At 31.3% G+C, this 560,286-nt stretch overlaps 19 protein-coding genes, 7 long non-coding RNA genes and 5 other non-coding genes across 58 annotated transcripts; 19 read left to right on the forward strand and 12 right to left on the reverse strand.

Moving 5' to 3' along the window:
* Nucleotides 1-2,469: 2,469 nt before the first annotated feature.
* Nucleotides 2,470-13,566, reverse strand: Hip14 (Huntingtin-interacting protein 14). Its single transcript, XM_001809934.4, has 7 exons — nt 13,222-13,566; nt 12,631-13,170; nt 12,413-12,580; nt 8,778-9,140; nt 8,559-8,721; nt 7,245-7,489; nt 2,470-3,388 (listed from the first exon to the last, which is right to left on the reverse strand). The coding sequence occupies exons 1-7, from the start codon at nt 13,369-13,371 to the stop codon at nt 3,143-3,145; spliced, it is 1,875 nt and encodes a 624-aa protein (XP_001809986.1). The 5' UTR covers nt 13,372-13,566; the 3' UTR covers nt 2,470-3,142.
* A 44-nt stretch (nt 13,567-13,610) lies between these two features.
* LOC135267174 (uncharacterized) lies at nt 13,611-15,282 on the forward strand. Its single transcript, XM_064359111.1, has 4 exons — nt 13,611-13,831; nt 13,884-14,077; nt 14,128-14,837; nt 14,902-15,282. Coding segments are annotated over exons 1-4 (1,269 nt in total). The 5' UTR covers nt 13,611-13,830; the 3' UTR covers nt 15,266-15,282.
* Nucleotides 15,214-34,152, reverse strand: Cyp40 (Cyclophilin 40). 2 transcript variants are annotated; one of them, XM_064359110.1, is made up of 8 exons: nt 33,847-34,152; nt 33,391-33,528; nt 28,009-28,115; nt 24,473-24,661; nt 24,046-24,423; nt 16,753-23,993; nt 16,500-16,691; nt 15,214-16,446 (listed from the first exon to the last, which is right to left on the reverse strand). In XM_064359110.1, exons 1-6 carry the CDS (start codon nt 33,920-33,922, stop codon nt 23,775-23,777), a joined length of 1,107 nt encoding a protein of 368 aa, XP_064215180.1. In that variant the 5' UTR covers nt 33,923-34,152; the 3' UTR covers nt 15,214-16,446; nt 16,500-16,691; nt 16,753-23,774. The 2 variants fall into 2 exon arrangements, with proteins under 2 accessions (XP_064215180.1, XP_064215179.1); XM_064359109.1 differs by lacking the exons at nt 24,046-24,423; nt 24,473-24,661; nt 28,009-28,115; nt 33,391-33,528; nt 33,847-34,152 and having other exon boundaries at nt 15,214-15,739; nt 15,803-16,446; nt 16,753-16,885; nt 16,938-17,589.
* LOC107397867 (uncharacterized) lies at nt 28,745-29,909 on the forward strand. Its single transcript, XR_010335526.1, has 2 exons — nt 28,745-29,568; nt 29,624-29,909. It is a non-coding gene; the product is annotated as an uncharacterized LOC107397867 (transcript).
* Nucleotides 31,093-32,840, reverse strand: LOC135267175 (uncharacterized). Its single transcript, XR_010335528.1, has 3 exons — nt 32,705-32,840; nt 32,460-32,648; nt 31,093-32,346 (listed from the first exon to the last, which is right to left on the reverse strand). It is a non-coding gene; the product is annotated as an uncharacterized LOC135267175 (long non-coding RNA).
* On the forward strand, nt 32,509-33,055 carry LOC135267176 (uncharacterized). The gene is made up of 2 exons (XR_010335529.1): nt 32,509-32,644; nt 32,693-33,055. It is a non-coding gene; the product is annotated as an uncharacterized LOC135267176 (long non-coding RNA).
* Nucleotides 34,153-34,409: 257 nt separating the features above from the next.
* xmas lies at nt 34,410-47,831 on the forward strand. Its single transcript, XM_008194217.3, has 6 exons — nt 34,410-34,653; nt 34,716-35,050; nt 35,100-35,199; nt 38,597-38,987; nt 43,102-43,431; nt 44,435-47,831. The coding sequence occupies exons 1-6, from the start codon at nt 34,604-34,606 to the stop codon at nt 47,279-47,281; spliced, it is 4,053 nt and encodes a 1,350-aa protein (XP_008192439.2). The 5' UTR covers nt 34,410-34,603; the 3' UTR covers nt 47,282-47,831.
* Nucleotides 47,832-49,819: 1,988 nt separating this feature from the next.
* Nucleotides 49,820-53,268, reverse strand: LOC103312761 (uncharacterized). Its single transcript, XR_010335527.1, has 5 exons — nt 53,050-53,268; nt 52,471-52,998; nt 52,064-52,421; nt 50,000-51,809; nt 49,820-49,955 (listed from the first exon to the last, which is right to left on the reverse strand). It is a non-coding gene; the product is annotated as an uncharacterized LOC103312761 (transcript).
* Nucleotides 53,269-55,425: 2,157 nt separating this feature from the next.
* Nucleotides 55,426-71,052, forward strand: PolG1 (DNA polymerase gamma subunit 1). Of its 2 annotated transcripts, XM_008194221.3 has the most exons (4): nt 55,426-55,559; nt 55,612-56,294; nt 62,450-63,184; nt 69,031-71,052. In XM_008194221.3, the coding sequence occupies exons 2-4, from the start codon at nt 55,660-55,662 to the stop codon at nt 71,015-71,017; spliced, it is 3,357 nt and encodes a 1,118-aa protein (XP_008192443.1). In that variant the 5' UTR covers nt 55,426-55,559; nt 55,612-55,659; the 3' UTR covers nt 71,018-71,052. The 2 variants fall into 2 exon arrangements, with proteins under 2 accessions (XP_008192443.1, XP_015835128.1); XM_015979642.2 differs by lacking the exons at nt 55,426-55,559; nt 55,612-56,294 and adding an exon at nt 61,634-61,759.
* On the forward strand, nt 55,456-74,286 carry LOC657408 (uncharacterized protein). 3 transcript variants are annotated; one of them, XM_015979643.2, is made up of 2 exons: nt 55,456-55,559; nt 73,798-74,286. In XM_015979643.2, the coding sequence occupies exon 2, from the start codon at nt 73,799-73,801 to the stop codon at nt 74,231-74,233; it is 435 nt and encodes a 144-aa protein (XP_015835129.1). In that variant the 5' UTR covers nt 55,456-55,559; nt 73,798; the 3' UTR covers nt 74,234-74,286. The 3 variants fall into 3 exon arrangements, with proteins under 3 accessions (XP_015835129.1, XP_008192442.1, XP_968962.1); XM_008194220.3 differs by having other exon boundaries at nt 55,470-55,611; XM_963869.4 differs by lacking the exon at nt 55,456-55,559 and adding an exon at nt 63,053-63,184.
* Nucleotides 74,240-80,094, reverse strand: Dbp21E2 (DEAD box protein 21E2). The gene is made up of 2 exons (XM_963945.5): nt 78,703-80,094; nt 74,240-74,372 (listed from the first exon to the last, which is right to left on the reverse strand). The coding sequence occupies exons 1-2, from the start codon at nt 80,080-80,082 to the stop codon at nt 74,274-74,276; spliced, it is 1,479 nt and encodes a 492-aa protein (XP_969038.3). The 5' UTR covers nt 80,083-80,094; the 3' UTR covers nt 74,240-74,273.
* A 77-nt stretch (nt 80,095-80,171) lies between these two features.
* On the forward strand, nt 80,172-81,031 carry LOC135267177 (uncharacterized). Its single transcript, XR_010335530.1, has 2 exons — nt 80,172-80,406; nt 80,458-81,031. It is a non-coding gene; the product is annotated as an uncharacterized LOC135267177 (long non-coding RNA).
* Nucleotides 81,032-84,649: 3,618 nt separating this feature from the next.
* On the forward strand, nt 84,650-118,118 carry FucT6 (alpha1,6-fucosyltransferase). The gene is made up of 6 exons (XM_964018.5): nt 84,650-85,097; nt 86,794-87,241; nt 105,011-105,197; nt 105,250-105,487; nt 106,950-107,277; nt 116,079-118,118. Exons 1-6 carry the CDS (start codon nt 84,865-84,867, stop codon nt 116,421-116,423), a joined length of 1,779 nt encoding a protein of 592 aa, XP_969111.2. The 5' UTR covers nt 84,650-84,864; the 3' UTR covers nt 116,424-118,118.
* A 5,335-nt stretch (nt 118,119-123,453) lies between these two features.
* On the reverse strand, nt 123,454-124,457 carry LOC103312771 (TNF receptor-associated factor family protein DDB_G0272829). The gene is made up of 3 exons (XM_008194239.1): nt 124,427-124,457; nt 124,116-124,391; nt 123,454-124,016 (listed from the first exon to the last, which is right to left on the reverse strand). Exons 1-3 carry the CDS (start codon nt 124,455-124,457, stop codon nt 123,454-123,456), a joined length of 870 nt encoding a protein of 289 aa, XP_008192461.1.
* Nucleotides 124,458-132,838: 8,381 nt separating this feature from the next.
* On the forward strand, nt 132,839-136,041 carry LOC657156 (clavesin-1). Its single transcript, XM_008194223.3, has 6 exons — nt 132,839-133,119; nt 133,164-133,323; nt 133,374-133,620; nt 135,539-135,649; nt 135,697-135,799; nt 135,850-136,041. The coding sequence occupies exons 1-6, from the start codon at nt 132,975-132,977 to the stop codon at nt 135,996-135,998; spliced, it is 915 nt and encodes a 304-aa protein (XP_008192445.1). The 5' UTR covers nt 132,839-132,974; the 3' UTR covers nt 135,999-136,041.
* A 653-nt stretch (nt 136,042-136,694) lies between these two features.
* LOC657723 (cytochrome P450 4C1) lies at nt 136,695-148,674 on the forward strand. Of its 3 annotated transcripts, XM_015979650.2 has the most exons (9): nt 136,706-137,418; nt 137,469-137,660; nt 137,709-137,894; nt 137,949-138,015; nt 141,991-142,117; nt 142,197-142,587; nt 142,701-142,880; nt 142,938-143,111; nt 148,513-148,674. In XM_015979650.2, the coding sequence occupies exons 1-8, from the start codon at nt 137,232-137,234 to the stop codon at nt 143,105-143,107; spliced, it is 1,500 nt and encodes a 499-aa protein (XP_015835136.1). In that variant the 5' UTR covers nt 136,706-137,231; the 3' UTR covers nt 143,108-143,111; nt 148,513-148,674. The 3 variants fall into 3 exon arrangements, with proteins under 3 accessions (XP_015835137.1, XP_008192462.1, XP_015835136.1); XM_008194240.3 differs by lacking the exon at nt 148,513-148,674 and having other exon boundaries at nt 136,705-137,418; nt 142,938-143,117; XM_015979651.2 differs by lacking the exons at nt 142,701-142,880; nt 142,938-143,111 and having other exon boundaries at nt 136,695-137,418.
* A 9,416-nt stretch (nt 148,675-158,090) lies between these two features.
* Nucleotides 158,091-199,592, reverse strand: LOC103312763 (nose resistant to fluoxetine protein 6). 4 transcript variants are annotated; one of them, XM_064358940.1, is made up of 14 exons: nt 199,102-199,592; nt 198,884-199,032; nt 172,882-173,010; nt 171,779-171,927; nt 171,480-171,724; nt 161,966-162,066; nt 161,716-161,912; nt 161,487-161,662; nt 159,555-159,723; nt 158,958-159,145; nt 158,766-158,913; nt 158,521-158,716; nt 158,326-158,468; nt 158,091-158,270 (listed from the first exon to the last, which is right to left on the reverse strand). In XM_064358940.1, the coding sequence occupies exons 4-14, from the start codon at nt 171,908-171,910 to the stop codon at nt 158,100-158,102; spliced, it is 1,866 nt and encodes a 621-aa protein (XP_064215010.1). In that variant the 5' UTR covers nt 171,911-171,927; nt 172,882-173,010; nt 198,884-199,032; nt 199,102-199,592; the 3' UTR covers nt 158,091-158,099. The 4 variants fall into 4 exon arrangements, with proteins under 4 accessions (XP_064215010.1, XP_064215012.1, XP_064215011.1 ...); XM_064358942.1 differs by lacking the exon at nt 172,882-173,010 and having other exon boundaries at nt 171,779-171,826; nt 199,102-199,586; XM_064358941.1 differs by lacking the exon at nt 199,102-199,592 and having other exon boundaries at nt 198,884-199,041.
* Nucleotides 165,045-169,078, forward strand: LOC135267108 (uncharacterized). Its single transcript, XM_064358855.1, has 4 exons — nt 165,045-166,196; nt 166,229-167,849; nt 168,204-168,656; nt 169,005-169,078. The coding sequence occupies exons 1-4, from the start codon at nt 165,045-165,047 to the stop codon at nt 169,076-169,078; spliced, it is 3,300 nt and encodes a 1,099-aa protein (XP_064214925.1).
* LOC107398693 (uncharacterized) lies at nt 174,920-181,413 on the forward strand. 9 transcript variants are annotated; one of them, XR_010335439.1, is made up of 6 exons: nt 174,920-175,006; nt 175,075-176,134; nt 176,182-176,455; nt 178,176-178,881; nt 178,942-179,078; nt 179,134-181,413. XR_010335439.1 is itself a non-coding variant. In XM_064358948.1 (5 exons), the coding sequence occupies exons 3-5, from the start codon at nt 176,756-176,758 to the stop codon at nt 177,866-177,868; spliced, it is 1,014 nt and encodes a 337-aa protein (XP_064215018.1). In that variant the 5' UTR covers nt 174,920-175,006; nt 175,075-176,134; nt 176,182-176,755; the 3' UTR covers nt 177,869-177,927. The 9 variants fall into 9 exon arrangements, 5 of the variants coding, with proteins under 5 accessions (XP_064215018.1, XP_064215016.1, XP_064215015.1 ...); XR_010335438.1 differs by having other exon boundaries at nt 178,176-178,749; nt 178,801-178,881; nt 178,942-181,413; XR_010335437.1 differs by having other exon boundaries at nt 178,942-181,412.
* Nucleotides 191,038-193,797, forward strand: LOC103312762 (uncharacterized). 3 transcript variants are annotated; one of them, XR_010335443.1, is made up of 2 exons: nt 191,038-191,744; nt 193,433-193,797. It is a non-coding gene; the product is annotated as an uncharacterized LOC103312762 (transcript). The 3 variants fall into 3 exon arrangements; XR_010335442.1 differs by lacking the exon at nt 191,038-191,744 and adding an exon at nt 191,755-192,014; XR_010335441.1 differs by lacking the exon at nt 191,038-191,744 and adding an exon at nt 192,035-193,069.
* Nucleotides 199,593-199,913: 321 nt separating the features above from the next.
* LOC103312764 (tRNA (34-2'-O)-methyltransferase regulator WDR6) lies at nt 199,914-299,966 on the forward strand. Of its 7 annotated transcripts, XR_010335435.1 has the most exons (7): nt 199,967-200,391; nt 222,949-223,427; nt 223,480-224,121; nt 258,578-258,697; nt 258,748-258,959; nt 259,011-259,728; nt 259,794-260,478. XR_010335435.1 is itself a non-coding variant. In XM_064358938.1 (4 exons), exons 1-4 carry the CDS (start codon nt 200,322-200,324, stop codon nt 285,171-285,173), a joined length of 1,209 nt encoding a protein of 402 aa, XP_064215008.1. In that variant the 5' UTR covers nt 199,966-200,321; the 3' UTR covers nt 285,174-285,619. The 7 variants fall into 7 exon arrangements, 3 of the variants coding, with proteins under 3 accessions (XP_008192451.1, XP_064215008.1, XP_008192453.1); XR_010335433.1 differs by lacking the exons at nt 259,011-259,728; nt 259,794-260,478 and adding an exon at nt 298,448-299,966; XR_010335434.1 differs by having other exon boundaries at nt 259,011-260,478.
* LOC135267129 (uncharacterized) lies at nt 230,021-231,240 on the reverse strand. Its single transcript, XM_064358943.1, has 2 exons — nt 230,809-231,240; nt 230,021-230,761 (listed from the first exon to the last, which is right to left on the reverse strand). Exons 1-2 carry the CDS (start codon nt 231,238-231,240, stop codon nt 230,021-230,023), a joined length of 1,173 nt encoding a protein of 390 aa, XP_064215013.1.
* Nucleotides 271,194-273,337, reverse strand: LOC135267110 (uncharacterized). The gene is made up of 2 exons (XM_064358856.1): nt 272,977-273,337; nt 271,194-272,425 (listed from the first exon to the last, which is right to left on the reverse strand). The coding sequence occupies exons 1-2, from the start codon at nt 273,242-273,244 to the stop codon at nt 271,194-271,196; spliced, it is 1,500 nt and encodes a 499-aa protein (XP_064214926.1). The 5' UTR covers nt 273,245-273,337.
* A 3,356-nt stretch (nt 299,967-303,322) lies between the features above and the next one.
* On the reverse strand, nt 303,323-304,547 carry LOC103312466 (uncharacterized). The gene is made up of 2 exons (XR_010335358.1): nt 303,921-304,547; nt 303,323-303,870 (listed from the first exon to the last, which is right to left on the reverse strand). It is a non-coding gene; the product is annotated as an uncharacterized LOC103312466 (transcript).
* An 8,287-nt stretch (nt 304,548-312,834) lies between these two features.
* On the reverse strand, nt 312,835-315,143 carry LOC107398864 (uncharacterized). The gene is made up of 3 exons (XR_010335491.1): nt 314,286-315,143; nt 313,674-314,099; nt 312,835-312,975 (listed from the first exon to the last, which is right to left on the reverse strand). It is a non-coding gene; the product is annotated as an uncharacterized LOC107398864 (long non-coding RNA).
* A 192-nt stretch (nt 315,144-315,335) lies between these two features.
* LOC107398942 (uncharacterized) lies at nt 315,336-319,487 on the forward strand. Its single transcript, XR_001575666.2, has 2 exons — nt 315,336-317,448; nt 319,194-319,487. It is a non-coding gene; the product is annotated as an uncharacterized LOC107398942 (long non-coding RNA).
* A 7,360-nt stretch (nt 319,488-326,847) lies between these two features.
* On the forward strand, nt 326,848-326,951 carry Mir3880 (microRNA mir-3880). Its single transcript, NR_038736.1, has one exon. It is a non-coding gene; the product is annotated as a microRNA mir-3880 (primary transcript).
* Nucleotides 326,952-334,673: 7,722 nt separating this feature from the next.
* Nucleotides 334,674-374,157, forward strand: LOC107398941 (uncharacterized). 2 transcript variants are annotated; one of them, XR_010335408.1, is made up of 4 exons: nt 356,900-359,692; nt 359,748-360,049; nt 371,998-373,596; nt 373,640-374,157. It is a non-coding gene; the product is annotated as an uncharacterized LOC107398941 (long non-coding RNA). The 2 variants fall into 2 exon arrangements; XR_010335407.1 differs by lacking the exons at nt 356,900-359,692; nt 359,748-360,049 and adding an exon at nt 334,674-334,813 and having other exon boundaries at nt 373,640-374,156.
* Nucleotides 374,158-387,522: 13,365 nt separating this feature from the next.
* On the reverse strand, nt 387,523-388,343 carry LOC135267159 (uncharacterized). The gene is made up of 2 exons (XR_010335497.1): nt 388,080-388,343; nt 387,523-388,031 (listed from the first exon to the last, which is right to left on the reverse strand). It is a non-coding gene; the product is annotated as an uncharacterized LOC135267159 (long non-coding RNA).
* Nucleotides 388,344-391,443: 3,100 nt separating this feature from the next.
* On the forward strand, nt 391,444-393,659 carry LOC100141568 (retrovirus-related Pol polyprotein from transposon 297). Its single transcript, XM_064358913.1, has 2 exons — nt 391,444-393,417; nt 393,479-393,659. Exons 1-2 carry the CDS (start codon nt 391,459-391,461, stop codon nt 393,518-393,520), a joined length of 2,001 nt encoding a protein of 666 aa, XP_064214983.1. The 5' UTR covers nt 391,444-391,458; the 3' UTR covers nt 393,521-393,659.
* Nucleotides 393,660-487,690: 94,031 nt separating this feature from the next.
* LOC135267097 (uncharacterized) lies at nt 487,691-489,037 on the forward strand. 2 transcript variants are annotated; one of them, XM_064358817.1, is made up of 3 exons: nt 487,691-488,241; nt 488,301-488,617; nt 488,666-489,037. In XM_064358817.1, exons 1-3 carry the CDS (start codon nt 487,822-487,824, stop codon nt 488,976-488,978), a joined length of 1,050 nt encoding a protein of 349 aa, XP_064214887.1. In that variant the 5' UTR covers nt 487,691-487,821; the 3' UTR covers nt 488,979-489,037. The 2 variants fall into 2 exon arrangements, with proteins under 2 accessions (XP_064214887.1, XP_064214886.1); XM_064358816.1 differs by having other exon boundaries at nt 487,699-488,241; nt 488,301-489,036.
* The last annotated feature ends 71,249 nt before the right edge of the window (nt 489,038-560,286 follow it).

Consider the following 560,286-nt stretch of genomic DNA (forward strand, 5'->3'; position numbering starts at 1 on the left):
TTTTGCAGTGCAAAAAATAGCGTATATACCTCGGGACTAAAGTGCCTAAATCCCTTGAGTGGTTGTTGCCTCCGGGCTTTGCTGCACTTTGAAGTCTTTAGACCCTCTATACACAGTGTATTAGAACTCACTCCTCACCCGGAAAGGTGTTAGTGGTAACAGCAATGGAGGCGACAAAAATGCAAAAAAGTAGGTCTTTCATTCTTCGTTTGTGTAACAGAGGTGTTAAAGTGACCAATCCCAGAAGCTCTTTCCCAGGTGTAGTATACACAGTAGATGCGTTAAGAAGGAATGAAAAATAATTCAAGTGCCCACTTTTATTGTCCGTTCTACCTACTTTTTGTTTTTCTAGCACGTGTTTTGTTTCCCTAGTCCTCCAGAGCAAGTCCTTTTGTGATTGGCTATTTTCAAACGTTCTTATCTACCAAACCCAAAGTGTTAGAACTTTTTTATAAAGGAACTTCATAATTGCCTAAACTATCGCACCTTCCCGTTGGAGAGCGAGTAATGATACAGGCTGTAAATAATATGCTATTTGTAGAAACAAGTTTCCTAACTCTTAGAAATTTTTTAGGTGTCAAAAAATAAGCAAAAGCTTTCGCAAAATATTATTAAAAGAACCAATGGTTTCTTCAAATTTTTAAGAGTTTGAAATTATAAAAACAGAAGAAAAACAATGTGGAATTTGAATTTTGCATACTTTCTTCAGAAATTTTTGTTAACCCACCGGTTGAGAGCCACTGTGTGGCTTATGATAGTTTATTAGCAATTAATTTTTTCATTAAAAAAACGGAGATGGTGTTGCATGGGTGTTTTTAGAATTTTTCAAAATTGTGACTAACTTGTTCATTTGTGGGAGGTTTGAATCCCGGTTCTGGCAAAAGTTTTTGTATTTTTTTCGTAAGATTTAATAACAAAGCATAAATTGAAATAGAAGAATAACGTAGTGGACCAAGACGTTAATTTACCTCTGCTGTTTTGTAAATTATATTAAAATTTACGCAATTTTTTATAATTCTAGTTCAGCGGTTCTCAAAATTTAGGACTTCAATTTCAGAACGAGTTTTTGGGAAAACTATGCATTTTTTATTTATATAAATTTTGCTTAATCGATTTGTCATGCCATTTTCTGTTTGCCTTTAAATTTTTGCTAAACCATTCCCTAACACGCTGTATTAGCTGCTTCAAAATTATAAAAACGCCAACCTCGCATTTTACCAAATTATCTTTCTAAATAAGGTTGAAAAAAATGTAAAATAATTATTAATAATTAGATTTTTTAATTACATTAGCTATTATTTTTTTTGAAGTGCATGAATAATTTATAACAGCTCAGTTTGAGAGAAAATACGACGTTGGCGTTTTTATAGTTTTGAAACAGCTAATAGGTATTAATAATGTTGTTGCTTATTCCATGGATACGAATAGAGGTAGTACACCTTTATTCTATAAGTGGTTACTATGGTACATTATTTGATTTAGTTATTTTTTATTTTACTAATAGAATAACCATTTAGTGAATTTTTTATTCTTTTGGTGATTTTTTTATTCTATCCGTAAAAATATTTAACAAAAGTATATATGCAATACAAGAGAACAAATAAGAAAAAACTTTGTATTATATATAAAGAAAAGTTGGCATTATCTGCTCGTGAACACATCACTGGCAGACAATGAACAACTTTTCTTTACTTGTATAATAAACTACTATTGTCGGCCTAACTACGTTGTCAAGACTTTATCTTACTATAAACAAATGTGCTATTTCACTATTTAAAATCAAGAAAAAAAGTGCCGTTTTTTGATAGTTGCACACAATAGATATTTACCTAACGAGTTGGGAGTTGTTTTACAAACAAGTTAAGTACAATATTTTTGTAAAAAACATTTTTTTGATAATTTAGTTCTTTTTGCTGATGGGTTGGTATTAACAGGTCAAACAATCAAAAAATTGACATGAACTGTCACTTATCACAAAAAAGTATCGTTTCCATCTCAACGGTAGCGATACCATCCTACTAAATGTCCCTAGCCATTGCAAAGTAAAAAACACCGCAGTGCGTTCCCCACACGCTGGAGCTGAAACTTATGTGCCAGCAAACAGAAAAAAATGTTTGAGCGCAGGACCCTAATTGTTCATTTATCGTTTTTTTTTTCGTAAAACATCTCCAATCAACTCAACTGAGTTGTAAAAATAGCCAAGAAGATAAAAAAAACATTTTTTCGGAAACTGCAAATGATAATAGGAGAAAGGCAAATTTGGATTTCTAAAGGGTTTTAAATAGCATACATTCAAGCATGGAGTTCTCTTAGGTAATAAGAAACTCTACCGCAGATCTAAAATCGATAAATTCAGAAGAAAAAACTTTATTTCGATTTATTTTTTACTTTTAGTAATTTCGAGGTCGAGTAAAAATGTAAAATTGTATGCATGTTGGGGATATGGGATTTAACTTAGAAAAACACACATTTTAGTGAATGTAATGTAATTATTACATACAAAATATAATAGGTACAATGTACAATGCAAGTAGTGTTTAATTATAAACATTACTGTAAAACGTGATGTTATCTACATTTTCGCTTAAAGCTTATTACACATAAAGCCAACACGCGCAAAGAACATACTAGTAAAAGGCTAAATATTAGCTAAATGTCTACTCAATTAAAAAAAAACGTGATATTTTTGATTTAGAGCAACAATTTAAGTGATTTTTTAGTGAAGAAATGTCAAGTTTACACCGAAATTGTATGAATTAGAATGACACTTGATTTTGGTGCATTTATCGCATTATCTAAGTACATGCCAAAGTTGACTAGATTGAAAATGCTACAGCATGTACGTGATAAGAATTATTGTAGTTAATCATTATTTATTAAAGTATTTTTTACTAAGTCTCTAGATATAGTGAAAAATACTTTTAGCAGATTGATAAAATTGAGGCAAAAATATTGATCTCTTTTTGCATCAATTAAATGAATCCTATTGAAACTACGTATTTACAATTAAAATATTTACATGACACTTTACGGAAGCAATGCAAAATAAAAAGGAATGTTTCTGCTTAGAGAGCTAACTTTACAAATTGACAATCATTCAATGTCTCAGTCATAGCTTTGGATTATTATTTTAAATCAATATTTAAACATATTGAAAATTCTCTTTGTTTTTCAAAAGTGGTTGATGTTCGATATTCTTATCTAAATCGTAACTCGTCAACCAGTCTTTATTTTCCGGTTTAAAAACACCGAAACAAGTGCAATCGAAAAATTCAAGAATATTTTTTATCGGACCTTTTGAAAATGGACTTTTCCCGCCATTACTTACAATGTAACTGTAGCGCCCTCTGTTCATTCTTTCGTTCGTTGTCATACCAAGACACGAAATCTGAAAAATGATTCGATAAAGAAACACAGAACTAAATGGAGGACTAAATGCAAATAAGGTCAAAAAAGCAAAAAAATAGAAAATAATGTGTAGTTTTTTTAATGTCTAAGCACCTTTGCAATCTACATTTTTTGGTCAAAACTTAGCTTTTATTCGCGAGACTATAATTTAATTATAATTTTCCTACGACACTATTCGAAAGACTTCAATTTCACACATTTACTAGGCCCGAAAGTTGACAACTAAAAGTTTAAGGTTTTGAAAGAATATCAAAAAATGAACAAAACAGGGTGTTTTATGTAAAAAATATAATTTTGCATTGTAACATTTTTTGGATAAAATTTTTTTTTGGGATTAAATTTTGTACAAATTTATTTGAATTTTATTTTAACATACCGACATTAACGTTTTATTCAATTTTGTCACCATTATAAAAAATTTTGGAAGCTCTCCCTCCAAAATTAATTTTTGGATCCGTCCTTAGTTGCTATTCTGTTTATCTGCAAGGAGAGCTCAGAAGCAAGACAACTGTGTGAACAAACGTAACAAACTTTGCAGCTTCCTTTAACAAATAACCATTTATTTAAACTTTAAAAATCCAGAACTTTAATACACAGGACACTGTTTTCGGCGGTCCGCCGACATCACAACACGATGGATGGAATCTACTGTTGGCGTGAAGCATATACTCATGAGCCAGTTACCAAAATAATGCAAATTGCAAATAAACTTTTAAATGCAATTCAATAAATAATAATAACAATAATAATATTTTTAAAACTCCAATGCACTCCATGCCGAGGAGAGTTTTTACTTTTTTATAGAGAATTTAATAATGTTAGCAGGTCTTTGTTTTCGACTTATAAACAAAACTTGACATTTTAGTGAAATCTTAAAAAATTCTTATCTTCGTTATTATAAAAGTACACATTTAATACAAAGACAATATACAAGCACTTTTTTACATAGAATTTAATAATGTTATCATTCGTTTAGCTGTAATATCACAATACAAGTTGTATTTTTTTAAATGAGAATCATAGTTTTTTTGAACTCAAAACAATATAAATATAATTTGATATTTTTATATCCCATTTCAGTTCATAGCAGAATTGCAACAGCGCATTTGAATTTTTCGGAATGAAAAATCAAACACAAATTGAGAGTTTCTGTAAAAGAAAAGTATTTAAACTAAATCCAATTTGTGCTCCATTTCACTCCAAAAAATTCAAATGCGCTCTTGCAAAATGGGATATATAAAAAAGATTCGGGGATTCCCAACAAAGATACACTGGTTTGAAAACTACTCTTTGAATTCCGTTTTCTTCAAATGTTGGCTAAATGTTAATGTTTATTGTTATTTTATCTATACAGGGTGCTCAAAAACTGGCGCATCAACTCAGTGGTACGTTATTGAGAAGCAAGTGCAGATTACGGGAAAAATGTTGAAAAAATACCTAAAGTCATATTTTAAAAAATCTGAAGCTACAAACTTATTGTGTTAACTTTTTTGGTATTCATTATTTTTTAATGTTTTTATGCTTCACACAAGGTAATCGTTCCCTAACAAAACGATGAATAATTATTTTAAAATTTTCTATCAGACTTTAGCAGTTTCTTTAATTTAAAAAATTAAAATTCATCAAAAAAATCACAAGTGTAGATGTGCCAACACTGGCAATTATTTCCTAGGAAACCGTTTCAAAATAATTTATTTTTATTGTTGATCAAATTCTATTCAGAAATAAAATTAACTAGACGCCCTCTGGTGATGACTTTTGAACTATGTCGAAAACAGTAAAAATTCCACATTTAACTGACATTTAATGAATTGTTCAACAATTTTGCGTGTATAGTGTTAATTACTTACAATAGAAAGAATCACTTTAAAAGTACGTGGTGGTAAAAACCAGCGTTGACTTTGGTTCTGTAGTTTTTCGTGGTATAAGGTGTTTATTGTTGGAACTTGAAAGTGGATAAAAAGTGAAAAATATTTAAATTTTGATTACAAAGTGTTATCAAACAGTTGTCTAATTAAAGATTATAAGTAATGGATCACAGCGAACATAAAGTTTGGCTCAAGAAACCTATAAATTAGTGAAGTGTGTGAATTTTAGGTTAGAATTTTTCACTGAAAAAATCATGAAATGCTGCGGTAAATCTACAAAACTACAATAAAGATTAACAACTGCTGATACATTTAAGCATAAATTATGCCAAAAGGTAGGCTTTTCAATGTCTTTGTAGTAATTTTCCAATAAAGAAAGTGAACCAAAGAGTCATTCGTATTTCGTGTTTTCCTCGTCATCTCTCATTTGTCACCATAAGTTTCTTGCATCAAAGATACAATAATCATTCCGCATAGGCAATGCAATAATTGTGAAGCCCCAAAATGCGTACAACGCTCAAAATATCCGAATAAACATTTTCCCGCCATTTATAGTTACTGTTTTCGACCTAGCTCAGTGGCGCCCCCAACGGTAATTTTATTTCCGAATTGCGATCACGACTATTTGACAACGTTGCCACATATCATTTATCTAAAATCCGTTATTTATCAATAACTTTAATACAAAGAATTTTTTTACTATTTTTACCTTTATATGTAACCAATTTTCTACCACACACCATTGAGTTGGTGTGTCAGTTTTTGAGCACGCTGTATATTTTTGACAAAAATATATTTAAAATATTTGCAAGTAGTTGGCCATGGGAAAATTATTTCACATAAAAGGTGTGAATAATCTAGAAATGTTGTGAACGGTTATTAAAGTAAAAAATGTAAATTTATAAAAATTAGCTATGTTAAAGTTATTTTCAATGAAACAAATATACGAGCGTCGCAGATGTTAATTACACAAAAAATATGCAGAAAATATTTCCAAAATAGTTTTTCGCAAATATTTCAAAACTAACTCATTGTCAACGAGTTAGTTTTGCATTTAGACGGCTCATTTATGGATTTTTCTTTTAATAACATTTTATTGATTTTTTCTATTTTCTCTTCCTCCACCTTATCCTAAAGAAATGTTCTTAAACTGTTTTTATTTGTCTTTTTTTCAATCGAAACCTTCATCAATTTTTATTTTTTACATTTCCTTGTTTTGATAGAAATCTTGTTTTTATCAATTTATTAATATATTCAAAAATGGGATTACAATATTTCTTCGTATTCTTTTACTTTTCCCTTAAATATCTTTTGACGCCCACGACTTTTTTCAATTATAATTTCTCATGTAATAAAATCTTTTTTTTTTCATTAGTCGAATGAATTTTTCTTTGTCTATTTTGTTTCTACCTTCATTCTTAGTGCATGCATTTTCTTTTGTTGTTAAATAATATTAATTAATATTAATAAAATATAAAATAATGCAATTTCTTTCAATTTTTTTAGTTGCATCTTTCTTGCTCTTTTTGTATAATTATTTGTCATTTCTTTCAGTCAAAAGCCAGTGAACACTAGAATGTACAGGTCTTTATTCTTTTTATACATTTTTATTTGGTTTTAACTCGTTTGTTAATTTTTTTATCTTGATTCTTCTACTTCATTTTTTCCCAAACTTCCACTTCCAACTGAATTATTTTACAACACGACGCGTTGGAGTTCTTTTAACTATATTCAAAATATGCATTCTTAGTAAAAAATAAAAATATCAATTTCTGACATTTTGTTAAAGTCAAAAATTCAATACTAACAAAAAATCATCGGATGAAAATGTTAGATTTCACAAGTCAACAATAAATTAAGATATAAAATAAAATTAAATTAAGACAAAACAATGAATTAATTTTGATTCTCATTTGGCCTTAAATGTTAGTCCTCCGTTTTATTTATTTTATTTTTTTCATTTCTTACCTGATAAAGTTGACAAACAAACAATGTGAAGACCCAAACACAATGGAATAAAGTATTGGCAGCAACCCACGCAACCCACGTGTCACACTGCGCAATTGATAAAACAAATTTCCAATAACCTTCAGATGTTGTGACGTTACAAGTAGTTTGGTTTTGCCAAAATTTCACAGATCCGTACAACATTTGACAACACATCATTACTAAACTGGCCAAAAAACCGATGAAATATTTGTGATTTTTAGCACCTGAAATTTTTTTAGTGATTGCAGGTGCTTTAACTCGACCTTCAGTCTTGGCATACAATCAATTAATAATTAATTAATTAATTTAATTAATATCAATTGTTGTGGTAGAAGCCTTATTTTCCGTTTTTTTAATAGCCTTTTTCATTATAAATGAATAGTTTTAACATTTTTAAATAGCCCAGTCAAATTAGACAAATCGATCGAATAACTTTATAGAGTTGGAGTTTTTTTTTAAACATTCCTTTACACTTGGGAAGACGTATATCAAAAGTTTCCGAGGTTGGAGGGCGAGCTTGAGGAGGGGGAATAGGTTAAAGCAGTTTTTTTATGGTTTTTTGCTTATATCTCGAAAACTATTACACCTATCAATTTTTATCTTTTCACCAAAATTAAAGCTGATAAAATTTACTACAAAATGGTTGTATGCATTTTTATTGTAGGATTAACCATAAACGAGTTATAGGGCTGGAAATGAATAATTATTTAAAAAAATGTGCTGTAAAAGCAAAAACCTTGTGATTTGAAAACCTGACAATAAACTGAATTTATTGGGTCCAACACTTCATTAGAGGAAAAGGGGGAGACATGGGGGTCTCAGAAGTTTTCAGAGCCGTCTTTAAATGCTGCATTTTTGTCTTCGTCTCAAATATTGAAAACTGAACTACAGTCTTGTTCAGTAAAATACAGGCTGATTGAGATAAAATAAAGAGCCTGAAGACCTGCCGATGCAACCCAAAAAACAAATTTCATTTAAGACTTTGATCCGATTTCAATTACGATTTGCAAGTTGAATCCAAGTTATCTATCATCTTATGTCACACTGACATCAGCGCAGAGAACGATCATTAGTGTCATTCAGTTCTCGCGGAATGATAGAAAAAGTAGAAAAGCCTTTTCGTTGAAAAGCCTAATATTGTTTAAGTTGCATAAATATGCAAAAATTATTCGCTGCGCTCACTCGTTTTGGCAAACATTATACTCGTTAAACAAAACTGACTATGTAAACACAAGAATATGCCAAGAAGGTCGAGTCAAAAAATATCACCAAGTTTTTTTAAGTTTTACTTACCTATACAATTAGCAACCCACGGACAGTGATGATCAAACCTTGCGACACATTTATTGCACACTGAGCAATGCTTAGATCTTAACGGTCTTCTCACTAAACAAGACGAACAAAAAGTCGACGGTTCGAAACCACCTGAACCTTGTTCGGCCAATTCAATTATAGTCTAAAATTGTTGATATTTAATTATTAATGTGAAAACTCAATGTTTAGGTACTTTACCCTAAATCTCAGCTGTTGTGAAGTTGAAATAACACCAGCATCACCTAACCATGACTTGAGAAAGCAATACCATAATATTCCTGAACTAGATAGGAAGACGATTGTTGTTATAATGTTTGTGGCTGGCATTATATAAATAAACCATGTGAAATACATCCATAATTTTGTTGATAAATAAATACTAAGAGGTAGAAGTGCCATTAATCTATCGTCGTATAAAATTTGACCGGCATAATGCAAAACTATGTATAAGCACACTAATAGAAATAGCTTGATTAAAATTATTAAATTTGTGCCTAAAATCGAACCAGCGATGTAAAATGCCATAAAGGGGGTGCCTACCATGCACCACCAGCGTAATCTCTGAAAGAAAAACATACAAGGCTAATAGTTTTTGAAAATTGGGAGAATGAAAAAAGAAGTTATAAAAAGACACCACTCTCACATTTTTAGCAACAACGCAATTACCTAAACAGATTTAACTGCATTTGAACAAAGATTAAACTGAACTTGAACAATGTAAAAATTAAAATATTTATAGATTTCGAGCTCATTTCTAATCGATAAAAATTTATTGCGAAATTTGTTACCATAATGTCGACAGTAACAAAATCTTTAATACTTGATACTCTAGTGACAAATTTAGTGTCAAGAAAACCGACTAAAACCAATTGTGAAAAGTGCCAGTTGGTTTTATAGCTTTGAAACAGATATTATACAAAGTAAATGTATTTTTACAATTAATCAACATTGTTTTTAGAATGTTAGGTTTTGTACATAAACAATGCTAAGGAATAATCTAGATAGAAAAATTATAATCGAAAAGAATCTAAAGATAGGTTTATAAAATAATTTCATGAGTCTAGATTTCAAATCTTCAGACGTCTTTAGAACCGAGTCAGAGAAGGATCTTAACACAAGTTTAGAGAAGAAAACAGAAACAATGCTAAAGAATCATCTGGAAAAATTCTAAACGAAACTAGAGAACTATTTTGAAATGACGTAATGTGAATTTAAAGAATGTAGAAGTGTTTGTAATAGTTATTTATGTACCAAGGGCATTATGATGATATTTATATTCGAGGGTAACAGTTAAAGTCGAGGGCCTCCGGCCCGAGATTTATAAAATCGAGTTATGCCCGTGGTACATATATAATGTTTTATTTTCCACTTGTAATATGAAAATTAATTGATTTATTTTTGTCAACATTAGTACGAATTAGCGGGCGTAATCATGATGTCCGCTTATTATGTCCATAGGGCATAATGAACAGGTTTATATAATGCGTATGTGATTGACGAAAAGAATCAATAATATACAAGTGGAAAATAAAATACTATTATATCGGGTGTGTCAAAAGTCGCAGCTAGATAAAGATCCACAGAACACTATTTTCGATAAAAAAAAAATCACAAAACCTTTCATTTGGTTGAAATCAAAAACAAAAAACCAAAAGTATTATCATGGTAACATTACTAAATGTTACCAAATGTTGCTCCACTTTTAAAATGATGTTTTTAACTCATTTTAAAAACCAAAGGAAATGTTTTCCTACAAGTCTTTTTGAAAAATTAGATAATAATTCAAGAAAACATTAATATGGATCATTAAGTTAATAGATCTGTTTTTCCTACAATTCCACATTAAAGTATGCATTTTTTGCTACTTCTACGAGCTGCTGCATCTTAAAAAAGAAGCAATGATTTTTTTTATTATTTTTTTAACGGGTAATAAGGCCACTAGTATCCACTCTCAAGAGTGTATCCGCGACTTTTGACACACCCGATATAGCAAAGGCATGATGACAGTGTTTATATTCAAGAGCAGTATTTTACAAATCCGAGGTCCTCCGGCCGGAGATATGCCAGAGGTTCATACAATTTTTACTTTTTCACTTTAAAGGTATTATAATTATTAGTTATTACTGAGAAAAAGCGTATTTACTATTTATAAAATGAAGTGTACTTTATATTATAGTATATTAATATTATATTATTTTTATTTGTAATTTTTCAATAAAAATTACGACACTTAAAATTTGGAGAAGAATACTGGGTGTATCAGAAATACGTATGTTAATTTTAACAGGTAACAGAGCTTAACAAATAAAGCATTTTTTCTATTTGTAATTTTTCAATAAAAGTTTCGCAAATTTACTTAAAATTTGGAACAAATAACATATAGAAATTTGTACCCGCCTATGGGTACAAAAACAAGAGTATCGAACTACTTTCGTTGTGACAGAAACGGACAATTTGAACAATTTAAAACAACAATGAAAATTTTAGTCATGAATACACAGTTCTTATTAAACACTGACCGGCTAGGTATAGGACGTATTGATATCATTACAAATATCGATGTTCTTTCGATGCCGTTAAGAAAGTAAAGTCGTTTCATTTGAAAAAACTGAGTTAGAGCCGTTTTTTGATAACGATTGTGATAAAATTCTACCGGAAAACTTTTGAAGATTGAAACAAAATAATCTATTGGCAACACTGAATAACTGGCCTCCCTGCTAGCTAGTTATATGGAGCCGTTTCACCTGACTGCCATGCCGGCGATCGTCGGGCGGAAGTCTATGACAATTGAGTTTGAAATGTTGACATTTAAATTTGATAGTTAAAAATGCCAAATTAAGATTTCAAATTTGTTACCAGCCTGACGACAAAAAAATACAATCTTTAAAAGTCACCCGGTACTAGTCTTGAATTTTGATAGTTGATAATTCTGAAAATAATATTCAATAAAAAAAAATTATCCACTTATCCCAAAGGGTTGTGATATTTTAAATAAACTATTGAAATGATAATTTCAACATAAAAATTTACATAATTATGTCAAAAACTGTGACAGATAAGTACCAACAACTTGAGTAAATTTTACGCAGTTCAGGAAGATGAATTCAAAAATGCACTAAAAATGTGTGGTTACTTTTCAAAATTTTTAAAATAGCGCCAATTTCTAGTAATTTCGGAAGCTCTGCCATTTTGAAAATAATTTATTTAAACTCAGAATTTTTAAACCTATAGGTACATTAGAACTTAAAAAGTTTCTAATGTAAGCCCTAAAAAATCACCCTGTATAAGACAATTTAAAGAATGTTCATGAAAGAATGGACTGATCCAGAAATACTGAGTCTGTTGGCAACACTGAACTTAAATTTTTAAGGATACCAATGAAGTACGCTTCCAGTTAACAACAATTTAACATTCTTGTGGGGTTGTACGTCAAATAATTGTCAAGAAAAATCGAATTTGGTTCCAATTTTGCAAATTACGAGCACAAATCTGTTGCCCACAGACTCAATATTTCTGGATCAGTTTGTATTTATTTCATTTTTGCGGTCAATGGTCTTTGGGAAGCCCCAATATTACGTTAAATAATATTTTATTTACGTTGTTTTTTGTTATTAATGTTTGCTTATTTACTGTTTTATTTCCAAAACGTGGAGAATTATACCGGGTGACTTCTAAACATTTGAACGAATAAAAAAAACGAAAAATGTTTGACGCCAGGACGGTAAAAAGGATCCATCAAAAAGGCTGTGCTTTAGGAATTCGTACCATACAAGGACATTTTAAAGCTAGGAGAGCAAACACCAACTTGATGAAAATAAATAAAAACTACTTACCTTATCTTTAGTAATTTTCGTAAAAATATTTCTTGTATGCCCACTACTTATCGCTTCTTTAATCCGTTCCGCAACTTTGGAACCTATCCAAATAGCCCCTAACTGTGTTTGTAACATCGACAGTGGTGTATCTCCCCTATGATTAGGTACATTTAGACTTGCTTGTCCCTAAAGCAACCTTTCAACATAACCCAAATGCATACTCAAACCCATCTCACCTGAACAATCAACGTTGAAATAGCCGACGTATTCCTAGCCAAAATCGCCCAATGTAGTGCTGTATTCCCTTGCTGATCTGTCAAATTCGGGGATGCCCCTAACGTCAACAACAATCTAGTCGGATCCAAACTACAAACTTTCCAACACGACCACATCAAAGGCGTCATGCCGGCCCTATCCACCAAATCGGGACTAATCCCCCTTGCGATAAAATACGCCACAAGGGCCGTGTGTCCAAACTGCGCTGCTAAATGTATGCAAGAACAACCCTCAGCGTCTCTGAGCGTCGGATCTGTGCCAGCGTTCATTAAAATCACCACGGCATCGAGGTGGCCTTGGCGGGTGGCCCAGTGAAGGGGGGTTGCATTTAACTCGCCCCCCACAGCGTCCACTTCAGCTCCCTTCTCGATAAAATAACGAATAATGTCTTTGCGGTTGTTGATAGCCGCCCAGTGGAGCAAAGTCACTGTTTCGCTGTCTCGCTGGTTGACGTTATAGCCGGCTTCGACTAGTTCTTTGACGCGGCCAAAGGCACCATACTAGGAGTTATTCGGCCGTTAAGTGAGGTTTTATACAAAGGGGCTACTTACTTGAGTGGCTTTGACGATGTCGAAACCGCTGTAGTCGTGCTCGATTGCTGGGACTGGTGGTTCTTTGGATATTAAACTGTGGCAATCACGTTCGGTGCCAACACAACCGCCGGCACTCGCAGCAGCTGCCCCGCAAGCGTTTTGGTACATTTTTAATAGATCTTTTTAAATTTTTGATCATTAAGTTTGACAGGAGAATGACACAAACATTAATGCAAATGGAGGTTAGGTTTCAATATAGGAACTCTTAAGGTTTCGGACTGGCGGAAATCGATAATTCGTGACGAGACGAATAGCTCTCCGTTAATTAGAATGATCATTTACACATTTTAGCAATATTTGAGTACAATATTACGCGCTATCAGTCGTGACGTCACCTCCCCACTCTTATTACGGTAGGTCAGTTGCTCAAAGCTAAACAACCAGTCTTTTACATGTGGTGTAATACGTTTTTCGGTTTTTTGGTTGTGTTTGTGCGTTAATAACGTGTCAAATAGCTGCAGCGGGTGTAATTTGTGCCACTAGAGACTTTAATTTAATTTAGAAGTGACTTTTTGTGAAAATACGAACTTTATAAAAGAATACAGGGAACCACGTTGTCGGTGAGAAAGTGAGTAAGCTTTAATTATACTTTGAGAAACTATTATATTTATGCATTTTAGTGGCAGAAAAGCACATTGTTAAGTTTCACTTTATTGCGAAATTTTTTGGGGACGGTAATCGCTTTTTAGTTCGGGGAGAAAATGCTTTTACCAGCGGTCACGTCACCAAATTTAGGTTTGATGGCACAGTACAACCGATGAGAATTTCTGCAGAAGTTCTACCGAGCATGAAAAAGCTAAATTATACTGTGGAGGTTTGTATTTATTTAACTGTTAGACATTTCTTCTACAAAGTGTGTTTTAGATTTCATATGACCTAGAAGAAGGGGTTAAGACGGCACATTGTACCTGCCCAAGGGGCAACGTGGCTTGCCATCATATGGCTGCAGCATTATATTATGCTCATTATAATGTAAGTGCTACTGACATTGAGTGTCAGTGGAGTGCCCCATCAAAAACAACACCACAAACAGAAGTCATTAAGTTAGCTGATGTTTACAAGCCGAAATTATCAAACTATACGGCACTGTCTAGGTCCTCTACTGAGGACGAAATTATTCAGTTCCGTGCCGAAATAGGCGTCACGAATGTGGTGGGCTTCACTTGGCTCCTAAGACCAGAAGCAAGTGAAGAAGCCAGAAAAATTATTGCAGATATCGAAGAAATTCTACAAAGCTTAGAATACGTGCAGGCCATAGACAAACAAAAGTTTCTTTTGGAGAAGTGCAGAATAGATGAGGCACGCATTAAACTGGTTGAGGCGTGCACTCGGGGCCAACATGTTAACGAAAATTGGCATGTAGCAAGGAAACATCGTTTAACGGCCAGCAGGTTTGGCATGGTACTATCTGCTTGCAGTAGACGAAGATTCCCACCCTCTTTATTTAAAAATTTGGCGGAAGGCTATTCGCTTGACAGGGTTGCTGCTGTGCAGTGGGGTAAGACCCACGAGAAGACAGCGCTCAGAGAATTTGAAGAAGCGACGAATCTTAAAGTCCAAGAGACGGGATTTTGGTAGGTCGAAAATAATTAACACGTATAACTTAGATGAATAATGTAATATTACTTTTTTTTGTAGGTTGGAAGAATCAGGCTTTTTGGGAGCAAGTCCTGATGGATTAGTGGAAGAAGATGGGATTCTCGAAATTAAATGCCCATATAAATATAGGGACACTGACAGTTTGTCTGAAGCCCTGAAGGATAAAAAATATTTTTATTGGAGGGATGAAAATGAGGACATTAATCTTAACAGCAATCACAATTATTACCACCAAGTACAGGGGCAAATGCACATCACTGGTCGAAGTATCTGCTACTTTGTCGTGTGGACACCAAAGTGCACAGAGATATTTCAAATTGAAAAAGATCCGGGGTGGTCAGAAAATATCAATATTTTAAAAGAATTTTATCTTGACCAATATATTTCCTTTATTTCACAATAATAAACTGTATATAAATAGATGGTTTTTATTTTACATTATTTTAATCATCACAATCCTGAAACAATTCTGCTACCTCTTTAATTAATGGAAATTGGAGGTTTGTTAAAGCGGCAGTCGCTTTAAAAACAATATCTCCATAGTGGCACAAAGACTCTGGCAAAAAATTTAAAATATGATAACATTTTAATCGGCGTATTGCCCTTTCGACGTGTATTCTTGCACGTGCAATATTTTCGGTACACTTAACTTGCTCTGGTGTAAATTGGACATTTGATAAAAAAGGTGGAATATTCAAAGTGACCCCTGGTGGCAGAATATTTTGGATCAAAAATCCCTTATCGGCTAAAATCATATCTCCAGTTTTTAACATGTCGATTATTCCACAATTTAAAACAACTTTTTGATCAGAAGTTGATCCCACGTATAAATCACTTACAAATGTGATGACACCATTGGGTGCAACTCCAATTAGCCCTTTGAAAGTATTATGATGTTTGTAAGTACTATATGTTAATTTCTGTGTTGACATAGACTTACGTGATACCACAGTGAAAATTTCGGTACAATCTAGAACTGCTCTACAATTAGTAAAATTGCTAAAACATGTTGGCAAGCAAGATTTATTTTTTTCGCGCGAAGGCATTGTCGTCATAAACTGTTTATATAAAATTTCATATATTACATGGACAAATGTTAAAATAATATTAGAAACTGTGCTTTGGGCAACCCCAAAGCGTTGCGCCAAATCAAGTTGAGGGAAATTGAGTCGTAATTTTACTAGGGTTAAAAAGAGTTGGTCAATTCTAGTTAACTTTTGGACTGTCCATTTGTGGTAATATTTTATGTCCAACTTTTCGATTAAGTGAAACAATGCTTCGAAAATCTGGCTATTGGGAAGACCGGTATATAAAACAATGAGTTTGTCATTTCCTTGAACATTTTCATAGCAAAATCGTACTGTCAGATATTGTATTTTTGCTTTAAGTTCAGCATTTTCCTTTTTGAGAAAATACATTTCTGCTTCAAGAGCCGCATGTGACACCAAGGGTGCTTGCACACCCATAGATTCTAACGGAGCATCTTGAATTATATCTGCTGGTGCTGCAACTACGGCTGTAGACGTCGATGGCACTTCCTCTAAATTCATTGTCGATGGTACTGTTTCTTCCGGTATATCAACACTATTCAAATGATCAAATTGTAAATCAATTTAAAACTAGGATTCACTTTTTACCTTAATGATTCAGCGGAACTAGAACAAGAAGGGAGTCCTTGTTTTTTCATCTTTTTTTTTTCTGGAGATTCCACTTGAAAATAGGCTCTTTTTGCGATATTGTGCAAAAATAATTCAGGACCATTTTCCTTTCTTCCATCCCGAAAATGGCAGCTGCAAACGTAGGCTCCTGGTCCGGGTTCTACATCTCTTCTACATTTAACAATGAAACAAGCAATTAAAAATTAATATCAAAACATCTATTAAAAATTACCTCAACAATTTTTTCCATAGTGCTCGTTCTTTTCCCGACTTAGGAAAACTAAAAAAATGGCATTTATCGCGAGTACTATAGTGTTTGCAATCTGGAGCCCAACACATTCCCATAGTTGTGATGTAAAAACCTACTACACATGAACTATCAAAGTATCGCAACAAAATATTATTCACAAATCATACCTAATGATGTACCACAAAAATGAGATAATGTCTTGGAAAAACAGAATTTTAAAAATTCAAGAACACGAAGATATGGAGAACGATCGGAAAAAACACGATAACAAAAGACACTCACGAAAGAAGCACAGAACTCACAACCCGTACTACTTTCAACCATGTATGTGCCTGAACCCTCTACCCTCGTATACCTGCTATTCATCCCTCGTGATGGGGGAGGGGGACAGAAAACAACCCGTTTATTGGGGTTGCGCCGGTTGCACCCCATGAATTCGTCATTCAGAAGAAATCCAATGTCATTAGTGTGGCAAACCATTTTTCCCTCAGTTTTAAAAGGCCACATAATAATTTACATCAATATGATGTCCAAATTAAGAAAAACTGAATTTTGAAGTTTGAAAAAAGTTAGGTTAGAAAAGGATTTATGTGTTCAACTTACAGAAATATTAGCTCAGTTGCTAAAATCTTTAAGAAACGACATTGCATTTTTCATAGCTATCATTTCTCTGTAAAAGTAATGTTCCTACACTTCTAGCATTAAAGAAATACGAAAAACTTTTAAATGCCCATAAGAAAAGCATTGAAAATGGCGATTGTTTAGCTTTAAGGTGCTGACCTACCTCAAATGTCTACGTCACACTGATAGCGCGTTTTCATTACTATTTGAACTAATGGGAATTTGGGATAATGGTTGCGTGGTTTGATTGGGATTGCCCAATTCGTAAATAAAGTTACCGTTGGGGGCGCCACTGAGCTAGGTCGAAAACAGTAACCATAAATGGCGGGAAAATGTTTATTCGGATATTTTGAGCGTTGTACGAATTTTGAGGCTTCACAATTATTACATTGCCAATGCGGAATGACTATTGCATCTTTGGTGGAAGAAACGAATGTTGACAAATTAGAGATGACGAGGAAAACACGAATAACGATGACTTTTTGGTTCACTTTCTTTATTGGAAAATTATTACAAAGACATTGAAAAGCCTACCTTTTGGCATAATTTACGTTTAAGTGTATTAGCAGTTGTTAATCTTAATTGTAGTTTTGTTGATTTATCGAAGTATTTCATGATTTTATCAGTGAAAAAATTCTAACCTTAAATTCACAAACTTCACTAATTTATTGGTTTCTTGAGCCCAACTTTGTGTTCACTGTGATCCGTTACTATAATCTTTAATTAGACAACTGTTTGATAACACTTTGTAATGAAAATTTAAATCTTTTTCACTTTTTATCCACTTTCAAATCCCAACAACAAACACGAAAAACCGCAGAATCAAAGTCAGAGCTAGTATTTACCACCACGTACTTTTAAAGTGATTCTCTCCAATGTAAGCAATTAACACTATACACGCAAAATTGTTAAACAATTTATTAGATGTCAATTAAATGTGGAATTACGAAAATTTCGTTACTGTTTTCGACATAGTTCAAAAGTCATCACCAGAGGGCGTCTAGTTAATTTTATTTCCGAATTAACCAAACAATTTCACTTCTATTTTAATGTCAATAATTGCTATCTTTTCCTCAGCCTGAGAGGGAGTACAATACAAAATTGTGTAAAAAAAATGTATATCCCATTTCAGTTCATAGCAGAATTGCAACAGCGCATTTGAATTTTTCGGAATGAAAAATCAAACACAAATTGAGAGTTTCTGTAAAAGAAAAGTATTTAAACTAAATCCAAGCGACACGTTTTAAGCTAAGAAACCCACCAGAAACTCTCAATTTGTGCTCCATTTCACTCCAAAAAATTCAAATGCGCTCTTGCAAAATGGGATATATAAAAAAGATTCGGGGATTCCCAACAAAGATACACTGGTTTGAAAACTACTCTTTGAATTCCGTTTTCTTCAAATGTTGGCTAAATGTTAATGTTTATTGTTATTTTATCTATACAGGCTGCTCAAAATATGGCGCACCAACTCAGTGATACGTTGTTGAGAAGCATGTGTAGATCACGGGAAAAATCTTGAAAAAATTCCTTATGTTATATTTTAAAAAATCAGGAACTACAAACTTATTTTGCTAACTTCCTCAATTTTTATTATTTTTTAATGTTTTTATGTTTCGCACCAAGTAATCATTCCCTAACAAAACCATGAACAATTATTTTTAAATTTACTATCAGTTAGCAGTTTTTTTGAATTAAAAAAATTAAATTCATCAAAAAAATCACAGTTTGTAGATGTGCCAACACTGGGAACCATTTCCTAGGAAACCGTTTCAAAAATAATTATTTTTATTGTTGATCAAATTCTATTGCGATCACGACTGATAGGTAACGTTGCCATATATAATTTATTTAAAATTCGTTATGTATCAATAACTTCAATACAAAGAATTTTTTTACTATTTTTACCTTTATGTGTAAACAATTCTCTACCACACTCCATTGAGTTGGTGCGCCGATTTTTGAGCACCCGGTATAAGAAAAGAACTCTGTGTTAAGCTAAATCTCAGCGACAAATTCTGAACCAAGAAAACCCACCATAAACTCCAAAAAATGCAAATGCATTAACTGTTTCAAAACTATAAAAACGCCAACGTCGCATTTTCTCTCAAAATTAGCTGTTATAAATTATTCATGCACTTAAAAAAAATAATAGCTAATGTAATTTATACTTTCAATGGGATATCTGATCATTAATAACCATTTTACAATTTAATCAATCTTATTTAAAAAAATAATTCGGTAAAATGCGACGTTGGCGTTGAAATGAATGATCCTGTATAATCAGTAACACAATAATCACTACGAAATGAATTTTGTGATTATTTTTGTAACACCAATTCCAACAAACAATTTTTAAATTATAGCACAAGTTATAATAACTTTTTGTTGACAACTTCATTAGCTATAACTTTATTCAGTTATGTTTATGTTCTAAAAGAGAGAAAGTAATAGCGGTTACAGGGTCAAAAAACTTTACCCCTCTGCAATAATTTCCTTTAAGTTAAAAAAACACATGAGAAAAAAAAGGAAGTAAAGCAAGACAAACAGAAAAACAACTTAGGGCCGCTTTTACGATCGCCAGATAAACTCTCGATAACTTTATCCCTAGAATAAATTAAAAAAACAGTTTTCCAATCGTCCGATGATCCCCTGATAGGATAATTGACGGTATAAACTACGTAATAAATTATCTGGTCGTTCGACGACCGGATAAACTATAGGATAAATTTATACTCTGTTCTCATTGGTTGTTTGCTTTTTGAGAACTTTATGGACATTTTTTTGGATAACATTGTTTAAGTAGGTACTCTTAACCTGTCCACATACTCAATTAATTTGCCATCGCTGTCTGATTCAAATACGTTAACTTCTTGCATTATTTAGTTAAAAACTAACTGTCACAATAATGCTCAAATGTCACATTTATTCCATGGATAAATTGCTTGTATTGTAAAAGACAAAAAAATTATCTGACGGATGTCGGCCTGTTATTCCTAATATAAATTTCTAACACAGGTAACTTATCCGGAGTTTATCGGATGATTGTAAAAGCGGCCCTTAGTGAGAGAAAAATATTTGCAAATGTAAAAATCAAACAGAAAATATGAAAATACGTACAATAATAACATTGAAGAAACTCGAAACTATCCAATATTAAAAAAGAAGTTAAAACTAGAAAGATACACTCAAGTGTGTCAAAGTCTTTGTATTAAACTTGTTTAATCTGAAGAAAAGGGAAATTATACCCTTGAAACGTCATTTAATGGATATCTCAATATACTCTTTTTTATTATTTATAACTTTTTTCATATATCAATATTGAGTCTAAGAAACCAACAAGTTCTTAAAACTTGTTAGTTATCTAGAAATAACTTCTCTTATCTACTTGAAAGAGACTGTGAACATACCTGATTATTACTACTAAAATTGAAAAAAACTAGAAACCAAAACAAAAACAGTTCACTTACTTTCACTGCTGATAGTGTTAAAAACTACAAATTAAAAATTAAACTTACCTAATTAGCACTAACTTTTCTATTCTTTTCTAAATCTGTTAGAACAAGGAATGGAGTGGTTTTCTAAGTCAAATTTCATTGGCATTACATATTTATAATATTTCAAAGTCACTTTTAAAACATAAAAATGTTACTAAAATAAAAATTTGAGCGTCTCAGTCACTAAACTCCAACTAAATACGTATAATACCTTTCAACATATTAAACATATTAAAAAAAGACAAGTTTGCAACATATTCTTAAGTACCCAACAACAACAGTATGAAATATAGATGCGCCGAGTGATTACCAAAACATGATATATAATAAAACCTAGTTAAATCGTGGTATTAAAATTGCAGCGCGCTCTGGCGGTCAAATCTGCAAACGCTCCACTTGACATTTCACATTGCTGTCAGTGTCAAGTCATAACAACTGCTGTGACTCTGGTCATGTCAAAACTTATACAGGCTGTTCCGTCTAAACCCCATATTAGAAGTATCGGTAGTTATAATGATGGTCATCTGAAAATTTGTATACAACCATAAACTCTTAGGTCTAGGTCAATGAAAACATTTTCAAGATGGTGACACTTCCGGTTATACTACCTTAAGTCGCTATCAACTTTCTTATTTTAAGTGGAAAGCTATATTCTTCATGCGTTTTTGGATAACTTGAGTTATTTTAAGATAGTTTTCATATTATACTCCCATATAAAAGTGTTTAACAAAACACCTAGTAACTTTTAGTAATTTCGTATTTCCAAGTTCTATTTCATTAAATCGAAGAAAATTGGATTCTGCATCGATCTGAATTAGCATACCCTATACTTAGTTTAGTAGTTTTCCAGTTTTTTTGTTAGGATTGCGAAATGCATTAATGTTTTTATGGCAAACTAAGCAAAAATAGCTGTGGTTAGTAAGAAATTTTCTACAATGTCAAAGAAACCAACATAACTTAAAGATTATCACAGATAGGTTTAGGGAATGCTAATACAGATCGATGCAGTAAAAAATTCTCTCTCTAGTAAAATAAGAATTGGGACATTTGAAAAAATTAAGTTGTGGGTATTTGAAGATTTTCAAACTTAACCTTTAACTTTGGCTATATTAAATTCTTTTCCAATTTTAAACACACCGAAGAAGAGATATAGACTTTCTCTTTTAATACTCCAAATATGATTTCGAAATCTCTAGAACTAAGAGTGTTACCGACTTATTAAGTGACAGTTGCAAATTCAAAAATTTTCAAATATCTCGAAAACGGTTAAAGTTAGGTATAAGGAAACCTGATAAAAACGACCTTAAAATCCAAAAATGCAGTAAAAACCTTGCTTCCCGCTTAAAATAAGAAAGTTCATGCGACCTTCGGTATAATCGAAAGTGCCGAATTATGGTTGAGTACCAACTTTCAAACGAATATCTTTATTAGAATTTTCCATGGAACTTTCAATACTTCCAATGTGGGGTTTAGACAGAACAAGCTGGATAACATTTAAAAATATGAAGATAATGTCAACAATGAACCAGAATTTTAATGTTTCTGAATTTTCACGTATATGATGTAATTTTGATAAAGTCGAAAATATGTGCAGTGTTATCTGGCTATAATATCGGAAGAGGTTCTTGACTTGTCACTCGGCTCAGTTGAAATTTTACGTAATAATTGAAGTAATTTGAACATTTAACGGTGGAACAAATAGAATTTAATGTGACATTTGGCACTATAAAATGTCAAAACAAATCACTAACAAGCATAATTATTGTTACAGCGTACCATAATGTAATCAGGGTGGTGAAACCTAAATGCACCAAGCCAAGTATAGGCGCCAAATTCAAAATCGACTGTAGTTCGGCTTGCCATCGCAGATGTCGCACACACGTATAGTCAATTTTAGCGAAGCTACCTATAATATCGGCAGAAATTAACGGTGGACCTGTGACAGTTGCCATTGTGCCAATCGCCATTTTGTGCTTGGTTTGTTTGGTGTTCGCCTTCGGCTTTGTTTTATGTGAAATTAGTACTGTTTTGTGGTTTTTTTCGTGTGTGTGCTTTTTTGAACTTTTTTATTGTGGGAATATAAATAATTTGATGGATCGTTTATAGTTATCGTGTCGTGTATATTGACTAGTGATAATAAATTTTTATTACAAGTTTATTGTCTTTATTTGTTCTCATATTTTATTTTTCGTATTCTTTGTAAATATTCAGCAACAATAGTTGTCTAACATCAGAAAGTGTTTTAGCAACTATTGTTGTGAATATTTACAAACAATACGAAAAATGCAATCAAACTTTAAAAGAAAAGTAACTACGGGCAATTCAAATCGCCCGCGATAACACTTAGTACGCGCTGGCCACAATAGATGTGCTAGTGACACTTTCGCTCTATCGGGACAAGGACAGATGCGTTTCTGTAAAACCTGTTATTCTGTGAATGTAATCTGTCATTGGAGCGATTCAAACTCGTCCACTAGATGGCGCCTTAGGACTTATTAAAATTGCTATCAACCCTATTTATTGCTAACCATTAAAATCAGATGCCGAAACAAAATGAGATCATAGCCAATGACGACGGAACACATATTTTTTGGACCAAATTAAATACTGATGACTCTTTTTTAGTTTAGTAGTGGATTAAATCACGGCTTCCTTGATAAATGAATGTTTCCTTTAAAGCTTTCCATCTTGCGGCATATTTGAAGAACTGTCAAACTGACAGTTGTGACGCAACTACTTTTTTTAACAAAAATTTTTAGTACAAAAAGGCACTCGTTTGTTTGGTAACTATGACCAACTGGGCGAAAGAAATATTTCAAAAATCAAAGAGGCCGCGGTTAAAATAATTACAACAAGGAAGATAAAAACGTGGAAATGTTGAAACACCTACTTAAAAAAATTGCCATAAAATTGCCTTTCCCGCTTCAAATAACTCAGCTTTTTTTTCTTGGCAATGTTTAATACTGCCTGGATGTTGTTATCATTTGGATGCAGAGTAATAGCAACGTTTAAATCCTTAATGGCCTTATCGTAGTCTTTCAGTGCTAATTTTGCTTGTCCTCTTCTATAAAAAGCTTTCCCATTTTTTGGCTCCTTTAAAATAACCTTAAATGAAAAAAAAATGGTAAAAACTACACAAATTTGTGTGGAAAATCACCTGGCTACATAAGTCTATAACCTCTTTGTACTTGTGTCTCTTCAGTCTCACTGCAGCAAGATTTAATAACGAATTCATTTTCAAATCTTCGATGCTTTGAATATTTTTATCTTCTTTAAGTCCTAAATACCAGTCAATATATCTCAGTGCTTTAATATACTTCCGTTCCGAATCGACATAATTGCACTGTTTAAAAAATTGATTTCCCGAGTCTTTGATTTGATTTATTGCGTTTTCAATCAATTTTTCCCTTTTATTATCTGATTGCAAGTCCCAGTCGTTCGGCCATGGCGGATAGATGTCGTCTGTTCCGTCCTGTTCTTCGATACCCCAAGGAGTCCCCGGTTTCAATTCCCCACAATTTACAATTGAAATGTTCTAAAATTTGGTGATTAAAATAAAGTATGTAATACGGCTTGCAACACACTTCTAGCGGTGTGTCACCGTTTCGTGGCACTTCACCCATTTCTTTAATTATATTGAAGCCTTTTCGGACGATACCGAAAACGACGTTAGTACCGTCAAGGTGGGAACAAGGAACTGTTGTGATGTAAAATTGTGAATTGTTGCTGTTGGGACCATTGTTGGCCATTCCCACCATGCCTTCTTCCTCGTGCTAGAAATGCACGTTTTGAGTAGTTTGACGCACTCACACCCGTCGTGTTTCAAAATAATTTAATTGGATGTGAATGGATGTGAAAAATTGAAAAAAGAAGATGAGACGAAGAAATGAACATAGAAAAAATTTAAATAAAGTGAATACAACAAAAAAAATAGATAAAGATTATTAAATGGGAAATCCAAATTGAAAAGGAAAAAGAATGAAAGTCTTGGATGCTGAAAAATAGTTGGTAATTCAACTTCTGAAAATATTGCTGATTGAGCAAATTAATCCTTTAGTCAAAGCAAATAAATGAAAAAAATAAAATAAAAAATTATAATGGTTTTGAGTAAAAAAAAAGAGGAAAATACAGGCTGTTCTCGAAGTTGAGGCGTTCCTTTTAACACGAGTTACTATGCATTACGCTTAAGAGTTTTAGCCTAAACTGTCTTAGTAAAATGTTTTTAATAACGGAGATAATTTTTAGGTTTTCTAAAATTTTGAATCCGGTCATGTCTAACTGCCGGTTTGGGATAAGTGCTTCAAAATTATCTACCTCATTATTATGGAAACCATATTTTCAATAATGTTACTTTTAATATTGTTATTTCATACTCTATACTCTCTGAATGCTGCAGCTGCATCTTGATCGCATTGCCCATAAAATTGCATTAAATCTGCAAGATTGTTATCATTGTAATAGTGAGCGTCTACGACTAATTAGATGATAATTGTAATAGTTTTTGTTGATTATGCCTATGGTTATTAATTAGATTAGTTAGTGAATTTTCGTTATTATCAGTAATTAACTAAGGTGTTTTAGGCTAAAACTCTTAATAACAATGCATGCTAGCCCCTCCTAAAAGGAACGCCTCAACTTCGCCTCAACTGTATAAGAAAAAATGTTATTTTTTTCACAATTAAGTTCAATTTGATTGTTTACCACGCTTGTTTCCAAGACAGTACGTGGTGTTTACTAGTTGCTACGTCCAAGGCGTCGGTAAGTAAATTGGGCGTTAGTAAGTAATTTTTTCTACTTCGGTTTCGTATTAAGGTCATTACGTTACGCGATTTGCGTATCGTAATATCCAACGGAGTGCTATAATAATTACACTAAAAACCAGGGTAATTTAGTTGGACAATGTTGACAACCTAGTTTTTTGACAATTATCTGAGAGAACTGTAAATGTCAATCGGCACCTGTTTCAAGTGCATAATTTAATCATATTGATCAAATACGAACCTTTAGAGGCTTTTGTACCCAGATATGTAGCCCTATCGAAGACCTTTCGAGTAATGACCAAACATAACTTCAAAAGCCAGTGCAAATAAGTAATTTGAGAACTCATTATCCATCGGCCAATTTTCAAATTACACGTATTTGCCACAAAAGCCCGTATTTGTTAAGAGATATATTGCAAAACGTCTAGGACACTTTCAGAATACATTTGAACGAATAAACTAACAACGGTCCAAATTATTAATTTCATTTCACTGTCTTCGTGCAAACCATAATTCAAAATTAAAAAAATAAGAAAAGTACAGGCTTTGACGAAATATCTAATAACATAATTAAATACTGTAATGAAGAAATTAGCGCACCTTTATCTTTTGTTATTCAAAACTCTTTACATTCGATTCACTTTCATAAAAACCATTGTGGTGGAAATTGGGTACTCTTGGCATTAACTTTTATATGAGTTGTCATGGTAACAGCTTAGTCGATTCCACCACAATGGTTTTTATGAAAGTGAACCGAAAGTAGATTATGGAACTTTCCCAGAACAATTAAAAAGAGCGCAATATACAAAATATATACAAAAAAGGTGACGCAACATTAATACCAAATTATAGGCCAATAAGTCTGCTGTCAACTTTTTCTAAAATTTTTGAAACTGTTATATTTTCCAGAATTACTAACTGTTTAATGAAATTTCAGCTACTGAATTCATCCCAACACGGGTACATTAAAAGAAAATCTGTTGACTCAGCTATATTTAGCTTTACTAATGCTATGTTAGATAAATTAAAAGTATTTGTTGCTCAAAAACAAGTCATGAGAACTATGTTTAACTTAAAATATAATGACACTTGTATAAACATCTTTAAAAACAATAACTTCTTGACAGTAACTGGTTTGTACATATATAGATTACTGTTATTTTTCTTTAAACAGAATCTACTATTTAATGTCACTAACGACTATAAGTACAACACTCGCAAAGTGGACTTAGAGTATCCAAAACACAAACTTACGCTGAAGGAAAAAAATAGTTATTATGCAGGAATAAAACTGTACAATAGTTTACCTGTGCATCTACACACACCTTGTAAGTTAAATTTATTTAAAAAGAACATATTTGACAACATTTTGGATCTCGAACCATATTTCTTTTATTTAAAATAAAGCCAAATACCGTTGGATCATTAAACCCCAAAAAATAAATAAATGGCCACACAAAAAATTAACCAAATCGCTCGGCTGATCCAAGAAAAAAATTAAATTTTGTTGTTAAAAACTTAATCCAAATTTTGGTAGTAATTTGGGCAGTCACCTTTTGAAACAATTGATGAAGCATTTCTATGCGGCATTTTGTGTACCACTGAAAAAAACTGTCAAAAGTGTGTGCGCTTTCAGAAAAGTAAAATTGTTTTAATTTGGTGAAATTACTTTAAAAACCAACAACAGTGGCTGTGTTGTTGAGAAAGGAATCAATATTTGCCTATAGAAAGTGTCGTTGGACTTTTTGTGAAATGTTATTCGAACGAAGCCTTCATGAATTTAAAGTTCAAAGAATCATCAATAATTTACCTGTACCTGAACTAAATCGAGTAAGGACAAAACATTGCTGATTGGATTCTCTTCAGAAGCTTGAATTACAGCCCCAACTACTGTTTCGTTTCCAGTGACTTGTTTTGTCCTCACTCGATTTAGTTCAGGTACGCGTCCTATGTCTTCAAATTATTGACGGTTCTTTGAACTTTAAATTTCATAAATAACATTTCACAAAAAGTCTAACGACACTTTCCATAGGCGAATATTGATTCCTTTTTCAATAACACAGAAATTTCAGCCACCGTTGTTGGTTTTTAAAGTAATTTCACCAAATTAAAACAATTTTACTTTTCTGAAAAAAATATGTGCGTTCTAAATTTCATAACAATCCGTTGACGAATAACTCAGATATTAAACTCGAAAGTCTTAGATGAGACACGTTGTATAATGAAAACGACATTGCAATATTTTAAATAGCAAAATGATATCGACCGATTACGCACCCTGTATGATAGTAATTATTCGCAAACGCAAACTAATAAATGTTTTACCGTTGTTCTAAAAAACAGTTTGATGTTTTAATTACCAGTAGTGTAAAATTTTCATCATCGAAAGTGTCTCCATAGATGCTTTCACCTCCTGTACCATCTTTCGTCGTAATGTCTCCTCCTTGTACCATAAATAAGGGAACCACTGAAATAAAAATACAAATCATCACTTATTATGCTCAAATGAAAAACTGCTTAAAAGTAAGAGAAAAACAAAGAAAAAAATCCAATTTTGTTTTTTTATTTTTTCGCCTTGCATATTTGTAAATGATTAAACGAATAATAGCAACCCTAAAAATGATAATCGAGAGCTAGACAGTCTCGTGTCAGACGGATATAAATTTTTCTACTGGTTGGTTTTGCTTGGTTTTAGAAGTAATTTGATTTTTATGACGAAAAATGTCCAAATACGATTTCAAAATATATAAAAATGGGAAAGTTGCCGTTTTTTTAAAGCTGCAAAGCTAATTAAAAAAAATCGTTAATTTTTTTATAAATTTAAGAACACCAAATTTCTGTTTCAAATGCCTAAATATGAATTCAAAATATCTAAAGAATAAGAAAACTACGGACTTTTAAAAAAGAAGATGCAAAACCAAAAATTTTGCAAAAAGTTAAATAAAAGAGTTAAGTTTATACTTTCAAATGCCCAAATAAATTTTTACAATACTTAAAAAGGAGAGTTTTATTTTTACTTTTGAAAATACAAATTTAAACTCAGAATTCTTTTGTCATCGTTTGGTCCGTTCATTAAATTTTTTGTTACGCTTTCGACTACATTTCTTGTTGTAAGTTCACTCTTTTTACAGTGTGCCGATAAATTAGACTTCTTTATTGACATTTTGTCAACTCAGGCGGAAAAAATTATTACACCACAGTTGGCCACACGTGTTTGACATCTTCACTCAAAGTCAATTCAAAATTCCCGTAACCAAAAAATTCACCCAAAAAAAGTAAATCAATTAAAATGCCTTGCTGTAATTGTGACGATTGTTCATCCGACGGCGACTGCTTTCCCCCTGATTTCGACTCATTGAAAAAGTGGCACAAAGACTTCAACAACTTGCGGCAGCAATGGTCCGACTACCAAATGTGTGGAAATAATAATAACAACAGAACTTCAAATTGTAAATGTTGTTGTTGTTGTAAACCAAAACTCGCCAAAGGCCGTTTCGGTCTAGCTTGGATCTCTGAAACGCCTCAAAAACGATGTTGTACCCCTTGTGGATGGCAACTGGAAATTTGTGACACACCTTCACGCGTTGAATGTCAGTGTAAGAAAATGGAACAATGGGCAAGTTGTCCCCCAGTAGAGGGGTGCAAGTGTTGTCCATCGAAACCGAAATGTTGTACACAGAAGCCAAAATGTTGTACACAGAAGCCTAACTGCTGTACACAGGAACCGAAATGTTGTACACAGGAACCGAAATGTTGTACACAGAAGCCTAAGTGTTGTACACAGGAACCAAAATGTTGTAAATCGAAGCCTAAATGTTGTACACCGGAACCTTGCCCAAAACTTCCGTGTTGTTCGATTAAAGTTATGCCTTTTACGGCTCGGGAGGAGTGCTGTTGCAAAAACAACAACCAAAACAACTGTAACTGAGATGCTGTTTGCACATTATTTAATAATTAATAGTGATTTTGATTTAGGCAACACTTTTGATAAAGCGGTCGCAACTGACAATTGTTGTTGTAGTGAAAATAAACCTGATTGTCCTCCGCCGACTGAACAAGCTTGTGTATGTAATGATGATGATGATGACGATAATGATGATGAGAAAGAAACTAGTGCCAAAAATGATACTGATACTGATGCTAATAATACTCCTACTGTTAATAAAACGGATAAGCCACGCAGTCGTTCGAGAAGAAAACGACGAGGCAGAAAATAAATATTCTTTATTATTGTCTTGTTTTAATAAAAAAAAATAAGATATTCTGTTTTCTATTATCGCAACTAAATCATACACAGTGAGTCAGCTAAAAGTATATTTTTACTACATCTTGAAAAATATTAATAGCACGAAACACCGTTGGGTATTAAAAAACCATTATGGGTTTAATAACAAACGCTGAATTCGGTGCGTTTATTAGTTTTTGAGATACCGAGTGTTTCAGTGTGGTATTCGCACCCTTGTAACATTTTAATTTTTATAAAAAAGTAATACAAACCATATACAGGGTGTAACAAAAAGATGGGGGCAACAGGGAACTGGAGATTTCCCAGCTCAAAATATAGCGATTTAGTCCAACTTACTTCTATACCAAGTTGCAACGTTTAAAAGTGTCAAAACTAAAAAATTATTGCCGATTTGACAGTGCATCACCTGCCGGCAACGGTATTCGGAATTCGGAAGTAAAATTACCGTTGGGGGCGCCACTGAGCTAGGTCGAAAACAGTAACCATAAATGGCGGGAAAATGTTTATTCGGATATTTTGAGCGTTGTACGAATTTTGGGGCTTCACAATTATTACATTGCCTATGCGGAATGATTATTGCATCTTTGATGCAAGAAACTTATGTTGACAAATGAGAGATGACGAGGAAAACACGAATAACTAATGACTGTTTGGTTCACTTTCTTTATTGGAAAATTATTACAAAGACATTGAAAAGCCTACCTTTTGGGATAATTTACGTTTAAATGTATCAGCAGTTGTTAATCTTTATTGTAGTTTTGTAGATTTACCGCAGCATTTCATGATTTTTTCAGTGGAAAATTCTAACCTAAAATTCATAGCACTTCACTAATTTATTGGTTTCTTGAGCCAAACTTTGTGTTCGCTGTGATCCATTACTTATAATCTTTAATTAGACAACTGTTTGATAACACTTTGTAATCAAAATTTAAATATTTTTCACTTTTTATCCACTTTCAAGTTCCAACAATAAACACTTTATACCACGAAAAACTACAGAACCAAAGTCAACGCTAGTATTTACCACCACGTATTTTTAAAGTAATTCTTTCTATTGTAAGTAATTAACACTATACACGCAAAATTGTTGAACAATTCATTAAATGTCAGTTAAATGTGGCATTACGAAAATTTCTTTACTGTTTTCGACATAGTTCAAAAGTCATCACCAGAGGGCGTCTAGTTAATTTTATTTCCGAATAGCTGCCGACAAAGATTTTTTAGAAGAAAGCTGTATTTCTTAGCTTAAAATGTTTTTTTTTTAACTAAACTAAAACTATAAAATCTAGTACACCCAAACATTGTTAAGATGCAAGTTAAATTATTTCTGCAACTTTTTTTCATTTTTTTAAGCTACCCTGGGGGCGCGTAAAAGATTTTAGGCACCTTTGACATTTCGCTTATAAAGGTGTGAATTAGATGTTTCAAAACTATTACCCGGTTCTTTTATAAACAATTGTCAGTGTCAAAATCTGGTATAAAAGTAGTTCGTATCGCTTTAAAGTGGAAAATTGATAAATTAGATCTACATTACGTATTAGCTGTTTCAAAACTATAAAAACGCCACTGTCGCATTTTACCAAATTATTTTTTTAAATAAGACTGATGAAATTCTAAAATAGTTATTAGTGATTAGATCTCTCAATGAAACTATAAATTTCATTAGCTATTATTTTTTTGAAGTGCATGAATAATTTGTATCAGCTAGTTTTGAGAGAAAATGCGACATTGGCGTTTTTATAGTTTTGAAACAACTAATACCCGCATTGCAATTCTATTATGAACTGAACTTGATATACACTGATATACACCTTGTTCATAAAATTCTTCAATTAACGCCATGCAACAATAAGTTTTCCTGATTTTGACACTGACAATTGTTTATAAAAAAACACGAACTATTCGCAAATAAAATTAATTAGACGCCCTCTGGTGATGACTTCTGAACTATGTCGAAAACAGTAACGAAATTTTCGTAATTCCACATTGAATTAACAGTTAATGAATTGTTTAACAATTTTACGTGTATAGTGTTAATTACTTACATTAGAGAGAATCACTTTAAAAGTGTGTGATGGTAAATACTAGTTTTGACTTTGGTTCCGCGGTTTTTTGTGATATAAAGTGTTGATTGTTTGAATTTGAAAGATTTAAATTTTGATTACAAAGTGTTATTAAACAGTTGCGTAACTAAAGTTTATTAGTAATGGATTTGCGAAGTGTGAAAATTTTAGGTTAGATTTTTTCCACTGAAAAAATCATGAAATACTTCGGTAAATCTACAAAACCATTAACAACTGCTGATACATTTAAGCATAAATTGTTCCAAAAGGTAGGCTTTTCAATGTCTTTGTAATAATTTTCCAATAAAGAAAGTGAACCAAATAACCAATAATCATCGTTATTCGTGTTTTCCTCGTTATATCCAATTTGTCAACGTTCGTTTCTTGCACTAAAAATACAATAGTCATTCCGCATAGGTAATGCAATAATTGTGAAGCCTTAAAATTCGTACAACGCTCAAAATATTAAAATATAGTGAATTGGTTGTGAATTAGGACTTACGGTAGAGCACAAGGTGATAGTAATTATTGTAGTCGAAGCAGCAGTTCGCAAACAAATAATGCAAATTGAATGATTTTCTATTATAATGTCAATTTTTATTTTATATAGCGTTTTGGGGTTCTTCTATCACTCAATCATCCCCTTTAAGTTTCAACCCCAAGACCATAAACAACCTGTATTTCTAGGTATCTAGAAATTTATCAATGTTAAAATGACAACTAAGTAAATTTTAGTTACGACATTACCTTAACAAAGTAGCTGCATTTCAAGAGTCTTTTATGTCACTGTCAGTTCGCTACCAGACTATGGAAGAATGGAACTTCACAAAATAATGCTTAATAAAAACAAATTATTATTTGGCGAACCATGGATTGATTTCGCACCGCGTTTACACTAAATGATGCAACTCAACCTGTGAAACTAAAAAGAGTGCGTCCTGAAGAGAATAATGCTGTTGATGAACAAACTGTCGAAGAAAATTCACCACCTTGATTCCGCAACGAACACAACAAATTAACTTTTGTTCCTCAAAATTATTGAAAATTTTAAGAAATGTCAAAGTGTAAGGAAATAATGAATAAATTTCATTTTCAGTGTTGTGTTATATATATTCGTAAAAAGTAATGTAAAGCCGAGCGCAAGACAGCGGTTATGATTAGAGTTCAGATTCTTTGCGGATTGCATATTCTTTACTTACAGGAATATTTTATTCTAATTTAGGAAGTGTACAAAACACATCAAAACAATACAAATGAGCCGTATTTTCAAGTTTTTGAAGGAACACTTCCTTCATTAATCAAGGAAGCTGTGTTTCGCACAGAAGTGGTCACAAATCGTTTGCCAGATGGCGAGAAAACCATTTGATTTGCCGGTTTCGGGTCAGCACTGATTTGTTTATGTACATTTTTGTTCAAATAATGAAATATCTCACCTCGATGAAAAATGGTGTTTTTGAAATGTAGAGGCTTCCCATGTTTGCCAATGCCTTTTTCACCAGTGCACAGGGCCCGAAAATTTTCCGCTGTTTTGGGTACTTTATCCTTAAAAAGTTCAATTACGACACGACCGGCTATAAATAAATAAATAACACAATTTAAAAAAGTGGTTAATAAATACAAATGTGGTCAAGAGTGCTATGAAAATTTATGAACGTGTCTTCACCTAGTCTTCATAACCTGTTAATATTTGGGTTAAAAACATTGATTAAGAGCTATATATTCTAAAACAAACTAAAACTCGAAAATATCGATAGTTTATCTTAAATAATTCCCCATTTCCATTTGATTAAACATAACAATTAGGGCAGACATTCGTCAATGAAACTTCCACAGCCCTCTTGACCGCATTTTTAATAATTTTTACTGTATTAATTGCAATTGAAATAAACCTTTTGCCGGTCCGAAACTAATGTCCAGGAAGACCACCGGGTTGTTTTCCGTCGTTTCATGATTTTGGTTATTCATTGCAACTGTTTCGCTAGACTTGTTTTCGCTGGACGTCAAGAATTCCTTTACACATTGCACGAATTATTTGTTAGTAATTAACGAACATTTTAGACACCGGCACCAAAAACTCGCACATTATTCTTTTTGTTTTTCAACAGCTTATCTATTTATGATTTGACATTTGAATGACGTAAACTGGACGCAAACATCAAAAACCGGTACCGTCATTTGTTTCCTAGGCTGTACCCATCTTTAAACCGTCATTTATTTAAAACATTAAATTACTGTTAGCGTCACAAAAATGCTTCTTTTGTAATCAATTGACAAATTAATTTTGGTGATCGTTTTGGTAAAATCACGTTGACATTACCCACAGTTGACAAAACCCAACGGTGACCGAAACGTCCACAAAATGTAAAAACTTGAACGTAAATTTAATCGAATTGTTAAAATTTAAAAAGCAAGTCTTTTTACATCTAGATCGTAAATGTTTTTAATTAATTTATTAAAATAAACTTGTACTTGTGCGTGTGGGAGGAATCATGGGGACAAGTATTTTCTAATGTTGGCGTCTGTGGGGTTGGTGACATTGCCAAAGATGGCGCGGTTGTGTAAGTTTTGAAATGAGTTAATTTACTCAAAAATCTGTGTTAGTGTGTGTAAAAATTGCCCAAAATTAGTATCAATAACAGCCGCAGTATGGAGATGGAAGAGGAAGACACCGAAAAAGTGAAGTCTTTTACCGTAAAGTGAGTTTCTTTTTCTTACAACAAATTTGAGGTTATGCTTGTTTTTTGTGCTTAATTTTAAGGGCCACCGATGTTCCCCCCGAATTTTTCATAACGCGTGACATTGCCAAACGTTACTTTCGACGTTTTGGGAAAGTTAAACTCGTCACATTTCGCCCCAAACGCAATACACTTCTAATTGAATATTCGAATGAAGATGGGATGTTAAACGCTTTAGCAGTCGCAGGGGAATACAACGGTCACATGTTTAATGTGATTCGAGACACGGAAACTATTGTTAAAAGAAAGAAGGTTATAAAAAATCCAGATCCAGACTGGACGGATGATCCCGAAGTTAAGGCCGAATTGGACGCCATGGGGGGCTTCGCCCCTCGGACCTACGATTTGAGACCCGAAGGTGCCTAAATAACTTGTTTAGAGAGGTTGTAGTAATGCGATTTTTGTAGCCATGGCTGTGGATGTTCCTGAAACACTAGTAACGAAAACAAAACGGCAAAGGTGGAAAGGAGCTTCACCCAAGCCACTTAAGAAGAAGGGGGGTTTCAGGTTGATACTCTTGTTTTTATTAATAATCATACGGTCTTTCTGATTATTTTGATGTTTTTTGTTTTATTTATTTAAAAAATATCGGAATTCATAGAGGTTTAAAAAAGTCAGAAGAATTGGAAAAAATTAATAAGATCGTATTATAAAAAAAACTCATTGGGAGCCTAGAAACGTTTACGTCCAGAACTTGTCACTTTCAGAAAATTCAGGGACAAAATAGGGCATCTCTAGAAATATTCATTGACGTAATCTGTCAAATATATTAGCTATTTCAAAACTATAAAATATACCTAAACCTAAACTAAGACTGATTACAGTTTATAGTACGTATTAACTGTTTCAAAACAATAAAAACGCCATTGTCGCATTTTTTTTCAAAATTAGTTGTTATAAATTATTTATGCACTTTTCAAAAAATTCATATCTATTTTAATTTATAGATTCAATAAGAGATCAAAAAATCAATAACTGTTTTACATTTTTATCAACCTTATTCAAAAAAATAATTTGATAAAATGCGACGTTGGTGTTTACATAGTTTTGCTTATACAAACATTCATCATCGGCAACATAGCTTTAAGTGTCACATAGTAGCGGAATAAAAAACGTAACTATTTGGTTTCCATTTTGTCAAAAATGTGGTTGGTTTTTGACATTTGTGAGATATATCCTACGAATTTGTCGCTTGTATAAACAGATTAAAACAGATTGAAAAACCTGGAGTAATTTTACATATGAAATGATGTACAATTGGTTTCATAAAAAGCGGGACAAGACAATTTGTTATCATGTAATACTGACCTATAATGACAATACTATGACAATTTATGACAATGATGAATGGCAAAAATTGTCAGTTAATCTTGTCAACATTAGAGTTCCTTTATTGGGAATATAGGAACTCTAGTCAACATTAAGTATTCCTTACAAAAAGTTACCGCATTGCCTTATTTAAATGAAGTTGATAGAGCCCAGATATTAACCCCATTGAAAATGTTTGGGCTTTAATGATAAGAAGAATGAGACTGTCCAACTTTAGGCCTCAAAACAGATAACAACTTGTAGAAGGGATTTAACAAACATGAGCGCGTATTCTGTAACTATTTTAACGGGCTGTTACAATTTAACACTGGTTAAAATTGGAAATCTAGGAATTTTATTGGTTATTGCTACAACAACAACGATTAACGACCTTTAAATTTTAACGGTTTTATTACAGAATACACGCTGTAGACGGAATTAAGTGCAGACTAGTTGCCAGCAATTAATAGCATCTATGCCTAGACGTTTGAATGCTATTGTAAATAGCAGTGGGACTGCACTCAAAGATTAAACACATAAAATTGATTTAACCTTTGTTTTTATAAAGTGTCTTACTTGTCATAACATTATTACCTTGCTCTTTAAACTCCAAAACAAACTATGAAAAACATTGAGACATTTGACATTTATCTTTCTGTCATTGTCCCGCTTTTTATGAAACCAACAGTAATATAAATTGTCTGAACTGGCTGATTTTAGTAAAAAATTAAATGTACTCTTCTCTTACTACAACTATTATACATATTTTGAGGAATTGTCAGACAATTTTTCATAAGAAAAACATACGGTCGAATTCATAAAAAAACTAGTACAGCAAAATGTCCATATTTGACATTGTCATGTAGTTTCATATAGCCCAATAAAATTTTACTGTACTAGTTTTTTATGAATACGATAGTACTTGTGACTTGATTTCATTTTTTCACTTAGTCAAAAAGAGTTATATTTTCGAAGTGTTTGTTTTTTCTGAGGCTAAATTTTAACCATCTCTTCAACATTTGATATCCTAAGATCTATAGTTAAAAAATAAAAACCGATTTAGAATAATTTTGCATATGAAAAACTGTCAATTGTCTGAACTGTCTAACTTTAATAAAAACAGTTGAAAGTACTCGTTTCTTGCTCTATCTAATAATAATTATTATTTTTAAAGTCATCTGTGACCGATATCAGATTCGGAATTTTCAGACAATTTCTTTTAAGAAATGAAATGTTTTTACTCTTCACTCCACCGAACAACTGCCAAGGGCTGATTTACTAACTAAAATAAATTATGTTTAATTGTTTCTAACTTTTTTTTTAATAGGATATGATAGATTTTGGCTTTTAATGCCACTGAGTAGTGTGAAGTCCAACTGCAGCAATAAATCTTTTAGGTCATAAATTTCACAAATTTGAAGAATTTTTTTTATTTTAATTTAATATTTTTTTGGAGCTAGCGATATTTGTTTTACAAAGCATCATTTAAGTATCTGTTGTTCTCAGATGACAAAAAATAATTTTGCAGCTAATCAGTCGTAATTAATTAATTAATTAATTTTAATAATATGAAGTTGTTGAAAGTTTCTGGAAAGATTCACAGGCAAACACTAAATTCTGTGAAATTATTAGATTTTGACGTACAGTAAAAATATATCTACTTTTAGTAGATTAACTCTGTACTTATACATAACACTATGCACTAAAAACTTTGTTTTGTTGACAGGTTCTTGCTGCGTGTTTATTTTTTTTAACAAAATTATAATGACAGTTTATCGCGTTAAGTAAATAAGGAATACTTTGCAGTTTTATCTCGACTTTTATCTTTTTAATTACAATACCTATAATTTTAATTATCTATTAGCTGTTTCATAACTATAAAAATATGAATAAGATTGATAAAATTGTAACATAGTTATTAAGAATTAGATCTCTTATTGAAAGTATAAATTACATTACCTATTATTATTTTGAAGTGCATGAATAATTTATAACAGCTAATTTTGAGTACGAAAATGATTCTTTGGTGAATCAGTGATCCTTAAACGTTAAAATAATTATGTTTTAAGTTTCTAAGACATTCAAAACTAGTACTTATTTGAGGTTAGATAGCCAATATACGCTTTTTTCCATAAGCTGTCTGTTATATTTGTATGGATGGAATCATAAAATTGAACAAATACTATAAACTGTAATCATTCTTAGTTTAGGTATGATTAAGGTACTGAATGCTATCATAGACGGTCAGAAAATTTGAGGCCAACTTTTATGTCTCTAAGATTTGACACATGTCATTGACATTAATTCTTTTAAATCTTGTTACTTTGTGACATTTTTTTCAGTCATTTTCAAGATCATATGATGACAGTATGACTTCCCTGTTACAGTTTTAAAATTTTCGGCATTTCGTAACTTTCATATTTCGCTACCCAAAAAATAATATGAATTTTTTTGTATTTGGGTGGCAACAACTAGGAGATGTCTGAAGTAATATTAAATTATTCTTTCGATGACCTGTTCTGTTCCTGACCTGTTTGGAGACGCACGTTTCTGTTCATGCACTTTTGTATTTTTAAGAATAAATATTTAATTTCAGTCCGGAACAATCCGATTTAATTAATTTAGTTCGCCAACAAGCTGTGACAATTGAGGATAAATATCGTATTCTCGATGCTCGTGACAAATTAATTCGCATAAAAATTAAAAAAAACCTTGAATTGACTAAAAGTGGGGCAACTGTGGGCACATGCCCTGACATGTGCCCCGAAAAAGAGCGACTAATGCGCGAAACGCAACACCAAGTGGCGCTCTACGAGCAGGAGGAAGGGGGCAAAGCGATGGATCCCCATCTTGCAGTTAAACAATACTCACGAAGCTCAGCCGATCAGGAAGCTCCCTTGCCTCAGGAATTACGACCGGTTTCGGTGCTTCAAATGACAATGGGGTACCTTATGCATCGAATTATGGGCTTATGTGACACCCCTGATGTAAGTATTTTTTCTACAGGGTGATTTTTTAAAAACTACAGGCGCTGCAGAATTTTTATTTTTGGCCCGATTTCAAACAAAAAAATAATTAAAAGGCTTCTAATGTAGCACAAGTTGATGCTTTTGAAATATTTCAAAATATCATGTGTACAGTGAATAATTTTATTAAAATTACTCGAAAGTCAATTTCTTTTTAAAAACTGCACCATTCTGAACAAAATTAAAAAATTTTTTTGAGTAATGACGTCATCGACATTTTCTAATTTTTTGTGCATTTTGATCGATCTTTTAATTATCGCAAAATTTTATGTGTTACGTAACAACGGGAAGTTGTTCATACGAATAATTTCTTAATTGTACAAGTGTTACCATTGTCAAGAGGTTGGTGGATGGCACTTTGAAAATTGTATTGATTAATGAATTGTCTTTTTTTGTTTAAATATTTGTCAATGTGTAAATATTTGAGTTTTATTTGTTTGTTATTAATATTAAAATTTACGTTTTATATTATATATTATTATATTATATTTATATATATATATATTATTATATTATATATTCAAATGTTTTATTTAATTCAGAAAAAAAATCTGCTAAAAATCTGAATGAATGGAATTTTTTCCCATCAAAAATAAGAATCATTCTTTATTCCTAAGAATCTACTTCATTGCCAAAAGTATTTTATTTTCAACTTATCACCTTATTGTTGATGGGAAATAATTTTCAAAGAGGACTGACTAGACTTTTTCTAGATTTTTTCTCAGATTTCAAAATTATTTTCTGAATTCAATAAAGCATTTTAAAAAACTTTTTCCCCCACAGCCTGAGTAGAAGAATGTACACTGTAAATCAGGTTAATGTTACTTAAGAAAAATCATTGCGGAAAATGGCTAAAATTTAACTTTTAGTCCCCTTAGTCCCGGTTACTCAGTTACAAAATATCGACTAAGGAAACCGAAGTAGAAATTTAAGCGTAAAGAAAAAAAATTTGGACAATTGAAATTACAAACTAACACTGGATTGTGAAAAAGATACTTGTTTACGTTCGATCAAAAAAATGGCGCATCGACCCAAATTGCACCAAGATTTAATGCAACAGTAGACACATGTAGAGAGGCTGCTACATTACGAAAATTATGCGACAAAAAATTATAAAAATGCAGACCAACAATGTTAGAAAAACCAGACTGCTGAAGGGCCATCTAGCCCCTATACTACTTACTGTCACAAATGTGGAAAAAAATTGCTTTTAATGATAATTAGTGATAAAAAACTAATAAATTATCGAATTCGATTGTGAATTTGCTAGTGATGCACAGAAACAGCTTTTTGAAATAAATTTCAGTTCAGTTTGAGTTAAACTTGTGATAAACAAATAAACTTGAGCAATGACAGTAATGAGTAGAGGGAGGGCTATGGCAAGAGCATGTAAGTTATTATATAAAAATAACTAAAAAAAGTATAATGATAACAATTTACTTACTCTTCTTTCAGTATATTAAACATTATTTTTTTAATTGCTGCAGAAAAAATCGACATTCAGGCGAAGATTGATGTTCGAATTAGTGATACTATGTAAAGCAACAAATAAACTGTGCAAATCAGTTTATTTCTGTGTTTTGAAAGAAAAGCCAGAAAACGATAAATTGCACTTTGTCAGAAGGAAGCATAATTTGAAAATGCCGCACATGAATGAGTTCCAAGAGATAAGGAAAAGCCATTTTAGTAATTAATAATTATATTGAGAAACATTTTTAACCTTAAGATTCTTATTATAACGATATTATTCCTACAATGTACCAAAATACTGATAAATGATGAAATTATTCCATCTTAACTTTTCCAAATCAGAACTATCAAAACAAATTTTCGCCAAGCAACCTCATACTAAAAGTGCACAAGCGTACAGTACTACTAACCACACAAGCAACAAGTTCAGCACCACAACTGCGGTTTAAACTTTGTTTAAATTTAAACCGAGTTTACGTAAGCTAAAGCTTAAGCTCGAACTGAGCAACCGGGCCTTAATCATAGTTAGTCTTGAACATATTTTTTAGACCACCCATTCGCGATACATTCCTTTGGATATTATACTTTGGATAGTATTTGATGAAAATAAGTTCCATCTACTAAGTAGATCGGTTCAGTATCACCCTAATTTGGATTCCCTACTATTAGGACTGATGTACTTTTTAAAAGGAAAAAAATTCTGACATTCTCAGTATTTTGGGTTATCAATTGTAACTTATAATAGAATACAACTTTATTATTTTAAATGACCCATCTCTGCAATATGTTCGAATTTTACTAAAAAGTACTGTTAAGTTAATAAGTTGTTCATCAAGTTGACTATGGAATTCAAATTCAATGTGCCGCTTCGTCCAGATAACCTATTGTAGTTTCCCTGTTAAATCTTGAAATTAGCTGTTTACTCACTTTTATGCATTTTTCGGCAATGTTGTTTCAAGTGTATAAGGTTTGTCTTGATTTATGTTTTTTATTTCTGTGATTTTTGTTGTTGCATTATTTTAACGGATCTGTCAGCATTTGCAATTTAAATTAAGCGGCACATTACATTGAAATTTCACAGGTGACTTGATAAACAACCATTTTTGAACACATTGTACATACAAAGCGATCAAAAAGTCCTTCTATCAAGTAGACATATTACTTTAGAACGTGTGTTCGGTGTCGTGTATTAGTTCAGCCTGCTGTCAAATTTTAAGCTAAAATTACCTCAAACGTAATTCTAGATGTCGTGAATTTGTAAATCGGGACACAAAGAACACCAGAAAGCTACCCGATCCGTAAAAGGTGTCTATGGGGTAAAACTGGATTCCAAGAATGATTTAATTTGCTTAATGTTTTGATATTTTTCTTTTGATATTACGGTTGAGTTCCGCAGAGTTACGTCCTTTAATTTCTAAACTTACTTGATAGAATGACTCTTTGATCGCTTTGACATTACTTAATAAGAGATACATGATGTCCCAGTGATTCGAAAAAGTCAAATAATTACATTACAAAGGAGAGTTATTAGGCTAAAACCTTCGATAAACGATTAAAAGCTGTAGCGGTTTTATTGTAAACACGTACTGTTTTTGAAATTTAACCGAAATACCATGTAATGACATCTTCTTGGTGGCCCCTGTGGTACTCTCACCTTGTAGGAACAGCGACTGTTAATATGTTAACTCGTAACTAGTCCGAACACGGAACACAGCCCTAAAGTAAAATATTCTGTATCGGAATTTTCTTTTTTGTTTGTTAATTGGTCCAAAATTAATTTTTAGCAGTTTTACAGATGCGCCGTGTTGCCAGTTCCATTTTAGTGTATCTCTTCTATTACTCCAGAGAAACAACTTTCTCATCGTTTATTAATTAATAACTCCAAAATTTGGACGGTAACCCCCAGTTTTTTTTCCTAAAATAGTACATATTGCTGAATGTTGGTTTACTTTTTTATGAAAATCTTAAGATGGGTTTGCTATTTATACCAAAAAATATAGAAAAAACCCAATTCTCCATATGCCGTAATGTAAAAGAAAGCCAAAAATTATCTCTGAAACTAGACGGTCTATCTTTTTCGTTTTTGCACCATTCGATGCTGAATTCTTTTAAGAAAGTAAATTTAGGCATCAACTACCTTAAGTGGACTTTTCTAGGATTATTTGTTTTTGCGAAATATTATATTTAAAAAATGTCTTTTTGTCAAAAAAAATCAAAATATTTCAAATACTAAGCAAAACCAACTGATACAATGATACAAGTTGAGATCAAAATCATCAGTATTAAAAGCTACGTTTAAAAATGCAATAAAAGGGTGTTCTGTTAAAAAAAACACAGGTCTGTATTGTAGATGATTCCTGAAACACCTTGAACATAATTTAATAATAAATAAAAATAATTTTAGATGAGTTCATATACACAGCTTTTGTGTAAGAAATATTTATTTTTCACGTGTAAAGGTCCCGGATCGACTATTTTTATCTCATACAACTAGATTTTGTTAACTTTTAATTTATATTTTTATTTTTTGAAATCGGATCATAAATAAAAATTTTAGAGCCTGCCGTTTTTTTTAAATAGAGACAAAGTTATGAAAAAATTTTAGGTAAATTTAGCCGAATGGTATCATTTCTTATGGGACCGAACTAGAGGGATTCGTAAAGATATCACTCAACAAGAGTTGTGTTGTCAGGGGGCTGTTGAATTGGTAGAACAGTGCGCCAGATTTCATATTTTTTGTTCTGCAAGATTGGTAGCTGAAGATCCGTCTGTTTTCGATCAGAAGATTAATACTGAAAATTTGACAAAGTGTCTACAAACACTTAAATATATGTATCATGATTTGGCCTTGAAGGGTGAAGACTGTACGAATGAGGCGGAGTTTAGAGCCTATATTATTTTGCTTAATTTGAACGATGGGAATTTTATGTGGGAGGTAAGCAAAAATTTTGTTATACTAATTTTTTTTGTGGTATTAGAAAAATTCATTTGAGATGTTTTTGGATACGATGATTCTATTTTTTTTTCATGTTGGGTAAACAGAACAAGGTTGTATTTTTGTCAAAAAATTTGATTTTTTATGCTTGTTTACCTGTCTTTGTCACAAAATATTATCAAAAATGAGTCCAAAAAACTATAAATTGTGTTGGTAATAATAGTTTAATTTTCTTATTGAAGGCTTAAACTCGTTTTGACATAAAAAAAAGGACTGCCAGAGGCACTGGCTTCTGCTGCTGGCAACTGTGCCCAAAAAGTAGGCACAGGCATCGGTTGCCTGCGCAGAAGTAGCGCTTTAGATCAATCAAATGCATAACCTTACAATACAAAAATGATAATTGGAATTTGCAACTACGTTTCATCTTTGAGTTCTTTCAGAAATATTTTTTGAGCAATTTTATTAACAAAGAGAGCAATTTAAGAATTTTTTTTATGACATTGATAGCTAGAAGCTGTTAGAAGTGTGAGACTTCGTTTAAATAAAATATTTAGTCAAAATTGTGGAGGAAACACATAATTCAGAAAAAAACACTAGCACTCCAAATGATGCTGGATAAAAAAAGGCTTTTATGAAACAAAGTACAAAGCGATCAACAAGTCCTTCTATCAAGTAGGCGTATTACTCGAGAACGTGTGTTCGGTGTCGTTTTCTTTTGACATTAGGCTTGAGTTCCACAGACATACGTTCTTTAATTTCTAAGCTTAGTTGATAGAAGGACTTTTTGATCGCTTTGTATAAATATGCGTATGGTAATAATGCCATCACCCAAGTGCCAGAGTTACATACAAGTCTTATCCAAAAACATGATGGATGAATTTTTACCGTTAGTGTTGACGAAATGTTATTTTCGCCAAGAATTTTTGTACCATACAGTAGTTTTGTTTTTAATTTTCTATCAAAAAGTTACCACATAAAATGCTATAGTTTTCGTTGTATTCAGGTCCAACAACTCAAAAAACACATCCAACAATCGCAACAAGTCCGCTTTGCCTTGGAAGTATACTCATCATTGGACAAACAAAACTATGTGAAATTTTTCAAATTAATCAACTCAACAACATTTCTCAACGCTTGTATCTTAATGCGATATTTTATTCAAGTGCGATTATCGGCCATAAAAACTCTCCTAAAATCATATTCACCTCGAATATCACAAACATCACTTCCCGTCTCATACTTGACAAAAATCCTAGCTTTCGAAAGTCAAGATTCAACAATCGAATTTTTTGAAACTTATGGCTTATTCACTAATATTGAACGGACAAGAATTAGTTTAGATCGAACAAATTTTGGTGCACCAGAATTCCCCTATGTGCTAGACCGTGCTATAAATCTAGTGGAATCGAAACGAATTTTTTCAGTTGGTAGAATTGTTTGCGGTAGAGAATTACCACCGAAACTTTACGAAAATCACCAACCACAAAATAGTTTCGATCAAAGTGGTTTTTTGGTTTTTGATTTCGAGATGGACGAAATCGATTCAGGGAAAAAACAAGAAATCAAGATGGAGGAAAAAATAATTGAAAAAATAGAGAGAGTTGTTGAGACGCCGCCTCCTCAAATTTTTACTCCTGTGACGACAGTTCAGTCAAGTCAAAATCAAACGATCTTCAGTCAAAATAAGTCAAGTAGTGTTGGGATTTTCGCCCAAAAAACCAACGAAAAAAGTATTTTTGGGGGGAAAAATATCTTCGGTAATGTTGGTAATACTACTAAAAGTATATTCGGTGGTGAGATAACCCAACTAGCGTCACCTGTTGCCATACTACCTGAAGTACCAAAAGTCACACCGGACGAAATCGAACAGAAACGAATCAAAGAAGAAGAAGAAGAAGCCAAACGAAAGAAAGATCAAGAATTAGAAAGAATAAGGAAAGAAGAAGACGAAAAACGCCGTCTTAAACTCTTAGAAGATCAAGAAAAGAAACGCCGACTTGACGAAGCCCGAAAATTCGAAGAAATGAAACGTCAAATGGAGGAAGAAGCACAACGGAAGCAAGAACGTCGCAAAAACATCGAAATTAAAGCAACCGTAAGCAACATCCTTGATGAGATTTTAGACACGGTTGAAGAAAAAATTAAGCGTGAGACCCTGGCGAAAATCGGGCGGAAAATCCGCGACCGGAAATTACACCACGTGATGACAAAATGGCGCGAATACGCTCGCCGGAAACGGAAACGTAAAGCTCTCGATTTTGATCCATTATGGTTCAATCAATCAATTGCCGAAGAAGCTTGTGAATTACGAACAGAAAACCAAAACTTGGTTTTGTGTAATAAGAGATACAAACGTGGGCGGGTTAGTGATTTTGTACCTAAAACCGACGATGTTGGTCCGATTGACTTGTCAGAATTGACGTATAAGTTACTAAGTCGAAAACATTGGGATGTTGAAATGAAGTTTCGTAACGAATTGTTCTGGAAAGTAATTGTTTCGTTGCCGAACGATTTGAGTCAAGTTGAGAAGGTTTTGGATAAATGTATAGGTTGGCAACATGGTGTTTTAATCCAACAGTCGAAGTCAGTGCCAACTGTGACGTACTGTATCGAGAAACAGAAAGGTCTAGCCGTAAACACACGAAACGACACGAATGGATTTATCTTTATTGCGAATTGTTTTGACGATGATCTTTGGCGACGTATTGTTGAAAATTTTAAAAATTTCGGCGTTTTTGTTAAAATTCCAGTCGTTTTAATATTACAGAACTATGATGAGGCAAAGCCGAGTCTTAAAACCTTAATTAGGGAAGGAATAATTTCCGATTATTTGATACTTGTGGATAAGTTCACGGTCCGAAATTTGGTGAATCTAATAGAGGAGGCTTTGATTTTTCTTTCGACACGAGTCGAGAAAACACCACCGTTGCAAATGGACACTTTACAATCGTTTCTAACGAAGTTTTTGGTCACGGATTTGTGGAAACGTTGCAATAGTTTCTCAAAGTGGAATTCGAGTTATAAAAATTGTTTAAAAAATCCGAACACTGTGATTTATCTCCACAACGAAGCCTTGGACCGAATCAAAAGCATTGTTTTGGATGAAGAGTGTCGAGAATACCCGAAGTTTCCGACCAGCTTTCGCGATGTGCTTCGTAGTAATATCCCCGATTCGCTTCCTTGCGACTATAAATATTTCCCCAGTTTTTGGGATAGTGACAGATATTTAGCGCATCTGAGGTCGGTTTTAGAGACTTTAAAACTGCCCAATTTTCTCGAACCTTGGCCACCCTGCAACCAACTCAACCTCGAATTAGCTGTCTCAAAATATTGCGCTCAGGTGGTAATGGAGCCACAAAAACTATTCTACAAAGTGATGAGTGTCTTATTGCGGTTTGATTTTAAAGATATTGCGAATGTCGTCTGGTGTGATATTATCGAGTTGGTAGTGCTGGAAAAGCTAAGCCAGACTGATTTCTCCTTGTATGGAACTGGTTTTGTCAATAAGTCGGTTTATAACCAGTTGATTGTGGTCTACGATGTTGGTAAACTTGATTATTTGAAAAGTGATTGGTTTTATGTTAATAATCCGATTATTAAGCAAAAAATTGTCGAATTTTTACAACACGAGGAAGATACCAGTAAAACGGAAATCGATGTTATCGACTTGGATATTGATGCGATTTTTGCCAAAATAACGCAACCGCAAAAACAAAATGTTGCTAAAATTAAGAGCGAGTTGAAAACTTGTAAAAAATTGTTGACTGATTTGGAGGAGAGTGTTGTCATACATAAAAGTATTTTGCAAAAGTCGGGGAATATTTTAAAAAGTATTATAGAGGAAAAGTGATGTAATAAAATGACTCATGAAAAAGATATAATAGTATACAGTGGAACCTCTACAATCCGAAGTAGTAGAAGAAGATGGACAACTGAAATAATCAATAATGCGCCCTTTGGTGGTTAATTTTGAAATCGCTTCTTTACAAAAAAGCGGTAATGACAACCGACATTTTTGTTTACTAATTTTGATAGTACCCCCACCCCCCTTTATCATCCTGGTAATAATAAAAAAATAAAAACTCGATTATTTCACCCAAAAGTCTTTATCTTTTTGCTGTTACTTATTTATAAGGGGCGTTTGTTTTTTTCATTTAAACATTTTGAGGGAAAACACTTATTGCAAAACCTAAATACAAAAAAATAATAAAAAAATCAATCGTTTCTTATAAAATAAAACCAGAACAGAAAAATAAGGCACCTTGTGTAAAATTATCCATAACTTTTATTTTCTCTTGTTAATTGTTAATTAAAGGAATGTGCTATCAAATAGTGATGTCACAAATTTTAAAATAATTTCAAAGTGTAGTTTTAATAAAAATAAAATTAATGCTCCCGTCGATTTTTTTTTGAAAATTAGGCTATAACAAATACAGGCTTTTTTTGTTACAAATTTAAACAGGTGATAGAACATTAAATTTTAAGGCAAAGCTTTCGTATAAACAGGTATCGAAAAACAGTTCCTATGGAAGTCTATGAAATGGGTGCTCCTTGTGGTGAATTTTCCCGAATATTGCAGAAACCACAATCACATCATAATCTACACGTATGAAGCGTATGAAGTGACCTATTATTATCCAATAGTGGAATAAACTTTATTCCACTAGTGCCATAGCAACTAGTAATTGTGACCACCAGACAAAGCCCGTCATGTTTCATTTTACAATTTTTATTTAACTTCGATTAATTCCATTTTGTTGATATGGTGATTGTAGATAAAACGTTGTGTTGCATTCGTGTTTTAGTCGCATTTGACGCCCTCGTGTTTAAAGAGTCTTGCGTGGATAAAATGTTTTCTAAAACTTATACCGACTGACCCAGAGGTGCGTAAACCGTCCATAACTTTTTTATTATTTGAAATATTGCCATGCCGTTTTTACTATCCGACTTAAAGTCCACAAACTAAGAATATTTTTATTGTACACAGGGTGGTGAACTAAAGTGAAATTTTTTTAAATGGAACAGCCTATATATTTTTGCATAATTGGATTCTACGCAAATAGTAATGTAACTTTATATAAACTACTATGGGTCTATCTCTTTTCGTTTCGGAATTATTCAACTTTTCGTTATAAAAAAGACCAATTTTTGAATAATCACTGCGAAGTCACCTTCAATTGAATGTCCTATGACCTGTTTAAATTTGTAACAATAAAAACAGAACATACTGTATATGACTTTTATGGGTTACCTTAAACTTACTCTGTGTATAATTTATATTGTAATACTTGTAAATAGTTGCTTCAAATTTTGTGCACTCAAATAATATAATTCCTCCACTCAGTCATTAGAGAACTATTAGCTGTTTCAAAACTATAAAAACGCGAAAGTCACTTTTTACCAAGTAATTTTTTTAAATAGCTTAGCTTTCTATTATTATTATAAACCGGCTCTTAATGTCAGTTTATACTTTCAAATATTTAATTTCAAATGATGTGGTTTAAATGAAAAAAGTTAAAGTGGTTATTCTACGACGCATTATAATTACTTCTTGTACGGATTTTGGATAGATTGGTAACTCTTCTAAAACATGACTGGAAAAAATAAATTGTCACGACAAAATGGATTTTTGCACGATAGTAAATCTCATAAAATTGTCCAAATTAACGACAGTTTTAAATTTAATTTACGCCAGCCTGTGTGCTCACCAATAATAATTAAGTAACGACAAATGAAAGGTTTCAGAACGACAGGAAAAAGGAATACACGACAGAATAAATTAATACGATTTTTAGCAATACCTGTTCTGTAAGTCATCATTCACTGACAAATGTCTTTATTTTTGGTCAGGTGTAAGTTTCCATAGTTGCTGTGCAATAATATTTTACTTACAGTCCGTGGGCTGTAAGTAAATATTACATACCAACGTATGCTACTTGAAATACCTTCAGAACAGTATTGAAGCATTGATTTTGCAACAAATGTTGGTCTAATCTAAGTGATGTTTTTTGTTTTGTATCCCTAACACGAATGTGGGTTTGTACGGCGTTGTCATTTATAGTTTTTGTTTTCAGTCTTCATGGGTTTCAGTTTACAAAACGAAAGATTCCGTGATTTTTTTTTTATCAAAAATACTGTTTTGTATAGCTGTATTTAGCTGTTCTAAGAGCCTATCCGCGACTTTTGACACACCCGATATAGTATTTTAGACGTTTAGTAGTTTAGTACTTTTTTTATTAGTTTTCCCTTTTTTGTGGGACCATTATGATTGCAAAAATTGGAGTGAAGAGGTTGTACTATGTATACAATGTTACCGAAATGGGAAATATTTTATTACTCCGAGGGCATTAAAAACAGCTTCGAGGTTATTTAAAGCACGAGGGTACAATGAAATTCCCACCAAAGTATGTATACTATTTTATATACATTTGCATTTGGTTAAATAATAAAATATTTTTATAACATAATTGTATTTTAGACATTTGCTTCTAACCTTCGCAATCCTATAAAAATTGTTTTCTAACCTTCGACCATATATCATATGATATATATGGTCGAAGTTTCTAACCAAGAGAAAGGTTGATGGGGAAGTTTCCAATTTTTCAAAATGTTATTATTTTTTTCAACATAATAGTACTCAAATCAAGAAAAATTGAATGCAAAAAAAATTAATTCAATAGCTTTAAAATTATCAAAAATATAAGCTTTTTTGTCTGCCGGTTTAAGAGCGGTCCCGCTTTGAGCCTGATGACGTCACGCGGCATAAACTGTTTACACCGTAGCGCCTATTTACACACTACTACTACAGTTCCTTTCGACATTGCATTGAGATCTCTGGATAATTTTATTGACTTAAAAGAAATAAATATTGAAAGAAAGTGTTATTTGTGATGACTAAAGTAATTGGCCCGAATTCTTATCTCATCATTAAGGATGTGATTAGCTAAATACGCTATTAAACTAAACATAAAACGATATAGATTTATGTAAATCTAATGCTGTAGAAAGAGATGCAAACGTTGCCATGGAAGTTAGAGACGTTATTAAATTTAATAATGGGATAAGAATTCGGGCCATTGTTTAAAATCCATTTTAATAATAACACAAAAATCAGCGTTTGCGATTTTGAGAGAAATTGCGACGTTGGCGTTTTTATAGTTTTGAAACATCAAATACGCTTTTTTTACTTGGCTTTTTATACTAGGGTCGCCTGACCTTCTATACATACAGGTGCTCAAAAACTGGCGCACCAACTCAGTGGTACGTTATTGATTAGCACGTGCAGATTACGGGAAAAATGCTGAAAAAATTCCTAAAATCATATTTTAAAAAATATGGAGCTACAAACTTGTTGTGTTAACTTTTTTAGTTTTCATTATTTTTATGCTTCACACTAGGTAATCGTTCCCTAACAAAACGATGAATAATTGTTTTTAAATTTTCTGTCAGACTTTAGCAGTTTCTTTAATTCAAAAAATTAAAATTCATCAAAAAAATCACAATGTGTAGATGTGCCAACACTGGGAATTATTTCCTAGGAAACGGTTGCAAAACTAATTTATTTTTATTGGTGATCAAATTCTATTGCGATCATGACTGTTAGACAACGTTGCCACATATCATTTATCTAAAACCAGTTATTTATCAATAACTTTAATACAAAGAATTTTTTTACTATTTTTACCTTTATATGTAACCAGTTCTCTACCACACACCATTGAGTTGGTGCGTCAGTTTTTGAGCACGCTGTATAAAATAGAATAGAAGTCTTCTATCTTTTATGTCAAAATTCAAACTTTGAGGTCTCATAACTTTTTTATTTTTGCAAATATAAAAAAATGAAAAGTACCATTAGTTTTACAATTATGAAGACTATTAATGGTATTAATTTCAAAAAAGTGGAAACTTCCTTATTATTGTAGTAATTTAGAAAATTAATGCCAGTAAGATTTATTTAACTATTTGAATTGCAAAAAGAAAAGAAGAAAAAATAGTTCATTGTAAATTGAAACTATAAAAAATAAATTATATATTTTGTATTTCAAAGTTTATTTTAGATTCTTGTAAAAAATCCATCTGTTGCTAGCAGATAGCACTTGATTAATAAATTCCAGGAATGATGACATATTTAACTTTTTCGCAATATTTATCCCACGAATTTCCGTATTTTTCCTTACAGAGTTCATTGTCTCTAACAGAACGATGAATCAAGAAAAATATGTCCGTCAAAGGCATTATCGCAGGAATACACATTGTCAATCCTGCGAAGGCTAATTGCATTAATATATCTCCCAGATAATTCGGATGTCGAACGAAGCCCCAAAATCCTGAGCAGAGCAATTTTCTATTTTCGGAATGAGTGTCGATAAATTTCACACCTGCAACGTTTCCTTGTAATATAATCGCATTGTTTTCTTAATCTATTAATTATTTTGTCGTCAGTGACATTACGGTCGAGAATTTTTTTTTAAATATCTATTTTTCGTAATGGAAAGGAATACAAAGTGGCGCCCACGTAGAGTCCACTGTTACAAAGATTATTTTTTGACGTTTACAAAATTTTTGTTATCTACTTGGGCAAAGATATCGACTAATTAATTTTTCAACTTTTAAGCAAAATATTATCACTTACCAGGTGTTGAGGGATTCACTTTGAAGTCGTATTTCTGGTTGTTGCTACCTCTGTAAAGCAGGTAACCAACCATAAATGACAGTGTTATCACAACTAGTTTCCACGTTGGAAGTTCAGTTCTTGAAACTAATATGTGATAAGGAAAAATGTTCATCAAAAAGGGATATATGAAATATCCAACTGAACATATGTAACCAAAACCTTCTTTTTGGACTTCTAGGGAATACTCAAATGTGTATTCTGTAACCACTGCGTCCGCACAATAAATCAGATGCATTATTTCAATCAAAGCGAAACTTTTATTCAACGTCGAACTTTTGGTAAACTCTTGATACAAAAGTGCACAGTTTAACAAAACCTAAAATTTTGGAACTCAAATCAAGAAACACCCTGTATGCTAAACTTACCGCCGAGGCTACGCCAACTCTATTAACGAACATTTTCAGATCAATGTATCCGAAAAATCTTGGCCTTATTTCTCTTCCAATCAAATAGGAATAAATCATATCTTGACCGATTACTTTAGGATTGATTTTATCTTCAGGTAGATTTAAACTTCGAACGTAACAAAACAATCCGAGACAATTTCCAAGGACTAAACCAGCAAAAGCCATGTGAACTAGATGTTCAAGGAGGTAATCAACAGCATGGAAATTGCAAATTTCAAGTGCAAAAAACACAATGAGAGACATTATTAGAGATTTTGTCCCGGAAAACTTGTCGTATTTTTCAGTGAAAGTCAAAGCCATAAAAACGAGATAAATTGTGTAATATAAAAATGCATTATAATCAATGAAAATTGAGTATAAATTCTTTGAATTAATTGATTTTTCTTGGAGATAATTGGCACATAGTGTCAGTGAAAACATAAGAAAGCCGATCATTGAAAGTAAAAGTAAAATTGTTCGTGAAGATGTTTCATTTTTTGTATGATTCTAGATAAAAAAATAGAATGTAATTGTGTTAAATCATTATTTGTTACGTACCTTCATTTTTACGTGATTAAACGACACTCTTCGATAGGAGTGTTTTAAACTAGTGAATGGTTTGTTTACGCCGAACCACTTTTTTATTATTATTTGGAAAGTTAATGTATTCATGGAAATACAGTTTAGATACATTTCAAGGACAAAAACAAATCATAATCAAAGTGTGCTTTTGAAGAACCAAAAAAATGTTTTGACGAAAATTATTAGAAATGAATTTTCAAACGCAGACAGTTTTAATCTATTATTATACAGTAATTATTCTTAGGATCGGTTTATAGAAGCGTCATTAAATTAATTCGCAATTAAATGCGTTATTAATTAATCACGTGACCAAACTGAACGAAATTGATTGGTCTATTCGCGTTGTTAACTTGTAACAACGCATTAGAATTTAATGAAACTTTCTATATAAACTGGTCCTTAATGTAATTATTATTATTCTTATTATTATTAATTAGTAATAAATAATTTATTTAAATTTTCTATAAATTTTTTGAAACTTTTATATTTTTAAGCAAATTCTTCTATTTTCAACATTTTCATTTTAGACAACCCTACTTTATACTGAACACATTTTAAAAAGCAACAAATTTTAATAAAATACTGGTTTACTTGTCATTTAACTTTTTTACTGTGCAAAATATTATATTATACCGATGACAGTATATTACTAGTTATTCAGCTAACTAGTAGTGCATTAAAGACTCTGGGCTTTATACAGGGTGTATCAGAACTCATTCCCCACCGGAGAGGTGCTAGTGGTAACAGCAATAGAGATGGCAAAAATGCAAAAAAAATTAGGTCTTTTATTCTTAGTTTGCGAGATAGAGAGGTCTCAAAATGACCAATCCCAGAAGCTCTCTCCCAGGTGTACTGCATACAGTAGATGCGTTACTAAGAAATCAAAAATAATTCAAGTGCCCACTTTTATTGTCCGTTCTATCTATTTTTGTTTTCCTAGCAACGTGTTTTGTTCCCCTAATCCACCAGAGCAAGGCCTTTTGTGATTGAGTATTTTCAAACGTTCTTATCTCCCAAACGCAAAGAGTTAGAATTTTTTTGTAAAGGAACTTTAGCTTCAGAATTGCCTAAACTATACGCACATTTCCGGTGGGGAATGAATTCTGATACAGGCTGTATGTAGAAATACAAAAGAATTTACTAATGTATCTTGCATTAAAACTTTATTTTATGCTCTTGTTAGGTCTAAGCTTGAATATTGTTGTGTTGTTTGGTGTCCGTCCTACCAGTTTTATGTAAATGTTTTGGAAAATATTATAAGAAATTTTTGTAAATACTTATATTTTAAAATTTATAGTAGATATCCTGTAAGGCACTGTGATCAAAGTGATCTTTAAAAAAATATAAAAGAAAGCACTTTATTAAGTAGGAGAAATGATCTATGTACTATTTTTCTGCAGAAACTTTTATGTGGTGAGATATCAGCCCTAATCTTCTGGATGAAGTGAACATTGTAGTACCTAGAGTTAACAACCGAAATCCTCAGATTTTATTTTTCCACCCCTACTACCCTTCATCATCTGAATTCTCCACTTTTTAAATGTTTTAAATTATATAATAATATTACAGTAGCTTTAGATATTTTCTTCAATAATTTCCAAATTAAAACTATAAAGATCAAACTACTAGAATATTTTTCTTCGTAATTTATAATAGTTTGTATATTAATTGTCTGAATTTTTGTCAGTTTTGTTCTTCTTTAGTATTTCATTTTATATATTATATTGTTATATTTGTAAGGACTACACGTTCATTTATTATATTTATTATATGGTTCACCATAGACTAAGAAGTCTGTTGGAAATAAATTCTATTATTATTATTATCACTTCTAGTTTTTTACTATGCAAAAATTAATTTAATACTGATCATTTATTATTTTTTACTGATCAAAATCGGATTTATTACTGATCGCTTTATTAGTCATTATTCATTAGGTTGCGTGGATCGCAGTTGCATAGCAGCAACCAATAACATTGCTAGATTTGCGTCGTTGCTATAACAATACCACTGCCATCTCGAGACGGCAATGACAATACCGACTTGCGTCGATCGTAACTCAACTTGAAATCAGCCTATTAGCATAGAATAAGGTCGCTCATTAGTACAGAATTATTTTTTTAAATAAGATTGATAAAATTGTTATTAATTACCTATTATTTTTCTGAAGTGCATGGTGCATGAATAATTTATAACAACGTGTGTAACAACAAATTTTGAGAGAAAATGCGACTTTGGCATTTTTATAGCTTTGAAACAGCGAATATGTTCTCTTTCTTTTAAATTAGTTTTTGCTACAACAAATTTTAAGAGTAATAATTATTGTTTTGCTGAGCGTTTTTACGAAGCCTCTTTTGTTATATTTCAAATCAGATTCAGATTAATCACTTTGGCGGTTGTTGTTTTTAGCAGCTGGTGCTTTGATTGAGGTTATGTTCAATTTGTTATAGTTCTTGTTCCAACAAATTACAGAAGAAACATTAATTGTGTGAGTCTTCCTGAGTGTTTTTTCGAAGCCTTGACCGAAATTATTTGCAGGTGAGTCGGATTGTTTTAATTCAAAATTGTAACCTCAAAACCTTCGCGATGTTCTGTACGAAATTGCTATTTTCGCCGAAACATGACCAACTCCAACACGTTTTTAAACACAGTTCCTTTCACCGCCCCTCTGTGCGTGTAAAAAAATTCATCCCAAACCCTGACAAATCGAGAATAAAAAAAACAATTCCGCCCTCTCCTTGCACATTTGAGGTCTGTGTGGGGCCTCGCGTAAATCAATTCAACATTCAAATGTTGTCTCCGCATCTTTTCGAGCAAGTTTTTAAAGGACTAAGTGTGAATAAGTGCGACGAAGCGATTGTGAAAGAGTGTCTCAAAACGCTACAAGAGCACAACATGGTACAAAAACCGGAGAATTTTTTGAATGATGTGGAATTGAAAATACCACCGCTTGAAGGAAAAAATATCGAAGAACATTTTCATTTAATTGGGGATCAACAAGTTAAACCATATCGCGATTTGGTCGAAAAACTTTTAACGAATAAAATCCCTAAACCTCCTGATAAGTGGGTAATGCAGGAGGGGTGGACAAGATATGTTCCAGGAGAGGAACCACAACAAGTGCCATATCCATTAGAAGAAGGATTAATTTTTGATATTGAAGTTGCTGTAACAGTGGGGAAAGCACCGACTTTGGCTACGGCTGTGAGCAACGAAGCGTGGTAAGAGTAACATGTTTTTAAGCGAATTCTGTTGGCAACACTGATAATTTTGACATTAGCTGAATAGCATTTTGTTTTTGTTTTTTTGAATAAATTGTTGTTGGCAACATTGAATGACAGTTGATCATACAATTCGGAAATAAAATTAACTAGACGCTCTCTGGTGATGACTTTTGAACAATGACGAAAACAGTAAAGAAATTTTCGTAATGCCACATTTAACTGACATATGACTGACATTTAATGAATTGTTCAACAATTTTGCGTGTATAGTGTTAATTACTTACAATAGAAAGAATTACTTTAAAAGTACGTGGTGGTAAATACTAGCGTTGACTTTGGTTCTGTAGTTTTTCGTGGTATAAAGTGTTTATTGTTGGAACTTGAAAGTGGATAAAAAGTGAAAAATATTTAAATTTTAATTACAAAGTGTTATCAAACAGTTGTCTAATTAAAGATTATAAGTAATGGATCACAGCGAACACAAAGTTTGGCTCAAGAAACCAATAAATTAGTGAAGTGTTATGAATTTTAGGTTAGAATTTTCCACTGAAAAAATCATGAAATGCTGCGGTAAATCTACAAAACTACAATAAAGATTAACAACTGCTAATACACTTAAACGTAAATTATGCCAAAAGGTAGGCTTTTCAATGTCTTTGTAATAATTTTCCAATAAAGAAAGTGAACCAAACAGTCATTCGTTATTCGTGTTTTCTTCGTCATCTCTCATTTGTCAACATAAGTTTCTTGCATCAAAGATGCAATAATCACTCCGCATAGGCAATGTAATAAATGTGAAGCCCCAAAATTCGTACAACGCTCAAAATATCCGAATAAACATTTTCCCGCCATTTATGGTTACTGTTTTCGACCTAACTCAGTGGCGCCCCCAACGGTAATTTTATTTCCGAATTGGTAGGAATTCTATTGACAGTACTGACTTTTTTGATATTAGATGAGTAACAGTTGATAGTTGTGTTTTTTGAATAAAATTCTATTGGCGACACCGAATTATTTGATAAAAGACAGTTGACAGTGTAACAGATTGGCAAGTCTACATTACTTGAATTAAGATTATGTATTTTTTTTAGAAAATGATTGAGAGAATGATAATAATTCTACCTCTAGAATTAAGTTTTTGTGTAGATTTAGTTTTTTGTTTTAGGAAGTCGCACTAAAAATTTACTGAGGTAGTTTAAAATTTACCTAATTTTCCTTGGGTTTTCATAGTACCGCAGACGCAAGAATTTTGACCAAAAAAAGCGAAAAATTTGATCTTTTGTTCTTGGCGTTGTTTGAGGAATTTGGTGAAAAACGATTTAAAAATTAGTAAACTATAGTACAATTATATTAAATTCAAATTGTCTCAAAAATGCCATTACTTTAGTTCAAAGATTTTACCATTTTTGAACTAAACTCTTAAAACTGACATTGCGCTTTTTCGAGTGTTTTATCATAATTTACAGCCAAAAGTGTTTTTTTTCGAAAAACTTTGTCAAATACAGGGTGCTCAAAAACTGGCGCACCAACTCAGTGGTACGTTATTGAGAAGCAAGTGCAGATTACGGGAAAAATGTTGAAAAAATTCCTAAACTTATATTTTAAAAAATCTGGAGCTACAAACCTATTGTGTTAACTTCTTTAGTTTTTATTATTTTTTTTAATGTTTCTATGTTTCATACCAGGTAATCGTTCCGTAACAAAACAATGAATAATTATTTTTAAATTTACTAGCAGATTTTAAGTGTTTTCAATTTAAAAAAATTAAAATTCATCCAAAAAATTACAATGTGTAGATGTGCCAACATTGGGAATTATTTCCTAGGAAACCGTTTCAAAAATAATTTATTTTTATTGTTGCTCAAATTCTATTGCGATCATGACTGTTAGACAACGTTGCCACATATCATTTACCTAAAATTAATTATTTACCAATAACTTTAATACAAAGAATTTTTTTACTATTTTTACCTTTATATGTAACCACTTCTCTACCACACACCATTGAGTTGGTGCGCCAGTTTTTGCACGCTGTATAAGTCAAAAGATTCCGGAAGTATGCAAAATAGTTATATTAATAATTTATTGTTTAAGGGTCTTACAATGTGTTTCGAGCGTTTAATTAAACCGATAAAACACATGTAAGACCTGTATGCATTGCAACGTTTTATCCACAGCCAGATAATATAGACTAAATCCGAGACTAAATCAGTATTTTTAAATTGTTTTTCAAAATTTCCATTTGACGTTCTGAAGTGATGTTTGTTAAATTAATTTTTAAAATAAAAATACATTAGTTCCAGCTTCGTTTACGTTAAATCTGTGCTCGACGTCGAATAAAGATGAAACCAACCATATTTTCTCATTTGATAGAAAGGTAAATGTAAGAAATGCAGTTTAATTTCGTTAAGGGTCTTATGGTGTTTTCATAAGACCTACAGGTTTTATTGATATCATTAGACGACTCCTAAGTAGCAATATTATACCTAACAATAGATTGGCTGTGGATAAAGTTGTTTTATTCTTCGACACTGTCAAAATTTACGGTTTTTTTTTCTGTGTAAGGAAGTTTTGACCACAATTTGGCATTTCTCAATACGAAACGTCAGATTGTTTTTATCAGATTTAAAGCAATTTTAAGCCTTGTTGTGTTTAATTCGAAGAATAAAATGTATTCAATTTGTTTTCGTGTAAATCGGTTTTACACTTTTAAAAATCCACTCGTGAAATAAAGCGTCCGAGTTACACTCAAACTCATTGAATAAATAACTATTATTTTTATTATTTTTTCCGGAGTTTTTTTCTGAAAGTCGTATTATTTGTGAAATGCTGGACCAAAGACTGACCGAATTAGATTAAAGATTACTTTTGCACATTTCGTGTCTTTTAGCAGGTTTTCTTCAATCAGCAACGAATTCTTTTACAAAATTTCTTCCAAAACATATTTAAAAATTACTAAATTGGTTAGTTTTGAAAACCATGGGGTTTCATTTTTTTGGATCTCATTTTTTGGCAAGATTTTGTTAAATATAGTCGAAAATTACTCAGTTGGATCGAAAACAATATTCTCTTTGCCTTTTTCCAAACGTTTTAGGATGTGTCCTAAGAACTTTAAAAAATTGTTCAATTACGTTTAAAATAATGTGATTTTGACTTTTTTGTGCATTTACGCATCTTTGTTGGTCAAAACAGAAATTACTGAAGAAATTTCTGTAAGAATTTTTTAGAACTAAACCCTTAGTTTTTTGGCAATATTTCGTTAAATCGGACCGAAAACTAAAGTAATTTTTCTTGTTTCGAACGTTTTTGGTACGTTTTTCTTTTTACATTAAAAGCGCAGTTACTTTAAATAATTTCGTGTTAAATAAGCCGAAAAATCGCTAAATTAAGTCCTAAGTGAAAATAATGCTTTTTTTAAGTAAGAGTTCAATTTTTTTGGTGATGTTAAAACAGATTAAGAAGTGTAGTAAATTAAGTCTGTTTTGCCTTTTTTAGACTTTTAGTACGTTATAAAGTGAAAATACTATGAAAATACTACAACCTGCTTCGAAGAACTTCGTCAGATTGTGTTTTAAATTTAGTTTTTTGTGTGTTGGAGAGCTTTTTAGAGCAGAACTTCTTGGTGATATTTTACTGAATCGTAGTATTTTTTGACTTTTTCGAATGTTTTATTTTTTCAGTCGGAATTATTATCTGGGCAAATTTCATCCAATAAATATTCAAACTATTAAAAAATTGTCTAAAATGTCTATTTTTGCATTTCAGTTGTTTTTATTGTTAAAAAACCCTGTTATGTTCATGATATTTTGTCAAATGGAATCAATAAAAGGCAATAAGAGGATCAAAGGATCCACGACTTTAGAAAAAAACACACCCGAGAAAACAAATTTTATAACTTTACCTTATACTCCCTCAGTTACAAGAGGTTTGAATAGAATTTTCAAAAATCTTGACTTGCAAGTTGTTTACAAGTCGGGCACAACTCTCAAGAGTTTTCTCGGAAATCCAAAAGATAAAGTTGGACATTTTGAAAAATCCGAGATTTATGAACTTTATTGTAAATATTGTGAACAAAAATATATTGGGCAGATACGTCGATCAATTAACATTAACACTAAATAGATTTAAAGAACATTGAGCGCATTTAAGATTCAACAGAAAAATCAAGTGTTGCCCAACACATTTTTGAAAAAGGCTGTTCAGACCCATAATCACAACAAAGGCCATAGAATTGATAGCACTAACTTAAAAATTCTTAGAGTAGTTAATAATTGTAAATTTCTTGACGCTTTCGAAAGTTTCACAAAACAAGAACTAATAAACGCAGAATCAAAAACCTAACGAAACGCAAATCACAAAACACAATAAACGAACAGAAAATACTTGCGATTAACACCGATAACACTTTCGACAACCATGCGACGACGTCTATAATTTACTGTCAATGTCAGTTTGACAAATTCGTGACACTTGACGGTGTTGTCGAAGTGCACATGTAAATTAATGTTCAAGGATACCACCCTTAGATAGCCCTTAGCTGTTTAAATTTGCATTGTTTTTGATAATTTTTTATAGCTTTGTGTTGGTAATGAAAAAATGAAATTGATGACGCAGACGCAAATCGAGCTGACCGCCACTATACATATCTCAAAAAATAGACTACGGAGCAGTACCAAACAAAAAGCAAAGTGATTAGAAATCAATTCGTCACAAAACTACACATTTTTTATTTAGTATTCAATCCGTTTTTTTGGTCTGCTGATCTGAGACTTGGATGCCTAACGCAAGATACTGCACAGATCGGAAAAAAATACACAATTCATGCACATCATTGTAAATATGCATGCAAAAATTGAACCCAATAGTAGCAATTCGGAAGTAAAATTACCGTTGTGTCTTTGTAATAATTTTCCAATAAAGAAAGTGAACCAAACAGTCATTCGTTATTCGTGTTTTCCTCGTCATCTCTCATTTGTCAACATAAGTTTCTTGCACCAAAGATACAATAGTCATTCCGCATAGGCAATGTAATAATTGTGAAGCCCCAAAATTCGTACAACACTCAAAATATCCGAATAAACATTTTCCCGCCATTTATGGTTACTGTTTTCGACCTAGCTCAGTGGCGCCCCCAACGGTAATTTTACTTCCGAATAGCAAGGAAAAAACAACCTTTAGAAAAAAAAATTTTTGAGAATGAGATTTTTTAAGACTTACCGCTTTCGGAATTTATTTGTCAGTTGGTTTCCGATTGAAAATTGTTATCGATTTTGAGATATGTATAAAAGTAAAAAAGTGTAAAAACACATATTTTTTTGATTTGACAGTTTGATTTTGACAGTTTTCGGGGGCCGCCTTAATCAAAAATTTCCTAAGAGGTGAAGATCTACCTCAGTTGGCGTGCCCAAAATCAGGATTTACTTCCGTTGGTTGAAACGCGTCGTGTTTCAAATAAACGTTTGGTGAGTCGGGTTTTTAAACTTTGTTTTAGTTAATTTCCACGCCAAGAAAATCCAACAAGAACTAGTTAAGGAATTTAATCAAAAATAAAGGCAAAAACTTGTAAATTTGGAAATTTTATAAAGGCTTCCGTTCCATTATTTTAAGTTTTCAAGAATGCGTAACTTAAAAATGATATTTTTGCTTTGTTGAGCATTTTAGTGTGATTATTTCGTAATTTCACAAATTGACGAAGTTAATTTTCTAAATACAACAGTGTAATTGCACTTTTCAAGTGTTTTTGCATCTTTGGTAAAAAATATAATTATTAAATTGTAACAGAACTGATTTTGTGTAAAAAAGGATGTATTTATATTTTGATAGACGTCATTAATACACTCTTTTTCTTTCTTAACGTAAATGTTTTTGTGATTTTGATGTTTACAAATTACATTCCTGCTTTATGGAACTTCTGAGTCTTAAAAAGTAAAAATAAATAAATTTTAATGACACATGTCAAAAGTTGCATGTTGCGATGAAAAAGATGCAATTGGTTTTAATTTGGTATTAACTTCAAGATTTGTCCAGAATAAAAGAATTTGTTGTTAATGGGCAATTAATTGAAGACACTCACTTGCTTTCGTTCGTTTGTGCTTTAGTCAGTGTTGCCAAATTCATGACAACTGTGATCAAAAACTGAATTTATCCTACAGGTATGGATGGGTTAGTCAAATGTTACTGGATGGTACAAGCAAACCTGTAACAACCCATCAATACAATCTCGATCAACTCATACCTCTCGAAAGTACAACTAAAGACACAGGCGCAAAACTCACCAACCATATGAAAAAACCAAAAATTATAATAGGCCATAACGTTTCATACGATCGTGCCAGAGTCAAAGAACAATATTGGTTAAACCAAACGGCTACAAGATTTCTCGACACAATGAGTCTCCATGTTTGTGTAAGTGGTTTAACCAGTTACCAACGTGCAATACTCAAATCGGGCAAAATCGATGAAGAAGACGAAATTTGGAAACAACATAGTTCCTTGAACAGTTTAAACGAAGTTCACAAGTTGTACTGTGGCGGAAAATCAGTAGCGAAAGAAACGAGAGATCTTTTTGTTACAGGGAGTTTAAACGATATTAGGGAAGAGTTTCAAACAGTTATGAAATATTGTAGTGGTGATGTTGTGGCAACTTACAGTGTTTTAAACGAGTTATTTCCGATGTTTTTGGAACGCTTTCCACATCCTGTGACCTTAGCAGGAATGCTCGAATTAAGTACTGGTTATTTACCGATAAATTCCAACTGGAATCGATATATTGATAATTCTGAACAAGCCTACGAAGATATGGATATTGAGGGGAGGCTTTTATTGGCAAAGAGGGCGGAGCAGGCGTGCCAACTTTTACATGATGATAAATACAAGGAAGATTTATGGTAAGTTCTAAATTATCTTAACTTTAGCATCTCCGATTTTTTTTCAAACCGTCTATATTTGAATTTTGTTTCAAACGTTCATAACTTGCGAAAAATAAAAAAAAGGAGTGTAATGTGGTCTTCTTTTGAATCTGGTATAAACCGTTTAACTAAAAATGCAATATCAAATAAAAATGAAAAAATGTTTTTGGTTTTGCTTATAAAAACGATTATAAAAAATAATTGAAATCGTAATCTCTTTCCACCGAAAACAATTACACAGGATGTCTCAGCTAAGACTCTCGAGTCTGATATCACAGATATTTGTCAACGGATTTTTATGAAATTTAAAATGCAGATATTTTAGAAGATGAAGATTAAAATTGAATTAATGCAACAACTTAAGTCTTAAAAACGTAATTTTTACTACATGCATTTTTAAAATGTTAAGCCTTTTAACACTTTTTAACAATTTATTGTCAGTGAAAAATGCTGTCAGAAAAAACTCGTTCGTGGAAGACGTATGTTTCGCGAGAAAAATGAGAAACAAACTGTTAAACGTGGGTACAGATGCAAAAGCGTAGATCTCTATGAGACAAATGAGCACTACCATTGAATTTTGGTCAATCCTACTCGCAGAAACGTAACTGTCATTTCAAGAATTTCAAATGTCAAGGGACATTTCACAGTTATCTCTCACTCATACAAAGTTAAAAAACAATATTTTTGACTTACTTTTAGTACTGGATGCTTTAATTCTTTCAAAATGGACAAAAAGACAACAACAACTGAAAAATTCTAGACACTTGAACATTCAGGACTTTGGAAATGTTTCGTACACTGCTGATTGGATTCTCTTCAAAAGCTTGAATTGCAGCCCCAACTATTGCTTCGTTTCCAGTGACGTCTTTTGTCCTCACTCGATTTAGTTCAGGTACAAATTATTGACGATTCTTTGAACTTTAAATTTCATAAATAACATTTCACAAAAAGTGGCACTTTCCATAGGCGAATATTGATTCCTTTTTCAACAACACAGAAATTTCAGCCACTGTTGGTTTTTAAAGTAGTTTCACCAAATTAAAACAATTTTACTTTTCTGACAGCGCGCACACTTTTGACAGTTTTTTTCAGTGGTACACAAAATGCCGCATAAAAATGCTTCATCAGTTGTTTCAAAAGGTAACTGCCCAAATTACTATCAAAATTTGGATTAAGTTTTTAACAACAAAATTTAATTTTTTTCTTCAATCAGCCGAGCGATTTGGTTAATTTTTTGTGTGGCCATTTATTTTTCAGGGTTTAATGATCCAACGGTGATTTGGCTTAATTTTAAATAAAATAAATGTGTTTTAAAATTTCATTTTTTAATTTGAGGTCATTTTTTACCCCTAAAATGTGTGCATTCTAAATTTCATAACAATCCGTTAACAAATAACGGGGACATTAAGCTCGAAAGTCTTAGCTGAGACACCATCTTACACTTAGATGTAGTAGCCTTCGTTATGGGGACAAATTCACACATGTATCGCGCCAGTAAAACAAAATTTTTGTTAACACCCGGTATATTCCCACGAATGCGCTCATTCCTTTTTATGTGTATCAAATTCGTGCATGTGTACCGTAGAAAAATACGAGAAAAAATGTTCAAAAATGGTAAAACGGCACCGCCATAGGTTCCGCACTGCTTTAGTCGAACGACTAAAGCGAAAATTTAAAGAATTTCGACACGAAATGGGAACGGTTCCTCCTACCCTTCAACTGTCATTCACGGGACTATTGGGCGTTGGCGCTTACCATGATCATTTTTTTTTAATCAAAGTCAAATCGCGTCCCTAGCCACATTCGAGACAATCACAAGTAAGAATCTTGACAATTTAAAATTTTCGATCTTTTGAAACATGACCTGATGTAACAAGGGCGGAAACGGCAGCATTACAGGACTCTGTTTTTGCCGTCATCATAAAATTGCTCTAGTTGGTTCCTTATTAGGTCTGCTAGAGTTCTAAATATTGGAACTGTAATTTTCGCATCTCGAAACATAACCAAAACGCCGGACGAAAGAAGGCGGAAACGGCAGCATTACAGGACAGGACAATGAGCCCTCTCAAAAACTATTTCTGACTGAAAATTGAAATTGGAAAATCTAGATGTCTCATAACGAAGCGGGACGAAAAACAGGCAAAAACGTCAGCATTACAGGACTCTGTTTTGTAGTCGTCACAAAAAGTGCTTCAGTCTGTCCCTTGCAGAGCTGCTGGATTTCAGAACTTCTGAAAATTCAGAAAATTCTGGATCTTTTGAAGCATAACCTCAAATTCGGATGTCCAGTAACGGTTGTATACAGGAGTCTGATTTGCAATGATTACAATGGTTACAAATAGAAAATATGTTTTATTTGTTGAGCTCTGTTACCTGTTAAAATTAAGACACGTATGTCTGATACACCTGTATATTTCGATTCGTACCAACAAAATGTAAAATGATTTGGAGGTTCATTTGCACTAACACATCTGGTCTGATTTGAGAAATTGTGCATTTCTTGCACTAATTCCTTGTCTTTTAATGAAAATTATGATTAATTACGACGAGGGTGTTGTGATAATACGTTACTGGTAAATAACAACCTTGATCTATTATTTGAGTCAATTCTTGATTTACCTTCGCTTCTATTAGGAGCCGTTTTACCCGGACGGGCGGATTATTCTAACAGTATCTTGCGACGTAAGTAAGACAGTGTTATTGTAAATTAAGCTGTGGAGGCAGTTTTGTGGCGCAGATATGGACATAATTGAACATATCAAATGAAACTGCTACAAGTTTTAATTTCTTTATCAGAAAAGGGTGCCTCTTTTGATATGCTATCCGAAAAACCTTTCCCCGAGGACGAACGTGTCTTTACCGGGTCTTCAAAATTAATCCAATGAAATCCTCCTGGACCAAGATATAACAAGCTTAAGACTCAAAAGATGTCATTAACATATTGGGGGACTTAGTTTCTTGCTAAAATTGTCTGTTGGCAAAAAACTGTCGCTTAAGCTTATTACTTCCTGGACTGGATAAGAGCCCAAATTTTGCATTCCGAAATTGAGATGACTTATCTCTCAGGACGTCTACTTATAACCACGTCCAAACACATTTTATTCTATCTCAGTGATGTGTGGCCTCTCTGTGTTAGCTTCTCCATCCTTGCACACGACCAAACGGCCGATTGAACAAAAACTTCTCTTAATTATAAAATTGCCATTCGTTAAAAAAATATTTGGTGAAGTAATCCCTGAGCGTTATCTATTGCGTTTATTTATTTCGTCTTTATTTGAGCGAAGTTTAACCGAAGTTACTGACCGTAACACTGTACAAAAATCAGATACAAAAGAATACTTATAGTAATACTCGAATATGAGCAGAAGAAAAAATGACATGAATAAAAATGAAAACCGAACAATTGTGTTGTTAAGTTTTTGTAGACTCTTACTTTAAATCTTCTTGAATGGAACACTCGTTTGTCGCAACAGCTTTCAACATCTACACTTAATGATCTAAGTGCAAGGTGCAAATATAATCAGAAGATCAAAAGAAATTACCAAGTGAAGTTCGATCTTGATTATATGTTGCACCTTGTACGAAGTTTAGTCCCTCCCAACCCCATGGTTTAACACTTCACCCGAAAGTTGCGACAATTGATTTTAAAACGAATGAGCGCATGCGTGGGTGTTAACAAAAATTTTGTTTTATTGACTTGATACATGTGTGATTCGTCACTAGCGGCTAGCCCCCGCCGGTCTACAAATGTTCGCTCAGTCGAAATGTTGCGAGCGAGGTCGGAACAGTACGAACGGAGACCATAACGGACTTCTCATTTCAGCTGGGCTGGTTAAGTCTAAAGAGTTTTCTGAGTATTTTAAAAATAATTACATTAACAATCGGCATTGATGGGCATATTGGAATAGTGGTTTTTATGGAAATATGTTGCGCGTGGCTGGGGCTTCGCCCCAGTTAACTAAAAGGAAACAAACCCCACGACCAATTAAACTCGAAAACGTGGAACTCGAAACGTGGAATAGTGTTTATGTTTATGAACTGTACGCCACCCTAGCTCCATAAAAAAACACTATTCCACGTTTCGAGTTCCACGTTTTCGAGTTTAATTGGTCGTGGGGTTTGTTTCCTTTTAGTTAACTGGGGCGAAGCCCCAGCCACGCGCAACATATTTCCATAAAAACCACTATTCCAATATGCCCATCAATGCCGATTGTTAATGTAATTATTTTTGAAATACTCAGAAAACTCTTTAGACTTAACCAGCCCAGCTGAAATGGAAATCCGTTATGGTCTGTTCGTACTGTTCCGACCTCGCTCGCAACATTTCGACTGAGCGAACATTTGTAGACCGGCGGGGGCTAGCCGCTAGTTGATTCGTCCCCATAATGAAGGGTACTACACTTAATGATCTTTGTACAAGATGCTACATATAATCAAAATCGAACTTCACTTGATCTTCGGATTATATGTCTAATTCTGATTTTGCCCTCACTTGAGTACTTAGAAACAGAAATTAGTTTATTAGAAACTAATTTATTAATATACAGTGTGAAAAAATCCAATAAAGTGTTTTGTGGTTTCGCTTATTAAAAAAAATCAAATTGTAGACATCTATAAAAAATAGTTATTTATTGTAAAAACGTTTTAGAAAGCACTTCATCCACGCAAGAATGTTTAAACACCAGGGCGTTAGCGTTACTTTCAAATCTTTTGCCAACAGACTCAGTATTTCTGGATCAGTCAGTATTTTGTGTCTGAAGCCTTAACACTTTATTCTGCTATAAGCTAACCAGTCATAGAAATTGGTAACGTGAAAAAGTGGTGGACTTTTTTTTCCGCTGAGTTTTATAGAATTTTCCCTACTGGGATGACTGGTCAAGAAAGAGGGACTGATATTTTCAACAGAGTCAGTAAATTAAAGTTTTTCAAGTTATTTTTTTATCAATTTAAGCTTCTTTTTTTGTAAATTTTACTTTGCTTAAAAATGTTGACAACACTATCAACAAAACTGACAGTCCTTCGCCTACCGTGGTGCCATCTGTTTCACTTTTATTTAACTGATTTCTATCTGCTTTCGTACTCTCGATTTTGCCGGCGTTTTTAAATCAACTTGACGTACCATACACTTCTATGTATCTTGGGGATAAGACAAAAAAATTTGTTGTCGTCTGGGGAATTTTGTGTCTGTTGATAACCGTAATAAATACTAAATAAAGAAATGATTATTAAATCGATCGTACAATTGGGGACACGGAATTTTGAAAGCCTATGAACTTCGTTGACATAAACATATGGAATACTCTATACCTTTTGACAACGAAATGACTCAAGCGTCCAAAATTTCGTGTCCGCCACTGTACGTGTATTCCACGTATTATCGATGAAACTCTTAAAAACTAAATATCCCTAAATTTATTAAAGTATACTGTATTTTAATGAGCCATAAACAACTCATACTGATAGACGTTAATAAACGTATTGTAAACGCCAAGTATAAAAAATATGTTTCCATACTCTTTAAATTCAAAACAATTTTTGTTTGATTGTCAGTAGACTAAATCTGCAAGACATTTTTCTTTTACAAAGAAATCCAATGTTTGGTAGCAAAAGATGTTATCGGTACAAAATTTGTTTATTGATTATGAATTTTTGTTTTGTTATTGGTCTGTTTGCTTAAGCTAAGTTAAACGTTTAGAAACTTAAAACAACATAGTTTGAAAATATTTTTGTGCAAACTTGTTTGATAAAACATAAACATGTCTGGTTTTAACATGGAATGTCTGTCTATTACCATCTCCACCATTCTGATATTTTTCCTCCATTAGGCTATGGGATGAAGACTGGACAGTAAAAAATCTCAAAATAAAGAAAACTTCTCCGAAGACTAAACAAATTGAAACACCCCCACCACAATCACCCGATGATGAAGCAACTGACCCTCTGGAAGAAAAATTCCGCGATTTAATGGCAACAAAAGCCAACATTTCAAGGGTCAATTCCCACCTCCCCGGTTACCCAACATGGTACCGAAAACTATCTACAAAACCAGATTCTCCAGATTGGGTTCCTGGTCCTCACTTAATCAGCACTTCGACACGTATCACACCTAAACTATTATCTCTAACGTGGGAAGGCTACCCTTTGCATTACACTCGTGAAAAGGGTTGGGGTTTCCTCATCCCCTTCACAGATGACACTGAAACTTCCCGAAAACTACCTTTAGCAAAACTTCTCGAAAAATGTCCATTATCAAAAATCAACACAAAGGAACACGATTCGAGTGATACTTTCGCAAACATCACACAAATCGTGCAAGATAACTTGATGCGAAAAGAATACTATTCGAAAATTCGCAAAGATAAAACTTCGGGCATTTGGTGCAGTACCGAAATCGAAGATTGTTGCTACTTCTTGAAATTACCGCACAAAAACGGCGCTGCATACAACGTCGGTAATCCCCTAGCTAAGGATTTTTTGAACAAATTCTCCGAAAACGTACTGGCTGGTGATACACAAAGTGCCGAACAAGTCCTGGCAATAGCGCGCACTTTGTGGTACTGGCGCAACAACCGCGACCGTATTTTCGACCAAATGGTCGTTTGGTGTGATGGCGCCCAACGTGGGGCCGCACTAGATGATGGCGCACAACGTGGGGCGATCATCCCGCAGGTCGTAGTGTGCGGTACGCTGACTCGGCGAGCCGTCGAACCGACTTGGATGACGGCGTCGAACGCCCGACCTGATCGGGTCGGTTCGGAATTGCGGGCAATGGTGCAAGCACCACCTGGTTACAATATAATTGGGGCTGATGTCGATTCGCAAGAATTGTGGATTGCGTCGATTATTGGTGATGCCGACAGGGCTAGGCTTCATGGGGCTACGCCCTTCGGTTGGATGACCTTAAGTGGAACTAAAGCCGACAGTACTGATATGCATAGTGTGACTGCTAAAGCAGTTGGTATATCACGTGACCATGCCAAAGTTATTAACTATGCGCGGATTTATGGAGCTGGGCAAAATTTCGCTGAGCGGCTGTTGAAACAGTTCAATCCGTCGATGTCGGATGGTGAGGCGAAGACTAAAGCTGCGAAAATGTTTGCGTTGACTAAAGGCAAACGGATCTATCGCTTGAAAAAAGAGTTTGTTTTGGAGTATTACGACCAAAACTACTCCCATTGGCAGGCGTTTGAAATAGCCAAAACCTGGAATAGACGTATTGATGATATGTTCGAAAGACCCAAATGGGTTGGTGGAACCGAATCAGCTATGTTCAACCGTTTGGAAAGCATTGCAACAAGTCAGGAACCACGAACTCCGTTTCTAAACGGACGATTAAGCCGTGCCTTGGAACCCAAACTGTCAAGCGACGACCGGTTCTTACCGACCAGAATCAATTGGGTTGTACAAAGTGGCGCGGCAGATTTTTTGCACTTGATGCTAGTGTGTATGAGGTGGATTATGGGCGAAAACGCGCGATTCTGTTTGAGTTTTCACGATGAAGTGAGGTATTTGGTTCCGGAAAGATTTAAGTATCAAGGAGCACTTGCAATGCACGTGACGAATCTCTTGACGCGAGCATTTTGTTCGGTGAGGTTGGGGATTTATGATTTGCCGCAGTCTGTGGCGTTTTTTTCATCTGTGGAGGTTGATACTGTGTTGAGGAAAGATGCAAAGGATGATTGCATGACGCCATCGAATCCGCATGGGTTGGAAAAGGGTTATAATATTCCAAATGGGGAAGGGTTGGATATAAACCAAGCGGTTAAGAAAGCGGGAGGCAAATTTAGTTATTGGTATGAACAGTTGAAATGATTGTGTTATGTTGATTAATAAAAAAATTATAAGTACCAGTTGTTTTATTTTTATCAGTTTTTGCTTTAACCTACCATTGGGATTCATTGTAACACAAAATACTTTTCTTAAATTTAGGACCTATTTGAAGTGGAATTTATTTTTGCATAAAAAAGTTGTTTCTTAATACCATATCAAATTTTTTATAACGTTATGCCCCCTCTCAGTTGCTTCACTCTTTTCCATCTTCGAAATAGATTATTTCTATGGTGGACTGGATTACGCTGGAATATTTTTTCCATCTCTTTGAACAAATTTTATCTGGACTGAATGGATCAGAAAAACAAGAAGAATACCAAAAAATATAAATAAATAAACAAAGTGTCCGGAAAGTCGCGCACCTCTTTGAAAGGGAGTAATTGGCTAGTCCCTGGATACTGAAAAAATGTTTAAAAAAATACAATTGCATTGTTTTTACATGAGGGCGTAAAAAATTATGAAAAAAGGTAACATTGCTCAAAGATACACGTAAAAACTGAAAAAGTATAATCAAAGTATAATATCATTAAATAGTATAGTATATAGTAGTAACATCATTAAAAGGTGGTAAACACTAGAGTTCCTTTATTGGAACTCAATATAGGAACTCTAGTAAACACATTTAATTTTTAGTTTTTAAAACCATGGTTACGCCGTTGTAGTATTGTTATTAGTGGGATTACTTCGCGCATTATAGTAATTTTTAAATATGTCATAATGCAACAGAGCGGCGTATAGCTTTATTTATTATGATATTTTAAACAATGTAAAGTGAGAATAAACAATGCACTAAAAATTGATTAAATGCTCAAAAGTTTTGGCATGCAGGGTTTGTAATGTTTCTGGAGTGATTGTAGCTAGCGGAATGAATTGGGTTCACCAACTCCTCACGAGTTCTTTTTCTAAAATTACTTAAAACAACAGTGGTTTGTGCCAAGCGTTTCCAGATTTATCAACATTGTTCACTCAAAAATTTTGTTTACATTTATAAAAGAAATTGGAAATGTTTCATCAGTTTTTATGTTATTAAGGTTGAACTATACTCAGAGTCCCAAGAGGAGATGTTCAAACAACGTTTTTTTTTTCAATAATTCAAAAACAAAAAACATTAAATTTTCTTTTAGAAAATTGTTCAGCATAACAATGCACAACTTGGCCCTAATTTAATCGACTTCGTATCTCTTATAAGTTATAATAACTCAAATCCCCATAGTGGAGCTCGAAAAACTGACACCCTGTACAATTAATCACATGGACGGAAACAGTGTAATAAGAGACCCAGAAAGAAACGCAGAACCAATAAACGATCGGCTAAAGATTCTAACGTTTTCAACTGCTAAACAATAGTATATTAAGTATCAAGAACAGTAAGGAGATTTTACCGATCGAAGACAATTGTTTGGAGAAGGAGCGTAGCGCCGACTGCAATTATTGTCTGAGATCGGCAATCCTTAACGTTCGTGATGCTTATGACATTTTTCGCACGATTCTTATTTTTTTTTTAAATTATTAAATTAAATTATGTCAAAATAAGTGTCAAGACAGCAGGTTATGTTTATTGGTAAACAACTAGTAAACACCACATACTGTTTTGGAAACAGGCCTAGTATAGTGGCGGTCAGCTCGATTTGCGTGTGCGTCATCAATTTCATTTTTTCATTACCAACACAAAGCTGTAAAAAAATTATCAAAAACAATGCAAATTTAAACAACTAAGGGGTATCTAAGGGTGGTATCCTTGAACATTAATTTACATGTGCACTTCGACAACACCGTCAAGTGTCACGAATTTGTCAACCTGACATTGACAGTAAATTATAGACGTCGTCACTTGGTTGTCGAAAGTGTTATCGGTGTTAATCGCAAGTATTTTCCGTTCGTTTATTGTGTTTTGTGATTTGCGTTTCGTTAGGTTTTTGATTCTGCGTTTATTAGTTCTTGTTTTGTGAATCTGTATTTTTTGTAACAACTCATAATTTAAACACTTCGTAACCTCAAAAAATATTTGATAGTTTGTCACCGCTATGCCCCTGCTATGTAAACGTAGTGACAGAAATGTCAGATGACGCACACGCAAACGGAGCTGAGCGCTACCATAAACAATCAAATAGAGCTCAGTCGTGCAAAAAAAATGTATTTATTTACAAACAGATCTACTAGAATCTTGAGTATATACTCAAAATCTTCTGATATCAGAAGAAAGGAAAAAAGAGAAATAAAGAAAAAGACAGGAGGGATGATAGAAAAGAAAAAACATCATATAAAAATTCGAATGCAAGGAAAAAAGAAACAAAAGAAAAAATTAATATTACAAGAATGAAAATACGAGTATTTGCTGAACTCCAAACAAAAATTTTACGCATGAAAAGTCAGACAACTGGCTGGACTTGAGCTTCTTGTGAGGCAATGTACCAAGAAGTCGTATACTGTATTTTTTAAGTGCAAGAGCCGGTTTGCAGAACATCTTAATTGTAATCAAATGCAAATCAAATTTTAATTCGAGATTAACTTGACATTTTAAATGGCAAAACAATCCGAATTAGTTTAATTCTGAATTAACTCTTTCTGTAGGTAAACCGACCCTTAGAATTTAAGGTTCAATTTTTTGTTCGATCAATTTTTAGAGCACCTGACTTCAGAATTAGAAACCATCATGAAATGAAATGTCTTTTTTGTTGACCAGTCTTTTGATTTTGTCTAAACAAGGATGTATTATGAATGTATAATTTATTTTGTTGTTGATAGAAAGCTTTACATTGCAGAATGTCCCGCAAGACCAAGCGGAAACACGTTTTCAAAGAAGCACTAGACGATGACATGTCTTTACCAACTGAAAACCAAACCATCGTCCGAATAATTAGCACCAAAGGCAACAACTTACACGAAGTTCTGGCACCAAACCAATCCACTTATTTGGTGTCCATGCCAACAAAATTCCGTAAAAATATATGGGTGAAACGTGGCAGTTACGTCCTTGTTGAACCAATCACCGAAGGCGATAAAGTCAAAGCTGAAATAGTGCGAATATTAACGAATGAACACATCAAATGTTTGAAAGAAGACAACGTATGGCCACCTGAATTTTCTGACAATAAAAAGGACCAAGAGGATGAGAGTGATTTGTTAGTGAATAGAAACAGACTTGAAATAGACGAAGAGTTATCATCGAGTGATAGCGACAGTGAGGACAATAAATAAACACGATCTTTGGTAACTTATATTTAGAATAAAACAGTTTTTACATCGCTTGACGCATCCCTTTTTGTATCTTTTTTTGTACAATATTTGTTATGTTTCCATCGACATTTTGAAGAGGTTGATTTTTCCGAATTGCCAACTGAAAAGATCACGTCGAGATCACGAATATTTTTGAATGGAGGACTAAAAGTTTAGAAGGTGATGCAGCTTATTTCTTCTTAAAATGTAAAATGTATGAGAAACAACTTTTGGCTTGATTTTAAAAATTAAAACTATTACAAACTGGTTTCAAAACCTGTTAAATCTATCACAATCCATTTTCACAGATAGCAAAAGGCTGTTTTGTCACAAACTTTTAAAGGATTGCAGTAATTCGAACAAGTTGTATAGTTTTATTAAACACGATGTATCAACCCGTTTTTTTTTTTTAATAAATTCTGAGTTGTACTTTGATATAGTTATATTTAATAAGTTTTTATCAAAGTAAATAAGCTACAATTAAAAAAAAACTGGAAAACATTTTTTTAACAATAAACTTTAACACTTGGATCAGAATAGAATATAACCCACTTTGAAACGAAACAAGAATTTGAACATCATTTACAAAATGATTTATATTGTAGTGTAGGTACGACACAATTACTACAAATTTGGTTGTTTCACTCGATTAAGCCACTTTCGAGCAAAATTTCGTCAAGTACTAGCCGAAAATTACGTTAGGTTAAACCAAAAATTTCAGTTTCTTATGAAATATAAAAGGAACAAAGTTCAAGAGAATTGCGAAATGTCTTTGAAAAAAAATTGAAAATGTAGTATTTTTAATAAATTTCTTTTTCGGTAAATTTTTTTCGAAAAACTTAGTTCTTGCTATTTAGTTATTTAGTATCGATATGTTTTTAAATTTGTAGGTTTGGTTTGAAAAAATCTTAAATAAATAAGTCCCTTATTCAAAAATTAATGAAACAGAGAAAATCAGTTTGTACGAATTTGCTGTTTTTATTTTATTTTTAAAGAAAATTTTCGCAAAAATATTTTGTTTTTCAAAACATGATTTAAACACTCGAAAATGGTAAAAGTAATGTAATTTTTTAAACATTTTTAACGTAATTTTTAATTTTGCTCAAAAAACTGCTAAGCTTTCGTAAAAGACACTATAATACAATAAAAAAAATCTCTAAACCAAACCAACTATTGCAAGGAGTTCACCAAACTGTCCAATTAGTTTTTTTATTTAAAATTAAAATAAAAACTTTACTGCTGATTTCTACATACAACGTGTCTCAGCTAAGACTTTCGAGCTTAATGTCCCCGTTATTTGTCAACGGATTGTTATGAAATTTAAAATGCACATATTTTAGGAGGTGGTCTTTCAATAAGGGGCAAAAAAATGGCCTCAAGTTAAAAAATGAAATTTTAAAACACATTTCTTTTATTTAAAATAAAGCCAAATTACCGTTGGATCATTAAACCCCGAAAAATAAATGGCCACACCAAAAATTAACCAAATCACTCGGCTGATCCAAGAAAAAAATTTTGTTGTTAAAAACTTATCCACATTTTGATAGTAATTTGGACAGTCACCTTTTGAAACAATTGATAAAGCCTTTCTATGCGGCAGGTTGTGTACCACTGAAAAAAAACTGTCAAAAGTGTGCGCTCTGTCAGAAAAGTAAAATTGTTTTCATTTGGTGAAATTACTTTAAAAACCAACAACAGTGGCTGAAATTTCTGTGTTGTTAAAAAAGGAATCAATATTCGCCTATGGAAAGTGTCGTTGGACTTTTTGAGAAATGTTATTCGAACGAAGCCTTCATGAATTTAAAGTTCAAAGAATCGTCAATAATTTGAAGACACAGGAAGCGTACCTAAACAAAATCGAGTGAGGACAAAACACGTCACTGGAAACGAAGCAAAAGTTGGGGCTTGTAATTCAAGCTTTTGAAGATAATCCAATCAGCAGTGTACGAAACATTTCCAAAGTCCTGAATGTTCAAGTGTCTAGAATTTTTCAGTTGTTGTTCAGTCTTTAGTCCTTTTTGAAAGAATTAAAGCATCCAGTACTAAAAGTAAGTCAAAAATATTATTTTTTAACTTTATATGGGTGAGAGATAATTGCAAAATGTCCCTTGCGTGACAGTTACGTTTCTGCGAGTAGGATTGACCAAAATTCAATGGTAGTGCTCATTTGTCTTATAAAGATCTACGCATTTGCATCTGTACCCACGTTTAATAGTTTGTTTCTCATTTTTCTCGCGAAACAGAGGTCTTCCACGAACAAGTTTTTTCTGACAGCATTTTTCACTGACGATAATTTTTTTAATATAAGTCTCAAAAGGCTTAACATTTTAAAAAGGCCTGTAAAAATAACGTTTTTAAGACTTAAGTTTTTGCATTAATTTGATTTTAATCTTTATCTTTTAAAATATCTGCATTTTAAATTTCATAAAAAAGCTGAGACACCCTGTATACGTCTGCAGGCTGATTCAAAAGTGTCGGACAATATCCTGGTGGTGACAAAGGACATCAAACTGAATTAAAGTTCCTGTGATAAAAACTTGTTTGAAGATTTTTCATGAGATATAACTCTTCAAAGTTAAATTTTTAAGTTAATTTTTTGTTGCTTCAGATCATATTTTTTATTTTAGCTAGTGAAAACGACAGCTATTGCAACAGTAAACGATACCAGTTAAAAAAAATCATCAATTAATGTTTTACGACGTTCAAAACTTGCAAAATCGACAATAAATTTACATTCGACGTCATAGGAAACAAAAGAGTGCTAAAGAAAACAAATTAAAAAATATAATATTAAAATTAAGTTGTTTGAAAATTTTCGCGCTTAACTACACGGTTTTTATCACCATTCCAGAGATTGCCCCACACTTTTTAATCACGTGTATAACTTTTGTTTTTGAGATACTGTAAAAAGTACTTTTAATAGTCACACTTTGTAGGATTTTCAATTGTTTTTTGGTTTCGTTATTTTTTAGTAAACTATTTACTTTTTGAAAATAAGGATTCTAAAATGTAGTAGTATTCTTTTACTGATTTTTTGTTTTTTGTTTTCGTTTTTGAATAATGCATTTTTTATTTATTTATTCAGATTCTCTACAACTTATCTCTTATGCTTTTTGGTATCTTTGATCAAGTACTCAAACCGTCGGCAAAAAGATGAAGCGGATCGAAAATTTGTATTTTCTAAATTGTGCTGATTTGGGCAACTTGTAAATATTTTCCTGGATTTTCTTTATTTAATTTTTAAACATTTTTTTGATGAATCGTTTTTAAAATTTTGTGATTTTCTTACTGAAACTCTTTGCAAATTTAGCTATTTTTTTATTTTTGACATTAGTTGCAGCATTTAGAAAAATATGAGACAAAGCGGAAATTAATATCCTTCTACCGGGTGCTCAAAAATCGGCGCACCAACTCAATGGAATGTGGTAGAGAATTGCTTACACATAAAGGTGAAAATAGTAAAAAAATTCTTTGTATTAAAGTTATTTAAAATAACAAATTTTAAATAAATGATATGTGGCAACGTTGTCTAACAGTCGTGATCGCAATAGAATTTGATCAACAATAAAAATAAATTATTTTTGAAACGGTTTCCTAGGAAATAGTTCCCAGTGTTGGCACTTCTACAAACTACGATTTTTTGATAAATTTAATTTTTTTTAAATTAAAAAAACTGCTAAGATCTCATAGTAAATTTAAAAATAATTATTCATCGTTTTGTTAGAGAACGATTACTTAGTGCGAAACATAAAAACATTAAAAAATAATAAAAATTGAGGAAGTTAGCAAAATAAGTTTGTTGTTCCAGATTTTTTAAAATATAACATTAAGATTTTTCCCGTGATCTGCACATGCTTCTCAACAACGTACCACTGAGTTGTTTTTGAGCACCCTGTATATTTTCAAATTATGTTTTGGTTCCAGCAATATTATTCGATTCTTTCTTTTGGTAAATTATTTACGTTTAGATCTTAATTTAATGAATGGTAAAATACCTGTTTTTTAATTTTGTGAACTTTTTCTCATTGAAATACTTAAAGGATATTTGTGTATTAAAATTGTAAAGCGACTCTAAATGGTAGTTTTAAATAAATTTATATTTTCATTAGCAAAATCTAATATTTCATATGCCGGAGGACTATTAAAGATTGATAACAAATTTTTGATTTGTCAAATTTGACTATCACATTTAAATGTCAAAATTGTATGTTCAATCGTCATTCGGCCACGATCAAACAATATTTTACTTTATTCGCGAACGTCACAAAAATTACAACTTTTGTGACGGAATGTCACAGGTAAAAGATTTAGTTTTCGGACATTAGATAAAAGTCCATTATTAAATTTGTAAGTTAGGTATTTCACATAGCGTTCAGCTTTATTAAAGCTTTCAACTTCGTTTCTGACTTTATTTCACCTCCTAGTTTTTTAGTCCTCCAAATTCACCTCACCTCAATCTGTTGCACCAATCGAACTTCCTCAGGCCCCGAAATAAAATTCGTTGCTTTACACATCTTTGAACTCCCCAACCTTCCAATTCGTCCAATCCTATGCAAATAATCAGCAGCATACGAGGGAAAATCGTAATTTAGCACATGCTCAACTTGCGTCGTATCCAACCCTCTTGACCCAACATCTGTCGCAGACAAAATCATAGTCTCGCCTCTTATAAACCGATTCCATTGTTCTATTCTGATTGCATAATTCATATCCCCGTTGATATTTGCACAGGAAACACCATTTTCGCGCAAAAACATCGCCAACCAATTGCACGTCTCGTTGCGATTGGTGAAAATCATCATTGGGCGTTTGTTACTTTTGGCGATTTGTAATAAATGCGACGGTTTTTGCGATCGTGTAATGCGCATAAACTTCTGCGTAATGTTCAGGAGGGGTTTATGCAATTTTGGCGAAACTAGCTGTTCCATATTTGATTCGATTGGTTTTAAGGCTTCGGGTAAGGTTTTCGGCATCGTGGCTGAGACAAGTATTGTTTTGGCTAGAGGCATTCGACGTATTATTGACACAATTCGATCAACAAAACTATCATCAATTAGAGTATCAGCTTCGTCCAAAACACAAAATTGTACCTCTTCGAGTTTGTACACCCCTACGGTGCACAATTTCCCTAACGCGCCAGGTGTGCCAATCAAAATATCAACTTCCCCAAATTCGGGGTTCATCATGATTTTTTTAGTCCTTCCCCCTACTATTATTTTGACATTGAGGAGTGACTCAGCAAGTGCCTCGGCCACTTCGCCTACCTGATACGCCAATTCTCGATTAGGGACAAGAATCAAAGCTTGAGGTGTGTTCAATTTTGGGGTTTTATTCGTAATTAAATTACAAATTATTGGTAGTAAATATGCAATAGTTTTACCAGACCCTGTCTCGGCTGCAAGCAGCAAATGTTTGTTCTTGTCGAATAAGGAGAAAGCGTTGGCTTGAAAATCAGTGGCTGTTTCAATGTTTCGTTTTTTTAGCGCCTCAATTAGTTTTGAATCAATGTTTAGTGAATTCAAAGGGATGGTTTGCGCGTCAGGGGTACTTACAGGTTTAACAGTGAAGGAATCGCCTTTAGATTTCGAGTGGTTCCAGCCTTTTGAAACCAAAGGGATTTCGTCGAAGTTCTGGTAAATCATGTTCAAATAGTGGTTGAGTCTTGGACGTCTGGAGCTTATGACACATGGGGCTTCTGTTTGTTTCAACTTCGGTAAGCCCGACAAGAGTCTCGTTTGGGGCTTACATATTGTGAGAAGTTGTTTGGTAATGTGCAGAGCCATTTCGAGGTTAGACGAACCTAACCTTACTATTTCTGACGCGTGACACATTATTTTCCAGTCGACCGGATTGAGAGTTAGGCGGTTTAGGTTGGGCTGCTGGAATTTTCTAAGGTGGATTTTTTGTGACTGTTATTGTTAAAATCATGGCCTCCTAGATGTATTGAGACAACTTCGTTGTTCAGGCCTGGCGCATCGCTAAGTTCGGCTGATTCTCCACTGGCGCTGCATTTAGCGGACTGACGTTTATTTGACAAATACCAATTTTGAGGTTAAAGACTAATAAATTTGAAAGATGTAAATGTGCATTCGTGAAATACGTAGGAAATGTGAGGATAATTCTAAAGTTGTGCCCTGAATGAACGTTTGGATAGTGTAACTCTTCCAGGAAATCATTTTACGATCATTAGGATTTTTTATTTTCAGCTTCAGAAGATATACAAATTATTTTAGGGTGAATTGGTGGTTCGTCATCGTTTATAAATATTAAAGAAAACGATGTTTCAAAGTACCTTTCATTTATTAGGCATACTATATGGTTTTACCAATGGTTTAGGTAGAATGCGTTACAAATCTGTGATTTTTAAGACATGGCTTAAGTTTTCTGAAAGATATTTGCAACCTTTTAACCAGCAGATATTTGCAATACATTGTTTAGGCAAATGAAACTATTTTGCACACACGTATTTTCAAAACCTGCTATTGTTAATTTAATTTTAGTAAAATGTACAAAGAAAGTCGTTTTTTTCAAATGAGATGGTTTAAAAAAGCTCGATCCAGCGTTCCTCTGCTGCGTTACTCTCTGCTGGAGTATCTCTGGACCGTCCGTTCCAAAGTCCCTGCCATAGATTATAGATATTTATAGTCCCTGTCTGGACCTCTGCTCACTCTCACGCACCGCTCGTGAATCACCAAACTCCCGAAAAAAATCTACTACTTTATTAATTTTTTTGAGTTTTTGTATTTAGAATTTATCAATTACATTGTAAGCTCTTTTTCACCTTCTCTTCTGCTGATTGTACTTGTTAAATTCAATTTTTTTGTCGGATTTAACCTCACAAATGCTATTTGTCAGATAAACGTCAGTGCGCTAAATAGGGCGCCATCTACGGTCTCGAAAAAACCGCTGAAGCTTATCGATGCGCCAGGCCTGAACAACGAAGTTGTCTCCATACATCAAGGAGGCCATGGTTAAAATTTATACCAAAATTCATTAATTGTTTCACTAAAAATTGTTAATTTATATTAGTTTTCTACTGTGGTTTCACAAATTGTTTGTGACCGAAAATAGTTTCACAAAGAGAACTTTTGGGCAACTTTTTTTAGTACATTTTTAGGAGTTGTATTGGCTGTGCTGTGCATCACTTCGTATTCTATGGCATCACTTCATCAGTCATCGTCATCAGTGTCATCAGTAATAAGAGGAATAAATAGTACCAATAGTTAATCGACCAGTCCAAGCGCGCCGAATTCCGTGCGGAGTACGCCGTCAATATTAAGCTGGTCTATTGCTATGACGTGTTATCGTAGTTTGTTCGTCATCCATCAGATGCGCCGGGCAAATAATAATAATAATATGAATTTAAAATAAATCAAAAAGTCATCCCAAAAATATTTTTACAATTAGTGCTCTTATGCATGTTTAAAGCGTGACACCGTGGACGTCTTAAACCGAATAAAAATCGCAAATTCATTTCGTAGTCCCTGAAGTGTGCAGCGTTGGTTTGCCTATCTCGCACTGTTCACGCCGTCAATGGCACGGTACTTTTAATTCCTCTGTTTAGTTATCAGTCATCAGCCTCATCACAGTAATCCTATAGTGTGTGATCTGTTAATAGCGTTTATTGAAGCCTGCATTAACAAAATTAAGAGGAAATAGTTTAAACAGATTTTGATTAAACTAAACAAAACATTTGACAAAAATAGAAAGTAGAAAAAAATAATATGTAACACTCATTTCATAAGACTTGATTGTGGAACTCATTCCATCCGAGCACTCCTGCGTCGTACTCCAAAATCATTAATGTCACAATAGAACGTCTTATAAAACACAATAAAAATTGTGAGAGTAAAATGTGACGTTGGCGTTTTTATAGTTTTGAAACAGCTACTTACTGTTATATATTCAAGGTGTTTTTCATGGAGGATTGTTTTATTTCGTATCTTAATTATTCAACATAATTTTGCAGGGTAACCCACTTGAGCTCTTTGATCTAAACCAAGCTTTTTATTTCAAAATTGTGTCAAAATTGTTGATTTACTACAGTGTTATACAAAAAGTGCAGGGCTTTTCGTTTAGGAATAACCCAGATTTTTTTTAGATTATATTCAACAAATCTGTAAAAAGAATTCAAATTGAAATTAAATTTATGATTCACTCAAACTTGCTTTTTAAATGTTTTTTGTTTATATAACAATTCTAGTTTTTATTCGAAAATAGTGTCAAAATTGATGATTTATTTCAGGGTTTGCTAAATTATATGAAAAGTTTTGTTATTTAGAATTAATGTCTTTATTTTTTTATGGTTTATTTATCTGGTACATTTTTCCAAATTTTTATCTAACCTGTATAAATGTATTCAAATGAAATTTATATTATTTAAAAAAAACGGTTTCTTTTTATAAGAAGGTCAATTTTTTGTGCTGTTAAATGGCAGATTGTTAAGAGCGTTTGAAAAATTATACAAAATATTTTGAATTGCATTTAGGTTTGCCCTTGCTTTTTTGTTGTTTTTTGTATCTCTTACATTTTCAACAAACTTGTTAAAATCGATTTATGATGAAATTAAATTGCTTTTATTTTATTTGAAACATGACTGGATACAGAATTTCTCTTTAAAAAAATCTACATAGTGATTCATTTAAGCTTGCTTCTTGATCTAAACGAAGTTTTTTATTGTAACATTTTGTGGATTTATCGCAGTGTTTATAAATTATACAAAAACTATAGAATTTTTCATTAAGGAATGTCTTAGAATATTTTTTATTTTTATTAAATCTGAAAAACTAATTTATTCTGAAATGAAATTTATGTTACGTAAACACTTATACGTAAAGACTTTTCTTTCATAAATATTTATATTCCATGTCATTTCATAGTAGAATTTTGCAACATCGCATTTGAATTTTTTGGAGTGAAATGGACCACAAGTTAAACGTTTGGTGGGTTTTCTTAGCTCAAAACGTGTCGCTGGGATTTAATAGTTTAAAACAGAATTCTTTTTCGTATTTTTGCTAATTTCAGAAATTTCTGGAGGCGTTCGTGCAAGATTACTTCCATTATCATCCATATTCTTCTTTTTTCACAAAATTTGGATGAAATAAAAGTTTTAAGTCAATTTTTCACTTTAAAAACTTTAACAAAAACGGCAAAAAGAATTCAAATTACAAAAAGTAGTATAAAAACCCGTTTGATAAGATCTTAAAGCACTCATTCTTTCAAAAAACTCATGGCTAACGAGTTTTTGAAACTGAGTTCGTACTTTAAGACTGGTCTTATAAAACTTGTTTTTAAATATACTTTTATAATTTATAATTATAATTTTTTGTTTATAATTTATTTTATAATTGTTACTGTTAATATTTCAGTTCATAGTAGAATTACAACATCGCAATTGAATTTTTGGAGTGACAAATAAAACACAAATTGAGAGTTTCTGTGTAAGAGGAGAATTCTGTGTTAAACTATATAAATTCCAACGACACGTTTTGAACTTAGAAAACCCACCAGAAACTCTCAATTTGTGCTCCATTTTCTTCTAAAAAATGCAAATGCGATGTTGCAAAATTGTGGTATGAACTGATATACTGACGGAATACAAATGTTTATTTCGGAAGTAAAGTTATCGTTGGGGGCGCCACCGAGCTAGGTCGAAAACAGTAAATGGCGGGAAAATGTTTATTCGGATATTTTGAGCGTTGTACGAATTTTGAGGCTTTACAATTATTACATTGCCAATGCGGAATGACTATTGTATCTTTGGTGGAAGAAACGAATGTTGACAAATTGGAGATGACGAGGAAAACACGAATAATGAATGACTTTCTTTATTGGAAAATTATTACAAAGACTACATTTGGCATAATTTACGTTTAAGTGTATTGGCAGTTGTTAATCTTAATTGTAGTTTTGTTGATTTATTGAAGTATTTCATGATTTTATCAGTGGAAAAATTCTAGCCTGAAATTCAGACACTTTACTAATTTATTGGTTTCTTGAGCCCAACTTTGTGTTCGCTGTGATCCATTACTTATAGTCTTTAATTAGACAACTGTTTGATAACACTTTGTAATGAAAATTTAAATCTTTTTCACTTTTTATCCACTTTCAAATACCAAGAATAAACACTTTATACCACGAAAAACCGCAGACCCAAAGTCTAAGCTAGTATTGACCACCACGTACTTTTAAAGTGATTCTCTCTAATGTAAGCAATTAACACTATAAACGCAAAATTGTTAAACAATTCATTAAATGCCAATTAAATGTGGAATTGTTACTGTTTTGGACATAGCTCAAAAATCATCACCAGGGGGCGACTAGTTAATTTCATTTCCGATTGTTTTGTGAGTAGGTTTAGTTTTGACTTTAAATTCGTAGATCATTTGTCTTTTAGATAATTTGTACTTAGAAAACAACTGCTGTCAGATTGTTGAGTGTTTTATTGTTGTTAAAACAAATTGACACGTATTTCTGTCGTGGTGTTGTTACGTACGTTTTTCCAATAGTTTACATAAATAAACAAATAATGGATATCGTGAGACGAATCTGTGCAAGGTTTAATTGAATACAATTCAGATATGGAAAAGTGTAACTTAACCTACAAATAAGCGATGGATACGATATTAAGAAGAATAAATGTCGTCGGATGGCATCGAATGCTAGTTGTTTTTCTTTTTATTTGGCTGGTTATACTTGTTTTCACGGCACTGCCTATGCTAGGACCTCACATACCCTCAGGAGAGACCAAAACTTTGGAGCGCTTAAAAAGAGCGTTGACGGATTTGGAAGCCCTCCGGAAACAAAATAATGAACTACAGGAAATTTTTAAAGACATTAATGTCGAGTAAGTAATGGTTTATTGTGCTCTGAAAATTTGTAAACCATTTTTTTGCGTTAAATATTGATTAATAAGCAATTTTTCAGAACTTATTCGTCAAGTAGTACTTTACAGATAGGTTTAAACAAAATGTTATGCAAACCGTTACCAATCTAGAGCACAAGCTGTGCGCACGTGTAATTTTGTTTTTTGCTTTTGTTTCACCATTAGAGAAAATTATTAATATTATACACTTATTAGGTACTAAAGTTGCTTTTTTACACCCATTTGATTATTGTAAAAGTAACAATAAATAGGTAAAGTAAAAAATAAAATGAATTTTCTCACCAAAGTTGTCAACATAATAGAAATTAATTTCAATTTACTGCAAATCTAATATGTATTAACTAATTCTTACCAAGATTTTAAATTGCTTTCCATTCATTCTTTTCTTGATTTATTTTGTTGATCATTGCTTAATTTACAGGTTGAATCAAAAGTGTTGCAAAAATTTATTTCTCTGTTAATGGTCATTTTTCGAAAAAAATCAGTAACTGGGCGATTATACCGGGTGTATCAGAAATAGGTGTGATAATTTTACTATGTAATAAAACTTATCAAGTACAACAACTCTTCTAAGTATATAACATTTTGCAAAATTCTTATTTATTATTTTCACTGTTTTCCTCCTTTCTTTTGTGTAAACGAGCTGGTCAGTGTTTAATAATTAGTTTGTATTCGTAGCAACAATTTTCATTGTTATTTTAAATTGTTCAAATTTTCCGTTTCTATCACAACGAAAATAGTACTTTTATTTTTGTACCCATAGGCGGGTACAGGTTTCATTCAATGAGTTATCTTTACCAAATTTCAAATAAATTGTCGAAAATTTTATTGAAAAATTATAAATAAAAAAATGTTTTATATGTTGAGCTCCATTACCTGCCAAAATTAACACACGCATTTCTGATACACCCTCCATATTTGAAAAATATTGGTAATATTTTCTTTTATTTGCTGCTTTTTGACATAACAATTACGGCATTGTCTTATTTGACACCATCTACAAGTAGCTTTTTCTAATTTTTTCATATTTGATTATTTTTTTTAAACAACAATTTTTAGTAAAAGTTGATCATGTGGCACATGTTTGTAAAATGTAGTTCCAATTTAAAATAACAAAGTTAAATATAGTCGAAAATGTACTATAACACAGAATTAAAACATTTAGATCATAATTAGAAATTCTTCACCTCTATGATAAATTACCATAAAAATTAATACACAAACTCATTACTTCAGTTACTTTTTACACCCATTTGGTTGGACTAGGCACACTTCTTATGGGAATTTAAGGACCACTCAAATTATATCAATGATAGCAATGATATGATTTGTTCAGTTTTTTGTGACGCATCGATTGATATAAAAATTACTCAATTTGAGTGGTCCTTAAATTCTCATAAGAAGTGTGCCTAGTCCTAACATTAATTATAACTAACATTACGAGAAGTTCCTCACCTAAATTGTAAACATAATAGAATTTAACTTGTAAAAAATAATATGTAATTAATAAATTATTACCAAGATGTAAAATAGCTTTCCGTTTTCTTTTTTTTTATTTATTTTATAGTCATCCGACCACAAAAAAAACACAACTTTAAGTGCTGATTAATTATATATTTTTTTTGCAAAAAATTTTTTTAAAATTTTTGTTTTTCAGTTCGTTGCGTGGAGACCAGAAGGAAGCGATCGAAAACTTTCAATACCGTTTAACAAAGGCCGAACACACATTTAGCAAAAATCAAGTAGGTTATGTGAGTGCGAAAGAAGAGCCCAACTCAGAGTATGAGCTTTTAAGACGCCGAATTTATAGCAATACCAAAGAATTTTGGTATTTTATTCATTCAGGTTTGTTGGATCTTGAAAAAAAAGCTCATGAATCGGCTCCGGAAATAGTCGATTCTGTTAAATATTTACTGAGTTTGGGTGTTGAACATAAAAGGTCTTTGTTGCATGATATTGATCAGTTGGCTGAAGTCGATGGTTATGCGACATGGAGGGAAAAAGAAGCGAATGACTTGAGTGGACTTGTACAGAAGAGGTTTCATTTTTTGCAAAATCCGGCCGATTGCAAAACAGCCAAAAAACTTATTTGCAGTTTGAATAAGGTAAGTAAAGGTTTTTAGGTGATGTTCTAGGGTGTTATAAGTTATAACTGTGAGCTCAGGTCTCGAGGTTAGGTGGAACACGAGGGCGTAAATTTCCACGCCAATTTTTTTTGTTCTATGTTTGTTTATTTGCAACCACCACGAACATACATATAAAATACACTGAACATCAAAATTATCGCATCACTTAAATTGCAAGATTTTGAACCTTAAGAGACGGTTTACAAAACATTTTAATTGCAGTTAAATTTTAATCGCGATTAAGTTGACATTTGTCAATGCACTTTTAGGGCCGGTTTATAGAAAGTTGCATCAAATTTTAATTCGTTGTTAAACGTTAACAACGCGATTAGACCAATCAAAATATATTCCACTGCACTGATATCCAATCTCGCTAGGAAAAAATATTTTTTTCTATTAATTCGTTTGTCTAATAAAAAAGAAAAAAAAACATTTGACCAAAAAATCACATTAGCTGTTTTTTACATCAATGGATCGGAAATACAAAATAAAATTATTCTGCAAAAATTTGACTTGAAAAAAATCGTTAGAATTGGATTAAAAGCCATTTTGATATTGTTCATGGGAAATTTCAGTATAATTTAGGAGGGACAAGATTGAGTAGTAATAAATCTCCGCCACAAAAGGATTCCACTACCTACCCCAATAACAGTAATGACTCCAGAAATTTTACAACCAGCGGCACGGTCCCATCGGGCGGTTTTAAAGTCAGGACAGGAATAAGCACTAACGTGTTAAAAATGTTTTTATTAAAAAATTACATCAGATGTTCAAATTGATGACTATTTTGGTCTAAGCACAAACGAATTCTTCGTTTACAATTCGCATGAACCCTTGCCGTAGGATTTAAAGATTAACATTCCATTTACAGTAAATAGATAAAGTAAATGGTAATCCGGGTCTGAAAAATTCTTACCAGCTGCCTCAACCTTCAGACCCAACAATGATCTCGTGCCAATTTTACGACAAATGCAATAAATTTTTGAAAACCACCACCCTGATGGAGACCTTTTGTGGAAGTGATTTACAATTTTACCAAAATTCATGGGAAAAAAGCTGCCCCAATATCAAAACAGAAATTAAAAATCAACGACACATTTTCTCAAAAATGTAATTAGGCACTTTGATTCACTAGCTCAAAATACACCTATGGACCAAAGATCAGTAATCATTTTAAAAATTGGTCAAATCGTTCTTCTATACAATAAAATCACATACGATTTCTGATAGATTTGATCTATCATTAAAAGTATAGATTACATTAGCTATTATTTTTTTGAAGTGCATGAATAATTTATAACAGCAAATTTTTGAAAGAAAATGCGACATTGGCGTTTTTATAGTTTTGAAAGAGCTAATAAGTATGAAATTTTATGAAAGGTTTAAAAAAAATATATTTTGACGCCCTATAAAATTCTGTGTCTCAACAACAACAAAAGATTACAAGATTTCTATTTTTCTGAATTTTCTTATACCCGTTCAAAAATTTTCAAAGGAGAATTCCCGAAGTACGTATAATAATAATTTATTTTTGTTTTATGGTGCGGGACGAGCTTTCAGATCATCAAAGACGCACAAAACATAAAAATACAAACTTTGTACTTTTCTGTTTTACTTAACATTGTTAATTACACTGATACTTACCAATTACTACTACTTGTTTATTTTTTACTGTCACTTATTAACTTAATTGTGAATTAAATTATTTGCGTGGAATTAATTGTTTTCTGTTTTGCAACTTTTTTAGTTAGTTAACGATTGAGCTAGATAAGAATCATATTCATTCCGTCTTTTGATAGAATAATAGAAATAATAGAAAAACTGTTTCTGAAAAACAGCAATTTATGACCATTCATGAATCAGTATAGTGTTTTGTGGTCCACTGAAAATAATCCACTTGTGTTTCCGATAAAATATAAACTAATTACATGCTGCCTTTCTTTAGGGGGTGTGTCCACCTTGAAAAAAAAATGCCTAAAGCTGTTTTGAGTAAATTGTTATCTCAGTTATCTCAAGAACTAATAATCATACAGAAATCAGCGTTTGTTATTAAATACTTTAATTTGTTTTATTATACAGACATTTTTTTTAAAACGAGCCATTCTGCCTATCACATAAAATAAACAAAAATTAGATAGTCTTGAAACAGGTCAGTTTTTATTTACAGGGGGTGATGTCATTTAAAATTTTGAAGGGATTTTTTTGTATTACAAAGGGGCTATGGTGTTACAACTTTCAAAAGTATCTACATTAAAAGGTGTTCTCCTGTAAATAATAATTAATAATTGAGATGTCTCGGGATTTTTTTTGTCGAACTTCAGACTTTTTAAGAGCTTTTAAATTTAAAATAATAAAACTGGATGTCAAAATTCACGTGTAAGTTTGTAGTGTATTTTAAAAACTCAAAAAATTAATAATCTTTGATATAAATTTAGTCTCTACGAGGATTTATTAATTTTTTTGTAATTTTCGACAAATCATCTACATAAATGTAGTTTTTTACATTTCTATGGAATTTGAAGAGTGTGTTTATTGTGGTGCGGAAATTGTCATTAGGAAGGAAGTAGGTAACCAATATAATCATACTGGAACGTATATTCACCTTATACACATTTTAACAATAGTTGAATTTTAGGAAACGTGCGCACTGCACATAATGATTGGTTCTATTATGGTATTTAATCACAAATTTTTGTAATTTTGATGACAACGCAAAAACAATTCGTTTCAAAACCTTGTTTGAAGTTATTGAAAAAACAATCTCGGTGTTTTTTAAGGAAATTATCGAAGATTGCCACACATTTAAGTGTAAAATATTATTTTTAAGTATATTTTGTCTACAGGTTTCTTAAATTTTTTACAGCTTTATCCAGTAATTTTTTTAATGATGGTTTTAATAACATTGTGTAGCAAAACAATGGTAACTGAGAATATAAAATTTGTTCTCACTTTGTTTTTTGCATTTTTTAAATATCTTAGTTTGTGAACAGTAATTTTCCGAAAACTAGCAATTTGGTATTATAGAATGTGGGTTATAACCAGTGTGAGGAAATTTTATGGGGTGGCCATGAGGCCACAACCGATCAGCCGACTCGTCGTAGCGCTCTCGCGATGTTCATATTTATCGATGAAATGGTCCGTTATAGCACGTGCATTGGCGTAGTTTACTTGGGGTTTATACAATTAATGTTATCGGTCGCTTACAAAAATCTAATTAAAAGATAAATATTATTGTTTTATTATAATTACGGAGTACCCAAGAAAAATTGTGGCAATAAAATAGTCGCTAATTTATTAAGACTGCGGTATATTTGTTGAGATTATTTTCTGAATGAATTTTAAAATAGTTGCTAATATCAGCTTCTGATTGGCTAGTTCAAACCCTGACAAGGCACTTAATTTGACATAATCGTTAAAAAATAACTTCATCATTTCCTTAATCTTACACGGACACCAATGAAGATGTTTAATACAGGGGAGCGTAAGTCACTATTACATTTTGAACATGTTGCGTTTTAATTCCAGTGGAAATTAAAATTAAAAACTAAATATGTAGGGCCATTTTTGAAACGCAAAATAACAGTTAATTTGAACACGTGCAAAATCCATTACAATGGCCTTTGATGAACCGATTTTTGTACAGAAGCGTAATTATCGCAAATTGCAAACATATGCTTATCAAATATCAGGAAAATCTTTGGACCGGCGGCAACTTTAGCAACTCACTACTTTACTAACTGTGAAAGTACTCAACCACTTTAAATAATCCTGTCAGGAGAGCTGGTGCCGAGGTGTCGGGGTCAGGTCATCAATTTTAGTTAAGACAACGTCTGAAAAATAAAATGGGGGTGTGAGTAATCCAGTCCATCAGAGTGAGACGTCCACAATCGCCATTTGTGAACCAATAAATGTAACAGTCGTTAACCCAAAATAATTATGCAAATCTACCATCAATAAAATATGTAATTCGAATAGAATCGGTTGAGCTCTGTCCAAGGGGTTCAAAAGGTTAACAGTCGCAGTCCTGGTCAATAGGACTCCAGGAGCATAGGGGAAACCAGGCAAAGGGTTACCCCTTTGCTCATAGATACCATCCAGCCCGCTTGTCTCTGGATCAGCAGCAATCGAGAGACCACCTCGCGGTTCTGACGTGCAATAGGCAACGCTGCCTTGTCATCCACCACTTGTCTTAGGTTGTGCAATGAGTACCCCGGTAATATCCGTCCAGCGTCTACTTCGAGACCCGCAGGTCATTCAACACCAAGCGTGCAATGGATATTATGTTCATGGTACTCGCCTATGACCAACATAAAAAGGGGGCGGTTCCGGGCAGTGCAATGATCACCTTTTTGGCCAACCTGCTCAGCCGCTAATCAAACATAGCCCTAAGCGTGCAATGGAGGCCCTCTTCATAGTGCAGGTGGTGAACAAGTCCCTATAAACCTCATGGCCGCAGCCGTATCTCAGGGGCGGTTCCGGGCAGTGCAATGAACACCTTTTTGGCTAACCTGCTCAACTGCTAATCACACATAGCCCTGAGCGTGCAATGGAAGCCCTCTTCATAGTGCAGGTGGTGAACAAGTCCCTTAACCTCATAGCCGAAGCCGTCTCACGGACCAACGAGCAAGTGCAATGATCACCTTCCAGCGCTCTCCCCACGACCTATTCTGCAACCTAGACCTGGGGGTGCAATGAACGCGGCTGCCTAGTGATCCCCCGCGTCCACAAATAAACATAAACCAGACCTGGAGGCCTCGCGACGCCGCGACCCTCCAGCGTCCCCTGTTGGGTTAATCTCGGCGTGCAATGGGCATTTTCGAGCGCCGCCCCGCCTCAAGCTTAACCGTGGATTAATTAAGGATAGACAGACTAACAAAGTTTAGCTCGACATGTCGGGGCTCAACTCAATCTTATTCATAGTTCGTCAACTCTCAATTCAATATCATTCTTATCAAATATCATCAACTTTAGTATCAACCAATTAAATAAACTATCAACTGATGAATAGCGCATTAATTCAACTTCAGTTTGATATTGTACTCAATACTCACGCAGGTTTCTGATGAACGTTATCAACAATTATAAAATCAACACCGCAGCAATTAAAATAATGATTGAACGACTCACCCTACCGTTGATATGGTAATTATCATAAATCTCTACACCTTATTGGATTGAAAAACCTCACACACCAACAAACTGGGATTACTCAGTGATAACTCACCTTGATTCACTTAAGCAATTACTTTAAGTCACTCTAACTTGGAACTGACTCTAGCTCACACTACCCCTCTAAAGTGTGGGTGAAAACTAAAAACTCATATGCAAAATTGCATATTCGAAGGCGTCTTTCTCACGGTCGACTTGGGGTGGTCTGCTTGTCACCCTGACTAGCTAATAAATTAGGCTCAAGTGTTTATGTTTCTCGGAATAAAAGTCTCGGGGTCTTTTCGGAGCTTTACTGACTAATTACCCTAATTATCTACATGCTAATCTATGACGAAAAGTAAAAAAACCACAAATTACCATTAAATTAAAATATAAAATTAAAAAAAAATTATGACCGCTCGGACTTCATCCTACAACTTCGGCCATCCTGCAATTCACCTCGTCCCGAGGTGACATTACTCGTCTGTCACTTCCGGGTCCTCGTCAGATGGGACAATCTCGTCTTCCCCACTTTCGCTGTCGGTGTCATCTGACACTCCTCCTGGCACGCGCCATGGTCGCATCCGATCGACAGCAACTACGCGTTCGTAATTGGTCTTTTTCGAAGTTCTGTGTGACCCTTTCATGTCGGTTACGACGTAGCGATCATTAGGTAATACTGTTTTTACCACCATCGGGCCGCTGTAAGGGGGTATTAATTTTCGGCTGGTACCTGTGTTTGAAGCGACGTTCTTTTCCACCAACACTAGGTCACCCTGTTTGTAGCGCCGTGGTCGTTTTCGTCGCTTGTCAAAATTCTTTTTCTGATTATCTTGTGCCTGGGACATCTTTGCGAGTGCTTCCTCTCGAGTAGCTACTAAATCCTCTACAACGGAAGATACTTGGGTGATTTCATCGCGAAGTACGACATCAGTTCCGTTGCGCGGTACATATCCTAGTAACAATTGGGATGGTGTTTTCCGGGTGGACTTATTTGCAACGTTATTAATTGCAAACTGCACATTCCTGATGTGCTCGTCCCACCGTTCCTCCTCAAGTGTCGAAGATAAAAGGGCCGCTAAAATCGTCCGATTTAGGCGCTCAACTTGGCCGTTCGCCCTTGGCGTCGCGACTGCGTTCATCACGTGACGAATATTATTTTGTCGGCAAAATTGTTTGAAGCGTTTTGAAGTAAAACAGCTTCCTTGATCTGATATTAAAATCTCTGGTTTGCCATACGTGGCGAAAATATCACGGAAATATTCGGTTACGTATTTTACTTTGGTCGACTTGACTGCACGGAGAAAAACGAATTTTGTAAACGCGTCGATTCCGGCGATGATGTGCGTGTGACCTCGACGACTTTTGGGGAATGGTCCTAAATGATCAACATGGAACACATTCAGCGGTTCCGCGGTCTTCTTGATGGGATGAAGAAACCCTTCTTTTCTACCCGATGCGCGCTTATTGTACAAACACGCAATGCAGCAAGCGATGTATTGCTCTACGTACTTACGCATCCTAGGGAACCAATAATGCTCGCACAGTCGGGACAATGTCTTTTCCACCGCAAAATGACCGAAATCGTCGTGTGCGGCTCGCACCACCTGGTGTCTCATCCCTCTAGGGACAACCCATTGGATTCCCCGCACGGTAATGCGATACACGCGTCCATCGCGTAGGGCGTAATTTTTATAAATTTTCCGTTCTTCGTCATTTGTCGGGGGTTTCGACAAAATTTGGCGGATGCGCTTTATTTTGTCGTCGGTTAGTTGCCCCGATAGGACCCAATCCGCCTCTTCGATGTGAAGTACTTCGCCGATTTCTCCCGATTCCACCGGATTTCTGCTTAACGCATCGACATGTTTCATACGATTTCCGGGTCTGTACTTCACCTCAAATGTAAATTCTTGCAGTTGGAGCCACCATCTGGCAATGCGCGGGATTATTTGTTTTTTAACGCTCGTCGCTCGTAATGCATTACAGTCGGTCACGACGGTAAATTTTATACCGAGCAGGTAAGATCGAAATTTCTTTAAGCTTTCCACGACGGCTAGTGTCTCGAGCTCGTACGAATGATATTTTTGCTCAGTATCGGTCGTTTGCCGGCTGTAGTACGCCACTGGATGTAATCGCTCGTCGGGTTGTTTTTGCAATAAAATTCCGGCCAGCCCTAACGCACTGGCGTCGGTGTGAACTCCGGTCTCTAGCTCGGCATTAAATAATACTAACGTCGGGCGCGTCACAAGTGCCGCCTGTAATTTGCGGAACGCCTCTTCCTCTTTGTCGCCCCAATTCCAGGCAGTACTTTTCTTCGTCAGATTTGTCAAAGGTTTAGCGATCAACGCGTAATCTTTGACGAAGTGACGGAAATATCCCGTCAACCCGATGAATTGTCTAATTTGGTGTACTGATTTCGGAGCGGTATATGCCTCTATGGCTTTGGTTTTATCTTGACCGGGTTTGATTTTTCCGTCCTCGATATCAAATCCCAAAAATGTCACGGAGGTCATCAGAAACGAACACTTTTTCAAGTTAAGTGTTAATCCTTCGCTTCTGAGAATCTCGAACACTTTTTGTAGATTTTGTAACGCTTCGTTGACGTCTTTTGCGTGTAAAAGGACGTCATCCAAATACACGGCGGCGTTTTCTCGCGCTGGTTTCAAGATCTTATTCATGAATCGCTGAAACGTTCGCGGCGCATTCGTCAGTCCGAATGGCACTCTGTTGTACTCATATTGACCGAAGGGGGTAACAAATGAAGTATACTTCTTCGACTCTTCACTTAGCGGGATTTGATGGTAACCCGACCGCAAATCGAGACTCGTGAAATACACGCCACCCTGCAGCCGATCAATTTGATCGTCCACTCGAGGTAGGGGATGGTTGTCCTTAACCGTTTGTGCATTTAACTTCCGGTAATCGATGCACAATCTTTGTTCGCCATTTTTCTTTTTGACTAATAATACCGGTGAGCAGTAATTTGACTCGCTTTCTCTGACGATATTATTGTCCAAAAGCTCTTGCACAATATCTTTGACTGTGTCCTGCTCCGATCTCGCCATTCGATACGGCCGATAAGTGAAGGGTTTATCCTCGGAGAGCCTTATTTCCATTTCCGCCGATTTTGCACATCCGAGTTCATCTATCGTGAGTGCAAAACAATCTCGATAATCCATCAATAATCGAAAAAGGCGATCCCTTTCGTTCTCATTGATGGGCCCGATTTTTACCTGATCGAGCGGTAGATCGGTTGGGGGTGAGTTATTTACCCTCAAGACCATCTCAGTGGGTGGTTCTTCTTCAATGCAGGGCCAGGCCCTTGCAATTGTCTGTCCCTTTCTAAAGTTTAAATTGTTGTCCGATAGGTTGATACATGGTAAAAAGGCGGTATCATTTGCCTTGACGTGAATAATTGTACGCGGTAGACAGTATTCATGACCTTCTTGAGGTCTTATCGCAGCTTCAATGAGGACATCACCCTCATACTCGTCTCCGGAAACTGCAATATGACCGGCGTGATTTTGCGGGATGATGGTGTTTTGCGCGACTCGAAGTTTGATTTTTGATAATGCCGGTTCAGGTGTGATTTTTGACAGTGTTGATTCTGCGTCGGTTGCGATTATATTTAACGAGGTCTGGTCCTTTACGATGACAATGTGGGGCATCTCGGTGAAATTGCGACCGATTAGGACAGGTACTTCCTGGACAGAATTTGGGACCACGTGGGCCCGAACGGTTGCCGTTGCCCGATCAGCTGTTAGCTCGAAGGTCGTAGACCCTAACGTTGCAACAACCCCGTTCCCAAAAGCTTTTAGTGCGGTTTTTTGATTGGAATCGTGATCCAACCCTAATTTTTGAACCTCCGCTAAACGTATTGTGGTACATGAACTACCTAAATCTACATACGCCGTTGATTCTACACCGTTTATTAAGATTGATTTGTAATATTTTTGATTAGCCGGATCGCGCGTTTTGCTAGATAGTCATGCTACCGTCTTCGGGTCTTTGTTTTTCTTGTTACAATATTTCTCGGTGTGACCGGTACCACGACAGTAGTTGCATCGCAGCTCCGATTTCCGGCTGTTTTCCGGTGCTGGCTTCCGGCACTGTCGGCGATAGTGTCCTTCTTTTCCGCAATCGTAGCAAACCGGCACCGAAGACCGTTTCTCGTCGAATTGTCTTCCTCGGTGATGGGTTTTTGCTACCTGGGGTGCTCGTGAGAACGACGAAGTGGTCGCTGTAGCTGGTTTCGGGAGCGCTTTTGTGTCGCTGATCGTCGCGAGGTATGCGAAAAGCGATTCCGGGGTTTGGTGATTGCCTGCTCTCGCGCCCGTTTTTACAACGACGTCGTCAATGCCCCCGATTAAGCATGAAACGGCGTCGGTTCCTATGATGCGGCAAGCGTTTATGAGCGAAAGCTTTTCATAAAAGTACCGAGCGTAGCTTTCATCCCGACGTTTCTGCCGCTGCATCATTCTCGAGAGATCGTCATTGAAATCGCGAGTGGATGGGAACGCAGTCCTTAATTTTTCCTTCCATTCCGCCCAAGACATGTTTACGGAGGGTAACCCTTTGTACCACACCTCGGCGAGTCCCCGCAATTTCGCCAAAGCATAATAAATTGTGGCATCTTCCGTCCAACGGAAAATACCCCTTAACTCGTCCACCTTGCGACACCAGGCCTCGGCGCTTTGGTCGCGGTCCTCTGGGTTGAAGGGTGGTACCACCTCCTCCTTTGTGGCAAACGCGGTAGGGCGGTTGTTTGACCGCTCGAGAAAATCTGCCATCACTTCGGTGAGGCGGTCGATCGAAGAGACGGTTTGATCAGACCCGTCGGTGCTGCCTCTAACCCTTCGCGCGTTAATTGGCGATTCGCCACGAGTTTGCTTCCTCTTATTATTTCCGCTCATCTTATTAAAGAGAAACAAAACCCAAAAGTCAACAATTGTTTAAACAAAATCACCTCCGACACCTGCCAGCTGGATTATTTCTGTTGCCAATGTTATTTTAAGTTAATGGAAAAAGCACATTTAAAATGGCAATTTATTTGGGGGTGGTTTTAAGTGGTCATAAATTTGTCAAATTTTAACATGTGGTATGAGTTAGCCTGGAGTTAGCCTGGCCAGACATGTGGTTGTGCGTCTTTTATCCCACTTCTGAAATAAATTATGTAGGGCCATTTTTGAAACGCAAAATAACAGTTAATTTGAACACGTGCAAAATCCATTACAATGGCCTTTGATGAACCGATTTTTGTACAGAAGCGTAATTATCGCAAATTGCAAACATATGCTTATCAAATATCAGGAAAATCTTTGGACCGGCGGCAACTTTAGCAACTCACTACTTTACTAACTGTGAAAGTACTCAACCACTTTAAATAATCCTGTCAGGAGAGCTGGTGCCGAGGTGTCGGGGTCAGGTCATCAATTTTAGTTAAGACAACGTCTGAAAAATAAAATGGGGGTGTGAGTAATCCAGTCCATCAGAGTGAGACGTCCACAATCGCCATTTGTGAACCAATAAATGTAACAGTCGTTAACCCAAAATAATTATGCAAATCTACCATCAATAAAATATGTAATTCGAATAGAATCGGTTGAGCTCTGTCCAAGGGGTTCAAAAGGTTAACAGTCGCAGTCCTGGTCAATAGGACTCCAGGAGCATAGGGGAAACCAGGCAAAGGGTTACCCCTTTGCTCATAGATACCATCCAGCCCGCTTGTCTCTGGATCAGCAGCAATCGAGAGACCACCTCGCGGTTCTGACGTGCAATAGGCAACGCTGCCTTGTCATCCACCACTTGTCTTAGGTTGTGCAATGAGTACCCCGGTAATATCCGTCCAGCGTCTACTTCGAGACCCGCAGGTCATTCAACACCAAGCGTGCAATGGATATTATGTTCATGGTACTCGCCTATGACCAACATAAAAAGGGGGCGGTTCCGGGCAGTGCAATGATCACCTTTTTGGCCAACCTGCTCAGCCGCTAATCAAACATAGCCCTAAGCGTGCAATGGAGGCCCTCTTCATAGTGCAGGTGGTGAACAAGTCCCTATAAACCTCATGGCCGCAGCCGTATCTCAGGGGCGGTTCCGGGCAGTGCAATGAACACCTTTTTGGCTAACCTGCTCAACTGCTAATCACACATAGCCCTGAGCGTGCAATGGAAGCCCTCTTCATAGTGCAGGTGGTGAACAAGTCCCTTAACCTCATAGCCGAAGCCGTCTCACGGACCAACGAGCAAGTGCAATGATCACCTTCCAGCGCTCTCCCCACGACCTATTCTGCAACCTAGACCTGGGGGTGCAATGAACGCGGCTGCCTAGTGATCCCCCGCGTCCACAAATAAACATAAACCAGACCTGGAGGCCTCGCGACGCCGCGACCCTCCAGCGTCCCCTGTTGGGTTAATCTCGGCGTGCAATGGGCATTTTCGAGCGCCGCCCCGCCTCAAGCTTAACCGTGGATTAATTAAGGATAGACAGACTAACAAAGTTTAGCTCGACATGTCGGGGCTCAACTCAATCTTATTCATAGTTCGTCAACTCTCAATTCAATATCATTCTTATCAAATATCATCAACTTTAGTATCAACCAATTAAATAAACTATCAACTGATGAATAGCGCATTAATTCAACTTCAGTTTGATATTGTACTCAATACTCACGCAGGTTTCTGATGAACGTTATCAACAATTATAAAATCAACACCGCAGCAATTAAAATAATGATTGAACGACTCACCCTACCGTTGATATGGTAATTATCATAAATCTCTACACCTTATTGGATTGAAAAACCTCACACACCAACAAACTGGGATTACTCAGTGATAACTCACCTTGATTCACTTAAGCAATTACTTTAAGTCACTCTAACTTGGAACTGACTCTAGCTCACACTACCCCTCTAAAGTGTGGGTGAAAACTAAAAACTCATATGCAAAATTGCATATTCGAAGGCGTCTTTCTCACGGTCGACTTGGGGTGGTCTGCTTGTCACCCTGACTAGCTAATAAATTAGGCTCAAGTGTTTATGTTTCTCGGAATAAAAGTCTCGGGGTCTTTTCGGAGCTTTACTGACTAATTACCCTAATTATCTACATGCTAATCTATGACGAAAAGTAAAAAAACCACAAATTACCATTAAATTAAAATATAAAATTAAAAAAAAATTATGACCGCTCGGACTTCATCCTACAAATAAAAATATTTTAATCATTTTCTCTGAGAAATACGCTTGAATAACTGTGATTCTTTCTAAATTCTCGAAAACTGATTCCGTTTTGCGGTTAAAATATCTTTGAATTTCGAAAAAGATCTTTCTACATCACAGTTGGTTACTGGAGTAAATAAAAAGTTTGGTGCTAATGCAAAATATGTCGAAGGTGGTACATTATTCGCTATTTGTTTTAAAACTATAAAATCGGGATTTCTAGTAACTGCGTCAATTTTTGCATTAAATTTATCTTGTAATGACCATTCTATAGATTTTAACTCTATCAGCGTAGACTCAAATTTCTCAACTGTAATGGATAATTTTAAATTTTACGTTTCTAGAAATTTGATCGTAGTTGGAATATTTGAAAAATTGTTTTCAATAAAATTAAGTTGAGAAACTAAATTTGTGGTTAAAACTAAAGTTTTACATTGTTTAATGCTTTGTGCATCGTCGTTTAAAGCAATAAACAAATGATTTTAATTGATTAAAATTTTTAGAAATTTGCTTCTAACCAAGTACCCCAGCGTGTAACTACAATTGTTGTTTCGTTAGAAACGTTACGATTTGTATATTTTTTTAAAAAGGACTTTAAAGAAGGATTATTTAGTTATCTACAAAATGTGCTCGAGGTGAAATCGCAGCGTATTTCCCTTTGAAACGTGGTGTGGTTGAAAACATTTCAAGGGCTAAAAATGGTAAATAATTAAAAAAATATTAATGTCACACCAAAGAATACTTTGAAATGAATTACAATTTCGTAATTTAATTCTACTGGGTCACTTTTATGCTTTTTAAATAAGTACATGAGATAAAAATTTATTTCAAGTATTAGCTTTATTTCGTTTCGATTATGTGGGAGTCTATCTTTTAAATTAAAACTTTCTCGCATCTCAAAAATTTCACTACACAATTATGCAACGTTACAAGAAAATGTAATTTTTTTGGTTTCCCTTTATCAAAACTCAACCTTGTTAAAACTACGTATAAATCTACATTTATTGAAAATTTGTTTGCAAAAAAAACGGATTTTCTAGCTTTATCCAGAAGGAACATATGAGTATGTAAACGCGAAATGTGTCCAATTTTAGGTGTTTGCAAATTTTTAGCTAAAACGTCTTTTCAGCCCCTTCGCGAGGGTTGAAACAAAAAATTCTTTGTCTAAACAGTTTTTAATACTCTTTCCTAACTTATATCAACAATGCAAGCTGTTCCACAACATTTCGATTTAAAGGTTTATCTGACTGTAAGCGCGCGCCCATGCACTAACCTTCGCCCATAAAATTTCCTCACACTGGTTATAACCAGTGTGAGGAAATTTTATGGGGTGGCCATGAGGCCACAACCGATCAGCCGACTCGTCGTAGCGCTCTCGCGATGTTCATATTTATCGATGAAATGGTCCGTTACAGCGCGTGCATTGGCGTAGTTGGGGTTTATACAATTAATGTTACCGGTCGCTTACAAAAATCTAATTAAAACATAAATATTATTGTTTTATTATAATTAAGAAGTACCCAAGAAAAATTGTGGCAATAAAATAGTCGCTAATTTATTAAGACTGCGGTATATTTGTTGAGATTATTTTCTGATTGGCTAGTTCAAACCCTGACAAGGCACCTAATTTGACATAATCGTTAAAAAATAACTTCATCATTTCCTCAATCTTACATGGACACCAGTGAAGATGTTTAATACAGGGGAGCGTAAGTCACTATTACATTTTGAAAATGTTGCGTTTTAATTCAGTGGAAATTAAAATTAAAAATTAATAAAAATATTTTAATCATTTTCTCTGAGATATACGCTTGAATAACTGTGATTCTTTCTAAATTCTCGTTCGATTTCTAGTAACTGCGTCAATTTTTGCATTAAATTTATCTTGTAATGACCATTCTACAGATTTTAACTCTATCAACGTAGACTCAAATTTCTCAATTGTAATGGATAATTTTAAATTTTACGTTTCTAGAAATTTCATCGTAGTTGGAATATTTGAAAAATTGTTTTCAATAAAATTAAGTTGAGAAACTAAATTTGTGGTTAAAACAAAAGTTTTACATTGTTTAATGCTTTGTGCATCGTCGTTTATAGCAATAAACAAATGATTTTAATTGATTAAAATTTTTAGAAATTTGCTTCTAACCAAGTACCCCAGCGTGTAACTACAATTGTTGATTCGTCAGAAACGTTACGATTTGTATATTTTTTTAAAAAGGACTTCAAAGAAGGATTATTTAGTTATCTACAAAATGTGCTCGAGGTGAAATCGCAGCGTATTTCCCTTTGAAACGTGGTGTGGTTGAAAACATTTCAAGGGCTAAAAATGGTAAATAATTAAAAAAATATTAATGTCACACCAAAGAATACTTTGAAATGCATTACAATTTCGTAATTTAGTTCTACTGGGTCACTTTTATGCTTTTTAAATAAGTACATGAGATAAAAATGTTCTTTTGACTTTTTAGATATTATTAAAATTAACAGTGTTAGGGCGGTTAAAAGTAAAGGTATAATATTAATAGATAAGTGACATTAATTATTTTTTAATTATTTACGAATTACGATTTTTAGCTCTCGAAATGTTATCAAAGGCGATGAACACGCTTCAGAGGGAAATACGCTTCGGCTTCACCTCAGGCGCATTTTGCAGTAATTTTAAATTGCAATAACTTGGTGAGTCTTACAGATAGCGAAATGATTCTTGCACCAAAAATTTATTTCAAGTATTAGCTTTATTTCGTCTCGATTATCTGGGAGTTTTAAATAAAAATATTAAAAAAAAATCTCGTTTATCCTGGGTTTCAAGAAAATGATTTTCTTCTAAACCAGTGCGTACAACTGAATCTGCAAAAATGACAGCGCATACCCAGAGACCCAGAGCAATAAGGCTTGCAGATTTGTACCTACTCATACTAAAATAAATAAAACAAAGTTTAAAACCCCGACACACCAAACCTTTGTTTAAAACACAACGCGTTTCAACCACAAAGTGGTCATCCTCAGGTTAGAATATAAATTTAGTATAAACTCAGTTTATATTCTTACCTGAGGATGACCACTTAGTGGTTGAAACGCGTTTTAAATAAAGGTTTTGTGTGTCGGGTTTTTAAACTTTGTTTTATTTATTTTTCACGCTAAGAAAATCTAACAAGAAGTGTCATACTAAAACAATAATAAATCATTAATATCCTTTAACAAAGGATCAATCCTTTGCATTTACTTCCCAACATTATTTTTATTCTCACTTATGGTCAAAATGATAACTATTAACTACTGTTAGAAATTTTTTTATTAGAATTAGTTAAATAAAATCAAAAAGCTCAAATCAAGATTCATTGAGTGGTATGATTAAAAAAAGTATTTGCTTTTACTTCAAGTAAATACTCCACGTCGTAGTTTTTACTTCAAGTAAATACTACCTAACGTAGCATCTACTTCACAGTATACTTGAAGTAAGTTGTAAAAGTAAATACTTCAGACTTTGCTTTATGTACTTTGGTATATAAAGGACAATACTATGGAAACTTCCAATTAGCTGTAGTGTTTGCTTCATCGTGAAGTATTTACTAAAGTTTTTGCGAAGTTGCTCAAGGAGTAACCTGGATATCGTGATTTTGTCAAAAAACTGTTTAAAATAGCTATTTTTACCAATTATAATATAAATCATAGACAAATACGTAAAATATTATGATTAAAATAAAGCAAAATTCTTATAGCTTTAATGCAGAGAACGTTAAATGGATCAGGACCACGTAATCTATAGAAAATTAATTAGGAGAAAATGTAATAAAAATGAAAATATTTTAAAAAAATCTCATTTATCCTGGGTTTCAAGAAAGTGATTTTCTTCTAAACCAGTGCGTAAAACCGAATGCAATTTTTTGCAGAAAAAGGATAGCGCACACCCAGAGACCCAGAGCAATAAGGCTTACAGATTGAATACCTACTAATACTAAAATAATAATAAAAAATTAACATTCTTTAACAAAGGATCAATCTTTTGCATTTACTTCCTAACATTATTTTTACTCTCACTTATGGTCAAAATGATAACTATTAACTATTGTTAGAAAACTTTATTAAAATTAGTTAAATCAAAGCATAAAGCTCAAATCAAGATTCATACATACCATATATAACATACAAAATTAACACGTGTGAATTCTTTTACTGCCTAATCCTGTCAGCCCTGAAGACTGTTTCTGTCTCTCGTCCTCCAGAATACCGTCCTTCTATCCCCTTGGTACTTCATGACCTAGGGAGTCTTCCCCTGCGTTTTAGACACTTCCATAAACTTAAGTACTATATCACTAGGGCGAACGAATCCTCACAAGGCTACAAACACCATTCCTAACACTATTTTCACTTTACGAAAAATAAGAAAATAAATGTCAATCAGTTGACATTAGGAAAGCCGTAGCATTTACTACGCACCGAAGTTTTTATTTTATGTAAAAGTTTATACTACAGTAAATGATACAGAATAAAAGCAAATGCTTTTTTAATCATACTACTCATTCACTTTGGTAATTAACACGTGTGAACTATTTTACTGCCTAATTCTGTCAGCCCTGGGGGCAGTTTCTGTCTTTCGTCCTCCAGAATACGGTCCTTCTATCCCCTTGGTACTTCATGAGTCTTTCCCTGCGTTTTTTGTCCTAGACACTTCCTATAAACTAAGTACTATATCACTAGGGCGAACGAATCCTCACAAGCCTACAAACACCATTTCTAACACTATTTTCACTTTAGGAAAAATAAAAAAATAAATGTCAATCAATTGACATTATGAAAGCCGTAGTATTTACTACGCACTGAAGTTTTTACTTTATGTAAAAGTTTATGCTACAGTAAATGCTACAGAGTAAATGCTTCTACTTCAAGTAAAAGCAAATGCTTTTTTAATCATACCACTCATTATGTAACCAAAATAACAAGGAGAAAATTTAATTGACATTTCTTCTTTTGCAGATTTACATAAATTGCATCTACTTGTTTTCTCCTATTTTTTTTGGATCTATCGTAATCACAAAGTTATCTCTTTTTTCTTAATTTTTTCCAAACGAAACATCTAAAAATGTATATCCGTTTTTTATTATTCTTATTTTTTTAATTTATCGCCGCATTTATCTCCATCTCATTCCCTTTTTTTCTCAGCGAAACAGGTTGGATTTTTTCGTTGTATTTAATTATAAAAATAATTGTTTATAAACCATTATTTAAACTTAATATTAGTATAGTGTCACGGAATTTACGTGTGCATGCAAAATTTCGTAGAATTTGAAACATGCGGTGTGTTTATTGAAAATGCTATTAAAGGTTATCGTCTACAACCAAAAATAAAATGAGACTGTAAGCGCTATTTTTCATTTTAGGGTTGTGGATACGGTTGTCAATTACACCACGCCGTGTATTGTTTTATGGTAGCTTATGGAACAAAGCGCACTCTGATTTTGAAATCAAAAGGTTGGCGTTATCATAAAGCTGGATGGGAAGAAATATTTAAACCTGTTAGTGACACTTGTGTTGATCCTAGTGGAAAATCGGTCAGCAACTGGCCTGGTATAAAAAAGTCACACATTTCTTATCTTGAAATTGTTTTTTTTTCTTTAAGGCAACTCTGAGACTCAAGTTGTTAATTTACCAATAATAGATTCGTTATCACCACGTCCACCTTTCTTACCACTAGCCATTCCAGAAGATTTAGCTCCGCGATTGACTCGACTTCATGGAGATCCAATTGTTTGGTGGGTGGGGCAAATTTTAAAGTTTCTTCTTAGGCCACAGCCTCAAACTGCAGCAGTTATGCAAGAAACGATGACCCATATGGGGTTCAAGAGGCCTATTGTGGGGTAAGTGGTTTATTTTTTGCAAATATTATTTTTTTAATATGTAGGCTGCCCAAAAACAGGCACACCAACTCAATGATACGTTGTTAAGAAGAATGTATAAATTACGGAAAAAATCTTGAAAAAATTTCTATGGTCATATTTTAAAAAATTTGGAGCTAGAAACTTATTTTGTTAACTTCTTCATCTTTCATTTTTTATTTTTATGTTTTACATTAAGTAATGGTTCCCAAACAAAACGATGAATAATTATTTTAAAATTTTTTATCACACTTCAGCAGTTTTTGTTATTTAATAGTTAATTTATGAAACCAGTTCGCAAAATACAGTTTTAGAACACGAATCGGATTAAGGACGAGGCGACGAAGGAGCCGAGTTCTTAATGAGATGAGTCCTCTAAAACTATTTTGCGGAAGTGTTGTGCATACAAACTTTTTTGGTTCCAGTTCTCCAAAACAACAAAATTGTAAAATTCTTTAAATTTCCAGTTCATCCTCATCAAGTCATCACAAGTGCAGCAAACCGATAAACATAGCAACGACTAATTTATTGAAACATTAATTATTGGAGTCTGCAAAATTAATTAGAGTCCGCAAAATGTTGCTACGACGACTTTAAGTACTTGTCCTTTCAAATAACATTTTGCGGAGTCAAAGCAGTTTCCAAAGTAACCATTTTAGGGAGGGTGTACCAAAAAAATTTTTAAATTCTTCCAAAAAAAACACAGTTTGTGGATGTGCCAACACTGAATTTTTTTTCCAAGAAAAATCCTGGAAACCCGTTTCAAAAATAATTTATTTTTTGGTACACACTCCCTAAAATGGTTACTTTGGGAACTGCTTTGACTCCGCAAAATTTCATTTTAAAATAAGTACTTACTTAAAGTCGTCATAGCAATATTTTGCGGACTCTAACTTATTTATTATTTGACAAAACAATAATTATTGTCTCAATAAATTAGTCGTTGTTATGACTATTGATATGTGATGAGGGTGAATTGGAAATGTATAGAATTTTACAATTTTGTAAACTTTTTGTAAACAACACTTCCGCAAAATAGTTTTAGAGGACTCATCCGATTCGTCCACTAAAACTCTATTTTACGGACTTGTTACATAAATAACTAATTATTGTTGATCAAATTCTATCTACTGTTAGACAACGTTGTCACATATCGTTTATTTAAAATTCGTTATTTATCAATAACTTTAATACATAGAATTTTTTACTAATATTATCTTTACATGTAAGCAATTCTCTACTACACACTTTTGGTTGGTGCGCCGGTTTCCTTTGGCTCGCGTACGTACCCTTATAGTTTAGAATTACTTACGTTACTTACGATGTGTTCTTGCCATGAAAAATTTGTTTCTGCTTTAATAATAAATTACACGGCTCAATTGTTACAACGCCACGCGTCGCAGAGCTTCAAAAAATTTTTTTGCATATAACTATTTTTTTTCAGTGTTCATGTTCGTAGAACGGATAAGGTTGGCACCGAAGCTGCCTATCACGGTATCGAAGAATATATGACTGCTGTTGACGAATACTATAAAGAGTTGGAACTTAAAACAAGTGTTGATAAAAGAAGAATCTATTTAGCTACTGACGACCCAAAAGTAATTGCGGATGCTAAAAGTAAATATTCCCACTATGAAATTTTGGGTGATCCTTCGATTTCGAAAACAGCGGCAATTTCAACAAGATATTCCGATTCGTCATTGTTCGGTATTATCAATGATATTAACATGTTGGCTATGAGTGATTATCTGGTTTGCACGTTTTCGTCTCAGGTAAGTCCCACTTCTTTGTTTACATCTAAATTTGGATTGGGGGGGTCTGTGATACTGAAATTAAGTTGATAACATCTAATATTTTCATTCACAGACCATTTTAATCAATTATACTGATTATACAAAGTGTTTCACATATTTTTACCGTTCCTACATCAATAAAATGCAACCATACGAACTCGACCAAAAATTTTGAAAAATTTAAAATTTAATGAGAAAGTAATTAGCTTGACAAGCACTGTCATGGGTTTTCAAAAATTAAATAATTAAATGTAAATTTTTTCTATCTAGTCTTTTGTGACTTGTATATATATTGGGTGCCACATTAGGCGGACGCCTCGTAAAGTTATGTGAAACACCTTGTATATTGAGGGTCTAAAATTGGCATTTACGAGGGTGGTTTGATAAATTTGGTAAAAATCCTAGTTAAAGACAAAATGCTTGAAAACTATATTTTTTATTTTTTAATAATATGATCTCTATTGGGACTAATGCACATCATCTAAAAGGTTTTTTACTTTTTTTACTTTTTTAACTCTCGGAAAAAATTTTTCTTCGAAGTCTGCAAAATAGTCATTCACCGCGAATATAACGTCTTCGATTGAACCAAATCTTCTTCCATCAGGTCAAATTTTTAAATTTGGAAACACCTAGAAGTCACATGGGGCTATACCAAGTGTGTTGGGTGGATGCCGATAGTTAGGGTTTTTGTTAAACGCGATTAAACATCGTGGGGAAATGTTCTCTCGATGCACATTTGATTAACAATCGCGGCACCCACTTTGCACAATTTTTTTCATTTTCAATTTTCGTGAAGAATTAAGTGTACCCGTTCAGAAAAGATGCTCACGATCTTAGCAAGTTTCCGCGCTCTCACTTAGCTATTTTCTACAGTTTTATAGATTTTTTCAACAATTTTTGAAGTAGCGACTTGGAAAAGGCGCACACAGCGCGTTCCATGTTGGGTGGACTTCGTTTAAATTCGTTTATCCAGAAATAAACTGTTCTGAAAGAAAGAGCAAAGTCCCCACGTACTTCCTCTAATTCAGCTTTAATCTGAGCGGCTGTCCAATTTTTACAATAAACGTTTTGTCAAAGCGCCAAATTTGTTTCTTAATTCGATTTTTGCAATTTCGTCAGAAAACTTATTTTTAAAATTTTAAACAGCTCAAGTTTTTTCGTTGTAACTTTGGCAATCTGATTAATGCGCGGGATCATTGTTTTTTACCAAACATATCAAACGACTCACGTAATTTAGCGAGTGGAGTTTGTTGCCTTGAGGGCGAAGCCCGAGGGCAACAACCATTCAAAAGATTTAGACACTTTGGTCCCGAGGTATATACGCTATTTTTTGCACTTCCGAGACCGAAATAGATACTTTAATTTCTGTCTACAGGGACTAAATTGGGTCATTTATTCCCTAGGGATTAAATATGGACTGAACCCCATAGAGAGTTCATTTATTTCCTATACAGCATGTATCAGAACTCACTCCCCACCGGAAAGGTGCGTATAGTTTGGGCAATTCTGAAACTAAAGTTCCTTTACAACAAAATTCTAACTCTTTGCGTTTGGGAGATAAGAACGTTTGAAAATAACCAATTACAAAAGGCCTTGCTCTGGAGGACTAGAGTTCCTTTATTGGGAGAGTTGGGACACTGAACGTCAAACCGAGCCAATTTTGTATTATGTGGATAAGGTATATATTTCTATCCTTTTTTATTAAAATTTTTGTTAGTAACTTATGTCAGAGGTTTATGTCGAAAATAATTTTAAGGTTATAATTTTTGTCAAATGCATAAAATGACATAATTTCACGTCAAATTTAACCAGGGACATAGAAAACGTAGAAATTTTGGGATTACTATTTAAAAAAAGAAAATAATTGAATACCTACCAATATTAATGTTCACATTTCTGAAATTTTTTGATATTTATTTAATATTAAATACATAACTTAAAACATACTTCAATGCTAAAAATGCTTTTCTTTCAGTCACTATTTTTAGTTAAACATCTCGTCCCAAAAATTGGTCATCAAGAACCCTTCATATTTCCTGTCGTCTTTTTAAATTTTTTAAAAAATGATATTGAAGGTGTTCTCGTATGAAAAACGTAACAAAATCGTGAATTCCCTTTATAATTTGAAACAGAATCTAAAGTTCACGTAGATGCTAAAGGCGGCCAAGCAACGACAGGTTCAACTTTCTTAAAAATTAGAACCAATTTTGGGTTCAAGTACCTACGTATTTTATAAATGCATAGACAAATTCCCAAAATCTCATAGATTTTGTACATAACATTATTTAGACAATCCACTTTTCCAAATGCTTGTTAATAATAAACGTAAAACTTGGCAGGAAAGGTTCAATTTCTCTCTATTTCATCGATGATTACCATTTCTTAAAGTTAAGGAAAAATATGATGAAGAGTTTAGACGTAAAATTCTTGTACTTGCAAAGAAATCTCTTTTAAAATTTGGAGTTCATATAAAAAATAACAGTGAATTGACGACGACTGCCAGTCTAAAGCCATTTCTAAACGCAGTTAGTCGACGAAAAATGGAAACATTTTCTGACAAATTTATTTGACTTTTCGCCAAATTTCAAGTGTAATTCGGAAGTAAAATTACCGTTGGGGGCGCCACTGAGCTAGGTCGAAAACAGTAACCATAAATGGCGGGAAAATGTTTATTCGGATATTTTGAGCGTTGTACGAATTTTGGGGCTTCACAATTATTACATTGCCTATGCGAAATGATTATTGCATCTTTCATGCAAGAAACTTATGTTGACAAATGAGAGATGACGAGGAAAACACGAATAACGAATGACTGTTTGGTTCACTTTCTTTATTGGAAAATTATTACAAAGACATTGAAAAGCCTACCTTTTGGCATAATTTACGTTTAAATGTATCAGCAGTTGTTAATCTTTATTGTAGTTTTGTAGATTTACCGCAGCATTTCATGATTTTTTCAGTAGAAAATTCTAACCTAAAATTCATAACACTTCACTAATTTATTGGTTTCTTGAGCCAAACTTTGTGTTCGCTGTGATCCGTTACTTACAATCTTTAATTAGACAGCTGTTTGATAACACTTTGTAATCAAAATTTAAATATTTTTCACTTTTTATCCACTTTCAAGTTCCAACAATAAACACTATACCAAGAAAAACTACAGAACCAAAGTCAACGCTAGTATTTACCACCACGTACTTTTAAAGTAATTCTTTCTATTGTAAGTAATTAACACTATACACGCAAAATTGTTGAACAATTCATTAAATGTCAGTTAAATGTGGCATTACGAAAATTTCTTTACTGTTTTCGACATAGTTCAAAAGTCATCACCAGAGGGCGTCTAGTTAATTTTATTTCCGAATACCACTGATTTCTATCCCAATTTGTTTTTTTACACATTCCAACGGACATATATGAAACAAAATTTCGAAAATTGACATTCAGTGTCCCAACTCTCCCAATATAGGAACTCTATGGAGGACTAGGGGAACAAAACACGTTGCTAGGAAAACAAAAAATAGGTAGAACCGACAATAAAAGTGGGCACTTAAATTATTTTTCATTCCTTAGTAATGCACCTAGGAGAAAGCTACTGGGATTTGTCATTTTGAGACCTCTGTATCTCGCAAACGAAGAATAAAAGACCTATTTTTTGCATTTTTGCTATCTATATTGCTGTTACCACTAGCACCTTTCCGGTGGGGAGTGAGTTCTGATACACCTGTAGAATAATAATACTAAAGTATCAACTTTAGTTCCGGAAGTGCAAAAAATTTATATTCTTTACTTACTGCCCAGGAATTTTTATTATAATTTTTATCACATTATAAAATAACATTTTTTTGATTTATTGAGTGTCTTTGGTTTCATCTAAGAGCCCAGATATTGATAATTGTTTATAACAGTAAATGTTTATTTATTTATATATTATTAATTAAAGGAACTGTTGTTGCAATGTCATGAAGATTACGTGTGTATGCAAAATTTTAGCTTGTTCGTTTAACAAAGCCTTCTTTTCACTTTCAGTTTTTCTTTAAGCGTCTTAGTTTCCGAATGTTGTAGTTATGCTGTTTTTTTAGAGTTGTTTGTTTATATTTTACAAATTCTTAATTTTTCAATTCTTTAGTCTCTCATCAGTGTCTTAGCTACTTAGCTACTACAAAAAATGGTACTATATGTTTTCACTTATATATTTTTTTAGTTTCACAGTTTTAGTCACATGGTTTCTTTTGTCCATGTTTTAGTTTTGCCGTCTCTTAATTTCTCAGTTTTTTTGTTCTTTAAGATTTCCTTTCTTACATTTTTATTTTTCACTCTCTTATTAGAAAATTTGGTTTTCATTTATTGATTTTTCTTTCTACTTTTATGGTTTCACAGTTTCTCACCATTTAGTTATTAATGTTTCTGAGTTTCGGTCACTTAGTTTTTTAATTTTTTTAGTTTCTTAGATTCTTAGTGTTTCAGTTTTGTTGTTTTTTAACTATGAAATGTTAGAGTTTTCCAGTTTTTTAATTTTACAAGCCTTCTGTTTTTGTTTATTTAAATTTTAGTTTTTCAGGCCCTAAGTTCTTCAGTCTCTCTGTGACTTATTTTCTTGGCCTTTCTTATATCAGTGTTTGAATTTCGTAATCTCTTGATTCTTTAGTTTTTTTATTGTTTCAATTTTTTACCCATAATTTTTTTCAGCTTTTTAGTCGGAAAAAATCGTTTCTTTCATATTTTAATCAATCAAGAACCGAGATATTGATAATTGTTTTTAACATTTGATATTATTTCTAAATTAGTATTATTGTAATGTCACGTAGATTACGTTTATAGACAAAATTTCACCTTGTTTATACAGGGTCGCTAAAAAGTACGAATACAGTTAAATATTATAAAAACTATTCATCAAAACTTATTGAAATTTGGTATACAGGAGGGTGTATCAGAACTCACTCCCCACCGGAAGGGTGCTAGTGGTAACGGTAATAAAGATGGCAAAAATGCAAAAAGTTGGTCTTTTATTCTTCGTTTGCGAGATACAGAGGTTTCAAAGTGACCAATTTTTTAAATCGGTACTTTTGTAGTAATAATAGAAAATTTGCGCTGTGACGTAAGCAATGTCTCGACTAATGATTCGTCAGTCTTTCGCTGCATATAATTAACGCTACGACCTACGTTTGGGCTGGTAAACGTCAAATACAAACGTCAAAGTCGTGCGTTGTCGATTGTGACTGTGTTGTGTGCTAATATTTTGCAGGAGTTTGTGTTTTGGTAAAATGATTGCTCCTGCAGCAGATTAGAAGTCGTATGTAAAACAACAGAGGCAGAAATCAAGAACAAATGTACGTCTTTCAAGCTATCTTTGTTGGCAAGTTTTCTATCTCAAGTTCTGTGACTGGCTAATTCAAAAAGGAACATTGTTGACGTCAGGCCAGGAATTTTCACCTTTTCAATTATTTTTCTCAAAAACGGTAGAGCTTTGGTTAAAATAAAAAATATGGGTCGCCTATTTTGTTGTTGGTTATCCATATAAAAATTTTCATTTTTTAGTATAACACTCCATTGGTTATTTTCAAACGTTCTTATCTCCCAAACGCACAGAGTTAGAATTTTTTGTAAAGAAACTTTAGTTTCAGAATTGCCCAAACTATACGCATCTTTCCGGTGAGGAGTGAGTTCTGTATGTTTGAGAGTTTATAAATTCTATTGTTTCAGATGTTTGTCAAATTTCTATCTTTATTTGTCCTTAGGATATAAAACTAATATAAAAAATAAAAATAAAAACAAAAAATATTCGAACTAATAACATTTTGAAAATTGTAAAATTTTGTTACTTGGAAATCTTGTCTTAGCTCTTTGCCGTTTGAACATTACCAAAAAATAAGTACAAGTTAATAACAATTATTAAAATAACACTTTTAAATGAAAAAGAACACATTTTAATAAAAAAGTGTTTAAACACGAAATACATTATTATTATGCTACAAAAGATGTTCAAAATTATTTCCATTGACATCTAAGCTTTTTGTCGCCATAACCAACCATCATGAGAATTTCTATAAGCTTAGTTTTACTTAAGTGTACTATTATCAAATCAATTATTGCACATAAATTTATTTCTTGCATAATACAGGGTGAGTCAATAGTGGCATTTGCTAAGATGCAACCAAAAATGCTAATTGCACTTGTCACTTGGATACTTCGTTCATTTTCAAAAACATTAATCGAATCAACGTTGGTTTTTTATCTTTTATATAATAATAGTCCATAATGAAATTTTAGCAAAACTGTCAAGACAAAGTTGACTATACTCAGAACAATTTAATCGTGGATTAGTTTTGAAATTTTTTAACGATTACTGATCTGGTCAGGTGGAATCAGTAAAATTCTGGTATTATTGACTGTATATTAAAAGAAAATAAGAAATAAGCGACTCTTGACTCACCCTGTATGCAAGTGATATATCGCTAGTAACAAAGCTAACTCAGTTTTAACTTCCAGAAATCCAGAATTAAATTTTATAATTTTTAGTTTTTTACCTTTATTTAAATCTAAAGAAAAATCACTGAATTCAGGGAAAATACTCTTTTTAAAATTATTCAATTTGACCCTTCGTGTCAAAATATGAAACAGACGAACAAAAAAGCATTCTCAGGGCTTCAGACGTTTAGTTTTTTAGTTTTTCTTTTCGTGTCTTAGTTTATGAATGTTTAGTTTTGCTGTTTTTTAGAGTCGTAATGTTTGTGTTTTTCAGTTTCTTAGTCTCTTATCAGTTATCACTGTCTTAGCTACTTACAAAAATATCACATTGGCACTATATTAATTTTTCCACTTTTCAGTTCTATAGTTTTTTTTAGTTTCACAGTTTTACAATCACTTGGTTTCTCAGTGTTTTAGTTTCAACGCATCTCATTTTCTCTGTGTTTCATACTTTCAGATTGCATTTCCTAAAATTTTTATTTTTCATTCTCTTATTAGAAAGTTAGCTTTTCATTTATTTTTTTCCTTCTTCTACAGTTTCATACTTTCTCACCTATTTAGTTATTTTATTTATTTCTGTCACTTAATTTTTTTGGTTTTTCAGTTTCTTTGTGTTTCAGTTTTGCTGTCTTTTAAAATCGAAATTTATACAGGGCGTCTCAGCTAAGACTTTCGAGTCTGATGTCTCAGACATTTGTCAACGGATTTTTATGAAATTTAAAATGCAGATATTTTAGAAGATAAAGATTAAAATCCAATTAATGCAAAAACTCAAGTCTTAAAAACGTAATTTTTACATGCCTTTTTAAAATGTTAAGCCTTTTAAGACTTATATTAAAAAAAATATCGTCAGTGAAAAATGCTGTCATAAAAAACTCGTTCGTGAAAGACGTCTGTTTCGCGAGAAAAATGAGAAACAAACTGTTAAACGTGGGTACAGATGCAAAAGCGTAGATATCTATGAGACAAATGAGCATACCATTGAATTTTGGTCAATCCTACTCGCAGAAACGTAACTGTCACGCAAGGGAGATTTCACAATTATCTCTCCCCACACAAAGTTAAAAAACAATATTTTTGACTTATTTTTGGTACTGGATGCATTAATTCTTTCAAAAAGGACTAAAAGACTGATCAACGACTGAAAAATTCTAGGCACTTGAACATTCAGGACTTTGGAAATGTTTTCGTACATTGCTGATTGGATTTTCTTCAAAAGCTTGAATTACAGCTTCAACTATTGCTTCGTTTCCAGTGACGTATTTTGTTCTCACTCGATTTAGTTCAGGTACGCTTCCTGGGTCTTCAAATTATTGACGATTCTTTGAACTTTAAATTTCATAAATAACATTTCACAAAAAATCCCACGACACTTTCCATAGGTGAATATTGATTCCTTTTTCAACAACACAAAAATTTCAGCCACTGTTGTTGGTTTTTAAAGTAATTTCACCAAATTAAAACAATTTTACTTCTCTGACAGCGTGCACAGTTTTGAGAGTTTTTTTAGTGGTCCACAAAATGCCGCATAGAAATGCTTCATCAATTGTTTTAAAAGGTGACTGCTCAAATTACTATCAAAATTTGGATTAAGTTTTTAACAATAAAATTTAATTTTTTTCTTGGATCAGCCGAGCGATTTGGTTAATTTTTTGTGTGGCCATTTATTTTTCGGGGTTTAATGATCCAACGGTAATTTGGCTTTATTTTAAATAAAAGAAATGTGTTTTAAAATTTCATTTTTTAACTTGAGGCCATTTTTTGCCCCTAATTGAAAGACCACCTCCTAAAATATGTGCGTTCTAAATTGCATTACAATCCGTTGTCACATAACGGAGATATTAAGCTTGAAAGTCTTAGCTGAGACACGTTGCAGTTTTCCAGTTTTTAGTTTTACAAGGTTTCTGTTTTTATTTATCCGAATTTTAGTTTTTCAGATCTTAAATTATTGATAATAATTGTTTATAACAATTTTTAATTATTTGTAAATTATTAATTAAGGAAACTATTATTGCAATGTCATGGAGATTACATGTATCTATGCAAAATTTCAGTTCATTCGTATAATTGAAACCCCCTCAAATTTGATTCAAGTATGTAGCAGACAGACAACAAAGCAAAATAATTAATATTCTTCTACGAAAGAAAAACAATTTGATTTGTAAGATCATGTTTTTCACATTTATAACTTATAATTAGTCAAATCTCAACCTGTAAGCAAACATATTCTCTGATTTTTCAATTACATTATTACATTACATTATTTATTTTACTTGTTTGTACATTTTTTTAAATATGTATTTCCATTATAGGTTTGTCGAGTGGCCTACGAAATAATGCAGACTTATTACCCCGATGCTTCATCCCGTTTTCGCTCACTAGATGACGTCTACTATTACGGTGGTCAAAATCCTCACAATACCATCGCTGTGTTATCGCACGAGCCGAGAAAAAACGGTGAAATGAGTGTTGTCGCAGGCGACTTGATCGGTGTGGCTGGTAATCATTGGAACGGTTTCAGTAAAGGTCGGAATTTACGAACTAATCAAATCGCATTATATCCCAGTTTTAAAGTTAAAGACAAAATTGAAACAGCCAAATTTCCTACGTATGCAGAAGTAGACAAACATGAAAATGACGACCAACAAATTTCTTAGTTGACCATTATTGTTGTGATAAATTTATTTTTGACTGTAAGCCTCTATACTAGTCTGAGTAAAAATATTGTTATTATAAGTTTTCTATTTTTAGTTGACTTTTTTGGTAATTTTTGCTGGTGAATCAACTGAAACAATTTTTGGATTTTAAAAGTGAGTTGGCAATACTACTAAATTTTATTTTTAACTTAACAAACTGCAAATATTTTACATTCAAGATAAGATACAAAATGAACAAAAAGTATGAAAACATGCGTTTTCTGATTAAAGTGATTAAAAATTAAAAACAAAATTTTTGTTTACACAAATTATAGTATCTGAGTTATTTTTACAACGTTGGCAGGTTTGTGTCTTGTTAAAGTTGATTCATTCTTATACACGAACATTTGAAATGATTACTTTTTTCTGCAAGGGAACAAATAACGATTAAGTGGTGCATTTAGTTGCATTTTTTCTCGTACAAATTGAGGTAGTGTTAACCGTCACTTTGTATACAAATATACATATTTTTTTTGGAACCAATCTCTTAAGTATATACGGGGTGTTTTAAAATTCTAGTCAGCTGTGTTTCTCGTTTTTCAGGTCATTTGATTTATTGGGAAAAAATGTTCTTGTTGGCGACATGATAATAATTAATTTAGAATACACTATATAATAAATCATTTATCATTGTTATTGAAACACAGAAATGGAAAATTTGCGCGAAATTTTAAATTATAATTTTCAAATCTTAAAAAAAGTAGCCGAAAAATCATTAACTTAAAAACTTTCTTTTTATCAAAACAAGTTACTACCCTACCAAATTTGTCAAGACTTGAAACTGAAATAAATATTAAAAATAATAAGATTAAATTTGAAATTAAAAATACAATTTTTTCGCTTTTTAAAGAATTTGTAAAATGATTATTGATTATCACACTTTTGGCTAAGTTTGTACTTGTGTATTTAGTATCATTTGAAATTACCGCCCAAACTGCAGTTCCGTCTACTGTCAGGTTTATATGAAAATTGGTGGGAAATTTAAACGTAAAAGTGTTTACATAATTTTTGCACTTGTTTAGTTGCAAAGTGAAATTTTGCTCATTTTACAAAAAAAATTCTTAATTGTTTTTATGTTTGAAAAAATCGAAGAGTATTAGTGCAATAGAAGAAAATAAAACGAAAAACGAGCTTATGAAACATTGTTTCAAATGTAGAAAATGGGTATAAGTGTTATAATTGTTTGTTCCTACATTTTATTATGTATGTTAAAAAATAAACGTGTAGAAATACTACTTGCTACGTCCATCAGAGTAACATTGTTCAACATATCTTTATTTTTAAATTATTATTTTATCCAAGACAGTAAATGGAAAACGTTACGCCCTCTGTTGGTCGATTTTGTAGTGATTTTAAAATTGGCCACCAGATTGCGTAATAATTCTTCTTATATCATATAATAAAATTATGTGCCAAAAGCATTAGTTTCATTTTTTAGAAAATTTAAAATGTGCAAATGTAAGTAGAAGATATGTTTTTATGCACAATGTTATTATAGCATATAAATCAGGACATGTAGAAATTGTACAAATATATAAATCAGGCACCTGAGGTCTTCATTTCTTCAACAAAAAAAAGAGATTTTTGGTTGTAAGTACTCTGAGGAAGAGCACTTTGTTATTATTAGTTAATATTTGTAATAAAATATTTTCACAGTGCTGTTGTTTGTGTTTTTTACATTCTCCTTAGCCTTATCATTTCCCGAATAATCACTAAAATGGCAAATAATCTTTTGCAATTTAGAAATGCAGTATAACAAAGATTTATAATTTTTTATTCTGCTATGGATTTACAGAAATCGTAAAAATTATAGACTCGCTGAATTAATTTCCTGCGTTCTACGAACTGCGTTGCTCGTAGATTAACATTAGGCAGTGCCTCCGCTGCCGGCAACGGTACCTGGAATAACTACCGGCAGTGGATTTTTAGAATTTGCTGTTAATTTCACTTTTTTCTAGAAGAAAAGCTTTGTTTCCTTAGCTTAAAATGTTTTTTTAACGAGTGAAACTCTAAAATACTCAGAAATTAGACGTTATTCTTATTGTTAGTTTAACTATGTGGTACACCTAAACCTAAAACATTCTTATGATGAAAGTTAAATTATTTTTGCTTCTTTGTATCATTTTTTAAAGCTACTCTGCATGTACGTACAAACATTATTGTACTCTAAATTTTCGAGAGTCGTTTATCGGTCCAAAAATTATTGTTTCCTTTTATTTCTTTTTAGCCTGCAGGCTAGTTACTGAGCCTTTATTATTTAAACTGTGCAAAGTGAAGTTATATACTGTGCTTATACGATTTTTTTACTAATTACTGGACACCTCCCTGGGCATTTTAGACTAAAATACTGTGCGTGCTTTACTTGTCCTTTTACTATGTTCGCGAAGTTGAGGCGTTCCTGTTAAGAGGTGCTAACATGCATTATTCACAAATAATTCCATAGATTTCATTCCATCTCATAGATTTCAAGGATTATTTTAATAATTTTAAGCAATTCACGAAAATTCGGAAAATATGTGGAACTAATTTTAAAGAAATTGTAATTTTAAATGCATTTCTGTAATTGGACTGATTTCTGTAATTTCAACTTAATTGTCGTTATCTTAAATTAATCGCATTTTCAGTAAGTAATCTCGGATGATTTAAAAAAAAGCCAACAAAAATAACTCCAGCAATTATTGAAAGATTCTAGTAATTTGGATGAAATTCCAGTAGTACATAGTAATTTGATAATAATAATAATAATTTATTTTCTATCAATTTATACAGATGTAGTAACAAAATTGATACGAAAAACATCAGTATTATACACAGAAATAACAATAACATACAAATAATTTTAAGACATAAGTCAAAAAACCTGTCTATTATAGAATTCATTTAGAGTATATGGTTCGAGATCCAAAATGTAGTCAAATATTTTCTTTTTAAATAAATTTAAATTGCAAGGTGTGCGTAGATGCACAGGTAAACTATTGTATAGTTGTATTCCTGCATAATGAGAATTTTTTTTCCGTTAGCGTGAGTTTGTGTCTTGGATACTCTAAGTCTACTTTGCGAGTGTTGTACTTATGGTCGTTAGTGACATTAAATAGTAGATTCTGTTCAAAGAAAAATAAAAGTAATCTATGTATGTATAAACCAGTTACTGTCAAAAGTTATTGCTTTTAAAGATGTTCCTACAAGTTTCATTATATTTTAAGTTAAACATAGTTCTCATGACTTGTTTTTGAGCAACAAATACTTTTGACATCTTTCCACTTTGCGCCCAAAATATTATACCGTAGCTTAGTAATGATTGAAAATTTGCAAAGTATATTATTCTTAGTTGTTCAATGTTAATGTATTTTTTTAAAACACGTATTGTAAAATGTACTGAGTTTAATTTTTTTAATAAATTATTTATATGATTAGTCCAGCTTAACTTATGGTCAATGCATATTCCCAGAAAATTAGTTTTCTCTATTAATTCAATTTCTTTAGATGATATTACAATTTTATTCGGTTTCTCTGTATTCTTGTGATTACATATTGCAAAATGAATGCCGTAGGTTTTTTCAAAATTTAACACTAATTTATTTTCTTTAGTCCAGTTTATTATCTTATTCATACATATCTTTGCTTCTTTCATTGTATCTATCATATTTTCACTCCAAATTAATATGTTTGTGTCGTCAGCAAAGTTAACTACACTATTGTTGTCTGAGGCTGTAAAATATTTAATAAGTCGTTTATATAAATTACGAAAAATAAAGGCCCTAGTATATACAGTACTGTTTTTTGTTATTGTGACCTGCTGATACCTGTTATTAAGATAAGATGTGATCAACTTTAACATATCCTCTTATGCCGTATTTCTTTAATTTAATTATTAGGATGTTATGATCTAGGCAATCGAAGGCTTTGGAGAAACCTAAGAAAATTCCAAGAACCACCTTTTTTTCTTCTAATTTATTTAACAGAAAGTGAAGCTAAATATAGCAGAGTGTTGGGATGAATTCAGTAGCTGAAATTTCATTAAAAAGTTAGTAATTCTGGAAGATATAACAGTTTCAAAAATTTTAGAAAACGATGACAGCATACTTATTGGCCTATAATTTGATATTAATGTTGGGTCACCTTTTTTGTATATAGGAAGAACTTGCGCTCGTTTTAATTGTTCTGGGAAAATTCCATAATCTAAAGAGTTTTGAATAACAAAGGACAAAAGTGCGCTAATTTCTTCATTACAGTATTTAATTATGTTAAAAGATATTTCGTCAAAGCCTGTGCTTTTCTTATTTTTTAAATTTTGAATTATAGTTATAATTTCTTGACTGGTAACTGGGTATACGTACATAGTTTTAGCATTGGATGAGATCGTATTATTATTTGACTTACTTCGTACAAAGGGCGCTGAATTAATGAAATACTGGTTAATGTCATTAACAATCTGCTTAGGATCACCTTCGATTTGAATTCCACAACATTTTTTACTTGTGCCACAAATTTTGTTAACAATATTCCAAGCACATTTTGATTTATTGTCTGCATTTTGAATGCGTTGTCCATAGTAATTTTTACGTGCCGCTCGTAGAGCCATGTCGTATTTTTTTTTTCAAATACTTGTAAAGAATAACATATTTATCGTCACACTTACTTATCACAGATATCAAATCTAGAGAATATTTATAATATTTTACTTTAGGATCATTTTTATAAACATTTTCTTGTTTTTTTACTTTTATTTGTTTTACAGGAAAACATTCGTTAAATTTATCATTGAAAATATTTATAAAATTGCTCTGAGCATTGATATCATTGCGACTACATGCATATACTTTTTCCCAACACGTTTTACCTATAACATTTTTAAGTTTTATTTTGTTTTGTTTAGTTAAAATTCTAATGTTTTTTACTGCATCAATATTATTAGTATTATTTTTTATGCTCGTAGTTAGCTGTATACCCATGTGATCCGATATGTGTGGTTCAAGAACTTCTATTTTAAAGTTATTAAAGGTCATATTTGTAAAAACATTGTCTATTCTTATTTTACTACGTGTGGTTATTCTTGTGTTTTTTTGAACCATTTCATACATATTATATGATAAAAAAATACTTTTATAATGCTTAGAATCTGTCGATTCTAAATTAAAATTAATATTAAAATCACCCACAATAATTAAATTGTTTTTTAAGAATATGGGCTCTATATTTTTGTGTAGAGTGTCATAAAATATTTCTAAATTTCCGGAAGGCGATCTGTATGTACATAAAATATAAATATCTAATTTTTTTAATCTTACTCCTGTAAATTCTGCATCTAATTCTACACTGTGCAAATTACATGGCGTCACACTTATTTCATTTTTAACATAAATACAAACACCTCCACTTCTATATTTAGACCTACTAAATGAATTGACCAATTTATAATTATCGAAATGTATCTGATTAACAGTTTCTGTTGTCAACCAAGTTTCAGACAGACATAGTAGAGTTCCTTTATTGGGAGAGTTGGGACACTGAACGTCAAACCGAGCCAATTTTGTATTATGTGGATATTTCTATCCTTTTAATAATCCTTTTAATAAAAAAGGATATTTCTATCCTTTTTTATTAAAAATTTTGTTAGTAAGTTATGTCCTAGGTTTATATCGAAAATAATTTCAAGGTTATAATTTTTGTCAAATGCATAAAATGACATAATTTTACGTCAAATTTAACCAGGGACGTAGGAAACGTAGAAATTTTGGGATTACTATTTAAAAAAAGAAAATAATTGAATACCTCCCAATATTAATGTTCACATTTCTGAAATTTTTCAATATTTATTTTAATATTAAATACATAACTTAAAACATACTTCAATGCTAAAAATGCTTTTCTTTCAGTTACTATTTTTAGTTAAACATCTCGTCCCAAAAATTGGTCATCAAGAACCCTTCATATTCCCTGTCGTCTTTTTACATTTTCTAAAAAATGATATTGAAAGTGTTCTCGTATGAAAAACGTAACAAAATCGTGAATTCTCAATAATTTTATAATTTGAAACAGCATCTAAAGTTCACGTAGATGCTAAAGGCGGCCAAGCAGCGACAGGTTCAACTTTCCTAAAAATTTGAACCAATTTTGGGTTCAAGTACCTACGTATTTTATAAATGCATAGAGAAATTCCCAAAATCTCATAGATTTTGTACATAATATTATTTAGACAATCCACTTTTCCAAATGCTTGTTAATAATAAACGTAAAACTTGACAGGAAAGGTTCAATTTCTCTCTCTTTCATCGATGATTACCATTTCTTAAAGTTAAGGAAAAAATGTTTATGATGAAGAGTTTAGACGTAAAATTCTTGTACTTGCAAAGAAATCTCTTTTAAAATTTGGAGTTCATATAAAAAAAACAGTGAATTGATGACGACTGCCAGTTTAAACCATTTCTAAACGCAGTTAGTCGACGAAAAATGGAAACATTTTTTGACACATTTATTTGACTTTTCGCCAAATTTCAAGTGTAACACCACTGATTTCTATCCCAATTTGTTTTTTTACACATTCCAACGGACGTATATGAAACAAAATTTCGAAAATTGATATTCAGTGTCCCAACTCTTCCGGTATAGGAACTCAAAGACATAGTATATCTATGTTTTTTGAGATTAAATATTTTTGCAGTACATCCACTTTTTTCACTATAGATTGCACATTCACATAAAAAACAACTAACTCACTTAAGTCTCTTTTCTTGGTACTTGATCTCTCTGTCCCTATATTTCTTGAACACTGCTCTTTTTTTTTCTAAAAAATGCTCTCCCCTTTTAAAATTGAACCGACTATAGCTTACTCCCTCCGGCCAAAATGTTGCTTGATAGGCTGTTTCTTTTAGTGAAAAATCCATTCCTACGAGGAATCATTTGTTGTTTTCTGTTTTGTTTTTCACTTTTAATTCTCTGACATTAATTGTTGTTCTATCACATCCTGCTTGTTTTTCTATATAGTCAGTAATTATTCTTCTGTTACGTGATCATGAACCCGTGACACAAACAACCAGATTTTCTTAGTTTGTGTTTTCTTTTCCATTTTACCCAAAAATGCGTTTTCACTGCTGCTTTGTATAACTGCACTTCCTAGAGTCCTTTGTCTTCTATATCGGCGTGTTTGTGGTTGTAGAAAGTCTTCCTGCGACTTGTTGTTGTTGTTATTATTCTTGCCTCCGTCGCTACTGTTAATCCTTTCTCCTTTCTCTTGGGCAATAAGTGTGTGCTTGGACTTAAATGGGGATTGTTTTTTAGCAGTCGATAGTGTTGCCAGTGCACTGGCATAATTTTTTTGTCCAATGATGTCCTCCATAATTTCAATTTGCTTTTTTTCCATTTCTTTTACAGGGGTCGCCTTATTATTCTTGTTCGCCACCACCGGGAATTCCTTGGTTTTTGTTACTCGGTCAATGGTACCTTTACTTGGCGTTTTTTTGCAGCTTGCCTGTTTATCTTGAACTTGATTTTCTTTTGCCCGATAATTCTCTAGCCTGTTCAATTTAGTGCGGATGTCCTTAAGTTCAGTGAATACTATTTTAAAATTGTCGTTTAGTGCAGTTTGAATCCTATGGATTGCGTCAATAATTGTTGAATCAGCACCTTTTTCAACAAATGTTTCTGATGAAATACCGTGACCTTGGATTTCACCAATTTTATCCTCCAGGGCCGCTACTTGTTTGCGTAAGTCTGCATTCATGTCTTTTAACACAGAATTTTCGAAGACCATCGATTTTTCGATTAATGATTTACTGAGACTATCTTCGTTGTCATCAATGTCGCTTGAGCTAAAAGTTCCATTGTCTTCTGTATAATTGTCTTCAATTGACGTCTTTTTTTCGCAGCACTTTCGTTTAGCCCTTTTGGCACAACTCTTGTGGGCGGAAACACCACAGTACTCACATGTTACTCGTTTTTTAACCGGTTATTTCCACAAATATTACACGGAACTGTGTCGGTGTCGGTGTCGGCCATGTCGCGTTTTCATAAACGCCATAAATATTTATTCAAATGATTCCAAACAATTTCAATTAGATTCTAAATTCGAGCAATAAAAAAATTTCCGACAGTACAATAATTGTAAAAGATAATCCATTGAAAATCCAGGTTTATATGTTTTATAATTAATTTTGTAATTTTAATAGTATATTAAAAACAAGTTTTATAAGACCAGTTTTGAAACACGAAATCAGTTTCAGAAACGAGTGGCGTTAGCCACGAGCGTTTTAAGATTTTATGAAAATATTTTTTGTAATTTGCCCCTTTTTGCCGTTTTTAAAGAAAAATTGAAATTTTAGTCGATTTAGGGATTTTAATGACGGTTGGTAATAAAATTTGTGAAATTAGAAAAAATACGGTCGCAAATTTGCGTCGTGTCAACCTAAAAATTTTCGTAAAATGTTCCATCAAATAATGACTATAATGATATCGCACTTTATGACGTTGCGTGCTTTAAGATGCCTATTAAACAATCAACATGGTGGCAAATTACAAAACATGTTTTACAAGGGTTGATTTGGCGCACGAATACCAAGTTAGAAAAAGAGCTGCAGGCGAGTTTCATACAGGATGAGTGCGCTAAAATTCTTTTATACTTGTCGCCCCATTTTTTCTGATTTTAATAAAGAAAATAATAACATTATTCAGTGGTGTTTTTCCTGATGAAGAAAGACAAGAGACACAGGTCGAACATTTACTACAGACCATAAAATAATAATAAAACAGTTGTTTTATTATTGCAGATCCTTATTGCATGTTCAAAACATATTGCGTATTTTCATTAAATTAGCCCGTAACATCATTTGATTTTGACTATTTTTACGATGACACATCGACCATCGTGCATGACACGATCACATTTATGCTGTTAATCTTACCCAGTTTGTTGCTAAATTAAAAAGAATGAAACTTAAAACGAAGTTCACTGTGAAATGTTCATTGTGTTGTCTACTCAAAAATTTTCAGGCGAGAACAGATAAAATGGGCGCCCTGTATTTTCACATGGATAACTAACAGCTGTAGAGTTGGTAGCTTGGTACGCCGTGCCTACAGTTCTTTTAGTGTACCGATTGGCAGTACTAATTCTCTTTCAAAATTGGCCGAAAATTTGTGAGAGAAAATGCGACGTTGGCGTTTTTATAGTTTTGAAACAGCTTATAGATTCGTCTTGGAAGGCGAGAGTCTAAACTAGCATAATCTTCGTTTTACATTACATTATCCCCTTAATTCGAACTTTAAATTGTACCCCTTGCTTTTTAAAACCACACTTAACTTAAAAACAAATCTACTATTATGTGTTTTTTCTACAATTAGATTAGTTTTTCCCCTTCTTTCTAATAATATTTTTATCTTTCTAATAGTGTTTCAAAATGTAGGAGGCGCTATTTAAAATGTTCGTTTTGTCCTCTATCTTCGCAAGTCAAATTGAAGTATTGTTTGGTTAAATCAAATGGGCTTCAAATCAAAGGCTCTCAATGACTAAAAATTTCAAAATCGAACCACCCCAACCCAAAAACGAATCAACAATTTTTTTAAGGTTAGACAACCTTTTTCTTCCTTTTCCAAAAATTTAGGATGCTATTTAAAATTTTAAAATAGGGGTGACTAGCATCTAGGGAATGAATGCTAATAAGTGATTAATTGGCTACGTTTGAATGAAAAACACTATGTACCTATTAATATTTTCGCGCCATGTAGTTTTATGTATTGTTTAATAAAACCTGAATGTTTGTGTTAAAACTTTCTTTATAACTATGGGTGTGTGTTAAATAAGAATTATAAAAAATATTTATTATGTACACTTAGCTTCTAATTTTGCAAAGTTTTTTTGTTGATTTTCAACCGGTGCTGGAGTCATCTCGTCTCCTTTTGGTGTCCCTGTCTTTTGAATTATTGTGCATTTAATTATTTAATGTGCATAAATATGCGTTGACGGCTACAAGACCGGATGAAATCTATTTCTATATACTCCTATAGTGGTGCTCCTGTTTTTTTTTCACTGCGCGTTATCAAGCTAAACAACATTATTAAAACTAAAAAAAGTCATCAACACTGGGTTACAATCGTTATTGTTTATTAACAATCATAAAAACCCGATGTAAACAATGCATTTACGTGGCATTAAAATACTTGTATGTTTGGGTAAGGCACAGGATTGGGCTCCAAAGAATTATTTAAACCCCAACACCGTGCATAACCTTTAATTTCAATGTGACAGTAAAAAAGTTTATGACAACTTTAACAGGTAGAAAAATATGACATGAAAAGTCAACACAACTTTGGTGAAACCGATAAAAACCCTGATTAGTGAATTCTACTATCAATTGAAATGGAGAGTATTTTTTTATTTTACTAATAGAATAAAGTGGCCATTTGGTGATTTTGTTATTCTATCAGGTATTTTTTTTTATTCTATTGGTATTTTTTTTATTCATCTGTGAAAAAATTTGACAAAAATTTATCAGTTCACCTACTTATAAGAGAAATCTACTACATTATATGTGGACTTAAGGTGAACCTATCTGGTGATAAAAACTATATTTCAAATAGCAAAAAGTTATTGACCAATTACACATCCCTGGGTCTCCCTATATTATTGTCGTAATACTTACATTACAGAGTTACAGAGTTACTTACAGAGTTAACGGCCCTTTGATATTTAAATGTTATTTTTTGTATTGTTTTACTAAACTTTTCTTTTTTGTTTAAAACTCGTCACTAGAATATTGTTTATAAAACTTGCTAAGTACATAATACGTCTACTACTTCTACAAAACATGTAATTTACAAAAACTGGGTCATTTTACGTAAATTTCCCTGGGTGAAGTTCACTTTTTTCACAGTTGTTGAAGAATACCTACTATTTTAGCAATTTATCGGATGAAAATTACTGTTAATTTCGCTTACTTTGGACTTGCCGCATTAATTAAAAACTTGTTGTCATTAACAACTACATAGTTCAAAATTATTTATTTTAATGCAAAATGTTTTTACTAAAGTTTTGTCTGTTTTTATTAAACAAAATGCATCACTTTTGTTTTTCATACAAACTTGTTTATTTTTTACAAACATTCCGCGATATTTTCGGTTTCATTAAAAAACTCTTAACATTTTTGTTGTTATTTTCTTCACGTTTTCAAGGACCAATAAATTTAAACTAGATAATTGCGTGTTGTTGATTTATAAGAGGTCTGGTTCAAAAAATACTATTTGACATTAATTAGTATACTTCAGAAACCCCGAAAAACAATGATACTTTATGATAAAGGAAATTCATTAATGCTGAAAGGAGATACCGTATTTGAAAACAATCACAACATTTTTGTCTAAATTCTATTCCTTAATTATGTAATTATTAACGTTTTGCCTGTTTTTCAGAGAAAAACCCTTCAATATTTTAAAAACAAAATAAAAACTTTTTTTGGAAACAATTTTTTTCGAAATTGTAATTTTAATATTAATTTTATTTAATTTTAATTTTTAATTTTAATAATTAATAATATGTTAATTATTTAACTATCTATTGTGATGTGTGTAAAATGTGTAATCATATTAAATCATCAATAAAGATTCTAATTAAATCAAGAATACTTTCTTTTTAAAAAAACAATCGATATTTTTGCATCGTTGCAGTTTTTCTTGTTTAAGATAAACAAAAATTACTATTTTACTTTATCAAGTTTTTGTAGGTACATGTGCACTTAACTAATTTTGGTACAGGTGTACTCAAACTTGTTTGGAACCGGTAACATCAAAATTCCTTTTTAGACGCAAATAAATTAATTAATGGAAATAAATTCCAATTTAATCAGATATATTAAATAATTACTTCCAACACAAACTGATGACTTTTTATTTTGCCGGTTATGACATAAAAATTTAGTCAGGTTAAGGTGCACTTAACCAGTTGGGTACATGTTTTGTAATTTTTATACGTAAAAATGTAATAACTGTGTGAAGGGATTTTTGGATCTTAACAAACGTTTTTCAAATTTTTTTATTTTTTGATTTTATTTTATTTTAATTATTAATAATTTTTTTTAATTTTAAGAATCATGTTTCTAATAAAAAATGCAACAATGACGTCACAGATTGATATTTTTTAATCACCCATAATTGATTGATATTACCTAATTTGCAGTAAATTTTAATGGGATTGTCAAAGTTGAAAATGCAGTTAGAAATAGTGCGATGAAATATTTGGAATTGTTTTTAATTCGGTGATAATTTCAAATTTTGTATCCAAAATTTAAGAGTTTATAGACAACGAAAAAATGTCATAATCAATTAAGTTTGTTTGGACGAATAATTTTAACTATTAAAGGCACTCACTCGCTATTGCTCGTTTGTGCTTTATTGAAATCCGGGAATTGAAGCGCCAGGTTTGAATTAAGTGACCTAAAAATTGTTTTTTTATTTTTTAAGAAGTTTTTTACTGATTTTGCTGAAGTGGAACAGAAGAAATAATTTGATGAACTGTTTCAAATTGAGTTTCACAAAATTATTTATTTATTTTTACAGTTACTAGTATTCTTGTTATTTTTTTTTTTTATTATTTACAATTTATGTTGGTCAAGTTTAAGGCTGATCTGAATTTAAATGTATTTAAAAAATTATACTTCAATTTCAAAAATATGTTAATTTATTATTTTCCTTGGTTTGGCCGTAATTTTTATGTCTTAAAATTTTTACATTATCTCAACAAAAATTTTGTTCGTTACAAAAACTAAACAATTCGACCATTTATTAATTATAATTAATCAGTGATCAGACAAAATAAATTAACTGGTGTCTAAAGAAAAATAAAAGTTTAAAATAGCAACTGAAAAAAATGAGTAACAGCTAGAGAGCCCGAGGGAAGAAAGTATTTCCCTCCCCTTGAAAAGTTGGGGACGCTCTACACACACTATTTCCATATAAATACTTATGATATACTAATGTTTAATAAATGCAGTGTTATCTAGACTCCAAACTTTAGAAGCTAGTAGCTCTCTTACTTTTCTTTTACATTTCTTTGTTTCTCAGTTTTTTATTTTCTTACTCAGGGTATTTGTTAGAATTTGATATTTATTCAGTCTTTTAGTTTTTCAGCCTCTTAGCTCCTTGGCATTTTAGTTTTATAGCTTTTCTGAGCATTTTCTGTTTTGATTAACAGTATTTCGACTTGTTACATTTTTAAATTTATAGTTTTTTCAGTCTTTCAGTTTCACAGAATTCCAAATTTGTAATCTTTGTTTAATGTTTTATCTTTTAAGTTTCAAAGTTTTTTATCTCTTTGATTTTTAAGTTTTCAAAAATTTAATAAATTTGAGCTTTTAAATTCAATAGTTTTATTTTGTTTCACTGTCTTTTATCCTTTCACTCAACGTGTTTTTGTTAATTTTTAACTCTTGTAATTCTCTTTTAGCCTCTTAATTTCTTAATTTTTCAGCTTTTAAGATTATAAATTATTCAGCTTGTCCAACTTTTCTCATCATAATTCTTTTCTACGAATAGTTTCAATAATTTAATTGTTTAGTTTTTGAAATTTTAAGATTCAAAGCTTTTCAATTTCTCTGCTTTTTAACCTTTCAGTCTTTTAGCTTATTAGTACTTTAGCATTTACAACCCGTAGTTTTTCTTTTATTTTAATCTTTTAGTGTCTTAGCTAGTTAGAATATTTGTATTTCACTTTTCAGTTATATAGTTCTTTGTGTTTCAGTGTTTAATTTTTCTAGTTTCTTAGTTTTCCAATATATTGCATTGTTTGTGTTTTCCACTTTTTATAGGTTTTATTCTGTCAGTTCTGAGGTATTAGTATGTAAATTCAGTATCTCAATTACAGTTCGTTTGTTTTTTAGTTTTTTGGTCTTTAAGTCACATTATTCTTTGTACTATTTCGTAGTTGGTTTGTTATTTTATTTATTTTTTACTTTTCCATTCACATCGTTTTTTTTTTCTAAAGATCTTCCAGTGTTCCAGTTTCGAATTTTTTATTCACTTTAGATTAACAGTCTTTTAATTTATCAGTGTTTCAAATATTCAGTTCTTAAATTTCTCAAATTTCCAATCTTTCTATTCTAGTGTGTTTTAGCTATATAGAATGTTCCCTAGTGGACGTACGTAAATCCTATTGGTCATGATTTTAAAAAAATTTTTTTGGGATTTTACAAATTTTTAGTACTAAAAATTACTAAGTAAATTGTTTTTTCGTGTACTTAACAGAAATTGATAACATTGTTTAACCCAAAATAATTAAGAAAAGTGAGACCTGACCTGACTTGAATTAACCCCGCTTCTGCTACTAATTGCAGAATTTCTTCATTATTTTCGCTTTGATTCATTTTAAATGCAAAAATTTATTCAAAAATAATTTGTTTACTTGGTTGTGATTGTTTATCATTAAGGAAACAAATGCTTGACACGGATAACTTTGCTAATAACAACAAGACAATTTCTATTTTTAATATCATAATTTTCGTAAAGTAAAGTACACGAAAAAAGTGCGTATCCAACGCGTAAAAATAGTGAGTTTACTAGCTTCTGAAAACTTAATTCACTCGCTAGGGTCGCGAGTCAGTCTGTTTTTACTAACTAGAAAACCATCACATTGCTTTACTGTTAAACAATCTACTATTATTTAAATTAGCAAAGTGCCTAAACGCAGTATTTGACATTTTCATGAAATTCACTTTTCTCGTGCCCTTTCGTGATCTCCCCCTCCTCTTCATTACCTGACACATTTTTATGTCACTCACTTTGTTCGTGTCATTTTGTGACCTCACTCCTGTATACAAATAAATTAAAATAACTCAGAAACTACATTTTCAGTTTGCAGCTTTTAAAATCTCGTTACTTCGTAATAGTTATTTATGTAATAAGTCCGTAAAATAGAGTTTTTAATGACATGACTCCGCTAAAACTATTTTGCGGAAGTGTTGCATACAAACTTTTTTGATAAAACAACAAATTTTTCATAGTTACTTACCTAACGACTTTGGAAAGTGCAATTTCCCACATGAGCACTTTGTTTACTGCAGAAGCGCAACCTGTGCTGCATAAAGTGAGAATGTAGAAAATTAATTTCTAAACAAGTTAGGTACAATATTTTTTGTAACGAATCTCTCAAAAAAATTAAAAATCAATATTTATTATAATTTAGTGTTTTTTACTAATGGGTGGGTAACCGGACAAATAATAAAAAATTACAAGAACTGTCACTTATCCTAAAAAATAACCGTTTCCATCTCAACGATAGTGGTACCAACCTATTAAAAAATGTCTTAGTCATTGTTGCAAAGTAAAAAACACCGCAGTACAAAAAATTCTTTACATTTCCAATTCACCCTCATCACAAGGGCAGTCGATCAATAGTCATAGCATCGATTAATTTATTGAAACAATAATTATTGTTTTGTCAAATAATAAATAAGTTAGAGTCCGCAAAATATTGTTATGACGACTTTAAGTACTTGTCCTTTAGAATGACATTTTGCAGAGTCAAAGCAGTTCCTAAGGGAGCGTGTACCAAAATAGTATATTATGATACGAGTTTTATAAGACGCATTTTGTGGCACGCACGAATTTAGTAATAGAGTAAGTGCGATAAAATGCCTATTAAACGAGATATCATACAGTATTTTATCTACTTCGCACTTTTTGTACAAAAATAATTAATTTCGAAATATAGAGAATTTTGTGGCAGTTGACAACATTGTCAGACAGTGAAATGAAATTAATAATTTGGACCGACCCTAGTTTATTCGTACAAATGTATTCTGAAAGTGTCCAAGACATTTTGCAATGTATTCCTTAACAAATACGAGCTTTTATGGCAAATACGTAGAATTTGAAAATTGGCTGAAGGATAATGATTAATGAGATCTCAAATTACTTACTTGCACTGGCTTTTGAAGTTATGTTTGTACATTACGTTTGAAAGGGCCACATATCAGGGCTGGTACAAAAGCCTCTAAACGTTCGTATTTGATTAATTTGATTAAATTATGCACTTGAAACAGGTGCCGATTGACACTGACAGTTCTCTCAGATAATTGTCAAAAAACCAGGTTGTCAACATTATCCAACTAAATTACCCTGGTTTTTAGCGTAATTATTATAGCACTCCGTTGGATATTTCGATAAGCAAATCGCGTATGGTAATGACCTCAATACGAAACCGAAGTAGAAAAATAATATTAGAGTACAGTAGGGTACAAAATTAGATTTTTATTGTATTGCAATTTTCTTTAGATTGTATTTGTATTTCGCGGCTAAATCCTGATTAACAATAAAAATTTGAATAGTTATTTTATTAAAAAAATCAGTAACTTTGTTAATTTTTTCTTGATACAGTATAGCCAAACAAATTCTTGAAGTAAAACTCATTCGGCCTTTAACATCTGTGTTTACACTTAATTATCTTATAAACACAAACTTGTTAATGACACCTATAAAAAAGTAAACAATGCGGCGATTAGATCGCATTTGCCTTGAATATCTGCAAGCGTCTTCATGAATCCAAATATTTTTCACATCGACGAAAATGTGCGCAAAAATGCCTTAGAAGAACATAACAAGACGGAAGAAACAGCTAGAGAAGATGCGAAAACAATCCAAATATGGATGAAAACACAACATCACCTGCCTGAAGTCATGGGTAAGTTAACAGTTTGAAATAATGTAGAATCAATTTTTGTCTAGATGAGGCCAAAATTATCAATTTTTTATTTATGAATAAATTCAACGTCGAAAAAACCAAACGCAAAATTGACACATATTACACTGTGAGGTCGTTAATACCGGATTTTTTTGAACAAACCAATCCAAAATCGCCACTAATGCGCGAAGTTGTCGATGCTTTGTAGGTAAATAAAAAGAATTACCAATTTTGGTTTCATAGTTTATTTTAAGATATTTTGGAGTGTGTCCGAAAGCCCTAAATGACAAACACAGAGTGTTTATAATCAAAGTAAGAGAATCGAATAAATTTGGACCTCGTGAATTGGTTATGCATTCTGCGAATGTGACAGAAATGCGTTTGTATGAGGACTGTTTTGGAAGTGGAGAAATTTTGATTTTTGATATGATTAATGTTTCATTAAGCGATTTGAAAAAACTTACTCCAACTGTGGTGGCGAAAATTCTTGCGATTTTTCAGGTACATATAATTTTTCGGTTTTTCACTATTTCAGTTTTTTATTATGTGATTGTGTTTTTTTTTATTTTGTACTTACGTAGTTTTTAGTCTCTGATTAATTAATTTTCTAATGGTTTTATTCGCTGTTTTTTAGTTTTTTCAGTATTTTCGATTTTCTTATACTAAAATTTTTTTTGGTATAGTGGGTAGCAAAACCAAATATCCAAAACACTGTGTTCTATTTCATATATTTATATTTTAAAGTTTTGTCTGGAGTTCACTTTTAAGTAACAGCAACTATTATTTTAATGATGCCAACACAAACATTTCAATCAAACGGTATCGCCGTGTTGTAAATTTGAAATAGAACACAGTGTTGTGGATAATTGGTTTTGTCACCCACTTTATTTCACTATTTAATATTCAATTTTTTATTTTTTAAATTTCTATCCAGTTTTCTAGTTTTGTAGTTTTTATCTTTAAGTTCTTTAGGTTTTTTGGTATTATTTTTGTTCTTAAATCAAAATTCCTAAGTCTTTTGCTTTGTAAGAAAAGCAGTTTTTTCTACAATTGACAAAAAACACGCGTTTACGCATTAATCTTAATGCACAAAGTATAGGTTTTTTGCGCACTGTAATGTCAAAATTACTGTGATTTGCGCTTTGTACGCGTCTCAACATTTCTAAACGTAAGAATAACTATTACTAATTAATTTGCAGTTAAAAACACTGCAATTGTAGAAAAAACCTAATAAATGTTTTGATAAAAAAAACAACATTCTCAAACACAAAGATCCTTTGCTTTGTGTGCTTAATATAAAAAGGGTACAAATTAAATGCACAGTATTTTATTTAAACGACAAGTATTTTTGATCAGTAAAAATAATAAATACACAGTAAAAGTCATAACTGCACAGTAAAAATAATAAATGCACAGTAAATAATAGAATCTCAAAACATTATAACAATAGAATCTCAGTTTCTAGGTTTTTTATTATTTAAATTTTTTAGTTTTATAGTTCAATAGTCTTTTAGATTTTTAGTCATTCATTCTCAAAGGGCCGGTTTACCGACGTATGTTTTTTAGTTTATTCCCTGTTTCAGATGTTATTGTTTTACAGTTTTTTACATTTTCAGTTGTTCACTTAATCAGTTTTTTAGTCTTTAAGTTTCTTAATTTTTCTCTCTATTTTGTTTTCAATCCATTAGACACTCTATTAGAAAATTTCCTTAATATTTTTTTGTTTTGGTTTCATATATTTTAGCCTTTTAGTTCAAGTTTTTTAGTTTTTTTTAGTATTTCATAACTTTAGGCTCAAAAGTTTCTTATTTTTTAGTGTTTGAGATTTAATTTTTTCAGTTCTTTATTTTACAATCTGTCAATAAGTGAATGTAGTAGGTACCTTAAAAGTTTGCTGCTTCTTTCTAGAAGAAACGAATAATATTAGTATATGAAAAATTTGGTTTAACTGGTTGCCTGAATAGATAAAAATTGGTACTTTCACAAATTTGATGGAAATAAAATAATTAAATGCGGCAAATTCAAATTCCAGAATCACCTGAGCTCCTACACTCTTTTATGAAAAGTCGATTTTTATTTTTAAATATTTTTGATTTTTCTGGTTTTATAGTTTTTTATTCTTTCATCAGTCATTCGGCATTAAGTAGTATTCAGTATAAATATTTAGTAAGTTTTTAAGTTTTTCACTGTAAAATACTTTTTCAATTTTTTATTTTTATTTTCTAATTTTATAGTTTTTCAGCCTTTACTAAGTTTCTTATTTATCTCAGTGTTTCACATTTTCAGTTTTTAAATTTTTTAGTCTTCCAATTATTCACTTTCTCAAAGTTTTAGTCTAAATTTTCTAGTTTTTCAATTTCTTATTTATAGTATTTTTGGTTTGCATTATATTAATTTGATTTTTTTAACATAATTTTAGAAAGTGTATTCAATTCGTTCGGAAGGAATTTACATCCTTAACAGTCCCTCGTACGTATCCGTCGTAATATCAATTTTGAAATCTGTTTTAAAGCCAAAAATATTCGAAAGGGTCTGTATTAAACCAGCAAAATTCTGCTTGTAATTGTCTTGTTTAAGGTACAAGTTTGTGAAAACACTGATATTTTAAAAACAATTATCTCCAGCGAAGATATCCCAAAGGATTACGGTGGCGAAGGACCAACACTTGAAGAATTGCATGGTGTGGTCAACATTTGGTTTCCTAAATGATTTTTCTAAGTTTTTTTTAAGAAATGGTGAATCTGAAACTGGCTTTTTATCAAGATCGGTTTGACGAATTGGATCATTTAAGAGTAGATGAAAGTTTAAGAGCTGAGAAGCTTAACACAGAGGAGATATTGGGAATTTATGGCAAATTTAAGAAATTTCACTTTGACTGAGTTTAAGGTAGAAATGTACAAATAAATAAAAATTCAATGTTTACGTGTTTATTTTATTTTGTAATCGTTAAAAAATATTGCGAGTACAATTTTTGTTTCATTAACAATAATAAATGTAATAATATATAAATTAAATAAAAAAATTCAAAATTCATTTGAAATTGCTTGGAATTATTTAGGAGTATTTGAAATAATTAGAGTTATCTTTGAAATTTTCAGATTTATTGGAACTATGTGTGAATTTGTGGAATTACTAGATTTCTGTTAGGAATTACTTACTAGAAATTGTAATTTATATACCTTAAGTAGTAATCTGGAATTACGGAATTAAGTCGGAATTTCTGGAATTTTTTTTAAATTACTGAATTTGCATGGATTATTGGAGTTACGGCTGAATTTTTTTAGAATTACTGAAATTTCGACCGAATTTTTTTTGGAATTGGATTCCGTCGCACACAATTTTGTAAATGAATTGAAATTTTTTGAAATTATATTGATGTATTTGGAATGATTAAAATAATTTTTTGAATATATAGAATTACTGAGTTATTAATGAATTACTTTAATTCTTTTGGGAATTACTGTAATTTTTATGAAATTATCCGAAATTACTTGTAAATTTCGGTGGATAGTTTTTGAAATTACTAGAGTTTCGATCCATTTTCTTTGAATTGGAATTAGGAATTGGAATTTTTTTTTCAAGTTACGTTATGTAGAACAACTATTATGAATCACTATTTCATAACAAATTGCCAATTAGTTTAACTGTAATTAATTTAAAATAAAATACTTGAAAAGTGTACTTCTCATTGAAGTGGGATACTGATTATTTAATTTGTTTAGTTCTACGGTCAAAAAAATTACAATTAGTGAGAAATTTCCTAATGCCAATGACTTCTCAAAAAACTGTCCACATCTAACAACAAGTTTGAAACTCTATGGGTCGATTTACAGAAAGCGAAATTAAGACTTAATTCCGAATTAAACTAATTCGAATTAAGTTGCTATTTATTCTAGGGTTACCATTTAAAAAATGCATTGACAAAAGTCAAGTTATTCTCGAATTAAAATTTGATTGCAATTAAAATGTTCTGTAAACCGGCTCTACATTTTATACATAATAACTATGAGTGACGTTGCACTGATTTATATAATACTATTTAAGGTTTTAATAATTTATTCCGACTCTTGTTGGTTGTTTACATTTGTGAAAAACAGTTTAGCTAATAAATAATGGGTGCTCGATTTTCCTTTGATTTAAAATGTGTACTATTGTACATATCTGTGCTTTTGTTGTTAGTCTTTCTTTTAAAATACGTGTGGAATAAACGATTTTTGTATTACTATGGTTCAAAAATTAGTGGTCCTTTTGCCTTACCTTTGATCGGAAGTGCGTACTATTTTACAGGAGGAGCAAAAGGTGAGGATTTTTTCTTTTGAAAATTACAATTATAATTTCGAAAATTGTAGTTTTGTACGATAAACTCTGGCAAATATGTGAAAAATATCAACCCTTAGCTAAAATTTGGTTAGGCCCTCATTTGATGGTAATTCCATCACATCCAAAAGATGTTGAATACTTGTTACACAATTTTGTAAGTAAAGGACAATTATACGAATATATAACTCCATTATTTGGACATGGATTATTAACGGGAACTGGTAATGAAAAGAAAAACTGTGTTTTTATTATTGTGTTAATTTTTTTAGTTGAAAAATGGAAGGATCACAGAAAACTAATCAATGCTAGTTTTAATTCAAAAATTTTAAATTCTTTTATCGATATTTTCGTCACACATGCAAAGAGTTCGTTAGATGTGTTTAAGGAGTTTTGTGGGAAAGGACAAGTCGATATATTACCAGTTTTCTTGCGAATTAATATTGATGGAATTTGTGGTAAGTACAATATTATTTTTTTGAAAATATTATTTTGATTTTGGTGTTATTAAGAAACTGCAATGGGAGTAAAACCTGGCACTTTGAGCGATAGATATGATTATTTGGATTGGATGATGAGGTAAGGTTTTTAAAAACATTTAAATTGCATTAAACGGTTAGTTTTGTAATCGTTTTTGTACTTAGTTAATATGCGTATGAAAAAATTGTAATTAATTTATATTATTTTGCTTTTGGATTTATTAACTAAATTTCTAAGTTTTCTACAGTTTTGTGTAGAATTGTTTTTTATCTTTTTGCACGACTGAGCTCTATTTGATTGTTTACTAGGCCTGTTTACAAGACAGTGTGTGGTGTTTACTAGTTGCTACGTCGAAAGGCGTCAGTAAGTAAATTAGGCGTCGGTAAGTAATTTTGTCGACGCCTTGGACGTAGCAACCAGTAAACATAACCTGCTGTTTTGACAATTATTTTGACATTATTTAATAATTTAAACAAAAAATTAAGAATCGTGCAAAAACGCCATAAGCATCACGAACGTTTATGAGTCGTTTCGACTTGTAATTTCTTAGTTTTTTAGTGCCTAAGTGTTGCAGTTTTTCAGTTTCTTAGTTTCTCAGTATTTTCTAATTGTTTCATATTCTCATTCTTTTAGCATACCACTTTTTTACTTTTCAGTTCTATAGGGCGTCTCATCTAAGACTTTCGACCTAGATATCTCAGATATTTGTCAATAGATTTTTATATAATTTAAAACGCAGATATTTTAGAAGGTAAAGATTAAAAACCAATTAATGCAACAACTCTAGTCTTAAAAATGTGATTTTTACATGTTTTTTTAAAATGTTAAATCACTTAAGAATTGTTTTAAAAAATTCATTGTTTTTAAAGAACACTGTGAGAAAAAAATCATCCTTGAAAGACGTTTGTTTTGTATAAAAAAAAGAAAAAAAAACTGTTAAACGTGGGTACTGATGTAAAAGCGTACATCCCTGTGAAACAGATGCGCACTGCCACTGAATTTTGGCCACTTCTACTCGCACAACCGCACCGTAAGTGTCTCGCAAGTGATATTACACATTTGTTTATCATCCTTACAAAGTTAAAAAACAATATTTTTGATTTACTTGTTGTACTGGATGCTTTAATTCTTTCAAAAAAGACTAAAATACTGATCAACAACTGAAAATTTGTAGACACTTGAACGTTCAGAAGTTTGGAAATATTTCGTACATTGCTGATTGGATTCTCTTCAAAAGCTTGAATTACAGCCCCAACCGGGACCCCAACTATTTCATCGTTTCCAGTGATATGTTTTGTACCCATTCGATTTAGCTCACGTACGCTTTCTGTGTCTTCAAATTATTGCCGATTCTTTGAACTGTAATTTTATAACAAGGTGTTGACAAATAACTGCAATATTAAAAGCTCGAAAGTCTTAGGTGAAACACGCTGTTATAGCACGTCTTTCAATTCCTTCATTTTTTAGAGGTTAAATTTTGTTGTTTAGAAGAGTCGTAAATCTCATTTCATTTCATAGTAGAATTTTTGACAGCACATTTGAATTTTTGGAGTGAAATAAAGTACAAATTAAGAGTTTCTGTGTAAGAAAAGAACTCTGTGTTAAGCTAAATCTCAGCGACAAATTTTGAGCCTAGAAAACCCACCAGAAACTCACAATGAACTAAAATGGGATACAAACTTTTCATTTCTCAGTTCTTTAGATTATCAGAATTTAAATTTTTTAGATCCTAAGTTCTCAGTTTCTTAAATTTTTAGTTTTTAGGTATTTAGAATATCAGGTCAGGTCATTATATTAACTAAAGGTTTCTCAGTGTTTCGTATATGAGCTTTTTAGTTTTCCGGTCATATATTTTCTCAGAGTTTTATTTAAGTTTTTCAGTGGTTTAATGTCTCGAAGTTTAATAAGTTTTGTTATTTCTTAGAATCACCTTTTAAAAACTTTCGTTTTTAATTTTTTTTTGTTATTAGGATTTTATCCTCTCAGGTTCTCAGAGTGTTAGTCTCTCAAGTGTATTAACTACCCTTAGGGTAGGTTTATAGAAGTCATTAGTAGTCAATAATTTAATCTTCAGTTAGATGCCTGATTAACTGGTCACGTGATCAAATTAACCCAATCTGATTGGTACATTCGTGTTGTTAATTTTTTATCAACGTGTTAAATTTTAATGAAGATTTCTGTAAATTTGCACATAGAATATCAGATTTGTGTTAAGTTTTATTTTGTTCACTTTCTAGTTTAAGTTTTCAAATTTTTTAATCACTTTTTTAAGTTTTACAATATCTCATCTTGTTACTTTTGTCCATTTTATTTTTAATTTTGATAAATTAATTTTTTAAGTATTTCAGCTTTTCGGACCTCAAGTAGCTTAATTTTTAAAGTATCAGTGTCTTAGCCAGTTATAGTTAAAGAATAATCAGGTTTGCATTTTTTTAAATAAAAAAATATTTTTTTGTTTCAGGTTTAGTCAGTTAATTTTTCAGTTCTTCAAGGTTCTCAGTTTCTTAGTTTTCTAGTCTGTTTCATTTTCAATTGTTAACTTTTTACTGTTTTCAGTACATTATTCTCTTGGAATATTATTATTTAATTTATAATTTCTCTAGTTTTATATTTTTTCTGTCTTTTTGGTTATTTAGTTTCTCGGAGTTTTATTATTCCAATTTCCCAGCATTTTTGTTTCCCAGTACTTGAGCTTTTATAGTTTTTCTTCCTTTTTCAGTGTTTCGGTTTCTTATTGTTTTAGTTTGTCACCATTTCAGTTCTAAAAGCTCTACATTTTGTAGGTTTTCAGTTTCTCGGTGCCTTAGAAGGTCAGATTTGTACATTCATTTTTCTACAGTTTAGTTTTACAATTTTTTTTTTGGTTTAAAATTGTTAGTTAGTTGTTAGTTTAGTTACTCTGTTTCTCGATTATTCAGTGTTTGAGTCATTTTGTTTTTTAGTGACTGAGAACCGGTTTGCAAAGAAATTTTAGTTCTAGATTAACTTGACATTTGTCAATGGATTTTAAATGGAAATTTAATTCGAATTAGTTTAATTCAAATTTAAATCTTAATTTTGCTTTCTGTAAACCGGCCTTAAGAATTTCAAGTTTTTCATTTCTAACTTTTTCAGATTTTTACTCATTTAGAATATTTTAGTTTTCAATTTATTTATTGTCTTCTAGTTTTGTAGCTTCTCCCTTTTTAGTCATTTAATTGTCTAGAGGTTTAGTCTCCTAGTTTCTTTTAGAGCCTTACAAGTTTCGAAGATTCTTAGTTTTTGAACTTATTTTCTTAATCTTTCACATTTCATTTCCAAGATTTTCAACTTTTTACACTTCTAGAATATTGGATTTTTAATTTTTTTAGGTTTTATCTAGTTTTATAGTATAATAATTTCTTGGAGTTCAATCTTTTATTTTCAATTTTCAATCTTTTTTGTTTTGCAGAATTTGTACATTTCATTTTTTAAGTTTCAGAATCTTGCATAGTTTTAGCTATTTATTAATTTATTAGTTTTTTCTAGTTTTTCAATATTTTAGTTTTTCAGCTTTTCAGTTTTTTACGTTAAGTTCTTTCCATTTCCTTAGTTTGATGGTGTTTACTTTTGCAGTGTTCGGTGATTTCAGTCTTTATGTTTCTGTTTAGGTACTTTAGTTTAATTTTAAGTAAGTTCCAGTATTTTAGTCTTCTAGTCTCTCAGTGTTTTATCAACTCAAAAATGTCGAATTTGCATTTTATTAATTTTTTCACTTTTTAGTTTTATAGTTTGTTTAGGATTCTCAGTGTTTTATTGTCAGTGTTTCAGTTTCTCTATTTTCTCTTAGTTTATTATAGTTTCTTTCTTCTTTCGTATTTTTACCTCTAAATATTTTCAGCTTTTAAGTTACTTAGAACATCAGTTTTTTAATTTTATAACTTCCTTCTAGTTTTATACTTTCTCAGAGTCTTTTAATTCATACTATCGTAATTTCTCTCAATTTTTGTTTCTCTGTTTTGCAGTTCCTAAATTTCTTATAGTCTCTGTGACTTAGCTATTTACGTATTCATTCATAGTGTTTCCACACCTTTCTCTTAACTATACATTTTTAAGGGCTGAACATCTAATAATGGTTCGAATGTTTCGACCATGGCTTTATCCCGATTTCATTTGGAAAAATACTAATATGGGCAAAGAACAAAAACAACTTTGCAAAAAGTCTTGGAAATTTATTGCAAACGTATGTAATTAATAACTGTTTACAATTTTTACTCTATTTCTAGTCGAACAACTTTGTCTATTATTGTTTTTTTGTGTAGATCATTAAACAAAAGAGGGGCGAAAAGATAAACACACTTCATAACGATTTAAAGAAATTATCTTTTCTGGAATATTTCATTGATTTGACCGACGAACAGCAAAAATGGTGTGAAAAAGAGTTGATAGAAGAAGCCCAAACAATGGTATTTACAGGAAGTGGCTCTTTGGCTATAACAGAGTGTTATGTACTCCTTATGTTAGCCATACATCCAGAAATTCAGGAAAAAATATACGAGGAGCTTCTTACAATTTTTGGAAACTCTGATCGAGATTTATGTTTCAAAGATTTAAGCAAACTTTGTTATCTTGATCGTGTGATAAAAGAAACGTTGAGACTATTTCCCATTGCGCCCTACATTGCTCGTCTTCTTGATTCAGATATACACATGGGTAAGTACTATTTATTTCGTAAAAAAAAATGTTAATGACTTTAGTGTATTGATTGTTCATCGCCTTCATTAACAAATAAATTCCAATAAGAATTTTTTAAACTAAATTTTTAGAAAAGTATGTGATACCTAAAGGCACATTTGCTCTAATTCCAATCACTTATCTGCAAAGGAATTCGAATTTATGGTCGGAACCTTTAAGGTTTGATCCTGATAGGTTTCTTCCCGAGCAGGTTGCGACAAGGGAGCGGTGTGTTTATTTACCATTCAGTTATGGTTCAAGAAATTGTATAGGTAACAAAATTAATCAATTTTTTGGGCTATGATGTTTATAAGTGTATTAAATTTCAGGTCTAAAATATGCTGAAATTTCTTTAAAGGCTACTCTTGCTACCATACTGAGAAAGTACAAAGTAACGTCTTGTATTTATAAAAGTGTGGAAGAAATTGAATTCGAATTTACAATGTTTATTAAACCCACAAGAGGTAGTTTTGTACAAATAGAAGAAAGAATAAGATGATTAGGTTTTTGTTATTATTTTTATTAATGTTGTAGTTATAGTAACTAAATAATAGTAGTTTATTATACAAGTAAAGAAAAGTTTTTCAACGAAACATTGTTGAAAGTACAACAATGTTTCGTTCAAAAACTGACTAAATGGACTGAAACAAGTTGTCAAGCTAATTTAGTTTTTTTTATTAAGTTTTCGAAAAGATGTTTGAAAAGGCTTTGATTTTAGTTTAAAAACGTGCTAAAAAATCGAAAAGACAACAATTTTTTAGTTTAAGAGAACTGTCGGAGAAAACTTGAAATTGTGGTTATAAAGACTTTGATGGTGAATTAATATTTTTTTATTTTTAGGCTTCTTTTGATCGCACTGAATATTATTTTAAAAACTAATTAAATTCAATCAACTGTGTCTTCTACACTCAAATAAATTTATTCGCTCTAATGGCAATTTTTGTTTAGACCTCCCAGTGGTAAAAGTTTACCTAATTTCGCCATAAAACTGGATTTTATAATAAACAATTAATAAAAAAAATTACACTGCAATATTTGCAATTTTCTTTGGTTCTTTGATCTAAAAAGTAACATAATTTCTTCTTAGATTTTGTTGCTTTAACGTGTAAGAAACAATGTTTGTTCTTGTCTTCACTTTATAAACTTTAAAAAGCAAAAATAATATTTAATAATTTTCGTTTTCGTGTGGTGATTTTTCAATTTCTTTAAGCAATATCTGGAGATAGTTTTTGGTTCAGAAAATTTGCTAGAAAAAGGTCAAAGTACTTTTAATCAAAACTTTATATAGTTTTTTGGGTTATTTTTTACCAAACTTCGCATATGAGATAATGAACTAAATCAGTTAATTGTTCAAAAATGAACCAAACTCTACAACGTGCCACATTTTCTATAAAACTGATCCATCAAAGTAGACTTTATTATAAATACTTCGAAAAGAACAGTTCACTGCAAAATATTTATTCATTTTATTTTTCTTGTAACGTTTCCTATTTGTGTAGTGAAAATTTTGATATGCAATTTTTGTTTATTTTAAAAGATAGACCTAAACATAATCGAGATAAAATGAAGAGAATAGCTTGAATAATTTTTTGTTGCAAAAACCATTTCGATATCTTTAACACTCAGTAAGTTATTGCAATTTAAAGTTACTAGAATATGCACTTGAAGTGGCAATGCCGCGTGTTTCCCTTTGTACTCGTAGTGCTGCCCAATTTTATCAGTTTTCTTTTCTCAAAACTAAAAGTTGCGTATTTACGTTAAAAACTACATTCATTGACTAATCTTTTGCAAAAAAATCTAGCTTTATCCAGAAGGAAGATATGACGATGTGAACGAAAAATTTGACCAATTTTAAAGCTTTTCAAGCATTTCTACAAAAACGTTTTTTTCATGATGAAGGCACTTCAAATAGAGAAAGTTAAACAAAAGCCACTTTATTCCTAAGAGTCCACTATAGGACCAAAAGTAGTTAATTTTCTACATAATGTTCATTGTTTGCGGGAAATAATGTTCAAAAAACACCAATTTTTTTGTTTTCAATTTTTTTTTCTGAATTGAATAAAGCACTGACAGCATTATAAAACACTTTCTCACCTACAAAACGCGTAGAAGAATGTAAGTTTCAACCACGTAAGTTACAACGGCTGTAAAACGACGGGAAAAATAGCAATTTTCCTCGGTGTTTTAATGCCGTTTTGAGTAATGATTTAATTATTATGTTTGAGTTATTTACGGATATATACTCGGGCTGTAGGTGTAAAAGTGTTTTAAAATGCTGCAAGTGCTTTATTTAATTCCGAAAAAAAACTGAAAACTGAAAAAAATTGGTGTACTTTGAACATTATTTCTCATCAACATTGTGTGTTAAAAAGAAAATAAATTACTTTTGCACCTGTAGTGACCTCTTCGGAATAAAGCTGCTTTTGTTTTGACTTGAAATTGTCAATCGTTAACTGGTAAAAAATCTTAAAACGAACTTGCGGTACTGGCCTGATATCAGCGATCCTTTTATTGTGCGCTCGCTTCAAATTAGTGTCGTACAATCATTTTAATGGGTAATAGCCGGGGAGCACTTACCTTAAAAACTGACTTATTTACTAAAGACTTATTCTTATGCAAAATTTTCTGCTGAATTCGAATTCGAATTTAGTTTTTCATTTGAAGTTGCCTTCATCATGAAAAAAAAACGTTTTTGTAGAAATTCTTGAAAAACTTAACATAGGTCCAATATTTTATTTTCATCGTCATACCTGCTTTGTGGATAAAGATAGAAAAATCGTTTTGTTTGCAAACGATTGCTCAATAAATGTAGTTTTTAACGCATATACACAACTTTTAGTTTTAAGAAAATAAAACTGAGAAAATTAGGTAACACTAGGAGTGGAGTATAGAAAAAAATAAATATGCGTATGGTGGTAATGCCATCACCCAAGTGCCAGAGTTTTCAGGTCGCATCTACAGCCTCTGACCTGACCTAAAGACCACTAGTAGTGACCGGGACCGACGGCTTAACGTCTCCTCCGAAAGACGAGTTAGTTAGTATAGAGCTGGTACGGAACAACGTTTTTGCGGAACAGTTCCGAACTGTTCCTGTTACCGACTGATATCTGTTCCAAATACCTGTTCCTGTTCCAACGCAAGTCGCGTTGAATGTAAAATGAAATTGTTACCGATGCCTATAACAATTACTCCGTCTGGCTTGGTTCTGTAGCGTACGGTGGAACTCATAGGAACTCAAATTATGACGCATCACAAGACTTAAAGTCGAATGTTGTTCCTCATAACAATACAAGTGGAATAAGTGAATTGCAGTTGATTTATATCGAGGGAGCACTTCTTTACACATTACACAAACATAAATGAGTTTGAAAATTTGTGAGATGACAATTTCAATCTTTCGATTAGAGAGAATGAAACCGATTTTAGATGTTTAAATTTATTGTATTTTTTTTTAATTTCACAAATAATTAATTAATACGATTAAATCTACCTATCTACGAGCAAACAAGAAAATAATCAAGCCAATCAAAATAAAATTTAAAATAATTTTCGAATTTTCTTACCTATATTTAATTTATCAAGTTAAACTATTATTCTATTATTTTTCATTATAAAATTATATTATATTTAATTTTATTTTATATCCATTTTTGATTCCTGTTTAATTTCTTTAACCATAATTTACGATAAAAATAAGACGCCGCATTTGCAAAACATTAATAGTGTAATTCGATACTAAATAATGAAACATCTAAGTATGTGTCGTTGAGGGAGAGTACCGAGCCCGAGTCCGAGCCCGAAATCGAGACCGAGACCATGCGGATATTCGCAGAGAACGCCGAGTAACAGTAACAAAAACAATTTTTGGAAGTCTAGGAACAAATAACATCGATCGCGATATGACGAGACCAGTATCCCTTCCAGTGTGAAAGTTGATAACTCGTGAGCATAAAACGGGCGTTGTTCCAAGTATCGCAGTAACTTACTTACAGAATGACGGAATAGTCACCGCATACCTGTTTCAGTATTAAATAACAGGTCCAGTATTTCCGTACCATCTCTAAGGAGTACTAAGGGAAATTCGCGGCAATGCCACTTCAAGCACATATCGCAGTAACTTTAAATTGCAATAACTTGTTGAGGGTTAAAGATATGGAAATGATTCTGGTACCAAAAACTTATTTAAGCTATTAGCTTCATTTCATCTCGATTATGTCGAGGTCTCTCATCTCGAAAATTTCACTAAACATATATGAAACGTTACAAGAAAAATGCTTTATCAGTTTTTTCAGTTTTCTCTTGTCTAAACCAAAACTTGTGTCTATTCGTTAGAATACACACATTGAAGAATCTTTTGCAAAAAAAAGTTTCTAGCTTTATTGAGAAGGAAGATACGATATTGTAAACACAAAACTTTATCAATTTTGAGTTTTTAAAAAAAATTCTCAGAAACGTTTTTTTCATAATGAAGACAATTCCAAACAAAAAATTAAACTGCAGATTCTAAATCAGTCTAAAACTTTGCATAAGAATCTGTTTAAAAAAACCTGTGTTCTCCAACTTATACGGACAAATAAATTATTAATTATTGCGCGCTACTGGTGGATCCTCTCCTGGCCAGTTCACGTATAGTACATAAAATATGTGACGGCAAATGATTTGTGGACAGTTACTATTTGAAACCTAGGAATTCTCCCCCTTATTTTTTCTTTTTTTAGTTCTATACTTTTAGATGTTTATTAGCTGTTACAAATCTATAAAAACGCCAACGCTGCATTTTCTCTAAAATTAGCTGTTATAAATTATTCATGCAATTCAGGAAAATAATAGCTAATGTAATTTATAGTTTCAATAAGAGATCTAATCATTAATAACTAATTATTATAATAATATATACATATATATATATATATATATATATATATATATATATATATATTATAATAACTAATAATAATTAATTAATAATATTTTACAATTTTCTCAATATTATTTAAAAAAATAATTTGGTAAAATGCGACGTTGGCGTTTTTATAGTTTTGAAACAACTAATAGATTCCCAATTTATCAGTTTTTCCGATTTCTTAATTTTCCAACATTTTCGCTTCTCAGTGTTTCTTCCTTTAGGTCTCTCAGAGTTTTAACTATTTAAAATGTTGACTTTTTAATTTGTCATTTTTTATGACTACACTTTTAAGTTCTAAAGTTTCTTAGTGTGTCAGTGTCTCCGTTTTGTAGCTTTTCTATTCCACCGTTTTTTAGTTTTTATACTTTTTATGTCGTAGCTCAATGTCGTAGCTATTTATAATGATAGTGTTGCAGATTATTAGATTTTACATGCGCTTTACAATTGCATGGTCTATAACTTTTGTCTGACCTATTTTAATGATAACATTTACCGTTTACGAGAAAAATTGCAATAACCGATACATTTAAACTTTAACCTTGAATATTTTTTTTTGAACACATGGAATCGATTGGGACTTTTGACATGTTATTTGTAATCGTGTCCTAAAGATCTGTACCAATGTTCAGCTCTATGCGAATTTTTGACTGGATTACTATAGTTTCCCAGAATTTTAGCTACTTAGAATTCAGTTTTTCAATTTATTAATTTCTCCAGTTTTCAGTTTTATATATTTTTTGCTCTTACAGCAATTGGTTCTCAGTAGTTCAGTTACCTGTTTAATTTCTTAATTTTTTAATGCCTTGGAGCTAAGAATTCAACTCTAATGAGTAATGTCATACATTTTTTTCGGAACGGTTTAAACGATTTTTTTATTTAATGACGTGCTTAAAAACTTAGAATACAGCCATTCCATTTTAACAATGGGACACTGCACAAATTTTTAGATTTTATTTTCAATTTTTATGAACAGTATAGAAGTGAATTTTTCTTTATAGTGATTTTGGACCGAACGGTTGGCATTTTTGACGAGCGCGGAGCGCGAAAAGTGACAAGCGGTATCCGGGGCATTGTGGGTACGATGGCGAGCTAGGCAGTTAGGCCCGAAAGTCCTATTAAATTATAGCAGTTTATTGCGAATAAATCGTGTTGTTTTGAAATGTGAGTTTGATTCTCGAGTGCCCCTAGTGATCCGTTACAATAGGAACTTTGTAGTATCTGTAAAAAGGTTTGCAACCTACAATTAGACCCACATTTCTAAAATTTGAAATACGAGCAGGAAAAATAAATACGGACAGGACACAAAAAAGACCTCACATTTTTATCGTTGAACAAGCGTTATAAAATTCTATTAATTAAAAATGCACTAATTCCAATAATTATTTTTAAGTAAAAGGAGGAACCTGTTGAAACTTTTAAATCCACAGAACCGGAAGAATAAGGTAATGTGCAACAATTTCTGATAAATTTACTTTTAGTTTACACATGGACGGGACAAAATTACATGTGAAAATAGCATTAAAAAAATCAGTCAAACAGATTTTAATTATTACAGACTTTAACAATAGTAAAATTGAAATGTGGAAATTAAAAATTTCTAGTTTTGTTTAACAACGTAAGAAATAAGTACAAGATTTTATGTTTGTGATAACGAACGGGACAGCAAAAGATATGGTATAAAGATAAATTAGTGGATTACATTATTCATTATTTATTTGGTCCTTCGAGCCGGATCGCTTCCGATATGTTATTTGCTTGACGATGCATTCAATTAGTCACGTGACTATTCGATTGGTCTCCTTTTGGGCCGGAGCCATAATTATATACCTCAAATCTCAACGAATGTACATACCCCAGAAGTTCAGGCCAACTCGGAGTCAGGAAAGTGATACTTTGCTTGACGAGGAGGTCTGTTGCAGAAGACGAGGACGTTTTAGCATCCGAGTAATTCTGCAAGGCCTTAGAATCAAGCTAAGGCACTTTCCTGATGAGCTGATGTATTACGTTTTTTTATAAAATTGGCAAACAAGTTGACAGTGGAAAAGATATTTTGTTTGTTGAGCTCTGTTACAAAAATTAAGACACGTATTTCTCATACATCCTGTATATGTAAATTTTATAATCCAACGAATTACTTCAATTTAAATGATTATCCTCTCCCAAAAACTCGTTTGTCTCAAAATACATAAAATATAAAATAAATCATGTATTTTGAAAGAAACTTAACATTATTAAAGTCATTTTAAAATTTCGGTGTCAGGTTGCATTTTTTCTGGAATGGCTGCATATCCAAAATATAATATCTTCTTTAACTAAACTTTGTGTCTTCGTTGAATCGTTTTTGATGAAGTTTTGCTAAGTGGTATGTAACAATCATTTCAATTTAAAATAGAGTAGGCGGTTTTGAGCCTTGTGATTAAAATACTAGTGTAAACTGAGGAAAAAAAATGAATGTATTGAATATTACTGTTCCATACATTACTATTATTTGACCCTTCAGCTTGATTAATCATCAAGTTAAAAAACTGATAAAGCCTACTCTAATTATAAATTCAAATGATCGCATGATATTTTTACATGTTGAAAAAAACTTCTTGAAAAAAAATTACTTTTAAATAAAAAATGTGCTAGAATCCAAAAAAAAAATTTATTAAAATCATTAAAATAACACAATTTTGCCAAAATATACGTGCTTATATCTCTTTGGTTTAAAAACGAATTAAGTCGATCCAATCGGAGGTCGTACACTCAAATATTTTTTTTACATTAAGGAAAGTTTTCGATGACACTAAGGCCTCTTTAGTGTTAAAAATTAAAATTCGAATACTTGTTATCATATGTTTCCGTAAAAATGGACAAATAAGAACACCTAATTTACTGTAAAATATTGGATTTTTTATGGGCATTCTTCTACCTTCTACCGAAAAATTAACACAATTTCTTCATAGCTTTTAAGTTAACTTTAATGTTTGTCTGTGTTTAATGCCCTAATGGTTAAATAAATGCGTAACAGACATGTTGGAAAAAATAGTATACGCTGCTGAGAGCTTTAAATGAGCAAAATAAATTACCAATAAAAAAAGTTTTTATTTGTAGATGCGTTATTCACAAAATACAAGAAAAATTGAAGAAACTGTTTTAAAAAGTCTTGTTTTATTTTTCTTGATAACTTGTTAACTATTTTTACATACTTTTACTATATCTATGCTGTGTATCTATCACTTAATTTTTAATTCTAATTGTATTCGGCAAGTCGCAAGTGCCTCGATCTGTCGTAACTTGAGTAGGAACACCAAAACGAGCTATCCAATTTTCGTAGAAAGCTTTGGCACACGATTCAGCAGAAACATCGGACAATGGTATAGCTTCAGACCACGTTGTAAATCTATTAATCATTGTTCTTAAATATTGCTTACCTTCTGCGTGAGGTAATGGTTCAACAATGTCAACATGAACGTGAGTGAAACATGCTTCAGGATTGGTAAATGCACCAAATGGAGCATGTGTGTGTCGTTGATTTTTTTCTCGTTGACATCTGATGCATGTTTTGACCCATAAAGCAGTGTCTTTCTTCATGGAGGGCCAAAAATACTTTTTGATTATTAGCTTTGTTGAACTTCTTACTCCTGAATGTGCTAAATCATGCACTAGATAACTTTCATTGTCGTTTCTGGAATTGGCACTTGCAGCAAAAAATTATACTTTTCGTTCTGCTGCAATTTTTTCAAGTCCTAATCTGAATGCTGTACTTCTGCCAGAGTAGATAAGTTAAAATCAGATCTTGTAACACTTTTTGAGAGAGTATCAGCCCGACAGTTGTCTTTGACGTGATGTATGCCAGTGGAATATTGGGATACCAAGTCTAATTGTCGTGCCTGTCGTGGACTGCATTTATCAAGTGATTTCTTGAAAGCAAATACAAGTGGTTTGTGATTAGTGTAAATGATAAAGTTACTTTCTTCAAAGTGTAGAGTGCGTAGGAATAAGGAACACTTCACTAATGAAGGACACTTTATTCACCACACTACAATTCAGGAACAATAAGTTCTATAACTGAACTGTCTATGAGTTCTAAAAGCGAACTGTCTGTCAGCTTTACAATATGACTATTTATTTAGAAATAGAAATGCTATAGACGAAAGTAGCGTGGCCGACGAAAATGACATTTCGCTTCACTTGGAGTTCCTTTGTTGGGAATATACGAACTCTAGCTTCGCTCATTTGGCCGTTCTACTGAGCCTAGTACTAGTTTTCATTGTTGAAATTGATTCTATTTGACATTTCCCATTGCACGGCAGATCACGACCTCTACGTCGTTTGAGTTTAAAATTTTAGCTGTCAAGCGTTGTCATTTCGCCGTCATACCAAATGTTATCTCTTAAAAAAAATAAATAATTTGCTTATATATGCGTTAAGACCAAGATGGTGAGTTGAAATAGCTTCCAAAGAAGTTTTGTTCTTTTGGAAATGTCTAATTGAATCCCATTACGATAAAGAGTACGTATAATCACACTCAGAGACGCTATAATAATGAGCTTTTCCAGTGACTGATGTGATGGCCTAAGACTTGGAATAGTAAATACTAAGTATGTACAACACTTACTGCAACGAGTACAATAGAAAAAAAGACATAAGTAGTCAATAATTTGCTGTGAAAATCGTTTACGCAAAGTTTAGCATTTTACGTAATCTTTTAAGCTTTTGATTAAAAGAAAAAATACATTGAAAAATACCTAGGGAGTTCAAATATAAACTGGAATTTTAATTTCAAACAACTTTTTCACGTATTCTTCCTCTACCTCCATGCATATACACCATTCCTTTGGTAGTTTTGTATCTTTTTTGTAGAAGTTTTTTGGCTTAGTGCATTGCCAGTTATGTATAAGAGGTTCTACCGAGGTTCTTAGGTTCTCAGTGGACTTAAACACTTTAAAAGGAACGTTTTCAATTCATTATTACGTACGATAAAACTTCAATTTGTCATTTTACTCCAGAATTCAACTAAATCTAATCCAATTCAAAAAAAGTGACTACCATATTTTTCTAAAGCCGATAAATCAAAGTTGTAGTTTCAGATAGAAAAAACATGATTTCTTTATTTTGGAAGACCTATGGGGTTAAATACACGGATTTTTTGAAAATCAAACGTCCAAATGAATGCTCCTTACTACTTTTAATAGAAATTAAGTCTTCTTTTTGATCAAAAAGATAGAATCTTTCAGCAAGAGGTGTGATTTTGTTGCAAGAAAACGCCCTACCGCATATATGCCGTTCACGATGTATTTAGACACGCAGTAAGCCATGAAATTTTTTTGTCAGGTTGGCGCCAGGGCTTGAGATTTGAAGTAATTTTTGAATTTTGTCACTTAATTGTCAACACAAAATGCCGAAAGTGATTTCGGCTGAGAAAAAAGTATGTTTAAAAAGATGCTTCAACGAATACAAAGCGGATAGGCCAGATTTTACCAACGAGGACATTTATCAAAGGCTATCGCGTATCTTTGAGGTAGATATAACGTTTGTGTGTAAAAATATGAATTAATAATCCCCTCGTAGGTTAGTAGATGTTCAATAATTGATATACTAAAACAAGACTTTGAAAATCTAAAGCCTTCTTATTGTGCAAAAAGACCGAAAACAGATGTATTTTTAAATTTTGTATTCCGGAAAGATCTACAAAATCTCATTTGGGAGTATAACTCAAAAAATGAATACTTTACACTTGATACACTGTTAAAGCAAGCAAAAGACAATTTGGAATTTGATGGTGAACGAACTACTTTGTACAAAATTTTAAAGTCCATGGGTTATAAATATAAACTGGTAAATGGGAGAAAAATCTTATGTGTTTTTCTAAGGAAGTTTTTGCAATATCAAAATTCTAGTGAAAATATAATGTTTGTGTACTTGGATGAAACATGGATATACCAAAATGGTAGTTGCATTCGTCGCTGGATTCATAAAAATGACTTAAAAAGTAATCCCTCAAAAATCAAAAATGAAGGCAAAAGGTTCACTATACTGCATGCAGGGTGTCAGTTCGGCTTCCTGGAAGGATGTGACCTTTTACTGGATACAGCAAATAATGATCGAGACTATCATAAAACAATGAACGGCGAAATATTTCGGAGGTGGGTGATTAATCAATTAATTCCTGCTTTAGCAAAATCCAAAAAATATGCGTGGTCGTGATAGATAATGCACCGTACCATTCGATGCAGTTAAACAAACTGCCCTTATTTTCTGGTAATAAAACTGTAATGCAGGAATGGTTGATTAATCACAACATACAATTTGATAAAAATTTCACGAAAAAGCAGTTGTGGGAGTTAATACAACCTTTTAGAGAAAATTTAGAAAAACATTATGTAATCGACAAAATTTTGAACGACCAAGGCCATGAAGTTCTTAGACTACCCCCATACCAATGTCAATATAATCCTATAGAATTGGCATGGGGGTTTTCTAAGAACTATCACAACAAACATCTAAGCGAGCAACCTATGTCTTGAAGGTGGTTGCTCGCCACTTTATGGCTTGAATCTCTTTCACACTGAACGCCTGTTATGTGGCAAAATTTTTGTCGACATTGTGAAAACTTAATCTATGCAGATTGGACAAAACATATGGGAAATCTTTCATATACCAATATACCTCCATTCATTATTTCATTAGGAGAATCTGACTCAGAATCGGATTTCGAATCAGATCCAGAAAATTAAAAATTGTAAATGACAATAGTTTAAATAAAAGTTAACCACAATTATTAATATAATTGGTGTTATATTATTTCTATTATTAATTTAATACTTTTTTTTAATTTGGAAGTATATAGGTAAGGCAACAATGCCTGTGATCAAGGCTGTGACATTGATATGTTAACAACTCTAACCTACAAAATCAAATTCCAGTATCACCAACTAAAATGCCATATTTCCATAGCCACTGTGAATCTAAATACATCGTGAACGGCATATACTGCCCCTTTGACGGCAAAGATTGTGGAAAACGTACACTGAAATATTCCTCCATATCCTCCTTATAGTCCTAATCTGTTACCTTATGATTTTACAAAGAGGCACTGGGGCACCAGGTAGAGTTTTAGATTCCACAATGACGATGAGCTTCAAAATTTTGCACATATGCCGTACTTACGTACTTGCTAAAAAACTACTGTAAAGAAGGTTTTGTGAAACTATCAAAGAAATGGCGTATGTGCACAGATGTAGAGAAAGAGTTTGTGGAAAAGTAGTTTAAAATTGTTGTTAAAATTTTGATTCAATAAAAAATTCTAATCAAATTCCAGTTTATATTTGAGCTCGCCTCGTATATTGGTTGTTTCTACTAAGTAATAATCTAACTATAAGAATACCACAGTATTGTGCAAAGAAAGTTAATTACACATTTATTACAATCTTCATAGCAGCTTGAGATTTTAAATAAAGATTTATTCGGGTTACTGCAGGCGAAGCACTTACGTTTAACCATTGAATAAAATGTAAGGGAAACACAATTACAAGAAACAACGAAAAAAACAATTCAGAGCGAGATTATTAAATTAAGAAAAGTGCCTGAAAAGTGTCAAGAGCTGAGCAGTCACAACAATGCCCCTCAAATGTATATTATTTAACAGTAACTAAGTAATGGTGTAATTTTTCGAACTTTGCGGTTTTATTCTGCTATACTGCCCTGTAGAGTTTCTTTATTGGGAATATAGGAACTCTACTGCCCTGTAGAGGGCTCTACATGCCGCTCGCTTCAAGGCCTTCTGACCTGAATCAAAATTTCATGTCCAGTGAAACGGCCACATGAGCGAAGCGAAATGTCATTTTCGTCCATGGTTAGTAGTAAGTAGAGACATGTTGCGCCGTAACTCTGCGGAGGAGTGGGAGAACCGCCACGTTGATACGTCACAAGATTACAAATGTGTTGTTTACATTGTGTTTTTTATGGTTTTTAATAAGAAATAACGATTGTAACCGAGTGGTGATGACTTTTTTAATTAATAGTGTTGTTTAGATTGATAACAGTGCAGTGAAAAAAACAGGAACACCACTAGGAGGGGAATTTCAATTTTGCAGAACCAATAATAATTTGCAGACCAGGGCTTTAAAATAATCCGAGTGACTTGTTCAACACACACCAACAACTTAGTGATGGCTTTCATTTGGTATTACTTTCAACCCTCTAGATTCAACCTTAGAAACATCCCCCAATTCAACCTTGCAGACCAGTACTTTAAAATGATCCGACCGACTTGAAACACACATAAACAACTTAATAATGGCTATTATTCGGTATTACTTTTAACCCCTTTGATTCACCCCTTAAAAATATCCCCCAATTCCCTAGACGTTAGTCACCCTTCTTTTAAAATTTTAAATGACACTTTCAATTTTCGAAGAAGAAAGAATTAAATTGGCTTAAAATCAAAGGCTACTAGGTACTACGACCAAAAATAAAATTACCCCTAACTCAAAAACTTTCCATAAGCTATGTTTTAGCTAATAAATATCGAAGACTTTTAATATGAACAAAATTCGGGGTCGAAGGTACTATATTTTTGCTCTGTAGGAGTCAAATTTTTTATAGAGAAGAAGGCTATTGGTTTCTCAGAACCTTCTTCTTTTTGCTGTAAAACATCTCCTATGGCCACGTCAGAAGCATCAGTTGATTGAAACACATTTCTTCGTACAACCATTTAACAAGGCGTTTAACGGTGCTTGTGTTTCAGCTGCTCGCGGAATCCACCTTCGATAATAATTATACATTCCCAAGAATCGTTGTAATTGTTTGGAAGTTTTAGGAAAAGGTATTTTGATTATTGCCTTAACTTTTTCGAGCAATGGCATAATACCAGTCGAAGATATTCTGACACACAAAAATTTTAGATCTGACACACCAAAAATACATTTTTTTAAGTTGACAATCACACCGTGTTGGTCTAACCTTTGAAAAACTTGTTTGAGATGTACAATGTGATCGTTTTCTGTAGATGATGCGATAAGCATATCGTCTATGTAGGCCTACACGAAAGTAAGTCCTTGTAAAACTTGATCGATGAATCGTTGAAACGTTTGAGCGGCATTTCTTAATCCAAATGGAGTTCTAAAACTTTTAAAAAGATCTAATGGTGTTATTACCGCTGTTATATGACGATCAGCTGGGATAACAGGAATCTGGTAGATAAGCTTTGACGAGATCTAGCGACGAGAATATACGTTTTCCTTTTAAATTGTGTGTGAAATCTTGTTTTGATGTGGTGTTGTACCGTGTGTTTGGTTTTACTAATCTCACTGCAGGACGTAAAATATTTGGATTTTCGGATAAGTTCTTGATATACTGAATTTGTATTTTCAAATACCGCGCGAATAGTACGTCACGAGTCTCTTTTTTCAGACATGTCTAATGAACTTGTCGAGTCTACTAATCTTTTTCTGTGTACGTCCACACCCATCCAAGTCCTAAATTTAAATTAATGATTTTTCTCCGAACACTTTTGTTACAAAACCGCTAGCCGATTGAAGATTAAAGCGAGGTACATATGTTCGATTACGATTAGAATCTCGGTATTTAACAGGCAAAATACTGAAGTTTGCACCTGTGTCGACCAAGAAACTAATTTTTGAGTTTTTGTGTTTTACAAATAAGCGACACGTACTTTTGAGCGGGGCGAGAGCTGTGGTTACTCCCGCCCTTGATCGGCGTGTTTTTAAAGTTCATACGGTTGTATGCAACGTTTAGCTTCAGCATCAAATTTGAAATGATACCAACAATAATGTTTTCGATGATTATTTCTGCTTTGGTTAGGTTCTCTAGATATACTACGACTTCTACTTCTAAACCTACCTCCAGAATTTTTGTAACAGAATTTTGTCTCTGATATCGCAAACCATAAGTCAGGCCTTGATGACCAAAATCGAGGCAAGTAAAGTGCAGCGATAGCTACATGGCCAGTCTCTGAGATCACTCTCACCAGTGTTGAAGTCGGCGTCGGTAGTGGTGTATTGTTGTATCTCCACTTCCTACGTTGTCGTTAGACATCCTCGGTTATTGGGTTCGTCGGGGTCACCAATTTGTAGATGCGTTATTTACGAAATACAAGAAAAATTGAAGAAACTTTTTTGTCTTGTTTTAATTTCTTGATAACTTGTTAAGTATTTACATATACTATATCTACGTTGTGTATTACTTGATTTTTAATTCTAATTTTATTCGGCAAGTCGCCACAGATTCCACCTCCCAATTTAAAAATAAATTTCTCAGTGTTTCGGTTCTTCAGCTTTTAGATTCCAAAATTTCTAATGTTTTCTATCTCTCAAGGTTTTAGTTAAATATTTAGAGTATCACTTAATCAACTTTAGTATATTTTTTTTATTTATTAATTTCTCCACTTTTCTATATTTTTTAGTTAGTAACTAAGAGTCTTAATGTTTCAGAGAGAGTGAGACCCTATTTGCAAATAAATTTATTCACTTGAATGGCGGTTTCTACTGAGTCTCTTTAGGGTTAACACTTAAGAGACCTTCATATAACTAGTTTTTGTAAAAAATAATTAAGAAAAAAACAGTTTACTGCAAAACCTTTATTCACACTTTTCTGTTTTATTGCTGTAACAAGTAACCTCATTTCTCCTTAGATTTTTCAACATTGAAGTAATGTGTTTTTTTAACTCACTAATCGGCAGCTCAAAGAAAAGTGTAAAAAACAACGCCGCCATGTAGGAAAGGAAAAGATCCGAAAGCATCTCCCAATTCTTAAACAAAACTTTCTTAGTAGCATCACATTTTCTCCTCAATAAATGTTTTTACCAAAATGAAGTCATTCAAATAATTTGGTGCTCTTTTCAAGCCAGCTTTCACCAACTGGATGGGAACGTGTAAAAGGTAAGCACTGTAAGTGAGGCGGCCAAGAACGTACATAGGAGGCCACTCATTTATTGCTCTTATTATATCTAAAAAAATATTTGTAATAAAAGAATGATAAGTTCTGTCACTTGTTATTACGTCCTTGTCCGTGTGTCATTCCAAAAATAAAAAAACCCGTCCCAAAAATATAGATACTTCTGCTTAAACAAGCATATATCGCAAAATTAACTTCAGGGTTATTTGAAAATATTGTTGTTTTTTTAAATAGTGCTGGAATCGGGATTATCAATATTGAAACTCCGAGACTTGCAAACCACCATAAAATAACATGAATCTGAAACAAATCAATAAGATTCAAAGTTGAAACCTAAAATCTTGCTAACCCTTTTGGTAAATAATTTTTTATTTCTACATTTGTAAAAAGTGTAGCCAAAACCTAAACCAGCGATCAGACCTGACATATTAGCAATAGGGGCTTTAGCTACTGAACCAGCATGGTCCCATAGTATAAATTTCATGTTGTAGAACAACCTTAAACCGATGTTAGAGCTAGTCTTGAAAATAAACATTCTTACTCTGGATAAATTGGTAAAATAATTTTTGAACTATAGATTCGAGAATATGTATCAAGGACGTGTACTACCCAAAGGCAGCCTAATATTAGTGCAATTTTTTCTTGGTACTTCCATATGAGACACAAAATAAACAGGCCCACTATATAGTATTGTGTATCGACAGCTATATACCATAGAGAGGGTTGACACTACAAAATAATATTATTGGGATTAAACGAGGAAAAAATCACTCTTAAAAATCTGTACACCTGTTTATAAATACATTCTATTGAATACAAAATATAAAGTTATATTTAGTATTTAGTCGTCTTGTACAGGATGTTTCATCGAGTTCATAACGTCTATTATTGACCAATAAATGTTAAAATATTTAAATAAATTTGTACAAAGGAGCTATAATACAAAGTTTTGGGTTTGGAAAATGAAACACCCTAAACTTTTATTAGTAGATTTTGCTTAGTTTTTGATAAAATTTAATCAGTTTAATTACTTTATTAAATTTTTTAATGTTTTAACGTTTAAGAAATTAAGAATCAATTATGTCCTCCACCACCTCGTTGGAACACCTTGTATTTTGTATTATAGAAAAAAAAATACCATTTCGACTGGATGTATGAAATTGTTCAAATATATGGGATTGCTCCACCAATTGGAACGGCAGGTTCTGTAGGAATGACCAATAATGTCGTCCCAAAACGGACCACGTGATAGATGGACCAACCACGTCGCACACATACCAACAAGGATGAGCAAAGTGGGAGTTATTCTAAAAACAAATACTTTTCTTTTCACGTTATTACGCTGCTTGTAGAGTGATACAGAATTTGTTAATAAAATTTGTTTTGATTCGAATGGACTATTGTTTCACTTTTTTTTAGGAGAAAAGACTAAAAAACTAAAACAAGGCTGAAACAATAAGAAATTAAGAATCTGAGAAATTTAGGGCCTGAAAAAGTATGAAACATTCGAACCATATTATTAGATGTGCAGCTCTAAAAATATTACAAAAATGCATAGTCTTGGCTACTAACTTAATAATTTATTTATTATTTATTGTTTATCTCTTCATCAACAACAAATAAAGTTGAAAAATCATTAATTGAATTAGTAAAACTTTAAAAGAATACTTAAAATGTTGAAAAAGTAATTGATGTATTGACACATTTGTATAAAATATTTTGTTTCGAGCCGATTGGACTTGCATTGCCCTTTTTATTAAGAGAAAGGCGAAGAAAATCGAATTTTTGACACACTATGAAATCAAAATTTAAGTTGTAACTAGCAAAAACTAAGGGGGTGAAAAAATGACAAAATAAAAAACTATCGAAGTGAAAAGTGGGAAAACTAAAAATTAATAAATGCATTGCTAAGACACTCGAAAATTTAGCTTAGATACTGAGAAACAAAAAGACTGATTCACAAACACAAAGTAAAACTTAGGATCTGAAAATCTTAAATTTTGCTAAATTGTAGGCTGAAAAACTAAGAAATAAATGATTTAAAACATGTTTAAAGACTTAAATCAGAACAATTTCTCCACCGATCTTTAGATTATGTTTTAAAATTATGTTAACATAATTAAAATAAATGAGTTTTTGATTTACAAGTGGACTAAATCGAATGATTAGTGAATTTTTGCAAAACAGTTGTCTTTCTGATTGAAAATAAGCTTGAAAAAAATTCATGTTCCAAATACATTGAACTAATTGAACTATCCAATTGCACTTACGTATAAATTGTGGGTAAAAATGTTCTCGCGTGCAGTACCCTGATAAACAGGTACCCAGTTAAGAAAACAATGATATCTAGGCGAATGTCATTTCTAGACCGGTTTTAGATGGTGGTATTCTGAGAAAATGATAATTTTAAATACGGTACTGGAACGGTTCATGGACAGAGACCACAATAATAAAATGCAAATTTGCGATGGTGGCACGGGTTTGGTAATAAACCCAAAGAAACTGAAACATTAGTTCAAAAATGTTCCTAAAGGCTTATAAAGTTAAAACCTATTTTACTTTTTTGACTTAATTCTGATGATATTTTTCTGCTTAAGATCAAACTAAATCAGGTAAAACAGGCTAAAATAACAATATTTTGTAAAAAGACACTTTAAACAATTTAATTCTAAACGGCTGAACTTGGAAATATGGTTTTTAAGACTTTTGTGAACGAAATTCTCTACAACTTTGTTTCATATGCTCTTTTTGTATCTTCAACCATATTTGAAGCATTTTAGAAACAGTTAGGGCAAATTGGTAAAAATTTAAATTTTTTTAACACAATATTATCGATAAAATTTTGTACTACCTTTATCTCTAACTCCTTATAATTTAATGCTCTATCTTCTGTAATTTTTCAGTTTGGCTTGTCTTCACTCGTATTAAAATACACCTGATTTTTTATTTTATTGCTCTTAAAATTTTGTCGCCATCTAGCGGCGCTAATGGAACTAATAATAATGAGGGCATTTTATTTCAACATTATGTAGCATCATAGTATTTAGGTCCGCTTAATGAAAAACTCAACCTGAAGTATCTCTTCACAAACGAATTGACCAAATAGGAAAATTTGATTTTTTCTTTCTTTTCATGATCCACAAAAAACTGATACGTTAGCAGCCACGATGACAACATAAAATAAGTTTGAAGTATAGCGTGTCGAGAGCCACTTCCAACCCATCGATCAGCCACACGTTCGGAAATCTGTAATTTTCACAATTAAGACAGGTAAAAAGGTTTTGTTAAGAAATATGTACCTCCTCTGTATATCTGGTATTTACAACTGGAATAGATAAATTAGCAGCCACACAATGTGCAGCAATAACGTTGTACATGCAGAAAAAACGGATGCCTTGCAGACATCGCAATGATCTGATATCAGGATTGGTGAGATCGATTTTATTAAGTCGATGCCAGTTTTGGGTTAGGGAAAATATTGAGATAAACTTTCCAACTACGAATAAGAAGGTGATAATGTGTTTGGTGGTCAATATGTGAATTACTTACATTTCGATTTGGCAAATTTTGTGTCTTTGAAGTCAGGAGATGCAAAAATGTCGTAGATCCACGCTATCAGCACAAGTAGGATAAATACGACAAGAAATGCACTAGAAATATACAATCTCAAAAAATAGCAAAAATTGATAAACTTAAATTCGTATTTGGGCAATGGGCATATATGAAAGAAAAAGTTTGAGTTTTGGCTTTGCCACTTTGTAATTTTGAAAAAAAGTTACTAAACCCCGAATTTTTAAGTTTTCTTTTTAATAAAAAAAATTACTGTACTTTCTGTATTTTATAAGGGGTGATTGATTTTTGTTAATTTTTTTGTTTTTAGATTTCATAATAAGTGTTTTCATGTTAATTGTTAGTAGAAATATAGAAAAAACAATTGTTCTTTTATATGGATATGGATAGTTGACAATAAAATAGACGACCCCTATTTTTTATTTTAACCAAAGCTAGAGCTAGACCTAGAGGTAGACCGTTTTTCAAAAAAATAATTGAAAAGGTGAAAATTCCTGGCCTGACGTCAGCAATGTTCCTTTTTGAATCGGCCAGTCACAGAACTTGAGAGAGAAAACTTGCCAAATAGCTTAAAAGACGTACGTTTTTTCTTAATTTCTGCCTGTTGTTTTACATACGACTACAGATGTGCTGCATGAGCAGTCATTTTACCACAACACAAACTCCTGCAAAATATTAGCACACAACACAGTCACAATCGACAACGCACGGTTTTGATATTTGTATTTGACGTTTACTAACCCAAACGTAGGTCGTAGCGTTAATTGTGTTTAGCGAAAGACTGATGAATCATTAGTCGTGACATTGCTTACGTCACAGCGCAAATTTTCTATTATTACTAAAAAAGTAACGATTTAAAAAAACTCAGACCGATATTACTTGACTTCATTTTGTGTCTACTTTCAAAATATGCAAATTCCAAAGAATTTTACTTTCGAGTGTAACACTCCATTTAAACGTGTTTTCAATTAAATTTAAATCACGTTGCTATAGTATTTAGTGTTTATAATCTAGGATTCGGTTATTAAAAAGAAGGCTTAAAATGTTACTAACAAAAAAAAAAAGAATTACTCTTCAAGTTTAAAAACATTCATACATATTTCAAAAGTGCAAAGATAACACAATTATCAGTTCGGCGATTGTCAGGCTGTTTTGACGAAATTTTGCGGTATTTTGATTTTGTACTCGGTGTAGCAAAAGTTTTTAAAAAAATAAAATGCCAAAGGTGCAAATTGCTCTTTTTGTAATTTATAATATTTATGATATCACATAATATTAAGAAATAATAGTGTGTTTGGTTTTAAACTATCTCAAAAATTTAAACATTTGCGGTTTTAATGAAAAAAAAAATTCCACAATGTGAGATGTTTTGTGGTGAAATTTGATACTTTAGTAAAATTGATACAGATGTACAGGGTGTTTCACTGGTTTTACAAAACTTTATAAGTTTTGCGCCTAATGTACGCACCCATGATATACAAAAGTCACAAGCACTAGATACAAAAAATACACATTTAGTTTTTGACACTGTCAAAATTGACGATTTTTCTCCTGTGTAAGGAAGTTTTGACAACTGTTTGACATTTTTCAATACGAAACGTCAGACTATTGTTAACAGATTTAAAGCAATTATAAGCCTTGTTGAGTCTAATTCGAAGAATAAATTGTTGTATTCAACTCGTTTTCGTGTAAATCCGTTTATTTATTTTACCTCATGAATGATAAACCACTCAAACGTCCGATTTACACTCAAACTCGTTAAATAAATAACTATTAATTATTTAATTTTTGGAAAGTTATGACAATAGTTGTCATAGTCGCCGCTCTTATTTATTTTTTTTCTCTTGTAACTTGAACTGCCCATACGAATTTAGCCGCTTACATTTATTTTGGTCCTTCGAGCCCGAATGCAAAGTGTATTCGGAACCATTTTTGTTAGTTTAAATTTGTTTCAATTCGCAAATTCGTATGGGTAAATTCTCTGAGCTTGTTTCGTCGTTTCGTAATTACAGTTTTTCGGTTCAATTTGTCGCGTCCTAGAACAGGTATTGGTTATCTCGCTTTATCGCTGGGTTTTTGCTTTCGGGTTATCGCTTTTTCTCGCTCTTTTCGTTGTAGTTTCGAATTGTTAAATCGATTTATTTTTATTTCGTATTTGAAATCCAGGATTTGAATATGGCCCCTAAATCCATAAAAAAAATGTAGTGCTCTTCGGGAGACCGCTATTACGCAAATGAACGAGTTAAAAAAGGTAGCGGAGGTGGCTGATCGTCAAGAAGCGCTTTACGAAAGTTCTTATCCTGAATTTAAAGCTCGCTATAAATTTATTGAACGCATATACGGGGATTTTTATTAATATCATAACACAATAATTGGTACGTTGGCAAACAGTGATGAGGAGTTAAACCAAGAAAAAGAAATTCAGGCTGCATTTGATAATGATTATTATTTTGTTCATATGGTGTTCGAGCGCGTTTTTAAATCAAAGCCAACCTTTGAACGCTCGCAGTCAAATCAGTCTGAAACCACTAATAAAGATCACATTCAATTGCCTCGGTTGGAGTTGTATAAATTTAGCGGAGAATTAAAAACGTGGAAAACATTTTTGGACATGTTCAACTCAACAATTCATAAGAATGGGTCGTTGTCAGACGTGGAAAAATTCAGTTATTTAATTTCGTCTCTTAGTGAGGAGCCACTATCAATTGTTAGTCGTATTCCTATGGTAGGCACTAATTATCAAATCGCATACGATGCTCTCGTTAAAAGATACGACAACAAGAGATTGCTTGCGACGCACTATTGGAACCAAATCGAAAATGTCCCTTCGTTGACAGAGAATTATACATCGTCGCAACTTAGAACATTGTTGTCCACATTTGAGGAAAATTTGGCGGCATTAAAAATGTTACAATTTCCAGTCGAAAGTTGGGATTTTGTGTTATTTAATATGTTGTTGAATAGGCTTTGCTCGTCGTTAGTTAGTCGTTTCGAACTCGGTCAAGATTCGCCAACCGCTGTCCCAACTTTTAAATCGCTAAGTGAATTTTTGCTTTTAATGTCGCAAGCCTCGGACAATGTTTCTCAAAATGTCACTCCAAATACGTCGAAATTAACGCAAAAGGTTCCAAAAATTGTTTCTTCTCCTGTTAAACCTCGACAAGGTTCGGTATTCCTTGTAAATTCGGAAAACTCCAAATGTGCTTTATGCAATCGCGATTATCTCATCTATAAATGTCCCACATTTCTCGCAAAATCACCACAATCTCGTTATGAAATAGTAAAGTCCAAACAATGGTGTCTTAATTGTCTTGGTGCTAAACATTTATTGCGCAATTGCAACTCGTCGTCGACTTGTCGAGACTGTCATCAACGCCATCACTCTCTTTTGCATTTTGTTAGTTCGAATACGCTCTCAACTCAGTCCAAACCCGCAACAATTTCGGAAAATCCAATCGCTCCAATAGATACTTCCCCTAAATCGCTAGATTCGCCTACTCGCATTAATTCGCTCACTAATTTGATTCCGTCGCAGTCTGTATTGTTGTCTACCGCTGTAGTTGAAGTCCAGGATTCGTTAGGACAGTTCCAAGAAGTTCGCATCCTCTTAGATAGCGCTAGTCAAGCGAATTTCATTACAAAAAATTGTGCAGAGCGCTTAGGATTATCACGCAAAACTTCGACCTTTATAATTAAAGGCTTGGGAGGCATGAATGATAAGGCCTCAAAAGAGGTTTCATGCACTCTTCGATCGAAAAATGAGCCATCTATTCGTTTTTCAATTAACGCAATTCTTTTTGACAAAATTTGCGATGATATGCCAAGCGTATCATTCTCAACTTCCGGTTGGACCAACCTAATGAATTTGACATTAGCGGACAGTCAATTTAATCTTTCTCGTGGTATTGACATGTTATTGGGAGCGGATATTTTTCCTCTTATCTTAGAATCTGGTCGCCTTCTCGGAAATTCGGACGTTCCCACCGCTATGAACACAAAATTTGGTTGGATTCTTATGGGTCAATTTCGGTCAAATACGCATAGGAAGCACAGTTCTTCACCACACCTTCATAGTTTTTGCGCAACAATCGAATCATTCGACACAATACCTCTCGAAAACATCGTCAAACAATTTTGGGAAATTGAAGAGCCTAATCTGGTCGATTTGTCGTTCCCATGTTGTTTAAAGAAGACGATCCTATTTTTCCCGGTTCGTTCGCTAACGCATTTCGGAGACTTCAGTCAATCGAGCGTCGTCTCATTAAAAACCCCTTGCTTTACGAAGACTATAAGGCCTTTATGAACGAATATTTAGATCTTGGCCACATGCAGCTCCTTACAAATGGAAATTCGTCGGATGGATATTATATTCCCCACCACTGTGTTATAAAGGCTGATAGTCCTAGCACAAAACTTCGCGTAGTTTTCGATGCCTCCTGTCCTTCGTCAGAAGGCAAATCTCTCAATGATAGTTTATTTGTAGGTCCAAAACTTCAAAAGGACATTTTGACTATTCTTTCACGCTTTAGAGTTCATCCCATCGTGTTCACCGCAGATATACGACAGATGTATCGTCAAATTTTGATTCTTCCTGAACATCGCAAATTTCAGAAAATTTTGTGGAGAAACTCCCCACAGGAACCCGTTCAGGAATATCAGTTAAATACCGTTACCTACGGAGTGTCGTCTTCTCCCTTTTTGGCAATTCGCACATTAGGCGAACTTGCATCTCTGGAAAAAACTCGATTTCCTCTCGCTTCCGAAGTCCTGGTTAACGATGTTTATATCGATGACATTATTACAGGTTGCTCTTCGATTGCTGAAGCTCATAATTTGCGGGATGAACTAATTGACTTGCTCAGTACTGCAGGTTTCGAATTAAGAAAGTGGTCTAGCAATGACCCTACCGTTTTAAACAAAATTCCTCTTTCACATCAATTAGATCAAGCCCTTGCGTTCAATAGTGAATCAGAGTTTTTCGTTAAAGTTTTGGGACTGCAATGGAACCCGCGTAACGATAGTTTTTCTTATAGTATTCAACCGTTCAATCGTCCGTGCTCAAAACGATCGCTTTTGTCTGAATTGGCTCGCATATTCGACCCTATTGGGTTTTTGGCTCCTTTAACTTTTTACGCAAAACGTTTAATTCAGTATCTATGGACTTTGAAGTTGTCTTGGGATGACTCGCCTCCTGACGACATTATTTCGAGTTGGACGCAATTTTGTTCGGAACTTCCCCAATTAGCGACTTTGCAAATTCCCCGAAAAATTATCGTAGAAAAAGTTCGGTTGTGTACCCTTCATGGTTTCTGCGACGCTAGTGAGTCTGGTTACGCCGCAGTGGTCTATTTACGAAGCGTCTCAGTTACCCATGCAATAGAAATTCGTCTCATTTGTGCAAAGTCAAAGGTAACGCCGTTGAAGAAAATTTCCATTCCGCGTCTAGAGTTATGTGCGGCAGTTTTATTGGCCAAGTTAATAGATTACACCCTTACCACGTTTAAAGGTGTCATAGAGATTGAACAAGTTTACGCGTGGTCCGACTCTACCATAGCCCTTTCGTGGATTCAATCGTCTCCTCACCTTTGGAAGGTATTTGTTAGCAATAGGGTTGCTCTCATTCAATCGTTAGCACCCACTGCTACTTGGCATCACGTTTCGTCTGATGACAACCCCGCCGATTGCGCGTCTCGTGGTTTAAATCCAATGCATCTCCTGCAGCACCTGCTATGGTGGGCGGGGCCCACTTGGTTACGCAATTTTGATTTGGTCGTAGGTAAATCGGAGATACCAGATTTGGAAAATGACTCGATAATGGTAGAAGAACAACGCAAGGTTGTCTTAGTTCTTCAAACAGAAGAAAGTTTTTTTGATCGCATATTGAGTACCTTCTCTTCTCTTCGAAAAATATTACGCATTATCGCAGTGTGGCTACGGTTTGTCAAAAATCTTAAAACTAAAACTCGAAATTTTGAGGCCTTAAGTGAGGATGAAATAAACTACGCATTGACCCTGCTCGTTAAACATGTCCAACAACAAGTATTCACCTCGGAAGTTAAAAATCTGGAATCTTGGAAGGCCTATATTTGTGTATTTCTATGCTTTAGTACTAAAGCTATTCATATCGAATTAGTGTCGGATTTATCCACAGAAGCGTTTTTGGCCGCTTTACGGCGATTCGTGGCTCGTCGAGGACGTTGTTCTTATATTTATTCAGATTGCGGTACTAATTTCGTTGGTGGCTATCGCGAGCTTAATCGTCATATGAAATCAGCCGCAGAACGTGAACGTCTTCGGTGGCATTTTAACCCCCCATCAGCCCCTCACTTTGGAGGGATTTGGGAGGCCGGCATTAAGTCGGTCAAAACCCATTTACATCGTCTTATAGGAGAGCAAATCCTCACATTCGAAGAATTGTATACGGTTCTAACTCAAATTGAGTCAGTACTTAATTCGCGTCTTCTTTGCCCGGTTAGCGCCGATCCTAACGACCTCTCAGTTTTAACCCCTGGCCATTTCTTGACGTTAGAACCTCTTAGCGCACCTCCTGATTCAGACTTATCGTCATTGAAAATAAATCGATTAACGCGCTGGCAATTAGTCCAACGTCTGCACCAAGATTTCTGGTCACGATGGCATCAGGAATATTTACACACTCTTCAGCAACGAAGTAAGTGGAATACTTCTTCAAAACCAATCGTTCCTGATACTTTAGTGATTGTTAAAAATGAATGCCTATCTCCTTTACGATGGCAGTTAGGAAGAATCGTCGCGGTGCATCCTGGTGCAGATGGGGTCGTCAGAGTTGCTACAGTACGTACCTCCCAGGGTACGCTCAAGCGCCCAGTGGTAGAGCTTTGCCCTTTACCTGTTCCTACAGTTTCGTAAAACGCGGAGCCTTTTAGGTGGGCGGTATGTTAGAATTTAGTTTAATTTAGTATGGGCTCAGAGAATTTTTGTTTATTTATTTTGAATTTCTCCCGCGGTCATGCGCGATTCGCAAAGGGTGGTTTTTTAGTTTTAAGTGGTGGCGCGCGTGTGACCTTGAAGAAGTTGGTGTTGAGTTCTTGGTTTGAAAAGCGCATCAGGTAGTTTCGTTCCGCTTCGTGTTTTTTCCTCTCCAAAAGTACAAGCTGGCCGGCGAAGAATTTTCCAAAGACGCCAAAAGGTAAGAACCACCCCAAGCTCGCCGCTCTTATTTATTTTTTTTTCTCTTGTAACTTGAACTGCCCATACGAATTTAGCCGCTTACAAAGATACACAATAATCCCTTTTGGCACATTATTACCCTCTTAAATTAAATTTAGGTAAAGGTTTACACTTTGTATTTTTATTTTTGGATTTGTATAAATTTTACGTATTTTTGAATCGTGTTAGATCTTTACTTTGGTGTTTACAGAAATTAAAAACAAACCCACAAATTCCAATTTTTTTTTATTGGTAATCTATTTTGCTTATTTAAAAAACACTGCAACCTGTCCAAATCCAACTTTCAAAAACGCGTGTTTTTTAAAATGTATATGGCAACATCAATAACCCAAGAAATGTGAAGTATAAATAGCACCTCTAATGATTTTCTATTATAATGACCATCAGTTGTATGACAACGAAAGGTTTACTGATCTCACATAACATTATTTCCAGTTTTTGTAATATTAAACTCAGTATTTATGATTTGAAAGTGTACCAATAAAAAAAAAATAACGTAAAGTGTTCGTGGATAACTGGTCTTTAAAACACCTGATCTGTTCACGCGTGTTTTAAAGACCTCAATATCTACTTACATATTAATACTATACTGTTTTGCATATAGAATTATTTCTTACAGATTATAATTACATATTTCTATTCAAAAACTTTTTATTCTTCCCGTAGATGCAAAATAAATTTATTAGATTGGGTTTGAACAATTTCTTCCTAATAAATTTAATACTACTCTTGGTTCAATCGTCCAAGATAAACATGTTTCTAAAACAAATTGCGTTTCTTAAAGTCTTAAGGTTTCTTAAGACTTTTAAATTTTGAAAAATGCATTTCTCAAGATTTAAAAATTGTGTAAATGAGAATTTGAGTATACTTTAATTTAACAATTTAAGGAATTTGTAATTCTTTGAATTTTTGGCGAACAAATTTTTTAATTCTGTTTTTTTCTTGGTAACATTTTAAGCCTTCTTTTAAGTATCTGAATCCTAGATTATAAACACTATTTTAAAACACGTTTCTGATAGCAACGTGTTTTAAATTAAAATGTGCCAACAAAAACGCTTAAAATTCGACAGCCTGCGAACATTAAGCTTGTGTTTTCGCACCCATATTATTAATAACTATTAATAGTGTGTGAATTCTAAATAAAAAAGCAAGATTTTTAAATTATGAGATTGTGAGTTTCAGAAGAGTTAAGACAAATTCAGAAACTGGCACATCGAGAAGCCAAGAAATTGAAAAATTGAGAATCTAGCCAAACTATGACTCTATTTTAGTATAAAATGTAATTTTCAATAATTTGCAGCTCATTACGTGTCTAATGCTTTATTTTACTTTATTTTCGTTAATAAAAAAACTGTTTTTTTATTATAATTACGTATACTTACGATATTTCCACAAATTCGGCAACTTTATGTTCATAGAATAACAATTCATAATTTGGAACTTTTGTCTCTTTTTTTATATATGGTGAAGAAAATGGAGCACAATTATTAATAATTTTTTATAAAGTGCCAGAAAATGCCTTTAGTATAAAACGTTGAATTATTTAGAGACGAAAGTAATAACGGCCAAAAAATAAAAATACGAATTTAGCTTGTTTATTATTATGCAATAACTTTTTAATGGTTGAATAAATTAAAATGTGGAATGTGGGCCAGTTTTGAACTTGACCATCACAGATTGTAAACAAAATAATAATTAATATTAGTTATTTATGTAAAAAACTCGATCAACAATAACAGTTTATTTCATTTCTTCCTGTACTCTATATTTTGATCACGAGCTGTCTACTTCAGATGAAACAAATTCAGCTCGTTTAGTAAAAAACTTGTAAAAACGTGACGGTGCAGTTAAAAAATCGACGCCACAATAATAGAAATCAATAAAAAATCATTTGCTTTATTTGAATTTGTTTTTATTAATTAATTTGAATGGTCCCGGGAATTCTTGTACCGAAAGAGGTCAAGTGCACATATGCCGAAATTCATTTTCGTAGTTATATTATAAAATAATTAAGGAATAGTTATTTACATAATCAGTTATGAAACAACCGATTTTGTTTAACGAGCATTATGTTTACCAAAATGGGTGAGCTCAGCGACAAAAACTTCTACTACTCATTATTAATTGCGCTCGTAGTGTTTATTTTTTGTTCTTCGAATAAATTCAATATCAGTTAAATTTATGTCAGTTATCACACATAAAAAGTATTATGGATACCTATTTGAAATTTTCAAAATATATAAAAATGAGGCAGTGATCAGTTTTGAAAGATTTTTTTACTTACCCAAACACCACATCAATTGAAGAGATGGGATATGGAGATTCGTTCGTTTCACAACGCATTTTTGTGATTTTTCCTTCAAGTCCCATATGTCTGAATTTAAGATTATAGCATTTTTCTAAATTTTCCGTAAATTTGTGGACATTTTTTGTAAAGTCGTCAAGTGCCACATCGGGACACGTTTCTTTAATACAAATTCCATGTCTCAGAATATCATGTCTGTAATTTCTTTTCTCCAAAGATGTTTTCTTCAATATTGAAAATACTTAATCAAAATTTCAAAGTTGTATGATATAACCTACCTCAATTAATTTCCATATTGCAGATGAATTATTTTCATTCGGATACAACTGAAACGTAATGGAGCAATATAAAGAATCGTTTTGTGATAACAAACAATTATCATATTCATCAAAATGAAAAACGTTTGGCATAGATGCATATTCGGAATCTAAAATAATAATTATTATTACTTTCAAATCAGTTTGAGTTTGTGGTACCTGGAATTTCAGGAGATCGTGAAAAAAACAAGACAATAATGTTCCAGTATTCTCGAAGCCACATTGTACTTTTATGATGTAGAAAATATGTAAGTAACTATGCTCAATAAGCAACAGTGGTTTTTGATAAAGCACGTTTTTTTAAGTTTTACGTAATTTAGAAATGGTGTAGTGAAATGAATAGTCGATAAAATTAGAAACGGCTTGTTTAAGATTTGTAATTATCTGAGATTAAATAAATAGATGGTGTTACAATTAGCTCTGGTCGAGTGTTTCAAACGCTTAGAAAATTATACAGAAACAGAGCACAAAGATTGTTTTTGGTTTTTTCATAATGTTGTTCTTCTCAAATGTTTAACAAAACTATAGAAAATTGTTTATGTTAAAATTATATTTGCCAAGTGCTTAAAAACCGGTGCCCCAACTCAATGGCAGCTTACATATAAACGTAAAAATAAGTAAAAAACATCTTTGTATCAAAGTTATTGTTAAATAACGAATTTTAAATAAATGATATATGGCAACGTTATCCAACAGTCGCAATGAAATTTGATCAGCAATAATAATAATAGTAATTTATTGTATAGGTGTTTTAGAAAGTATTTTATCCACTCGTTAGCTTGAGTGTTGAGTGTTAAATATTCTTATTAGCTGTTTCAAAACTATAAAACGCCAACGTCGCATTTTCTCTCAAAATTAGCTGTTATAAATTATTCAACCGATTCAAGAAAATAATAGCTAAAGTAATTTATAGTTTCAATGAGAGATCTAAATCATTAATACTTATTTTACAATTTTTACAATCTTATTTAAACAAATTTAGCTGTTTGCCCGTTAAAACCGTTAAAATCTCCCAAAATAATGGAAAATTACCTCAAGAACGCTCTAAAAAACTAACAAAATACCTTGTTTTTACACACCCCAAAACGGCTTTTTACTTCTGGACCAGGACATTTGGCGTCTTAAAATTCAAGGCAGAATCCTACAAATTTAGTGTTTTCCCAAAAGTAAACATCCGATAAAGACCTAAAACCCTTCAGAAAACATTAATTTTTATGCACCTCAAAAGTACCAAATATCAATAGACCACCAAAAATTGGGCATATGAAAAAACAGTTGAAAATCATGCAAAATTATCTCACGAGCACTTTAAAAAACTTACAACATACCGTGTTTTTAGACACTCCAAAATGGCTTTTTATCTCTGGACCAGACCAATTGGCGCATGCAAAAAAAAGCGAAAAACAACACCAAATCAAATAGGTATATTTGGCGCCTTACAAATTAATGTTGTGAAATTCATTCAAAAATCATAATTTTTTATACTCCCAAATATATAGCTTTTCATTTCTGGACCAAGCCAATTATTGGCGCATGGCAAAGATCGTAAAAATTATTAACAAATAAATTTTGCATACCCCAACTGTATTCAACTATTAACGCGCATAAAAAAGATACACCTAATTGTTCGAAGTCTACTAAAATATCTGAACACTCAATTATGGATTTTCATTTAGAGATCGCTATTAAAACTTTAATGTTATCGTAATTATCAAAAATATCACACGTATACGACAACGTTTAACGTTAATCAAGCGTTGGTAGTTTTAACAAAGACGTGAAGGTAAACGTTCTCATGGCATGGAAATATTTGTTTTCAACACCCCAATATTCGACTATGCCTTCACGATAAATCTTGGATTCAGAATATTTACAGAATTAATAAAAATAAGTGCAAAACATTCCCCGTTTTCATTCCGACTACAATCCGATCTATTCTTACAGCATCTCCTCTTTCACGACAGCTTATACCGTTTATAGGTACGTTTATACGTATGTGTCTATCGAGGAGAATCATCGGCACGACCATCAATCCTGAATTCGTCTTCGACGCATGAGCCTTTGGCGAATCAACAGGACAGGTCATTGTTGTTCGATATTTCTGTAAGTTATGAATAGATGGAAGAGAACCGAGAAATGTTTTGAGAATATTTGGCAGCACTCAGTTGTCCGTCAATCTTCGTGGGTCCTCAATCTCTATGGCCACTCGAGATCTCACCAGTTCAGATTTAAGAACAACTCTATTCTCAATAAAAAAAGGCGGCGATAGGAATCGAACTCATAACCTTTTAATTATCTGTCTAACTCTTTACTAACTGAGATATTTCGGTCTTGTCCATTCTAATTCCGACAAGGTCCTCATGAGCGAAGCGGTTTCTAATCAACTACAATAATACATCAAATTGTGCAATATTACGAAATCAAAAAAAAGTTGGATTCGCAAGTAATTCGAACCCGAGACCCCTTGGCTTGGATTGAAAGCAAATATCTTACCAACACACCCATAATAGCTCTTGTACAATCGTTTTCAAATTGAATATCTTATATTGTCGATCCTAATTTTCTTATTTATTAAAAAAATGAAATTCGCTTTGCATGCTACGCACTAATGTACATAACAATTATTGTATCCAAATTAAATTTATTTTTTAAAGGTAAACACGCACGTAATACGCTGAATACGCTCGATCGTGCAGCGCTTAAATTTAATAACGAATAACGTTATTATTAGCGTTTTTATTAAACATAAGACGGTCGATGGTCGAGCGTTGTTTTCCTTCAAAAATACGCTGACACATCGGCCTACTCGTTTAAAAAAACGGGTTTACTGTAAAAGCAATTTTTTTTCCGTTATAGAAATTGTTCTTAATCTTATTGTAGTATTCAACGATAAGCAACCAACAATATCATTATTGTTACGTAGTTATAATTTGTTTTTGTAACACAACTTACTAGATTTGAAGTTTTTTTTTAATTTTGTAATTGTGATTTTAAAAAGCTTAAATATTTTTATAATAAAGTTTAATGCAAAACGATAATATGGATGGCGCCATCTAGTCCAGGATCACGCGCGGCGCTGTTTCGGTCGATAATTCAATTTGGCTTTTTACGAATCTGTTGCGTTGACAGTTGACAGTTAACACCGCAGCAGCAACTATCAATTTTCAGTGCATTACACGTTTTTAATAGGTAATAGTCAATATTTATTAAATGTTATAAGTAAAATGCAATTCGTCTGACATTATGTTCATTTTCAGCGATTATGTCTAAAATTAAAGTAAACTGAATCCTGACCCACGAACATTGTTGTAATCGTTTTTCATGCTGGATTTATACAGATAATTTTTACTTTTACTTTCAGCTTTATTTTTCTTCAAGAAAGTTAAAGTAATGGATTCATATGCGAGCGTTTATACAAATTTTTTTTTTCTTTTTTTCTTTAAGCAAAGATGGGCATCTTTTAACTTTTATTTAAGAAAATAAAAATTTGTTAAGTGCGCAAGCGCATAGAACCAAAGACAGCACGGCAACAGGCCTACGACACGAGGCGGAAATTCGCGGCAGCAGCTCTTATGTTTTTTGCGTAGGTGGGCCCGCCTCAACCGTCGATTCGAGATGCTATGAATATGCTACTTTTAAATGAAGCCTACCACAACGGTTCGGCCTACCTTAACGATTTTTCGACGGCGAGAGTTTTAAAATATTGTAATTTTCTTTACGGACTCGCAGATGGAGTTAAACTTACCTTTGACTATCCAAATTAATAGAACGCATGCAATTATATGTTATATGAACATAAAAACGTAAAATGCAGTAGCTATTATTTTAGTTTTATTAACTAGATTTGAATAATTTCATCGAATAAGAGTGAGCAAGGATTGTAGAGAGTGGGGAGTGCCTACCTCAACCGTCATTTTGACGGTGTTGCCAGTGTTGGTACAATTGTACCAGATTTGGTACACTGAAGTGCATAATATACAATGACACTACTTTAAAAGAAAACAGCTAAATCTGGTACAAATATTCACCTGAAGATTTTGTTTTTTTTTACTCAAATTTATAAAAAGCGTCATCTAGCGTTTTAGCTCATTAACTCACAGCCCACCTCTCATTTTACAACTTAGCACACGTCCATTTGCTGAGTTTATGTTTGAGTTGTTGACATAACCTATGGTAAAATTGCGCGCTTGCTTGTTATGAACATTCATGTACCTAAGTCTGTAACCATAGACATGTAACATAGTAATGGCTTAACTGCATTCAGCGCAGTGTTTTTCTTTCTGATTGTGCTTGTTAGCTCTTAACAATGGAAAAGAGGTAAATATCATTTTATTAAATGTTTTCGAATTTCATCAATAATTTAGGCAAGATGAAACTGAGTCCGAATCTGAGCCTGAGGTGTCCAACGGATGTGCCTCAGAAGCAGGTTATAATACGGAAACGGAGAAAAAAAAGTCCGGTACTGAGAGTAAAAAAAGAAAAATAAATTATGCACATAAATTTAATGAAAAATTAGTGCAAGACTACCCTTGGCTCTCTTGCAAAAATGGAAAATCATTTTGTGAAGTGTGCACCACGTTAGTTGCTGGGAGTGCCTCTCATATAAAAAGACATGTAAATTGTTAAAAACACAAAATAGTAATTTTTGTATTAAGTGCGCGAAATGAGTGTTTTTTTAATGGCGCCTGAGAATGTTATTTTAGTCGAGACCGCCAGGTCGAGACCTAAAAGACATTCGAAGGCGCCATTAAAACATGAATTTCGCCACGAAATACAAACAACGTTTTTTCTACAGCCTCCAGATGAAGAAAAAAGTAACAGAAATTAGTTGGAACAAAATGGTCTGATAAATCGAGTTGCTTGCATGGTTACGATGATAAATAAAAGTGATAGTTGCGAAAAATTTGTCACAATAGGTATTTTTGTTGAAGAAGTGTGATGGATTTTAGCAGCGAAAACGAAATAGATGCAATTGCAAGCGCGGCAGTGTCGAATCTTTTGCCTGCTAAATCAAGACCGCAGTACGAAAAAACGTATCTTCAGTTTCGGCAGTGGTGTTCTATGAAAAAGATTGATCAAGTAACGGAAAATGTTTTGTTGGCGTATTTGGAAGAAAAGTCTACCACCTTAAAGCCACCAACACTCTGGGCCCTTTATGCGATGTTGAAAGCCACCTTAAACGTTAAAGAGAATATCGATACACGTAAGTTTCCGAAGTTAGTGCCCTACCTGAAAAGCAAAAGCGTAGGTTACAGAAGCAAGAAGTCGCAAATTTTAGACAAAGAAGACATTAGCAAGTTTATTAATGAAGCAGATGACAAGATATATTTACTGATGAAGGTAAACTTATCATATTAGTGTAATACAAATCAAAACAACTCGTTTTATTTATAGACTGTGCTAATTTTGGGTATATCGGGAGCCCTTCGACGTGAAGAATTAGTTAAAATGAAGCTAACTGACATAGAAGATAAACAGTCTGTCTTAATTGTGAAGGTGCCTGATACAAAAACCCACTGCGAACGAATATTTACTGTTTCAAATTTAGAAAATATAGAAATTGTCAGAAAATATAGAGCTTTGCGGCCTCCACGGGCGACTAGTGACCGTTTATTTTTAAAGTATACCAACGGAAAATGTGTGAATCAAAATGTTGGAATTAACAAAATCGGAGAGATACCAAGTTTGATTGCAAAGTGGCTTAACAAAGACGAACCTAAAAAATATACTGGTCACTGCTTCAGAAGAAGCTCTGCCACTCTTTTGGCGAATGCTGGAGGTGATCTAATTTCAATTAAACGTCATGGGGGCTGGAGAAGCAGCACAGTGGCAGAAAGTTACATCGAGGACTCTTTGAATAATAAAATTGAAATTGCCAATAAAATTCAACCTTCTTCCTCCACAGAAGAAAACAAAATCACTCAACCTTCTACATCGGCTTCTTTTAATGGCGAAAATAACTTTCATTTACAAGCGTCTTCACTCAGGCCTCTGGGGATAAACGGGGGCACGTTTTCGTCATGCACATTTAATTTTCATATGTCAAAGTAAATATCTATTATTATTGTTTTGTAATATTGTTCTGTATAATTATAAAACCTTTAAAACTACCTCTCATTATCGATCCGTCTCTTCATTTCGGTTGCTGTTGATGTCTTTTCGTGTTACTAAAATTGTAACAGAAATAAGTTGGAACAAAATGATCTGAAAAATCGAGTTGCCTGCACAGTTAAAAAATATTATTTTTTCACTGTGAAACCGTGAAAAAATAATATTTTTTCACAGTGAAAAAACGTCAAACTTCGCGCATAGGTAACCATGCATAAATGTCACGATTTTTTGACGGCTGTAGAAAAAGAAAATTTAAGCTGCTAAGTTAACGCCTAGTATTAAAAATTTTTCTACAAATGATGCTGAAAAAAAAACATTTAAAAAAAGTTTACAACAGCGAATTAAAATTAGTTATGTTCTTGCATAATGGAACATATACCAAGTCTTCTGTGATCAGTGTGTCCTGATTCTGCTATTGCAAAAGACATTAAATGCAGTAGAACAAAAGCCACTGCTATAACTAATGAATGCATGGCGTTAGAAAGTCTGGAATGCTTACAAAAGCAACTTCAAGAATCTGGAAATACTTTCTCCCTCATCATTGATGAAACGACTGATGTGTCTGTGAAGAAGTCTTTGGCTATTGTAATAAGATATTGCTTAAATGATTTGTCAAGAGATAGGTTTTTTGGATTAGTGAAAGTTGAAGAATCAAATGCAGAATCTTTGTTTAATATTATTATTAAATTATTGAAAGATAATAAGATCGATTTAAAAGGGAACTCAACCCAAACATCTTTGTACTGGGTTGCACGTCTCATTCATTGCATCTAGCAGCATCTGCTGCTTGTTCAAAAATACCAAAAGACCTAGAAGAATTTGTAAGAAATTTATATAACCATTTTTCTAATAGTCCTAAACGTATTGATCAGTTAGAAGAATTTCAAAAATTTTTGGATTTAAAACCATTTAAAATGCTTCGACCATGCCAAACTAGATGGCTGTCCTTACAGGTAAAAAAGACAATACCATTGTGTCATATTTATCTATAAACAATTTTTTTTTATTTTTAGGCAGTAATGGACAGAATAATTTTATTGTGGGATTCTCTGCAACTACATTTTACGAATTTTTTGTTTGAAAGTTTGAGAAATGCTTTAGACTGCGAAACTAAATTGTTAGAAGGTTTAAGAAACCCTGTATATAAGATGTATCTTCTCTTTTTGTCTTACATTTTAGGAATTGTTAACCAAATAATTTTGCAGTTTCAAAGTGAAGGTACTCAAATTCATCTTTTGTACAACAAATTTACTGCTCTTTACAATACTGTTTTAAGAAATTATATTAAAAAGTCTGTTATTGATAAGACTGAGTTACCAAAAATTGCACTTGCTAATCCTGATTATTTTGTGGAGCTAGATAATCTTTATATGGGTGCAAATGTAGATCTATTTATACAACAAATTAATATTGACGCGACAGAAGATCAAAAGTTTAGAACTAATATATTATCTTTTTATATTGAACTCGCTAATCAAATAAGGAAACGTTTTAATTTTGAAGACAAGTTTCTAATGTTTCTTTCAACTTTCGAACCTAAAGTTGCAATGAGTGGCGAAATTCCTTCTATAGTGAAAAGTAATTTATATTTTGGCAACAACATCATAACTAATTTGGAAGAATTAAACAACGAGTGGAGACTTTTACCAGACATTGCCTGTTTAAAACAGTATACAAATTCTGATTTTATTGAATTTTGGATAAAAGTTTTTAACTTGAAAAATGAAATTAATATGCCAATGTTTCCTAACTTGACTAAACTTGTGAAAGCCATAATGTGTCTACCTCATTCATCAGCCGCTGCCGAGCGTATCTTTTCTAAATTAAATCTTATTAAGAGTGATTCTAGAAATCGTTTAAGTGTTGAAACATGCAACTCAATTATATTAAGTACTGAACTGATGGAAGGTACAAAGAAGTGTTTTAACTGGGAACCACAAAAATCATTGTTAGAGAAAAACGTAACAAAGACATTAAAAGAAATTTTCAGTATTTATATAGTTTTAAGAGAATATATTTTGTGTTAGTATTTTTTGTTTTATATTATTATAGGGTTTATTTTTTGTTATTTAAATTTAATAAACTTATGAACAAAAAATGTTTGTAAACTTATTTTTTGCCTTTTTCACTTTTTTCATAAAATTTTATATCGAAAAAAAATTGGTACTTTAAAAAGGAAACTGGTACATTTTGTTTCTTTAGGTTGGTACACAATTATTAAGCCATCTGGCAACGCTGAGGCCACTCCATGCTTTTGTATAGGGACTGAGATCTCGTGTCGTGGGCCTGACGCCAACCTAAACATTGAACACTATCGATAACCCGTTGAACTTTTACAACATCAAATTTAATGAAACTACATATTTTTGTCTCTGAACCCTTTATTTAATTATAAAACTTCAAGGTTATAATGCAAAAAGTATAAACAATAATAAATAAAATAACAAATAATACCAGCAAATTATGTTTCTGAATAAGCAGTTGGCTTTTTTAGAAATTTTATTTCAAGTAATTACAAGCGCGGTGAGACATAGAGTGTCTCCCCTCTACAATTTAGCATATATTTATAATATAAAAAATGTTTACTAAGCATTAAGCACTAAGGGGATATTTTGCACATATAATTCCTCCCCTCTTAGCCCGAAACTCCGGAGAGGAACTAAAATTTGGCATCGCGGGGTAGTTCTACTGGCTCAGGGGCTTCTTCCGTTTGGTTTCTTCGCCGAAATGCTATCTTCTGCATCATAAACCAGATGGCTAAGGCTAGAAATACAAAATACAATATAGCAGTTCCGGTTAGGTGCCAAATATTTTTGCTATCTTCGTAGGGGTACATCTGAAGTCGAGGCAGGTTGTTAGTTAAACTTGTAACTTGAAGGGTCCTCAAGGTTAGCTTGGGAATCTTCACATTATTTCTTGCAGGAAGTCTGAAGTCTTCTAGGATTATGGGTTTTCCTTCGGTTGTGTCATTAAAAATCAGAAGTTGATCATTGACGTATTTTTGGCAGTTTAGTTGATTTTCGAAGAGAAAGACACCTTGGATTTGGTGTTGTGCCAAAACATTGGAGCAAGAAGTTTTGATGGGAACTGGTACCGGAAAAATGCCTAGATACTGATTAATTTCGGGAACGAATTCGAGAGTTTGGAGCCTGTTGAGCTGGATTGGAAGACATTTTTCGAACGTGTTTTTAAATAGGATTTCCATTTGACAAGAAATATTAACATAGGTCCTTAATTCATTTTTACAGAAGTATTCCTTTTGGATTTTGTCACAGATGTCTGTTAACGGCCACAAATAGGACTCGCCTTTTAAAACATATTTTGCAGATGGTATGATTGTTTGAAATTTCTGGTCTGGAAGAGGTATTAAGTAAAATAATTCTAATTCACGTGTTTCGTACAAAGGAAAAGAAAGAAAATAAATTATTTCAAATTTATTAATGACACATTTGGTTGACAAAATTCTTTTATAATTTTGAATGTTTTCAGATTTTACAGGAAATGGTAAATGATTTTTATAAATAGATTCGATTTTCAAAAGTTCTTTGAAAAGTTCTTCATTTGTTATTATGCTTGGGTGAACAGTTTGTAATTTACAAAATGCCAATGAATTTTCAATATCTTGAGCAATATTCAAAATTACATTGAATAAATGACTAAGCTGGTTTAAGGTGTCTTTGATAAATAAAGTGTTTATTTGATTTCTTGTGACGTTTTGAAATTTTGATGTTAACGAGTACAATGCTCTCTCGTTATGTTCGATATCCTTTATAGTTTTTTCGAATTTATTAATTATTTCTTGATTAATTGAATATTGATTAGTCAGTTGATGTGCGATGTTATTTTGATTTTGTTTTATTGTGTTAATGACACTAGTTATTCTTTCATTATCTTCGGAGTCCATATTTCCTGTAATAGTTTTTATGATTGATCCTAATATGTTAACTAATCCTCTTTTTGCTCGTTTATTTTGGAAAAATGGGTAAAGTTTTTCGTCTACAAGATTAATGTTATAATGAATAATTTTTAAATAATTTTGAATTTCTTTTTGAGTTTCAGTTTCATTAGCCGTTGAGTTTTTCACGATTTCTAAGTAGGTTTGCAATTTATTATATTCTGTTAAAAGACCGGAAATATCAAAATAGTGGATCATGTGATGGGAAGAAGATTGAAGCCTTGCTTTACCTAAATTTATGGGAAGGATGCCAGGGTTATTTGTAATGTTTCGGTCTGACGAAACGGTAACCATTAGCCAGGTTACGAAGATGTACCTGCAATGGAATTTTCTTGTTTAGTTGGTCGTTTAACATTATCCATATGGAGTTTATTAAATTTTCTGCCGGTTTTTGATTTATTGATTTTAGGTTTTATCGTTTTACGGTCACGATTTGTCTCTAAAATTTCTTCTTTCTTATATCGATTTCGAACTTTTGATCTAAAATTACTTTTTACGAAGACTGTGTCAGGTAATTTAGTTGGTATGTTTTCCCTATTTTCATTTAATTTGGTTATTAATTTTTCTTTGTTTTCTGTTAGCCGTTTGTTAATTTCTTTAAAAATGATTTGCAGTTTTTCTTTATGAGACTGTAAATGGTTGTTTAAAATTACATATTCTAAATTAATATCTCCAATTTCTTGTTCATTGTTCAAATTCAAAACATTGAAAGGGGTTAGTTTTGTGGTACTGTGGATGGAATTATTATAGGCAATTGTGGCATATAAAATTTTTGTTGAGATTGGGTCTTTAGAAAATTCAGGACGATTGTTGAGTAAATTTAGATGTTCTAAAAATGTTGAATGGAAACGCTCTATAAGTCCATTACTTGCTGGGTGATGAGGGCTACAGAAATGGACATCAATTTTGTGAAGTCGGAAAAATTCTGTTATAACACCATTATCGAATTCTGATCCATTATCATTACAATCAAACTGGGGACAGAATGATGACTAAAGAAAATCAGTAATTTTTTCATTATTTCTATTGCTTGCATGTTTTCGAGTAGATATACTTGAGCATATTTACTGAAAGCATCAATGATTGTTAAAAACTTGTGGGATTGGTATTTTAATACGTCTATATGAACAATCTCGAATGGTTTGGTCGGTGTCGGAGTCAAATTGAATTTTAGCTTCAATGGTTTGCGGTCGTATTTTACAGCTTTACATATTTCACATTAGTTGATAAAATTTTGAATAGCTTTTTGCATGTTAGGCCAATAGTAACGTGATGAAATTTTCTGTAGGGTTTCATTAATGCCACGATGATTAGATTTACCGTAATGGTAGTTTTGAATTATAGCAATTTGTTCTTCGGGGGATTCGACGTCTTCTAAAATTTTAAGGTGCCTTTTAAATAATATTGATTCATTGAAATGTTCTCTTAAAATGTTTCCGGTTATTTCATAAAGTTCGTCCGATGCGAAGTGACATGCATATGATACTTGGGGTATAACATAATTTTTTATAAAGTTTAGGATATTATTTTTCGAATCATTGCGTGAAATTTGGACTGTTATTCTTTGTTTTGAAGTTTCAAATAATTTGATTACTACTGGATCTGAAGGATTGTTTGTAACGGAAATGAATTGAATTTGATTTTTGCCAAAATTTAACGGGTTTTCAGAAATAGGTATTAAACAGACGGGGTTTTCTTCGTTAGTATGAATTGTAATGTTATCGTCGTTTTCATCGATATTTTGGTCTAAATCTTTATCGGGTTCTACGCGGGTAGAACTTATGTCATCTTCTTTATTAATGAGTTCTTGATTAAATTTTTTTATATATTCGAATATTGGTTTATCCGAATAATCTGTTTCTGGTTCAGAATTGTCTGGGGTTGTAGCCATGTTTAAATTTGGAGGTCGCGATAAAGCGTCGGCGTTACTATTTAATTTTCCTTTTTTATAGTGGATTTCGTAATCAAATTCTTCAAGACGTAAACGCCATCTGACTAATTTAGAGTTAGGCTCTTTAAGCGAAAAAAGCCATTTTAGTGGTTGATGATCGGTGACTATTTTAAATTTTCGTCCATACAAATAAGGGCGAAAATATTTGGTTGCCCAAACAATGGCAAGCAGCTCCTTTTCGATTGTGGAGTAGTTAATTTCATGTTCGTTCAGGGTTCGCGAGGCGAATGCGACAGGTAAATCGCTACCGGCGTAATTACTTGCATCAGTCGTCAAAATAAATTGTTTGTCAAAATCTGGGTATTGTAAGATAGGATCATTGGTTAAAAGGTTTTTGCAAAATTCAAAACAATTTTTGTAATCAGTTTCATTTGGGTCAATTTTATGGTCTTTCTTTAGTCGAATAGTTAATGGTTTTGTAATTTTTGCGAAATTTTTAATGAATTTTCGGTAGTATCCAATTAAACCAAGAAAACCTTTGAGTTATTTCGGTGTTGTTGGAATACTATAGTCTAAAATAGCTTTAATTTTGTCTGGATTTGGTTTTATACCTTCCGGGGTAATGACGTGTCCTAAATAATTTACTTCTTTTTTTAAAAATTCGCTTTTATCCAATTGTATCTTAAAGTTAAATTTGCGTAGTTGGTCAAAAACAGCTGTTAATTTTTGAATATGTTCTTGTAAAGATGTCGAGAAAACGATTATGTCGTCTAAATACACAATGCAACAGTTATTTACGATACCGCGTAATACATTGTCCATCACACGTTGGAATGTTGATGGGGCGTTTTTCAAGCCGAAGGGCATTCTGACGAATTCGTAATGCCCATTTTCTACCGTAAATGCAGTTTTTTGGACATCGTTTGGGTCTACTTCTATTTGGTGGAAACCGGAAGCAAGATCGATTGTGCTAAAGTATTGACTACGACCCAGCTTATCGAGTATGTCATTGATATTTGGTAAGGGGTAACGATCTTCGACTGTTTGTTCGTTAAGTTTTCGATAGTCGATGACTATTCTCCATTTGCGTTGCCCGGAAGCGTCTAATTTTTTGGGTACTATCCAAATTGGAGAGGACCATGGCGAATCAGAAGGTCGGATTATGCCTTGTTTTAGCATTTTGGATATTTGATTTTGTACCTCCGTTTTGTGAATGTGGGGGTAACGATATGTTTTAGTGTGTATGGGAGTCTCGTCCTTCAAATTAATTTTGTGTTTCACTGCATTTGTAAATGTTAGGTTGTCAGAATCAAAATAAAAAATGTCTGAATAAGATTTCAGCAACTTTACTAAATTTTGACGCTCTTCTTTGTTACAGTGGTCTAATCTTACTTTGGAAAAATCAAAATTTTGTGCTTGAGGTTCAAGGTTGTTTAAATTTGGTATATCAAATTGGTCGTGTGGAATCACTTTAAATGGATGAGAGATGTCGACTTTTGTATGTTTGTTAGTAGGGTTTATTAACGACGTTAAAGCGAAATTATTTTCGACTTTAATGAGACTTTCGTGAATTTCTAGGTCTGAAAATGTATGTTTTGGTAAAAGGGCAGTTCCATTTTTAACGTTTGCAATCTTAATTTTTATTACTTGTTCGGAATTTGACAGGACTTCGATATGATTATTGTAATCACATAATTTTTTAAAGTTTATATCGATTTGGGTATTGGGAAGAAAGAGTTTGCCCAAGTTAAGGTCAATGTTTGCTTGGAGTTGTTTTAAATTATCAATGCCAAGTAAACAATCGAAATATTTGTGAAATTTGAATATATGGAACTTAACGATTTTAGTTTTACTTTTAAAAATTTTGGGACAGGGTATGGAAACGCTAAATTGTTCTTTTGTACAACCGTGCGCTGTAGAAATAATAAACGGGTCATTTTTTATTAATTCAGCAAAGTGAAGTTTTGCTTTTTCTGGATTTATAAACGATTTCGTGGAACCAGTGTCGATTAAGCATTTTAATTTACAGTTTGGAAAGGGTATAACGATATAAGGCAATTGTGAAGGGTTGCCGTCAATATTTAATAATTCAACATGTCCGAGGCTGCTTCTTCTAAAAAAGGTTCTGAATATTGTTCAAAATTTGGTTCAAAAAATGAGGTTGATGCACCTTTATTTGTTTCATTATTATCATCAGGACATTCTTGAATTTCAGATTGGTCATTTACTTCATTTTCGTTGTTGTGCAATTCTTCCGCATACCAATTTTGCTGAGGTTGTCGAAAATTATAATTTGGTTTATTTGGAACTGTGTTTCTGGTACTTATACTCATTGGAACTGGTTTGTCTAATTGGGTTTGTCGTGGTTTAAATACTTTAGATTGATTTCGGTTTTGATTGAAATTTTGCTGACGGTTAAAATTTTGGTGTGGTTGAGGTAAGGGTTTGTACACCATTGGGTTTGGTCTGTTGTGATTAGTTTGGGGTTTTGTAAATTTGGTCTTGTCATTTATGTTGAAATCATTGGTCAAAATTCGTAAAGCGTCGCCCAAACTTGCCGGTTGTCTAGTGGATAAATAATCTCCTAAGGGGTTGTTTAAATGTTTTAGAAAAACTCTTAAGGCCAAATGATTCGAATTTTGAATTAATGCGTCTCTGGCAGTAACGACTACTTGGGTCGAAATATAGCTGATTTGCAGATTCAAGTTTTCTTGAATTCTTGTGAAAAATTCTAGTGGTTTCAGGTTGCCCTGTCGCAAATTACACAATTCGATGGTTAACGTCTGTAAGTCACGTTTGTCCGCGTATGTTGCTAATAACGCAGTTTTGAGGTCGTTCCAGTTTTTAATTTGATACGAAGCTATGTGAGCAGCAGCTTCACCTTTTATTTTATTTTTTATCGATTTTATTAATAAGGTATTTTGAAAATCATTTGCATCTTGTACATTGTAAAACTTATTAATTAACTGTTCACTTGTAGCAATGAACTCGCTTAATAAAGCTTGATTTCCGGTAAATTCCGGTAAAATCTGTAAATATTCAAATTTAAATAATTGTTGATTTTCTGGCATTTTTAATTTTTATTTTTCTTAATACTCAAAAATTTCAAACAATTAATTTTTCGGTTTTCGCCCGAATTTGATAAGATTGGTGCAATTTTTCGAGTCCGAATTTGTTGCAAAATGACATCTACGACTCACCAACTGTACTCCATCTGCCAACGTTGTCTTCAGGTTTTTTCGATAGGCGTCAAAGCGTTGAAACGCACCGTCTTTTGATTGGAAGTCCGTGGAGTTGTCCAGGTCCAGCGGCCACTAGGTGAAAGTCCTCACGCACTTGTTGGGTTCACAATTTTTCGGTGAAAGTCCACAACTTAGATTTTTGGAGGTTCACTTTTTTGGGCACAAGACGTTTCGCCTATCCTACTGACTGCGCCAATTATGTTTCTGAATAAGCAGTTGGCTTTTTTAGAAATTCTATTTCAAGTAATTACAAGCGCGGTGAGACATAGAGTGTCTCCCCTCTACAATTTAGCATATATTTATAATATAAAAAATGTTTACTAAGCATTAAGCACTAAGGGGATATTTTGCACATATAATTAGCATGAAAAAGTCCACGTCACCATAAAGTTTTATTTCGTGGATGCTGTATAAATGCCTATTTTTTAGTTTTAAGTTAAATAAAAAGAAAGAGGAATGTAAAAAGAAAAAGAAAAAGTGGCTGTATAAATCCGGCATCAATGTCATAAAAGAAAACATTGTTTTCGCGTCCAAAACATGGTAGTACTTAATAACTAGAATAATTATATTTATTATACTGTTATCACTGGGAAGTTGTAACACGTGTTGTTTGTACGGTAGGCAAAATTACTTTTCTGAATTTGTGTTTTCGTAAAGGTTTTTAAGTATCGCAGAGAAAATATCTGCTTAAAGCTGACTCGTACTGTAAGTTGATTCTATTCTTAGGGCTAGTTCCATAAAAGTGGATTATACTTTGGATTACGTTATCCCGATTATAACGTTATCCTCCTTAATGTTATCATACCGGTTACCTAGATTTTAATTTTATGCAACGTACATTGAAGCAAAGTAGGTGGATAAGTACGCGATTACGTTTTATGCAACCGGCCCTTAGTTTGATAGTATCATAATCCAGAAAGGTCCAAATCACACAATAGGTATTTCACTGCAGCTATTTTTGGAAGTAGGTGAAATAATATCATTTATCGGAAGAAAGCCATACCTATATTCAGAATACCAATTATTCAATAAATTCAACTTGTTTGTTAAAGTTAACTAATTGCCTTTCGCAGTTACTTTATAATAGCATCAATTTTCTCTTAAAATCAACACCTACGTCTTCACTATAGCATTTATTGATTTTTCGTAACCCAATATTTTTGCTAAATCTTTAGCTTTAAATAAAGGTTGATTATCATTGTCTAATATGAAAAATAAGTCTTGATCATAAACTTTCAAGTAACAGTATTATCTTTGTCAATAATTTAATTTATTTTTTATTATTGGATTGCCGATCCCATTTATACTAGCTGTTTCAGTTTCAGGTTATCGTTTTTCAATTGCTATTTAGGAAGGAAAAAAGCAAGATAATTAGAAAAGGAATATATCCTTATGAATACATGGATTCTTTTGAGAAATTTTCTGAAAGAAAACTTCCATCAATAGATAAATTTTATTCTTCGCTCACAAAAGAAGGAATTTCTCAAGAAGAATTCAAACATGCAGTGAAAGTATGGAAACATTTTAAAATTAAAAACTTGGGTGAAAAGCATGATTTATACTTAAAACTAGATGTTTTGCTGTTAACTGATGTATTTGAAAATTTTAGAGACTTATGTTGGGTGGAAAAGAGTTATGGACTCGATCCTGTTTGGTATTATACAACTCCGGGGTTAGCTTGGGACTGTATGCTCAAATATACTTCAGTGGAATTAGAATTATTAACTGATTATGAAATGTATTTGTTTTTTGAAAAGGGAATTAGAGGAGGTATTTCACAGTGTGGTAACAGGTACTCGCAAGCAAATGAAAATACTCAGATTATCTATATAGATGCTAATAATCTATATGGATGGGCTTTATCTCAGAAATTACCAGAAAAATACTTTAAATGGTTGACTTGTGATGAAATTAAAAATGTCGACGGTATATTGGTATCAGATAGTGATACGGGTTATGTTTTGGAAGTCGATTTGACATTTCCAGTAGACTTAGCTATTCATAACAAATTCAATGATCTCTCTTTAGCTCCGGAAAATAGAATTCCTCCGGGCGGAAAAGTAGAAAAACTACTTTGTCATTTCTACGATAAGAAAAATTATATAATTCATTACGAAACATTACAAAAATTTAGGTATTAGAGTAACAAAGGTTCACAGAGGTATAAAATTTACTCAGTCAAATTTCATAGCAACATATGTAAAATTTAATACTGAACAAAGACAAAAAGCGAAAAATGTTTTTAAAAAAGATTTCTGGAAATTAATGGTTAATGCCCCATATGGCAATTCTATGCAATCTGTTAGAAACCAACAAAATATTAAATTATATTGTGATGAAGAAAAATTACAAAAAGCCATAAACAAACCTAATTTTAAACACAGAACTATATTTAGCAAACACCTGGCAGCAGTTCACAATTTAAAAAAAAAGTATTGTTTAATAAACAAATTTATATTGGGCAAGCTGTATTAGATTTATCGAAATTGTTAATGTATAGCTTCCATTACAATGTAATTAAAAAAAAATTTAATGAAAACGTAAAAATTCTTTATGGAGACACTGATAGCTTTATATATTAGATTAAAAATGCCGATTTCTATAAATTTATGAACAACAATCCCGACTATTTTGATACATCTGATTATCCAAAGGATCATTCATTATATTCTGATAAAAATAAGAAAGTAATAGGGAAGTTCAAAGATGAATTGAATGGTATTAAGATATTAGAATGCATAGGTTTAAGGTCAAAAATGTACAGTTATAGAACCGAAAATTCTGTTTCGAAAAAATTAAAAGGTATTAAGAAAATAGTATTGAAAAAAGAAATAAGTTTTGAAGATTACAAAAATTGCTTGTTTAATCAAAAAGAATACTTCCATAGACAGAAAGTGATCAGGAGTCATAAACATGATATATTTACTGAAGAAGTAAAGAAAAAGTCTCTAAGTTGGAAAGATGATAAAAGATACCTTTTACCTAATTCTACAGATACATTAGCTTATGGACACGTATTAGTATCATCATAGGTACGTTTATGATCATTGTTGAATAAATCGCTATTTTTTATTAGTGTTGAAGTAATAAATTAAGAAAACAATAATTACAATTACCATAATAAACATAAGAACAAAAATAATAATTTTTAATTTATTAACTTGTTGAATGAGACTTTTTTCGGAATTTTGGATATTCTTCATTGAATATATTTAAATTCTTGAATACAGTACTTTCCATTTAATTTACAATTTTTGAGTTTTTTCATTTATTGCTCTCATATTTTTAGTATGTCTTTTAAATATTTTCAGAGTTCTTTTCTTTACATCATCGATGTTTGATGGTATTACTACTGTTTTGTTTCTTAATTCTGCTAGTTTCTTAGGATTATAATTATTGTAGTTCTCTAATTTATATTCCAATTCATCTATTTTATTTATTAGCGGATTCTAGTTCTAGTTTGTCATAATTAATTGTTCAAGGAATAAATTAGCTGCTTTTCTTGCAATATATTTATCTACAACTTCTTGTTTGAAACCAACTATTTTTGCTCCATTTTCTAATCTGTCTATTTCAGTAATAATAGGTTTTAAATCTTTTTTCCATTTTTCTTTCTCATCGTTGGGAATGTATGAATGAAACTAGTTTGTCCATTTATGACTGAAAAGTTTCTAAAGATTTACTAATTAATTCATCTGCTTCTTCATCTAAACTTATATGTTTACGACTACCTGCTTTGTGTTCTACATTATCGAATATTTTTTTATTTTTTGTTTTGCTTTTTCTCTCTTTTGTTCCCAATTGTTTCGATTTGTTCCTTTTGTTCCGGATTGTTCCCGTTTGTTGTCATTTGTTCTCGTTTTACATGTAATCTTTATGCCAACTGAATTTAGCCCCATATTTAGGGAATTTCTGGAAATACTTTTAGATTTGCAAAATTCTGTCTTTGTTAGTTTTTTATTTACAGTCGAATTGAGATATTCAATGGCAAAATTACGATTTCTCATTTGCGTTACTTCATTGATATTTCTTGGTATATTTAGTTTTTTATCAAGAGTAAAAGATTTGTAACTATTTTTAAATTGTTGGAGTTCAGATGGTTGTCTTGTTTTTAATGGTGTATAAAATTCTGCCACTATTTTATTGTCTTTGGTCATTTTTTAATTTATTGTAAAATAATATATTTAAATTTAATCTGTCAATTATGTTACTTGAGAAGCCGAATGCGCATGATTTATTTGTATTTCTTGTATGAAAATTATTACAAGTGGAATTCACAAACTGAACAATTTGCATCACAATTGGCATGCATATTGGGATAATAACAAATGCGCTTTAGTCTAGTCACCGTAAAGTAAACAGTAAAAATATTGATTATAGTATTGCTGATGTAGACAATATTGTACTATATTTTTTTAAGTATGATACATTTGTTGTTTTTATTATATATTCATGTAAAAAGGTATTTTTTGCCGTTAATAAAGTTTCTTATTATTATTATACGTAATTATACGTCATTTTTAGTTTCTTGGCCTTGAACTACCATCACATCAACTTTTACCATAGGTCGTACAAAAATATTTTTTTTAACTACATCGACAGTGTTTTATATTAGAATATTGATTTTTTTAGATTTTAGATTAAATCCTGTTTATGGTTATAAATATATCATATGTTTCAGGAAACAAAATGAGTCGAGTGACAAGGTCCTCCCGTAGGGATTTAGAGGTGATTTTAACACCGTCCAACAGACGAAGATCGATGAGTGAACCACGAGAGCAAACAACAGTGAATAACTATTTAGTTGACTAGTTGTCTATTCCTGTCCCCATACGAAAAGTAATTATCTAACAAGAGAGATCACTTGAAAAGAGTAAGATGTAGGCTGTCATCTCGATTAAATGGCCAGTCTATAGTTTAGGAGTATTTTCGTCTATAACCTTTATCTCCATGTTTCGGATTGGTCGTGGCCTGTGGTTGTGACAGTCAGAGATAAAGGTAATAGATAGTCCACTCTCTCAAAACAAAATCTTATGCTAGGATTCAGATTAGGATTGCAAGAAAGTTCAGTTAATATCGATTCAAAGAAAAAAAACGAAATCTAATTCAGTGTAAACAAAATCAATTCAAATCGAACAATTAAACATGTACACGTATAATAGAATATAATAAAATCAACAATAGAAACTTATAATAGACATTTTAAACCAAAATTTTGTTTTTAAGAGAAAAATTAACACAAGATAAAGTTGTAAATAATATAATAAGGTGTTCTTTGACATGCCGATTTAACTGAATTCAAGTCGACCATTTTTTTAACTCTTATCAAAGAAAATTAATTTGAGAGCATTGATAGAGCGATTCCCATCAATTCAGACGGATTTAAATTCAATATAATAATTTTCAATTAGTCGCTCTCAATCGATATTCTTAGCGAATGAAAATAATCGATTCACGAATGGGCGATTCGAACACCACTAGTTGAGATCACAAATTAATTCAGATTCATTTATTCGTGTTTTCGCCGCAAGTCTTTTCGTTTAAAGGGTTAGATGTATTCAAGGTCATTGAAATATTTTTCTAAATATCGAAGCTTCCGATTGAAATGATCGCACTTTACATATATACTCTTTGCCCCGTGTGTTCGTCTCCTTGTCTACGTCTGTATGGCTCGGTTTTACCAAAATAGTGTTAAACCTAAGATACGGTTGATTAGGATGAACTGAAATTATTTCAGTAGTATTATGGCAAAACATGTTATCTGCTATTTGTGTTACGTATATATACACATAACTTACTTTGCCATATTAATTTCAACAGTCATTTTGTCAGTAGTGCATAGTGATTGTCAACTTAAAGTATACGTTATTTGCGGGCATTTGATGTCAAAAATGCATTGTGACGAAAAAAAGGCAGATAACATATTTTACTATATACTACTGATTTATAAAAGTCATTTTCCAAACCATGTTATCTCTAACTCCAAGCTAAAGTGCATGTTATTTTAACTTAAGTACATGTGTCCGTCAGTTTGCGTGTCTCTTGTCAAAAAGGTATGCAACATGAACCAACTATTTATTTGGAAAAACGTTCATGACGGTAACTGGATGTTACCAGGTGATTAAAAAAATTCCATTCGAGTGGGCCACAACTGTTTAATTTAATCGAAATTTGTCAACATCTAGGGGGGTCATTTTGGTTTAACTCGATTAATATTGTTAATTTCAACTAAAAACAACTTGACTGAAGTTCCGTATGCTTCTAAGTCCATTATTTAAGAAATAAATACTCCGTGGCTTGCCGCAAATGGAAAATTTTTAAATGACCTGTTATATTAATTTAACTTCATGTCTCTTAATAGTCAACCCGGGATGTCAACCTAAATTATGTGATTTTGTTAATGTTTATTATTACAGGCGGATGCAATCAAAACCGAATGGATGGCAAGTTCACAAATCGAAGACCGAAAAGGGCTTATTTTAAGTCGGTTTTTTTCAACTATAGAAAGTAAACAGAACCTACTAATAACCGATTTAGACGAAATAAGAACCGATGTAGACAAAATAAGAACCGATGTCGACAAAATAAGAACCGATGTAAACGAACTATCAACCGATGTAAAGCAGTTACCACAGACCATCCGTTTGGTAGTGCGGGAGGAAATACAAAACGCAATTCACAACGAAACACCAAAACAGCTAAAGAATCTTTTAAAACTGGGGTTTGATAATTTGTAAAATTTGTAAAATATAATTCAATTATTATTATGTAATGTAATGTATTTTTTATGTAATTCAATTATTATTAAAAACTCAAAATGCGTTGTCAATATAAAATTTTAATTAAAACATTTTTTTATTTTTAATTATAATTTTCTGAAATATAAAATACTTTCAGATAATAATGACTAAATTAAAGGGTGAATAGCATAAAACTAAAAAAAAAATCGATTTCGTGGTATACAAAAAGTTATAAAACAAAGTTTAGGTTGTGATAATATTAGGTTGGTTATACAAACCATGGCCTGCCGCAAATGGAAACTTTTTAAATCATCTGTTATATTTAATTAACCTCATGTTTCTTAGTGGTACGTCAACCTAAATTATGTGATTTTGTTACATGCTTATTACAGGCCGTTACATTTACAGGCGAGTGGCTCGCCAGGGCCAACGAAGCGCGGGCTATAGAAGATTGGAGGGAAGTTCACTTTCTGCCAAGATCGTTAAATTTTCAGGTTCAACCGATGCAACAATTTTATTCGACATTTGTATTTTGTTTTGGATGGAATCGTCTATGTATCCTTACATGATTTTTAAATTTTGGCATCTGTTCCGCCAGGAATGTACAATAGAAACTATATCAGCTCAAGAACTTTTCCAAATTTTACATCACCTTAAATTAATCTATAAAACGGATGAATTAATTGAATTGAACGGAACGCACGTCCTCAAGATAATCGAATTTTCAAAATTTAAAATTGTATCGGTAAATAATGTTATAACATGTATATTATATATTCCCATCCTCGATCCTAATCCATATAATTACCAAAGAATATACCCTTTACCCAATTCGCAATATCAAATATTAATGCCGCTCAGAAAATACTGACTATTTGGAGAAAAAGGAGAATTTTTGACCGACGAAATTTGCCCACAAACTGAAAATCAGATCCTCTGCACTGCTACCCCAGAATCGGACAAATGTCACATTAGCGACCCACACACCTATAATTTTCTTCAAACTACCAACGATTACAAGGTCATTAAACAACTGTCCAACAACAAAGTACTAATCTCGACGCGTAAACCCTTGAAGATAATGGAAATTTGCAAAGAAGAAATCAAGCAAGAAATAATATACGGAAGCATACTAGTTTCTTCAGGCGGAAACACCTGTAGAATCATAGTCGACCAAATGAAATTCGACAACACCTACAGCAACTACACCTATAGAACACCCCTGGAAATCCCACTAGCTAATTTCAAAATGAATAAATCGGTAAAACTACAGCAAAAACATTTGGAAGATTTCTCGAAACTTCATGAAGAAGCCGAGGACATGAAATCCGACATCATGATCGATCCAACAATACATCTAATCCATGCGTCTGCTACTTCAATCTTTTGGATAATAATTATCGTTCTGACAATAACAGCGTATATTGTTTGAAAATATCTAATTCAAATGTACAGGACATTTGCAAATTCACCCGTAGAAGATGGTAGCGTCATATTGCAAGAAATTTCAACGTCCCGTCAAAGCGAGGACCCTTTGACTTAAGGGGGGAGGAATTATGTCCGTCCGATCCAGGATGTTTATCCCCAATTCTCCATTCATTGATTTCAACCACCGCGGGAAGTTTACATGAAGAGACCTCACGCATTTTTATCCATGATGTCACTCATTGTATAGGAAACACATGTTGTTTTAATATATAAGACAATTTCTACCAAAAATGTAATCAGTTCTTATTAGGCATCGCTCTAGAGAGCTCGTGTATTAATTAAATAAAATTTTTAAAAACAAAAGTTTGTGTTCTTCGAACTTAATTATATGTATTATTTATTTACCAATTGTCGCTTGGAGGGAAATTCAAACCCATCCGATATTGGACCAGAAACAATGATAAATTTGATAAACAAAAACACCGTTTTACAGTCGACACACCAACTTTTATTTTTACACGACGCGTTTCAACTTAAGGATTTCCACAATGTGATCATCCTCAGTTTGAAAAGGGTCATTTTATTAAAAATAAAAGTTAGTGTATCAACTGTAAAATTGTGCCTTTGCTCATCAATAGTATATATTTGACAATTGGTAAAAAATAATACATATGTAATACGTAATATAAACTAATTTCAAAAAAGTTGTTAAAAAATAAATGTAATAACTTATACTAAGTAACAATTAGACCTTAATTTTTCGATTTTAACTTCTCAATTGCTAATTTCCTACTATGAAATTTTTTATAAAATTTGTACGCAGCTGCTTTAATGCCATCTCCTGCTACTAAAAGCCGACGCTTTTCTTTTCCTTGGAGAATTCTATTTACTAAGTTTATCCAATGGTAGATAAAAAACAAGCACATTTTGTCAAAAAATAAATTCTCCAAGTTGTGGCCCTGGCATGAGAAATTGGTTATCACATGGTGTCACAGCAACCCAATTAAAGTTTTTTTAACATTGTTTTTGGTGCACACTTTTGGGATATAATGAGTTAACACTTGACCGGCTTGATTAAATAATTCCAAGAAATTACTTCCTGGTCGTAAAAGTGCATTGGGTCGGTAATATCTAAAATGTAAAACAGGATCAGTGTTTACCGACCCCAACAACAACTGTTCCCGACAGGAAGAACACACACCTACAGTTTTTAACAAGCTTTTTGCAACATAGCCTGCCACATAGTTTTCGACACAACTTTTTGTGGCGTGAAATGAAAAGTGGGGATCCGCCTCAATGTTGATTTTAAGAGGTTGGACTCCCTCGTCGTCCCCTTCAACAAAGTGGTGTAGTGAATCTAGTGCCTCTTCTATGTTATCCTTCTCGCAATTCGACTCCGGAGAATGGACGGACAGTAATTATTATTATATTATATTATTAATAAATTATTACTCACACCTTAATCAAAGCAAGCAGACGATGTACGGCGGATTTAACGAAATAAAAGGGGTTTTCAACAACTGAAACACAATTTCTACATCTATTTTTACCTTCGACCATATATGGTCGAAGATTTTTACCAACACAATGCTCAACGAACAACGTTAGGTTAGGCAATGCACGTGTTTTCTTTTTTATTTGAATTACAGAACCGTTGGGGACACATGCGCAAACACAACGATTAAGACCGTGAATGAGACAGTAATATATTTCATCTTTCTTGATTGCTTGTCAGCGCTTCGGTGATGTTACCACTAACTATCATCCGTACTCCCGGCTTTTTTTTGAAGAGTGAACAGCCCCTGACTAGAATGTACAATTTGTGGTGGGGACGGCAGAGTCGCCAATCTACAGCCACTATAAATATCTATAATCTATGAATTAGTTCTTTTAACTCCACTCCGAAATAATCGAACATATTTTTAAAAGCGCTAATACCTCTAAATTCAGTAAACAAACGACTAACGTGCGGTGATCGGAGTGGAATAACCGAACGCACCAAATAATGACGATTATTGCCGTTCACGATGTATTTAGACACGCAGTAAGCCATGAAATTTTTTTGTCAGGTTGGCGCCAGGGCCTGAGATTTGAAGTAATTTTTGAATTTTGTCACTTAATTGTCAACACAAAATGCCGAAAGTGATTTCGGCTGAGAAAAGTATGTTTAAAAAGATGCTTCAACGAATACAAAGCGGATAGGCCAGATTTTACCAACGAGGACATTTATCAAAGGCTATCGCGTATCTTTGAGGTAGATATAACGTTTGTGTGTAAAAATATGAATTAATAATCCCCTCGTAGGTTAGTAGATGTTCAATAATTGATATACTAAAACAAGACTTTGAAAATCTAATTCTTATTGTGCAAAAAGACCGAAAACAGATGTATTTGTAAATTTTGTATTCCGGAAAGATCTACAAAATCTCATTTGGCAGTAAAACTCAAAAACTGAATACTTTACACTTGATACACTGTTAAAGCAAGCAAAAGACAATTTGGAATTTGATGGTGAACGAACTACTTTGTACAAAATTTTAAAGTCCATGGGTTATAAATATAAACTGGTAAATGGGAGAAAAATCTTATGTGAACAAAAACATGTTGTTGCATCCAAAATCGATTTTCTAAGGAAGTTTTTGCAATGTCAAAATTCTAGTGAAAATATAATGTTTGTGTACTTGGATGAAACATGGATATACCAAAATGGTAGTTACATCCGTCGCTGGGTTCATGAAAATGACTTAAAAAGTAATCCCTCAAAAATCAAAAATGAAGGCAAAAGGTTCACTATACTGCATGCAGGGTGTCAGTTCGGCTTCCTGGAAGGATGTGACCTTTTACTGGATGCAGCAAATAATAATCGAGACTGTCATAAAACAATGAACGGCAAAATATTTCAGAGGTGGGTGATTAATCAATTAATTCCTGCTTTAGCAAAAATCCAAAAAAAATGCGTTGTCGTGATGGATAATGCACCGTACCATTCGATGCAGTTAAACAAACTGCCCTCATTTTCTGGTAATAAAACTGTAATGCAGGAATGGTTGATTAATCACAACATACAATTTGATAAAAATTTCACGAAAAAGCAGTTGTGGGAGTTAATACAACCTTTTAGAGAAAATTTAGAAAAACATCATGTAATCGACAAAATTTTGAACGACCAAGGCCATGAAGTTCTTAGACTACCCCCATACTATTGTCAATATAACACTATAGAATTGGCATGGGGGTTTTCTAAGAACTATTACAACAAACATATAAGCGAGCAACCACCTTCAAGACATAAAGTTGACAATTTATGGCTTGAATCTCTTTCACACTGTACGCCTGTTATGTGGCAAAATTTTTGTCGACATTGTGAAGACTTAATCTATGCAGATTGGACAAAACATATGGGAAATCTTTCATATACCAATATACCTCCATTCATTATTTCATTAGGAGAATCTGACTCAGAATCGGATTTCGAATCAGATCCAGAAAATTAAAAATTGTAAATGACAATAGTTTAAATAAAAGTTAACCACAATTATTAATATAATTGGTGTTATATTATTTGTATTATTAATTCAATACGTAAAATTATGTCATTTTATGCATTTGACAAAAATTATAACCTTGAAATTATTTTCGACATAAACCTGACATAGGTTACTAACAAAATTTTTAATAAAAAAGGATAGATATATATACCTTATCCACATAATACAAAATTGGCTCGGTTTGACGTTCAGTGTCCCAACTTTCCCAATAAAGGAACTCTATGTACGTCGTTTCGTCTTTTAAAAATCTGAATATCCCAGCAACAGACTGGACACTGTACACAAGTGCTCATTTTAACTCTAGAATGCATTGAAATTAAAAAACAATTGTTTTGTATGTCTGAGTAATTCGTTCTCTCATAACCTTACTTTTTGACAATTAAAACAGTTTTTCATAAAAATAATTATTTATTATTTATAAAAACTGTTGGAAATGTCTTCCTTGTTGTTCAACACACACAACACATCGCCTTCGAACACTATTACTATTTTGTAATTTTTAGCTGTGAATTCTGATGAGCTGGTTTAGTAGGCAACCAACAATAAAAGGATAAAAATTGGTCTACGTAATCCGTAAAAATGTCAGAGCGTGCTGCGAGGTTTTTATTCTAATGCTGAACACCTGATACTTATACTTGGCGATTGTGTTATCACTAGACCTAGGATGTTTGGGTCCCGAAGCACAGTCAAGCAGTGCAACTGTGCGCTAATCACCGCATCGTATTTCACCTATTGAGCTTGACGGTTGGATCTACTGATAAGCGAGCGAAAATTGACCGCTACATTGGCGCGAAAACTGAACGAATCAAGATCCTGAACATTTGAGACTTTTAGGTGCTCAATCGCCATACCTATTTTCACGTTTATGCACTGCACTGGGACAGGACCGAAACATCCTAAGTCTGGTTATCACTTATCAGGTTGGTAATGCAAAGAGTACCAAAACCGTTGGACATTTTTACGGTGGATAAAAATGCTGATGCTTATTTTACTTGGACAATAATACTTTTGGATGTTTGTATGTTGGATAAAATTACGATTTGCTGTTTTGGACAGTTTTACCATGTACGAAAATACGGATGCTCATTTTACTTTGGATAAAAATACTTTAAACAAAATTGAGCTCTCCCATAATTTGGATTTCGTGTTTGTATTGTTAATTATTAACTGTTTCAAAACCATAAAAACGCCAACTTCGCATTTTAAAGTATAAATTATATCAGCTATTATTATTTTGAAGTGCATGAATAATTTATTTCAGCTAATTTTGAAAGAAAATGCGACGTTTTTTATATTTTTTATAGTTTTGAAACAGCTAATAGTTTTCATTATTCCTATCATTGACATTGACATTAGACATTAACGAATCTGATGAATCGATGTTCGCTGAGTTTCCAGAGTTTCTAACCTTACTTTTACTTCAGACGCCGTTGCTGTCTGTTGGCGTATGATGTGGATAGGGATTGTTGTTTTATCATTTATAAGTTTGTAAATGTTCCAAAAGTGTTAAATATTCTATTACATTTGCACCAAAAATCCCGCGAGGTTGACAATAATCAATACCTTATTCATTTCGTTTTCAAAGCAAGATGTTCGAATCACGTGTTGTGAAAACGGATGTAACCGCTGTGAAGTTAATTAATAACTTCGTTTTAGCTGGTAAGTGCTTCTTGGACATTGTTACATTTTTAGACATATTTTGACGCATAAATCCTATTTCATTTCATAGTAGAATTTTTTGACAGCTCATTTGATTTTTTTGGAGTGAAATAACGCACAAATTGATTGTTTCTGTCTAAGAAAAGAACTCTATGTTAAGCTAAATCCCAGCGACAAATTTTGGTAAATTTTTCCTTTAATTACTTCCGGAATTTTTGCAATTTTTTTTGCATTATGCTTTAAAAAGCCTCTAGATTGCAGATATGACCTTGAAAGTTTGCGCAAATGCCCCATTTTCAAAAAATATGACCTTGAAAGTCCTTGACTACATAAAAAAAAATTTTTTATTGCGCTTTTTTTTACAAATATAAACAAAACACTTTATTTTACACTTGCTGGCCAGTAGGGGCTACAAGGAAAGATACACCACGAATGGCACGAACAATTAAACTCGAAACGTGGAATAGTGGTCTTTATAGAACTATGTTGCGCATGGCTGGGGCTTCGCCCCAGTTAACAAATAGGAAACATATCCTACGACCAATTAAACTCGAAAACGTGGAACTCGATACGTGGAATAGTGTTTTTATGAAACTAGGGCGCCGTAGAGTTCGTAGCCGGAGGCTGGGGCAGCGCCCCAGCTAACTAAAGGGAAATATACACCACGATTGTTAAATTAACCTCGAAAACGTAGCACTCGCAAAAAAATACCTTGTTCACCACTAGTAAGTAAAATAGTAATGGAGTGGTGTTGGTAAATTGCATGAAGGGAAATGCGGAAATGCAACTACGCATCCTCACTTTCGTCAACCAGCGAATCATAGCACAGAGACATAAATTCAAATTCCAAAATATAAAAAAATACACCTACTTCTTAATTAAGAATGTATAATATGTCATTTAAAGTAATTCTGGGAATACCCGAAGGAGTTACAGTCATAACAAACACGCAGGTGCGATTCTTACCTGTTGAAGCCAAACAATAACAACCAATCAGAATTAAGCACACGCAACACATACACACCCTGGTGGCAAACGTTGTAGCCCTTAAAGTCAACAAAAATGGCGATTCAAGTAAAAAGTGAGTAAAAATAAAATTTGTATTTTATTGTTGTTTTCAATTTGCACAAGAAAATTCATAGTAAAAAGTAAGTAAAAATAAAATGTATATTTTATTTTATTTTCAATTTACACAAGAAAATTTATAGTGTTGGGGCACTCAGAGGAATCGTTTGGCGTAAGGTTCAGCTTGAAAATCCAGAAGTAGTTAAAGTAAAAAATTACCCAAATTTTGAGCCAATAAAGTTCAATAAACCGTGGAGGTAATCATAGCGATAAAACATGACGCTGCGCTCTTATCAGCGTACTACAGAACTGAAGACCAGATACGAGTATATCCCATTTCAGTTCATAGTAGAATTTTGCAACAGCGCATTTGAAATTTTGAAGTGAAATAAACCACAAATTGAGAGCTTCTGTATAACTATGTGTTAAACTAAATCCCAGCGTCAAATTTTGACCACCAGAAACTCCCAATTTGTGCTCCATTTCACTCCAAAAAATCCAAATGCGCTGTTGCAGAATTCCGGTGATTCTAAATTGCAGCGATGGTCATGTTAACTCAAAATCAAACGTGAAAGTTGCAGCGATAGCCAAATCTGGGGCCCAAGTAACTTAAGTAAATTGAGTAGGACGTCCCGCTGTGTTTTGGGATAAGTATACAGAGCGAATTCGGAGACTCATTCGGAGACATGTGACGCAACAATATTGTCTTGTCGGATATAAGTTTTCCGACTTGTACGCTCTGTATTCATATTTTATCGTGTATGACTGCACATTTTTGGTTTGCTAGTGGTCGATTAAGCATAATTCTATGGCTGATTAAGCGATTCCCTAAATTGTCAAATGTGGCTTTGACATTGTTTTTATTTGTATTTTAGATTAATACTTCTACGCGTATACCTGGGGTTATAAATACAAAACGGTTAATTTGACTCTAAAGCAAAATATTGAAATAGTTTTAAGTGCAAGAATCGTATAGAAAGACGCAAGCTTCAGATATAAAAAAGATTAAATGAAAAATGAAGCTTGTTAACGCTAATTTATGTTAAAACATATTTAATTTGTTTAATGTTAAAATGATTAAAATTATACTTCTTTTACTTTTTTGGAACACGGCATTTGTACAACTATTAACTATGATTTATCAACAATTTTAAAATCTTTTTACTTTTATTGGTAATTTTGTGAATAGAGGATTTACCGGCATTATCAAGGAATTTGTTCCCATATTGAAAAACCAAAGGCAAATTTACTTCTGGGCATTTATTATTCCTAAAATCCGTTTAACAATATGGCTTGTCTTCAGATATCCTAAATTTCTGGAGAATCCACTTAAATAAAATTTCTATATTCGTTCATTCATTCATTTAAGAAAATTCTAAGCAATTTTTTTGTTGTTGTAATAAACAATCTGTGGTAAGTATCATAGTCTCTAGGTACTGGCAGAAATGAGCGCTGCAATGTATTTTAGGGACGAGTCGAATTACTTCTCAAATTCTGTAATCCTCTTTAATTATAGTTGAATTGGTTCCCGTCGGTCAGGTTAGTCGGATAAATAAATGGATTAAAGTATTATGATAAAAGAAATGGCATTTTAAGTGTATGAATAAATTCACAAGTTAAAAAACGGAATATTGAGGTAAAGTCCATAGCCGAATCTCCTCGCTAGGTTGAAAAATGTTAAAATTGATTTTGTAATTTGTCTCCATTTTGATGCTTCAATAGTATAAGGGTGCATAGAATTTAAAAGTGACGGATAATTTAGAGCAAATGATGTAAAACCGAACAAGAACTAGAACTTTAGAGCCAGAATTACGATTTTTTTTGATACTTGATACATATCTAAGTTCTCTCGAACTTTTTTCTCGGAGCATATAGAACCCTGTCTGTGAGAATTCAATCTTTATTTAATGCCCAACGTAATCGAGAAAAAGGAAATGCAATGGCAAACGCAAATTAGAACACTGAGAGCGGTTAGAGCAAAATGAGCTTATTTGCAGAACATTTTACGAAATTTACGGAGAGCTTTGGACTTAAAAAATATAACATCTTCCTTTGTTTAAATAACCAGTTAACCACGAATAAATGAAATTTGTTGTTGGATATCGTGCCAAGAAAGTAATTATTTGAATATTTCTACGAGCTTTAAATCTCAAATATAAACATATCTGTGACTTAATCTTTTCTATCTACCTGTTCATGCGGTAATCAATTCGACCATCACCTTGTACAGAATTATACTTATAAAGATTAATGGAAACCAATTCGACCACGACCGTATTTTACGCTTGATCAGGTAAAATTTTGTCTTCGCTGCAGCTTTCATAAAAGAGGTACAAATCGGTATAACTTTCATGTGCTCCAAAATTCTACTAACAACTAAATGGGATATGGTTATTTATGTACTACAGGTTGGAGCGATTTGAATATAGTTATTTTTGTAATTTGCCTCTAAATGAGAAGTGAAAAGGCTTCACTCGAACTACAGTAAGTTAACATCCAAATTTACTTCATTCGTTTTACATTTATTTTATAGCAGTTTTTAATCAATAGCTGCGAGAGTTTGTGTGTGTTTTACCTTCGTTTTCTTTCTTAGAATGGAGCAAGAACGAGTATGATTTTCCAATTTTACTACGGAAGACAATTACCATAAAATTACTGAAAAAGGGTCTTAATAACGTACAGTAGGGTGATCTGAAAATGTCATGCCAATAAACTCCGGTTTAGGATCGGTAGGTACTCGGACCGCAAACATCTGTGGCAATAAACTTAACTTGGGTACAGGAAATAATTTTACTTTTCAATTTGAATCCAACTGCTTAAAATAAGATTTAATTTTATAATGTTTTTAGTAATTTTAAAAATCACTATGTTAATAAACCCGTTAATCCAATAATTCTATTCTCTTTTCCTATTCTAATGAAGGTGTCGTTTAATTCTCAATGTGAAATAAAATTGATTTTGAATTAAAATAAATAAATAAATTAATTAATTAAAAAAAATTGATTGCCTCTAAAGGCCTGTTTGTGAATTGTGATTGTGCGTTTTAAGAACTCTACCTATTTTGATACTTGTTCAATGATTATTATTATTTCTTGAACAAGAAATAGAATATATTAAAAGAAAAGATGGCTCCAGTTAGAAACAAAACTGTTTTCTTATTTGCAATTTTTTATAGAAATTTGTTTACAGTTTGTAATCGTGTTTGGATCTTTGTTACGAAAAGGGATGCAATTAGTTTTCGCTGAATACCATAGGGAGAACAAATTTATTTAGCAACGCGAATTAAACAACATCTTTATTGAAATTGGTTTCATTGGCTAAGGGTTTTGACGGTTAAATTTACTATAAACATCATATCTTTAAGCAATTATATTCGAGCCAACTGTTGGAATCAACAAATAACAATAAAATTTCCATTTTTGATTAGTTTTATTCTCAATACGAATTAAATGACGATTGTAATGGGAATCAGCTTTATTATTAGTTGCATCGATTACGGATTTCGTCAACATAATGACTTTGAAATTTACTAAAAACATCAAATGAAATCTTATTTTAAGTAATTGTATTCAAGTTGAAAACTAAAATTATTTTGTGTCCTCAGGTTTATGACTAAATATAGTTTATTGCCACCGATAGTTGCGGCTGGAGTATGTACCTACCGATCCCAAGTGCTGGGGTTTATTGGCTTGACATTTTCAAATCACCCGGCCGTACAGATAGTACTGCAGTACATTCAGAAATTCCAAATTTTCAGTCTGGTACACAGAGTAATTGAAGCTCAAGAAGAATACCTAAACCTGTACCTAAACCCAATTTCACTTCATCTTCTGATGGGGTTTTATCAAAAGAATACGACGAGTTGTCGGAAATAGAAGTAGCACAACAAAAAATAACCATAAATTATTGCAGCTAAAAATGTTGTATTAATACGTATATAATTTCTACAGGGTGTTTCGTCTAAACCCCACATTAGAAGTATTTGGAGTTCTGTGGTTTATTTAATAAACACTGATACACTTTTACAATAACGGTAACAATTAACAATGGGTTTTTTAGGCGAGAAATTGTGGTGTCGCGATGTCGTTTTTCTTGTTCAGACCACGCTACTCGTATCCCGACTCCGGTCGGTATTCGTCAACCGCCGGCCGGTGGATGGCGACACAGTTCTAATAAAGATAGTTATCTGAAAATTTGTGTACAACCATAATCTCTTAGGTTCTGCTCATTGAAGATATTTTCAAGATGGCAACGCTTTTGGTTATACCAAAAGTCGCTATCAACTTCCTTATTTTAAATGGAAAGCTATATTTTTTAAACTCTTTTTGTAATACTAGAGTTACTTTTCATAAGCTTTCCCTATACCCAAATTTAGCCGTTTACGAAATATTTAGGGTTTTCATTTTTTTTGGATTCACACCTTTCAGTTCAAAAATCGATAACTCTAATATTTTTTTTAATTTGAAAATAGTTTTCAGCTCATTTGAAAGAGGAAGCCTATATCTTTCCCTTGGTACTTTCAAATTTCTATAAAAATTTAACATACCCCAAATTTGTAAAGTAAGTTTGTAGAACTTTAAGCACCCATAACTCATTTTTTTCAAATGAAATGCCTCAAGGATATTTTACTAAATGCAAGAGAATGTAATTCTGCATCGATCTGTATTAACATTCCCTATACTTATGTTTAATAGTTTCCAAGTTACAATAACTTTTTGTTGGGATTAAGAAAACGACAAAAAAATGTGAGAATTTAAAGTTTTTCAAACTAACATTCAATGAATTTATTTTGTTCTCACTGGACGGATAACCTAATTTTGAAAAGAATTTGTCGTTTGTTTAATCAGAAATGTTTCTTTAGCAAACTATGCAAAAATAGCTGTGGTTAATAAGGTATTCCCTATACAATGTCAAAAAAACATTATAACTTCAAATTTTTCACTGATAGGTGTAGGGAATGCTAATACAGATAGATGCAGAAAACAATCCTCCATCTACTAAAATAGAAATTGGGACATCCTATTTATTTAAGTTGTAGGTACTTGAAGGTATCCAGACTTAACCTTAACATTTTTGGGTTTATTAATTTTTTTTTCAATTTTGAACACTATAAAAAACAGATATGTGCTTTCTCTTTTAATTCTCCAAATATGATTTTGAAATCTTTAAAACTAAGAGAGTTACAGTTTTTTTAAGTAACAGGTGCAAATCCAAATTTTTAAAAAAATCTCAGATGTCTCAAAAACGGTTAAACTTAGCTATAGGGAAATCTGATAAAAGCTCCCTTAAGGCTAGCAAAATTGGCAGTATGGCGGATATTTGAAATTAGAATAACATGCACTTACACAAAAATACAAATCTTTAAAACTAAGACATTAAATTTTTTTTTCAGACTCAGTTTCAAATTGAACTTTCATGTGTTTATTAATTAGTGAAACACAAGCAAATTGTTAATATCATTAATCAGTTTGTGGCTTTTGAAATTATATAACATCAAAAGAGATTTTTTTTTGTGGCGGTACATAAACTTGCAAAGTCGTACAACCTATTGTTAGGGAAAAATATCAAAAATAAATTCGGATACATAAGTGTCCGCCATTGCTAATATTAGTTCAGCCATTTACAGGTTGTGCGTTGAGGGCGCTAACCTTCTTAAATTGAAATCTAACTAAACTGGTCCACTGGAATTATCTGTCATTGTGACATTTTGCGTGGTCCTAACCTTGAAAATAGTTTTGGAAAAATTTTGCCCTTTGCGATGGATTTTGTTAAACACTTATATTTAGTTTAATATTTATATTAATAATTTGTTTAGGTATGTCGTGAAATAAGGATACAAAACGAACCCTATTTAATAAATAGTAACTATTATTACGATTATTACGATCAATTACGATGTACCTATGCTAGGTACTTGTCGTTTCTAATGTTTCCAAATAAAGTTAATTGAAAATATCAACACTTCGTTTGTTAAGAATTTGTTTATCAGAATTTATTATCAGTCTTACTACATCAGATGCTGCATTATAGTTGTGACCATATGATCTGTGACTCCACCATCCATCCACATGAATTGTTATCCAAACAACCCCATCTTTATCAATTTGATTTTTCTGTAATCCTATTTTAAATTCTTCTTCACCCGCTTCTTCTATAGATTTCCACAAAGCGTCATGCCATACATCACCTAACATATTTTCAATATTATGGAACATATTGTATGGCATGCTTGGGATGTTCATAATACTGAGTTGTTCTTTAAAATTTGTAAAAGTGTTGCCTGTAGCTAAGGTAGCCCACACAGCAGAAGCATTTAATTTAGAATAATTCGTTTGGGTTGAATTAGGACTTTCAGTTTTTGTAGACGTTTGGAAGCCACACATATTATATTTGAAAATCAGGTTACTGACTAAACCGAAACCTTTTCTATCTTCGTCAAGTAGTTTCAATTCTCCAGTAGTGCGTTTCTGTGAATGCTTGCATTGAAAATGAATTACATTTTGAAGTAGAAACTGTAATTCGACAATTCTATATCCTTCGGCAAAAGTGTGTTCGTTGTTAGCAGGATCATGTTCAATACAGAGTTTATGAGACATTATTCTAAAATAATTCCATGTCGTAAAAATAGTGTAATTTGACAACCTGTCAAATTCAGAAAATCCTACCGATTATATTCATCTGCCGAAATAAATGAACTAATTGAGGTTGCATTAATTTCCTTATTTTGGTCAAGTAACAATGTTTCGGTATTGTCATTGCTAAAAAATTACAAGCATAACTCCTAGAATATGAGGGCCAATGATACAAAAAATGTGAATTACCAATTACAATTTGCCGCCACCATTTTTATGCTTTGATAAACATACTATATCCCATTTCAGTTCATAGTAGAATTTTGCAAAAGCGCATTTGAATTTTTGGAGTGAAATAAAGCACAAATTAAGAACTTCGGTATAAGCAAATCAATGAAAATAACAATATTTAAAAAATCATATTCATAACTATTTTAAAATTTTATCTACTTTATTTAAAACAATAATTTAGTAAAATGCGACGTTGGCGTTTACATAGTTTTGAAACAGCTAATACAAAATAAAACATGGTAATATTGCTATTATACTGCTAGTAGACTGCTACCACCTCAATCGTGTTATCAACGTAAAAATATATATTTTTATTTTATTTATATTTATATTTATATATAAATATAAATATTTATATTGCTATTGCTAAGATATACATACCTTTTTTTAAAGAAATTTTCGAATATGTGTGATCTCCGATTATCACGACTCTGAAATGTTTAAGAATGTAATATTTTTAATGTAATCTAATACCATGCGATCATTTTAATATATAATTAGAGTACGTGGTTTGGTGTCTTTGTAATTGAAAAGCTAGTGCAAAGTGAGGGAAAAATGTTTTCTAACTGAATATTACTTATCAAAATATTATTATTTCACACTTCAGCTTGATTAATTATCACAATCGACGGTTTCATCCAAGTTAAAAAAACTAATCGAGTTTACTCTGATTATAAATTCAACTGATCAAATGATAATAAATAATGAGGTGTTCAGAAGGTACTAAATAACGAAACAGTGTTCCAAGGAACAATGAAAACTATGCATACAGAAAAAAATATTGAAACAGTAGTTAGATTTCTACGTTTCATAGGCAAAGTTTATCAGAAATTATATTGATCATACGGTACATATATCCCATTTCAGTTCGTGGTCGAATTTTGCAACAGCGTATTTGAATGTTTTGAAGTGAAATGAAGCACAAATGGAGAGTAAAAATGCAAATGCGTTGTTGCAAAATTCTACTATGAATGAAATGGTGTCTGTCAAATTAGATATCATTACATGTGCAATTTCCTATCCTTTGTGCACCAAATTTTTTGTTTGCCTTCGTATTTTTACCTTTCCTGGTTCCATCATAATTTCCTCACATTTGTTTTCTTGTTTTTCCGACCCATTATCAGTTACTATCACTGATGACACTAAATTACCACTAGATTGCACTGAAACACTGTTCGAAACTTAAATTGCAACAGGACCTTACCGAAAACAAAAGAGAGCGGTGTCTACTCGTCTAGCCACAGACGATGCGAGAGCGAAATGGAAAATAAACAGAGAGAGAAATGCGAAGATTTAGCGAATTTGACCTTCAATAAAATAATTCAAGAAACACAAAAAACACATAGATATATGACAAGAGATCCAGTCATGTGGCTACATAGTTCAGCAAGACGTACCTTCTATTGCTGTCTCTCTCACTATATTAAATACGTATTAGCTCTATCCTTTAAAGAGGTACCAAGATTTGATTGGTGTACATTTCGTTGAAACATTTGATTTTTGACGTTATTATAGTTTGACGTTTCTTGAATAACTTTCAAATTGGCCAGATTTTCTAAAAAGACTTTGTAATTCATACTTTTATTTATTGAAAGGTTTAAAACTGTGGTCAAGAAAGTTACCGACTCATTTCAATGTAAGTATTTATCAAGTACAGTTATGCATTTACAAAAATTTTTACGTTATTTTTTATTTGGTTTTTTGCTTTTCAAATTCTTATTGTTACTAATTTCTAGATTTGGTGTGAATTTACAGACAAGTCTTGTGGAAGATTACAACGAACGATTCTTCCTGGAAATTTTAGATTGATAAAACGAGACGAACCGAATGAGATTCTCATTAAAGTTCCTGGGATGCAGGTACTTGTCCAAATCGGTTTAATAACGACAAAAACAAGACATTTATTGTAAAGAGAACATAAAACGAAATTATTTATTTCTGAATAAAATTAATTTAACAAATTAGTGCCTAATCCTACTGTGCAAGTTTTTTACATTCGTAATATATGCGAACATTTAAACAAATTTTGCAAATTAATTTTATTAATTAATTCTATGATTATCAATTAAAGATTAATTTTTAATATGATTTACCAATAAATCATGTCCAAATAAATGTGGCAATTTCCGCATTGTTTGAAAAAAAAAAAAAAAACTAAAAAAAGTTTTAATAGTTGAGTCAAACATTATTTAAAATTTAAATGGACGTTGAAGGCGCACATACCGATGAAACGAAATTCTTTCCGTAGTGGAGGGATTGTAGGAAGTGGAACAAATAATACGGATCTTATTCTGTTAATTTATCTGTTTTATGCAATTATTCAAAAATTTACAAATTTGTTTTTGAATGTTTGACAACTGCGCTGACGTGTCGCAAGTATGGAGACGTTCAGCCAGAGCAATAGAAGCAGATAGAAAATTTGTTTTGTCAAAGATAGAATGAAATGGAGAGATGTACAGATCGCGTAGATATGATTTTTAAGAAACGACGTACGTTTTCACGGCACTGAAAGCGTACTCCATTGGTATCCTCTAGCGTTGCCAACAGAGTCAGTATTTCTGGATCAGTATGTAGTTCTTGTTTCATATTTATATGAAAAAACAAAACATGTGGTGTCATCTCGTAGACGTTTTTTTATTCAATAGTTTAATAAATGACCACTTAATAGGGAATGGTCTCCCAAGAGTTTCAGGAACGTTTGTGAAGCAAAATGTGATCGAAAACCTTTATACAATATTTTGATAAAACAAATAGTTTTCTTACAACAATGATTCCCACTGTTTGTTAACTGCTAAAATAATGCTTTAGATACAAACAAATCACATAAGTTTTGCTTTAAGAATTATTGTTGCTTGGTAACTATTCTATATTTACTGCTGTCATAGTTACTGTCAAAACCAAAACGTTAAAGTAATTTTTTCTACTGCTGTTACGTGATGAAGTCATTACGATACGCTATTTGCAATTTGCGTATTGTAATATCCAACGGAGTGCCATAATAATTACACTAAAAACCAGGGTAATTTAGTTGGATAACCTAGTTTTTTGACAAAGATCCGAGACAACTGTCAGTGTCAATTGGCACTTGTTTCAAGTGCATAATTTAGTCAAATTTAGTCAAATCAAATACGAATCTTTAGAGACTTTTGTACTATACCTGACATGTAGCTCCTTCGAACACCTTTCGAATAATGTACAAAAATAACTTCAAAAGCCAGTGCAAGTAAGTAATTTGAGATCTCATTATCCTAAGGCCAATTTTCAAATTCCACGTTTTTGCCACAATAGCCCGTATTTGTTAAGGGGTACATTGCAAAACGTCTTGGGCACTTTCAGAATACATTTGTACGAATAATCTAATGACGGTCCAAATTATTAATTTCATTTCACGGCCTGCGCGCAACTTCTGTCAACTGCCACAAAATTCCCTAAATTCGAAAATTGGCCTAAGGAAAATGAGATCTCAAATTACTTACTTGCTTTTGAAATTATGTTTACACATTACTCGGTAGGTGTTCGAAAGGGCCACATATCAGGAAATACACAAAAGCCTTTATAGATTCGTATTTGATTAATTCGATTAAATTATGCACTTGAAACAGGTTCTCTCAGATGATTGAACTCCAAAATATTTTTTCTACTTCGGTTTCGTACTGAGGTCATTACGATACGCTATTTGTGACAATCTAGTTTTTTGACAATTATCTGAAAGAACTATCAGTGTCAATCGGCACCTGTTTTAAGTCAATAATTTAATCAAGTTAATCAAATATGAACCTTTTGTACCATCCTTGATATGTAGCCCCTTCGAACACCATTCCAGTATTGTACAAACATAACTTCAAAAGCCAGTGCAAGTAAGTATAGTAGCTCTGATATTCCAAGATTATACAACCACCATAAACCTCATTACCCGTAGTTAGGACCATCTGTTGTGCAGGTATTAAGACCCACGTGCTCTTGCAATAAATTTCTTTTCGAAGACTGGTTGCTTTCACCGACCAGATCCGGCTCCAAGACGCCAAATAATTTTCCTAATTCCTAATGTTTTCAAAATTTACTATCAGCATAGTTGTATAAATATAATTATTGTAAATCGAGATTGCAAACATCAAAAATATCAGGTGCCTAAGTAAATCATTGTTTAATTTAAAATAAATTTATTTTGTGCGGGCTCGAATTGTTTTGAGTTCCGTCCTGGAGCCTATGACCAGGGTGGCAGGTAAAAATTTGGTTAAATAATTTATGGCTGTGGTTTCTTTTCTATATCGGTTACCTTTTACACAATAGACTAATTTTATGATCACTATATAATCTTATAGGAGTACTTTAATTTGAGATCTCATAATCCTTAGGCCAATTAATTTTTAAGTTCAACGTATTCGCCACAAAAGCCCGTATTTGTTAATAGCCACATTGCAAAACGTGTTGGACATTTTCAGAATGCATTTGTATGAATGAACTAATAACGGTCCAAATTATTAATTTCATTTCATGACCTGCGCATAAATGCAGTCAACTGCCACAAAATTTTCTAAATTTCGAAATTAATTTTTTTGTTACAAAAAGTGCAAAGTAAAAAAATACTGTATGATATCTCGTCTATAAGGCATTTTAATGCACTTACTCTATTATGGCTCTTCTGGCTGCGCTCGTCGTGCCGTAAATCCGTGCGTGCGACAAAATGCGTCTTATAAAACTCGTATCATAATATACTATTGTTATTGAAAATCACTTTAAAGTTTTGTAATATGGTCGAATATTCAAATCAAGAATATGCAGATATGCACTTTGTATTTGGAGAATGTAATAGCAGTGCAAGTGATGCCGTCCGAAGATTTGCAGAACGTTTTCCTCAAGGGAGAGTTCCAGATAGGAAAACTATTCTTGGTGTAGCACAACTTTTGCGTATAACCGGCTTATAGTGATACCAACAGTGTTGTTAAAAATACATTTTTAGAAGCATTTAAATACAAATACAAATACTTTTTTGGCAAAGTAATTAAATGTAATTTTTGAAAATGTATTTAATTCCAAATACAATTTCATTAGTAATGTATTTAAAAGTATTTAAATACTTAGTGGGGATTATAAATTTAAGGATAGGAAAGTATAAACACTAAAATTAAAAATAACTGTTTATTTATATTTTCTTTCGGGAAAATAGTCAGTAGAGCATACAATCACAATATAAAATCATACATTAATACCAATACAAAATTATCTACATGTTCATAATACTATCTAATTTAATTTACTTTCATATTCTAAAACCTATCTAATCATTTTAATGTAATTTATTTTTTAAAAACAACAAATGTTCGAAATGTTCATCAGATAATTTATTTCTCTGAGGGGTCAATATTTGGCCACCTACACTAAACATACGCTCAACTGGAGCGGAAGATGGTAAAATTACATTGTATTTTTTAAACATTTTCAAAACTGAAGGATATTACTTTAACATTAAAATGTTTTTTTCCGAAGACTTTAAATAAGTTAAAATTTCGATGACTGCAGTATTCTCTAACACATCATCTCTGTGAGTACTGGTATCCATCATAAAATCGAAAACAATTGCATCTTGGTAAAGAGGCGATTTGACTTTACATACATCATCGCTAAATTCTTTTTGAATTTCATCGGTCAACATTTCTTTTACAAAAGAATACTTTTCATTTTCTTTATCTTTGTTAATCCAATTTAATTTGAATAGTGGCAAAGAACAAGTGGAAAAAATGTATGGTCTGCTCAGCTCGTTTCTAAAATCTAAAATTTTATCAATGTGGGTTTTTATACTTTTAATTATAGTATTTTGTATCTCTGAACAGAATTTTAAATCTACCTGTCAGCAAACAGTTGCCCACGCTTCGATCACGGGGAGGTATGTACATGCAGTACACTGTCACACTCGAGCGCAAATAAGAAACTTAAAGTAAATTCTGAAATAACCTAAATATAAGAAATTCTAAAAAACTTAACAATCAGTTATAAACTATATACATTAAAACAAAAATATTTCCTCTAAAACAACTATGTACAAATAAATTAAAAAAAATACGTTTCTTGTTTAATGATATATATTTACAAATCACAGTCTTCTATGTACAAATCACAGCCTTCGGAATTTTTTCATTTTTTGTATATGGCCGGTGGTAACGGACTTTGATTTCTGCTTGTCTTTTGTGTATTTATATTTAATATTAAATTATCACAATCGTAAGGTATGCAACAGGCTGGCCCAAAAACAAACTAGGATTTATAAATTTCTGTTACGAGACTATTTCGAAATCAATTTATTTTCAATAAAGTTATAATACACAATCAAGAGCACACAACCACCGTGCCGGCGTTTATTCGATACTGCCCCCATAGATTATAGATTTTTATAGTGGCTGTAGATTGGCGACTCTGCCGTCCCCACCACAAATTGTTCATTCTAGTTACTAGTAATGTCACGTAAGCGCTAGTTGTATCGCTTGGAGGGAAATTCAAACCCATCCGGGATTAGACAATTCTAATATCAAATATATTTGATGAACAAAAACACAGTTTTACACCCGACACACGAAACTTTGAGTTTTACATGTCGCATTTCAAACTGAGGATTTCCACAAGGTGCTCAGCCTCAGTTTGAAAAGGATCTTGTAAAACTCGAAGTTTGGTGTGTCGGTTGTAAAAATGTGCTTTTGTTCATCCAAGTGCGTAACGCATGTGTTCAACAGACACAAATTCTGCGCCTGAAGATACAATGAAGTATCGAAGGGTTGCGACAAATTTAATAGTTTCATTGATTCTGTGTCTCATCGCAACCAGAGACACACCATTTTGACAGTACTCAAGTGTGAACCGTTAGAGACACATGCGCAAACAACAAATTTTTTAAATGATTAAGACAGTAATATATGTGCGGGTTTGTGGACAAATAAAACACTTTCTCACTTTGAGAATTTTATTTCTATCCGTTCGTTACAACGGTGATCGACTAACTGACCAATTTCGTAAGAATATCGATAAATCGTCATTAGCAAAAAACATCAGGTGATCGCAAAAGGCGAACACACAAAGAAAGCATATCAGTTAGGTAACGTATTAACAAAAACTAATAAGTCATACGATGAGATGACTGTACGTAAATATGTTCCAGAAAATAATAATTAGGTAACGCAAATAATCTTAAATATAAATAAGTAAAAGTAATCCGTAACATATATTTTATCTCTCTTGATTGCTTGTTAGCGGCTTTTTTTGAGGAGTGAACACCCCCTGACTGCCCCCACGCCGTTGCACCGCTCATCGCCTGGTTGTTGTGTCTATCGCGCCGCCTGATTTCCCGCCGTGTTTTTAATCACAGCCTGGTAGAATTTGGTCGTAACCTTCGACCATGTATCATATAGATCGCCGTAAAGCGAGTTTGTAGGAAGGTTGTTTGAAGCCAACATGTAAGGGCGAGAGGAGTGAGGGGCAAGAGGAAGCTTACTCCTTGTTCAATGGCAGCTCGTAGTCAAGGGACAAACAATTGAAAAAACATTACAAGTTTCAGAAATAATTTATGTATACGAGTTTAAAAAATGCCTTAGTTAAAATACTTTTAATTCTACCTTATGACATGCGGTCAGAGTTATAATATTCAAAAATATTCAGTATCAAAGTAGAAAATCATAATACGTTACGATGCCACTGGTGTGTTTCCATATTTAGGTTAACACGAGTAGTTTTTTACTTACGGATGACATTACCGATAAATAAGTCCTTGTGTATACTTTCTCTTGTATATTTCGACGCAAGAACCAAATTTTACCCATTCACAAGTAAATTTAAGCCCAAAATTCACAATTTTTTCCTTTAATCACAATCGTGAAGCACGAAGTTTGACGAATATTAACGAAACACTTGGAAATATTTGGAATGAACTAGTCAGAGAAGCGGTACCTGAGGGTTAAATTCGCGTACCAAGCCTCATTTCCCCTTGCCCACCTGCAGATGTTGGCTTCAAACCTTAAAAACAAATCTCACCTTGCTCAGTCTATATGATATATGGTCGAAGGTCGTAACATTTCTTTAAACCTGTCTTCCAACATTGCGTGGTGAGCATAGGTATCAAGGAAACTGTATAAACAGTCATGAATGTTTTGAACAAGCCACATTACATGTTCACTAGCATACTTCAGTCGCCGCTGATAATCGTCAAATTCCTTGAATGAAACTAAGAGATGGTGCTCTGTCGGCTTCTCAGAATATAGTTTATTCTGACAATTTTCTTCAATACATAGCCAGCAACATAAGGCAAACCTTGACTGTCTTCACAGCAAAGGTCTGGTTGCTGCAATGTAGAAAAGCCCACTGAAATTTCTGGATGCGATTCCTGCACTCTTTCCTCATTCCCTGAAAAGTGCAATAATTTTCCCAAATTTTCCAAAGGCGTGCACTCGTCATCCTCACAATTACCAGAACCTTTTGGTGAAACCAAATTGTTAACAACCACGGTTTTCAAGGCAGCTGTGAACTGGTGGCATGTGGGATTTGTGTTTGCAACACCGTGCTGGCGAATACTGCAAAAAAGATTCTCCGAGGGGTCTTGATGTAGACCTCTCAAGTTCAAAAAATCAAAGCCATAGATGTTTTTAAAGTGATTCCATAAAAAAATAATAGACCTGATTGTCGTCTGCCAACCCTTGACGAATGAAAACTGATTGGTACAATCAGTTCCATTTTTCAAATCTATTAGTTTCCAGTGGTTCATCTCCGTTAACAATTTTGACCAAAATGCCAATTGGCACATTTGTGTGGTTCAAATTGAAGATTGCATCTTAATAGCGAGTTTCGAGTGTTCTTTAATAAATGCGGCACATCAAAAATCGTGACAATTGGCCGGTTGTTGACAAAGAAATGATAGGATCCTTGCCTGGGTTGTCGTTCAGCACAGAGCTGAGACAAGGCTTTTTGATTTGTGGGATTTTGGTCGCAAACAGTTGCAACAACTTCAAGGCCAATTTCCTGAAGACCTATTATTTCTTTAATCAGAACCTTTCAATTGTCAGCAGAAACAGTATGAGCTGTAAAATAATAAGCAACTACTTGTTTCCATTGCTTTCTGATGCCTCGTACCATGAAAACAAGAGCATAGTTGGCTGCTTTGTTTGTCCGCCCCAAAGAACTATGGCATATGGCCAGTGTTGCCAGAAGTGATTCTGTAAATTCATTACCAAAAAATCACCAAAGTTTAGAATTATAGGTTGTTAGGTCAGGTTAAAATATGTAACAATATCGTTTTCTCTGCGTTTTTGTTTAGTTCTTAGGTGTGGGCAATTTATAGGGTTTGAGCACCAAAGACGAAGGTAAAGTTCCTTTTTTCAAATTAGTTAAAAAATAATTTCGTTATATTCATAGCAATAAAATGGTTAGTTCAGACTCAGACTCTGGAGATGAAACTGAAAGGCCACAGAAAATTGTGAAAATTAGTAATCATTATAAACACAAATATAACAGTCAATGGGAACAATCGTTTACATGGATCAAAGAAAGTAATAAAGGAGTTCATTATTTTTTTTTGCCAAGTTTGTGGAGTAGACAGAATTAGAGGATTGGCCTCAGTAAAAAAACATGATGCCACTGCAAAACATAAGAAGTTAAACACACATGTGCAGCCTCCCATCAAACAAGTTTTAGAACGAGCTACGACGCTGGACTCGAAAACAAAGGAATTAGAACTGCTTATGTCATCATTTATTGTGAAGCACAATATATCATTTAATTCTGTAGACCATTTGACAGAAATTATCCATTTTACCGCACAACCACCAGAAGCTGCGAAAAATGTTTCTTTAAATCGAACAAAGTCTACAGCAATAGTCAAGAATGTCCTTGATAAAACATCATTTGAATCGTTATTGACGAAAATAAGAACGGAATTTTACTAATGGTAGATGAATCCACAGATCATGGTCGAATAAAAAGTTTTGCCATGGTTGTTAAAATTTTTGACAAAAATTAAAGTACTTTTAGAGAATGATATTCCTAACTTATACTTTATAAAATGTGTTCCGCATTCTTTAGTATTATGCGCCTCATACGCTTATTTGCAGCTACCTTGTACTCCAGAAGACTTGGTACTTGGTATCTTTGGCAAAATAAAAGCTTTGTACCTAACGAATGAAATATATTAGAAAATTTGGAAAACTTCAAAATAAAAAAAAATACAAATATTTTTTTAAACTTCTTCTGTGGCCGCCATTACCCGCCACAATAAGGTAATGGCGGCCTAGGACGCCACTGTGCTTTTTTCTTTTTTAAAGGCAGAAATCACACACAAAGAATCCACGTTCAGTGTCCGCACATGTCTGATGGGCCCACTGGCTGCACTTATAATATAATATTGCAGCCACATCTATGCTTTCCAATATCACCACGTACGATACATATGTCTTCGTTTACTTCTTTGTCACTTGAATCTTCATCGTCTTCCTCTTCTGGCGAACGCTCTTCAGTTACCGTCATTGATTTTTTACAGTGTCTTTTAATACTACCTCTAATCTCAGTAGTCTTAATGTTATCTTGTTCTGCTACATTATCTTCTTCGAAAACTTTTCGTTTTGTGCTTTTACTTTTTGTGTCTTTCATTTTTTTTTGCAGCTGGAGTTGTATCTTTTCTTCTTTTTCGTCTAAAACTGCTTTCATAGGTGTGGATGTAAAAATCTCTGAATGCTGCTTTCTGTTGGATTGTTTTTGTTTTGTTGAGTTTATTCCTGATGGCCCAGGTAATGGCATCAATTCAGAAAAGGACACTGTAACCGATTCCAGAATATTATTTTCACCTTCCGTAGAAGTCCCGTGCAATTCTGCTATTATCTCATTTTCGACGTCTGCTTCATCACTCTTGTTTTCTATGTTACCTGCTTCTATATTGGGTTTATGAAGAGTTTCAACGAGATCAGCTGGCTCTGCAGGAGTAAAAGCAACTGTACCAGCAAAATCTTCCTCTGTGAAAAGATTGGGATTCAAGGGAAATATTCCCGTTTCTTTGAAGCCTTTTATCGCTTTTTTTGGTGTGGCAAGTCGACTTATTAAATATCTCAGCTATTTCGTTTGTAGTTATCCTTTCGCCTACGTGACTCTTTATATAGCTAGAACACTCAAAATTGTAAGCAGTTTTTAATGCAAAGTAAAACGAGACGTCTAAAGGTTGAAGTCGGTGTGACGTGTGTGGTAGTAGAGTAACGATAACAATCCCATTTTATTTACAAAAGGTGTAGGCTTCTAGCGTGGTTATCAATCAGCAGTAACACAGGATTTTCTTTAGTTGACTTAACGAATTTCTGAAAGTGATTTTGCCATTGTACAAATTTTTTTTTTTGCTCATCCAGCCATTGTCTGTGCAGCAAATAAATGCACCAGGTGGACCGTTTTTTTTGTAGTTGAGTATTCATCCTATTACGTGCATAAATAAATAAGGGAGGAACATAAATGCCTGAAGCGCTAATGGCACACATGATAGTTTTTCCACTCTCAGCGCTAGTTATGAAACCTACTCTTCGTTGTCTTTTTTCTGCGTATATTTTGTCTGGTTTTTGAACCGTTGTAATGAATTTTTGTTGGTGAAAACTGATGTTTGTCTATCACAGCGGTCAAATTTGTAATAAAACCGAGACACCTCCTCCCTATTGAAGGCAGTGATTCTGTTAATACTAGTTGCTTCAGGCTTTCTTAAACTAATGTTTGGATTTCTCCTAAGAAAACCTTTCAGCCATGCCTTTCCAGCAGACTGATTGTCTGACGAAAATGGACTGTATATTATTTTCTTTTGCATATGCAAACGCGCATCGTTTAATCTCCGTAGGTGATATTCCATGAAATACTTTGGAAAGCTTGATGACTTGATTTGTCAGCAATGCTTCGTCCTCCTTGGTAAATACCGGATGACGCACCATCGAAGGCCCCGAGGTTTTATCCCCTTTCAGTCTACTTTGCAAAGTGCTCCTAGCAATACCAAATGTTCTTGAAACTTCCCTGACTTTTCTACCGTTGTGTGTTGTTCTAATATGTTTACTCGGCATCTGTAATTCAAATATTCCCAATTATACAACGCACAAAATATGCGTTTGATTTCCAAAAATATGTATGACATAGGAGGGAAATGACGGCCGGCCGTCATTTCCCGTGTATCTCTGGCCGGTATTACCCGAAATTAACCTATAATATGTTTTTTGACTCTATACACTATAAATTGAAATTATGACTCCAATCTAGTATATCAACATGAAGCTAATGAAGTTTACATAATATATATACTTACCGTGATTATATTGTCAAAATCAATTCTCCGTACGAATTTTTTAAAACTTCTTTCCGCTATAATCACTGAAGTCACACGTTGTTTAGTCATATGGCAAACCACAAATGCAGTTTACCAGCGCGAAATTTTAATCACATATTTAGTGATGCTTTAACAGATGGATCCACATGTTTCAGCGGGAGAAGATTGGTTTACAATGGAAAAATTAAGTGGTCGGTATTACCCTCGTGGCCGGCATTCTCCAACCTTACCCTGTTTCCATCAAAGTTACAAAAGTGAAATAGAATTAATGGAATTTCAAGAGTTCACTCAATGTCAACCTCACAAATTGCTATATACTTCACAAACCCGGTGGCTATCTTTACTTTCAGTGGTTCGAAAAGTATTGGAACAATTCAACGCTCTAAAATTATACTTCCAAAGTCAGTACCTTAATGACCACGTTCAACTATCAGAAGCTATTTATATAAAACTATCAAATCCTATAAATAAGTGCTACTTATTGTTTTTAGAATTTATTTTACCATACCTACTGATACTGTATATATTTCTTGTTTTATTTAAAAATCACCAGAATTTCCTCTAATAAGAAAAGTTTTTCACCATTCACCTCAAACTATCAAAAATCACCAAATCTGGTGAAAAATCACCAACTCTGGCAACATTGTTATGTGTTAACGTCGTGACATCTCGGACGTGTTCGAAAAAGCGGTGAGTTCCGAATTCCGGACGCCTTCGGTCGACGTCGGAAGCGGTAATGAAAACCTGCGAGAGAGGCGAGGGATATTCGATCTCGAATATGCGAACTGAGCGTTGTCTTAAAAAATATCTTAGTTATTTAATTTAAATAAAAAAATATTGGAGAGTTTTGATTTTTTTAATTGAATACTCCCTTTAATTTTCATATAAAAATGCCAACTGAACGCAATGCTAGCAACACGGCAAGGGCAAGAACTTTTTTCAATATTGTTCAGCAGATGGAGCTGTTCTATAAATTATTGACTATTTTTCAAACTTACATCATATTGACACATCATATTAAATTATGTGGTCTAAGGCTGTTTACGGTGTTTACAACTATCTACGACCCTGTGCCACGAATTATTAGTTAATATTGGTTAATGAATCACAAGTACGGTCTTTACAGTGGAATTGATTTATTTAGTAGGAAAATGGTTCTTGAGCAGAAACATCAGCTATCATAATCATAAATAAATTTATATCGGAGGCCCGAAAACGACTGTGAACGCATTATAAGGTGATTGATGTCTGTACAAACGCTAGTTGCACTTGAGTTTTCATAATCATTCGTATCAATTCCGTATAAAATCGAAATGATAGTAATTAATAAAGTTATTAATATTTTTATTCAAAACTATAGATAAGGAGTATAATGCACAATTAGCAAGTTCAGTTTTTTACTTAATTACGACTGGGTGTAAAGCTCTTACTTATGTAAGTGTGTGAATCTGTCTTTGGGAGTCACTTCTTGCAAAAATTTTACATACAAAAGTACATTAAAATTACACTAAAACACAAACTACCATATAAAATATCAGTTTGATGTGCCCGTCATTCAATTAAAGACAGGAAATAGTATCACTATCTTCCCTTTTTCAGTAAATTGATGATCTTATCTGCCAAAATGCTACCGTCCTAGCTACCGTCACTGAAATCAAATTTGAAGCATTTTTGAAGTTCAAAATATAATCGGTAATAAGGATACCTTTACATCAAATTCAAGAAGCGCTATTTAATGGCCATTGTATGAAATGGTTTCCGACTTCGTCAGTTCGTTTCAGTTCAAAACAAATGAGGGGAGTTGGAGCACCGTACCTTCTAACACCACCATTCATACTACACCTACCAGATGAATTTAGATGCGTTTGCAAAAGCTTAGCAACCAATTGGTGGTGAGGTTGGTGGTGTTTAGACTCTTAAAACTTCTTTATAAAAGTCATTAATTTTTCTTCGTGTGGACTTTTGAGATCTACATTGTCGTCGGCACTTGTCAGTTTTCTCTGGGGCGTGAGTTCTGAGACAGCCTGTATAAATCGTGTAAACTAGTACAATTAGATAATTTGTAGTTTAAAATACCGCAATTCTAGAAAAAAACATTGTTTACATTACGTTCACAAAACTGTTTTTTGTGTTTTTGAATGTATTTTTTTACCTCGACCTAACGTTCTTGATAAAAAAAATTAACATTTTCAAGTTAAAAAAACATAGATTTGCGAACATAATTCAAAAATAACTATTTTCTTTTTTATTGCTTTTACTTTATACACTTTTCAGATATATTTTTTTAAGATTATACGATTGTGTATCTTGTTTTAGGTATTGGTAACTTTTTACATATTTTTGACCTCAACGGAAAATTTCTAAAAAAATTAAACGTCTTTGATGGACAGAAAATACATGGAATAAATCTTGATGATGTCACTGACACGTTACTATTGTATGGTGGTTGTTATATGCAGACAATAACTTGTAATTTTCTACAATGTGAATTTACAAAATTGCATGCGAAAACTGTCCATGGATGGGTTCTAACAAGTCGGTGGTTGAAAAGTAAATGGATCGCTGCTGTAGTTATGCTAAACAAGTTATTAATTTTTGACGGCCAGTTGAATATACTGCGAGAAATTGTTTGTGCTGAGAAATGCATCTTGTATAGTGCTTTCATTTCCTACAACGACATTGACGAATTGGTGGTCTTGTCTGGAACAGTTTTTGGGGAAATAGTAATTTGGAAAGTGAATCACTTTAATATTCAGGAAAGTAGTCCCGTTGTCAAAAGACTGACTGGTCATAAGGTAATTTTTGGTAGTAAGTCTTGTATTTAGTGATTATTTTGGATTGTTTTAGGGTGTTATTTTTTCCATTAGTTACAATGAAGAAGCAGGTTATATTTGTTCTTCATCTGACGATCGTTCTACCATTTTGTGGTCAATCGAGAAGAAGTCAATTCACAGTGAGTTGCAACGTACTCATTGTAACATCCTTTTACATCGCAAAATTTACGGTCATCAGTCTCGTGTATTCCGATCATTATTACTACAAAATTTAATAGTGACAGCTGGTGAAGATTCTACCGTAAACGTTTGGGATTTCGAAGGACAATTAATAAAAAAAATAACTCATCAAGGTGGACCAATTTGGGCATTAGATGGTAACACTGATGTGGTGGTGTCAGGAGGTGGTGATTGCGGAGTGTTAATATCGTCAGTACAATCAAATTCGCTATGTAACAGTTTACTTCTTCCAGAGAATTATAATCCTAAGCGAATTGGACTTTTACGCAGCAGTAATCTAGTTGTGATTACCGAGGATGGTGTATTATTTTACTATGCTCGTAATTTAAACATGTGGATAAAAATCGATCAACATAAGGTGTTACAAAGTTATAACGTGCTTGAAGTGTCAAAGTGTAAAAGTTTGTTTTCGCTTTCTGGGTACCATGGCGAGATTTTTATCTACCAGGAAGAAGAAAACTCAGCTCGACTGTTGGTAAGTTTTAGAACTAAGTTACAGTCGCGCATTTTTTCTTTTTTTTGGTTAACTTGCTCAAGTTTTTTTGTTTGTGAATCCAAATTATCGCTTTGGTATCTCGATGGAGCAAATGTTACGTTTGTGACAGTTTTTGATCTTCCGAGATGTAAAGACATATGGATTAGCGCAGCCTGTCAAGGTCTTCACGGAAAATATATTGCCGGTGATCGTAGAGGAAATATTTATATTTACAAATTGGGATTTGCTGCACCAATTTTCACATATAAGAAAGCTCACAGTTATATGGGAGTTACTCATTTATGTAATTTTGATAATGACATAGTGTCATTGGGACGTGATGGTACTGTTAAGACGTTTACGATAGAAAATAACTCTCTGGTCCATAAGTCTAGTGATAAGGTTCCAACATCGTGGCTTGCTTCAGTGGTTGGTCCTTTTCTGTTGGGTTTTTCTGGAAACGTTTTTGTCGTTTGGGATTATATCAAAAAAAGAATTTTATTTGAGCATGTTTGTGGTGGGGGTCATCGATCGTGGGACTTTAACAAATTAAATAATATGATATCGTTTGCGTATGTTCAAAACGGTATTGTGAAAATTCTTAATTGGGATGAACATGAAGTCTATTCTGTAGTTGCTGGCTTTCACGCCAATACAATTAACAGTGCGAGAATTTTGACAACTACTGATAAAAATTTTATTGTTTTGTCGGGCGGAGAAGATACAAATTTACGAATTTCGTTGTTTGGTTCAAATTATTTCTTACCTGCTAAGAGTTTCAAGTCACATTTGTCTTGTATTCGGTGCATTTGTCTTTACGAATTATATAAAAACCGGTATTTGGTGTTTACTGGTGGCGGTAGAGGCCAGATAATCTGTTGGAAATTTGTTTTGGTTGATAAGCCTGGCGATAGTCTTTGTAGTGAAGAATGTTCCTTCTATGAAAAGTTTGACGGTGAATTGTTTGAATCAGAAGTACGTATCATGGATTTGAAGACACTGACTTTGGGAGAAGATCTGTTATTGTTTGCTGCTGCGTCTGACGGAAATGTAAATATGTTTACCGTTGTTAAGGAGAACACAAAATACGTGCTTGTCCCTTTGATAAAGTTATTCTACCAAAATAAATGCGTTACGAAACTTTGTTTGATAGACGTTTTTCAATCTAATGTTTTAGGTTCATTCAGTACAGATGGTACATTGGCGTTTTGGGATGTTACTTGTATTGATACAAAGTTAGGAATTTGTCCTTTTAAAATTTTGTCGCTTCACCAGTCAGGAATTGCTGACTGCTGTTTTAAATTTGTCAAAGAAAATTCTTTTGTACTTTTGACGGGTGGTGATGACGGGTCGTTTGTATTGACTTTGTTTCACATATCAAAAAGTGCAGCTGATGGCCTGAAGTTTGAAAAAGTTTTTTCTTTTTGCGATTGTCACTCTCACTGCGCTCAAGTAACTGGCACCCAGATTTCGAGTAATTATTTTATAACAACATCAATTGATCAGAAATTGTTACTTTTCAAGTGGACTGTTGAGAAAGACAAGCTTGTGGTGAAAGCTTGTGGTCGCTACAATTCCGCCGTTACGGATGTTCAGGGGCTGCAATATAAAGAGAAGGATGATTATTTTAATATATTTGTTTATGGTGAAGGTTTAGAGTTTATTACATATAAAAAAAAATAAATACTTTTGTAATGAGATAAACGTTGTAATAGTATACCATGATATGAATTTTATAAGACGCATTTTGTCGCACTCACGGATTTAGGGCACGACGAGCGCAGTGAGGAGTGCCATAATAGAGTAAGTGCGACAAAATGCCTTATAAACGAGATATCATACAGTATTTTTTCTACTTCGCACTTTTTATACCAAAAAAATTAATTTCGAAATTTAGGCAATTGTGGCAGTTGACAGAACAGCACAGGCCGTGAAATGAAATTAATAATTTGGACCGTCATTAGTTTATTCGTACAAATGTATTCTGAAAGTGTCCAAGAGACTTTGCATTGTACCTCTTAATGAATACGGGCTTTTGTGGCAAATACGTGGAATTTGAAAATTGGCCTAAGGAAAATGAGATCTCAAATTACTTACTTGCCTTTGAAATTATGTTTACACATTACTCGGTAGGTGTTCGAAAGGGCCACATATCAGGAAATACACAAAAGCCTTTAAAGATTCGTATTTGATTAATTTGATTAAATTATGCACTTGAAACAGGTTCTCTCAGATGATTGAACTCCAAAATATTTTTTCTACTTCGGTTTCGTACTGAGGTCATTACGATACGCTATTTGTGACAATCTAGTTTTTTGACAATTATCTGAAAGAACTATCAGTGTCAATCGGCACCTGTTTTAAGTCAATAATTTAATCAAATATGAACCTTTTGTACCATCCTTGATATGTAGCCCCTTCGAACACCATTCCAGTATTGTACAAACATAACTTCAAAAGCCAGTGCAAGTAAGTATAGTGGCTCTGATATTCCAAGATTATACAACCACCATAAACCTCATTACCCGTAGTTAGGACAATCTGTTGTGCAGGTATTAAGACCCACGTGCTCTTGCAATAAATTTCTTTTGGAAGACTGGTTGCTTTCACCGACCAGGTCCGTCTACAAGACGCCAAATAATTTTCCTAATTCCTAATGTTTTCAAAATTTACTATCAGCATAGTTGTATAAATATAATTATTGTAAATCGAGATTGCAAACATCAAAAATATCAGGTGCCTAAGTAAGTCATTGTTTAATTTAAAATAAATTTATTTTGTGCGGGCTCGAATTGTTTTGAGTTCCGTCCTGGAGCCTATGACAAGGGTGGCAGGTAAAAATTTGGTTAAATAATTTATGGCTGTGGTTTCTTTTCTATATCGGTTACCTTTTACACAATAGACTAATTTTATGATCACCATATAATCTTATAGGAGTACTTTAATTTGAGATCTCATAATCCTATGGCCAATTAATTTTTAAGTTCCACGTATTCGCCACAAAAGCCTGTATAGCCTGTAAAGCCTGTTAATAGCCACATTGCAAAACGTGTTGGACATTTTCAGAATGCATTTGTATGAATGAACTAATAACGGTCCAAATTATTAATTTCATTTCATGACCTGCGCATAAATGCAGTCAACTGCCACAAAATTTTCTGAATTTCGAAATTATTTTTTTTGGTACAAAAAGTGCAAAGTAGAAAAAATACTCTATGATATTTCGTTTATATGGTATTTTGTCGCACTTGCTCTATTATGGCACTCCTCGCTGCACTCGTCGTGACCAAAATCCGTACGTGCGACAAAATGCGTCGAATAAAACTCATATCATAATATACTAATTTAACCAAATTTTATATATACGTCGAAATTTGCAAGAAAACGACGGAATTTTGAACTAACTACGTGAAAAAAACGTAGACAATAACGTTTTTTGAACGTTATTTGAACTACGATTTTTCATTCAACGTTTGTTTAAGCTGAATATGTGTCAATGTTATAACTTTTTTAATTTACGTTTTTTATTCAATGTTTATGTGACGTAAAATATAACGTTATGTCCACGTTACATTATCGTTTCGCAGTCGCCGAAGCAAATTACAAATCGTTTTAAAAACGTATTTTGTGTGACATCGATCCTAACGTTTTTTTAACGTAGTCTATAAATAAACTCGAAGCTGACTTTTTTCTGGCCTTCTAATTAAGACAATTATTTTTTATATTCATTATATGGATAAAACTGAAAAACTTGGTAAAAGTGTCATAAAAGTTGAATCAACTTACTATTCTCAGCAGTCTATACCATTATTTTATACATAAAATGGTCAGGCGATTAAAACCTCACCTCTCCTTTATTTAGAAATAATCACTTCTTACTGAGGTTAAAATATTTAACAATTATTTCTGATGATCCAAATCGATTAGTGTTGTCATAAGGGAAAAATGGCAGGAACACTGCCTTTTTTTCGTGCCATGTTACCTTTAAGCAAGACCTATCAATATTGCAGTCTGATGATTATTTAATTAAAATCGAATCGTCGCTAAAAATATAAAGTTTAATTACATCCCTGTCCTAAATAACCAAAAACAATTTCTTCCGTTATTTTTTTATTTTAGTGATAGGACAAAGTGGCCATTTGGAGATTTTATTCACTTTGGTGATTTTTTTATTCTATCGGTGAAAAAATTTAACAAAAATTTCTCAATGTGCCTATAAGAGAAAACGTTGTATTATACACGTATAGAAAAGTTAACATTATCTGAATATGAACAACTTTTCTTTACTTGTATGATAAACTACTATTATTTAATTTTGAGAAAGGTCTAAACAAATTATTATGTTTATGGTTGGACATTTTACTAAAACTGACTTTAAATAAAGAAATAGAATATCATACCAAAAAACTATTGGAGATACAAATTTGTAACTACAGTTAAATGAATCACGAAAAAATTACAGAGGGGTCTTTTATCGAAGCTTTTTTAATGTTTCTGATTTTTTTGCAATTTAAAACTCTTGTATTCGCTCACATTTATTTCTTCAATGTGTTGAGAACAAATTTGTCGATTAGTAATAATTAATATTCGTTTTACATCGTTTTTTGTCGTAAAAAAATTATAAAACGACGAGTTCTGACAATAATTGAGAGATACGAAATTATAAAGAGCTTGGAAAAGGGAACAAACGAAGAGGTTGACATGAATTGCACTATGATAGAATTAAAAACGTAAATGCAGCTTAAGCCGTTTAGGGCAGCCCCCGAGAACTGTCAAAATGATGTGTTGCTCAAAAAAAAACAATTCGGAGAATAATCAGAGATTAAGCTTTAAAGCTCATTGTTCATTGTATATTATTATTGCTTTGTTGTATTATCCCAGATATGCCTGATTTAAAAGTTTCTTAATTTTTAAATAAAAGTTATGAAGATAAGATAAATTCTTAATTTTGAAGCTAGAAATGTATATTTCACCCTTTTTTTGTTTTTTCAAAGTCACTTTTGATGGTGTTCTTAAAAAAGGACACTCGGCATAAAAGTTGTACTAGTAAGAATTTTATTTATTGGCATGATAATTAACAAAGCATTTCATGTGGAGGGCAACATTACACTTTTTAAACTTTTTCGCACTTTTGTGGCATTGTGATGACTCGGTTTCTCAAACTTTCAAATTCAAATCTCGCGGGAAATGTCTGCACGAATGTCAAGTGAGTGTAAGTGGAGCGTGCGCAGAAGAATCGCAAGCGCCGATTGGCTAAGACAGAAAGATAGGGATGGGCGCTTATTGGAAAAGAACCGGTTATAGGTTAATCGGTTAATTTCAAATTAATTTAACCGGGGTCCATAAACCGGTCCGAAAAAAAAACCGGTTTTTAACCAAATACCAAACTAAAAATTATCGGTTATACAAATAACCGGTAATATATTTTTTAAATTTTAATATACACAGAATTTAGTCAGTAGTATAATAACATTTCCGTGAAGGGTATTAATATTTGTTTATTCAAACACAAAAACATAAAAATTATATGAAAACAATAAACAAACCAAAGTGTAAAAAAACTTTTGATTAGTGTGCTCGGGAGTTAAGCGACTCCGATGATCGCTGCACACATTATTTAAAGTGGAAACTAGTCGCACTTAAGGAACTGATGCACCTAACGCTGTTAATAGTATATTAAGCAACAAGTTTTATAAACGAGATTTTAATCACGAGTTTGTTTAAACACGAGCGAAGCGAGTGTTTATAACGAGTGTTTAGACGAGTTTAGAAAACGCGTTGCTTATGCTATTTTTTCTACTCCCGTAAGGTGAGACAAAATATACATTAAATATTTTTTTACAAAGTAACAACATTTAGAAATTTATTATTAGGTACTTTATACAGTTTATAATTTACATTATTTATTATGAAGAGTAACTGTTAAACTACTTATATTGTTACAATTGTTGAATTGTATAAGAGCTGTGTTATTATTGTTAATTCTTGTTTTGTCATGTGTGTTACTTGAAAACTCTAAGTTTATATTCTTGTCAACAGTGTTTTCAATGTCAAAACTTTCAGATTGAATAATGTTTGAACTTTCAGACTGAATAATGTTTGAACTTTCAGACTGAGTAATGTTTGAACTTTCAGACTGAATAATGTTTGATATTTTATTGGCCGTTTGAATTTTATTATTTAACGAATGATCAATATAAGTTTCTGCAACTGTTGTTGAACGCCATCCCCCATGGCGTTTGAGGGCAGTAATGTCAGCCCCCGCATCTACTAATAAAGTAGCAGAGGATCGGCGAAGGCAATGGCCTGTATAAGAAGTTGGATTTGGTAGTTTGAGGAATGTTGCAACTTGACAAGGAAGACTACCGAACTTATTTATACCGACCGGCTGTCTTGTGCATTTTCCTCGTTGATAATTTAGAAAAAATCGTGTAGTATGTACATCTTGCGGACGAAGTTCCATATATTTTTTGCAAATTCCATAAAAATTGCCTCCGATAACAAACTGACGTTCTGTTTTGGTTTTTGTGTCAGGAATATGAACTAATAATGCTGTACTAAGATCTTCAACATGATTTGTTTCTACTTTCATTAATTCCTCACGGCGACAAGCTCCCATTATTCCAAAGATTAACCCCACCTAAAATAAAATTTATAACAAAGTATTTAGGTAAGTACCTAATTTACCTTTGAAAATAAGTAGTTTTCATCTGGTGCTGAACACAAAAATTCTTTGATTTGTTCTGGTGTCAAAATTCTTGACTTTTTAGGCTTATACCCACTGGATTTATTCTTGAGAAATGCACACAACTTTGGATATTTACTGATGTCGATGTTGTTTTTTAGGTTAAGTGTTGTTCGGAGCATAGAGTAAATAGCCCACAATGATGAGGGTTTCATACGTGTTGATAATTGTTGTATATACGCTAATAGAACATTTTCGGAAAATGATTCAGTTTGCTTTTCTTGTCGCCAATTTATAAACAGTTTATACTGTCTTTCATATTGCTTTTTCGACTTTTGTGGCATCAGATTGGCGGTAGCTGCGGCTGCAGCTTCTTGTATTTCTGGTGGCGTACCCTCTAAACCCACAAAATCGTCTTCTTCACCACTATCCATGTCAAGTTCAATCTTCAACTCAAACCACTATCTAAAATTGCAAACAACATTGTTGTCTATTAAACAAATTAAATTTGTGTAATTTGACATTTGGACCTGCCTCCAAACATACTTGATATAATCCATCCTTGATATTAAAACACTGCACGTGACAAAACAATACTTTAATGAACATTAAAACATCGTTATTCAACATGTGACTAAGGTCTGACTTAGTGTACAAAATGCAACTGCCTAAAATGACGTTTAAGATACGGGAGTAGAAAAATATTTTAATGCGACCTGATAAGTCGCTGGAAAAGCTTTTTTGCTGTTTGTCCAAAATCGATTAGGATCTGTTTTTAGTGGCAATATAGGTTGATTTAAATACAATTTAAATTCTGTGGGGATTCCTTGAAACATTCCATCATTTTCTTGGTCTCGTGATTGTTGTGAGATTACTTCATCGTTAATACTCCATATGTTACTTGCACTCTCGCCTAGAATAGCTTCAGGTATTGGTGGACTAACAGTTCCTTGGAGACGTAAAATCTCTTTAACTTCGCTAGCTATTTGATTTACTGTTTTAGAAACATTCAAAGGTTGACAGAGGTGAATTTTTTTGAATCTGGGATCAATACTGTGGCTGCTGATAATAACATATTTTTTTCTAATGGATCAAATCGTTTCTCCATTTGTTTTATTAGTTCCTTTTTTAACTCCTGCCCTAAAGGATTTTGCACATCTATTCTTGTTAGAGCTGTTTTGGCGCATTTAGCTAGAGGAAGAACAAGACTTCCCGATAAATACTTGTCGCCAGAAATATCCCTTGTCACTTCCTCAAAAGGTTGGAGTAGCAAAAGAGACTCTTCAATTGCTGCTAGCTTTCTTGGTGTTAACATTGGTGGAGCTTTTTTGTGTTTAGGTGACAGCAAAATTTTTCCTACATACTCTGAGAGTAGTTTGAACCTTTCTAGGCAGTAATAGGTCGAATTCCACCTAGTTGGAACTTCTTGTATCAAATACAAAAAAGTGCCATCAGTCTTTCCTCTTTTCTTTGTTCGTGTCTTAATCATCCTGAGCCACATTGCTGTGTTTAAAATAAGCCACCACGGATTTTACTTTTTCAATTATTGTAACAAGATTTTGAACACAACCAAGCGATTTAGACACCACTAAATTAACAATATGGTCAAAGCACGGAATGTGAACATTTTCGTTTTCGGACAGCAGAATTTTTACTCCTGCGACGATGTTGGCTCCATTATCAGTAGTGGCAGAGACAATTTTATTTCTCAAAATCTTCCGTTCGTTTAACATTTCGCTTAAATCTTCACTGATGTTGTGTGCTGTATGATGAGGTGTTAGATTTTTTACTCCCAAATTTATACAATTCATTGTCGAATTTTCTTCATCTAAAATAATCAAATTTAAGACCCTACATTTTTCAAAATTTACAATAACCTACCTATGTAATGAACAGTTAGTACAATAAAGGTTCTTGTGGCATTCATTACAGTAGCAATATCTGTAGTTATGGCAACTACTTTGACCTTATTTAAAATATTAGCAGCAATGGTTTGTAATGACTTAAATTTTTCGTGTAACAGTCTAATAATCTAAAATAAAGCTTTTCTCAATAGGTTTATGTGTCACAAACTAATAGCTTTACCGTCTTCCTGCTCCGTGCTTTGTATAACGGAACAGTTGCTTTGAGAAACTTTAGCATTCCTTCTTTTTCGACACAGCGAAGTGGTAAATTGTCTTTACAAATCATATATAACAAGGCTTGCGTAATATCTGCTTCTTTTTTTTTCCTGGACTGCTGCGCTCGTTTTCCTGTATTGTAATATTTTAGAATCAATTTGTACAAGTGTGTGTATAATGTGTATAATAAGTGTGTATAATGAATTAACAAAGCTTGTTTCAATACCTTGACTGGTTCAACATCATCACATGAGTTTTCATCATTTTGATCTCTATCCGTGGGGACAGAAAATGCTGAGAACGACGAGAAGACGACAATGGCTGCTAAACACCAGCGGTCGTTCTTAGTTAGTGTTTAAGATTAAGTCTTGTAAAGTTATTTCACTTGTGAAAATCCATCCTAACTGTACAATAACGATCTAAAAATAGTTAGACGAATCTACATCACAAAAAGGTACTGTAGAAAGCTAGAATTAAGTAAGCAGATTCGGGCCTTTTGTTCGTGCTGAACGCCCATGCTTTGTCATGTTGTTTAATTGAGATGTAATTCGTGAGTTCAAGTAATTCACTGTTGTGAGTTAGTAGAATTACAAAGTAATTAGTTGAGCTTTTGCTTGCATGAATTTTGATTAGAAATTGTTACCGTTAGCTCATGTTTAGAGTAAATTTTAACTGTAACTTGATAGGGGTTGTTCAGTCTGAAGGGGCGCCTTGTTGGAGGGTTGATTAGAAAGTGGCAGTAGGGTTTTTGGTACATGTTAAATTTGTCGAAAGGTTTTATGGTTATTTTGTGATCTTTGGAGATGACGGGTCAGTGAGAGGGGACCCGAACTTCATTGTCACAACCATGTGTTTTATGTTTAAACGTATGTATGTTATGTTTTGTCAATTTGTATTGTAATTGATCCTGGGAAAAGATTTATCATTGTTTGTGGACACTGTTTAGGGAGGTTTTATCCGGTCCTTTCTGCAGTTGATTCACATATCATCTTATTTAACATTTTTATTGTTTCATTTATTTTTTATCAGCCGTAGTAATGCCAAGGTGCGTGCTACTTACTTACTTGCTTATTGTTTATTTATTTTTCATCAGCGGTAGTAATGCCATGGCGCGTGCTTCTTGCTTATTATTTTTTATTTCTCGTCGGCTTGTAGTTACGCCAATTATGCGAGCTACTTGCACATTATTGTTTTTGTTGTTTAATTTGTTTGAATAATTTCCATTTCATTTTGATTTTTTGAACATTATCGTCAACTGCAGAAATTAAACAATGTTTCCTTCCCACAGGTGTTTTTATTGTACTCTCCCAAGTCAAATCCCCACACAAGCGTATTACAACGATCCGGTCCGCCTTTTTTTTGTAAAACACGACGTAGGTTCCTCCATTTTGATGACAATCACGACCATCGGCCATTTTGTATTTTGTGTTTTTTTTTTTGTTTGAATTTTTGTGTAAATTTTACCCCTCTCTAGACAAGGCGGACAAAAGAAAGTGCGGGCCCTTTGGGTCATCACAGCATACTCGGCATTGCGTTCGTTTATCCTGTCTGATAAGAAAGTGTTCTTGGTTGTTCAAACGCAGTTCTACATTTTCCAATGAAGAAGGCTTCCTTCGTTTTTCCCTTATTCCGGTGCGATATAGACTTATATTTTGATCACATTTGTCTGCTCCACCCATATATGTGTTCTAGAGGTCAAACACATGAGGATGGCTCACGTTCACTTTTTTGTCTTTCTGTAAATATCTGTTAACCTGATGCAGGGGTTCTACTCAAGATTGTTTGATGCCATGTCGACAATATTATAGTCATTCCATCCTACTACCAAAACGGTATTTTCAGTTGTTCTAAAGTCAAATGGCTCTCTTGACTGCTTTTTCATTTCCTTTTTTTTTTGGGATCAGACACTTGGACATCTTGCTTTCACGAATGGTACCGGTTGCCCGAATATTTCTATTTGATAGATAATTCATGCATAAGTGGCACGGGGGTAAAAAATTATCAAAAAATACATATAACGAAAATTGACCAAAATTGCACAAAACGTCTGTATATTCCAGAACGACAGAAGGTCCAAGCCCAAAATTTTGATATTTCTAAATTACTTTAGTTTTCGAACCGTGGTAAGGTTCGAACCAGATGCAGTACGCATTGTTTGTTGCGCCCATCTTGTAACCGTAACGTATCGATTTGTTTTTAATAAATTGTTTAGATCTATGTTTACCAAAGTACGGCACCATGGATTTACCAACGCTGTGTGTTTCACAAAACGGTGCAAACTTTCGAAAATTGTTATTCAATTTATCAAAAAGCGGTCTTACTTTGGTAAATTTATCAAGATTCTTATCAAGATGGTCGTTGTCGCAGCATTGTAAGTTTGTCAAAATCTGCTCAAATCTATCACGCGATATAGCGTTTGCGACTAAGTCATTCCTTGTGTCTTTAGATTTTTCCCAAAACATCTGCCGTCTCGGTAAGGGTACATAGCCACACAGAAGTAAAACTCCAAAAAATGCTTTTATCTCGCATTTGGTGATGTTGCCACTTTTGTTTTTTTTAATGCGTAAAGATCTGTGAATTTAACGAACATGTCAATTACATCATTATCAAAAAAATTACCAAATAATTCAGAAGCACAAAAATTTGGTGATGGTCCGAATTTCACATTCTACGGCTTCTAAACATTATTTAAATCAACTTTTGTCCAATTGAATTTTTTTCGATACGCTGTTTTTAGTAAACTAAGAGAAACACATCCTGTGCGTTTCAGGAATTATTGTCAGTTGAAGTATTTTGAGCGTTATCATCTTGGGATAACTGTTGTTCACGCAAAATTATATTTTCATTCAATAACTCTGCTTCAGCAACAAGTTGAGAACCGGGTAAGTTATTCATCTGCATGTATACTCCTCATTGCCTGAGTTTTCATCGGTTAAGTCGCCGCAAGCATTTGTTGGGGGTAAAAGAGCTATTTCAATGTTTTCATTGTTAGTACATCAATTTCGTCTTCCTCCAGGGCTTGCAGCAATACATTCAAAGTCAAACCTCTGAAAGTAATCATTACTGATAAAAAGTGCAAAATGTATTTGTTTTGCTGAATGCCCTGTAAAAGGACGGCAAGATTTAGAAGGTCGATTGAAAAAATCCATAATTATAAGCAGCTATTTTTAAAAATTCGCTACTTTCTTGGGATGAGCCAAAACCAAACTTGAAGCTTCAAAAAATGTGCTCTGTCGTTGCTAGATTGACAATAAATATCGCCATCTGCGAAAAAAACATGTAACTGCAAAATATGTAGAAAACAGTAGCAGAGGAACTGGTGTCCTTTTTTTTAGTTCACATAGTGAAGATTATTCTGATTATTTATACTTTATAAATTTTGTGCTCCCAAAGAAAAGAAGGTAAGCTGTATTCATTAATCCCTTTGATTGCACTCAGGCGCTTAATATTAAGAACAAGAACACTTTCGTCAAATAAAAACGATTGTGTCAGAAGAAATAATTATTGTTGAACGTTTCTCAGAAAACTAACCTTTAATGGTCAAATATGTTTACAAAAGTAAAAAAACGCTAGAACATCTAGACCATTTTTTTATAATTATTTTTATTTTTTCCTTTTATTTTAATTTTGAATTTGTGAAAGGTGGCAGGTCGGCGGCTGCCCCTGTAAGTGACACATTGCACACCGGCTTGGCTCGGCCCTGTTTCTAACCGTAACTAGTTATTTGCTAAACAAAAGCATCGGATTTCTTTACATAGACGATTTTTTTATAATCAACTGTCAAAGAGCAGTCAGGTTGGCATTATCATAAATAGTAATTTTTTTAATTAAGGTTGCTGTAACTTTTTTACCTGACAAATTTAGTTTCCAAATTTTTCAAGTTGTCTCCAATTTGTTGATGTAAATTACGAATATTATGTGGCCTTTTAAACTGAGGGAAAAATGGTTTTTGCCACACTAATAACATTTCTCCTGGATGACGAGTTCATGGGGTGCAACCGGCGCAACTCCAATAGAAGTGTTATTTCCTGTCCCCCTCCCCCATCACGAGGGATGAATAGCAGGTATACGAGGGTAGAGAGTAGTGGGGGTAAACTATCGATAGTGTTTTAAGACGATATATCGATAGTACTCTGGGCACACTATCGATATTATCGATAATACTATTGAAATTTTGGATTAGGGCAATACCTGTTGTCGAAAAAATGCTTTTATTAAACATGCAATAAACATAAAACGGTTTATAAAAAAACAAAAACATAATTATGTAAAAATAAACAAATAAAACTTCAATTCTCTTGATTCACATTATTTCAGTCTTCAATTTAGCCACTGGTTTTGAGCTGAGAATATTAGTATGTTGGCATTTTGTGGTTTCAAGTTCATCCTTCTGTTCGAAATTATCTGCCCTGCCTTAGAAAACACCCGCTCTGAAGCCACAGATGTAGCAGGGATAGAAACAAATCTTTTCGCTAAATTTGACAAATCACTGAGGTTTTGTTGCTGCTCCCAATATTCTATTGGATTGGAATTAAAATTTATTGCCTCCATTTCCATGTATTGTCTCAGTAAAATAATCGAATCTGACTGAGGGGTCGACTGCTGACTAGCTTGGCTTATTCTTTCATAGACAAAATTGAAAATGCCTGATGAGGATGACCTGGAATCAGTAGGTACCTTTTTGGTTTCAGAGTCCACTTGACTAGAAGCTCGTTTTGATTGTAGCTTAGCAAGTTCTTCTTTTAAGTATACTCGGCCTTGGCTCGCATTTTCTGGGTTCCTAAACGCGTATGTTTTTAGCCGTGGATCTAAGAGCGCAGCTGCTTCCAACATACTTCGCAACTCATATGGAAAAAGTCTGTTAATTACAGACTGCTTCAACTTTAAACACAACTTTTTTGAAACATTTGTATTTAAATTAGTTTCAATTTCCAATATTCTTTGGTTTATTCCTAACACAGCGGGTATTATGAGCGAACGTGTAACATAAGAATTCCCAGATAATCAGTTACTTTTTCAAATGATTCCACGATTTTTACAACTTCTTCTAAAGTTGCTAAGTCATCGTAGCTTAGGTTGCCAGGGCTATTTGGTAACCTGGATAATGCAACTATTAAACAGTCATCGTCATTTAACTTTAGAAGTCGCTGAACCATATAAAATACGCTGTTCCATCTTGTAGGTACACTTTGTATCGGTTTAACGGCGGTTTTTCCCTCTTTTGTTGCTCATTTTTAATTTGGACATGGCCACAGTGCTTTTTTTAAAATGTCTGACGATGTTTTTACATTTGTCCAACAAATTATTTAGCTCTTGATTTTCTTTGTCATCTAGTCCATCATTTACTGTCAAATTTAAAGTGTGGGCAAAACAGCCTAGATGATTAATTTTTAACAAATGACAAGCTTTCGTCATAGTGGTTGCATTATCAGTTACGATGGTTTGCACCTTTCCTGTTAACTGCCACTTGTTAATTAAATTCTAAAACATAACCACAAATAAGAAATTCATGTTTTGTACTTTTCATCAACCTAAACTTACTTGCAAATACTCTTTAATATTTTCCGCTGTATGATTATTTTCCAAAACAATCGTTTCTAACACAGTTGACTTTCGTTTTTCCTTCATAGACGAAATGACATGTTGTAGTTATATATCCTTCTCCAACTACAGAAGTCCATGTATCCGTTGTCAGGGAAACGAATTTGATTTGATTTATAATACTTTGAAGCTTATCTTTTTGTTTTTCAAACATTTCAGGCAAAAGCTTATTTCTTATGGTGCCTTTAGAGGGTATATTTTGGATCTAAACCATTTACAAAATAAAAAAGGCTGCGAGTCTTGTGCTATCATTAATGCCAATAATTCATCCAACTCTTTTTTTTTAATGTCGTTGTTCCCATACACAGTACTAGGACGTTTTACAAATTTTTTAATACTTTGTTGTCTTCGGCTAAAAACAAAAGTTTAACAAATGATAGATTGGATTGGTACATTCTTACCTCGAAGAAGCCTCAGATGAGACATCTCTCTGTGCCTGTACTTCTTCCTGTTCATCGGATTCGGAAGTATTTACATCTTCATTTTTATGAAACCGATTAAGATGATCCTTTAAATTTTTAGTGTTGCCACTTGTTCTGTATTCCTTATGGTATAATAAACAATAATAAACAAGTTTCTCCCAAGTAAATCCTTTTCAAAATAGTTCCATATCATCGAGGGCTTTCGTTTTGGCATTGTTGTTCTTACGCGAATAAACAGCCAAAGTCGGAGTGGAAAAGTCAGTACATCGAGAAATAATAGAACCGCAAAACGAAATGTTTTTCATGGAACACTGAGATTGTGTTGTGTTCTGTCATCTGTGTTGTAACATACTTGAGTCCTTGACAGTTGACAGATTTGGAAAACTTAATAAACAAAAAGTAACTAAAACGGCTAACGGCATTTTCGTTCACTTCACACAAATTTTCCCGGTGCCCATTCGACAAATAAAGCAAATAATTTTTAACGGGCAGAATCGATATTTATAAAATTAAAATCGATAGTACGATAGTGACCTAACTATCGATTAATCGATACTCACCATCGATAGTGTGCCACCACTAGTAGAGAGTTCAGGCACGTACAGGGTTGTGAGTACTACGGGTTGTGAGTGCTGTTTCTCTCTCGTGAGTGTCTTTTGTTATCGTGGTTTTTCCGATGGTTCTTCGTATCTTCGTGTTCTTGAATTTTTAAAATTCTGTTTTTCCAAGACATTATCTCATTTTTGTTGTACATCATTAGGTTAACTAGACTTGACCAACTCTTTTTAACCCTAGCAAAATTAAGACTTAATTTCCCTCAACTTGATTTGGCGCAACGCTTTGGGGTTGTCCACAGTACAGTCCCTAATAGTATTTTAACATTTGTCCATGTAATATATGAAATTTTATATAAACATTTTATGACGACAATGGCTTTACGCGAAAAAAATAAATTTTGCTTGCCAACATGTTTTAGCAATTTTTACTAATTGTAGGGCAGTTCTAGATTGTACTGAAATTTACACTCTGGTATCGCGTAAATCGTGCACACGACTGCGAGGTAATTTTTTTTATGGAATAAATTACAAATAGGTAAACAAACTTGATGCTTAACTGTATCCTTAAATTCATCAATGAAATTTTTTTCCTTTCAGTTTTTGGTGTTTCAACATTGGTTTCCATTTTTTCTATAGTTTTGTTCATTTGTGGGTCATGTAAGTCACTAATGGTACCACCGTTATAGGTATCGTTATTTAACGATTCATTAGATTGAAGATCATTAAACTTAGCAAAAAATTGACTAGTTTTTAAAGACTTTGATTTTGAATGTGTTTTATTATGTTTAATAAATGAATTTAGAGAACCATATTTTCTGCCGCATTCATTTTCAACACATATACAGCGTGGTTTAAAAAGATCTTGCCAAACGTTAGGTTGTTGTAGTAGTCATTGAGATAAACAATTTTTGCTTATAAACTCCTAGTTGCAAATGAGCCGTTTGGCCTCTGGAGCCATTTTCCATTAGCGGATCTTGCGGCACGAAAAGATATGTTGCCATCACTCTGTTTTGAGATTTGCTTCTGTATGGCTTCAGGGGTGTCATAGATCAGGAACTTGATAAAACCCCAGAAGAAAATCTAGAATGGGGCTAATTCCGGACTTCATGCAGGCCAACTGCGATAGGTCCTTCTCTCCCAGGAAATTGTTTATTGACGAAAATGTGCTTCGAAAAGGATGTTGGTGATTTGGAAAGTGTTCAGTATAAAGACCCCTCGGGTTTTCTAGCGTTGCTTCTTGTTTCGCTATAAACAAATGCATGTCTGCATATTCTTCAGTGTAAATAGTTCCTGAGGCAATAATGCTCATTTACGAATAGGCGTTTATAAACAAAATTCTTTTTGTCTTGATGACCACAATAAGACCCTAACATTTGGCAATATATTTTTGAACCAGCCTGTATAAGTGTCAATGGATTTCAAGTTATAATGGAGTGTAATACTCGAAAGTAAAAGTTTTTGGAAATTGCAGATTCTGAAAGTAGTCACAAAATGATGTCTAGTAATGTCGGTCTGAGTTTTTTTAAATCGGTACTCTTTTAGTAATAATAGGAAATTTGTGCTGTGACGTAAGCAATGTCTCGACTAATGATTCGTCAGTTTTTCGCTGCATACAATTAACGCTACAACCTACGTTTGGGCTGGTAAACGTCAAATACAAATGTCAAAATTGTGAGTTGTCGATTGTAACTGTGTTGTGTGCTAATATTGTGCAGGAGTTTGTGTTTTGTTAAAATGACTGCTCCTGCAGCACATCTTAAGTCGTATATTAAAAAAGCAGAGGCAGACATAAAGAAAAGACGTAGTCTTTCAAGCTATCTTTGTTGGCAAGTTTTCTATCTTTAGTTCTGTGACTGGCTGATTCAAGAAGGAACATTGCTGACGTCAGGCCAGGAATTTTCACCTTTTCAATTATTTTTCTCAAAAACTGTAGAGCTTTGGTTAAAATAAAAAAATATGGGTCGCCTGTTTTGTTGTTAGCTATCCATATAAAAATTTTTATTTTTTAGTATAACACTCCATTGGGGAGAGATCTATTTGAGATACGTTATAGCGCATATCTTGACGTGAGACTATTGTGCGGGTTTATATACAAATAAAACACTTTCCCACTTTGGGAATTTTATTTGGATCCGTTCGTTGCAAAGGTGATCGACTAACTGACGAATTTCGTAAGAATATCGATAAATCGTCATTAACAAAAAGCACCAGGTGATCGCAAAAGGCGAACACACAAAGAAAGCATATCAGTTAGGTAACGTATTAACAAAAACTAATGAGTCATACGATGATATGACATTGTACGTAAATATATCCTAGAAAATAATAATTAACGCAAATAATCTTAAATATAAATAAGTCATTAATAGTAAGTAAATCCGTAACATTCGGCCTGACTTAGCGTGACGTCCTCGTCTCCTTTCGACTACTTTGTCTGTAGGGTTTTCTGTAACACATGCATATTAGTAGTTTTATAGTATGGGTTTCGATGAGTACGTTCATTTGAACGTATTTTATTGTAAAAAGTTTTAAGGCTCTTGTATTTGGTATAATTATTAATTATTAAATATTAATCTATAAGCTCGTCTCTACTGTCAACAGGGCTGTCGCTCTCAGTCTCTTCAATGACTCCTCCGGTGTATTTTCGGAGCTGGTCGGCTGTATATTGCTGTATTGCTGTATATTTCTTATAGCCTTTTGTACCTTGTAGGTATGCTATTTTATATCGGTCATTTCCCTTGTTCCTTATTATTTTATAAGGTCCCCCAAATTTTATCCTCGTTTTTCTGCGTACTTCTTTATTAGTTACGTTTGCACCACTCCATAGTACCAAATCTCCGTTTTTGTAAATCGTCGAAGCTTTACGCTTTACATCGAAACGTTTCTTTCATAATTGTGGCTGTTTGTCCATTTTAGTTTTAGCCATTATGTGGTCATTTTCTCGATTTGATGTACTTGTACTAGGAGTTTCTTGGGCAACGTCAACTAATTGGCCATGTTTTGCTTGGTCAAACCCAAACACCAGTTTATGGGGTGTAAAACCTGTACTGGAATTTATGGAATTGTTCATGCCCCAAATTACATCTGGCAGAACATTATGCCAATCGTTTTCATTTTGAATGGATGTATTTATAGCAGTTTCTAGTGTCTGGTTGTATCTTTCAACTTGACCATTAGATCTAGGGGAAGCAACACTGTTCAAAATGTGTTTAAATTGATATTTTCGTGCAAATTCTTTAAAAGCTTTAGATCTAAATGCTTTCCCTTGATCTGAAATAATTCTCTTAGTGGTAGAAAACATGCTAAACAAGTCTCTTAAATGGTAGATGGCTTCTTTTGAATTAGTGGTCTTTGTTGGTCTGGCAAATATATATTTAGCAAAAGAATCTGTGACAAGAAAAACATAACTAAAGCCTTTAGGACTCTTTACGAATGGCCCTAAATGGTCAATATGCCACATGTGTAACGGATGTGATGGTTTTTTGATTGGGTGTAAGAAACCTTCCCTTTTTGAATATTGACCTCTTTTATAGGCACAATCTAAACACGCGTAAACCTATTTTTTTTATAAATCGGGTCATTCCTTCGAACCAAAAATGTTCTTTTATGATTGCTTCGCATCGGCGACAACCGATATGCCCGATGTCATCATGATACTTCCGCAAAATATTAAACGAGCAGATTTTTTGGAATTACCAACTTTTCTTTCCCGTTTGAAGTTGTTCGATATAATCGATCATTTACAAATTTGTACGTATTTTTAATAAATTGGTCGCAATCTTGTGATTTTAGTTTATTGATATTTAGTTTTATAGCGGGGTCTTGGATCTGAATGCTTAAAATCCAGTCGTCAATATTATTGATAAGGAGGACATTGCGACTCAATGCGTCACCATGTTTTATTTTGTCTCCTGGTCGGTACTTTACGGTAAAATTAAAATCTGAACACAAAGCCACCATCGTGCAATCCGAGGTAGTAGGTCCTTTTTTGTAAATGTTGAACGAACAGCAGAACAATCAGTAACCACTGTAAAATCGATATCAGTTAGACATACCTTGAATCTTTTTATTGATTCCACTACTGCTAGTGTTTCTAATTCATAAGAATGGAAATTAGATTTTTCTTTACTGGTTGCTCCGTACATAACAGGTTTGAATTCATTATCGTGTTTTGTAATAATATTCCTGCAATTCCCTTGCTACTGGCGTCTGTGTGTAATTCTGTTTCGCGTTGCGGATCAAAAATACACAGTAATGGTCGAGTCGTTAAACAATTTTTTATTCTCTGAAAAGCTGCTTCTTGTTCGTTTGACCATTTCTATGGGATATTTTTGCGCAATAGTTTACTTAGGGGTTCGACTATTAAAGCATGATCTTTTATGAATTTTCTAAAATATGATGTCAATCCCAGGAATTGTCTCAACTGGTATATGGTTTTAGGTGTTGGAAGATTTGTAACGGCTGAGATTTTTGGTTTTTCAGGTCGAATACCTTCTCTACTAACTTCATACTCCAAGTATTCAATATTTGTTTCAAAAAAATAACATTTTTCGATATTTAGTTTTAAATTGGCCGATTGGAATATTTTGAAAACCTTTTTCAATGTTGCTCAATGTTGCCTTTGTGATCGTGTCCGATGGAATAAGCATATCGTCTAAGTATATGACTACTTCATCGTCAGATAGTGACGCAAATAAGTTATTAAGTGCCCTTTGGAAAGTTTATGACGCATTTGTTAAGCCAAAAGGGATTCTTAAAAATTCATAGTGGCCATTTTGCGTCACGAAAGCTGTTTCATGAACTCATTTGGACGAAACAGGTATTTGATAGTATCCCTGAGTCATGTCCAAACTACAGAAAAACTTTTTCCCTCTTAGGCGCCCAATCTGATCTTCTATGTGGGTTAATGGATACCGATCCTTAGTTGTTATCGCATTTAATTTTCTATAGTCAACGCATAATCTATAATCTCCATATATACATATATATTCGTATGACAGAAAAAAAAAGACAATAATACATTGTATATAAAAGAAATCACAAATCTTTTATAGTAGATAACCAAGTTTTAGCTTCTGGCAACAGTTGATGGATTTCATTGAAGCCTCCTTGAAAACTTGTAATTTGGCATTCTTCAACAAGATGTTGAAATTGTTCCTTCCACTTGGCCACATTGGCAATACGGATATTCTGTAGCCTTCCATTTAAACAACAATACTGCCGGACTAGCATAATTAGATTTTGATGTTTGTATAATGTTATTTTGTAACAGATTTTTTACTTTGGCACGTATAATTGAGCGCTCATGCTCGGAGTAACGATATGGTCGGTAAAATATAGGTTGATTTTTCTAAATTGTAAACAATTTTTGAACTCATGTAGCATGCGAAAAAATATGGATAGATGTGGTTCTTTTATAACGTCGAATTAACTTTAGCGTCGTCAATATTTAGTACGAAAACATTTCTAACATGAAGATGGTCATTTCTTTGTAAAAATGTTGTATTATCGTCAGTAGCTCTGGAAAGGACACGTCCTTTTTCCCAAGAGATATCTTTGATGCCTGTATTAATGATAGTGACGTAAGTGTTTTTAGAGTCCAATGTCGTAGTAAAAAAATTATAGTGTTCTTTGTTTTCGTTATTTTTAGCACAAAATATTAAACATTGGTTTAGTACCAAATTTGCAATTCGACTGCCGTCGTTTTTCGTGCTGGAATGCACATGTTTTTATCTAAGACAACCGGGTAACTAGTTGCTGCCTTATTTTTCGCGAGTGTAACATTTTTACCACAAATTTGTAACAATATATTTGGATTGTTAATGATTGGTTGCCCAATTATAACATCAATGTCATCCATACTAGCGTCAATAAAATGTGCATTAGAACGAATAGAAAAATCAGAAAAATCGGATGAGACACAGTCCAGCCCCTTTGGGAGAATTGTTGTTTTTCCAATACCTTTGATCACGAGGTTAAAAGGTTTAAGATTTAATTTTAATTGTTCTATTAATGAAAAATGGACTACATTTAATAGACTACCTGTATCTAAGAAACCTCGGCAAGAAATATCATTAATTCTTACTGAAATTTTGTAAACATCGTTAGGGACTTGCCTTTGTAACAGATGAACCTTAGCCGGGTTTAGATGCTAATAATTTCCTCGTTCATGGCCTTGTTTACCACAGTGGGAACATTTCTTGGGTTTGAATTCGGTGTGTGTGTTTGGGTTTCTCTTGATTTTCGTATGTAGATTTGAAGTAACAGTTTCTGGAGACATGTCCGGGTTTTTTTACAAATGTCTCATTTGGGTAGGTGTTTGGCCGGTACGTCCGCTTTTGATGCTGATTCATCAATTTTGCATAGGAGCCCTTTGTCAAGTGTTGAAATTTCCCGATTTTGTCGTATCTTGGACTCGATGGGTAGCCCCTCGATGATACACGACAGGGCGTTCTTGTCCGAAATTTCGCATTTGCGGATTAAGCTACACTTAGAATAGTAGTAATGCATCATACTTTCGTTGGTTTGCTTTTTTCTTTCCATCATTTTCTTCAGATTGTCTACAAAATATTCGTGGGACGGAAAGGCTTCTAATAATGACTTTTTCCAGTCTTCCCAAGACTTATTGTAATCACTTAGTCCGTTGTACCAAAGTCTGGCGATCCCAGTAAGTTTTGTTTGCATATAAAACGATTTTGTTTTATCGCTCCAGCCGTGAATGATGCCCAGTTGGTCGATTTTATTTAGCCAGCCACTTAAGGTAACTTCGCTGGCTTCCGGGTCAAATAGCGGAACGATGTCGGCATTTTTGGTGTTTTGGGCGTTTTGTGCTGAGGTGTTGGGATCCGGATTTCGGTGGACTTTTCTCAGTATTTCCTCTACCTTTTTGGTGATGATTTCATTGATCTTTCGTTTCTTGGCTCCCCGTACCTGCTTTTCGGTATTGGTGTCTGATTCTTCAGATCTGGAGTCCAGAGTCGATTTTTCGGTGGTTTGCTTTGGGTTGCGATTTCGTTGCTTCCTGGGCACGTTATTGTCGTCCTCGCTGTCCATTTTTGGACAATCACTTAACACTGGCGCAAACGTCAATCCCACTTTTGAATTGTGCGGGTTTATAGACAAATAAAACACTTTCTCACGTTGAGAATTTTATTTGGATCTGTTCGTTACAACGGTGATCGACTAACTGACTAATTTCGTAAGAATATCGATAAATAATCATTAACAAAAAGCATCAGGTGATCGCAAAAAGCGAACACACAGAGAAAGCATATCATACATATCAGTTAGGTAACGTATTAAGAAAAACTAATTAGGTAACGCAAATAATATTAAATATAAATAAGTCATTAATAGTAAGTAAATCCGTAACACTATATAGAGCACAAAAACTAGATAAGAGCTCAAATTTAGGGAACTTGGTTGTTTGATGTGTTTGACAGATGACAAATGTAAACAATAATAAAAATTTAAATATTTCTTTTTTGTAGTAACATACGGCAAAATGTACCAACTAGAACACTTAAAAACGAATGGAGAATCTTTCAAATGCCTTGAAGTACCGTTGCTGGATTACTGTTTAGGTTATGTTTGACCTTGGTATGACTGTCAGGTTTAAAGTTGAAATTTGCATTAGAAAGGTCATAAAAGCCTCGAAGTGCCTTTTAGGGTAGTCACCGTCATGTTCCAATTACATGCCCCCTCTCTGCCACATCAGTAAAATTTGTCACAAAAGTTTTAAAAAACGACTTTAAACAACAAAAAAGGCCCTATTTTCATTAACAATGAGACATATCTTGCTGCATGTGGCACGACATAGGCCTCATAGACCAATCTCATTGTGAATGGTTTTGTAATTTGTATCAGAGGTTTTTTGCATTGCTGAGATCAGCAACCTGCGTCGCGACAAGTCTTTGCACGAATATTCGGAAACGCTGTCAATGGCTTAAAATGATAAACTGTCAGTTTTTGTGTCTTTTGGGATTAGTCTTTGAGTCCTGTCGCGCCGCATGTAGCAAAGCAAATCTCATTGTGAATGGATTCTTTAAGAAACAGTTTCAATGTACACCACAAGACATACACTGAGACGGCCTCATACAACCAGCGACAGTCAGTACTGTCAGTACGTCACAGCAGCTTTCTTCAGCACAATCACTGACTGCAGTTCTGTGTTGTGCCATTCCCGTCTTATCATCATATAATCTGAGTAATTGTTATGTGACAAGTAATGTTTCTACCTTCAAAAATACTTGCTTAAACATGTTTTTATCCCGTTAGTACACACTTTTAAAGCAGCCACTGGTTATATAGATTAAAATTATAACATTTCCTTTGTTTACATTAGTCAGCTGTTTACTGTCATTTTCTAATGCTACCAATTTAAAAAATGACCCTGTTATTAAAGCTCAAGGACCATAGAATGAGAGAGAGAACATTTTTTGTTCACATAGACGCTGTATACACGTATAAATGTCAGCCAATTCAAATTTTTTATGTCCAAATAGAAATGTCCCGGACTAGTCCGGGACATTTCTATTTGGACATAAAAAATTTGAATTTTCTGACATTTATACGTGTATTCAGCGTCTATGTGAACAAAAAATGTTCTCTCTCTCATTCTATGGTCCTTGCGCTTTAATAACAGGGACATTTTTTAAATTGGTAGCATTAGAAAATGACAGTAAACAGCTGACTGATGTAAACAATAACACAATAACAAAGGAAATGTTATAATTTTAATCTATATAACCAGTGGCTGCTTTAAAAGTGTGTACTAACGGGATAATAACATATTTACGCAAATATTTTTGAAGGTAGAAACATTACTTGTCATATAACAACTACTTAGATTATATGATGAGACGGGAATGGCACAACACAGAATTGCAGTCAGTGATTGTGCTGGAGAAAGCTGCTGTGACGTACTGACAGTACTGACTATCGCTGGTTGTACGATTTGTGCAATTTGTGATATATTTTGTGTGAAAAACTGGAAAACAAAGTGCATAACTGCATAACCTCACTTATCGCAGTTTTGCACATTTTGATGATGGGAATTGCGGTTCAAGTAATTATGAGTTATAGATGGAGCCCACTGTTTACTTCAAAGTAAGTTCACGACATTTACAGATACGTTCTTTATGTTTTTGTCTTTTCTGGTGTAAAGGGTTAGCTGAAGCCTTTTGGGTCCACTTTTTTCGTTGTTATTTCCTGGTAGTCACTCTTGTTTCAACCAGAATGGCTGTAAAGTTAAAAATAATCCCATAAAATTGTTAATATAACTCCTTTGCACTGGCATGGGGTATTTGAAAACTTACGTTTAACAAATACGTCACAAAGTCTCAGCCATCGTCGAAAAACATATTAAGGACTTTATAACAAGAAGCGCTTTCTGATTTTTCTGTGGACGTGTGGAAGAATAGTGTGAAATATTGAGAAAAAATAAGTTTTACTCTTGTTTACATTTTTGTACGTCTCTATCTGAGAGTAGTCGTCTATAAAAAATATAGCCTACTAATAAAGGAAATTAAAGTGTTTTTATTTCTGGGTTGCCCCCAATTCCACTTTGCCCTTGCCTGATAATCATGACACTGATAATGAAATTGGTGTAAGTGCATCGAATACAAACGTGTTGAATAGATGAATAAAAGAGAGACAACTGCTTTTTTCAAAAAGGCCATTTCAAATTTATTCAAAAAGCACACCCCCATTGAAAAGGGTCCATTCACGATGAAGTTTGGCTTCCTACATGACATAGGTCTCGGACACCAATCTTACTGTAAATGGTCTAAATTGGTCTTGCATCTCTAAGACATGGACTCACTGAGAGCGACTTCTGCAGTAGGCTTGAGACCTGCCTGCCTGTCTCGCAACAATCTCTGCATTATGATTCCAAATCATTCTATAAAACGCTGTCAATTACAAGCCATGATATGAGGCATGAGGCCGTCTCAGTGTATGTCTTGTGGTGTAACTGTTGTTAATGGTGTTGTTAATGGTGAAACTGTTCCTTAAAGAACCCATTCACAATGAGATCTGCTTCGCTACATGCGGCGCGACAGAACTCAAAGACTAATCCCAAAAGACACAAAAAACTGACACAGTTTATCATTTTAAACCATTGACAGCGTTTTCGAATGTTGGCGCAAAGACTTGTCGCGAGGCAGGTTTCAGCCTTCCGCCAACGTCAGTCTCAGTGAAACCCTCTCAAAGTGATCTCAGCGAAAACCATTCACAATGAGATTGGTCTATGAGGCCTATGTCGTGCCGCATGCAGCGAGGTATGTCTCATTGTTAATGAAAATAGGGCCTTTTTTGTTGTTTAAAGTCGTTTTTTAAAACTTTTGTGGCAAATTTTACTGATGTGGCAGAGGGGGGGCATGCAATTGGAACATGACGATGACTACCCTAAAAGGCACTTCGAGGCTTTTATGGCCTTTTTAATGCAAATTTCAACTTTAAATCTGACAGTCATACCAAGATCAAACATAACCTCAACAGTAATCCAGCAACGGTACTTCAAAGCATTTGAAAGTTTCTCCATTTGTTTTTAAGTGTTCTAGTTGGTACGTTTTGCTGTACTTTACTACAATAAAGAAATATTTAAATTTTTATTATTGTTTACATTTGCCATCTGTCAAACACATCAAACAACCAAGTTCCCTAAATTTGAGCTCTTATCTAGTTTTTGTGCTCTATATAGTCTCGCGTCAAGGTATGCGCTGTGACGTATCTCATATACAAATGTCCCGGACTATAAGTTGTTATTGAATTGTTAATGGAAGGTATTTATATACATCTAAACAGAGAACATGTATTCCGTCGAAATCGAATTAACATATCCCGAAACCAATGAAACCTATACGCTTTACCTAGCACCAGAAGATGCCAAGAGGACTGAAGCTGATGTGATATTTGCCCAGTCTTTGCTCTTTCATGCAAAGTGTAATAAAACCAAGAACCCAACACTTTTGACCGAACCGAAGTTCCGTATTGAAGCAGAGGTGGCAGAGAAACAGGGCTGGACTTAGAAAGCACGTGTGCCCTAATACGTTCCATAGAAAGCAATTATGACGACCTACACCACTCAAAAAAGAAGAAAGAAATGTGGATGAACATGTCAACATGAGTTATGTAGTAAAAAAATCGAAATGTCTTCTGCTGAGTGCTATAAAAAATGGCAGAATTTGCTACGCACGTACAAAGCCAGCAAGGGTAACAAGAAAAGAACTGGCAGAGGTTTGTTTCGCTTCCTTTTTTATCAGTTATTAGATGACTTCCTGGGAAGCAAACCTAGTAATAGTAGCCCACATACAATAGACGTACAGCGTATGATCCACGTTAGTGACAATAATAATATAACACAACCAGTTAATACGACTGAAATAAATTAAAAAAAAAGGCCTGTAGAAAGGAAAGGAAAAGTATTACTAATGATTATCTGTAAGCGAAAACAAAGCCTAGAGACCAAACAAGAGGAGCTTTTGTCCAAAAAAGCAGATCGGAAAGAAATGTTAATGCTAATTAAAAAAATAGAATGAAAATGGAGAAAGATAAGTTATATCTTTAGAAACGTTAGTAAAAAGAAGGGAAGAAATGGAACATTGAGTTTTACAATAATTTTTATTTATAGAGAAGACTGTTCCTTTTTTGTTTTAAGTTTGCGAGTAGTATAAGACTTGTTTTTGTGTTGAGAATTTTTATTACTCTATATAATTTTTATATCATTATTGTAATCTAGGGGTGCCAAAGACTTGTTTAATGGTTTTTGTTTTATAAATTTTGAATATGTTCCTTAATAGATTGTAAGAAGGGTTGAATAATAAACATGTACAGGATCCGGCATTATATACAATCTTTCTTGGTTTACTTTTTTTCTATGTCTGTTGCTGAAATGTGAAGGAGTCCCCAGAAAGCTCTATTTAGGGGACCCATGTCAGATATGATACATTTGACTGTCACGTCTAGATCATTTGCTCGTCTAATATGATCAAATATTTTTTAAGGACTTATCATCGCTATGTGACTTTGCAGTTAGCTCATATCCAACAGTCTGTTTCTATCTCGTACTCATTCCGGCGAGCATGAAAACTAATGCATGTGATGCTACTTCCTTAGAACTATCTAAATTCCCAGGCAATAATATTGTTGGCCTTCCCACAATAGATTTAGTGGAATTGTCATACTGAAGCATTGGACGTATAGCCATTTCGTCTAAGAGTAATGCAGCATGTCTTTCATGCTCGTCAAAGGACGCCACCTAAAATAGAAAATATGTTTAGTGCAATTGCTACAATTTAAAGTAACCACATTGTTATATCAGTTATGCAGCAAATGCCAATGAATACCCCCACCATTCACCTTAAACTTAAGTAGATTGAAAATATCTTCCAATACACCTGGCTGCAATTTGAGACTAGAAATTCTATGTTGCAGTGTTCTGATAGCTGGTAGGGGAAATTTTTGTCTGCACAGCTCTTCATAACCCTTAGCTCCACATGCCATATACAGCTTAAGTGACCTTTGTATCGTTTCAACTGACCATTCAATTCCTCGATGATTACCATATTTTAGTTCTCACTTATTTGATCCGCAGTAAACAGTATTTTGAACTTATCTTCAAGAATAATAAATTGGTTTTTTAAGGTTGTAATTTTTGCATTCGCAGCTCTCAATTCATTTTGCAGATTTTTCAACAGTTCATCCTTTTCTTGTTGGTTGTTTAATAAATGTGATACATCAGGTGATACATCAGGAGGTGATACATCTGCAAGTTTATAATAATTCTGTTAACTATCTCTAGTATTTATGTATATATACAACAGAACGATCATAGAATTTTTAGACTTGCTATTACCTAATAACGCCCGTTTCATTCTAATAGTTGGAATAGCACTGCGTTTTAACAACTTTCTGTTGTCTTGCCGGTTTTGCTCGAAGTTGTCACTTTCAAAATGCATCTGAAATTAGTGTTAGTGACAAATACATTTTTATAGAATGTAATATTCTCAAAATTGGGTATTTTACCTCACACAATATCGCTCGTTCGGGCAAGTCTTCTCTGTTAATAAATTGAGCCCATGCTAGTTTACGCTGGTTATCCGTTTTTCCTGACGGTATTCGAAAAAAACGGTATCCATTTTCGCCGCGGTTTCGGCAATCGGGATAACAACAGCTATGAATGGCCAACAGTCCTACGATCGCGATAGAGAATCTTTTGTTCCGGCCTCACGAACCACTCCAAACGATCTTCGGACTCGATGTAGGATTTTTAGTTCTAGACTTGCGTAATTGATGAAAGCGGTTTTGTCTCTGTTACTGTCGTATCTTTAGAGCTTTTTGAGGTTGGAAATGGGTTTGAATCACAATAAAGAAATTGTCTGTTTTAGTTACCGAGATTCATTTAATATCTTCGAAATTATTTATAAAAAAAACTTTTTTTTGACGAAGTTATTTCATGGAAAATTTATGATGGTGGGATGGATTCAGTTACAGGAACAAGAAATAAACCAAAATTGTTTTGGTTGACTAGTTCTAATTCCAACATTACCAGGTCTTAAAGAATGTATTAATTACATAATTTAAAAAGTTTAAAAATTGTTTTGCCTTGCCACCAGTATTAGTGCCATGTCTGTTTTAATTTTTAAACTTTTTTAATTATGTAATTAATACTGCTTTAAGTTCTGATGATGTTCGATATAGAACGAAACTAGTCGACTAAAGCAATTTTGTTTTATTTCTTGTCTCTGTAACTAGATCCATCCCACCATCTTATAAAATAAAGTTTATAAATTTGAAAATGGTTTGTTTTATACAATTAGAACTTTTCGTTTCAAGGTTTTTTGGATAACTTATTTTTAACTTGGGAATAAGTTTGGATGACTCATTAGTTTTAAAACAATTAGTGTGCACTTCATAACGATAATTATCGTTCGCAGTGGACGAAAATCCGTAACTGATTCTGAACCGCACATGCACTTTAAATAAATCCTGGACTAGTTCAGGATTAGTTCTAAAAATCGTCCGCGAACAAAGCTAATATAAGTGACAATGCAATCATTGAGGTAGTGTCCATTTTCTGCTCGAGATTTAAAAATTGAAGAAGCCAGTACTTATTGTACTGTTACAAATTCTGGTAAAATTAAACTAAAATCTAACCATAATTATACGTACCAAGTGCAAAGACAATCACATATGCTACTTTGTAATGTACACAGAAAAAGATGACCTAGCTTGCCTCATTATTGAACGACACGACTTTTGGTCTACAAATATGCCCCTAATTCTTGAAATTTTTTGGGTAGTAATAAAGCAATCAGTAATAAATTCGATTTTGATCAGCAAAAAATTATAAATGATCAGTATTTAATTCATTTTTGCACAGTAAAAAATTTAATTCATTTTTGCACAGTAAAACAATTAAAGGCCAAGTAAACCACGCCCAGTAAAAAAATCGTATATCCACAGTATAAATAATAAACGCTCAGTAGCTAGTTTGCAGGCTAAAAGGATACTAGAAACTAAACTAAAAGGAAACATACTCAAACAATTAAACTCGAAAATGTAAAACTCGAAATGTGGAATTTTACACTCTCTAGTTTTGAGATGCTATTATTTACTGCGCATTTACTATTTTTACTGTGTAATTATTATTTTTACTGTGCATTTATTATTTTTACTGTTCATTTATTATTTTTACTGATTAAAAATACTTGTCGTTTAAATAAAATACTGTGCATTTAATTTGTACCCAAATTTTTTAATGCTACCTAAAATTGTTGATTTAAGGTTCAACAGAAATAAACCGCTGAGAAAAATTTTCGAAAAGACCTTTGATAATTTATTTATTATATTCTTTGTTTTTGGTTTATTGGTATTTGTTATATTTTTTTAAGCACAATAGTGTCCTCTCATGAGGGCCGTGTAATTGTTTTAGCACGGTGTAACCTATTGTGCTTTTTACTATACTGCTATGGTTTTATAAATCAAAACTTTGGCACTTTGCGTGTGTTCTTGTCAATTATAATTACGCTTAAATATTTCATCATGTTTAATTTCAAATACCGAATGCCGACTAAAATTAAAATTCTGGAATTAGGCATGTTTATTTTTTACTTATTCAGAAAGCTAAACCACAACTGTTACAGTCCATCGTTAGGGTCAATCCAGGTAGCCTCCATGGGCCATCAGTCATGAGAGTGTTCGTTTAAACCCTCCAACGGATGTATAAAGAGTTGCATACTACTACTTTTTTTAAAGATTTAACAAAAAACTAACAAGTTTGGACTAACAAGAAAATACCATCGCAATTCCCCCAAAAAGTCTTATTTATCCATAGTAAATGCAGGTGGAAAAAGTAACTTATGTGACTAAAAAATGGAGATTAATTTTAAGATGTTTTTGGTTATTTATTAAAAACTATTAACTTGAATGTTTGTTTTGTACGACCGCGAACCTAACGATTATACTGTGATGAGTTGATGACCCAAAGGGCCCCCACCTTCTTTTTGTCCGCCTTATCTCAAATAAAAAATACAAAAGTCGTAATCGTCATCAAAATGGAGGAACCTACGTTGTGTTTTACAAAAAGAGTACAATAAAACACCTGTGGGGAGGAAAGCATTGTTTAAATCCTGCAGTTGATAATAATGTTCAAATATCAAAATGAAATAGAAATGATTCAAACAATAACATTAAACAAACAAACAAGGAACAATTGGCCAATTGAACACAAACAGCTTAAACAACAAAACAACAAAAACAATAATATGCAAGTAGCTTGCATTATTGGCATAACTACAAGCCTACGAGAAATAAAAAAAACAATAAGCAAGTAGCACGCTGTTATATTTTTTGGTTAATAAAACTTTCAGGAACTTCTGACACCACTTTATTTAAAAGAATAGATCTTTCGTACAAGTACAATTCACCGACTCTGACTCTTATTAAGGAACTTGAAGAACTTGCAGAGCTTTTAGAACTCTTAGAACTGTTAAAACTATTAGAACTGTTAGAACTAATGGTAAAAAGGAACTTTTATAATATTGCCTCATGGGCTGAACTGGAACATCCCTCTGTTGTCTTTCAGATATTTCATTGGTTTTTGACTATGATGTGATTGGTTGGGTTTTACCCTTAGATTTACGAATTACCATATGGTACCAAATGTAACCGTATGTTCTAAATTATACAAAATAGGGATGTTATTCCTAAACAATAAGATTTTTAAATATTATCTCTAAAACTTAAAAGAATATTGGAGATGAGGATAGTTGCTTTCAACTTGTGCGAAGCGGGTGGCTTTTCGTACGTATAAATAAATATTCGATCGCACGCACAGTTGTGGTACATAACACACCTCCCCCTATAAAAATTTTGTTTGGATTAAACATGCTTGACAAAATTGAATAAGAAAAAAATCATAATAAAATTGAATTTAAACATTTAACAAATTTCTTATAACTATTAAGAAAATAGTGTAAAGATAGTAAGTAGTGTCAAATAATATAATAATAATATAATATGATAATAGAATATAGTAATAATAAAAATTAAAACTATCGAATACATGTAAAAGCTATATGAGAATATAAAAGGTATATGTATCTATATATTTTAATGCATAATAATAAAAAATATAATGATATACATAACACAAAGGGAAAAAGACGTGACAATTTCATGACAGATAGTCGCACTTCTGGGTATAAATAAACAGTCTCTAATAGAGTCTTTTGTTTGTTTGTTTTCCGTGTATTGGAATCGCATTGAAGGTTCGTTGATCCTAATATCGTAGATTCGTTGTTTATTGGGGTTTGCTCGTTTTCTTCGGTGATTGATTTGAGGGAACTATACGGAAATCTTGGAAATCTTGTTGTGATGCTATGGTTGGATATAGTTTGTTGTTCGATATTGAGTTCTTACTGTTTATGCAAATTTCAAAGATGTTGCATTTTGTGTTGTTTTTTGAGAGAAATCTTTCGATAATTGGGAGTTTGAAAAAGTTGAAGCAATTACAGCAACAACAGTAGAAAAATAGAGCTAGTGAGATGATTATTAAAATTCCACATAGTAGGCTAAACCAATGGATTCTTTTGCTTATAAAGGGTTTGTTGAGAGAATCTTGGATTATGTTGTCGTACTGGGCAAGTTTGTCGTGTGCATTTTGTAGTTCCTCGAGGTTCAGGTTTTTTAAGTTAATAGGTTCCATTTCTTCGGATTTTATAATCTCTATCTTCCTGATACAACAGTCATCCTCATTGAGGTTGATGTCAGGCATGAAATTTATGGCATTGGCTAGAGAGTTAGTATTGGCAATGAGAACAGTTGATTCGGTGTAGCAACGGCATTTGGGTTGAAGTGTGAGTATGCCGGATTTTTCGATGCGGACTTCTGCAGGGGCATCTCCGTAGCAGTGGATCGTTGCCATGGTAGGATTGGAAATTAAAAAGAGCCAGGAACACATTTCTCCTTTGCCGGCTAAAATTTATAAAGTAAACGCTTTATGTGTACATTGCAATCTGGTGTCGTCTTCATATAGAAATGGAAAAGCAGTACATGTTTTACATGAGTTTTTTCCAACTGTACCTCCCGGATATCGAATTGTAGAAGCGCCAACCAATGTAATCTATTTACCAATTAATCGAAATGAAATTTCTTTATTGGTACTTAAAATAACTGATCAAGATGTAAATGTAGTCAATTTTCGTGGTGAAGCCATCACGGTAAGGTTGCATCTTAAAAAGCTCCTCTCAACATAAAATAAAACAAAAATAATAATAAAAATTATGGGATTAGTTTTTGATTCCTACCGTAAACGGTTTAATGTCAATAAAAATTGTATAAATACGTCAACAAACATTACGAGTAAATCACTTAGTCGACATCGTAGACCAAAACGATTAACATCGAAAAACAAGAACTTTCTTAAATCTCTCGGTTTTACTGTATTAGTGTGAAATAAGTGTGCGTCTATTATTACGTTGTGTATTTAAATGAATTTTGAAAAATTAAATGCAAATGAAAAAGCTGTTTTTGATACATCAATAAGTTATGCTGAAAAACGTACGCATCAACCATACGCATCCACTTCTTTCAATTTGAATGATGAAATACGATTACCAATCGAACATCAAGATGTATATACACTTCCTTGGTTGAGTTCATTGTATATTGAAGGAAAAGTAATCGCAACAAATAATAAACATGAAACCATAATTTCACCAAACGTTAAATTTGATAATAATGGTATAATGTTAATGTTTAATGAAGTAAGTTATGAGATTGCTGGTAATGTAGTTGATAGAGTACGAAATCCAGGTTTAGCATGAATTATGAAAGGTTATGCAATGTACAATACTAATGAAAGTATTGTTCTTCAAAATGCTGGATGGTTTCCTAAATCTCCATCAACAATTATTGGTCAAGATTCTGGATACTTTAATGTAGTTATTCCATTGAGACTAATATTGGGTTTGTGTGAATGTTCGCCAAGAACTTGTTCTTGTTCGAAGCAATACTGATCTAAATGCTCTAGTTGTTAACGATGACACAGTACATAACGTGAAAATTAACATTTCAAAAATCTTTTGGAAAATGTCTCATATAACAGTTTCGAATGCAGAACGATTACGTCTAATTGATACGTTATCAAAGAATCGTGAACTAGATGGTCCCTTTAGAAGCAGAGAATTGCATGAGTATCCTCTGTTACCACAAACTTAACGACATAGATGGTCTATTAAAACATCAATCGAATAACAACAATATATATTTTTCGGACTTCAAACTGATAGAAAAAATCAACTTTCCAAAGATTACAATCAATTCGATCACTGCAATTTGAAAAACGTTAAAGTCTATCTCAACGATGAAATAGTAGTTAAATAGTACTGGTTCTGGCACACTCAGGATTCAATGTTTTGATTCATGTGTTTTGCGTAACCTTGAATGATAAATAGTGCTGGTTCTGGCTCACTCAGGATTCAATTTTTTGATTAATGTGTTTTGCGTGAGCTAAAATGGTATTCAAGTTTATTTCAATAAACACTAATTTTTAATTTGTTTTCCTAGATTCAAACTGTATAAAAGTTAATGTGTTGTGTTGTGTAACACAGTTCTTGTGTAATACAATAACACCAATTGCTCGAGAAATGGAAGCCATCAGAAAGAGTTCGATTTATAATACTCCTGGTAAGTTTAATATTTTTTTAGTAGTTTAGTTGGAAATATTTTTTTTTCAGAGGATGTGATAATATGTCCATACAATAAAGCTCACGTTCTTCTTTGGTATCGGCTCGAAAGACACATTTGGAAGTGTCATCGGGCCGATAAAGTAAAACAAAAGGATTGGTATGAAATGATGGTGAAAGAAGAAGAAGAGGAGAACTCAATGAGCCCAGCTACCTCGAATTCCTAAAAAATAAAAAGGATCATAATGCCTTAAATTAAAGAAGTAAGTTTTATAGAATCTTTTTCAACAGTAATTTATTGTGAATTTTTTTAGGGCTGGGGTTCTTTCCTAGAAAATAGTGTAGAATAAGTTTAATTAAGTAGTAGTAGTCGTAGTCAAATGTAAATATTATATTAATGTATAAAAAATAAAAGTTGTAAAAAAAAGCTACATGTTTTTATGTACACCTGTTTCAACCTACTGATACAAGCAAGTGTGACCTGCAAGCAGAGAGTGGCTCACTGTTTCAAGACCACTCATTCTCTCTTTATCTTTGATCAAGGCCACAATATTGGTGCATTTTCATTCAAGGTTAAAAAGTGGTGGTATAGTTAATATATAGAATTTAGTACAAGTTTGATAGCAGTCAATACTGATTGAATCCTCCGAGAAATAAGAATATAAAAAGTGCATATATCTGTGTTAATGTCTAAGAGTATTCGCTGCTGGGTCATGGATGTATTGAATCGAATCGCTCGATGCGGACAGAAGCCCATTTTAAAAGCTGGTGAGCTAGAGTTGAACACAAGATTCCGCATACATAATATTAGACGTACAAAGTCTCTGTTCGGAAATTCAGTGCTTGTTGAGTTGGACAATTATGCAGTGTTTCTGCCGAGAAGAATAAGTGATTATTTGACTGAGGAGAAAATTGATGAGTTATTGCTAGATCCACGTACACTATATTTAATATATTTGGGAAAAGAAGATGCTAGAAACCCGACATCTGCACATTGTTTTGAGTTTCAACGTGTTGATGATGAAATATTAGGTGAGTGAACATAATGTAAAATGGAGGATGAAAAGAAATTAAAGAAATGTATATTTCATTTACAGTTAACGAGGGTGCCGAAGAATAGGATGAAATTATCGGAAAAGACTTATGTGTGTGAAGTAGTGTGCGTTTTGTGCTAGTGATAGTTTCTTAAAATAAATGAATAAAAATCATGTGCCTAGACGATGGACAGTATGAAAAAAGTTTAGACGACTGTTTTGATAAAAGGCTGTTATCATATAAGAACTGGGTACATTCATACCCATCTCCATGGAGTTTAGCAAAAGTGGGATTGTTTTATATTCAAATATCTGATTGTACCCAGTGTTTTGTTTGTGGAGTAATAATTTCACGATGGGAAAAAAGTGATGATGCGTTTATGGAGCATAAAAAACATTCTCCAAAATGTGGATATGTGGAATTGCTTTCCACAGACAAAACGAGAATTCAAAAATTCAAATTAGTTACTAAAAATAGCATTGTTGTAGTTTTATTGCTTATAGTATTTGTATTCATGTGTTATTTATGTGCGTCTTCTTATGCATAGATAATGTCATGCAGACTTGTTAACCTTGATCAGTGTCGGGCGCGCGCCAAAGGCGAGGTAAACTAAAGGTTTCAAGAGACGTACTGGTTTAATTAGTTTATAATTAAATAAGTGGTAGAATAATATGGATGATTTATAATAGATTTAAGGATATTTAATGTAACACCTATAATATTGATGAAATAAAGTTTTTAAGTGATTCCTTTTGGTTTATTTTATTAAAAAAAAAACAATTCATAATAATAATAATTGTCTATGTAATATCCGATGAATTAATCCAAGGGTTATGAGTTTTATCCATTCCACTCCACTTGACAAATAAACGGTTACCTTTCTTTCGTAAAACTTTCTCAACGAGATATACATTCGGATATTTAACTTTTTGTAATTCTTCAGTGTAGAAACCGCCTCGTATTGTTTCTCCAGAAACATCTTGTAGTAAATAAGTTCTAGGATTAGTATTTTGAATCTTCGAAACCGTAAATACTTCATTACTCCAATTTCGGGTGTACCCTTTCTTAAAAAGATGTCGATGTTTACTAATTCGAACAAAATCAGCAACTTTAAATTTGGGTTTATAAATGTCCATTGTTTTAAGATGACTGTAAACTTGATCCAAAACTTTGCGTTCGTTTTTCTTATTTATTGAAATCGGTTTTAAACCAGTAGTCCTATGTTTGGTATTATTGTATTTTTTTATTATGTCAGGTAAAATGTTTGTGCAGTTGTAGTGACCTTACACCGAGAATTCTTTATACATCATTCCCTTGATTGTTCGATTCACACGCTCGACGACACTACTTTTTAAATTCGAATAAGAACTGTAGTGATTAATTTTGTATTTATTCATTAATTGTTGAAAATATTTATTGTAAAACTCTTTTCCAAGATCTGTTTGAATGTTTTTAGGAACGTTACGTCGAGTTTTTAAAATTTCACTTATTGCATTTACAACACTTAAAGCCGACTTATTCTTTAATGGAACAGCCCATACAAATTTAGAAAAAACATTGATAACCATTAAGATATACTTGAAGCCTTTATTGACGCGTGAATATGGTATCATTTCAACCAGTTCGAGTTGCAATAAATCATTTAAACCTTTCACTATCACACGTTGGCTTTTAAAGTTCACTCTTGCCGGTGCATGTAGTTCATTAACAACTTGACGCTTAATATGTATTTAAATCACTACGCTTCATGGTGGATTGGTACTTTTAAAACTATTTCTATATATATATCGGTTTAGCTTCTGATGTTTTGGGTCCATATTTAAATGATAGTTTGTCACCTTCACGTTTTGACCAATTAAATTCGTAGTTTGTTTCGAATTAATTAATGCAATCCACCCGCTCGATTGACTACCATTTACAGACGTAATCGTTGCTTCTTTTAATGGGAAAATATAATTCGTACCAATATTAAATAATACAAAAAGTTTTTTAGGTGGATCCAATGTCCCAAAGAGTGAGATTGTGATATATGAGAAAGATTTGATACGTTGTAAAGTTGTACGAATTCTGTGTTCACTTATGTGTTCACCAAATTTATCTAATGTCATATTCTCGTCTCTTGAATGAATAAAGTATGTAGAAATACTAACTATAAAATATAATGTGTTAGCAATATATACAAGTCGTCTCTAAATTATTAACGAATTATTTTCGATTCACGCAATTCTGTTATGATGCGATTGATTTCATTCATATGATTATTATTACCAGCTACTGTCGATGATAATAAAAAACGTAGTCTATTTACGAGTTTGTTGGGATTTTTGCGGTGAACAAATTCTGAATTTTTATCTGTTAAAGCCAATGTGCGAAGAAAACTACCACCCTTAACTCTTTTTGATATTGGTTGGATACTACTTGTCGGAGTTGATTGTTCATGACCTTGAGCCTGCAATCGTATTGCAGGTATGTTGCGAAGTCGCGGATACTGTTTACGTGGTGGTGGTACGAGAATTGAAAGACTACTACTGCGGCTTCGTTGCTGGACAGGAGTCGATTGACCTTGATCGGTATCAAGGCTTTCTTCAGTATCACTGTAAAATGGCGGCGACTGAGATGCACGGTGTTCCTGAAGCGGTAGTGGCTGTCTCGAGAAATGTCGAATAATTGTTTTATTTTTGTTCCCTACATTACCCAGAATTTGTGCATCTGGTTTTTAGTTTTTTCTGTCTGCATTGGTTCGAATGACAACATTTCGATAAGTTTCTAAATCTTATTGAGTATAATCAGTTGGATTTTTTTTAAATAATAATTCATACAATCCAGGTGTATCAGGATAAGCTACATTTTGAACGATTTCATGATCGTCTTTGAAATCAATTTCAGAATTGCCAATAAAAAATTTATTTCCCTCGGTTCCATGTCTCACACCATATTGATGATCAAATTTGTTTTCTGTGTCAGTAATCATATCTTCAATGTACTGTCGAGGTAAACCGGTCCATTGTTTAAGAAAATGGCGAAATGCATCAGTCTTTGACAAATTCATTAATGTTTCTTGCAACTTTCCAATGCTCACGTTCTTGAGTGACTCTCCCTCCTCTCTGGGTGTGCTAGCAGCCCCATTTTGTCGCATTAAATTGCATCGTGGATCGAGCGATGTAGTACTACGGCTTGTGGTCGTTAACTCAAAAAGTCGTTTATCGATGTCGATCGTCGACTAATAAATAAATCTTTGACAAACATTTCATTTTTATTTTAATGAACTGATCAAAACCGTTACGATAACGCCCATTGTCTTGTTCAGCATCCTTATCAATAGTAACAAATCCATACGGTTTTTGCCAACACTGTGAACACATTTTCTGAAAGGTTTCAAATGACATATCTGTACCAACGTGATCATTAAAAACATGTTTTAAATTTAATACATCCTTAGGAAAGATAATTATGAAATTGGCATTATCACGAATTAATTGTTTCTGATTGGAAGAATACGTTTGGCTAATAAATATACAATCGATATTATAATGCCTACCAAAGCAAAAATAATCACGTATTATATTTTGGTTACATGTTACTACGTCATCAAATATTATTATGGAATAGGGTTTGATTTCTTTAGGAAATCATATTCATAGTAACCGACTTTATCGAGAGGTGCCAAAACCGATTTTAAAAATTGATATTTTGGTTGTTGTAGGGTTTTTGAAAATAAGTAAATGTCTGTGAAGCGTAATCTATTTGGATGCAGCAAGAGACTTAATATCATTGTTTTTCCACATCCAGAACGTCCAACCACTAGTCCTCTTTTTACACTATTATTGAATAACGTATTATGTTTAGGAAAGTGTTAATAGGGTACACAAACTGAATAGTCGTGATTAGAGATTTTTAATAAATCTTTTTGTTGCACAAGTTTCATTGTTGACTTACAGAATACAAATAAAAATACTTTACACATTACATCAATTATAAATACATAATAATAGTAAATATATAGTATAAATAAATGGTTACATATCATTACATATCTACAATAAGGTAAAATTCAATCAATGGGATCCACATATTTTTGCAATTATCTAATTAGAGAATCTAAATTTCGATCTCTATCAATATCGTAATGTTCCCAGGCTAATGTATCAAATGAATTACCTAAAATGTATCGTTTATCATCGAAATTAGACAGTGCTATTTTATTCCTTAATTCGGTATACATATTATGTAAATAAGATTTGAAAACCTTCATAACACAGAAAACTGATGAAGATGAAGGATTTGTTGCAATTGCCCGATATTGTAACAGTGTTAGAGATTTATCAATTACATGTTTACTTACATCTTTAGCCTTTTTAATTACATCATTCACTGTTTGCACACAATAAGCTTTGGCACCGGTGCCATAAAGTAGTACAATTGGTACACCCGCATACTCATCTTTCATTTTACCGATAACAGACACAGTTTTAGGAATATCATGAATATTATTCTCGGGATAATTTGAAGTATCAAACCGATCGATATTCTGTTTAATACCATTTTATACGTTTTCCGTATAAATTTCTAAAATTAATGAATCCGTATCTGTATACAAAAGCTGTACATTATTTCCATACTTAACTTTAAGGAAATTATAAAAAAAGTCATACATTAAAGTTTTTGAAATTTCCAATATACTGAATCCTACATAAATAGGTTTATCATGTCACTTGAACTTTATTCATTTCTATTGCAACTAAATTTTCAGTAAAAATAGAACAATTTTTAAATTGTGGTTTGGCTATCCATGTCTCTGCTCCATACTTGTGACCGTTTTTTCCAATGTGTAGCCAGTTTATTATCTACCAGATTATCGACATTTTCCATGGTTTTTCCATACACACTGTTATTCATGAGTTTAAATAAATCTTTTTCAAACTTATTTTTAATTTGATTTCGTAATTTCGTATTTAAATCAACATATGGTTTGAGCCATGACGATTGATTGAATTTTAGTACTCTATGAATTTTTGTCAATTCAAGTCCATTTTGTAGGGCTTGTTTTAAATTTCGATAATGTATTATGTAGTTTGTTTTAGCACATAGATTTGGAATGAATTTAGCACATTTTCCGTTTGGTGGAATTGAATTTTCTGGTAGAAATGGCATATCATTATGAGAGTTGTGTAAATGATGAGGATAAGAGATATCTACTTCAAGGACATAATCTTCGGGTGTGGTATCAGTCAAATCCATGATACTCAGTGAATTAATTTCGTCTTGCGTTAACCAAGTAAATCCACCTAAAGGGAGTACTTCACTCATAGCCCAACCATAGAGATTTGTTGCATCGAGATATAAAATGTATGATGTCGGTTTCGAAGGGTCATAATTTGGAAGAAATTTATTATTTGCCTGAGCCGCTCGTTTAACACATGTACTAACTCCCCCACGAATCCCTTTTTTGAAAAAATGCAACATATCTATATCAGTCAATAATTCTAATTTTACATGGGTAAATTTAAGCATAGCATTCCAACTAAGAGATGGTGCTGTCACGTAATGTGCTGGATCAAGTTCATAATGCTTAAGGCACATGTTTCGAAAATTCTCAGACATCAGCTAATAGTAAAATATCACTTTTTAAATAGAGATCAGAATATTCGCCTAGAGTCTGACAATGGAATGTATCCCATACGGTTTTAGCTCGTTGATTATCATCTTCAGAAATATGCTCATCGCGAAGTTTATCGTAAAAATCAATTTTTTGTGGTAATTCCGTGAGATCTAACTTAGAAAAATCATCGATAAATGAATATGGAAAAACCCGTTTCTGTCTAATTAACTGAAATTCTCTCTGTCAACGGGAAAGTATCGTTTTACTTCCCCACATTGAGCATCATCCAAGGCTGCTGCCAGTTTTTCTAATGAACATGCCAAAAACTGAAAACTATCTATAAAACGCAAGTGTAAGTGCTCTTTGACTCTTCGATTGTTTGAATTTAGATATTCGCCTACACAAATTTTTTTCGAAAATGTAATATATTTCTCTTTAGTTTTACCAAGAATATTAATTTCACTTTTTTCAAGGGTCAACTCTTTAATAAATAAGTGACTATCATAATTTGTTAAATTATGAAATACTATCGGAATAAAATTTGGAATTTGAAAATTTAAGTTACAATTACAGTGCGCGGCGTACCTATAACGGAACCGTTGCGGAACCGTTCTTTAAATAAATGCACTTTTTCTCAGGAAGGCACATTCCCGCAAAATTCAAAAATCCTTTTTACAGAAATTGAATATTTTGTATTTATCTATTTTTCAATTTTTTTTTATCTAGGTGTCAGTTTTTCGATCGAGAAACCTTCGATATTTTGGTTATTTGAAGTCAGATCGAGGTGAAACTTTTACCACCGATTCTACGTCGAAAAAAAAGTGATTTTTTTTTGTGTCTGGTTATCGTTCTGACCGGTTTTTCTGCGAACCACAATAATCCTTCATATAGTTAATATTTTTCGATGAACTTTGGCGAGTAGGTGCCCCTCAGCCGTGTTAAAACCGTGTTTTTGGTCGCCAAAAACTCCTGATCTTACCCAAAATGTAAAAATCATTCAAGTGCGATCTTGCGTCAACAGTTAATTTATCAAACTTGGACAATCCACTTGATTCAATTCAATTTAATTTATGAAAGACTGCAATTCTCAAAATATTCTAAAAATGCCAACATCAATGGTTAGCGAGGAGCAAATGTTAACAGCTATCTTCAAGATCGTTTGCAAGGACTTGTGGTCAAAAAATATTTTTTCTGAACGACCAAGAGCAAAGAGACAAAACAATAACCTTGCCAAAGGTTATTCAAATTTGAAAATTTCAGGTTCTGAAATCTAGAGAAGACAATATTTTATATAAATATATAGAGTATATCTAATAAGTGCGATAGTGTTACAACATTTCTTAAATTGCAATGACCTAGGAGTATTATGCTTTGTAGAAACTTGGTTGACGCAAAAAATTGTTGATACAGTAGTTTTTAAAGGGTATAAATTGTGGGGCACATGTTTCGAAAATTCTCAAAGACATCAGCTTATAGTAAAATGTCACTTTTAAATAGAGATCAGAATATTCTTCTAGAGTCTGATAATGGAATGTATCCCATACGGTTTTAGCTCGTTGATAATCATCTTCAGAAATATGCTCATCGCGAAGTTTATCGTAAAAATCAATTTTTTGTGGTAATTCCGTGAGTTCTAATTTAGAAAAATCATCGATAAATGAATATGGAAAAACCCCTTTCTGTCTAATTAACTGAAATTCTCTGTCAACGGGAAAGTATCGTTTTACTTCCACACATTAAGCATCATCCAAGGCTGCTGCCAGTTTTTCTAATGAACATGTCAAAAACTGAAAACTATCTATAAAACGCAAGTGTAAGTGCTCCTTGACTATTCGATTGTTTGAATTTAGATATTCGCCTACACAAATTTTTTTCGAAAATGTAATATATTTCTCTTTAGTTTTACCAAGGATATTAATTTCACTTTCTTCAAGGGCCAACTCTTTAATAAATAAGTGACTATCATAATTTGTTAAATTATGAAATGCTATCGGAATAAAATTTGGAATTTGAAAATTCAAGTTACAATTACTGTGCGCGGCGGACCTATAACGACCCGTTAAATGACAGTGATCTTTTACTTTAATATCATTCTATTAAAAAGGCTTTTGACAAATATGACATTCCGTTGCTGTAAGATAATCAAACTCTTCTTGAATAGTTAATGGAAGTATTGGTTGTACAATACTTAAATATTTTGTATAAATCTCTATCAAATCTATTTCTAATGCTGTAATAAAGTCAACCACAGATGACTGTCCTCGAAAACTTTGGAATTTAGATAATTGATCGTTATATGAACATTTAATGTAATATGCACATGAATATGGTTGATGAAGAAAAGTTTTTATCGAAAATGATTGATTTGGATTTGGTGCAACTGTACTCATAGGTTTCAATAAACATTCGAAATCAGCATAAACAATAAATGGGATAGTCATTTTATGATGATAATTTTGAAATTCTAATACATTAGCGGGAATATTATAACCAAATCTATTTGTTGTTAATTCATTATTTGGGATTCTAGCATAAAGTTTTCCACAATCAGTCGAAGAATGTCTGTCTAATAAAGCTTGGGTTGTGAAATATTGTAGACATCCATCACAGAAAAATTTTGAATGATGATGTTTTCAGAGTTGGGAAGATACTAAACGTGGCAAATTAGTTATTGTACAGTAATATTGATTACCATCATTATCACTCAACAATAATAAATTTATGTGTACCGGTTTCTTAAAGTTTGTAAAATATAATGGTCCCACAATTTCAAATTTTACCTTATTGTTTACATAAAGTAATTCAAGTCCGTAAACATTAATAGAGACATTATTTTGACTTTCAAATTTTGCAATACTATCCAATTTTACAGGAATTCAATACCTTGGAAATTAAAAAGTGTCGACCAATGTGGATGATGGCTACTTAAAGCCCTATTAAGATTTTTTTTTTGGGAGTTCGAATAAAACACGTTGGTGTCTTTCTCGTTCTTGTCGAACACCATTTTATTTCTCTGAAGCATGCGCCACAGGTTCATGCCGATGGCGCCGTAATCCAAAAATAAGTACATTGTAGTAACAAAACCGCCCGCCTTGAAAGGTACAACTTTCAATAAACACAAAAGAAAGCAAATGAAAAATAATTCAAGACTGGCAAAAAAAATGTAACATAAAGGTTGTTGCGTTCAATATAAACAAAATTGTCTTCAATCAAGAAGTCATTCGTCGTCGAGCGGTAAAACACATAAACGATTACAGGCTCTTTTCACTATTTTTCCCGCACATCTCACACTAGCAACACGCACTACGCCGTCGCTGGGGCTTGGGTAGACCTCTTCGACGCGCCCCATCTTCCAGCGCATTGGGGGAAGTTTTTGGTCTCTGATCACCACCAGATCGCCGGGACGTATTTGTCTCGTAGATTGTGTCCATTTCTTTCGCTGCTGCAGATAACTCAAGATGACTCCTGATGCCACCTTTGACAAAAGTCTTGACATATTTTTTCTTGATATTCGAAGCGATTCAGGCGCTTCATAGGAGTGTCGAGGTGATTGTCACTGGGAATCGTTGTTAATGGTCTTCCAATTAAGAAGTGCCCAGGCGTCAGTGGTGTCATATCATTTGGATCGTTGGAAAGAGGACTGAGTGGACGGGAGTTTAGGATCGATTCAATCTGACATAGGACCGAGCAAAGGTCTTCAAATACCAAGTTAGCATTGCCTAAAACTCGTTTTAAGTGAAATTTAACACTTTTTACTCCCGCTTCCCATAAACCTCCCCAGTTAGGACTATTGGCCGGAATGAATATCCATGAAATGGAATCATTGGCAAGACTAGTTTGAATTACATCAAAATTTGATTTACTGCGAATAAAATTGTAAAGTCGCTGTAATTCAGAGGAAGCTCCAACAAAATTTGAACCATTGTCAGAGTAAATTACTCGAGGTTTTCCTCGTCTGGCCACAAATCGTCGTAAAGTTTGTAAAAAGCATTGAGTGGTTAAATCGCTAACCGCCTCTAGGTGGATGGCTCGTGTGGTCAGACAAACAAATACGCAAATGTATGCCTTTACTAGAGAAGAACCGCGACCTCGCTTATTCCTAATCATGATAGGACCTGCGTAATCAACTCCTGTTCTAAAAAATGGGGGCGCCGGAGTTACGCGACATGCAGGGAGTGATCCCATTAAATAGTTAGAATCTGGAGGTTTTGCTCGAAAGCACCGGACGCATTTGTGAACGGTCTGACGCGCCAGACATCTTCCTCTTAACGGCCAGTATCGTTGGCGGAGCGTATTTAATAGAGCTTGAGCCCCACAATGCATTTGCTGCTTGTGCTCATCTTCGAAGATCATCTTGGTCAATTGATGTCTACCGGGCAGTATTATGGGATGTTTTTGATTGTAATCGATTTCTGCGTTCACTAGCCTACCTCCAACCCTAAGAATTCCGTGACTGTCAAGAAATGGTTGAAGCGATTTCAAACTGCTGTTGGAGGGAATGGAGAGGCCTTTTGAAAGAGTTGATATTTCCTGGTAGAAGAATTGTGATTGTGCAGTTTTAAGAAGATATCTCAGACTATCTTCTAGTTCTTCGACAGATAAGGGTCCATTTCGTCTATCTTCCGGCTTATTCTTTGAGTTATGGATAAATCGTTTAACCCATGAAAGGATTCGTTTCGTCTTACTGATTGATGACCATTTATCGAACAAGTCATCTGATGTATCAGTATTGGTCAGACTAATTGTGTTCGTCTTTTGTTCGGGTACATTGCTGAGATATATATTTGGCTGATCTGGCCAATGTTCTTCATCGAGTTGCAGCCATGGAGACGCTGAGAACCACATTTCACAACTACCCAACTCACTTGGATATATGCCGCGTGATAATAAGTCAGCAGGGTTGTCATTTGAAGGAACATGTTGCCATTTTGCGTTTCGTGTTAGGTTTTGAATTTCGCTAACCCTGTTAGCTATGAAAGTTTTCCATCTTGACGGAGGAGAGTTTAACCAATTTAAAACGATGGTGGAATCACACCACAAATAATGACCGTCAAAGTTCACATCCATTGATGAGATTACCTTATCGAAAAGCCTTGCAAGTATCAATGCTCCACAAAGCTCCAGTCTGGGCAAAGATAAGTTATGGAGCGGCGCGACCTTTGATTTCGCGCAGAGTAATTTTGTAGACCAATTATCTTGGCTTGGGTCTCGAGTGCGAATATACATTACAGCACCGTAAGCTCGTTCAGAAGCATCCGAAAAGCCGTGCAATTCTATTGAAGATCTTGCTATTACTATCACACATCGTGGAATAGAAATACTATTTAGCGCAGTGAGATCTTGACGTATTTTTATCCACTCCGTGTAAATTTCAATTGGTACCGATTCGTCCCAGTCCAATTTCAAACTCCATAGTTTTTGCATAAGGATTTTTGCCTTGATTACTACTGGTCCCAGAAGACCTAATGGATCAAATATTTTTGAAACCTCGGAAAGAATTACGCGTTTGGTTGTCGATCTTGGTGGTTCACCCAAGACAATTTCATAGTTTATTGTGTCTTGGCGCGAGTTCCATAATATCCCGAGCTTCTTGGATTCGTTGTCTCCCAACATAATCGTTTCTGTTTCTTCAGGAACATGATCAAAGTTGGTGCGCCATTTTGTCAAATTGAATCCCACCTGGTTTAGTGCCTTGCATAATCTATCCTTTAATTCCATTGCAGCCTCCATCGATTGAGCTCCCGTCATCAAATCGTCGACATAAAAGTCATTCTCGATTACCTTGCTGAGTTCTGGATCATCAGACTTGAGATCAAGCGCCACTTGATATAGGCATCTGATAGCTAAAAAGGCTGCTGCGGTGCTACGTCACCGTTGTTAACTCATAGGTCTTCATTTCTTCGTCACTTTGATTTCTCCAGTAAATTCTCTGATATCGATGAAAGTCTGGGTGCATCAATACCATGCGGTACATTTTCTCGATATCTGCGGTTAAAACATATGGGTATTTTCTAAACCTTAAGATGATAGAGAGCAACTCATTCTGAATAGTTGGGCCTACCATTTGACAATCATTTAGTGACAGACCGCAATCTGTCTGTGCAGAACCATCGAAGACAACTCGTATTTTGTCTTGTTTGTCGTTTACTACTGGATGGTGTAGGAAATAATAACCATTATTATTTGTTTCATCGGTCATGGTTTTGATTTCTTGCATATGTTCCAAGTCTTCATATTCTCGCATGAATTTTTGGTATTTCTCACGCAATTTGAGATCCTTTTCTAGCCTTTTCTCGAGAGATACAAATCGTTTCTCTGCAACCTTCCCCGTATCAAACAAGGATGTTATTTTCTCGTTAAAGGGCAATTTTACAATAAATTTGCCTGATTTCTTGTCCCTCTCAGTGTTTTCTACGAAATGTTTTTCGCAGAGTGTTTCTTCCTGTGACCACGGCTTTCTACCTTTGATTTCTTCTATTTCCCAAAATTTGTTTATGTCCCGTTCAGCGTCAGAGTAGATAAGAAAACTCTTTGTTTGTCTTCGTTGCTTGACAGTGTCTGATTTCCCTGAGAGCACCCATCCCAGCACGGTCTTTTGAAGCATGGGTCCCTCGGGAATGCGTATTTGACCTATTGATAGGAGTTCGTAGAACAGTTCTGCTCCGATTAGCATGTCAATTGGGCTGCTTATGTTGAATTCTGGATCTGCTAATATGACGTTTTTGGGAATGTTCAATTGTGAAGTTGAAAACGATACTTCGGGCAGAGAATTTGTGATCTTGGAAACAATGAGACATTCAATGAGTGCCGAAAATCCGCTGACGTATGATTGTATTGTTAGTTTGGCTTTTGATGTGACTGTGGACTTTACTTCATTCAACCCTGATATGGATATGTCAACTGGGTCACGCTTTATACCCAGTTTTTTGCACATGCTTTCCGTAATGAAATTCGATTGAGATCCGCTATCTAGTAAAACTCGACATAGATAGTGATTCTGATTTTTTCCCTGAACGAATACTAGGGCTGTGGATAACAATACCTGATTTGCGAAGAAAACATGCGTGTTGACTGTGGTCGCAGATTTAGTTGAGACTGTCGGTCGACGACGTTGTTACTGGTTGTTCAGTAGCGTTAGTTTGTTTTAGATTGGTGTGCAATAAGGTACTATGACGTTGATTATGTTACCGCGAAGCTTTTGGCCCTTGTGGCGCAGCTCAGCGTAGCAGCGGTAACAATGGTCGTTTAATTGTACGAAGCTTCATTTGTAGTTACGAACTGAAAAGTTCGGGGTTTTGTTGGAATAAAACGACTGAGTTCGGTGTTAAGTGAGACAGGGGAGAAATTGGAGAGCTGGTGGAGGGTCGATAGCGCCCATCGCAGAGACCAGCGAGGTTTAAGAAGGGAATGAATACTCAATGAATACTCAATGGAGACTGATTGGATACTGATTGAATACTGATTGATGTGGCTAAGGGTGGCTCGTTTTATGCTAAACAACCCTTAGCCAACATCCAATGAGCTCACAAGGGGTGAGTGTGGGTGGAGCGACAATTCGTATCGAAGGGTTCCTCGCAGAATTGCGGGAAAAACCCAGAAGGCTCTCGAGAGCGACTCGCGGATTGGTTGGGGCTGGTAACAATTACATATACGACAACCGCTTCCACGACAATTAGTTGCCATCTGATTAGATCCGAAACAATTTAGGCAGAGCTTGAGTCGTTTTACTTCGTTTGTGCGCTCCGAAACAGACATTTTTCGAAATTGGGGGCAGTTATAGACACGATGAAATTCGCTGCTTAAGTGACAAACATCCTCTTTGGTTGTAGTTGCTAGAGATCGACTTGATGACTTTGGATTGTGACTAATTGGAACTGAGGATGTGCGATTTAAATTGGATGATTGTTTACTCATTTCAATTGTCTCGAATAGTTCGCATCGTTTACGCAGAAATTTTTCCAATTCGGAAGTTGATGGATAGTCTCTGGAAGAAACTTCTTTCTCCCATTCGCGTCTAGTAGTAGGATCTAACTTTTGTACTACTAAAAATACAATGATGGTGTCCCAATACTCAACTGGTTGTTTGAGAACTTTTAAAGCGCGCAGGTTTTTTGACAGATTGTCGAGCAGGCTTCGTAAGCCACTGCTCGATTCCTTTAGTAATGGAGTAATATTTGTGATTCCTTTGAGATGATTGTTGATTATTAAACGTTTGTTGTCATATCTGTCTTCTAAAAGACTTCATGCCGCATCGTAACTTTCGTCGCAAACTTCAAGTGATTGTACAATGTTGGCCGCTTCGCCTTTTAGCGAAGACCGCAAGTAGTGAAATTTTTGAACCTTTGGGAGCGTGAGATTTGAGTGAATGAGCAAATTGAACATGTCTCTGAATGCTAACCATTTTTCGTATGCACCGTCGAAAGTGGGCAAGTCAATTTTGGGTAACCGAACCGAGTTTGAAAATTGTGAGGTTAAGTTTTGAGGAATTGTTACGCGATCGGTGTGCTGAGTAGGAATTTGGGTTATGTTATCTTGATTAACGTCTTGAACCGTTTGAAAAGAGCCCCACTGCGAGATCGGGGGCGAGCGAGCCTGAAAACGCTCCTGTTGAGCAACTGGGGGTTTTACGAAATTTGTGGCCATTGCGAGGGTCTCGTAATATTTAGACTCAAATCTTCGCGTTCGCTGTCTTCCTTTTCAACAGCGTCATCGTTGTCAAAGTCGATGAGAGTTTCTATTTGATTCTGAATATCGTTAAACTTGTCGAGCAATGGTTCCAATTCATGGATCCTTTGTTGAACCGCGATTTCGTCCCCAGGTTTGTTGTGTGTGTAAACGAAATTGATAATACGCGTTAAATTTCTTTTAACGTCACCGCGATTTCTACGCAATGCTTTGGTCTGCTCGTCAGACATTTTTGGTTGTGTAATCTTGGAAAACTGGGAATTTACGGGAAACTGACGCCTACCTTGCCGTAACGCCGAATCCTGTTGTATCTGGTTCGCACTTTGCTTGAATCCGGCTCGAAGGACCAATTTGATGGCTACTTAAAGCCCTATTAAGATTTGTTTTTGGGAGTTCGAATAAAACACGTTGGTGTCTTTCTCGTTCTTGTCGAACACCATTTTATTTCTCTGAAGCATGCGCCACAGGTTCATGCCGATGGCGCCGTAATCCAAAAATAAGCACATTGTAATAACAGTGGATATGAACTGGGTAAATGTTCTGGTCCCATAGGTAGACACACTGCTGCTACGACACTCCAACCAAAACAATGAATATCCTGATTTTGAACATTAACTATTGCCCTCTTCATTTGGCGCTTGGCGGTAGTGGGATATACGATGAAGCTTTCAATGGAATGTAATAGTTTACATTTAATTCTAAATGTAAGATTTTTACAAGTGTCCAGCCTAAAACAAAGAAGCAAAAAAAAATTGTATTATAAAGATTTTTACAATATATAACTACCTGAATCTCGTTCCAAAAAATCCATCATTTTTTGATTAATAACTTCTTGAAAGTCATGCAACATATTCCTAATATTCGTGCCTAAAGTGACAATACTGTAAGTAGTATTGAAAGATTTTACATCAAATATCCTCTAAGGGAGTACTTTGACAATTATTTCTATGCTGTCTACTTCTCTCATGGACCGTAATAAGCTTTGGATCAATGTCTTGATTACATGTAACGCACATATAATTGTTGCTAGCTAGAAAAGAAAAATAATTGAAAATAGAGTACCTATTAGTTAAAACTTACCAGTTGTATGAGATATTTTCTGTTTTTTGGCGGCCGGTCCTCCATTTTCCTGTTTTTTGACCAATTGACAATAGAGCTTTTCGTGGCGTAGTCGTGATTGACGGGTTGTAAATTGCTTATTATAGTTTTCACAGTGATGCATTTTCTTATGAAAATATTAATCAATAAATTAAACAGGTTACTAATAAAGTTTAATTATAAATTTGTTGCTATCTGTTACTATCTTTGAAAGACTTTTATTTATACTATATAAATATATATTTTTTTGTGTTCAAAGATAGGTATCCAGCAAGACCTCGAGGAGGAGCAGCATGCTTGCCATCGTGTTGTAGGTAGTATGATGTTAAAATTTGGAAAATCGCGTCCGAATTAAATGTACTTGATATGAGTGTAGGACGGAAATAGGATTTATTAATATTAATTATTAATATTAACATCACTAATATTAATATTAATATTATAATTATTAATAATTAATATTAATGGGGACTTTCGCGAATGTCTACGGGGCTTTCAAGGGCGCCGACGCCTCCTTGATCGTGAGTGAGGGGGAGTGGGTGGAATGATGTCGTCGTCGTCATCGTCGTCTTCGTTTTCGACATCGACGTCTCCACCCTCCACCCTATTCTCAACTCTATTATTTATTTGCTCTAGAATGGGTGACAATTGAGAGGGTTGAATGATGTCATTTTCAACATCCATCTCTTCACCCTGCCTCCTCTCTTCAACCCATGGCTCTGCTAGTGCGTCAATGACATTTTGAGTAATAATACTCATCGGATCGAACGTTGCAGGAGGCTGAGGGAGTGGTGGTGTGATGTTAAGTTCCACATCAATCTCGGATCCAGATGGTTGTTGCATGTCATTGACGCCCTGTGATGGTTGTGGTGACCGAATGATGTTATTTTCGACCTCTACCACCGACAATCTCTCTGGCAGAACATCATTTTCCTCAATAATCGGTGAATTGGGTTGAGGGGGATGTGCAACATTACCATTGATAATGTTTTCCACCTCAACCCAAGGCTCCGATAAAGCGTCAATGATGTCCTGCGATATTATCATAGGGGGTTGAGTTAATACCGCAGGTGCCGCTTCAGGAGATGTTGGTGTAACGGGTCGGGTAAACATTGGCTCAACGAAGGGGCTTTGTGGTGGTGGTGGTGTTGGACTGGAAGAGATTGGGGGTTCTTCCACCACCATATCATCAAATACATTTAACTCATTGGTAACCGAATTATTGATGGGCCAAGTTCCTTCATCCACAACCGGATTGGACGCCGCCTCGTCTTCATTAATAAACTGGTCTATTAAGGTCAACAAGATGTCGTCCGAATAATCATTTTCAATACCATGTTGAGCCAGGTATTGCGTGAATGGTAAAGAAAACGATAATTCACTATCAGGTTGTGATAAAGGAATAACCATAGAATCATCATTATCATCCTCATCAACGACCTGTACAACACAGAATGAATTTCTGCATGCACTCCCTGCAATTTTATAAATTGTTGAAAGCTCCCATCAAGGTCAACTTCTTTGTATGCACTTAGTGCAACTACATTGGTGTATTCCATCAAGGTTAACATATAGATACAAAAAATGTGCAAAGAAGCCCTATGTAGACAGGATGGAGTGTAACCGCCTGTTTCAAGGACATTGTTAATCTGTTTAATTTATTGAAAAAATGAGAAAAATCACTCATATCCACTGCAATAATCAACTCTTTTTTGTAAATAAAATGAATTTTTTGGGTGGTGAATAAGGATTATTGAAAGTGTAAGGGAGTGGTAAATATTATGAAAAAAATACAAATGCTTATAAATTTATAACATTTATTTATAAATACTACAATTAATTAATTCAATTAATATTCCATTTCATTACAAAAAATATTTTTTGAAGAGTTTGTATTTTCAAAGTTGCTTCTCGATGATTGTTGATAATCATTATTAGTATTATGGGATAAAGATGAATCGAAATAATTTCCATTTCCGCAATCAAAACTTCTCCAAGAATATTCACGTTGTGGAAGACATCTTCGTAAATGTCGTCGAAGATGTTTTACTTTCAGGCGATGTCCTGGATTATTACGACAAGTTATCCAACTCTCTTGATCCATGATTACTAATAGACTGATGAGTTGAGATTATTTACACAATGTTTTGTACACTTTTAACGGAATGTTTGTTTTAAAAAAAATACATTATGTAGACTGCAATATGCGTTATCGTTCAGATGGTACATGCATTTAACTTTATCGGCGTGTAATGTTGGTTGTTGTGGAAATTCAATAACTTGTTTATGTGTATATTTTTTCAAAAATTCGGCCTTTTCTCTTCCTTTTACGTAAATTTTATCAACGTCCTTTAACACATTGTTTATAACTTGTACGTGTTTCCAATATGGAATATGTCTCATATTCCAGTCAATACAATGATAATTCTTCATTAACCATTTTATTTGTTTTTCATCTTGAGGATTCAAAAGTTGTGAAGGGAAAGGTTGTTGAAAAACATAGTGTGAGTTAACGTGGGAGCGTTAACAAATTATTTTTTAAAAACTATTTATTTCCACTATTTTCATTTACACTTTATATTTATTGTTACAACTTCACTTTTACAATTAATTCACTTGTTATTAATAAATTATAACTTTTACAATTTTACGAATGGCTTGAAATTAACGACAGGCAGCACCACGACTCAAGATTATATTCCAGACTAAAAATGCGTATTTTCATGATCTGAATTTATAATAATAATTACTGCATTATGTACTCGAACGCCTACTTGAACGCAACATGTCGCGTCCTGATTTGTTTTGTTTATATTGCCGAAATAAAGCAAGTAAAGGGCCAAAATGTATCAAGTCTGACAGGGTATTTCACCCTAAGTGTGTCGAAAGACTGAATATTGAAGTGATTGATGATGAACAAGTAATATGTTGTACTGGAATGGAAGAAAAATCGGACGATGTCCTTGAATTTCTAAAAAGTGAAGAGTTCTCTGAATTGGTAAGAGGAATTGTAACAAATGCAACTATGGGACTTCAAGATGAGATCCAAAAACTACGTAATGAAGTTGATGTATTGAAGTCATCTAATATAGATCTTATTAAGCTGCTCACTCCTTCTTCGGGAGTAGAGATAAGACCTAACCATACTCATACGTTAACGCAGGAAATTAAAATTCAACGATCTAGGGATGATGGTGGTTACAGCAACACCAACAGCAGTAAATTGAAGACAACTATTCCTTGTAAAAATTTAACAACGAGGAGAGAACAGCAAAAAGATCTAATCGATGTAGGACCAAAAAAACTACGCTATAATAATTCAACAGTGAAGATAGCTGATTTCGATATAGAAAAAGTAGAAAGGGACAATGACCGCTCATCTAATGGCTGGATACAAGTACAGTCAAAAAGACGAATAAACAAAAAATGGTCCGGTGTGCGTGGTAAGGCTAATACAGAGAAATCTTCAGGTCTTACAGCAGCAAATAGGAAGGCATATATTTACGCTGGAAATTTCGAAAACTCAACTAAAGAAGAAGATGTTAAAGACTATTTAAGCAAAATATTCCCTAATGAGACTATTGAAGTAGAGAAACTTACTAGAAGAGATGATGCTAGGAGCATATCGTTTAAAATTATCACAGATCGTCGGCTTCTGGAACACCTGTACAATCCAGACAACTGGCCGGAAGATGTGTTGATTAAAAGATATCAGTTTTTTCCCAAAAAGCAGAATAACCTACACGAATCAGAAAGTATCTCCAGAGACAAATGAAGAACCTTGCATATTGTATCTGAATGTTCAGAGTTTCCTGCCGCATAAGGATCAGTTAGTTGTTTTAGTGAATCAAGTGAAGCCAAAACTACTAATATTAAGTGAAACAAGAGTGACAGAAGATATTAAGGACGTTGAAATTCAAATACAAAACTACAATGTGTTAAGATGTGATTCTTCAAATAGGTACACTGGAGGTGTGATGGTTGTATGTGAGAAATGATGTGAAGGTTTCGTCTATTGATACCAGAGTTTGTGAAGGAAATTATTGGAGCTTGAAATTTGATCTTGATCTTAAAAACGAGAAAATTAAGATCTGCTGTGTCTATAGGTCGCCAAGTGGTAACTGTCGTCAATTTATTGAATTATTTGAAGAATACTGTGATTTATTTAGCAACGATAGATGTATCATATTAGGTGATTTTAATATTAATTTCTTATCAGATAGTTACTATGTAAATCAATTAAAAAACATTGCGCGAGTATATGGCATGGAGCAAATTGTAAAAGATCCAACTAGATGCACACTAAACAGTAGTTCATTAATTGACTTAGTGTTTTATAATGATGTTGATTTAAATTCACATGTACTTGTCACTCCTAAAATTAGTGATCATAATATAATTTTCATTACAATGTTATATAGTAAAGATAAATGCTTTGAAAAATTAATAAACTACCGTTATTACAGAAATTTTAGCGAAATTAACATTATAAAAATATGTGATGAAATAATAAAACTCAATTGGGATCAAAGTTCAGTAGATGTTAATTTATTGTACAATAATTTATTTACTGTTTGTAAAAATATTGTTGATGAAGTAGCTCCAATATGTTGTAAAAGGCTTAATACAAAATTGCCATGGTATGATAGTGAAGTCTCCAAAATCGCGCAAGCTAGAGACCTGCAATATCGCAAATTTAAGCAAACTACTGATGCGGAAAGGGAAATTCACTGGATAAATTTTAAAAAGTTAAGAAACGAAGTTGTCAATTTGATAAAATGTAAAAAAGATAAATATTACCACGAGAAAATCGACAATAATAAACATTCACCAAAAAAAATGTGGAAAACGTTAAAACAACTCATTAGTAAACCTACCTGTGATGCACCAAAGTCTGTGATATTTCCCATAGATAATCAGAACAAAACATATAGCTGTGATAAAAAAATCTGTGATAATTTTAATTTATATTTTGTAAATAGTATTAAGGACATAGCCAATAGTATTAATTGCAATAATGTTATGCCGACAACTGATCTTCAACTTAACATACATATAAGTAGTAAGTTTTGTAATTTTAAACTTTTGGAAATGAAAGAGCTCAAAAGTATAATTTTATCTTTCGAAAATAAAATTAATATATATGATTTTTTTAATTCCACATTATTAAAACATTTTTTTTATGTCATTGGTCATGTTCTATTACATTTTATTAATACATCACTTGATAAGGGTGAATTCCCTGATGCTTTAAAAACTAGTATGATAATTCCAATACCAAAAATTGCTAATACCTCAAAAGCTGAAGAATTTAGACCTATTAATACATTACCCACATTTGAAAAATTGATTGAAAGAACAGTATATAAACAGTTAGTAGAATATTTTGATAAAAATAAATTACTGTTTACAAATCAGTCAGGTTTTAGAAAAAATCACTCTTGTGAATCAGCCCTGCAGTTAACTGTTACCAAATTTAAAAGAGAAATTGACGGTGGTAGATATGTGGTAGCAGTTTTTTTAGATCTTAAAAGAGCATTCGAAACTATCGATAGAAATATTTTATTAACTAAATTGCGGTGCTATGGTATTGGGGGTAATGTCATTAAATGGTTTGAAAGTTATCTAACAGACAGGAAACAAAAAGTTAAATATAATAACGTTTTGTCTGATGAAGTGTCTAGTGAATTTGGTGTACCACAAGGTAGCGTTCTTGGCTCTCTTTTATTTTTAATTTATCTTAATGACATTGTAAACTATTGTGATTGTGATTTTGTTAATTTGTTTGCCGATGACACATTGGTACAGTCCGGGACATTTCTATTTGGACATAAAAAATTTGAATTTTCTGACATTTATACGTGTATTCAGCGTCTACGTGAACAAAAAATTGTTCTCTCTCTCATTCTATGTACACATTGGTATATAGCATGCTATGACACTGATCTTGATAAATGTATTCAAAAAATGAACAAGGCTCTCGAAATACTTGAAAAATATTTTAACACAAATAAACTTAAAGTAAACGTGTCCAAAACTAAAGCTATAATTTTTACAACTAAATATAAATACAACCAAATTGATTTTGCCAACATTAATTTAAGCATATATAACATAACTGTAGAGTTTGTTAATAAATGTAAGTATTTAGGATTTTACCTAGATAGCTTGCTCAATTTTGAGAGTCATCTCGATTATGTTTGTAAAAAAATTAGGACGAAATTGTTTTTTTTCTTAAGAATATCTACGCATGTGTCAATGCAAACAAGAATTTTAATTTACAATTGTATTGTCCAACCACATTTTGATTATTGTGCCACACTTATGTACCTGCTACGGCCTAGTCATGTTGTACAACTGCAAAAGCTTCAGAATAGAGGAATGCGTATAATTTTAAGATGTAACCGCTTAACATCTATAAAATGTATGTTATCGGCCCTAATGTGGTTTTCTGTGACGCAACGACTGTATTATTCTACCATGATTTTTGTATATAAAATAATTAAGCTTGGAGTACCAGAGTATTTCAGTGAATATCTTATTTGCAGAAATAGTGTACACAATTACCAGACTAGGGATTCTTCCAAAATTAATGTTCAAAGTGTAAATTACCGACAAACAATGTTATCTTTATTTTTTAAGGGTATTAATGAATATAATAAGTTACCAAACAATATTAGAAATGCAGGTACTCTATCTATATTTAAATCAAAAATCAAAGATTATGTGAAGATAAATGTGCAATAAGTGTGACTTTTATCCACTAATGTAATTTTTTATTTATTTTTAACTATTGTAACTAGGTCTCCTATTAGTTAATAAATTCTTCTTTTTTCTTCTTCTTCTTCTTCTTCTTCTTCTTCTTCTTCTTCTTCATCTCCATTTCTTTTTTCCTGATGCATCTAATTTTTTTTCGACAATCCAAATTGGACTGGACCAAGGTGATGTTGATGGTCTGATTATACCTTGTGTTAGCATTGAATTTATTTGTTTTCTCACTTCTTCTTTGTGAATTTCTAGGTATCGATAAGTTTTTGTAAATATTGGGTTGTTGTCTTTGGTTCGGATGTAATGTTTAATTTGATTGTTAAAAGTTAGAGGTAAGTTTTCGCAATAAAATATATCTCTGTATTCAAAGCATAAATTTTTGATTTGTCTTTGTTCTTCTGAATTTAAATGTGATATTCTGATATTTTTCAAATTTTTCTTTAATTGTTGGTCAATATTTGAGTCGATTGGGGTTATTATTGGTTCTGGGTTTATGTAAAAAGTGTTTATCGCCTCAATTTTTAATGGTTCGAATAGCATAATACATAATTCTTTTTCTGTGGGGTTGATTATTGTGGTTGTCGCGATTTGATTTTTTACTGTGACGAATGATGACGGTATTTCGACTTCATTAAATTTGATGTATGATAAAATTCCTTCATTTATGTTTTTATCAACAGGGATGTTTATTATCTGTTCTGATCTTGGGGGTAAAGTGACTTTAAAAATTGGTTTTTTCTTTTTTATTTCATCTGATTTAAAATATATTGGTATTTTTACTTTGTCTGTTACAAAAAGTTTCTTTTCGAAATCGAGGGATGCATTTAATTTTCTAATCAAATCTATGCCTATTAATCCATTATATTTTGGGTTAAAATCGACAAGATAATGTTTGTGTTTCAAATCTGGTCTTTCGAAAATTTTTGAAAGGGGAATTGTTGCACTTGCTTTATGACGTGTTGTTCCATGAACTGAATGTATTTCAAAAGGATCTGAGACTATTAAATTTGGATAAAAATTTTGTGCGATTTTTGGACTTAAAAGTGTTTTTGCGGAGCCTGTACCTATTATCATCTTTGCGTTAAATTCGGGTAGAATTATGTATAGTAGTTTTGAAATGTAATTCCGGTCAATATTTAATTCAATTACGTTTGATTCTTCATTGGAGGCTGTATCCAAAAATTTTGGAAAGGATTTTCATTTTCTGTTTCGGGAAAATTGTTTGTTTCAGCAAAATTATTTATGTCGTCAAATTCTTCTGTGTTTTCATTTATTTGATTTTCAGGGTTTTCTGCATCTTGATAATATAATTCTTCAAAAGTAAAATTTGGTCTTTGTTGAGAGGGGGTTGTCTTTGTGGTTGTTGTCTCATTTGATTGTTTCGACTGATTGTGGAGGTTTCCATTGGAATTGGTTTTGGAAATTTACGATTTGGGTTTGGTTGGAAAACGTTTTGTGTGTTGCGCGGTTGTTGATTTTGAACATTTTGAAAATTATTTTGGGGATTATTTTGGAAATTTCGTTGTTGATTGTGGAACTGGTTTTGGTATTGATTTTGGTAACTTTGCCTTGGAAAATTTTGTGAATAATTTCTCGGATAATTCTGAGAATAATTTTGTGGATTATTTTAGTAAGTTCTTCTTTGATTTTGGTTGTAATTATTCGTGTTAAATCTCGGTCTTACATTTTGTTGGCGCAAAATGGCGCTGATTGCGCGCTTGAGAAGTTGAAGGACGTTGATGCGATTGCGATTCAGCATTTCTATTAATAAAATGAGTCGGGGTATTGTTTGACCTGTATTCTCTGGTTTTGTTTTGAATTAAATAATTTGTTCGATTTTTCACATAAAGAATATTTTCTTCGTCGAGAATTTTGGAAAGGGCTTGTTCTAGAGTTTGTGGATTTCGCGATCTTATAATTGAACCAAGTGGCTCTTTTAGTCCGCTTAAAAATGCTTTTAATGTTAACTTGTGGAACATTTCACGTTTCACAGCTCTGACAGCTTCGTTCAACTCGGTCACTGCTAAATTAGACAATAATAAACTTTTTATATCTTGACAACGATGGCAGAGTTGTTGCGGAGTTTCGCTTTCTTGTTTTAATAGCATTAAGTCTCTTAATAGTGAATTTTCGTCTCTCTGGTCAGCAAAATTGTGTTGTAATACTACCTTTAATGCGTCTCAAGTATTTATTTCACGAGAGCTAGTTACTAGTTTTGCCTCTCCGATTAATTTTGTTTTTATTGAGGTTAATATGAATTTGTTTATGAAAGCTTCTTGATTTGGGTCTGAAAATGTGTTTATTAGAAGATCACATGCTGCGATAAAATCTGCAAGTTCTGATGGTTCTCCGTTGAATTGTGGAATTATTTTTAAATATTCTGATTGAAATTGTTGAGCCATTCTTTCTCTATGAGTCTGTGTATTTATGTTAAATTCGTCAATAATTAAGTTTCTAATTAAATTTTCGAGTTCGTTTATTTCTGAGTCTGAGCTTGAGTCTGGTGGACTTGGAATTGAGGAATCTGTCATGCAATTGGTTAAGGAAACGAGTATTACTCACAGTTTTGTGCAATTCTCCAATGTGTTCAAGGAACGAAAGAATCCGGCGATTTTTGTCCTCTGAGTCTTAGGTTCCGGGAATTGAGATTGGAATTGACCTCCGGCGATGTTGTCCAGAAATACTCCAATCTTCAATATGTGGAATTAGGAGAGTCCAGCGATGTTTGTCCGGAAACTCGAAATTCGAAATCTTCAAAAATCTTCAATAAAATCTTCAAGGGAATATCTTCAAGTAAAATCTTCAATTATCTTCAATTATGTCTTCGGTAAAATCTTCAATAATATCTTCGTAAAGATCTTCAATATTCTTCAACTCTTGAAACTTTGGTATTTCGACGTTGAGCGATGTTGTCTCGCGGCTCGAAAATATTCAAAAATTGTTTTTCACAATAAAGTATTAAAATACAAGGAATCCTTTGGGAATTGTCCTTTGTGAATCCTTTGTGAATCCCACCGATTGCGCCAGTTAACGTAAGAGCGTTAACAAATTATTTTTATAAAAACTATTTATTTCCACTATTTTCATTTACACTTTATATTTATTGTTACAACTTCACTTTTACAATTAATTCACTTGTTATTAATAAATTATAACTTTTACAATTTTACGAATGGCTTGAAATTAACGACAGGCAGCACCACGACTCAAGATTATATTCCAGACTAAAAATGCGTATTTTCATGATCTGAATTTATAATAATGATTACTGCAGGAGTTGCAAGGTTTTTGATGACCACGGTGTTGGAAAGCGCGTGTTGTCAATAGATCCTTATGGAAGGTTTCATGCTGATCCATGGCACGTGGATGGCGATAACATAACATGTGCGAGTTTGTCTCCTGTTAAAGCAGCCAGTTCTTTAACTATAAACTTTTTTCCAATTTTGTAATCTTGAACGTCTATAATCACTTCGTTCTCCATTACTATTAATAATAATTTAGACTTGTTTTACAGATTTTGTCAACGGTGTATATGTGAAGGCTTGGTCACTAATAATGACTAATGCATATGCGGTGGTTCCCTCACTTATACCGGTGTCTGTATCAAATTCAATTCTCAGTGCAATGGACTGAACCAGTTTTTTGCATCGAACAATCAATTATGATTAGTGGATAACTGTCGAAAAACTGTATAGGTGTAATGTGTGTTTCTTTTTTATCTATATACTAGTATCGGGGTCTAAAGTTTGTAGATATTTCATATAATATACCGAAATAGTGTTTTTTATATGAAATATTTAAATTTTCATAAGGATATCGTGCATTATTTAGAAATACTCTCATATTGGTTATATCGCCTCTATCAAATTTACTCATATTTTTATCAAGTTGTCCTTCTCATTGCTTTGAAGGCCAAAGATAATATAAGGAGGTGTTTCAAGTTTTGTAGAGATCTTCACAGGCCAACTACACTTTGGCAGCGTGGCAGAGTGGCAGCGAATGAAGTTCCCAGTTTCTGTACGGTACTGCAATTTTTTTATCTTTATCAATGGTTTTTGTCAATTTAACCTCTTCCTTTAAACCGGGCACAATATGTGGAACTAACCATGCAATTTTATCTAATACAACTTGTGCTTTCTCATTTGTTGCACAAATTAATGCATTGACATCACTATTACTACGAATTAATATTAACTCTTGCGGTATGTTTAGCATTATATTTTTATAATCTTCTGCAAATCCTTATAGTCGATTTAATGGGATACATGCTTGAAAATATCCATCTATAGGTTTTGTGGCTTTTTCATTTAGATCCCAACCAGACATTGTTAATTTCAGACTTTCACTTTGATTTAATGATGCCAGATTTTTCATAGTTGTTGTAATGCCTGGCTTTGTGTTTGTAATTACAGTTACTCCACTTACTTCATACCGTATTTCACTAAACAAAAAAGCGACATCATTATTCACACACTTGGTTTCTGTTGCTGGAACAGTTTTATTAGTTGTAGCGTCGGTTTTAACCAATTGTCCCTCAATTAAAATTAATCTATCACATGGTAGTGTACACAAATCTTCTTGTAAAGGAATTCGAATTTCATCCGTATTTTCATATCTGGCTGTATATGCCCCATGACTTTGAAATTTGTAACCTACCACATCTTCATCCCACTCAATACCCTTCTCAATATCGAACATTTTTTTATGTGTATAATTCAAATCCTAATGATTTTAGAAACAGTTTATTTTTATTACTTAATTGTTGCACGTTTCGTTTCGTACTGTTTTTCTACACTTTTGTTGCTTTTTATATGAGTCAGTTCTAAAACTAATACCCATTTTCTTCTTTCTTCTGCAAATGTAATCCAACTGTTACAGTCTCTTGTTGAAAATTGACCAACTTTTCATCTTGATCTATTATTTTAAGTGTAATATTTCTGATAGTTTTAACACTAATGGGTAGGTAAATCACATGATCTGGTGACTGTACTATTTTAAATCCAGGTGGAACGTTTGGAAAAAATTGATAAATTATGTGTACAGGTTCTCCATTTTTAAAACTTTCAATTGTAATATTACATTCAATCATAATCGAATTAAGTTTCATTATGTCTGCAATATTATCCGAATCTTTTCCAACATTTTTCGAAACTATTTGACTATTAAATCCCAACACTGGTTCCATAGTATTTGGTTTGGTAAAGTCAACATCTTTTGTTGCTTTGATATGTGTATGTTATGTATTATTGTTTGCAGTAATAGATAAGAGGTCATTACCGAATTGTTTTTCAATTACATGTTGTGAATAGATGTTTATATCGGTTAATTGTTAACAACCGGTCGGTATTTTAAATTAGACACCCCCGAAAAAGAATTTATTATTTTCTTCATCAATATTCGGTATACTGTTGTAGACTTCAAAATTTGTAACACCCAATTCATAGATACCATCACTAACATCAATCGGTGGATTAAAGTCAGCACTTAGTATCGCTGATTTTCCTGTTAATACAAACAGCATCTTTGATTCGACTAAACTTATAATTTGCATGTGTGTCTATATAAAAACTTTAAACATAATTGTCCACAATTATATGAACCCATTTTCTGATATCCATCATAATTGTATGTAATGTTATTACCATCATTATCACTTTTGAAATAATTTATAATCTCTGTTGGAGGTTTTTAATTGCCCATAATATCAAAGTATTATATATTATTTTTATTTTTTACATATGCTGTCCAATGAGTTCCACTATTTTTTTCTTCATCTAAATTTATAATTCCTGTTTCATTTTTATGTATAATTTTCGGTAATTTATTACGCATATATACACCTCTAAAATTTGGAATTTGTAATAGTCGAGCAAACTTTATTATTTCAATATTAGTGAGGGCGTGATGTGGTAATTTTACTGGGAGTTTTTTTTCTGATACCATTTATATGGACCAATGTAAAGACCTTTCCCTTTAGTTTTTTCTACACCTTTATCCTCATTTACTCATTTCCATTGCTTTATTATGTCGCATAGTTTCCTCCAACATTTTTTTATCTGCCGAAGCTTTATTTACAGCAGTCGCTATCCCTGCAGCTCCTCCTCCTAAAGCGCCTAGAGCACCTAATAGTGGTAATAGGAATGGTAAAAAACCACCATATTTAGGAGCAACTAAAACTTGTTGTTTTTTTGTCTTCTTTTTTTTACCCTTTTTACTTTTAGCTCCCATTCCGAATTTTACTTTGCCTTTCATTATACCAGCAATTGCTAATGCAGCTGCTTTTTCCCCAAACGATGCGTCTTTTGCTTTTAAACGTTCAACTGCTTTACTTAATAATAACTTATCTGCTTCGTGTCGTTTTTGCAAATTAGTTTCGTTGGCGTACGATATCTCATGTTCTTTACAAGCCTGATCAAATTTATTTCTACCACTATGTTCAAGTGCAAATCGTTCTTGTAATTTGGTTCCAGGACCACAAAACTGATAACCCGGTATATGCAATTCAATGGGTAATTTATTTATTAATTTATTTATTTGACCCCAACCTCTCTTTGTCAGAGTTGAATCAATACTATGTTGAGAATCACAAGACTGTTTATTATATAAATTCATTTATTTACTATTATCCATACAGCAAAAGAACAATCTAGATACTAATTTAATCTAAGGTTACAAGTTGTTTATATCTAATTTCTACTCTTATTAACTAACATTCTATACCACTATCACAGCTACTTGATGAGTCATCAGAATCATAGTTATCAGAATCATAAAACATCATTTGTCGCTCTCTACTAAAATACCACATTTTAACATCATTCTGTTTAAGAAATTATTCCCACACAACTGAGAATTCTGTCCTATTACTGTATTACACCAAAAACACTTGTAGTTTAGCACTGAAGTCACATGTAGATGACAAATCTGAAATCTTATTGCCATAAGCTTAACACATTTCAAACAAAAGAATTTTCTGTTCTTTGGAGACAGGCAAAAGAGCATGTAGCAGTAAGGATCTGAAAACATTTAAAACTTAATTTCTAGAAGTACATACAATCTCATATTACATACCATTGTCAACTTCCATTATGCTGATTTAAGTTAGTGGTATATAGTGTCACGTGTGTGACGGGTGGACAGGGGACAATAATCCAAACGGAAGTTTTCTTTCGTAAGGGTCTATATTTACCTACCAAACTAACACTAATGTGATGTAAAGATTTACTTACATTCTAGTCGCTATAAAGCTCTTCATGGCACCGACCATATGTCACCTTTTGGCACTTTCCACTGACTATCAACGAATGAATTGAATTCTACGTTTCTCTACGGCGACCCCGTAGTTCGAACCACCGGAAGGCTGACTTAGCTATTGCTTATCGGTATTCGCAAATTCCGATATCAGCAATAGCTTGCAACCTCGCTAGGGTGTTTGACCTAAGAGGAAGCTCAACTTCCCGTTAGTGACATATGCCCGGCCCTTCAAGATTGTCGTCTCGACAATTTATTTCCTATTCTAACCTAACAGTTACAATTCTAAGTTCTGCCAACAACCCACCACCACGTTATCCTCACTTCTCAAGGAACATCGCTCATGCCACCTGATGTTTTGGAAGGGGTCTTCTTTCTTCCTAAAATGGATCAGGGAGATCAGCGTAGGTGAACCAGGGTTCCTCATGTGTGGTGGGTGGTCCATCTCTTTGGGGCGTACTTCTCGAACGACCTGATGATGACTTGGGGCTCGTCCTCTACGGTGTCCATCCCTTCCAGGTTTCAGTCAGTAACTGTTTCTACGTCTTTGTTTGTTTCCAATGGGTACGACGGCAATACGTCACAGGGTCGGGGCTTCCACCTTGTAGCTTGGTTTAAGAAATCCTCCACTTCATGTTAATTTCGAGTTTTTGACTGACGTTTTCTCTTATCCCTCGGTTCTACGGCAACCTGCCTCTCCTTCAGCTCTCCCTGTCCGACCGCTCCGTCTTTGGTTTGTGAGGCTCTTCTCGTGGGCGTTGGACAGAAAAAAACAACAATTACAAACAATCCTTAACCTATTTACATTTATCAGAGTCACTGACTCTACTATATTACATGATTCTTGACCTAGATACTACATATTATTTCTATTTTGCTGACAAGTCCGAACTAAGTCGAGTTAGTTCTACCTTGTCAGGTATCTTCTTTCATCCTTAGCCGTGGCTGTGACCCAGATATTATTATCACCAGTCCGACCATGACCTATTTCTCGCTTTTTTCCCAAAAATTTCTTCCCTCTTTTTTTTAACCCAATAATAGTTGATGGGTGCCCTTATAAAATCTATTCCTCCCTTTTTTTTCTCCATGTTCCATGACTCCCTTAATTTTGTGTTTTTTTTATTACCTTATGATTGTTCAATTCACTTTTTTATGAAAGTGGCTTCGAGTCATTCTTGTCCTTTGACTTTGCTAAGAACAGAAGACTCGGTTCGTCCAGTTCCAGTTGTCCCTTTGACCGACATTTTTTCTATGCTTCATTCTCGACCTTGGAGGAAGTACTTCCTTTTCCTCCGAATTCTTCAACTTCTTCTGGCACCTTCGTCCTTCGCCGAAAGTTTATCTTTTTCCAATATTTTTTTTTCTTCCTACAGCAAACTTGAAAATTTGTTGCTTACCAATAAACAAAGAAGGTTCATAACACTATGTGCGCTAGCACGTGAACCCTTTGGTCACCGAAAAGGTTCTCCTCACTCCAAGCGTGCACTTTTACAGTGGAAGTGATTAGTAGCCTCCCTAGATTTTATTTCCGAATTTGTTGTTCCCAAAAGTGTTTTTTTCCAATGCACCGCTGTGCGTATCGACTTGGCGTGCTAGAGTCATGGAGACATGTAACAGAATCTAGAAAATGTACAATTTAATTTTTCTTAGATCTCTCTTATCCTTTAATTAGTTTCTTAATCTATCTTACACACTAATAATTACGCAGTTTTTTTTTCCTCACGGGCCCTGAGTTGGAGAAGTCCATGGGTCGTGATATTTCAAAATCCGACTGACGTGAACAATTTCGCGTTTGGGCTTCTTTTTCGTACCAAGCTCCAATTCGTAGTTGACATCACTTACTTTTTTCACCACTGTGTACGGCCCAAACCATCGGCACATCAATTTGGGACTTTTTCCTATTTTTCGCCTTGGTACGAACATCTTTACTTGTTCTCCCACTGAAAAGTCCACATGTCGATGAAAGGAGTCGTACCGGTCCTTGTCGTATTCCTGCCGTTTGGTGATGTTTGCCGCCGCTTGTGCTTGAATTGCGAGCAGTTTTTCCCGAATTTCAATGATGTCCTTGTTCTCCACTTGCATTGCTAATAAATTTGCCTCCGTCGGCAATGTGGGAAGTCTTCCGAACAATACCAAATAGGGTGGGTACCCCGTAGTTGCCTGTACGCTTGTATTGTACCCGAACGTTGTGGGTTTTACGTATTCGTCCCAATCTCGCTGATCAGTCCCGGTAAAAATGGCTAACATACCCGCTAATGTTTTGTTGTATTTTTCGACGAGTCCGTTTGTTTGTGGCCTGTACGCTGTTGTGTATAAATCCTTCGCCACGCCCATTAATTTCAATAATACGGTTACCATTTGGCTCCGAAACACTGTTCCCCTGTCACTCAAAAAACAACGCGGTGCTCCATAAATGGTAATTACATTTTCGAATATGAATCTTGAGACGTTTTTTGCTGAACCGTTCTTGATGGCTCCTGCAATTGCATATCTGGAAACATATTCTGTACAGACAATTACCATCGTATTTCCTGACTGCGATTTGGGAAATGGTCCTAAGAGATCTACCGAAAGCATTGACCAAATTGTCCTCACAGGAATGGGTTGTTCAATCCTGCTCCTTTTTTTGAAATATTCATCTTTTCGAGACTGGCAATCCGGGCATCCTCTAACAAATTTTTCCACATCTTTTTGTTGTCCAGTTCAGAAGTACCTTTCTCGAATTTTTTCCAACGTTTTAGTTGTCCCTAAATGTCCGCTTAGTGGATCACTGTGGTGGTTATATAAGATTTCCCCTATTAAAGATTTTGGAATTGCGAGTAGGTGATCTCTTCCGACTTCGCGAATGTTTTTCTTATATAGCACCCCATCTATAAGAGAAAAATTTTTTGCCCTTCTTCTTGTACCTATTGGGATATTTGTGTCATTGTCGTTTTCCACTGCGGTTATTAATTCCTTTAGTTCATCGTCCTCTAACTGGAGTTGTCTTAATTCGTCTGGTTCCACGAGGTAAGTTGGGATTTCTTCGCAATCGACCTCATCGGCTTCGTTTCCTTCGGCTACCGGATTCCTTGATAGGCAATCAGCATCCTTGTGTTTTGACCCGCTTCGATGAACCACAGTGTACTGAAATTCTGCTAATTTTATGGCCCATCTTGCTAGTTTTTCAGTTGGATTTTTGATTGATTTTAACCAGCGAATTGCGCTATGATCTGTGACAATTTTTACGTGTCTACCGTGTACCAAATGTCTTAGGTATGATAGAGCCCACATGCACCCCAAACATTCTAATTCTGTAATTCCCAAGTTCCTGTCGTTCTTTGTTAGGCTGCGGCTAACGAAGGCGATAGGGTGGCTTTGTTGGTCTTGTCCCACCTGTAATAAAACTGCTCCGAGCCCCTGCAGACTGGCGTCCACTCTTAATTCGCAATCCTTGTTCGGGTCAAATCTTCGAAGAACTGGTGTTGTCGTCATTTTCTCCTTTAGCATGTTAAACGCCTGTTCCTGTTCCTTACTCCATTCGAATTTCAGTTTTCTTTTTGTTACTTCATGTAGTGGGCGAGCAATGGCTGAGAAATTCTTAATAAATTTGCGGTAGTAGTTGCACATTCCTAAAAATCGTTGGACCTCCTTGACTGAGGAGGTCTTCCCGTTGGGACTTCCCGTTGGTGACAATAGCTATAATTTTTTGGGCATTTTCCGGATCCACTTGGCTAGCTGTGTAATACGGAGTTTTACACTTATGACAAAGGAAACCATATTTTCTAAGTAACTCTTTAAATTCTTCTTCATTACACGTAATGTCAATACTTAAAGAATTATTCCACCCATCTGGATTAATAATAGAAATGTCCTTAGTGCTGCACTGTTCACGCACAACCACTCTATTAAAGAAACGTTCCCAACCACCTTCCAAAGATATGTGTCCTAACTGGTTGTGGAAACACGTTTCTTCCACTATTATGACACCTTCACAAGTAAAACGATACCACATTTTTTTACTACTTTAATATTGAGAAATACTTATTAGATACTGTTTTTGAATTTGTATTGAATTCTATATATATTAGCTGCAGTGACCTTGAATGATAAGTAAAGAGGGAAGTTGTTGGCCTTGCAAAAGTGGGGAAGTAACATGAATGGCCTTGGCCTTGAAAACATCAAGGTCCAATAATGCCTTGGCCTTGAAGTGGTGGGGGAAGTGGAATGGGTTGGCCGTGAAAAAGTAAGAGAGAGAGAGAACGAGTGGCCTTGAAAGAAAGAGGCGCAAAATGGGTGGGGTCAAACTCAAGGTCAAGGTTGTGTTGTGTTACCCCCCATACGTTATCTACTGTGTTCGTTGAAGCCGAGCTAGAAACTTATGCTGAAGTACTGGCTGACATCGTAATGTTTTTTTCTATATCTTGTTAGGTGTATTTGCACGTACTTCTTGAATTGTTAAGGGTGCATTGTCAGTAACATATGCAGCCGGAAAATCATCCCTCGAAAAAATGTTTCTGTTATATGGCACAATGCCACATTTTCTAAACTCAGAGCAAATAGTATCTTAAATAAAAGCTTTATAATAGGCTTGACTGGTTAGTTTTGCGATTTCATAAATGGACACGCGTTTGCCAGGGTGGGAAATAATCCAATTGCTAAAGGCAGATTTCAAGTAACTTTTAAAGGGTCCATACAGACAGACATCGAGAGGTTGAAGACGTTGGGTACAATGGGGTGGAAATGTTACAAATATTATACCATTGTCCCTACAAAAAAGTATTGTCTCCAAACTAGTATGCGATTCGTGGTCATCTAGTAATATGAGGATGCGATTTTCTTTGGAGCATTTCGTAAATTTTTGAAAGTGCTTAAAACTTGTTGAATAATCCAAAGCTATCATTAAGTGCACCTTTCATAAATACCGGTTTGTTTTTAGTCCTTCGAAAGACATACACCGGTAGTACTGTATTTTCGGCAGCATTAATGATAGGACAAAAGGTTACCAGTTTCCTCTCTCTGCTGAAACTACTTGCCCCACCTGCTTAGTTCCCGTCGTAGCAATAACTTTTGGTGCCTGAAGAACTGTGGTGACCCCTGTTTCGTCAAGATGATAAATATTTTCTAGTGCTATTTTATATTTCTCTAACGCAAATCGCAGATTATCGAAAAACTGCGTCACATTGGTTTTGTTAAATCCGGTTGACTTGGCTAAACTGGTGTTTTCAGGTTTTCTTAATCTTAGATTTCTGAACCTTTTCATGAAAGATTTCATCCAGTCCAAACCCGCTTTGTTGTTCCTATCCCAGCTCGTTTGGTATTTTCTCTTCAATTTTTGAGCAAACTCAAAAGCAAGTTTCTGTGCTTGCGAATACGTTAGCCCGTAATTTATTTTTGAACTTTGCATTAGATACTCGAACAATTGATGTTTCTGGTTTACGGTAAAAACTTGTTGGGTGGTATATTTGGACTGAAATGACCATTGAAATACGCCACAGCAGGTACGAATGTGTACAGACCTATAACATGTATGAGGAAAGAAGACGGTAATCTAATCCAAGATTTGGTCGAGATTACCTAGGTGTTAGCAGATCAATTTGCCTCTGTAAGCAGTAACAAAAATTATGAACAAGACTTTCTGAGAATCAAGGCTACAGTAGAAAACTTTATAGATTTTCAGACAGACGAGAAATTCTCTCTGAAACAGAAAATACTGCACAAGGACATGATTCAATAACGTACTCGATAATTCTAAATGCTCTATCAGTCTTAGAATTATATTAATTAATATAATATTATATTATATTAATTAATTTGAAGCTCTTAGCATTATACAATAACCTATAGAACCAAGGTACTCACCTAGCTCAATGGAAACAGGCAATTGTAATTCCCATTGTGAAAGAAGGCAAGAATGTTTTTCCAGCGAGTTATAGACCAATCAATCAGTCTAACTTGTTGTATCGAAAAAAATTTGGAAAGAATGGTGAGTAAACGGTTAGTTTGGCTATTAGAAACTTGAGGGCTAATTAGTCTTTGTCAGTCAGGTTTTCGCTAAAGTAGGTCTACACTAGACAACTCGGTTTTTCTAGAAAATTAAATTAAAACATCTTTTCAAAAACGAGAGCATGCAACAGCGGTCTTTTTTGATTTAGAGAAAGCCTTCGACATGACCTGGAGATATGGTATACTAAAGAAAATACACCAATGGGGTTTTAGAGGTAATCTTCCTTCTATTATCTCAAGCTTTTTGAATAATAGAACTTTCAGAGTTAGGATGAATCATAGATACACTTTCAAGTAACAGAATCCTTGAATATGGTGTACCACAGGGTTTGACCCTTAGCGTAAGCATCTTTTTGATAGCTGACTTAGCAGTTGGTGTAGATGCTAGGGTTGAAAGCTGTATTACCCACAAGGCTGACTAGGCTAGTGCCTAGGGGCGCCAAGTCTAAGGGGGCGCCGGAAATTGGCTTGCAGTTATACTTTATTCATAATAATAAAAAAAAAAAATTAGACAAGTACTACAAGCTCTGTAAAAATAAACATTAAATTTCATTTAATGGGACGTGTATCTAAATTTCTATCATTTTATCTTTTTGGGGAATCGATTAGAACTTCCTAGAAACTATAAATGCAGCACAAGCCGAACGCAACGCGGCATTATATTTCCTTTCAGAGTTTCTGTATTCAGTGTAGTGTGCCAGTGTGGTTGGTATCGACTGCGGACTGTTCGTATTGCATAGCATATTGCTAATTTACCACTTAACGTACCTAGACCTACCTCAAATAGCTAAAAAAGGAGCGGTAAAAAATTGTGTGGGGCACAAAGACGAAAGCTGACTAAAGATAGACAGCAAAAGCAAGAAAAATTGTTGCTAAATGTGCCAAAACTGTCTACATTTTTTGAAAAAAGAGAAAATGTGGCTGTAGAGACGTCGTGTCGTGTGGAATCAAAGGGAATAGATGAAACAGTTGAAACAGTTCAAACAAATGAAACGGTGCATCAACCATCAGCATCAACAAGTACTCTAAATGAAAATGTTAATGTTGATGGTAAATCTACTAACAATTTTACAATAAATTTTAGAGTATATTTTTTTTATAGATTTGAACGTCGATTCACTGGCTAAGAGTAGTAACATATCTTGTTTCTTGGAAAATTTGTCAGATCCTGCTTTTTAGGACGGAACTTCATCAGTTGTAGATGCGATTGTCAAAAGTCCAATCAAGCAAGATTTGGACAAATTTAATTTTGAATGTTCCAAGAGACAATACGGAACTCAAAACCGGTACGCAACAAAAAATTTATTTTATTCGACTCTAATGAACAAAGAAAAAATTCGTCGGGAATGGCTACTGTATTCAAATTTCCCACACTGCGTTTTCTGCATGCCTTGCAAATTATTCAGCAGGACCTCAAGCCCATCATTGTTTGTGACAGGTTTTAATGACTGGAAAAATGCCCACATCAGAATAAATGAACATGAAAAATCCCAAGAACATTGTCAATACACCAAAATGTTTATTGATCGCTCAAATGTTTTGGGTAAAATAGATACCGGCCTTCATAAACAATTTCTATCAGAGAAAGAATACTGGGTTCAGATTTTGAAAAGAGTTGTTGCTGCAGTTAAATTTTTGGCAAGCAGAAGTTTATTTTTTAGAGGAAAATCTGAAAAATTTGGGAACATTGACAATAGCAACTATATGGGCGTCTTGGAACTAATTGCCCAGTTTGATAGTTTTTTAGACGATCACATTAACAGTATAGGCAATCCTGGAAGAGGTAATGTTTCGTACCTTTCTTCTACAATCTGTGATGAATTTATTGAACTCATGTCAAGGGCTGTTGAATATCGCATTATTCTAGAGACCAAGACTGCAAAATATTTTGCCATAATTGTAGATTCCTCTCCAGATATTACGCACTCTGATAAATTATCAATCATTATTCGTTATATTCTTGATGATGGGAGCGTTGTAGAACGTTTTGTTAATTTTGTAGCACACGTAGGACATAAAGCTTTTGAATGGAATCTGCAATTTTAGAAACGCTTGAGAAATTATCGCTAGATATAAAAAACTGCAGAGGACAATCCTATGATAACGCCGGTAATAGGTCTGGTAGGTACAGCGGATTGCAAGCACGAATTCTTGAACGAAATAATTTGGCGACATTTGTACCTTGTGCTGCACACTCACTTAACTTGATTGGAAATTCTGCTGCAGAGTCATGCCTAATGGTTACAAAATTTTTTGGATTGGTTGAAGAGCTATACAATTTTTTGTCTGCTTCTACGCAAAGGTGGGAAATTATGGAAAAACACTTGGTTGATGAAAAATGGCATAAAAATCTTGTTTCCAAAAGAATTAACACAACTCGATGGTCTGCTAGGGCTGATGCTTGTAAGGCTTTTCATTTGGGTTATAATTCGTTTAGACGTACCTTGCAACAAATTAGCGAGGATCCATTACAAACAATGTCCACAAAAGTAGAAGCCAACGGAATTCTAAAAAAACTCAATGAACTAGAAACGGGGATATTGACATCGTTTTGGACAGAAATTCTTCTAGGGTTTGATAAAGTCAACAAATCTCTACAAGGCAGAGATGTCGATGTCAGTAGATAACGAATGGGGGGTAACACAACACAGCCTTGACCTTGAGTTTGACCCCGCCCATTTTCCCTCTCTTTCTTTCAAGGTCACTCGTTCTCTCTCTCTCTCTCTTACTTTTTCAAGGCCAACCCCTTCCACTTCCCCACTACTTCAAGGCCAAGACATTATTGAACCTTGATGTTTTCAAGGTCAAGGTTATTCATGCTACTCCCCACTTTTACAAGGCCAACAACTCCTCACTCATTCAAGATGAATCACGCAATTGTCCTTACTCATTTTCCACCCCAAACTGTATAAAAGTTAATGTGTTGTGTTGTGTAACACAGTTCTTGTGTAATACAATAACATACAATAACGAGAAATGGAAGTTACAAGGAAGTGTTCGATTTATAACACTTCTGGTAAGTAATATTTTTTAGTAGTTTAGTTGGAAATAATTTTTTTTCAGAGGATGTGATAGTTTGTCCATATGACAATCACCACATACTGCTCTGGTTTCGGCTCGAAAGACACATTTGGAAGTGTCATCGGGCCGATAAAGAAAAACAAAAAGCCTCGAGTGAAGTGATGGTAAAAGAAGAAGAGGAGAACTGGGATTATTTCAATGAGCCCAGCTACCTCGACTTCTTAAAAACCAAAAAGAATCATAATGTCTTAAATTAAAGTAAGTTTTATTGAATCTTTTTCAACAGTAATTTATTGTGAATTTTTTTAGGGCCGGGGTTCTTTCGTAGAAAATAGTGTAGAATAAGTTTAGCTAAGTAGTAGTAGTCGTAGTAAAATGTAAATATTATATTAATGTATAAAAAAAAATAAAAGTTGTAAAAAAAGCTACATGTTTTTATGTACACCTATTTCAACCTACTGATACAAGTAAGTGTGACCTGCAAGCAGAGAGTCGCTCACTGTTTCAAGACCACTCATTCCCTCTTTATCTTTGATGTTTTCATCTCACTTTTTCTCATTATCTCACTTTTTCAAGGCCACAATATTGATGCATTTTCATTCAAGGTTAAAAAAGTGGGGGTATAGTTAATATATAGAATTTAGTACAAGTTTGATAGCAGTCAGTACTGATTTAATCCTCCGAGAAATAAGAATATAAAAAAAGTGCATATATCTGTGTTAATGTCTAAGAGTATTCGCTGCTGGGTCATGGATGTATTGAATCGAATCGCTCGATGCGGACAGAAGCCCATTTTAAAAGCTGGTGAGCTAGAGTTGAACACAAGATTCCGCATACATAATATTAGACGCACAAAGTCTCTGTTCGGAAATTCAGTGCTTGTTGAGTTGGACAATTATGCAGTGTTTCTGCCGAGAAGAATAAGTGATTATTTGACTGAGGAGAAAATTGATGAGTTATTACGAGATCCACGTCCACTATATTTAATATATTTGGGAAAAGAAGATGCTAGAAACCCGACATCTGCACATTGTTTTGAGTTTCAACGTGTTGATGATGAAATATTAGGTGAGTGAACATAATGTAAAATGGAGGATGAAAAGAAATTAAAGAAATGTATATTTCATTTACAGTTAACGAGGGTGCCGAAGAGTAGGATGAAATTATCGGAAAAAGACTTATGTGTGTGAAGTAGTGTGCGTTTTGTGCTAGTGATAGTTTCTTAAAATAAATGAATAAAAATCATGTGTCTAGACGATGGACAATATGAAAAAAGTTTATACGAGTGTTTTGATAAAAGACTGTTATCATATAAGAACTGGGTACATTCATACCCATCTCCATGGAGTTTAGCAAAAGCGGGATTGTTTTATATTCAAATATCTGATTGTACCCAGTGTTTTGTTTGTGGAGTAATAATTTCACGATGGGAAAAAAGTAATGATGCGTTTATGGAGCATAAAAAACATTCTCCAAAATGTGGATATGTGAAATTGCTTTCCACAGACAAAACTACAATTTAAAAATTCAAATTAGTTACTAAAAATAGCATTGTTGTAGTTTTATTTTTTATAGTATTTGTATTCAAGTATTATTTATGTGCGTCTTCTTATGCATAGGTAATGTGATGCAGACTTGTTAACCTTGATCAGTGTCGGGCGCGCGCCAAAGGCGAGGTAAACTAAAGGTTTCAAGAGGCGTCTTGATTTAATTAGTTTATAATTAAATAAGTGGTAGAATAATATGGTGGATTTATAATAGATTTAAGGATATTTAATGTACTACCTATAATATTGATGAAATAATGTGTTCTAAGTGATTCCTTTTAGTTTATTTTATTAAAAAAAAACAATTTATAATAATAATAATAATTATCTATGTAATATCCGATGAATTAATCCAAGAGTTATGAGTTTTATCTATTCCACTCTACTTGACGAATAAACGGTTACCTTTCTTTCGTAAAACTTTCTCAACGAGATATACATTCGGATATTTAACTTTTTGTAATTCTTCAGTGTAGAAACCTCCTCGTATTGTTTCTACAGAAACATCTTGTAGCAAATAAGTTCTAGGATTAGTATTTTGAATCTTCGAAACTGTAAATACTTCATTACTCCAATTTGGGGTGTACCCTTTCTTAAAAAGATGTCGATGTTTACTAATTCGAACAAAATCACCAACTTTAAATTTGGGTTTATAAATGTCCATTGTTTTAAGATGACTATTAACTTGATCCAAAACTTTGCGTTCGTTTTTCTTATTTATTGAAATCGGTTTTAAACCAGTAGTCCTATGTCTGGTATTATTGTATTTTTTTATTATGTCAGGTAAAATGTTTATCCAGTTGTAGTGACCTTGCACCGAAAATTCTTTATACATCATTCCCTTGATTGTTCGATTCACGCGCTCGACGACACTACTTTTTAAATTCGAATAAGAACTGTAGTGATTGATTTTGTATTTATTCATTAATTGTTGAAAATGTTTATTGTAAAACTCCTTTCCCAAATCTGTTTGAATATTTTTAGGAACGTTACGTCGAGATTTTAAAATTTCACTCATTGCATTTACAACACTTAAAGCCGACTTATTCTTTAATGGAACAGCCCATACAAATTTAGAAAAAACATTGATAACCATTAAGATATATTTAAAACCTTTATTGACGGGTGAATATGGTATCATTTCAACCAGATCGAGTTGCAATAAATCATTTAAACCTTTCACTATCACACGTCGTCTTTTAAAGTTCACTCTCGCCGGTGCATGTAGTTCATTAACAACTTGACGCTTAATATTTAAATCACTACGCTTCATGGTGGATTGGTACTTTTAAAACTATTTCTATATATATATCGGTTTAGCTTCTGTTGTTTTGGGTTTATATTTAAATGATAGTTTGTCACCTTCACGTAAAATTTGACCAATTAAATTCGTAGTTTGTTTCGAATTAATTAATGCAATCCACCCGCTCGATGGACTACCATTTACAGACGTAATCGTTGCTTCTTTTAATGGGAAAATATAATTCGTACCAATATTAAATAATACAAAAAGTTTTTTAGCGGGATCCAGTGTCCCAAAGAGTGAGATTGTGGTATATGAGAAAGATTTGACACGTTGTAAAGTGGTCCGAATTCTGTGTTCACTAATGTGTTTACCAAATTTATCTAATGTCATATTCTTGTCTATTGAATGAATAAAGTATGTAGAAATACTAACTATAAAATATAATGTGTTTGCAATATATACAAGTCGTCTCTAAATTATTAACGAATTATTTTCGATTTACGCAATTCTGTTATGATGCGATTGATTTCATTCATATGATTATTATTACCAGCTACTGTCGATGATAATAAAAGACGTAGTCTATTTACGAGTGTGTTGGGATTTTTGTAGGGAACAAATTCAAAATTTTTATCTGTTAAAGCCAATGTGCGAAGAATACTACCACCCTTAACTCTTTTTGATATTGGTTGGATACTACTTGTCGGAGTTGATTGTTCATGACCTTGAGCCTGCAATCGTTGTATTGCAGGTATGTTGCGAAGTCGCGTATACTGTTTACGTGCTGGTGGTACGAGAATTGAAAGACTACTACTGCGGCTTCGTTGCTGGACAGGAGTCGATTGACCTTGATCGGTATCAAGGCTTTCTTCAGTATCACTGTAAAATGGCGGCGACTGAGATGCACGGTGTTCCTGAAGCGGTAGTGGCTGTCTCGAGAAATGTCGAATAATTGTTTTATATTTGTTCCCTACATTACCCAGAATTTGTGCATTTGGTTTATAGTTTTTTCTGTCTGCATTGGTTCGAATGACAATATTTCTATAAGTTTCTAAATCTGATTGAGTATAATTAGTTGGATTTTTTTTAAATAATAATTCATACAATCCAGGTGTATCAGGATAAGCTGCATTTTGAACGATTACATGATCGTCTTTGAAATCAATTTCAGAATTGCCAATAAAAAATTTATTTGCCTCGGTTCCATGTCTCACACCATATTGATGATCAAATTTGTTTTCTGTGTCAGTAATCATATCTTCAATGTACTGTCGAGGTAAACCGGTCCATTGTTTAAGAAAATGGCGAAATGCATCGGTTTTTGACAAATTTATTAATGTTTCTTGCAACTTTCCAATGGTCACGTTCTCTCCTCTCTGGGTGTGCTAGCAGCCGCATGTTGTCGCATTAAACTGAATCGTGGATCGAGCGATGTAGTACTACGGCTTGTAGTCGTTGATTCAAAAAGTCGCTTCGCCTCCGGTTGCTTGACCTCATGATGAATTGATATTTTTTCCTGTTTTGGGACAACTTCGCGTTCATGTTTAATTTCAGAAATTAAACTTTTTATTGGATCAGTTAGAGGTTGAATGTGGGTTGCGAAACGTCTTTGCGAACTTGCAATGTGTGAAGATAATGATCGTACTTTTTGTTTAACGTGTCGTCTTGCCTTATCCAGCTCTAAAGCTAAACGTTTATCGATGTCGATCGTCGACTAATAAATAAATCTTTGACAAACATTTACATTTATATTTTAATGAACTGATCAAAACGTCCATAACGTCCATTGTCTTGTTCAGCATCCTTATCAATAGTAACAAATCCATACGGTTTTTGCCAACACTGTGAACACATTTTCTGAAAGGTTTCATATGACATATCTGTACCAACGTGATCATTAAAAATATGTTTTAAATTTAATACATCCTGAGGAAAGATAATTATGAAATCAGCATTATCACGAATTAATTGTTTCTGAATGGAAGAATACGTTTGGCTAATAAATATACAATCGATATTATAATGCCTACCAAAGCAAAAATAATCACGTATTATATTTTGGTTACAAGTTACTACATCATCAAATATTATTATGGAATAGGGTTTGATTTCTTAGGAGGAGGAATTTCGGCACCATCTTCATATTCATAGTAACCGACTTTATCGAGAGGTGCCAGAACCGATTTTAAAAATTGATATTTTGGTTGTTTAAGGGTTTTTGAAAATAAGTAAATGTCTGTGAAGCGTAATCCATTTGGATGCAGCAAGAGACTTAATATCACATTTGTTTTTCCACATCCAGAACGTCCAACCACTAGTCCTCTTTTTACACTATTATTGAATAAATTATTATGTTTAGGAAAGTGTTGATAGGGTACACAAACTGAATAGTCGTGATTAGAAATTTTTAATAAATCTTTTTGTTGCACAAGTTTCATTGTTGACTTACAGAATACAAATAAAAATACTGTAAGATGTAAGATAACTACCTGAATCTCGTTCCAAAAAATCCATCATTTTTTGACTAATAACTTCTTGACAATCATGCAACATATTCCTAATATTCGTGCCTAAAGTGACAATTCTGTTAGTAGTATTGAAAGATTTTACATCAAATATATTTTTTGACTCAATGGTATACAATCCAAATAATTCCAAATTAATTTTGATTGTACTAAATTTTTCAATTTGTGAAACAATAAGTCCAAGTAATTTATTGTGAATTTTATCCATAAATTCATTTAAATCGATATAATCGCCCTTATCACAAATCCTATATGAAGCGATGCGTGATTTAAATGCACTGCTGAGTGCAAACACCCCATCCTCCAAGGGAGTACTTTGACAATTATTTCTATGCTGTCTACTTCTCTCATGAGCCGTAATAAGCTTTGGAGCAATTTCTTGATTACATGTAACGCACATATAATTGTTGCTAGCTAGAAAAGAAAAATAATTGAAAATAGAGTACCTATTAGTTAAAACTTACCAGTTGAATGACATATTTTCTGTTTTTTGGCGGCCGGTCCTCCATTTTCCTGTTTTTTGACCACTTGACAATAGAGCTTTTCGTGGCGTAGTCGTGATTGACGGGTTGTAAATTATTTATTACAGTTTTCACAGTGATGCATTTTCTTATGAAAATATGAATCAATAAATTAAACAGGTTACTAATAAAGTTTAATTATAAATTTGCTGCCTTCTGTTACTATCTTTGAAAGACATTTATTTATACTATATAAATATATATTTTTTTGTGTTTAAAGATAGGTATCCAGCAAGACCTCGAGGAGGAGCAGCATGCTTGCCATCGTGTTGTAGGTAGTATGATGTTAAAATTTGGAAAATCGCGTCCGAATTAAATGTACTTGATATGAGTGTAGGACGGAAATAGGATTTATTAATATTAATTATTAATATTAACATCACTAATATTAATATTAATATTATAATTATTAATAATTAATATTAATGGGGACTTTCGCGAACGTCTACGAGGCTTTCTAGGGCGCCGACGCCTCCTTGATCGTGAGTGAGGGGGAGTGGGTGGAATGATGTCGTCGTCGTCGTCATTGTCTTCGTTTTCGACATCAACGTCTCCACCCTCCACCCTATTCTCAACCCTATTATTTATTTGCCCTAGAATGGGTGACAAGTGAGAGGGTTGAATGATGTCATTTTCAATATCCATCTCTTCACCCTGCCTCCTCTCTTCAACCCACGGCTCTGCCAGTGCGTCAATGACATTTTGAGTAATAATACTCATCGGATCGAACATTGCAGGAGGCTGAGGGAGTGGTGGTGTGATGATGTTAAGTTCCACATCAACCTCGGATCCAGATGGTTGTTGTATGTCATTGACGCCCTGTGATAATATCATGGGTGACGGTGGTGATGGTTGTGGTGACCGAATGATGTTATTTTCGGCCTCTACCACAACCAATCTCTCTGGCAGAACATCATTTTCCTCAATAATCGGTGAATTGGGTTGAGGGGGATGTTCAACGTTACCATTGATAACGTTTTCCACCTCAACCCAAGGCTCCGATAAAGCGTCAATGATGTCCTGCGATATTATCATAGGGGGTTGAGTTAATACCGCGGGTGCCGCTTCAGGAGATGTTGGTGTAACGGGGCGGGTAAACACTGGCTCAACGAAGGGGCTTTGTGGTGGTAGTGGTGGACTGGGAGAGATTGGGGGTTCTTCCACCACCACCATATCATTATCAAATACATTTAACTCATCGGTAACCGAATTATTGATGGGACAAGTTCCTTCATCCGGACGCCGCCTCGTCTTCGTTAATAAACTGGTCTATTAAGGTCAACGAGATGTCGTCCGAATAATCATTTTCAATACCATGTTGGGCCAGGTATTGCGTGAATGGTAAAGAAAACGATAATTCACTATCAGGTTGTGATGAAGGAATAACCATAGAATCATCATCATCCTCATCAACGATTTGAACAATATTAGCAACAGCGTGATTAGCTAATTGCTTCTCTTTCACACTTAACTGACTACATTCAATCACATCCTCTTCAAGACAATCTTCCCTCAAAGATTGACTTAAAGACGACTTGGCAAATTGTTCAAATTGTGTCTCATCATTTTTGATTAATTTTGAATAAGCAGGTCTAATAATTACATCAGAAACGATATTGATTCTAGGTTTATCCCTATTAAAACCACTACGGTTTTGATAGGGATTTGATGACTGGTTACTTACAGTTGTCCTAGTTGAGGGACCGGGACACTGAGAACACTCGTCACCATGAGTACACGGTTTAAAATTAGCAAAATAATTTGAACACATTATTTCGTACACAGACTACCTGTACAACACAGAATGAATTTCTGCATGCACTCCCTGCAATTTTATAAATTGTTGAAAGCTCCCGTCAAGGTCAACTTCTTTGTATGCACTTACTGCAACTACATTGGTGTATTCCATCAAGGTTAACATATTGATACAAAAAAATGTAAATAGAAGCCCTATGTAGGCAGGATGGAGTGTAACCGCTTGTTTCAAGGACATCGTTAACCTGTTTAATTTATTGAAAAAATGAGAGAAAAATCACTCATATCCACTGCAATAATCAACTCTTTTTTATAAATGAAATGAATTTTTTTTGGGTGGTGTATAGGGATTATTGAATGTGGAAGGGAGTGGTAAATATTATGAAAAAAATACAAATGTTTATAAATTTATAACATTTATTTATAAATACTACATTTAATTATTAATTCAATTAATATTCCATTTCATTACAAAAAATATTTTTTGAAGAGTTTGTATTTTCAAAGTTGCTTCTCGATGATTGTTGATAATCATTATTAGTATTATGGGATAAAGATGAATCAAAATAATTCCCATTTCCGCAATCAAAACTCCTCCAAGAATATTCACGTTGTGGAAGACATCTTCGTAAATGTCGTCGAAGATGTTTTACTTTCAGGCGATGTCCTGGATTATTACGACACGTTATCCAACTCTCTTGATCCATGATTACCAATAGACTGATGAGTTGAGATTATTTACACAATGTTTTGTACACTTTTAACGAAATGTTTGTTTTAAAAAAAATACATTATGTAGACTGCAATATGCGTTATCGTTCAGATGGTACATGCATTTAACTTTATCGGTGTGTAATGTTGGTTGTTGTGGAAATTCAATAACTTGTTTATGTGTATATTTTTTCAAAAATTCGGCTTTTTCTCTTCCTTTTACGTAAATTTTGTCAACATCCTTCAACACATTGTTTATAACTTGTACGTGTTTCCAATATGGAATATGTCCCATATTCCAGTCAATACAATAATAATTCTTCATTAACCATTTTACTTGTTTTTCATCTTGAGGATTCAAAAGTTGTGAAGGGAAAGGGGGTTGAAAAACATAGTGTGCGAGTTTGTCTCCTCTTAAAGCAGCCAGTTCTTTAATTATAAACTTTTTTCCAATTTTGTAACCTTGAACGTCTATAATCACTTCGTTCTCCATTACTATTAATATTAATTTAGACTTGTTTTACAGATTTTGTCAACGGTGTATATGTAAAGGCTCGGTCACTAATGACTAATGCATATGCGGTGGTTCCCTCACTTATACCGGTGTCTGTATCAAATTCAATTCTCAGTGCAATGGACTGTGTTTGTAAACCAGTTTTTTGCATCGAACAATCAATTATGATTAGTGGATAACTGTCGAAAAACTGTGTAGGTGTAATGTGTGTTTCTTTTTTATCTGTATAATAGTATCGGGATCTAAAGTTTGTAAACATTTCATATAATATACCGAAATGGTGTTTTTTATATGAAATATTTAAATTTTCATAAGGATATCGTTCATTATTTAGAAATACTCTCATATTGGTTATATCGCCTCTATCAAATTTACTCATATTTTTATCAAGTTGTCCTTCTCTATTGCTTTGAAGGCCAAAGATAATATAACGAGGTGTTTCAAATTTTGTAGAGATTTTCACAGGCCAACTACACTTTGTAGTATTTGGAAAGAGTGGCAGCGAATGAAGTTCCCAGCTTCTGTACGGTACTGCAATTTCTTTATCTTTTTTAATGGTTTTTGTCAATTTAACCTCTTCCTTTAAACCGGGCACAATATGTGGAACTAGCCATGCAATTTTATCAATTACAACTCGTGCTTTCTCATTTGTTGCACAAATTAATGCATTGACATCACTATTACTACGAATTAATATTAACTCTTGCGGTATGTTTAGCATTATATTTTTATAATCTTCTGCAAATCCTAATAGTCGATTTAATGGGATACATGCTTGAAAATATCCATCTATAGGTTTAGTGGCTTCTTCATTTAGATCCCAACCAGACATTGTTAATTTCAGACTTTCACTTTGATTTAATGATGCCAGATTTTTCATAGTTGTTGTAATACCTGGCTTTGTGTTTGTATCTACAGTTAGTCCACTTACTTCATACAGTATTTCACTAAACAAAAAAGCGACACCATTATTTACAAAATTTGGTTTCTGTTGCTGGTACAGTTTTATTGGTTGTAGCGTCGGTTTTAACCAATTGTCCCTCAATTAAAATTAAACTATCACATGGTAGTGTACACAAATCTTCTTCTAAAGGAATTCGAATTTCATCCGTGTTTTCATATCTGGCTGTATATGCCTCATGACTTTGAAATTTGTAACCTACCACATCTTCATCCCACTCAATACCCTTCTCAATATCGAACATTTTTTTATGTGTATAATTCAAATCCTAATGATTTTAGAAACAGTTTATTTTTATTACTTAATTGTTGCACGTTTCGTTTTGTTCTAACTGTTTTTCTACACTTTTGTTGCTTTTTATATGAGTCAGTTCTAAAACTAATACCCATTTTCTTCTTTCTTCTGCAAATGTAATCCAACTGTTACAGTCTCTTGTTGAAAATTGACCAACTTTTCATCTTGATCTATTATTTTAAGTGTAATATTTCTTATAGTTTTAACACTAATGGGTAGGTAAATCACATGATCTGGTGACTGTACTATTTTAAATCCAGGTGGAACGTTTGGAAAAAATTGATAAATTATGTGTACAGGTTCTCCATTTTTAAAACTTCCAATTGTAATATTACATTCAATCATAATCGAATTAAGTTTCATTATGTCTGCAATATTATCCGAATCTTTTCCAATATTTTTCGGAACTATTTGACTATTAAATCCTAACACTGGTCCGATAGTATTTGGTTTGGTAAGTCAACATCTTTTGTTGCTTTGATATGTGTATGTAATGTATTATTGTTTGCAGTAATAGATAAGAGGTCATTACTGAATTGTTTTTCAATTACATGTTGTAAATAGTTGTTTATATCGGTTAATTGATAACAACCGGTCGGTATTTTAAATTCGACATCCCCGAAAAAAAATTTATTATTTTCTTCATCAATATTCGGTATACTGTTGTAGACTTCAAAATTTGAAATATCCAGTTCATAGACACCATCACTAACATCAATCGGTGGATTAAAGTCAGCATTAGTATCGCTGATTTTCCTGTTAATACAAACAGCATCTTTGATTCGACTAAACTTATAATTTGCATGTGTGTCTATATAAAAACTTTAAACATAATTGTCCACAATTATATGAACCCATTTTCTGATATCCATCATAATTGTATGTAATGTTATTACCATCATTATCACTTTTGAAATAATTGATAATCTCTGTTGGAGGTTTTAAATTGCCCATACTATCAAAGTATAATATATTATTTTTATTTTTTACATATGCTGTCCAATGAGTTCCACTATTTTTTTCTTCATCTAAATTTATAATTCCTGTTTCATTTTTATGTATAATTTTCGGTAATTTATTACGCATATATACACCTCTAAAATTTGGAATTTGTAATAGTCGAGCAAACTTTATTATTTCAGTATTAGTGAGGGCGTGACGTGGTAATTTTACTGGGAGTTTTTTTTCTGATACCATTTATATGGACCAATGTAAAGACCTTTCCCTTTAGTTTTTTCTACACCTTTACCGCTACTTATTTCCATTGCTTTATTATGCCGCATAGTTTCCTCCAACATTTTTTTATCTACCGAAGCTTTATTTACAGCAGTCGCTATCCCTGCTGCTCCTCCTCCTAAAGCGCCTAGAGCACCTAATAGTGGTAATAGGAATGGTAAAAAACCACCATATTTAGGAGCAACGAGAACTCGTTGTTTTTTGTCTTCTTTTTTTACCCTTTTTTACTTTTAGCTCCCATTCCGAATTTTACTTTGCCTTTCATTATACCAGCAATTGCTAATGCAGCTGCCTTTTCCCCAAACGATGCGTCTTTTGCTTTTAAACGTTCAACTGCTTTACTTAATAATAGCTTATCTGCTTCGTGTCGTTTTTGCAAATTAGTTTCGTTGGCGTACGATATATCGTGTTCTTTACAAGCCTGATCTAATTTATTTCTACCACTATGTCCAAGTGCAATTCGTTCTTGTAATTTGGTTCCAGGACCACAAAACTGATAACCCGGTATATGTAATTCAATGAGTAATTTATTTATTAATTTATTTATTAGACCCCAACCTCTCTTTGTCAGAGTTGAATCAATACTATGTTGAGAATCACAAGTCTGTTTATTATATAACTTCATTTATTTACTTTTATCCATACAGCAAAAGAACAATCTAGCTACTAATTTAATCTAAGGTTACAAGTTGTTTATATCTAATTTCTACTCTTATTAACTAACATTCTATACCACTATCACAGCTACTTGATGAGTCGTCAGAATCATAGTCATCAGAATCATAAAACATCATTTGTCGCTCTCTACTAAAATACCACATTTTTACAGTCATTCTGTTTATTAAATTATTTCTACACAACTGAGAATTCTGTCCTATTACTGTATTACACCAAAAACACTTGTAGTTTAACACTGAAGTCACATGTAGATGACAAATGTGAAATCTCACTGCCATAAGCTTCACACATCTCAAACAAAAGAATTTTCTGTTACTACAGTCCTTTGGAGATAGGCAAAAGAGCATGTAGCAGTAAGGATCTGAAAACATTTAAAACTTAATTTCTACAAGTACATACAATCTCATATTACATACCATTGTCAACTTTCATTATGCTGATTTAAGTTAGTGGTAAATAGCTATAATTTTTTGGGCATTTTCCGGATCCACTTGGCTAGCTGTGTAACACGGAGTTTTACACTTATGACAAAGGAAACCATATTTTCTAAGTAACTCTTTAAATTCTTCTTCATTACACGTAATGTCAATACTTAAAGAATTATTCCACCCATCTGGATTAATAATAGAAATGTTTTTAGTGCTGCACTGTTCACACACAACCACTCTATTAAAGAAACGTTCCCAACCACCTTCCAAAGATATGTGTCCTAACTGGTTGTGGAAACACGTTTCTTCCACTATTATGACACCTTCACAAGTAAAACGATACCACATTTTTTTTACTACTTTAATATTGAGAAATACTTATTAGATACTGTTTTTGAATTTGTATTGAATTCTATATATATTAGCTGCAGTGACCTTGAATGATAAGTAAAGAGGGAAGTTGTTGGCCTTGCAAAAGTGGGGAGTAGCATGAATAACCTTGACCTTGAAAACATCAAGGTCCAATAATGTCTTGGCCTTGAAGTGGTGGGGGAAGTGGGAGGGGTTGGCCTTGAAAAAGTAAGAGAGAGAACGAGTGGCCTTGAAAGAAAGATAGGGAAAATGGGCGGGGTCAAACTCAAGGTCAAGGTTGTGTTGTGTTACCTCCCATTCGTTATCTACTTACAGTACAGTAGTGAACCTTTATGATTCACTTTTTAATTTTGTTTCTGGACTTCGCAGTGAATTTGCGAGATTTGAGGACGAAGGGATAAAGCTTTCAAACTGTCAACATTATAGAGAAGACTCTAACCGTCTCAAAATAAGAAAACGGCAATATGACGAAACAAAGGATGAATCAAGTTTAATTGGAAAAGAAGCAATGCGAATCAATACAATTTATGTTGTAATAGATCGGCTCCTGAGTGAACTCGCTAAACGCAAAAGTGCTTACGAAAAATTGAAAAAAAACTTTGGTTTTCTTTTAAAATTAAAAACTTTGTTCAACGAAGAAATTTTAGTAAAAGCAAATTGTAAAAGAATTGTATCAGGAAGATTTTGACTTAGATTTTGCAAACGAATGCATCCATTTTAAATATTTAATTTCGGATTTAACGGACGTCAACAGTATCCGAAGCATGCTGAATCTGATAAGACAAAAAAATATCGTTGTAACTTTTTCTAATGTCGACATAGCATTGCGGATTTTTTTATCTATACCAGCAACGAGCTGTTCGGCAGAAAGATCGTTCTCAACGCTAAAAAGAATAAAAAACTATTTGCGAAATAGTCTTGGTGATGACAAACTAAGTATTTTGACACTCTTGTCCATTGAATCCGAAATATCGCTTTCCTTAAATTTTACTGAATTAATTGAAAATTAATCTCGAAAAAGACTGTAATCATGGTTGTGTTTTTTTTTGTTTTTTCAGTTTTTGTAGTGTTGTCGCTAATGTAGCGGATAACTACCTACACATTAATTGTGTATTTACAAATATAGATGTTCTGTTACTACTTAGATATTTTTATTAATATTATTTCTGAAGGTTTCTAATAAAAGAGGGTGCTGTGGTTAGTTAGCCTAGGGCGCCAAAAAGTTTAATCCGCCATTGTATGTATGTTGACGACTTGTGTATAATAAACTCAGCAAAGACTCAGCGGTCCAAAACAGACTACGGGTCGATAGTTTATTTTGCTGCATGCAAAACGATACTGGCACTCCTAGAACCTATCCAGAATGCTAGCTTAAGACAAGCTTTAGGGGCATTCTATACCAGTCTCAAAATAAGTCTGCGCTGAGACAGGAGTTAAGCCTTTAACATATCGCAGAAAAAACTTTTCTTCTCCTACTTAATTACGGTGATATCTTGTCAGATCGAACAGATCGAACTTCCTGAGCTGCCATGCTTACCAACATGAGGACTCTTCCTGGAAGATCAAAAATAAATAACAATTGCTGTTCTATAAAAATCATTTACTTAATCTCAAGAAAAAATTACATGCGAATGTGTCCAAAGAATTATAAACGATTGGTCTATAGTCCGGGACATTTCTATATGAGTTACGTCATAGCGCATACGTTGACGCGAGACTATATAGAGCACAAAAACTAGATAAGAGCTCAAATTTAGGGAACTTGGTTGTTTGATGTGTTTGACAGATGATAAATGTAAACAATAATAAAAATTTAAATATTTCTTTATTGTAGTAAAGTACAGCAATATGTACCAACTAGAACACTTAGAAACAAATGGAGAAACTTTCAAATGCTTTGAAGTACCGTTACTGGATTACTGTTGAGGTTATGTTTGACCTTGGTATGACTGTCAGGTTTAAAGTTGAAATTTGCATTAAAAAGGCCATAAAAGCCTCGAAGTGCCTTTTAGGGTAGTCATCGTCATGTTCCAATTGCATGCCCCCTCTCTGCCACATCAGTAAAATTTGCCACAAAAGCTTTAAAAAACGACTTTAAACAACAAAAAAGCCCTATTTTCATTAACAATGAGACATATCTCGCTGCATGCGGCACGACATAGGCCTCATAGATCAATCTCATTGTGAATGGTTTTCGCTGAGATCACTTTGAGAGGGTTTCACTGAGACTGACGTTGGCGGAAGGCTGAAACCTGCCTCGCGACAAGTCTTTGCACCAACATTCGAAAACGCTGTCAATGGCTTAAAATGATGAAATTGTGTCAGTTTTTTTGTGCCTTTGGGGATTAGTCTTTGAGTCCTGTCGCGCCGCATGTAGCGAAGCAGATCTCATTGTGAATGGGTTCTTTAAGAAACAATTTCAATGTACACCACAAGACATACACTGAGACGGCCTCATGCCTCATATCATGGCTTGTAATTGACAGCGTTTTATAGAATGATTTGGAATCATAATGCAGAGATTGTTGCGAGACAGGCAGGCAGGTCTCAAGCCTACTGCAGAAGTCGCTCTCAGTGAGTCCATGTCTTAGAGATGCAAGACCAATTTAGACCATTTACAGTGAGATTGGTGCCCGAGACCTATGTCATGCAGGAAGCCAAACTTCATCGTGAATGGACCCTTTTCAATGGAGGTGTGCTTTTTGAATAAATTTGAAATGGCCTTTTTGTATTCGATGCACTTACACCAATTTCATTATCAGTGTCTTGATTATCAGGCAAGGGCAAAGTGGAATTGGGGGCAACCCAGAAATAAAAACACTTTAATTTCCTTTATTAGTAGGCTATATTTTTAATACAAGACGACTACTCTCAGATAGAGACGTACAAAAATGTAAACAAGAATAAAAGTTGGTTTTTCGCAATATTTTACACTATTCTTCCACACGTCCACAGTGAAATCAGAAAGCGCTTCTTATTATAAAGCCCTTATTATGTTTTTCGACGATAGCTGAGACTTTGTGACGTATTTGTCAAACGTAAGTTTTCAAATAACCCATGCCAGTGCAAAGGAGTTATATTAACCATTTTATGGGATTATTTTTAACTTTACACCCATTCTGCTTGAAACAAGAGTGGCTAACAACGAAAAAAGTGGACCCAAAAGGCTTCAGCTGCAAATTATAAACAATATCTGTGATTTTTTAAATAAATTTTTTAATAATTAATAAAAAACATGACAATATTAAGCTTTTCGATTTCGTTTGGTTTGAATTTTATATGAAAATAGAAAAGTTAACCCTCTACACCAGAAAAGACAACAAACATAAAGAAAGTATCTGTAAATGTCGTGGACTTACTTTGAAGTAAACAGTGGGCTCCATCTATAACTCATAATTACTTGAACCGCAATTCCCATCATCAAAATGTGCAAAACTGCGATAAGTGAGGTTATGCAGTTATGCACTTTGTTTTCCAGTTCTTCACATAAAACATATCACAAATTGCACAAATCGTACAACCAGCGATAGTCACTACGTCACAGCAGCTTTCTCCAGCACAATCACTGACTGCAATTCTGTGTTGTGCCATTCCCGTCTCATCATATAATCTAAGTAGTTGTTATATGACAAGTAATGTTTCTACCTTCAAAAATACTTGCGTAAATATGTTATTATCCCGTTAGTACACACTTTTAAAGCAGCCTCTGGTTATATAGATTAAAATTATAACATTTCCTTTGTTATTGTGTTATTGTTTACATCAGTCAGCTGTTTACTGTCATTTTCTAATGCTACCAATTTAAAAAATGTCCCTGTTATTAAAGCTCAAGGACCATAGAATGAGAGAGAGAACATTTTTTGTTCACATAGACGCTGAATACACGTATAAATGTCAGAAAATTCAAATTTTTTATGTCCAAATAGAAATGTCCCGGACTGTAGTAAAGATACATTTCTTGTAAAAATAAAACCTGATCCTTCTACACCATGTATCGGTGTTGGGCTTGAACGGAAAGAAAATGTTATTCTACACAGATATAGAATAGGACACCGATTGCTTTACACATTGCTACACCCTCGAGAAAGGGGAGACTCCCCTTTGTGTAATGTGCAATACTCAACTTACAGTACTTCATATACCTACCGAATGCCCAGAATTTGACGAAAAACGACGACGACATAACGTGCAGGGAGAGTTACGATCGCTTTTTTTAGCAAAGCGCAAACTTGTTTGATTAAAATAATTTGATCATCATCTATCGTCTAGCCAATGTTCAAAAACACATATTATGTCATTGTGTCATGTAATTATAGTCATTTAAATAGCAAGAAAATTTATCTATTTTATTAGATAAACATTAAATATTTATATGTAGTATATTGATATTTCCTACGATATTACGAGTACTGTGGAGAAAATTTTTGCGAGGGAAGTTCAACCTACGAATTGTAACACCAGTCGGCCAGAAGTCCGTTTTTATTACTTCACCTTTACACTCAAAGTCTACGCTAAGGCAAAACGTTTGTTTATCCCTCTTACACAGAACTTTTTCATAGATACACTGTTGAACAGTGCATAACAGTACATAACACTGTACATAATTGTTTATTTCATCTATAGAAGTCGAGAGTAAAATGTTTACCACATAAATCCACGTCTTTTTGATTTTTGACGGTGCAGCAAAGTTCGTACTATTACTTGAAGTTCCTGTTATTACAGTTTTCTTCTACTATGACTAGCAATTTGAAAATCTTTTTTTTCCACTGTAGGTGTATATGCACAGTCAAGATGCTTCACGTTCCTGTAACCGAATGTCTAAAAGCAATGTTTTGTAAAACTTCTTTTGTGTTTAATTAATGCGTAAATTTCGGGTTTCAGTAGATCTTCATCTACTGCCACATCTTTTGCCCGTAGCCACTCAATCATTTCCTCTTTTCTTGTATTGGACGTTAGAGCTGCGTTCACTAATTTGTTGTGGTAGGAAGCATTGTCTAATACAAGAACGGATCTAGGTGATAAATTGGGTAAAAGCTAGGTCGTACCCATTTTTCAAAGTTCTCTCAATTTATTTCGTTATGGTAGTCTCCTGTTTTTGAGCCTTAAATAGTTTATTTAACATTAGAACTATACAGGGTCTTAAAAATGGTTTCCCAAAAATTTCAGGGTGCGTTCATGATGCAAAATGTGGTCGAAAACCTTTATACAATTTTTTGATAAAACAAAAATGTTTTATCAATGTTTTTTCAAAATCAAAATAATTCCCACTGTTTGAGAACTACTAAAATAATGCTCTGGACACAAAAAGATCCCATAAGTTTTACTCTAAGAATTATTGTTACTTGGTAACTATTCTTCATTTACTACTGTCTCAGCTACTGTCAAAGCCAAAACGTTAAAGTTACTTTGTTATTGAAAATTAATTTAATGTTTTGGAATATGATCGAATATTCAAACGAAGAATATGCAGATATGCACTTTGTATTTGGGGAGTGTAATGACAGTGTAAGTGATGCCGTATTCCCTAAAAAGAAGTTCCAGATAGAAAACCTATTCTTGGAAGAGCCCAATTTTTGCGTACAACTGGCTTATAGTGATACCAAGGACTCAAGGTAGGTAGAGGACGAGACGTGGAAACGGTTAGATGTGAAAATGTTGCGTCGAGTTGATGAAGAAGATTCTTCACCAAGTACTCGACAAATAGCTAGGAAAGTTGGAGTGAGTCGTTGGACGGTATGAAGAACTTTGAAAGAATGTCTTTTCTATCAGGACCATTTACAAAGAGTTCTGTATTGTTCATCTGTTTTTTGGTGTTTATTTGTTTGGCTTCATTTTGTAGTTTATGGATTTATAAAAACGTATTGTTTTAATGCACAGTTTGATACAAATAAATTAAAAGCGTAATTCTCGAATAGCCTTTAGTAGGAAATAATCTGTGTTGCTCAATATTTGGTCAATAGGTACGTAAATTTTATAAAAACTGCAGTCATAGTTCAGTTCTTCACAAAGTCCCTTGCTTGCTTGGTTTCGTTGATTAACGTAGTGACAAATTTTTGAATAACGTAGTGACACCGACACCTCTCGAACGAGTCGTAAGTTGATTTGCGATCTGTCAAATTTGCCATTTAATGTGAAAATGTCGGTCGGAGCCAAATATTGGTACCTTTGGCGAACGATTTACTTGAAACTGTTTGAAAATTCAAGTGAAAGTAAAAATAGTGATAATAACGATAGCCTTTTGAGACTATTTTTGATTAACGGAAACGCTACTTTTTCAACGAACCCCCGCTTGGTGGAATCGTTTACGGTTCATATTACGGGCTCTGACAAAAAACTCCAAAAAGGAGCATTATTCTGCGTTAAATTTCCATGTACAGGTTATATATTTCTCGACACTGGGGCAAACAATAGATGGTAGACAGCAGAGATCACATTTCTAAAGTACAACGTTGAAAACCGTCCACGAAGTGACTGCAGGTTTGGACAAGGAAGCCTCCACAATTTTTCATTTTCCATGTGGTGGTAAGTAGTTTTTACTGCTTATATTTTTTGTAAATGGTAGCGGGGAGTGTTTTTTTTTATGTTGGGAGATGAATGTTTAGGCGTCAGACGTTTTTTTTTGACGAGAAACACCGACAACCGGGTTATTTAAATTTAGATATTAGATCAAAAAAAAAAAATAAAACAGGGTACGCGAAGAACAACATAAAAAGTTTATTAATGTAACTAGTTTGAGAGTAATATAAAGTTTGAAAATTTTACGCGTTTCCCGGATGGTAACATGCACGAAACTTACATGTAGCATTCAGTTGCCTAAAGCAGGTACTCCCAAACGACAGAAAGACGGGACGAAGTGTCGACATCACACGACAATAGATGTTGGGCGCTAAGGGTTTATTTTTGTTGGCGGTAGATACCTTTGTAGGTACCTCCAGGTGTTCAAGCGGGGCTTTTTCCTTTCGGCTGAGTTCGTAGCTGTTATAGGTTCTTTTTTTCGTTTTTTATTAATAAATTGTTTCATTATTTGTGATTTTCTAGCCTCACGATCAACGACTAACCGACCTCTTATCTTTTTCCATTCAACTTGTTCCCGCTTTTTAATTAGACGAAAATTTGAACCGTTACATTCCTCCTATTGTTACCAAAAAAAATATAGCTCTAATTGTTGACAGACAACGTACAACCTAGACCATTGAACCTAGAAGAAGATACGTTTGAAATTTAGAAGATACGTTTTTTAGAGTGTGTAGGGTTCCCATAAGAAAGAATTTTTTAAAAATCTTTTTTTAAAAGGGTGAAATGGGGTGTTAAGATTTAAATAAAAATCCATTATTTTAAAAGAAATACTAAAGTTACTTTCATGAAAATTGGTACTTAGGTCTTACGCTAAAAATGAAGAAACACATGTTTTAAAATTTTTGAAAAATCAACCTCTAAGGGGGTTAAATAGGGTGTAAAAATTTTAATAAAAATCTGTCATTTAATTATTTTAAATAAGATATTAAAGTTACATTCAAAAAAATTGGTATTTAGGCCTTACGTTAAAAATGAAGAAAATTTGTTTTAGGATTTTCGAAAGTCAATTCCTGAAAGGGTTAAATAGGGTGTTAAAATTTTAATAAAAATTTGTCATTTAATTATTTTAAATAAGATATTAAAGTTACATTCAAAAAAATTGGTATTTATGCCTTACGTTAAAAATTGAAAAAACGTGTTCAAAATTTTCGAAATATCAAGCCCTAAGGGAGTTAAATGTACTGTTAAACTTTACTTGAAAATCCTTAATTTTAAAAATTATATTCTTGCGAATATCTATTAGAGATTTCAGTTAAATACGGAAAACGCATGATTTAAGTTTTAACAATTTCACCCTTAAACAGGGTTAAATAATAAAATTTGTCATTTTAGGACTTACTACGTTTATGAAAAGTGGTATTTGAGGTTTCGGCGAAAAATGGAGAAACGCGTGTTTTAAAATTTATAAAATTCCACCCTCAAAAGTGGTTAAATATAAAAACCCGTCATTTTTGAAGTTATATTCATGAGAATTGGTATTTCGGCTTTCGGTTAAAAATAAAGAAATATGTTTTAAGATTTTTAGAAATTACATTCACAAAGGGGTTAACTAGAAAATGAATGTTTGTTTGCAATTATAAAAACAAGCAAAACTCGGGTCCGGATTTGGTCACGGTTTGAAATCACAATAAAATTGTGCTCCTACTTTCTCTTACTAAGTTTTTGTTAAACTTTTTCGCTTTTCAAAATAGATGTGGACATGCGTGCAAAGCAGTGAGTAGTATCTACAATACCAGCATATACTTGTAGTTATAGAAGATTTCCGTGATTGACTGACTAAGAGAAAATGCACAGCCTAAACCTTCGAAGCTAAAAATGTGAAATTTAGTAGATCGTTCCTTAGAGGATGTAGAAGTTCGCTAAGAATGGATTTATTAAAAATCAATCTCTACGGGGGTGAAATAGGGTGCAAGCTTTTGCATGGAGAATTGTGTTTTTCCGAGCGTTCTCAGTGTTTTCTCAAATAAAGACCAAGTTGTTTCTGTTTCTACAGTTTTGATCCCCATTCCCCCACATCATTAGTGCGAGTGATTTGATGCATTATATTTGGTCTGTATATTATAAAGAAAGAATTGTCTATGTAGTTTTTATTACATTGCTTATTATTTATTTACCATCGATTTTTTATATATCATTTAATATAATTAATTAATTTCTGCAGTTTTCGTAATCTTTGGTTAGTTTTACTGTTTTCCGAGTAGGTCATTTAATTTTTATTATGTCATTGATGTTTGTTTATTTTGACTATGCTCACTTATTTTTGGTTTACTTTATAAGGATTAAATTTCACTTTAATTTAAATTACTTCTAATTTGATATTAACAGCATTAAGATTTCTTTAGTTAATTTATTGGTGTAAGTGTTCTCGGATTGTTTTGTCTATAGAAAACATTACACAAGTACTTATTTTTATTGTTGAATTTGTAGTTTTTTGCATAAATATTTTTTTATGCTTGAAGAAAATTTGATTATCGACGGGAAAAATGTTGCACAAACTGTTGTCTCTATTATAGGGGATGGAGCCTGTTTATTTAGGGCTAGTTAATGTGGGAGCGTTAACAAATTACATTTTAAAAAATCATTTATTTCCACTTTATATTTATTGTTACAACTTTACTTTTACAATTATTTCACTTGTTATTAATAAATCAAATTATAACTTTTATAATATTACGAATGACTTGAAATTAACGACAGGCAGCACCACGACTCAAGACTATATTCCAGACTAAAATGCGTATTTTCATGATCTGAATTTATAATAATAATTCCTGCAGGAGTTGCAAGGTTTTTGATGACCACGGTGTTGGAAAGTGCGTGTTGTCAATAGATCCTTATGGAAGGTTCCATGCTGATCCATGGCACGTGGATGGCGATAACATAACACCTCCTCCGTTAGATTGGAAATTTGGGGATCGTACGAGAAGCCAAATTTTCAATTGGAATTGCAGACGGCGTGGGCTGACTTGCGGCGGCTTGTTGGTTGAGTTTTCTCGTCATATATCGAGGGTAGAGACATTTGGTCCATAGGAAATAGAGAGCAGTAGCTAACAACAAAACAGATTAAAATTTTCTAAATATTTGTGTTGTATGAAATTGGTTCATCATCTTCTCTTCGGAGGGTTTCTTGAACTTGCTGCATTTGATGATAAACGGGTTGAAGGTTGTTTAAGTCGATTTTTTCAAGTTCGAGAGGTTCTAAGTGGAGAAAGTTTTCTTTTCTGAATCTATTTCAGAGATTTCAATTTTCGGGAGTTGAATGGGAATCTTCGGAAAATCCGGATTTTGATAGGTTTGGAGAGTTGTCGAGTTGATTTGGAGTTTGCATCCATCAGGAACGACGATTACATAACTTCCTTTTATTGACAGGGATTCTTCATCTTGATTACAAATTGATGATACTGGTTGTTCGGTTGGAAAAATTCCTATCCACTGATTTTTGTCCACTTTTTGTATTTGTAAGTCGTTGATTTGGATGTGGAGGATTTGGCAAGATTGATATTTTTGAATAAATTTCAGAAGTTGAATTTCACATGGTGCGTCTTGAGATATTTTTGTAGATTGTGGTAAATTGCAAATGTAATCTCCAAGATTCACTTCGTTACATTTTTCGTTGGTCAATGTGGAATAATACTCGTTAAGGAAAAGGAATTTGTGTGACGGAATTATGACTTGACAAGATTTTGGATTTGAGCAGATTGGAAAAGGATATAATTGCTAATAATGATAATTTTGGAATTCAGTTAAAAACCTCAAAAATAAACGTTAATTTTCTGTCTTTTTGATATGCTTTAATTTCAATTATTTGCTCATAGAGCAAGATGTTCTCCTTTCTGGGTTCAAAAGCTACATTTTTATCATTAAAATTTTCCTTTACTATTTTCAACTCATGCAACAAATCTTTGGGGTTTATCATTGAATCATGCAGAATATTGAGTTTGGCGAAATTGACTGCTGTCTCTAAATTTTCCAGAATTCTTAATATTTCTTGCGAAAATGTGATTATTTGAATAAAAATACTGTGCAAGTGTACAAGAGGATAAAGGTCAAATCCTGTAGTGACTGTTTTATTTACTATTTTTTCGATGTCAGCAATTCTTTTTGCAAAAATCAATTGATTGTTTGTTAATTTAAAAATTGTGATGTTGAATTTTTCAATTGTAGAGGTTGTTAAGGAAATTTGTTCATCAAGTAATAATTTTTGTTTATTTTGCTTTGCTTGCAATTTTGAAATCATTTCTTCATATCGTTTGCCGTCTTCATTATCTAAATTTCCTGTTATGGCTTTTATTGCACTTCCGAAAATATTAAGTATTCCTCTTTTTGTTCTTTTGTTTTCTGAAATTGTGTTGGGAAATAATTGTAAAATTCTTTCATCTATTTGGATAAATAATTCGTTTAAAATAGTTTTGTAATGTAATAGGTCTTTTTTAAAATGATCTGAGTTGCTGGAATTAAATCTATTTTCTACATTTGAAAAGTGATTATGTACTTTGTTTCTAAGATTATTATACTTTGAGATAAGATTATCTACATCAAATATTCTTATGAAGGTCTAATGATCTATTATGTTTTTTGCTATACCCAACTTTTGTGGTAAAAGTTCGGCATTTTCTGTTATTTTTGTCAATTTCGGGGACTGGAAGGATTGGGTGATGAGGATCCAGAGGATAATCCTGGAACAGGGGGTCTTAAATTATCAAGGTGTACTCTCTTTCTTTGGTTATTTTTGTTTTTCAAGATACAAGTGTTGTCGTTGTTAACTGATTCAATTATGAATGGGCCTAAATATCTATTTTTTGATTTGTTTCGATCAGCAAGGAGATTTCTTTCGAAAACTGTTTGTCCAATTTTAAATGTTGTTTGTTCCGGTTGTGCGTTTCGTTTGTTAATTAATTTTTCTTTTTGCATTTGCATTAATTTCGTCATTTCATTGTAAATCAATTTCATTCGATTTTTATGGTCAACATGGTATTGTTGAAAGTATCTTACGTTATGATATAAGTCGAAAGGGTTTCGTGTTGATGTATGTCCGAAGAGTAGTTCTAAAGGTGTCAAATTGGTTACTGAATGAATTGAGTTGTTGTAACCTGATATTGCATAAATCATTGTTTTATGTGGAGGGTCATTAAAGTTTTGTTTTAAAATTCGGTAATGTTCTGTTATTGTTGACTGAAATCTTTCGATTAAACCATTTGAATGAGGATGTCTTGGAGTTGTAAAATGAATTTTGATTTTGTGTGTTTCTAAAAGTTTTTGGACTGTATCATTTTGAAATTCTGTTCCTGAGTCAAAAGTTATTTTTTCTGGGATTCCGTAATGTGAAAAGCAAACAATTAATGTGTCGCTTATGTCGATTGCGTTTTTACTTCGAATTGGGTAGGCTTGAGCTAATTTTGTAAAAGCGTCAATTATTGTCAAAAATGTTTTTCCTTCGATTGTGAATAAATCAATGTTAAGTTGTTGGAAAGGACAGTCAATTTTTGGTGTTACTTTTAATGGAATTTCTGGAGGGTTTCTTTCGTACTTTATCTTTTTACAAATTTCGCATTTATTGATAAACTTTGATACGTCTAGAGTTAATTTCGGCCAAAAATTTAGTCTTTGAAGTCTAGTATATGTTTCTCTTATTCCGCGATGGTTGGTTTTTCCTTCATGGTGATTTTTAATTAGGTCTTGCTGTTTGTCTTTGTTTGTGACAAGGGTAATTCTTTTTGTACATCGTTTTAATATTGGGGCATCGTCATTGAATGTTTTCGAAAATGTTCTGCAAAAATCTTTATACATTCTTTCATTATCAAAAAAGCAATAATAATGTTTTTTGGGTTCGCAAAATTCTATTAATAAATTTTTGATCTCTTCATTATTATTTTTTTGTGAAATTTGGGCTTTAATTATTGACATACCGTTTTCTTTTGTAACTTTCGGTTTTTGAGGGTTTTGGAAAACTGTTGTTATAAAAATTTGTCGTTCCTTTCGATCGATTGCATTCTCACAAACGTCAATTGTTTTGGTTTTTGGTAAGTTTTCACGTCGAGATGTACTTGAAGTTGAGGTAGATGTAGAAATTTGTCTTTGAGTACCGCTAGGACCTGGTATTTGTGAATTATGGCTTGAGTTTGATCTTACAGTTTCGAATTCTGTTAATAAATTTTCAGGTGTTTGCGCTGTAATTGGGGAATTTAAATTATGAGTTGGTAAAAATTCGGGAGTTCTTAATTCTCTGTTTTCAGATCCAATTATTTCATTGAGTAATTGCTCAAGTTCGTCATCAGGTTGTACTGCTGTTGATTTTGCGTCAATTTCGATTGGATAAATTTGAATGCGAGATAATGCGTCAGCGTGCGAGATAATGCGTCAGCGTTTGTGTTATATTTGTCTTTTTTATAAACAATATCGTAGTCGTATTCTTCTAATTTTAACCTCTATCTGACTAGTTTTGAATTTGGTTCTTTTAATGAGAAAAGCCATTGAAGTGGGCGGTGATCGGTATAAATTGTAAATTTTCTTCCGTAAAGATAGGGTCTAAAATATTTTGTTGCCCAAACGATTGCTAAAAGCTCTTTTTCAATTGTCGAATATTTTTGTTCGGTTTCATTCAACGTTCTGGAGGCATATGCTATTGGTTTATCTTCTCTTAATTTTCCTTGAGATAATACAGCACCAAGCGCTACGTTTGAAGCGTCTGTTGTTAAAATGAAAGGTTGTGTAAAATCTGGATATTGCAAAATTGGATGGTTTACTAAAATTTGTTTGCATGTTTCGAATCTTTTAATGAATTGTTCGTTATGTTCAATTTTGGAATTCTTTTTCAAACATGTGGTTAAGGGTTTTGTCAAAAGAGCAAAATTTGGAATAAATCTTCGGTAATATCCAAGTAATCCTAAAAATGATTTGATTTCTTTTTGTGTTTTTGGTATTGGGTACTTCATTACAGCTTTGATTTTTTTGGGGTTCGGTTTAACTCCTTCGGGTGTTATAATATGGCCTAAATATGCGACCTCTTTTCGTAAAAATTTACTTTTATCTAACTGGATTTTAAAATTTGCATTTCGTAATCTTTCAAAAACTTCTTTTAGTCGGACAATATGTTCCTCGAGTGATGTTGAAAATATTATTATGTCATCTAAATAAACAAGACATTTTTCATTTTGAATTCCTCTTAAAATGTTATCCATAACTCTTTGAAATGTTGCAGGCGCGTTCTTTAAACCAAATGGCATTCTTAGGTATTCATAATGACGATTTTCTGTGCTGAAGGCAGTTTTTTCTATATCATCGGGGTTCATTTGAACTTGGTGGAAACTGGATGCTAAATCGAGGGATGTGAAATATATACTTTTTCCAAGTTTATCTAAAATGTCAGTTATGTTTGGCAAAGAGTACTTGTCATTAACAGTTTATTCATTTAATTTCCGATAGTCTACTACTAATCTCCATTTCTTTTTTCCTGATGCATCTAATTTTTTCTGGACAATCCAAATTGGACCGGACCAAGGTGATGTTGATGGTCTGATTATACCTTGAGTTAGCATTGAATTTATTTGTTTTCTCCCTTCTTTGTGAATTTCTGGGTATCGATAAGTTTTTGTAAATATTGGGTTGTTGTCTTTGGTTCGGATGTAATATTTAATTTGATTGTTAAAAGTTAGAGGTAAGTTTTCGCAGTAAAATATATCTTTCTAATCAAAGCATAAATTTTTGATTTGTCTTTGTTCTTCTCAATTTAAATGTGATATTCTCATATTTTTCAAATTTTCCTTTAATTGTTGGTCAATATTTGAGTCGATTGGGGTTATTATTGGTTCTGGGTTTATATCAAAAGTGTTTATCGCCTCAATTTTTAATGGTTCAAATAACATAAAACATATTTTTTTTTCTGTGGGGTTAATTATTGTGGTTGTCGCGATTTGATTATTTTTTACTGTGACGAATGATGACGATATTTCGACGTCATCAAATTTGTTGTATGAAAAAATTCTTTCATTTATGTTTTTATCAACAGGGATCTTTATTATCTGTTCTGATCTCGGGGGTGAAGTGACTTTAAAAATTGGTTTTTTCTTTTTTATTTCATCTGATTCAAAATATATTGGTATTTTTACTTTGTCTGTTACAAAAAGTTTCTTTTCGAAATCGAGGGATGCATTTAATTTTCTAATCAAATCTATGCCTATTAATCCATTATATTTTGGGTTAAAATCGACAAGAAAATGTTTGTGTTTTAAATATGGTCTTTTGAAATTTTTTGAAAGGGGAATTGTTGCACTTGCTTTATGACGTGTTGTTCTATGAACTGAATGTATTTCAAAAGGATCTGGGACTATTAAATTTGGATAAAAGTTTTGTGCGATTTTTGGACTTAAAAGTGTTTTTGCGGAGCCTGTATCTATCATCATCTTTGCGTTAAATTCTTCTTTGATTTTGGCTGAATTTATTCGTGTTAAATCTCGGTCTTACATTTTGTTGGCCTCGAAAATTCTGATTGCGCGATTGAGAAGTTGAAGGACGCTGATGCGATTGCGATTGAGCATTTCTATTAATAAAATGAGTCGGGGTATTGTTTGACCTATATTCTCTGGTTTTGTTTTGAATTAGATAATCTGCTCGATTTTTCACATAAAGAATATTTTCTTCGTCGAGAATTTTGGAAGGGCTTGTTCTAGAGTTTGTGGATTTCGCGATCTTATAATTGAACCAAGTGGCTCTTTTAGTCCGCTTAAAAATGCTTTTAATGTTAACTTGTCGAACATTTCACGTTTCACAGCTCTGACAGATTCGTTCAACTCGGTTACTACAAAATTAGACAATAATACACTTTTTATATCTTGACAGCGATGGCAGAATTGTTGCGGAGTTTCGCTTTCTTGTTTTAATAGCATTAAGTCTCTTAATAGTGAATTTTCGTCTCTCTGGTCAGCAAAATTTTGTTGTAATACTACCTTTAATGCGTCTCAAGTATTTATTTCACGAGAGTTATTACTAGTTTTGCCTCTCCGATTAATTTTGTTTTTATTGAGGTTAATATGAATTTGTTTATTAAAGGTTTTTGATTTGGGTCTGAAAATGTGTTTATTAGAAGATCACATGCTGCGATGAAATCTGCAAGTTCTGATGGTTCTTCGTTGAATTGTGGAATTATTTATATTCTGATTGAAATTGTTGAGCCATTCTTTCTCTATGAGTCTGTGTATTTATATTAAATTCGTCAATAATTAAGTTTCTAATTAAATTTTTGAGTTCGTTTATTTCTGAGTCTGAGCTTGAGTCTGGTAGACTTGGAATTGGGGAATCTGACATCCAATTGGTTAAGGAAACGAGTATTACTCACAGTTTTGTGCAATTCTTCATTGGGTCCAAGAAACGAAAGAATTCGGCGATTTTTGTCCTCTGAGTCTTAGGTTCCGGGAATTGAGATTGCGACTTCCGTCGATGTTGTCCTGAAATACTCCAATCTTCAATATGTGGAATTAGGAGAGTCCAGCGATGTTTGTTCGGAAACTCGAAATTCGAAATCTTCAAAAATCTTCAATAAAAGCTTCAAGGGAATATCTTCAAGAAAAATCTTCAATTATCTTCAATAAAATCTTCAGTTATGTCTTCGGTAAAATCTTCAATAATATCTTCGTAAAAATCTTCAATATTTTTCAACTCTTGAAACTTTGGTATTTCGGCGTTGAGCGATGTTGTCTCGCGGCTCGAAAATATCCAAAAATTGTTCTTCACAATAAAGTATTGGAATACAAGGAATCCTTTGGGAATTGTCCTTTGTGAATCCTTTGTGAATCCTACTTCGACTGCGCCAGTTAACGTGGGAGCGTTAACAAATTACTTTTAAAAAATTATTTATTTCCACTTTATATTTATTGTTACAACTTCACTTTTACAATTATTTCACTTGTTATTAATAAATCAAATTATAACTTTTATAATATTACGAATGACTTGAAATTAACGACAGGCAGCACCACGACTCAAGACTATATTCCAGACTAAAATGCGTATTTTCATGATCTGAATTTATAATAATAATTCCTGCAGGAGTTGCAAGGTTTTTGATGACCACGGTGTTGGAAAGCGCGTGTTGTCAATAGATTCTTATGGAAGGTTCCATGCTGATCCATGGCACGTGAATGGCGATAACATAACAGGCTTTATCTTTTTTGATACTCGGAACCCAGGAAATGGATAATCTTGTGCGTAGCCCAATTGTAAGGTATGTTGTAGACAATTGGATTTAATTTTCTGTCATGTCGTGTGATGAAAGAGAAGATAACTATTCCACATCGAACGACAGTTATAACGACATGATCAAACTTCGACATTCGGAAGTTTATCTGAGTAAAGGCTGCTAGGCGAATATTGCAATTTGTGTTTGAAGTTTTTCGAAATGGCACATCTTACGTGAAAACAGGAACTGAGGGTAGACCTGTGAAATGACTTAGGTTTACAGCTAATCTTGCAAGTGGTCATTTTGATGCTTATGTTTCACAAGATATAAATTTTCAACAAGTCTCTGATTTAAATATATCAAAGCTTTATTTTCCCAAAAAAATAACGACGTGAAGATTAGAAATATCCGAATCGTCAATGCCTGAAACTCAACTGTCTATGTTTATCTTCATTAAACCATTCTTTAGACCAGATTTCACCCACACAACTATAGAGGGGAAAGAAAAAACACAGAGCTCGGTACACAAGTAGAATCCGAAAAGCTCAATTAAAACAATCTATTCAAAAGAACCCATTTGCACATCGACAAGCGGTGGCAAGATTTCAGAAATTACATTCACAAATTCACAAAGAAATGGCTGTTAATTATCAACACACTCACCTTGACAAACATAAAGAAATTCAGTCTCAATATCGAAATCATAATGTACAAAAGGTATGGAAAGTCAAAACTTTATCAGGCTTTAAATATGATTTTGGCTTACCCTATGAATCAGATACCACGAGAAGCTTACGTAGTATGACTTACAACTGTCAGTGGTGTAATGGTTTAAAGTGGAAAGAGGAAACTCCTGGTATGTGATGTAATAAAGGTAAAGTTTTTTTGGACACTTGAACATCTACCAGAAAATATAGTTTAATTATGGATTTTCATCTTGAACATAATTACTTTATGAGTCATATCCGACAATATAATAGCTGCTGTCAAATGACCTCATTTGGAGCCAAACAAATATACGAAGATGGATTTATGTCAACATTTAAAGTACAGGTTCAAGTTTAGCATTTAATTGGAAGTTTGTTGTCTAAAGACCAACTAGAAGCTCGGTTCTTACAAATCTATTTTGTAGGAGAAGATGAAAGGGAAGCCAATTTAGGATGCTGAAAAAATCTATCAGTCAAGCAAAATTTGGTCAAAGCACTTCATAAGACGCCCCATGACAGCAACCCTTATGTGAGAGATTTGAAAACCACTGTTGAAAAGGTGTCGCCTACATGTGATGCATTTAAAATTGTTATCAAAGCCGAAAAAAGCCAGTGGATGGTCACATAGGTCGCTATAATGCTCCAACGGCTAACGAAATAGCTTTAGTAATGGTAGGTCAACAATTTGAGAAAAGAGACATTGTACTAGAAAGCTACAATAGCACTCTGCGTCGCTTTAGTAAACTTCATAGGTCGTATGATGCTTTGCAATATCCGTTTCTATTTCGTCGTGGTGAGGATGTATACACCATTAATTTGCCACAACGTAATCCCAAAACAAATGCGATTCTGAAAAAGACAATTTCTGCAGCAAGCTTTTACGCCTACCGGATAATGATTAGAGAGTGTGAGAATAATCACCTAATCTATTTTCGATCGCTTTTCAGTCAGTTTATGATAGATAAATACGCCAGGGTAGAGACTGAGTGACTCAACTTTATTAGAAGAATGCTGTTGAATTAGAATTAGAATTTGAATTTGAATTAGAAGAATGTTGGTAGGCAAGATGCTGATCCTGGTAATCTCGGTCAAATCGTGGTGTAGGTATATGCATGAGCGTACTCAAGATGCCAGGACCTATGTACATGCTACGGCCGCCCTGACCTATTTGTGTCCTGGCCAAAATTCTCACGATCGTCATTACTCAAAGTTAAAAAAGTGATGAACTTATTGATCAAAGGCAAAATATTCGGAGAAGTACGATGTTTTATGTGTTCTGTGGAGTGGCAAAAACGTGGACTTCGTATACTGTTATGGCTTACAAATCATGTTTCTACAGACCTTATTGACAAAGTTATTTGTGCTGAAATACCTGATTCAGAAAAAAATCCTAAATTGTACGAAATGTAAAATATAACATGGTACTTGGCTCCTGTGGAAATGTAAATTATCAATCTCCATGCATGAAAAATAATAAATGCAATAAAAAATTTCCCAAGCCATTGGTTATGTATACTCAAACTGGTGATGACAGCTGTACACTGTATAGTAGGCGTTCCCCAAATGATGGTGGCTTCACAATAAACATAAAAGGAGTAAATTTTGACAGCCGTTCTCTTAAGAAATTTTAACGCTCATATGAATGTTGAATATTGCAACAATTCAAATGTTGAAAAAAGGCGAGGTAAAAATTTACGAATTTAGAAGCGAATTGATGTAGTAATATGGTTGGAAATCTCTCACACTGCAAAATAATCTTCATTCATCAATACCTTTAACACTAAGAAATGATTACATTTCTAAATCTTTGTTTAAAATTTTAAATGCTACACTTCTCATCTTGAATTCTTGAATAGTACTATTTATGTTTTTTTTACAAGCACAAAGTAATATTTTTTTTGTTAATTCACACTGATGTAAGTAGTACCGAAAATGTGGTTAAACAGAATGAAACTTTAAGCTTATGTCGTGGTTAATATAGAACAAATGTAGGGTATGAAGGGTACGGGAATAATTTCACTTAGAATTATTATGTCATAATCTAAAAACAACCATGGTATTATTATGCAACAATAGCGGTGATTCGTCGATCCAAGAATAGACATGACATCATGGTCCAACGATGCTGAGGACTCATTGATCCTAAAATAACCATGACATCATAATTCAACAATAGCAATTGCGTCAGGGATTCCCTGAAAGAAGCGGTGATATGATCTAAAAATAGCCATAATCACATTAGGTGGTTCTTACAATTTGTATTGAGGAATTAATATTTAATGGTAACAAAAGACTGAAAGCCAGCCGTTTTTATCAAACGGAATGCAATTGGGTCTCAACTGAAACAAAGATTTGCCACCACCCATGCCCATGCTCCAGCCGCTTGCAACTTTATCGTATGTCTGCTGCTAGCGATCCTAATACCTTCTCTTATAGTTTCTTCATTAAGTGGACCAAATTTAGGAAAGCAAAAAAGCTTAATTTATATTGATCATGTCTTAGGCTAAGAATTGTAATTTTATACATAATTGTAATAAAAATAATTTGGTAAATTAAGATTTATGATTTCAAGTACTAAATTTATTAACCAATGATGTGTTTGTGTTTGTGAATCACATTAGTTTGTGCGTAACTAAATAAAAATTATAATCAACAAATTATACGGACTTCCATCCTGACAATAAAAGCAGAACGAAGGCGTAAATTTGGTGAGTGTGGTTCTCACAGAGTATTTATAGTCAATATTAGTAATGTAGTAAAACTAGAACGTGTAATATACCATGTATCATGATCTCCGATCACGTGTTATCATAAACCAGGATTAGGGAGACTGTAAGGTTGACCTATTGCATAATCTGGTGGAGGTTATCCAATACTAATCAAGGGATGGTGGATTCCATCCTATTACACGATTGAGTATTGAAGGAGCTGCAAGATCAGGTCGGCGTGGAGGCTAACCAAGTAGGGTTTAGCGGGCTGACCATTGCACGATTTGTACAGTTCAGGGTGAGAGATCTGGCTATACATGGTTCCTAAGAGTTATTCTCAAGTTAATGTTAATTTACCTTTAATGTTAAATCTTGTAGTTGTTGACATAAATACTCAACAACCCTTTTAACTTCATTACAGAATGAAGTCTGAGCTGGTTGGTCTATCCGCTGGAACGGCCTGACGAAAGAACTTCCTGACTTGTGATTTGAATTATTATTGACAATGTAATTAACTCCCCAAATAAAAATATCTATATTACATAAAATAATAGTATCAATGACTCATCGATCCGAAAATAAGTGTGACATCATTCATAATCTAAAAGCAAACATGACATTATCGTAATACCAAAAAGGGAATTCCCACCCTGACGTCATGATCCAAAAATAACCATGACATCATGATACATATTTTGCACCGGAAAATCCTTGAAATGGCGCATGCGCAGACAAGATGAATTAGAATCGGCACAGCCTATCTACTAGCGCGCACCTAAGAAAATTGCGATTTCTAATTAAATAAAACTATGTATCTTACACGCCTGATTAATTTTTCGGCAATTTTTTACTTACAGATAAAGCTAATATAATTTAAAAAAATAATTTTCGACCAAAATGTCAAATTTTGAATTTTATACTAAACCACGCGTATTCACTTCAGATAACTGTTTTCGAAATTAGCGATTAAAATAGCAATCGGATTTTGAAATAAACGCACGTTTACATTTTAACTTTAAATATTATTTTTCTCTTATAGGTGTTAATAATGTGGTCAAATAAATTTGTCAAAAAATGTTTACATTTTTCGTCGACTAACTAAGTTTAGAAATGGTTTAACTGAGAGTCGTCGTCAATTCACTGTTTTTCTTGATATGAACATCTTAAAAGAGATTTCTTTGTAAGTACAAGAATTTGACGTCTAATCTCTTCTTCATGAATTTTTTCCTTAACTTTAAAAAATGGTAATCATCGATGAAAGAGAGAAATTGAACCTTTCCAGCCAAGTTTTACGTTTATTATTAACAAGCATTTGGAAAAGTGGATTGTCTAAATAATGTTATGTACAGAATGGATGAGATTTTGGGAATTTGTCTATGCATTTACAAAATACATAGGTACTTGAAGCCAAAATTGGGTCTAATTTTTAGGAAAGTTGAACCTGTGGCTGCTTGGCCGCCTTTAGCATCTACGTAACTTTAGACTCTGTTTCAAATTATAAAGTTATTGGAATTGACGATTTTGTTACGTTTTTTACACGAGAAGGCATTCAATATAATTTTTTGGAAAATTTAAAAAGACGACGGGAAATATGAAGAGTTCTTGATGACTAAATTAAGGGACGAAATGTTTAACTAAAACTTGTGACCGAAAGTCAAGCATTTTTAGCAATAAAGCATGTTTTAAGTTATATATTTAATATTAAAATAAATATCGAAAAACTTCAGAAATGTGAACATTAATATTTGTAGGTATTTAATTATTTTCGTTTTTTAAATAGTGATCCTAAAATTCCTACGTTTCCTACGTCCTTGGTTAAATTTGACGTAAAATTATATCATTTTATGCATTTTATGCACAATTACGGAACACTTGTTATAAATTTTTTCAATTGAAGCCATACAACACTAATTCGATTGAATAAAGTAGTCCTTTGGTGATATTTTATTCTATTGGTGATTTTTTTATTCTATCGGTGAAAAAATTTAACAAAAATTTCCCGATGTACCTATAAGAGAAAACGTTGTATTATACACGTAAAGAAAAGTTGGCATTATCTGCTCGTGATTCCTTTCTGAAGCTCGTGCTCTGCATCCCTTTCAGAAATCCATTACTCACAAATAATGAACAACTTTTTTTTTCTTGTATATGAAACTACTATTATTTATGAATTACCATTTGTGGCGTCGTAAATTTAGGTGACAATATGAACTGTAATAAGTGGGGTACATTTGTAAAAGTTTTCGTTGGGATATTTCAATGCAAGCATCAGTTTTTAGGGTATTTCACGTGAAGCGGACAACGAAAAAAAATTGACAACCTGAAATCTGTCATATTCGGAAAAATATTTTCCTAGAAAGCATGATTGTAAATATATATTACGTTTTTATGAAGATTTCAGTTCGATTTGGAAACTGTTTTGGTATCCAATTTCAAACGTGTTTCGTGACAAATTTTAAATCTGGATTTGAAATTTTGACATCTTTATTTGTCACTTGTCATTGGAAGTACATCTTAAATTCAACTGTGAACAATTTCTGGAAGAAATGTTTTAAGGATATTCAATGAATTTAACCCATTTAATGGTTCAGTTACTGATAGCACAGCGTTTAGTGTCCAACAAGCCAAGCTTTCTCAAAAATTCTTTGTTTTCATGAAAAAGGTTTGATTCGATCTCGACACGATTCCAAAATTTGACCTTGGACTCAGACCGAATTTAATACGTTCAAGTCAAGGTGTTTTCATGAGTTGGTTCCATACTCAAATCGATTTGAATCCTCGTGAAAACGAAGAAAATATTGATGATGAGACTTATTTGAGAAGATATTGTATTTAAAAAAACTGAGGAAATATGAGATACATAGTTTTTAGAAGCTTTTATTCAAAAAATTAATGCATACCAAAAGATTGAAAGTAGTGTTTTATATATAAAATTTGTATTATTGTTTGTTTTGTTCTGAGTTTATTGGTTTATATAGATCTTAATCCAAGTCTTTTTCTTCTAAAATAATATCGCCTAATTCACATTGAAATGGATTATGTTTAGAAAGTTTTTAAATTTGTTTAAAACAAAAATCATCAAATCGTATTTATATTCCATTTCAGTTCGTAGTAGAATTGTAACAGTTGAATATTTTGGAGGGAAAAATAAAGCACAAACTGAGAGTTTCTGTATAAGAAAAGAATTCAATGTTAAACTAAATCCCAGCGACACAACTTGTGCTAAGAAAATTCAACAGAAACTATCAATTTGTGCTCCATTCGAATTTTGAGTTTTCTAAAATAAAAAAAATCGCTTACATCCAAGTTATGAATTTATTCCAGTTAAAAATTTCACTACAAAACGTAAAATATTAACACAATTATTTGGAGAATAATCAGATAGTAATTAATCAGAGTAATAATTCAATTTTTGGTATTTACACCTAGGCTTGGTTCGGCCCAGTATTCGTATGAATTAATGCTCAGTCCGGCCCTGGTATTTTTTTTTTGATTTGGCATTACCATGAGAACGTCTAGGTCCTGGCGATCCCTTCCCCCACTTCTTCCCATCACTCTTCGCAGCTTCCATTCCAAGATTTGTTCATTTACGACTGTGACGTGACGGCAAAGTGATGAGTGGTAGTCGTGAATGGGCATCGTCTTGGGTGTTGGTTTCTGAAACATTTTCGATTCTTAAATATTTGTGACTTTTTCCCTGAGTTTTCACAACCTCAAAAGGAAAGGTAGGTGACCTCGCTTGCATGTGCTTGCTTGCTTGTGCTTGACAGATTTTTCGGGTCATTCGTCATAATTTAATAAAATAATGACTTTATTTTTGTGAAAACATTTCACAATAATTTTTGGAAAACTACGATTTTCAATCTACGGGATATTAGGGAGTGCGTTAAAGATTTTCTTAAAATAATTAAATCCCTATTAATTAGGCTCTTTCCAAATTTCAAATTTTAGTTTAAAAGCCTTTGTTACTTGTAATGAAAAAACATTGGAAAAATCATACCAATAACAAAATGATGACTTTATATGTGGAAAACTCTCATTGCATGTTAAAACTTGCTTTTGCTTGTGTCGCCAAATACGAAACCGCTGACATAAGTGTCTAGCTGATAAGTTTCGTATTACTTTCGATTAGTCTCAGACTTTTGGCGACTTATTTTGCATTTTTTAAAATCAGGCTTAATGTGGACTTTATAAAATCTGCAGTCATTTAATCCTCCCTTGTACGGGCGCATTTATAGTCACACGAAGGTACGGATTGGGTCTGAGAGACACAAATTGTACAATGTGTTTGTAAATGATTCTCATCTAGTCACCTTTAAATTTTTTATGTAAAATCAGAAAATGCCACTTCATATAGGTATAAAACTGCTCTTTCCTGAAAACGTCAAAGGGCATAAACAATATTTGGGCAAAAAAAATTCAGCGGTTTAAAATTTCACTCCCTAAATTTATGGACACAAGCACGCCGCGCCGTGGCCGCTAAATACACCCAAATTTTACAAAATTGACAAAAATATAATTTTTAAAATATAATTTTTGGCATAGTTTACAGCACCCTAAAATATTTTTAGGTATATCCGGGCGCTGTTTTCCCGGAACTCTGGTTAAACTAATTGCTGATTCTCGAATGCTTTTGTCTTATTAGTTATGGATCATCCGATTGCCTATTCATGGTGTCTCTTATAAATGTTTGTATAGATTTACCAAATTCTCTTTCGATACTTTCTTTTTGAATGATTAAGTGATCACGTAACCAAAATGAACTAATTTGATTGGTTTATTTGCGTTGTTAACTTTTAAATTAATTTATTTTAAATTAAAAATTTTCCACAGGATATTTCGCGAGGTAGTGCACATTATAACCATAGATTACCTATTAAAATGGCCCCAATTTTTTGTTTTTTCTAAAAACATTTTGTAATACAAGGTGGTCCCTCCCTGTTCCCATCTTCTGTAGGTAGCTTAGTAGTTATTAAAGTTAGAGTTTTGATATTTTGTAGATCTTATCATTAAGGTATTTATACTGTAGAACATGTCAAGAAAACTATGACGTCATAACAATAATATTAATATCTCCAAACTTTTTGCAACACTCCATATAATCAAAAATATTTTTTTGAAATGCGTTTTAGGACCGGTTTACAGAACATTTTAATTGGAATCAAATTTTAATTCGAGACTAATTTGACATTTGCTAATGCATTTCAAATTTTACTTTCGCTTTCTGTAAACCGACCCTTAGAATATAAATAATTTCTATAAAATATCAAAAGTCCAACTGAGCTGAGCTGCACCCCTCTGAAGAATTATGTTAGCCTTCAAATGTTATCAGATTTTATTTTTTATTGTTAAAACTACTTACCTAATTTTTATAAAATTTGGTATACAGTCGTTGTCATAGATAAAATTGTTTATGACAGTAATAAATAATTTTTTCTGTTTCGTACTGAAGTCATTTCGATTCGCTATTTGCGTATCGGAATATCCAACGGCGCACTATAATAATTACACTAAAAACCAAGGTAATCTAGTTAAATAATGTCTACAACCTAGTTTTTTGACAATTATCTGATAAAACTGTTAGTGTCAATCGGAACCTGTTTCAAATGCTTAATTTACTTCAAACACGAACCTCTAGAGAGGCTTTTGTACCATCTGTGATATGTTGCCACTTCGAAACCTTTCGAGTAATGTCCTAACATAACTTCAAAAGCCAAATAGCGTTGGGCAAAAGTATGGAACCAAGCGTTTTTTCCGTAGACTATGTACCTTACGAAAAAGTAACTAGTACGTCATCAACTAGTTTACAAATGTGATGAATAATTTTTTTTCACCTTGTTTTTTAATTTTCGAATTACTAATTTATCATGATTATTATTATTAAAATATAATCTTTTACGAAAAAAATTGCCGTGGGTGGGTGCCATCGAAAAAAATACTTTTTTTGTAACCCGAGAACTACTTATGGTTACCTACTATTTTGGTTCGTAAGGTCCATACATAGTTTAGACACAAAACGCTTCGTTCCATACGTATACTAAGGCCTTCAAAAAGTTACGATATGTTTTTCGTGCGATTTGAACTTCGATGTTTTTTTTATATAAAAATAACTCAATCTAGTTTTTAACCAGTTTGACTCAGTTACAAATATTTAAAATGAAGTACAAACTAACCTGTGAGGAAATGATGTATCTCAGGAACAACACCCAATGGTAAAGACAACATTTTGGTTTATATTTTTCAAAAAACTTCGATTTCAAATTTTGTATTCAGGCGCTTTTGTTGGAACATCTTTGCCTTTAGACGTTCTTTGATTTCAAACCTGTCAGAGTGCAAATGTTATTGTTAAATGTCTTCAAACTTTATCCAATTTTTTTCGTTGACTGTTTATTTTACAAACGAGTAACCATTTCATAACTAAGCTTCATTTCATTTTGAAAAAACACTAGGTTTTTTGACGGAAAAATACATTTTACAATACAGTAATATTTGCGCTTTTGACAGGTTTAAAATCAAAGCCGTTTAATTTGAAAATACTATGATGTTTGTGCTGATATCGACTGCATTTTTTTATATTTTATTAAATAATTTATAAATGACCAAAAATTTCAAGTGAGGGACCTGCCTTCTAGATCAAGCACTATCATAGCCAATCAAAATTGTCCAACTTAATCAAGGTTATCAAGCAATTTATATCAAGGGGACCATCGCATCTCATTTTATCAATGTTCTACAGACTTACAATTTGCACTCTTAAATGATTATCTATAACGACTGTAACCAAACTTTGTCAATTTAAATAGGTAATTTTAAAAATAAAAAAAAGAATAATTTCTTTTAGTTTTCGACACTGGCAAAATTTTCTATGTAAACAGTTTTAACAACTGTTTGGCATTTTTCAATACGAAACGTCAGATTAACAAATTTAAAGCAGTTTTTCCCCTTGCTAAGTCTATTCGAAGAATAAAATGTTGTATTTAACTCGTTTTCGTTTAAATCGTTTCATTTATTTAACACCGTGGATGATAAACCACTCGGTTAAACTCGTGGTTTGATAATCTCCTCGTGAAATAAAACGTCCGATTTACATTCAAATTCGTTAAATAAATAACAATGTTTGGGCTAACTTATAGAGGCCAATAATTCCATAATAAAACGTTTTTAGAAAAAATTGAAAAATAGTTAAAATATGTGCAATACCTCGTAAGACACCCTGTATAAACCGGCCTTATGAGTTGTAATAGTGAAAACTTTTCAATCATTCAATTCAAGAAATATTGCATGATTGTTTTTCCTCCAAAGTTCTAAATTGCGTTGAAACATTATATTTCCCGGTCATCTCTAACGTAGAAAATATCATTCTCTGCACTGCGGTGTTTTTTTAGTTTACAACAATGTTTAGGGGAATTTATAAGGTTGGTATTTGCTACCGCTTAGATGGAACTGATGATTTTTTAAGATAAGTGACAGTTCATGTCAATTTGGTTGTTTGACCTGTTTCCAACCCATCAGCAAAAAAGAACTAAACTATAAAATTTTATTTTTTACCGAATGTATCATTTTTTAATTTTTTATTTGTTGATGTTCCTGAATCCGATGAGCTTGCCCTCTTGTAGGTTCCTCAACGCTGTAATAAAGTTTCTTTTCTCTGCCAAGTTACCAAACCGTAGTCTTACATTTTGCACTTCTCGATATATTATTAGCGTTGCAGTTTCAGTAGGTATGCCATTCTCGTCATCGGAATCAGGTTCACCGTCATCGTACGTCATTATATTGGCACTATAAACAGTCAAAATGACTCTCTCATCTTAGCTTACAGAAAGTGCTATTAACTTGTGTTAATAGCACCACATAACAGAGCTCATAAAGTGCAACTTTCCGTAGAACATTTTGCAAAGTTCTTTTTTTTATTATTTTCACTGTTTTCCTTCTTCCTTTTGTTCAAACTAGACAGTCAGTAATAATTAGTTTGTTAATCATAGCAAGAATTTTCATTGTTAATTATATTATAAATAAATGGTTCAAATTGTCCGTTTCTATCACAACGAAAATAGTTTGGTGTAGATATGTTATTTTTTCCAAATGTTTAGTAAATTATCGAAAATTTTATTAAACAATTACAAATAATAAAATAAATTACAATTACAAATAAAATAAATAATGAGCAATAACAAATAATTGTTGAGCTCTTTTACCTGTTAAAATTGCATACGTACTTTTGATATACCAATGTATTTTTACTTGGACGTAGTTGCCTCATTTTCAAGATTTGACACTTGACACAAGCACTGTAAGGAACTGAACTAGTTATTTTTTATTAAAACAAAGTATTATATTTTATCACTTGTTTTTGGTCCACTTTCATAATTTTACAAATTAATTTAACTGAATAATTAACAAAGCTTCTAACCTATTTTAGTAGACACAGTCAGTTCTGACAAATTTGTAACTAAATTGGGTGACAAAATCATATATCCACAACACTGTTCTATTTAAAATTTACAACCCGGCAACATTTGGTGGAAAATGTGTCGTAAATAAATTTAGCGTAAACACAGACTACGTTGAATAAATTATAAATTAAATCTTAATTATAATTATTTAATTATTTTAAACAAGAATTAAGGCAGCACTTGATTGATGATAATTATTAATAATCACAAATTTATTTATGACACTTTTTTCCCTAAATGGTGTTGCCGGGTTGTAAATTGGAAATAAAACACAGTGTTGTGGATATTTGGTTTTGTCACCCACTTTAGAAATTATTTGAAACCATGGCGCTCGTTAGACCGACTTAAACGGGCCGAACATAAAATATTTATTAGCTCTGTCAATACTATAAAAACGCCAACGTTGCATTTTACCGAATAATTTTTTTAAATACGATTGATAAAATTGTAAAATAGTTATTAATGATTAGTTCTCTCATTGAAAGTATAAATTACATTAGCTATTATTTTTTTGAAGTGCATGAATAATTTATAACAGCTTATTTTGAGAGAAAATGCGACGTTGGTGTTTTTATAGTTTTGAAACTGGTTATAGGTACAGTAGGAAGTGGATTCTAAAAAATGAACCGATTTTATTTATTTTTGATTTTTTTGAGATATTCTTTTCAAAGTGCTCATTTGGGAAATATTTACCAAACATGTTAGGTAAGAATAATACATTCAGTTCACTTTCATAAAAACTATTGTAATGGAAATTGGGTATTCTTGGCATTAACTTTTATATGAGTTGTCATGGTAGCAGGTTAGTTAATTCCACCACAATGGTTTTTCATGAAAGTGGACCGAAAGTAGTAATTAATGCTCCGTTTGTAAATTTTGTTTTAACGAGTGAAAATTCACCATCTTTGAAAATTTAATTAATATGTTACTTTTGCGTTCTCAATTACTCAATTATTTTTCGAATGTTCAAGCCGGAAACTTGCCGGTTTGATTTGAAAGCAGTTCTATATTTATGCTTTGAAAGCGATTAATGCGATGCGTTCAACAAGTTTTTAGATCAACTCTTGCTGTGGAACTTAGATTAACAGATTTTTATTGTCTTTGATAGATTATCCTTTTATTCTGTTAAAGTGTCAAACGCGCTACTTGTGATTTTCTCCAACTCTAGTATTGTCGTATGTAATAATCATAACAAATCAAAATACGCTCAAAATTTCACAGCAAGAGTTGATCTATAGACTCTCTGAACGCCCTGTACAATGTTAAGCGACCGTACGGTTTAGGTGTGTTACAGTAATTTGCAACTATTACCTGTTTTAAAACTATAAAAACGCCAACGTCGCATGTTACCAAATTATTTTCTTAAATAAGATTGACAAAGTTATAAAACATTTTTTAATGATTCGATCTCTTATTGAAACTATAAATTACATCGGCTTTTATTTAATTATAATGCGACGTTGGCGTTTTTTTATAGTATTCAAACCGCTAATAATTACAAGTATTACAACATTGTACGGAATGGTGCATTTTGGATGTTTGAACAGATCTCTGGAGTGGCTAAAACCTTTAGAGAAAAACGCGGGGCACATTCTCAAACAGTTTTAGTCAAAACCACATCCCGCTACCGTCTTTTAGTTTCGATTTATCAACAATAGTTGACATTTTATCAAAATCTTCATAAATTCGTAATATTACATAGGGTACACGTTTGAAACAGGTTTTTTTAGGGAAATTTAATAACGTAGTAAACGTTTTTTTTTAATCATTTGTTAGAATTAGTAATAAATTAGTAGAAAATAATAGTTGGCTATGACATTTTCGAAATGTTATTTTTTTCTGATTTAAGAAAATACAAGGTGTCTCAGCGATGTGAAAAAATTTTGTTATTGACCTTTAAATGTATTAAAAGTATTAATCGTTTTTTTACGAAAGCTGCATACACTAACTCTCTGACTTACTTAAAAAAAATTTAAGTATACAGGTTGTTTCTAAAATTATCACACAAACTTATGTTTTTTCAATAGAACAATTTATATTTTTTTGCATTTTTGCTTGTAGCTTTTAACAGATGTTTTAAAGCCAAATTGTTGTTGGCTGATTTTGCTTTTTGAAATAATCTAATTTTTTTGACGAAAACACGCTTTAAAAAAATAATTAAATAAAAACTAAGAATCTCAAGTAAGTAAAACTTTTACCTTTTTAAAGAAAAAATTTTAAACTTAAAGTATATGTTATTTTTATTAACTTACTGCAATCATTAACTTAATAGTTAAATATGTAACAAGTTCGCAAAATACAGTCGTAGCGGACGAATCGAATCGGATTAAGAACGAGGCGACGAAGGAGCCGAGTTCTTAATGAGCTGAGTTCTCAAAACTATTTTGCGGAAGTGTTGCATACAAACTTTTTTGGTACTAGCCCTCTAAAACAACAAAATTGTAAAATTCTTTACATTTCCAATCGACCCTCATCATAAGTGCAGTCGATCGATACTCACAGCAACGACTGATTTTTTGAAACAATATTATTTATTTTGTCAAATAATACACAGTGTTGCTATGACGACTTTAAGTACTTACTAATCCTTTAAAATGATATTTTGCGGACTCAAACCAGTTCCAAAGTAACCATTTTACAGAGCGTGTACTAAAATTTTTTTAAATGTTACACCCAGTTTTTTTATTTTTGCATCTAGAAGACCTTCAAATTGTCTCTCTAAAAACATTAACAATTAAGTGTCATTTGCTGATCACTTAAAAGATTCTTACATTAAATATTAAAAAAAATATTGTTTCAGTAGTCAAAAGGTGAAATTTTCTGCTAATATCACATTCATGTTTTAGGCCATCGTCATTTATTACTTTGATATAACTAAAATTATAATTAATGGCAAATTTTTAAATTTCCGTTTAAACTCCAACAAATGGTCTGCGGTGAAGTGTGAATTTGTTACTGAAATGAATTTTTAAGTGAAATATCTTTTTCGTTATTAACTTTAGGCATTTTAAACTTTGTTTCTAGATAGATAATTTAATAATCTTTGAGAAGCAAGAACAAGAGATTGACTGTTTTTAGTTTTTCAAGTCATTCAAGTATTATATTTCGCAATATTTTAGAAACATGCAGCAGGAACGCAGCTATAACCTAAAAAATGGAAAAGTCAATATCATTATTATTAATAAATTAATTATATTAATTAACCATAACTTGTTAAACATTAAACAAGTTATGGTGGTTTTTCGGTGCTTTGGGACAGCTGTATGTCTTTTCGATATAAAATGTATTTAGTGTTTGAACACCCTGTATAGTTCGTTACTCCCTAAAAGGTTCAATGGGTATTTAAAGTTTGGGGTTATGTTCACAAAGGGGTTTGCAACTTGTATTGCATGTTACACCAACATCAACGTTATGTTGCTGTGATGTTGGTGGCTTCACCACTCACCGGTAAAATTAAAAAACCCTTATGGGTTTATCAGACTTTGAAGAAATTTGTTTATAATTTGTTCACTACATTCGATTTTTTCATCACATCTGAAGAGTCCTTATTAAACATTGGACGACATAGGGCAATTATTGCTTTCCCTTCATTTATACTGGATTCTGTCGTCACCACACTAACAAGAGTGATAAGTCAAGACCATGCATAGTATTGTGTGGGTGGATTTTAATGTTGTAGTAACACTTTGTAATCAAAAATTACATCTTTTTCATTTCTTAGGGAATTTCAAATTTTAACCAAAAACTCTTTAATCATGATAAACCGTATAAAAAAGCCAAAGCTATTTATTTATTTTATTGTAGTTTATTGTACCATCACATAATTATAATTTTATAATAATAATTTATTTGTGGCATTGAAACAATTATATAATACAATTAGTTACAACAAGAAAAAAATACGATAACAAAATTAAAATTTTCTACAAGTTGTTCCTACCACAAATTAGACCAAAAGGCAGCAAAGCTGATCAAGGTTTTGGCGCATTCAATGACTTGAAAAAGTTTAATGCAACAAAATAACATTCAAAATTTCTAAATTAAAAATATATGTTTAAAAAATATGTTCAACAAATTTAAAGCAATTTTATGTCTTGCTGAGTCTAATTCGAAGAACAAAATGTGTTATTGACCTGAATTCCGTGTAAATCGGTTTATTTATTTCACCTCGTGGATGGAAAACCTCCCGTTATCAATCGGCGTTTAAAAATCCACTCGGCAATAAGGGGTCCGATTTACACTCAAACTCGGTGAATAAGTATATCCCATTAATGTTCTTAGTAGAATTTTACTACAGCGCATTTGCATTTTTTGAATGAATTGGAGCACAAATTAAGGGTTTCTAATGGGTTTTCTTAGCTCAAAGTTTGTCGCGAGGCTTTAGTTTAACACCGAACTCTTTGCTTATACAGGGTGTTTCAAATTTTAGTTCCAGTGAAAAATAAATACTTCCAGTTGTCCAAAGGAAAAAAATATATTTCAAACGACAGTTTCTAAACACGCATCAATTTGATGTTTTAATTTTATACCAAATTTTCATGTTATGGGCGCGAAATGCAAAAAACTATATTTATTTTTTCTGTTGTCAAAATATGGCAATCGTTTTCTCATAATAAAATTTCTCCTATTTTTTAAGTGAGAATTTCGATACTGAAATAGTAGAAAATTCAAGGCGTTTTGCGCAATTGAAAATTAAATTTGGTTAAGATCAGACAAATGTTTTATCTCTTAGTCACCATTGTGAAAACAGAGCCCCAGTCTTTGCTTGGTTTACACAAATTTGTACTGTATTTACTTGTCAGAAAAAAAATAATGATTTGTTAGTTAAAAAATGCCCTTGCCAATACTCCCTTGAAGAAAAACTCAAACTGGTGTTAATCTGTGGTGAATGTGGCAGAAATTCGACTCAAGTTGTACAACGGAAGCTGAATTATTTCACAACTTACCAGAAACATCCAAATTGAAAATTATTTTGCCAATCTTAAAGTAAACGGAAATTTTGGTCCCAGAAAAAGGTAAACGAAATTTTCCCTGTGACCCATTATCTAAATCAAGCGTTGGTTGCAAATCTTGTGATCAATAATCCAAATTTAAGTCTAAATGAACTTCGCAATGCTACTGGTATTAGCCGAACTTAATATTCACAGAATTCTAAAAGAACACAAGTAACTGTATCACATTGAGATGCACCAGGAGTTACTCGATTGACACCCATTTCGAGTTTTTCTTCAATGGGGTATTGGAAGGGCATTTTTTAAATGACAAATTATTACTTTTAGCTTGAAAGTACATGTTTTGGGAATGAAGCAGTCAACAGTCAAGTGTTTACATATTATTCTTTTTCACATTTACATTTTTTTACATTTTTTTACATATACTTTTTTTACATATATTAACTTTTTCAAAAAACTGAAGAGTATTTGTTTGCGATTTTGAATAATCTACAAAAAAAATTTCATGTTCGTTTTTTTAATTATCTTTCTGAGGCTGAAACGAAAAATTCTTTGACTAGATTTCACATTAAGTTATATCAAAAAATCAAGCCTTAGCCTCAGCATTTTGATTTGAAGGCTTATATGACTGGACTGTTGGTTGTTTTCTTCTAGTATTTCTCACATTGTTACATAACTCGACAATTATATACCATGAATCGTGACATTGTATCGTAGATAACTATGCGCCTACACAGGGCGCTTAAAAACTGGCACACTAACTCAGTGGGACGTTATAAAGAAGCATGTGTATATTAGGGTAAAAATATTGAAAGTAATAATTTAAAAAAATTTATTTATTGAAAACAACATTTTCCAAATACTAACAGAGCCGACAAAGTTGCAAAGGATATCATTACTGAATGTGTTATTATCTGACAGAAACTTAGTTTCATGGATAAGTAACGACATCCCAGGTCATGCCAATATAAATTTCAATACTCAAGTCTTTACTCTACTTCGAAAATATTTACTACAAAATACAAACTCATTGGGTAACAAACTACAATTATTTAAACAAAAAACTTAATGTCTGTTCTTCTCAATCAATGGATTATGATATGTTCCTCAACAGGTACTATTCATATAATACAAATTTGCACTTTAGCATTGCTACAAACAAACAAAATGTAAAGAAACCGTGGATTACCAAAGCTTTTTTTGATAAAATAATTACCATATAAAAAGGCTTTGAAAAAATATTAACAATGTCCAACTGAAAACAACTGTATTGCTCGTAAATTTTTTTTATACCAGCTTACAAATGGTTAAAGCTTGCAAAATGTGAATGCGAAAATGCTTTATTAAATAAACCGCAAAGTTTTCTGTGCTAATAGCCAGCAGAGTGTCGGTATCCCTAGCTCACAACTCTGAAGGTTCACTGAGAAACCGCTAATAATATACACTTGCGGAAACTTTTTCAAAATCTTTTAATAACACAATATTCAATAATGCACCTTTTTCTATTCAGTATAATGGCCACTCTAGACTTTCCAGTGCTAATTTTTTCGAAAAATAAATAAATAAATAGACGAACTTGATAACTTGAAAAACTCATTAGTCGTTTACCTATTGATACAGCATCTGGCCCGGATCAAATTACAGCTAAACTCTTAAAAAAATTATTGCCACTCATAAATAATGACATCGTATTTTAAGACAGGTGTGTCTTACAAAATGAGTGGCTTCAGGCGTTAGTTACGCCCCTGTACGAATATAAATCAAGAGACAAGCTAAATCTGGCCAATTATACAGACTAATAAGTCTATCATCGATTAGCTGTGACCTTTTGGAAAAAGCTATTGTAAACGAACTAATTTGTTATTTGTGATCCAAAGGAATTGTTTCTGAAACAGCGCGGATTTATTCTGGAAGGTACTGGATATGTTGTGCTCGACAAATGAATGGATAAAGGTGTTTGGCACTAAAAATTCTCTAAAGATAGACTTTGATTTTAGTAAGGATTTTGATAAGGTTCCTCACAGGTTTTTAATTTATAAATAAATTAAAATTAATTGGTTTATCAGACCCTCTGTTGTCATGGATAAAAAGTTTTTTAGACAGTCGAAGTTTTGCGGTGAACGATAATAAAGATTTTTTCGAATCCAAGTTTTTAATAAGGCTCAGATCTATTCTTTACACCAATGGTCCGTTGTTTTCTCTTGGCACTTGCTATCGTATGCCAATTATACTTATAAAAATCTTTGGTAGTCAACTGGAAAAAAATTGCAAGCAAAATTGGACAATGTATTTGAATGAAGCATTCCTTTATTAATGAAAAAAGTAAAATGCACTACAACTACAATACTTTCATATAAAGATCTAGGTATGTCGTTACAAATTCTCTTTCTGGTCGGATCACTGTTGTATTTACCAAAATTGGTGTTTTCTTTTCGGCTTCAGAACTGGATGGAAAATAATACATGGTGAGTCTGCCAAATAAAAAGGAATAGCGAAAAAATTCTATTGAAGATTTTCTTATATAAAGGTACTGCGGAGCATTATACTTATAAACTTTTAAATTTGAAGTGGTACATTACCAAGGTTGTCACAATTTTGACTAAGCTCGATATTTACACTTCTTACACATCAACATCCGTCATTTCACACTCGCAGTTAAATTTGAAAATATAGATCAACAAAAAGTAAAGTAAACCTTTTTTTATTTACGGGTATACAACAATCTATAATTTGAAAATTAGTTAAAACACTGTTTTAACATTTTTAAGGTTTAGATTGATGTTAATAGTTTTTTTATTTTCTAAACTTGAATAATTCCATGGTCATAACACTGCAGCACGTATTTGCGACCAAGGTTTTTACCTCCGCCATAATTTAAAAAAATATAACAATTTAATGATCATCATAGATTAATATCTATATTTTCGAAAACTGGTTAGGCGTTTTATAATACGCCTAAATTTTTCAGTTGCATTATAAAAAACCGACATTTATTCATTTATTTACAATTTGCTCAGTTGTTTACAATATGACTAGGCTTTTTATAATACGCCTAATTTTACAATTAGCCTACGACAGATGCACATGCAGCACAGACGGAATAATTTTACCCAACATTTCAGGATCTAAACAGATTTAGGACCGGTTTACAGAAAGTGAAATTAAAATTTAATTCAAAGTTAAACTAATTCAAATTAAGTTGCTATTTAAAATGCATTAACAAATGTCTAGTTAATCGCAATTAAAATTTTATTGCAATTAAAATGTTCTGTAAACCGGCTCTTAATATTAAAACACTACACATTAAACCACTATCACAAGTTGTGTTTAATAAAACTTTAAAAAATTAACGTTACAAAAAATAAACTCCAATTTTACTGACGTTTGTGAAATTTTTACTTCTTAAACCGAGACCCATGTTCTGGATAGGGCTTCGACGTGGGGACGCTGGGGAGCGTGGTGGCATCGAAAAAGTATTTGGGTAAAATCACCCGAAGTTTAAAATTGCAAGCTAAAGGCGCACACGTTTAAAACGTGAAGAGGCTAAACTCATACGCCGTTAAAAACTTGTGGAACTAAAATAGTAAATAAGTAAAAACGAAATCGACTAAAATGGTTCATTCATAAAAACGAATAAACTAAAACGTTACATCGTTAAAAACAAAAATCTCTGAAAACGCACATCATCAAAAGTACACGAAAGTAAAAAATTACAAAATTGAAAAGTTGGTAAAGTCGATGATATCCTGGTTTATTTAGTTTAACTACTACCGCATAGGTGTCGCTACAGATGTTGTCTAAATACGGAAAAACACAAAACTTCTATTTATTTTATTTTTACAAAGTTGAAGACCTCGACGAAAGAAGTGTATCAAAATGTAAATTGTAAAATGTAAATTTGGAAAACAAATTTAAGGTTTAAATTTCAATACGTAAATAGTACTTTAATATGAAGAAATTAATGATAATGATCGAAAAATCAAGGTCGGTGAAGAACGACACACGTTACACTTCTGTTTACTGCAAAGGCGCACACCGGGCCGAAGCCAATTTTGTAATTTTTAATATAATACATACAAAACTTTATGCACTGACCGAGCTTTTTAATTCTTATCTCAAAGTTTCAGCGGCTGAAACTGTCCATCACATTGCACTAAAATCAGTTAATCTGATTTCAATTTTTTTAAAATGAGTTTGAACGATTGTTCGTCAAACAAAGAAAATTTGATGGCTAACGAAGCCGAAACTAACGGAATAGCTTGAGACAGCAAGAATCTGTAGCTTAGTGTGTGAAAAATCTAAATTTATTTACGAGAAAAGCTAGTGTGAGTACAAAACGTGTAAATTTGACTGATTGACCGATAATAAATTTTTCGAAAAAATGTTACATGGCCTCTTTCTGCACCGAGTAGTCAATTTATTCTCATTCAGCAATATTGAAATGTTATTTTAAACGTTTTAAGACATGGGAAGTTTCAAAATTTTATATAGTTACACACTTTTTTTTAAATTTTCATTCGTTAAATAGCATAATTGTTTATAGTATAATAAAGTTTTGACAACGTAAAACATTGTATATATTAAGTATCAAGAACGGTAAGGAAATTTTACCGAACGAAGACAATTGTTTGAGATCGGCAGTCTTTAACGTTCGTGATGCTTTATGGCGTTTTTGTTCACGATTTTTTATTTTTTTTAAAGATTTATTAAATAATGTTGAAATAACTGTCAAGACAGCAAATTATGGTTCCGGGTTGCTACGTCCAAGACGTCGACAAAATTACTTATCGACGTCTTAGGACGTATCAACTAGTAAACCACGTACTGTCTTGGAAACAGGCCTAGTAAACAATCAAATAGAGCTTAATCGTGCAAAAAAGATTTTTTTAACCGGCCGACGAAGACTTTTTTTATGGGTCATGATCTTGAATGAAATAAGTTTTTATTAGATAAATCGAACGTTTTTTATTATATGTGATAACAAATATTAGAGAATTTGGGACCTTTCACTGCTCATTTTCTTTAAAAAGCACAAAAAAAACAGCACCACTTTCAATTAAATAGATAGGAATGAAAATAATAAACAGCAACTACGCAAGCCTTAGTTACCATACCAAAGCACACCACTTAATTAATTTTACGTAAAGATTCGAACGAAACTTTAATTTTGGTAATTTTTCACAGTTTCACACAAAATTTTGTATGCCATATAGCCGTGAACTGTCTTTTTTAATTCCAATAATTATTTTTCTTAGTTCACGGCCTTGTAACATAAATAACTATTACAATTTTGTTGTTTTAGAGAGCTGGTACCAAAAAGAGTTTGTATGTAACACTTTCGCAAAATAGTTTTAGCGGATTTAAATCCAAATATGGTAGTTTTGCATCGACGTCCCCTGAATTAGTGAATATACCGAAAATACGGTCGCGAATTTGCTGCCTGTCAACTTAAAAATTTTCGCAAAATGTTCCGTCAAATAATGAGTATTAAGACATCGCACACGAAGACGTTGCGTTAGTTAGTAATGCGTACTATATATGTCTATTAAAAACTTTTCAAATCAAAAACGGTTTACGATGGGATTCCAAGTACGGTGAAAAAAAAATTCTTTATGGGTCGACAACCTAGGTCTAAATTACGAGAGCAACAACCACTTGTTGAAATCGAGCAAAAAGAAGCCTGATTTGGGTTGACACCTTAAGGTGTTTACTTTAAATGCGTTGTACAAAATTTGTCACGTGTAGAAAATGCGTAAATTTTTTGAAAATTAACTAAGATTTGAGCGGTGTTGATATTGATGTTTAAATAGGATGAAAAGTAATTGGCTTAATATTGCTTAAATAATTGTTTTAACTTCACATCATGTAATTTTTTAATGGGAGAATTCTGTTAGAAAAGAAAAACTTCAATATTGATTGAAATTAAAACCCTACCATAAATTAAAGGTTGAAATAGTTATTTATCTAACGAGTTTGGAAATTGCTATACAAACAAGTTAGGTACAATATGTTTTGTAACGAATATCTCAAAAAAATTAAAAATATTTTTATCTTACAGGTGCAGTTGTTTAGGTACATTGTACCATTGTTTTTGGTGACACAAGATAGATTAAGCTGACAGTTCTACTCACAAGTTAGTAAATCTGGGGAAAACTGAGGAAAACAATGAGACTGTTTATTTCATATTTCAACTACAGCAACATACTTACTTGAATTTCTTGGATTTTTTTACAATGCACCTGTAAGATAAAACGTCTTATATCACACGTGATGGGAATGCCATTATAAAGCTCTTAAGAAGCGTCCCACTCGTGCGCAAGCGTTTTCGTGGATCAAAATTTTCACTCGCATTTCTATTACTTGTATAATATACTAATTTTTTGCTAATTTAGTTCTTTTTGCTGATGGTTAGTAACAGGTAAAACAATCACCAAAGTGACATGAACTGTCATTTATCATGAATAAAATTATCGTTTCCATCTTAATGGTAGTGATATCCAACCTATTAAAATGTGCGGCCGGGTGATTTGAAAATGTCTTGCCAATAAACCCCAGCACTTGGGATCGGTAGGTACTTCAGCCGCAACCATCTGTGGCATTAAACTATTTAGTCGGAAACTTGAGGACACACCATATTTTTAGTTTTCAACTTGAAGAATACAATTGCTTAAAATAAGATTTCATTTGATGTTTTTAGTAAATTTTAAAGTCATTATGGTGACGAAATGCGTAGTTGATGCAACTACTAATAAAACTGATTCCATTTACAATTGTCATTTAATTTAATTTAATTTAATGACATTTAATTTGTACATTGACAATAAAAATAACAAAAAATATAAGTTTTCTTGTTATTTGCTGATTCCAAGGGTTGACTCGAATACAACTGCTTAAAAGATCTGATGTTTCTAGTAATTTTAACCGTCAAAACCTTTTGTCGATGAAACCAATTTCAATAAAGTTGCTATTTAATTCGCATGGCGAAATAAATTTGTTCTCCCTATGGTATTCAGCCAAAACTAATTGCATCTCTTTTTGTAACAAAAACCCAAATACGATTACCGAAGTGAAAAACTGTAAACAAATTTCTGCTAAAATTTGCAAATAAAAAACCATAGTTTTGTATAAAAATAGGTAAACTTTTTTAAAAATACACAATTCACTAACAAGCCCTTGAGAGGCAATCAAATTTTTTAAATTAATTAATTAATTCAATTCTTTTAATTCGAGGTCAACTTTATTTCACAATAAAATTTAAACGACACCTCCATTAGGATTAGAAATAGAAGTATTATTGGATTAGCGGTTCATTAATATATAGTGATTTTTAAAATTACTATGAACATTATTAAATTAAATCTTATTTTAAACAGTTGGAAATTGAAAAGTAAAATTATTTCGTGTACCCAAGTTTAGTTTATTGCCACAGATGTGTGCGGTCGGAGTACCTATCGATCCCAAACCGAGGTTTACTCATGACATTATCAAATCACCCTAGCTATTGTTGCAAAGTAAAAAACACTGCAGCGCGGGAAAGTTCGTTTCCCACACGATGGAGATAACCGGGAAATAGCTATCTACAAGCTATGAGAACAAAAATGATTTTTTTGCACCATTGAGCTCTATTTGATTGTTTACTATGCCTGTTTCCAAGACAGTACGTGGTGTTTACTAGTTGCTACGTCGAAAGGCGTCAGTAATTAAATTAGACGTCGTTGAGTAAATTTGTCGACGCCTTGGGCGTAGCAACTGGTAACCAGAACCTGCTGTCTTGACAATTATTTTGATGATATTTAATAAATCTTTAAAAAATTTAGGGTTCGTGCAAAAAACGCCATAAGCATCACGAACGTTAGGGATTGCCGATCTCGGACAATAATTGGAGTCATCGCAATGCTCCTCCAAACAATTGTCTTCGATCGGTAAAACTCTTGATATTTAATATACTAGTTAGTGTTAAATAAGCATTGCGTATCTTTAATAGAAAGGTTGGCTTGCACTAGCGTCTGGCCCGTGCCGGTCTACAAATGTTCGATCAGTCGAAATGTTGCGAGCGAGGTCGGAACAGTACGAACGGAGACCATAACGGACTTCTCATTTCAGCTGGGCATATTGGAATAGTGGTTTTTATGGAAATATGTTGCGCGTGGCTGGGGCTTCGCCCCAGTTAACTAAAAGGAAACAAACCCCACGACCAATTAAACTCGAAAACGTGGAACTCGAAACGTGGAATAGTGTTTTTTTATGGAGCTAGGGTGGCGTACAGTTCATAAACATAAACACTATTCCACGTTTCGAGTTCCACGTTTTCGAGTTTAATTGGTCGTGGGGTTTGTTTCCTTTTAGTTAACTGGGGCGAAGCCCCAGCCACGCGCAACATATTTCCATAAAAACCACTATTCCAATATGCCCATCAATGCCGATTGTTAATGTAATTATTTTTAAAATACTCAGAAAACTCTTTAGACTTAACCAGCCCAGCTGAAATGAGAAGTCCGTTATGGTCTCCGTTCGTACTGTTCCGACCTCGCTCGCAACATTTCGACTGATCGAACATTTGTAGACCGGCACGGGCCAGACGCTAGTTTGGCTTGCGCTCAGACTGAAAAAAAAAGAAATAAAATATGATTTTTTAATAAAAAAAACATATGAAATACAGATAAATTCCTAACGAGTATAAAAATAAACATAATGCATATAAAGTTAAACAAAATGAATATAACATAAAAACAAAGATTATAAGAAAAATTAACATGTCATAAATACTGGGGGTTGGTACTTCAGCGCCAAATTAACACTAACACTATCCCATCCTCGATCGATCACTCTAGGGTGGTCGACTCCTCAGATGATTAGGACCAAATGGTCACCGCGACCCCAGTTAATTCAGCGTCCTATCTAAAACAGAACAGACCAATGAACCACATTGACCTCAGGTGGTGGATGTGGTAATCCTGCGACCGCTCGCTCAATTGACACAGACGTCCCAGACCAAAACGCTGGCGGAACTACGAACATGGCCAATCAGCGATAAACGGGGCGATTCCCTCGAATCAATCAATAAAAGATGGGGGTGAAGCTGAAAAATAATAACAATTTTTAGTTTACATCGAAAGTCAAAACCACTGTTATTAATTCCAACGGATTAAATGCCTTACCCATCATATTTCTAATTTAAATGTCGGTCACTGAACTGTACAAATTAGGACAAAATCTCACTTATACAGGGTGATTTAAAAGGGTCGTATAATTTTTCGTAGGGTTATTAAAGACGTTCAGTTAAGCACGAAAATGAAGTGAGATTTTTTTAAGCAATTTTTTTTACATATTTTGTAATTTGTTTTCTTCAGCAACGGTATCGATTGTTGCTTTTTTGTTTTTTAGGATGTCTATTTAACAAGTTTTTTAATAGTTTTGCAGGACATTAGACATGAATTGATGAATTTGTTCAGCAGGAATTTATTTAATGTTGCAAAAGCTGATATTTCTGCTAACTAAAATCAAACGGCTATTTGTGTATTAAGAGCGCAAAGAAGCATATTGTCGATTGAGAGAATGTTGACGCGCGAGGAAGTTTCCCGAAAGCAACAGTGTACATTTGCGCTCGCAACACACACAAGACTTTTTTTTTCAATTGCAAGCATTAAGAATATACCAAAATATTTAGGACAAAACCATGAAATAATTTATAAAATTAGAAATTATTTATTTTCTGTTACTACAGTTACCACAGCTAGTTACATAAATCATTGGACATTTGATTTCAATAAAAAATGGGAGAGCGACCGTTTTTTTCATTTGGTCGCTTTAAAGCGACAAAGTGACAATTTTGAGAAAACGGCAACTTTGCGTTGCTAATTCGAAGCGCAAATATTTATTTTGGTTAGCGGTTATAGAATTTTTTTTATCTGAAGCATCCAAAAATTAACTTAAAAATTTAACTTTGAAGAGCTATACAGTGTGTTCGGTAAATGGACTACCATCTGTTTCCATTTCAATTGTAAATTTAATATTCTTGTGAAGTGAATCTAAAGTATGAAGGAAAATAACTAAGTTTGATATTGTACCTTTAAACAAAGAGATGACGTCATCGATGTATTTATACTAAAAGCAAATGTGATTAGAAGAGATAGGTAAATTTAAGATTTTTGTTCTGTAAGGTTATTCATAAATAATTCTGATAAGTTTTTCTGAAATTGTTTTACTATCTGAGTTCCTGAATGAATGTAAATAAATGGCAAGTTATAATTTGTTACAAGTAAATAGTTAAATTTACCCGGAGGAGCCGTCACTGGTATATTCTGTATGATCATTGAGCAACTCCTGTAGTGTCAACTCCCAACCTGAACACGTGTACTATCTTCCTATTTTATTGTAGTCTAGGGGTCCATGGAATTGTCATTTCACTGGTTTAACAAGCACATTGACTAACCACGGTGGTTTATTTATTAGCGTTACAACAGAAATCCAATCAGCATGTGCTGACCATTATTTTGTTACCTGTGTGTTGCCTGACCTTTATTTTCTGGCTCTTTCAGTGAATTTTACCAGAAGTTTTGATTCGTTCTTATCAGCTCTAACAAAAGATCTGAAATTTACAAATTATAAAAGAACTTTATTTATGGAAACCTTTTTTCTTCAATTTTTTAATTTTTTTTTATATTCACTGATTAACATTTACTCAGAAAAAAGGTCTGACACGTAAAGAAGATCTGTTTTTACATAGCGAGGTCTAAAATTAATTAAAGCACTGTGCTCTTGAAAGAACCCATGTTTTATTAATTTGACTTGGATTTTTGGGCGCTTGGGATGAGTTCGAAATTGGTGGATATAAATTTGACATTGGTTGTCTTTATTTACAACGTTTACCTCAGGCTGTGGAGCAGTTAATGATTCCTGTTTTCCTATTTTGAAAACTCTGGAGCTACAAACTTATTGTATTAATTTCTTTAGTTTTCATTAGTTTTTAATATTTCTATGTTTTACAGTAGGCAATCGTTCTCCAAGAAACGATAATTAGTTATTTTTAAATTTTTTATCAGACTTCAGCAGTTTTTTTAATTTAAAAAAATTAAAATTTATTAAAAAAATCTCAATGTGTAGATGTGCCAACGCTGGGAATTATTTTCTAGGAAACCTTTTCAAAAGTAATTTAATTTTATTGTTGATCAAATTTTATTGCGATCATGACTGTTAGACAACGTTGCCACATATCATTTATCTAAACTTCATTACTTATCAATATCTTTAATACAAAGAATTGTTTTAGTATTTTTACCTTTATATGTAACCAGTTCTCTATCACACACAATTGAGTTGGTGCGCCACTTTTTGAGCACGCTGTATAGTTACGGCGTTAATAAATAACTTGAATAATTTGATAGCACTATATGCGTTTCTGTTACACCCACGGATGATCTGGTGTAAGTCCTCGACTTCTGATATGATAAGGATGTGGTGGTTCCTCTTGGTCTGGTTCCCCTAATGACTCTTCTGTCTCGAAAGTGATTTCAAGTGGAGGGTCCATTAAGTTATCTCATTCCAATTCTGGTATGGATGAAGTTTCCGAGGTCTTTTCTATATGGTCATTCATCTGGTCTCTCAATGGGTACCAGAGATAGTATAAAATTACTCCGGAACCTCAAATGGTTCGTTGTCAGCAATTTCCTTTCTACTTAATGGTCTTCCAGGGGTACTTTGATTCTTCTGTTTCATTTTCAGCATTATTTATCCAAAGTTTAAGACGACCATCGTGAACCAGCATTTCCTTGTTTTCTCCGATTTATTGGATGCGTTAATTTACAGGTCCAATTTGTGCCATTATTCAAAAAAGTTCTTTTTACTTAGGGTAGAATTTAGCAGCTAGTTTCTTCCTCTGTGGTGCCTGAATGTATACACTTGATCTCCTACCTTGTGATCTTGAATTTTTTTTCATTTATATAGCTTTATCCGATCTTCCCTTTCTTGGTTTGTTAGTTCTAAATTATAGGACGCGTTTTTGTAAAGCTTTTCAAAAACGCGGTATCAGTTCTTCTGGATGGTATTCGTCAACATTAAAACGGACTCTATCAGGTTTAATAATTGACAGGAGCAACAAATCCATATCTCTTCCATACATCAGGTTTGGTGGCTTGATGAATCGTCATGCCATCATGACAAAAATCAAGATCTCATCCTAATCATCATTTTCATACGAAACGTTGTGGGAGAGCATTGTCTTCAACACATGATGCATTCTTTCAATCACCCCGTTGGTAGTTGGGCGGTAAGGACTTGTTTGGATTTTCTCAATATCCACGCTTTTACAAATCTCATAAAACATCCGTGACACAAATTGCGCTCCGCAATCCTTTAAGAGATATCTGGGTGCTTAATGGCGAAGGACAACATTCCTTATTGACAAAAGCTTTTTCCACAGTCTCTGCTCTAATATCCGGAAGAGCTTCACATTCTTGTCAGATAATCCATGATTGTTAGGATGTATTTGTGCCCGTGACTTGTCAAATTAAGTGGTCGTACGATGTCCATAGAAACAAGTCCAAAAGTGCATGATGGTACTGGTACAGTTTGAAGTTCTGACGGTTTTTGTGGGTGTTTTTTTCTAATGTTACATGAGTGGCATACTTTACAATATTTTCGGATTACTTGGGTCATTCCCCTCTAATAGCTGTTTCGTTTAACGAGTTCTATGGTCTTCTTTCTGTCACCATGTGCCATAAAGTTGAATCGTGATTCAGCTGAATTTTTCTCTGCATACGTTTTGGTACTATGAATTTATCTTGTCGTTTGTCTCCTGCTCGTTGTTTGTAGCAAAGTACGTTTGGTGTCTTACAGAATCTTTCCTGTTGTGATTAAACCTAAACTTCAAAGTCATCTCGATTTTTCAAAGTTTCTTCAAGATCATAGATAATTGGTGCACATTCTGGGTATGGTTTATCTTGGTCAATCAAATTTACAGTCAACTCGTCTTCAGGGCAACGGAGTCGTGTAAAGTCACCAACGCGATGTCGTTTTCCTGGTCTATATTATAAGTCGAAGTCATATTCTGCGAGACTCAAGGGCCCATCTTACAAGTCTTGAACTTGGATTTCGGATGGTTACGAGATATTTCAACGGTAGGTGGTCAGTAACGATAGTGAATATTGGTCCCGTTAAATAATTTCGGAAGTACTTTTGCTGGCCATACGTAGATAAAGCTTCGCGTTTTATGGTACTGTATCGAGTCTCAGCATCATTTAAAAGATAACTAGCGTAACAGACTAAATGTTCAATTTCATATTGTTGTGACAGCATGGCACTGATTGCATTCAATTCCAGAAGCGTGTATTAAAAGCCTTAGTTAGCTTGTTTTTCTATCCTTTTTAGTGAGTTCCGTTAGTGGCTTCACTATTTCAGGAATAAATCTTCTATAAAAACCACAAAGTCCCAAAAAGGATCTAATTTCCTTTGGATTTCTTGATATAGTAGAAGTCTCTACAATTCACGTTTTCTCTGGGTCTGTGTTTACTCCATCAGTGGTTATAATAAGTCCCAAATACTTTGCTTTCTTTATATAGAAATTGCAGTTTGTCGGATTTAATTTTTAAATTGGCTTCTCTCATCGTGTCAAAAACGTTTCTGGAGTTTTTCTGGATGTTTTTTCTCAAGGTCCCAAGAGCACTGAATACTATCACATCATTGAGGTACACTAGGCATTCAGCTCCAACAAGTCTTAGAAAGACTGAGTACATCAGTCTATGCCATGTGCTTGGTGCATTTCTCAGTCCCATTCTTTTGAATTTATAGTGACTTGTGGGTGTGCTAAAAGCACTGATTTCTCGAGCGTCTGGGTGTAGGTAGTTCAACTTCGAAATAACCGCTAGCCATATCCATTATGGAACAAAACATGCTCCTGACAACTGATCAACGGTCTCCTGAAGAACCGACAGGTGAAAGAAATCCGTTTTTGTTATCCTTTTTAATTCTATATAGTCTGCACAATCGAAATTCCGGTTCCTCTCCTGGCTGGCAACTTTAACAACGAAACGGACAGTGATGGGAGTGATACCAGTAATGGCATCCATACTGCTAATGAGTTTCTTAGTGAATCAGATGAAGAGGGGCCGATCAGGTCAGCTGGCAGAAGGGGTAGTAATGACTTTGGTCATCCTAATAGCGTACCCGACATTAGCCCCTGTCCGTCGTGGTAGTAGAATTTAGGACTCCTTGGACTTTTTGTAATTCTAGATAGGCCAATCAAGTATAGACAATTTACGGGCCACGTTGAATCCAGGAGAAAACAGAAGACGGAAAAGGCTGGAAAACTCCCAAGGAAGTTTTTCGTTGGAAACAACGGAATGATAATAGGATATAACATTTGCCAGATTGATGTAATGGGAATTTATGAAGGGGTAGTAATCAACTTAATCGGAGTTTTTTTGGTGGCTCTGGGATACCCCACCTAGGGAATAATTCTTCTTCTGGTTTTTGGAATGTTCAAAAAGAAAAGAGAAATGAGGGAGGAGTCCTTATTCAATCACCCAGGCGAGATTAAACTGGTTGAGTTCTATTAAGACCTTATTCTCGGAAGACTGCACGTCGGATGGGAGCTTTAATTACTAGGGAGTTTTGCACATCTAGAAACACGTAACCAGAAGAGAAGAACTAGAACATGAAAGAGGAGAACTTCTGAGTTACATCTTCAGCGATCCTCTTTTAGACGTGGCTAAATGCTATCGGCCGAGACCTAGGAGGTGGTGGCTTACGCCACGTTGACCCTAGATGGAATTTGTGAAACGACTGTTAGGTCCATATTGGAGAAGATTGACTGTCCCAACGGCACCCTACTTATGGCTATGAATATTGTATATCTACCGGTGAGAATGAGTGGAGCCCTCATCTATGTTATTCGAATAAGAGAGTTCCCGTTGGATTGGTTGGGTATTGGTGCTTTATTGGGGACGGTGTGTTTAGCAACTTCCTTGTAAGGGAGCCACAGGAAGTTGTCGGACTAGAGAAGGAGTTGAAAATAGGAAGATACTACCTCAGAAGACATTGCGTGCGGTTCTGGTAAAACTAGATGAATAATCCCAAACTGGTGCAGGTCAAGCAAGAAAAGCGTAGATTGTGTATGTTGGCCCCGACCAGAGTTATCGCCCGAGAAATGGGAGGCATCGGCTTCCTCGTGAGAAGAATACTCCAGTCACATCCCTGTGTAAAAGTAAAGGTAACGTGTCATGAGACTACCTGTCACTTCTAACCGGCTGCCACCTTAGGATTGCTCAAAAAAGGAGAAGGCTTTGCTGAGAGAAGGAAGATGGGCATGATTGGAATAAGTGCAACCACCTTCGACAGAACGAGACGAGAGAGCAACTTCTCAATAACCAATTACGAGGAGAACGAGAACAATTATCTCGATGATCTTGAAAGTGAGAAGAAAACAATGATATTTGTTGAAAACAGAAAAAGAGTGGATGACAAATTAAAATTGGACATTTTGGAGAGGTACCCCGGAACGGAGGTGTCGATATTTAGTCGAAGCACTTATGAGGCAAACTATAGGAGAGCTCAGGAGATGGTAAGGGGTGTTATCCTACCGACTGCGACAAATTGTCTGTGGCGGGTTTTTAAGTTTTTCCTGAAAAACGAAATAATTGACATTTCAATTTTTTTTGGTCGAGCGGGTTCCAACAACAGAGCGATTAAAATTTATTTAGCGTAAGATGAGTCAGCCCTAACTTGTGAGATCACCGAATTATAGTCCAAAATAATACTCAAATAACTCTAAAATTAATATATTGAAGGAAAACCTAAATGTGAGAAATTGTCATTCGTTGACAAAATACCGATTTAAATAACACTTTTGAATCTTTGGTGTAAGAGGTTGAAAATTAAAAATTAACAACGAACGAGCAATCCTAATATGACTTTAACGTCTTCATATCTTTAGATAAAAATAAGCCGAGTCGCATTTTAAAACAATGTGGAAGTATTACATATCGCAATAAACGGAACAAAATGTGAAACGGAACAAAATATGGTGACGTCTCTCCTGATCGAAGTTTTCATGCACGTGTCAGGGTGATCCTTCGAGCAGGATGAGAATGTTTATAATAAAAATTTAAACAAATATACTGACATGGCTTTGCACTAAATGATGATCTAATTCGGCTCTCTTCTGCTCTAATTCGTACGAAACATTATAATTTAGTCTCTTTCCATAGTATTTTGAAAAATAATGACGTCACAAAAGACATGAGTTTTTTAGCTTGTCACATAACTATAGGAACTCCAAACAACCGAGTCAATTAAGAAAAGCGGCACAGCGCATCAGAATTACAGAGTTCATAAACACCTAAATATTTTTGAGCAGAGAGAGTATTTGAAATTATCATACAATGATTTTTTATTTTGACTAATCATTTTTGCTGTTATTTTTAAACAATTTTTGTTGTTGTTTTTGAATTAAAAGCTTTTTAGCGTTATTTAGATGGAATTGTAACTTAAACCTTATAGAATTCACCAATGGCGTTTACAGAGGAATATTTCTGAACAGTGTACAAACTTTGATTTTAATTGAAGATGGTGAATTTATGCGCTTTATCTATGACTTTTATGCGTTCGCTAACTCAAACCATTGCGGAACCGTTCTTTAAATAAATGCACTTTTTCTCAGGATGGCACATTCCCGCAAAATTCAAAAATCCTTTTTACAGAAATTGAATATTTTGTATTTATCCATTTTTCAATTTGTTTTTATCTAGGTGTTAGTTTTTCGTATCCATTGATTCTATGTCGAAAAAAAAGTGATTTTTTTGTGTCTGGCCATCCTTCTGACCGGTTAGTTGCATAGGTCAGCTGATTTCATAGATTATAATTAATCTATGAAGTTAAGCAGCTCTGACCCCGGTCATTCCTTGGATGGGTGACCGGATAATGTAATGCCAAAACATCGCAACTAACTCGTCTTTTGGAGGAGACGTTAAGCCGTCGGTCCCGGTCACTACTAGTGGTCGTTAGGTCAGGTCAGAGGCTGTAGATGCGACCTGAAAACTCTGGCACTTGGGTGATGGCATTACCACCATACGCATATTTATATTTTTTTTTCTGACCGGTTTTTCTGCGAACCACAATAACTCTTCATAAAGTAAATATATTTCGATGAAATTTGGCGAGTAGGTGTCCCTCAGCCGTGTTAAAACCGTGTTTTTGATCGCCGAAAACACCTGATCTCACCCAAAATGTAAAAATCATCCAAGTGCGATCTTGCGTCAACAATTAATTTATCAAACTTGGACAATCCACTTGATTCAATTTAGTTTAATTTATCAAAGACTGCGATTCTCAAAATATTCTAAAAATGCCAACACCAAAGGTTAGCGAGGAGCAAGTGTTAATAGCTATCTTCAAGATCGTATGCAGGAGGAAAAACTCACTGTGAACTGGTTGCAAACGATAGAAAAATTAATAAGCAGGGCGTTTAAAGTATTGTTAAGTTTGTCGCTATTACCCATTGTATACGATCCAGATTTTTGGCCACAAGGACTTGTTGTCAAAAATTTATTTTCTGAACGACCAAGAGCAAAGAGACAAAACAATAACCTTGCCAAAGGTTATTTAAGTTAGGAAATTTCAGGTTATGAAATCTAGAGAAGACAATATTTCATAGAAATATATAGAGTATCTCTAATAAGTGCGATAGTGTTACAACATTTCTTAAATTGCAATGACGTAGGAGTATTATGCTTTGTAGAAACTTGGTTGACATAAGAAATTATTGATACAGTAGTTTTTAAAGGGTATAAGTTAATTACACTCTTTTGTAGAGAGCTCAAAAAAGGTGGAGGAATAAGTAGTATTTATGTGAAAAAAAAATGTGAATGTCAAACCGTGTAAAGTGAATAGCTTAGAATTTGAGGCAGAGTTTTCAGCGATAGAGATTGTAGATTTAGATATAATCCTTTTATGCACTTATCGCTCTCCTTCAGGGAAAATCAACAATTATTTCAATACACTAGTTAACAATTTAGTTTTTTTTTCATGCGAAAAAAACATACTTGTTTTAGGAGATTTTAACATAAACTATAATGTAAGTAGCAAATATTCTATCACCTGTAAAAATACATTTACGTCATATGGTCTTTATAAATGTAAAAATATAAAAATCGATTAAAATCTAGAAAACCTTTTTGGGTGGAAACGTTTAACATCGAAAACTTTTTCATCATTAATGAGTGGCGCAATATATGGTCTAATATCCACCTGTTCAATAAAGATTTAATAGAAGATCCATCAAAAAGGGTACCTGGAATGGATCAACCACGGTGGGTCTGGGTGAAATTAAACAGACTAGGAACTGGCCATGCCAGATGTAAGTCAATGTTGTTTAAATGGAAGGCTACAGAAAATCCGTATTGCCAATGTGGCCACGTGGAAGAAACAATTCAACATCTTGTTGAAGAATGCCAAATTACAAGTTTTCAAGGAGGCTTCAATGAAATCCATCAACTGTCGCCACAAGCTAAAACTTGGTTATCTACTATAAAAGTTTTGTGATTTCTTCTACATACAATGTACTATTGTCCTTTTTTTTCTGTCATACGAAAATATATATATATATATATATATATATATATATATATATATATATATATATATATATATATATAAATGTATTAAACAAAATGCTCGAGTAACTTCTGCAAGTGAAACAAGAATAGACAATATTTTTGCGAATGTAAATAGCAACCAACTAACAACTAAAGTTTTTGACCCTTATAGTAAAAAAGTAAAAAAAAATTCAAGCAAAAAATACGTAATCTTATATAATGAATCCAAGAAAGATTACAACGCAGTATAAGTTGTTGTGAGGGTGGTCGAGCAGTGGTGGGTAGTATTGAAACACAGTTGATAATACGGTTAATATATTAATAAAACGAGCAGAAAAGAATAGGAAACAATAACCGAGAGTTGCGAGTCTACATGTCGGCGACTACACATCGACACTTACTTCCTCTCTAGGATCTTACATCTCAAGTTGAACATGCGTATTAACAATAAGTACTCGTAGGGCACAAATTCGCGACTGAATACAATGTAATTCCCAACACTCCCCCGTATTCTGCCGGAATTTGTTACATTTTTTTTTAAACAACTTACATTAATTAGAGTACATCAGAACAAAATACAAGAAACAAACAAAAAAAAATTACACAGTGGGACTAATGAACAACATTCCCAAATTCAAAACAAAAACATTAAATTTCGCATAACATAATGCTTTAGTAAACACATCGGCGACTTGTTCAGTCGATGGTACATATTTCAAGACAATATCTCCATTCTCATATTTCTCACGTACAAAGTGATATCGGACATCGATATGCTTAGTGCGTTTATGATACATTGGATTTTTAACAAGCTTAATCGCTGATTGGTTGTCAACGCACAAAGCGACACCACCGCACTTTTCACCCACTTCACTTAAGAGGCCACTTATCCACACTGCTTCCTTGGTAGCTTCCGAAGCTGCCACGTACTCGGCCTCCGTTGTAGATAGGGAGTTGCACCTTTGACGACGACTACACCAGGTGATGGCGCCGTCTCCCAGTTTGAAAACGAAGCCGCTTGTCGACTTCCTGGAATCGATGTCGTTCGCATAATCGGCATCCGAGTATCCGATGAGTTTACCGGAGTTGTTGTAGAGGATTCCCAAGCTCCTTAGTCCCCTTTAAATATTTGAAGATCCGTTTCACGGCGTTTACGTGAGCGATTGTTGGATTGTTTTGGTAACGACTCACTACATTTACCGCGTACATAATATCGGGACGCGCGGAAATTGCGGCGAACATTAAACATCCAATTGCTTCTCGGTAAGGAAATAGCACGTCATTGTTCTTGGGTTCGTTGGGATCGGATTGCGACAATATCTTTTCCAGACAAGTTTTACGTTTATTATTAAGAAGCATTTGGAAAAGTGGATTGTCTAAATATTGTTATGTACCGATGTACATAATCGATGTTATGTATCGATGAGATTTTGGGAATTTGTCTATGCATTTACAAGATACGTAGGTACTTGAATCCAAAATTGGGTTTAATTTTTAGGAAAGTTGAACTTGTGGCTGCTTGGCCGCCTTTAGCATCTACGTAAACTTCAGACTCTGTTTCAAATTATAAAGTTATTGGAATTGACGATTTTGTTACGTTTTTCACACGAGAAGGCATTCAATATAATTTTTTGGGAAATTTAAAAAGACGACGGGAAATATGAAGAATTCTTGATGGCTAAAGTAAGGGACGAGATGTTTAACTAAAAATTGTGACCGAAAGACAAGCATTTTTAGCAATGAAGCATGTTTTAAGTTATATATTTAATATTAAAATAAATATCGAAAAATTTCAGAAATGTGAACATTAATGTTTGTAAGTAATTAATTATTTTCTTTTTTTAAATAGTGAACCTAAAATTTGTACGTTTCCTACGTCCCTGGTTAAATTTGACGTAAAATTATATCATTTTATGCATTTGACAAAAATTATATCCTTGAAATTATTTTTGACATAAACCTCTGACATAAGTTAAAAAGAAAAATTTTATTAAAAAAAGAATTGAAATATATACCTTATTCACATAATACAAAATCGGCTCAATTCGACGTTCAGTCTCTCAACTCTCCCAATAAAGGAATGCTAATTTAGTTATGGTCTGTTTTTTTTATAAACAATTGTCAGTGTCAAAATCGGATATGAATGTGGGTCATATCGCCTTAAAAGGGAAAATTGAGAAAATTGATTTACATAACGTACCCGGATTAGGGTAAGCAATACAACTACTTTTGGTTCACTTTCATAAAAACCGTTGTGGTGGAATTGACTAACCTGTTACTATGACAACTCACAAGAGATTATACCAAGAGTACCCAATTTCCACCACAATAGTTTTTAAGATCGCCCATGTGTGGCAATTGTCACAAAAAACGTATGTCTCGGTTAACATTACAAAACAAAGACAGATGACAGCTCTCAGTGTTAGGTTAGGTGCAGACCACATAAGAAAATGCGGTCAAAAATTCACACGTAAAACTCAGATAATGCTTGCAGAGTAAATTCTTAGACGTCTGGATTCAATTATCATGATTTGCAATGTGATTTTTATCAAAAACTCTTAAATGCAAAAATAAAACAACATTTAGACAGTTGACAGCACACCATATGAACTAATCACGCAACCTACGTTTATGCTAGAAAAAGAAAACCACAGCAAACTACGACCGGAACAAATACTGAACACTTGTTATAAATTTCTTCAATTAAAGCCATACAACACTAATTCGATTGAATAAAGTAGTCCTTTGGTGTTTTTTTTTATTCTATCGGTGAAAAAATTTTACAAAAATTTCTCGATGTACCTATAAGAGGAAACGTTGTATTATACACGTAAAGAAAAGTAGGCATTATCTGCTCTGCACTCTTTTCAGACATCCATCACTCACAAATAATGAACAACTTTGCTTTACTTGTATAAAAAACTACTATTATTTATGAATTGCCATTTGTGGCGTCGTAAATTTAGGTGCCAATATGAACTGTAATACGTGGGGTACAATTGTAAAAGCTTTCGTTGGGATATTTCAATGCAAGCATCAATTTTTAGGGCATTTCACGTGAAGCGGACAACGAAAAAAAATTGACAACCTGAAATTCTGTCATATTCGGAAAAATATTTTCCTAGAAAGCATGATTGTAAATATATATTACGTTTTTATGAATATTTCAGTTCAATTTGGAAACTGTTTTGGTATCCAATTTCAAACGTGTTTCGTGGTAAATTTTAAATCTTTAAATTTTAGGGTGTAAACTCTATTTACTTTAAGCTATTTTTGTAATAAAAACGGTCCATGCTACTAAAATTTGGATTTAAAACTTAATTTTAGGTTATCTACATCAAAAAATTTTTAAATTGCAAATTTGATTTTAGAACTAAAAAAACAGTGAATTTTCTGTGTAAAGCACCATTTTAAATCTTAAGCTATATTTTGTGTAATTACTAATTAGAATAACACTTTACAAAAACATTATGCTTAATATTTGGTCAACTTTTAGAAGCCAATAACTTTTTAAAGATGTCGCTCAGAAAAAAATTATCACGTATTTACATTCATACCTTTTAGGAGAACAACTGCAACCGTATTTCAAGTTTTCGAATTTTTTTGGGTTGTTCGCTTCACGTGAAGTGAGAGCAACCTGTAATAATGTCATCGATATAAACATCGTTAACCAGGACTTCGGAAGCGGGAGGAAATCGAGTTTTTTCCAGAGATTCAAGTTCGCCTAATGTGCGAATTGCCAAAAAGGGAGAAGACGACACTCCGTAGGTAACGGTATTTAACTGATATTCCTGAACGGGTTCCTGTGGGGAGTTTCTCCACAAAATTTTCTGAAATTTGCAATGTTTAGGAAGAATCAAAATTTGACGATACATCTGTCGTATATCTGCGGTGAACACGATGGGATGAACTCTAAAGCGTGAAAGAATAGTCAAAATGTCCTTTTGAAGTTTTGGACCTACAAATATACTATCATTGAGAGATTTGCCTTCTGACGAAGGACAGGAGGCATCGAAAACTACGCGAGAAGTGCTAGGACTATCAGCCTTTATAACACAGTGGTGGGGAATATAATATCCATCCGACGAATTTCCATTTGTAAGGAGCTGCATGTGGCCAAGATCTAAATATTCGTTCATAAAGGCCTTATAGTCTTCGTAAAGCAAGGGGTTTTTAATGAGACGACGCTCGATTGACTGAAGTCTCCGAAATGCGTTAGCGAACGAACCGGGAAAAATAAGATCGTCTTCTTTAAACAACATGGGAACGACAAATCGACCAGAATTACTACGATAAAATAGCGACGCAAAGTTATTTTCTGCTAATTTATCTTCGGGTGGCATCCAAGAGTTTGACGATGTTTTCGAGAGGTATTGTGTCGAATGATTCGATTGTTGCGCAAAAACTATTAACCGAAATTGACCTATAAGAATCCAACCAAATTTTGTGTTCATAGCGGTGGGAACGTCCGAATTTCCGAGAAGGCGACCAGATTCTAAGTTAAGAGGAAAAATATCCGCTTCCAATAACATGTCAATACCACGAGAAAGATTAAATTGACTGTCCGCTAATGTCAAATTCATTAGGTTGGTCCAACCGGAAGTTGAGAATGATACGCTTGGCATATCATCGCAAATTTTGTCAAGAAGAATTGCGTTAATTGAAAAACGAATAGATGGCTCATTTTTCGATCGAAGAGTGCATGAAACCTCTTTTGAGGCCTTATCATTCATACCTCCCAAGCCTTTAATTATAAAGGTCGAGATTTTGCGTGATAATCCTAAGCGCTCTGCACAATTTTTTGTAATGAAATTCGCTTGACTAGCGCTATCTAAGAGGATGCGAACTTCTTGGAACTGTCCTAACGAACCCTGGACTTCAACTACAGCGGTAGACAACAATACAAACTGCGACGGAATCAAATTAGTGAGCGAATTAATGCGAGTAGGCGAATCTAGCGATTTAGGGGAAGTATCTATTAGAGCGATTGGATTTTCCGAAATTGTTGCGAGTTTGGACTGAGTTGAGAGCGTATTCGAACTAACAAAATGCAAAAGAGAATGATGGCGTTGATGACAGTCTCGACAAGTCGACGACGAGTTGCAATTGCGCAATAAATGTTTAGCACCAAGACAATTAAGACACCACTGTTTCGACTTTTTCATAACGAGATTGTGGTAATTTTGCGAGAAATGTGGGACATTTATAGATGAGATGATCGCGATTGCATAAGGCACATTTGGAGTTTTCCGAATTTACAAGGAATACCGAACCTTGTAGAGGTTTAGCAGGAGAAGAAACAATTTTTGGAACCTTTTGCGTTAATTTCGACGTATTTGGAGTGACATTTTGAGAAACATTGTCCGAGGCTTGCGACATTTAAAGCAAAAATTCACTTAGCGATTTAAAAGTTGGGACAGCGGTTGGCGAATCTTGACCGAGTTCGAAACGACTAACTAACGACGAGCAAAGCCTTTTCAACAGCATATTAAATAACACAAAATCCCAACTTTCGACTGGAAATTGTAACATTTTTAATGCCGCCAAATTTTCCTCAAATGTGGACAACAATGTTCTAAGTTGCGACGATGTATAATTCTCTGTCAACGAAGGGACATTTTCGATTTGGTTCCAATAGTGCGTCGCAAGCAATCTCTTGTTGTCGTATCTTTTAACGAGAGCATCGTATGCGATTTGATAATTAGTGTCTACCATAGGAATACGACTAACAATTGATAGTGGCTCCTCACTAAGAGACGAAATTAAATAACTGAATTTTTCCACGTCTGACAACCCATTCTTATGAATTGTTGAGTTGAACATGTCCAAAAATGTTTTCCAAGTTTTTAATTCTCCGCTAAATTTATACAACTCCAACCGAGGCAATTGAATGTGATCTTTATTAGTGGTTTCAGACTGATTTGACTGCGAACGTTCAAAGGTTGGCTTTGATTTAAAAACGCGCTCGAACACCATATGAACAAAATAATAATCATTATCAAATGCAGCCTGAATTTCTTTTTCTTGGGTTAACTCCTCATCACTGTTTGCCAACGTACCAATTATTGTGTTATGATATTGATAAAAATCCCCGTATATGCGTTCAATAAATTTATAGCGAGCTTTAAATTCAGGATAAGAACTTTCGTAAAGCGCTTCTTGACGATCAGCCACCTCCGCTACCTTTTTTAACTCGTTCATTTGCGTAATAGCGGTCTCCCGAAGGGCACTACATTTTTTTATGGATTTAGGGGCCATATTCAAATCCTGGATTTTAAATACGAAATAAAAATAAATCGATTTAACAATTCGAAACAACAACGAAAAGAGCGAGAAAAAGCGATAACCCGAAAGCAAAAACCCAGCGAATAAGCGAGATAACCAATACCTGTTCTAGGACGCGACATATTGAACCGAAAAACTGTAATTACGAAACGACGAAACAAGCTCAGAGAATTTACCCATACGAATTTGCGAATTGAAACGAATTTAAACTAACAGCAATGGTTCCGAATGCACTTTGCATCCGGGCTGGACGGACCAAAAAAAATATAAGCGGCTAAATTCGTATGGGCAGTTCAATTACAAGAGAAAAAGAGTGAAATAAAACTAACGAGAGCGGCGAGCTTGGGGTGGTTCTTACCTTTTGGCGTCTTATGGAAAAATCTTCGCCGGCCGGTTTGTTCTTTCGGAGAAAAACCACGAAGTGGAACGAACAACTAGATGCGCTTTTTAAAACCAAGAACTCAACACCAACTTCTTCATGGTCACACGCGCGCCACCACATAAAACTAAAAAACCACCCTTTGAGTCCAAACTAAATTAAACTAAATTCTAACAGCATTATTACGAATCGTTTTTACCTACTCCTAAAAATCCTCCTTCCGATAGCAACGACGAAAATTCAAGTACAAATGAATAAATAAATAAATGTTTTCATATAAAAAAAGAAAAATACGTAAAATAAGTAAGTTTGCTATAATCGAAATAATAATGTTTTTTTTTACATAGGGTTTTATGTTTGCTCTTAATATCAGCAGAAAATATTTTGGAGATTACGTCAGGAGCGTTTTGGCGAAAATTACCAGACACAATAAATTATGAGGCGTCAATTCCTTTAATTTACGAAACACTCTGGCTCGAACCGTCTCAAGCAGAAACCGAAAATAAAATGCGTCCATTTTGAAAAAATCAAAAGAACAGCATAGAGGAATGTCAAATTTTAAACCATTTAGAAATATTAAATATCGCGTTGAAAAAAGAAATAAATTCACAACAGACCGGGTATAACATGAAACCATTTAACGAAAATTATGAAACTCTTGAAAGTAACCCTCAAAGTAGTCGTTATAAGAGAGCTCTAGATTTCATTGGCGATGCTCTAAATTATTGTTGTGCTGTTGCCACTGATCACAAAATAAATTCTGTAATTTCAAATAAAGAGACCTTAAAACATCAAATTTTAATACTAAACAGTGCATTGTCAAAAACGGTAACGCAAATTTAAAAAAATTCAGAAATATTCTTAAAATTTGAACAAGAAAGCATCACAGCATTCAATTACACAGAAACAAAAATTTATTCACTGGAAAACTATATAAACAAAATTACAAACCAAGTTTTGGAAACAAATGATGTACAACATGATGTAATAATATCCATTTTAAAAAATCAATTTCAAACTTTAAAACATATAACACAGATTGCTAGAGCAACAAAACGACAAAATATTATAAATTCGTGTAATCAACATCATATACCAATGTCATTACTATCCCCAGACATTTTAAAACACGATTTAAATAGGCTAAGTTTAGAGCTTGAAAAGGCTGGACAGGGACTGGCCATTCCTCTTCCAGAATTTCCATGTGAATATACATTTAGTAAAACCAAAATTTTAATACATGTTAGAATTCTAATAAATCAAAAAAGAAAATCGTGGCAATTTTACGAGTTAATAACAACACCATTTGAGTGGTATAATCAAACCTGTACCATTATACATGAATTAAGCTTTTTGGCAATTTCTAAACAATCTTATTTCGAAAACCAAATAAGACAAATTTCAGGTAGCTCTCTTCACAATTGCAAACCTTATCACGAAAAACTATGTTTTATACTACGTTTCAGTTCAGATCATTTACACGGCTCAGGTTGTGCCCGGTTATTATTTAAAGGAGCTTCAGTGAAAGAGAAAAGTAATAATTGCCCCATAAATTGCCACACGTCAAACTCTACAATCATTTCGGAAATAGATGAAGACGATTTTATTATAACACACCCGGAACCGGGTACCAAAATTATTTGCGAAAGTTTTGAAACTCAGATTCCAAAAACGACTGAAAGGCATTCAGAGGCTATAAAAATTAAACTTCCATGTAACTGCTACGTCAAAAGCAATTACAACGAAATTATTCTAAAACGTTACCCTTGTGGGGAAAATATCCCTCACGTAAGCGAAATAACTCACATAATTCCAGCAGCTTGGTCAAAGCTACAAAATTATATACTTAATCCAACACTACAGGTAAATACCCCAAAATTCAAAAACATTGTGGAAGAGATAAATTAAAATTGGACTATGGACATTCCTTACATAAATTTAACTTCTAACAAAGAACTCATAAAAGTAGTATCTAAGGCGCTCGAGCAAATCCCAGAAATAAGCTATGGGGATGTATATGGTCAACACGGGGATACTTTGTTATTAATCTGGAATACGATTTTATCTATATTAGTAGCTTATCTAATTTTTCAAAAAAGAAACGAGCTATTGGTGTTGTCACAAGCAGGGACGGCTCGAGCCTCAGGGTAGTTCAACAAACATATCACATGACACTATCATTGGGCTTTTAGGAACCGCCCTAATAACATTTATACTGTATTTAATTTTTAAAAAAATAAAATTATATTGCAGAATTAGTCAAAACAATGCCGAAAAAATAAACTTGAAAAAACAGTCGGGGCTCCGAAAGAAGATAAAGTTGGAGGAAGAGGAGGAAGATCACGCAGAAGATCGAAAGAGCGTGAAAAAGCACATCCTAGAAGTGGAGGACGTCCAGGACATCGACGATATACGCTGGGGAAAAATATTAACCGCTATTATTAGGGAGTCAAGTTAGGTAACTAAGAGTTTGCTTGAGAATTTACGTTAATAATGCGCGTATTATTAAATAAATGCTCTTGCAATACTCAACAACAGAAAAGTTAAATTAAAAAAAAGGGGTGCTATCAACGTGCTTAGAGTGGTAACCACACTAAGTTTTTGACATGATGCAAAAAAAACACTAACAAAAAATCACTATTAATAAAAGTAACATGACGTTAGCTAAGATTGATTAGGGTAAACTTAGTTTCTGTTAAATGTTTAGCATCAATGTAAAAGTAGCACTTAAAATTTTTTCATTATAATTTCTAAAAAGTTAATAATAACTTTGTGTTCTCGGTACACGACATCAACTTTGGCAACGGTCAACTCCACTGCTGGGAGACAAAGGTATCAAATGACCCAACGACACTAGAAGCGTACGCACATGACCACACTCAACAAAAAGTGGATTACGACACTGACTACAAAAGGGTTTCGAGATCCAGACAAAAACGTCAAAAAAGGATCTCCCAGGAGACTATGATCACCGATAAGCCAGTCCCAAAATCTAAATACCAGGACCCAAAAACCATGACCTTTCGGCCACACCGAAATTCTGTACTCAAACCTAGGACCCGTTACTATCCGCCACGTATTTACAAGTCTGCCAGAAACCTACCCGTTGAGGAAAGTGTGGTGACAACAAACACTACTTCTTCTGGTGACTAAAAGTACTAAGTGCGTCAAGTTCTTGTCATGTAACTGCAATAAAACTGTACCTACATAAACGAAATTTTTGAACCCAGCAGCTGACCTTATGTCTTGTCGTATACAAATATTGTTATTACTTTCGGGATATTGTGTTTGTATATTTTGTACCCAACATTAAATTCTTGCCATTTTGTATTAGGTTAAGTTAGTTTAAGGTAATACAATCCCAGCAGGGATTGTCGCCCGGGGGGGAGGGTGATGTCGGGAGGTACGCGAGGATGAGGGATTACTCTCGGTGAGACCGAGGAGAGACGCCCTGTTTCCAAAAACAAACAATGCGACAGGACCTGTGGGGTTGGAAACTACTTGAGGGCGGCTGTACCGTCTTGGAAGAAAACCATAAAGTTGAGTCGGGTTGTTACATTTGACGAAACAAGCTGTTAATTATTATTCCGAATAAACTGATATTTTAGGCCTCTGGCTTTTATTTTAGTTTAGTGTAACCGTTCGGGGGTCTGGCCTTGTCAAAATATTTAGTTTTGAGGTGATCGTCTAGAGATTGTTTGGAAGACCGCTACGTTGTCGTGTAGATTTGGAGATTCGTTATTTCAAGCACTGTGTGTCTGGGAAAAGAAAACGCAGAGTTCGGCCCAAAATGTTTATTCACTAAATTTACAGTCATTGGTGATAGTATGCAACACGTTATACAATTCAGAAGTGAGTATAGACAACAAGTTAAACACTATATCTAGGCAACCAGCTAATCGAGTGTTGAATCTCGGAGAACTGAGCGGGAAATTTGAATGCAAAGTTGATTACTCGGACCCAACCTGGTGATTCTAGAAAGACGGTTGCAAGAGGGACTCCCAGAGGTTCCGACCACCGCGTGCTCTCCATTCCCTAACCTTGGGTATACATCTCTCCCCAAGCCCCGGGGGAAAAGCTAGGCTCTCTTTTGAATTGGCATGTTTTGTAGTTGGGCCATTGCACTCACTGGGACTGCCGAGGTCTTTTTCCCTAGTGTGATGGCAAGTTCCAAAGGGAGACAGAAAGATAGTTACTACTCAAACATGCAGCCAAATTAAGCCTTCGTAATCAACAGTTTGTTTTAATTAAGCAAAAGAGCTCTCGTCAAATTCAACACGTACATATCACGTGCTCCTAACTAAACTTAAGTATTTTTACAGTAAGCGAAAGTCTGGTAAAATAAATGACATTAAAGGATTAAGTTTGCGCTCTGTGGAAAAAAGAATAATTAACGCTCTGTAAAAGAAAAGATTAATTAACGCCCTGTAAAAAGAAAGGATTAATTAACGCTCTGAAAAAGAAAAGAGTTAGATAAAGATCCTCCCCTGAGACTTCCCACCGTCGAAGATGGTGATCCTGGTGGTGTGACGAAGAGTTTGTCTCTTTGAGACCTGGAGGTTTCTCTCGAGGTACATTTAACCGTTTGGCGCTCAACCCGTCCCAGACAAAGAAGCTGCCATGGTGAAAAACCCCAACTGAAAGCTGAACCAATCTCATCTTTTGAAGAGGCGCTCAATCCGTCGGAGACAAAGAAGCTGCCTGAGATTTTCGTTCAACTCCAGGAGACTATTTCTCAAACAATCTTTCCAACCCGTCGGCGGGAAAGATTGATCGGCTTCGTGAGTTAGTTGGCTCAACCCGTCGCAGACAAAGAAGCTCATCAAAACTGGCGGCTGGTGCGCTCAACCCGTCGAAGACAAAGAAGCTGCACCTGAATTAAGTTGGTAACTGAATTAATCCTTTATTTGAAGTTGGCGCTCAACCCGTCGGAGACTAAGAAGCTGCCAAGGATTTGCATCCAGCACCAGGAGTTACTTCAAACAGTCTTTCCGACCCGTCGGTGGAAAAAATGAGTTTGCAACGCAAAGCTAGTTGGCTCAACCCGTCGAAGACAAAGAAGCTCAACTACAGCAGTGAGACGAGTGCAAGCGTTGTCTCCGAAAAGACGTACAAACACTGTCTGCTTTTCCTCTTCCAAGCGGCAACTATTTATAGGGGTTGCGTGACGTCACTGGATCTGTGGCCTACGTAACTAACAAGAAATATTGTTTAAAGTTGATAAACAATGCGTCAATATCTTCGAAAGATTGACAGGATGTTTGCAAAAGTCTCTGGATGATGTCGAGATGTGATAGAATCGACGTTTTTGTTCCTCAATCGCCAATTAATTAATAACAGCGTTCCCACGTGGAATAAAAAAGCTTTCTTCGGGTTTATTCTGCTTGATTCTTGATAATTTTCTCGTGTCTTAAGCTGAATGAGGTTTGGAGTTGTATGTTGTATGAAGTTTGCAGGTTTGATTCAATCCGTGATGATTTTGTTTGATATAAAATGGGGATGAATCGAAATGTACCTCAAGCGGTATCAAAGATCGGCGATTTCGAGCTTAGGGCTTCCTCTTGTGAATTTGATTTAGATTAGGTTTTTCCCTGGTTGGTAATGCAGAGAATTAACGATTTAATAAGTGTGAAACAATAGAAAAGTCCGCCATCTGGAATCAGCTTTCTCCCCTTGGAATTTGAGGAATGTGGTGTTTTTCAGGCCCTCGCTACCTGCTCTTTTGTTTCACATCCGGTGGCTGGATAAAATCGTCTCTTCGAGGGTCGAAATGTGACGCAAAGAAGCTTCTCAACTTGTATTTTAAAACGTTGTGAGATTTTTGATGAAGAAAATAATTTAAATATTGAATGCTTGGCTCGTTAAATGGAAAAGAAAAAAAAAGAGAAAAAAAAAATTGTGCTGAAATGTTGGTTGCATAAGGTGTAAAGGCCCGAATGGTCTCATTAGTGATTCTTACACCTGTGAAAGTGAAACAAGAATAGACAATATTTTCACGAATGTAAATAGCACCCAACTAACAACTAAAGTTTTTACTAGCGGCTAGCCCCTGCCGGTCTACAAATGTTCGCTCAGTCGAAATGTTGCGAGCGAGGTCGGAACAGTACGAACGGAGACCATAACGCTGTGATAACGGACTTCTCATTTCAGCTGGGCATATTGGAATAGTGGTTTTTATGGAAATATGTTGCGCGTGGCTGGGGCTTCGCCCCAGTTAACTAAAAGGAAACAAACCCCACGACCAATTAAACTCGAAAACGTGGAACTCGAAACGTGGAATAGTGTTTTTTTATGGAGCTAGGGTGGCGTACAGTTCATAAACATAAACACTATTCCACGTTTCGAGTTCCACGTTTTCGAGTTTAATTGGTCGTGGGGTTTGTTTCCTTTTAGTTAACTGGGGCGAAGCCCCAGCCACGCGCAACATATTTCCATAAAAACCACTATTCCAATATGCCCAGCTGAAATGAGAAGTCCGTTATGGTCTCCGTTCGTACTGTTCCGACCTCGCTCGCAACATTTCGACTGAGCGAACATTTGTAGACCGGCAGGGGCTAGCCGCTAGTAAGTTTTTGACCTTTATTTATCAGACCATTTGGGTATATTTGTTCATATAAAAAATAAGAAAAAAAAGAAGAATTGTAAATGGAAATAGTAAAAAAAATTCAAACAAAAATACGTAATCTTATATAATGAATCCAAGAAAGATTACAACGCAATATTAGTTAGGGCCAGGCCATCCAGGAACAAATTTTACGGGCAGAAAACAAGTCTAAATGTGTATGGGATATTGTTAAAGATATTTGTTTAAGTGATAAACAAAAGTGTTACGTACTAGTACTGGGTGACCCGCACAAAATTATCAATGAAATGAATCAATAAAATTTGTTGTCATCTTCTGCAAAAATAGTCGAAATGGTAATGTCAGAAAAACTGATTACATTCTTCAATACACATAAATGTTTAAAGATGTGCAACACGGTTACATTATATTAAATTTAAGAGTCTCTACACTCATCCAACAAAGGCGTTTTTAAACATAACAAACTTTTAACAGTCATAGGTATTTATATTTATGAGGTATTATTTTTCTCTTTGAATAATAAAAATATATTTAATAAAGAAAAAAAGAGCATAGTTATGATACACGAAAAGACAATTTTAACTATCCCAAACATAGAATAGTGCAACATGAAAAAAATTGCTACTATGCAGCTATTAAGTTATTTAATCATTTACCCTATCACGTTCAATGCTTAACTAGTGTCACACTTATTAAAAACGCCATTAAAACAATTTTAATCGAGATCGAGATATACACTTTGAAGGAATTTTTGCCAGTAGGAGATAAAAACCAAATAGGATTCGTTTGATTTTGTCGAATTTTGTTCTATTGTTAGTTTATTGTAACCTGTATTTTGTATATGTAATGTAATTTAACTTTCTTTCGTCTTTCGACTACTCTGATTTATGTAACTACAGTAGCGAAAATTAAATTTTTTTATTTGTTTTGTTTTGTTTGTTATTTACTTAAACCTCTGAAAATATATCTCAGCTTAATTTAACTCCACTTTCTGGGGATTACCCGACTATTGTACGCCAGCCTAGGAAACTTAATGAATGTTCAGGAAAGCGACAAGCTACAGACGACTTATCGGTTGTAACACCAACAGATGCAGCATGAGTTTTAACTGAAACTGGTGAGAATGAAAAAGACAGAAAGACAAAAAATGTAATTCTTTCGATTCGACTGTAAGTGTAACCCTAGGATGCAGAATTAATTCTCAAACTCTAATGTTAACGCCGATAAAGTCCTGTTTGAAACACTATCAGGTTTAGCCAACTCCCACGATAAGCTATTTATATTTGTGTATTACAATATGCCAAATCTGAAGTGGCTTTTAATTAATTTTTCCTCCTCTCTTGTTTCTTTTCAACTATTTATTGACTTCTTGGTAAATTAGTCATTTCGATCAAATTGTGACCGAACCAACTCGTTACAGATCCAACCAGCAAAAGATGCAGACGTAGAACATAATTGGGATACTTTCAAAAACAAACGTTGATCAACAGTTTATTCTTCGACAAATTAGCAAAAAGAGAGCGTTATGGAGAACATATAAACGCACTCAGCATGCCAACGACTATGCGGCGCATAGACTATATTCCACTAGACTATATTCCAGTGACGGCTCGTGATCAAAAATCATGGGTCGGCCAAATTTACGGATAGCTCTAATTAGCCAAATTATTTTTTTGCTCTCAGTATTTGTAATGAGTCAAACAAACATTTATTGTTAATAAGTGGATAACAAAAAATAAACAAAATAAACAAAAAATTAATTTGTCCAGCAAGAACCACGAGGAGGTTTAGAGCACTTCTTGCCAGGAAAGGGAAAGGATCTGGAAAAGTAAAGGATGAGAAAAAGGCTTTGTTAACGAAAGAAATAGACATATTAGTAGTAACAATAAAAAAGTTAAGTTTTCATTATAATAAGGAGTTGCAGAACATGCAAGTAAAGAAAAAACAATAATGGTTAAGAAAAATTAAGAAAAACTTTAAAAACAAAACAAAAATATATTTTTCTGTTAATAATAACAGGATTTAAAAAATAATAGAATAAAGCAAAAAACGTAGAACTTCTTGCCAGGAAAGATAAGGGATTAGGAAAGGTAAAGGATGACAAAAATATTTTGTTAAAGAACAAAAGAAATAAACATATTATTAGTAACAATATAAAAGTTAACGTCTTCATTCTAATAAGGAGTTACAGAACATGTAGTAAAAAACAATAATGGTTAAGAAAAATAAAGAAAAACTGTAAAAACAAAACAAAAATAAATTCTAGTAATACATATGCTTATAAAAAATGCAACAACTACAAACTATAATGTGGTACTTGGTGTTTGCAAATAAAGGTCGCAATTATTAATTTTTATAGATTAGTTCAATCCTACGGGGTTTAGATGCCGCAAAGTTATCTATAATTTTATTATAAAATCTGTCGTCTATCATTAATTCTTTTACCAATGATAAATATCACAAACGCCTTTGCGACATAATTAAACATTAGTATACCATCAATATTTATATGGCAACAGTGTGTGTAAAGCATCTCCCAACTAAACAAAGTGGGCGAAGTAAGAAAGAAAATTACTTTATTTTCTCGGACTTCCCAGTTGAAGACCACAATTCAGCATCTGAAGATGACCCAGAAGATATGATAGGATGAACTGTTGGACTCAATGCATACAATTTATTAAAAGATTAATCTAAAATATCTATATTAAATTAAATATATATTATTATGTTACTGAACAACAATGTAATTCAGTTTTTAATGTTTGAGACGAAGACAAACATGCAGCATCTAAAGACGACTTTGAAGACTTCAGTGACTTCTATGTCTTCTCCTTTCTTCTCTAATAAACTGTTGGACTCAATAAATTAAGTGTATTGTCAGTTTTTCAAACAACAAGACATTTTCTCTTATAGCACATTTTTTTAAAGTTTTTCGACCGATTTGTCTAATTTGACTGGGGTAATAATCATATTAATAACAATAACATTAATAATAATAATACTAATAGTACTAAATTTGCTTATAAGCAAACCCTTAATTTTTCTAAGCTACAATTTATGTGTTTTATAAGTGTTTTTTATTTATAAGCAAAGGTTCATCTGTGAACAGATGATTCTCGGTAGTCATTTTTAGTTTTAAAGCGAGAAATCGCCTAAGAAATAGAATAAATTTTCTCTAAAAAATAATTTGTGTAGAATATATAAAAATCAGAATAATTTAATTAATTATTAATATTTAATTAATGTAATAAATAATGTTTAAATTATTAAGATTAAATTGATTGAGAGAGGTTGGTAAATATAAATAAATATTATTGATAAAGTTTTATTTGAAGTTTTAATTAAGGTTACAGTTTTTTTTTGGTTTTTTGCTAATATCTCAAAAATTGTTACTCCTATCAATTTTTGTCTTTTTACCAAAATTAAAGCTGATAAAATTTTCTACAAAATAGTCATTTGCATTTTTCTTGTAGAACTAACCATAAGCAAGTTGTAAGGTTGGATATAAATAATCTTTCAAAAAAATTTGCTTTAAAAAAATATTTGAAAAACTGAAAATAAAATAAATTTATTGGGTCCAACACTTTATTAGAGGAGAAAGAAGGAGACATAACAGTCACTAATGTCTTCAGAGTCGTCTTTAGGTGCTGCATTCTCGTCGTCGACTCAAACATTGGAAACTGAATTACATTTTTGTTTAGTCAAATATTAATATATAATTAATTTAATATACATATTTTGAACACATTTTTTAATAAACTGTATGCATTGAGTCCAACATTTCATTCTATCATATCATCTGAGTCATCTTCAGATGTTGAATTGAGGTCTTCAACTGGAAAGCCCGAGGAAAGAAAGTATTTTTTTTTCTTAGTTTGCACATTTTTTTAGTTGATAGATGCTTTACACGCACTATTGCTATATAAATACTTATGGTATACTAACGTTTAATTACATAGTGTAATGTAGACACTAAACTTTAAAAGCTAGTAACTCGCTTACGGTTGGTTCTACAACCATGAGGCTAGAACTTTTTTCTAAGAAGTTTCATCAACTTTAACTTTGGTCAAAAATGTTTGAGACAAAGACGAAACTGCAGCATCTAAAGACAACTCTGAAGACTTTAGTGACATCCATGACTTCTCCTTCCTCCTCCACTAAAGTGTTAGACCCAATTAATTTAGTTCAATTTTTGTCTTTTCACAAAAATCAAACCTCATAAAATTTTCTACAAAATAGTTATTTACATTTTTCATGTAGGACTAACCATAAGCGAGTCCTACAAGAAAAATGCAAATAACTATTTTTTAGGAAATCTTAGCAGCTTTAATTTTGGTAGAAAGATAAGAATTGATAGGAGTAACTGTTTTTGAGAAATAAGCAAAAAAACAAAAAAAAAACTGTAACTGTTACTGAACAAAAATGTAATTCAGTTTTCAATGTTTGAGACGAAGACGAAAATGCAGCATCTAAAAACGACTATAAAGATTTCAGTGACTTCTGTGTCTTCTTTTTTCTCTAATAAAGTGTTGGACGCAATAAATTTAGTGTATTATAAATCCCAAGACATTTTCTGTTAAAGCACATTTTTTTTTAATTATTAATTATTTTCAAACTTATATCTCGCTTATGGTTCGTCCTACATGAAAAATGCAAATAACTATTTTGTAGAAAATTTTATGAGCTTTAATTACTCAAATCAATTTTGGTTTTCTCACAAAAATTAAAGCTCATAAAATTTTCTACAAAATAGTTATTTGCACTTTTCATGTAGGACTAACCATAAGCGAGATATAATTGTGAAAATATTTAATAATCTAAAAAAAATGTGCTTTAACAGAAAATGTCTTGTGATTTAAAATACACTAAATTTATTGGGTCTAACACTTTATTAGAGGAAAAAGGAGGAGACATAAAAGTCACTGAAGTCTTCAGAGTCGTTTTTAGATGCTGCATTTTCGTCTTCGTCTCCAACATTGAAAACTGTATTACAATTTTGTTCAGTAACAGTTACAGTTTTCATTTTGGTTTTTTGCTTATATCTCGAAATCACTAACTCTTATCAATTTTTATCTTTTTACCAAAATTAAAGCTGATAAAATTTCCTACAAAATAGTTATTTGCATTTTTCATGTAGGACTAACCATAGCGAGATATAAGTTTGAAAATAATTAAAAATTAAAAAAAAATGTGCTTTAACAGAAAATGATTTGTGATTTAAAATACACTAAATTTATTGGGTCCAACACAATATTAGAGGAATAAGGAAGAGACATAAAAGTCACTGAAGTCTTCATAGTCGTTTTTAAATGCTGCATTTTCGTCTTCGTCTCAAACATTTGAAAACTGAATTACATTTTTTTCAGTAAGTTACAGTTTTTATTTAGGTTTTTTGTTTATATCTCGAAAACAGTTACTCCTATCAATTTTTATCTTTCTTTCATAATTAAAGCTGATAAAATTTTCTACAAAATAGTTATTTGCGTTTTTCTTGTAGGACCAACCATAAGCGAGTTATAGAGTTGGATATAAATAATCTTTAACAAAAATTTGCTTTAAAATAAAATGATTGAAAAACTGAAATTAAACTAAATTAATTGGGTCTAAGATTTTAGTAGAGGAAAAAGGAGGAGACATAAAAGTCACTAAAGATTTCAGAGTCGTCTTTAGTCGTCATATTAATAACAATAACATTAATAATAATAATACTAATAGTACTAAATTTGCTTATATGCAAGCGCTTAATTAAGGTAACAGTTTTTTGGTTTTTTGCTTATATCTCGAAAACAGTTACTCCTATCAATTTTTATCTTTTTACCAAAATTAAAGCTGATAAAATTTCCTACAAAATAGTTATTTGCATTTTTTATGTAGGACTAACCATAGCGAGATATAAGTTTGAAAATAATTAATAATTAAAAAAAAATGTGCTTTAACAGAAAATGATTTGTGATTTAAAATACACTAAATTTATTGGGTTCAACACAATATTAGAGGAATAAGGAAGAGACATAAAAGTCACTGGAGTCTTCATAGTCGTTTTTAAATGCTGCATTTTCGTCTTCGTCTCAAACATTTGAAAACTGAATTACATTTTTTTTCAGTAACAGTTACAGTTTTCATTTAGGTTTTTTGTTTATATCTCGAAAACAGTTACTCCTATCAATTTTTATCTTTCTTTCATAATTAAAGCTGATAAAATTTCCTACAAAATAGTTATTTGCATTTTTCTTGTAGGACCAACCATAAGCGAGTTATAGAGTTGGATATAAATAATCTTTAACAAAAATTTGCTTTAAAATAAAATGTTTGAAAAACCGAAATTAAACTAAATTAATTGGGTCTAACACTTTAGTAGAGGAAAAAGGAGGAGACATAAAAGTTACCAAAGTCTTCAGAGTCGTCTTTAGTCGTCATATTAATAACAATAACATTAATAATAATAATACTAATAGTACTAAATTTGCTTATATACAAGCGCTTAAGTAAGGTAACAGTTTTTTGGTTTTTTGCTTATATCTCGAAAACAGTTACTCCTATCAATTTTTATGTTTTTACTAAAATTAAAGCTGATAAATTTTCTTACAAAATAGTTATTTGCATTTTTCATGTAGGACTAACCATAAGCGAGTTATAAGTTTGAAAATAATTAATAATTAAAAAAAAGTGCTTTAACAGAATATGATTTGTGATTTAAAATACACTAAATTTATTGGGTCCAACACAATATTAGAGGAATAAGGAAGAGACATAAAAGTCACTGGAGTCTTCATAGTCGTTTTTAAATGCTGCATTTTCGTCTTCGTCTCAAACATTTGAAAACTGAATTACATTTTTTTTCAGTAACAGTTACAGTTTTCATTTAGGTTTTTTGTTTATATCTCAAAAACAGTTACTCCTATCAATTTTTATCTTTCTTTCATAATTAAAGCTGATAAAATGTCCTACAAAATAGTTATTTGCATTTTTCTTGTAGGACCAACCATAAGCGAGTTATAGAGTTCGATATAAATAATCTTTAACAAAAATTTGCTTTAAAATAAAATGTTTGAAAAACTGAAATTAAACTAAATTAATTGGGCCTAACACTTTAGTAGAGGAAAAAGGAGGAGACATAAAAGTCACTAAAGTCTTCAGAGTCGTCTTTAGTCGTCATATTAATAACAATAACATTAATAATAATAATACTAATAGTACTAAATTTGCTTATATGCAAGCGCTTAATTAAGGTAACAGTTTTTTGAAAATGTCTTGTGATTTAAAATACACTAAATTTATTGGGTCCAACACATTATCAGAGGAATAAGGTCATTTTTCTTGTAGGACCAACCATAAGCGAGTTATAGAGTTGGATATAATTAATCTTTAACAAAAATTTGCTTTAAAATAAAATGTTTGAAAAACTGAAATTAAACTAATTAATTGTGTATATTTAGTAGAGGAAAAAGGAAGTTTTTCGCAGAAAAACTCTTCATATAGTTAATATTTTTCGATGAAATTTGGTAAGTAGGTGCTCCTCAGCCGTGTTAAAACCGTGTTTTTGGTCGCCGAAAACACCTGATCTCACCCAAAATGTAATAATCATCCAAGTTCGATCTTGGGTCAACAGTTAATTTATCAAACTTGGACAACAAGCAGTTGTGGTCAAAAAATATTTTTTCTAAACGACCAAGAGCAAAGAGACAAAACAATAACCTTGCCAAAGGTTATTCAAGTTAGGAAATTTCAGGTTTTGAAATCTAGAGAAGACAATATTTTATATAAATATATAGAGTATCTTTAATAAGTGCGATAGTGTTACAACATTTCTTAAATTGCAATGACGTAGGAGTATTATGCTTTGTAGAAACTTGGTTGACACAAGAAATTGTTGATACAGTAGTTTTTAGGGGTATAAATTAATTACACTTTTTTGCAGAGAGCTCAAAAAGGTGGAGGAATAAGTATTTATGTGAAAAAAATGTCAAACCGTGTAAAGTGAATAGTTTAGAATTTGAGGCAGAGTTTTTAACGATAGAGATTGTAGATTTAGATATAATCTTTTTATGCACTTATCGCTCTTCTTCAGGGAAAATCAACAATTATTTCAATACACTAGTTAACAATTTAGAATTTTTTTCATGCGAAAAAAACATATTTGTTTTGGAGATTTTAACATAAACTATAATGCAAGTAGCAAATGTTCTATCACTTGTGAAAATATATTTACGTCATATGGTCTTTATAAATGTATTAAACAAAATACTCGAGCAACTTGTGTTAGCGACACCAAATCTCGCCAACCCAGGCATAGTCATAAATCCATCCGTAACTGTAACCGACGTGTGACCCTGGACAGGCAAGGTGGTAGACGGGACCTGAGGGGTTGGAAACTATATGAGGGCGGCTGTACAGTCTTGGAAGACAACCATAAAGTTGAGTCGGGTTGTTACATTTGACGAAACAAGCTGTTAATTATTATTCCGAATAAACTGATATTTTAGGCCTCTGGATTTTATTTTAGTTTAGTGATTCTTACACTTGTGCAAGTGAAACAAGAATAGACAATATTTTCACGAATATAAATAGCAACCATCTAGCAACTAAAGTTTTTGACCCTTATTTATCAGACCATTTAGGTATCTTTGAATGAAAATAGTAAAAAAATATTATAACAAAAAATACGTAATCTTATATAATGAATCCAAGAAAGATTACAACGCAGTATTAGTTAGGGCCAGGCCATCTAGGAACAAATTTTACGGGCAGAAAACAAGTTCAAATGTGTATGGGATATTGTTAAAGATATCTGCTTAAGTGATAAACAAAAGTGTAACGTACTAGTATTGGGTGACCCGCACAAAATTGTCAATGAAATGAATCAATAAAATCTGTTGTCATCTTCTGCAAAAATATTCGAAATGGTAATGTCAGAAAAACTGATTACATTTTTCAATACACATAAATGTTTAAAGATGTGCAACACGGTTACATTATATTAAATTTAAGAGTCTCTACACTCATCCTACAAAGGCGTTTTTAAACATAACAAACTCTTAACAGTCGTAGTTATTTATATTTATGAGGTATTATTTTTCTCTTTGAATAATAAAAATATATTTAATAAAGAAAAAAAGAGCATAGTTATGATACACGAAAAGACAATTTTAACTATCCCAAACATAGACTAGTGCAACATGAAAAAAATTGCTACTATGCAGCTATTAAGTTATTTAACCATTTACCCTATCACGTTCAATGCTTAACTAGTGTCACACTCTTTAAAAACGCCATTAAAACAATTTTAATCGAGATTGAGACATACACTTTGGAGGAGTTTTTGTCAGTAGGAGATAAAAGCCAAATAGGTTTCGTTTGATTTTGTCGAATTTTGTTGTATTGTTAGTTTATTGTAATGTGTATTTTGTATATGTAATGTAATTTAACTTTCTTTCGTCTATCGACTACCCTGATTTATGTAACTACAGTAGCGGAAATTAAATCTTTTTATTTATTTTATTTACTTAAACCTCAGAAAATATATCTCAGCTTAATTTAACTCCACGTTCTGGGGTTTCCCGGACTAGTGTACCCCAGCCTAGGAAACATTATGAATTTTTAGGAAAGCGACAAGCTACTTCTTTGTTATTTGGTACGGCCCGTCCCAGACGAGCCGTCACTGCTATCTTCCAACATCATAGAAGCAAAAATTAGATACAAAATGCATATTGCTGGCTCGAAAAATCCGAAAGCTCTTTTAAAATACATTCGCTCCAAGTTATCTGGTCCAGTAAACACTCTACAGGTTAAAAATAGTAATGTTCATATTACGTTAGTAACGATTGTGAGTGTACGAAAACGTTTGCGGATGCTTTCTCTAAGGTTTTTGTTGAGGAGCCTCACACTTTGTTGCCAAGGCTGGCCGATAGATCTAACGACGAACAACTTGAAATAGTGGTCTTCTCTGAAGACGTTGTCCTTGAAAGATTAAAGAAGGTGAATGTGTCTAAGTCGCCGAATCCAGATGGCATCACTGCTGGTCACTTAAGATATTGTGCAAACTCCTTATGAAATCGATTCTTATGAATCAATAATTCTAACCGGGAAATTATCGATTGATTGAAAAACAGCGTTAGTTAGAGCAATCATCAAAAATGGTGATAAATTTGGTTTTTGATAATAATGGAATCAATCGTCTATAATGAAATGGTGAAGTTTTTTACTCGTTTGAATAGAATATCATTAGAACTACACGGTTTTATGCTAGGGAGATTATAACTGTCGCCTGACACTATCAATAACTATTTCACTAACATTGCTGCCAATACAATTAACGCGTTACCCAAAACATCAAATATTTTAACATCGTTTGAAACTGACTCTCGATTTTCTTTCCATGAAGTTACTTATAATGAAGTTAGGGATGCCATTAATCATTTGAAGAAATCTAATAGTTGTGATGCCTACAATATTAGTTCAAAAATTCTAAAATCGTTAGTAAATCTTATAGTTATTCCTTTGACTAAAATCATTAATAGGTGTATTAGAGAAAGTATATTTCCAGCAGTTCTAAAAACTTCCAAAGTTGTACCGGTTTTTAAGAAAGGAGATCCGAATGACATCAGTAATTATAGACCTATTTCTCTAGTGCCTATCTTAGCAAAAGTTTTTGAGTTTATTTTAAAAAAGCAAATCAACTCGTATTTTGAGAATAATAGTCTCTACTCGCAGTTCCAATTTGGTTTTAGATGCAATCACTCAACATCCCTAGCTATTAACTACCTTAGTGAAAAAATTTTGTCTAGTTTTGAAAATAAGGAAAATACCTATGTTTGCTGTTTGGACTTAACAAAAGCATTTGATTGTGTTGAGCATGGTATATTGTTACAAAAATTAAAATCATATGGATTCTGTGTCAGAAGTATTAGTTTGATGAATTCATACTTAATAAATAGATGTCAGTTCGTTTCTGCTCACAATATTAATTCCAATAAAATGGAAATTAAATTTGGTGTACCGCAAGGATCGGTCCTAGGACCGACTCTATTTCTCATCTTTATAAATGACCTGCCACTTTCTATTAAAGATACTAATTTCTTACTGTTTGCTGACGACACCACTATCTATGGCGCTTTTGATTTAAAAGAGGCTCTGGATCACTTAAAAACTTGTGTTGAAACCAAAATTAAAGACTGGTTTATTGGTAACAAACTTACCGTTAATTGTGCCAAAACTCAAGAAATTATTTTTTCCTTAAACAAATCATTTATTACCCCTTCTTATATTAAGCTGTTAGGTGTTTTTCTGGATTGTGGATTGACTTGGGAAACTCATTGCGACTACTTAGTTACTAAACTTTCTAAAAAATTGTTCTTGTTTAGGCAGTTGGTATCTACCTTATCGACTAAAACTTTATTATCAGTTTATCATGCCATATTTCACAGTGTTCTTTCATATGCCATCCTTGCTTGGGGTCATTCGCCACATACAGCTAAATTATTCAAAATACAAAGAAAATGTATCAGAATTATTGCTGGCTGTCACTATCAGAGTGACTGTCGTCAATATTTCAGAAACTTCAAAATTTTAACGGTTCCCTGCACTTATATTTTGCAATGTCTTCTATATACTCATCAAAACTTAAACAAATATGATTCGTTTGATCATACATACTCCACCAGATTCCGGCATTTACTCAGACCAAATTTTCTGCGATTATCACGTACTAGAAACAGCACAAGTTATTACTGTATTAAATTATTTAACATGTTACCTGACACCTATAAAAACCTCGAGTTCAAGGCTTTTAAAAACTGTGTTAAATCTTTCCTGCTACAAGAGGCATTTTACTCTGTTGATGAATTCAGTAATTATTTTTGTAAAATGTCATCTTAACTAAGTTTTCTTATATAATTATTATTATCTGCTTTTGTAAACGGTTAAAGTGTATTTTCTTGTTTTCTCTTCTTTTCTTGGTGACGTATGTAAGATACTTTGTATTTATAACATCAATAAAACATTATCATTATCATTATCATTATCATTATCAACTTCTACAAATCTTTTATGCAGTCTTAACAACTGGACAAAATTGTTTTACATGGCACACTACGTTGGTATCCAAGAGATCTTATGTGCATTTTTTAGAAAAACCGAGTTATCTCCTAAACTATCAACTTATTGAAAAAAAAATTAAGGCTTAAAAAAGATGTAATAAAGCAATAAAATGCAGAGAGCGCTATTTGAAATTTACCAAAATGAATGTGTCACAGCATGGTAATGCTGCAATGCAAATGGACAGTCTTGTCGCCGAAAGGTACGGCCGGGAGATTTAAAAATGTCATGTCAATAAAACCTAGTACTTGGGATCGGTAGGTACTTCTACCGCAACTATCGGTGGCAATAAACTATATTTATTTGTAAACTTGAGGACACGAAATAATTTTAGTGTTCATCTCGAATACAATTACTTATTAATAAGATTTCATTTGATGTTTTTAGTAAATTTTAAAGTCATTATGTTAACGAAATCCGTAATCGATGCAACTAATAAGAAAGCTGATTCCATGTGCAATTGTCGTTTAATTCGTATTGACAATAAAATTAATCAAAAATGGAAATTTTATTGTCATTTGTTGATTTCAACAGTTGACTTGAATACAACTGCTTAAAACATCTGATGTTTCTAGTAAATTTAACCGTCGAAAACCTTGGCCGAGGAAACCAATTTCAATAAAGATATTATTTAATTCGCGTTACTAAATAAATTTGTTCTCCTTCTGATAAAAATTTGCAAATAAGGATATATTATTCTTTTCTCTAATATATTCTATTTCTAGTTGAAGAAATAATAATAATCACTGAACAAGTATCAAAATAAGCAGGAGTGAGGGGAGTACATTGGGACATTTTAAACATTTTCTAATGTCAAGTCTTTATTTTTGAATGAAATAACTTTATTTTTAGGCAATACATAATCTAGAGCATTGTCTTTGGAATGAAACGTATAAAATTGGTAATTTGTATATACAAATGTAATAGTTTATTTTTCAAAAACTGCATGCAAATGTCTCAATGTGCCCCCACTGAGGGGCAGAAACTGACATCACTGGGGTACATGTGGACACACAAGTAAATATCATATAAAACTCTTTAAAAAGTGAAAATCTAAGCTTTATTTATCTAACATACAACAAAACATTAACAATATTATGATTTCAAAAGAAGAACTAAGATCTATTGGAAACTTTTTTATTGAACTTGAACGGCTTGTAGTAGTTTTAATTTGCATAGGTTTTGGGAGTTTCATCCCTATTTGCTCTAACTTTATCAAATCTTTGTCAACCATAGTAGGATATACAAAACCACACATTTTTTTTCTCCAAAACTTTAACTGGTATTCGTCATCAATAATTTTTTCTACCGCACCCACATAAAATCGGACTGTTTTCTTTGTACAATACTTTGCGAGTACAAAGTCTCCGATTAATATGTTTGGTAATATGGTTTTAGGGTCTACTAGAGGTAAAATCTGCTGCATAAATTCGTCATCTGATGCTTTTTTGCTAAATTCATTAATTTTGTCTGACTCATTATCGTCATAAATCACAAGATCCTTCATTATCCGTTACATTACCACTGTCTCTTTCGTTCTTTCTTTTATTTGACTTCTTGGTATTTTCTACGTCATCAAACAATTTCTTCTTTCTTTTGTCTTTGTCTATTATTTTATGTTCAAGTGTTAAGTGAAGGGGGCGCTGCTGGTGAAATTGGCGGGAAATGATGACGCGTGAGGCGCGTACGGGCAACGCCTAGTGAGTTGGAAGGACACTGTGGCAGTGTCAATGTCGTTGTTGAATCTAATTTGCTAATAAATTAGTTTTTGGGTGAATTCCGAGTTTCATTTACAGAGCAGCGGTGGGATATTGCTCAAATAATCGTTTCCGATAGAGAGTGGTGAATTGTGGTGATTTTGTGAGGAATTTGTGGGTGGCCAAGGCAAGGGCCAAAAATTGAAGTTTTGGGAATCTGTACCGTTTCATTCGTAACAAAATTGTGTTTTACGACTTGAAATTGAACAAATCAGTCGGGTGCTAGCCGAATTTATCTGGTTTTTCTGATTTCTGACGAGTTCTAGGAGTTACGCAACCACACGCTGTCAATTTTCATTTGGGTGTGGCTCAAAAGGCGCGAAAAGTTTTCTGGTGAGATTTTCGCAATGGGGCGTCACAGGTACCGAGGAAATGTGGACTCGGACGACTCGGACTCAAGTGACGATGAGCCACGGCCGAAAAGGTCCGCGCCTGGGGTCTCCACTACAGTAAATTCACCCCCAGTTTCGGCCGAATCCGCTAGAATCGCGAGACTTGAGCAACTCGTGGAAAACTTGAATCGACGTTTGCTAAACCGCAATTTTGAGCACACATCAGGACAAGTTGGCATTAAAAGTGACTTGATTCCTGAATTCGCTCCAGGAAACCCCAATTTTAGTACCACTAAGTGGTTGCATAAAATTGACCAGTTGGCTCTCGTGAACGGTTGGGACGAACGTACAACGATTTATGGCATGATAAGTCGACTCAAGGGGTTGGCCAAGGAGTGGTACGACAATCTCGATCCCTCAGCATATGACCGGAGCTGGGATGAATGGAAACGTTTGTTACAAGCCACCTTCCCCGATCACCACGATTATGCTTCCACACTTCGTAAGCTAGTGAATAGGGTGAAGGAAGATGGTGAAACCTGGGCACAATATTATTTTGGGAAATTAAATCTGTTGCAGGCTTGTGACATAACAGGAACGAATGCAGTCTCCTGTCTTATTGATGGAATGACTGACGTGACTCTCAGAAATGGGGCTAGAGCAGGGCGTTACGTTTCACCCGAAAGCTTGTACGCTGAGTATTTGTCGACTCTGAGATCCGAAGGTGACAAGCGGGATACGCTCGCAAAGCAGGCGCCTCGGGAAAGGAGGAGGTTCCTTCCAAGTCGAGTCGAAGCACAAAAACTGTATTCGTCAGTTCGGTGTTACAATTGTCGTAATCGAGGACATGTTGCGACAAAGTGCCCGAAACCAAGAATTGAGTGCAAGAAATGTGGTCGCATTGGACATGTGGATGCTTAGCCGACGTGGTAACTTAGTAAAAGAAAACATGTCTAAGCAGGCACTAACGACAAGTGTAGCTGACGCAAGTAATAATAAGAGTTATTACATAGACATTAAGGTCAATGGTAAGCCGACGCGAGCTTACATTGACTCAGGAGCTGAACCGGTCCTGGTCAAGCAAAGTGTTGCTAGAGAATTGGGACTGATGTGGCAGCCAAGTTTACATTTGATTCGTGGTTATGGCCAGGGAATCACCAAAGTGCATGGGGAAGTCGAAGTAGAGCTAGAAGTGGATCTTGTCAAGGCAAACGTAAAAGCTTTGATCGTCGAAGACAGTGCACAACGTGTGCCTGTCATAGTGGGACAGATCTTCCTGAATGCGGGTGCTAATACGATTATAGCAAATGAGGAAGCTGTGAGAGTAGTTGACGGAAACAACGAATCGATCCAAGCATTTCTAGGCCAACTTCCGACACGAAAAGTTGCACTTTGGGCGGAAGAGGAAACAGTGATCCCTCCTCAATCCATTGGTTGCATACGAATCAAGGCAAACGACGATGGGTGGAAAGGAGCTTATTACGTTGAAGGGTGTCAACGTCCGAGACCAGGGTTCGAACACGTTGTTCATCGGTGTGTCACATGTGATGGAGGCCTAGTGACCGTTCGCAATCTATCGCACCAAGATCTGGTCTATCGAAAGGCGCAAATCGTTGCGAGAGCTGAGCCTTGCGAGCAGGAAAGGACAGCTACGACGGTGAGTGTGTTTTCTATGGGGAAGGTTGAGGTAAAGAGTTTTCAACGGTGGGAACTTCTTACACAAGTCAATAAGAATCTAGACCCGGCTCAGTTCGAGCAATTGTTACAACTCGTTAACGAATTTCGAGATTGTTTTGCACGAAATGTAGCGGAAATAGGTGCCACAACTGCGGCAGAAATGAAGCTAACTTTGACTGATGATAAACCTGTAATTTATCGTCCTTATCGGTTATCGCATCACGAAAGAAGAATTGTTCGAGATATAGTAAATGACTTGTTAGGTAGCGGAGTCATACGAGAATCAGACTCGCCATATTCGAGTCCCATACTGTTGGTGCGGAAGAAAGATGGGCAACACCGTGTGTGTGTTGACTATCGGCAATTAAATTCGAAAACAATCAAAGATCGCTTTCCGTTACCACAAGTAGTTGAACATTTGGATAAACTAAACGGTGCAAAGTTTTTCACCACACTAGATCTCGCTAGTGGGTACTATCAGATCCCAATGGCCACCGAATCGATTCCAAAGACAGCATTTGTTACGCCTGATGGGCATTACGAGTTTGTCCGCATGCCTTTTGGTCTAGCCAACGCTCCGGCAGTGTTTCAGCGAGCTATGAATAAGGTGTTGGGTCCATTACGGTTTCAGACCGCTTTTTGTTACATAGATGATCTTCTGATACCTTCCAAAGACTTTGAAACAGGTCTTAACAATTTACGAACGGTGTTTCAATTGCTTCGACAGTTCGGATTGACTCTAAAGCTGAGTAAATGTTGCTTCTTTGGAAGTCAAATAGAGTATTTAGGGCATGAGATCAGTGCGGAAGGCATTAAGCCAGGCGAGACAAAAATCAAAGCGGTGACAGCTTTTCCCAAACCAACAGACGTACACAAACTTAGGCAATTCTTAGGTTTGTGTGGGTACTTTCGAAAGTACGTGAAAGATTACGCAACAATAGCAAACAGTTTGACGAGTCTCCTAAAGAAAGGCAGTGCATTTGTTTGGGAAGAAGCACAAGAGCGGGCTTTTCAGACTTTAAAAGACATCTTGACGAGCAGACCAGTTCTTGCAATTTACGACGCGGAAGCTGAAACGGAGTTACACACTGACGCTTCTAAAGTTGGAATTGGTGGCATTCTGTTGCAACGACAAGGTGATGGATCTTTGCGTCCAGTTATGTTTTTCAGCCGACAGACGACCAAAGAGGAACAAAGGTACCACTCGTACGAGCTAGAAACGCTAGCGGTGGTCTGTTCTCTCAAACATTATCGAGTATACTTGTTGGGGCTTCAATTCAAGGTGATCACAGACTGTAATGCTTTACGAACAACCCTTACCAAGAGAGATTTGATTCCACGAATTGGGAGATGGTGGTTGTTGACTTCTGAGTTCGACTTTACTGTAGAATACAGACCTGGCAGTAAAATGAGTCACGTTGACGCTTTGAGTAGAAATCCGGTATTAGATCCTTCGGAGCCTTCAGTGGAAGTCTTGCATATTAATGTTAACGATGATGATTGGATTTTAGCTGTTCAAATGAAGGATGCGAGATGCGCATTGTTGAAGGAAATATTGGAAAAATCACCGACGAACGCTGAAGAGCGTGCCATTCACAAAGAGTATAAACTAAAAGATGGTCGAGTATTCAAACAGACTGAGTCAGGATTAAAATGGGTCGTACCAAAAGCGGTAAGACGCCAGATTTTATTAGCACACCACGATGGAATTGGCCATTTATCGAATGAGAAAACTTTGGCATCTGTGTCGAAATCTTATTGGTTTCCTTCAATGCGGAGGTATGTTCATAAATATATTTCTAGCTGCTTGGAGTGTCTCTACAATAAGGAAGCCGGAGGAAAGCAGCCAGGATTTTTGAATCCCATACCTAAGAATTCGCAACCATTTGACACATTGCACATGGATCATTTGGGACCATTTGTAAAGAGCAAATCACATAATTCTTATCTTTTAGCTATTATCGATGCATTTACTAAATTTGTCTTTCTCAGGGCCGTGCCTAATACTAAGGTGGGCCCTGTTTTATCATTTTTAGCTTCTCTTACAGGAATGTTTGGTGTACCTAAACGTATAATAGCCGATCGTGGGGCTTGTTTTTCTAGCAAAAAGTTTAAGACACATTGTACCGATTTAAACGTTAAATTAGTACTAACCGCGACTGCCACACCACGGGCTAATGGCCAGGTGGAGCGATTAAATCGTACGATTTTATCTCAGCTTGCTGCTAGCTCGAGAGAAGAAGAGAAATGGGATGACTTTGTGAGTAGAATTAGTTGGGGTATTAATTCTACGCCGAATTCGACTACGGGCAAAAGTCCATACGAATTGTTGTTGGGGTATACACCTCGACATGCTAATGACTCAATCCTCACCAACGTGGTGACAGAGGGTGTTCATGATGGTGATTTGCCACGGACACGAGCAGACGTTGCTCAGCGTGTCGAAAAGGAACAGCAGAAGCAAAAAGAGCGTTATGACAAGCGACGCTGTGCCCCAAAGAGATTTAATGCAGGTGATCTCGTGTTGGTACGCACCACGCGAGCTTCAAACGAGGGCAAAAGTCGGAAGCTGTTACCTAAATATTCGGGACCGTACCGAATTCAGAAAGTGCTCGACTACGATAGGTACGTCGTGACGGACATGCCGGGGGCGACGCGTTCCCAAAAACGATATGAGGGTGTTCACTCAGTGGACAAATTGAGACATTACGTTGTCGCCACGACGAGTGGAGACGAAACAATAGGCGATGTCAGTGACGAATGACTGAGTTCGCTGTGAAGCTGAGTGAAGTTCAACGTGAACTCACGGTTTTGGGCCCAAATGTTGTTTTTAAGCGCTTTACGTTGAAACTCATGAGTTAATGATTTGTTATTGTTGTTATTGTTCTTGTTCTTGTTATTGTTCTTCTACTTATTCTTGAGGTTACTGATCTTGTTGGTGTTGGTGATCTTATTGTTGTTGTTGGTAGTGTTCTTATTGTTGTTCTTAATTAATTCTCAACGTGAGAAACACGATTATGATTATTTTCAGATTCATTCTCAACGTGAGAAACACGATTATGATTATTTTCAGGTTGTTTATAAATAGTTCTTAAGTGGGACTCGGGCTGTAGATGTATACTACGGCTCGGATACATGGTATTGGTTAATTACTTGTTTTAGAAACACCGGTGGTTCCCCGAGGACGTGGAACAAGGAAGCGTGGCCGACTGTTAAGTGAAGGGGGCGCTGCTGGTGAAATTGGCGGGAAATGATGACGCGTGAGGCGCGTACGGGCAACGCCTAGTGAGTTGGAAGGACACTGTGGCAGTGTCAATGTCGTTGTTGAATCTAATTTGCTAATAAATTAGTTTTTGGGTGAATTCCGAGTTTCATTTACACAAGATAGTTTTTTTTTGGCGTTACTGTAAGAATTTTAGATTTTTTTGGTTGTCTTTCTTTCTTTGACGAATTTTTCTTTTGTGCTTTAAAAAACGGTCGTATAATTTCAGGAGTGATTAACTCTTCTATCAAGTTAGAGCGGCTGCTTGTAGACGGAGTGTTCGTTGAAGCCGAGCTAGAAACTTATGCTGAAGTACTGGCTGACATCGTAACGTTTTTTTCTATATCTTGTTAGGTGTATTTGCACGTACTTCTTGAATTGTTAAGGGTGCATTGTCAGTAACATATGCAGCCGGAAAATCATCCTTCGAAAAAATGTTTCGGTTATATGGCACAATGCCACATTTTCTAAACCCAGAGCAAATATTACTTAAAATAAAAGCTTTATAATAGGCTTGACTGCTTAATTCTGCGATTTCATAAATAGACACCCACCCGTTTGCCAGGATGGAAAATAAATAATCCAATCGTTAAAGGCAGATTTCAAGTAACTTTTACAGGGTCCATATAGACAGACATCGAGAGGTTGAAGACATTAGGTACAATGGGGTGGAAATGTTACAAATATTATACCATTGTCCCGACAAAAAAGTATTGTCTTCAAACTAGTATGCAATTCGTGGTTATCTAGTAATATGAGGATGCGATTTTCTTTGGAGCATTTTGTATATTTTTGAAAGTGCTTCACCACTTCTAGAAATAAAGATGCCGTCATTTAAGCAGATCATGACTTGTTGGATAATCCAAAGCTATCATTAGGTGCACCTTTTATAAATACCGGTTTGTTTTTAGCGCTTCGAAAGACATACACCGTTAGTACTGTACTTTCGACAGCATTAATGATACGACAAAAGGTTACCAGTTTCCTCTCTCTGCTGAAACTACTTGCTCTACCTGCTTAGTTCTCGTCGTAGCAATAACTTTTGGTGCTTGAAGAACTATAGTGACTCCTGTTTCGTCAAGATTATAAATGTTTTCTGGTGCTATTTTATATCTCTCTAACGCAAATCGCAGATTATCGAAAAACTGCTTCACGTTGGTTTTGTTAAATCCGGTTGACCTGGCTAAACTGGTGTTTTCAGGTTTTCTTAATCTTAGATTTCTGAACCTTTTCATGAAAGATTTCATCCAGTCCAAACCCGCTTTGTTGTTCCTATCACAGCTCGTTGAGTATTTTCTCTTCAGTTTTTGAGCAAACTCAAAAGCATGTGTCTGTGCTTGCGAATACGTTAGCCCGTAATTTATTTTTGAACTTTGCATTAGATACTCGCACAATTGTTGTTTCTGGTTGACGGTAAAAACTTGTTGGGTGGTATATTTGGACTGAAATGATCACTGAAATACGCCATAGCAGGTACGAATGTGTACAGACCTATAACATGTATGAGAAAAGAAGACGGTTCTCTAATCCAAGATTTGGTCGAGATTACCTAGGTGCTAGCAGTTTAATTTGCCTCTGTAAGCAGTAACAAAAATTATGAACAAAACTTTCTGAGAATCAAGGCTACAGTAGAAAACTTTATAGATTTTTAGACAGACGAGAAATTCTCTCTGAAAAGAAAATACTGACAAGGACATGATTCAATAGCGTACTCGATAATTCTAAATGCTCCATCAGTCTTAGATTTATATTAATAATATAATATTATAGTATATTATATTATATTAATTAATTAGAAGCTCTAGAATTATACATTAACCTATAGAACCAAGGTACTTACCCAGCTCAATGGAAACAGGCAATTGTAATTCCCATTGTGAAAGAAGGCAAAAATCTTTTTCCAGCGAGTTATAGACCCATCAATCAGTCTATCTTGTTGTGTTTTTTTGTGTGTCCTAGAATTTGGAATTTTCATGTACCAACAAGGACAACTGAAAGCCCCCGCATTACAGGGGCTTTGCCGAATCAGGATGGCCGAGAGTTAGCGACACCCAACCCCGCCAACCCAGGCATAATCATAAATCCGTCCGTAACGGTAACCGACGTGTGACCCTGGACAGGCAAGGGGGTAGTCGGGACTGTCGGGAGGTGCCAAAGTGACGTTATGAATAAAAGTAAGCGACGTCATATTAATTAATGACGTCGTCGTCTCGCGCTTCATTCGGAAACGCGAGGACGAGAGATTACTCTCGGTGAGACCGAGGAGAGACGGTGGAGGTGCGTGAACGGAGCTGGTATCCCCCGAGAATCGACCCGAACCCCCGAGGCCAAAAAATGTAAGTACTTTTTTTTATTTTATAAAATAAATTAAGTTATTTAACTGGTGCCTTCATCCGACCAAACCCCTTCCGTCCCGAGTGTTGTATAAAGGGTCTAAGTCGCGCCCTGTTTCCAAAAACAAACAATGCGACAGGACCTGTGGGGTTGGAAACTACTTGAGGGCGGCTGTACCGTCTTGGAAGAAAACCATAAAGTTGAGTCGGGTTGTTACATTTGACGAAACAAGCTGTTAACTATTATTCCGAATAAACTGATATTTTAGGCCTCTGGCTTTTATTTTAGTTTAGTGATTCTTACACTTGTGCAAGTGAAACAAGAATAGACAATATTTTCACGAATGTAAATAGCAACCAACTAACAACTAAAGTTTTTGACCCTTATTTATCAGACCATTTGGGTATATTTGTTCATATAAAAAATAACTTGCTGAAACAAAACGATGCTCATAAAAGAACTAGAAGAATTGTAAATGAAAATAGTAAAAAAAATTCAAACAAAAATACGTGATCTAATATAATAAATCCAAGAAAGATTACAACGCAGTATTAGTTAGTGCTAAGCCATTCAGGAACCAATTTTACGTACAGAAAATAAGTCCAAATGTGTATGGGATATTGTTAAAGATATTTGTTTAAGTGATAAACAAAAGTGTTACGTACTAGTACTGGGCGACCCGCACAAAATTGTCAATGAAAGGAATCGATAAAATTTGTTGTCATCTTCTGCAAAAATAGTCGAAATGGTAATGTCAGAAAAACTGATTACATACTTCAATACACATAAATGTTTAAAGATGTGCAACACGGTTACATTATATTAAATTTAAGAGTCTCTACACTCATCCTACGAAGGCGTTTTTAAACATAACAAACTTTTAACAGTCGTTGGTATTTATATTTATGAGGTATTACTTTTCTCTTTAAATAATAAAAATATATTTAATAAAGAAAAAAAGAGCACAGTTATGATACACGAAAAGACAATTTTAACTATCCCAAAGATAGACTAGCGCAACATGAAAAAAATTGCTACTATGCAGCTATTAAGTTATTTAATCATTTACCCTATCACGTTCAATGCTTAACTAGTGTCACACTTTCTAAAAACGCCATTAAAACAATTTTAATCGAGATTGAGATATATACTTTGGAGGAGTTTTTGCCAGTAGGAGATAAAAGCCAAATAAATAGGTTTCGTTTGATTTTGTCGAATTTTGTTGTATTGTTAGTTTATTGTAACCTGTATTTTGTATATGTAATGTAATTTAACTTTGTTTCGCCTTTCGACTACTCTGATTTATGTAACTACAGTAGCAAAAATTAAATTTTTTTATTTGTTTTGTTTTGTTTGGTGTTTACTTAAACCTCTGAAAATATATCTCAGCTTAATTTAACTCCACTTTCTGGGGTTTCCCCGACTAGTGTACGCCAGCCTAGGAGACGTAATGAATGTTCAGGAAAGCGACAAGCTACAGACGACTTATCGGTTGTAACACCACTAAATGCAGCATGAGTTTTAACTGAAACTGGTGAGAATGAAAAAGACAGAAAGACAAAAAACGTAATTCTTCTGATTCGACTGTAAGTGTAACCCTAGGATGCAGAATCAATTCTCAAACTCTAATGTTAACGCCGATAAAGTCCTGTTTGAAACAATATCAAGTTTAGCCAACTCCTACGATAAGCTATTTATATTTGGGGATTTTAATATGCCAAATCTGAAGTGGCTTTTAATTAGTTTTTCCTCCTCTCTTGTTTCTTTTCAACTATTTATTGACTTCTTGGTAAATTAGTCATTTCGATCAAATTGTGACCGAACCAACTCGTTACAGATCCAACCAGCAAAAGATGCAGACGTAGAACATAATTGGGATACTTTCAAAAACAAACTGAATGATTTAATTTCCTTAAATGCAACGTCCAACACGGTTAAGAAATCGTTAGATATACCGTGGATCAACAATTTATTCTTCGACAAATTAGCAACAAGAGAGCGTTATGGAGAGCATATAAACGCACTCAGCATGCCAACGACTATGCGGCGCATAGACTATATTCCACTAGACTATATTCCAGTGACGGCTCGTGATCAAAAATCATGGTTCGGCCAAATTTACGGATAGCTCTAATTAGCCAAACTAATTTTTTGCTCTCATTATTTGTAATGAGTCAAACAAACATTTATTGTTAATAGGTGGATATCAAAAAATAAAAAAAATAAACAAAAAATTAATTTGTCCAGCAAGAACCACGAGGAGGTTTAGAGCACTTCTCGCCAGGAAAAATATATTTTTCTGTTAGTGATAAGAGAATTTACAAAATAATAGAATAATGCAAAAAACGTAAACTTCTTCCCAGGAAAGATAAGAGATTAGGAAAGGTAAAAGATGACAAAAATAGTTTGTTAAAGAACAAAAGAAATAAACATATTATTAGTCACAATAAAAAAGTTAACGTCTTCATTCTAAAAAGGAGTTACAGAACATGTAGTAAAAAACAATAATGGTTAAGAAAAATAAAGAAAAACGCTAAAAACAAAACAAAATGAGTTCTAGCAATACATATACTTAAAAAACATGCAACAACTACAAACTATATTGTGGTACTTGGTGTTTGCAAACAAAGGTTCCAATTATTGACTTTTATATATTAGTTCAATCCTACGGGACTAGATGCCACAAAGTCATCTATAATTTTATTATAAAAACTTTCGTCTTTCATTAATTCTTTTACCAATGCTTTTTCAATCCCTAACACTGATAAATTATTTTTTCTTTGTTAAAAATGTTTTCGTAAATACTAATCAACGAGTTAAATTGTTTTTCTGGAAATCTTTTATCAAATCCAGAGAACTTATTGTGATCAACTAATTCCAAAAAATATGTTTAAATCGAGTTTCAATTTGGTTTGTGAATAAATCTGAAATTTCAAAAAAAGACGTTTTTTTATTTATGACAATATCGTTGTCATTATTAAGCTCAGATTTACGCTGTTTTGTACGTGGGGGAAGTACATCTAAAATTCTTTCAGCATCAGAATATATGTTTAAAAAATAATTATCTTGATGTCGAAATTTTCTTAAAGAAGACAAAAGGGAATTGATTCTTTCATTACAATACTTTGTATCGGATAATTTTGTTTGAGTTATCGCAAAAACAGGATCGATATAAGTAAATATGATATTGAAAGTGTAAAGCAAAAACATGAAGTCAAAATTGGTTAAAAGATTTTTAAATCCCACAGATTCTCTTACTGAAATATAATAATTTGAAAAATTATGAATTACACTAAAATATCATTGGCAGCTTTACCTTCACTAACATTAAAAAAAAACGAGAAACCGCTCTAATAATCTGCCATTGTGGACAAACCGAAAAACAACAGATATTTGTGAAAAACATTGAATATCCGTTGTTTCATATATTTCCCACGAAAAACACGTTGCACTATTTATTTCTTTGTGTATTGTTGTAAAGTACAATTTTGGCTACAAAATCAATTAATTCATTTTGTATGGTTTTGGATAATCCCGAAAACAGAAGACGGATCTTATAAACTTAGAATTTTTTTTATTTAAAGTCGCAGCAAATTTCGCTAACTCTTTAAAATTTCTCTGGTTATCCGAATTTATGGTTTCGTCATTACCTCGAAACGCCAGTTCTTGTGTCGACAAAAATATAATCATATTTATTAAATGTTTGACCATTTTTCGATTTTTTTTACTGTTTTGTTATGTTTATTTATAAATTCTCGCCGGGCACTATCCAAAGCATTTACGATATTTTGTTTTCCAAATAGTTTATATTTTAAGGCCGAATGGGTATGCTCCTTAGAAATTTCGTGTTTCAATAATGCGCGATAAACTTCTTTTAAATTGTCATAACCGCTTGAATTATACAGCCTGTATCAGAACTCACTCCCCACCGGAAATGTGCGTATAGTTTAGGCAATTCTGAGGCTAAAGTTTCTTTACAAAAAAAATTCTAACTCTTTGCGTTTGGGAGATAAGAACGTTTGAAAATACCCAATCACAAAAGGCCTTGCTCTGGAGGATTTGAGGAACAGAAAATACTGCACAAGGAAATGATTCAATAGCGTACTCTTCTAAATGCTCCATCAGTCTTAGAATTATATTAATAATATAATATTATAGTATATTATATTATATTAATTAATTAAAAGTTTTTAAAATTATACATTAACCTATAGGACCAAAGTACTTACCCAGCTTAATGGAAACAGGCAATTGTAATTCCCATTGTGAAAGAAGGCAAAAATCTTTTTTCAGCTAGTTATAGACCAATCAATCAGTCTATCTTGTTGTGTTTTTTGTGTGTCCTAGAATTTGGAATTTTCATGTACCATCAAGGACAACCGAAAGCCCCCGCACTACAGGGGCTTTGCCGAATCAGGATGGCCGAGTGTTAGCTACACCCAACCCCGCCATCCCAGGCATAATCATAAATCCGTCCGTAACGGTAACCGACGTGTGACCCTGGACAGGCAAGGGGGTAGACAGGATCTGGGGGGTTGGAAACTATTTGAGGGCGGCTGTACCGTCTTGGAATAAAACCATAAAGTTGAGTCGGGTTGTTACATTTAACGAAACGAGCTGTTAATTATTATTCCGAATAAACAGATATTTTAGGCCTCTGGCTTTTATTTTAGTTTAGTGATTCTTACACTTGTGCAAGTGAAACAAGAACAGACAATATTTTCACGAATATAAATAGCACCCAACTAACAACTAAAGTTTTTGACCTTTATGTATCAGACCATTTGGGTATATTTGTTCATATAAAAAATAACTTGCTAAAACAAAACGATGCTCATAAAAGAACTAGAAGAATTGTAAATGAAAATAGTAAAAAAAAATTCAAACAAAAATACGTAATCTTATATAATGAATCCAAGAAAGATTACAACGCAGTATTAGTTAGGGCCAGGCCATCCATGAACAAATTTTACGGGCAAAAAACAAGTCCAAATGTGTATGGGATATTGTTACAGATATTTGTTTAAGTGATAAACAAAAATGTAACGTACTAGTACTGGGTGACCCGCACAAAATTGTCAATGAAAGGAATCGATAAAATTTGTTGTCATCTTCTGCAAAAATAGTCGAAATGGTAATGTCAGAAAAACTGATTACATACTTCAATACACATAAATGTTTAAAGATGTGCAACACGGTTACATTATATTAAATTTAAGAGTCTCTACACTCATCCTACGAAGGCGTTTTTAAACATAACAAACTTTTAACAGTCGTTGGTATTTATATTTATGAGGTATTACTTTTCTCTTTAAATAATAAAAATATATTTAATAAAGAAAAAAAGAGCACAGTTATGATACACGAAAAGACAATTTTAACTATCCCAAAGATAGACTAGCGCAACATGAAAAAAATTGCTACTATGCAGCTATTAAGTTATTTAATCATTTACCCTATCACGTTCAATGCTTAACTAGTGTCACACTTTCTAAAAACGCCATTAAAACAATTTTAATCGAGATTGAGATATATACTTTGGAGGAGTTTTTGCCAGTAGGAGATAAAAGCCAAATAAATAGGTTTCGTTTGATTTTGTCGAATTTTGTTGTATTGTTAGTTTATTGTAACCTGTATTTTGTATATGTAATGTAATTTAACTTTGTTTCGCCTTTCGACTACTCTGATTTATGTAACTACAGTAGCAAAAATTAAATTTTTTTATTTGTTTTGTTTTGTTTGGTGTTTACTTAAACCTCTGAAAATATATCTCAGCTTAATTTAACTCCACTTTCTGGGGTTTCCCCGACTAGTGTACGCCAGCCTAGGAGACGTAATGAATGTTCAGGAAAGCGACAAGCTACAGACGACTTATCGGTTGTAACACCACTAAATGCAGCATGAGTTTTAACTGAAACTGGTGAGAATGAAAAAGACAGAAAGACAAAAAACGTAATTCTTCTGATTCGACTGTAAGTGTAACCCTAGGATGCAGAATCAATTCTCAAACTCTAATGTTAACGCCGATAAAGTCCTGTTTGAAACAATATCAAGTTTAGCCAACTCCTACGATAAGCTATTTATATTTGGGGATTTTAATATGCCAAATCTGAAGTGGCTTTTAATTAGTTTTTCCTCCTCTCTTGTTTCTTTTCAACTATTTATTGACTTCTTGGTAAATTAGTCATTTCGATCAAATTGTGACCGAACCAACTCGTTACAGATCCAACCAGCAAAAGATGCAGACGTAGAACATAATTGGGATACTTTCAAAAACAAACTGAATGATTTAATTTCCATAAATGCAACGTCCAACACGGTTAAGAAATCGTTAGATATACCGTGGATCAACAATTTATTCTTCGACAAATTAGCAACAAGAGAGCGTTATGGAGAACATATAAACGCACTCAGCATGCCAACGACTATGCGGCGCATAGACTATATTCCACTAGACTATATTCCAGTGACGGCTCGTGATCAAAAATCATGGTTCGGCCAAATTTACGGATAGCTCTAATTAGCCAAATTATTTTTTTCCTCTCAGTATTTGTAATGAGTCAAACAAACATTTATTGTTAATAAGTGGATAACAAAAAATAAACAAAATAAACAAAAAATTAATTTGTCCAGCAAGAACCACGAGGAGGTTTAGAGCACTTCTTGCCAGGAAAGGAAAAGGATCTGGAAAAGTAAAGGATGAGAAAAATGCTTTGTTAACGAAAGAAATAGACATATTAGTAGTAACAATAAAAAGGTTAAGTTTTTATTATAATAAGGAGTTGCAGCACATGGAAGTAAAGAAAAAACAATAATGGTTAAGAAAAATTAAGAAAAACTCTAAAAACAAAACAAAAATATATTTTTCTGTTAATAATAACAGGATTTAAAAAATAATAGAATTAAGCAAAAAACGTAGAACTTCTTTGTCAGGAAAGATAAGGGATTAGGAAAGGTAAACGATGACAAAAATATTTTGTTAAACAACAAAAGAAATAAACATATTATTAGTAACAATAAAAATCTTAACGTCTTCATTCTAGTAAGGAGTTACAGAACATGAAGCAAAAACAATAATGGTTAAAAAAAATAAAGAAAAACTTTAAAAACAAAACAAAAATAAATTCTAGTAATACGTATGCTTATAAAAAATGCAACAACTACAAACTATAATCTGGTACTTGGTGTTTGCAAATAAAGGTCTCAATTATTTTTTTTTTATTGTTTTTATTTTTATAGATTAGTTCAATCCTACGGGGTTTAGATGCCGCAAAGTCATCTATAATTTTATTATAAAATCTGTCGTCTTTTATTATTTTTTTTACCAGTGTTTTTTTAATCCCTAACACTGATAAATATTTCAAACGCGTTTGCGACATGATTAAACATTATTATACCATAAATATTTATATGGCAACAGTGTGTGTAAAGCATCTCCCAACTAAACAAAGTGGGCGAAGTAAGAAAGAAAATTACTTTATTTTCTCGGACTTTCCAGTTGAAGACCACAATTCAGCATCTGAAGATGACCCAGAAGATATGATAGGATGAACTCAATGCATACAGTTTATTAAATGATTAATCTAAAATATCTATAATAAATTAAATATATTTTAATATGTTACTGAACAACAATGTAATTTAGTTTTTAATGTTTGAGACGAAGACAAACATGCAGCATCTAAAGACCTCAGTCAAATTTAGTACTATTAGTATTATTATTATTAATGTTATTGTTATTAATATGACTATTACCCCAGTCAAATTAGACTAATCGTTTAAAAAATTTTATAGTGAGTTGTTAAAGTTGTTATAGAAAAAAGTTCTAGCCTCATTGTTGTAGGACCAACCGTAAGCGAGTTACTAGCTTTTAAAGTTTAATGTCTACATTACACTACATAATTAAACATTAGTATACCATAAATATTTATATGGCAATAGTGCGTGTAAAGCATCTCCCAACTAAAAAAATGTGCAAAATGAGAAAAAAAAATCTTTCTTTCCTCGGGCTTTCTAGTTGAAGACCACAATTCAACATCATAAGATGACTCAGATGATATGACAGAATGAAATGTTGGACTCAATGCATACAGTTTATTAAAAAATGTCTTTAAAATATGTATATTAATTTAATTATATATTAATAGGTGTGAAGGTGGGAAGGTGTTCTTTCTCCTCATTTGCGACCCATCCTGGTGAGATCTCTTCGTTTGAAATTTTGTGCAGACGCTGGTTTGCAGCCGAATCTGATGTCATTTGTTTTTTTAAATTAAAAAAAATTTGTTCAAAATATGTATATTAAATTAATCATATATTAATATTTGACTAAACAAATATGTAATTCAGTTTCAGAAGACTTTAGTGACTTCTGTCTCCTCTTTTTTTTTCTAATAAAGTGTTGAACCCAATAAATTTATTTTATTTTCAGTTTTTCAAATATTTTCTTAAAGCGAATTTTTTTTAAAAATTATTTATATCCAACCTTATAACTCGCTTATGGTTAGTCTTACAAGATGAATGCAAATAACTATTTTGTAGAAAAATTTATTATCTTTAATTTTGGTAAAAAGACAAAATTGATGAGTAACAGTTTTTGAGATATATGCAAAAAACCAAAAAGAAACTCTTACCTTAATTAAATCTTCAAATATAAATTTATCAATAATTTTTATTTTTATTTACCAATCTCTCTCAATCGGTTTAATTTTAATAATTTAAACATTATTAATTACATTAATTAATTAATAATAATAAATTAAATTATTTTGATTTTTATATATGCTACCCAAATTACTTTTGAGAGAAAATTTATTCTATTTCTTAGGCAATTTCTCGCTTTAAAACTAAAAAATGACTACTGAGAATATCTGTTCATTATTATTAATGTTATTGATACGCAGTATCGTAAACAGAAACAACATTTTAATTTGGTAATAACGATACTTTTGTGATGCAAATTTTCATAATAAAACTCCTATGTGCCTTTCATGTACATACCGTGGCCTTCCTTTGTTTGTCTGTTTTAAAGTCACTACGATAGGCCGTGTAGTGTGAAGAGTGTGACCCTGTCATAGTGTTTTTGGATTTTTAAATTTTGACACAACTCCTGACTCATTTACCTTTATTGTTCGGATATTTTTTATTCTTTTGAATATGAGTACGTGTTACAAATGCAAGAACTCTCTTGTTAATTCAATAGATTGTTTAAAATGCTGCCGCGCGTTTCATCCTAGTTGTCTGGAGCAGTTCAAGAATTATTATGGTGTAAATGTGGATGTTTCATCGATCAACGTGTGCCCATCATGCGACAAAAATGTTAAATCTGTACAGGGGGCTAGTTCGCCAACTCAGAGTGTTCCTAATACGTCACTTGCTGATTTTATAACTTTAAAACAAGAAAACGATCATCTTAAAAAGGAATTGGAAGAACTCAAGGAATTTAAGAAGCATTTTGTAGATCTTAACGATAATTTCAATAAATCAATAGAATTGCTAAAACGCGAACTAACACTTACAATAGAAGCGACAATAAAAAAGGAAGTTGACAACTTAAAGGAAACTTTAATTCATGATCTACGTCGCCAATCGTTAGCTGAGATGTCCAACACCAAGAAAGATCACGTTGCTAATTTAAATCTCAACAATTCTTCTAATACAGCTCTTAAAATTTCACTTCGCAAATCATTATCTGACGCTTTAAATTCTAACAATATTGATGTTGTAAAAACTAATTCCACAAAACCCGAAAAATCCTCTATCTTGACTAATTGTATTGTAACTAAACATAAAATTGTCATGTTGACCGACCAAAAGGGATGTAATTGTATTAACTTGCTTGAGACCTATACTCCGCGTGATAAATATAATATATTGGCATCTGTAAAATCAAATGCTCCCTTAGAAGAAGTGATTTCCAATATTACGCCGCAAGTGGATATCAACGATTTTGTGATAATTTTTGCCGGAAATCAAGAAGTGTCAAATGGAAGGATTCCAGATGAAGATACTATACGTGATTTAATACATGATGAATATCCGAATATAAATGTGATTCTAATAGGCTGTCCGTATTTTTTAGGGCGCCCAGTATTGAACAACTTCGTTTATGAACTCAACAGCCGCTTGTACAATTTATCTAAAAAATACGATAATATTACTTATATCGATTCAAATGCGTTATTATCCAAACAATTTAAAATGGATCAGGTCACTTTTAACGCAGCAGCCAAAAGATGTATAATAAAAAATCTAGCTGATGTTATTTGCCAACGTAATCATAATAGTATTTTGTTACATAATCTTCCAAAAAAGCCAGAAAAAATCTATTTTTCAAATCAAGGTACAATTACAACAACGAAAATTTCACATAAAGTTAATACTTCTAAAAACGATAGTGTTACGTTTTTTCACAAACTACCGACGCACTCAACCCATCTCAAAAATCGGCAGGAGCAGACGGAAAACGTATAAATTCTAATTCATCTATTCGTTGTTTATATCAAAATGTGAGAGGATTAAAAACAAAAACGCTTGAATTTTCAAACAATTTTTTAAGTATTTCTGATGAGTTTGATGTATTTGTACTTTCCGAAACATGGTTAGACGAGAGTGTTAGGGATAATAAATTCTTCCCAAATAACTTTTGTATTTATCGTTGTGACAGAAACTTTCAACGTCTGGGCATTACTAGAGGTGGTGGAGCGCTAATAGCGGTCAATAATGAATTTTCTTGTTGCCAAATTAATGTCTCTGGTATCATCGATGCAGTACCAAAAATCGATCTAATCGCAGTTAAATTAATTTCGTCCTCCCACCAGCATTTTGCTATCTTCGCTGTTTACATCCCCCTTTCTACATCTTTTGAAGAGTATGATTTATTTTTTGATCTACTTAATGATATACCCGAAATTCACGATGATAACACAATTTTTCTTGGAGATTTTAATGTCCCAACATATTATACTACTCGTCCTAATAGCATCAGCACTTTGCTAGGTAACTTTGCGTCTTTTCATAACTTTAACCAGTCGAACCACATTAAAAATTGTCATAATAATGTTCTTGATTTGATATTTTCCCACATCCAGTGTTCTGTCAATAAATCTAATATATCTCTAGTAACTGCAGATTCTTACCACCCGACGCTCGAATTCTGTTTTAATATACACGTAAAAAAAACATGTTTGCGCTGAATCGAAAAAATTTTACTTTTAATTTCAAAAAAGCTGACTTTCCAAAGCTCTACGATTCACTTTCGAAGGTCGATTGGTCAGAAATGACTAATGTAAAGGAAGTCAACGCTGCTTGTGTTTTTTTCTACAATACTCTTGAATGTATTTTCGAAGCGTGTGTCCCTAAAACGTTCATAAGTAAAATAAGCCGTCGTTCTTACCCTGTGTGGTTTGACAGCACTATTATTAATTGTCTAAAACATAAAGCTAGAGTTCTGAAAAAATTTCGTATGTATCAGTGTCAACGTCATCTTGATGAGTTTAAGAAACTTAGGTCGCAAGCAAAGTTCCTCATAGCTAAAGAGTATTCGGAATATGTTAAATCTATGGAGGATACTATATTTCATGATCCAAGAAAATTTTGGACATTTATTCAAACAAAACGAGGCAAATCCCGCATTCCTGGTACTATGTTTGTCAACGGGGAAGCTATTTCGGATCCTTGTATTATCGTCAATAATTTCGCCGACTACTTCAAAAGTGTATACCCTGTTTCACTCGACAATAATTATTCTGCTAATATGACAACGAATAATAACATCCTGCTGCCCAAAATCTCAGAGGACGATATCTTGCGACAGCTAAGGAGAACTAAAAATTCAATGACCTCGGGATGTGATGGTATACCAAGTTTTCTTTTAAGGGATTGTGCTTTTGTATTTTCTGCTCCGCTTTTTCATATATTCAATTTGATTCTTGAGTCTTCCACTTTTCCTTCTGTTTGGAAAGTAACGCATATCAGCCCAGTTTTAAAAAATGGTGACCCTAATAAAATTGAGAACTACCGGCCATTCTCTGCAATTTTTCTAAAATCTTCGAGTCAATTCTCTACTCTTATATCTATAAGTCAGTGAAAAATCTCATTTCGCTCCACCAACATGGCTTCATGGAGAATAGATCTACGATAACCAACTTAGCCACTCTAACACAATTTATCTCGGAGGCGCTAAACAGAAGAAGCCAAGTAGATGTTATTTATACAGATTTTCAGAAGGCTTTTGATCAGATCGATCATTATATATTGTTAAGCAAACTCAACACCTTTGGCTTCTCTGACTCTCTCGTCTCTCTCATCAAATCTTATCTTTTTCATCGACGGCAGCGAGTTAGATACAATAACTTTCTGTCCAATGAGTTCATTACTACGTCCGGTGTACCTCAGGGTTCCAATCTGGGGCCCTTGATCTTTCTCCTATACATTAACGACCTGGCTGATTTATTAAATCAGTGTTCCATACTATTGTTTGCGGATGATTTGAAACTATACAAGGAAATTAACTCATTCCAAGATTCAGAAATATTGCAAGAATGTCTAAAAACCTTAAACATTTGGTGCGACAAAAACCGTCTACAACTGAATTTAGCCAAATGTTGCGTGATATCTTTTACGAAGAAACAAAATATCATCAACTATCCATACGAAATTTCAAACTCTGTACTGAATCGCGTTATCACTGTAAAGGACCTGGGTATTACTTTCGACGCCGAACTTTCATTTAATTTCCATGTAAGGAAAATTGTCGACAAAGCTCTTAAGAGTTATGGGTTTATATACAGAAATGGTCGGGAATTCACCAACATTAAAATTCTTCGTATTCTTTACTTCGCATTTGTTAGATCCCGATTGGAATACGGGGCATTAATATGGAACCTCATTTATAACACTTACGTTGTACAACTGGAAAACGTGCAAAGACGTTTCTTAAAATATTTGGCGTTTCTCTCTGATGGTGTTTATCCAATACAAGGTGTTGACGAGCAAATACTATTAGATATGTTTCAACTTCAATCCCTACAGCTTCGTCGCATTTGTATTGCCATAAAATTTTTATATAATCTACTCCATAACAAGATTGATTGTAGTGAATTACTAAATCAACTTTCTTTCACTGTTCCACGGCTTAATTCGCGCTCAACTCCCACTTTTTATATATGTATAAGTCGCGTTAATTTAGCTCTGAAAGCTCCTATTACTGTTATGTCTCCTTTAATAAAATTTGTAGTTGTTGTGATATACATAGTGATAATTTAGCTGTTATTATTAATACTGTCTGCTTGGCATATAAAGATTACGTATAAAATGTGTATGTTAGGTTGTTTTTGCAATTGTAACTAGTGTTTATTGTATTTTAGTTTTAATTGTACTTTAATTTTTTTTTCCTGTAATTGGGTTATGTACCTGTTGGAAAGATAAACTTTTTTGTGTGACTTTTTGGTCTCCTCCTTTTTCCTCTACTAAAGTGTTAGACCCAATTAATTTAGTTTAATTTCAGTTTTTCAAACATTTTATTTTAAAGCAAACTTTTGGTAAAGATTATTTATATCTAACTCTATAACTCGCTTATGGTTGATCCTACAAGAAAAATGCAAATAACTATTTTGTAGGAAATTTTATTAGCTTTAATTTTGGAAGAAAAATAAAGATTGATAGGAGTAACTGTTTTCGAGATATAAGCAAAAACCAAAGTGAAAACTGTAACTGTTACTGAACAAAAATGTAATTCAGTTTTCAATGTTTGAGACGAAGACGAAAATGCAGCATTTGAAAACGACTCTGAAGACTTGAGTGACCTTTATGTCACCTCCTTTTCCTTCTAATAAAGTATTGGACCCAATAAATTAAGTGTATTTTAAATCACAAGACATTTTCTGTTAAAGCACATTTTTTTTAATTATTAATTATTTTCAAACTTATATATCGCTTATGTAGTAGTGGTAGTTTACTCCATACAAAGTTGGCAGTTGATGGCCTGTCGTATTGTGTTTAATACTGTGTTTTTCGCTTTTTTTGCGGGTTTGGTTGGTTCTTAATTTTTAATGAGTGCCCTAGATGATTTGTTATCAACTCTGCCTCTTTCTAGGCTGATAATCTCAGCGCTATTCGGGTTCTTGCGAGCGCGATAAGTGTTTGTCGGCGCAGCTGATAGTAAGGATAAATCAAATTATAAATTTTTATTCAACAATTAATAATTTTTAACCTGTGTCATTCTTTTGTTTATCCTTCCGTGGCCTACCTTGTGTGTTTTTTTGTTGTCAGTCACCTGGACACGCCCCTAGGTGTGAAACTTTGTGACCTTGTCTCTCCCTATTTTTATTAATATTTCTAAAATGAACAGCTGTCTTAATTGCAATAACTTAATTAAATCAAATTCAAACTTTATCAACTGTGATGCATGTCAAGGTCACCTCCATCTTAACTGTGTTGGTCTATCAGAAAACGATGTCAAATGGACTCGATCCAAATCTAAAGCTGTCAAAGTTGTATGTACAGCATGTAATAATAACATCACTCAATTTAAAGATCTGAACGCTTTAATTAATGCACATCATACGCAGTTTACTGAGGCAATTAAAAATCTAAAGCAAGAACTTGAAGCACAAATTAATGAATTAAAAAATGGTCCGAACTACAATGTGAAGTTGGATAGTACTAATTTTGAGAAGGTCTTACAAGAAGTTAGTGAGCGTGAAAAAAGGAAACGTAACATCATTGTATACGGTGTAAGTGAGCCACCCAAAGAGGTCACCAATAAGGATCAACGTATAATTCAAGACAAAGATTTTATCAGCACTCTTTTACATACCATCAAGCCAAATTTACAAACAGATAAAATTCAGGTTCATAGATTAGGACGTTATTCTGGTGAAGGTGTGCGTCCACGAGCAGTTAAAGTGGTTCTTAATAATGAGAATGAAGTTAAAGCCGTAGTTTTCAATGCTAAAGAACTGAAAAATCACGCTAATTATCGCAATATTTCACTATCTATGGACAAAACACCTAGACAAATTGCTTACTACAAACAACTTCAACAGGAATTAAACGACCGCACTAGCAAAGGCGAAAGTAATTTGAAAATTAAATAATTTAATGGATCTCCCAAAATTATTTCTTTAAACCATTAAGTTCACCCAATTGCATTTCTTGTTTATATCAAAATGTTCGAGGATTAAGAACCAAAGCAAATGAGGTTTTCCAATACATGTCGTCTTCGTGTTATGACATTGTTGCTGTAAGTGAAACTTGGTTATCTAAGGATATATATAGTACTGAGCTGTTTCCCAATAATGTTTCCGTCTTTCGGTGTGATAGGAATTTTTCCGCTTTAAATGTTAAAAGGGGAGGTGGAGTGGCAATAATTGTAAATAATAATATCGTTTGATCCAAACTTGACTTAACAGTCATCAACAACACTGTTCCTTCCATTGACTTAGTTGGGGTTTCCCTAACATTTAACAATAACTCAAAACTAACGGTTTTTGTTCTATATATACCCCCTTCAGTGTCATTTCACGATTTTCAAATGTTTTTTGATACATTCACTAATATATGCGCTGACATTAACCACAACTACATAATATTAGGTGATTTTAATACTCCTTCGTTTATTTTTGATCTCAACAATAGATTTGCTTCTACTCTCTCTACATTTAGCAATATGCTAAATGTTAATCAGCTTAATACTATTTCTAACAGTTACAATAATTTCATACTAGATCTTGTTTTTTCTAACTTCAGGTGTTTTCTAAGTAGATCTATGTCTCCACTTGTTCTAGAAGATAATTTTCATCCGGCATTGCACATCGAGCTTTTTCTACAAAATAAAACGTTAACAAATTTCCCGCTATGCAATTCTGATACGTTTAATTTTAGATAGGCAAATTTTATTCTACTGTATCAATCCCTTTATTCTATTGACTGGTCTTTTTTAAATAATTATAGTGACATCGAAAAAGCATGTACCCTGTTTAATGACACACTAAACACCATCTTTGCATTACATGTGCCGAAGTACTCATCTCAAAAAAAACGGCAAATATCACTATCCTCCATGGTTTAATGGTGAGATTATCAACTGTCTCCGTAAGAAGAATTTTTACTTCAAGATGTACAAAAAAACTAAAAGGGATGATATACTTAGCCTCTTCAAACACTATCGTTCTTGCTCCAAATCACTAATATCCTCTGCCCACAAAACGTATATCTGTGTAACTCAAGAATCTTTAACAAACAACCCTAAAAATTTCTAGAAATTTGTTCAACAAAAGAAAAGTGCAACCAGGATCCCAGGTCTTATGAAGTACAATAATCAAGAATTACATGACCCGCTCTCCATAGTCAATGCTTTCAGTAACTATTTCAGTAGTGTGTATAATCAGTCCGAGCAGACTGTAAACAAAAACGATGCTTCCTCACCGATTAATAACATCACGGTCTCTATAGATAACATTACTGAAGAAGAAATTTTCCAAGCGTTAGTACGGTCCAAAGATTCGTTTACCTCTGGTGTTGATGGCATTCCAGGTTTCCTCGTCAAAGACTGTGCTCATATTTTTGTCAAACCTCTTTTTTATTTATTCAATCTTATTGTTAAAACCTCTACTTTTCCTGCAGTTTGGAAAAAATCTATTATTTGCCCAGTATTTAAAAAAGGTGATATTTCTGATGTTCATAACTATAGACCCATCGCACTGCTATCTAACTTTGCCAAAATTTTTGAGACTGTATTATACAGAAGAATTTACCCAAACATCAAACACATTATAACGCCTACTCAGCATGGTTTTATGGAGAAACGGTCTACCGTGACAAATTTGTTACATTTCACTCAAGATGTCGCTGTGGAGCTAGATGTAAATGGGCAAGTCGACGTAGTGTACACGGACTTTCAGAAGGCGTTTGACCAAATGGATTATTTTATACTTCTCGATAAATTACGGCACATAGGTTTCAGTAGCTTCCTGCTTGATCTCTTAACTTCCTATCTTGTTAATCGTGAACACTTTGTTAGATACAGGAACTGTTTATCTTCTAGCTTCGTACCAACTTCCGGAGTGCCGCAAGGCTCAAATTTAGGTCCTTTACTTTTTCTATTATTTATAAACGATATTACTGCAGCAGTAACTTGTAACAGTCTTCTATTTGCTGATGACCTTAAGCTTTATAATATCATAAAAACCGGTAATGATTGTCAAGTCTTGCAGAATAACATCAACAATCTCCTCCAGTGGTGCGAAGCTAATAGGCTAAACCTAAATATATCTAAATGCTTTATTATGTCTTACACAAATAGGAAAATTCCGATCATGTATGGTTATAATGTTAGTGGTCACATTTTACAAAGAACAGACACATTTAAAGATCTAGGAGTTACCTTTGATAACAAACTTTTATTTGTGAATCATATTACAAATATTATTAATAGCGCGTATAAAACTTTAGGATTTATTTATCGCAACTGTAGAGAGTTTACTAATTTAAGAGCCTTAAAAGTCATATTTTTTGCCCTTGTACGCTCCAAGTTAGAATATTGTGCAATTATTTGGTCACCTATATATGCCACACACATAAATAGTATTGAATCAGACCAAAGAAAATTTTTGAAACTGCTATGGTATATTTCTTTTAAAAATTACCCCGATAGGGGATGTGACCAACTAGTGCTTTTAAGGACATTTAATATCAATTCTCTAGAAGTTAGGAGAATTATCTCAAGTATTGCATTTTTACATAAATTACTAAACAACAAGATTGACTGTATTGCTCTTGTTAATAAGATAATTTTTCTGGTTCCTAGAATTAACTCACGGCATCCCATGACTCTTTACAGTTGCAGTTGTAATACGAATGTTCTATTAAAATCACCTTTATATGTAATGTGTAGTAATATTAACAAAATTAGCAGTCGTTGTGATATTCATTTTTATTCATTTAATTACATTAAAAATCATATAATTAGTTACTTTAGTGGCTAGGTAAAATTTAATTTAAGTTCTTGTTTCTTAATTTATTATTATAGTATTATTATTTGTTTGTTTTAGTTTATTTAAATTATTAGTTTTTGCTTGCAGCACGATCATTAAGTTTAAGTTTATTTTCTGTAATTGGGTGTTTCACCTGTTGAAAATAAAATAAATATTATTATTATTATTATTATTATTATTATTATTATGGTTAGTCCTACATGAAAAATGCAATTAACTATTTTGTAGGAAATTTTTTCAGCTTTAATTTTGGTAAAAAGATAAAAATTGATAAGAGTAACTGTTTTCCAGATATAAGCAAAAAAACAAAAAACTGTTACCTTAATTAAGCGCTTGCATATAAGCAAATTTAGTACTATTAGTATTACTATTATTAATGTTATTGTTATTAATATGACGACTAAAGACAACTTTGAAGACTTTAGTGACTTTTATGTCTCCTCCTTTTTCCTCTACTAAAGTGTTAGACCTAATTAATTTAGTTTAATTTCAGTTTTTCAAACATTTTATTTTAAAGCAAATTTTTGTTAAAGAATATTTATATCCAACTCTATAACTCGCTTATGGTTGGCCCTACCCTGTAACTGCAGTTTTCTTATTGGTTTTCTGCTTATATCTCGAAAACAGTTACTGCTATCAATTATTATTTTTTTTCCAAAATTAAAGCTGATAAAATTTCCTACAAAATAGTTAATTGCATTTTTCATGTAGGACTGACCATAAGCGAGATTAATAATTAAAAAAAAATGTGCATTAACAGAAAATGTATTGTGATTTAAAATACACTAAATTTATTGGGTCCAACAGTTTATTAGAGGAAAAAGGAGGAGACATAAAAGTCACTGAAGTTTTCAGAGTCGTTTTTAATTGCTGCATTTTTGTCTTCGTCTCAAACATTGAAAACTGAATTACATTTTTGTTCAGTCACAGTTACAGTTTTCATATTGGTTTTTTGCTTATATCTCGAAAACCGTTACTCCTATCAATTTTTATTTTTCTTCCAAAATTAAAGCTGATAAAATTTCCTACAAAATAGTTATTTGCACTTTTTTTGTAGGACCAAACATAAGCGAGTTATAGAGTTGGATATAAATAATCTTTAACAAAAATTTGCTTTAAAATAAAATGTTTGAAAAACCGATATTAAACTAAATTAATTGGGTCTAACACTTTAGTAGAGGAAAAAGGAGAAGACATAAAAGTCACCAAAGTCTTCAGAGTTGTTTTTAGTACTAAATTTGCTTATATGCAAGCGCTTAATTAAGGTAACAGTTTTTTGGTTTCTTGCTTATATCTTGAAAACAGTTACTCCTATCAATTTTTATCTTTTCACTAAAATTAAAGCTGATAAAATATCCTACAAAATAGTTATTTGCAGTTTTCATGTAGGACTAACCATAAGCGAAATATAAGTTTGAAAATAATTAATATTTAAAAAAAAGTGCTTTAACAGAAAATGTCTTGTGATTTAAAATACACTTAATTTATTGGGTCCAATACTTTATTAGAAGAAAAAGGAGGAGACATAAAAGTCACCAAAGTCTTCAGAGTCCTTTTTAGTCGTCATATTAATAACAATAACATTAATAATAATTATACTAATAGTACTAAATTTGGTTATATGCAAGCGCTTAATTAAGGTAACAGTTTTTTGGTTTCCTGCTTATATCTCGAAAACAGTTATTCTTATCAATTTTTATCTTTTTACTAAAATTAAATCTGATAAAATTTCCTACAAAATAGTTATTTGCATTTATCATGTAGGACTAACCATAAGCGAGATATAAGATTGAAAATAATTAAAATTTAAAAAAAATGTGCTTTAACAGAAAATGTTTTGTGATTTAAAATACACTTAATTTATTGGGTCCAATACTTTATTAGAAGAAAAAGAAGATGACATAAAAGTCACTGAAGTCTTCAGAGTCGTTTTTAAATGCTGCATTTTCGTCTTCGTCTCAATCATTGAAAACTGAATTACATTTTTGTTCAGTAACTGTAACAGTTTTCACTTTGGTTTTTTGCTTATATCTCGAAAACAGTTACTCCTATCAATTTTTATTTTTCTTTCAAAATTAAAGCTGATAAAATTTCTTACAAAATAGTTAAATGCATTTTTTTGTAGAACCAACCATAAGCGAGTTATAGAGTTAGATATAAATAATCTTTAACAAAAATTTGCTTTAAAATAAAATGTTTGAAAAACCGATATTAAACTAAATTACTTGGGTCTAACACTTTAGTAGAGGAAAAGGGAGAAGACATAAAAGTCACCAAAGTCTTCAGAGTTGTTTTTAGTACTAAATTTGCTTATATGCAAGCGCTTAATTAAGGTAACAGTTTTTTGGTTTCTTGCTTATATCTCGAAAACAGTTACATCTATCAATTTTTATCTTTTTACTAAAATTAAAGCTGATAAAATTTCCTACAAAATAGTTTTTTGCATTTTTCATGTAGGACTTAGCGAGATATAAGTTTGAAAATAATTAATATTTAAAAAAAAAGTGCTTTAACAGAAAATGTCTTGTGATTTAAAATACACTTAATTTAATGGGTTCAATACTTTATTAGAAGAAAAAGGAGGTGACATAAAAGTCACTGAAGTCTTTAGAGTCGATTTTAAATGCTGCATTTTCGTCTTCGTCTCAAACATTGAAAACTAAATTACATTTTTGTTCAGTAACTGTAACAGTTTTCACTTTGGTTTTTTGCTTATATCTCGAAAACTGTTACTCCTATCAATTTTTATCTTTCTTTCAAAATTAAAGCTGATAAAATTTTCTACAAAATAGTTATTTGCATTTCTTGTGTGAGACCAACCATAAGCGAGTTATAGAGTTGGATATAAATAATCTTTAACAAAAACTTGCTTTAAAATAAAATGTTTGAAAAACCGAAATTAAACTAAATTAATTGGGTCTAACACTTTAGTAGAGGAAAAAGAAGAAGACATAAAAATCACCAAAGTCTTCAGAGTCGTTTTTAGTCGTCATATTAATAACAATAACATTAATAATAATAATACTAATAGTACTAAATTTGCTTATATGCAAACGCTTAATTAAGGTAACAGTTTTTTGGTTTCTTGCTTATATCTCGAAAACAGTTACTCCTATAAAATTTTATCTGTTTACTAAAATTAAAGCTGATAAAATTTCCTACAAAATAGTTATTTGCATTTTTCTTGTAGGACCAACCATAAGCGAGTTATAGAGTTGGATATAAATAATCATTAACAAAAATTTGCTTTAAAATAAAATGTTTGAAGAACCGAAATTAAACTAAATTAATTGGGTCTAACACTTTAGTAGAGAAAAAAGGAGAAGACATAAAAGTTACCAAAGTCTTCAGAGTCGTTTTTAGTCGTCATATTAATAACAATAACATTAATAATAATAATACTAATAGTACTAAATTTCCTTATATGCAAACGCTTAATTAAGGTGACAGTTTTTTGGTTTCTTGCTTATATCTCGAAAACAGTTACTCCTATCAATTTTTATCTTTTTACTAAAATAAAGCTGATAAAATTTCCTACAAAATAGTTATTTGCATTTTTTATGTAGAACTAACCATAAGCGAGGTATAAGTTTGAAAATAATTAATATTTAAAGAAAAAGTGCTTTAACAGAAAATGTCTTGTGATTTAAAATACACTTAATTTAATGGGTCCAATACTTTATTAGAAGAAAAAGGAGATGACATAAAAGTCACCAAAGTCTTCAGAGTTGTTTTTAGTACTAAATTTGCTTATATGCAAGCCCTTAATTAAGGTAACAGTTTTTTGGTTTCTTGCTTATATCTCGAAAACAGTTACTCCTATCAATTTTTATCTTTTCACTAAAATTAAAGCTGATAAAATTTCCTACAAAATAGTTATTTGCATTTTTCATGTAGGACTTAGCGAGATATAAGTTTGAAAATAATTAATATTTAAAAAAAAAGTGCTTTAACAGAAAATGTCTTGTGATTTAAAATACACTTAATTTAATGGGTTCAATACTTTATTAGAAGAAAAAGGAGGTGACATAAAAGTCACTGAAGTCTTCAGAGTCGATTTTAAATGCTGCATTTTCGTCTTTGTCTCAAACATTGAAAACTGAATTATATTTTTGTTCAGTAACAGTTACAGTTTTCTAACTCGCTTATGGTTGGTCCTACAAGAAAAATGCAAATAACTATTTTGTAGGAAATTTTATCAGCTTTAATTTTGTTAGAAAGAAAAAAAATTGATAGGAGTAACAGTTTTCGAGATATAAGCAAAAAACCAATAAGAAAACTGTAACTGATACTGAACAAAAATGTAATTCAGTTTTCAATGTTTGAGACGAAGACGAAAATGCAGCATTTAAAAACGACTCTGAAGACTTCAGTGACTTTTATGTCACCTCCTTTTTCTTCTAATAAAGTATTGGACCCAATAAATTAAGTGTATTTTAAATCACAAGACATTTTCTGTTAAAGCACTTTTTTTTTAAATATTAATTATTTTCAAACTTATATCTTGCTTATGGTTAGTCCTACATGAAAAATGCAAATAAACATTTTGTAGGAAATTTTATCAGCTTAAATTTTAGTAAAAAGATAAAAATTGATAGGAGTAACTGTTTTCGAGATATAAGCAAGAAACCAAAAAACTGTTACCTTAATTAAGCGTTTGCATATAAGCAAATTTAGTACTATTAGTATTATTATTATTAAAGTTATTGTTATTAATATGAGGATTAAAAACGACTCTGAAGACTTTGGTGACTTTTACGTCTCCTCCTTTTTCCTCTACTAAAGTGTTAGACCCAATTAATTTAGTTTAATTTCGGTTTTTCAAACATTTTATTTTAAAACAAATTTTTGTTAAAGATTATTTATATTCAACTCTATAACTCGCTTATGGTTGGTCCTACAAAAAAAATGCAAATAACTATTTTGTGGGAAATTTTATCAGCTTTAATTTTGAAAAAAAGATAAAAATTGATAGGAGTAACTGTTTTCGAGATGTAAGCAAGAAACCAAAAAACTGCTACCTTAATTAAGCGTTTGCATATAAGCAAATTTAGTACTATTAGTATTATTATTATTAATGTTATTGTTATTAATTTGACGAATAAAGACGACTCTGAAACATTTGGTGACTTTTATGTCTTCTCCTTTTCCTCTACTAAAGTGTTAGACACAATTAATTTAGTTTAATTCCGGTTTTTCAAGCATTTTATTTTAAAGCAAATTTATGTTAAAGATTATTTATATCCAACTCCATAACTCGCTTATGGTTGGTCCTACAAAAAAAATGCATTTAATTATTTTGTAGGAAATTTTATCAGCTTTAATTTTGAAAGAGAGATAAAAATTGATAGGAGTAACTGTTTTCGAGATATAAGCAAAAAACCAAAGTGAAAACTGTTACAGTTACTGAACAAAAATGTAATTCAGTTCTCAATATTTGAGACGAAGACGAAAATGCAGCATTTAAAAACGACTCTGAAGACTTCAGTGACTTTTATGTCATCTTCTTTTTCTTCTAATAAAGTATTGGACCCAATAAATTAAGTGTATTTTAAGCACTTTTTTTTTAAATATTAATTATTTTCAAACTTATATCTCGCTTATGGTTAGTCCTACATGAAAAATGCAAATAACTATTTTGTTGGAAATTTTATCAGCTTTAATTTTAGTAAAAAGTTAAAAATTGATAGGAGTAACTGTTTTCGAGATATAAGCAAGAAACCAAAAAACTGTTATCTTAATTAAGCGCTTGCATATAAGCAAATTTAGTACTATTAGTATTATTATTATTAATGTTATTGTTATTAATTTGACGACTAAAGACGACTCTGAAACATTTGGTGACTTTTATGTCTTCTCCTTTTTCCTCTACTAAAGTGTTAGACACAATTATTTTAGTTTAATTCCGGTTTTTCAAGCATTTTATTTTAAAGCAAATTTATGTTAAAGATTATTTATATCCAACTCCATAACTCGCTTATGGTTGGTCCTACAAAAAAAATGCATTTAATTATTTTGTAGGAAATTTTATCAGCTTTAATTTTGAAAGAGAGATAAAAATTGATAGGAGTAACTGTTTTCGAGATATAAGCAAAAAATCAAAGTGAAAACTGTTACAGTTACTGAACAAAAATGTAATTCAGTTCTCAATATTTGAGACGAAGACGAAAATGCAGCATTTAAAAACGACTCTGAAGACTTCAGTGACTTTTATGTCATCTTCTTTTTCTTCTAATAAAGTATTGGACCCTATAAATTAAGTGTATTTTAAGCACTTTTTTTTTAAATATTAATTATTTTCAAACTTATATCTCGCTTATGGTTAGTCCTACATGAAAAATGCAAATAACTATTTTGTAGGAAATTTTATCAGCTTTAATTTTAGTAAAAAGATAAAAATTGATAGGAGTAACTGTTTTCGAGATATAAGCAAGAAACCAAAAAACTGTTATCTTAATTAAGCGCTTGCATATAAGCAAATTTAGTACTATTAGTATTATTATTATTAATGTTATTGTTATTAATTTGACGACTAAAGACGACTCTGAAACATTTGGTGACTTTTATGTCTTCTCCTTTTTCCTCTACTAAAGTGTTAGACACAATTATTTTAGTTTAATTCCGGTTTTTCAAGCATTTTATTTTAAAGCAAATTTTTGTTAAATATCATTTATATCCAACTCTTTAACTCGTTTATGCTTGGTCCTACAAGAAAAATGTAAATAACTATTTTGTTGGAAATTTTATCAGCTTTAATTTTGAAAGAAAGATAAAAATTGATAAGAGTAAATGTTTTCGAGATATAAGCAAAAAACCAAAGTGAAAACTGTTACAGTTACTGAACAGAAATGTAATTCAGTTTTCAATGTTTGTGACGAAGACGAAAATGCATTATTTACAAACGACTCTAAAAACTTCAGTGACCTTTCTGTCACCTCCTTTTTCTTCTAATAAAGTATTGGAAGTAACAGTTTTTTGGTTTCTTGCTTATATCTCGAAAACAGTTACTCCTATCAATTTTTATCTTTTTACTAAAATTAAAGCTGATAAAATTTCCTACAAAATAGTTATTTGCATTTTTCTTGTAGGACCAAGCATAAGCGAGTTATAGAGATGGACATAAATAATATTTAACAAAAATTTGCTTTAAAATAAAATGTTTGAAATACTGAAATTAAACTAAATTAATTGTGTCTAACACTTTAGTAGAGGAAAAAGGAGAAGACACAAAAGTCACTTAAGGTTTTAGAGTCGTCTTTAGTCGTCATATTAATAAAAATAACATTAATAATAGTAATACTAATAGTACTAAATTTGCTTATATGCAAACGCTTAATTAAGGTAACAGTTTTTTGGTTTCTTGCTTATATCTCGAAAACAGCTACTCCTATCAATTTTTATCTTTTTACTAAAATTAAAAGTGATAAAATTTTCTACAAAATAGTTATTTGCATTTTTCATGTAGGACTAACCATAAGCGAAATATAAGTTTGAAAATAATTAATATTTAAAAAAAAGTGCTTTAACAGAAAATGTCTTCTGATTTAAAATACACTTAATTTATTTTGTCCAATACTTTATTAGAAGAATAAAGAGGTGACATAAAAGTTACTGAAGTCTTCAGAGTCGATTTTAAATGCTGCATTTTCGTCTTCGTCTCAAACATTGAAAACTGAATTACATTTTTGTTCAGTAACAGTCACAGTTTTCTTATTGGTTTTTTGCTTATATCTCGAAAACAGTTACTCCTATCAAATTTTATCTTTCTTTCACAATTACAGCTGATAAAATTTCCTACAAAATAGTTATTTGCATTTTTTTGTAGGACCAACCATAAGCCAGTTATAGAGTTGGATATAAATAATCTTTAACAAAAATTTGCTTTAAAATAAAATGTTTGAAAAACCGATATTAAACTAAATTAATTGGGTCTAACACTTTAGCAGAGGAAAAAGGAGAAGACATAGAAGTCACCAAAGTCTTCAGAGTTGTTTTTAGTACTAAATTTGCTTATATGCAAGCGCTTAATTAAGGTAACAGTTTTTTGGTTTCTTGCTTATATCTCGAAAACAGTTACTCCTATCAATTTTTATCTTTTTACTAAAATTAAAGCTGATAAAATTTCCTACAAAATAGTGCTTTGCATTTTTCATGTAGGACTAACCATAAGCGAGATATAAGTTTGAAAATAATTAATATTTAAAAAAAAAGTGCTTTAACAGAAAATGACTTGTGATTTAAAATACACTTCATTTATTGGGTCCAATACTTTATTAGAAGAAAAAGGAGGTGACATAAAAGTCACTGAAGTCTTCAGAGTCGATTTTAAATGCTGCATTTTCGTCTTCGTCTCAAACATTGAAAACTGAATTACATTTTTGTTCAGTAACAGTTACAGTTTTCTTATTGGTTTTTTGCTTATATCTTGAAAACTGTTACTCCTATCAATTTTTATCTTTCTTTCAAAATTAAAGCTGATAAAATTTCCTACAAAATCGTTATTTGCATTTTTCTTGTAAGACCAACCATAAGCGAGTTATAGAGTTGGATATAAATAATATTTAACAAAAATTTGCTAAAAAATAAAATGTTTGAAAAACTGAAATTAAACTAATTTAATTGTGTCTAACACTTTAGTAGAGGAAAAAGAAAAAGACATAAAAGTCACTAAAGGTTTCAGAGTGGTCTTTAGTCGTCATATTAATAACAATAACATTAATAATAACAATACTATTTGTACTAAATTTGCTTATATGCAAACGCTTAATTAAGGTAACAGTGTTTTGGTTTCTTGCTTATATCTCGAAAACAGTTACTCCTATCAATTTTTATCTTTTTACTAAAATTAAAGCTGATAAAATTTCCTACAAAATAGTTATTCGCATTTTTCATGTAGGACTAACCATAAGCGAGATATAAGTTTGAAAATAATTAATATTTAAAAAAAAGTGCTTTAACAGAATATGTCTTGTGATTTAAAATACACTTAATTTAATGGGTCCAATACTTTATTAGAAGAAAAAGGAGGTGACATAAAAGTCACTGAAATCTTCAGAGTCAATTTTAAATGCTGCATTTTCGACTTCGTCTCAAACATTGAAAACTGAATTACATTTTTGTTCAGTAACAGTTACAGTTTTCTTATTGGTTTTTTGCTTATATCTCGAAAACAGTTACTCCTGTGAATTTTTATCTTTCTTTCAAGATTAAAGCTGATAAAATTTCCTACAAAATAGTTATTTGCATTTTTCTTGTGGGACCAACCATAAGCGAGTTATAGGGTTGGATATAAATAATCTTTAACAAAAATTTGCTTTAAAATTAAATGTTTGAAAAACCGAAATTAAACTAAATTAATTAAGACTAACACTTTAGTATAAGAAAAAGGAGAAGACATAAAAGTCACCAAAGTCTTCAGAGTCGTTTTTAGTCGTCATATTAATAACAATAACATTAATTATAATAATACTAATAGTACTATATTTGCTTATATGCAAGCGCTTAATTAAGGTAACAGTTTTTTGGTTTCATGCTTATATCTCGAAAACAGTAACTCCTATCAATTTTTATCTTTTTACTAAAAGCAAAGCTGATAAAATTTCCAACAAATTAGTTATTTGCATTTTTCTTGTAGGACCAAGCATAAGCGAGTTATAGAGATGGATATAAATAATATCTAACAAAAATTTGCATTAAAATAAAATGTTTGAAAAACTGAAATTAAACTAAATTAATTGTGTCTAACACTTTAGTGGAGGAAAAAGGAGAAGACATAAAAGTCACTAAAGGTTTCGGAGTCGTCTTTGGTCGTCATATTAATAACAATAACATTAATAATAATAATACTAATAGTACTAAATTTGCTTATATGCAAACGCTTAATTAAGGTAACAGTTTTTTGGTTTCTTGCTTATATCTCGAAAACAGTTACTCCTATTAATTTTTATCTTTATTTCAAAATTAAAGCTGATAAATTTTCCTACAAAATAGTTATTTGCATTTTTTTGTAGGACCAACCATAAGCGAGTTATAGAGTTGGATATAAATAATCTTTAACAAAAATTTGCTTTAAAATTAAATGTTTGAAAAACCGAAATTAAACTAAATTAATTAAGACTAACACTTTAGTATAGGAAAAAGGAGAAGACATAAAAGTCACCAAAGTCTTCAGAGTCGTTTTTAGTCGTCATATTAATAACAATAACATTAATAATAATAATACTAATAGTACTAAATTTGCTTATATGCAAGCGCTTAATTAAGGTAACAGTTTTTTGGTTTCATGCTTATATCTCGAAAACAGTTACTCCTATCAATTTTTATTTTTTTACTAAAAGTAAAGCTGATAAAATTTCCAACAAATTAGTAATTTGCATTTTTCTTGTAGGACCAAGCATAAGCGAGTTATAGAGATGGATATAAATAATATCTAACAAAAATTTGCATTAAAATAAAATGTTTGAAAAACTGAAATTAAACTAAATTAATTGTGTCTAACACTTTAGTGGAGGAAAAAGGAGAAGACATAAAAGTCACTAAAGGTTTCAGAGTCGTCTTTAGTCGTCATATTAATAACAATAACATTAATAATAATAATACTAATAGTACTAAATTTGCTTATATGCAAACGCTTAATTAAGGTAACAGTTTTTTGGTTTCTTGCTTATATCTCGAAAACAGTTACTCCTATTAATTTTTATCTTTTTTTCAAAATTAAAGCTGATAAAATTTCCTACAAAATAGTTATTTGCATTTTTTTGTAGGACCAACCATAAGCGAGTTATAGAGTTGGATATAAATAATCTTTAGCAAAAATTTGCTTTAAAATAAAATGTTTGAAAAACCGATATTAAACTAAATTAATTGGGTCTAACACTTTAGTAGAGGAAAAAGGAGAAGACATAAAAGTCACCAAAGTCTTCAGAGTTGTTTTTAGTACTAAATTTGAATAATAATAATAATAATAATAATAATAATAATAATAATAATAATAATAATAATAATAATAATAATTATAATAATGAATTTCTTTCTAAATTAAAGCTTAGTTTTTCTAAGCAAAAATGACGCTTATTTTGTGTTATCTGAGCGTTTTCTCATTTCTATGCAAGAGATCATCTGTGATCTGTGTTTTTAGGCAAGAAATTGTCTAAAATTAAAAACTCATTTTAAAACTGGTATAAAAACATTTACTATACAAAAGTTATAATCGGTTTTTAATAATAATAATATTAATAATTATTTAAATATTAATTTAGTTTAATTTCGGTTTTTCAAACATATTATTTTAAAGCAAATTTTTGTTAAATATCATTTATATCCAACTCTTTAACTCGTTTATGCTTGGTCCTTCAAGAAAAATGTAAACAACTATTTTGTTGGAAATTTTATCAGCTTTAATTTTGAAAGAAAGATAAAAATTGATAAGAGTAAATGTTTTCGAGATATAAGCAAAAAACCAAAGTGAAAACTGTTACAGTTACTGAACAAAAATGTAATTCAGTTTTCAATATTTGAGACGAAGACGAAAATGCAGCATTTAAAAACGACTCTGAAGACTTCAGTGACTTTTATGTCACCTCCTTTTTCTTCTAATAAAGTATTGGACCTAAATAAATTAAGTGTATTTTAAATTACAAGACATTTTCTGTTAAAGCACTTTTTTTTAAATATCAATTATTTTCAAACTTATATCTCGCTTATGGTTAGTTCTACATGAAAAATGCAAATAACTATTTTGTAGGAAATTTTATCAGCTTTAATTTTAGTAAAAAGAGAAAAATTGATAGGAGTAACTGTTTTCGAGATATAAGCAAGAAACCAAAAAACTGTTACCTAAATTAAGCGCTTGCATATAAGCAAATTTAGTACTATTAGTATTATTATTAATAATGTTATTGTTATTAACATGACAACTAAAGACAACTCTGAAACCTTTAGTGACTTTTATGTCTTCTCCTTTTTCCTCCACTAAAGTGTTAGACACAATTAATTTAGTTTAATTTCAGTTTTTCAAACATTTTATTTTAAAGCAAATTTTTGTTAAATATTATTTATATCCAACTCTATAACTCGCTGATGTTTGGTCCTACAAGAAAAATGCAAATAACTATTTTGTAGGAAATTTTATCAGCTTTAATTTTGAAAGAAAGATAAAAACTGATAGGAGTAATTTTTTTCGAGATATAAGCAAAAAACCAAAGTGAAAACTGTTACCGTTTCAGAACAAAAATGTAATTCAGTTTTCAATGTTTGAGACGAAGACGAAAATGCAGCATTTACAAACGACTCTAAAGACTTCAGTGACTTTTATGTCACCTAGTTTTTCTTCTAATAAAGTATTGGACCCAATAAATTAAGTGTATTTTAAATCACAAGACATTTTTTGTTAAAGCACTTTTTTTAAATATTAATTATTTTCAAACTTATATTTCGCTTATGATTAGTCAAATTTATAGGAGTAACTGTTTTCGAGCTATAAGCAAGAAACCAAAAAACTGTTACCTAAATTAAGCGCTTGCTTATAAGCAAATTTAGTACTATTAGAATTATTATTATTAATGTGATTGTTATTAACATGACGACTAAAAACGATTCTGAAGACTTTGGTGACTTTTATGTCTTTTTCTTTTTTCTCTACTAAAGTGTTACACACAATTAATTTACTTTAATTTCAGTTTTTCAAACATTTTATTTTAAAGCAAGTTTTTGTTAAATATTATTTATATCCAACTCTATAACTCGCTGATGTTTGGTCCTACAAGAAAAATGCAAATAACTATTTTGTAGGAAATTTTATCAGCTTTAATTTTGAAAGAAAGATAAAAACTGATAGGAGTAATTTTTTTCGAGATATAAGCAAAAAACCAAAGTGAAAACTGTTACCGTTTCAGAACAAAAATGTAATTCAGTTTTCAATGTTTGAGACGAAGACGAAAATGCAGCATTTAAAAACGACTCTGAAGACTTCAGTGACTTTTATGTCACCTAGTTTTTCTTCTAATAAAGTGTTGGACCCAATAAATTAAGTGTATTTTAAATCACAAAACATTTTCTGTTAAAGCACTTTTTTTTTAAATTCTAATTATTTTCAAACTTATATCTCGCTTATGGTTAGTCCTACATGATAAATGCAAATAACTATTTTGTAGGAAATTTTATCAGCTTTAATTTTAGAAAAAAGATAAAAATTGATCGGAGTAACTGTTTTCGAGATATAAGCAAGAAACCAAAAAACTGTTACCTAAATTATGCGCTTGCATATAAGCACATTTAGTACTATTAGTATTATTATTATTAATGTTATTGTTATTAATATGACAACTAAAGACAACTCTGAAACCTTTAGTGACTTTTATGTCTTTTCCTTTTTCCTCTACTAAAGTGTTAGACACAATTAAATTAGTTTAATTTCAGTTTTTCAAACATTTTATTTTAAAGCAAATTTTTGTTAAATATTATTTATATCCAACTCTATAACTCGCTTATGGTTGGTCCTACAAGAAAAATGCAAATAACTATTTTGTAGGAAATTTTATCAGCTTTAATTTTGAAAGAGAGATAAAAATTGATAGGAGTAACTGTTTTCGAGATATAAGCAAAAAACCAAAGTGAAAACTGTTACAGTTACTGAAAAAAATGTAATTCAGTTTTCAATGTTTGAGACGAAGACGAAAATGCAGCATTTAAAAACGACTTTGAAGACTTCAGTGACTTTTATATCACCTCCTTTTTCTTCTAATAAAGTATTGGACCCAATAAATTATGTGTATTTTAAATCACAAGGCATTTTCTGTTAAAGCACTTTTATTTAAATATTAATTATTTTCAAACTTATTTCTCGCTTATGGTTAGTCCTACATGGAAAATGCAAATAACTATTTTGTAGGAAATTTTATCAGCTTTAATTTTAGTAAAAAGATAAAAATTGATAGGAGTAACTGTTTTCGAGATATAAGCAAGAAACCAAAAAACTGTTACCTAAATTAAGCGCTTGCATATAAGCAAATTTAGTACTATTAGTATTAGTATTATTAGTACTATTAAGGTAACAGTTTTTTGGTTTCTTACTTATATCTCGAAAACAGTTACTCCTATCAATTTTTATCTTTCTTTCAAAATTAAAGCTGATAAAATTTCCTACAAAATAGTTAATTGAATTTTTTTTGTAAGACCAACCATAAGCGAGTTATAGAGTTGGATATAAATAATCTTTAACAAAAATTTGCTTTAAAATAAAATGTTTGAAAAACCGAAATTAAACTAAATTAATTGGGTCTAACACTTTAGTAGAGGAAAAAGGAGAGGACATAAAAGTCACCAATGTCTTCAGAGTCGTTTTTAGTCGTCATATTAGCAACAATAACATTAATAATAATAATACTAATAGTACTAAATTTGCTTATATGCAAACGCTTAATTAAGGTAACAGTTTTTTGGTTTCTTGCTTATATCTCGAAAACAGTTACTCCTATCAATTTTTATCTTTTTTTTCAAAATTAAAGCTGATAAAATTTCCAACAAAATGGTTTTTTGCATTTTTTTGGAGGACCAACCATAAGCGAGTTAGAGAGTTGGATAAAATTATCTTTAACAAAAATTTGCTTTAAAATAAAATGTATGAAAATCCGAAATTAAACTAAATTAATAGGGTCTAACACTTTAGTAGAGGAAAAAGAAGGAGACATAAAAGTCACCAAAGTCTTCAGAGTCGTTTTTAGTCGTCATATTAATAAGAATAACATTAATAATAATAATACTAATAGTACTAATTTTGCTTATATGCAAACGCTTAATTAAGGTAACAGTTTTTGGTTTCTAGCTTATATCTCGAAAACAGTTACTCCTATCAATTTTTTTTTTTACTAAAATTAAAGCTGATAAAATTTCCTACAAAATAGTTATTTGCATTTTTTATGTAGGACTAACCATAAGCGAGATATAAGTTTGAAAATAATTAATATTTAAAAAAAAAGTGCTTTAACAGAAAATGTCTTGTGATTTAAAATACACTTAATTTATTGGGTCCAATACTTTATTAGAAGAAAAAGGGGGTGACATAAAAGACATTGAAGTCTTCAGAGTCGTTTTTAAATGCTGCATTTTCGTCTTCGTCTCAAACATTGAAAACTGAATTACATTTTTGTTCAGTAACAGTTACAGTTTTCTTATTGGTTTTTTGCTTATATCTCGAAAACAGTTACTCCTATCAAATTTTATCTCTCTTTCACAATTAAAGCTGATAAAATTTCAAACAAAATAGTTATTTGCATTTTTCTTGTGGGACCAACCATAAGCGAGTTATAGAGTTGGATATAAATAATCTTTAACAAAAATTTGCTTTAAAATAAAATGTTTGAAAAACCGAAATTAAACTAAATTAATTAAGACTAACACTTTAGTATAGGAAAAAGGAGAAGACATAAAAGTCACCAAAGTCTTCAGAGTCGTTTTTAGTCGTCATATTAATAACAATAACATTAATAATAATAATACTAATAGTACTAAATTTGCTTATATACAAGCGCTTAATTAAGGTAACAGTTTTTTGGTTTCTTGCTTATATCTCGAAAACAGTTACTCCTATCAATTTTTATTTTTTACTAAAATTAAAGCTGATAAAATTTCCTACAAAGTAGTTATTTGCATTTTTCATGTAGGGCTAACCGTAAGCGAGACATTAGTTTGAAAATAATTAATATTTAGAAGAAAGTGCTTTAACAGAAAATGCCTTGTGATTTAAAATACAGTTAACTTATTGGGTCCAATACTTTATTAGAAGAAAAAGGAGGTGACATAAAAGTCACTGAAGTCTTCAGAGTCGTTTTTAAATGCTGCATTTTTGTCATCGTCTCAAACATTGAAAACTGAATTACATTTTTGTTCAGTAACAGTTGCAGTTTTCTTATTGTTTTTTTGCTTATATCTCGAAAACAGTTACACCTTTCAAATTTTATCTTTCTTTCAAAATTAAATCTGATAAAATTTCCAACAATGTAGTTATTTGCATTTTTCTTGTAGGACCAAGCCTAAGCGAGTTATAGAGATGGATATAAATAATATCTAACAAAAATTTGCTTTAAAATAAAATGTTTGAAAAACTGAAATTAAACTAAATTAATTGTGTCTAACACTTTAGTGGAGGAAAAAGGAGAAGACATAAAAGTCTCTAAAGGTTTCAGAGTCGTCTTTAGTCGTCATATTAATAACCATAACATTAATAATATTAATACTAATAGTATTAAATTTGCTTATATGCAAACGCTTAATTAAGGTAACAGTTTTTTGGTTTCTTGCTTATATCTCGAAAACAGTTACTCCTATCAATTTTTATCTTTTTTTCAAAATTAAAGCTTATAAAATTTCCTACAAAATAGTTATTTGCATTTTTTATGTAGGACTAACCATAAGCGAGATATAAGTTTGAAAATAATTAATATTTAAAAAAAAAGTGCTTTAACAGAAAATGTCTTGTGATTTAAAATACACTTAATTTATTGGGTCCAATACTTTATTAGAAGAAAAAGGAGGTGACATAAAAGTCACTGAAGTCTTCAGAGTCGTTTTTAAATGCTGCATTTTCGTCTTCGTCTCAAACATTGAAAATTGAATTACATTTTTGTTTAGTAACAGTTACAGTTTTCTTATTGGTTTTTTGCTTATATCTCGAAAACAGTTACTCCTATCAAATTTTATCTTTCTTCCAAAATTAAAGCTGATAAAATTTCCAACAAAATAGTTATTCACATTTTTCTTGTAGGACCAAGCATAAACGAGTTATAGAGTTGGACATAAATAATATTTAACAAAAATTTGCTTTAAAATAAAATGCTTGAAAAACCGGAATTAAACTAAATTAATTGTGTCTAACACTTTAGTAGAGGAAAAAGGAGAAGACATAAAAGTCACTAAATGTTTTAGAGTCGTCTTTAGTCGTCATATTAATAACAATAACATTAATAATAATAATACTAATAGTACTAAATTTGCTTATATGCAAGCGCTTAATTAAGGTAACAGTTTTTTGGTTTCTTGCTTATATCTCGAAAACAGTTACTCCTATCAATTTTTATGTTTCTTTCAAAATTAAAGCTGACAAAATTTCCTACAAAATAGTTTTTTGCATTTCTTTTGAATGACCAACCATAAGCGAGTTATAGAGTTGGATATAAATAATCTTTAACAAAAATTTGCTTTAAAATGAAATGTTCGAAAAACCGAAATTAAACTAAATTAATTGAGTCACACTTTAGTATAGGAAAAAGGAGAAGACATAAAAGTCACCAAAGTCTTCAGAGTCGTTTTTAGTCGTCATATTAATAACAATAACATTAATAATAATAATACTAATAGTACTAAATTTGCTTATATGCAAGCGCTTAATTAAGGTAACAGTTTTTTGGTTTCTTGCTTATATCTCGAAAACAGTTACTCCTATCAATTTTTATCTTTTTACTAAAATTAAAGCTTATAAAACTTCCTACATAATAGTTATTTGCATTTTTCATGTAGGACTAACCATAAGCGAGATATAAGTTTGAAAATAATCAATATTTAAAAAAAAAGTGCTATAACAGAAAATGTCTTGTGATTTAAAATACACTTAATTTATTGGGTCCAATACTTTATTAGAAGAAAAAGGAGGTGACTTAAAAGTCACTGAAGTCTTCAAAGTCGTTTTTAAATGCTGCATTTTCGTCTTCGTCTCAAACATTGAAAACTGAATTACATTTTTATTCAGTAACAGTTACAGTTTTCTTATTGGTTTTTTGCTTATATCTCGAAAACAGTTACTCCTATCAAATTTTATCTTTCTTCCAAAATTAAAGCTGATAAAATTTCCTACAAAATAGTTATTTGCATTTTTCTTGTAGGACCAAGCATAAGCGAGTTATAGAGATGGATATAAATAATATTTAACAAAAATTTGCTTTAAAATAAAATGTTTGAAATACTGAAATTAAACTAAATTAATTGTGTCTAACACTTTAGTAGAGGAAAAAGGAGAAGACATAAAAGTCACTAAAGGTTTCAAAGTTGTCTTTAATCGTCATATTAATAACAATAACATTAATAATAATAATACTAATAGTACTAAATTTGCTTATATGCAAACGCTTAATTAAGATAACAGTTTTTTGGTTTCTTGCTTATATCTCGAAAACAGTTACTCCTATCAATTTTTATCTTTTTACTAAAATTAAAGCTGATAAAATTTCCTACAAAATAGTTATTTGCATTTTTCATGTAGGACTAACCATAAGCGAGATATAAGTTTGAAAATAATCAATATTTAAAGAAAAAGTGCTATAACAGAAAATGTTTTGTGATTTAAAATACACTTAATTTAATGGGTCCAATACTTTATTAGAAGAAAAAGGAGGTGACATAAAAGTCACTGAAGTTTTCAGAGTCGATTTTAAATGCTGCATTTTCGTCTTCGTCTCAAACATTTAAAACTGAATTACATTTTTGTACAGTAACAGTTACAGTTTTCTTATTGGTTTTTTGCTTATATCTCGAAAACTGTTACTCCTATCAATTTTTATCTTTCTTTCAAAATTAAAGCTGATAAAATTTCCTACAAAATCGTTATTTGCATTTTTCTTGTAGGACCAACCATAAGCGAGTTACAGAGTTGGATATAAATAATATTTAACAAAAATTTGCTTTAAAATAAAATGTTTGAAAAACTAATATTAAACTAATTTAATTGTGTCTAACACTTTAGTAGAGGAAAAAGAAAAAGAAATAAAAGTCACTAAAGGTTTCAGAGTCGTCTTTAGTCGTCATATTAATAACAATAACATTAATAATAATAATAGTAATAGTACTAAATTTGCTTATATGCAAACGCTTAATTAAGGTAACAGTGTTTTGGTTTCTTGCTTATATCTCGAAAACAGTTACTCCTATCAATTTTTATCTTTTTACTAAAATTAAAGTTGATAAAATTTCCTACAAAATAGTTATTTGCATTTCTTTTGTAAGACCAACCATAAGCGAGTTATAGAGTTGGATATAAATAATCTTTAACAAAAATTAGCTTTAAAATAAAATGTTTGAAAAACCGAAATTAAACTAAATTAATTGAGTCTAACACTTTAGTATAGGAAAAAGGAGAAGACATAAAAGTCACCAAAGACTTCAGAGTCGTTTTTAGTCGTCATATTAATAACAATAACATTAATAATAATAATAGTAATAGTACTAAATTTGCTTATATGCAAGCGCTTTATTAAGGTAACAGTTTTTTGGTTTCTTGCTTATATCTCGAAAACAGTTACTCCTATCAATTTTTATTTTTTTACTAAAATTAAAGCTGATAAAATTTCCTACAAAATAGTTATTTGCATTTTTCTTGTAGGACCAAGCATAAGCGAGTTATAGAGATGGATATAAATAATATTTAACAAAAATTTGCTTTAAAATAAAATGTTTGAAATACTGAAATTAAACTAAATTAATTGTGTCTAACACTTTAGTAGAGGAAAAAGAAGAAGACATAAAAGTCACTAAAGGTTTCAGAGTCGTCTTTAATCGTCATATTAATAACAATAACATTAATAATAATAATACTAATAGTACTAAATTTGCTTATATGCAAACGCTTAATTAAGGTAACAGTTTTTTGGTTTCTTGCTTATATCTCGAAAACAGTTACTCCTATCAATTTTTAAATTTTTACTAAAATTAAAGCTGATAAAATTTCCTACATAACAGTAATATGCATTTTTCATGTAGGACTAACCATAAGCTAGAATAAGTTTGAAAATAATTAATATTTAAAAAAAAAGTGCTTTAACAGAAAATGTCTTGTGATTTAAAATACACTTAATTTAATGGGTAAAATACTTTATTAGAAGAAAAAGGAGGAGGCATAAAAGTCACTGAAGTCTTCAGAGTCGATTTTAAATGCTGCATTTTCGTCTTTGTCTCAAACATTGAAAACTGAATTACATTTTTGTTCAGTAACAGTTACAGTTTTCTTATTGTTTTTTTGCTTATATCTCGATAACAGTTACTCCTATATAAATAAAAATAAATAAAATGTTTGAAAAACCGAAATTAAACTAAATTAATTAGGGGTAACACTTTAGTGAAGGAAAAAGGAAAAGACATAAAAGCCACCAAAGACTTCAGAGTCAGTTTCAGACTAACCATAAGCGAGATATAAGTTTGAAAATAATTTATAATTAAAAAAAAATGTGCTTTAACAGAAAATGTCTTGTGATATAAAATACACTTAATTTATTGGGTCCAATACTTTATTAGAAGAAAAAGGAGGTGACAGAAAGGTCACTGAAGTTTTTAGAGTCGTTTGTAAATGATGCATTTTCGTCTTCGTCTCAAACATTGAAAACTGAATTACATTTTTGTTCAGTAACTGTAATAGTTTTCACTTTGGTTTTTTGCTTATATCTCGAAAACATTTACTCTTATCAATTTTTATCTTTCTTTCAAAATTAAATCTGATAAAATTTCCTACAAAATAGTTAAATGCATTTCTTTTGTAGGACCTACCGTAAGCGAGTTATAGAGTTAGATATAAATAATCGTTAACAAAAATTTGCTTTAAAATTAAATGTTTGAGAAACTGAAATTAAACTAAATTAATTGTGTCTAACACTTTAGTAGAGGAAAAAGAAAAAATACACTTAATTTATTGGGTCCAATACTTTATTAGAAGAAAAAGGAGGTGACATAAAAGTCACTGAAGTCTTCAGAGTCGTTTTTAAATGCTGCATTTTCGTCTTCGTCTCAAACATTGAAAACTGAATTACATTTTTGTTCAGTAACTGTAACAGTTTTCACTTTGGTTTTTTGCTTATATCTCGAAAACACCAGAATAGTTATTTACATTTTTCTTGTAGGACCAAGCATAAGCAAGTTATAGAGTTGGATATAAATAATATTAAACAAAAATTTGCTTTAAAATAAAATGTTTGAAAAACCGAAATTAAACTAAATTAATTGTGTCTAACACTTTAGTAGAGGAAAAAGGAGGAGACATAAAAGTCACTAAAGTCTTCAGATTCGTCTTTAGTCGTCATACTAATAACAATAACATTAATAATAACAATACTATTAGTATTAAATTTGCTTATATGCAAGCGCTTAATTAAGGTAACAGTTTTTTTTGTTGTTTGCTTATATCTCGAAAACAGTTACTCCTATCAATACCTTTTCACCAAAATTAAAGCTGATAAAATTTCCTTCAAAATCGTTATTTGCATTTTTCATGTAGAACTAACCATAAGCAAGATATAAGTTTGAAAATAATTAATAATAAAAAAAAATGTGCTTTAACAGAAAATGTTTTGTGATTTAAAATACGCTTAATTTATTGGGTCCAATACTTAATTAGAAGAAAAAGGAGGTGAGAGTAAATGCTGCATTTTCGTCTTCGTCTCAAACATTAAATACTGAATTACATTTTTGTTTAATAACTGTTACAGTTTTCACTTTGGTTTTTTGCTTATATCTCGAAAACAGTTACTCCTATCAATTTTTATCTTTCCTTCAAAATTAAAGCTGATAAAATTTTTTACAAAATAGTTTTTTGCATTTTTTTTGTAGGACCAACCATAAGCGAGTTATAGAGTTGGATATAAATATTCTTTAACAAAAATTTGATATAAAATAAAATGTTTGAAAAACCGAAATTAAACTAAATTAATATTAAAATAATTATTAATATTATTATTATTAAAAACCGACTATAACTTTTGTATAGTAAATGTTTTTATACCAGTTTTAAAATGAGTTTTTAATTTTAGACAATTTCTTGCCTAAAAACACAGATCACAGATGATCTCTTGCATAGAAATGAGAAAACGCTCAGATAACACAAAATAAGCTTCATTTTTCCTTAGAAAAATTATTATTATTATTATTATTATTATTATTATTATTATTACTTTTATTACTATTATTATTATTATTATTATTATTATTATTATTATTATTACTATTATTATTATTATTATTATTATTATTATTATTATTATTATTAAAAACCGATTATAACTTTTGTATAGTAAATGTTTTTATTGTATTTTAAATCACAAGGCATTTTCTGTTAAAGCACTTTTTTTTTAAATATTAATTATTATCAAACTTATATCTCTTTGTAGGAAATTTTATCAGCTTTAATTTTAGTAAAAAGATCAAAATTGATAGGAGTAACTGTTTTCGAGATATAAGCAAGAAACCAAAAAACTGTTACCTTAAGTAAGCGCTTGCATATAAGCAAATATAGTACTATTAGTATTATTATTATTAATGTTATTGTTATTAATATGACGACTAAAGACGACTCTGAAACCTTTAGTGACTTTCATGTCTTTTCCTTTTTCCTCTACTAAAGTGTTAGACACAATTAATTTAGTTTAATTTCAGTTTTTCAAACATTTAATTTTAAAGCAAATTTTTGTTAAAGATTATTTTTATCTAACTCTATAACTCGCTTACGGTAGGTCCTACAAAAGAAATGCATTTAACTATTTTGTAGGAAATTTTATCAGCTTTAATTTTGAAAGAAAGATAAAAATTGATAAGAGTAAATGTTTTCGAGATATAAGCAAAAAACCAAAGTGAAAACTGTTACAGTTACTGAACAAAAATGTAATTTAGTTTTCAATGTTTGAGACGAAGACGAAAATGCATCATTTACAAACGACTCTAAAAACATCAGTGACCTTTCTCTCACCTCCTTTTTCTTCTAATAAAGTATTGGACCCAATAAATTAAGTGTATTTTAAATCACAAGACATTTTCTGTTAAAGCACATTTTTTTTTAATTATTAATTATTTTCAAACTTATATCTCGCTTATGGTTAGTCTGAAACTGACTATGAAGACTTTCGTGGCTTTTATGTCTTTTCCTTTTTCCTCCACTAAAGTTTTACCCCCCAATTGATTTAGTTTAATTTCGGTTTTTCAAACATTTTATTTATTTTTATTTTTATAGGAGTAACTGTTTTCCAGATATAAGCAAAAAACCAATAAGAAAACTGTAACTGTTACTGAATAAAAATGTAAATCAGTTTTCAATGTTTGAGACAAAGACGAAAATGCAGCATTTAAAATCGACTCTGAAGACTTCAGTGACTTTTATGCCTCCTCCTTTTTCTTCTAATAAAGTATTGGACCCATTAAATTAAGTGTATTTTAAATCACAAGACATTTTCTCTCAAAGCACTTTTTTTTTAAATATTAATTATTTTCAAACTTATATCTCGCTTATGGTTAGTCCTACATGACAAATGCAAGTTACTATTTTGTAGGAAATTTTATCAGCTTTAATTTTAGTAAAAATTTAAAAATTGATAGGAGTAACTGTTTTCGAGATATAAGCAAGAAACCAAAAAACTGTTACCTTAATTAAGCGCTTGCATATAAGCAAATTTAGTGATATTAGTATTATTATTATTAATGTTATTGTTATTAATGTGACGACTAAAGACGACTCTGAAACATTTAGTGACTTTTATGTCTTCTTCTTTTTCCTCTACTAAAGTGTTAGACACAATTAATTTAGTTTAATTCCGGTTTTTCAAGCATTTTATTTTAAAGCAAATTTTTGTTAAATATTATTTATATCCAACTCTATAACTCGCTTATGGTTGGTCCTACAAGAAAAATGTAAATAACTATTTTGTTGGAAATTTTATCAGCTTTAATTTTGAAAGAAAGATAAAATATGATAGGAGTAACTGTTTTCGAGATATAAGCAAAAAACCAATAAGAAAACTGTAACTGTTACTGAACAAAAATGTAATTCAGTTTTCAATGTTTGAGACGAAGACAAAAATGCAGCATTTAAAAACGACCCTGAAGACTTCAGTGTCTTTTATGTCACCTCCTTTTTCTTCTAATAAAGTATTGGACCCATTAAATTAAGTGTATTTTAAATCACAAGACATTTTCTGTTAAAGCACTTTTTTTTTAAATATTAATTATTTTCAAACTTATATCTCGCTTATGGTTAGTCCTACATGAAAAATGCAAATTATTATTTTGTAGGAAATTTTATCAGCTTTAATTTAAGTAGAAAGATAAAAATTGATAGGAGTAACTGTTTTCGAGATATAAGCAAGAAACCAAAAAACTGTTACCTTAATTAAGCGCTTGCATATAAGCAAATTTAGTACTAAAAACAACGCTGAAGACTTTGGTGACTTTATGTCTTCTTTTTCCTCTACTAAAGTGTTAGACCCAAATAATTTAGTTTAATATCGGTTTTTCAAACCTTTTATTTTAAAGCAAATTTTTGTTAAAGATTATTTATATCCAACTCAATAACTCGCCTATGGTTGGTCCTACAAGAAAAATGCAAATAACGATTTTGTAAGAAATTTTATCAGCTTTAATTTTGAAAGAAAGATAAAAATTCATAGGAGTACCAGTTTTCGAGATATAAGCAAAAAACCAATAAGAAAACTGTAACTGTTACTGAACAAAAAGGTAATTCAGTTTTCAATGTTTGAGACGAAGACAAAAATGCAGCATTTAAAAACGACCCTGAAGACTTCAGTGTCTTTTATGTCACCTCCTTTATCTTCTAATAAAGTATTGGACCCAATAAATTAAGTGTATTTTAAATCCCAAGACATTTTCTGCTAAAGCACTTTTTTTTAAATATTAATTATTTTCAAACTTATATCTCGCTTATGGTGAGTCCTACATGAAAAATGCAAATTACTATTTTGTAGGAAATTTTATCAGCTTAAATTTTAGTAAAAAGATAAAAATTGATAGGAGTAACTGTTTTCGAGATATAAGCAAGAAACCAAAAAACTGTTACCTTAAATAAGCGTTTGCATATAAGCAAATTTAGTACTATTAGTATTATTATTATTAATGTTATTGTTATTAATATGACGATTAAAACCGACTCTGAAGACTTTGGTGACTTTTACGTCTCCTCCTTTTTCCTCTACTAAAGTGTTAGACCCAATTAATTTAGTTTAATTTCGGTTTTTCAAACATTTTATTTTAAAGCTAATTTTTGTTAAAGATTATTTATATCCAACTCTATAACTCGCTTATGTTTGGTCCGACAAAAAAATACTAAAAAGTATTTTGTAGAAAATTTTATCAGCTTTAATTTTGAAGGAAAGATAAAAATTTATAGAAGTGACTGTTTTCGAGATATAAGCAAAAAACCAAAGTGAAAACTGTAACAGTTACTGAACAAAAATGTAATTCAGTTTTCAATGTTTGAGACGAAGACGAAAATGCAGCATTTAAAATCGACTCTGAAGACTTCAGTGACATTTATGTCACCTCCTTTTTCTTCTAATAAAGTATTGGACCCAATAAATTAAGTGTATTTTAAATCACAATACATTTTCTGTTAAAGCACTTTTTTTTTTAAATATTAATTATTTTTAAACTTATATCTCGCTTATGGTTAGTCCTACATGAAAAATGCAAATTACTATTTTGTAAGAAATATTATCAGCTTTAATTTTAGTAAAAAGATAAAAATTGATAGGAGTAACTGTTTTCGAGATATAAGCAAGAAACCAAAAAACTGTTACCTTAATTAAGCGCTTGCATATAAGCAAATTTAGTACTAAAAACAACTCTGAAGACTTTGGTGACTTTTATGTCTTCTCCTTTTTCCTCTACTAAAGTGTTAGTCTTAATTAATTTAGTTTAATTTCGGATTTTCAAACATTTTATTTTAAAGCAAATTTTTGTTAAAGATAATTTATATCCAACTCTATAACTCGCTTATGGTTGGTCCTACAAGAAAAATGCAAATAACTATTTTGTAGGAAATTTTATCAGCTTTAATTTTGAAAGAAAGATAAAAATTGATAGGAGTAACTGTTTTCGAGATATAAGCAAGAAACCAAAAAACTGTTATCTTAATTAATCGTTTGCATATAAGCAAATTTAGTACTATTATTATTAATGTTGTTGTTATTAATATGACGATTAAAGACAACTTTGAAACCTTTAGTGACTTTTATGTCTTCTCCTTTTTCCTCTACTAAAGTGTTAGACACAATTAATTTAGTTTAATTTTAGAATTTCAAACATTTTATTTTAAAGCAAATTTTTGTTAAATATTATTTATATCCATCTCTATAACTCGCTTATGCTCGGTCCTACAAGAAAAATGCAAATAACTATTTTGTAGAAAATTTTATCAGCATTAATTTTGAATGAAAGATAAAAATTGATAGGAGTAACTGTTTTCGAGATATAAGCAAAAAACCAAAGTGAAAACTGTAACAGTTACTGAACAAAAATGTATGTCAGTTTTCAATGTTTGAGACGAAGACGAAAATGCAGCATTTACTGTCACCTCCTTTTTCTTCTAATTCAGTATTGGACCCAATAAATTAAGTGTATTTTAAATCACAAGACATTTTCTGTTAAAGCACATTTTTATTAATTATAAATTATTTTCAAACTTATATCTCGCTTATGGTTAGTTCTACATGAAAAATGCAAATAACTATTTTGTAGGAAATTTTATCAGCTTTAATTTTGGTGAAAAAATAAAAATTTATAGGAGTAACTGTTTTCGAAATATAAGCAAAAAACCAATAAGAAAACTGTGACTGTTACTGAACAAAAATGTAATTAAGTTTTCAATGTTTGAGACGAAGACGAAAATGCAGCATTTAAAAACGACTTTGAAGACTTCAGTGACTTTTATGTCACCTCCTTTTTTTTCTAATAAAGTATTGGACCCAATAAATTAAGTGTATTTTAAATCACAAGGCATTTTCTGTTAAAGAACTTTTTTTTTAAATATTAATTATTTTCAAACTTATATTTCGCTTATGGTTAGTCCTACATGAAAAATGCAAATAACTATTTTGTAGGAAATTTTATCAGCTTTAGTTTTAGTAAAAAGATAAAAATTGATGGGTGTAACTGTTTTCGAGATATAAGCAAGAAACCAAAAAACTGTTACCTTAATTAAGCGCTTGCATATAAGCAAATTTAGTACTAAAAACAACTCTGAAGACTTTGGTGACTTTTATGTCTTCTCCTTTTTCCTCTACTAAAGTGATAGACCCAATTAATTTAAGTTTAATATCGGTTTTTCAAACATTTTATTTTAAAACAAATTTTTGTTAAAGATTATTTATATCCAACTATATAACTCGCTTATGGTTGGTTCTACAAAAATCTAAACTAAATTAATTGGGTCTACCACTTTAGTAGAGGAAAAAAGAGGAGACGTAAAAGTCACCAAAGTCTTCAAAGTCGTTTTTAGTCGTCATATTAATAACAATAACATTAATAATAATAATACTAATAGTACTAAATTTGCTTATATGCAAACGCTTAATTAAGGTAACAGTTTTTTGGTTTCTTGCTTATATCTCGAAAACAGTTACTCCTATCAATTTTTATCTTTTTACTAAAATTAAAGCTGATAAAATTTCCTACAAAATAGTAATTTGCATTTTTCATGTGGGACTAACCATAAGCGAGATATAAGTTTGAAAATAATCAATATTTAAAAAAAGTGCTTTAACAGAAAATGTCTTGGGATTTAAAATACACTTAATTTATTGGGTGTAATACTTTATTAGAAGAAAAAGGAGGTGACATAAAAATCACTGAAGTCTTCAGAGTCGATTTTAAATGCTGCATTTTCGTCTTCGTCTCAAACATTGAAAACTGAATTACATTTTTGATCAGTAACAGTTACAGTTTTCTTATTGGTTTTTTGCTTATATCTCGAAAACTGTTACATCTATCAATTTTTATTTTTCTTTCAAAATTAAAGCTGATAAAATTTCCTACAAAATCGTTATTTGCATTTTTCTTGTAGGACCAACCATAAGCGAGTTATAGAGTTGGATATAAATAATATTTAACAAAAATTTGCTTTAAAATAAAATGTTTGAAAAACCGAAATTAAACTAAATTAATAGAGTCTAACACTTTGATATAGGAAAAAGGAGAAGACATAAAAGTCACCAAAGTCTTCAGAGTCGTTTTTAATCGTCATATTAATAACAATAACATTAATAATAGTAATACTAATAGTACTAAATATGCTAATATGCAAACGCTTAATTAAGGTAACAGTTTTTTGGTTTCTTGCTTATATCTCGAAAACAATTACTCCTATCAATTTTTATCTTTTTACTAAAATTTAAGCTGATAAAATTTCTTACAAAATGTTTATTTGCATTTTTCATGTAGGACTAACCATAAGCGAGATGTAAGTTTGAAAATAATTAATATTTAAAAAAAAGTGCATTCACAGAAAATGTCTTGTGATTTAAAATACACTTAATTTAATGGGTCCAATACTTTATTAGAAGAAAAAGGAGGTGACATAAAAATCACTGAAGTCTTCAGAGTCGTTTTTAAATGCTGCATTTTCGTCTTCGTCTCAAACATTGAAAACTGAATTACATTTTTGTTCAGTAACAGTTACAGTTTTCTTATTGTTTTTTTGCTTATATCTCGAAAACAGTTACTCTTATCAAATATTATCTTTCTTCCAAAATTAAAGCTGATAAAATTTCCAACAAAATAGTTATTTACATTTTTCTTGTAGGACCAAGCATAAACGAGTTATAGAGTTGGATATAAATAATATTTAACAAAAATTTGCTTTAAAATAAAATGCTTGAAAAACCGGAATTAAACTAAATTAATTGTGTCTAACACTTTAGTAGAGGAAAAAGGAGAAGACATAAAAGTCACCAAAATCTTCAGAGTTGTTTTTAGTACTAAATTTGCTTATATGCAAGCCCTTAATTAAGGTAACAGTTTTTTGGTTTCTTGCTTATATCTCGAAAACAGTTACTCCTATCAATTTTTATCTTTTTACTAAAATTAAAGCTGATAAAATTTCCTACAAAATAGTAATTTGCATTTTTCATGTGTGACTAACCATAAGCGAGATATAAGTTTGAAAATAATTAATATTTAAAAAAAAAGTGCTTTAACAGAAAATGTCTTGTGATTTAAAATACTCTTAATTTATTGGGTCCAATACTTAATTAGAAGATAAAGGAGGTGACATAAAAGTCACTGAAGTCTTCAGAGTCGATTTTAAATGCTGCATTTTCGTCTTCGTCTCAAACATTGAAAACTGAATTACATTTTTGTTCAGTAACAGTAACAGTTTTCTTTTTGGTTTTTTGCTTATATCTCGAAAACTGTTACTCCTATCAATTTTTATCTTTCTTTCAAAATTAAAGCTGATAAAATTTCCTACAAAATCGTTATTTGCATTTTTCTTGTAGGACCAACCATAAGCGAGTTATAGAGTTGGATATAAATAATATTTAACAAAAATTTGCTTTAAAATAAAATGTTTGAAATACTGAAATTAAACTAAATTAATTGTCTCTAACACTTTAGTAGAGGAAAAAGAAGAAGACATAAAAGTCACTAAAGGTTTCAGAGTCGTCTTTAATCGTCATATTAATAACAATAACATTAATAATAATAATACTAATAGTACTAAATTTGCTTATATGCAAACGCTTAATTAAGTTAACAGTTTTTTGGTTTCTTGCTTATATTTTGAAAACAGTTACTCCTATCAATTTTTATCTTTTTACGAATATTAAAGCTGATAAAATTTCCTACAAAATAGTAATTTGCATTTTTCATGTAGGACTAACCATAAGCGAGATATAAGTTTGAAAATAACTAATATTTAAAAAAAGTGCTTTAACAGAAAATGTCTTGTGATTTAAAATACACTTAATTTATTGGGTCCAATACTTTATTAGAAGAAAAAGGAGGTGACATAAAAGTCACTGAAGTCTTCAGAGTCGATTTTAAATGCTGCATTTTCGTCTTCGTCTCAAACATTGAAAACTGAATTACATTTTTGTTCAGTAACAGTTACAGTTTTCTTATTGGTTTTTTGCTTATATTTCGAAAACTGTTACTCCTATCAATTTTTATCTTTCTTTCAAAATTAAAGCTGATAAAATTTCCTACAAAATCGTTATTTGCATTTTTCTTGTAGGACCAACCATAAGCGAGTTATAGAGTTGGATATAAATAATCTTTAACAAAAATTTGCTTTAAAATAAAATGTTTGAAAAACCGATATTAAACTAAATTAATTGGGTCTAACACTTTAGTAGAGGAAAAAGAAGACATAAAGTCACCAAAGTCTTCAGAGTTGTTTTTAGTACTAAATTTGCTTATATGCAAGAGCTTAATTAACGTAACAGTTTTTTGGTTTCTTGCTTATATCTCGAATACAGCTACTCCTATCAATTTTTATCTTTCTACTAAAATTAAAGCTGATAAAATTTCCTACAAAATAGTAATTTGCATTTTTCATGTAGGACTAACCATAAGCGAGATATAAGTTTGAAAATAATTAATGATTGAAAAAAAAGTGTTTTAACAGAAAATGTCTTGGGATTTAAAAGACACTTAATTTATTGGGTCCAATACTTTATTAGAAGAAAAAGGAGGTGAAATAAAAGTCACTGAAGTCTTCAGAGTCGATTTTAAATGCTGCATTTTCGTCTTCGTCTCAAACATTGAAAACTGAATTACATTTTTGTTCAGTAACAGTTACAGTTTTCTTATTGGTTTTTTGCTTATATCTCGAAAACAGTTACTCCTATAAATTTTTATCTTTCCTTTAAAATTAAAGCTGATAAAATTTCCTACAAAATAGTTTTTAGCATTTTTTTTGTAGAACCAACCATAAGCGAGTTATAGAGTTGGAAATAAATAATCTTTAACAAAAATTTGCTTTAAAATAAAATGTTTGAAAAACCGAAATTAAACTAAATTGATTGAGTCTAACACTTTAGTAGAGGAAAAAGGAGGAGACGTAAAAATCACCAAAGTCTTCAGAGTCGTTTTTAATCGTCATATTAATAACAATAACATTAATAATAGTAATACTAATAGTACTAAATATGCTAATATGCAAACGCTTAATTAAGGTAACAGTTTTTTGGTTTCTTGCTTATATCTCGAAAACAATTACTCCTATCAATTTTTATCTTTTTACTAAAATTTAAGCTGATAAAATTTCTTACAAAATGTTTATTTGCATTTTTCATGTAGGACTAACCATAAGCGAGATGTAAGTTTGAAAATAATTAATATTTAAAAAAAAGTGCATTCACAGAAAATGTCTTGTGATTTAAAATACACTTAATTTAATGGGTCCAATACTTTATTAGAAGAAAAAGGAGGTGACATAAAAATCACTGAAGTCTTCAGAGTCGTTTTTAAATGCTGCATTTTCGTCTTCGTCTCAAACATTGAAAACTGAATTACATTTTTGTTCAGTAACAGTTACAGTTTTCTTATTGTTTTTTTGCTTATATCTCGAAAACAGTTACTCTTATCAAATATTATCTTTCTTCCAAAATTAAAGCTGATAAAATTTCCAACAAAATAGTTATTTACATTTTTCTTGTAGGACCAAGCATAAACGAGTTATAGAGTTTGATATAAATAATATTTAACAAAAATTTGCTTTAAAATAAAATGCTTGAAAAACCGGAATTAAACTAAATTAATTGTGTCTAACACTTTAGTAGAGGAAAAAGGAGAAGACATAAAAGTCACCAAAATCTTCAGAGTTGTTTTTAGTACTAAATTTGCTTATATGCAAGCCCTTAATTAAGGTAACAGTTTTTTGGTTTCTTGCTTATATCTCGAAAACAGTTACTCCTATCAATTTTTATCTTTTTACTAAAATTAAAGCTGATAAAATTTCCTACAAAATAGTAATTTGCCTTTTTCATGTGTGACTAACCATAAGCGAGATATAAGTTTGAAAATAATTAATATTTAAAAAAAAAGTGCTTTAACAGAAAATGTCTTGTGATTTAAAATACTCTTAATTTATTGGGTCCAATACTTAATTAGAAGATAAAGGAGGTGACATAAAAGTCACTGAAGTCTTCAGAGTCGATTTTAAATGCTGCATTTTCGTCTTCGTCTCAAACATTGAAAACTGAATTACATTTTTGTTCAGTAACAGTAACAGTTTTCTTTTTGGTTTTTTGCTTATATCTCGAAAACTGTTACTCCTATCAATTTTTATCTTTCTTTCAAAATTAAATCTGATAAAATTTCCTACAAAATCGTTATTTGCATTTTTCTTGTAGGACCAACCATAAGCGAGTTATAGAGTTGGATATAAATAATATTTAACAAAAATTTGCTTTAAAATAAAATGTTTGAAATACTGAAATTAAACTAAATTAATTGTCTCTAACACTTTAGTAGAGGAAAAAGAAGAATACATAAAAGTCACTAAAGGTTTCAGAGTCGTCTTTAATCGTCATATTAATAACAATAACATTAATAATAATAATAATACTAATAGTACTAAATTTGCTTATATGCAAACGCTTAATTAAGTTAACAGTTTTTTGGTTTCTTGCTTATATTTCGAAAACAGTTACTCCTATCAATTTTTATCTTTTTACTAAAATTAAAGCTGATAAAATTTCCTACAAAATAGTAATTTGCATTTTTCATGTAGGACTAACCATAAGCGAGATATAAGTTTGAAAATAACTAATATTTAAAAAAAAGTGCTTTAACAGAAAATGTCTTGTGATTTAAAATACACTTAATTTATTGGGTCCAATACTTTATTAGAAGAAAAAGGAGGTGACATAAAAGTCACTGAAGTCTTCAGAGTCGATTTTAAATGCTGCATTTTCGTCTTCGTCTCAAACATTGAAAACTGAATTACATTTTTGTTCAGTAACAGTTACAGTTTTCTTATTGGTTTTTTGCTTATATTTCGAAAACTGTTACTCCTATCAATTTTTATCTTTCTTTCAAAATTAAAGCTGATAAAATTTCCTACAAAATCGTTATTTGCATTTTTCTTGTAGGACCAACCATAAGCGAGTTATAGAGTTGGATATAAATAATCTTTAACAAAAATTTGCTTTAAAATAAAATGTTTGAAAAACCGATATTAAACTAAATTAATTGGGTCTAACACTTTAGTAGAGGAAAAAGAAGACATAAAGTCACCAAAGTCTTCAGAGTTGTTTTTAGTACTAAATTTGCTTATATGCAAGAGCTTAATTAACGTAACAGTTTTTTGGTTTCTTGCTTATATCTCGAATACAGCTACTCCTATCAATTTTTATCTTTCTACTAAAATTAAAGCTGATAAAATTTCCTACAAAATAGTAATTTGCATTTTTCATGTAGGACTAACCATAAGCGAGATATAAGTTTGAAAATAATTAATGATTGAAAAAAAAGTGTTTTAACAGAAAATGTCTTGGGATTTAAAAGACACTTAATTTATTGGGTCCAATACTTTATTAGAAGAAAAAGGAGGTGAAATAAAAGTCACTGAAGTCTTCAGAGTCGATTTTAAATGCTGCATTTTCGTCTTCGTCTCAAACATTGAAAACTGAATTACATTTTTGTTCAGTAACAGTTACAGTTTTCTTATTGGTTTTTTGCTTATATCTCGAAAACAGTTACTCCTATAAATTTTTATCTTTCCTTTAAAATTAAAGCTGATAAAATTTCCTACAAAATAGTTTTTAGCATTTTTTTTGTAGAACCAACCATAAGCGAGTTATAGAGTTGGAAATAAATAATCTTTAACAAAAATTTGCTTTAAAATAAAATGTTTGAAAAACCGAAATTAAACTAAATTGATTGAGTCTAACACTTTAGTAGAGGAAAAAGGAGGAGACGTAAAAATCACCAAAGTCTTCAGAGTCGTTTTTAATCGTCATATTAATAACAATAACATTAATAATAGTAATACTAATAGTACTAAATATGCTAATATGCAAACGCTTAATTAAGGTAACAGTTTTTTGGTTTCTTGCTTATATCTCGAAAACAATTACTCCTATCAATTTTTATCTTTTTACTAAAATTTAAGCTGATAAAATTTCTTACAAAATGTTTATTTGCATTTTTCATGTAGGACTAACCATAAGCGAGATGTAAGTTTGAAAATAATTAATATTTAAAAAAAAGTGCATTCACAGAAAATGTCTTGTGATTTAAAATACACTTAATTTAATGGGTCCAATACTTTATTAGAAGAAAAAGGAGGTGACATAAAAATCACTGAAGTCTTCAGAGTCGTTTTTAAATGCTGCATTTTCGTCTTCGTCTCAAACATTGAAAACTGAATTACATTTTTGTTCAGTAACAGTTACAGTTTTCTTATTGTTTTTTTGCTTATATCTCGAAAACAGTTACTCTTATCAAATATTATCTTTCTTCCAAAATTAAAGCTGATAAAATTTCCAACAAAATAGTTATTTACATTTTTCTTGTAGGACCAAGCATAAACGAGTTATAGAGTTTGATATAAATAATATTTAACAAAAATTTGCTTTAAAATAAAATGCTTGAAAAACCGGAATTAAACTAAATTAATTGTGTCTAACACTTTAGTAGAGGAAAAAGGAGAAGACATAAAAGTCACCAAAATCTTCAGAGTTGTTTTTAGTACTAAATTTGCTTATATGCAAGCCCTTAATTAAGGTAACAGTTTTTTGGTTTCTTGCTTATATCTCGAAAACAGTTACTCCTATCAATTTTTATCTTTTTACTAAAATTAAAGCTGATAAAATTTCCTACAAAATAGTAATTTGCCTTTTTCATGTGTGACTAACCATAAGCGAGATATAAGTTTGAAAATAATTAATATTTAAAAAAAAAGTGCTTTAACAGAAAATGTCTTGTGATTTAAAATACTCTTAATTTATTGGGTCCAATACTTAATTAGAAGATAAAGGAGGTGACATAAAAGTCACTGAAGTCTTCAGAGTCGATTTTAAATGCTGCATTTTCGTCTTCGTCTCAAACATTGAAAACTGAATTACATTTTTGTTCAGTAACAGTAACAGTTTTCTTTTTGGTTTTTTGCTTATATCTCGAAAACTGTTACTCCTATCAATTTTTATCTTTCTTTCAAAATTAAATCTGATAAAATTTCCTACAAAATCGTTATTTGCATTTTTCTTGTAGGACCAACCATAAGCGAGTTATAGAGTTGGATATAAATAATATTTAACAAAAATTTGCTTTAAAATAAAATGTTTGAAATACTGAAATTAAACTAAATTAATTGTCTCTAACACTTTAGTAGAGGAAAAAGAAGAATACATAAAAGTCACTAAAGGTTTCAGAGTCGTCTTTAATCGTCATATTAATAACAATAACATTAATAATAATAATAATACTAATAGTACTAAATTTGCTTATATGCAAACGCTTAATTAAGTTAACAGTTTTTTGGTTTCTTGCTTATATTTCGAAAACAGTTACTCCTATCAATTTTTATCTTTTTACGAATATTAAAGCTGATAAAATTTCCTACAAAATAGTAATTTGCATTTTTCATGTAGGACTAACCATAAGCGAGATATAAGTTTGAAAATAACTAATATTTAAAAAAAAGTGCTTTAACAGAAAATGTCTTGTGATTTAAAATACACTTAATTTATTGGGTCCAATACTTTATTAGAAGAAAAAGGAGGTGACATAAAAGTCACTGAAGTCTTCAGAGTCGATTTTAAATGCTGCATTTTCGTCTTCGTCTCAAACATTGAAAACTGAATTACATTTTTGTTCAGTAACAGTTACAGTTTTCTTATTGGTTTTTTGCTTATATTTCGAAAACTGTTACTCCTATCAATTTTTATCTTTCTTTCAAAATTAAAGCTGATAAAATTTCCTACAAAATCGTTATTTGCATTTTTCTTGTAGGACCAACCATAAGCGAGTTATAGAGTTGGATATAAATAATCTTTAACAAAAATTTGCTTTAAAATAAAATGTTTGAAAAACCGATATTAAACTAAATTAATTGGGTCTAACACTTTAGTAGAGGAAAAAGAAGACATAAAGTCACCAAAGTCTTCAGAGTTGTTTTTAGTACTAAATTTGCTTATATGCAAGAGCTTAATTAACGTAACAGTTTTTTGGTTTCTTGCTTATATCTCAAATACAGTTACTCCTATCAATTTTTATCTTTCTACTAAAATTAAAGCTGATAAAATTTCCTACAAAATAGTAATTTGCATTTTTCATGTAGGACTAACCATAAGCGAGATATAAGTTTGAAAATAATTAATGATTGAAAAAAAAGTGTTTTAACAGAAAATGTCTTGGGATTTAAAAGACACTTAATTTATTGGGTCCAATACTTTATTAGAAGAAAAAGGAGGTGAAATAAAAGTCACTGAAGTCTTCAGAGTCGATTTTAAATGCTGCATTTTCGTCTTCGTCTCAAACATTGAAAACTGAATTACATTTTTGTTCAGTAATAGTTACAGTTTTCTTATTGGTTTTTTGCTTATATTTCGAAAACTGTTACTCCTATCAATTTTTATCTTTCTTTCAAAATTAAAGCTGATAAAATTTCCTACAAAATCGTTATTAGCATTTTTCTTGTAGGACCAACCATAAGCGAGTTATAGAGTTGGATATAAATAATATTTAACAAAAATTTGCTATAAAACAAAATGTTTGAAAAACTGAAATTAAACTAATTTAATTGTGTCTAACACTTTAGTAGAGAAAAAAGAAAAAGACATAAAAGTCACTAAAGGTTTCGGAGTCGTCTTTAGTCGTCATATTAATAACAATAACATTAATAATAATAATACTAATAGTACTAAATTTGCTTATATGCAAACGCTTAATTAAGGTAACAGTGTTTTGGTTTCTTGCTTATATCTCGAAAACAGTTACTCCTATCAATTTTTATCTTTTTACTAAAATTAAAGCTGATAAAATTTCCTACAAAATAGTTATTTGCATTTCTTTTGTAAGACCAAACATAAGCGAGTTATAGAGTTTGATATAAATAATCTTCAACAAAAATTTGCTTTAAAATAAAATGTTTGAAAAACCGAAATTAAACTAAATTAATTGAGTCTAACACTTTAGTATAGGAAAAAGGAGAAGACATAAAAGTCACCAAAGTCTTTAGAGTCTTTTTTAGTCGTCATTTTAATAACAATAACATTAATAGTAATAATACTAATAGTACTAAATTTGCTTATATGCAAGCGCTTTATTAAGGTAACAGTTTTTTGGTTTTTTGCTTATATCTTGAAAACAGTTACTCCAATCAATTTTTATCTTTTTACTAAAATTAAAGCTGATAAAATTTGCTACAAAATAATTATGTGCATTTTTCTTGTAGGACCAAGCATAAGCGAGTTATAGAGATGGATATAATTAATATTTAACAAAAATTTGCTTTAAAATAAAATGTTTGAAATACTGAAATTAAACTAAATTTATTGTGTCTAACACTTTAGTTGAGGAAAAAGAAAAAGACATAAAAGTCACTAAAGGTTTCAGAGTCGTCTTTAGTCGTCATATTAATAACAATAACATTAATAGTAATAATACTAATAGTACAAAATTTGCTTATATGCAAGGGCTAAATTAAGGTAACAGTTTTTTGGTTTCTTGCTTATATCTCGAAAACAGTTACTCCTATCAATTTTTATCTTTCTTTCAAAATTAATGCTGATAAAATTTCCTACAAAATAGTTAATTGCATTTTTTTTGTAAGACCAACCATAAGCGAGTTATAGAGTTGGATATAAATAATCTTTAACAAAAATTTGCTTTAAAATAAAATGTTTGAAAAACCGAAATTAAACTAAATTAATTGGGTCTAACACTTTAGTAAAGGAAGAAGGAGAGAACATAAAAGTCACCAATGTCTTCAGAGTCGTTTTTAATCGTCATATTAGCAAAAATAACATTAATAATAATAATACTAATAGTACTAAATTTGCTTATATGCAAGCGCTTAATAAAGGTAACAATTTTTTGGTTTCTTGCTTATATCTCAGTTACTCCTATCAATTTTCATCTTTTTACTAAAATCAAAACTGATAAAATTTCATACAAGATAGTTATTTGCATTTTTCATGTGTAACTAACCATAAGCGAGATGTAAGTTTTAAAATAATTAATATTTAAAAATAAGTGCTTTAACAGAAAATGTCTTGTGATTTAAAATACACTTAATTTATTGGGTCCAATACTTTATTAGAAGAAAAAGGAGGTGACATAAAAGTCACTGAAGTCTTCAGAGTCGTTTTTAAATGCTGCATTTTCGTCTTCGTCTCAAATATTGAAAACTGAATTACATTTTTGTTCAGTAACAGTTACAGTTTTCTTATTGGTTTTCTGCTTATATCTCGAAAACAGTTGCTCCTATCAATTTTTACCTTTTTTTCAAAATTAAAGCTAATAAAATTTCCTACAAAATAGTTAATTGCATTTTTGAAAACTTTGTATTCGGACACAAATCACCGAATTTTGTATCAGTTTAGTCAAAAACGGTTGATTTTCGACAATATTTTGCTTTGAACAAGAAAACTTATATCAAACTGACTAAAAACGTCTTATTTTAGCACAAAACAAAAGATTTGCGTTATAGTCTTAACGAGAGCTGTTAATTTCAAATCGTTTGAAATTAACAGTTCTGGTCAAAACTATAACGTAAATCATTTCTTTGAGACGAAATTTAAAGTTTTCATTAAGTTTTATACAAGTTTACTCTAATCTAAGTAAAGGAGTAATCAGGATAAATTGCTTTTATCTAGAGTAATATATAATTTGCTGTTTTCAGCCAGAATAAGACGTTTTTAATCTTTTTAATGTAAGTTTTCGTGTTCAAAACAAAGGATCGTCTAAAATAAGCAGTTTTTGTCCAGACTGAAACGTAATTCGAATTTCTGTGCCTAAATAAGGGGTTTTCAGTTTCTTTGATGTAAGGTTTCTTGTTTGTAACAATGAATTAACAAAAATAATTGGTTTTTATCCAAACTGTGGCATGAATCAGCTTTAAGACTATAACGCAAATCTTTTGTTTTCTGCTAAAATAAGACGTTTTTAGTCAGTTTGATATAAGTTTTCTTTTTCAAAGCAAAATATTGACGAAAATCAACCGTTTTTGTCTAAACTGATACAAAATTCGGTGGTTTGTGTCCGAATACAAAGTTTTCAGATTCTTTAATGTTAGGTTTGCTGCTTCTAACAAAGAATCAACGAAAATATTTTGTTTTAATACAAACTGCAATATAAAATGTCTTTATAGGTCAAAACATGATGTTTGGCATCTGTTTAATAAAAATTTACTCGTTTGGAAGCATAGAATCATTCCAAATAAGCTATTCTCGTCGAAACTATAATGTAATTAGTATTTTGTGCTAGAATACAGCGTTTTTGTTAGATTTATTAACAATTTTGTCTATTTTAAGCAATTAGACGAATAGGATTAGCTGCCTTTATCCAAAGTGATACATAAATTGCTCTTTTATGCCAGATTAATACGTTTTTAGTCTGTTCGATGTAAGTTTTCTTGTTCAAAGCAAATGATCGTCTAAAATAAGCCGTTTTTGTTTGAACTGATAAACAATTCAGACTGAGACTCAACAAAAATAATTTGTTTTAATCCAAACTGATACTTTTTGACCCTATAAGAGTCCTATAAGAGTCCCAGATACGCCGTTCTCGTCAAGTCTATAACGTAATTCGTTTTTTTGTGTCAGAATACGACGTTTTCTGTCTGTTTAAAATAAGTTTTAAATAATAATAATAATAATAACAATAATAATAATAATATGAATAATAATAATAATAATAAAAATAATAATAATAGTAATAATAATAATATTAATAATAATAGTAATAATAATAATAATAGTAATAATAATAATATTAATAATAATAGTAATAATAATAATAATATTAATAATAATAATAATGAAAATAATAATAGTAATAAAAGTAAGCTTAGTTTTCTAAGCAAAAATGAAGCTTATTTTGTGTGTTGTTATATGAGCGTTTTCTCATTTCTATGCAAGAAATCATCTGTGATCTGTGTTTTTAGGCAAGAAATTGTCTAAAATTAATAACTCATTTTAAAACTGGTATAAAAACATTTTCTATACAAAAGTTAATAATAATAATAATAATAATAATAATAATAATAATAATAATAATAATAATAATAATAATAATAATAATAATAATAATAATAATAGTAATAATAATAATAATAATAGTAATAAAAGTAAGCTTAGTTTTCTAAGCAAATATGAAGCTTATTTTGTGTGTTATATGAGCGTTGAAAACATTGAAAACTGAATTACATTTTTGTTCAGTAACAGTTACAGTTTTCTTATTGGTTTTTTGCTTATATCTCGAAAACAGTTACTCCTATCAAATTCTATCTTTCTTTTAAAATTAAAGCTGATAAAATTTCCAACAAAATAGTTATTTACAGTTTTCTTGTAGGACCAACCATAAGCGAGTTATAGAGTTGGATATAAATAATCTTTAACAAAAATTTGCTTTAAAATAAAATGTTTGAAAAACCGAAATTAAACTAAATTAAGACTAACACTTTAGTAGAGGAAAAAGGAGAAGACATAAAAGTCACCAAAGTTTTGAGAGTCGTTTTTAGTCGTCATATTAATAACAATAACATTAATAATAATAATACTAATATTACTAAATTTGCTTAAATGCAAGCGCTTAATTAAGGTAACAGTTTTTTGGTTTCTTGCTTATATCTCGAAAACAGTTACTCCTATCAATTTTTAAATTTTTACTAAAATTAAAGCTGATAAAATTTCCTACAAAACTGTAAATTGCATTTTTCATGTAGGACTAACCATAAGCTAGATATAAGTTTGAAAATAATTAATATTTAAAAAAAAAGTGCTTTAACAGAAAATGTCTTGTGATTTAAAATACACTTAATTTAATGGGTCCAATACTTTATTAAAAGTAAAAGGAGGAGGCATAAAAGTCACTGAAGTCTTCAGAGTCGATTTTAAATGCTGCATTTTCATCTTTGTCTCAAACATTGAAAACTGAATTACATTTTTGTTCAGTAACAGTTACAGTTTTCTTATTGGTTTTTTGCTTATATCTCGAAAACAGTTACTCCTATATAAATAAAAATAAATAAAATGTTTGAAAAACCGAAATTATACTAAATTAATATTAAAATAATTATTAATATTATTATTATTAAAAACCGACTATAACTTTTGTATAGTAAATGTTTTTATACCAGTTTTAAAATGAGTTTTTAATTTTAGACAATTTCTTGCCTAAAAACACAGATCACAGATGATCTCTTGCATAGAAATGAGAAAACGCTCAGATAACACAAAATAAGCTTCATTTTTTCTTAGAAAAACTAAGCTTTAATTTAGAAAGAAATTCATTATTATACGTATTATTATTATTATTATTATTATTATTATTATTATTATTAATATTATTATTATTATTATTATTATTATTATTATTAAAAACCGATTATAACTTTTTTATTACTTTTATTACTATTATTATTATTATTATTATTAAAAACCGATTATAACTTTTGTATAGTAAATGTTTTTATTGTATTTTAAATCACAAGGCATTTTCTGTTAAAGCACTTTTTTTTTAAATATTGATTATTATCAAACTTATATCTCGCTTATGGTTAGTCCTACATGAAAAATGCAAATAACTATTTTGTAGGAAATTTTATCAGCTTTAATTTTAGTAAAAAGATAAAAATTGAGATATAAGCAAGAAACCAAAAAACTGTTACCTTAAGTAAGCGCTTGCATATAAGCAAATATAGTACTATTAGTATTATTATTATTAATGTTATTGTTATTAATATGACGACTAAAGACGACTCTGAATCATTTAGTGACTTTTATGTCTTCTTCTTTTTCCTCTGCTAAAGTGTTAGACACAATTAATTTAGTTTAATTCCGGTTTTTCAAGCATTTTATTTTAAAGCAAATTTTTGTTAAATATTATTTATATCCAACTCTATAACTCGTTTATGCTTGGTCCTACAAGAAAAATGTAAATAACTATTTTGTTGGAAATTTTATCAGCTTTAATTTTGAAAGAAAGATAAAATTTGATAGGAGTAACTGTTTTCGAGATATAAGCAAAAAACCAATAAGAAAACTGTAACTGTTACTGAACAAAAATGTAATTCAGTTTTCAAAGTTTGAGACGAAGACAAAAATGCAGCATTTAAAAACGACTCTGAAGACTTCAGTGACTTTTATGTCACCTCCTTTATCTTCTAATAAAGTATTGGACCCAATAAATTAAGTGTATTTTAAATCACAAGACATTTTCTGTTAAAACACTTTTGTTTAATTATTAATTATTTTCAAACTTATATCTCGCTTATGGTTAGTTCTACATGAAAAATGCAAATAACTATTTTGTAGGAAATTTTATCACCTTTAATTTTGGTGAAAAAGTAAAAATTGATAGGAGTAACTGTTTTCGAGATATAAGCAAAAAACAAAAAAACTGTTACCTTAATTAAGCGCTTGCATATAAGCAAATTAGTACTACTAGTATTGTTATTATAAATGTTATTGTTATTAATATGACGACTAAAGACAACTCTAAGACTTTAGTGACTTTTATGTCTCCTCCTTTTTTCTCTACTAAAGTGTTAGACACAATTAATTTAGTTTAACTTCAGTTTTTCAAACATTTTATTTTAAAGCAAATTTTTGTTAGATATTAAAAACTAAAAAATGGCTTAGATTGCCTAAAAACACAGATCACTCATGATCTTTTGCATAGAAATAAGAAAACGCTCATGTAACACACAAAATAAACTCCATTTTTCCTTATTAAAAGTATTATTATTATTATTACTTATGTTACTATTACTATTATTATTATTATTATTATTATTATTACCATTATTATTATTATTATTATTATTATTATCAATATTATTACTATTAAAAACCGATTATAACTTTTGTATAGTAAATGTTTTTATACCAGTTTTAAAATGAGTTATTAATTTTAGACAATTTCTTGCCTAAAAACACAGATCACAGATGATCTCTTGCATAGAAATGAGAAAACGCTCACATAACACACAAAATAAGCTTCATTTTTGCTTAGAAAAACTAAGCTTTAATTTAGAAAGAAATTCATTATTATAAGTATTATTATCATTATTATTATTATTATTATTATTATTTTTATTATTATTATTATTATTATTATTATTATTATTATTATTATTATTATTATTATTATTATTATTATTATTATTATTATTATTATTATTATTATTATTATTATTATTATTTATATTATTATTATTATTAACTTTTGTATAGTAAATGTTTTTATAGCAGTTTTAAAATGAGTTATTAATGTTATTCAATTTCTTGCCTAAAAACACAGATCACAGATGATCTCTTGCTTAGAAATGAGAAAACGCTCATATAACACACAAAATAAGCTTCATTTTTGCTTAGAAATCTAAGCTTACTTTTATTACTATTATTATTATTATTACTATTATTATTATTATTATTATTATTATTATTATTATTATTATTAACTTTTGTATAGTAAATGTTTTTATACCAGTTTTAAAATGAGTTATTAATTTTAGACAATTTCTTGCCTAAAAACACAGATCACAGATGATTTCTTGCATAGAAATGAGAAAACGCTCATATAACACACAAAATAAGATTAATTTTTGCTTAGAAAACTAAGCTTACTTTTATTACTATTATTATTTTCATTATTATTATTATTAATATTATTATTATTATTACTGTTATTATTATTATTATTTTTATTATTATTATTATTATTATTATTATTATTGTTATTATTATTATTATTATTAAAAACTTATATTAAACAGACAGAAAACGTCGTATTCTGACACAAAAAAACGAATTACGTTATAGACTTGACGAGAACGGCGTATCTCGGACTCTTATAGGACTCTTATAGGGTCAAAAAGTATCAATTTGGATTAAAACAAATTATTTTTGTTGACTCTCAGTCTGAATTGTTCATCAGTTCAAACAAAAACGGCTTATTTTAGACGATCTTTTGCTTTGAACAAGAAAACTTACATCGAACAGACTAAAAACGTATTAATCTGGCATAAAAGAGCAATTTATGTATCACTTTGGATAAAGGCAGCTAATCCTATTCGTTTCTTGCTTAAAATAGACAAAATTGTTAATAAATCTAACAAAAACGCTGTATTCTAGCACAAAATACTAATTACATTATAGTTTCGACGAGAATAGCTTATTTGGAATGATTCTATGCTTCCAAACGAGTAAATTTTTATTAAACAGATGCCAAACATCATGTTTTGTCCTATAAAGACATTTTATATTGCAGTTTGTATTAAAACAAAATATTTTCGTTGATTCTTTGTTAGAAGCAGCAAACCTAACATTAAAGAATCTGAAAACTTTGTATTCGGACACAAACCACCGAATTTTGTATCAGTTTAGACAAAAACGGTTGATTTTCGACAATATTTTGCTTTGAACAAGAAAACTTATATCAAACTGACTAAAAACGTCTTATTTTAGCACAAAACAAAAGATTTGCGTTATAGTCTTAAAGCTGATTCATGCCACAGATTGGATAAAAATCAATTATTTTTGTTAATTCATTTTTACAAACAAGAAACCTTACATCAAAGAAACTGAAAACCCCTTATTTAGACACAGAAATTCGAATTACGTTTCAGTCTGGACAAAAACTGCTTATTTTAGACGATCCTTTGTTTTGAACACGAAAACTTACATTAAAAAGATTAAAAACGTCTTATTCTGGCTGAAAACAGCAAATTATATATTACTCTAGATAAAAGCAATTTATCCTGATTACTCCTTTGCTTAGAATAGAGCAAACTTGTATAAAACTTAATGAAAACTTTAAATTTCGTCTCAAAGAAATAATTTACGTCATAGTTTTGACCAGAACTGTTAATTTCAAACGATTTTATGCCCCCAAACGAGAAAACTTTCACTAAACAGATGCCAAACGTCTTAGTTTGTTTTATAAAAACGACATGTTACAGTTTAAACAAAAAAATTATTTTCGTTGTTGTTGTGTCAAAATAATTTATTTCGAATGATTCAATAGAGCGAAACGAGTAAACTTTTATAGGACAGATGCAAAATACCATATTACCACATAAATCGTTATTTTAAAGCAAAGTATTAGCTTTTGCACTTGATGTTTTCAATATGTTTGATAAAATTTTTCTTGTTTATAGCAAGGAATCGTTTAAAATAAGCTGTATTTGCCTAAACTGATAGGTAATTCGATATTTGTGCATGGATACGAAGTTTTCAGTTTCTTTGACGTGAAATTTCTTGTTGCAAAAGGTAATAATTTGCTTTAAAACAACGCTTTATATGGTAATATGTGGTTTTGCATCTGCCCCATAAAAGTTCATTAGTTTCGAATCATAAAATCGTTTGAAATAAACAGTGCTGGTCAAAACTATAACGTAAATTATTTCTTTGAGACGAAATTTAAAGTTTTCATTAAGTTTTATACAAGTTTACTCTATTCTAAGTAAAGGAGTAATCAGGATAAATTGCTTTTATCTAGAGTAATATATAATTTGCAGTTTTCAGCCAGAATAAGACGTTTTTAATCTTATTAATGTAAGTTTTTGTATTCAAAACAAAGGATCGTCTAAAGTAAGCACTTTTTGTCCAGACTGAAACGTAATTCGAATTTCTGTGCCTGAATAAGGGGTTTTCAGTTACTTTGATGTAAGGTTTCATGTTTGTAACAATGAATTAACGAAAATAATTGGTTTTTATCCAAACTGTGGCATGAATCGTTTTTAAAAGGCGAAATAAGATGTTTTTCCTCTGTACAGTGAAAGTTTACTCGTTTCAAAGCATAGAACCGTTTGAAATTAACAGCTCTCGTTAAGACTATAACGCAAATCTTTTGTTTTGTGCTAAAATAAGTCGTTTTTAGTCAGTTTGATATAAGTTTTTTTGTTCAAAGCAAAATATTGTCGAAAATCAACCGTTTTTGTCTAAACTGATACAAAATTCGGTGGTTTGTGTCCGAATACAAAGCTTTCAGATTCTTTAATGTTAGGTTTGCTGCTTCTAACAAAGAATCAACGAAAATATTTTGTTTTAATACAAACTGCAATATAAAATGTCTTTATAGGACAAAACATGATGTTTGGCATCTGTTTAATAAAAATTTACTCGTTTGGAAGCATAGAATCATTCCAAATAAGCTATTCTCGTCGAAACTATAATGTAATTAGTATTTTGTGCTAGAATACAGCGTTTTTGTTAGATTTATTAACAATTTTGTCTATTTTAAGCAATGAAACGAATAGGATTAGCTGCCTTTATCCAAAGTGATACATAAATTGCTCTTTTATGCCAGATTAATACGTTTTTAGTCTGTTCGATGTAAGTTTTCTTGTTCAAAGCAAAAGATCGTCTAAAATAAGCCGTTTTTGTTTGAACTGATAAACAATTCAGACTGAGACTCAACAAAAATAATTTGTTTCAATCCAAACTGATACTTTTTGACCCTATAAGAGTCCTATAAGAGTCCGAGATACGCCGTTCTCGTCAAGTCTATAACGTAATTCGTTTTTTTGTGTCAGAATACGACGTTTTCTGTCTGTTTAATATAAGTTTTTAATAATAATAATAATAATAATAATAATAATAATAATAATAAAAATAATAATAATAATAATAGTAATAATAATAATAATAATAATAATAATAAAAATAATAATAGTAATAAAAGTAAGCTTAGTTTTCTAAGCAAAAATGAAGCTTATTTTGTGTGTTATATGAGCGTTTTCTCATTTCTATGCAAGAAATCATCTGTGATCTGTGTTTTTAGGCAAAAAATTGTCTAAAACTAATAACTCATTTTAAAATTGGTATAAAAACATTTACTATACAAAAGTTAATAATAATAATAATAATAATAATAATAATATTAGTAATAATAATAAAAATAATAGTAATAATAATAATAATAATAATTATAATATTAATAATAATAATACATGAATAATACATGAAAAATGCAAATAACGATTTTGAAGGAAATTTTATCAGCTTTAATTTTGTTGAAAAGGTAAAAATTGATAGGGGTAACTGTTTTTGAGATATAAGCAAACAACAAAAAAACTGTTACCTTAATTAAGCGCTTGCATATAAGCAAATTAGTACTACTAGTATTGTTATTATAAATGTTATTGTTATTAATATGACGACTAAAGACGATTCTGAAGACTTTAGTGACTTTTATGTTTCCTCCTTTTTCCTCTGTAGTGTATTTTAAATCACAAGACATTTTCTGTTAAAGCACTTTTTTTTTTAAATATTAATTATTTTCAAACTTACATCTCGCTTATGGTTAGTCCTACATGAAAAATGCAAATAACTATTTTGTAGGAAATTTTATCAGCTTTAATTTTAGTGAAAAGATAAAAATTGATAGGAGCAACTGTTTTCGAGACATAAGCAAGAAACCAAAAAACTGTTACCTTAATTAAGGGCTTGCATATAAGCAAATTTAGTACTAAAAACAACTCTGAAGACTTTGGTGACTTTTATGTCACCTCCTTTTTCTTCTAATAAAGTATTGGACCCAATAAATTAAGTGTATTTTAAATCACAAGACATTTTCTGTTAAAGCAATTTTTTTTTAAATATTAATTATTTTCAAACTTATATCTCGCTTATGGTTAGTCCTACATAAAAAATGCAAATAACTATTTTGTAGGAAATTTTATAAGCTTTAATTTTAGTAAAAAGATAAAAATTGATAGGAGTAACTGTTTTCGAGATATAAGCAAGAAACTGTTACCTTAATTAAGCGCTTGCATATAAGCAAATTTAGTAAAATTAGTATTATTATTATTAATGTTATTGTTATTAATATGACGACTAAAAACGACTCTCAAGACTTTGGTGAATTTTATGTCTTTTTTTTTCCTCTACTAAAGTGTTAGTCTTAATTAATTTAGTTTAATTTCGGATTTTCAAAAATTTTATTTTAAAGCAAATTTTTGTTAAAGATTATTTATATCCAACTCTATAACTCGCTTATGGTTGGTCTTACAAAAAAAATGCAATTAACTATTTTGTAGGAAATTTTATTAGCTTTAATTTTGAAAAAAAGGTAAAAATTGATAGGAGTAACTGTTTTCGAGATATAAGCAAAAAACCAATAAGAAAACTGTAACTGTTACTGAACAAAAATGTAATTCAGTTTTCAATATTTGAGACGAAGACGAAAATGCAGCATTTAAAAACGACTCTGAAGACTTCAGTGACTTTTATGTCACCTCCTTTTTCTTCTAATAATGTATTGGACCCAATAAATTAAGTGTATTTTAAATCACAAGACATTTTCTGTTAAAGCACTTTTTTTTTAAATATTAATTATTTTCAAACTTACATCTCGCTTATGGTTGGTCCTACAAAAAAAATGCAAATAACTATTTTGTAGGAAATTTTATCAGCTTTAATTTTGAAAGAAAGGTAAAAATTGATAGGAGTAACTGTTTTCGAGATATAAGCAAAAAACCAATAAGAAAACTGTAACTGTTACTGAACAAAAATGTAATTCAGTTTTCAATATTTGAGACAAAGACGAAAATGCAGCATTTAAAAACGACTCTGAAGACTTCAGTGACTTTTATGTCACCTCTTTTTTTTTCTAATAATGTATTGGACCCAATAAATTAAGTGTATTTTAAATCACAAGACATTTTCTGTTAAAGCACTTTTTTTTTTAAATATTAATTATTTTCAAACTTACATCTCGCTTATGGTTAGTCCTACATGAAAAATGCAAATAACTATTTTGTAGAAAATTTTATCAGCTTTAATTTTAGTGAAAAGATAAAAATTGATAGGAGCAACTGTTTTCGAGATATAAGCAAGAAACCAAAAAACTGTTACCTTAATTAAGGGCTTGCATATAAGCAAATTTAGTACTAAAAACAACTCTGAAGACTTTGGTGACATTTATGTCACCTCCTTTTTCTTCTAATAAAGTATTGGACCCAATAAATTAAGTGTATTTTAAATCACAAGACATTTTCTGTTAAAGCAATTTTTTTTTAAATATTAATTATTTTCAAACTTATATCTCGCTTATGGTTAGTCCTACATAAAAAATGCAAATAACTATTTTGTAGGAAATTTTATAAGCTTTAATTTTAGTAAAAAGATAAAAATTGATAGGAGTAACTGTTTTCGAGATATAAGCAAGAAACTGTTACCTTAATTAAGCGCTTGCATATAAGCAAATTTAGTAATATTAGTATTATTATTATTAATGTTATTGTTATTAATATGACGACTAAAAACGACTCTCAAGACTTTGGTGACTTTTATGTCTTTTTTTTTTCCTCTACTAAAGTGTTAGTCTTAATTAATTTAGTTTAATTTCGGATTTTCAAACATTTTATTTTAAAGCAAATTTTTGTTAAAGATTATTTATATCCAACTCTATAACTCGCTTATGGTTGGTCTTACAAAAAAAATGCAATTAACTATTTTGTAGGAAATTTTATTAGCTTTAATTTTGAAAAAAAGGTAAAAATTGATAGGAGTAACTGTTTTCGAGATATAAGCAAAAAACCAATAAGAAAACTGTAACTGTTACTGAACAAAAATGTAATTCAGTTTTCAATATTTGAGACGAAGACGAAAATGCAGCATTTAAAAACGACTCTGAAGACTTCAGTGACTTTTATGTCACCTCCTTTTTCTTCTAATAATGTATTGGACCCAATAAATTAAGTGTATTTTAAATCACAAGACATTTTCTGTTAATGCACTTTTTTTTTTAAATATTAATTATTTTCAAACTTACATCTCGCTTATGGTTGGTCCTACAAGAAAAATGCAAATAACTATTTTGTAGGAAATTTTATCAGCTTTAATTTTGAAAGAAAGATAAAAATTGATAGAAGTAACTGTTTTCGAGATATAAGCAAAAAACCAATAAGAAAACTGTAACTGTTACTGAACAAAAATATAATTCAGTTTTCAATGTTTGAGACAAAGACGAAAATGCAGCATTTAAAATCGACTCTGAAGACTTCAGTGACTTTTATGTCACCTCCTTTTTCATCTAATAAAGTATTAGACCCATTAAATTAAGTGTATTTTAAATCAAAAGACATTTTCTGTTAGAGCACTTTTTTTTTAAATATTAATTATTTACAAACTTATATCTCGCTTATGGTTAGTCCTACGTGAAAAATGCAAATAACTATTTTGTAGGAAATTTTATCAGCTTTAATTTTACTGAAAAGATAAAAATTGATAGGAGTAACTGTTTTCGAGATATAAGCAAGAAACCAAAAAACTGAAACCTTAATTAAGGGCTTACATATAAGCAAATTTAGTACTAAAAACAACTCTGAAGACTTTGGTGACTTTTATGTCACCTCGTTTTTCTTCTAATAAAGTATTGGACCCATTAAATTAAGTGTATTTTAAATCACAAGACATTTTCTGTGAAAGCACTTTTTCTTTAAATATTAATTATTTTCAAACTTATATCTCGCTTATGGTTAGTTCTACATAAAAAATGCAAATAACTATTTTGTAGGAAATTTTATCAGCTTTAATTTTAGTAAAAAGATAAAAATTGATAGAAGTAACTGTTTTCGAAATATAAGCAAGAAACTGTTACCTTAATTAAGCGCTTGCTTATAAGCAAATTTAGTACTATTAGTATTATTATTATTAATGTTATTGTTATTAATATGACGACTAAAGACGACTCTGAAACCTTTAGTGACTTTTATGTCTTTTTCTTTTTCCTCTACTAAAGTGTTAGACACAATTAATTTAGTTTAATTTCAGTATTTCAAACATTTTATTTTAAAGCAAATTTTTGTTAAATATTATTTATATCCATCTCTATAACTCGCTTATGCTTGGTCCTACAAGAAAAATGCAAAAAACTATTTTGTAGGAAATTTTATCAGCTTTAATTTTAGTAAAAAGATAAAAATTGATAGGAGTAACTGGTTTCGAGATATAAGCAAAAAACCAAAAAACTGTTACCTTAATAAAGCGCTTGCATATAAGCAAATTTAGTACTATTAGTATTATTATTATTAATGCTATTGTTATTAAAATGACGACTAAAAAAGACTCTAAAGACTTTGGTGACTTTTATGTCTTCTCCTTTTTCCTATACTAAAGTGTTAGACTCAATTAATTTAGTTTAATTTCGGTTTTTCAAACATTTTATTTTAAAGCAAATTTTTGTTGAAGATTATTTATATCCAACTCTATAACTCGCTTATGGTTGGTCTTACAAAGGAAATGCAAATAACTATTTTGTAGGAAATTTTATCAGCTTTAATTTTAGTAAAAAGATAAAAATTGATAGGAGTAACTGTTTTCGAGATATAAGCAAGAAACCAAAACACTGTTACCTTAATTAAGCGTTTGCATATAAGCAAATTTAGTACTATTAGTATTATTATTATTATTAATGTTATTGTTATTAATATGACGACTAAAGACGACTCTGAAACCTTTAGTGACTTTTATATTTTTTTCTTTTTCTTCTACTAAAGTGTTAGACACAATTAAATTAGTTTAATTTCAGTTTTTCAAACATTTTATTTTAAAGCAAATTTTTGTTAAATATTATTTATATCCAACTCTATAACTCGTTTATGGTTGGTCCTACAAGAAAAATGCAAATAACGATTTTGTAGGAAATTTTATCGGCTTTAATTTTGAAAGAAAGATAAAAATTGATAGGAGTAACAGTTTTCGAGATATAAGCAAAAAACCAATAAGAAAACTGTAACTGTTACTGAACAAAAATGTAATTCAGTTTTCAATGTTTGAGACGAAGGCGAAAATGCAGCATTTAAAATCGACTCTGAAAACTTCAGTGACTTTTATGTCACCTCCTTTTTCTTCTAATAAAGTATTGGACCCAATAAATTAAGTGTATTTTAAATCTCAAGACATTTTCTGTTAAAACACTTTTTTTTCAAATATTAATTATTTTCAAACTTATATCTCGCTTATGGTTAGTCCTACGTGAAAAATGCAATTTACTATTTTGTAGGAAATTTTATCACCTTTAATTTTAGTAAAAAGGTAAAAATTGATAGGAGTAACTGTTTTCGAGATGTAAGCAAGAAACCAAAAAACTGTTACCTTAATTAAGCGCTTGCATATAAGCAAATTTAGTACTAAAAACGACTCTGAAGACTTTGGTGACTTTTATGTGTTCTCCTTTCTCCTATACTAAAGTGTTAAACTCAATTAATTTAGTTTAATTTCGGTTTTTCAAACATTTTATTTTAAAGCAAATTTTTGTTAAAGATTATTTATATCCAACTCTATAACTCGCTTATGGTTGGTCTTACAAAAGAAATGCAAATAACTATTTTGTAGGAAATTTTATCAGCTTTAATTTTGAAAAAAAGATAAAAATTGATAGGAGTAACTGTTTTCGAGATATAAGCAAGAAGCCAAAAAACTGGTATCTTAATTAAGCGTTTGCATATAAGCAAATTTAGTACTATTAGTATTATTATTAATAATGTTATTGTTATTAATATGACGACTAAAGACGACTCTGAAACATTTAGCGACTTTTATGTCTTCTCCTTTTTCCTCTACTAAGGTGTTAGACACAATTAATTTAGTTTAATTCCGGTTTTTCAAGCATTTTATTTTAAAGCAAATTTTTGTTAAATATTATTTATATCCAACTCTATAACTCGTTTATGCTTGGTCCTACAAGAAAAATGTAAATAACTATTTTGTTGGAAATTTTATCAGCTTTAATTTTGAAAGAAAGATAAAAATTGATAGGAGTAACTGTTTTCGAGATATAAGCAAAAAACCAATAAGAAAACTGTAACTGTTACTGAACAAAAATGTAATTCAATTTTCAATGTTTGAGACAAAGACGAAAATGCAGCATTTAAAATCGACTCTGAAGACTTCAGTGACTTTTATGTCTCCTCCTTTTTCTTCTAATAAAGTATTGGACCCATTAAATTAAGTGTATTTTAAATCACAAGACATTTTCTGTTAAAGCACTTTTTTTTTAAATATTAATTATTTTCAAACTTATATCTCGCTTATGGTTAGTCCTACATGAAAAATGCAAATTACTATTTTGTAGGAAATTTTATCAGCTTTAATTTTAGTAAAAAGATAAAAATTGATAGAAGTAACTGTTTTCGAGATATAAGCAAGAAACCAAAAAACTGTTAGCTTAATTAAGCGCTTGCATATAAGCAAATTTAGTAATATTAGTATTATTATTATTAATGTTATTGTTATTAATATGACGACTAAAAACGACTCTCAAGGCTTTGGTGACTTTTATGTCTTCTCCTTTTTCCTCTACTAAAGTGTTAGTCTTAATTTAGTTTAATTTCGGTTTTTCAAACATTTTATTTTAAAGCAAATTTTTGTTAAAGATTATTTATATCCAACTCTATAACTCGCTTATGGTTGGTCCTACAAAAAAATGCAAATAACTATTTTGTAGGAAATTTTATCAGCTTTAATTTTGAAAAAAAGATAAAAATTGATAATAGTAACTGTTTTCGAGATATAAGCAAAAAACAAAAAAACTGTTACCTTAATTAAGCGCTTGCATATAAGCAAATTTAGTACTACTAGTATTGTTATTATAAATGTTATTGTTATTAATATGACGACTAAAGACCACTCTAAGACTTTAGTGACTTTTATGTCTCCTCCTTTTTCCTCTACTAAAGTGTTAGACACAATTAATTTAGTTAAATTTCAGTTTTTCAAACATTTTATTTTAAAGCAAATTTTTGTTAAATATTAAAAACTATAAAATGGCTTAGATTGTCTAAAAACACAGATCACACATAATCTTTTGCATAGAAATGAGAAAACGCTCATGTAACACACAAAATAAGCTCCATTTTTCCTTATTAAAAGTATTATTATTATTATTACTTTTGTTACTATTACTATTATTATTATTATTATTATTATTGTTATTATTATTATTATTATTATTATTATTATTATTATTATTATTATTATTATTATTATTATTATTATTATTATTATTATTATTATTATTATTATTATTATTATTATTATTATTATTAAAAACTTATATTAAACAGACAGAAAACGTCGTATTCTGACACAACTTAAAACACAGATCACACATGATCTTTTGCATAGAAATGAGAAAACGCTCATATAACACAAAATAAGCTTCATTTTTGCTTAGAAAACTAAGCTTACTTTTATTACTACTATTATTATTATTTTTATTATTATTATTACTATTACTATTATTTTTATTATTATTATTACTATTATTATTATTATTATTAATATTATTATTATTATTATTATTATTATTATTATTATTAATATTATTATTATTAAAAACCGACTATAACTTTTGTATAGTAAATGTTTTTATACCAGTTTTAAAATGAGTTATTAATTTTAGACAATTTCTTGCCTAAAAACACAGATCACAGATGATCTCTTGCATAGAAATGAGAAAACGCTCAGATAACACAAAATAACCATTATTTTTGCTTAGAAAAACTAAGCTTTAATTTAGAAAGAAATTCATTATTATAAGTATTATTATCATTATTATTATTATTATTATTATTATTATTATTATTATTATTATTATTATTATTATTATTATTATTATTATTATCATTATTATTAATATTATTATTTTATTACTATTATTATTATTATTATTATTAACTTTTGTATAGTAAATGTTTTTATACCAGTTTTAAAATGAGTTATTAATTTTATTCAATTTCTTGCCTAAAAACACAGATCACAGATGATCTCTTGCATAGAAATGAGAAAACGCTCATATAACACACAAAATAAGCTTCATTTTTGCTTAGAAAACAAAGCTTACTTTTATTACTATTATTATTATTATTATTATTATTACTATTATATTTATTATTATTATTATTATTATTATTATTATTATTATTAACTTTTGTATAGTAAATGTTTTTATACCAGTTTTAAAATGAGTTATTAATTTTAGACAATTTCTTGCCTAAAAATACAGATCACAGATGATTTCTTGCATAGAAATGAGAAAACGCTCATATAACACACAAAATAAGCTTCATTTTTGCTTAGAAAACTAAGCTTACTTTTATTTCTATTATTATTTTTATTATTATTATTATTATTATTATTATTATTATTATTATTATTATTATTATTGTTATTATTATTATTATTATTATTATTATTATTATTATTATTATTATTATTATTATTACTATTATTATTATTATTGTTATTATTATTATTATTAAAAACTTATATTAAACAGACAGAAAACGTCGTATTCTGACAAAAAAACGAATTACGTTATAGACTTGACGAGAACGGCGTATCTCGGACTCTTATCGGACTCTTATAGGGTCAAAAAGTATCAGTTTGGATTAAAACAAATTATTTTTGTTGACTCTCAGTCTGAATTGTTCATCAGTTCAAACAAAACGGTTTATTTTAGACGATCTTTTGCTTTGAACAAGAAAACTTACATCGAACAGACTAAAAACGTATTAATCTGGCATAAAAGAGCAATTTATGTATCACTTTGGATAAAGGCAGCTAATCCTATTCGTTTCATTGCTTAAAATAGACAAAATTTTTAATAAATCTAACAAAAACGCTGTATTCTAGCACAAAATACTAATTACATTATAGTTTCGACGAGAATAGTTTATTTGGAATGATTCTATGCTTCCAAACGAGTAAATTTTTATTAAGCAGATGCCAAACATCATGTTTTGTCCTATAAAGACATTTTATATTGCAGTTTGTATTAAAACAAAATATTTTCGTTGATTCTTTGTTAGAAGCAGCAAACCTAACATTAAAGAATCTGAAAACTTTGTATTCGGACACAAACCACCGAATTTTGTATCAGTTTAGACAAAAACGGTTGATTTTCGACAATATTTTGCTTTGAACAAGAAAACTTATATCAAACTGACTAAAAACGTCTTATTTTAGCACAAAACAAAAGATTTGCGTTATAGTCTTAAAGCTGATTCATGCCACAGTTTGGATAAAAACCAATTATTTTTGTTAATTCATTGTTACAAACAAGAAACCTTACATTAAAGAAACTGAAAACCCCTTATTTAGGCCCAGAAAATCAAATTACGTTTGAGTCTGGAAACAAATTGCTTATTTTAGACGATTCTTTCTTTTGAACACGAAAACTTACATCAAAAAGATTAAAAACGTCTTATTCTGGCTCAAAACTGCAAATTATGTATTACTTTGGATAAAAGCAGTTTATCCTGATTACTCCTTTGCTTAGAATAGAGCTAACTTGTATAAAACTTAATAAAAACTTTAAATTTCGTCTCAAAGAAATAATTTACGTTATAGTTTTGATCAGAACTGTTAATTTCAAACGATTTTATGCCCCCAAACGAGAAAACTTTCACTAAACAGATGCCAAACGTCTTAGTTCGTTTTATAAAAACGACATGTTACAGTTTAAACAAAAAAATTATTTTCGTTGTTGTTGTGTCAAAATAATTTATTTCGAATGATTCAATGGAGCGAAACGAGTAAACTTTTATAGGACAGATGCAAAATACCATATTACCACATAAATCGTTATTTTAAAGCAAAGTATTAGCTTTTGCACTTGTTCAATTAAAGTTTGCTTACTTCGAAGTATGTAGTCGTGCGAAATATTTTTTTTTTGTCAAAACTATGACGTAATTTGTTCTTTTGAGCTTGAATATAGAGTTTTCATTACGTTTTATAGTAGTTTACTCTACTCTAAGCATAGAATCAAACAGAGTAATCCGCTTTTGTTAAAACTGATAAATAATTTGCTCTTATTTTCGAGAATAAGACATTTTCAATATGTTTGATAAAATTTTTCTTGTTTATAGCAAGGAATCGTTTAAAATAAGCTGTATTTGCCTAAACTGATACGTAATTCGATATTTGTGCATGGATACGATGTTTTCAGTTTCTTTGACGTGAAATTTCTTGATGCAAAAGGTAATAATTTGCATTAAAACAACGCTTTATATGGTAATATGTGGTTTTGCATCTGCCCTATAAAAGTTCATTAGTTTCGAATCATAAAAACGTTTGAAATAAACAGTGCTGGTCAAAAGTATAACGTAAATAATTTCTTTGAGACAAAATTTAAAGTTTTCATTAAGTTTTATACAAGTTTACTCTATTCTAAGTAAAGGAGTAATCAGGATAAATTGCTTTTATCTAGAGTAATATATAATTTGCAGTTTTCAGCCAGAATAAGCCGTTTTTAATCTTATTAATGTAAGTTTTTGTATTCAAAACAAAGGATCGTCTAAAGTAAGCAGTTTTTGTCCAGACTGAAACGTAATTCGAATTTCTGTGCCTGAATAAGGGGTTTTCAGTTACTTTGATGTAAGGTTTTATGTTTGTAACAATGAATTAACGAAAATAATTGGTTTTTATCCAAACTGTGGCATGAATCGTTTTTAAAAGGCGAAATAAGATGTTTTTCCTCTGTACAGTGAAAGTTTACTCGTTTCAAAGCATAGAACCGTTAGAAATTACCAGCTCTCGTTAAGACAATAACGCAAATCTTTTGTTTTGTGCTAGAATAAGACGTTTTTAGTCAGTTTGATATGTTTTCTTGTTCAAAGCAAAATATTGTCGAAAATCAACCGTTTTTGTCTAAACTGATACAAAATTCGGTGGTTTGTGTCCGAATACAAAGTTTTCAGATTCTTTAATGTTAGGTTTGCTGCTTCTAACAAAGAATCAACAAAAATATTTTGTTTTAATACAAACTGCAATATAAAATGTCTTTATAGAACAAAACATGATGTTTGGCGTCTGTTTAATAAAAATTTACTCGTTTGGAAGCATTAAATCATTCCAAATAAGCTATTCTCGTCGAAACTATAATGTAACTAGTATTTTGTGCTAGAATACAGCGTTTTTGTTTGATTTATTAACAATTTTGTCTATTTTAAGCAATGAAACGAAAAGGATTAGCTGCCTTTATCCAAAGTGATACATAAATTGCTCTTTTATGCCAGATTAATACGTTTTTAGTCTGTTCGATGTAAGTTTTCATGTTCAAAGCAAAAGATAGTCTAAAATAAGCCGTTTTTGTTTGAACTGATGAACAATTCAGACTGAGAGTCAACAAAAATAATTTGTTTTAATCCAAACTGATACTTTTTGACCCTATAAGAGTCCTATAAAAGTCCAAGATACGCCGTTCTCGTCAAGTCTATAACGTAATTCGTTTTTTTGTGTCAGAATACGACGTTTTCTGTCTGTTTAATATAAGTTTTTAATAATAATAATAATAATAATAATAACAATAATAATAATAATAATAATAATAATAATAATAATAATAAAAATAATAATAATAGTAATAAAAATAATAATAATAGTAATAAAAGTAAGCTTACTTTTCTAAGCAAAAATGAAGCTTATTTTGTGTGTTATATGAGCGTTTTCTCATTTCCATGCAAGAGATCATCTGTGATCTTTGTTTTTAGGCAAGAAATTGAATAAAATTAATAACTCATTTTAAAACTGGTATAAAAACATTTACTATACAAAAGTTAATAATAATAATAATAATAATAATAATAATAGTAATAAAAAAAATAATAATAATAATAATAATAATAATAATAATAATAATAATAATAATAATAATAATGATAATAATACTTATAATAATGAATTTTTTTCTAAATTAAAGCTTAGTTTTTCTAAGCAAAAATGAAGCTTATTTTGTGTTATCTGAGCATTTTCTCATTTCTATGCAAGAGATCATCTGTGATCTGTGTTTTTAGACAAGAAATTGTCTAAAATTAATAACTCATTTTGAAACTGGTATAAAAACATTTTACAATACAAAAGTTATAAACGGTTTTTAATAATAATAATAATAATAATAATAGTAATAATAATAATAAAAATAATAGTAATAATAATAATAATAATAATAAAAATAATAATAATAGTAGTAATAAAAGTAAGCTTAGTTTTCTAAGCAAAAATGAAGCTTATTTTGTGTTATATGAGCGTTTTCTCATTTCTATGCAAAAGACGTGTGATCTGTGTTTTTAGGCAATCTAAGCCATTTTATAGTTTTTAGGCAAGAAATTGGCTAAAATTAATCACTCATTTTAAAACTGGTTTAAAAAACAATACTATACAAAAGTTATAATCGGTTTTAATAATAATAATAATAATAATAATAATAATAATAATAATAATAATAATAATAATAATAATAATAATAATAATAATAATAATAATAACAATAATATTAATAATAATAATAATAATAATAATAATAATAATAATAACAATAATAATAATAATAATAGTAATAAAAGTAAGCTTAGTTTTCTAAGCAAAAATGAAGCTTATTTTGTGTGTTATATGAGTGTTTTCTCATTTCTATGCAAGAAATCATCTGTGATCTGTGTTTTTAGGCAAGAAATTGTCTAAAATTAATAACTCATTTTAAAACTGGTATAAAAACATTTACTATACAAAAGATAATAATAATAATAATAATAATAATAATAATAATAATAATAATAATAATAATAATAATAATAATAATAATAATATTAACAATAATAATAATAATAATAATAGTAATAGTAACAAACGTAATAATAATAATACTTTTAATAAGCAAAAATGGAGCTTATTTTGTGTGTTACATGAGCGTTTTCTCATTTCTATGCAAAAGATCATGTGTGATCTGTGTTTTTAGGCAATCTAAACCATTTTATAGTTTTTAGTATTTAACAAAAATTTGCTTTAAAATAAAATGTTTGAAAAACTGAAATTAAACTAAATTAATTGTGTCTAACACTTTAGTAGAGGAAAAAGAAGAAGACATAGAAGTCATAGAAGTGAAGTTTTTAGAGTCGTTTGTAAATGCTGCATTTTCGTCTTCGACGACAGTTACTGATCAAAAATGTAATTCAGTTTTCAATGTTTGAGACGAAGACGAAAATGCAGCATTTACTGTCACCTCCTTTTTCTTCTAATTAAGTATTGGACCCATAAAATTAAGTGTATTTTAAATCACAAAACATTTTCTGTTAAAACACATTTGTTTTTAATTATTAATTATTTTTAAACTTATATCTCGTTTATGGTTAGTTCTACATAAAAAATGCAAAAAACTATTTTGTAGGAAATTTTATCACCTTTAATTTTGGTGAAAAGGTAAAAATTGATAGGAGTAACTGTTTTCGAGATATAAGCAAAAAACAAAAAAACTGTTACATTAATTAAGCGCTTGCATATAAGCAAATTTAGTACTACTAGTATTGTTATTATAAATGTTATTGTTATTAATATGACGACTAAAGACAACTCTAAGACTTTAGTGACTTTTATGTCTCCTCCTTTTTCCTCTACTAGAGTGTTAGACACAATTAATTTAGTTTAATTTCAGTTTTTCAAACATTTTATTTTAAAGAAAATTTTTGTTACATATTATTTATATCCAACTCTATAACTCGCTTATGGTTGGTCCTACAAGAAAAATGCAAATAACTATTTTGTAGAAAATTTTATCAGCATTAATTTTGAATGAAAGATAAAAATTGATAGGAGTAACTGTTTTCGAAATATAAGCAAAAAACCAAAGTGAAAACTGTAACAGTTACTGAACAAAAATGTATGTCAGTTTTCAATGTTTGAGACGAAGACGAAAATGCAGCATTTACTGTCACCTCCTTTTTTTTCTAATTAAGTATTGGACCCAATAAATTAAGTGTATTTTAAATCACAAGACATTTTCTGTTAAAGCACATTTTTTTTAATTATAAATTATTTTCAAACTTATATCTTGCTTATGGTTAGTTCTACATGAAAAATGCAAATAACTATTTTGTAGGAAATTTTATCACCTTTAATTTTGGTGAAAAGATAAAAATTCATAGGAATAACTGTTTTCGAGATATAAGCAAAAAACCAATAAGAAAACTGTGACTGTTACTGAACAAAAATGTAATTCAGTTTTCAATGTTTGAGACGAAGACGAAAATGAAGCATTTAAAAACGACTTTGAAGACTTCAGTGACTTTTATGTCACCTCATTTTTTTTCTAATCAAGTATTGGACCCAATAAATTAAGTGTATTTTAAATCACAAGGCATTTTCTGTTAAAGCACTTTTTTTTAAATATCAATTATTTTCAAACTTAAATCTCGCTAATGGTTAGTCCTACATGAAAAATGCAAATAACTATTTTGTAGGAAATTTTATCAGCTTTAATTTTAGTAAAAAGATAAAAATTGTTAGGAGTAACTGTTTTCGAGATATAAGCAAAAAACCAAAGTGAAAACTGTTACAGTTACTGAACACAAATGTAATTCAGTTTTCAATGTTTGAGACGAGGACGAAAATGCAGCATTTAAAAACGACTCTGAAGACTTCAGTGATTTTTATGTCACCTCCTTTTTGTTCTAATAAAGTATTGGACCCAATAAATTAAGTGTATTTTAAATCACAAGACATTTTCTGTTAAAGCACTTTTTTTTGAATATTAATTATTTTCAAACTTATATTTCGCTTATGGTTAGTCCTACATGAAAAATGCAAATAACTATTTTGTAGGAAATTTTGTCAGCTTTAATTTTAGTAAAAAGAAAAAATTGATAGGAGTAACTGTTTTCGAGATATAAGCAAGAAACCAAAAAACTGTTACCTTAATTAAGCGCTTGCATATAAGCAAATTTAGTAATAAAAACAACTTTGAAGACTTTGGTGACTTTTATGTCTTCTCCTTTTTCCTCTACTAAAGTGTTAGACCCAATTAATTTAGTTTAATTTCGGTTTTTCAAACATATTATTTTAAAACAAATTTTTGTTAAAGATTATTTATAGTTTGCATATAAGCAAATTTAGTTCTATTAGTATTATTATTATTAATGTTATTGTTATTAATATGACGATTAAAGACAACTTTGAAACCTTTAGTGACTTGTATGTCTTCTCCTTTTTCCTCTACTAATGTGCTAGACACAATTAATTTAGTTTAATTTCGGTTTTTCAAACATTTTATTTTAAAGCAAATTTTTGTTAAAAATTATTTATATCCAACTCTATAACTCGCTTATGGTTGGTCCTACATAAAAAATGCAAATAACTATTTTGTAGGAATTTTTATCAGCTTTAATTTTAGTAAAAAGATAAAAATTGAAAGGAGTAACTGTTTTCGAGATATAAGCAAGAAACTGTTACCTTAATTAAGCGCTTGCATATAAGCAAATTTAGTAATATTAGTATTATGATTATTAATGTTATTGTTATTAATATGACGACTAAAAACGACTCTCAAGACTTTGGTAACTTTTATGTCTTCTCCTTTTTCCTCTACTAAAGTGTTAGTCTTAATTAATTTAGTTTAATTTCGGATTTTCAAACATTTTATTTTAAAGCAAATTTTTGTTAAAGATTATTTATATCCAACTCTATAACTTGCTTATGGTTGGTCCTACAAGAAAAATGCAAATAACTATTTTGTAGGAAATTTTATCAGCTTTAATTTTAGTAAAAAGATAAAAATTGATAGGAGTAACTGTTTTCGAGATATAAGCAAGAAACCAAAAAACTGTTACCTTAATAAAGCGCTTGCATATAAGCAAATTTAGTACTATTAGTATTATTATTATTAATGTTATTGTTATTAATATGACGACTAAAAACGACTCTGAAGACTTTTGTGACTTTTATGTCTTCTCCTTTTTCCTATACTAAAGTGTTAGACTCAATTAATTTAGTTTAATTTCGGTTTTTCAAACATTTTATTTTAAAGCAAATTTTTGTTAAAGATTATTTATATCTAACTCTATAACTCGCTTATGGTTGGTCCTACAAAAAAATGCAAATAACGATTTTGTAGGAAATTTTATCAGCATTAATTTTGAAAGAAAGAAAAAAATTGATAGGAGTAATTGTTTTCGAGATATAAGCAAAAAACCAAAGTGAAAACTGTTACAGTTACTGAACAAAAATGTAATTCAGTTTTCAATGTTTGAGACGAAGACGAAAATGCAGCATTTAAAAACGACTCTGAAGACTTCAGTGACTTTTATGTCACCTCCTTTTTCTTCTAATAAAGTATTGGACCCAATAAATTAAGTGTATTTTGAATCACAAGACATTTTCTGTTAAAGCACTTTTTTTTAAATATTAATTATTTTCAAACTTATATCTCGCTTATGGTTAGTCTTACATAAAAAATGCAAATAACTATTTTGTAGGAAATTTTATCAGCTTTAATTTTAGTAAAAAGATAAAAATTGATAGGAGTAACTGTTTTCGAGATATAAGCAAGAAACTGTTATGTTAATTAAGCGCTTGCATATAAGCAAATTTAGTAATATTAGTATTATTATTATTAATGTTATTGTTATTAATATGACGACTAAAAACGACTCTTAAGACTTTGGTGACTTTTATATCTTCTCCTTTTTCCTCTACTAAAGTGTTAGTCTTAATTAATTTAGTTTATTTTTGGATTTTCAAACATTTTATTTTAAAGCAAATTTTTGTTAAAGATTATTTATATCTAACTCTATAACTCGCTTATGGTTGGTCCTACAAAAAAATGCAAATAACGATTTTGTAGGAAATTTTATCAGCATTAATTTTGAAAGAAAGATAAAAATTGATAGGAGTAACGTTTTTCGAGATATAAGCAAAAAACCAATAAGAAAACTGCAACTGTTACTGAACAAAAATATAATTCAGTTTTCAATGTTTGAAACAAAGACAAAAATGCAGCATTTAAAATCGACTCTGAAGACTTCAGTGACTTGTGTGTCACCTCCTTTTTCTTCTAATAAAGTATTGGACCCATTAAATTAAGTGTATTTTAAATCACAAGACATTTTCTGTTAAAGCACTTTTTTTTTAAATATTAATTATTTTTAAACTTATATCCCGCTTATGGTTAGTCCTACATGAAAAATGCAAATAACTATTTTGTAGGAAATTTTATCAGCTTTAATTTTAGTAAAAAGTTAAAAATTGATAGGAGTAACTGTTTTCGAGATATAAGCAAGAAACCAAAAAACTGTTACCTTAATTAAGGGCTTGCATATAAGCACATTTAGTACTAAAAACAACTCTGAAGACTTTGGTGACTTATATGTCACCTCCTTTTTCTTCTAATAAAGTATTGGACCCATTAAATTAAGTGTATTTTAAATCACAAGACATTTTCTGTTAAAGCACTTTTTCTTTAATTATTAATTATTTTCAAACTTATATCTCGCTTATGGTTAGTTCTACATAAAAAATGCAAATAACTATTTTGTAGGAAATTTTATCAGATTTAATTTTAGTAAAAAGTTAAAAAATGATAGGAGTTAGTGTTTTCGAGATATAAGCAAGAAACTGTTACCTTAATTAAGCACTTGCATATAAGCAAATTTAGTAATATTAGTGTTTAATTTGAGTTTTTCGAACATTTTATTTTAAAGCAAATCTTTGTTAAATATTATTTATATCCAACTCTATAACTCGCTTATGGTTGGTCCTACAAGAAAAATGCAAATTACTATTTTGTAGGAAATTTTATCAGCTTTAATTTTAGTAAAAAGATAAAAATTGATAGGAGTAACTGTTTTCGAGATATAAGCAAGAAACCAAAAAACTGTTACCTTAATAAAGCGCTTGCATATAAGCAAATTTAGTACTATTAGTATTATTATTATTAATGTTATTGTTATTAATATGACGACTAAAAACGACTCTGAAGACTTTGGTGACTTTTATGTCTTCTCCTTTTTCCTATACTAAAGTGTTAGACTCAATTAAATTAGTTTAATTTCGGTTTTTCAAATATTTTATTTTAAAGCAAATTTTTGTTAAAGATTATTTATATCCAACTCTATAACTTGCTTATGGTTGGTCTTACAAAAGAAATGCAAATAACTATTTTGTAGGAAATTTTATCAGCTTTAATTTTAGTAAAAAGATAAAAATTGATAGGAGTAACTGTTTTCGAGATATAAGCAAGAAACCAAAACACTGTTACCTTAATTAAGCGTTTGCATATAAGCAAATTTAGTACTATTAGTATTATTATTATTATTAATGTTATTGTTATTAATATGACGACTAAAGACGACTCTAAAACCTTTAGTGACTTTTATGTTTTTTTCTTTTTCTTCTACTAAAGTGTTAGACACAATTAAATTAGTTTAATTTCAGTTTTTCAAACATTTTATTTTAAAGCAAATTTTTGTTAATTATTATTTATATCCAACTCTATAACTCGCTTATGGTTGGTCCTACAAGAAAAATGCAAATAACGATTTTGTAGGAAATTTAATCAGCTTTAATTTTGAAAGAAAGATAAAAATTGATAGGAGTAACAGTTTTCGAGATATAAGCAAAAAACCAATAAGAAAACTGTAACTGTTACTGAACAAAAATGTAATTCAGTTTTCAATGTTTGAGACGAAGACGAAAATGCAGCATTTAAAATCGACTATGAAGACTTCAGTGACTTTTATGTCACCTCCTTTTTCTTCTAATAAAGTATTGGACCCATTAAATTAAGTGTATTTTAAATCACAAGACATTTTCTGTTAAAGCACTTTTTTTTAAATATTAATTATTTTTAAACTTATATCTCGCTTATGGTTAGTCCTACATTAAAAATGCAAATAACTATTTTGTAGGAAATTTTATCAGCTTTAATTTTAGTAAAAAGTTAAAAATTGATAGGAGTAACTGTTTTCGAGATATAAGGAAGAAACCATAAAACTGTTACCTTAATAGAGCGCTTGCATATAAGCAAATTTAGTACTAAAAACAACTCTGAAGACTTTGGTGACTTTTATGTCTTCTCCTTTTTCCTCTACTAAAGTGTTAGACCCAATTAATTTAAGTTTAATATCGGTTTTTCAAACATTTTATTTTAAAACAAATTTTTGTTAAAGATTATTTATATCCAACTCTATAACTCGCTTATGGTTGGTTCTACAAAAATCTAAACTATATTAATTGGGTCTAACACTTTAGTAGAGGAAAAAGGAGGAGACATAAAAGTCACTAAATGTTTCAGAGTCGTCTTTAGTCGTCAAATTAATAACAATAACATTAATAATAATAATACTAATAGTACTAAATTTGCTTATATGCAAACGTTTAATTAGGGTAACAGTTTTTTGGTTTCTTGTTTATATCTCGAAAACAGTTACTCCTATCAATTTTTATTTTTTTACTAAAATTAAAGCTGATAAAATTTCCTACAAAATAGTAATTTGTATTTTTGATGTGTGACTAACCATAAGCGAGATATAAGTTTGAAAATAATTAATATTTAAAAAAAAAGTGCTTTAACAGAAAATGTCTTGTGATTTAAAATACACTTAATTTATTGGGTCCAATACTTTATTAGAAGAAAAAGGAGGTGACATAAAAGTCACTGAAGTCTTCAGAGTCGATTTTAAATGCTGCATTTTCGTGTTCGTCTCAAACATTGAAAACTGAATTACATTTTTGTTCAGTAACAGTTACAGTTTTCTTATTGGTTTTTTGCTTATATCTCGAAAACTGTTACTCCTATCAATTTTTATCTTTCTTTCAAAATTAAAGCTGATAAAATTTCCTACAAAATCGTTATTTGCATTTTTCTTGTAGGACCAACCATAAGCGAGTTATAGAGTTGGATATAAATAATATTTAAAAAAAATTTGCTTTAAAATAAAATGTTTGAAAAACTGAAATTAAACTAATTTAATTGTGTCTAACACTTTAGTAGAGGAAAAAGAAAAAGAAATAAAAGTCACTAAAGGTTTCAGAGTCGTCTTTAGTCGTCTTATTAATAACAATAACATTAATAATAATAATACTAATAGTACTAAATTTGCTTATATGCAAACGCTGAATTAAGGTAACAGTTTTTTGGTTTCTTGCTTATATCTCGAAAACAGTTACTCCTATCAATTTTTATCTTTTTACTAAAATTAAAGCTGATAAAATTTCCTACAAAATAGTAATTTGCATTTTTCATGTAGGACTAATCATAAGCGAGATATAAGTTTGAAAATAATTAATATTTAAAAAAAAGTGCTTTAACAGAAAGTGTCTTGGGATTTAAAATACACTTAATTTATTGGGTCTAATACTTTATTAGAAGAAAAAGGAGGTGACATAAAAGTCACTGAAGTCTTCAGAGTCGATTTTAAATGCGGCATTTTCGTCTTTGTCTCAAACATTGAAAACTGAATTATATTTTTGTTCAGTAACAGTTACAGTTTTCTTATTGGTTTTTTGCTTATATCTCGAAAACTGTTACTTCTCTCAATTTTTATCTTTCTTTTAAAATTAAAGCTGATAAAATTTCCTACAAAATCGTTATTTGCATTTTTCTTGTGGGACCAACCATAAGCGAGTTATAGAGTTGGATATAAATAATACTTAACAAAAATTTGCTTTAAAATAAAATGTTTGAAAAACTGAAATTAAACTAATTTAATTGTGTCTAACATTTTAGTGGAGGAAAAAGAAAAAAACATAAAAGTCACTAAAGGTTTCAGAGTCGTCTTTAGTCGTCATATTAATAACAATAACATTAATAATAATAATATTAATAGTACTAAATTTGCTTATATGCAAACGCTTAATTAAGGTAACAGTGTTTTGGTTTCTTGCTTATATCTCGAAAGCAGTTAATCCTATCAATTTTTATCTTTTTATTAAAATTAAAGCTGATAAAATTTCCTACAAAACAGTTATTTGCATTTTTTATGTAGGACTAACCATAAGCGAGATATAAGTTTGAAAATAATTAATATTTAAAAAAAAGTGCTTTAACAGAAAATGCCTTGTGATTTAAAATACACTTAATTTATTGGGTCCAATACTTTATTAGAAGAAAAAGGAGGTGACATAAAAGACACTGAGGTCTTCAAAGTCGTTTTTAAATGCTGCATTTTCGTCTTCGTCTCAAACATTGAAAACTGAATTACATTTTTGTTCAGTAACTGTTACACTTTCCACTTTGGTTTTTTGCTTATATCTCGAAAACAGTTACTCCTATAAATTTTTATCTTTCCTTCAAAATTAAAGCTGATAAAACTTCCTACAAAATAGTTTTTAGGATTTTTTTTGTAGAACCAACTATAAGCGAGTTATAGAGTTGGATATAAATAATCTTTAACAAAAAATTGCTTTAAAATAAAATGTTTGAAAAACCGAAATTAAACTAAATTAAATGAGTCTAACACTTTGGTATAGGAAAAAGGAGAAGACATAAAAGTCACCAAAGTTTTCAGAGTCGTTTTTAGTCGTCATATTAATAACAATAACATTAATAATAATAATACTAATAGTACTAAATTTGCTTATATGCAAGCGTTTTATTAAGGTAACAGTTTTTTGGTTTCTTGCTTATATCTCGAAAACAGTTAATCCTATCAATTTTTATCTTTTTACTAAAATTAAAGCTGATAAAATTTCCTACAAAATAGTTATTTGCATTTCTTTTGTAAGACCAACCATAAGCGAGTTATAGAGTTGGATATAAATAATCTTTAACAAAAATTTGCTTTAAAATAAAATGTTTGAAAAACCGAAATTAAATTAAATTAATTGAGTCTAACACTTTAGTATAGGAAAAAGGAGAAAACATAAAAGTCACCAAAGTTTTCAGAGTCGTTTTTAGTCGTCATATTAATAACAATAACATTAATAATAATAATACTAATAGTACTAAATTTGCTTATATGCAAGCGCTTTATTAAGGTAACAGTTTTTTGGTTTCTTGCTTATATCTCAAAAACAGTTAATCCTATCAATTTTTATCTTTTTACTAAAATTAAAGCTGATAAAATTTCCTACAAAATAGTTATTTGCATTTTTCTTGTAGGACCAAGCATAAGCGAGTTATAGAGATGGATATAAATAATATTTAACAAAAATTTGCTTTAAAATAAAATGTTTGAAATACTGAAATTAAACTAAATTAATTGTGTCTAACACTTTAGTAGAGGAAAAAGAAAAAAAACATAAAAGTCACTAAAGGTTTCAGAATCGTCTTTAATCGTCATATTAATAACAATAACATTAATAATAATAATACTAATAGTACTAAATTTGCTTATATGCAAAAGCTTAATTAAGTTAACAGTTTTTTGGTTTCTTGCTTATATCTCGAAAACAGTTACTCCTATCAATTTTTATCTTTTTAATAAAATTAAAGCTGATAAAATTTTCTACAAAATAGTTATTTGCATTTTTCATGTAGGACTAACCATAAGCGAGATGTAAGTTTGAAAATAATCAATATTTAAAAAAAAAGTGCTTTAACAGAAAATGTCTTGTGATTTAAAATACACTTAATTTATTGGGTCCAATACTTTATTAGAAGAAAAAGGAGGTGACTTAAAAGTCACTGAAGTCTTCAGAGTCGTTTTTAAATGCTGCATTTTCGGCTTCGTCTCAAACATTGAAAACTGAATTACATTTTTGTTCAGTAACTGTTACAGTTTTCATTTTGGTTTTTTGCTTATATCTCAAAAACAGTTACTCCTATAAATTTTTATCTTTCCTTCAAAATTAAAGCTGATAAAACTTCCTACAAAATAGTTTTTAGGATTTTTTTTGTAGAACCAACTATAAGCGAGTTATAGAGTTGGATATAAATAATCTTTAACAAAAAATTGCTTTAAAATAAAATGTTTGAAAAACCGAAATTAAACTAAATTAAATGAGTCTAACACTTTGGTATAGGAAAAAGGAGAAGACATAAAAGTCACCAAAGTTTTCAGAGTCGTTTTTAGTCGTCATATTAATAACAATAACATTAATAATAATAATACTAATAGTACTAAATTTGCTTATATGCAAGCGTTTTATTAAGGTAACAGTTTTTTGGTTTCTTGCTTATATCTCGAAAACAGTTAATCCTATCAATTTTTATCTTTTTACTAAAATTAAAGCTGATAAAATTTCCTACAAAATAGTTATTTGCATTTCTTTTGTAAGACCAACCATAAGCGAGTTATAGAGTTGGATATAAATAATCTTTAACAAAAATTTGCTTTAAAATAAAATGTTTGAAAAACCGAAATTAAATTAAATTAATTGAGTCTAACACTTTAGTAGAGGAAAAAGGAGGAGACGTAAAAGTCACCAAAGTCTTCAGAGTCGTTTTTAATCGTCATATTAATAACAATAACATTAATAATAATAATACTAATAGTACTAAATATGCTAATATGCAAACGCTTAATTAAGGTAACAGTTTTTTGGTTTCTTGCTTATATCTCGAAAACAACTACTCCTATCAATTTTTATCTTTTTACTAAAATTTAAGCTGATAAAATTTCCTACAAAATGTTTATTTGCATTTTTCATGTAGGACTAACCATAAGCGAGATATAAGTTTGAAAATAATTAATATTTAAAAAAAAGTGCTTTCACAGAAAATGTCTTGTGATTTAAAATACACTTAATTTAATGGGTCCAATACTTTATTAGAAGAAAAAGGAGGTGACATAAAAGTCACTGAAGTCTTCAGAGTCGTTTTTAAATGCTGCATTTTCGTCTTCGTCTCAAACATTGAAAACTGAATTACATTTTTGTTCAGTAACAGTTACAGTTTTCTTATTGGTTTTTTGCTTATATCTCGAAAACAGTTACTCGTATCAAATTTTATCTTTCTTCCAAAATTAAAGCTGATAAAATTTCCAACAAAATAGTTATTTACATTTTTCTTGTAGGACCAAGCATAAACGAGTTATAGAGTTGGATATAAATAATATTTAACAAAAATTTGCTTTAAAATAAAATGCTTGAAAAACCGGAATTAAACTAAATTAATTGTGTCTAACACTTTAGTAGAGGAAAAAGGAGAAGACATAAAAGTCACTAAATGTTTCAGAGTCGTCTTTAGTCGTCAAATTAATAACAATAACATTAATAATAATAATACTAATAGTACTAAATTTGCTTATATGCAAACGCTTAATTAAGGTAACAGTTTTTTGGTTTCTTGCTTATTTCTCGAAAACAGTTACTCCTATCAATTTTTATCTTTTTTTCAAAATTAAAGCTGATAAAATTTCCTACAAAATAGTTATTTGCATTTTTTTGTAGGACCAACCATAAGCAAGTTATAGAGTTGGATATAAATAATCTTTAACAAAAATTAGCTTTAAAATAAAATGTTTGAAAAACCGATATTAAACTAAATTAATTGGGTCTAACACTTTAGTAGAGGAAAAAGGAGAAGACATAAAAGTCACCAAAATCTTCAGAGTTGTTTTTAGTACTAAATTTGCTTATATGCAAGCGCTTAATTAAGGTAACAGTTTTTTGGTTTCTTGCTTATATCTCGAAAACAGTTACTCCTATCAATTTTTATCTTTTTACTAAAATTTAAGCTGATAAAATTTCCTACAAAATGGTTATTTGCATTTTTCATGTAGGACTAACCATAAGCGAGATATAAGTTTGAAAGTAATTAATATTTAAAAAAAAGTGCTTTCACAGAAAATGTTTTGTGATTTAAAATACACTTAATTTAATGGGTCCAATACTTTATTAGAAGAAAAAGGAGGTGACATAAAAGTCACTGAAGTCTTCAGAGTCGTTTTTAAATGCTGCATTTTCGTCTTCGTCTCAAACATTGAAAACTGAATTACATTTTTGTTCAGTAACAGTTACAGTTTTCTTATTGGTTTTTTGCTTATATCTCGAAAACAGTTACTCTTATCAAATTTTATCTTTCTTCCAAAATTAAAGCTGATAAAATTTCCAACAAAATAGTTATTTACATTTTTCTTGTAGGACCAAGCATAAACGAGTTATAGAGTTGGATATAATAGCTATTTATGTAATAAGTACATAATGCAGGTCTTTATTGGACGAGCCCTAAGTTTATGGACGAGCGAGCTTGCGAGCGAGTCTCATAAATAGGACAAGTCCAAAAAGCCTAATTATGTTCGAATTGCATACAAAGCTTTATGTTCGACTGCCGAAATTGTTTTATTAATGAATTCAATAAACTTCAATAAATTAATAAATTTTAATGAAACGCACCAAGTGTGCTTTTTCGGTTGTTTGGTTACGGAATTGTTTATTATTTTTGTGATGTGAAAATTGAGTTTGAAAGCAAAATGCAAACGTGCAGTTCAAATAAAGAAGAAACTTGCAGCGAAATATCAAATATTGCTGCTGATGCGAAAGATTCTCTGTTACCATCAAAATCCAAGCATTTGTACGAAGAAACATATAATGCGTATCGGAAATGGCGTTCTAATAAGAAAATTGATACAACTTGCGAAGATACCATTCTAGCGTACTTCAGCAGCCAGCTGTCCCGGTATAAAAGTTCATCATTATGGAGCAAATATTCTATGCTAAGATCAACCATCAATCTACGAGAGGGAATTGACATTAGTAAATTTCCAAGCGTCATACCTTATTTGAAACGAAAAGGTGAAGGACACAAACCACAAAAATCTCTTATATTGAGTAAAGACCATATAGACGAATTTTTGAGAAAAGCTGACACCAAGAAACATTTATTTAATAAGGTAAGACGTTTTTAAGGTTTTGTTTCGAGTATTTATTTTAAAAACATAATTTCTCGTAGGTTGTTCTCATATTTGGAGTAGCCGGTGCATGTAGACGTCAAGAGCTAGTGACATTAACGACAACATGTGTTCAAGACTGCAAAACCCATTTTTTAATTAAGCTGGAAGACACCAAAACCAAAGTGGATCGATGTTTTATAATAACAGCAGGTAAACTCGAAAATGTTAATCTACTTGAACTTGTCAGAAGATATATGGAAATTCGACCCACCAAGACACCGCACAACAGATTTTTTATCAACTACACCAAGGAAAAATGTACCATTCAACCAGCTGGAATCCACAAAATTGGGGGTGTGCCTGCTATAGTGGCCAAGTATTTGGGTCTTGAAAATGCTTCTTCATATACAGGTCACTGCTTCAGACGTAGCTCAGCTTCTCTTCTGGCAAATGCAGGGGCCACTATGGAAAGGATAAAAAGACACGGAGGTTGGCGTTCAACTACAGTGGCAGAAGGTTATATCGAAGAATGTGAAAATACTAAAATTAAGGTTGCAAACTTGATCTTGGGTGAAGAACCATTGGCCTGCAATAGCATCTCTTCGGAAAATCACGAAAAATTTACAAGTTTGCGTGGAACCGAGAGTGAAGCAAAAAACAACGAAGTTGTAGGAATGAATATTTGTGGCAACAATAATAGTGTTATAAATGTAAATTATTATTACAACAAGCAATAGTATGATTATATGGTTACAATGTTACAAAGTTGATATGTATGTATTATTATAACTTCAAATAAATTTTGACATTTCTGAAAATAAAACTACTTTATTTTACTAGTACCATAAAGAAGTACTTTATGGCCGCATAATTATATTATAAACATTACTTTATAACTCAGTCGTACATAAATAATATTTAACAAAAATTTGCTTTAAAATAAAATGCTTGAAAAACCGGAATTAAACTAAATTAATTGTGTCTAACACTTTAGTAGAGAAAAAAGGAGAAGACATAAAAGTCACTAAATGTTTCAGAGTCGTCTTTAGTCGTCATATTAATAACAATAACATTAATAATAATTATACTAATAGTACTAAATTTGCTTATATGCAAACGCTTAATTAAGGTAACAGTTTTTTGGTTTCTTGCTTATATCTCGAAAACTGTTACTCCTATCAATTTTTATCTTTCTTCCAAAATTAAAGCTGATAAAATTTCCAACAAAATAGTTATTTACATTTTTCTTGTAGGACCAAGCATAAACGAGTTATAGAGTTGGATATAAATAATATTTAACAAAAATTTGCTTTAAAATAAAATGTTTGAAAAACTGAAATTAAACTAATTTAATTGTGTCTAACACTTTAGTAGAGGAAAAAGAAAAAAAAATAAAAGTCACTAAAGGTTTCAGAGTCGTCTTTAGTCGTCATATTTATAACAATAACATTAATAATAATAATACTAATAGTACTAAATTTGCTTATATGCGTACGCTTAATTAAGGTAACAGTTTTTTGGTTTCTTGCTTATATCTCGAAAACAGTTACTCCTATCAATTTTTATCTTTTTACTAAAATTAAAGTTGATAAAATTTCCTACAGAACAGTTATTTGCATTTCTTTTGTAAGACCAACCATAAGCGAGTTATAGAGTTGAATATAAATAATCTTTAACAAAAATTTGCTTTAAAATAAAATGTTTGAAAAACCGATATTAAACTAAATTAATTGGGTCTAACACTTTAGTAGAGAAAATAGGAGAAGACATAAAAGTCACCAAAGTCTTCAGAGTCGTTTTTAGTACTAAATTTGCTTATATGCAAGCGCTTAATTAAGGTAACAGTTTTTTGGTTTCTTGCTTACATCTCGAAAACAGTTACTCCTATCAATTTTTATCTTTATACTAAAATTAAAGCTGATAAAATTTCCTACAAAATAGTAATTTGCATTTTTCATGTAGGACTAACCATAAGCGAGATATAAGTTTGAAAATAACTAATAATTAAAAAAAAGTGCTGTAACAGAAAGTGTCTTGTGATTTAAAATACACTTAATTTATTGGGTCCAATACTTTATTAGAAGAAAAAGGAGGTGACATAAAAGTCACTGAAGTTTTCAGAGTCGATTTTAAATGCTGCATTTTCGTCTTCGTCTCAAACATTGAAAACTGAATTACATTTTTGTTCAGTAACAGTTACAGTTTTCTTATTGGTTTTTTGCTTATATCTTGAAAACTGTTACTCCTATCAATTTTTATATTTCTTTCAAGATCAAAGCTGATAAAATTTCCTACAAAATAATTATTTACATTTTTCTTGTAGGACCAACCATAAGCGAGTTATAGAGTTGGATATAAATAATCTTTAACAAAAATTTGCTTTAAAATCAAATGTTTGAAAAACCGAAATTAAACTAAATTAATTAAGACTAACACTTTAGTGGAGAAAAAAGGAGAAGACATAAAAGTCACCAAAGTCTTGAGAGTCGTTTTTAGTCGTCGTATTAATAACAATAACATTAATAATAATAATACTAATAATACTAAATTTGCTTATATGCAATCGCTTAATTAAGGAAACAGTTTCTTGCTTATATCTCGAAAACAGTTACTCCTATCAATTTTTAACTTTTTACTAAAATTAAAGCTGATAAAATTTCCTACAAAATAGTTAATTGCATTTTTCATGTAGGACTAACCATAAGCGAGATATAAGTTTGAAACTAATTAATATTTAAAAAAAAAGTGCTTTAACAAAATATGTTTTGTGATTTAAAATACACTTAATTTATTAGGTCCAATTTTTTATTAGAAAAAAAAGGAGGTGACATATAAGTCACTGAAGTCTTCAGAGTCGATTTTAAATGCTGCATTTTCGTCATCGTCTCAAACATTGAAAACTGAATTACATTTTTGTTCAGTAACAGTTACAGTTTTCTTATTGGTTTTTTGCTTATATCTCGAAAACAGTTACTCCTATCAATTTTTATTTTTCTTTCAAAATTAAAGCTGATTAAATTTCCTACAAAATAGTTATTTGCATTTTTCTTGTAGGACCTACCATAAGCGAGTTATTGAGTTGGATATAAATAATATTTAACAAAAACTTGCTTTAAAATAAAATGTTTGAAAAACTAAAATTAAACTAAATAAATTGTGTCTAACACTTTAGTGGAGGAAAAAGGAAGAAGACATAAAAGTCACCAAAGTCTTGAGAGTCGTTTTTAGATGTCATAATAATAACAATAACATTAATAATAATAATACTAATAGTACTAAATTTGCTTATATGCAAGCGCTTAATTAAGGTAACAGTTTCTTGCTTGTATCTCGAAAACAGTTACTCCTATCAATTTTTAACTTTTTACTAAAATTAAAGCTGATAAAATTTCCTACAAAATAGTTATTTGCATTTTTCATGTAGGACTAACCATAAGCGAGATATAAGTTTGAAAATAATTAATATTTAAAAAAAAAGTGCTTTAACAGAAAATGTTTTGTGATTTAAAATACACTTAATTTATTAGGTCCAATACTTTATTAGAAGAAAAAGGAGGTGACATATAAGTCACTGAAGTTTTCAGAGTCGATTTTAAATGCTGCATTTTCGTCTTCGTCTCAAACATTGAAAACTGAATTACATTTTTGTTCAGTAACAGTTACAGTTTTCTTATTGGTTTTTTGCTTATATCTCGAAAACAGTTACTCCTATAAATTTTTATCTTTATTTCAAAATTAAAGCTGATAAAATTTCCTACAAAATCGTTATTTGCATTTTTCTTGTAGGACCAACCATAAGCGAGTTATAGAGTTGGATATAAATATTCTTTAACAAAAACTTGCTTTAAATTAAAATGTTTGAAAAACCGATATTAAACTATATTAATTGGGTCTAACACTTTAGTAGAGGAAAAAGGAGAAGACATAAAAGTCACCAAAATCTTCAGAGTTGTTTTTAGTACTAAATTTGCTTATATGCAAGCGCTTAATTAAGGTAACAGTTTTTTGGTTTCTTGCTTATATCTCGAAAACTGTTACTCTTATCAATTTTTATCTTTCTTTCAAAATTAAAGCTGATAAAATTTCCTACAAAATCGTTATTTGCATTTTTCTTTTAGGACCAACCATAAGCGAGTTATAGAGTTGGATATAAATAATATTTAACAAAAATTTGCTTTAAAATAAAATGTTTGAAAAACTGAAATTAAACTAATTTAATTGTGTCTAACACTTTAGTAGAGGAAAAGGAAAAAGACATAAAAGTCACTAAAGGTTCCAGAGTCGTCTTTAGTCGTCATATTAATAACAATAACATTAATGATAATAATACTAATAGTACTAAATTTGCTTATATGCAAACGCTTAATTAAGGTAACAGTGTTTTGGTTTCTTGCTTATATCTCGAAAACAGTTACTCCTATCAATTTTTATCTTTTTACTAAAATTAAAGCTGATAAAATTTCCTACAAAATAGTTATTTGCATTTCTTTTGTAAGACCAACCATAAGCGAGTTATAGAGTTTGAAATAAATATTCTTCAACAAAAATTTGCTTTAAAATAAAATGTTTGAAAAACCGAAATTAAACTAAAGTAATTGAGTCTAACACTTTAGTATAGGAAAAAGGAGAAGACATACAAGTCACCAAAGTCTTCAGAGTCGTTTTTAGTCGTCATTTTAATACCAATAACATTAATAATAATAATACTAATAGTACTAAATTTGCTTATATGCAAGCGCTTTATTAAGGTAACAGTTTTTTGGTTTCTTGCTTATATCTCGAAAACAGTTACTCCTATCAATTTTTATCTTTTTACTAAAATTAAAGCTGATAAAATTTCCTACAAAATAGTTATTTGCATTTTTCTTGTAGGACCAAGCATAAGCGAGTTATAGAGATGGATATAAATAATATTTAACAAAAATTTGCTTTAAAATAAAATGTTTGAAATACTGAAATTAAGCTAAATTAATTGTGTCTAACACTTTAGTAGAGGAAAAAGAAGAAGACATAAAAGTCACTAAAGGTTTCAGAGTCGTCGTTAATCGTCATATTAATAACAATAACATTAATAATAATAATACTAATAGTACTAAATTTGCTTATATGCAAACGCTTAATTAAGTTAACAGTTTTTTGGTTTCTTGCTTATATCTCGAAAACAGTTACTCCTATCAATTTTTATCTTTTCACTAAAATTAAAGCTGATAAAATTTCCTACAAAATAGTTATTTGCATTTTTCATGTAGGACTAACCATAAGCTAGATGTAAGTTTGAAAATAATTAATATTTAAAAAAAAAGTGCTTTAACAGAAAATGTCTTGTGATTTAAAATACACTTAATTTAATGGGTCCAATACTTTATTTGAAGAAAAAGGAGGTGACATAAAAGTCACTGAAGTCTTCAGAGTCGTTTTTAAATGCTGCATTTTCGTCTTAGTCTCAAATATTGAAAACTGAATTACATTTTTGTTCAGTAACAGTTACAGTTTTCTTATTGGTTTTTTGCTTATATCTCGAAAACAGTTACTCCTATCAATTATTACCTCTTTTTCAAAATTAAAGCCGATAAAATTTCCTACAAAATAGTCAATTGCATTTTTTTTGTAAGACTAACCATAAGCGAGTTATAGAGTTGGATATAAATAATCTTTAACAAAAATTTGCTTTAAAATAAAATGTTTGAAAATCCGAAATTAAACTAAATTAATTAAGACTAACACATTAGTAGAGGAAAAAGGAAAAGACATAAAAGTCACCAAAGTCTTGAGAGTCGTTTTTAGTCGTCATATTAATAACAATAACATTAATAATAATAATACTAATATTACTAAATTTGCTTATATGCAAGCGCTTAATTAAGGCAACAGTTTCTTGCTTATATCTCGAAAACAGTTACTCCTATCAATTTTTATCTTTTACAAAAATTAAAGCTGATAAAATTTCCTACAAAATAGTTATTTGCATTTTTTATGTAGGACTAACCATAAGCGAGATATAAGTTTGAAAATAATTAATATTTAAAAAAAAAGTGCTTTGACAGAAAATGTCTTGTGATTTATAATACACTTAATTTATTGGGTCCAATACTTTATTAGAAGAAAAAGAAGGTGACATAAAAGTCACTGAAGTTTTAAGAGTCGTTTTTAAATGCTGCATTTTCGTCTTCGTCTCAAACATTGAAAACTGAATTACATTTTTGTTCAGTAACTGTAACAGTTTTCACTTTGGTTTTTTGCTTATATCTCGAAAACACCAAAATAGTTATTTACATTTTTCTTGTAGGACCAAGCATAAGCATGTTATAGAGTTGGATATAAATAATATTAAACAAAACTTTGCTTTAAAATAAAATGTTAGAAAAACCGAAATTAAACTAAATTAATTGTGTCTAACACTTTAGTAGAGGAAAAAGGAGAAGACATAAAAGTCACTAAAGGTTTCAGAGTCGTCTTTAGTCGTCATATTAATAACAATAACATTAATAGTAATAATACTAATAGTACTAAATTTGCTTATATGCAAACGCTTAATTAAGTTAACAGTTTTTTGGTTTCTTGCTTATATCTCGAAAACAGTTACTCCTATCAATTTTTATCTTTTTACTAAAATTGAAGCTGATAAAATTTCCTACAAAATAGTTATTTGCATTTTTCATGTAGGACTAACCATAAGCGAGATATAAGTTTGAAAATATTTAATATTTAAAAAAAAAGTGTTTTAACAGAAAATGTCTTGGGATTTAAAATACACTTAATTTATTGGGTCCAATACTTTATTAGAAGAAAAAGGAGGTGACATAAAAGTCACTGAAGTCTTCAGAGTCGATTTTAAATGCTGCATTTTCGTCTTCGTCTCAAACATTGAAAACTGAATTACATTTTTGTTTAGTAACAGTTACAGTTTTCTTATTGGTTTTTTGCTTATATCTCGAAAACTGTTACTCCTATCAATTTTTATCATTCTTTCAAAATTAGAACTGATAAAATTTCCTACAAAATCGTTATTTGCATTTTTCTTGTAGGACCAACCATAAGCGAGTTATAGAGTTGGATATAAATAATATTTAACAAAAGTTTGCTTTAAAATAAAATGTTTGAAAAACTGAAATTAAACTAATTTAATTGTGTCTAACACTTTAGTAGAGGAAAAAGAAAAAGAAATAAAAGTTACTAAAAGTTTCAGAGTCGTCTTTAGTCGTCATATTAATAACAATAACATTAATAATAATAATACTAATAGTACTAAATTTGCTTATATGCAATCGCTTAATTAAGTTAACAGTTTTTTGGTTTCTTGCTTATATCTCGAAAACAGTTACTCCAATCAATTTTTATCTTTTTACTAAAATTGAAGCTGATAAAATTTCCTACAAAATAGTTATTTACATTTTTCATGTAGGACTAACCATAAGCGAGATGTAAGTTTGAAAATAATCAAAATTAAAAAAAAAAGTGCTTAAACAGAAAATGTCTTGTGATTTAAAATACACTTAATTTATTGGGTCCAATACTTTATTAGAAGGAAAAGGAGGTGACTTAAAAGTCACTGAAGTCTTTAGAGTCGTTTTTAAATGCTGCATTTTCGTCTTCGTCTCAAACATTGAAAACTGAATTACATTTTTGTTCAGTAACTGTTACAGTTTTCACTTTGGTTTTTTGCTTATATCTCGAAAACACCAAAATAGTTATTTACATTTTTCTTGTAGGACCAAGCATAAGCAAGTTATAGAGTTGGATATAAATAATATTAAACAAAAATTTGCTTTAAAATAAAATGTTTGAAAAACCGAAATTAATCTAAATTAATTGTGTCTAACACTTTAGTAGAGAAAAAAGAAGACATAAAAGTCACTAAAGGTTTCAGGTTCGTCTTTAGTCGTCATATTAATAACAATAACATTAATAGTAATAATACTAATAGTACTAAATTTGCTTATATGCAAGCGCTAAATTAAGGTAACAGTTTTTTGGTTTCTTGCTTATATCTCGAAAACAGTTACTCCTATCAATTTTTATCTTTTTACTAAAATTGAAGCTGATAAAATTTCCTACAAAATAGTTATTTGCATTTTTCATGTAGGACTAACCATAAGCGAGATGTAAGTTTGAAAATAATCAAAATTAAAAAAAAAAGTGCTTAAACAGAAAATGTCTTGTGATTTAAAATACACTTAATTTATTGGGTCCAATACTTTATTAGAAGAAAAAGGAGGTGACTTAAAAGTCACTGAAGTCTTTAGAGTCGTTTTTAAATGCTGCATTTTCGTCTTCGTCTCAAACATTGAAAACTGAATTACATTTTTGTTCAGTAACTGTTACAGTTTTCACTTTGGTTTTTTGCTTATATCTCGAAAACAGTTACTCCTATAAATTTTTATCTTTTCTTCAAATTTAAAGCTGATAAAATTTCCTACAAAATAGTTTTTAGCATTTTTTTTGTAGGACCAACCATAAGCGAGTTATAGAGTTGGATATAAATAATCTTTAACAAAAATTTGCTTTAAAATAAAATGTTTGAAAAACCGAAATTAAACTAAATTAATTGGGTCTAACACTTTAGTAGAGGAAAAAGGAGGAGACGTAAAAGTCACCAAAGTCTTCAGAGTCGTTTTTAATCGTCATATTAATAGCAATAACATTAATAATAATAATAATAGTACTAAATTTGCTTATATGCAAACGCTTAATTAAGGTAACAGTTTTTTGGTTTCTTTCTTATATCTCGAAAACAGTTACTCCTATCAATTTTTATCTTTTTACTAAAATTTAAGGTGATAAAATTTCCTACAAAATGTTTATTTGCATTTTTCATGTAGGACTAACCATAAGCGAGACATTAGTTTGAAAATAATTAATATTTAAAAAAAAAGTGCTTTAACAGAAAATGTCTTGTGATTTAAAATACACTTAATTTATTGGGTCCAATACTTTATTAGAAGAAAAAGGAGGTGACATAAAAGTCACTGAAGTCTTTAGAGTAGTTTTTAAATGCTGCATTTTCGTGTTCGCCTCAAACATTGAAAACTGAATTACATTTTTGTTCAGTAACTGTTACAGTTTTCTTATTGGTTTTTTGCTTATATCTCGAAAACAGTTACTCCTATCAATTTTTATCTTTTTACTAAAATTTAAGGTGATAAAATTTCCTACAAAATGTTTATTTGCATTTTTCATGTAGGACTAACCATAAGCGAGATATAAGTTTGAAAATAATTAATATTTAAAAAAAAAGTGCTTTAACAGAAAATGTCTTGTGATTTAAAATACACTTAATTTATTGGGTCCAATACTTTATTAGAAGAAAAAGGAGGTGACATAAAAGTCACTGAAGTCTTCAGAGTCGTTTTTAAATGCTGCATTTTCGTCTTCGTCTCAAACATTGAAAACTGAATTACATTTTTGTTCAGTAACTGTAACAGTTTTCACTTTGGTTTTTTGCTTATATCTCGAAAACACCAAAATAGTTATTTACATTTTTCTTGTAGGACCAAGCATAAGCAAGTTATAGAGTTGGATATAAATAATATTAAACAAAAATTTGCTTTAAAATAAAATGTTTGAAAAACCGAAATTAAACTAAATTAATTGTGTCTAACACTTTAGTAGAGGAAAAAGGAGAAGACATAAAAGTCACTAAAGGTTTCAGGTTCGTCTTTAGTCGTCATATTAATAACAATAACATTAATAGTAATAATACTAATAGTACTAAATTTGCTTATATGCAAGTGCTAAATTAAGGTAACAGTTTTTTGGTTTCTTGCTTATATCTCGAAAACAGTTACTCCTATCAATTTTTTTCTTTATTTCAAAATTAAAGCTGATAAAATTTCCTACAAAATAGTTAATTGCATTTTTTTTGTAAGACCAACCATAAGCGAGTTATAGAGTTGGATATAAATAATCTTTAACAAAAATTTGCTTTAAAATAAAATGTTTGAAAAACCGAAATTCAACTAAATTAATTGTGTCTAACACTTTAGTAGAGGAAAAAGGAAGTTTTAGTAAAAAGATGAAAATTGATAGGAGTAACTGTTTTCGAGATATAAGCAAGAAACCAAAAAACTGTTACCTTAATTAAGCGCTTGCATATAAGCAAATTTAGTAATATTAGTATTATTAATATTAATGTTATTGTTATTAATATGACGACTAAATACGACTCTCAAGACTTTGGTGACTTTTATGTCTTCTCCTTTTTCCTCTACTAAAGTGATAGTCTTAATTTAGTTTAATTTCAAATTTTTCAAACATTTTATTTTAAAGCAAATTTTTGTTAAAGATTATTTATATACAACTCTATAACTCGCTTATGGTTGGTCCTACAAAAAAATGCAAATAACTATTTTGTTGGAAATTTTATCAGCTTTAATTTTGAAAAAAGGATAAAAATTGATAGGAGTAACTGTTTTCGAGATATAAGCAAGAAACCAAAAAACTGTTACCTTAATTAAGCCTTTGCATATAAGCAAATTTAGTAATATTAGTATTATTAATATTAATGTTATTGTTATTAATATGACGACTAAATACGACTCTCAAGACTTTGGTGACTTTTATGTCTTCTCCTTTTTCCTCTACTAAAGTGATAGTCTTAATTTAGTTTATTTCCGGCTTTTCAAGCATATTATTTTAAAGCAAATTTTTGTTAAAAATTATTTATATCCAACTCTATAACTCGTTTATGCTTGGTCCTACAAGAAAAATGTAAATAACTATTTTGTTGGAAATTTTATCAGCTTTAATTTTGAAAAAAAGATAAAATTTGATAGGAGTAACTGTTTTCGAGATATAAGCAAAAAACCAATAAGAAAACTGTAACTGTTACTGAACAAAAATGTAATTCAGTTTTCAATGTTTGAGACGAAGACAAAAATGCAGCATTTAAAAACGACTCTGAAGACTTCAGTGACTTTTATGTCACCTCCTTTTTCTTCTAATAAAGTATTGGACCCAATAAATTAAGTGTATTTTAAATCACAAGACATTTTCTGTTAAAACACTTTTTTTTAATTATTAATTATTTTCAAACTTATATCTCGCTTATGGTTAGTTCTACATGAAAAATGCAAATAACTATTTTGTAGGAAATTTTGTCACCTTTAATTTTGGTGGAAAAGTAAAAATTGATAGGAGTAACTGTTTTCGAGATATAAGTAAAAAACAAAAAAACTGTTACCTTAATTAAGCGCTTGCATATAAGCAAATTTTGTAATATTAGTATTATGATTATTAATGTTATTGTTATTAATATGACGACTAAAGACAACTCTAAGACTTTAGTGACTTTTATGTCTCCTCTTTTTTCCTCTACTAAAGTGTTAGACACAATTAATTTAGTTTAATTTCAGTTTTTCAAACATTTTATTTTAAAGCAAATTTTTGTTAAATATTAAAAACTGTAAAATGGCTTAGATTACCTAAAAACACAGATCACACATGATCTTTTGCATAGAAATGAGAAAACGCTCATGTAACACACAAAATAAGCTCCATTTTTCTTTATTAAAAGTATTATTATTATTATTACTTTTGTTACTATTACTATTATTATTATTATTATTATTATTATTATTATTATTGTTATTATTATTATTATTATTATTATTAACTTTTGTATAGTAAATGTTTTTATACCAGTTTTAAAATGAGTTATTAATTTTAGCCAATTTCTTGCCTAAAAACTATCAAATGGCTTAGATTGCCTAAAAACACAGATCACACATGATCTTTTGGCATAGAAATGAGAAAAGCTCATACAACACAAAATAAGCTTCATTTTTGCTTAGAAAACTAAGCTTACTTTTATTACTACTATTATTATTATTTTTATTATTATTATTATTACTACTATTATTTTTATTATTATTATTATTATTATTATTATCATTATTATTATTATTATTATTATTATTATTATTATTATTATTAATATTATTATTATTAAAAACCGATTATAACTTTTGTATAGTAAATGTTTTTATACCAGTTTTAAAAAGAGTTATTAATTTTACACAATTTCTTGCCTAAAAACACAGATCACAGATGATCTCTTGCATAGAAATGAGAAAACGCTCAGATAACACAAAATAAGCATCATTTTTGCTTAGAAAAACTATGCTTTAATTTAGAAAGAAATTCATTATTATAAGTATTATTATCATTATTATTATTATTATTGTTATTATTATTATTATTATTTCTTTTATTACTATTATTATTATTATTATTATTATTATTATTATTATTATTATTATTATTATTATTATTAACTTTTGTATAGTAAATGTTTTTATACCAGTTTTAAAATGAGTTATTAATTTTATTCAATTTCTTGCCTAAAAACACAGATCACAGATGATCTCTTGCATAGAAACGAGAAAACGCTCATATAACACACAAAATAAGCTTCATTTTTGCTTAGAAAACTAAGCTTACTTTTATTACTATTATTATTATTTTTATTATTATTATTATTATTATTATTACTATTATTATTATTATTATTATTATTATTATTATTATTATTATTATTATTATTATTATTATTACTATTATTATTATTATTATTATTATTATTATTATTATTATTATTATTATTATTATTATTATTAACTTTTGTATAGTAAATGTTTTTATACCAGTTTTAAAATGAGTTATTAATTTTATTCAATTTCTGGCCTAAAAACACAGATCACAGATGATCTCTTGCATAGAAATGAGAAAACGCTCATATAACACACAAATTAAGCATCATTTTTGCTTAGAAAACTAAGCTTACTTTTATTTCTATTATTATTTTTATTATTATTATTATTACTATTATTATTATTATTATTATTATTATTATTATTATTATTATTATTATTATTATTATTATTATTATTATTATTATTATTATTATTATTATTATTATTATTATTATTATTATTATTGTTATTATTATTATTATTATTAAAAACTTATATTAAACAGACAGAAAACGTCGTATTCTGACACAAAAAAACGAATTACGTTATAGACTTGACGAGAACGGCGTATCTCGGACTCTTATAGGACTCTTATAGGGTCAAAAAGTATCAGTTCAAACAAAAACGGCTTATTTTAGACGATCTTTTGCTTTGAACAAGAAAACTTACATCGAACAGACTAAAAACGTATTAATCTGGCATAAAAGAGCAATTTATGTATCACTTTGGATAAAGGCAGCTAATCCTATTCGTTTCATTGCTTAAAATAGACAAAATTGTTAATAAATCTAACAAAAACGCTGTATTCTAGCACAAAATACTAATTGCATTATAGTTTCGACGAGAATAGCTTATTTGGAATGATTCTATGCTTCCAAACGAGTAAATTTTTATTAAGCAGATGCCAAACATCATGTTTTGTCCTATAAAGACATTTTATATTGCAGTTTGTATTAAAACAAAATATTTTTGTTGATTCTTTGTTAGAAGCAGCAAGCCTAACATTAAAGAATCTGAAAACTTTGTATTCGGACACAAACCACCGAATTTTGTATCAGTTTAGACAAAAACGGTTGATTTTCGACAATATTTTGCTTTGAACAAGAAAACTTATATCAAACTGACTAAAAACGTCTTATTTTAGCACAAAACAAAAGATTTGCGTTATAGTCTTAACGAGAGCTGTTAATTTCAAACGGTTCTATGCTTTGAAACGAGTAAACTTTCACTGTACAGAGGAAAGACATCTTATTTCGCCTTTTAAAAACGATTCATGCCACAGTTTGGATAAAAACCAATTATTTTCGTTAATTCATTGTTACAAACATGAAACCTTACATCAAAGTAACTGAAAACCCCTTATTCAGGCACAGAAATTCGAATTACGTTTCAGTCTGGACAAAAACTGCTTACTTTAGACGATCCTTTGTTTTGAATACAAAAACTTACATTAAAAAGATTAAAAACGTCTTATTCTGGCTGAAAACTGCAAATTATATATTACTCTAGATAAAAGCAATTTATCCTGATTACTCCTTTACTTAGAATAGAGTAAACTTGTATAAAACTTAATGAAAACTTTAAATTTCGTCTCAAAGAAATAATTTACGTTATAGTTTTGACCAGCACTGTTTATTTCAAACGATTTTATGATTCGAAACTAATGAACTTTTATGGGGCAGATGCAAAACCACATATTACCATATAAAGCGTTGTTTTAAAGCAAATTATTACCTTTTGCATCAAGAAATTTCACGTCAAAGAAACTGAAAACATCGTATCCATGCACAAATATCGAATTACGTATCAGTTTAGGCAAATACAGCTTATTTTAAACGATTCCTTGCTATAAACAAGAAAAATTTTATCAAACATATTGAAAATGTCTTATTCTTGAAAATAAGAGCAAATTATTTATCAGTTTTAAAAAAAGCGGATTACTCTGTTTGATTCTATGCTTAGAGTAGAGTAAACTACTATAAAACGTAATGAAAACTCTATATTCAAGCTCAAAAGAACAAATTACGTTATAGTTTTGACAAAAGAAAATTATTTCGGACGACTACATATTTCGAAGTAAGCAAACTTTAATTGAACAAGTGCAAAAGCTAATACTTCGCTTTAAAATAACGATTTATGTGGTAATATGGTATTTTGCATCTGTCCTATAAAAGTTTACTCGTTTCGCTCCATTGAATCATTCGAAATAAATTATTTTGACACAACAACAACGAAAATAATTTTTTTGTTTAAACTGTAACATGTCGTTTTTATAAAACGAACTAAGACGTTTGGCATCTGTTTAGTGAAAGTTTTCTCGTTTGGGGGCATAAAATCGTTTGAAATTAACAGTTCTGGTCAAAACTATAACGTAAATTATTTCTTTGAGACGAAATTTAAATTTTTTATTAAGTTTTATACAAGTTTGCTCTATTCTAAGCAAAGGAGTAATCAGGATAAACTGTTTTTATCAAAAGTAATACATAATTTGCAGTTTTGAGCCAGAATAAGACGTTTTTAATCATTTTAATGTAAGTTTTCGTGTTCAAAAGAAAGAATCGTCTAAAATAAGCAATTTGTGTCCAGACTCAAACGTAAGTTGATTTTCTGGGCCTAAATAAGGGGTTTTCAGTTTCTTTGATGTAAGGTTTCTTGTTTGTAACAATGAATTAACAAAAATAATTTGTTTTTATCCAAACTGTGGCATGAATCAGCTTTAAGACTATAACGCAAATCTTTTGTTTTCTTGTACAAAGTTTTCAGATTCTTTAATGTTAGGTTTGCTGCTTCTAACAAAGAATCAACGAAAATAATTTGTTTTAATACAAACTGCAATATAAAATGTCTTTATAGGACAAAACATGATGTTTGGCGTCTGTTTAATCAAAAATTTACTCGTTTGGAAGCATAGAATCATTCCAAATAAGCTATTCTCGTCGAAACTATATTGTAATTAGTATTTTGTGCTAGAATACAGCGTTTTTGTTTGATTTATTAACAATTTTGTCTATTTTAAGTCTGTTCGATGTAAGTTTTCATGTTCAAAGCAAAAGCTCGTCTAAAATAAGCCGTTTTTGTTTGAACTGATGAACAATTCAGACTGAGAGTCAACAAAAATAATTTGTTTTAATCCAAACTGATACTTTTTGACCCTATAAGAGTCCTATAAAAGTCCGAGATACGCCGTTCTCGTCATGTCTATAACGTAATTCGTTTTTGTTTGAAAAACTGAAATTAAACTAATTTAATTGTGTCTAACACTTTAGTAGAGGAAAAAGAAAAAGAAATAAAAGTTACTAAAAGTTTCAGAGTCGTCTTTAGTCGTCATATTAATAACAATAACATTAATAATAATAATACTAATAGTACTAAATTTGCTTATATGCAATCGCTTAATTAAGTTAACAGTTTTTTGGTTTCTTGCTTATATCTCGAAAACAGTTACTCCAATCAATTTTTATCTTTTTACTAAAATTGAAGCTGATAAAATTTCCTACAAAATAGTTATTTACATTTTTCATGTAGGACTAACCATAAGCGAGATGTAAGTTTGAAAATAATCAAAATTAAAAAAAAAAGTGCTTAAACAGAAAATGTCTTGTGATTTAAAATACACTTAATTTATTGGGTCCAATACTTTATTAGAAGGAAAAGGAGGTGACTTAAAAGTCACTGAAGTCTTTAGAGTCGTTTTTAAATGCTGCATTTTCGTCTTCGTCTCAAACATTGAAAACTGAATTACATTTTTGTTCAGTAACTGTTACAGTTTTCACTTTGGTTTTTTGCTTATATCTCGAAAACACCAAAATAGTTATTTACATTTTTCTTGTAGGACCAAGCATAAGCAAGTTATAGAGTTGGATATAAATAATATTAAACAAAAATTTGCTTTAAAATAAAATGTTTGAAAAACCGAAATTAATCTAAATTAATTGTGTCTAACACTTTAGTAGAGAAAAAAGAAGACATAAAAGTCACTAAAGGTTTCAGGTTCGTCTTTAGTCGTCATATTAATAACAATAACATTAATAGTAATAATACTAATAGTACTAAATTTGCTTATATGCAAGCGCTAAATTAAGGTAACAGTTTTTTGGTTTCTTGCTTATATCTCGAAAACAGTTACTCCTATCAATTTTTATCTTTTTACTAAAATTGAAGCTGATAAAATTTCCTACAAAATAGTTATTTGCATTTTTCATGTAGGACTAACCATAAGCGAGATGTAAGTTTGAAAATAATCAAAATTAAAAAAAAAAGTGCTTAAACAGAAAATGTCTTGTGATTTAAAATACACTTAATTTATTGGGTCCAATACTTTATTAGAAGAAAAAGGAGGTGACTTAAAAGTCACTGAAGTCTTTAGAGTCGTTTTTAAATGCTGCATTTTCGTCTTCGTCTCAAACATTGAAAACTGAATTACATTTTTGTTCAGTAACTGTTACAGTTTTCACTTTGGTTTTTTGCTTATATCTCGAAAACAGTTACTCCTATAAATTTTTATCTTTTCTTCAAAATTAAAGCTGATAAAATTTCCTACAAAATAGTTTTTAGCATTTTTTTTGTAGGACCAACCATAAGCGAGTTATAGAGTTGGATATAAATAATCTTTAACAAAAATTTGCTTTAAAATAAAATGTTTGAAAAACCGAAATTAAACTAAATTAATTGGGTCTAACACTTTAGTAGAGGAAAAAGGAGGAGACGTAAAAGTCACCAAAGTCTTCAGAGTCGTTTTTAATCGTCATATTAATAGCAATAACATTAATAATAATAATAATAGTACTAAATTTGCTTATATGCAAACGCTTAATTAAGGTAACAGTTTTTTGGTTTCTTTCTTATATCTCGAAAACAGTTACTCCTATCAATTTTTATCTTTTTACTAAAATTTAAGGTGATAAAATTTCCTACAAAATGTTTATTTGCATTTTTCATGTAGGACTAACCATAAGCGAGACATTAGTTTGAAAATAATTAATATTTAAAAAAAAAGTGCTTTAACAGAAAATGTCTTGTGATTTAAAATACACTTAATTTATTGGGTCCAATACTTTATTAGAAGAAAAAGGAGGTGACATAAAAGTCACTGAAGTCTTTAGAGTAGTTTTTAAATGCTGCATTTTCGTGTTCGCCTCAAACATTGAAAACTGAATTACATTTTTGTTCAGTAACTGTTACAGTTTTCTTATTGGTTTTTTGCTTATATCTCGAAAACAGTTACTCCTATCAATTTTTATCTTTTTACTAAAATTTAAGGTGATAAAATTTCCTACAAAATGTTTATTTGCATTTTTCATGTAGGACTAACCATAAGCGAGATATAAGTTTGAAAATAATTAATATTTAAAAAAAAAGTGCTTTAACAGAAAATGTCTTGTGATTTAAAATACACTTAATTTATTGGGTCCAATACTTTATTAGAAGAAAAAGGAGGTGACATAAAAGTCACTGAAGTCTTCAGAGTCGTTTTTAAATGCTGCATTTTCGTCTTCGTCTCAAACATTGAAAACTGAATTACATTTTTGTTCAGTAACTGTAACAGTTTTCACTTTGGTTTTTTGCTTATATCTCGAAAACACCAAAATAGTTATTTACATTTTTCTTGTAGGACCAAGCATAAGCAAGTTATAGAGTTGGATATAAATAATATTAAACAAAAATTTGCTTTAAAATAAAATGTTTGAAAAACCGAAATTAAACTAAATTAATTGTGTCTAACACTTTAGTAGAGGAAAAAGGAGAAGACATAAAAGTCACTAAAGGTTTCAGGTTCGTCTTTAGTCGTCATATTAATAACAATAACATTAATAGTAATAATACTAATAGTACTAAATTTGCTTATATGCAAGCGCTAAATTAAGGTAACAGTTTTTTGGTTTCTTGCTTATATCTCGAAAACAGTTACTCCTATCAATTTTTTTCTTTATTTCAAAATTAAAGCTGATAAAATTTCCTACAAAATAGTTAATTGCATTTTTTTTGTAAGACCAACCATAAGCGAGTTATAGAGTTGGATATAAATAATCTTTAACAAAAATTTGCTTTAAAATAAAATGTTTGAAAAACCGAAATTCAACTAAATTAATTGTGTCTAACACTTTAGTAGAGGAAAAAGGAAGTTTTAGTAAAAAGATGAAAATTGATAGGAGTAACTGTTTTCGAGATATAAGCAAGAAACCAAAAAACTGTTACCTTAATTAAGCGCTTGCATATAAGCAAATTTAGTAATATTAGTATTATTAATATTAATGTTATTGTTATTAATATGACGACTAAATACGACTCTCAAGACTTTGGTGACTTTTATGTCTTCTCCTTTTTCCTCTACTAAAGTGATAGTCTTAATTTAGTTTAATTTCAAATTTTTCAAACATTTTATTTTAAAGCAAATTTTTGTTAAAGATTATTTATATACAACTCTATAACTCGCTTATGGTTGGTCCTACAAAAAAATGCAAATAACTATTTTGTTGGAAATTTTATCAGCTTTAATTTTGAAAAAAGGATAAAAATTGATAGGAGTAACTGTTTTCGAGATATAAGCAAGAAACCAAAAAACTGTTACCTTAATTAAGCCTTTGCATATAAGCAAATTTAGTAATATTAGTATTATTAATATTAATGTTATTGTTATTAATATGACGACTAAATACGACTCTCAAGACTTTGGTGACTTTTATGTCTTCTCCTTTTTCCTCTACTAAAGTGATAGTCTTAATTTAGTTTATTTCCGGCTTTTCAAGCATATTATTTTAAAGCAAATTTTTGTTAAAAATTATTTATATCCAACTCTATAACTCGTTTATGCTTGGTCCTACAAGAAAAATGTAAATAACTATTTTGTTGGAAATTTTATCAGCTTTAATTTTGAAAAAAAGATAAAATTTGATAGGAGTAACTGTTTTCGAGATATAAGCAAAAAACCAATAAGAAAACTGTAACTGTTACTGAACAAAAATGTAATTCAGTTTTCAATGTTTGAGACGAAGACAAAAATGCAGCATTTAAAAACGACTCTGAAGACTTCAGTGACTTTTATGTCACCTCCTTTTTCTTCTAATAAAGTATTGGACCCAATAAATTAAGTGTATTTTAAATCACAAGACATTTTCTGTTAAAACACTTTTTTTTAATTATTAATTATTTTCAAACTTATATCTCGCTTATGGTTAGTTCTACATGAAAAATGCAAATAACTATTTTGTAGGAAATTTTGTCACCTTTAATTTTGGTGGAAAAGTAAAAATTGATAGGAGTAACTGTTTTCGAGATATAAGTAAAAAACAAAAAAACTGTTACCTTAATTAAGCGCTTGCATATAAGCAAATTTTGTAATATTAGTATTATGATTATTAATGTTATTGTTATTAATATGACGACTAAAGACAACTCTAAGACTTTAGTGACTTTTATGTCTCCTCTTTTTTCCTCTACTAAAGTGTTAGACACAATTAATTTAGTTTAATTTCAGTTTTTCAAACATTTTATTTTAAAGCAAATTTTTGTTAAATATTAAAAACTGTAAAATGGCTTAGATTACCTAAAAACACAGATCACACATGATCTTTTGCATAGAAATGAGAAAACGCTCATGTAACACACAAAATAAGCTCCATTTTTCTTTATTAAAAGTATTATTATTATTATTACTTTTGTTACTATTACTATTATTATTATTATTATTATTATTATTATTATTATTGTTATTATTATTATTATTATTATTAACTTTTGTATAGTAAATGTTTTTATACCAGTTTTAAAATGAGTTATTAATTTTAGCCAATTTCTTGCCTAAAAACTATCAAATGGCTTAGATTGCCTAAAAACACAGATCACACATGATGTTTTGGCATAGAAATGAGAAAAGCTCATACAACACAAAATAAGCTTCATTTTTGCTTAGAAAACTAAGCTTACTTTTATTACTACTATTATTATTATTTTTATTATTATTATTATTACTACTATTATTTTTATTATTATTATTATTATTATTATTATCATTATTATTATTATTATTATTATTATTATTATTATTATTATTATTAATATTATTATTATTAAAAACCGATTATAACTTTTGTATAGTAAATGTTTTTATACCAGTTTTAAAAAGAGTTATTAATTTTACACAATTTCTTGCCTAAAAACACAGATCACAGATGATCTCTTGCATAGAAATGAGAAAACGCTCAGATAACACAAAATAAGCATCATTTTTGCTTAGAAAAACTATGCTTTAATTTAGAAAGAAATTCATTATTATAAGTATTATTATCATTATTATTATTATTATTGTTATTATTATTATTATTATTTCTTTTATTACTATTATTATTATTATTATTATTATTATTATTATTATTATTATTATTATTATTATTATTATTATTATTATTATTATTAACTTTTGTATAGTAAATGTTTTTATACCAGTTTTAAAATGAGTTATTAATTTTATTCAATTTCTTGCCTAAAAACACAGATCACAGATGATCTCTTGCATAGAAACGAGAAAACGCTCATATAACACACAAAATAAGCTTCATTTTTGCTTAGAAAACTAAGCTTACTTTTATTACTATTATTATTATTTTTATTATTATTATTATTATTATTATTACTATTATTATTATTATTATTATTATTATTATTATTATTATTATTATTATTATTATTATTACTATTATTATTATTATTATTATTATTATTATTATTATTATTATTATTATTATTATTATTAACTTTTGTATAGTAAATGTTTTTATACCAGTTTTAAAATGAGTTATTAATTTTATTCAATTTCTGGCCTAAAAACACAGATCACAGATGATCTCTTGCATAGAAATGAGAAAACGCTCATATAACACACAAATTAAGCATCATTTTTGCTTAGAAAACTAAGCTTACTTTTATTTCTATTATTATTTTTATTATTATTATTATTACTATTATTATTATTATTATTATTATTATTATTATTATTATTATTATTATTATTATTATTATTATTATTATTATTATTATTATTATTATTATTATTATTATTATTATTATTATTATTATTGTTATTATTATTATTATTATTAAAAACTTATATTAAACAGACAGAAAACGTCGTATTCTGACACAAAAAAACGAATTACGTTATAGACTTGACGAGAACGGCGTATCTCGGACTCTTATAGGACTCTTATAGGGTCAAAAAGTATCAGTTCAAACAAAAACGGCTTATTTTAGACGATCTTTTGCTTTGAACAAGAAAACTTACATCGAACAGACTAAAAACGTATTAATCTGGCATAAAAGAGCAATTTATGTATCACTTTGGATAAAGGCAGCTAATCCTATTCGTTTCATTGCTTAAAATAGACAAAATTGTTAATAAATCTAACAAAAACGCTGTATTCTAGCACAAAATACTAATTGCATTATAGTTTCGACGAGAATAGCTTATTTGGAATGATTCTATGCTTCCAAACGAGTAAATTTTTATTAAGCAGATGCCAAACATCATGTTTTGTCCTATAAAGACATTTTATATTGCAGTTTGTATTAAAACAAAATATTTTTGTTGATTCTTTGTTAGAAGCAGCAAGCCTAACATTAAAGAATCTGAAAACTTTGTATTCGGACACAAACCACCGAATTTTGTATCAGTTTAGACAAAAACGGTTGATTTTCGACAATATTTTGCTTTGAACAAGAAAACTTATATCAAACTGACTAAAAACGTCTTATTTTAGCACAAAACAAAAGATTTGCGTTATAGTCTTAACGAGAGCTGTTAATTTCAAACGGTTCTATGCTTTGAAACGAGTAAACTTTCACTGTACAGAGGAAAGACATCTTATTTCGCCTTTTAAAAACGATTCATGCCACAGTTTGGATAAAAACCAATTATTTTCGTTAATTCATTGTTACAAACATGAAACCTTACATCAAAGTAACTGAAAACCCCTTATTCAGGCACAGAAATTCGAATTACGTTTCAGTCTGGACAAAAACTGCTTACTTTAGACGATCCTTTGTTTTGAATACAAAAACTTACATTAAAAAGATTAAAAACGTCTTATTCTGGCTGAAAACTGCAAATTATATATTACTCTAGATAAAAGCAATTTATCCTGATTACTCCTTTACTTAGAATAGAGTAAACTTGTATAAAACTTAATGAAAACTTTAAATTTCGTCTCAAAGAAATAATTTACGTTATAGTTTTGACCAGCACTGTTTATTTCAAACGATTTTATGATTCGAAACTAATGAACTTTTATGGGGCAGATGCAAAACCACATATTACCATATAAAGCGTTGTTTTAAAGCAAATTATTACCTTTTGCATCAAGAAATTTCACGTCAAAGAAACTGAAAACATCGTATCCATGCACAAATATCGAATTACGTATCAGTTTAGGCAAATACAGCTTATTTTAAACGATTCCTTGCTATAAACAAGAAAAATTTTATCAAACATATTGAAAATGTCTTATTCTTGAAAATAAGAGCAAATTATTTATCAGTTTTAAAAAAAGCGGATTACTCTGTTTGATTCTATGCTTAGAGTAGAGTAAACTACTATAAAACGTAATGAAAACTCTATATTCAAGCTCAAAAGAACAAATTACGTTATAGTTTTGACAAAAGAAAATTATTTCGGACGACTACATATTTCGAAGTAAGCAAACTTTAATTGAACAAGTGCAAAAGCTAATACTTCGCTTTAAAATAACGATTTATGTGGTAATATGGTATTTTGCATCTGTCCTATAAAAGTTTACTCGTTTCGCTCCATTGAATCATTCGAAATAAATTATTTTGACACAACAACAACGAAAATAATTTTTTTGTTTAAACTGTAACATGTCGTTTTTATAAAACGAACTAAGACGTTTGGCATCTGTTTAGTGAAAGTTTTCTCGTTTGGGGGCATAAAATCGTTTGAAATTAACAGTTCTGGTCAAAACTATAACGTAAATTATTTCTTTGAGACGAAATTTAAATTTTTTATTAAGTTTTATACAAGTTTGCTCTATTCTAAGCAAAGGAGTAATCAGGATAAACTGTTTTTATCAAAAGTAATACATAATTTGCAGTTTTGAGCCAGAATAAGACGTTTTTAATCATTTTAATGTAAGTTTTCGTGTTCAAAAGAAAGAATCGTCTAAAATAAGCAATTTGTGTCCAGACTCAAACGTAAGTTGATTTTCTGGGCCTAAATAAGGGGTTTTCAGTTTCTTTGATGTAAGGTTTCTTGTTTGTAACAATGAATTAACAAAAATAATTTGTTTTTATCCAAACTGTGGCATGAATCAGCTTTAAGACTATAACGCAAATCTTTTGTTTTCTTGTACAAAGTTTTCAGATTCTTTAATGTTAGGTTTGCTGCTTCTAACAAAGAATCAACGAAAATAATTTGTTTTAATACAAACTGCAATATAAAATGTCTTTATAGGACAAAACATGATGTTTGGCGTCTGTTTAATCAAAAATTTACTCGTTTGGAAGCATAGAATCATTCCAAATAAGCTATTCTCGTCGAAACTATATTGTAATTAGTATTTTGTGCTAGAATACAGCGTTTTTGTTTGATTTATTAACAATTTTGTCTATTTTAAGTCTGTTCGATGTAAGTTTTCATGTTCAAAGCAAAAGCTCGTCTAAAATAAGCCGTTTTTGTTTGAACTGATGAACAATTCAGACTGAGAGTCAACAAAAATAATTTGTTTTAATCCAAACTGATACTTTTTGACCCTATAAGAGTCCTATAAAAGTCCGAGATACGCCGTTCTCGTCATGTCTATAACGTAATTCGTTTTTTTGTGTCAGAATACGACGTTTTCTGTCTGTTTAATATAAGTTTTTAATAATAATAATAATAATAATAACAATAATAATAATAATAATAATAATAATAATAATAATAATAATAATAATAATAATAATAATAATAATAAAAATAATAATAATAGTAATAAAAATAATAATAATAGTAATAAAAGTAAGCTTAGTTTTCTAAGCAAAACTAAAGCTTATTTTGTGTGTTATATGAGCGTTTTCTCATTTCCATGCAAGAGATCATCTGTGATCTTTGTTTTTAGGCAAGAAATTGAATAAAATTAATAACTCATTTTAAAACTGGTATAAAAACATTTACTATACAAAAGTTAATAATAATAATAAAAATATTAATAATAATAATAATAGTAATAAAAGAAATAATAATAATAATAATAATAATAATAATAATAATAATACTTATAATAATGAATTTTTTTCTAAATTAAAGCTTAGTTTTTCTAAGCAAAAATGAAGCTTATTTTGTGTTATCTGAGCGTTTTCTCATTTCTATGCAAGAGATCATCTGTGATCTGTGTTTTTAGACAAGAAATTGTCTAAAATTAATAACTCATTTTAAAACTGGTATAAAAACATTTACAGTACAAAAGTTATAAACGGTTATTAATAATAATAATAATAATAGTAATAATAATAATAAAAATAATAGTAATAATAATAATAATAATAATAAAAATAATAATAATAGTAGTAATAAAAGTAAGCTTAGTTTTCTAAGCAAAAATAAAGCTTATTTTGTGTTATATGAGCGTTTTCTCATTTCTATGCAAAAGATGTGTGATCTGTGCTTTTAGGCAATCTAAGCCATTTTATAGTTTTTAGGCAAGAAATTGGCTAAAATTAATCACTCATTTTAAAACTGGTTTAAAAAACAATACTATACAAAAGTTATAATCGGTTTTTAATAATAATAATAATAATAATAATAATAATAATAATAATAATAATAATAATAATAATAATAATAATAATAAAAATAATAATAATAATAATAACAATAATAATAATAATAATAATAATAATAATACTCATAATAATAACAATAATAATAATAATAATAATAATAGTAATAAAAGTAAGCTTAGTTTTCTAAGCAAAAATGAAGCTTATTTTGTGTGTTATATGAGTGTTTTCTCATTTCTATGCAAGAAATCATCTGTGATCTGTGTTTTCGGGCAAGAAATTGTCTAAAATTAATAACTCATTTTAAAACTGGTATAAAAACATTTACTATACAAAAGATAATAATAATAATAATAATAATAATAATAATAATAATAATAATAATAATAATCATAATAATAATATTAACAATAATAATAATAATAATAATAGTAATAGTAACAAAATTAATAATAATAAGACTTTTAATAAGGAAAAATGGAGCTTATTTTGTGTGTTACATGAGCGTTTTCTCATTTCTATGCAAAAGATCATGTGTGATCTGTGTTTCTAGGCAATCTAAGCCATTTTATAGTTTTTAGTATTTAACAAAAATTTGCTTTAAAATAAAATGTTTGAAAAATCGATATTAAACTAAATTAATTGGGTCTAACACTTTAGTAGAGGAAAAAGGAGAAGACATAAAAGTCACCAAAATCTTCAGAGTTGTTTTTAGTACTAAATTTGCTTATATGCAAGCGCTTAATTAAGGTAACAGTTTTTTGGTTTCTTGCTTATATCTCGAAAACTGTTACTCTTATCAATTTTTATCTTTCTTTCAATATTAAAGCTGATAAAATTTCCTACAAAATCGTTATTTGCATTTTTCTTTTAGGACCAACCATAAGCGAGTTATAGAGTTGGATATAAATAATATTTAACAAAAACTTGCTTTAAAATAAAATGTTTGAAAAACTAAAATTATACTAAATTAATTGTGTCTAACACTTTAGTGGAGGGAAAAGGAGAAGACATAAAAGTCACTAAAGGTTTCAGAGTCGTCTTTAGTCGTCATATTAATAACAATAACATTAATAATAATAATACTAATAGTACTAAATTTGCTTACATGCAAACGCTTAATTAAGGTAACAGTTTTTTGGTTTCTTGCTTATATCTCGAAAACAGTTACTTATATCAATTTTCAACTTTTTACTAAAATTAAAGCTGATAAAATTTCCTACAAAATAGTTATTTGCATTTTTCATGTAAGACTAACCATAATCGAGTTATAGAGTTGGATATAAATAATCTTTAACAAAAATTTGCTTTAAAATAAAATGTTTGAAAAACCGAAATTAAACTAAATTAATTAAGACTAACACTTTAGTGGAGAAAAAAGGAGAAGACATAAAAGTCACCAAAGTCTTGAGAGTCGTTTTTAGTCGTCGTATTAATAACAATAACATTAATAATAATAATACTAATAGTACTAAATTTGCTTATATGCCAGCGCTTAATTAAGGTAACAGTTTCTTGCTTATATCTCGAAAACAGTTACTCCTATCAATTAAGTTTAAAAATTATTAATATTTAAAAAAAAAGTGCTTTAACAGAAAATGTCTTGTGATTTAAAATACACTTAATTTATTGGGTCCAATACTTAATTAGAAGAAAAAGGAGGTGACATAAAAGTTGCTGAATTCTTCAGAGTCGTTTTTAAATGCTGCATTTCGTCTTCGTCTCAAACATTGAAAACTGAATTACATTTTTGTTCAGTAACTGTAACAGTTTTCACTTTGGTTTTTTGCTTATATCTCGAAAACAATTACTCCTATCAATTTCCATCTTTCTTTCAAAATTAAAGCTGATAAAATTTCCAACAAAATAGTTATTTGCATTTCTTTTGTAAGACCAACCATAAGCGAGTTATAGAGTTGGATATAAATAATCTTTAACAAAAATTTGCTTTAAAATAAAATGTTTGAAAAACCGAAATTATACTAAATTAATTGAGTCTAACACTTTAGTATAGGAGAAAGGAGAAGACATAAAAGTCACCAAAGGCTTCAGAGTCGTTTTTAGTACTAAATTTGCTTATATGCAAGCGCTTAATTAAGGTAACAGTTTTTTGGTTTCTTGCTTACATCTCGAAAACAGTTACTCCTATCAATTTTTATCTTTTTACTAAAATTAAAGCTGATAAAATTTCCTACAAAATAGTAATTTGCATTTTTCATGTAGGACTAACCATAAGCGAGATATAAGTTTGAAAATAACTAATATTTAAAAAAAAGTGCTTTAACAGAAAGTGTCTTGTGATTTAAAATACACTTAATTTATTGGGTCCAATACTTTATTAGAAGAAAAAGGAGGTGACATAAAAGTCACTGAAGTTTTCAGAGTCGATTTTTAATGCTGCATTTTCGTCTTCGTCTCAAACATTGAAAACTGAATTACATTTTTGTTTAGTAACAGTTACAGTTTTCTTATTGGTTTTTTGCTTATATCTTGAAAACTGTTACTCTTATCAATTTTTATCTTTTTACTAAAATTAAAGCTGATAAAATTTCCTACAAAATAGTTATTTGCATTTTTCTTGTAGGACCAACCATAAGCGAGTTATAGAGTTGGATATAAATAATCTTTAACAAAAATTTGCTTTAAAATAAAATGTTTGAAAAACCGAAATTAAACTAAATTAATTAAGACTAACACTTTAGTGGAGAAAAAAGGAGAAGACATAAAAGTCACCAAAGTCTTCAGAGTCGTTTTTAGTACTAAATTTGCTTATATGCAAGCGCTTAATTAAGGTAACAGTTTTTTGGTTTCTTGCTTACATCTCGAAAACAGTTACTCCTATCAATTTTTATCTTTTTACTAAAATTAAAGCTGATAAAATTTCCTACAAAATAGTTATTTGCATTTTTCTTGTAGGACCAACTATAAGCGAGTTATAGAGTTGGATATAACTAATCTTTAACAAAAATTTGCTTTAAAATAAAATGTTTGAAAAACCGAAATTAAACTAAATTAATTAAGACTAACACTTTAGAGGAGAAAAAAGGAGAAGACATAAAAGTCACCAAAGTCTTGAGAGTCGTTTTTAGTCGTCATATTAATAACATTAACATTAATAATAATAATACTAATAGTACTAAATTTGCTTATATGCAAGCGCTTAATTAAGGTAACAGTTTCTTGCTTATATCTCGAAAACAGTTACTCCTATCAATTTTTAACTTTTTACTAAAATTAAAGCTGATAAAATTTCCTACAAAATAGTTATTTGCATTTTTCTTGTAGGACCAACCATAAGCGAGTTATTAAGTTGGATATAAATAATATTTAACAAAAACTTGCTTTAAAATAAAATGTTTGAAAAACTAAAATTAAACTAAATTAATTGTGTCTAACACTTTAGTGGAGGAAAAAGGAAGAAGACATAAAAGTCACCAAAGTTTTGAGAGTCGTTTTTAGATGTCATATTAATAACAATAACATTAATAATAATAATACTAATAGTACTAAATTTGCTTATATGCAAGCGCTTAATTAAGGTAACAGTTTCTTGCTTATATCTCGAAAACAGTTACTCCTATCAATTTTTAACTTTTTACTAAAATTAAAGCTGATAAAATTTCCTACAAAATAGTTATTTGCATTTTTCTTGTAGGGCTAACCATAAGCGAGTTATTGAGTTGGATATAAATAATATTTAACAAAAACTTGCTTTAAAATAAAATGTTTGAAAAACTAAAATTATACTAAATTAATTGTGTCTAACACTTTAGTGGAGGAAAAAGGAGAAGACATAAAAGTCACTAAAGGTTTCAGAGTCGTCTTTAGTCGTCATATTAATAACAATAACATTAATAATAATAATAATAGTAATAGTACTAAATTTGCTTACATGCAAACGCTTAATTAAGGTAACAGTTTTTTGGTTTCTTGCTTATATCTCGAAAACAATTACTTATTTCAATTTTTATCTTTTTACTAAAATTAAAGCTGATAAAATTTCATACAAAATAGTTATTTGCATTTTTCATGTGTGACTAACCATAAGCGAGATGTAAGTTTTAAAATAATTAATATTTAAAAATAAGTGCTTTAACAGAAAATGTTTTGTGATTTAAAATACACTTAATTTATTGTGTCCAAAACTTTATTAGAAAAAAAAGGAGGCGACTTAAAAGTTACTGAAGCCTTCAGAGTCGTTTTTAAATGCTGCATTTTCGTCTTCGTCTCAAATATTGAAAACTGAATTACATTTTTGTTCAGTAACAGTTACAGTTTACTTATTGGTTTTTTGCTTATATCTCGAAAACAGTTACTCCTATCAATTTTTACCTTTCTTTCAAAATTAAAGCTAATAAAATTTCCTACAAAATAGTTAATTGCATTTTTTTTGTAAGACCAACCATAAGCGGAGTTATAGAGTTGGATATAAATAATCTTTAACAAAAATTTGCATTAAAATAAAATGTTTGAAAAACCGAAATTAAACTAAATTAATTGTGTCTAACACTTTAGTAGAGGAAAAAGGAGGAGACATAAAAGTCACTAAAGTCTTCAGAATCGTCTTTAGTCGTCATATTAATAACAATAACATTAATAATAACAATACTATTAGTACTAAATTTGCTTATATGCAAGCGCTTAATTAAGGTAACAGTTTTTTTGTTGTTTGCTTATATCTCGAAAACAGTTACTCCTATCAATTTTTACCTTTTCACCAAAATTAAAGGTGATAAAATTTCCTTCAAAATAGTTATTTGCATTTTTTATGTAGAACTAACCATAAGCGAGATATAAGTTTGAAAATAATTAATAATTAAAAAAAAGTGTTTTAACAGAAAATGTCTTGTGATTGAAAATACACTTAATTTATTGGGTCCAATACTTTATTAGAAGAAAAAGGAGGTGATATAAAAGTCACTGAAGTCTTCAGAGTCGTTTTTAAATGCTGCATTTTTGTCTTCGTCTCAAACATTGAAAATTGAATTACATTTTTGTTCAGTAACAGTTACAGTTTTCTTATTGGTTTTTTGCTTATATCTCGAAAACAGTTACTCCTATCAAATTCTATCTTTCTTTCAAAATTAAAGCTGACAAAATTTCCAACAAAATAGTTATTTTCATTTTTCTTGTAGGACCAAGCATAAACGAGTTATAGAGTTGGATATAAATAATATTTAACAAAAATTTGCTTTAAAATAAAATGCTTGAAAAACCGGAATTAAACTAAATTAATTGTGTCTAACACTTTAGTAGAGGAAAAAGGAGAAGACATAAAAGTCACTAAATGTTTCAGAGTCGTCTTTAGTCGTCATATTAATAACAATAACATTAATAATAATAATACTAATAGTACTAAATTTGCTTATATGCAAACGCTTAATTAAGGTAACAGTTTTTTGGTTTCTTGCTTATATCTCGAAAACAGTTACTCCTATCAATTTTTAAATTTTTATTAAAATTAAAGCTGATAAAATTTCCTACAAAAAAGTAATTTGCGTTTTTCATGTAGGACTAACCATAAGCTAGATATAAGTTTGAAAATAATTAATATTTAAAAAAAAGTGCTTTAACAGAAAATGTCTTGTGATTTAAAATACACTTAATTTAATGGGTCCAGTACTTTATTAGAAGAAAAAGGAGGTGACATAAAAGTCACTGAAGTCTTCAGAGTCGTTTTTAAATGCTGCATTTTTGTCTTCGTCTCAAACATTGTAAACTGAATTACATTTTTGTTCAGTAACTGTAACAGTTTTCACTTTGGTTTTTTGCTTATATCTCGAAAACACCAGAATAGTTATTTACATTTTTCTTGTAAGACCAAGCATAAGCAAGTTATAGAGTTGGATATAAATAATATTAAACAAAAATTTGCTTTAAAATAAAATGTTTGAAAAACCGAAATTAAACTAAATTAATTGTGTCTAACACTTTAGTAGAGGAAAAAGGAGGAGACATAAAAGTCACTAAAGTCTTCAGATTCGTCTTTAGTCGTCATACTAATAACAATAACATTAATAATAACAATACTATTAGTATTAAATTTGCTTATATGCAAGCGCTTAATTAAGGTAACAGTTTTTTTGTTGTTTGCTTATATCTCGAAAACAGTTACTCCTATCAATTTTTACCTTTTCACCAAAATTAAAACTGATAAAATTTCCTTCAAAATCATTATTTGCATTTTTCATGCAGAACTAACCATAAGCAAGATATAAGTTTGAAAATAATTAATAATAAAAAAAAATGTGCTTTAACAGAAAATGTCTTGTGATTTAAAATACGCTTAATTTATTGGGTCCAATACTTAATTAGAAGAAAAAGGAGGTGACAGTAAATGCTGCATTTTTGTTTTCGTCTCAAACATTAAATACTGAATTACATTTTTGTTTAGTAACTGTTACAGTTTTCACTTTGGTTTTTTGCTTATATCTCGAAAACAGTTACTCCTATCAATTTTTATCTTTCCTTCAAAATTAAAGCTGATAAAACTTTTTACAAAATAGTTTTTTGCATTTTTTTTTGTAGGACCAACCATAAGCGAGTTATAGAGTTGGATATAAATAATCTTTAACAAAAATTTTATATAAAATAAAATGTTTGAAAAACCGAAATAACTAAATTAATATTAAAATAATTATTAATATTATTATTATTAAAAACCGACTATAACTTTTGTATAGTAAATGTTTTTATACCAGTGTTAAAATGAGTTTTTAATTTTAGACAATTTCTTGCCTAAAAACACAGATCACAGATGATCTCTTGCATAGAAATGAGAAAACGCTCAGATAACACAAAATAAGCTTCATTTTTCCTTAGAAAAACTAAGCTTTAATTTAGAAAGAAATTCATTATTATAAGTATTATTATTATTATTATTATTATTATTATTATTATCATTATTATTATTATTATTATTATTATTATTATTACTTTTATTACTATTATTATTATTATTATTATTATTATTATTAAAAACCGATTATAACTTTTGTATAGTAAATGTTTTTATTGTATTTTAAATCACAAGGCATTTTCTGTTAAAGCACTTTTTTTTAAATATTAATTATTATCAAACTTATATCTCGCTTATGGTTAGTCCTACATGAAAAATGCAAATAACTATTTTGTAGGAAATTTTATCAGCTTTAATTTTAGTAAAAAGATAAAAATTGATAGGAGTAACTGTTTTCGAGATATAAGCAAGAAACCAAAAAACTGGTACCTTAATTAAGCGTTTGCATATAAGCAAATTTAGTACTATTAGTATTATTATTATTAATGTTATTGTTATTAATATGACGACTAAAGACGACTCTGAAACATTTAGTGACTTTTATGTTTTCTTCTTTTTCCTCTACTAAAGTGTTAGACACAATTAATTTAGTTTAATTCCGGTTTTTCAAGCATTTTATTTTAAAGCAAATTTTTGTTAAATATTATTTATATCCAACTCTATAACTCGTTTATGCTTGGTCCTACAAGAAAAATGTAAATAACTATTTTGTTGGAAATTTTATCAGCTTTAATTTTGAAAGAAAGATAAAATTTGATAGGAGTAACTGTTCTCGAGATATAAGCAAAAAACCAATAAGAAAACTGTAACTGTTACTGAACAAAAATGTAATTCAGTTTTTAATGTTTGTGACGAAGACAAAAATGCAGCATTTAAAAACGACTCTGAAGACTTTAGTGACTTTTATGTCACCTCCTTTTTCTTCTAATAAAGTATTGGACCCAATAAATTAAGTGTATTTTAAATCACAAGACAATTTCTGTTAAAACACTCTTTTTTAATTATTAATTATTTTCAAACTTATATCTCGCTTATGGTTAGTTCTACATGAAAAATGCAAATCACTATTTTGTAGGAAATTTTATCACCTTTAATTTTGGTGAAATAGTAAAAATTGATAGGAGCAACTGTTTTCGAGATATAAGCAAAAAACAAAAAAACTGTAACCTTAATTAAGCGCTTGCATATAAGCAAATTAGTACTACTAGTATTGTTATTATAAATGTTATTGTTATTAATATGACAACTAAAGACAACTCTAAGACTTTAGTAACTTTTATGTCTCCTCCTTTTTCCTCTACTAAAGTGTTAGACACAATTAATTTAGTTTAACTTCAGTTTTTCAAACATTTTATTTTAATGCAAATTTTTGTTAGATATTAAAAACTATAAAATGGCTTAGATTGCCTAAAAACACAGATCACACATGATTTTTTGCATAGAAATGAGAAAACGCTCATGTAACACACAAAATAAGCTCCATTTTTCCTTATTAAAAGTATTATTATTACTTATGTTACTATTACTATTATTATTATTATTATTATTATAATTATTATTATTATTATTATTATTATTAGTATTATTATTATTTTTATTATTATTATTACTATTATTATTATTATTATTATCAATATTATTATTATTAAAAATCGATTATAACTTTTGTATAGTAAATGTTTTTATACCAGTTTTAAAATGAGTTATTAATTTTAGACAATTTCTTGCCTAAAAACACAGATCACAGATGATCTCTTGCATAGAAATGAGAAAACGCTCAGATAACACAAAATAAGCATCATTTTTGCTTAGAAAACTAAGCTTTAATTTAGAAAGAAATTCATTATTATAAGTATTATTATCATTATTATTATTATTATTATTATTATTATTATTTTTATTATTATTATTATTATTATTATTATTAACTTTTGTATAGTAAATGTTTTTATACCAGTTTTAAAATGAGTTATTAATTTTATTCAATTTCTTACCTAAAAACTCAGATCACAGATGATCTCTTGCATAGAAATGAGAAAACGCTCATATAACGCACAAAATAAGCTTCATTTTTGCTTAGAAAACTAAGCTGACTTTTATTACTATTATTATTATTATTACTATTATTATTATTATTATTATTATTATTATTATTATTATTATTATTATTATTATTATTATTATTATTATTATTAACTTTTGTATAGTAAATGTTTTTATACCAGTTTAAAAATGAGTTATTAATTTTAGACAATTTCTTGCCTAAAAACACAGATCACAGATGATTTCTTGCATAGAAATGAGAAAACGCTCATATAACACACAAAATATATTAATTTTTGCTTAAAAAAGTAAGCTTACTTTTATTACTATTATTATTTTCATTATTATTATTATTAATATTATTATTATTATTATTATTATTATTATTATTATTATTATTATTATTATTATTATTATTATTATTATTATTATTATTATTATTATTATTATTATTATTATTATTATTATTATTATTATTATTATTATTATTATTATTATTATTATTATTGTTATTATTATTATTATTAAAAACTTATATTAAACAGACAGAAAACGTCGTATTCTGACACAAAAAAACGAATTACGTTATAGACTTGACGAGAACGGCGTATCTCGGACTCTTATAGGACTCTTATAGGGTCAAAAAGTATCAGTTTGGATTAAAACAAATTATTTTTGTTGAGTCTTAGTCTGAATTGTTTATCAGTTCAAACAAAAACGGCTTATTTTAGACGATCTTTTGCTTTGAACAAGAAAACTTACATCGAACAGACTAAAAACGTATTAATCTGGCATAAAAGAGCAATTTATGTATCACTTTGGATAAAGGCAGCTAATCCTATTCGTTTCATTGCTTAAAATAGACAAAATTGTTAATAAATCTAACAAAAACGCTGTATTCTAGCACAAAATACTAATTACATTATAGTTTCGACGAGAATAGCTTATTTGGTATGATTCTATGCTTCCAAACGAGTAAATTTTTATTAAACAGATGCCAAACATCATGTTTTGTCCTATAAAGACATTTTATATTGCAGTTTGTATTAAAACAAAATATTTTCGTTGATTCTTTGTTAGAAGCAGCAAACCTAACATTAAAGAATCTGAAAACTTTGTATTCGGACACAAACCACCGAATTTTGTATTAGTTTAGACAAAAACGGTTGATTTTCGACAGTATTTTGCTTCGAACAAGAAAACATATCAAACTGACTAAAAACGTCTTATTTTAGCACAAAACAAAAGATTGGCGTTATAGTCTTAAAGCTGATTTATGCCACAGTTTGGATAAAAACCAATTATTTTTGTTAATTCATTGTTACAAACAAGAAACCTTACATCAAAGAAACTGAAAACCCCTTATTTAGGCATAGAAATTCGAATTACGTTTCAGTCTGGACAAAAACTGCTTATTTTAGACGATCCTTTGTTTTGAACACGAAAACTTACATTAAAAAGATTAAAAACGACGTCTTATTCTGGCTGAAAACTGCAAATTATATATTACTCTAGATAAAAGCAATTTATCATGATTACTCCTTTACTTAGAATAGAGTAAACTTGTATAAAACTTAATGAAAACTTTAAATTTCGTCTCAAAGAAATAATTTACGTTATAGTTTTGACCAGCACTGTTTATTTCAAACGAAATTATGATTCGAAACTAATGAACTTTTATGGGGCAGATGCAAAACCACATATTACCATATAAAGCGTTGTTTTAAAGCAAAGTATTTACCTTTTGTAACAAGAAATTTCACGTCAAAGAAACTGAAAACTTTGTATCCATACATAAATATCGAATTACGTATCAGTTTAGGCAAATACAGCTTATTTTAAACGATTCCTTGCTATAAACAAGAAAAATTTTATCAAGCATATTGAAAACGTCTTATTCTCGAAAATAAGAGCAAATTATATATCAGTTTTAACAAAAGCGGATTACTCTGTTTGATTCTATGCTTAGAGTAGAGTAAACTACTATAAAACGTAATGAAAACTCTATATTCAAGCTCAAAAGAACAAATTACGTTATAGTTTGGACAAAAAAAAATATTTCGGACGATTACATACTTCGAAGTAAGCAAACTTTAATTGAACATGTGCAAAAGCTAATACTTTGCTTTACAATAACGATTTATGTGGTAATATGGTTTTGCATCTGTCCTATAAAAGTTTACTCGTTTCGCTCCATTGAATCATTCGAAATAAATTATTTTGACACAACAACGAAAATAATTTGTTTTTGTTTAAACTGTAACATAAGTCGCTTTTATAAAACGAACTAAGACGTTTGGCATCTGTTTAGTGAAAGTTTTCTCGTTTGGGGGCATAAAATCGTTTGAAATTAAGAGTTCTGGTCAAAACTATAACGTAAATTATTTCTTTGTATCACTTTAAAGATTTGCGTTATAGTCTTGACGAGAACTGTTAATTTCAAACGATTCTATGCTTTGAAACCAGTATACTTTCACTGAACAGAGGCAAAACGTCTGATTTCGCCTTTAAAAAACGATGTATGTCACAGTTTGGATTAAAGCCAATGATTTTCGTTTATTCATTGTTACAAACAAGAAACCTTACATCAAAGAAACTGAAAACCTCTTATTCAGGCCCAGAAAATCAAATTACGTTTCAGTCTGGACACAAATTGCTTGTTTTAGACGATTCTTTATTTTGAACACGAAAACTTACATTAAAAAGATTAAAAACGTCTTATTCTGGCTCAAAACTGCAAATTATGTTTTACTTTGGATAAAAGCAGTTTATCCTGATTACTCCTTTGCTTAGAATAGAGCAAACTTGTATAAAACTTAATGAAAACTTTAAATTTCGTCTCAAAGAAATAATTTACGTTATAGTTTTGACCAGAACTGTTAATTTCAAACGATTTTATGCCCCCAAACGAGAAAACTTTCACTAAACAGATGCCAAACGTCTTAGTTCATTTTATAAAAACGACATGTTACAGTTTAAACAAAAAAATTATTTTCGTTGTTGTGTCAAAATAATTTATTTCGAATGATTCAATAGAGCGAAACGAGTAAAATTTTTTTAGGACAGATGCAAAATACCATATTACCACATAAATCGTTATTTTAAAGCAAAGTATTAGCTTTTGCACTTGTTCAATTAAAGTTTGCTTACTTCGAAGTATGTAGTCGTCCGAAATAATTTTTTTTTGCCAAAACTATAACGTAATTTGTTCTTTTGAGCTTGAATATAGAGTTTTCATTACGTTTTATAGTAGTTTACTCTACTCTAAGCATAGAATCAAACAGAGTAATCCGCTTTTGTTAAAACTGATACATAATTTGCTCTTCTTTTCGAGAATAAGACATTTTCAATATGTTTGATAAAATTTTTCTTGTTTATAGCAAGGAATCGTTTAAAATAAGCTGTATTTGCCTAAACTGATACGTAATTCGATATTTGTGCATGGATACGAAGTTTTCAGTTTCTTTGACGTGAAATTTCTTGTTGCAAAAGGTAATAATTTGCTTTAAAACAACGCTTTATATGGTAATATGTGGTTTTGCATCTGCCCCATAAAAGTTCATTAGTTTCGAATCATAAAATCGTTTGAAATAAACAGTGCTGGTCAAAACTATAACGTAAATTATTTCTTTGAGACGAAATTTAAAGTTTTCATTAAGTTTTATACAAGTTTACTCTATTCTAAGTAAAGGAGTAATCAGGATAAATTGCTTTTATCTAGAGTAATATATAATTTGCAGTTTTCAGCCAGAATAAGACGTTTTTAATCTTTTTAATGTAAGTTTTTGTATTCAAAACAAAGGATCGTCTAAAGTAAGCAGTTTTTGTCCAGACTGTAACGTAATTCGAATTTCTGTGCCTGAATAAGGGGTTTTCAGTTACTTTGATGTAAGGTTTCATGTTTGTAACAATGAATTAACGAAAATAATTGGTTTTTATGCAAACTGTGGCATGAATCGTTTTTAAAAGGCGAAATAAGATGTTTTTCCTCTGTACAGTGAAAGTTTACTCGTTTCAAAGCATAGAACCGTTTGAAATTAACAGCTCTCGTTAAGAGTATAACGCAAATCTTTTGTTTTGTGCTAAAATAAGACGTTTTTAGTCAGTTTGATATAAGTTTTCTTGTTCAAAGCAAAATATTGTCGAAAATCAACCGTTTTTGTCTAAACTGATACAAAATTCGGTGGTTTGTGTCCGAATACAAAGTTTTCAGATTCTTTAATGTTAGGTTTGCTGCTTCTAACAAAGAATCAACGAAAATATTTTGTTTTAATACATACTGCAATATAAAATGTCTTTATAGGACAAAACATGATGTTTGGCATCTGTTTAATAAAAATTTACTCGTTTGGAAGCATAGAATCATTCCAAATAAGCTATTCTCGTCGAAACTATAATGTAATTAGTATCTTGTGCTAGAATACAGCGTTTTTGTTAGATTTATTAACAAATTTTGTCTATTTTAAGCAATAAAACGAATAGGATTAGCTGCCTTTATCCAAAGTGATACATAAATTGCTCTTTTATGCCAGATTAATACGTTTTTAGTCTGTTCGATGTAAGTTTTCTTGTTCAAAGCAAAAGATCGTCTAAAATAAGCCGTTTTTGTTTGAACTGATAAACAATTCAGACTGAGACTCAACAAAAATAATTTGTTTTAATCCAAACTGATACTTTTTGACCCTATAAGAGTCCTATAAGAGTCCGAGATACGCCGTTCTCGTGAAGTCTATAACGTAATTCGTTATTTTGTGTCAGAATACGACGTTTTCTGCCTGTTTAGTATAAGTTTTTAATAATAATAATAATAACAATAATAATAATAATAATAATAATAATAATAATAATAATAATAATAATAATAATAATAATAATAATAATAATAGTAATAATAATAATAATATTAATAATAATAATAATGAAAATAATAATAGTAATAAAAGTAAGCTTAGTTTTTTTCTAAGCAAAAATGAAGCTTATTTTGTGTGTTATATGAGCGTTTTCTCATTTCTATGCAAGAGATCATCTGTGATCTGTGTTTTTAGGCTAGAAATTGTCTAAAATTAATAACTCATTTTAAAACTGGTATAAAAACATTTACTATACAAAAGTTAATAATAATAATAATAATAATAATAATAATAATAATAATAATAATAATAGTAATAATAATAATAATAGTAATAAAAGTAAGCTTAGTTTTCTAAGCAAAAATGAAGCTTATTTTGTGTGTTATATGAGCGTTTTCTCATTTCTATGCAAGAGATCATCTGTGATCTGTGTTTTTAGGCAAGAAATTGTCTAAAATTAATAACTCATTTTAAAACTGGTATAAAAACATTTACTATACAAAAGTTAATAATAATAATAATAATGATAATAATAATAATAAAAATAATAATAATAATAATAATAATAATAATAATAATAATAATAATAATAATAATAATAATAATAATAATAATAATAATGATAATAATACTTATAATAATGAATTTCTTTCTAAATTAAAGCTTAGTTTTTCTAAGCAAAAATGATGCTCATTTTGTGTTATCTGAGCGTTTTCTCATTTCTATGCAAGAGATCATCTGCGATCTGTGTTTTTAGGCTAGAAATTGTCTAAAATTAATAACTCATTTTAAAACTGGTATAAAAACATTTACTATACAAAAGTTATAATCGGTTTTTAATAATAATAATATTAATAATAATAATAATAATAATAGTAATAATAATAATAAAAATAATAGTAATAATAATAATAATAATAATAATAACAATAATAATAATAATAATAATAATAATAATAGAAATAGTAACATAAGTAATAATAATAATAATTCTTTTAATAAGGAAAAATGGAGCTTATTTTGTGTGTTACATGAGCGTTTTCTCATTTCTATGCAAAAGATCATGTGTGATCTGTGTTTTTAGGCAATCTAAGCCATTTTATAGTTTTTAATATGTAACAAAAATTTGCTTTAAAATAAAATGTTTGAAAAACCGAAATTAAACTAAATTAATTGTGTCTAACACTTTAGTAGAGGAAAAAGGAGGAGACATAAAAGTCACTAAAGTCTTCAGAATCGTCTTTAGTCGTCATATTAATAACAATAACATTAATAATAACAATACTATTAGTACTAAATTTGCTTATATGCAAGCGCTTAATTAAGGTAACAGTTTTTTGTTGTTTGCTTATATCTCGAAAACAGTTACTCCTATCAATTTTTACCTTTTCACCAAAATTAAAGCTGATAAAATTTCCTTCAAAATCATAATTTGCATTTTTCATGTAGAACTAACCATAAGCAAGATATAAGTTTGAAAATAATTAATAATTAAAAAAAATGTGCTTTAACAGAAAATGTCTTGTGATTTAAAATACACTTAATTTATTGGGTCCAAAACTTAATTAGAAGAAAAAGGAGGTGACAGTAAATGCTGCATTTTCGTCTTCGTCTCAAACATTAAATACTGAATTACATTTTTGTTTAGTAACTGTTACAGTTTTCACTTTGGTTTTTTGCTTATATCTCGAAAACAGTTACTCCTATCAATTTTTATCTTTCCTTCAAAATTGAAGCTAATAAAATTTTTTACAAAATAGTTTTTTGCATTTTTTTTGTAGGACCAACCATAAGCAAGCTATAGAGTTGGATATAAATAATCTTTAACAAAAATTTGATATAAAATAAAATGTTTGAAAAACCGAAATTAAACTAAGTTAATATTAAAATAATTATTAATATTATTATTATTAAAAACCGACTATAACTTTTGTATAGTAAATGTTTTTATACCTGTTTTAAAATGAGTTTCTAATTTTAGACAATTTCTTGTCTAAAAACAGATCACAGATGATCTCTTGCATAGAAATGAGAAAACGCTCAGATAACACAAAATAAGCTTCATTTTTCCTTAGAAAAACTAAGCTTTAATTTAGAAAGAAATTCATTATTATAAGTATTATTATTATTATTATTATTATTATTATTATTATCATTATTATTATTATTATTATTATTATTATTATTATAGGCATTTTCTGTTAAAGCACTTTTTTTTAAATATTAATTATTTTCAAACTTATATCTGCTTATGGTTAGTTCTACATGAAAAATGCAAATTACTATAATGTAGGAAATTTTATCAGCTTTAATTTTAGTAAAAACATAAAAATTGATAGGAGTAACTGTTTCCGAGATATAAGCAAGAAACCAAAAAACTGTTACCTTAAATAAGCGCTTGCATATAAGCAAATTTAGTACTAAAAACAACTCTGAAGACTTTGGTGACTTTTATGTCTTCTCCTTTTTTCTCTACTAAAGTGTTAGACCCAATTAAATTAGTTTAATATCGGTTTTTCAAACATTTTATTTTAAAGCAAATTTTTGTTAAAGATTATTTATATCCAACTCTATAACTCGCTTATGGTTGGTCTTACATAAAACGCAAATAACTATTTTGTAGGAAATTTTATCAGCTTTAATTTTGAAAAAAAGATAAAAATTGATAGGAGTAACTGTTTTTGAGATATAAGCAAGAAACCAAAAAACTGTTACCTTAATTAAGCTTTTGCATATAAGCAAATTTAGTACTATTAGTATTATAATTATTAATGTTATTGTTTATAATATGACGACTAAAGACGACTCTGAAACATTTAGTGACTTTTATGTCTTCTCCTTTTTCCTCTACTAAAGTGTTAGACACAATTAATTTAGTTAAATTCCGGTTTTTCAAGCATTTTATTTCAAAGCAAATTTTTGTTAAATATTATTTATATCCAACTCTATAACTCGTTTATGCTTGGTCCTACAAAAAAAATGCTAAAAACTATTTTGTAGGAAATTTTATCAGCTTTAATTTTGAAGAAAAGATAAAAATTTATAGGAGTAACTGTTTTCGAGATATAAGCAAAAAACCAAAGTGAAAACTGTAACCGTTACTGAACAAAAATGTAATTCAGTTTTCAATGTTTGAGACGAAGACGAAAATGCAGCATTTAAAATCGACTCTGAAGATTTCAGTGACTTTTATGTCACCTCCTTTTTCTTCTAATAAAGTATTGGACTCAATAAATTAAGTGTATTTTAAATCACAAGACATTTTCTGTTAAAGCCCTTTTTTTTAAATATTAATTATTTTCAAACTTATATCTCGCTTATGGTTAGTCCTACATGAAAAATGCAAATTACTATTTTGTAGGAAATTTTATCAGCTTTAATTTTAGTAAAAACATAAAAATTGATAGGAGTAACTGTTTTCGAGATATAAGCAAGAAACCAGAAAACTGTTACCTTAAATAAGCGCTTGCATATAGGCAAATTTAGTACTAAAAACAACTCTGAAGACTTTGGTGACTTTTATGTCTTCTCCTCTTTTCTCTACTAAAGTGTTAGACCCAATTAAATTAGTTTAATATCGGTTTTTCAAACATTTTATTTTAAAGCAAATTTTTGTTAAAGATTATTTATATCCAACTCTATAACTCGCTTATGGTTGGTCTTACAAAAAAATGCAAATAACTATTTTGTAGGAAATTTTATCAGCTTTAATTTTGAAAAAAAAAAAATAAAAATTGTTAGGAGTAACTGTTTTCGAGATATAAGCAAGAAACCAAAAAACTGTTACCTTAATTAAGCGTTTGCATATAAGCAAATTTAGTACTATTAGTATTATTATTATTAATGTTATTGTTAATAATATGACGACTAAAGACGACTCTGAAACATTTAGTGACTTTTATGTCTTCTCCTTTTTCCTCTACTAAAGTGTTAGACACAATAAATTTAGTTAAATTCCGGTTTTTCAAGCATTTTATTTTAAAGCAAAGTTTTGTTAAATATTATTTATATCCAACTCTATAACTCGCTTATGGTTGGTCCTACAAGAAAAATGCAAATCACGATTTTGTAGGAAATTTTATCAGCTTTAATTTTGAAAGAAAGATAAAAATTGATAGGAGTAACAGTTTTCGAGATATAAGCAAAAAACCAATAAGAAAACTGTAACTGATACTGAACAAAAATGTAATTCAGTTTTCAATGTTTGAGACGAAGACGAAAATGCAGCATTTAAAATCGACTCTGAAGATTTCAGTGACTTTTATGTCACCTCCTTTTTCTTCTAATAAAGTATTGGACTCAATAAATTAAGTGTATTTTAAATCACAAGACATTTTCTGTTAAAGCACTTTTTTTTAAATATTAATTATTTTCAAACTTATATCTCGCTTATGGTTAGTCCTACATGAAAAATGCAAATTACTATTTTGTAGGAAATTTTATCAGCTTTAATTTTAGTAAAAACATAAAAATTGATAAGAGTAACTGTTTTCGAGATATAAGCAAGAAACCAAAAAACTGTTACCTTAAATAAGCGCTTGCATATAAGCAAATTTAATACTAAAATCAACTCTGAAGACTTTGGTGACATTTATGTCTTCTTCTTTTTTCTCGACTAAAGTGTTAGACCCAATTAATTTAGTTTAATATCGGTTTTACAAACATTTTATTTTAAAGCAAATTTTTGTTAAAGATTATTTATATCCAACTCTATAACTCGCTTATGGTTGGTCTTACAAAAAAATGCAAATAACTATTTTGTAGGAAATTTTATCAGCTTTAATTTTGAAAAAAAAAATAAAAATTGATAGGAGTAACTGTTTTCGAGATATAAGCAACAAACCAAAAAACTGTTACCTTAATTAAGCGTTTGCATATAAGCAAATTTAGTACTATTAGTATTATTATTATTAATGTTGTTGTTAATAATATGACGACTAAAGACGACTCTGAAACATTTAGTGACTTTTATGTCTTCTCTTTTTTCCTCTACTAAAGTGTTAGACACAATTAATTTAGTTAAATTCCGGTTTTTCAAGCATTTTATTTTATAGCAAATTTTTGTTAAATATTATTTATATCCAACTCAATAACTCGTTTATGCTTGGTCCTACAAGAAAAATGTAAATAACTATTTTGTTAGAAATTTTATCAGCTTTAATTTTGGAAAAAAGATAAAATTTGATAGGAGTAACTGTTTTGGAGATATAAGCAAAAAACCAATGAGAAAACTGTAACTGTTACAGAACAAAAATGTAATTCAGTTTTCAATGTTTGAGACGAAGACGAAAATGCAGCATTTAAAAACGACTCTGAAGACTTCAGTGACTTTTATGTCACCTCCTTTTTCTTCTAATAAAGTATAGGACCCAATAAATTAAGTGTATTTTAAATCACAAGTCATTTTCTGTTAAAGCACTTTTTTTTAAATATTTATTATTTTCAAACTTATATCTCGCTTATGGTTAGTCCTACATGAAAAATGCAAATAACCATTTTGTAGGAAATTTTATCAGCTTAAATTTTAGTAAAAAGATAAAAATTGATAGGAGTAACTGTTTTCGAGATATAAGCAAGAAACCAAAAAACTGTTACCTTAATTAAGCGTTTGCATATAAGCAAATTTAGTACTATTAGTATTATTATTATTAATGTTATTGTTATTAATATGACAATTAAAAACGACTCTGAAGACTTTGGTGACTTTTACGTCTCCTCCTTTTTCCTCTACTAAAGTGTTAGACCCAATTAATTTAGTTTAATTTCGGTTTTTCAAACATTTTATTTTAAAGCAAATTTTTCTTAAAGATTATTTATATCCAACTCTATAACTCGCTTATGGTTGGTCCTACAAAAAAAATGCTAAAAACTATTTTGTAGGAAATTTTATCAGCTTTAATTTTGAAAAAAAGATAAAAATTTATAGGAGTAACTGTTTTCGAGATATAAGCAAAAAACCAAAGTGAAAACTGTAACCGTTACTGAACAAAAATGTAATTCAGTTTTCAATGTTTGAGACGAAGACGAAAATGCAGCATTTAAAAACGACTCTGAAAACTTCAGTGACTTTTAAGTCACCTCCTTTTTCTTCTAATAAAGTATTGGACCCAATAAATTAAGTGTATTTTAAATCACAAGACATTTTCTGTTAAAGCACTTTTTTTTTAAATATTGATTATTTTTAAACTTACATCTCGCTTATGGTGAGTCCTACATGAAAAATGCAAATTACTATTTTGTAGGAAATTTTATCAGCTTTAATTTTAGTAAAAAGATAAAAATTGATAGGAGTAACTGTTTTCGAGATATAAGCAAGAAACCAGAAAACTGTTACCTTAATTAAGCGCTTGCATATAAGAAAATTTAGTACTATTAGTTTTATTATTATTAATGTTATTGTTATTAATATGACGATTAAAGACGACTTTGAAACCTTTAGTGACTTTTATGTCTTCTCCTTTTTCCTCTACTAAAGTGTTAGACACAATAAATTTAGTATAATTTCAGAATTTCAAACATTTTATTTTAAAGCAAATTTTTGTTAAATATTATTTATATCCATCTCTATAACTCGCTTATGCTCGGTCCTACAAGAAAAATGCAAATAACTATTTTGTAGGAAATTTTATCAGCTTTAATTTTAGTAAAAAGATAAAAAATGATAGGAGTAACTGTTTTCGAGATATAAGCAAGAAACCAAAAAACTGTTACCTTAATAAAGCGCTTGCATATAAGCAAATTTAGTACTATTAGTATTATTATTATTAATGTTATTGTTATTAATATGACGACTAAAAACGACTCTGAAGACTTTTGTGACTTTTATGTCTTCTCCTTTTTCCTCTACTAAAGTGTTAGACTCAATTAATTTAGTTTAATTTCGGTTTTTCAAACATTTTATTTTAAAGCAAATTTTTGTTAAAGATTATTTATATCCAACTCTATAACTCGCTTATGGTTGGTCCTACAAGAAAAATGCAAATAACTATTTTGTAGGAAGCTTTATCAGCTTTAATTTTAAAAGAAAGATAAAAATTGATCGGAGTAACTGTTTTCGTGATATAAGCAAAAAACCAATAAGAAAACTGTAACAGTTACTGAACAAAAATGTAATTCAGTTTTCAATGTTTGAGACGAAGACGAAAATGCAGCATTTACAAACGACTCTAAAGACTTCAGTGACCTTTCTGTCACCTCTTTTTTCTTCTAATAAAGTATTGGACCCAATAAATTAAGTGTATTTTAAATCACAAGACATTTTCTGTTGAAGCACTTTTTTTTAAATTTTAATTATTTTCAAACTAATATCTCGCTTATGGTTAGTCCTACATTAAAAATGCAATTAACTATTTTGTAGGAAATTTTATCAGCTTTAATTTTAGTAAAAAGGTAAAAATTGATAGGAGTAACTGTTTTCGAGATATAAGCAAGAAACCAAAAAACTGTTACCTGAATTAAGCGTTTGCATGTAAGCAAATTTAGTACTATTAGTATTATTATTATTAATGTTATTGTTATTAATATGACGATTATAAACGATTCTGAAGACTTTGGTGACTTTTATGTCTTTTTCTTTTTCCTCTACTAAAGTGTTAGACTCAATTAATTTAGTTTAATTTCAGTATTTCAAACATTTTATTTTTAAGCAAGTTTTTGTTAAATATTATTTATATCCAACTTTATAACTCGCTTATGGTTGTTCCTACAAGAAAAATGCAAATAACTATTTTGTTGGAAATTTTATCAGCTTTAATTTTGAAAGAAAGATAAAAATTGATAGGAGTAACTGTTTTCGAGATATAAGCAAAAAACCAATAAGAAAACTGTGACTGTTACTGAACAAAAATGTAATTCAGTTTTCAATGTTTGAGACGAAGACGAAACTGCAGCATTTAAAAACGACTCTGAAGACTTCAGTGACTTTTATGTCACTTCCTTTTTTTTCTAATAAAGTATTGGACCCAATAAATTAAGTGTATTTTAAATCACAAGACATTTTCTGTTAAAACACTTTTTTTTTAAATATTAATTATTTTCAATCATATATCTCGCTTATGGTTAGTCCTACATGAAAAATGCAAATAACTATTTTGTAGGAAATTTTATCAGCATTAATTTTAATAGAAAGGTAAAAATTGTTAGGAGTAACTGTTTTCGAGATATAAGCAAGAAACCAAAAAACTGTTACCTTAATTAAGCGCTTGCATATAACCAAATTTAGTACTATTAGTATAATTATTATTAATGTTATTGTTGTAAATTTGACGACTAAAAACGACTCTGAAGACTTTGGTGACTTTTATGTCTTTTCCTTTTTCCTCTACTAAAATGTTAGACCCAATTAATTTAGTTTAATTTCGGTTTTTCAAACATTCTATTTTAGAGCAAATTTTTGTTAAAGATTATTTATATCCAACTCTATAACTCGCTTATGGTTGGTCTTACAAAAGAAATGCAAATAACTATTTTGTAGGAAATTTTATCAGCTTTAATTTTGAAAGAAAAAGAAAAATTGATAGAAGTAACGGTTTTCGAGATATAAGCAAAAAACCAAAGTGAAAACTGTTACAGTTAGTGAACACAAATGTAATTCAGTTTTCAATGTTTGAGACGAAGACGAAAATGCAGCATTTAAAATCGACTCTGAAGACTTTAGTGATTTTTATGTCACCTCCTTTTTCTTCTAATAAAGTATTGGACCCAATAAATTAAGTGTATTTTAAATCACAAGACATTTTCTGTTAAAGCACTTTTTTTAAATATTAATTTAATTGGTTTTTATCCAAACTGTGGCATGAATCAGCTTTAAGACTATAACGCAAATCTTTTGTTTTCTTGTACAAAGTTTTCAGATTCTTTAATGTTAGGTTTGCTGCTTCTTACAAAGAATCAACGAAAATATTTTGTTTTAATACAAACTGCAATATAAAATGTCTTTATAGGACAAAACATGATGTTTGGCGTCTGTTTAATAAAAATTTACTCGTTTGGAAGCATAGAATCATTCCAAATAAGCTATTTTCGTCGAAACTATAATGTAATTAGTATTTTGTGCTAGAATACAGCGTTTTTGTTTGATTTATTAACAATTTTGTCTATTTTAAGCAATGAAACGAATAGGATTAGCTGCCTTTAATCCAAACTGATACATTTTGACCCTATAAGAGTCCTATAAAAGTCCGAGATACGCCGTTCTCGTCAAGTCTATAACGTAATTCGTTTTTTTGTGTCAGAAAACGACGTTTTCTGTCTGTTTAATATAAGTTTATAATAATAATAATAATAATAATAACAATAATAATAATAATAATAATAATAATAATAATAATAATAATAATAAAAATAAAAATAATAATAATAGTAATAAAAATAATAATAATAGTAATAAAAGTAAGCTTAGTTTTCTAAGCAAAAATGAAGCTTATTTTGTGTGTTATATGAGCGTTTTCTCATTTCCATGCAAGAGATCATCTGTGATCTTTGTTTTTAGGCAAGAAATTGAATAAAATTAATAACTCATTTTAAAACTGGTATAAAAACATTTACTATACAAAAGTTAATAATAATAATAATAATAACAATAACAATAATAATAGTAATAAAAGAAATAATAATAATAATAATAATAATAATGATAATAATACTTATAATAATAAATTTTTTTCTAAATTAAAGCTTAGTTTTTCTAAGCAAAAATGAAGCTTATTTTGTGTTATCTGAGCGTTTTCTCATTTCTATGCAAGAGATCATCTGTGATCTGTGTTTTTAGACAAGAAATTGTCTAAAATTAATAACTCATTTTAAAACTGGTATAAAAACATTTACAATACAAAAGTTATAAACGGTTTTTAATAATAATAATAATATTATTAATAATAATAATAGTAATAATAATAATAAAAATAATAGTAATAATAATAATAATAATAAAAATAATAATAATAGTAGTAATAAAAGTAAGCTTAGTTTTCTAAGCAAAAATGAAGCTTATTTTGTGTTATATGAGCGTTTTCTCATTTCTATGCAAAAGATGTGTGATCTGTGTTTTTAGGCAATCTAAGCCATTTTATAGTTTTTAGGCAAGAAATTGGCTAAAATTAATCACTCATTTTAAAACTGGTTTAAAAAACAATACTATACAAAAGTTATAATCGGTTTTTAATAATAATAATAATAATAATAATAATAATAATAATAATAATAATAATAATAATAATAATAATAATAACAATAATAATAATAATAATAATAATAATAATAATAATAATATTAACAATAATAATAATAATAATAGTAATAGTAACAAAAGTAATAATAATAACACTTTTAATAAGGAAAAATGGAGCTTATTTTGTGTGTTACATGAGCGTTTTCTCATTTTTATGCAAAAGGTCATGTGTGATCTGTGTTTTTAGGCAATCTAAGCCATTTTATAGTTTTTAGTATTTAACAAAAATTTGCTTTAAAATAAAATGTTTGAAAAACTGAAATTAAACTAAATTAATTGTGTCTAACACTTTAGTAGAGGAAAAAGAAGAAGACATAGAAGTCACTGAAGTTTTTAGAGTCGTTTGTAAATGCTGCATTTTCGTCTTCGACGACAGTTACTGAACAAAAATGTAATTCAGTTTTCAATGTTTAAGACGAAGACGAAAATGCAGCATTTACTGTCACCTCCTTTTTCTTCTAATTAAGTATTGGACTCATAAAATTAAGTGTATTTTAAATCACAAAACATTTTCTGTTAAAACACATTTTTTTTTAATTATTAATTATTTTCAAACTTATATCTCGCTTATGGTTAGTTCTACATAAAAAATGCAAATAACTATTTTGTAGGAAATTTTATCACCTTTAATTTTGGTGAAAAGGTAAAAATTGATAGGAGTAACTGTTTTCGAGATATAAGCAAGAAACCAAAAAACTGTTACCTTAATTAAGCGCTTGCATATAAGCAAATTTAGTACTAAAACAACTCTGAAGACTTTGGTGACTTTTATGTCTTCTCCTTTTTCCTCTACTAAAGTGTTAGACCCAATTAATTTAGTTTAATTTCGGTTTTTCAAACATTTTATTTTAAAACAAATTTTTGTTAAAGATTATTTATAGTTTGCATATAAGCAAATTTAGTACTATTAGTATTATTATTATTAATGTTATTGTTATTAATATGACGATTAAAGACAACTTTGAAACCTTTAGTGACTTTTATGTCTTCTCCTTTTTCCTCTACTAAAGTGTTAGACACAATTAATTTAGTTTAATTTCAGTATTTCAAACATTTTATTTTAAAGCAAATTTTTGTTAAATATTATTTATATACATCTCTATAACTCGCTTATGCTTGGTCCTGCAAGAAAAATGCAAAGAACTATTTTGTAGGAAATTTTATCAGCTTTAGTTTTAGTAAAAAGATAAAAATTGATAGGAGTAACTGTTTTCGAGATATAAGCAAGAAACCAAAAAACTGTTACCTTAATAAAGCGCTTGCATATAAGCAAATTTAGTACTATTAGTATTATTATTATTAATGTTATTGTTATTAATATGACGACTAAAAACGACTCTGAAGACTTTGGTGACTTTAATGTCTTCTCCTTTTTCCTCTACTAAAGTGTTTGTCTTAATTTAGTTTAATTTCGGTTTTTCAAACATTTTATTTTAAAGCAAATTTTTGTTAAAGATTATTCATATCCAACTCTATAACTCGCTTATGGTTGGTCCTACAAAAAAATGCAAATAACTATTTTGTAGGAAATTTTATCACCTTTAATTTTGGTGAAAAAGTAAAATTGATAGGAGTAACTGTTTTCGAGATATAAGCAAAAAACAAAAAAACTGTTACCTTAATTAAGCGCTTGCATATAAGCAAATTAGCACTACTAGTATTGTTATTATAAATGTTATTGTTATTAATTTGACGACTAAAGACAACTCTAAGACTTTAGTGACTTTTATGTCTCCTCCTTTTTCCTCTACTAAAGTGTTAGTATTAATTTAGTTTAATTTCGGTTTTTCAAACATTTTATTTTAAAGCAAATTTTTGTTAGATATTAAAAACTATAAAATGGCTTAGATTGCCTAAAAACACAGATCACACATGATCTTTTGCATAGAAATGAGAAAACGCTCATGTAACAAACAAAATAAGCCCCATTTTTCCTTATTAAAAGTATTATTATTATTATTACTTATGTTACTATTACTATTATTATTATTATTATTATTACAATTATTATTATTATTATTATTATTATTACTATTATTAATATTATTATTATTATTATTATTATTATTATTATTATTATTATCAATATTATTATTATTAAAAACCGATTATAACTTTTGTATAGTAAATGTTTTTATACCAGTTTTAAAATGAGTTATTAATTTTAGACAATTTTTTGCCTAAGAACACAAATCACAGATGATCTCTTGCATAGAAATGAGAAAACGCTCAGATAACACAAAATATGAATTATTTTTGCTTAGTAAAACTAAGCTTTAATTTAGAAAGAAATTCATTATTATAAGTATTATTATCATTATTATTATTGTTAATAATATTATTATTATTATTATTATTATTATTATTATTATTATTATTATTATTATTATTATTATTATTATTATTATTATTATTATTATTATTATTATTATTATTATTATTATTATTATTATTATTATTATTATTATTATTATTATTATTATTATTATTATTATTAACTTTTGTATAGTAAATGTTTTTATACCAGTTTTAAAATCAGTTATTAATTTTATTCAATTTCTTGCCTAAAAACACAGATCACAGATGATCTCTTGCATAGAAATGAGAAAACGCTCATATAACACACAAAATAAGCTTCATTTTTGCTTAGAAAACTAAGCTTACTTTTATTACTATTATTATTATTTTTATTATTATTATTATTATTATTACTATTATTATTATTATTATTATTATTATTATTATTTTTATTATTAACTTTTGTATAGTAAATGTTTTTATACCAGTTTTAAAATGAGTTTTTAATTTTAGACAATTTCTTGCCTAAAAACAGATCACAGATGATCTCTTGCATAGAAATAAGAAAACGCTCATATAACACACAAAATAAGCTTCATTTTTGCTTAGAAAACTAAGCTTACTTTTATTACTATTATTATTTTTATTATTATTATTATTATTATTATTATTATTATTATTATTATTATTATTATTACTATTATTATTATTATTACTATTATTATTATTATTATTATTATTATTATTATTATTATTATTATTATTATTATTATTATTATTACTATTAACTTTTGTATAGTAAATGTTTTTATACCAGTTTTAAAATGAGTTATTAATTTTAGACAATTTCTTGCCTAAAAATACAGATCACAGATGATTTCTTGCATAGAAATGAGAAAGCGCTCATATAACACACAAAATAAGCTTCATTTTTGCTTAGAAAACTAAGCTTACTTTTATTTCTATTATTATTTTTATTATTATTATTATTATTATTATTATTATTGTTATTATTATTATTATTATTATTATTATTGTTATTATTATTAAAAACTTATATTAAACAGACAGAAAACGTCGTATTCTGACACAAAAAAACGAATTACGTTATAGACTTGACGAGAACGGCGTATCTCGGACTCTTATAGGACTCTTATAGGGTCAAAAATTATCAGTTTGGATTAAAACAAATTATTTTTGTTGACTCTCAGTCTGAATTGTTCATCAGTTTAAACAAAAACGGCTTACTTTAGACGATCTTTTGCTTTGAACAAGAAAACTTACATCGAACAGACTAAAAACGTATTAATCTGGCATAAAAGAGCAATTTATGTATCACTTTGGATAAAGGCAGCTAATCCTATTCGTTTCATTGCTTAAAATAGACAAAATTGTTAATAAATCTAACAAAAACGCTGTATTCTAGCACAAAATACTAATTACATTATAGTTTCGACGAGAATAGCTTATTTGGAATGATTCTATGCTTCCAAACGAGTAAATTTTTAATAAACAGATGCCAAACATCATGTTTTGTCCTATAAAGACATTTTATATTGCAGTTTGTATTAAAACAAAATATTTTCGTTGATTCTTTGTTAGAAGCAGCAAACCTAACATTAAAGAATCTGAAAACTTTGTATTCGGACACAAACCACCGAATTTTATTTCAGTTTAGACAAAAACGGTTGATTTTCGACAATATTTTGCTTTGAACAAGAAAGCTTATATCAAACTGACTAAAAACGTCTTATTTTAGCACAAAACAAAAGATTTGCGTTATAGTCTTAAAGCTGATTCATGCCACAGTTTGGATAAAAACCAATTATTTTTGTTAATTCATTGTTACAAACAAGAAACCTTACATCAAAGAAACTGAAAACCCCTTATTTAGGCACAGAAATTCGAATTACGTTTCAGTCTGGACAAAAACTGCTTATTTTAGACGATCCTTTGTTTTGAACACGAAAACTTACATTAAAAAGATTAAAAACGTCTTATTCTGGCTGAAAACTGCAAATTATATGTTACTCTAGATAAAAGCAATTTATCCTGATTACTCCTTTACTTAGAATAGAGTAAACTTGTATAAAACTTAATGAAAACTTTAAATTTCGTTTCAAAGAAATAATTTACGTTATAGTTTTGACCAGCACTGTTATTTCAAACGAAATTATGATTCGAAACTAATGAACTTTTATGGGGCAGATGCAAAACCACATATTACCATATAAAGCGTTGTTTTAAAGCAAAGTATTACCTTTTGTAACAAGAAATTTCACGTCAAAGAAACTGAAAACTTCGTATCCATACATAAATATCGAATTACGTATCAGTTTAGGCAAATACAGCTTATTTTAAACGATTCCTTTCTATAAACAAGAAAAATTTTATCAGGCATATTGAAAACGTCTTATTCTCGAAAATAAGAGCAAATTATGTATCAGTTTTAACAAAAGCGGATTACTCTGTTTGATTCTATGCTTAGAGTAGAGTAAACTACTATAAAACGTAATGAAAACTCTATATTCAAGCTCAAAAGAACAAATTACGTTATAGTTTTGACAAAAAAAAATATTTCGGACGACTACATACTTCGAAGTAAGCAAACTTTAATTGAACATGTGCAAAAGCTAATACTTTGCTTTAAAATAACGATTTATGTGGTAATATGGTATTTTGCATCTGTCCTATAAAAGTTTACTCGTTTCGCTCCATTGAATTATTCGAAATAAATTATTTTGACACAACAACAACGAAAATAATTTGTTTTTGTTCAACCTGTAACATAAGTCGCTTTTATAAAACGAACTAAGACGTTTGGCATCTGTTTAGTGAAAGTTTTCTCGTTTGGAGGCATAAAATCGTTTGAAATTAACAGTTCTGGTCAAAACTATAACGTAAATTATTTCTTTGTATCACTTTAAAGATTTGCGTTATAGTCTTGACGAGAACTGTTAATTTCAAACGATTCTATGCTTTGAAACCAGTATACTTTCACTGAACAGAGGCAAAACGTCTGATTTCGCCTTTAAAAAACGATTTATGTCACAGTTTGGATTAAAACCAATGATTTTCGTTTATTCGTTGTTACAAACAAGAAACCTTACATCAAAGAAACTGAAAACCTCTTATTCAGGCCCAGAAAATCAAATTACGTTTTAGTCTGGACACAAATTGCTTATTTTAGACAATTCTTTCTTTTGAACACGAAAGCTTACATTAAAAAGATTAAAAACGTCTTATTCTGGCTCAAAACTGCAAATTATGTATTACTTTGGAGAAAAGCTGTTTATCCTGATTACTCCTTTGCTTAGAATAGAGCAAACTTGTATAAAACTTAATGAAAACTTTAAATTTCGTCTCAAAGAAATAATTTACATTATAGTTTTGACCAGAACTGTTAATTTCAAACGATTTTATGCCCCCAAACGAGAAAACTTTCACTAAACAGATGCCAAACGTCCTAGTTCGTTTTATAAAAACGACATGTTACAGTTTAAACAAAAAAATTATTTTCGTTGTTGTGTCAAAATAATTTATTTCGAATGATTCAATGGAGCGAAACGAGTAAACTTTTATAGGACAGATGCAAAATACCATATTACCACATAAATCGTTATTCTAAAGCAAAGTATTAGCTTTTGCACTTGTTCAATTAAAGTTTGCTTACTTCGAAGTATGTAGTCGTCCGAAATATTTTTTTTTGTCAAAACTATAACGTAATTTGTTCTTTTGAGCTTGAATATAGAGTTTTCATTACGTTTTATAGTAGTTTACTCTACTCTAAGCATAGAATCAAACAGAGTAATCCGCTTTTGTTCAAGCTGATACATAATTTGCTCTTATTTTCGAGAATAAGACATTTTCAATATGTTTGATAAAATTTTTTTTGTTTATAGCAAGGAATCGTTTAAAATAAGCTTTATTTGCCTAAACTGATACGTAATTCGATATTTGTGCATGGATACGATGTTTTCAGTGTCTTTGACGTGAAATTTCTTGTTGCAAAAGGTAATAATTTGCTTTAAAACAACGCTTTATATGGTAATATGTGGTTTTGCATCTGCCCCATAAAAGTTCATTAGTTTCGAATCATAAAGTCGTTTGAAATAAACAGTGCTGGTCAAAACTATAACGTAAATTATTTCTTTGAGACGAAATTTAAAGTTTTCATTAAGTTTTATACAAGTTTACTCTATTCTAAGTAAAGGAGTAATCAGGATAAATTGCTTTTATCTAGAGTAATATATAATTTGCAGTTTTCAGCCAGAATAAGACGTTTTTAATCTTTTTAATGTAAGTTTTTGTATTCAAAACAAAGGATCGTCTAAAGTAAGCAGTTTTTGTCCAGACTGAAACGTAATTCGAATTTCTGAGCCTGAATAAGGGGTTTTCAGTTACTTTGATGTAAGGTTTCATGTTTGTAACAATGAATTAACGAAAATAATTGGTTTTTATCCAAACTGTGGCATGAATCTTTTTTAAAAGGCGAAATAAGATGTTTTTCCTCTGTACAGTGAAAGTTTACTCGTATCAAAGCATAGAACCGTTTGAAATTAACAGCTCTCGTTAAGACTATAACGCAAATCTTTTGTTTTGTGCTAAAATAAGACGTTTTTAGTCAGTTTGATATAAGTTTTGTTGTACAAAGCAAAATATTGTCGAAAATCAACCGTTTTTGTCTAAACTGATACAAAATTCGGTGGTTTGTGTCCGAATACAAAGTTTTCAGATTCTTTAATGTTAGGTTTGCTGCTTCTAACAAAGAATCAACGAAAATATTTTGTTTTAATACATACTGCAATATAAAATGTCTTTATAGGACAAAACATGATGTTTGGCATCTGTTTAATAAAAATTTACTCGTTTGGAAGCATAGAATCATTCCAAATAAGCTATTCTCGTCGAAACTATAATGTAATTAGTATTTTGTGCTAGAACGCAGCGTTTTTGTTAGATTTATTAACAATTTTGTCTATTTTAAGCAATGAAACGAATAGGATTTGCTGCCTTTATCCAAAGTTATACATAAATTGCTCTTTTATGCCAGATTAATACGTTTTTAATCTGTTCGATGTAAGTTTTCTTGTTCAAAGCAAAAGATCGTCTAAAATAAGCCGTTTTTGTTTGAACTGATAAACAATTCAGACTGAGACTCAACAAAAATAATTTGTTTTAATCCAAACTGATACTTTTTGACCCTATAAGAGTCCTATAAGAGTCCGAGATACGCCGTTCTCGTCAAGTCTATAACGTAATTCGTTTTTTTGTGTCAGAATACGACGTTTTCTGTCTGTTTAATATAAGTTTTTAATAATAATAATAATAACAATAATAATAATAATAATAATAATAATAATAATAATAATAATAATAATAATAATAATAGTAATAATAATAATAATAATATTAATAATAATAATGAAAATTATAATAGTAATAAAAGTAAGCTTAGTTTTCAAAGCAAAAATGAAGCTTATTTTGTGTGTTATTTGAGCGTTTTCTCATTTCTATGCAAGAGATCATCTGTGATCTGTGCTTTTAGGCAAGAAATTGAATAAAATTAATATCTCATTTTAAAACTGGTATAAAAACATTTACTAAATAATAATGATAATAATAATAATAATAATAATAATAATAATAATAATAATAATAATAATAATAATAATAATAATAATAATAATAATAATAATAATACTTATAATAATGAATTTCTTTCTAAATTAAAGCTTAGTTTTTCTAAGCAAAAATGATGCTTATTTTGTGTTATCTGAGCGTTTTCTCATTTCTATGCAAGAGATCATCTGTGATCTGTGTTTTTAGGCAAGAAATTGTCTAAAATTAATAACTCATTTTAAAACTGGTATAAAAACATTTACTATACAAAAGTTATAATCGGTTTTTAATAATAATAATAATAATAATAATAGTAATAATATTAAAAATAATAGTAATAATAATAATAATAATAGTAATAGTAACATAAGTAATAATAATAATAATACTTTTAATAAGGAAAAATGGAGCTTATTTTGTGTGTTACATGAGCGTTTTCTCATTTCTATGCAAAAGATCATGTTTGATCTGTGTTTTTAAGCAATCTAAGCCATTTTATAGTTTTTAATATTTAACAAAAATTTGCTTTAAAATAAAATGTTTGAAAAACTGAAATTAAACTAAATTAATTGTGTTTAACACTTTAGTAGAGGAAACAGGAGGAGACATAAAAGTCACTAAAGTCTTAGAGTTGTCTTTAGTCGTCATATTAATAACAATAACATTTATAATAACAATACTAGTAGTACTAAATTTGCTTATATGCAAGCGCTTACTTAAGGTAACTGTTTTTTTTGTTTTTTGCTTATATCTCGAAAACAGTTGCTCCTATCAATTTTTACTTTTTCACCAAAATTAAAGGTTATAAAATTTCCTACAAAATAGTTATTTGCATTTTACTTGTAGGACCAAGCATAAGCGAGTTATAGAGTTGGATATAAATAATCTTTAACAAAAATTTGCTTTAAAATAAAATGTTTGAAAAACCGAAATTAAGCTAAATTAATTGAGTCTAACACTTTAGTATAGGAAAAAGGAGAAGACATAAAAGTCACCAAAGTCTTCAGAGTCGTTTTTAGTCGTCATTTTAATAACAATAACATTAATAATAATAATACTAATAGTACTAAATTTGCTTATATGCAAGCGCTTACTTAAGGTAACTGTTTTTTTTTGTTTTTTGCTTATATCTCGAAAACAGTTGCTCCTATCAATTTTTACTTTTTCACCAAAATTAAAGGTGATAAAGTTTCCTACAAAATAGTTATTTGCATTTTTCATGTAGAACTAACCATAAGCGAGATATAAGTTGGAAAATAATTAATATTTAAAAAAAAAGTGCTTTAACAGAAAATGTCTTGTGATTTAAAATACACCCAATTTATTGGGTCCAATACTTAATTAGAAGAAAAAGGAGGTGACATAAAAGTTGCTGAATTTTTCAGAGTCGTTTTTAAATGCTGCATTTTCGTCTTCGTCTCAAACATTGAAAACTGAATTACATTTTTGTTCAGTAACTGTTACAGTTTTCACTTTGGTTTCTTGCTTATATCTCGAAAACAGTTACTCCTATAAATTTTTATTTTTTCTTCAAAATTAAAGCTGATAAAATTTCCTACAAAATAGTTTTAAGCATTTTTTTTGTAGGACCAACCATAAGCGAGTTATAGAGTTGGATATAAATAATCTTTAACAAAAATTTGCTTTAAAATAAAATGTTTGAAAAACCGAAATTAAACTAAATTAATTGAGTCTAACACTTTAGTATAGGAAAAAGGAGAAGACATAAAAGTCACCAAAGTCTTCAGAGTTGTTTTTAGTACTAAATTTGCTTATATGAAAACGCTTAATTAAGGTAACAGTGTTTTGGTTTCTTGCTTATATCTCGAAAACAGTTACTCCTATCAATTTTTATCTTTTTACTAAAATTAAAGTTGATAAAATTTCCTACAAAATAGTTATTTGCATTTCTTTTGTAAGACCAACCATAAGCGAGTTATAGAGTTGGATATAAATAATCTTTAACAAAAATTTGCTTTAAAATAAAATGTTTGAAAAACCGAAATTAAACTAAATTAATTGAGTCTAACACTTTAGTATAGGAAAAAGGAGAAGACATAAAAGTCACCAAAGTCTTCAGAGTCGTTTTTAGTCGTCATTTTAATAACAATAACATTAATAATAATAATACTAATAGTATTAAATTTGCTTATATGCAAGCGCTTTATTAAGGTAACAGTTTTTTGGTTTCTTGCTTATATCTCGAAAACAGTTACTCCTATCAATTTTTATCTTTTTACTAAAATTAAAGCTGATAAAATTTCCTACAAAATAGTTATTTGCATTTTTCTTGTAGGACCAAGCATAAGCGAGTTATAGAGATGGATATAAATAATATTTAACAAAAATTTGCTTTAAAATAAAATGTTTGAAATACTGAAATTAAACTAAATTAATTGTGTCTAACACTTTAGTAGAGGAAAAAGAAGAAGATATAAAAGTCACTAAAGGTTTCAGAGTCGTCTTTAATCGTCATATTAATAACAATAACATTAATAATAATAATACTAATAGTACTAAATTTGCTTATATGCAAACGCTTAATTAAGTTAACAGTTTTTTGGTTTCTTGCTTATATCTCGAAAACGGTTACTCCAATCAATTTTTATTTTTTTACTAAAATTAAAGCTGATAACATTTCCTACAAAATAGTAATTTGCATTTTTTATGTAGGACTAACCATAAGCGAGATATAAGTTTGAAAATAACTAATATTTAAAAAAAAGTGCTTTAACAGAAAATGTCTTGTGATTTAAAATACACTTAATTTATTGGGTCCAATACTTTATTAGAAGAAAAAAGAGGTGACATAAAAGTCACTGAAGTCTTCAGAGTCGATTTTAAATGCTGCATTTTCGTCTTCGTCTCAAACATTGAAAACTGAATTACATTTTTGTTCAGTAACAGTTACAGTTTTCTTATTGGTTTTTTGCTTATATCTCGAAAACAGTTACTCCCATCAAATTTTATCTTTCTTCCAAAATTAAAGCTGATAAAATTTCCAACAAAATAGTTATTTACATTTTTCTTGTAGGACCAAGCATAAGCGAGATATAAGTTTGAAAATAATTAATAAGTAAAAAAAATGTGCTTTAACAGAAAATGTCTTGTGATTTAAAATACACTTAATTTATTGGGTCCAATACTTAATTAGAAAAAAAAGGAGGTGACATAAAAGTTGCTGAATTTTTCAGAGTCGTTTTTAAATGCTGCATTTCGTCTTCGTCTCAAACATTAAAAACTGAATTACATTTTTGTTCAGTAACTGTAACAGTTTTCACTTTGGTTTTTTGCTTATATCTCGAAAACAATTACTCTTATCAATTTTCATCTTTCTTTCAAAATTAAAGCTGATAAAATTTCCAACAAAATAGTTATTTGCATTTCTTTTGTAAGACCAACCATAAGCGAGTTATAGAGTTGGATATAAATAATCTTTAACAAAAATTTGTTTTAAAATAAAATGTTTGAAAAACCGAAATTAAACTAAATTAATTGAGTCTAACACTTTAGTATAGGAGAAAGGAGAAGACATAAAGGTCACCAAAGTCTTCAGAGTCGTTTTTAGTACTAAATTTGCTTATATGCAAGCGCTTAATTAAGGTAACAGTTTTTTGGTTTCTTGCTTACATCTCGAAAACAGTTACTCCTATCAATTTTTATCTTTTTACTAAAATTAAAGCTGATAAAATTTCCTACAAAATAGTAATTTGCATTTTTCATGTAGGACTAACCATAAGCGAGATATAAGTTTGAAAATAACTAACATTTAAAAAAAAGTGCTTTAACAGAAAGTGCCTTGTGATTTAAAATACACTTAATTTATTGGGTCCAATACTTTATTAGAAGAAAAAGGAGGTGACATAAAAGTCACTGAAGTTTTTAGAGTCGATTTTAAATGCTGCATTTTCGTCTTCGTCTCAAACATTGAAAACTGAATTACATTTTTGTTCAGTAACAGTTTCAGTTTTCTTATTGGTTTTTTGCTTATATCTTGAAAACTGTTACTCCTATCAATTTTTATCTTTCTTTCAAGATAAAAGCTGATTAAATTTCCTACAAAATAGTTATTGCATTTTTCTTGTAGGACCAACCATAAGCGAGTTATAGACTTGGATATAAATAATCTTTAACAAAAATTTGCTTTAAAATAAAATGTTTGAAAAACCGAAATTAAACTAAATTAATTAAGACTAACACTTTAGTGGAGAAAAAAGGAGAAGACATAAAAGTCACCAGAGTCTTGAGAGTCGTTTTTAGTCGTCGTATTAATAACAATAACATTAATAATAATAATACTAATAGTACTAAATTTGCTTATATGCAAGCGCTTAATTAAGGTAACAGTTTCTTGCTTATATCTCGAAAACAGTTACTCCTATCAATTTTTAACTTTTTACTAAAATTAAAGCTGATAAAATTTCCTACAAAATAGTTATTTGCATTTTTCATGTAGGACTAACCATAAGCGAGATATAAGTTTGAAAATAATTAATATTTAAAAGAAAAGTGCTTTAATAGAAAATGTTTTGTGATTTAAAATACACTTAATTTATTAGGTCCAATACTTTATTAGAAGAAAAAGGAGGTGATATATAAGTCACTGAAGTCTTCAGAGTCGATTTTAAATGCTGCATTTTCGTCTTCGTCTCAAACATTGAAAACTGAATTACATTTTTGTTTAGTAACTGTAACAGTTTTCACTTTGGTTTTTTGCTTATATCTTGAAAACAATTACTCCTATCAATTTTCATCTTTCTTTCAAAATTAAAGCTGATAAAATTTTCTACAAAATAGTTATTTGCATTTCTTTTGTAAGACCAACCATAAGCGAGTTATAGAGTTGGATATAAATAATCTTCAACAAAAATTTGCTTTAAAATAAAATGTTTGAAAAACCGAAATTAAACTAAGTTAATTGAGTCTAACACTTTAGTATAGGAAAAAGGAGAAGACATAAAAGTCACCAAAGTCTTCAGAGTCGTTTTTAGTCGTCATTTTAATAACAATAACATTAATAATAATAATACTAATAGTACTAAATTTGCTTATATGCAAGCGCTTTATTAAGGTAACAGTTTCTTGCTTATATCTCGAAAACAGTTACTCCAATCAATTTTTAACTTTTTACTAAAATTAAAGCTGATAAAATTTCCTACAAAATAGTTATTTGCATTTTTCATGTAGGACTAACCATAAGCGAGATATAAGTTTGAAAATAATTAATATTTAAAAGAAAAGTGCTTTAACAGAAAATGTTTTGTGATTTAAAATACACTTAATTTATTGGGTCCAATACTTTATTAGAAGAAAAAGGAGGTGACATAAAAGTCACTGAAGTCTTCAGAGTCGATTTTAAATGCTGCATTTTCGTCTTCGTCTCAAACATTGAAAACTGAATTACATTTTTGTTTAGTAACTGTAACAGTTTTCACTTTGGTTTTTTGCTTATATCTTGAAAACAATTACTCCTATCAATTTTCATCTTTCTTTCAAAATTAAAGCTGATAAAATTTTCTACAAAATAGTTATTTGCATTTCTTTTGTAAGATCAACCATAAGCGAGTTATAGAGTTGGATATAAATAATCTTCAACAAAAATTTGCTTTAAAATAAAATGTTTGAAAAACCGAAATTAAACTAAGTTAATTGTGTCTAACACTTTAGTAGAGGAAAAAGAAGAAAACATAAAAGTCACTAAAGGTTTCAGAGTCGTCTTTAATCGTCATATTAATAACAATAACATTAATAATAATAATACTAATAGTACTAAATTTGCTTATATGCAAACGCTTAATTAAGTTAACAGTTTTTTGGTTTCTTGCTTATATCTCGAAAACAGTTACTCCTATCAATTTTTATCTTTTTACTAAAATTAAATCTGATAAAATTTCCTACAAAATAGTAATTTGCATTTTTCATGTAGGACTAACCATAAGCGAGATATAAGTTTGAAAATAACTAATATTTAAAAAAAAGTGCTTTAACAGAAAATGTCTTGTGATTTAAAATACACTTAATTTATTGGGTCCAATACTTTATTAGAAGAAAAAGGAGGTGACATAAAAGTCACTGAAGTCTTCAGAGTCGATTTTAAATGCTGCATTTTCGTCTTCGTCTCAAACATTGAAAACTGAATTACATTTTTGTTCAGTAACAGTTACAGTTTTCTTATTGGTTTTTTGCTTATATCTCGAAAACTGTTACTCCTATCAATTTTTATCTTTCTTTCAAAATTAAAGCTGATAAAATTTCCTACAAAATCGTTATTTGAATTTTTCTTGTAGGACCAACCATAAGCGAGTTATAGAGTTGGATATAAATAATCTTTAACAAAAATTTGCTTTAAAATAAAATGTTTGAAAAACCGATATTAAACTAAATTAATTGGGTCTAACACTTTAGTAGAAGAAAAAGAAGACATAAAGTCACCAAAGTCTTCAGAGTTGTTTTTAGTACTAAATTTGCTTATATGCAAGCGCTTAATTAACGTAACAGTTTTTTGGTTTCTTGCTTATATCTCGAAAACAGTTACTCCTATCAATTTTAATCTTTCTACTAAAATTAAAGCTGATAAAATTTCCTACAAAATAGTAATTTGCATTTTTCATGTAGGACTAACCATAAGCGAGATATAAGTTTGAAAATAATTAATATTTGAAAAAAAAGTGTTTTAACAGAAAATGTCTTGGGATTTAAAAAACACTTAATTTATTGGGTCCAATACTTTATTAGAAGAAAAAGGAGGTGACATAAAAGTTGCTGAAGTCTTCAGAGTCGTTTTAAAATGCTGCATTTCGTCTTCGTCTCAAACATTGAAAATTGAATTACATTTTTGTTCAGTAACTGTAACAGTTTTCACTTTGGTTTTTTGCTTATATCTTGAAAACAATTACTCCTATCAATTTTCATCTTTCTTTCAAAATTAAAGCTGATAAAATTTTCTACAAAATAGTTATTTGCATTTCTTTTGTAAGACCAACCATAAGCGAGTTATAGAGTTGGATATAAATAATCATTAACAAAAATTTGCTTTAAAATAAAATGTTTGAAAAACTGAAATTAAACTAAGTTAATTGTGTCTAACACTTTAGTAGAGGAAAAAGAAAAAGACATAAAATTTACTAAAGGTTTCAGAATCGTCTTTAGTCGTCATATTAATAACAATAACATTAATAATAATAATAATACTAATAGTACTAAATTTGCTTATATGGAAGCGCTTAATAAAGGTAACAGTTTCTTGCTTATATCTCGAAAACAGTTACTCCTATCAATTTTTATTTTTTTACTAAAATTAAAGCTGATAAAATTTCCTACAAAATCGTTATTTGCATTTTTCTTGTAGGACCAACCATAAGCGAGGTATAGAGTTGGATATAAATAATATTTAACAAAAATTGGCTTTAAAATAAAATGATTGAAAAACTGAAATTAAACTAATTTAATTGTGTCTTACACTTTAGTAGAGGAAAAAGAAAAAAACATAAAAGTCACTAAAGGTTTCAGAGTCGTCTTTAGTCGTCATATTAATAACAATAACATTAATAATAATAATACTAATAGTACTAAATTTGCTTATATGCAAAAGCTTAATTAAGGTAACAGTTTTTTGGTTTTTTGCTTATATCTCGAAAACAGTTACTCCTATCAATTTTTATCTTTTTACTAAAAAGCTGATAAAATTTCCTACAAAATAGTTATTTGCATTTTTCTTGTAGGACCAAGCATAAGCGAGTTATAGAGATGGATATAAATAATATTTAACAAAAACTTGCTTTAAAATAAAATGTTTGAAATACTGAAATTAAACTAAATTAATTGTGTCTAACACTTTAGTAGAGGAAAAAGGAGGAGACATAAAAGTCACTAAAGTCTTCAGAATCGTCTTTAGTCGTCATACTAATAACAATAACATTAATAATAATAATACTATTAGTATTAAATTTGCTTATATGCAAGCGCTTAATTAAGGTAACAGTTTTTTTGTTGTTTGCTTATATCTCGAAAACAGTTACTCCTATCAATTTTTACCCTTTCACCAAAATTAAAGCTGATAAAATTTCCTTCAAAATCATTATTTGCATTTTTCATGTAGAACTAACCATAAGCAAGATATAAGTTTGAAAATAATTAATAATAAAAAAAATGTGCTTTAACAGAAAATGTCTTGTGATTTAAAATACACTTAATTTATTGGGTCCAATACTTAATTAGAAGAAAAAGGAGGTGACCGTAAATGCTGCATTTTCGTCTTCGTCTCAAACATTAAATACTGAATTACATTTTTGTTTAGTAACTGTTACAGTTTTCACTTTGGTTTTTTGCTTATATCTCGAAAACTGTTACTCCTATCAATTTTTATCTTTCCTTCAAAATTAAAGCTTATAAAATTTTTTACAAAACAGTTTTTTGCATTTTTTTTGTAGGACTAACCATAAGCGAGTTATAGAGTTGGATATAAATAATCTTTAACAAAAATTTGATATAAAATAAAATCTTTGAAAAACCGAAATTAAACTAAATTAATATTAAAATAATTATTAATATTATTATTATTAAAAACCGACTATAACTTTTGTATAGTAAATGTTTTTATACCAGTTTTAAAATGAGTTTTTAATTTTAGACAATTTCTTGCCTAAAAACACAGATCACAGATGATCTCTTGCATAGAAATGAGAAAACGCTCAGATAACACAAAATAAGCTTCATTTTTTCTTAGAAAAACTAAGCTTTAATTTAGAAAGAAATTCATTATTATAAGTATTAATATTATTATTATTATTATTATTATTATTATTATTATTATTATTATTATTATTATTATTATTATTATTATTATTATTATTATTATTATTACTATTATTATTATTATTATTAAAAACCGATTATAACTTTTGTATAGTAAATGTTTTTATTGTATTTTATATCACAAGGCATTTTCTGTTAAAGCACTTTTTTTTTAAATATTAATTATTATCAAACTTATATCTCGCTTATGGTTAGTCCTACATAAAAAATGCAAATAACTATTTTGTAGGAAATTTTATCAGCTTTAATTTTAGTAAAAAGATATTGATAGGAGTAACTGTTTTCGAGATATAAGCAAGAAACCAAAAAACTGTTACCTTAAGTAAGCGCTTGCATATAAGCAAATATAGTACTATTAGTATTATTTTTATTAATGTTATTGTTATTAGTATGACGACTAAAGACGACTCTGAAACCTTTAGTGACTTTCATGTCTTTTTCTTTTTCCTCTACTAAAGTGTTAGACACAATTAATTTAGTTTAATTTCAGTTTTTCAAACATTTAATTTTAAAGCAAATTTTTGTTAAAGATTATTTATATCTAACTCTATAACTCGCTTACGGTAGGTCCTACAAAAGAAATGCATTTAACTATTTTATAGGAAATTTTATCAGCTTTAATTTTGAAAGAAAGATAAAAATTGATAAGAGTAAATGTTTTTGAGATATAAGCAAAAAACCAAAGTGAAAACTGTTACAGTTACTGAACAAAAATGTAATTCAGTTTTCAATGTTTGAGACGAAGACGAAAATGCATCATTTACAAACGACTCTAAAAACTTCAGTGACCTTTCTCTCACCTTCTTTTTTTTCTAATAAAGTATTGGGCCCAATAAATTAAGTGTATTTTAAATCACAAGACATTTTCTGTTAAAGCACATTTTTTTTTAATTATTAATTATTTCAAACTTATATCTCGCTTATGGTTAGTCTGAAACTGACTATGAAGACTTTGGAGGCTTTTATGTCTTTTCCTTTTTCCTCCACTAAAGTGTTACCCCTAATTAATTTAGTTTAATTTCAGTTTTTCAAACATTTTATTTATTTTTATTTTTATAGGAGTAACTGTTTTCGAGATTTAAGCAAAAAACCAATAAGAAAACTGTAACTGTTACTGAATAAAAATGTAAATCAGTTTTCAATGTTTGAGACAAAGACGAAAATGCAGCTTTTAAAATTGACTCTGAAGACTTCAGTGACTTTTATGCCTCCTCCTTTTTCTTCTAATAAAGTATTGGACCCATTAAATTAAGTGTATTTTAAATCACAAGACACTTTCTGTTAAAGCACTTTTTTTTAAATATTAATTATTTTCAAACTTATATCTCGCTTATGATTAGTCCTACATGAAAAATGCAAGTTACTATTTTGTAGGAAATTTTATCAGCTTTAATTTTAGTAAAAATTTAAAAATTGATAGGAGTAACTGTTTTCGAAATATAAGCAAGAAACCAAAAAACTGTTACCTTAATTAAGCGCTTGCATATAAGCAAATTTAGTAATATTAGTGTTATTATTATTAATGTTATTGTTATTAATATGACGACTAAAAACGACTCTCAAGACTTTGGTGACTTTTATGTCTTCTCCTTTTTCCACTACTAAAGTGTTAGTCTTAATTTAGTTTAATTTCGGTTTTTCAAACATTTTATTTTAAAGCAAATTTTTGTTAAAGATTATTTATATCCAACTCAATAACTCGCTTATGGTTGGTCCTACAAAAAAATGCAAATAACTATTTTGTAGAAAATTTTATGAGCTTTAATTTTGAAAAAAAGATAAAAATTGATAGGAGTAACTGTTTTCGAGATATAAGCAAGAAACCAAAAAACTGTTACCTTAATTAAGCGTTTGCATATAAGCAAATTTAGTACTATTAGTATTATTTCTATTAATGTTATTGTTATTAATATGACGACTAAAGACGACTCTGAAACATTTAGTGACTTCTCTTTTTTCTACTAAAGTGTTAGACACAATTAATTTAGTTTAATTCCGGTTTTTCAAGCATTTTATTTTAAAGCAAATTTTTGTTAGATATTATTTATATCCAACTCTATAACTCGTTTATGCTTGGTCCTACAAGAAAAATGTAAATAACTATATTGTTGGAAATTTTATCGGCTTTAATTTTGAAAGAAAGATAAAATTTGATAGGAGTAACTGTTTTCGAGATGTAAGCAAAAAACCAATTAGAAAATTGTAACTGTTACTGAACAAAAATGTATTTCAGTTTTCAATGTTTGAGACGAAGACAAAAATGCAGTATTTAAAAACGACTCTGAAGACTTCAGTGACTTTTATGTCACCTCCTTTTTCTTCTAATAAAGTATTGGACCCAATAAATTAAGTGTATTTTAAATCACAAGACATTTTCTGTTAAAACACTTTTTTTTAATTATTAATTATTTTCAAACTTATATCTCGCTTATGGTTAGTTCTACATGAAAAATGCAAATAACTATTTTGTAGGAAATTTTATCACCTTTAATTTTGGTGAAAAAGAAAAAATTGATAGGAGTAACTGTTTTCGAGATATAAGCAAAAAACAAAAAAACTGTAACTTTAATTAAGCGCTTGCATATAAGCAAATTAATACTACTAGTATTGTTATTATAAATGTTATTGTTATTAATATGACGACTAAAGACAACTCTAAGACTTTAGTGAATTTTATGTCTCCTCCTTTTTCCTCTACTAAAGTGTTTGACACAATTAATTTAGTTTAACTTCAGTTTTTCTAACATTTTATTTTAAAGCAAATTTTTGTTAGATATTAAAAACTATAAAATGGCTTAGATTGCCTAAAAACACAGATCACACATGATTTTTTGCATAGAAATGAGAAAACGCTCATATAACACACAAAATAAGCTTCATTTTTGCTTAGAAAACTAAGCTTACTTTTATTACTATTATTATTATTATTACTATTATTATTATTATTATTATTATTATTATTATTATTGTTATTGTTATTATTATTATTAAAAACTTATATTAAACAGACAGAAAACGTCGTATTCTGACACAAAAAAACGAATTACGTTATAGACTTGACGAGAACGGCGTATCTCGGACTCTTATAGGACTCTTATAGGGTCAAAAAGTATCAGTTTGAATTAAAACAAATTATTTTTGTTGAGTCTCAGTCTGAATTGTTTATCAGTTCAAACAAAAACGGCTTATTTTAGACGATCTTTTGCTTTGAACAAGAAAACTTACATCTAACAGACTAAAAACGTATTAATCTGGCATAAAAGAGCAATTTATGTATCACTTTGGATAAAGGCAGCTAATCCTATTCGTTTCATTGCTTAAAATAGACAAAATTGTTAATAAATCTAACAAAAACACTGTATTCTAGCACAAAATACTAATTATAGTTTCGACGAGAATAGCTTATTTGGAATGATTCTATGCTTCCAAACGAGTAAATTTTTATTAAACAGATGCCAAACATCATGTTTTGTCCTATAAAGACATTTTATATTGCAGTTTGTATTAAAACAAAATATTTTCGTTGATTCTTTGTTAGAAGCAGCAAACCTAACATTAAAGAATCTGAAAACTTTGTATTCGGACACAAACCACCGAATTTTGTATTAGTTTAGACAAAAACGGTTGATTTTCGACAGTATTTTGCTTTGAACAAGAAAACTTATATCAAACTGACTAAAAACGTCTTATTTTATCACAAAACAAAAGATTTGCGTTATAGTCTTAAAGCTGATTCATGCCACAGTTTGGATAAAAACCAATTATTTTTGTTAATTCATTGTTACAAAGAAGAAACCTTACATCAAAGAAACTGAAAACCCCTTATTTAGGCACAGAAATTCGAATTACGTTTCAGTCTGGACAAAAACTGCTTATTTTAGACGATCCTTTGTTTTGAACACGAAAACTTACATTAAAAAGATTAAAAACGTCTTATTCTGGCTGAAAACTGCAAATTATATATTACTCTAGATAAAAGCAATTTATCCTGATTACTCCTTTACTTAGAATAGAGTAAACTTGTATAAAACTTAATGAAAACTTTAAATTTCGTCTCAAAGAAATAATTTACGTTATAGTTTTGACCAGCACTGTTTATTTCAAACGAAATTATGATTCGAAACTAATAAACTTTTATGGGGCAGATGCAAAACCACATATTACCATATAAAGCGTTGTTTTAAAGCAAAGTATTACCTTTTGCAACAAGAAATTTCACGTCAAAGAAACTGAAAACTTCGTATCGATACATAAATATCGAATTACGTATCAGTTTAGGCAAATACAGCTTATTTTAAACGATTCCTTGCTATAAACAAGAAAAATTTTATCAAGCATATTGAAAACGTCTTATTCTCGAAAATAAGAGCAAATTATATATCAGTTTTAACAAAACCGGATTACTCTGTTTGATTCTATGCTTAGAGTAGAGTAAACTACTATAAAACGTAATGAAAACTCTATATTCAAGCTCAAAAGAACAAATTACGTTATAGTTTTGACAAAAAAAAATATTCCGGACGATTACATACTTCGAAGTAAGCAAACTTTAATTGAACATGTGCAAAAGCTAATACTTTGCTTTAAAATAACGATTTATGTGGTAATATGGTATTTTGCATCTGTCCTGTAAAAGTTTACTCGTTTCGCTCCATTGAATCATTCGAAATAAATTATTTTGACACAACAACAACGAAAATAATTTGTTTTTGTTTAAACTGTAACATAAGTCGCTTTTATAAAACGAACTAAGACGTTTGGCATCTGTTTAGTGAAAGTTTTCTCGTTTGGGGGCATAAAATCGTTTGAAATTAAGAGTTCTGGTCAAAACTATAACGTAAATTATTTCTTTGTATCACTTTAAAGATTTGCGTTATAGTCTTGACGAGAACTGTTAATTTCAAACGATTCTATGCTTTGAAACCAGTATACTTTCACTGAACAGAGGCAAAACGTCTGATTTCGCCTTTAAAAAACGATTTATGTCACAGTTTGGATTAAAACCAATGATTTTCGTTTATCCATTGTTACAAACAAGAAACCTTACATCAAAGAAACTGAAAACCTCTTATTCACTCCCAGAAAATCAAATTACGTTTCAGTCTGGACACAAATTGCTTATTTTAGACGATTCTTTCTTTTAAACACGAAAACTTACATTAAAAAGATTAAAAACGTCTTATTCTGGCTCAAAACTGCAAATTATGTATTACTTTGGATAAAAGCAGTTTATCCTGATTACTCCTTTGCTTAGAATAGAGCAAACTTGTATAAAACTTAATGAAAACTTTAAATTTCGTCTCAAAGAAATAATTTACGTTATAGTTTTGACCAGAACTGTTAATTTCAAACGATTTTATGCCCCCAAACGAGAAAACTTTCACTAAACAGATGCCAAACGTCTTAGTTCGTTTTATAAAAACGACATGTTACAGTTTGAACAAAAAAATTATTTTCGTTGTTGTGTCAAAATAATTTATTTCGAATGATTCAATGGAGCGAAACGAGTAAACTTTTATAGGACAGATGCAAAATACCATACTACCACATAAATCGTTATTTTAAAGCAAAGTATTAGCTTTTGCACTTGTTCAATTAAAGTTTGCTTACTTCGAAGTATGTAGTCGTCCAAAATAATTTTTTTTTGTCAAAACTATAACGTAATTTGTTCTTTTGAGCTTGAATATAGAGTTTTCATTACGTTTTATAGTAGTTTACTCTACTCTAAGCATAGAATCAAACAGAGTAATCCGCTTTTGTTAAAACTGATACATAATTTGCTCTTATTTTCGAGAATAAGACATTTTCAATATGTTTGATAAAATTTTTCTTGTTTATAGCAAGGAATCGTTTAAAATAAGCTGTATTTGCCTAAACTGATACGTAATTCGATATTTGTGCATGAATACGATGTTTTCAGTTTCTTTGACGTGAAATTTCTTGTTGCAAAAGGTAATAATTTGCTTTAAAACAACGCTTTATATGGTAATATGTGGTTTTGCATCTGCCCCATAAAAGTTCATTAGTTTCGAATCATAAAATCGTTTGAAATAAACAGTGCTGGTCAAAACTATAACGTAAATTATTTCTTTGAGACGAAATTTAAAGTTTTCATTAAGTTTTATACAAGTTTACTCTATTCTAAGTAAAGAA

The sequence above is a fragment of the Tribolium castaneum genome, chromosome 9 (genome assembly GCF_031307605.1).
Source record: "Tribolium castaneum strain GA2 chromosome 9, icTriCast1.1, whole genome shotgun sequence".
NCBI classification, from domain to species: Eukaryota; Metazoa; Arthropoda; class Insecta; order Coleoptera; family Tenebrionidae; genus Tribolium; species Tribolium castaneum.

Excerpts from the sequence above, each read along its gene's own strand:
- FucT6 (XM_964018.5), top strand. The coding sequence starts at position 84,865 with ATGGATACGATATTAAGAAGAATAAATGTCGTCGGATGGCATCGAATG. Across the intron at positions 85,098-86,793 it reads TTTAAAGACATTAATGTCGA|TTCGTTGCGTGGAGACCAGA; the intron begins GTAAGTAATGGT and ends TTTGTTTTTCAG. Across the intron at positions 107,278-116,078 it reads TTTGCACGTTTTCGTCTCAG|GTTTGTCGAGTGGCCTACGA; the intron begins GTAAGTCCCACT and ends TTTCCATTATAG.
- LOC657408 (XM_015979643.2), top strand. The coding sequence starts at position 73,799 with ATGTCCCGCAAGACCAAGCGGAAACACGTTTTCAAAGAAGCACTAGAC.
- LOC103312764 (XM_008194229.3), top strand. The coding sequence starts at position 200,322 with ATGTTCGAATCACGTGTTGTGAAAACGGATGTAACCGCTGTGAAGTTA. Across the intron at positions 200,392-222,948 it reads TAATAACTTCGTTTTAGCTG|GTATTGGTAACTTTTTACAT; the intron begins GTAAGTGCTTCT and ends ATCTTGTTTTAG. Across the intron at positions 223,428-223,479 it reads AAAGACTGACTGGTCATAAG|GGTGTTATTTTTTCCATTAG; the intron begins GTAATTTTTGGT and ends GGATTGTTTTAG.
- LOC100141568 (XM_064358913.1), top strand. The coding sequence starts at position 391,459 with ATGTCTAAGCAGGCACTAACGACAAGTGTAGCTGACGCAAGTAATAAT. Across the intron at positions 393,418-393,478 it reads AGCTAGAAACGCTAGCGGTG|ACTGTAATGCTTTACGAACA; the intron begins GTCTGTTCTCTC and ends AGGTGATCACAG.
- LOC657723 (XM_008194240.3), top strand. The coding sequence starts at position 137,232 with ATGGGTGCTCGATTTTCCTTTGATTTAAAATGTGTACTATTGTACATA. Across the intron at positions 138,016-141,990 it reads TATTTGGATTGGATGATGAG|GGCTGAACATCTAATAATGG; the intron begins GTAAGGTTTTTA and ends TACATTTTTAAG. Across the intron at positions 142,118-142,196 it reads CTTGGAAATTTATTGCAAAC|ATCATTAAACAAAAGAGGGG; the intron begins GTATGTAATTAA and ends TTTTTTGTGTAG.
- Dbp21E2 (XM_963945.5), bottom strand. The coding sequence starts at position 80,082 with ATGTGTCACGCGTCAGAAATAGTAAGGTTAGGTTCGTCTAACCTCGAA. Across the intron at positions 74,373-78,702 it reads GATTGGTGCAACAGATTGAG|TTGGCAATTCGGAAAAATCA; the intron begins GTGAGGTGAATT and ends TGATCTTTTCAG.
- LOC103312771 (XM_008194239.1), bottom strand. The coding sequence starts at position 124,457 with ATGGCCGACACCGACACCGACACAGTTCCGT. Across the intron at positions 124,392-124,426 it reads CGACACCGACACAGTTCCGT|TAACATGTGAGTACTGTGGT; the intron begins GTAATATTTGTG and ends TTAAAAAACGAG. Across the intron at positions 124,017-124,115 it reads TGGTGAAATCCAAGGTCACG|TATTCACTGAACTTAAGGAC; the intron begins GTATTTCATCAG and ends ATTTTAAAATAG.
- PolG1 (XM_008194221.3), top strand. The coding sequence starts at position 55,660 with ATGTTCTGTACGAAATTGCTATTTTCGCCGAAACATGACCAACTCCAA. Across the intron at positions 56,295-62,449 it reads GCTGTGAGCAACGAAGCGTG|GTATGGATGGGTTAGTCAAA; the intron begins GTAAGAGTAACA and ends TTTATCCTACAG. Across the intron at positions 63,185-69,030 it reads AAATACAAGGAAGATTTATG|GCTATGGGATGAAGACTGGA; the intron begins GTAAGTTCTAAA and ends TTCCTCCATTAG.
- LOC135267174 (XM_064359111.1), top strand. Across the intron at positions 14,078-14,127 it reads AGCTAAATTATACTGTGGAG|ATTTCATATGACCTAGAAGA; the intron begins GTTTGTATTTAT and ends AGTGTGTTTTAG. Across the intron at positions 14,838-14,901 it reads GTCCAAGAGACGGGATTTTG|GTTGGAAGAATCAGGCTTTT; the intron begins GTAGGTCGAAAA and ends TTTTTTTTGTAG.
- LOC103312763 (XM_064358939.1), bottom strand. The coding sequence starts at position 172,040 with ATGTGGCTTCGAGAATACTGGAACATTATTGTCTTGTTTTTTTCACGA. Across the intron at positions 161,913-161,965 it reads AAAATTTGCCAAATCGAAAT|TTGGAAAGTTTATCTCAATA; the intron begins GTAAGTAATTCA and ends TCTTATTCGTAG. Across the intron at positions 159,724-161,486 it reads TTTGTGAAGAGATACTTCAG|AATAACTCCCACTTTGCTCA; the intron begins GTTGAGTTTTTC and ends ATTTGTTTTTAG.
- LOC657156 (XM_008194223.3), top strand. The coding sequence starts at position 132,975 with ATGAATCCAAATATTTTTCACATCGACGAAAATGTGCGCAAAAATGCC. Across the intron at positions 133,120-133,163 it reads TCACCTGCCTGAAGTCATGG|ATGAGGCCAAAATTATCAAT; the intron begins GTAAGTTAACAG and ends ATTTTTGTCTAG. Across the intron at positions 135,650-135,696 it reads AGCCAAAAATATTCGAAAGG|GTACAAGTTTGTGAAAACAC; the intron begins GTCTGTATTAAA and ends GTCTTGTTTAAG.
- LOC107398693 (XM_064358944.1), top strand. The coding sequence starts at position 176,756 with ATGGATTTTAGCAGCGAAAACGAAATAGATGCAATTGCAAGCGCGGCA. Across the intron at positions 177,158-177,211 it reads AGATATATTTACTGATGAAG|ACTGTGCTAATTTTGGGTAT; the intron begins GTAAACTTATCA and ends TTTTATTTATAG.
- LOC135267129 (XM_064358943.1), bottom strand. The coding sequence starts at position 231,240 with ATGGATAGTGGTGAAGAAGACGATTTTGTGGGTTTAGAGGGTACGCCA. Across the intron at positions 230,762-230,808 it reads AAAACTACTTATTTTCAAAG|GTGGGGTTAATCTTTGGAAT; the intron begins GTAAATTAGGTA and ends ATTTTATTTTAG.
- LOC135267097 (XM_064358816.1), top strand. The coding sequence starts at position 487,822 with ATGCAAACGTGCAGTTCAAATAAAGAAGAAACTTGCAGCGAAATATCA. Across the intron at positions 488,242-488,300 it reads AGAAACATTTATTTAATAAG|GTTGTTCTCATATTTGGAGT; the intron begins GTAAGACGTTTT and ends AATTTCTCGTAG.
- LOC135267110 (XM_064358856.1), bottom strand. The coding sequence starts at position 273,244 with ATGAGTAAACAATCATCCAATTTAAATCGCACATCCTCAGTTCCAATT. Across the intron at positions 272,426-272,976 it reads TGGAAGCGGTTGTCGTATAT|TCTCAACTAAATCTGCGACC; the intron begins GTAATTGTTACC and ends GTCGACCGACAG.
- Hip14 (XM_001809934.4), bottom strand. The coding sequence starts at position 13,371 with ATGTACCAAAACGCTTGCGGGGCAGCTGCTGCGAGTGCCGGCGGTTGT. Across the intron at positions 8,722-8,777 it reads CACAACAGCTGAGATTTAGG|ACTATAATTGAATTGGCCGA; the intron begins GTAAAGTACCTA and ends CAACAATTTTAG. Across the intron at positions 3,389-7,244 it reads TTGTTTGTCAACTTTATCAG|ATTTCGTGTCTTGGTATGAC; the intron begins GTAAGAAATGAA and ends ATCATTTTTCAG.
- xmas (XM_008194217.3), top strand. The coding sequence starts at position 34,604 with ATGGAGATGGAAGAGGAAGACACCGAAAAAGTGAAGTCTTTTACCGTA. Across the intron at positions 35,200-38,596 it reads AAGAAGAAGGGGGGTTTCAG|TCCGGAACAATCCGATTTAA; the intron begins GTTGATACTCTT and ends ATTTAATTTCAG. Across the intron at positions 43,432-44,434 it reads ATGGGAATTTTATGTGGGAG|GTCCAACAACTCAAAAAACA; the intron begins GTAAGCAAAAAT and ends CGTTGTATTCAG.
- LOC135267108 (XM_064358855.1), top strand. The coding sequence starts at position 165,045 with ATGTCGCAAGCCTCGGACAATGTTTCTCAAAATGTCACTCCAAATACG. Across the intron at positions 167,850-168,203 it reads AGTTCTTCAAACAGAAGAAA|ATTGCGGTACTAATTTCGTT; the intron begins GTTTTTTTGATC and ends ATATTTATTCAG. Across the intron at positions 168,657-169,004 it reads ACACACTCTTCAGCAACGAA|TTTTAAGTGGTGGCGCGCGT; the intron begins GTAAGTGGAATA and ends GTGGTTTTTTAG.
- Cyp40 (XM_064359109.1), bottom strand. The coding sequence starts at position 17,277 with ATGTGGCCTTTTAAAACTGAGGGAAAAATGGTTTGCCACACTAATGAC. Across the intron at positions 16,447-16,499 it reads AGTTCCGCTGAATCATTAAG|TGTTGATATACCGGAAGAAA; the intron begins GTAAAAAGTGAA and ends TCATTTGAATAG. Across the intron at positions 15,740-15,802 it reads AATTTTCACTGTGGTATCAC|GGCTAATTGGAGTTGCACCC; the intron begins GTAAGTCTATGT and ends ATACTTTCAAAG.